Source organism: Scyliorhinus canicula, chromosome 1, assembly GCF_902713615.1.
Source record: "Scyliorhinus canicula chromosome 1, sScyCan1.1, whole genome shotgun sequence".
Taxonomy (NCBI): Eukaryota; Metazoa; Chordata; class Chondrichthyes; order Carcharhiniformes; family Scyliorhinidae; genus Scyliorhinus; species Scyliorhinus canicula.
In genome coordinates, this window is record NC_052146.1 from 116,988,548 (window position 1) to 117,565,263 (window position 576,716).

The 576,716-nt window shown below is 48.5% G+C and overlaps 2 protein-coding genes and 1 pseudogene across 2 annotated transcripts; 1 reads left to right on the top strand and 2 right to left on the bottom strand.

The window, feature by feature from the left end:
* Nucleotides 1-35,718: 35,718 nt before the first annotated feature.
* On the top strand, nucleotides 35,719-35,925 carry LOC119978845 (annotated as a pseudogene).
* A 1,116-nt stretch (nucleotides 35,926-37,041) lies between these two features.
* LOC119966592 (exostosin-1-like) lies at nucleotides 37,042-485,284 on the bottom strand. The gene is made up of 11 exons (XM_038798553.1): nucleotides 483,847-485,284; nucleotides 151,896-151,989; nucleotides 139,308-139,415; nucleotides 128,013-128,132; nucleotides 109,971-110,103; nucleotides 109,732-109,850; nucleotides 102,892-102,987; nucleotides 75,787-75,876; nucleotides 61,050-61,210; nucleotides 57,606-57,777; nucleotides 37,042-38,080 (listed from the first exon to the last, which is right to left on the bottom strand). Exons 1-11 carry the CDS (start codon nucleotides 484,788-484,790, stop codon nucleotides 37,895-37,897), a joined length of 2,223 nt encoding a protein of 740 aa, XP_038654481.1. The 5' UTR covers nucleotides 484,791-485,284; the 3' UTR covers nucleotides 37,042-37,894.
* On the bottom strand, nucleotides 162,605-173,023 carry LOC119966597. Its single transcript, XM_038798565.1, has 2 exons — nucleotides 172,245-173,023; nucleotides 162,605-162,816 (listed from the first exon to the last, which is right to left on the bottom strand). Exons 1-2 carry the CDS (start codon nucleotides 172,898-172,900, stop codon nucleotides 162,759-162,761), a joined length of 714 nt encoding a protein of 237 aa, XP_038654493.1. The 5' UTR covers nucleotides 172,901-173,023; the 3' UTR covers nucleotides 162,605-162,758.
* Nucleotides 485,285-576,716: the final 91,432 nt, after the last annotated feature.

Consider the following 576,716-nt stretch of genomic DNA (forward strand, 5'->3'; position numbering starts at 1 on the left):
TAAATTCCAGATTCGCACTGCCCTTTGTCTGAAGAGGTGTTTTCTGACCTCACCCCTGCAGCGCCTGGCACTAATTTTAAGGTCAAGTCCCCTTGTTCTGGACTCCCCCACCAGAATTTTTCTCTATGTACCCTATCAACCTCTTTGATCATTTTAAACACCTCAACTGGTTCCCCCTTTAAGCTTCTATGTTCAACGAAATATAAGGGTTGTCTATATAATTTGTCCTCGTAATTTAAGAACATAGAACATAGAACAGTACAGCACAGAACAGGCCCTTCGGCCCTCAATGTTGTGCCGAGCCATGATCACCCTACTCAAACCCACCCTATACCCGTAACCCAACAACCCCCCCCCCCTTAACCTTACATTTATTAGGACACTATGGGCAATTTAGCATGGCCAATCCACCTAACCTGCACATCTTTGGACTGTGGGAGGAAACCGGAGCACCCGGAGGAAACCCACGCACACAGGGGGAGGACGTGCAGACTCCACACAGACAGTGACCCAGCCGGGAATCGAACCTGGGACCTTGGAGCTGTGAAGCATTTATGCTAACCACCATCCATTTAGTCTGGTGTTAACTCATCTAATCAAAAGGGTTGAGTAATATACATTGAAACATACATAGAAACTAGAAGTAGGAGGAGGCCATTCAGCCCTTCGAGCCTGCTCACCCATTCATTATGATCATGGCTGACCATCAAGTTCAATACCCTGCTCCCACCTTCCCCCATATCTAAGAGCTATATCTAATTACTTTTTGAAATTACACGTTTTGGACTCAACTGCTTTCTGTGGTAGCAAATTCCATAGATTCACCACTCTCTGGGTGAAGAGATTTTCCTCATCTCAGTACTAAAAGGTTACCCCTTATCCTCAAACTATGACCCCTAGTTCTGGACTCCCCCACCATCGGGAACATTCTTTCTGAATCTACCTGTGTAATCCTGTTAGAATGTTATAAGATTCTATGAGATCCCCTCTCACTCTTCTAAACACCAATGAATATAATCCTAACCCTCACGATGCCAAGGACCTGGGTTCGATCCCGGCCCTGGGTCACTGTCCGTGTGGAGTTTGCACATTCTCCCCGTGTCTGCGTGGGTCTCACCCCCACAAACTAAAGATGTGCTGGTTAGGCTAATTGGCCATGCTAAATTGCCCCTTAATAAGAAAAAATAATATAATCCTAACCAATTTAGTCTCTCCTCATATGTCAGTCCCGCCATCCCAGGAATCAGCCTGGTAAAGCTTTGCTGCACTCCCTGCATAGCAAGAACATCCTTCCCCAGATAAGGACATCAAAACTGCAGACTCCAGGTGTGACCTCACCAATGTCTTATACAATTGCAGTAAAACATCCCTATTCCTATACTCAAATCCTCTCGCTATGAAGGCCAACATACCATTTGCCTTCTTTACTGCCTGCTGTACCTGCACGCTTACTTTCAGTGAGTGATGCAGGAGGGAACCAAGTCTCGTTGAGTATCCACCTCTCTCAATTCACACTCATTCAAATAATAATCTGCCTTCCTATTTATGGTACCAAAGTGGATAACCTCACATTTATCCATGTTATACTGCATCTGCCATGGAATTGCCCACTCACTCAGCCTGTCCAAATCCTGCCAAAGCATCTCTGCATCCTCCTCACAGTTCACCCTCCCACCCAGTTTTGTATCATCTGCAAATTTGATTCCCTCGTCCAAATCATTAATATACAACAGTTGGGGTCCTGGCACAGACCCCTGCAGTATCCCATTAGACACTGCCTGCCAATCACAGAAAGATTCATTTATTCCAACTTTTTGCTTCTTGTCATTAACCAGCTTTCTATCCATCTCAAGACCCACAAAATATATGCTTTAACTTTACATAGTATTTTGCTATGTGAGACTTTGTTGAAAGCCTTCTGAAAGTTTAAATAAACCACATCCACAGTGGTTAGCACTGTTTCATTCCCAGCTTGGGTGACTGTCGGTGCGGAGTCTGCACGTTCTCCCCCTGTCTGCGTGGGCTTTCTTTGGGTGCTCAGGTTTCCTCCCAAAAGTCCAGAAAGACGTGCATGTTAGGTGAATTGGACATTCTGAATTCTCCCTCTGTGTACCCGAACAGGCGCCGGAGTGTGATGACTGGGGGATTTTCACAGTAACTTCATTACAGTGTTAATGTAAGCCTACTTGTGACACTAATAAAAATTATTATTATCATTATTCAGGTCTCCCTGGTCAACTCTACTAGTTATATCTTCAAAGAATTCCAGTAGATTTGTCAAGGATGACTTCCCTTTCATAAATCCATACTGACTTTGTTTGATTATACCATTGCTTTCCAAATGCTGTGCTATGAAATCCTTGAAAATGGTCTCCAGCAATGTCCTGACTACCGATGTTAGGCTCACTGGTTTATAGTTCCCTGTTTTCTTTTACCTCCCTTTTTGAATAGTGGGGCTATATTTGCTACCCTCCAGGATTGGTGGGGAAAATGCTGGAGTCAATTATTAAGAATAAAATAACTGAACATTTGGAAAGTGGGGGCAGGAACGGTCCAAGTCAGCATGGATTCATGAAAGGAAATCATGCTTGACAAATCTTCTGGAATTCTTTGAGGATGTGACCAGTAGAGTGGACAAGGGTGAACCAGTGGATGTTGTATATCTGGGCTTTAAAAATGTTTTTGACAAGGTCCCACACAAGAGATTAGTGAGCAAAATGAAAGCTCATGGTATTGAGGGTAATGTATTCACGTGGGTAGAGACCTGGTTGGCAGACAGGAAGCAGAGAGTGGGAATAAACGGGTCCTTTTCAGAGTGGCAGGCAGTGACTAGTGGGGTACTGGAGGGTTCAGTGCTGGGGCTCCAGCTGTTCACAATGTACATTAATGATTTGAACGAAGGAATTGCATGCAATATGTCTAAATTTGCAAACGGCACTGAGCTGGGTGGCAGTGAGGAAAATGCAAAGAGGCTGCAGGGTGACTTGGACAGGCTGGTTGAGTGGGCAACTACTTGACTAATGCAATATAATGTGGGTAAATGTGAGGTTATCCACTTTCGTGGCAAAACCAGGAAGACAGATTATTATCTGAATGATGGCAATTTAGGAAAAGGGGAAATGCAACGAGATCTGGGTGTCATGGTGGAACAGTCGCTGAGCGTTGACATGCAGGTACAGCAGGCGGTGAGGAAAGCCAATGACATGCTGGCTTTCATGACATGAGAAGATTTGAGTATAGGGATGTCTTGCTGCAGGTACACAGGGCCTTGGTGAGGCCACACCTTGAATATTGTGTGCAGTTTTGGCCTCCTAGTTTGAGGATGGACATTCTTGCTATTGAGGGTGTCCAGCGAAGGTTCACCAGACTAATTCCCGGGATGGCAGGACTGACATATGAAGAAAGACTGGATCGACTGGGCTTGTACTCACTGGAGTTTAGAAGAATGAAGGTGATCTCATAGAAACATATAAAATCCTGATGGGACTGGACAGGCTAGATGCGGGAAGAATGTTCCCGATGTTGGGTCATCCAGAACTAGGTGTCACAGTCTAAGAATAAAGCGTAAGCCATTCAGGACTGAGATGGGGAAGAACTTCTTCTCTTAGAGAGTTGTGAACTTGTGGAATTCTCTACCACAGAAAGCTGTTGGGGCCAGTTCATTGGAAATATTCAAGAGGGAGCTGGATGTGGCCCTTGCGGCTAAAGTGATCAAGGGATATGGAGAGAAAGAGGGAGTGGGATACTGAATTTGCATGATCATATTGAATGGTGGTGTCGGCTCGAAGGGCTGAATGGCCTACTCCAGCACCTATTTTCTATGTTTCTATGTTTCTGACTGTAGGAACCATTCTTGAGTCCACAGAATTTTGAAAAATAGTTTTCTAAGAGCAAAATCAAATACTGCAGATGTTGGAAATCTGAATGCTGGGTAAACTCAGCAGCATCTGAGGCGAGAGAATCACGAGTCCGTACGACTCTTCTTCAGACTCTTCTTCTTGGGTAGTCTATTTATCGAAGAAGACATAATAAGGTTGAGTTACATTCTGCAATATCAACATGAGTCGGTGGAAGAGGGGTTTCAAATCAATTGGTAGAGAATTTTGCATGCCTAGCACTGAGTACAAAATTATGACAGAGGTTTAATAGATTTAAAGAAAAGGAGAAACTGTTCCTACTGGTGATAACCATATTAAGTGGTAACAAAAAGCAGGGGAGGTGAGCAGGACAGACTGTATGGAGAGCATTGCTGTTATTTTTTAAAATTAAATGTTTTAATTGGGTTTTTTTGAACAAGGTATAATTACCGTTATGTACACAGAATAAGAAACACACATATATATATACACACATTTAGAGGAGGAGGGCACACCCCAACATAAAAAAAAATACAGTAACATATGAAATAGAATAACTGGTGGGGTGTTGTGCACCAGCTCGACAGCGGCAGCTCTGTACATCTGGCAAAATTACCCACCCCACATAAGTAGGCGACTGCCTGCGGGGACTGGGGGGGGTGGGGACTAGGGGGGCAAGCACACCTTTGGGTGCCGGGGAGAAAATCACAGCGTGCGATATTTGGCTGTGCTGTGTGTTGCTGTCGCCCGCCCTTCCCGGACGGGTCTCGCTGCCGTCCCACGCTCGCCCCCGCTTCTGCCGCTTCTCCCGTCCTTCATCTCCAGTTTCCTCGTTCCCCGCTCCTGGAGATGTCAGGCACGTTTTGGCATCCCGTGTCCTCCCTCCAGCTCCCGCTTCCCTGCCCCCCCTCCACGGTTCGCGTCCCTCTCCCCAGGTTTAGCTGTCTTCCCCCTCCCCCCCCCTCCGTGGTTCGCCCCTCCCTCCTCAGGTTTAGCCGTTCCCCCCCCTCCCTCCCAGTCCATCTCTCCCCTCCATGCCCCGGCTACCTTCACCCGACTCCCGACCATTTTCCCCTGATTCTTGGCTACCTGGCTATTCTTCCTCTTGTTCGTTGGCCACAAACAGGTCCCGAAACAGTTGCATGAATGGCTCCCACGTTCTGTGGAAGCCGTCGTCTGACCCCCGGATGGCGAATTTGGTTTTCTCCATTTGGAGAGATTCCGAGAGGTCGGACAGCCAGTCTACAGCTCTGGGTGGTGCTGTTGACCGCCAGCCAAACAGGATTCTACGGCGGGCGATCAGGGAGGCAAAGGCAAGGGCGTCCGCCCTCCTCCCCAGGAATAGATCTGGCTGGTCTGAAACCCCGAAGACCGCCACTATCGGGCATGGCTCCACCCTCACCCCACCACTTTGGACATAGCCTTGAAGAAGGCTGTCCAGTACACCACAAGTCTGGGGCAAGACCAGAACATGTGGACGTGGTTGGCCGGGCCTCTTTGGCACCGTTCACATCTGTCCTCCACCTCCGGGAAGAACCTACTCATACGGGTTCTTGTTAAGTGGGCTCTATGTACCACTTTTAGTTGTGTCAGGCTGAGCCTTGCGTACGTGGAGGTGGAGTTGACCCTATGCAGTGCCTCGCTCCAGAGTCCACACCCTATCTCAATCCCCAGGTCGTCCTCCCATTTCTTTCTTGTTGCGTCCAGTACGGTGTCGGCCCTTTCTACCAGTCGGTCATACATGTCACTATGGTTCCCTTTATCTGGGATGCTTGCGTCCAGTAGGTCTTCCAGTAGTGTCTGTAGTGGCGGTTGTGGGTACGTCCTTGTCTCCTTTCGTAAGAAGTTTTTGAGCTGCAGATACCGTAGCTCGTTCCCCCTGGCTAGCTGAAATTTCTCTGTCAGTTCGTCCAGTGTTGCGATCCTGCCGTCCGTGTATAGGTCCCTGACTGTCAGTGTCCCTCCGTTCTGCCTCCACCTTTTGAAGGTGGCATCAATCAGTGCTGGTTTGAACCTATGGTTGTTGCAGATGGGAGCTTTGTCCGACATTTTGTACAGGCCAAATTGCTGCCGCAGTTGGTTCCAGGATTGGAGGGTGGCTGTCACCACTGCGCTGCTGGAGTGTTTTTTGGGTGGGGATGGGAGTGCTGCCGTGGCGAGGGCCCGGAGGGAGGTCCCCACGCAGGAGACCTCCTCCGCACGCACCCACTCGGCCTCTGGCTCCTGGATCCATCCCCTTATTTGCTTGGCTGTCGCCGCCCAGTGATAGAATTGTAGGTTTGGGATCCTAGCATTTTTACCCCCCCCATACGAACGCCATGATTAGTTTGTCCAGCGCTTTGAAAAAGGCCTTGGGGTTGTAGATAGCATTGCTGTTATAACCTGCCTGCTTACCACTGGCTGGGGACTAATGACAATCCCACAATCCTTTGGGAGCATGAGTTTCCCCAATGAGGGGGGCGGAGAAATCATTCGCAGATTCCCTGCATAAATAAAGCTGGCCAGTTTGGAACCGACTAGAGCAGAGCGAGCAGCAAGCGAAGTTGCTGCTGCTGTTATATGTTTTATATATATATATATATATATATGTTACGGTAAATAAATGTTATTTCCTCCTATCCTTCAACTCCTGCTGGATTCTTCGTGGCCCTCACAAAACTGGCGATGAGGGTTAAAGTGAATAGCTGTCTGCACTGCTGAAGCCACCTCCCTGGATTTGTGTTGGATACAGGTTGGAAGTTGTTTTCTATTACACCATGCCTCTGTACGGACGTTTGGTCATATTACTCACTGCCTGTCGCCCGCATACGTTTGGGGTGATTCGGAACCTTACGTACCCAGCTGCACCGGACACCAAAATGTTCGACAAACTTGTGAATTTCGTGTGGCAATATTTTAACCCAACCCTGTCCATGACTGGTTGCGCCATTTGCGGTTGCAGTGGCAGCACATCCTCCAAACAGTTTCTGGGGGGTTGACTGAGCTGCTGGGACGATACCCAGATGTATTCCAGCCCGGTTTGGGGAAAATAAAAAGGGCTGTAGCCCGTATGCAAGTCGAACCAGGAGCCACGCCACACTATTTCGGGGCGCGCCAGGTGCCTTACGTCTTGCTCGAGAAGGTAGAAGGGCAGCTCACTCGTTTGGAGACATTGGGTATTATCAGGCCCGTACTTTTCGCTGACTGGGCAGCACCAATTGTACCTGTAATGAAGCCAGATGCCACAGTTCGCTTGTGCGGCGACTATAAACTTACAGTGAATACGGCTTCCCGACTCGACCGATAGCCAATACCTCGCATAGAGGATCTCTACCCGAAGCTTGCAGGCGGACTCTCGTTCACAAAATTAGATATGAGTCACGCCTACCAACTGTAGTTGGAGCAGGACCCTGCCTCCTGGCCATATGTAACAATTAATACACACTGGGGCCTGTATGAATATACACAGTTGACCTTTGGAGTCTCCTCGGCCTGCGCTATTTTTCAACGTGTCATGGAGGGCATTTTGAGAGGTTTACCGCCTGTCACTGTCTACTTAGATGGCGTTTTGATCACAGGGATGTCGGAGCAGGAACATCTGGAAAATTTGGAGGCTGTCCTTAGACGCTTTTTGGAGGCTGGAGTCCGTTTACGTCGCACAAAGTGTGTCTTTCAGGTGAAGGAAGTAGTCTACCTGGGTTATCTGGTGGTCCGCAAAGGTTCGCACCCCGTCGCCGAGAAGGTGCGCACAATTCAACAGGCCCCCGCCCCGACTAACAATTCGCATCTTTGTTCTTTTCTCAGCCGCAAGAAACCGCTTTCCGGCGGGTAAAACAACAATTGTCGTTGTCTGGGTTACTAACACACTATGATCCTGGAAAGCCTTTGCTCATCACATGTGATGCATCCCCGTATGGTATTGGGGCCAAGCTGTCCCACAAGATGGAGAACGGGGCCGAGCGGCCGATAGCTTTCGCCTCCCGCACGTTGACTGCAGTGGAAAAAAAGTACGTGCAGATCGAGAAGGAGGGCCTGGCAGTGGCCTTTGCGGTGAAACGTTTCCACCAGTACGTATATGGCCGCCACTTCACTATCGTGACTGATCATAAGCCTCTGCTGGGACTTTTCCGAGAGGATAAGCCAATACTGCCCATTGCTTCCGCACGGATCCAACGCTGGGCTTTGTTGCTTGCTGCATATGAGTATTCTCTGGAGCATAAACCAGGAACCCAGATATCGAATGCCGACGCACTGAGCCAATTGTCTTTGTCACTGGTCCCATGTCGACCGGTGAGGTTGTTGCAACCCTAAATTTTATGGACACCTTGCCTGTCACAGCATCACAGATCCGTGAGTGGACCCAGAGGGAGCCAGTCCTGTCAAAGGTTCGGCACATAATCCTGTATGGTGGGCAGCATAGACAGCTCCCAGGCGAGTTGCGGGCATTTTCCCCAAGCTGTCAGAATTTAGCGTGGAAGATGGCATCCTTTTGTGGGGGACGCGTGTGATTGTCCCGGAAAAAGAACAGGAGCTGATACTGAGAGACTTGCACAATGGGCATCCAGGTGTGACCAAAATGAAAATGTTGGCCTGGAGTTATGTCTGGTGGCCAGGCCTCGACACCGACATTGAGAAGGTGGCCCAAAACTGCTAATTTGCCAGGAACATCAGAAGCTTCCACCGGCCGCACCCCTACATCACTGGGAATGGCCAGGGTGGCCTTGGGCACCCTTGCATGCGGATTTCTCCGGCCCTTTTCAAGGATCCATGTTCCTTCTGTTAATCGATGCCCAGTCTAAATGGCTAGAGGTGCATAAGATGGTCGGCACAACGTCCTCCGCAACAATCGAGAAGATGCGTTTGTCTTTCAGTACGCCTGGCCTCCCCGAGGTGCTGGTCACGGACAACGGCACTCCGCTCACAAATGAGAAGTTTGCGAGGTTCATGAAGATGAACGGCATAAGCCATATCTGCACTCCCCATACCACCCGGCTTCAAATGGGTTGGCGGAGCGTGCACTGCAGACATTCAAACGAGGCTGAAAGAAGCAGTCTTCTGGGTCGATGGACACGAGACTGGCGTAATCTTTCGTCAAGTGGGCCCTATCTCTTACTAGGTGGAAGCCCAGGGTCGTCTCCAGCGCAAGCATGTAGACCACGTTCGGTCCAGAAGACAATCCATTCCAAAGATTTCCCACCCCCGGAGCTAATTTCTACAGCCACAGAGACCAGACACAGTGGAAAGTATTCCTCACAATCTTCCTCTGGTGCCACACTCAAAGCCTGCGCAGATCGTTGCAGAACTGCCTGGAGATATTGACGCCGAGATGTCGGAGGCAGCAGACTCCGACTCCAACATGGAGACACAGGACGCCTCAGAGGGGGAATCGTTGGGCCCACAGGCCATGAATGTACAACCGTTACGCTGTTCATCACTAAAGCGCTGTTCTCCGTCTCGTTACACGCTGCCCGATCCAGCGGCGGCTGCTGCTGCCGCCGTGTGTGTGTGTGTGTGTGTGTGTATACATGTTATTGTAAATAAATGTTATTTCCTTCTATCCTTCAACTCGTGCTGGATTCTTTGTGTCCCTCACAAAAATTGCTATGTTTTGAAGTGCACTGTCTGAAAGCATGTTAGAAGTAGACTTAATGCTAACTTTCAAAAGGAAATTGGGTAAGAACATGAAGGGGAGAAAATTGCGGAATATGGGAAATGCAGGAGGATTAGGATTAATTGGATATTCCTTTCTAAGAGCCAGGACTGGGGCGATACGTCAAATGGCCTCCATCTGACTTGCTTAATTGTATGATTGAATGTAAAGTGCTTTGGGACATCTTAACCACTTGAGTATTGGAGAGAGCATGTTATACAAAAGTATTTGTTTTTACTACACATGAATTAATTGGAGTTAATTGCAGGTCGCTTTCTGATTGTATAAAATATAATGGAACAGGGACCGATTGTCATATGCAGGGCACGGGCAGACCTAATTTCACAATGCCCCAGGGAAAGGGAGATGCAGCAACATACAGATAAACAATCGGCAGGGCATTTCAGCACTTCCAGAATTCACAGCTCTTGTCAAAGGTTCCCTGATAGAACTATCGGGAAGCAGGACAACCACGCTACAGGTCAGGAGCTGAGTGCGCGGAGACTGATCGATTGGCAAAGGGAAGATGTCAGTCACTTGTGGCACTGCTATCTGCAGGCTCCTGGATCTAAGCTCCAGACATTATTCTCTGTCAGCCTCTACCTGAGAATCACCTTATAATTCCAGTCATGTGTCTATTCGGTCACCTTGCACCACTGTTTGTTGGCACAAAGATGTGTTGGTATTGCAAATAAGGATATTAATGTTGCCATTGATGCACAGACTTGCAACAAGTTCCCGAAACTATAACTTATAATTCAGGAGTGAACCAGGATTTAAGTTAAGTGGCAAATTTATCACACAGTTCAACAATTACTATCCAACCAGCTTTCTGTTTTAGGATCTAATCTGTCCATGATCCAATTCAGAATTCATGTTGCTGTACTCCGTACTGCATTGTAATACAATACTTTTTTGAATGTTTCAACTGAATGGTTAATTACTAGAGCATTGGCTGTTAATTCATAATTTGGTAACTTCCCCAATTTAGGACCACAACAACAACTTGCATACAAACAAAATGGCTTCAACATCCAGACCTGCAACAGTATTGATTATCAAACAAAGCTTGACACTGAGGCTTGTAAGGAAACATGAGGGCAGGTGACCCAAGATTGCTGAATGAGGTCAGTTTTAAGGAAAGTCTTAAAGGAGAAATAGAGCGGTGTAGCTGTAGTGATCTCTGTAGGTGCATGCACACAAGGGGTTAATGGGTAAATAGCAGCACCACATGATCACTAGAGGGCTGGACCAACAGGTGTATAAAAGCAGCCACACGGGGTCTCTCGCTCTCTCTCGTGGGTGTGCTGTGAACAGGGTAACATCAGAATCACATAGATAGTTAGTGGGGTTACGTTTAGCTATTATTGCTAAATCGTGTTAACCAATTCCTAGTTTCCATGTTAAGGTAAAGAACTCATACATTAATAGTTATAGGCCGGGATTCTCCCCTACCCGGCGGGGCGGGGGGTCCCGGCGTACCGGAGTGGCGAGAACCACTCCGGCGTCGGGCCTCCCCAAAGGTGTGGAATTCTCCGCACCTTTAGGGGCTTGGCCCGCGCCAGAGTGGTTGGCGCCCTGCCGACTGACGCAAAAGGCCTTTGGCGCTCCGCCGACCGGCGCCACGGCTGGCCGAAAGGCCTTCGCCGGCCGGCGTGAGTCCGCGCATGCGCCGGAGAGTCAGTGGCCGCAGATGTCATCCCGGCGCATGCGCGGTGGAGGGGGTCTCTTCCGCCTCCGCCATGGTGGAGGCCGTGGCGGTGGCGGAAGAAAAAGAGTGGCCCCACGGCACAGGCCCGCCCGCCGACCAGTGGGCCCCGATCGCGGGCCAGGCCACCGTGGGGGCACCCCCCGGGGTCAGATCGGCCGCGCCCCCCCCCGCAAGACCCCGGGTTCCGCGCACGCCGCCTGCTCCCGCCGGCACCAGAGGTTTTTAGAGAATTTTAAAGTTGAGACATTTGCAGACAATGTAGGGTAGCGACCAGAAAGGTGAATGGAATTATATGACAGTAGGATTTAGTTCTTTAGTTTATCAATGTTATCAATGTGTCCTTTGGCTTACCATGAATTATGTCTGCACAAACACAACATCTACGATATCATTTTCAAGTATGAATCAGACATCCCTCCCTATAATCTTTTCACTGCGTGCACACCCCTTGCCTGGCTTCTTGCCTTATTAAACTCATTCACTTTAGTGACTATGTTCAATTAAACTGATTATAGACTCTATTCAGTATCCTGCAAAAACACCAGCCACAGACGAACCCCTAAGGAAATAAAGCCCAGTGAATTTCTGCCCTGGCCCCACATCTGGGACTGAATACTCCGCTCCCCAACTCCGAAATTGCGTTCGGCGACGGGGTGGAGAATCCGTTTTGGCACCAAAATCGGGAGCAGCGTTGGTTTTTGAATTCCCACCCCCTGAAAAGCAATTATCCACGGCCTCAGGCCGCAATGCTGTGTCCCCGACCGGCCGAGTTCCCCACGGCGTGGGTTACGTGTGTTCACACCGTTCGTGAACTCGGCGTGGTAGCAGCGGACTCAGTCCGGGGCCGCCACAGTCGGGGGAGGGCCAATCCGCAGGCAGGGGGAGCTTCATTCAAGGCTCGGGGCACTGTGGGCGGGCAATCCGGGGCGCGCGAGTTGCCGAAGGGGGGCACTACTTTGGCGGTCCAGGTCTGCGGGCTGAGTCCGCCATGGAGCACGGCATGGCCGCTGCAGGCCGCCGCTGTGCCAATGCGCAGCCTTGGAACCAGGATGTACTGGGGCCATATCGGCAACTAGAGCTGCGAGCCCTAAACTGACGCCCTGCTATCCCCCAGCAGGCGAATCGGTGGCCTTTTAAGACCACAGTTTTCACACCGGCGTGGGGACTTGGTCTACAAAACAGAAAATCCAGCTCCTGTAATCCAATCAAACTCCAAAACATTATTCAACCACACGACCCACGTTCTAGCCAATATTTTATCTTCCAATCTCTTCCTGTCAGCCTGCTAAGCAACCATCAGACGGTTATGAGTTTTAGCCTCATCCAGAGACTTGAACATTTAGTGTCGACTGACACTTCAATTCAATATTGAAGGAACGCTGCATTGGCGGCAATGATAAACTCTGCTTGTTCATTCTGATGGCTGTTCAAAGATCTCATGGAACTGTATGAAAAAGAGCACCTGAACACCAAGTTCTCCTGGCCTCCTGAGACCAGTCATCTCTCAACCAACACCACCAAATCTGGGGTCACACTGTGACTGATACTGATCGTCGGAAGTGCCTGGAGTTGTTTTACTACTTCATGGCTCCCTATAAACGATAGTTGCTTTTGTGCAAAGCATTTTGGGATGTCATGAAGATATGATTAGGCTTTGTAGCCACGCGAGTTCGATTCATTGCCTTTCATTTTCAGATACCAACTGACTTAATGTGGAGTTTCAGCACTTCCTGTTTTTACTTTGGAGAAAATGGGCGGGATTCTCTGACCCCCCCCCCCCCCCCCCCCCCCGCCGGTTCGGAGAATCACCCGGGGCCGGCGTCAATCCCGCCCCCGCCATGTCCTGAATTCTCCGCCACCCGAGATTCGGCTGGGGCGGGAATCGCGCCGCGCCGGTCGGCGGGCCCCCCACGGCGATTCTCCAGCCCGCGATGGGCCGAAGTACTGCCGCTGACAAGAATCTCCCGCTGGCGTGGATTAAACCACCTACCTTACCAGCGGGAGCAGGCGGCGTGGGCAGGTGCCCGGGTCCTGGGGGGGCGCGGGGTGATCTGACCCCGGGGGTGCCCCCACAGTGGCCTGGCCCGCGATCGGGGCCCACCGATCGGCGGGCAGGCCCGTGCCGTGGGGGCATGCTTTTTCTTCCGCCTTCGCCACGGTCTTCACCATGGCGGAGGCGGAAGAGACGCCCTCCCCTGCGCATGCGCTGGGATGACGTCCACAGCCACTGACGCTCCGGCGGATGCGGGACTTACGCTGACTGGCGAAGTCCTTTCGGCCCCGGCTGACGTGGCGCCAATGTCCGTTCACGCCAGCCGGCGGAGTGGAAACCACTCCGGCGCGGGCCTAGCCCCTCAATGAGAGGGCTTGGCCCATAAAGGTGCGGAGACTTCCGCACTTTTGGGGCGGCTCAACGCCGGAGTGGTTCACGCCACTCCAACACGCCAGGACCCCCCGTCCCGCCGGGTAGGGGAGAATCCCGGCCAATAAGAGAGAAAGAAACAAAGGCCTTTCCATTTCGGCAGCAGTTTATCATATCCTCGGAAATATCCCAGCACACCTCCCGTAGTAGTTGGGAATTTGAATAAAGTATTTTTAAATCTGGAAATAAAATTTCCTCTCTGCCACCCCACCTGCCTCCAAAAGTTGCAAAATCTTGAATTATTTTCTGAAGAATCGATGTTTCATCCGACTAACATTCTCGTGCTCTGCTGCTTCTGACTGGATCACCCACTCACTTCACAATGAGAATTTCTTTGACTAAAGCAGCTGGATTTCTGCTAGAAAGTGTACAATACATGGGCGGGATTCTCCCATGCTGTGCCGTAAGGAAGAATCGCCATTCGCGCCATTTTTTCCCGCGGCACCGGTCCAACGCTGTTCCGCCATTCTCCCAACCGGTGAGAACTGCGTCATCGGGGTCGATGCCGTGCCTGCCGGAGAATCGCCCGAGGTACCAAGTACGGTGATTCTCCGGGCCCCCTGCTATTCAGCAGCCCGGATGGGCTGGGGGTCACGCCGTTGCTGTTCGCCCCTGGTAAATAAATTCATCAGCCAGTCGTGCTGGCTGACGATGCGGAAGAAGGAGATGAGTGGCCGGCCTCACCGTCGGCAGCAGGAAGAGATTTTCATGGCTGGGGGGGCGGTGGGAGGGTTCTCGGAGAAGGATGCCGCCATGCTCGGGTGGAGGGGGGGGGGAAGAAGCAGGGGGTCGAGGATAGAGTGGGGAAAGGAAGAGGAGGTGGGGAAAAGAGGAGGGGGTGGAGGAAGGAGGCGGGGGTGGGGAAAGGAGGAGGGGTGGAGGAAGAAGGAGGGGGTGGAGGTTGGAGGAGGGGTGGAGGAAGGAGGGAGGGGGTGGAGGAGCGGGATGGAGGAAGGAGGAGGGGGTGGGGAAAAGAGGAGGGGGTAGATGGATGAGGAGGGGGTGGGGGAAATGATGCCTCCATGCTGTGGGGTGGGGGGAGGGTGGGCAAGGTTACCCGCGGGAGCGACATGTCAGCCGGCCTGCCATGGCAGGATGATGGCGAAGACACGCTTCCAAGTGCAGGTCATGGTGATGGGCTGAGGCCAGTGGTGCTGCAATGAGGAGGGATGGGGTGAAGTAGGCGGTACATGGATACTGTAGGCAGGGCAAAGGTTGCATGTATGTCTGCAGCGAAACCAGGCAGCTGGGGCACCCATGTATCCCATGGGCCCTGGCTGTTGAGGTGTTAAAGTGCCACCGTTAAACATGTTGTTGTCTCTCCTTCCCAAACCCCCCCACCAACCCATTTCATGTAGTTCATCATGTTTGCGCACCAGAAGGGCAGCACGGTGGCACAGTGGTTAGCATTGCTGCCTGCGGCGCTGAGGATCTGGGTTCGAATGCCGGCTCTGGGTCACTGTCCGCGTGGAGTTTGCACATTCTCCCCGTGTCTGCGTGGGTTTCACCCCCACAACCCAAAGATGTGCAGGGTAGGTAGATTTGCCACACTAAATTGCCCCTTAATTGGAAAAAATGATTGGGTACTCTAAATTTATTTTAAAAATTTATTTTTTTTAAAATGTTTGCGCACCAGCCAGCAATGTTTGCCGCCATGGCGGGAACGGCTGCCCTGCAGGTAGCCATTCAGTGCCGCTGGAGCAGCAGAGGGACTGGCTGCAGAGGGCCCCATGCCAGCCATTCATGCTGCAGGCCCTCCCGCCTGACAGGTGCATGAGGAGGCAGAGGGTGACAATGACCACAACATCGTCGGGCATGCAGAGGATGAGTATTCGGATCTTGATGGGGCGCAGGGAGAGGAGCAAGAGCAGGTGGTGGCGCCAAGACGCCGAAGGCGCCCCATGCGGCCTCGAGTGCACTGGGACTGCATGCCGTTCCAGGACCTTCAGATACGGCATGCAGGAGACTCCAATTGAGTAGGGAGACAGTGGCACATATATGCCATCTCATGGCGCAACTGGCATCACGTGGCATGGGGGGAGGAGATGCTAACCCGGTGACCGTCAATGTCACAGTTGCCCTCAATTTCTTCGCCACAGGCTCCTTTCAGGCGCCGAGCGGGGACCTGTCTGGAATTTTGCAAGCATCGGTGCATCCGTGCCGTCACTGATGCCCTGTTTGCCATCGCCGACAGATACATACATTTTCCGGAGGACCACGCACACCAGGCTGACCGGGCAGCGAGATTCGCTTCCGTGGCAGGGATGCTGATGGTCCAGGGGGTGATTGATGGGGTGCACGTCGGCATGCATCCACCCTCGGATAACAGGGACTTTTTCCTGAACAGGAAGGGGAGCTACGCGATGAACATTCAGGTGGTCGGCGACCATCGCATGAAGGTAATGCACTGTAATACACGCCCAATACCCTGGCAGCGTGCATGATGCTTTCATACTGGCTCATTCTTTCATCCCCGCTATGTTCGAAACACACCCTCCCCCCTCCTCCGGCTGCGGGGCTGGTTGCTGGGCGACAGGGGTTACCCGTTGCGGTTGTGGCAGATGATGCCGACACGGCGGCCATAGACTAACGCGGAGACCTACTATAATGAGGCCCATGCAGCAACGAGGGGTATTGTGGAGAGGTGCTTTGGCATCCTGAAGATGAGATTCCAGTGCCTGGACCGCTCTGGAGGGGCCCTGCAGTACCACCCTGACAGGGTCGGGCACTTAGTTGTGGTCTGCTGTGTGTGCACAACATTGCCCAACAGGGGGGCGGGCGATGTCCTGGAGGAGGATGCACAGTGGGAGTCCGATGAGGGCAACGCCTCTGCGCATGAGGAGAAGGAGGAGGAGGGGGGGGGCACAGACACGACCTTGGTGTGGGATATGGCCGGGAGGCTGCACGACGACACCGGCTAGGAGAGCGAGGTCGCGATGCATTGATCGCCGCACGTTTCACAAACTAGGGGGAGGGCATCGCTGAGCAAGGCACTTGCACCACGGATTGCGCACAACCGCACCACCCAGCACCCCCCACTTCCCACAGCATCGCACAACCCTACCGCCCACACCACCACTTTCACAGCACCTTACACCTTCGGCACATCGGGAATGTTTTAACACAGTTGCTTGTGTCAGCGGGTGTGATCTGTGCCATGTTGAATGATAACAACCTGCTCTGCGATGACCTGTGAGCTCCGGATCGCAAGCCAATGTCTGACTCATGGCCATATCTGAACTCTCCTCCTCGGTGGTCCCGTATGTGTCACGGACAACCCACCACATGGCCACGTGGGGCATCTGGCGTCGGTGTGCAGAGGGCGACGGGGTGTTGGGGGGTGGGGGGGAGAAGAAACGCACACCCGGCCTCACCATTGTACAGAACTTCGACCCCCAGCATCACTCGGTCCCCCTCACGACCCCTCAGGCACCAGACATAGCACAGAGGCATCTAGGTTTGGTGTAACAGTGACTTTAATCGTGACATTCACATAAAAGTGCCCTCACCTCTATAACTAAGCTGTGCCCTGCACCTGTGCCAACTTACTACGTATTTAACTTCTTGGCCTTACGGGCCCTATCACTACGTCTTGGTGTTTCCCCAGATGGTACAGCAGGAGTGGAGGTGGACTGCTGAAACTCCTGCCCTGTGACTTTGGTCCCCGTCGGTGCGCATTTCCTGGGGCGTCCCGGCTTGGATGGGCCAGGCTGCTCGGCGGGCGTGCTGGATAGTGTGGTGCCATCCTGCTCTGCCTGCTGCCCACCAGATACACCAGGGACGGAACGGGGGGAGTCTGAGTGTTCCGGGACCTCCCTTGCTGGAGTAACCAGGACGACCACCAGAACCTCCTCCTCCCTCGGGGAGCCCGGTGGCCCCCGGGCCTCACTATGGGACGGTGGTGCGCATGGAGACAGGCGCCATGGCACCACTGACACCTGGCACTGCCAGTCCTGGAGGCCTGCTGTGGAATTGACCAGGGTCTGAACGTTCCCAGCGATGGAGCTCAGGGAGTGCGCAATCCCTGTGAGACATTGCGCAATCTCCCGCTGGGATTCTGCGACACCATCCAGCACGTGGGCAAGCCCGCTGATGCTCTCAGCGATGGCCTGCTGAGACAGGGCCAGGGCCTGCTGAGACTGGGCCATGGCCTGCTGAGACTGGGCCATGGCCTGCTGAGACAGGGCCAGGGCCTGCTGAGACAGGGCCAGGTGAGACTGGGCCATGGCCTGCTGAGACAGGGCCAGGGCCTGCTGAGACAGGGCCAGGGCCTGCTGAGACAGGGCCATGGCCTGCTGAGACTGGGACATGGCCTGCTGAGACAGGGCCATGGCCTGCTGAGACTGGGCCATGGCCTGCTGAGATTGGGCCATGGCCTGCTGAGACTGGGCCATGGCCTGCTGAGACTGGGCCATGGCCTGCTGAGACAGGGCCAGGGCCTGCTGAGACAGGGCCAGGTGAGACTGGGCCAGGGCCTGCTGAGACTGGGCCATGGCCTGCTGAGACTGGGCCATGGCCTGCTGAGACAGGGCCAGGGCCTGCTGAGACAGGGCCATGGCCTGCTGAGACAGGGCCAGGGCCTGCTGAGACTGGGCCATGGCCTGCTGAGACAGGGCCAGGGCCTGCTGAGACAGGGCCAGGTGAGACTGGGCCATGGCCTGCTGAGACAGGGCCAGGGCCTGCTGAGACAGGGCCACGGCCTGCTGAGACTGGGCCATGGCCTGCTGAGACTGGGCCATGGCCTGCTGAGACAGGGCCAGGGCCTGCTGAGACAGGGCCAGGTGAGACTGGGCCATGGCCTGCTGAGACTGGGCCATGGCCTGCTGAGACAGGGCCAGGGCCTGCTGAGACTGGGACATGGCCTGCTGAGACAGGGCCATGGCCTGCTGAGACAGGGCCATGGCCTGCTGAGACTGGGACATGGCCTGCTGAGACAGGGCCATGGCCTGCTGAGACTGGGCCATGGCCTGCTGAGATTGGGCCATGGCCTGCTGAGACTGGGCCATGGCCTGCTGAGACTGGGCCATGGCCTGCTGAGACTGGGCCATGGCCTGCTGAGACTGGGCCACTGCCTGCTGAGACTGGGCCAGGGCCTGCTGAGACTGGGCCATGGCCTGCTGAGACTGGGCCATGGCCTGCTGAGACTGGGCCATGGCCTGCTGAGACTGGGCCATGGCCTGCTGAGACTGGGCCATGGCCTGCTGAGATTGGGCCATGGCCTGCTGAGACTGGGTCAGACCCCGGAGCGCGGCGGCAATGTCCAGCCATGGATGACGCGTGCACATCAAGCCCCATGCCTTGCAGAACCTGACCCATGGCCGAAACCATTGCCCTCATCGCCTCCACCGCGGACGCCACCCCGTGCAGTGACGGCCTCGGTGGCAGCCATGACCAGCACTACTCCCTGCTCCTGGATGCGGCTGGACTCCTCCAACCGCGTCTGCAGATGCTGGAAGACGGCCATCATCCCGTTGTCCACTCCCTGGGTTTCCAAATGCATCGGGTCTGTGGGTGGGTCTGGTAAGTCCAGGAACCTGGGATCGTCTGGGCGGCAGCTGTGTGCTGGGCCGGGCTGCCCTCCGACCGACCAGCCCCTTGGCTACTCCTACCTCCACCTGCTGTACCGGTTCGGCTGTGGTGCGCACCAGTCAGTGACCCTGAAGCCTTATCACTTATGTGCCCAACCGAGGTGAGTGTATCTGCGATGGTGGATGTTATGAGTGACAGCAGTGCCGCAGACTCGGGGTCTTCATCTGTCCCCAGGTCTGGGGTCTCCTGCGTCGATCTTTGGATCGGCGTTACTAGTCCGCGGCCCACGTTACGTGCTGTGTCCGGTATTTGCGTCGACTGTCTGGCCGTCCTCTGTGCGTCACTGTCCACATACCTAGTCCTCTCTCTGTCCGGCTCGCAGCCCTCTCCTCGTCCTACTCACGGCCTCAATGTCCGTTCTGTGTCCGTCCATGTCATGTCTGTCCGTCCTCTCTGCGTCCGCCCCGGCTTCAGAGGAGGGCCCTCCTGTCAGTCGTCCTTCCCCCCTCTGCCGTGCGTCAGTGGGGGTGGATGAGCTTGCAGCTGGACGGCGGGGCTTGTCTGAGACGTCTCTGGATGATCGTCTACTGGCCCTGGGGAAGCCAATGAGGCATGTATCCTTAGACACGTGGAGCCGGGTGTGAGGGGGTGGAGGGGGCAGTGTGACAGGTTGGGTTGAAAGGGGGGGGGCTTGGGGCAGTGGTAGGGGATGCAGTGTGAGGGGGGGAGGAGGCAGTGTGACAGGCTGGGTTGAAAGGGGGGGGGGGGAGCTTGGGGGCAGTGGTTGGGGATGCAGTGTGAGGTGGGGGGAGGAGGTGATGGGCTGAGGGGGTGTAGACAGGCAGGGGAGTCTCACTTGTTCCTGCCCCTCCGACCTGGCATGGCGCTACCTCCCGGGTGGCCGCTCCCCCAACGAGGTTCAGAGCCCTCTGCTCATGGACGGTGAGGGGGTGCAGCAGAGGTGATCCCCCTCTGGTTCTTGTATGCTCACGTTGGTTGTGAGCAGTCTGCGGCGGGGGGGGGGGGGGGGGGGGGGGGGGGGGGGAGCTTCAGAGTTAGGCGGTCAACAGCAAGATGCAGAGATGTTGGCAACATTATGACTGGGTGGGGGACACTGGGCACCATGCTGTGGCATCTCTCAAGGGGAGTGTGTTGCCCATGTGGGTCGGGTACAACGTGGTGTCCCCAACATCCCCCCTCCTGCGTGGGCGGGGGTAGGTCCCACGAGACGTGGTGGGGGGGCGAGGGATGGGGGTGGGGGGGGGGGGGTGGGGTGTGGCCCAGGGGACCCTCGGGGTACTTACCCTGGCAGCCCTCGTGAGGTCGTGGAGCTTCTTTCGGCACTGCTGTCCAGAGCGGGGGATGTGCCCCACAGCACTAACCGCAATGCCCACCTCACGCTGCCGCACTTCACAGTGCTGGATGGTTGCCGGTGCCCACATCTTGGGCACAAGATGGCCCTGTGCTCTTCTACAGCATCCAGCAGCGTCTCGTGATCACTGTCCCGGAACCTGGGTGCGGCAAGACGGGACTCAGCCATCTCGATCGTTCGGGTCCTGTGCGCGGATCGCGCACTTCAAATGACGCGGCGCGGATACTCTGCCTCAATATCGGAGAATCCCGCCCCAGATGGTCTATTCTGCTTTAGCCCTTTCCCTCATCCCTCTCTCTTGCCAGACAAGGTTTCCTGAAGATCCCCTACAGAACTGCTGGCTCCATTCTTTATATTATAAACAGCACCTGAGGCACCTTAACCTCTCCTATTAACCTTGTCTGTTTACTGCTTCTTACAAACTAGACCCAATTCCCCTCAGGTCAATGAATCGCATGTTACTAAATAAATAATTCTACCTATGGTAGATGCAGTTGATCCAACTCAACGCTTTTGTTGGGTCTAATCATTTTCAAATACATTGCCAAGTTGAATGTTAACATGTACTGAACTGATTCTTCTTTTTAATGTCTACTTGACATAACTCCTCATCTTTTTCTGCTCTCTGCAATCCCTCCATTTTTAATCTTTTATCTTTTCAGATGACTTTGCATTCCCTGCTCATTTCTTTTTTTTTAATGTATTTTATTCCAAACATATTCAAAAGTATATATTTGGCCAGCAAGGTGGCACAGTGGTTAGCACAATGGCTTCACAGCACCAGGGTCCCAGGTTCGATTCCGGCTTGGGTCACTATCTGTGCGGAGTCTGCACGTTCTCCCCGTGTGTGCGTGGGTTTCCTCCGGGTGCTCTGGTTTCCTCCCACAGTCCAAAGATGTGCAGGGGCAGGTGGATTGCCCATGCTAAATTGCCCTTAGTGTCCAAAAAAGGTAAGGTGGGGTTACGGGGATAGGGTGCTCTTTCCAAGGGCCAGTGCAGACTCGATGGGCCGAATGGCCTCCTTCTGCACTGTACCCTATGTACCACCTTAAACTGAATCAAACTCATCCTTGCGCACAAGGTGGTCGAATTTACCCTGCGCATCGCCTCACTTCACACTCGCCATCCTATCTCCGCCCACCTAGCTCCTCCTCCCATTTCTCCTTAATCCTCACCACCTGCGCTCCCACCTGCTCTCCTAGCCACCCACATATATTCTTAATTCTACCCCCCTTTCACATCCAGGAGCAGCAACCACTCCAATAAGATATACTCCGGCACCTTAGAAAACCCTCTCCATTCCTTCAATGCAACGTTCCTCACTTGCATATACCTGAATTTGCTTCCCTTCTGAAGCTCTACACTCTCCCGCAGCTCTTCCAGACGTGCAAACCTCTCCTCCGGATATAAATCCTGTGCCCTCACCAGCCTAACCTCTCTCCACTTCCTATACATGCCATCTGTCTTCCCGGGCTGAAACGCATGTTTCCCACACAGCGGTGTTAAACTCCGATGTCCCCTCCATCCTAAACTGTCTCCTCAACTGATTCCACATCTTTATTATGGACTGTACCACTGGGTTCACCTTGTATCTCCTGGGTGCCAGCAGAAGCCTGCCTTCAGTGGATCCCCTACAGGACTCTACCTCCATCCTAACCCACTCTCAGCCCTCTCCTTCCCACCACCGCTTCACATTCTCCGCATTCACCGCCCAATAGTAGTGCAGTAGATTTGGTAACGCCAATCTCCCTTTCTGCCTCTGCCTCTGTAGCAAGGCCCTTTTCACTCTCGGTGCCTTCCCTGCCAATATAAAATCCAAAACCGCTGCATCCAGTTTCCAGAAAAATGCCTTCGGAATAAAGATCAGGAGGGTCTGGAATACAAACAGGAACCTTGGCAGAATATTCATTATTACCACCTGGACCCTTCCCATCAGTGTCAGGTGTGACATATTCCATCCCCTAAAGTCCTCCCTAACCTTCTCCACCAACTTTGCCAGGTTCCATTTGTGCATCGTCACCCATTCCCCCGTCACCTGAACCTCCAACAATTCCTGTACCAGCCTCCCCGAACAGGAGCCGGAATGTGGAGACTAGGGGCTTTTCACAGTAACTTCATTTGAAGCCGACTTGTGACAATAAGCGATTTTCATTTTCATTTCATTTTCGTACCTAAACCTGTACTTGGCAACCCTGAATGGCAAAACCCCCAGATTGACTCCCCGACCCGCTGCATTCATCGGAAACACCCACTCTTTCCAATATTCAGTTTGGATTTTGCAATTGATACTCAATCTGTTTTGTCAGGTTATGCAGATACCTTCCTTGGCCATCAACACAGAGCTCCTGGTTTATCGGACCCTCTGGGCCACAGCACCTCCTTCTCATGTTTTTCTATCCCATGGCAATTACATTTCAAATGTGATTGGTCGTTTTGAGCACTCTGGGCCCGATTGAACCAAAACGTTTTCAAGTGCGGTAGCGAGCGGGAAATACTGCGCGTTCCCGACACTCGGCCTGGCGAGGACCTCACGGGATTCAGGCCACAAATCAAGGCTCACCGGCGAATTCACCTGTGACCGCACTCGCCAATCCCCTGCTAACAATTAACAGCAGCACCTAAACCGCTCCTGCACAGTCAACCCCACTCGGCTTGCAGCCATGCCGTCACCAACCCCACGCTTTGGTGATGCCGACCTGGGTCGACTGTTGGACGCGGTGGAGGCCAGATGGGATTCCCTGTTGCCCCCCCGGGGTTCCAGGAGGACCAGTCACAGAGCAGACACGCAGCCTGGGAGTGGCAGCAGCCGTCAGCTCGGGGAGTGTGACTGCGAAGACCGGCACCCAGTGCCGCATAAAGGTCAACGACCTCCACCGGGCTGCTCAGTTGAGTCTGCACCGGACACCCGCCTCCCCCCCCCGTCACCCACCATAGAGGTCGGCGCACGGCACAGAGGTCAGGATTCACCGGCCGCCACCCAGATGACAAAGAACAAAAGAAAAGTACAGCACAGGAACAGGCCCTTCAGCACTCCAAGCCTGCGCTGACCATGCTGCCTAACCTAAAGGGCATGATCTTTCCAAAAGGGAACAGTCCCTGAGCGAGGGAATTTAGCCGTGTGTTTCCCCCCACTCACAGTGCCGAGAAACACATGTCTATTCAACGTGGCTCATGTTGAATAAGAAGTTTCACAATAGCAGGTTCCTGTTAATTTTGAACCAATAGAAGTCGGAGTGCAGCTCCTTCCTCAGGTGAGTGATGAGGTGGGTTCCACAAACACATATATAGACAAAGTCAATGATGCAAAATGATACATTGAATGCGAGTTTTTGCAGGTAATTAAGTCTTTACAGGTCCTTTACCTGCACAAACCCGCATTCAAAGCATCATTGACCGTGACTATATATATGTTTCTGGAACCCACCTCTTCACTCACCTGATGAAGGAGCAGTTCTCCGAAAGCTAGTGATTCGAAACAAACCTGTTGGACTTTAACCTGGTGTTGTAAGACTTCTTACTCTGCCCATCCCAGTCCAATGCCGACATCTCCACATCATGTTGAGTAAGGGGTCTATAGCCCCGTTTTTTACAATGGGGAGCTCCGCTGGCTGGCCCCCAAAGCAATCCCCAACCTCGTCCCAGCCCAAGTGCACTATAGGAGGGGACAGTTCCCTGTCCACCTTCCCCCCAACACGTGCAACAATAACACCAGGCAACCTCGGCCGAATCATGCATACACAAAAAATGCAAGCTTGGCAGTGCCAACCTGGCGCCATGGTAGTGCCCTGCCATTGCGACCTGGACACCTTGGCAGTGTCAGCTGGCACCCAGGTGGCCCTTCCAGGGTTCCAGCTGGCACTATTAGAGTACTTAGCAGTGCCCTAGACGTGCCAGCAGTGCCAGGGCACCACCCTGCCCAAAAGACATGCAGCTTGGGGCCTCCACTCACCTTGGAGACCCCCACACATTCTGTGCCGTTCTGTCTGGTGCCCATTTGTGGGGATGAGTATCAAACAGCGCTCACCTGAGGTCTCTGAAGCAAAGGGATTGAATGCCAAGCCTCAGGTACTTTGGGAATCTGCAGACTAGAGTAAGGCTTACTGCCTCACTCTAATATGCAGATTTGCTAAACCGTGATCCCGCTCATTGTGGGCGGGATTCCCCTTGCAAGGTCTTGAAGTTTGCATTGAATCTTGCAGGGCGTTGCAAGCCATGTAGATCCTGAGTGCGGAGACAGAGGGATGGGGGCGGGAGAGGAGGAATGACAGACGGGGCCGTGTCCTATGTGAGGTGGGAAAGGATGAGGGCCACCCTGGCCCTCCAGGCTTGCTGGACAGTCTCCACTTACTCCTGTCGTCCATCCTCCTGCCAGTCCTGCAGTGCCATTACCCGGGCTTGTCCTCCAATCCATCCTGACCCGGCACCTCCTCGTCTTCGTCCTTCTCATTGAAGGTGACCACATATTCTTCTCCCTCCACCTCCAGCACGTCACCCCACTGCTGTGCCAGATTGTGGAGGACACAGCAGACCACCACAAAACAGGCAACCCTCCAGGGGGCACCACCAGAGTGGATGAGGCATCGGAACTGCATTTTGAGCAGACCAATGCACCGCTCAATGACACCCCGAGTGGCCACATGGGCCTTGTTGTATCAGGTCTCTGCATCGGTTACCAGCCTGTGTAGTAGCATCATTAGCCAGGTCTGCAGGGGGTACCCCTTAACTCCCAAGAGCCAACCGGCCATCCTGGGGTGGTCCTGGAAGAGCCAGTGGATGTCTGAATGGCCCAGGGTGGAACTGTTGTGCACCCTGGAAAGCGTGCACACACATGTATGATCTTCATGTGGTGGTCACTCACTAGTTGGATTTTCAGGAGTGGAACCCCTTTCGGTTGACATAGGGCACTCCCAGATGGCTTGGTGCGCGCAAGGCCATATGCCTGCCATCTATTAGTCCCTGTACCTGGGACATCCCGGCAATGGGGGAGAATCCTGCCACCCGAGCATCATGTTGGGCTTGGTTCATGTCAAAGTTTATACAGTTCTCTGCTAGGGCAAAATGGGCATCGGTGACCTCACAGATGGATTTTGGGCTGCAGCTTGTGAGATGCCATACAAGTTCCCACTCGAGCCCTGGAATGATCCTGAGGTAGAGAGGTTCAGGGCTGCAATGACCTTCATGGCCACCGGGAGCAGGCATCCTCTACCTCGATGTGGTGCCAAGTCATCAAGGACATGGCACATATGCCCACCGTCCCCTTGTTCAGGCAGAGCCTCCTGTGGTACACGCTACCCGTCATCTGTTCGAAAGAGCAATGACACCTATACAGCTTGGCCCCTCTGGATGCCTCCCTGGCCTGATAGACGGCCGGGTCCTCAGGGTGTGGGGCGGGACCCTGCACAGGGGCCTTCTCCGGCATCTGCTGCCTGGCCTTCCACCACTCGGGCAAGTTCCTTGGTGTCCAAGATATCGTCCATCCCGTGAAATATCTATAAGGAATTGGGGGAGGGTGTGAAACCAACAACCCATGTCGTCTTCCACCCCGGGACCCATCAGTCTCCCCATTGCTCTCCCCCACCCCGGTATGCCCTGCCCATGCATCTCCGGCTGTAGCAGGGGCTCCTACTCACCAGGCCCCACACCCAGTACCCCAGATGCCTGCACGCAATGTTACCTGGACCGGGCACTGGTCCCCTCCCTGATGCACTCACCCACCCTCTGGTTGTAGTGTCCCGGTGCTGGGGTCCAGCCCCTGGATATTCAAATATTGTCCACTGCGTCTGTGGTGTTGCTTCCTGTAGTGTCCAAGTGCAGTGTTCAGGCATCACAATCTCATTGGGATGCTAGGCAATGACTCCCACATGCTACATGGCCGGCCTATCCAATGGGATCCACTTGGGATGTGTGAAGTGCTCACTTAACAATGATTGCCAATTCCCTATTAGCAATAGCCTACAGTCATGGGGCCAGAGGCCTCTCTGATCAGTGGGAGTTGTAGGTAGTCTGTGGGGCAGGCAGGCAGGGGCTGGTGTTACACCGGAACTGGACCACACGGTCCAGGGGTTGGCATAGTGGGTCCATGGACACTGAGGCATTGACCTACCTGCCCTCTCCCCCGAGCCCAGCCCAGGCCAAGGGCGGCCTCCGCCCCATGCTCCACAACACCCCCCATTCCCATCGATGACGGCCCACCCCTGACCAAGGCTAAGCCCCGGAGGCTCCCCCACCCTTCTCTGAGCATCGGGGCAGCAACCGCAGTGCCCCATGGCTCTTCGTCTGTGAGCGAAGATGGCCACTTACCTCCTCGGGTCCCCACAGCAGTCGTTCTGCCAGCTTCACGTTTTTAAAAAGGAGTACTAATCGGCGCACGCACGACTACTTGCTGGGGAGGCCGTTAGATCACGGGAGGCCATTAGATAGGAGGTCGCTTCCGTCAATTGCATGGAGATGGAGCTTAAGTGATGGTTATTATTTCTCGCCACGCTCAGACGAGATCCTGATTTCGCCAATGGGAGCAGACCGGTTCGATCGCAAACAGATCGGTGCCTAGCACGCTTCTCAATTTTAACATCTCCCGTGATTTAATGGCCTTGTCACGATCAAGCTTAAGCGCAATGCAGCTAATCATTCGCGCCCTATATGTCTGCCCACTAGGTGGAGCTGAGCAGTTGCCTTAAGCTGTTGTTAATGTGCCATTTTCAAAAATTTACAGAACCCAATTGTTTTTCCAATTAGGGGGCTAAATTGCCCCTAAATTGCGTAGCCAATCCACCTAACCTGCACATCTTTGGGTTGTGGGGGGTGAGACCCACGCAGACACGGGGAGAATGTGCAAACTCCACACAGACAGTGACCCGGACCCGGGAACAAACCTGGGTCCTCGGTGCAGTGGGCAGCAGTGCTAACCACTGCGTCACTGTGTCGCCCTGTTGTTAATGTGTCATGGCAGTGGTTAAACGTTCACAATGTAGAATCAAAGAATCCCTACGGTGAAGAAGGAGGCAATTCGGTTCATCAAGTCTGCACCGTCCTGTCGAAAGGCCACCCTGTCTATGTCTGCATTCACATCAGAGAAATTTTGAAATGAAAGTTAATGCTCCCAGTGCCTCCTGCCTCAATAAAATCCTTAATTCCCAACAAATGTATGAATCCAAAATTCTTCTTTGAATGAAAATGAGAGAAAGGCCATAAAAAAGAACTCTTGAAAAAATTTGTGCATTGCCCTTGAACTGAGTGGCTTGCTAGGCTATTTCAGAATTGGACTAGAGACACGATGAAGATCCAAACTATGGCTTTAGTCAGCTAGTTGTTAGCCCGGTGGTCGACTACAGAGAAAGGCCGACTGCCGGGAAACCTGGGTACTTATACCCCGCCTCTACTTGCCTCTCGACCAATTGGTGAGCAGTCACATGATTAGTCCCAGCCAATCGGACAAGAGGCACATGACCAGCCAGAGCCAATGGGGAACCAATGCTCTGCACCAATGGCAGTGCTCACATTCATACCACCACATTCACCCCTTGTGGAGAAAGAAGGCGGGGGTGTGTGTGTGTAAGTGGAAGAGAGAGAGGGGGGGTCCGAGGACTGGTGGTATGAGCAGCGAAAATCGAGAAAGGTGGGCTGCCCACTGGCTTGTGGCAAAAAAAAATACTACTACTATTAACTTAAGGTGCAACAGAATAACAACAAAGTCCAAAAAAAATGTCCCATGGTCGCATCAGATGGACACGATCAGCCTGTCGGGTGCCCGTGGTGTTCTGGAGGACCGTCGCAGTGGAGCCGGTGATGTTGGGCCGATGGTCGTCCTTGCCTCTGGGAGCGTCGGTCGTAGATGTGTCTCCGTACCCTGGGCCGGTGGTGGAGACGCTGTAATCGGGGGAGAGGGGGCATGTGCGCTGGGTCGTGGGGGCGCGGGAAGCGCTGGGGGGAATTGGTGTTGGGGGGGAGGTGTTGATGTAGGGGGGGAGGCCGCACGCCGGCGGGTGCCAGGTCCCGAAGCGAGACCTTATCCTGCCGACCGTCGGGATACTACACGTACGCATATTGCGGGTTGGCGTGGAGTAACTGGACTCGCTCAACCCACGGGTCGGACTTGTGCACCCGCACATGCTTCCGGAGCAAGATGGGTCTGGGAGTGGCCAGCCAGGTTGGGAGAGGGGATCCTGAGGACGACTTCCTGGGGAAAACAAGAAGACGTTCATGAGGTGTTTGATTAGTGGTGGTACAGAGGAGAGACCGGATTGAATGGAGGGCATCGGGGATGACCTCTTGCCATCGGGGGATAGGGAGATCTCTGGACCGTAGGGCCAGCAGAATGGTCTTCCAAATGGTGCCATTCTCCCGCTCGACCTGACCGTTACCCCGGGGGTTATAACTGGTCGTCCTGCTAGAGGCTATGCCCCTGCTGAGCAAGAATTGACGCAGTTCGTCACTCCTAAAGGAGGACCCCCCGGTCGCTGTGGATGTACGCGGGGTAACCGAACAGGGAGAAGATGGATAGGAGGGCCTTTATGACGGTTGTTGTGGTCATGTTGGGACAGGGAATGGCGAAAGGGAAGCGGGAGTATTTGTCGATAACACTCAAGAAATATGTGTTACAGTTGTTGGAGGGGAGGGGACCCTTGAAGTCTATACTGAGACGTTCCAAGGAGCGGGATGCCTTGATCAGAAGCGCTCGTTTGGGGCGGTAGAAGTGTGGTTTGCACTCGGCGCAGACGTGGCAGTCCCTGGTGACGGTCCTGACCTGCTCAACGGAATAGGGCAGGTTGCGGGTCATCTCAGCAGGATGGCAGAGGTCCGTGTGGAGGGAGCGAAGGTGGTTGATCTGCGCATTGGGGCAGGTACCGTGGGATAGGGCATCGGGAGGCTTGTTAAGCTTCCCAGGACGATACAAGATATCGTAGTTGTATGTGGACAACTTGATCCGCCACCGCAAGATCTTGTCATTCTTGATCTTGCCCCTCTGTGCATTATCGAACATGAAAGCTACTGACCGTTGGTCTGTGAGGAGGGTAAACCTCCTGCCGGCCAGATAGTGCCTCCAATATCGCACTGCTTCGATTATGGCCTGTGCCTCCTTTTCCCACCGAGGAGTGGCGGATTTCGGAAGCGTGGAGGGTTCGTAAGAAGAAGGCCACGGGTCTGCCCGCTTGGTTCAGGGTGGCCGCCAGAGCTACGTCAGACGCGTCGCTCTCGACCTGGAATGGGAGGGACTCGTCGATAGCATGCATCGTGGCCTTTGCGATATCCGCTTTGTTGCGGCTAAAGGCCTGGCGAGCCTTTATCGACAGGGGAAAGGAGGTGGACTGGATGAGGGGGCGGGCTTTGTCGGCGTAGTTGGGGACCCACTGGGCATAATAGGAGAAGAAGCCCAGGCAGCGTTTGAGGGAGTTGGGGAGGGGGAGCTCCATCAGGGGGCGCATGCGTTCGGGATTGGGGCCTATCACTCCGTTACGCACTACGTAGCCAAGGATGGCTAGACGGTCGGTGCTAAACACGCACTTATCCTTATTGTAAGTTACATTAAGGAGTTTTGCGGTTCGGAGGAATTTTTGAAGGTTGATGTCGTGGTCCTGCTGGTCATGGCCGCAGATGGTGACGTTATCGAGATACGGGAAGATGGCCCGCAAGCCGTGCTTGTCGACCATTCGGTCCATCTCCCGTTGGAAGACCGAGACTCCATTTGTGACACCGAATGGAACCCTGAGGAAGTGGTAGAGGCGCCCATCTGCCTCAAACGCAGTGTACTTTCGGTCACTTGCACGGATGGGGAGCTGGTGGTAGGCGGACTTAGGGTCCACCGTGGAAAAAACTTTGCATTTCGCGATCCTGTTAACCAGGTTGGAAATACGGGGGAGAGGATACGCGTCCAGCTGCGTAAACCTTTTGATGGTCTGACTGTAATCAATGACCATCCGGTTTTTCTCCCCAGTCCGAACTACCAGCACTTGGGCTCGCCAGGGACTGTTGCTGGCCTCGATAACTCCTTCCTTAATGAGCCTCTGGACCTCGGACCCGATGAAGGTCCGGTCCTGGGCGCTGTACCGTCTGCTCCGAGTGGCGACAGGTTTACAATCTGGGGTGAGATTAGCAAACAAGGAAGGGGGGTCCACTTTGAGGGGCGCGAGGCTGTAAACAGTAAGAGGGGGAATAGGGCCGCCGAATTGGAAGGTCAAGCTCTGCAGGTTGCACTGGAAATCCAGGCCCAAGAGTGCCGGAGCGCATAGACGGGGAAGGATGAGGGGAGTGAAGTTTTTGAAAACCCTCCCCTGGACCCTCCCCTACAGCACCCGGTGATTTGGACGGATTGCGAACCTGAGGCCAATTCATGGCCAATTCAATCTTATGCTTAACTGGATGGATGGGGAGCGTGCAGCGTCTTACCGTGTCGGGGTGGACGAAACTTTCCGTGCTCCCGGAGTCCAGCAGGCATCTCGTTTTGTGTCCGTTGAGCTGAACCGTTGTTGTAGTCTTGGCGAGCATGTGTGGTCGCGACTGGTCGAGTGTGATGGAAGCAAGTCGTGGCGAGAGTTCCAGATCCTCCTCGGTGGCAGAGTAATCGCTTGCAGGGTCTTCCGTGTTGGCCCAAGATGGCGGCGCCCAGGACCCGCACGTGGAATCGGGGTCCCAAGATGGCGGCGCCCATGGGAACCTCGTGGCAGCTGGGGGCAGTGTCAGTGGCGTCTGTGGGCCGGTCAGGGCAGCTGGGAGCGTGGGTCGGGAGGACCGTGGGGCCGTTGCGGGGGCCGGGAGGCAGGCCGGAGAGGTTGGTGCGTGGCGCTGGACCCTAGGGGGGCCCGGGGGGGGCGATCCGCGGTCGCTGCGTGGAACAGCAGCGACCAACTTGCCGGGCAGCGCGCGGTGGGTGTGCTTGGAGAGGCCACAAAATAGCAGCGGGGCCCCGACAGCTTATTGGAGTGCCCCGCAGCGCAGGCCTGGGGGGGTCGGGGTCCACAGAGGACGGGGGTGGTGCGTGCCATGAAGTCCAGGAGGTTGCTGCGCAGCCGGGGGCGTATGCGCGGGCTTTCAGGTCAGCAATCTCCAAGGAGGTTGCAAGGGTTCGTGCCTCAGCTAGGCTGAGGGCGTTCTTCTCCAGCAATCGTTGGCGGATAGAGGAGGATTGCATGCCGGCAACGTAAGCATCTCTAATTAAGAGTTCCATGTGCTCAGTCGCCGAAACTTGGAGGCATGCGCACATTCTCCCTAGAGCCGTGAGGGCCTGGTAAAACTCGTCGAGTGACTCACCAGGGAACTGTTGTCTAGTCGTCAGGAGATGCCGTGCGTATACTTTGTTGACCGGCCGGAGAAAGTGTCCTTTGAGAATCTCCATGGCTGCATCAAAATCGCTTTCGTCCTCAATCATTGAGAATACCGCTGTGCCCACGCACGAGTGGAGGATGTGGAGTTTCTGCTCCTTGGTGGGCTTGCCGGCTGCAGTTGTCAGGCAACTGTTAAAACACGCCTGCCAGTGTTTAAAGATTGCAGACGCATTTGAAGCATGCGGGCTGGTGCAGAAGCAGTCAGGCTTGATGCGTAGCTCCATTCCAAAATTCTAGCTGATTAAATTGATGTACCATCAATTGGACTCGAGACACGATGAAGATCCAAACTGTGGCATTAATCAGCTAGTTGTTAGCCCGGTGGTCGACTACAGAGAAAGGCCGACCGCCGGGAAACCTGGGTACTTATACCCCACCTCGGAGGCGGGGTCTACTTGCCTCTCGACCAATTGGTGAGCAGGCACATGACTAGTCCCACCAATCTGACAAGAGGCACATGACCAGCCAGAGCCAATGGGGAACCAATGCTCTGCACCAATGGCAGTGCTCACATTGATACCACCACAAGAATCAACCACATTGCGGGCCTGGAACCCTGTGTAGGCCAGAAAGTTTCCTTCTCTAAATGACATTTGTGAACTAGAGGGTTTTTTACAACCATTGGCAATAGTTTAATGGTCATTGGCACGGTAGGCTATTGCAGAAAATAAGGAAGTATGGAATTGAAGGTGATTTAGCAGTTTGGATCAGTAATTGGCTAGCTGAAAGAAGACAGAGGGTGGTGGTTGATGGCAAATGTTCATCCTGGAGTTCAGTTACTAGTGGTGTACCGCAAGGATCTGTTTTGGGGCCTCTGCTGTTTGTCATTTTTATAAATGACCTGGAAGAGGGTGTAGAAGGATGGGTTAGTAAATTTGCAGATGACACGAAGGTCGGTGGAGTTGTGGATAGTGCTGAAGGATGTTATAGGATACAGAGGGACATAGATAAGCTGCAGAGCTGGGCTGAGAGGTGGCAGATGGAGTTTAATGCGGAAAAGTGTGAGGTGGTTCACTTTGGAAGGAGTAACAGGAATGCAGAGTACTGGGCTAATGGCAAGATTCTTGGTAGTGTAGATGAACAGAGAGATCTCGGCATCCAGGTACATAAATCCCTGAAAGTTGCCACCCAGGTTAATAGGGCTGTTAAGAAGGCATATGGTGTGCTAGCCTTTATAAGCAGGGGGATTGAGTTTCGGAACCACAAGGTCATGCTGCAGCTGTACATAACTCTGGTGCGGCCACACCTGGAGTACTGCGTGCAGTTCTGGTCACCACATTATAGGAAGGATGTGGAAGCTTTGGAAAGGGTTCAGAGGAGATTTACTAGGATGTTGCCTGGTATGGAGGGAAGGTCTTACGAGGAAAGGCTCAGGGAATTGAGGTTGATTTCGTTAGAGAGGAGAAGGCTGAGAGGTGACTTAATAGAGACAGATAAGATAGTCAGAGGGTTAGATAGGGTGGACAGTTAGAGTCTTTTTCCTCGGATGGTGATGACCAACACGAGGGGACATAGCTTTAAATTGAGGGGTGAGAGATATAGGACAGATGTCAGTGGCAGTTTCTTTACTCAGAGAGTAGTAGGGGTGTGGAACGCCCTGCCTGCAACAGTAGTAGACTCGCCAACTTTAAGGGCATTTAAGTGGTCACTGGATAGACATATGGATGAAAATGGAATAGTGTAGGTCAGATAGGCTTCAGATGGTTTCACAGGTCGGCGCAACATCGAGGGCCGAAGGGCCCGTGCTGTGCTGTAGTGTTCTATGTTCTATGTTAGACTTTTAATTCCACATTTTTATTGAATTCAAATTTCACCATCTGCCATGGTGGGATTTAAACTCGGGTATCCAAAGCATTACCCTGGGTCTCTGGATTACTAGTTCAATGACATACCACTACGCCAGCGCATGTATTCAACTTGCATTTATATAGCATTTTACCCAACCTTACGATGTGGTTTGCTCTTTTGTATACATTAGCATGTTGTGCATGCTCATTAAATGTCCACCTCATTGGAATTAAGGTCCGCTGACAATTTAAGTGCCCCGCCAGCAAAAAAATTAGAATTTTCTTTTATGACTGTACAGCATAGCTGAGGAGGTGATTTCTTCCATGGTTAATGGCGAGTTGCCACTGTATTGTCCTCTTTGGGGAGCGTCTGGAAATTCCAGCCGGGTGGGGGCAGCACAAGTTGTGTGGAGGATGACCAGGGAAGGAGGAAGGATTAGCGGGGAATAGTGGAGGAGGGAACGGGCAAAGGTGGAAGGGATGGTGCAGGATATTTGGGGAGGGTCGGTGCAGGATGTCTGGTGAGGGACGGTGTAGGGTGTCTGGGGAGGGGGGGGGGGGCAGGTTGTTTGGGGAGGGACGGTGCTGGATGTCTGGGGAGCGGGGGGGGGGGGCAGGTTGTAGGAACGGTGCAGGGTGTCTGGGGAGGGACGGTGCAGGATGTCCGGGGAGGGATGGTGCAGGATGTCTGGGGAGTGACGGTGCAGGGTGTCTGGGGAGGGACGGTGCAGGGTGTCCGGGGAGGGATGGTGCTGGATGTCTGGGGAGGGACGGTGCAGGATGTCTGGGGAGGGATGATGCAGGTTGTCTGGGGAGGGGGGGGGGCAGGATGTCTGGGGAGGGACGGTGCAGGATGTCTGGGGAGGGGGCGGGGAGGGACGGTGCAGGATGTCTGGGGAGGGACGGTCCAGGATGTCTGGGGAGGGACGGTCCAGGATGTCTGGGGAGGGACGGTGCAGGATGTCTGGGGAGGGGGGGGGGGGGAGGGACGGTGCAGGATGTCTGGGGAGGGACGGTGCAGGATGTCTGGGGAGGGGGGGGCGGGGATGGTGCAGGGTGTCTGGAGAGGGACGGTGCAGGGTGTCTGGCGAGGGGGCGATGGTGCAGGGTGTCTGGGGAGGGACGGTGCAGGGTGTCTGGCGAGGGGGCGATGGTGCAGGGTGTCTGGGGAGGGACGGTGCAGGGTGTCTGGGGAGGGATGGTGCAGGGTGTCTGGGGAGGGGCGGTGCAGGGTGTCTGGGGAGGGACGGTGCAGGATGTCCGGGGAGGGAAGGTGCAGGGTGTCTGGGGAGGGACGGTGCAGGGTGTCTGGGGAGGGACGGTGCAGGGTGTCCGGGGAGGGACGGTGCAGGGTGTCTGGGGAGGGTCGGTGCAGGATGTCTGAGGGACGGACAATGCAGGATGTCTGGGGAGGGACGGTGCAGGGTGTCTGGGGAGGGGGGGGGGGGGGGGGGGAGGATGTCCGGGGAGGGACGGTGCAGGGTGTCTGGGGAGGGATGGTGCAAGATGTCCGGGGAGGGATGATGTGGGATGTCCGGGGAAGGAGAGTGCCTCTATCCTCGTGCCCTTTATAAATGATGCCTGGAACTTCGTCACATGAGGAAATGGCAGAGATGGTGACTTCCTGCCTGCCACGGCCCCGAGAATCATTGAGCTCCTTGAGAACACATACGTAATGAGCTGAAAAGTTCAAAATTACGTGTTCAGCAATCCCACATCCCCAGCAGATATAAATCCCCCTTCCACACCTACCACTGAACCTAGTCTCCAGAACGGAAGATTACGGGCAATGTGTGGGAGCTTGTTTGCATGTAGGATTGAGAGAATGTGGTGCTTGTCTGAATGTACATTTGTAAATGTGTGTGAAAACTTTTATCTTTGGGCAGGACTTTCCGGTTCTGTCTGCCGCCAGACTGCAAATTTGTGCCCAAAATCAACAAACCTTTGGGGTGGACTGGAAAACCCCATGCTCCGTGTTTGTGTTAGTGGAGAGCTATGTGTATAGTGAGTGTACGTGCAAATTTGTGCATGGAGGATTGTGAGCATGTCCATGGAGTATTAAATGTGTGCAAAGGGTTATGATTGAATACAATATCGCTTCTCGGCCTTTTGGCTAAGATCAAGTGTAGTATCTGCTCTGCCTTTTGGCTCAGATCTGGTATGTCTCTCTTGCGGGGACCATGAATTGGATTCAATTTGAATTTGAATTGGTTTTTGGAGCAGGCAAGGAGCTGGATTAGGGGTTCGCCCCCTGACCACACTCTGAACCCTGGCTTTGTAACTCAGAAAAAGTAATTTTTTAAAAAACGATTTAATACAATAGTGTATGTGTGTGGAGAACTGTGAGGTAAATGAGTGTGAGAGTGTGATTGCAAATGTCTGATGTAATTAGATCATTGTTATAAGTAAGCCTGAAAATGTTGTAAGCGATAGATATTTAGATAGAAATTTCTGAGGGATAATCCCTGATGGCTTGAGCGTAATATTTCATTCCTTCATTCAACGGGAGGGTAAAGTGATTAACTCTTAACTGCCCTCTGCAAAAGGTCAAGCATGCCACTCAATTGTGTTGAAGAAGGTGGCAAAGCCAATTAGGGATGGACAATCAATTCTGGCCTTGATAGCAATGTCCAGTGAATGAATGAAAAAAAAAGGAACAGTTCTTGTGTGGCCCCCAAACCTGGTCAAGAGTTTTTGATTGCGATAAATGCAGCCTCAGGCATTCAGGCTGTAAATTATGGCTTGCCCACCGGCCCTGTCAACAGGCAGTAACTGTCTTCAAACAAAGGCAATTGACCCCAAACAACACTTAAGGAATGTAACTCAGTCATTGGCCCTGAATTTACACTGCCCCAAACATTACTGTATGAACACTCAATGTATTGTGTATCTTTGCTATTTTAAACAGAATTAGCCAGTTTATTTTAATGAAATAAATTCAGCTGAAACAGTGGTCAGTGTAATTCCACACAAGCACATTAAGTGTTCAACATACTTAATTTACACAATGGAATTCCAAAGCTGTTACGTTTTTCTCTTACGGGGCTAATTGGCTACATTAAGTTAATTGGCAAAAGAACCAGGGGAGAGATGTGATTTGTCTTTCAACATATTCAGTGATAATGATCTGGAATGCACTGCTTCAAAAGGTAGAGGAAGGAAACAATTTTCAAAATAATTTGATTTAATGTGTCCTTTTGAAGGTTTACATTGAATATGTTTGATATGTACCTGAAGGAAAAAAATAATTGCAGGGCTATGGGCAACTGGCACCTACTGGATAGCTCTTTTCAAGAGCCGACACTGATATGATGGATTAAATGGCCTCCTTCTGGGCTCTGTTGAGTCTAAGACTTCTTGTTCCTGAGGTAGATTGGAAAGGCCTCTGCTAAATTATTCAATGCAATGCGACACCATTGGACAAAATGTAATTTAATACAACATAATCCTGTGGGTAGCAACACGCATCTTTCATTTTGAACCGCATTTTTTTAGAACCGTGAACAATTTGCCATTAAAACCAATTCACTGAATCTTCATGTAAACTGGTCTGTGCTGGACAGACTGTGACTCGATAACAGTAGGGGAACCTCTTCTTTTTATAGCATCTATATCCAACAACACTGGTCCAGAATGAAGACTCCTGCGCAAAGGAATGTTATTCAGGCCCTGGTACTCATCTCTTGGCACCCAATTTTTATATCAGTTGATTGTAATAGAGTTCTTAGGTTGACAACAAAAATAATGCAATCTTGAATATTGTGTGTTTACCAAGTTTTCTCATTTACGCTGGAGAACTCTCAATCCATAGCATGATTGGATTATGGTCCATTTATGGTACAGGCCTACTAACAGTCAGTCTTTCATAAAAAGTAAGTTATAATATAAGCATCCGAGAAGAACTGGTTCCCTGTATTAGAATTAGCTTAAGCATAGTCTGTCTTCTGATGTGAATTTACTGCATAATCAGTTCTAGGAGAGTTCTATGGGCCACCTCTCTGAACCTCTTCCAAATTGCTCCAGTTAAGAGATAGTTCATGTTTCTATTAGTTCCACATGGATTGTGTTGTAGTAAATAACAGTGATTTAAAAAATAAAGTCAGTTGGCCTCTTCTTTTAGGCTTTGCGGAAGATTGTCTAAAAGGTTTAAGGAGAGCCCGTAGAGCCTTGATCTGTTCTTACTTGTCTTGTGTTCTTCTGAGATGACCTTTGACCCTGTGATGTCTCTTGGCCACGCCTACAGAGAGTGACTGTTCAGAGCCGTCATCTTCAAGGTCTCTCGATATCACGGTACCTTTTCCGAAGGATGGAGACTTGATCCTTGAACAGGACGGGGTCAAGGCGTAGCTGTGACTGTACGAGGGGCATGGAGCCAAACCAGCTGGCAAATGTGTTAATACAGTTCTGTCTCTGTGTGAAATGATCTGGATTGGCCCAGAGAGTGCTCTTTGACCCCTGTGTGATCAGGAAAAAAACAAACAAGTCAGAAAATAATTCAGTTAAAATAAACCTCTGCTTTGTCGCAGGATTATACAGCTTCATTCATATAACCACTTAAGATCCAGCTTTGAATTGAGCAGTTTGATTTCAGAGCTAAGGCAGGGTTCTAAAAGGGGTAATCCCCAACACTTTGGTACTGAGCGTGCATGGGAGAAAAAATCAAAGGGATGTAAAAACAAAAGTGATTTCCCTCCCTCAACTCCATTTTCTTTGATCATTTTTGACCATAAGTTGTAAAATATTTTGGTGCAAGTAGATGGCAAAAAAGGCTACTGGTGGGGGTGGGGAGGTGTAGGGGACAGCAGTTCATGACACAATTGGCAATGTTAGTTGGGAGGGGGTTGGAAGAGAGGTAGGGAGGGGGCTAGGTTCCTGACAGTTTGGGTAATGAAGCACTAACAGACTGGAGATCCTCATTTTATCTTTCACAAGGAGAGGGCTGCACATGTAGATGCCATCCCTCCTTGAAGATGGCAAACAGATAGAGTGCATCTTCTGGCTCAATGGCCAACAACACATGGCATCCATTAATATATAAGTTCATAAGATATAGGAGCAGAATTAGGCCATTTGTCCATTGTGTCTGCTCCGCCATTCAATCATGGCTCATCTCATCCTGACCTTAACTGTTGGGCGGTATGGTGGCACTGCCTCCTCACAGCTCTAAGGTTCGATTCTGACCTTGGATGACTGTCTGTGTGGAGTTTTGCATTTTCTCCCGTGTCTGGGTGGGTTTCCTCCGGGTGCTCTGGTTTTGTCCCATAGTCCCAAGATGTGCAGGTTAGGTGGATTGGCAATGCTAAATTGCCCCTTAGTGTCCAAAAGGTTAGGTAAGGTTACTGGGTTACGGGGATAGGGTGGTGGCGTGGGTTTAAGTAGGCTGCTCTTTTCAAGGGTCGGTGCAGACTCAATAGGCCCAATGGCTTCCTTCTGTACTGTAAATTCTATGATCCTGTCCATGTCCAATTAAAAATCTAACTCCTCCTTAAATGTACTGTCCCAGCATCCACTGCACTCTGGGTAGCGAATTCCACAGATTCACAACCCTTTAGGAAAGTAGTTTCTCCTCAATTCCATTTTAAATTCCTACCTCTTATCCAAAGACTATGACCTCTCGTTCTAGCTGCGGAACATAGTGGGCACTACTATTCCTGATCATAATGGAGATGATTGTGTTATTCTCTCACCATATTAATTTGAATTTACCAAAAAATATACTGCAGATGCTGGAAACCTGAAACAAAGTGCAGAAAATGCTGGAAATATTTAGCAGATCAGTCAGTATCTGTGGAGATAACAGATGCTAGAAAAGTATTGGTGTGACAGCAGTGCACGCCATTGTTCATTCTGATATTACCAGAAACTTCAGGGGGATTAAGAGAAATGGTGCGAGTTGAGAATCTCCAGATCTTGCTCGCTGCTCCCGTTTGCTTCATACAAACATTCAGCCGAATTCTCCTTCGGCAGGATCCTCCCGTCCACCGGCAGCGCACCCACTACCTCATGTTTCCTGACGGTGTGGAGTGGCAGACTGGAGAATCCCACTCAAGGGGCGAGATTCTCCGCAAATGCGGAGAGTCGTAAAGGCTGCCGTGAAACCGGCCGTGTTTCACGGCAGCCTTCACACCCGTTCCCGGGACCCGATTCTCCCCACCACCATCGGGGCTAGGAGCGGGACCCCGGGAATCACGGGGTGAAGCACGTGAAGCACGCCAAGGTGAAGCACGGCCGGCTCCAACCCGCGCATGCGCGGGTGACATCATCACGCTATTGACGGAACCTGAGTATGCACGGTTCCACATTTCTCCACCGCCGCCCGACAAGATGTGACGGCTTGATCTTGTCGGGCGGCGGAGGGGAAATAGTGCGTCCCTTTTGGACGCAGGCACGACGATCGGTGGGCACCGAGCACGGACCTGTCCCCTCCCGAGCACAACGGTGGTGCGCCCGCCCCAAACGGGCATCCAGCGCCCGTTTTTACGACGGCAGCGAGCAGGTGTGTTTGCTGCCATGAGAAAATGGGCGTAAAGGCCCGGCTGCTCGGCCCATCGGCCGCGGAGAACCGCCGCTCGCCATAAAAAGCAGAGAGTGGCGATTCATGACGTGGGTCGGGTGAGGGGGGGAGAATAGCGGGAGGGCTATGTCGGGAGGCCCTCCCGCTATTCTCCCAACTGGCGTGGGCAGCGGAGAATTGTGCCCAAGATCTCTCGTCTTTAGCATCCCTGTTAAATTTTAAGAACTTGAGTTTTGCTGAAAAAGTGTCACGCTGTCGAAGCTTTTTATCTTGTACTCATCAGGGGCGAAATTCACCGAAGACCTTCATGACGCCCTTGACCGGCGGGCAAAAACAGCGCTGGTGACTCCGGCGTCGGGGCCCGCTTATAAGCCCTAAATCTCCCGTCCCGAAAGGGCCAGCAGCGGAGTGACGCTGTACGCGTCAGTTTCACCCGCTGCGGGAAGTGGCGCGTCGGGCGACATCATCAACGCTGCCCGGCGTTGGAGGGGGGTAGGGGTGGGGGGGGGAGAGGGGTGGGGAGGGGGGTAGGGGTGGGGGGGGGGAGGGGGGTAGTGGTGGGAGGGAGAGGGGGGTAGGGGTGGGGGGAGAGGGGGTGGGGAGGGGGGTAGGGGTGGGGGGAGAGGGGGGTGGGGGGAGGGGAGTAGGGGTGGGGGGGAGAGGGGGGTGGGGATGGGGGTAGGGGTGGGGGGGAGGGGGTAGGGGGGGTGGGGGGGAGGGGGGTGGGGGGGGAGGGGGGGAGGGGTGGGGGAGGGGTGTGGGGTGTGGGGGGTAGGGGTGGGGGTAGAGGTAGGGGGTAGGGGGGTCAGGGTAGAGGTAGGGGGTAGGGGTAGGGGGGTAGGGGTAGGGGTAGGAGGCAGCGGCGTGCAGAGGGGGGGGACGACGGCGTTGGCCCCGGGCATCCATTGGATGGGGGCATCAGCAGATCTTCCTCAAGGCTCCCCTTCCTCCCAGCTGCCTTGTCTTTGTTTGAGAGAGAGAGAGAGAGAGAGAGGGAGATTGTGGGGACAGAGAGAGAGAGAGACAGAGAGAGGGAGTCCCGTCCGTCCTCTGGCTGAGAGCAGGGCTTTGGTGAGTATATTGCAATCTGCCTAAACCCAGGAATATTGCCTGGTTAGAATGCAGAGGGAAATGCTGGGATCCCGGGGTGGGAGATGTGTCTGGATTTGTCTATTTCTGCTTCAGCCTCTGCGATTTCAGGTCAGTTTCACAACAACAGGAAAAACGCGTGGAGAGAGAGGGAAAAACTTTTGGCAAAGTTTCTGGGTTCTGCCTTTATAATTCACAGCGCAGAAAGGGTTCTGCGCTGTGAATTATAAAGGCAGAACCCAGAAACTTTGCCAAAAGTTTTTATCTCTCTCTCCGCGTGTTTTTCCTGTTGTTGTGAAACTGACCTGAAATCGCAGAGGGTGAGGCAGAAATAGACAAATCCAGACACATCTCCCACCCCGGGAGCCCAGCATTTCCCTCTGAATTCTAACCAGGCAATATTCCTGGGTTTAGGCAGATTGCAATATACTCACCAAAGCCCTGCTCTCAGCCAGAGGACGGACGGGACTCCCTCTCTCTGTCTCTCTCTCTCTGTCTGTCCCCACAATCTCCCTCTCTCTCTCTCTCTCTCTCTCTCTCTCTCAAACAAAGACAAGGCAGCTGGGAGGAAGGGGAGCCTTGAGGAAGATCTGCTGATGCCCCCATCCAATGGATGCCCGGGGCCAACGCACCGTCGCCCCCCCCTCTGCACGCCGCTGCCCCCTACCCCTACCCCCTACCCCTACTCCCCTACCTCTACCCCTACCCCGACCCACCTACCACCCCTACCCCTACACCCCTACCCCCCCACCTCTACCCCCACCCCTACCTCTACCCCCACCCCTACCCCCACCGCACTCGATGTAGGTAACTGAACGGCGTCAACCATCATCAATGGTTGACGCCGTTATAAACCTACTTTGATTTTCGCCGACGTGACCCGTGGCCACGTCGGCGGGACTTCGGCCCATCTGGGCCAGTGAATAAAAAAGCTTAAAAAAACAATGGCATTCCGCTGGCGCCAGCCGTTATCCGAGGCAGCCGGCGGGATTTGAAGAACGCCGTTTTATGGCGGGTGGGTGAATCTTTAACATGGCGGGAGCGGCAATATTGGTGCTGCCGGCCGATTCTCCGACCCTGCGTGGGGTTGGAGAATTTCGCCCCAGATCAGAGATGCAAGAATATCAAATTTCAAATGGCACAACAATTTATACTGCATGAGAAGAGAGTGCTGATTGGTTGGCAAGTAGATTCTGATGGCCCTCACTGCACTGTTTTCAGTTCACACTTCCAACTGGGTTATCGGGCAATTCTAATCGAGTAGAAGGTCTCTCGCCTGTTGGTGTCTTACTCCAGCACAATCTGACCCGGTATTTTTTTTTTTGGAGCTTCTAATTACTCAGTGTTCCTGCAGAGCACATCCAAGTGCTGCTGAAAATAATCGGCCTAATGAAACAGCAAATAATTCAAAACAGGTAGCGCTTAAATAAAATTCTATGACTAGACATCACCGCAAATATTTGTCGTATTGAATAAATTCCGCCATTTGGGTCCAAGTTGTTAATGCTAAGGGCACAGGTTTTTGGTATTCATTTACTTTAGTCATTACTAGAATTACAGCCGCTAAATTATTCAGCAGGAGTTAATCAATAATATATCAACAACAAGGGACAGTAGTTTGATTACTAAACTTTCCATCCACAGTAGGCACATCATTGATTGCTTCATGTCAGTGTTAGTTCAACCCATGAATGATGGTGTCTAAATCTCACAGGTCTGCCTATCCAATCGAACCAGAAATCAATCCCACTTCCAGCTGTGAAGGGAATAGAATGAATGAGCAAGTACCGTCTTGAAAACAGATTCCATCCACTTGATCTCAGCAGAGAAGGCTAGAGGCGAAATACTGAACCCTTAAAGTGGCAATCATAAAAATCATAGAATCCCTAGAGTGCAGAAGGGGGGATTCAGCCCATTGAGTCCTCACCAACCCTCCGGAAGAACACCCACCCAGGCCCACTCCTCCATCCCATCCCCGCAACCTCATAACTCCACCAACCCATTGGACACTGAGGGACAATTTAGTATGGCCAATTTACTTAACCTACAAATCTTTGGACTGTGGGAGGAAACTGGAGGCCCAGGAGGATACCCACGCAGACATGGGGAGAACATGCAACCTCCACATAGACAGTCACCCAAGGTCAGAATTTAACCTAAGTCCCTGGTGCTGTGAAACAGCAGTTCAAACTACTGTGTCACCGCGTCGCCCACAATGCGAAGTGGTCTTTTGTACTGCTGGACTGGGTAACAAGAGAAAGCTTGCCTGGGAAGGCAAACCCTTTCTCGCCTCCATTCCCTCTCACCATGCAGTTATTGGCGCTGAATTAGTACTCTGGGAACTTTTACTAGAGAGGACAAATAGAGCCTTCATTAAATGTCTCATCTGTAAGATGGCACCTCTGGGAGTGTGTTCTTCCCTCAGTATATATGGTGCCGCCTCCAGGCTGTGACGACCTTGCTGCCTTCTTCAGCATCTACCCGCCTGGGCTGCGATAAGCAGAACAAGGGCAACCTCTGCAGGATCAACATCAACATTTATTTCTGTCTCTGGAAGGATTGTAACTGACCTGTCAGCTCCCCAAACCACTCCCCCTCCTCCATGCAATTAAAAAAAAATCATTTCTGGGATGAAGGCGTCACTGGTTACTCCAGCATTTATTGCCCATTCCTAGTTGCCCTTCAGAAGGTGGTGGCGAGTTGCCCTCCTGAATCGCTGCAGTCCCTGAGGTGTCGGGAAGGAGTTCCAGGATTTTGATCCAGTGACAGTGAAGGAATGGATATATATTTCCAAGTCAGGGTGGTGGGGTTCCCAGGTATCTACAGCTCTTGTTCTTCTAGATGGGAGAGGTCATGGGTTTGGAAGGTGTTGCCAAAGGAACCTTGGCGTGTTACTGCAGTGCATCTTGTAGGTGGTACACATGGCTGCCACTGTTCGTCGGTGGTGGAAGGTTTGAATGTTTGTGGAAGGAGGAGCAATCAAACGGGCTGCTTTGTCCTGGATGGTGTTCAGCTTCTTGAGTGTTGTTGGAGCTGCATTCATCCAGACAAGAGAAGAATATTCCATTACACTCCAGACTTGTGCCTTGTTGATAGTGGACAGGCTTTGGGGGGGTCAGGAAATGAGTTACTCACCGTGGGATTCCTGGCCTTTGACTTGCCCCAATAACCACAGTTTTAATATGGCTAGTCTAGTTCAGTTTCTGATCAATGGTAACCCCCAGGATGTTGATTGTGGAGGATTCAGCGAGGGTAATGCAATTGTATGTCAAAGAGTGAGGGTTAGATCCTCTCTTGTTGGAGATGGTCATTGCCTGGCACTTGTGTGGCACAAATGTAACTTTCCAGCCCAAGCCTGGATATTGCCCAGGCCTTGTTGCGTTTGAACATGGACTGCTTCATTATCTGAGGAGTCGCGAATGGTGCTGAGCATTGTGCAGTCATCTGAGAACATCCCCACTTCTGACCAGTCAGGTAAAGGCAGGAGATCCTGTTTCCCAGGGATGGCAGCAGGAGGCCCTCCTGTCAGACCAAGGTGGCCCAGACAGCGGTGACAGCACACAGCAGCAGCTGTGGTGCCCACAGTATAACCAGAGTGCAGAAACAAGATGAACAATCTGCTGTACACCACAAGGGTAATTGGAACTTAGTTTTCATGCAAGCTGGCACTCATAAAGGTTGCAAGCATTGTAGATGTGTGAGTGCAGAGGGATGCCAGACAGGAGCAAGGATCGCAAACCTCAAGCATCGGATGGGAAAACTGAATGTGTGTATGAGTGTGTAACTCTTACTAAAGAAAGCACAGGAGGGCACGGGTCATAGACATGCATGGACCATTTGGGATCAAAACCTTCTGTTTGTCTGCAGAAGAACAGAGCTCACAACTGGTGTGAGGGAGTGAAGACTGAGAAGTCCCAGGCCTCAGGTACCCCGACACCGGCTGAGGAGGAGGCTGCAGAGCTGGTGGGGTAGGACTCTGTCTGAGAGTGCACTGAAGGAGAGGCAGGCACAGAGTCCAGTGAGAATGCGTCCAGTCTTGTGCATGAAACTTAGGAGAGCCAAGGGTTTGTGCTTAATCATGAGCTAATTCTTTCTGTTCTTCACTGTTGATTCTGGAACAAATACCAAGAAAAAGAGGCAGGGGTGCCTACCCCCAGCTCCATCACCACCTCTGAAGGTGCTAATGGCAAATCCTGGGAGGATACACAGTCACAGCATTTCCCTGTATCCTCCAGCAGCATAGAGACATTCACTGCAGTGGGTTCATATTCCAGGTTAGGCTCAGGGTGACATCTGGGTGCTCCGGTTTCCTTCCAAAGTCCAAAGATGTGCAGGTTAGGTGGATTGGCCTTGATCAAAGCACAGGATTATGGGATAGGATGGGAGAGTGGGTCTGGGGAGAGTGCTCATTTGGAGGGTTGGTGCAGACTTCATGGGCTGAATGGCCTCCTTCTGCATTGGAGGCATCCTATGGATTCTATGGTGAGCACATCACAGACATGCCCACAGCTGATGGAGGATGTGACAGCTAAGGTATCTGACACTGATCAGGCCCATACTGAGCCTCTGGACTTGGCTAAGAGATGGAAATGCAGAGACAGCCACAGGAACATCAAGGAGAGATGCTAGAAGCCATGCACAGACTTGAGTGAGGGCTGGAGGAGTCCACTCATGTTATAAATGTTGTTATATCTCAGGCATGAGAGAGCTTGGTTTCCTCCATAGAGAGAGTGATAACCACCTAGTGTGGGAGAATACTCAGTGGCTATCAGATACCTGCTTGGACCTGCAGTCAATCACACCAGGCATGGGTGGAGCAAGAGGGGCGAGGCACCTTGATCACACTGCAGTGCCCCATCTCCTCCAGGTGTCAGGGAGGTGCCATCGTGCACTGACAGAGGTGGGATATATTTCATTTCAGAGTGATCCATACAAAGGATCACAAACAGTTCTATGGTGAAGACATGAAATTTAATGCAGCTACCAGAACATAAGAACAATGAAATGAAACAAAAACGTCCTCATCCACGAGTAACTCCGGCCTCCCAGCCAACAGAGGATTAGAGCCCATGATGTAGAGATGTATCGGTGTTTGATCAGGCCAGGAATCTGGTGGTGAAGAGATTGTCACTGGTTTGGCTGCCATGGCACTCCATTCCTCTGGTTTCTCCCACTGCATCCACAACATCCACTCCCTCAGCAGAAGCACTGTCTTCCCTTTCTCCATGTCAGGCTCTTCCATCTTCCTCTCTGCAAAATCCTCCTCCCTTTGCTGAGTGAGGTTGTGCAGGGCACAGCAGACCATAATGAACCTGGACACTCTTTCTGGCGAGTACTGATGGGCTCTGCCTGAGCATTCCAAGTAGTGGGACCTCAGTCCAATCGTCTGCACCATTGTTTCCCTTGCTAAGGAATGGGCAGCACTGTACCTCTCCTTGGTTGCACTTTGCAAGTTCTGCACAGGCGTCATCAGCCAGGTGCTCTGTGGTTATCCCCTGTCACCAATGAGCCAGCCCTACAGTTGATGAGGTGGAGCAAACAATGTGGCACCTACCATTTGCTCAGGGTTTTGTGAGAACTCCCTGGGTAGCATGCACACACCTGAACGATTTGTTTTCTGTGATCTCATTCCAGCTGCACATGAATAGAGTGAAGTCCCTTTCTGTTAATGAATGTAACGGACTGATCCCAGGGAGCTCTCGGTGCCACATGTGTGCAGTCAATTACCGCTTGCACGTTTGTGAGGATTCTGCGATTGCAACAAATACCACACCTCTCGCTACCTGACTCTTGGATCCATATTGAATTTCACAAAATTATTTGCTCTTCTGAAGAGGCCTCTGTCACCTCCTGGATACATTTGTGCATGACAAACTCCGATATCCCACACGTGTCCCTGGTGACTGAAACATCCCTCCCCGATGAACTGAACAGGTTCTATGCCAGCTTTGAACAGACAGCCAATATATCAGTGCCACCCACATCAACAGCCCTGGTCACACCCATATCCACTAATGCAGCTGTGACATTATGTGAAATGTTCAGAATACAAAGGGTTAATGTCATAATCATAATTAACCATGAAATGGGCAGCACGGTAGCATAGTGGTTAGCACAGTTGCTTCACAGCTCCGGGGTCCTAGGTTCGGTTCCCAGCTTGGGTAACTGCCTGTGTGGAGTCTGCATGTTCTCCCCGTGTCTGTGTGGGTTTCCTCCGGGTGCTCCCATTTCCTCAGACAGTCCAAAGATGTGCAGGTTAGGTGGATTGGGCTTGCTAAATTACCCTTAGTGTCCAAAAAGGTTAGGTGGTGTTATTGGGTTATGGGGATAGGGTGGATGTGTGGGCTTGGGTAGGGTGGCCTTTCCAAGTGCCGGTGCAGACTCGATGGGCTGAATGGCTTCCTTCTGCACTGTAAATTCTATGATTCTATGGAGCCATATAAAGCATTGACTCACAGGCTTCTGGAAGAAGGCTGATTAGGAGCAGTAAGAGAGTGTAGAGTGATGGAGTGTCGAGATTAGTGTTAGTAGACTGTAGATTATAGATTACTAGATTATTGCTTACTACAGGAGTAAGTGGTCGAGCTTTAATAAGTAGTGTAAATAAAAGTTAGCTTTGTTAATGAATTTAAGCTTCTGTGGTCTATGTGAACACTACAGCATCCATCCTGATAACAGAATCACGACGAATACCAGAACAGTCTCAGAGGTAAGAGCTTCCTTCTTGAAAGTGAATCCACGGAAAGCGACTGGCCCCAACGGAGTCCATGGGCGAGCACTGAGATCCTGCACAGACCAGCTGGCGAGGGTATTCACAGACATCTTCAACACATCACTTCTCCGCTCTGAGGTCCCCATCTCCTTCAAGAAGACCACCATAATACCAGTACCAACGACTACCGATCGGTGACCCTGATGTCTGTTATCATGAAATGGTTCAAACAGTTAGTCATGAGACGGATCAACACCAGCCTCCCAGATGGTCTTGATCCATTGCAGTTCAAACATTGCCGCAAATGGTCCACAGCAGATGCGCCACCGTGCCGCCCCTTTCCCAGAACTTAATAGTTAGTTTCATCCCACTGTTGGGAAGTTGATCTTTGGCCTCCCACTCAATCAAGGTCCTCCCCCCATCTTGCTTCGCAATCCTAGGATCAGAATAAGATTCCGTCCCTTGTTTCTGCTACGCTTTCAGCAAAGACGTGGTCTCAGGTTGGGACTAGCCAGGAAATTCCTAAGCTGTGTTGGACTTTTCTTTCTTAAATCAGGTATGACTTCTTCCAACCTGCTAAGGCATTGGCTCACCAATCAGTGAGTTGGAGAGTTTGATCCATCATCTCCATTGTTTTTGATTAACTGTGCTACTGCCAATGCAATTTTACAAAAATGCGATTGCAAATATCTCCCTTCAAGAGTATACCTCCTGCGAGGACTGTCTTAATGTTGGCCCTTCTTTTAAAATCCCTCCAGGGCTTTGCCCTTCCCTCTCTCTCTGTTTTTAAAATTTATAGTGCCCAATTATTTTTTTCCAATTGAGGGGCAATTTACCGTGGCCAATCCACTTACCTGCACATCTTCGGGATGTGGGGGTCAGACTCATGCAGACACAGGCCGTTCCTTATCTCTGTAACCTCCTCTAGCCCTATGAAATCTCTCGACTCTTCCAATTCTGGCTTCTTCCACATCCCGAATTTTCATTTCGCCACCATTGGCGGCTGCTCTTTGAGCTGCAAAGGCCCTAAGATCCGGAGTTGCCTCACTATACCGTTCCAGGTCTCTCCCTCTTTCCTCCTTTAAGGCACTCCTTAAAACTTGCCTCTTTGATCAAGTTGCTGATCACGTGTCCTAATATCTTATACCGTGGCTCATGGCAAAATTGGTCTGATAATATTCCTGTGGAACACCTGAGATGTTTTATATTAAAGGCGTTATATAATTGCTTAGTACCAAGTTGATTGATACACAGCTGCTAATAAGGGAGCAATAGAAATAGGAAGCATAATAAGCTAGACTTGGAGAAGTGCAGAGATCCCGGCGAGCTCGAGGAGGAGGTGGGGGGGGGGGGGGGGGGGGGGGGGAGTGCACGGTGGATTAGAGCATTAATTTTGAGGCATTGCCAGACGGGGAGCCAACATATGTCAGTGAGCGCAAGGAGGATGGATGAGCAGGACTCAGTTTGAGTTAGGATGTGGGTAGCAGAATTCTGGATGAGCTGAAGCCGACAGAGTGTGAGAGGCAGGAGACCAAACGCAAGAGCATTGGAATTACAAGTCTAGACAACAAGGTTTCTCACTACTTCTATCAAACTAATCATGGAATCATGGAGGGAGCTTGACTTTAATATGTTTGTGTTTATTAATATAAACTGGCTGCTGGTGCAAAGGACAAAGTTAGAATCAATTACTTGAAATGATACACTAATGGCAGTGCTGCTAACAACTGACTGTAAAAGGATCATATCTATTATTTAAAATGCTTTAATTAAGAATTGCATGCAACATGCATAATTAAATCGAACCAGACATAAATATTACAAATGGATAATTTTTCACAACTAGCATTTAGAACTGCTGATGCCAGCAACACATTCCTGTTCCAACTTGTTATTAGGAATTCACCAGCTTGATCGTGAGTGATTATTGATCATGGCAAAAACAGGCAGCTAGTAGACTTATCGCTGGAACATTAGCACGACACTATAATTATTCAGTCATGGAATCATGGAACCAATGCTAACTGCTGGGATTTATTTTGAATGATACATTCTTTGTAATATCTGCCTGACATTCTAGCTAATTACTTATCCCTCATCCAGCATCCCACCTCATCGTCCTTCATACCGTCACTGAGCTTCATGCTGCTAATTGGTGAATATATAAAATATGTCTCCATCCAAGGGTACCTTTAACTCAGGTATTTTTATTTTTCTTATTGACAGAGCAAATAGAGAGAAATTTTCTTGGGGGAGCCTTAGACAAGAGCCAAATATACTGCCTCATGCAAAGGGTGGTAGAAATGTGAAGCCCACTCCCACAAAAAGCAGCAGATTTTAAAACTACCATCTTTGTTGTCAAATCCCTCCATGGCCTCACCCTTCACAATCGCTGAGATCGCCTCAAGCCCCAACACTCCAAGCTCCTCAAATTCTGGCCTCGTGGGAATTCCCAATTTCATTTGTTCCCCCATCGGTGGCATTGCCTTCTGTTGCCTATGCCAAAATCTCTGGCATTCTCTCTGAATCTTCTCCACCTCATTTTTCTCCTTTAAGATCTTCTTTAAAACAACATCTTCATGTGCCCCATAATATCTTTATGTGGCTTGGTATCTGTTATAACCTACCCAGAACCTATTGGCTGGGGACAATTGGTTACCCCATGTTACTTGAGGGATATGAGCTCCCCCAATGAGAGTGGACGGGGCAACCATTTGAAGTACAGCTGTATAAATAAAGCTGGCCAGTGTGGTACTGGCTAGAAAGGGAACCAGTAGTGAACTACTGACACTGTACATATCCTTGTAAATAAAGTTATTTTCTGCTTGACTCTACAAACGCGGACTGGATTTTCCTGGCCCTCACAAAACTGGCAGGATCGCAACACTGGACGAACTGACAGAGAACTTTCGGCTAGCCAGGGGGAACGAGCTACAGTATCTGCAGCTCAAAAACTTCTTACGAAAGGAGACAAGGACGTACCCACAACCGCCACGACAGACACTACTGGAAGACTACTGGACGCAAGTATCCTAGAGAAAGGGAAATGTAGCGACATGTATGACCGACTGGTAGAAAGGGACGACACCGTACTGGACGCAACAAGAAAGAAATGGGAGGATGACCTGGGGATTGAGATAGGGGGGGGACTCTGGAGCGAAGCACTGCATAGGGTCAACTCCACCGCCACGTACGCAAGGCTCAGCCTGACGCAGTTAAAAGTGGTACATAGAGCCCACTTAACAAGAAACCGTATGAGTAGGTTCTTCCCGGAGGTGGAGGACAGATGTGAACGGTGCCAAAGAGGACCGGCCAACCACGCCCACATGTTCTGTTCTTGCCCCAGACTTGTGAAGTACTGGACAGCCTTCTCCGAGGCTATGTCCAAAGTGGTGGGGGTGAGGGTGGAGCCATGCCCAATAGTGGCGGTCTTCGGGGTTTCAGACCAGCCAGATCTATTCCTGGGGAGGAGGGCGGACGCCCTTGCCTTTGCCTCCCTGATCGCCCGCCATAGAATCCTGTTTGGCTGGCGGTCAGCAGCACCACCCAGAGCTGCAGACTGGCTGTAAACATATTGGGGAATGTAAAATATGTATGCCGGTTAAAGGGGGCGGCCACAATTGTTGTTATGAAGATGCTTACCTGTAAATATACATCTTAAATTTTGCGTGTTTTTTTTCTAATAATTTGTAATTTGTTGGATATAAAATATGAAAACTCAATAAAAAACATTAAAAAAAATAAATAAATTAGATACTGTAAAGAAGCCAGATAACATGGTTCGCTTGTACGGCGACTATAAACTAATGGTAAACATCACTTCCCGGCTAGACCGATACCCCAGGCCCCGCATAGAGGATCTTTATGTGAAACTTGCAGGTGGACTCTCGTGCACAAAATTGGGATGTGAGTCATGCCTATCTGCAGCTGGAGTTGGAACCTGCCTCTCGACAGTTGTTACTTTAAATATGCACAAGGGGCCTGTATGAGTATACACGGTTGTCATTTGGAGTGTCCTTCCCCTGTGCTATTTTTCAATGCGTAATGAAGAACATGGTGCACGGGTTGCCACGTGTCGCTGATTATTTAGACAACGGCGTGACATGTGTTTCCGTGCGAGAGCATTTAGAAAATTTGGAGGCTGTGCTTGCTTCTCAGAGGTGGGAGTCCGTTTACATCGCAAAAGTGTATCTTTCAGGCAAAGGAATTGATCTACCTTAGTTAATGGTGCAAAGGTTTGCACCCTGTTGCAGAAAAGGTGCACGCAACCAAACAGGTCCCCGTCCCGATGGATGCTTCAGGTCTTCCTTCTTTTCTCTGCCTCATAAATTACTATGGATGCTTCTCTCCAATCTAGCGACCGCGCTGGCCCCATTACACCTTCTTGAAGAAGAATCACATTTGGGTTTGGGGTCAGCTGCAAGAAACCGCTTTTCAGTAGGTAAAGCGGCAGTTGTCGTCGTCCGTGTTACTGACTCACTATGATTCTGAAAAGCCTTTGGTCATCACATGCGATGCATCCCCCTATGGTATCGGGGCTGTCCTGCCACAAGATGGAGAACAGAGAGGAACGGCTGATAGCTTTTGCCTCTCGCACATTGACTGCAGAGGAAAAGAAGTACATGCAGATTGAAAAGGAGGGTGTGGCGGTGGTCTTTGCAGTGAAACACTTCTACCAATATGTTTATGGCCACCACTTCACTATCGTGACTGATCATAAGCCTCTGCTTGGATATTTTGGAGACGTTAAGCTAATTCTCTCCATTGCTTCCATGCAGACCCAGGCATAAGCCAAGGATGCAAATTGCGAATTCCGATGCTTTGAGTCGGTTGCCTTTGTCGATTGGCACCTTGTTGAATCCCATGACGGGTAAGGTGCTTGCGATCCTGAATTTCACGGACTCGTTACCTGTCATGGCATCGCGGATCTGTGAGTGGACCCAGACAGACACAGTATTGTCCAAGGTTTGGCATGTGGTCTTGTATGGTGGGCAGCATAGACAGCTCCCAGGCGAGTTGCGGGCATTTTCCTCCAAGCTGTCCGAATTTAGTGTTGAAGATGGTGTCCAGTTGTGGGGGGCATGTGTGGTTGTCCTAGATAAAGGGAAGGAGCTGATCCTAAAGGTCAATGGTCCTTGGGCGTGACCAAAATGAAAATGTTGCTGCGGAGTTATGTCTGGTGGCCAGGTCTCGAATCAGACATTGAGAAAATGGTCCAATGCTATTCCATTTGTCAGGAGCATCAGAAGCTTCTGCCAGCCACACCCCTGCATCACTGAGAATGGCCAGGTTAGCCTTGGGCGCAGATACATGCCGATTTTGCCAGCCTTTTTCAAGGATCCATGATCCTCTTATTGATTGATGCCCATTCAAAGTCACTCGAGGTACATAGAATGGCAGGAACAATGTCCTGTGCAACCATAGAGAAGATGCGTTTATCTTTCAGCACGCATGTTCTCCCTGAGGAGCTTGTCACTGACAATGACACTCCTTTCACAAGTGAGGAGTTTGGGGGTTTCGTGAAGGTGAACGGTATACGGCATATTCTCACCGCCCTGTGCCATCCAGCTTCCAATGGGTTGGCAGAGAGTGCAGTGCTGATGTTAAAGTGCAACCTCAGGAAACGGCCTTCTGGATCCATGGACATTAGACTGACTTGTTCTTTGTTTTGTTATAGTGTTATGGGCCAGGGTTTAGAAAAGTATATCTTGGAGTTCACCTGACCTACAACTGTTTATTGATTTTGGTTACGATGAATACAAGGGCCTGCCTTTCAGATGTTACTCAACAGAGGCCTTAAGCACTTTTAATCAAAAACAAGCTTTATTCTACAAATTTAGTTAACATTTTTATAAACATACACAGTAAACATTTTTATCACCTACAAACATAAATACCCCACACAGCTACAGTAATCTATGGATCACCCTTAATAAATTTCCCCCTTTAACTGTTCCAATTTAATAACAAGATCCTATAAACCAGTACCCCCTTTTCAAAGGTGTAGTCCAGCACACAGCACTCAAGACCTGGTTTGGATGCTCCTGTTTCCTTTCCAAAACAGCAGGTTTGAATTCCTCCCAGAAAACAGTTATTTCTTTTCAAGTTATCAAGCAGTCTGGAAACAGGTTTTACAATGAAGATAGAGAGACAGGCCCAGATACTTCTCTTTCTGAGTACAACAGCTAAATATGAAAAACGAAAGCAAAAACTCAGAGCCACAAACAAGCTTCAAACAAAAGTGAAAGTAAAACCAACTCCCAGCGCCACAGCCCAGCACCACCTACTCAATGACATCACTGAAGCCATGTGATAAGACAAACATTTCTTAAAGGGACACTCACTGACAATATGACTCTGTGTGCGGTGACTGAGGTCCCTCCCGTGGAACTCCTAATGGGCCGCTGACTTCATACCTGCCTCAGCATGGTTTTTCCGGACATTGGCCCAAAAGTACCCCAAAATCAGGAACAGGAGGGCATTGTGCTTATCGACACCGACAGCCTGGCACTTCACTTCTGGGGACCTGGTGTTTGTTCGCAATTTTGCCGGTGACGCTCAGTGGCTCTCCGGCATTATCCTTCAATAAACGGGGCCTATCTCTTAGCAGGTGTAGCCCAGGGCCGTGTTCAATGTAAGCAGCTGTACCACATTAGATCCAGGAGGCTGCCTCTTCCACAGGCTCCTCACCCCCGGAAATCGCTTTTCCAGCCACAACAGCTACTGTGTCCAGATACAGTGGATGTTCATCCTCGATCTCCCTCTGGCACTGTGCTCACGGACTGCTCAGGGAGGATCCCTCAAGTACAGCCTCCAGAGGGTGTCCCACATCACTGTGGTTTGCTGTGCTCTGCATAACCAGGCACTGCAGTGGGAAGAGTAGTTGGATGAGTAGGAAATGGAGGAGGGGCACATCTCCTTGAATGAGGAGGAGGTCAGTGAGTGGCAATCTGCGGAGGAGGCTGAGGAAGGACCTCCGGTGATGGCCAGGGCCCACATGGGGTCCTGTCCCCACATTTGGGACAAGCATGCCATTGGGACTTACATATTCTCACCTGCGGTGCCTGTGAGAGGGCTTCATGATGGCCCCACCATTCAGTGCGCTAAAGCGATTGACTAGACTCTGCTGGAGAACAATAATGACTTGCAGTGAGGAGAGAGCAATTCTCCCTTTATTCTCTGCGATATGTCTGACTCCTGCCTGACAGAAAGCTGATCGTGACCTACTATAGTGCGGGGTGATCTTGGAGCCAAGAGAGGCTGAACGACACATTTCAGCTGCTACTGCCTCCTCCGAAGTCAGGGGATCAGGAGTCTGGTGTGAATCACCAGCTACTGACGAGGTGGATAGACTGTCACACACTTTCAGCCGATTAGCATCTTCATTACTAAAGAATGCTGTGAGACATGAGAAGCCTGAACGTTGCTGTGGGGAATGCGGGGGGGGGGGGAACCCTGCCATGGTAGGAGGGTTGTGGGGGCGGGTGCTGAGTGGTCTGCACCAGGAGCAGCGCAGCATTACTGCTTCTTCAATGTGGGAGGGAAATAGTGCTTCCTTTCTCTTACTGCACAGGAAGGAGGTGCCACGTTTGCACAGGGGTCTGCGGAGCATGGCATGATGACATGAGAGCATGGAGGCACTTTATGGGTGAACAAAGTGAACTTTAATCAAAGCTAGTCTTTACAATGGCGATGCTTCTCTACTCGTGATGATGTTCACCCGTGCCCTATGTCTAGATGTATGACCAGGATCCGCAGTAAGGTTGAGGCAGCTCTGCTGGCTCTCACACACTGTTACCTGAAATTACCGTGGGCCATTGCCCCATTGGGAACCGTGACTTTGAGGGTCCAGGCCTGCTTTGCGGCGCAGGCGGTCTCCGGGGTTCTTGGGAGGGCGTGGGGGGATCTGGCCCCAGTGTTGCAGTGCTGCCCTCCTCAGTGTGCAAGGTTTGAGGTGTGTCACTCACAGGGAGAGGGGTGGGGTGCTAGCTGGGCTGGATACCTTCAGGGTCTACTGGGCGGAAGGTCCCCAGCAGTGCACCCACCGATCCTCTTGCCTTCAGGTGCCTGGAGGTCCCTGAGCCCCTCTATGGGATTATAGGGGCAATTGGAGCGAAATCCAGAAACCCCACCATCCTCTGCCGCTGACACTCGTGCATTTGTGCAATCCCACCGGGCTGTGAGCAACAGTGCTGGTGGAGCCTGGAGGTGACAAATGTGACGGTTCTTCAATGCTTGTCTCTGAGATGTCTCCCTCAGGGCTGCTTGGGTCTGTGGTCTCCAGGGGCCGTGAGGATGGTCTGGGCTGGCCTGCTGGTTGACTTGTAATGGAAGGGAGATGGCATTAGTGCAGAACAGGAGAACACTAATAGGAGAAAGGAAACTCCCGTGGGTCTTGTGCCATGACTGGATGTGTTGAGGGTTCTCACTCATGACTTTGACCCCCCACCTTGCCCTCTGCACTGGTCCGGTCCTGCTCCTCAATGGCAAGCTTAAGGGCTCATTCCTCAAATGGGGTTGGGGTCTTGAGCTCAGGCATCTGTTGGGCCCCATCCAAAGGTTTGCTGAGGGATCCCTCGGTGAAGTGTGGTGCAGTCTTTCTGGTAGCTATCGCCTCCCGCCCCCGCCCACCCCAATTGGACTTGGAACGAGTGCTGGAGAGTGGTGGAGAGGTGTTTAAATAGTGAGCCCCGCTGATTGCAACCATTAAGTTGTGGCTGGACGAGCAAAACAGAGGCAGGCAACCACAGGCACGGGATGAAACCCGTGGAAATTTTTTTTTGTTAATGAGCTGAATATACAGTGACGTTTCCCACTCGTACCGTCGGCGGGATTGGCTCCAGTTTCTCCGTTGTCACTGACATTTTGAAAAGCATCGGAATATTCTGCCCAAAGTATTTATCTATTTTCTCTGCCATTTCCTTATAACCAAGTATAAATTCTCCTGTTTCTGCCTGTAAAGGGCCCACATTTGTCTTTGCTAATCTTTTCCCTTTTAATAATAATCTTTATTATTGTCACAAGTAGGCTTACAGGAACACTGCATTGAAGTTACTGTGAAAATCCCCTAGTCGCCACACTCCGGCACTTTCGCTTTAATCCTTTCGCATTACACTATACTGGAACAAAAATAGCTCTTGGTTCCTCAGCATATTGTTCAAGAAAACCATTTTGTATATATTGGGTATGAAGGGATATGGTGCCATGGCATGTAGATTGAATTAAGGTGTACATCAGCCGTTATGTCAGCGAATGGCAGGACAGACCCAAGGGGCTGAATGGCTGCCTCATGTCTCAACCTCTGCTTTTCTATTGACTCTGAGCCCAGATAGCTCCTTCAATATCTCATCCTGTTGTCATGCATTGGCCTAGTCATTAAAGAGTTTACTCCACGCTCCCAATGGGGAGGGCATGCTGGGAAGTCTTACCTTCCACAGCCAAACACTTCTCACGCTCTCGAAGGTTTTGGCATCCTTCCTAAAGTCTGTTGCCTAGAATTAGGGTACAATACCCCAGCTAAATACTGACTCTTCTGCCAGTGGAAATAATTTCTCCTGATTAAAACCCTTCAGATCCAATTTTTTCTTTTATGTTTCAGGAACATCCACAGAGTATATATATCCTTTCCAATGGGTTCTGTTATGGTGTAAAATAACCTGACATACCTGCTGCATCAGCGTCTCTTTATACTGTTTCTTCTGAGTGACTTTGATCGAGGGAAGCTTAGTGACTGCTGACACCAGGAAATTCATTAGGATATCTTCGCAGTTGGCGGTTTGGTCTAAGAGTGCATGTAGACTCGTTGGCAAGTAATGTGTGAACAGGTGATGATAGTATCTGTGAAGGCGTAAAAAATATAGAGTTCAGGAAACATGGACAGCAATGAAAGTTGTCTGTTTCTGTGCAGCACTCCTGCTGACTAGGTTGGAAATGCACCAGCCAATGTGTGGTACTGAGTCATACGAAACATAAAGGTCCAGCATTCACTTCCTGATCTGAGCTCATTTAGATGATCATGGCATAGTTGGTGGTAAGGCCAGGTCTCAGTAGTGGCAATCTTGCTTTTGAGTCAGAATGTTGTGGGTTGGCCCCACTCCAGATGCTTGTGAATACAATCTAGTTTGACACTTGAGTGAAGTGGCAGTGTTGCTGCTTCAGAGAGGCTGAAGCTGAGGTTCCATTTGCATGGATGCAAAAAATCCTACGGTACTACGTTGAATAGGAGCATGGGAGTTCTCCCGAGCATATCAGCCATTACATATTTCTCAAGCAACACCAACAAACAGGATAATTTGCTATTTATCTCATTGCTGTTTGTGGGGCCTTCATGTGTGCAAATTAGCAACTACGGTTCCAATGTTAGAACAATGTTTATACTTCAAAAGTACTTCATTGGCTGTAAAGTGCATTGGGAGGTCTTGAGTTTGAAAAAGGTGCTATACAAACACAAGGGACACAAGCCAATGGCCACGCTGCACTAGAAAAGCAGCTTGGTGCAGCATGACCGATTAAAGCCGGAGATCCTGCTCCCGGGATCTATCCGTCTCACAAAGCCTCGAGATTCAACACAATCTCGCGAGATGTTGCGAGGTAAATCCCGCTCATTGTGGGCAGGTCACGTTTTGGCAAATCTTCATATGAGAGCGGGACAGCTATCCTCACTCTGATGTGCAGATTCCCGAGGTACTTGTGGCTTTAGGATTCATCCCCTTCGCCACAGGGACCTCGGGCGCGTGCTGTTCGGCATTGGTCCCCCATGCACACCCGAAGGCTCAGCATCAATGCACGCTGCCCTTGGAGTGGCTGTGGGGGAAATGAGACAGTCACACACCTCCTTGTGAAATGTGCCTTTGCAAAGCAGGTCTGGAGTGAGATGCAGTGGTATCTGTCAAGGTTCATCCCGAGCAGCTCAGTAACACAGGACTCTGTGCTCTACAGACTGTTTCCAGGGGGACACACCGAGACAGATATCAACTGCTGCTGGAAGGTCATCAACTCGGTGAAAGACGCTCTTTGGTCTGCCCGAAACTTGCTGATCTTCCAGTGCAAAGAATTGTCCTCGACCGAGTGTTGCAGACTGGCACATTCCAAGGTCCAGGACTACGTGCTGAGGGACGCACTCAAGCTTGGGGCAGCTGCCGCCAAGGTGCAATGGGGAAAGACCACTGTGTAAGGTCTTACCACCAAATGTACACCGAGGGGCTGGTAACAGTGTAAAGCCCCTCGGTCCGGGTCTTCAATACCACAATGTATGAAAGAAACAAAGCAATGTAAATATTTAAGAAAGAACTGTAACTTATAGTAGGATACGTGTGTAACGTTATCCCAATTGAATTGAAGAAAGACAAATGAATGTAACTCAGATGGAAATGTACAGTCAAGACAATTTGAAATGTTCTGTAAAGTTTATGATAAATTTCATGAATAAAGTATATTTTTTGAAAAACAAAAAATTGGTCCCCACAAACAGGGACAAGATGGGATGGCACTCGGGGGGGACTCCCAGGAGAAGGGGGGACTCCCAGGAGAATAGAGGCCCCCGCTGACTCCCAGGAGAATAGAGGCCCCCGCTGCAAGCCATTTGGGCAGGGTGGTGCCCGTGCATAGCTGGTGCCATCTGGCAATGCCACATGGGTGCCAGCCTGGCACTGCCAAGGTGCCCATGTGGCACTGCCAGCTGGGATGGGCACTTCAAGGTGCCAAGCTGGCATTTTTATGCATGTGTGATCGGGCAAGGGGTGTCCTATATGGATGTTGGTAGAGGGGGTGGCCATGGAACATCCCCTCGAGGCCGTGGACCCTCCCATCTCATAGGGTGTTCGGGCTGCAGGGAGGTGTGGGGGGAGGTCAGGGATTGCTTTGAGGGTTTGGATCGTTCACTACACTGGCGAGTTCTGGTGAGCGCAGTTCTCCACTGTACAAAACGGGGCTATGTGTGACCTGGGCTGCGCGTTCCCTGTTCAGGCCTCTTATAAAATGCGAGTCGCGTTGAATAGCCGTGCGTTTCTCAGCATTGTGAGTGCCGGGAAACACGCGGCTGAACACACTCGCTAGGGAACTTTGTTCCCTTTTGGGAGAATCACACCCCTTGCATTTGGCGCAAAATTATACTGAGATCCAATTCAAAAGCCTCTTGGCCAGCATTAATAGTCAAAGTAGAAAAGAGAATTTTCATGCCTGGTTTATATTCATTAGAAATGTCTGAACAGCAAAACACTGGGCGGCTTTACTCCAAAGATGAAAGCTGAATAAACTTGGATACACATAGCAGGATCCCATTTGGGGACCAAGTCATGTAGCAGGGGCAGGAATATGGAGTATTTCCCACTTCAGAGGCCAGGAAAACATGCCAAATCTTCCAGCATTGACTTAATTAATTACACAACTGGATATTTTACGCCATATTCATGGGGCATGCATGATGGCGCGAAGTCCACTATCCTATCCGGGTGCCATGTTGAAAAAGTGCCCAACATCACTGACCCACTTTTGAAGAAAGAAGATGCACACCCTGAGAAAGCAGGTGGATCTCCAGGAACATTCTGAGGCTGGAAGATGGACCTCCTCCAGACCACTGAAACTGGAGGGTCAATCTGCAGATGCTCCTGCCCACCCGTTACTGTGGTGTTCCAGGGTCCAGATTTGGCGGCGCCTCCATCCTGAACTCCAGAGCTAGTCCCAGGCATTGTTCAGGTAAGTTCTGACGTGTTTTGCACCAACATGTTTTTCGGGCTGGCACTGTGGAGAATCAGACGTGGTGGGGTGGGGAGAATTAGTGCCATGGAAGTCAGGTTCACGCTGGCTTCCAATGGGTTTCCTGGTCCACCATGGTGGACACAAGTGGAGGATGTCACTGTAGATTCACGCCAGAATAAAACCAATTTTTGGACATCCCACTGAATTGTCTCAACACCTACTGGCGGGGTCCTTGGAGAATTCCGCCCTCAATTCCAAAATGAAATATGTAAAAGTAAAAAGGTGTCAAAATAATGTCTCTCTGATTGAGAGAACGCCAACATTCACTGGGCAGAACTTAAATCCTTTTGTGTCCTCCAAGTGTCTCACAGAAGCAGTGAGTACTGCTTACATTTTCCTTTGAATTTTGTTACCTGTGGTAAAATGCTGCTCCAGTTAAAACCATGGAGTACTCATTGGTCCATTTTGATGTGTATCCCCATAATCCTTTACTGCTGTCCCAAAAATGGCTGCGAGCTGGGTAACCTACAATCCGATCAGGGAAGCTGCACCACACGATGAATGCAAAATCAACCTGGAGAAGGAACAAAGGCAATGACTCATCAAATGTGACTTTGAAGCAAATGATTGACCTAACAGAGGCAACAGTAAACTTGCATCACTTTTTGACCCTCTGACCTTTTCCCTTGAATGTGCAGTTCCACAGGTGCTTGTAATTCATCCACAAACCCATTATTCACATAAGGATTTTAGTTTGATGTTAAAAGTTTCCGTTGTTCTTTGTTATTTTTGGGCAATTAGTTTGTTTCCTATAGTATAATGTTTTGTTTGGACCCAAAAGATCACATAAGGATTTTATCCTTGATTGTTTCATCACAGCTGATACTATCACAGAAGCACACTCACATCCCAGGATAAGCTACTGCTGAACGCTCAGGCGCGGGAACCCGATCTTCCATTCACACATCCAGGTCTGCTGCAGCCATTTGTAGTATCCTGTCTCCTGCCAAAAATTAGATGTGCTAACACAATGCAGACTGGGGATGGAGCTTGGTTCATCGGGGTTTGTTGTCCAGTATCACACTGGTCAGCGGGGTGGATGGCGGAGGGGGCAGAGAATTGAGCAGAGAACCAATGTAGATTAGTGAGCTGTGCGAACAAGCGTCTGTACGAGCTGAGAAAGAGACAGACTGGTGAGTTGCTCAAGGTTCCAAAAGTTTACCTATGCCCAATTCAAGTTGGCTGTTGAATGCAACATCTGGAAATCTGTTGAATAATTTTGCTGAATCTATTTAATTATTGAACTGAAGAACCTAACAAAAAAATTCAGCAGCCCTAAGTAAATTACCATTAGGATATTTTTTTTTGACTCTTTGGCCGGGATTCTCTGATCACGCGCCGGGTCGGAGAATCAACGGGGGGGGGGTGGGCACGCGAACCCCTCCACGGCGCTCCAACGTCGGGACTCCGATTCTCCGACCCGGGAAAAACAACGCTAACGGGGAGTGCGCTGCGTGGGTCGCAGAATTACCAGAATTGGCGCGATGTGTTGGTCCCTGGACCTCCAGCGAATCTCTGGGCCGGATGGGCTGAAACCCCGCCGACGTGACAGCAGCTCAAGCCGGCATGAATCAAACATCTTTTTGAACGCCGTCAGCCAGTCGTGCTGGCTGACGGCTACGAAGGAGGAGGTAGGGGTCGGCGTGGAGGGGAATGACACAGATGTCAAGACAGCACGGCCAGGGGTGCGGGGCGGTGTCGGGGTTGGTGCCTCGGGGGGTGGTGGGGTGTGTCGGGGGGGGTTGGGGGGTGTGCCATGGAGGGCATGGTGGGTGGTGGGGAATGTCGGGGAGCGGGGGGGGGGGGGGGGGGAGTGCCAGGGAGGGGACAGGTGGAGTGCAGGCAGAGGGGCATCGGGATGGTGGGTGGTGGGGAGTGTCGGGAAGCGGGTCGGGGGGTGGGTGGTGGGAAGTGTTGTGGAGGGTTGGGGGTGAGGGGGGGGGGTTTGCGTGGCTAGATGCCAGCTGGCAACATGGCACCTGGCTGCGGAGGGGAGGTATGTGCAATGATGATATGTCATCTACCCCCCACCCCCTGCAATTATGTTCGGCCATCACCCAGCGATATTGGCCGCCGTGGTGGAGGTCGCTGCCCTGCATGTAGCCCTGTGGGAGCTGGAGCAGGGGCGTGCCAGGGAGGCGGCGAAAGCTGCTGCAGAGGAGCGTGCCGCAGAGGGCAGGTGGCAGCCGCCCAGGCTGGAGGGCCGCCCGCTCGACAAGAGGAGAAGGAGGCAGTGCCATGGCGATGGAGGTGCCTGATGAGGCCTCATGTGTACCAGCGCCGCATGTCCTTCCAGGACCTCTTTGACAGGGCATGCAGGAAGAGACTCTGCATGAGCCGGGAGACCATCGCCCATATCTGCCACCTGATGGCACACCTGGCACCGTGTGGGATTGGGGTGGACATCCTCACCCCGTGGCCATCAAGGTGAAGGTCGCCCTGAACCTCTATGCAACGGGTTTGTTCCAATCGCCGATTGGGGTCCTGTCCGGCATTTTCCAGGCGTTGGTGCACAGGTGCATCAGTGCAGTGACCGACGCCCTGTACGACATCGCGGAGCACTGCTTACAGTTCCCTGTGGACCGCGCCCACCAGGATGCCCAGGCACGTGGCTGGTTTAGCTCACTCAGCTAAATCGCTGGCTTTTAAAGCAGACCAAGCAGGCCAGCAGCACGGTTCGATTCCCGTACCAGCCTCCCCGGACAGGCGCCGGAATGTGGCGACTAGGGGCTTTTCACAGTAACTTCATTGAAGCCTACTCGTGACAATTAGCGATTTTCATTTCATTTCAATGGGCTTTGCCACGGTTGCCAGGATTCCCATGGTCCAGGGGGCGATCGATGGGGTGCACGTCACCATGCGCCCACCATCAGGTAACAGGGCCATGTTCATGAACAGGAAGGGGACCTACACCATGAACATGCAGGTGGTCTGTGACCACCGGATGAGGATCCTGCACGTCTGCGCCCGTTACCCAGGCAGTGTGCATGGCTCGTTCATATTGGCACAATCGTTCATCCCTACCGAGGGACATGTTCGAGGGACACCTTCCCCGGCTGAGGGGCTGGTTGCTGGGCGACAGGGGTTATCCATTGTGGTCGTGGCTAATGACGCCTATACGGAGGCCACGGACTGACGCGGAGAACCGCTTCAACGATGCCCATGCAGGGACCAGGGCTATGGTCGAGAGGTGCTTGGTGCTGCTGAAGATGCGCTTCAGGTGCCTGGACAGCTCTTGAGGGGCCCTCCAGTACTCATTGGAGCGGGTCGGCCGTATCCTTGTGGTCTGCTACGTCCTGCATTATTACAGCCCAGCAGAGGGCGATGTGCTGGAGCCAGAGGAGGGGGAGGGGAGGAGGAGGAGGGGGAGGAACACAACGAAAGGCACGCCTCCCCAGATGAGGAGGATGTGGAGCGGTGGGCAATGTATGGGACATACGGGCTGGACAGGGACGGGAGGCTCTCCACCGATACCGGCTGGGCCAGCGGGCACGAGACGAGTTGATAGCCGCACGGTTCACAGACTAGGTGGAGGGGAAAATCGCTGAGCATGGGCACGGACAGCACAGTATGGCACCACCCCACCACCCTCACCCCACCCACCACCGACCACACTCACCCCGCCCACCACCAACCACCCGCTTGCACACCACCCCTCCATTGCACATCCACCTGCGGCACAACGGGCAGGGCTCACATGGCCACAAGTGGAAGCGAGTCTTTTGCATGCCATGGAGGATGATGCCAACCCGCTCTGCGATGAGCTCGCTCTACATCGTTAGACAATGTCTGACTCATGGCCACAGTAACACCCTCCACCTGGGTGGCCTGCGACCTGCACACTGCAGCGCACGGACTCTTCGTCTGCCTGGGGGTGGGGTAGAGGGCGATCCGGGGGGATGGGGGGGGCGCATGCCACACTCACCTGAGCTCGATGTCTTATCACCCCTCACACACACTGGCGCTCACTTCCCACCACAGCCCCGCACGCATCGGAGAGAGCACAGAGCCAGCTTCCGGAGGTGTAAAAGTGAGTTTAATGACAAACATTACATACACGTGCCCTCGCCCCTATAGCTAGTCTGTGCCCTGCACTCGTGCCAACTTACTCAGTGTCTAATTTTCTGGCCTTACGGGCCTTCCCGTACCAGCCTCCCCGAACAGGCGCCGGAATGTGGTGACTAGGGGCTTTTCACAGTAACTTCATTTGAAGCCTACTTGTCACAATAAGCGATTTTCATTTCATTTCATTTCATTTTCATTATGACTACATCTAGGTGCTTCCCCAGACGGTACAGCAGAACTGAAGGTGGACTCCTGTGACTCCTGCCCTATGACTGGGGTCCCGTTTGGTGGCCGTTTCTTGGGGCGGCCCGGCCTGGATGGCAGGCTGCACCTCGGGTGACCGGGATGGCGAGCTGCCAGCCAGTTCTGCCCGATGCCCACCAGATACACCTGGGATGGAGGAGGGCAGTGCGGGGGGAGTCTGAGGTGTTGTGGTGTTCCAGGACCTCCCCTGCAGGGGTTCCCAGAATGGGCCCCAGCACCTCTTCCTCCCTCGGGGTGCCCGATTGCCCCGGGCCTGTCCATGGGACTCGAGTGCAAGCAGATCCAGCACCCGAGGCACCACCGGCACCTGGCGCTGCCAGTCCTGGAGGCCCGCCCTGGTAGCGACAAGAATCTGCAAGTTTGCAGCCATGGAGCTCAGGGAGTTGGCCATCCCTGTTTGTGTCTGGGTGACGTGGCCAGCACCTGGGTAATGGCGCCGATGCCCTCAGCGATGGCCTGCTGAGACTGGGCCACTGCCTTGAGCGCCTTTACGATGTGCAGCTGGCTCTGGCTCATGGCTGCCTATGAGAGGGCAGCCATGTCCTGGGCTACGGCTCCTGCCTGCACAGAAAACCCCAGGCCTTGCATACTGCTACCCATGTCCAACACCATCGCCCCCCCATTGCCTCCACTGCGGACGCCACCCGTGTGGTTTCGGCCTGGGTGGCACGCATGACCGGCACCACTCCCTGCTCTTGCACGCGGGTGGACTCCACCTGTGTCTGTAGGTGCTGCAAGCCGGGTGTCACCGTCTCCACTTGTCCCAGGATCCCTGACTGCATCGGGTCTATGGGTGGGTGTGGGAACTCCAGGAACCCGGGACCCGTCTGGACAGCAGCTGGTTGTTGGGGCCGGGCTGCCAGCCAACCGTGTGGCTCACTTGGGGTGTGCCCCCCGATCTTGGCATCCGCAACTTCTCGGTCTCGGGTTCGCCTGCGAGGTCCAGGGCCCTCTCTTCATGCACGGTGAAGGGGCGCAATTCAGTTGGACCCCCTCCGGCCCTGGCACACTCCCGGTTGTTATGGGCGCGCATGTCCTGGGGGGGCGGGGTTGGCACAAAAAAGATCAACAGTGTTAGGCGGACATATACTTGCAGCCCAGCGGTTGAGTGTTGTAGCCACCTGGGTTGGCCACTTCCCGATTCCAAAATGGATGCCCGCTAAGAATGCAGGGAAAACTGGTCATGCACAGGGAAACAAGCAGGTGCAAGGTTTCCTGTATATTAAGACTTGCGAAAACCCAGACAGAACTGAAACCAGCAACCATCTACATATTAATGAGCAATCCCCAGGAGCAATTAGATACATTGAAACGATCGGGACCGAACCAGATTCCCTGGTGCCAGTGGGAGCCAGGACAAAGGAAGGCCAACGGACACATAGGAACCGCCCAGCGATCAGGGAACAGCTCCAGTATTGGAGAAATCGATAGAAACGATTGGGACTTAGTCCAATCAATTGGAACCAGGCCCGGGGTCCGCCCAAAAGGGCGCGAAACTCCTGGGGGCTATAAAACAGAGTACCCAAGTTCAATTCGTCCTTCTTGGCAGGGTCTCTCAGCAGCTCGAAACAACTCTTGACCGTGACTCTCAACAACGAGAGACTTGCCTAGCAGCTGCACCAACTGAGTAAGTCTCCAGTCAATGCACGCTACGATATAGGCGCTCCTAGCTACTATTCCATACCAGCTTGAAACCTGCAGCCTCAGAACCGAACAAAGGCCATTGTTCCCCTGACCTGGTGGGCCATTTCCAAAGCTAAGTATAGGCCTTTTAGTGTTAGAGATAGTCTAGTAAGTAGAGTTTTATGCATGAGTAGTGATTGACTGTGTATATAATAAATGTGTTTTGATTTGAAACTTACTAACTGGTGTATTGAGTTATTGATCAGCACTTGGCTTTGAACCTCGTGGTGGTATCATAAAGATACCTGGCGACTCTAGAGCAAAGGTTATAAAACAGAGCAATTAAGTAAAAGCACAATTAGCAACAGTGTATGTTGGCATAGGTTCACAGGCCATCCTGCCAATGCAGCCTGCATGGGTGGGTGCAGCCAAGTGGTCTCAGCTAGAGCTGTACCACCCATCATGTGGAGGGGGGGGCGGTGCCACGTGTGGGTGGTTGAGGGATTGGTGCCATGGGCACAGTGGGAGGTACTCACCCTGGCTGCCCTGACTAGGTCATTGACCTTCTTGTGGCACTGGCTGCCTGTCCTGGGTGTTATGCCCACGGCGCCGACAGCTTCTCCCACGTCCCTCCACAAGCGCCGGGCGGTGTTGGCTGTGACCCTGCAGCCTTGTCCAGGTACAGGACCTCCCTCCTTTGTTCCACGGCGTCCAGGAGAATCTCCATGTCACGGTCTTGGAACCTCGGTGCTGCGCGGCGGGCGGTCATCTTTCCGCATTGGCATGTGTCTGTGCTGGTGGCATCCATTAAACGGCGACGTGGCATCAATTACGCCTGTGACGCCGTTCCAGGCAGCGCCGTCGCGCTTCCTGTGACACCCGTGCTGGCTCCTTCCGTGGCGCAGAATAAGCGCACTTTTACTCGGCTCAACGCCGGAGTCGCTCACACCGGCTTTCACACCGGCGTCAGAACTTGGCCGCGATATCGGAGAACCCCAGCCTTTATCTCTGAATGGAATCTCTCTTGAGGTAAAACACTAAATGGAGGCTCCATCAGCCTTCTCAGGTCAATGTAAAAGATCCCAAAACATTATTTTAATGAAGAGAAGGGATGCTCTCACTGATGACCTGCCCAATATTATTCCACAATCCATATCACTAAAAGAGATAATCTGACTATTATCCCATAGCTGTTTATGGGGAGCTTATAGCATTCAAATTCGCCGTTTCTTCAATTACAATAGTTACGTCAAAAGAACTTCACTACATTTAAAGCTAATGAATGGTGACACAGTGGTTAACACTGCTCCCGGGGGCCAGGCTCAATTCCGGCCTTGGGTGAACGTGTGGAGTTTGCACTTCCTCCCCATGTCTGCGTGGGTTTATTCCGGATGCTCTGGTTTCCTCCCACAGGCCAAAGATCTGCAGGTTAGGTGGATTGGCCATGATAAATTGGCCCTTAGTATCACAGCGATTTACCGGTTGGGTGGGGTTAAAGCTTTACAAGGATGGGGCATGAAGTGGGCCTAGGTAGAGTGCTCTTTCGGTGAAGACTTGATGGGCCAAATGGCCTCCTTCTTTACTGTCGGGATTCTCTGGTAAAGGGTTTAGGGGATGGTGGGGATCAAGGTGGCGGGGGGGGGGGGGGGGGGGGGGGGGGTGGGGCTGTGTGAATGGTGCTGTAGAAATGCAAGTTCTTTTGTTTCTTTATGGCACAGAAGGAAAACAGAATGCATCCTCAAGTGTCCCACATTCTAACTTTGTTTGCAAGGGCAGTTTATTTCCTTTTGATTCACTGCATAATTCAGGGATGACAAATGCCGATGGCATTGTGTTTTGATATGAAGTTGATTAATATTATTGGGACTGACCATCTCAACCATTGTTGAATGAGGCATGTAAAAACACATCTACTCAGTTCCGCAGTGTCAAATTGCTACTTTATCTCTTTCGCTTATCTGGTTGGCCAACCATTCAATCATTAACATCTTTGGGCGAACACTGTCACTTCTGAAAAACTATTGAACAGTGGATGATAATGGCTGTTCTTTGCCGGAGGTGGGGTGGGGCATTCAATTGGAATATTGTGCAGTCCAGCCTCTGTATTTACTCTGATGCAATGTGGCTAATGCTTTGTAATGGCTTGCTCACAGATCATGTTCAGGAGCATCACAACGTGTTGCACCCGTGAGTGATGTGAATCTACATATTCCATTCTCAATGCCATCTCCCTCCCTCGCCCCGAGAAGATGAATGCAGCCACCAATTTAGTGAATATTTATGGTCAGTTTGCAAAGTACTTTTGCACTCGAATGCTCACAGTTTTCCATTTGTGTAGACACTTCAGTGAACATCATGGGGCCTTGGGGACCACATATAAAGCTTCAGCAATCTGCATATTTCAAACTGTGGATACTAACAGAATCACAGAAATGTTACAGCGCAGAAGGAGGTCATTTGGCCCATCATGTCTGCACCAACTCTCTGAATGAACAATTCACCAAGTGCCGTTCCCCTGTAACCCTGCACAGATTCATGGTAAATGAGTCAGAAATGAAAGGACAGCAGTTAGTCCAATTGCCACACAACTTTTACCTCCACTCTAGGAAGTGAACTGTAAATATGTTTGATAGAAATGGTGTTTAAAAGCATATAGAAAATAAAAGAGCAGTTAAAGAGAGGGAAGGATTGCTTAGAAGTGATTAGGGGAATCTAGTTGTTGAAAGTGATGGTGTGAAATACATTAAATCAATATTTTGCACTTTCCTTTTACAACTGATAGTGAAATTGAAATGTGGGTGTATTTGGAAGAAGATATGGAATTACTATTAGAGATGGCTGTAAAGATAACTTTCTGAAAAAAAATAGCAACTTATTCAGTCTTAATAACTTGCACCCTAGGAATGAAAGAGAAAGAGATACAGATACAGGGGCAGCACGGTAGAACAGTGGGTAGCACTGTTGCTTCACAGCTCCAGGGTCCCAGGTTCGATTCCTGGCTTGGGTCACTGTCTGTCTGGAGTCTACACATTCTCCCCGTGTCTGTGTGGGTTTCCTCCGGGTGCTCCGGTTTCCCCCCACAAGTCCCGAAAGACGTGCTGTTAGGTGAATTGGACATTCTGAATTCTCCCTGTGTACCTGAACAGGCGCCGGAATGTGGCGACTAGGGGCTTTTCACAGTAGCTTCATTGCAGTGTGAATGTAAGCCTAATTGTGACAATAAAGATTGAAAAAAAGAAAAAAAAAGAGACTGATAGAAAAAAGAAATACAGAATGAAAGTGAGAGAAGGTGAGAGAACGGAAGAAAGGAGAGGGAAAGTGAGAGAAATAATAAAAGAAAGAGAGACATAAATAGAATTGAAATAAAGAGGGAGGAATAACAAGACAGAAAGGGAAAGGACCAAAGAAATAAAATGTATGTGAGAGAGAGGAAAAGAGACAATAGGGGCAGAAATAACAAAACAGATCAAACGAGACAGGAGATACACAGAAAGGGAGAGAGAAAAAAAGAATGATAAGAAATTAAAAAAAGATACAGAAACAGCATGGCAGGAAGAAAGAAAAATGAGACTGAATGAAAGAAAGAAGGAAACAGATTTTTCCTTTATATGAACACAAGATTAGACAAAAATCCCTGTCCCTTGTAATAGATCAATGATAGATCAAACTATTAATATTTCTCTAACATATCCTTGTCAAATTCTTCCCTTACCGGAAATATACCAAACTGCATTTAGAATCCATTCACAAGTTTGAGTGGAATAATGACATGGGCTGGTTGTATGCTATATATTCTACATAATGCTGTTCCTGTCAATATTCTTCTTTACTATCGTTCCATAATTCTATTAGCCTTTGAGTATAAAACTTAATTCTGCCTTCCCTTTTTTTTAAATGGACCACGGTTGACAATTTGCCTTTGTCAATTGATTTCATAAACATCAAAGTCTCTTCAGAGAAGAAAGCAAGTTGAACTTGCCTTAACCTTTCCTCATAATTTAATTCCTGAAATCATCTTCGCAGTTTGCCTGACTCCATTCAAGGGCAGTCCTTGTTGTAGCTACTTCATCAGAGTGGCAAAGAAAATTCCAAATGTGGTCTGACTAATACACTATACAGCCACAATACAACCTCTTTTGATGAGTATTCATTCCATTGTACGTGCAACCTAGTTTCTTATTTGTCCTTTTTTACTGTAATGAAACATTGGATAGAATCATAGACTTATTTATTACCCAAGATTCGACTTCTGGTGGTGGCCATGGTGTGAGTGGTTACAAACAGGGCAGCTCCTGCTTGAAGGCACAAAAAAGAGCTCCTCTTTTCAGCCGATACTGGGTGGAATTTTGATGAAAAGGCATAGGTGAATGTTGGAGGAGTAATTTCCCCCGGGAGTGGTATGTCTGCTGGTTATCAAACCCGGCAGAAAACAGTGAGAGATTTGTCTGAAGAGTTGGAGTAGGTCTGTGCTGTTGAGGTTATTGCGACGTGTTAGGGGGTGAGCGATGATATCCTCAGGGGCGGAGAAAGGGGCCATCTGGAATGGGCTAGGTATAGGGCGGAATTAAGGGGACGGGAGTTAAGTGGGGAAAATGACGGATGGTAAAGGGGATTGGAGGCATAAGGCTGATAACGTGGAACATCTGGGGACTGAATATGCTGGTTTAAAGGTCGCGGGTGTTCACACACCTCTGGAGCTTGAAAGCGGGGGTGGTCTTTCTGCAGGAGACACACCTCCGTGTGAAGGACCAGGTTAGGTTAAGGAAGGGGTGGGTAGCGCAGGATTTTCACTCAGGGTTTGATTCAAAATCAAGGGGAGTGGCGACTTTAATGAGCAGGAAAATGGGGTTTGAGAGTGCGAAGGAGGTGAGGGATCCGGGTGGGGGATATGTGATTGTGAGTGGGGTATTGGAAGGGACACCGGTGGAGTTGGCAAATGTGTATGCCCCAAATTGGGATCATGTGGGTTTTATGAGGCGTTGGTTGCTGGCAGCGATCCCGGATTTGGCCACACACCAGTTGATCATGGGAGGAGATTTTAACTGTGTCCTAGAGCTGAGGGTGGATAGGTTGAGCCCCAGGTCGATGCGTAGGGATGAATAGCAAGGGAGCTGGGGGGGTTTATGGAGAGGATGGGTATGGTGGATCCATGGTGTTTACAGAACCCAGGGGGAAGGGAGTATTCCTTCTTTTCACATGTGTATAAGGTATATTTGAGGATTGATTACTTCGTAGTGAGTCGGGAGATTTTGGTTGGGGTGGAGGGGGCAGTGTATGTGGGGGTAATTATCTCGCACCATGCACTCCACTGGCTGGAGATTTGGTTTAGATCGGGATGAGACCAGAGGCTGGGGTGGAGGTTTGACTCGGGGTTGTTGGCGGATGGAGGTTTCTGTGATAAGGTGCGGGCAGCAATTAAGGAGTATGTGGAGTTGAATCAGAATGGGGAGGTGTCGGCAGCTATTTTCTGGGAAGTACTGAAGGCAGTGGTCCGGGGGAAATTATTTTGTTTAAGGCGCGTGCGGACAGGGAAAGGAGGGAGGAACGTGGCTGTCTCGTGAGCGAGATAGTGGAGATGGACAGGGAATATTCGAGGGTGCCCACCGTGGAGGGATTGGTGAGGAACAAAAACTTGCAGTGGCAATTTGACAGGCTGACAACGGGGAGGGCGGTAGGGCAACTGCGTAGGGCAAGAGGGGTGCAATACAAGTATGGAGAGAAGGCGAGCTGCATGTTGGTGCACCAGCTGATGAGGCAGGCTGCATTCAGGGAAATATTGAAGATAGGGACTGGGGCTGGGGATGTGGTGTTCGGAGCCAGGGAAAATAAATGAGGCGTTTAGGGAGTACTACCAGGCACTTTACGAGGTGGACCCGGGGGAGCGGAATGGGACATGGGGCAGTTTCTGGACGAGCTGGAATTTCCCCAGGTGGTGAAAGCAAAGAGGCAGGTGTTGGAGGAGCCCCTGGGGCTGAGGGAGGTGCTTGATATTAACAGGGGTATGAAGTCGGGGAATTTGATAAGGAATTTGCGATGGACCTAGCACCACATCTGTTGGGGGTGTTTAATGAAGCACTGGAGAAGGGTGGGTTGCCAGAGACAATGACGTAGGCAATAATCACACTAATCCCGAAAAAGGGGAAGGACCCGGTGGAATGTGGGTCGTATCGGCACATATTATTATTGAACACAGATGTGAAAGTATTGGCTAAGTTTTCGGCGGGGAGGATGGAGGATTGTGTCCCGGGGGTGGTTGCAGAAGATCAAACAGGCTTTGTGAAGGGCAGGCAGCTCACAAGTAATACATGTCTTCTGTTGAATGTGGTGATGAATCTGTCAGGGGTTCTGGTACCTGAGGTGGTGGTGTCCATGGATGCGGAGAAGACATTTGATTGGGTGGAGTGGCGGTACTTGTGTGGTAAACCATGTTATTGTCTTATATTCACTGTGCTGCATTGTACATGACTGGGATTGTCCAGGCTGGCTCCGCCTGTGGCTTCTCCCCTCAGGCTTCTGTATAAAAGTGGCAAGTCTCCGCCTTTGGACCCAGTTTGGTGTTTTTGCTGTTTAGTGTATTAAAGCCTCAGTTACATTTATCACTCATCGTCTATTATTGATGGTGTATCAACTTGTTTGAGGTTTTGGGAAGGTTTGGGTTTGGGACATGTTTTGTGGCATGGGTGCGGTTGCTGTATGTGACACCAAGGGCGATGAATGATATGAGCTCACGAAGCATTGACTTAACCAGGGGTACGAGGCAGAGGTGCCCGCTGTCGCCATTGCTGTTTGCGCTGGCCATACAGCCAATGGCGATGGCTCTCAGGGGATCGGCGGTGGATTATGAGAGGACAGAGGGAGCATCAGGTGTCGCTCTATGCCGATGATCTCTTGCTGTATGTTTCGGATCCGTTCGAGAGTATGGGAAGGATTATGGGCCTGCTGGGGAAGTTTGGAGGGTTCTCGGGATACAAACTGAATGTCGGGAAAAGCGAGGTATTCCTGGTGATTGAGTTGGGGCAACGGGCTAATTTAGGGGAGATGCCATTTACGATAGCGAGGAATAGGTTTAGGTATTTTGGGATTCAGATAGCGAGCGAATGGACGCGTCTCCATAAGTGGAACTTGACGAAGCTGGTGGAGGAAGCCAGGGAGGATGTTCAGAGGTGGCATACACTGCACTTAACATTGGCGGGGAGGGTCCAAGTGGTGAAAATGAATATTCTGCTGAGTTTCTTGTTTATTTTCAGGCTCTCCCAATCTTTACACCAAAGGCCTTTTTTCGGAAAGTGGACATGACCATCTCGGACTTTGTATGGGTGGGGAGGGTGCTGAGGGTGGGGAGGACCCTGCTACAGAGGCAGAGGCAACAGGGGGAGTTGGCGTTGCCGAACTTGCTTCATTATTATTGGGCGGCGAATGTGGATAAGGTGCGGCGGTGATGGGAAGGAGAAGGGGTAGAGTGCGTTAGGATGGAGGAGGAATCTTGTAAGGAGTCTAGTTTGAGGGCTTTGGTGACGGCAGCGTTGCCAATGGCTCCGAGTATTCAGGGAGCCCGGTGGTGCAGTCCATGGTGAAGATATGGAATCAGCTGAGGAGGCATTTTAGGGTGGAAGGGATGTCGGTGATAACGCCGCTGTGCGAGAATCATGGGTTTGAGCCGGGGGGGAATGGATGCTGTATACAGGTGGTGGAGGGAAGTGGGGCTGGCCAAGGTGAGGGATCTGTATTTGGAGGAAGGTTTTGCCATTCTGGAGGAGCTAAAGGGAGCGTAGAGCTGCCGAGGGGGAGTGAGTTCAGGTATCTGCACGTTAGGGACTTTGCGCGAAAGGTCTGGAGGGGGTTCCCTAGGTTGCCGGGATATACCCTGCTGGAGCGACTGCTGCTTCCAGATGTGGAAGGGGAAGGAAGAATTGGGGATATATGTTTTGCGGTTTCAGAGAAGCCTGGGCTCATGGAGAGGAAGAAGGCCGATATCGTGGCCTTTGCTTCTCTGATTGCACCGGCGGTGAATTTTGCTAGAGTGGAGGTCGGCATCGCCACCGGGGGTAGTGGCATGGTTGGGTGACCTGTACGACTTTCTGCAGTTAGAGAAGATAAAGTATGAGTTAAGGGGCTCTGCAGGGGCGGGGCGTGGAGGGGGGGGGGGGGGGGGGGGGGGGGGGGGGGGGGGGGGGGGTGAGTTAAGGGGCTCTGCAAGGGGGGGGGTGAAAATTGGGAAAAATCTGTATAGACTGTATAGTTGATTGCTGGGAAGTATGTTTCCCGGGGTGTTTATTTGCTGAAACCTGTTTTGATACATGTTTGTAATAAAATACATTTTAAAAGAAATTATAACCCAAGATTCACTGCAACAATTTGCCAAAGTACTTCAGCAGCACCTCAAAAACCTGAAACCTCTGCCACCTAGAATTAAGGACAGGGCAGCATGTTCATGAGAACACCATTACTTTTAGATTCCCCTCCAAATCACATATCATTCTGTCTTGGAAATATATCGCTGTTCGTTGATCATTGGGTCAAAATCCTGCAACTAATAACTGTGGGAGCAGCTTCATCACACGGATAGCAGCATTCAAGAAAGTAACTCACCACAACCTCTTTAAGGACAACTAGACATGAACAATAAACCAATGATGCCTAAATCCGTTGAATTAATAGAACTTTGAAAAAAATCCCATGTCTTTACAGCATATTATACCTCTGTTGTCTGCATGCGTTTCCTCCGTGCTCCGGTTTCCTCCCACAGTAGAAATATGTGCAGGTTAGGTGGATTGGCCATGATAAAAATTGCCCTTTAATATCTGGTGGTGTGCAGGTTAGGTGGGGTTATGGGAATAGAGCAGGGGAGTGGGTCAAGGTAGGGTGCTCGTTCAGAGGGCCAGTGACGACCTAATGGGCTGAATGGCCTCCTTCTGCACTTTGTGTTCTCTGGTTCTTTGGTTAATACATATTCCCTTTCTTGGGTCTTTGCTTACATTTTAATTATTTTAAACTGCACTTGCCACATACTGGTCCAAATTCTCTTCAGAATTTGATTCTTCATTATTTGGACTGCTTTTTAGGTACTTACAAGTTTGGAAACTTTGCATGTACATTTCCAATAGACAATACATTTCATTTCATGAGGCTGCAACATACCTCATTGGTGGAGAGTACAGTGTCTTCATCCAGACTCAGCACAGCATCTGTTGTTATGACATCATAGGGAAAGAAGCGACTGCTCATGGCCTTGAAAAAAAGAGGCATCAAGATTAATTTGGGACCTTCCCTACTCAAATGTTCCCATTTATATTCTTGTACAGTGAGTACCCCAGAGGCGAAGACAGCCACTTGGGCTGAGGTGCCTGAGCAAGAGGCAGCTCCCTTGGGAGAGAAATTGAGGAAACTAGATTTTAACAACTTAATGTAACTTTCGCCTTGTTTGTTATTCCCTCTGTGTTGGCTGATTCATGTCAGGCTGTGGTTCCACAGCTATCTGTTGTTCCCTATTATATTGTCTATTGCATTTCTCCATGCATGGTCTCAGTGAGTGGTAGTAGGTTGTTAAGACTTGTGTCTTAACAACCTACTACCACTGGGAAGTGTCATTGCTGAACCCAACCCAGTCCTCACCAAGTGCTCACAGATGCAAGTGCTGCATGGCAGTTATCGGCAGCAGGAACCCTGGCTGATATATTTGCTTCTCCTTTGTCTTTCCCCTCAGCACAGACCAGGGTATTGAGTGCAAAGCTTTCCTTGACTGCCTGCCATATTGGGACGAACATGTGGCAACTGAGCTAGGGGTGGCACAGTGGTTAGCACTGCTGCATCATCGTGCCAGGGACCTGGGTACGATTCTGACCACGGTGCCTGTACAGAGTTTGTACATTCTACCCCATGTCTGCGTGGGTTTCCTCCAGTCGCTCCGGTTTCCTCCCACAATCCTAAGGTGTGCAGGTTAGGTGGATTGACCATGCTAAATTGCCCTAGTGTGCAAAGGTTAGATGGGGTTAGGGTGGGCGTATGGGCCGAGGTAGGATGCTCTTTCTGAGGGTCGGTGCAGACTCAATGGGTCGAATGGCCTCCTTCTGCACTAACTAGCTGGCTTGTAAAGCAGACCAAGGCCAGCAGCGTGGGTTCAATTCCCGTACCAGCCTTCCCGAACAGGTGCCAGAATGTGGCGACTAGGGTCTTCTCACAGTAACTTCATTTGAAGCCTACTCGTGACAATAAGCGATTTTCATTTCATTTCATTTCTGGAGATTCTATGAATTCTATTCTATTCCATCAGACACCCAAACCCGAGGAGAGAGGAGTAACTGGAATTAGCAGATGTGGCATTCTGGGTTCCTGGAATTAAAGAGTAATCTTCAGAACACTGTTGCGAAGAAACTTGGAGAAAAATCATCAGGATATTAAAAAGTTGTAGTTTAAAATTCTTCGAACAATTTTGTTTTTGGGAATAAGAGCTTGTTTGACTGACTGCCTAAAATCGTCCAATCTAAATAATGAGGAATCTTTTCACTTTCTGGTGGGATGTGGGAAGGCAGTCAGGCAACCAATGACAGATGCAAGTTGGGCGGGGTAGTTAGAGGCAGCAGGTCATGTGATTACACCTCCTGGAAGATTTCCAAATAGAGTTGGCAGCTATACTCATGACCAGAACCACCTTTCGCCACTGCCTGGTTGATGTTTATCACAGGTGAGACAATTCTTATGGTAGGTGTGATATTGACAGAATATCTGGGCCCATTCTGTGGAATTGTGAGCCTTGGACCTCAACCACCACTAGCCCCCCCCCCCCCCCCCCCCCATTTACTTTTGCACATAATTAGCAGGTCATGTTAGAAGTAAAATTGCTAATCACACCCAACAGATTATTAAAGTTTGTTAAGAAAAATAACCTTGGGCGCGATCCAACGGCCACGCTGCTCCAGAAAAGCAGATCGCTGCGCGTGGCGCAGCATGGCCGATGAAAGCCAGAGAACCCGCTCCTGGGATCTACCTGATCGCCATGCCTCGCGAGGTCCAACCCGACCTTGCAGAATGTTGCGACGTACATTCCATCCATTGTGGAAGGGTTCACTTTTTTTAGCAAATCTGCATGTTAGAGCGACAGTTAGCCTCACTCTAAAGTCCTGAGTAACTGGAATTACCAGATGTGGCACTCTGGGTTCCTGGAATTAAAGACTAATCTCCAGAACACTGTTGCTAGCAAGCTTGGAGAAAAATCATGAGAATATGAAAAAAATTGTTTTTTAAAATTCTTTGAACAATTTTGTTTTTGGGAATAAGAGCTTGGGCGGGATTCTCCACCCCCCGAGATTTGGCAGGGGTGGGAATCGTGCCGTGCCGGTCGGCGGGCCCCCCGCGCCGGTCGGCGCACCCCCCGTGGCGATTCTCCGACCCGCGATGGGCCGAAGTCCCGTCACTGACAGGCCTCTCCTGCCGGCGTGTATTAAACCAACTACCTGACCGGCGTGATTGGCGGTGCGGGTGGGCTCTGGGGTCCTTGGGGGGGGGGGGGGGGGGGGCGCGGGGCGATCTGACCCCGGGGGGTGCCCCCACGTTGGCTTGGCCCGCGATTGGGGCCCACCAATCGGCGGGCAGGCCTGTGCCGTGGGGGCACTCTTTTTCTTCCACCTTCGCCATGGTCTTCACCATGGCGGAGGCGGAAGAGACCCCCTTCCCTGCGCATGCGGCGGTATGACGTCAGCAGCCGCGGAGGCTCCAGCGCATGCGCGGACTTACGCCGGCCGGCGAAGTCCTTTTGGCCCCGGCTTGCGTGGTGCCAAAGGCCGTTCACGCTAGCCGGCGGAGTGAGAGCCACTCCGGCGTGGGCCTAGCCCCTCAATGTGAGGGCTTGGCCCCTAAAGGTGCGGAGAATTCCACACCTTTGGGGCGGCCCAACGCCGGAGTGGTTCACGCCGCTCCAACATGCCGGGACCCCCCGCCCCGCCGGGTAGGGGAGAATCCTGGCCCTTGTTTGACTGACCGCCTAGAATCATCCGAGGCTTTGGGATTCATTCCCTTCCGAGGCTTTGGGATTCACTCCATTCGTCTTGGAGACCTCAGGTAAGTGCTGTTCAATACTGGTCGCCACAAACGGGGACCAGATAGAATGACTCATGTGACGGTCTCCCAGAGGATCACCCCCCGGGGTCAGATCGCCCTGCGCCCCTCCCAGGACCCCAGCTGCATGCCCTTTGGGCAGGGTGGTGCCCTGATACTGCTAGTACCACATGGGTACCCTGGCAAGTCCAATTCTAAAGCCTCTTGACCAGCATTAACCTAGACTTCCTTGAACAAGAACCTTCATTTTATCTGCAGTTGTAACTATTTCATGTCCATGCGGTATTCTCTGGATGCAGGTTACATAAAGTCCATGATTTTGTTTAGAGACTGCGCGCAGTTTACATACAGTTTGTGTATGTGGCCTATACAAACTGGACACAACTATCACCAGGATATGTTAAAGATATTAACAAGCCACATACAGGTTGTCTGTAGGCTGAAAATATGCAGCTTCCATACATGTGGGCTACATCCAGGCTGTGTACAAGTTTATACCCACTGCCAACCTTTCAGAAAAACAGAAAACAAAAATGTTCAGACTACACACTGGTTATATACTCGACATTTTTGTTATTCATTCAAGGGATGTGGGTGATGCTGCTGGGCCAGCATTTATTGCCCATCCCTAATTGTCCTCGAACTGAGTGGCTTGTTAGGCCATTTCGGAGGGCTTTTTAATAGTCAACCACAGTGCTGTGGGTCTGGAGTCACATTAAGGCCAAGCCAGATAAGGAATGAAGATATCCTTCCCTGAAGGATATTAGTGAACCAGGTGGATTTTTACGACAATCGAAAATAGTTTCATGGTCATCATTAGGCTTTTAATTCCAGATTTTTAATGAACTCAAATACCACCATCTGCCTAGGCGGGGTTTGAACCCGAGTGCCCAAAGCATTACCCTGGAGGTGAGATCTTCAGGCTTTCACGCTTGCGGGATCCTCCGGTCACGCCGACGGTGCACCCCCACCAGGGTTTTCTGGGGCTAGAAGGCAGATTCAATGGAAAATCCTATTGACAGCGGCGGGACCAGAAGACCCTACCGCTCGCCAGCAGCCCACCTCCCACCACTGAGAAATACACCAATGGGAGGCCAGAGAATCTCGCCCGAGGTCTGTGGATTACCAGTCCAGCGACAGTACCACTACGCTACTGCCTCCCCCATGCATGCTGTATACAGTCTCAAACTATATATTCAGAAATCACATATGCCGTGTACACAATAAATGCTGATAAATACTGTGTTGACATTACATACAGAATTTACAGCACAGAAACAGGCAATTCAGTAACCAGTCTGTAGTTATTTTTTTGCTCAACATGGGCTTCCTCCCACTCTATTTACTTAATTTCAACTGATCAACATATACTCTTTTGTTCCTCACATACTTCTGCTTAAATTTAGCCACATGATCTACATACATCTACACGAGCTAATCAGAGGGAAAATAGAGACTATTGTTGTTTGTGTTGAGAATTAAAAAAACAGAAAATTGCTTTTTATACGGCACCTTTCCCAATCGCAGTATATGCCAAAGTGCTTTACAGTTAATGAGGCAATTTTGAAGACTGAATGCAGGAAACAATTTACCCACAGCAAGCTCCAATAAACAGCAGTGTGATTTGACCAGATAATCTCTTTTAGTAGACTTCCAGTGGCGGCATGTAGGTAGCTCCCGCCAGGGCATTTCTTTTTTTGGCCCTTTTCCCGGGGTGTTTTGGTGAATAAGCTCTTCCCATCTGACGGTATAAGAAGCCATCAGACGAAACTTCGTTGACAGGCTCAGGGGCTTCACCAGGCTCCGCAGGAGAGAAGATGGTGGTGGCGGCTCCCATCACGGATGGGTTACTGGCAATTGAGTTTGATAAGCACTTCGAGAGGCAATGAAGAGTGATGACTGAAATTCTTCGAAAGTCAATCAAAGGAGGTGCTGGGTCCCATCTGAGAAAAGTTGGAAAGAACGTTGGAGATGGTGAAGGAGCACGCGAGGTGTTGAAGGCTGTGGAGTCAGCTACGGTGAGGCACAGTGATTGCCTCGCTGGAGGCCAAGATCTCATTGGTGGTAGAGAATAATAAGAGTCTGAAGGCAAAGGTGGACGACCTTGAGAATCTGTCGAGGAGACAAAACCTCAGAATCGTGGGGTTGCCGTAGGGTGTGGAGGGCCCGAAGCCTACTGCTTATTACTCCCAGATGATTGGGAAGATGATAGGGGAGGGTGGACTCGTGTCCCCTCCAGAGATGGGCAGGGCCCATCGAACACTCCGGCAGAAGCCTCGGGCGAATGAAACCACCACGGGCAACCTTTGTAAGATTTCATAGTTTTCAGGGGAAGGAGCGGGTCCTGAAATGGGTCAAGGAGCACCATGATTCCAGATGGGAAGGGAGCCTCATTAGAATTTGTGAAGATGCTGAAGCGGAGCTTACGAGGAGCCGGGCGGCCTTCAATAAGGCTCAGGTCACATTGTACAAGAACGGAGTGTAGTTTGGAGTGGTGTATCCAGCGAAGCTGTGAGTTACCTACGAGTCAAAGGACTATTGTTTTGATGCTTCAGAGGAGGCTGCTGCCTTCATTTAAGATCATGCATTTGGTTCAAGTTCATGGATCTTTTTGGGGACGTTTATTTTGTTGATGAGAAGCCAGAGTCTTTGATAACATATTCGGTGCTGCCAGTCCTTGAATGACAGGCGCAGCCGGTACATGAGGCCGAATGCAGGGCCTCCTTCCCAATTCCTCCTCAGCTTGTTGGGTGGCCAGCTCTCCATCCTCACTGGCTGGCTCCTGTTCCTGTGGGGCAGGCTCCGTTGCTGCAGGGTTCTCCATGAGCAGATCCTGCTCGTACAGCCTCAGTGCATCCCCCAGTGTTGCGTCGGCTAGGATGATTGCAACCATTCCTTTTTTAAAAAATAAATTTAGAGTACCCAATTATTTTTATTTTTTCCAATTAAGGGCCAATTTAGCGTGGCCAATTCACCTGGCCTGCACATCTTTGGATTGTGGGAGTGAAACCCACGCAGCCATGGAGAGAAGGGGAAAACTCCACACGGACAGTGACCCAGGGCCGGGATTCGAACCCGGGTCCTCAGCGCCGTAGTCCCAGTGCTAACCACTGCGCCGCATACCGCCCTCGGTGGCAACCATCCCTGGTCAGATTCCGAAATCCATTGTCTTCAGGGGGTGAAAGGCAGGTATGTTAGCATGGTGTGTACCCCCGTGCTCAAGTAGGTCCAACGGACTACACGGTGGCCCCGGCCTGTACTGCAGTCCCTTCCCCCTAATGTCCCTGTCCCCCCTAGCTCCCTCCTTCCCAAACCCACTCCCGGCCATTCCCCCTAGCACTCTGCCCTCCGCACTGCACCCCTGGCCCCATCGGTGCCCAGCACCCAGCCCTGCTGGCAGGGGTACCGGTGCCTGGCACTACCAATGTCAGCGCTATGTTCTGCAGACCCCGTCTGGTGCCCTCCTATAGGGGTTGTTGTGAGTGTTGCCCTTGGGTGGGCCATGAGATGGCTCACCGGAGGGTGGCGCCTGGTTGTGGGTAGGGGGGGGCTTGGTGGGGTGGAGGTTGGGTGCAGGGAGGGGTTGAGAGTGGGGGAATGGATGGGTGCACCCATACGGCCCGTATCGCTCTAAGCAACTGGGGGTCATGGTGGGTGGTCAGTGGGTTTGCAGGAAGGTGGCTATCTTGCAGGCCATGGCAATGGCGGTCCGTGCCTGGACACCCCAGTCCCGGTGGTCACTCTGGTCCCAGGGGTCACACCGACGCCACGGCTCGTCCCCTGGTCAACCCCGCTACTCCCCTCGGCCCTGGCAGATGCTCCCCTATCCTCCACCAGCCATGCCAGTGGCACAACCGGCAACCCACTGTCACACCTTAAACATGACCTACTTTCGCTCTCCATCAGCAGCCGCTGTGCCTTATTCCCGATTTTTAAAACCACAAGTGAACATCGCCTTCGTTACTTCCTCCTGGCAGAGGCAGAGCATCGTGGGAGCTCTGGAGAATACCAGGACGGGCCTGTTAATTATATGCCAATGGTGTTTACTGTATGTGCTTCAGAGAATGCCTTCATGCTGCGGTCGAGGCACCCATGCATGGCATTTCGACGCGCACTCGGCGCCGGCTTGGATTTTTGGCTGACTTGTGATTCTCCGCCTGATCGCGCTTCCCAATTCAGCCACTGGAGAATCCTGCCCTATGTTCTCCAGGCGGAGTTGACTTGCAACCATTGATGATGCTCCTGGGAGCACAATCCAGCAAGCAATTCAGTGTTCCACGCTCCCCCACCCCCAAGTATGGGGGTGACTCGACCCACCCCACCACCACCAGGGACCACTGTAGTAGGGAGAGACCCCCACAGGGACCCCTGTAACAGGAGGTCTATTAGCACCAGGTTAGTTCTCGAATGGTGACTATGAGCTTTTCTTTGTTTCACTCTGTGGGTGGGTTTGGTGACCATCTTGAGTGGGCTTTGGGCCTACACTCTCTGGGCAGGCGCTTGATAATCCCTCTCAGTGGAAATGGCTAGCTTTGGGTTGAGGGAGGGTCAGAATCCCCCAATTTGGTTTGTCACCTGGAGTGTAAGGGGGTTGGTTGCCCAGTAAAAAGGTTGAGAGTATTTGTTTACCATAAGAATCTTAGGGCTGATGTGGTGTTGTGGCAGGAGATAGATCTGCAGGTAAGGGATGGGACCAGGCTGCCGAAGGTGAGCCAAGTGTTTCAATCGGGCTTCAATGGCAGGGTCTGGGGGGCAGCAATTTTTATTAACCAACGGGTTCTTTTCTCAGCTGGCAAGAGTGTGGTAGACGCTTATGGGAGGTACATGATGGTTACTGGGTTCTTGGCAGGCACGTTGGTGACATTGGTCAATGTATATGTCAAGAATTGTGATGATATGCCTTATTAGGAAGCTGTTGGCTTCAATTTCAGATTTGAATACGCACCAATTGATTTTTGGGAGGTGATTTAAACTGCATACTTTGATCCAAAGTTGGATCATAAGACCATAAGACATAAAAGCAGAATTAGGCTACTCGGCTCATCGAGTCTGCTCCGCCATTCAATCATGGCTGATATTTTTCTCATCCCCATTCTCCTGCCTTCTCCCCATAACCCCTGATACCCTTATTAATCAAGAACCTATCTATCTCTGTCTTAAAGACACTCAGTGATTTGGCCTCCACAGCCTTGTGTGGCAAAAAGTACCACAGATTCACCACCCTCTGGCTGAAGGAATTCTTCCTCGTCCCTTTACTCTGAGGTTGTGTCCTCTGGTTCTAGTTTTTCCTACAAGTGGAAATATCCTCTCCGTGTCCACTCTATCCTGGCCTCGCACTATCCTGTAACTTTCAATAAGATCCCCCCTCATCCTTCTAAACTCCAACGAGTACAGACCCAGAGTCCTCAATCGTTCCTCATACGACACGCTGTTCATTACAGGGATCATTCTTGTGAACCTCCTCTGGACCCTTTCCAAGGCCAGCACATCCTTCCTTAGATACAGGGCACAATACTCCAAATGGATCTGACCAGAGCCTTATACAGCCTCAGAAGTACATTCCTGGTCTTGTATTCTAGCCCTCTCAATATGAATGCTAACATTGCATTTGCCTTCCCAACTGCCGACTGAACCTGCACGTTAACCTTAAGAAAATCGTGAACAAGGACTCCCAAGTCCCTTTGTGCTTCTGATTGACTAAGCATTTCCCCATTTAGAAAATAGTCTCAGCCTAAATTCCTCCTTCCAAACTGCTTAACCTCACACTTTTCCACATTGTATTTCATCTGCCACTTCATTGCCCACTCTCCTAGCCTGTCCAAGTCCTTCTGCAGCCCCCTTGCTTGCACAATACTACCTGTCCTGCAACAGATCTTTGTATCATCTGCAAACTTAGCAACAGTGCCTTCAGTACCTTCTTTCAGATCATTCATGTGTATTGTGAAAAGTTGTGGTCCCAGCACAGACCCCTGAGGCACACCACTAGTCACCGGTTGCCATCCTGAAAAATACTCCTTTATCCCCACTCTATCCATGCCAGGGTCTTACCCTTAACACCTAGGGCTCTTAACTTATTTAACAGTCTCCTATGCGTCACCTTGTCAAAGGTCTTCTGGAAATCTAAATAAATCACGTCCACTGGTTCTCCTTTGTCTAACTTCCTTGTTGCCTCGTCAAAGAACTCGAACAGATTTTTCAGACATGACCTCCTTTGACAAAGCCGTGCTGACTCAGTCCTATTTTACCATGCACTTTCAAGTACTCAGCGATCTAAGCTCCACTGTCCTTGGCTCCTTCATGTGCAAGAAGTGTGTCCAGTTGCAGCTCCTGTTAGATCACTTGACGGCTCTGGAACTGCGGATGGACTCACTTTGGAGCATCTGCGATGCTGAGGACGTCGTGGATAGCACATTTAGCGAGTTGGTCACACCGCAGGTGAAAGTTACTGAGGGAGATAGAAAATGGGTGACGAAAAGACAGAGCAAGAGTGGAAGGCAGTCCAGGTGTCCCCTGCGGTTATCTCCCTGCAAAACAGATATACTGCTTTGGATACTGTTGAGGGAGATGGTTCACCAGGGGAAGGCAGCATCAGCCAGGTACATGGCACTGTGGCTGGCTCTGCTGCACAGCAGGGCAGGAAGAAGAATGGCAGGGCTATAGTGATAACAGACTCAATCGTAAGGGGAATAGACAGGCGGTTCTGAGATCGCAATTGAGACTCCAGGATGGTATGTTGCCGCCCTGGTGCAAGGGTCAAGGATGTCTCGGAGCGGCTCCAGGACATTCTGGGGGGAGGGTGAACAGCCAGCTGTCATGGTGCACATAGGCACCAACGATATAGGTAAAAAACGGGACGAGGTCCTACAGGCTGAATTCTGTGAGTTAGGAGTTAAACTAAAAAGTAGGACCTCATAGGTAGTAATCTCAGGATTGCTGCCTGTGCCACAAGCTAGTCAGAGTAGGAATGTCAGGATAGATAGGATGAATGCGCGGCTCGAGAGATGGTGCAAGAGGGAGGGATTCAAATACCTGGGGCATTGGAACCGGTTCTGGGGTAGGTGGGACCAGTAGAAACCTGGGCAGGACTGGAACCGATGCCGTAGGGGGGGTGTTTGCTGGAGCTGTTGCGGGGGTTTAAACTAATGTGGCAGGGGGATGGGAACTAATGCAGGAAGTCGGAAAGGTAGTAAAACAGGGACAGAAACAAAAGGCAGTAAGGTGGAAAGTGTAAGGCAGAGAAGCCATAGTCAAAAATCAAAAAGGGCGACAGTACAAGGTACAGTGACTGAGGGGAGCTCAGTGAATAGGCCCAGTAATACTAAAAGGAATAAAACGGGAAGTAAAAACATAAATGGTGAGCGACGTGGCAGGTTGTTACATGAAGATATGGGTTCAATGACAAGGAAAATTAGGAGAAACGTTAAAAGGAAATATAACTTAGGAGAGGTTACTGATCGAGGTGTTAAGATTCAAAACAGAGGTATAAAAGCCAACATAAATGTACTTTATCTGAATGCTCGTAGTATTTAGAATAAGGTAAATGAGTTGATGGCGCAAATCATCGTGAATGACTGTGATTTAGTGGCCATTACTGAAATATGGTTAAAGGATGGTCACGACTGGGAATTAAATATCCAAGGGTATCAAACTATTCGCAAGGACAGAGTGGATGGTAAGGGAGGTGGTGTATCTCTATTATGTAAGGATGACATCCGGGCAATAGTAAGGGATGACATCGGTGCTATGGAGGATAAGGTTGAATCCATTTGGGTGGAAATCAGGAATAGTAATGCGAATAAGTCACTGATAGGAGTAGTCTATAGGCCACCAAATAGTAACATTATGGTGGGGCAGGCAATAAACAAAGAAATAACTGATGCATGTAGAAATGGTACAGCAGTTATCATGGGGGATTTTAATCTACATGTCGATTGGTTTAACCAGATTGGTCAAGGCAGCCTTGAGGAGGAGTTTATAGAATGTATCCTCGATAGTTTCCGAGAACAGTATGTAATGGAACCTACGAGGGAACAAGTGGTCCTAGATCTGGTCCTGTATAATGAGACTGGATTGATTAATGATCTCATAGTTAGGGATCCTCTCGGAAGGAACGATCACAATATGGTGGAATTTAAAATTCAGATGGAGGGTGAGAAGGTAAAATCAAACACTAGTGTTTTGTGCTTAAACAAAGGAGATTACAATGGGATTAGAGAAAAGCTAGCTAAGGTAGACTGGGAGCAAAGACTTTATGGTGAAACAGTTGAGGAACAGTGGACAACCTTCCAAGCGATCTTTCACAGTGCTCAGCAAACGTTTATACCAACAAAAATGAAGGACGGTAGAAAGAGGGAAAATCGCCCGTGGATATCTAAGGAAATAAGGGAGAGTATCAAATTGAAGGAAAAAGCATACAAAGTGGCAAAGATTAGTGGGAGACTAGAGGACTGGGAAATCTTTAGGGGGCAACAGAAAGCTACTAAAAAAGCTATAAAGAAGAGTAAGATAGATTACGAGAGTAAACTTGCTCAGAATATAAAAACAGATAGTAAAAGTTTCTACAAATATATAAAACAAAAAAGAATGGCTGAGAATATTGGTCCTTTAGAGGATGAGAAGGGAGATTTAATAATGGGAGGAAATGGCTGAAGAACTGAACAGGTTTTTTGGGTCGGTCTTCACAGTGGAAGATACAAATAACATGCCAGTGACTGATAGAAATTAGGCTATGACAGGTGAGGACCCTGAGATGATTGTTATCACTAAGGAGGTAGTGATGGTAAAGCTAATGGGGCTAAAGATAGACAAGTCTCCTGACCCTGATGGAATGCATCCCAGAGTGCTAAAAGAGATGGCTAGGGAAATTACAAATGCACTAGTGATAATTTACCAAAATTCACTAGACTCTGGGGTGGTCTAGGCGGTTTGGAAATTAGCAAACGTGACACCACTGTTTAAAAAAGGAGGTAGGCAGAAAGCGGGTAATTATAGGCCCATGAGCTTAACTTCGGTAGTAGGGAAGATGCTGGAATCTATCATCAAGGAAAAAATAGCGAGGCATCTGGATGGAAATTTTCCCATTGGGCAGACGCAGCATGGGTTCATAAAAGGCAGGTCGTGCCTGACTAATTTAGTGGAATGTTTTGAGGACCTTACCAGAGCGGTAGATAATGGGGAGCCAATGGATGTGTTGTATCTGGATTTCCAGAAAGCCTTTGACAAGGTGCCACACAAAAGGTTGCTGCATAAGATAAAGATGCATGGCATTAAGGGTAAAGTAGTAGCATTGATAGAGGATTGGTTAATTAATAGAAAGCAAAGAGTGGGGATTAATGGGTATTTCTCTGGTTGGCAATCAGTAGCTAGTGGTGTCCCTCAGGGATCAGTGTTGGGCCCACAATTTACATAGATGATTTGGAGTTGGGGACCAAGGGCAATGTGTCCATGTTTGCAGTCGACACAAAGATGAGTGGTAAAGCAAAAAGTGCAGAGGATACCGGAAGTCTGCAGAGGGATTTTGATAGGTTAAGTGAATGGGCTAGGGTCTGGCAGATGGAATACAATGTTGACAAATGTGAGGTTATCCATTTTGGTAGGAATAACAGCAAAAGGGATTATTATTTAAATGATAAAATATTAAAACATGCTGCTATGCAGAGAGACCTGGGTGTGCTAGTGCATGAGTTGCAAACAGTTGGTTTACAGGTGCAACAGGTGATTAAGAAGGTGAATGGAATTTTGTCTTTCATTGCTAGAGGGATGGAGTTTAAGACGAGGGAAGTTATGCTGCAATTGTATAAGGTGATAGTGAGGCCACACCTGGAGTATTGTGTTCAGTGTTGGTCTCCTTACCTGAGAAAGGACATACTGGCGCTTGAGGGTGTGCAGAGGGGTGAGGGGAGATATTATAGAAACATACAAAATTATGAAGGGACTAGATAGGATAGATGCGGGCAGGTTGTTTCCACTGGCGGGTGAAAGCAGAACGAGGTGGCATAGCCTCAAAATAAGGGGAAGTATATTTAGGACTGAGTTTAGGAGGAACTTCTTCACCCAAAGGGTTGTGAATCTATGGAATTCCTTGCCCAGTGAAGCAGTTGAGGCTCCTTCATTAAATGTTTTTAAGATAAAGATAGATAGTTTTTTGAAGAATAAAAGGATTGAGGGTTATGGTGTTCGGGCTGGAAAGTGGAGTTGAGTCCACGAAAGATCAGCCATGATCCCATTGAATGGCGGAGCAGGCTCGAGGGACCAGATGGCCCACTCCTGCTCCTAGTTCTTATCTCATCTTTAATAATGGATTCTAAAATCTTACCAATGACCAAAGTCAGGCTAACCGGCCTATAATTTCCCACCTTCTGCCTCCCTCCCTTCTTAAACACCGGTGTTACATTAGCCACTTTCCAGTCCTCTGGGACCCTTCCTGCCTCCAGTGATTCCTGAAAGATCACCACCAATGCCTCCACAATCTCCTCAGCTATCTCTTTTAGAGCCCTGGGGTGCAGACCATCCGGTCCAGGTGACTTATCCACCTTCAGACCTTTCAGTTTCCCCAGAACCTTCTCCTTAGTGATGGCCTTTATGCTCACCTCTGCCCCCTGATTCTCCTGGAGCTCTGGCATTCCACTGGTGTCTTCCACCATGAAGACTGATGCAAAGTAGGTATTTAGTTCATCTGCCATTTCTTTGTATCCTATTATTACTTCTCCAGCCACGCTTTCCAGTGATCCAATGTCTTTTTTGCCTCTCTCTTACCTTTTATATATTGAAAGAAACTCTTCCTATCTTCTTTTATATTACTAACTAACTTGCACTCATATTTCATCTTCTCTCCCCTTATTGCTTTTTTAGTTGTCATCTGCTCGCTTTTAAAGGCTTCCCAATCCTCTAGCTTCCCATTATTCCTCGCCACTTTGTATGCTTTTTCTTTTGCTTTTATTCTGCCCTTGACTTCCCTGATCAACCATGGATGCCTTGTCCTCCCTTTAGTATGTTTCCTCCTCCTTGGGATGAATTTCTGTTGTGCCTCCCGAATAACACCCAAAAATCCCTGCCATTGCTGTTCCACTGTCTTCCCTGCTCGGCTCCTTTTCCAATCAGATCTGGCCAGCTCCTCCCTCAGGTCTTATTATTGTTTATTGTGTATTGTGGCCTAAGTCATTGGCTCCTTCGGGAGTGGCGAAGGCATTGTTGGCGCTTATGGAGCAGATTGGGGGGTGGGGGGGGGGGGGGGGGGGTGGGGGGGGGGGGAAGAGTGCAGATCCATAGTGGTTCATGCACCCGAGAGATAAGAAATTCTCGTTCTTCTCTCCAGTCCACAAGATTTATTCCAGGATCAACATTTTGTGGTAGAGAGGTCTCTTCTCCCTTGGGTGAGGAAAACGGAATACTTGGCTATTGTAATTTTGGAGCATGCTCCGCATCTGGTGGACTTGGTTTTGGAGTCGGGTCCCACTCAGTGTCCGCCGTGGAGGTTGGACGTAGGATTATCGGCGGAGAAGGTGTTCTGTGGGTGTATGTCAGGTTCAATAAGAATGAGTCTGTCTCACCCGCCATGCCCTAGGGAAGGCTTGAAGGCGGTTATTAGAGGAGAGTTAATATCATATAAGGTGCATATGGATAGAGAGATAATGGTGGAGCGGCAGAGGTTGGTGGATGCACTGGGCAGCATGATGGTGCAGTGGTTAGCACTGCTGTCTCACGGCACCGAGGTTTCAGGTTTGATCCCAGCTCTGGGTCACTGTCTGTGTGGAGGTTGCACATTCTCCCCGTGTTTGCGTGGGTTTCGCCCCCACAACCCAAAGGTGTGCAACCTCGGTGGATTATAGAACATAGAACAGTACAGCACAGAACAGGCCCTTCGGCCCTCGATGTTGTGCCGAGCAATGATCACCCTACTCAAACCCACGTATCCACCCTATACCCGTAACCCAACAACCCCCCCCCCCCTAACCTTACTTTTTAGGACACTACGGGCAATTTAGCATGGCCAATCCACCTAACCCGCACATCTTTGGACTGTGGGAGGAAACCGGAGCACCCGGAGGAAACCCACGCACATACAGGGAGGACGTGCAGACTCCGCACAGACAGTGACCCACCCAGGAATCGAACCTGGGACCCAGCCAAAATCCCCCAGCCCGAACACAACATGGGAGAATCCCCCACACCCCCCATGGTGGGCAACCCCAGCCCAAACACACGCGGGTAAAAAGAATGCCCCTACCAGTGCCACCTGTGTGCCTTGGCAGTGTCAGGCTGGCACTGACAAGGTGCCCAGGTGGCACAGCCAGCGCACCCAGGTGGCACCACCCTGCCCAAAGGGCATGCAGCTGGTGGTCTCCGATCCCCCTGGAGACCCCCACGAGTGCCGTTCTGTCTGGTCCCCGTTTGTGGGCATCAAACTGTGCTCGCCCAAGGTCAAGGATTGGCCACGCTAAATTGCCCCTTAATTGGAAACAATTAATTGGGTACTCTAAATTTATTTTAAAAAGAAGGTTGGTGGATGCTATCCTGGAGGAGGGCCACAGGTATTCGTGTGACCCTAGCCCGGTGCTCCTAGCGAGCAGGAAGAAGCTGCAGTCACAGTTCGATCTGTTGTCCACGGGCAAGGTGGTGAGCCAGCTGTGGTGTTCAATAGGGATTTTAAAAAAATAATAATTTAGAGTACCCAATTAAGTTTTTCCAATTAAGGGGCAATTTAGCGTGGCTAATACACCTAGCGTGCACATCTTTGGATTGAGGAGGTGAAATCCACGCGAACACGGGGAGAATGTGCAAACTCCACACAGACAGTGTCCCAGAGCTGGGATTGAACCTGGGACCTCGGCGCCATGAGGCAGCAGTGGTAACCACTGCGCCACCGTGCTGCTCTAAATAGGGATTTCTTTTACGAACATGAGGAGAAGGCTTCCTGGGAGATTATTCAGGTTGAGGATTTGGGAGGCAGCTTGGTTACCACCCTGGATAAAGTCAATGATGCATTTTAGGCTTTCTGCAAGGGTAGCTATAGGTCGGAGCCCCCGGTGAGAAGGTTGGATACTTCAACATTTTTAGATGGATTGGCTTTTCCAGCGGTGGGGTGTGAGAGATGGGAAGAGTTGGATGCCCCGTTAGGCCCTGAGAAAATTTTGATAGGTACTGGTCGGATGCAGTCTGGGAAAGCTCCCGTGCCTGATGGGTTTCCTGTCGCATTTTACAAGAAGTTTACGGATCAATTGATCCTGCTGCTGGTGTATATGTTAAATGATTCCTTGTCCCAGGGCTTTAAAAAAATTTTTTTTATCCCATCCTTAAAATTACAAAGCCAATGGACAGAGTGGACAGAGCAAACCCTTAATCCATCTCATTGCTTGCTCCAAAAAACAATTCAAATTGAACACAATTCATGGTCTCCACAAGAGAGACAGACAAGATCCAAGCTGACAAGAAAAGGCATTGCCCTCATCTTGGACTTGATCTGACGTTTGATCTTAGCCAAAAGGCCTAGAAGTGATTGTCTTGTTATGCTCTAAGTGTGGCATAAGCAGCTTCCTTGTGGTGCACTTGACAAAGGAAAGTTCAGACGTGGAGATAACTTCAACACGTTTATTAAACTATATACACTTCTATTACTCGGGTTTGACACTACTGTTAATCCTACTATAGCTACCCAGACTGGCTAACCAGTCTGCTACAATCCACATGGTGGGAGTGATATTGAATCAACCCTGTGTCTGTACTCACTGACTGTCTACACTGGAAAAAGGCAGATCATGTGTGTGGTGTCCTTTATATATGGGTTGGTGTAATGCCCTCCTGTGGTCGTGTCACCTCTGTGTGTATCGTGAATGCCCATTGGTCGTGTCCTATCTAACTGTTCTGTCGGTTGAGTGTGTGTGTGTGATATCTCTGGTGCTCCCTCTAGTGTCTAGCTAGTCTACATGTATTTACATTAACCCCTTGTGTATTTACAATGATGCACATCACCACAGTGATGTCCTGGGAATCTTTGCCCGCTATACTTTTTTCAGGCTTCTATTTCTCTTCTATAGAAGAAGGATAAGGACTACATGGAGTGTGGGTGATAGCGGCCTATCTTCTTTTGAATGTTAACGCTAAGATGCTGATTAAGTTGCTGGCGTTGAGGCTGGAGCCCTGTCTCCCTGGGGTGATTGCAGAGGATCAGACAGGCTTTACTGAGGGTCGGCAATTGTCAGCCTATATTTGGCGGATATTGAATTGAGCTCGGGATATTGCTTACTGAATTGGAGAACAAGACAGCCGTGTCTGATGTCCCCTCTCCAATTTTATTTGCAATTGAACTCTTAGCCATTGCTTTGAGAGGTTCAGGTAAATGGAGGAGATAAAGCAGGCTGTGTGGGGGGGAGGTGGGGAACGGGGATGAGGCAGAGGATGTCCTTATATGCTGATGATCTGCTGCTACTGGGTTATGGACCCAGTCCCCACTATGGGTGAAATAGTGAAACTACTGAGGAGATTTGGCACCTTTTCCAAATACCAGTTGAATCTGGCAAAGAGCGAGTACGTTCCCGAGGTGGGGATCCAACTTGGGGTGCTGCCTTTTCGCCTTTTGCCAGATTTGCTTCCAGTATTGGTGTGTCCGGATGGCCCCCAATTGAGACCAGCTCCATAAATTGAACAACATGAATCTGGTGAGTAAGATTAAGTCCGTTTTGCAAAAGTGGGACAACCTTCCCTTGTCCTTGGTGGGCTGAGTCCAGTCTATTAAAATGAATACTCTCCCAAGGTTTTTGTTGCCTTTTCAGTGTCTAAGGTTAATAAGTAGATATCATCCTTTATACGGGAGGGCAGGGCCCCGAGGATCTTCAGGACAGTTCTTCAAAGGAATAGGCAGTAGGGGGGCCTAGCATTGCCCAATTTGCTCTTTTAGTATTGGGCAGTCAATGTTGAGAAGGTGCTGGGGTGGTGCATTGATCTGGGGTCCATATGGGGATGGATGGAGGCAAGGTCATGTGGGGGATCTCATTTGGGGGTGCTGGTGATGGCCTACTTCCATTTTCTCCGACACAGTACTCTTCGAACTCAGTCGTTGTGTCCACTCTTAGGACATGGAGACAATTCCGGCAGCACTTTAAGCTTGGATCCATATCGAGATTGGCCCTTATTTGTGCTAATAATTTATTTGAGTCATCGAGACTGGATGCCCCATTTGGGATGTGGGGCAGGAAGGGGCTTGAGGGATTTGGGGATTTGTTTGTGGAGGGACAGTTTGTCAGCTTGGAGGAACTGATGGTGAAGTTTGGACTTTTGGGGTCAAAATCCTTCCGGTACCACCAGATCCGGAATTTTGTGCGAAGGGCCTCCCCAACCTTTTCCGTGGTTCTGCTGCCATCACTGATGGGGAGGATTCTTTCCTTGGTGGGATCGGAGGAGGGTAGCACATCTGGCATCTATGAGCGGTTCCTGGCGGAGGAATCAGTTCTGGTGGATGAGGTGGGAGGAGGAGTTGGGACCTTTAGTGGATGATGAAGCGTGGCATGAGGCCCTTTGTAGAGTGAACTCTACCTCTTTATGTGCATAGCCTGGCCTGATCCAGTGGAAGGTAGTGCATAGGGCTCACCTGACCAAGGATAAGATGAGTGGTTTCTTTTCGGGGGTAGAAGACAGGTACGAGCAGCGTGCCAGGGGCCAGCCAACCACACACGTGTTCTGGTCATGTCCCAAACTGGTCAACTTCTTTAGCACCCTGTCAGCGAGTCTGAATGTTGATCTGGGGCCTTTTCCCATTTTCGGTCTGTCGGACACGCCGGGGCTGCAAACAGGGGTGAAGGTAGATGTCATTGATTCGTTGATTGCCCAGAGATGAGTTCTGCTGGGGTTGTAGTCTCCTACTCCACCCGGCGCCTTGGTATGGTTGGGTGGCCCTATGGAAGTTTTGTACCTGGAGAAAGTTAAGTACACCGTTGGGGTCAGGTGAGGGGTTCTACCTGAGATGGCAGTCATTCATTGCCTACTTTAAGGAATTAGTCACCGTCAGTTGCTAGGAGCGGGGGTGCGGTTAGGTGGCAAGGGGGTGGGGGGGGGGGGGGGGTAGATTTTATTTTTCCTTTCTTTTGTAGGTGAGGTGCATACATTTGGTTATGTTTTTGTTACTTAGTTCAGTGTTACATCCGCTGTTTATGATGTTGGCTTTGTTATAAAATTTATTGTAAATGGAAAATATTTATGTTTTAGTTATGTTGATTGAGGAATAAATATTGGCTCAGATACCAGGAATAACTCCCCTGATCTTCCTCAAAATAATGCCATGGGATCATTTACATCCTCACCCAAGATACCAAATTAGGTGGGAAGATGAATTGTGACGAGGATGCAGGGATCTTACAGCAAGATCTGGACAGGTTGGGTGAGTGGGCAAAACCAATGGCAGATGCAGTATAATTTGGAAAAGTGTGAGGTTATTCGATTTGGAAGCAAAAACAGGAAGGTAGATTACTACCTGAATGGTTGTAAATTGGGAGAGGGGAGTGTGCAGCGGGACCTGGGTGTCCTTGTGCACCATTCTCCATGCATTCGCATGCAGGTGCAGCAGGTGGTAAAGAAGGCTAATGGTATGTTGGCCTTCATTGCAAGAGGTTTTGAGTATAGAAGCAGGGACGTGTTGCTGCAATTGTACATGGCTTTGGTGAGGCCACACTTGGAGTATTGTGTGCAGTTTAGGTCTCCTTCTCTGAGGAAGGAAATTCTTGCTCTCGAGGGACTGCAGTGAAGGATTACCAGACTGATTCCAGGGATGGCAGGACTATCATATGAGGAAAGATTGATTAGGTTGGGATTGTCCTTACTGGAGTTCAGAAGAATGAGGGGGATCTCATAGAGACATATAAAATTCTAACAGGCCTAGACAGGGTAGATGTAGGGAAGATGTTATCAATGATGGATGTGTCCAGAACCAGGGGTCACAGTCTGAGGATTCAGGGTAAACCATTTCGGACAGAGATAAGGAGACATTTCTTCACACAGAATTCTTTACCACAGGAAGTAGTTGATGCTAAAACTTTGAATATATTCAAGAGGCAGCTACATATAGCACTTGGGGAGAATGGGATCTAAGGCAATGTGGAGAAAGCCGGATTAGGCTATTGAGTTGGATGACCAGCCATGATCACGATGAATGGCAGAGTAGGCTTGAAGGGCCAAAAGGCCTCCTCCTGCTCCTATCTTCTATGTATCTATGTATCAGTAAAAACCTTTCACAAATGATACATGGGGATAATAATGGTTTTATTGATAAGTGCCCCGTTCAAAAGCCAAAGTAAATATGGTTTCAATTGGCATGGTAGTCCTTCACAGAAAACGTGACCCAAGAAGGCTCTTGTCATTGGGATGATATATAAGAAAATGCAAGAATAAAAGCAACAATGGGACAAACCATGTGGAATCAAGAGCTTGGCAAAGTTAAGTCGATTGGAACCGCGGCAATACATTAATCAAAGAATTACAAATGGGCCTTCATAAGGCATGTAGAAGGATAAATACTGGGGTGATGTGAAGTGACTGATCAAGTGCAAAAGAGCTATCTCTGTATGGGGATATTAATCACAGGCTACCTGGAATGTTCATTAGTAATATTGTGCTATGAATAAATTAATGTGCGCAGTACATATATTTTATGTGCTGCAATATGATTAAGTTAATTATCAAAATCCAATCAACCATGAATTATCAAACTGCACACAATTCTGATGAGCCTGAAAAGCAAAAAACAAGAAATGCCTTCTTTCCATCAAAACTGTTTGTTTCCTCAGACAAGTAGCAATTTGATCCATCATAGAAAGAAGCTAAACAAAGTGAAAAAGGTTAAGCGTAGACTCACGAGAATGTCACCAAGGCTGACAGGGTAACTGATATGAAGGAATAATTTAAAGGTTCGGGCTTTTTTCACTGAAGCTGAAAAAAGATAGGGGTGACTTGATAGAGATTATGGAACCATAGGGCACAGAAGGTCATTGTTTGGTTCATCTTTGAAAGGGCTATCCAATTTGTCCCACTTTTCCTGCAAATGATCTCCTTTCGAGTATTTATCATTTTGAGATAATTAAAGAGTGAGCTGAGGGAAGTAACAATATATTGCTTTCACTGATCAGTGCAATGGTAAAATGAGTGGGGACAACGTTAGGGAAGCTTGCTTTACTCAAAGGATGGAATGTGGAACTCTCTCCCACAAACCACTATTGTTTAGCATCCACATTTTCTTTTAAAATGGAAGTGGATACTTGCTTGGAAAAGAGGACTATCATAGCATAGAAGGAGTGAGCAGTCGAGTGAAATTAGACCGGGCAGGATAGTAAATGACGAGAGTTGACTTTTGAAGGATATTAAGAGTAGGAGAGTGGAACTGAAATGGGTGGAATATTAAAAAGTATATGGAATAAGTAGGAGAGTGGTATTAGACTATGTGGGACATTACAGCATCTGGAGAGCGAACTGATTAGACTGTGTGGGGTAATAAAGAGTTTGGGGAATGAGTGTTAAGAGCAGATTGAGACTAGGTTGGTTATAGGGAGCGAGTAGGAATGTGGAATTAGACCCGCAGCTCATGTGGGGGAAAAATAGCAGCACAATCTGCTTCCGTGCTGGGGACCATTCTGTGATCCCGGGGAAAGGTTCTGTGGAACCTCTTGCTGTGCCTCCAAAGTGAAGAAAGTAAAACTCCAAAATTTCTATTGTATTCATCTCTGAGCACTTGCCTTCCTGGGTGACAGGTTTCCATGGAGTCATTCAGGAACCACGCAGTTTCACACAGACTTAATCAACACCATCTGTTCCTCACCAGATATTCATCCAGTTCTATTTAAAAGGTGTTAATTGGGACAATAAACTGCTTTCGTTGAAATGTATTCAACAGAATACTATTTTATGAGGAAGTTCTCTTTGATCTTAAGTTTTGCTCAGCGCTTGTTCATTATGTGATTGATGTGGTTAACCTTTTGGGTATTTGCGATGAGTGCTCTTGAGTTTTATTCAATTCGACGAAAGGTCTAAGCTTAAAAAACATTTCATGTACTTGTCTTTTATATTGCAAGTCTGCTAGAGTTTAGGGATCTGACTGTATAGAATGGTACCCTCAATCCCAGTCAGATTGGAGATGACTGAGTAATTCTCCTGCAGGCTGCACTGCTGTAAATGACAGGCATTGATTTTAAAGCAGATAATTTGTATTGTACAATTATCCTCCACTTGCTGCATTTTGCTTTTAGCGGGCGATTGTTGCTGTAGATTCGGTCACGAGTTCCGTTTGTTGTCGCTGGTAGTGCATTTTAAAATGTAATTTGTAGACTATTTGCTGTGGTGTGAGGAATAAACGGACTCTGCTGTAAAATAAACAGTTTGCTCTGAGTCCTGTGTTAAGTCCTGCTTCCCCTCATTTGGTGGCATTGTTTGGTTAGTAGCATTCTCACCTCCAAATCAGAAGGTACAAGTCTCACTCCAGGACTGGAGCACAAAAATCCAGGTGAACACTCCAGTGCAGTGCGCTGGGAGGGCTGTACTGTCAGAGGTACCCTTTCTCTTTTTGTTATAAATGTTTTTTTATTGAGTTTTCATATTTTATATATGACAAATTACAAGTTATTAGAGAGAGAGAAAAAAAAAAGGAAAACACAAAAATTTAACATGAATATTTACAGGTAAGCATCTTCATAACAATAATTGTGGCCGCCCCCTTTAGCCAGCATACATATTTTACATTCCCCAATATGGCCGAGGCACATGTTTATAGGCATTTATTTATAGTTTGGTTTTGGGCCTTGGCTTGCCATCAAACCCCCATACCGAGCCCGTATCCCCCCCCCCCCCCCCCCCCTCCCCCCGGCTACCTTCCCCCGATTCCCGCCCATTTTCCCCTGGTTCTTGGCCACCCGACTATTCTTCCTCATGTACGTTGGCCACAAACAGGTCCCGGAACAGTTGCATGAATGGCTCCCACGTTCTGTGGAAGCCGTCGTCCGACCCTTGGATGGCGAATTTGATTTTCTCCATTTGGAGAGATTCCGAGAGGTCGGACAGCCAGTCTGCAGCTCTGGGTGGTGCTGCTGACCGCCAGCCAAACAGGATTCTACGGCGGGCAATCAGGGAGGCAAAGGCAAGGGCGTCCGCCCTCCTCCCCAGAAATAGATCTGGCTGGTCTGAAACCCCGAAGACCGCCACTATCGGGCATGGCTCCACCCTCACCCCCACCACTTTGGACATAGCCTCGAAGAAGGCTGTCCAGTACTCCACAAGTCTGGGGCAAGACCAGAACATGTGGGCGTGGTTGGCCGGGCCTCTCTGGCACCGCTCACATTTGTCCTCCACCTCCGGGAAGAACCTACTCATACGGTTTCTCGTTAAGTGGGCTCTATGTACCACTTTTAGTTGCGTCAGGCTGAGCCTTGCGCACGTGGAGGTGGAGTTGATCCAATGCAGTGCTTCGCTCCAGAGTCCCCACCCTATCTCCATCCCCAGGTCGTCCTCCCATTTCCTTCTTGTTGCGTCCAGTACGGTGTCGTCCCTGTCTACCAGTCGGTCATACATGTCACTACAGTTCCCTTTTTCTAGGATACTTGCGTCCAGTAGGTCTTCCAATAGTGTCTGTCGTGGCGGTTGTGGGTACGTCCTTGTCTCCTTTCGTAGGAAGTTTTTGAGCTGCAGGTACCGTAGCTCGTTCCCCCCAGCTAGCTGAAATTTCTCTGTCAGTTCGTCCAGTGTTGCGATCCTGTCGTCCGTGTATAGGTCCCTGACTGTCAGTGTCCCCCCGTCCTGCCTCCACCTTTTGAAGGTGGCGTCGGTCAGTGCTGGTTTGAACCTATGGTTGTTGCAGATGGGAGCCTTGTCCGACATTTTGTACAGGCCAAATTGCTGCCGCAGTTGGTTCCAGGATTGGAGGGTGGCTGTCACCACTGGGCTGGTGGAGTGTTTTTTGGGTGGGGATGGGAGTGCTGCCGTGGCGAGGGCCCGGAGGGAGGTTCCCATGCAGGAGGCCTCCTCCGCACGCACCCACTCGGCTTCTGGCTCCTGGATCCATCCCCTTATTCGCTCGGCTGTTGCCGCCCAGTGGTAGAATTGTAGATTCGGGAGGGCTAGCCCCCCCCTGGATTTTGTTTTTTGTATGACCTTCTTTGGGATCCTAGCATTTTTACCCCCCCATACGAACGCCATGATATGTTTGTCCAGCGCTTTGAAAAAGGCCTTGGGGATGTAGATCGGAATGGATCTAAACAGGAAAAGGAACCTGGGCAGTACGTTCATTTTGATCGTCTGGACTCTCCCCGCGAGGGAGAGCGGGAGTGTGTTCCATCTTTGCAGGTCCTTTTTAACTTCCTCCGTCAGGCTGGTGAGGTTCCATTTGTGGATCCCTTTCCAGTCATGGGCTATTTGGATCCCCAGGTAGCGGAATTTATTTCGGGCTTGTTTGAACGGCAGGCCCTTTAGTGCTGCCCCCCCCCCCCCTCCCCCCCCCCCTTGCGGGTGTACTGGGAAGATCTCACATTTGCTCATGTTGAGTTTGTAGCCCGAGAAGGCTCCAAACTCTTTCAGGAGCGCTATGATTCCGTCCATGCTGCTTTGTGGGTCCGAGATATAGAGGAGCAGATCATCCGCATAGAGTGAGACTCTGTGCTCTCTACCTCCCCTTCGGATCCCCCTCCAATTTTTTGCTGCCCTGAGCGCGATTGCTAGCGGTTCGATTGCTAGTGCGAACAGCAGCGGGGACAGTGGGCATCCTTGTCTGGTGCCCCTGTGCAGCTGGAAGTATTGGGAGTTGGTATTGTTGGTCCGTACACTCGCCATGGGAGCGTTGTATAGGAGCTTTACCCAAGCGGTGAACCCTGTTCCAAGCCCAAACCGCTCCAGTACCTCTATGAGGTATTTCCATTCGATTCTGTCGAAGGCCTTTTCTGCGTCCAGGGAGACGATCACCTCTTGTGTTCTCTCCCCGGAGGGGGTCATTATCACGTTCAGCAGGCGCCTGATGTTCGCGGTAAGCTGTCTACCTTTGACGAAGCCCGTCTGGTCCTCTGTGACCACCTCAGGTACACAGTCTTCTAGCCTTTTGGCTAGGATTTTGGCCAGTATTTTGGCGTCTGCGTTCAGCAGAGATATGGGTCTGTATGACCCACATTCCGTTGGGTCTTTGTCTTTCTTAGGTATCAGCGAGATTGAGGCCTGTGCTAACGTGGGTGGCAGTGTGCCCCTAGCTAGCGAGTCTGTGAACATCTCCCGCAGGTGCGGGGCCAGCGCTGTCGCGAATTTTTTGTAGAAGTCCGTCGGGAATCCGTCCGGTCCCGGCGCCTTCCCCGTCTGCATGGAGCTAATGCTCTCCATGATCTCTCCCAGTGCTAGTGGTGCTTCCAGATCCCGTTTTCTGCCCTCTCCCATGACTGGTATGTCCAGTCCATCAAGAAACCGGTTCATCCCAGCCTTCCCCGTTGGGGGCTCCGAGGTGTATAGCTCTTGGTAGAAGGCCAGAGGTACCCTTTCTCAATTGAAATGGCCCTATCTGACCTCAGGTGGATGTGCAAAATCTTATGGTACTTTTCCAAAGAAGAGCAGGGGAGTTATCCCTGGTGCCCTGGCCAATATTCGTCCCTCAATCAACATCACAAAACCAAACTACCTGCTCATCATTACATTGCTATTTGTGGGAGTTTGCTACGTATACATTGGCTGCTGTGCTTCCTACATTATTACAGTGACCACATTTCAAAAGTACATAATTGGTTGTAAAGCACTTTGGGGCGTCCTTTGGTTGTAAATGGTCAATGTAAGTGTTTTATTAACTCATTGGCTAACACGGTGGTGTCAACAGGTATTGTGCAGAAATCTGTCTAAATCTGTTTAGATATTATTCTGCTTTTAATAGTTACTGAGAGAATTCTGTAGCAAACTAAGGAATAGTCAAACTTAAGCTGGTGCATGAAGACTTAATTCCAGAAATTGTTTCTGCCAGACTCGCTGCCTTATGGGAGAGCAGATAGAAAACCTGACTGTGGGTCAAAAGGGTCCAACATTTAACAATATAGTTCCCATTGCACACAGCAGGTGTGTTTACCTGCTAGAAGCAGTGAACAGTAAAACTAATCACCATCTCCTGGTCTTTAAAAAAACAATTGGATTGGGTTTGTTTATTGTCGCGTGGACCGTATGTTTCTGCAAGCAGCTCAAACAGATCATTTAACACATGAAAATAAAATAAAAAGAAAATACATAAAAGGGCAACACAAGGTCCAAGATGTAAATACATAGACGGAATAGGGTGAAGCATACAGGAGTGCAGTATTGGTGGGAGATGCAGCTTTCACTCGGTTCTATAATAACCAATGGACATGCAACAGAAAGTGGGACAGTATTGCAGGAAAGGCACACAGCAGCGAGAGACTTTCTATAGTCCTGACAGGAGCAAACACCCACCCACAAATGCTATACAGGGAAATAATGAGGTGTAAAGAACTGCCAAAAGTGGCTAATGTGGTTAATACATTATAACCGCATCTTTGTATTGGCAAACTATTTTGGAGTTTGTTTGCACCATTTGCCCCACAGAGATGGTTACTGGTGGGAAATGTGAATGCTGTAAGTGATCAGGCCATTACTTTGCTTTTTAAAAATTTAAAATACACAATTACTTGTTTCCAATTAAGGGGCAATTTAGCGTGGCCAATCCACCTAACCCGCACATTTTTGTGTTGTGGGGGTGAGACTTACGCAGTCACGGGGAGAATGTGCAAACTCCACACGGGCAGCATTACTTTGCTTTTGATAGTCTTCTCTCACCCTTCCCAAAGTGATTCTGTTGTTTGGACATTGGTTGTACAGACATTGGCGTTGGTTGTTTGAAAACTCCAGGTCCTGCATCACCATTCAAGCTAGGAGACCAGATTGACTGGGTATCAGGGAATATCACTACCTTTACTACACTGTCATTCATATCCTAAACACTTTTGCCATATGTTGGTCTTTACTAAGTTCTGTTCATCCATCTTACCAACTCTGCTCTTAACTCCAGCCTTATTATGAATCTCCATACCCATGCTTCAACAAATCCACAATATCACATTCCAACCTCAATGCCTAAAAATAATACCCATGTTTGAACTGTTGAGGAATTGTTCTGGTTAGCTAATGTTAATAAGCTTGTTTAACCAATAACATTACACATACATCATCCTTAAGAAACAAATTACTCTTTACCTTACGTTCTCCTCTTATGAATATGAGAGGCATTCTGGTGGAGGGCCATTTACTTCTTGGGGGTAATGGTTTGTCACAATTCCACAAGATAATAATCTAGAACAAAATAGCAAAGATTAAGGCTGTAAATGATATAAAACGGGCTGAGACTGCAAAACATTTGTGGTCAACATGGTATCTTTATTGCAACAATATATCTTGGTACATTGTGTCCCTTAGTTGTTCTTTTACCGAAGGCTTTAACAGAAGAAAAACTTCTCACTCTGAAAAAAACTACATAAAACTGTCCATGAGGAAAAACAGGGTTGTAATATAGGACTGTAGGCTGCACAGAGGACCATAGAGAACCATCGGCTGCTCTCCCCTTTGAGAGCTGACTGGTGGCGATTTAACGGAGGCTCACTACACCTCAGGACAGAAGCATGATTGAGTAGGCGGGGCCTACATAAATAACCTCAGCCAGTAGAGGAATTGAACCCATACTGCTGGTTTCACTCGGCATCACAAAACAGTCGTCCAGCCAACTGAGCTAACCAACCCCCTGAAAAAAAGGACTGTGAATAAAAATGCAGATGGTGGGCGCGATTTAACGTGCAAAAACAGAGTCCCGTTTTACGTGTGTATGGGGCTTCTTTTTCGGTGCCTGCAGCGCTGAGAATGACCCCACTATCAAATGGGACACTTTTTTTCAGGTCACATTCAGGAACGCCAAGGCCACACTTATCTCATTTCCTGCACTGACGAGCTTAAGATGGCCATTGTTAAATGCCACCCCGATCTAGCGTGGGCACCACACTGCGGCCTCCAATCCCCCCCCATTGCCTAACCTATCTCTGAAGAGGCCCTCAAGCCCCCCTCATCCCACCTCTTAAGGGCAGGACACCCCGGGCCCGATCGCTGCCACGGGCAACCTAGGGCACCATGGCACTGCCGGGTGGTCTGGGTGATGCTGCAAGGCTGGCAGTGTCACGGTGCCTGGGTACCAGCAGGAGTACCATGGTTCCACCCTGCCAACAGCCTGACTACTCAGGCAACTCTGATGGCTTGGGAGAACCCCCCAGAAGCCATTACAACTGTGTGTGTGGACCAGTCCTAAACAGCACCATGGCGAGGTCTCTCAGGCACAGGCGTTCATTCTCAGGCCTCGGACAAATCGGGCACAGACATATTAGGCTCATGTAAATATGTTAATCTCGTTAGATCTCGTGAGGTGTTGTGGGCGTCGCAAATCGCGTGAAGGCCTCTCACAAGATTTAACGCATCATCCTGAGTCGGGCGCGACGAGGCTGTTCGATCAGGAGTGGGATCTTGTGACCTGTTTATAGACACAGAATATGATAGTCTAATGGAGAACTGTCTTCTCCCAAGTTATAAAGGCAGGTTTACGCAAATGGGTTCAATATTATTTGAAGGATAAACACTTAATTCCCTTGAAATCTGCATGTTATAATTTCAATCCCAAGGGCGGCACGATAGCAGAGTGGTTAGCACTGTTGCTTCACAGCGCCAGAGTCCCAGGTTCAATTCCTGGCTTGGGTCACTGTCTCTGCTGATTCTGCACATTCTCCCTGTATATCCTTAAAGAAAACAGTTTCCTAACTACCAATCCAGTTCCATGACAAAGCCCTTGGTTAGGATTCATGTGTTTTAGCAATGTCATAACTTGAGTCTGAAGCTGAGATTTTTGCTGAGTCAGTATGATTACCAAACCATTTAAAAGTGGCAGGTGGGACTTGATTCCAGGGTTGCCACCCTAATTTCTGCATCCCACAATTTTCACCAGCATGAGATAACAGTATCCATAGCGAACCTGCATCCTGAACTCCCAATCTGCTTGACTCCACAGTTGGGGTAGGCATCTCTTAGACCCCCCCCCACCCCACAATTTCCATGCAGTCTGGCCTGATTCTCCATGACTCGTGGTTTATGGAGTCTGAGCTCACAGTCAAGAATGCATAATGAGGCTTGGCTGTTAGTCCAGACCAAGAAAGCATTAGCCCAGCAGGGGATTCTGTTGAGACAACTGAAGTGAATTGCTGACATTGCTTAATTGATACCTTCAAGTAGCTATAATACTTTATTTTTTCTATGATCTCTTTTTATCAATGTCTCAATATTTATTTGGACAAGATTTAGAGGTGTGAAGTGTTTGAAGTCTCTATCACTGATACTTTAATGGTCTGTGTGATAGATAATTTTATCATGTTGAAGCATCAGCAGTTTTCTTTTGAGATATGTAAATAGGTGTTTTTTCTCTTGGCAGTTCCACATTTGTCATTGTTATTCTCTTGCCCATTGATTATTTACATGGTGCATACTGGGCAGATGGGCATGGAAGAGGCATTCTTTGGTAGAGTTGGCATGGACAGAACGAGGGGCATGAGAAATAGCACAGGCCCATAAATTGGCATAGAGTTGGTTTGGACAGTAGGAGAGGACATCAGGAGTCACTGGCAGCATGTTGGCATTGAGTTGGCATGGACAGTGTATGGTGCCATAGGGGTGGTGCCAAGACACAATGTGGCATTAAATTTGCACACAGTAGGGGCAGTACGGTGTCGCAGTGGTTAGCACTGCTGCCTACGATGCTGAGGACCCGGGTTCGATCCCTGCCCCAGGTCACTGTCTGTGTGGAGTTTGCACATTCTCCCCGTGTTTGCGTGGGCTTTGCCCCCACAACCCAAAGACGTGCAGGTTAGGTGGATTGGCCACACTTAATTGCCCCTTATAGAATAGGAATAGAACATACAGTGCAGAAGGAGGCCATTCGGCCCATCGAGTCTGCACTGACCCACTTAAGCCCTCACTTCCACCCTATCCCCGTAACCCAATAACCCCTCCTAATTTTTTTTTGGTCACGAAGGGCAATTTATCATGGCCAATCCACCTAACCTACACGTCTTTGGACTGTGGGAGGAAACCGGAGCACCCGGGGGAAACCCACGCAGACATGAGGAGAACGTGCAGACTCCGCACAGACAGTGATCCAGCGGGGAATCGAACCTAGGACCCTGGCGCTGTGAAGCCACAGTGCTGTCTACGTGTGCTACTGTGCTGCCCACTAATTGGAAAAAAAATAATTGGGTACTCTAAATTTGTAAAAGGAAAAAAAAATTTTGTGAGAGGTCATGGGGAATGGCTGGAGGAGCATATGTTCGCATGCAAAGCACAAAGGACCGTGTGTGTTTTTGTGTGTGTGACTGAGGTGTGAAAGGCCTAAAATGTGACACAACTGGGACGAAGCCCCAGACACCGTAGGCCACCTCACATTTGCCCTTCCTTTTGGCTGCTTCCAGGGCCAGTGGGTCCAGCTCCATTTCGCACCTGCACCCACTACAACAAAAATTTGTGTACTGGGGATCTTTTTATTAAGGCGGGTCTGACGAGTCGGGAAATGACTACAGTAACCAAGATCCGGCCTTAGGTTTGTAGCATGCCACATGAATTGGATTGTGTACAAGCTCTGGAGGGTATAAACTGTTATAATCTTCTTTGTTTGTAGAAACAACACTGATGCAATTTTTAATTCAGATGACGGCTTTTCTAAAACCTTTTCATTCAAATCTCATCAATCTTTATTTTTAGCTCAAGGAATCGTGTTCGAAAAATAACTTGTATCAAATAATTGTCCCCACCATTTTTCCAGACTTACCCAATTTCATCATCTCAACGACCTCTCCCATGCTATCCCAATCCCTCATAGAAATAATCTCCGCAGCGAGGGTAACTTTATTGGGCCCCCCCTTATCTTCCCCTGCTTTAGTTCTTTGAAAGCTCCCCACCCTATCGCTGCCACCATGGTGCACATGCATCACTTGCTGCAATTCTGTACCTGTCCCATGTGCATCAGGTACCATACATCGAATAAACGCACCAATAGATGTACCTTTTGAACTGACCAATCAAAACAGTTCAGCCAGATAAAAACTGAGTATGATTATTGTTATAGATTACATAGAATTTACAGCACAGATTTCTGACTTAAATACCTCCTTCCACTCTACTTTATCCAACCCTACCAACGTTTCCTTCTACTCCTTTCTTTCTTATCTAATTTTGTAAAATGGTGATATTTCGTCTCATTATTGTCATATTTGGTTGATTTTTAAAAATTCTTTCATAAGATATGGGCGTTGCTGGTTGGACCTGCATTTTTTGCCCATCTCTTTTTTAAAAATAAATTTAGAGTACCCACTATTTTTTTTTTTCCAATTAAGGTGCAATTTAGCATGACCAAACTCTGCACACCTTTGGATTTTTTTTTGGGAAGGGGGGGGCGAGACACACACAGACACGGGGGCATGTGCAAACTCCACATGGACAGTTACCTGGGGCCGGGATCAAACCCGGGTCCTCAGCGCCATGAGGCAGTAGTGCAAACCACTGCGCCACCGTGCCACTCCCGAGATGCTGTTGTTTGGATGAGACGTTAGACTTAAACCCCATCTGTCCTTTCAGACGTTTGTAAAAATTCAATGGCACTATTTCATTTTTTCAAAGAGCAGGGCAATTCTCCCTGATATTCTGGCCAATATTTATTCTTCAACTAATATCAGTAAAACAGATAATCTAATAATCTAGCCATTAAGATGTTGCTGTTCTGGAGGTGGAGGACAGATGGGACCCGTGCCAAGGGGGTCTGGCCAACCACGCCCACATGTTCTGGTCTTGCCCCAGACTCGCTGGGTACTGGACAGCCTTCTTCGAGGCAATGTCCAAAGAGGTGGGGATGAGGGTGGAGTCGTGCCCGAAAGTGGCGGTCTTCGGGGTTTCAGACCAGCCAGATCTATTCATGGGGAGGAGGGCGGATGCCTTGCCTTTGCCTCCCTGATCGCCCGCCGTAGAATCCTGCTTGGCTGGCGGTCAGCAGCACCACCCAAAGCTGCAGACTCGCTGTCCGACCTATCGGAATCTCTCCAAATGGAGAAAATCAAATTCGCCATCTGAGGGTCGGACGATGGCTTAGTCAGAACATGGGAGCCATTCACCCAACTGTTCGGGGACCAGTTTGTGGCCAACAAACAGGCTGATAAATAATCAAGTATCCAAGGGCCAGGGGAAAGTAGCCAAAACATGAGAAAAGAGAAGGAAGGAGACAAAGGCCCGGGGGGTGGGGTGGGGAGCAGTGCAAAAGGGGGCAGCCAAAATCAATAGAAAAGAAAGATGAACTGCAGGGAGGGAGAGGGAGGGGCGGAGGAGTGGTTAGGGGGGAGGGAGGGGGAGCAGAGAGGGGGGAAAGAGGGAAAGACAGGAGGCAAAGAACAATAGAGGGGAACCGGGGCGTGGGGGCGGGGGGGGGGGGGGGGGGAGGACGAGGGAACACAAACTGGAAGGAGAGCACAGGAAATGACAAAGACCATGGCAAACACAGCAACAGAGAATGAGAAAGTAGAGGAGGATGAAACGACGAACGGCCCAAGTAGAGGCAAACGCGCAACATCAGCGAAAACCGACTGGGAGAGGCAGGCAGCACCAGGGTGCCACCCAGGGCCAGGCCCCCCCCCCGATCAATTTGTATTACTGGTGATGTATGTACTCTCTTTGTTTCAAAAAACAATGAAAAAATACACAAGACATGTATACAAGTCTACTGCACTTGTCTCTCCAGTACCTCGATGTATATACACTTCCCCAGTTTTTATCCCCCCTCACTTCTTGTTTTTCCTTACTTGTTATTTACATGATTTTGATAAATATGTAGCATTGTTGTTTTTATCTTGTTTGTATTACCTTCGCATTTTTTTTCTTTGTGCACACCTGTAAATACACTGAGCGGGATTCTGCCGCAATCGGCGAATTGGCCCGCGTCCTCGCCAAGACCGGCGTGAACCACTCCGGCGTCGGGCCAACCGGAAGTTGCGGAATCCTCCGCACGTCTGGGGGCTAGGCCGGTGCCGGAGTGGTTGGCCCCAAAGGGGCATGCGAGTTAGCGCATGCGCAGATCGGCCAGCATATTCTTGCGCATGCGCAGGGGGTGTCTTCTCCACACTGACCATGGAGGAGCCCTACGGAAGCCGGCGCAGAAGAATGGAGTGCCCCCACAGCACAGGCCCACCCGCAGATTGGTGGGCCCCGATCGCGGGCCAGGACCACCATGGGGCCCCCCCCCCAGGGCTGGATCACCCCGCGCCCCCTACGAGGACCGCACCAGCCATCCTACCAACCAGATCCCGCCATGTGGGACCATGTCGATTTCATGCTGACGGGACTGGCCAAAAATGGACGGCCACACGGCCCATCGGGGCCCGGAGAATTGCCAGGGGTGCCACTGCCGATGGCCCCCGACTGGCATGCGTGATCCCTGCCCCCAACGAAAGCTGGCGCCGGAGAATACGGCAGCTGGAGTCAGAGCGGTGGGGCGGGATTCTCACCGCCCCCCCCCCCCCCCCCCCCCCCCCCGGGGATTCTCCGACCTGGTGGGGGGGTCGGAGAATCCCGCCCACTATGTTCGAAAACCCAATAAAAAACATTTCGAAAAAAAAAGATATTGCTGTTTGTGGGAGCTTGCTGTGCACAAATTGGCTGCCACATTTCATAGAACAGTGACTACACTTTAGAAGTACTCTGTTTACTCTGAAGCACCTTGCAGTTGTGAATGGTACCGTACAAATGCAAGTTTGTCTTTCATATTATTCTTTAGATAGTAAACCTGCTATGATGTTTCAGTAACCTAAAGTTCAGGTATAGGTACAGAATATGGCTGCCAGATGGTGTTCTTCCCTCCTCACATCAGGGTCACTCAGTGGCACAGTGGACGGAGAATAGCAGATAAAGCAAAGAAATGAAAAAACACAGGAAGAAAAGTGACAAAGGAGCACGTATACGGTATTTGTTACATACCTGTGCACAGTACTTGGATTTTGCCAATGCTAAGATTAACTTGATGATGGGCTGGGATTGTGAGACCAGGGGCGAGACTGCATAAATCAACCCCGTGAACTCTTTCTTGGGAGTTAAACCTGTGAACAAAAAAATAACAACCACACCAATCAATCAGAATTGAGAAGCAGTGTATCAGCATGAACAATACAATGAATTCCTGCAGGGTTATTCATCAAGGATTGAATTTTCACACTTACCCTCATCCAAATAGTAGAAGGGGTAATCTGCTGCATGTGTAGAGTATTGCGGCAACACAAATAATCCTCCAGGCAGTTTGTTCCACATAAATTTATTTCGTGAAACATGTGTGAATATTCTATCTTTAATGATCTGAAAAGAAGTAATGAACTGGGTCAATCATCAACAGAAAAGCAACTGCTTCATCCAGATAATGAAATGAGCACTTTTAAATGTGCTCCTTGGTTGATTGACTTTATGTTTTGTTCCTTTCATAGTTTGAGGTTGAGTCCTTCCTCATATCAAGATGTGTTGAGTTGGAACCTGACCATCAGAGGAAGGGGCGGGGGTTGGGCTTTGGGTGATGCGGGGTGGTTTAATATGTTGTCCTTTCTGCTGAGCTCTAGTTCCATCCAATCTGGGTTGAGGAGATGAAAATTTCCATTCTCTCTGTTGACCATAAAGTTCTGCAGGCTCAAACTCCTTTCTGTAGGACGTGGCTCTATGGCACAAAACTGTCCCCAATTCAGTGTGGAAGTGGTGCTAAAACTGCTGAGCTCATTCTTAAAAGCCATAAGGCAGCATACAGTGGAGAATATTGATCTGTCCACACTGATATGATAGGGATAATCATCCAAGAACAAGGGTTTGCTCACGTTGGAACTGAGCATTGAAATCTCTACTCTGCATCTTGTCATGCGAGTGTCCCTTTAAGAAATGTGTTCCATTATCACATAGCTTCAGTGATGTCATTGTGTGGGTGGAGCTGGGCTGAAGCTCTGGCTTTTACTTTCGTTTTGAGCTGGAGCTGGGCTGTGGCTCTGGGTTTTACTTTCAGTTTACACTGTTGGAAGCTGGTTTCAGAAAAAGAAGGCTTCTTCTCTCTCTCTGTATGTTAAAAGGTGTCCAGATCACTTGACAATTTAAAATTCTAACTGTTTTCTGTAAAGAATTCAAACCTACTGTTTTGGTAAAAAAGGTTTTTCTGGCTTTATTGGATGTTGTTATCAAGTTGAAACAGCAGAAAGGGAAGTTATTAAGTGTTATATATATATATATATAGAGAGAGAGAGAACTGTAGCTGTGTGGGGAATTTGTAGTTGATAAAAAGTGCTTACTGTGTGTGTTCATAAAATGTTAACTGAATTCGTAGAATAAACTTTGTTTTGATTAAAATGCTTAAGGCCTCTTGTTGAATAACACCTGAAAGGCAGGCCCTTGTGCTCCTCATAACCAAAATCTATAAACAGTTGTGGGTCAGGTGAACGCCATGATATACTTTGGTATTCTCTAAACCCTGGCCCATAACAATCTGGTGTATTCACAGATTTGAGATGCCTGATGCTGGCAATGGACGTTAAAGGTGGATCAATTTTATTACATTGCATTTTTCAACTCAATTAGCCCAGAAATTCAACCTTTCTCTCGGGCAATTAAGTTGGGATAGCCCTACAACAAATCAATTCTGAATCTCCTTTGTTAATTGTCTTTTGATTGTTTTTAAATGTATTTAGGTAGTGGAGACTAATGGGGGGGGGGGGTTCACTTGTGTTCCTAAAAATAGGAGCGGACAGAAACTGTTGTTGGGTTGGGATTTGTGTATTTGCAATGTGCAATTCTGTGAATATATACTTATGAAAGTATCTAAAGATTGGCTCAAGTTCTATCCTTCACCATCAGGCATTCTACGGTATAACACCTTTTGATCAATTGGCAATTGGCAATTACTTCATCTGTACCTTTGTCGTCTACAGACTTGACAATGCCAAAGGCCTCCTGGCTGGTACTCCACCCTCAGAAAACATGAGCTCATCCATAAACTCTACAGTCCGTGGCTCAAATTGCTGAAGTCCTGTTCACCCATCACCCCTGTGCTCGCAGACCTGGTTCCTGATCCGGCGTCCCTGTTTTCAAATCCCTTCATGGCCTCACTCCTCCCTACCTGTATAACGTCCTCCAACCTTACAATCCTCACGCTCCTCCAATTCTGACCTCATGCCCACCCGCACGTTCCTGCATGCCTGGCAGCAATGAACTCACAAAGATTTTTTATTTTTTTTGCTTTCCCTGGCCAAGTCCCCTGAGCCTAATTGTAATTCACTGACCACTCTCTCCCTCTCTCTGCCCTTAATAGAAATTTGGATGCAGAAATTCTAATGGTCGATGGCATCGATCAGGAAATAATTAAATTTGAAATCCATTGTTTTGCAATGTAAATGCTTCACCTGGTGAATGGATGTGTTTGAAATTCATGCAGGAGTCATCCTTTGTTGCTGCATTGGAGAATTGCCGAACATTACACAGGAGTCTGCTTTATCTCATTCAGTTTCTCAAAGCATCCAGAGGAAATAAGTGAACTTCAACACTCCGGTTACCTGCTGACCTTTTCTTAAGATCCATTATCAGTGTGCCAGTCAAACATTTCCTTAATTCTATCGACCAGAACTAGTCAAAGTGGTGTCTTCATCAGCTGAGCAACCGGGCAGAAACAGGAACCTTACTGTGCACATAATAAATGGATTGAGGAGCCCAGCTCAGCCGATTCCACGGTACATTGAGTTCAGAATTAAATCCATTCAGCACCAGTTCACAGGTGGAGAATAATGACTCTGAATTTATTATGGGAAATGCAACAACTAATTGATTCATTGACCGTTGATCAAGTTGAGGAGCCAAGTTTCTTTATAGAAAGGCCGCCGCTGTCATTGATCAGAGTGTCACCACCTGTTTCTCCTCCCTCCTAATTTGGCAATGCTTTGTTAAGCTCTTTCTCTGCCATGTGTTTGTGTTGAGTGTGTTTGTGCGGTGATGTGTGCAGGTATGCAGTATATGTGCAGGTGAGTGGTATGCGCATGTATCAATGCATGTGTCGGTATGCATGTTTAGGATGGGTGTGCAGGTGAGCATGTGGCTGTGATGATGGGTGGTGATGGGGTCTGAGTGTCTTTGTGTGGGAGCGGCTGTGTGTGGGGGTGGGTAGGGACATGTACTTTATAGGAGAATGGGTGGGTGTGTGCACTTACTCACCTGTGTATCTCTGCGACAGTAATATATATTTATTCCCCTGGGCAGAATGATGACAGCTGTTGAATACATTTTAAAGTCACTCTGCAGAGAGTCATCCCTCAGTGGCTCAGAGAACATGGAACTGATTCTTGCAGGCCAAGAATGTCCAGGGTTTCAACTATGGTCTCTACTGAGTTTGTTTGGACAGTATCAGCCTCGCCACATCTGGGATAAATGGTTGATTCTGTTCAAAAGCGGATACGTGCGGATATCAGTGGGGATGGGTTCAGGAGCCTCTTGTATCCTGTAGTCAAATAGCCCACTGACACCTACACATGAAAAATGGCCAAGGTCAAGGAGAATGCTAAAGCTGGTAGCTCTTTAATTCTACATTCCACTCTGGCCTCTGTGTCTTCGGCCTCTTATCTTGCTCCAATGAACACAAAGGAGTAGCATCTCTTCTTTTAAAGACGGCCTTCCGGACTCGATATCAAGTTGAACAATTTCATGATCATAACCACTGTTCCAGTTTCTTTGGACAGCAGATGCCGGTAATGATGTTACTGTTGCCATTTACACCTCCTCTGGAGCCATCCGCTGATTTCTTTCCTTCTTCCATTATCATCTCCTTGCACCACCATCTTGTTTGTCATTAAACTCTCGGTCTACACCCTATCACACCTTGTCCCTTTCTTCCTTTCCTTGACTCGGTTTGGTGAAAAACTCTTGCATCTCTAACCCACCCCGATTCTGATGAAAAATCAGCAATCTGAGTTATTGAGCCTGATATGGGGCTGGATTCTCCGATTTGGAGACTAAGTGCTGACGCCAGCGTGGAAACAGTGACGTTTTACGACATAAGAAATGGCGCAACAGCTGCACCGATCAGTTACTTTAAATGGGCTAGCACCATCGCCACATGGAACACATCAATTCCATGCGAACGGTGCCGGATTCGCTGGGTCTATGATTGGCCCACACGCGCAACTGCACTTAAAACCATCCATTCCCCAACACACACCATCCCAGTCAACAAGATGGCTGGAAGGAGAGCAGCGCCATGGTTCAGGGACGCTGAGCTAGAACACCCTCCTGGATGCCATGGAGGAGAGGTGGTGACCCTGTACCCCAGCCCGGGAGGAAGGCCGCTAGGTGCTGCCATCCGCCGTGCCTGGGCACAGGTGGCAGAGGTAGTACCATGGGAAACATCGCCCAGACTGGCATGCAGTGCAGGAAGAAACTCCACAACCTCCTCAGGGCGGCCAGGGTGAGTAGGCAACGCTGTGCACCTGACACGAAAACACACCCCCCCCCCCCCCCCCCACACAACCGCAATCCGGCCCCTCTCCACCCTGCCCCACATGCCAGCGCCTATGCCAGCCTTCATGGCCGGGTACCCTGGCCACTGAGGCCACCATCTACCCAGCCCCTGGGCTGCATGCGTCGACCATCTAATGGTTTTGCTGTTTGTGTTTAGCCAGGAGAAGACCGCGCACAACTGCCGAGAGCGGGAGAAGACAGGAGGGGGACCACCAGAAATGTGGCCCCTCAGCATGCCCGGAAATGGGCACTAGACATGGTTGGCAGCCCGGAGGAAAGGGAGGTCACCGAGGGTGAGTTCGGCGGCAGGCGAGCAAGTGAGACTCTGTATAAAAGCAAATTACTGCGGATGCTGGAATCTGAAATGAAAGAGAAAATGCTGGAAAATCTCAGCAGGTCTGGCAGCATCTGTAGGGAGAGAGAAAAGAGCTAAAATTTAGAGTCCAGATGACTCTTTGTCAAAGCTCCTTTTTGCATAGTTGCGGATCCCCATGACGCACGTGCGGCCTGCCTTGCGCAGCCTCCTCACCCCACTCCACCCCGGCCCGTTGTCTAACCATACATGCAATTTTGTGTCTTACAGGAGCTGCTGGAGATGGGGCCAGTCCATCCGGAGCCAATGCCAGAACCATTGACCCCCCCCCCCCCCCCCCCCCCCACCAGGCGGCCGAGCATTGACAAGGAGAGCAGTCCGAACAACAGTCCTCCGCCCGAGACCCGGGACATCCCGGAGTTCGGGTCGGAGGAGGACACAGACTTTCCATCACAGCTGTCTCCCCAATGGATTAGCCCAGGGGCCATCGGGCACCCTGAGGGAGGAGGAGGTGAAGGGGCCCGTGCCGGTGACACCTGCAGGGGAGGTGCCAGAACAGCGCAATACTTCCTTCCCCCCCCCCCTTTCCCCCCTCCACAAATCCTGGTGCATCTGGTGGGCAGCGGGCAGAACAGGGACGCTACCTGGGACACCCAAGCAGCGGCCAGGCCCAGCTAGGCTGGGTCACCCCAGGAGACGAGCACCAACGGGGACCCTTGTTGCAGGGCAGGAATCACAACAGACTGCCTCCACTCCTGCTGTATCATCTGGGGAACCACCTAGGCTTAGTGTTAAAGCCATAAAGTTAAGCCACCTGTTAGGTTGGCACGGGTGCAGGGCACAGACTGTATATATTTCTCCACAATAAACATCTGTCAACACTGTTGAAACCTGCCTCGGTGCTCTGTCTGATGGTTGTGAGGGTGGGCCGGTCCGGACTGGCCGAGAAGGGGGTGGCGGTTGGCGGGGGACCAGTGCAAGCCCTGTGGGGGGACCAGTGAGCCCCACTCTCCCTTCCAACCCCCCTACCCCAACCATCCCCAGCACCCCAGGGATTCAACGGGACCGTGTGATGGACTGGCCAGCTCGCATGCAGGGATCATCCAGGTGGAAGGTGCGACTGTGGGCACGAGTCAGACGTTGTCATACGATTTGGAGCTCATCGCAGAGCGGGTTGTCATCACCCTACATCTCGTGGACCAGGCTGGTTGTTACTGCCAACCCAAGGCCTCCAGCTCGTAGTGCCGCGGATATGCATAATGGAGGGGCGGGTAGTTAGGCGGTGTGGGAGGTGAGGGGGTGTGGGTCTGGGATGTGGTGTCCGTGCCCCTGAAAAGCAGCACCCCCCCCCCCCCCCCCCCCCCACTGCGCTCTCCACTCCTTCCCTCCTAATCGGTGAACCTGGAGGCAATCAGAGCGCCGTGTGCAAGCTGGCCCTGGCGATAACGTCGTGCGTCCTCCCATGCCTACCCAGGTTCCATGTCCTGCTCATTGTTATATTATACTATCAATGCACCTTATACATTCTTTTCTATTATTGCTTCAAACTCCCAGGGGTACACATCACCAACAATCTGTCTCAGTCCACCCACGTTGACACTACCCCCAAGAAAGCACAACAGCGCCTATACTTCCTCGGGAAACTAAGGAAATTCAGCATGCCCACACTGACTCTTACCAACTTTTGCAGGTGTACCATAGAAAGTATCCTATCTGGCTGCATCATAGTCTGGTATGGCAGCTGCTTGGCCCAAGACCGCAAGAAACTTCAGAGGGTTGTGAACACAGCCTAGTCCATCACACAAACCTGCCTCCCATCCATTGACTCTATCTACACCTCCCACTGCCTTGGGAAAGCGGGCAGCATAATCAAAGATCCCTCCCACCCGGCTTATTCACTCTTCCAACTGCTTCCATCAGGCAGGATATACAAAAGTCTGAGAACACGCACGAACAGATTCAGAAACAGCTTCTTCCCCCGATGTTATCAGACTCCTAAATGACCCTCTTATGGACTGACCTAATTAATACTACATCCCAGTATGCTTCACCCAATGCTGGTGTCTAGGTATTTACATTGTGTACCTTGTGTTGCCCTATTATGTATTTTCTTTTCTTTTCATGTACTAAATGATCTGTTTGAGGTGCAATGTCAAAAATACTTTTCACTATAGCTCGGGACACGTGACAATAAACAAATCCATCCGGATACAATCTACACTATTACGGACTCTACTCCATCTATTAATTTGAAAAGAGATAATTCTGACTAAATCCTTCCACTCCTTAAAGGTAGCCATGCCATACTCTATAATATTTATCTCTCCTCGCGTCTCGACTATTCCACTTTGGTCTGTTGCTTCAGAGTAATTGCAATCATCACATTCCATTTTGTATTTGATTGTCTCAGTTGATACTTAGCCTTACAAATTATCAGTCACATCCTCCCACCATAAGATGATACCTACAAATCTGCTTAGCTAATAGACACAGTATTAGAGCCTGTGCTACTTGTCGATCAATCTTGCAGCCCATCTTTATTCTCGAAACTCTTATCATACCTGGCACTTGCTCATTTTAGACCAGCCTCCTGGGAATCAACATGCACTGTTTTGTGCGAAAAAGACTGGTTACTCTCACACCATGAATCGCTCTCAACATTTTGCAGACCTGAATCGTTCCTCCTTTATCCTCCTTAGTTATGACTAATTAACAACACCAATTTACGTTGTACCAATGTTGGGACATACCAGGATGTCATCAAATAAAATTGGCCACAAAGCCAGATAAACAGAATATCAGGGCAGATGAACCAAAGTTTGATCAAATAAGTAGGTTTTAAGGAATGTCTTAAAGGAGGAGAGAGGGATAGAGAGGTGAAGTGACTTAAATTTCAAAGTTTACGGCCAAGGTAGCTGAAGTCACAGCTGCAATGATGGTTTTGTGGGGGCCACGAAGAATCCAGCACGAGTTTGTAGAATCGAAAAGAAACAACTTTATTTACAATTACATATATACAAGAGCAGTACTCCACCCTTGCTCACTCCTCTCTGCTGGTTCCACACTGACCAGCTCTATTTATGCAGGTGAGCTCATACTCACTAAGGATTGTGGGATTGCCATTAGTCCCCAGCCAATAATAATCTGGCAGGTTATAACATCCCTCCCCGCCAAAGTCCAAGGGATCCATCGAAGACCCTGGCAAAGGAGGGCGTCAGACTCATTTTGCCGCAGGTAGTATGTGCGATACACGATACGCTGGATCTCTATTGTGTCTGGTCTCTGCAGCTGTAGAAGTGAACTCCGGGGGCGGGGAATCTTTGGAAGTGGTGGCCTTCTGGTCCAAACGTAGCCTAAATGTTTGCGTTGAAGACGGCCCTGGGCTTGCACCTGGTAACAGATCAGGCCCTTTCGTCGAAAGTTAACGGCAAGGACCCATTGGGCACCACCAGCAAAATTTCGAATGAACACCGGGTCACCAGGCGAAACTGCCGAATCGGCCGATACCGAGAAAGGCCATGCTCCTGCCGTTTTTGAGTGCGAAGTTCTTTGGCGCCAATGTCCAGGAAAAACAGGAAAAACATGCAAGGGGGTGTGAAGTCTCCAGCTCATTAGGAGTTCCGCGGGAGCTACCCCAGTCACGGCATGTGGAGTGGTCCTATACAAAAACAAAAAATGATCCAGTCTAGTGTCCATCGACCCAGAAGACTGTTTGTTTCTTTAGGCCCTGTTTGAACGTCCAACCGTTCATCTTCATGAACCTCGCAAACACCTCACTTGTGAAAGGAGTGCCATTGTCCGTGACGAGCACATCGGGGAGGCCATGCGTGCTGAAAGGCAAACGCATCTTCTCGATCATTGCGCAGGATATTGTGCCTATCATTTTACGGACCTCTAGCCATTTAGATTGGGCATCGATTAATAAAAGGAACATGGATCCTTGGAAAGGGCCGACAAAATCCGCATGCAAGCACACCCAAGGCCGTCCTGGCCATTCCCAGTGATGTAGGGGCGCGGCCGGCGGAAGCTTCTGATGCTCCTGGCAAATGGAGCAGTTTTGGGCCACCTTCTCAATGTCGGCGTCGAGACCTGGCCACTAGACACAACTCCGGGCCAACATTTTCATTTTGGTCACACTCGGATGCCCATTTTGCAAATCCTTTAGTATCAGCTCCTGTCCTTTTTCCGGGACAGAAGAGGATACCTTCTCCCACGCTAAATTCTGACAGCTTGGAGGAAATTGCCCGCGACTCGCTTAGAAGCTGTCTATGCTGCCCATCATACAGGACTATGTGCCGAACATTTGACAGGACTGGATCTGTCTAGGCCACTCACAGATCTGCGATGCCATGACAGGTAAGGAGTCCATAAAATTTAGGGTTGCAACAACCTCACCTGTCATGGGGTTTGACATGGGGCCGGTCGACAAAAGCAATCAGCTCAGTGCAGTGCAGCTATCTGGGTCCCTGGTAAAATGCTCCAGAGAATACCCGTAGGCAGCGAGCAACAAAGCCCAGCGCTGGATCCGTGCAGAGGCAATGGGTGGAATTGGCTTATCCTCTCGGGAAAGTCCAAGCAGAGACTTATGATCAGTCACAATAGTGAAGTGGCGGCCGTAAATATACTGGTGGAAGCGTTTCACTGCAAAGACCACCGCCAGGACCTCCTTCTCAATCTGCACGTACTTCTTTTCTGCTGCAGTCAATGCGTGGGAGGCGAAAGATATCGGCCACTCGGCTCCGTTCTCCATCTTGTGGGACAGGACGGCCCCAATACCATATGGGGATGCATCATACGTGATGAGCAAAGGCTTTCCAGGATCATAGTGGGTTAGTAACCCAGACAACGACAATTGCTGTTTCACCTGCCAGAAAGCGGTTTCTTGTGGCTGACCCCAAACCCAGGTGAGATTCTTCTTCAACAGAAGATGCAACGGGGCCAGCGTAGTTGCCAGATTGGGGAGGAACGTCCCGTAATAATTTATGAGGCCGAGAAAAGAATGAAGCTGCGAAGCATCAGTCGGGGCGGGGGCCTGTTGAATTCTGCGCACCTTCTCTGCGACAGGGTGCAAACCGAAAATCGGTGCATTGCTGGGCCTGCAGCTAATGTGGCACGGAAATGACAACTGAATTAGACTAGGTGGAAGTTAGATATTAGCCGCAGAGTTTTGGATGAACTGACGCTTACACAGGGTGCTAGGTGTGACGGCAAACAGGAGAACATTGGAATACTTGAGTTGAGAGGTAACAAAGGCATGGATGAGGGTTTAAGTAGCAGATGAGCTGTGGCGGGGCAGAGACAGGTGATGTTACAGAGCTAGATGTAGGTGGTCTTTCTTGATGGTGTTGAGGATATGGAATCGGGAGCTTATGGTCAGTTAGGACACAAAGGTTGTAATAGTCTGGGTTAGTCTCACATGGGGACAGATAGACAATGGCTTTGATCTTCCCAATCTTTAATTGGAGAAAATGTATCTAAACGGTTTTGTAGCTGTATCATAATGTCCCAGAAACTCATACAACAGCTAAAAAATCACTCATAACAAGAATATTTGGTCTTGTGTTTCTATGTCAGGCAGATGATGCCTCACAATTGATTCACTGCTTCAAATATATATCAGCACCACAATATATTCTCCATTCCACAAACATTCCACATTTCATTATCAGTCAACACATTATGTACAAATATCTCCAAGTCCAAAAACATCATGAGCATGAACACAAAACTGTAAGAAAATGAATACAATCTGACGAAGGAATTCAGAAGATACGTTGTTCCCCAGACAGTGCGAAAGTAGGGCATAACTGAGCATGTTTCTGAGGCCACTTTTGAGGGTAGTTAAGAACCAATCATGTTGGTGGTGGGTGTGAGTGACATATGAGCCAGACTAGGTAAGCACAGCGGGTTTTCTTTTCTAAAGGATATTTGGTTTATTGGGTAACTTCATCAGTCAGTTTCGATACCAGCTTTATACTTGCTGAGATTTTAAAATTAAATTAAGATTCCGAAATTGACATGCGTCGGGCGGGATTCTCCAACCCTCTGTGCCGGAATCGCGCCCGGCGCGGGGGCAGAGAATAACCGTTCACGACTGAAATCCGGTGCGACGGCGCTTCCCGATTCTCCGCGGCCGACCGGCCGAACTCCCGCCGGTGTGGTTTACATGTGGTACCACCCAGTGGGAGCTGGGACCCGCGGGCACGGTGGTGGTCTTGGTGGGGGAGGTATCTGACTCCGGGGGGCTCAGCGGTGGCCAGGCTCGCGATTGGGGGCCACCGATAGGCGGCCATCGCGATCTGGGAGGGACCAACCTTCCTCCACGTGGGCTCCGCTATGTCGGCGGCGCCTGTGCTGAGGTGGACCCACTTGCAGCCGCTGTGCGCATGCGTGGCTATGCGGTCTGGCTAGCAGGGCCCCGCCAGCAGCCAGAGCTGCGGGACACACACTGGGGCTCTGCTAGTCCCCTTGAAAATGGAGAATCACCCCGGACCTTTGAGGAAAAAGTCCGGAGTGATTCTTTCCCGTTTTCCGGTGAGCCTGGGGGCTTAGTCCCTAGAAGGGAAAATCCCACCCGATGAGTTTTGAACACATTCTCAGAGTTATCAGCCCAGGCTTCTGGATTACCAGTTCAGTAATATGGGGAGGAATCCTCTGTCCCCTCTAGTGGTATGGTCGGAGGCAGGAAGAGCAGGTGGGAGGGTGGCAGCTACCACCACCTCGATTAAGTCTGGGGCAGGAAGACCTATAAGAACATAAGAAAATAAGAACTAGGAGCAGGAGTAGGCCATCTGGCCCCTCGAGCCTGCTCCACTATTCAATGAGATCATGGCTGATCTTTTGTGGACTCAGCTCCACTTTCCGGCCCGAACACCATAACCCTTAATCCCTTTATTCTTCAAAAAACTATCTATCTTTACCTTAAAAACATGTAATGAAGAAGCCTCAACTGCTTCACTGGGCAAGGAATTCCATAGATTCACAACCCTTTGGGTGAAGAAGTTCCTCCTAAACTCTGTCCTAAATCTACTTCCCCTTATTTTGAGGCTATGTCCCCTAGTTCTGCTTTCACCCGCCAGTGGAAACAACCTGCCCGCATCTATCCTATCTATTCCTTTCATAATTTAAATGTTTCTATAAGATCCCCCCTCATCCTTCTAAATTCCAACGAGTACAGTCCCAGTCTACTCAACCTCTCCTCATAATCCAACCCCTTCAGCTCTGGGATTAACCTAGTGAATCTCCTCTGCACACCCTGCAGTGCCAGTATGTCCTTTCTCAAGTAAGGAGACAAAACTGAACGCAATACTCCAGGTGTGGCTTCACTAACACCTTATACAATTGCAACATCACCTCCCTAGTCTGAAACTCCATCCCTCTAGCAATGAAGGACAACATTCCATTTGCCTTCTTAATCACCTGTTGCACCTGTAAACCAACTTTCTGTGACTCATGCACTAGCACACCCAGGTCTCTCTGCACAGCGGTATGCTTTAATATTTTATCGTTTAAATAATAATCCCGTTTGCTGTTAATCCTACCAAAATGGATAACCTTACATTTGTCAACATTGTATTCCATCTGCCAGACCCTAGCCCATTCACTTAACCTATCCAAATCCCTCTGCAGACTTCCAGTATCCTCTGCACTTTTCGCTTTACCACTCATCTTAGTGTCATCTGCAAACTTGGACACATTGCCCTTGGTCCCCAACTCCAAATCATCAATGCAAATTGTGAACAATTGTGAGCCCAACACGGATCCCTGAGGGACACCACTAGCTACTGATTGCCAACCAGAGAAACACCCATTAATCCCCACTCTTTGCTTTCTATTAATTAACCAATCCTCTATCCATGCTACTACTTTACCCTTAATGCCATGCATCTTTATCTTATGGTGAGCTTTCCACCTTCATCACCAATTGAGGCTCTTTAAGGGACAATTAAAGATCACATAAGAGCATCATCCCGCTCCCGCAGGTATTAATCTAACTGTGGGAAGGCCTAACACCCTGCAGTGTGCACAACAAGCAAACAACTGCAGGTTGATTGTTCTCTCTTGGGATGAGGGTGGATGTGGTGGTATGAACGTGAGCACTGCCATTGGTGCAGAGCATGGGTTTCCCATTGGCTCTGGCTGGTCATGTGCCTCTCGTCCGATTGGCTGGGACTAGTCACGTGACTGCGCGCCAATTGGTCGAGAGGCAAGTAGACCCCGCCTCCGAGGCGGGGTATAAGTACCCAGAGTTCCCAGCGGTCGGCCTTACTCTGTAGTCGACCACTGGGCTAACAACTAGCTGATTAAAGCCACAGTTCGGATCCTAATCGTGTCTTGAATCCAATTGATGGTACATCAATTTAATCAGCTAGAATTTTGGAATGGAGCTACGCATCAAGCCTGACTGCCTCCGCACCAGCCCGCATGCTGCAAATGCGCCTGCAATCTTTAAACACGGAAAGTTTCGTCCACCCCGACACGGTAAGACGCTGCGCGCTCCCCAATCACCCAGTTAAGCATAAGATTGAATTGGCCTCGGGTTCGCACTCAGTCCAAATCACCGGGTTCTGCATAGTTGACCTCGCGGTCCAGGGGAGGGTCTTCAAAAACTTCAAACTCCTCATCCACCCCCGTCTATGCGCTCCGGCACTCTTGGGCCTGGATCCAGTGCAACCTGCAGAGCTTGACCTTTCAATTCGGCGGCCCTATTCCCCCTCGTACTGTTTGCAGCCTCGCGTCCCTCAAAGTGGACCCCCCTTCCTTGTTTGCTAATCTCACCCCAGATTGTAAACCTGTCGCCACTAGGAGCAGACGATACAATGCCCAGGACCGGACCTTCATCGGGTCCGAGGTCCAGAGGCTTCTTAAAGAAGGAGTTATCGAGGCCAGCAACAGTCCCTGGCGAGCCCAAGTGCTGGTAGTTCGGACTGGGGAGAAAAACCGGATGGTCATCGATTACAGTCAGACCATCAACAGGGTTACGCAGCTGGACGCGTATCCTCTCCCTCGTATTTCCGACCTGGTTAACAGGATCGCGAAGTACAAAGTCTTCTCCACGGTGGACCTTAAGTCCGCCTACCACCAGCTCCCCATCCGCGTGAGTGACCGAAAGTACACCGCGTTTGAGGCAGATGGGCGCCTCTACCACTTCCACAGGGTTCCATTCAGTGTCACAAATGGGGTCTCGGTCTTCCAACGGGAGATGGACCGAATGGTCGACAAGCACGGTTTACGGGCCACCTTCCCGTATCTCGATAACGTCACCATCTGCGGCCACGACCAGCAGGACCACGACATCAACCTCCAAAAATTCCTCTGAACCGCAAAACTCCTTAATTTAACTTACAATAAGGATAAGTGCGTGTTTAGCACCGACCATCTAGCCATCCTTGGCTAGGTAGTGCGTAACGGAGTGATAGGCCCCGACCCCGAACGCATGCGCCCCCTGATGGAGCTCCCCCTCCCCAACACCCTCAAATCCCTCAAACGCTGCCTGGGCTTCTTCTCATATTATGCCCAGTGGGTCCCCAACTACGCTGACAAAGACCACCCCCTCATCCAGTCCACCTCCTTTCCCCTGTCGATGGAGGCCCGCCAGGCCTTTAGCCGCATCAAAGTGGATATCGCAAAGGCCACGATGCATACTATCGACGAGTCCCTCCCATTCCAGGTCGAGAGCGACGCGTCTGACGTAGCTCTGGCGGCCACCCTGAACTAAGCGGGCAGACCCGTGGCCTTCTTTTCACGAACCCTTCACGCTTCCGAAATCCGCCATTCCTCGGTGGAAAAGGAGACACAGGCCATAGTTGAAGCCGTGCGACATTGGAGGCACTATCTGGCCGGCAGGAGGTTTACCCTCCTCACAGACCAACGGTCACTAGCTTTCATGTTCGACAATGCACAGAGGGGCAAGATCAAGAACGACAAGATCTTGCGGTGGCGGATCGAGTTGTCCACGTACAACTACGATATCTTGTATCGTCCTGGGAAGCTCAACAAGCCTTCCGATGCCCTATCCCGCGGTACCTGCGCCAGCGCGCAGATTGACCGCCTCCGCCCCCTCCACAAGGACCTCTGCCATCCAGGGGTCACCCGTTTCTACCATTTTATTAAAACCTGTAACCTGCCCTACTCCGTTGAGGAAGTCAGGACCGTCACCAGGGACTGCCATGTCTGCGCCGAGTGCAAACCGCACTTCTACCGCCCCGAACGAGCGCATCTGTTCAAGGCATCCCGCCCCTTTGAACGTCTCAGTATAGACTTCAAGGGTCCCCTCCCCTCCAACAACCGTAACACATATTTCTTGAGTGTTATCGACGAATACTCCCGCTACCCTTTCGCCATTCCCTGTCCTGACATGACCACAACAACCGTCATAAAGGCCCTCCTATCCATCTTCTCCCTGTTCGGTTACCCCGCGTACATCCACAGCCACCGGGGGTCCTCCTTTATGAGTGACGAACTGCGTCAGTTCCTGCTCAGCAGGGGCATAGCCTCTAGCAGGACGACCAGTTATAACCCCAGGGGTAACGGTCAGGTCGAGCGGTAGAATGGCACCATTTAGAAGACCATCCTGCTGGCCCTACGGTCCAGAGATCTCCCTATTCCCCGTTGGCAAGAAGTCATCCCCGACGCCCTGCATTCAATCCGGTCTCTCCTCTGTACTACCACTAATCAAACACCTTATGAACGTCTTCTTGTTTTCCCTAGGAAGTCGTCCTCAGGATGCCCTCTCCCGACCTGGCTGGCCATCCCCGGGCCCATCTTGCTCCGGAAGCATGTGCGGGTGCACAAGTCCCACCCGTTGGTTGAGCGAGTCCAGTTACTCCACGCTAACCCGCAATATGCGTACATGGAGTATCCCGACGGTCGGCAGGATACGGTCTCGCTCCGGGACCTGGCACCCGCCGGCATGCGGCCTTCTCCCCCTACATCAACAGCTCCCCCCCAACCTCAATTCCCCCCAGCGCCCCCCACGCCCCCATGACCCAGCGCACATGCCCCCTCTCCCCCGATTACAGCGTCTCCACCACCGGCCCAGGGTACGGAGACACATCTATGACCGACGCTCCCGGAGGCAAGGACGACCATTGGCCCGACATCACCGGCTCCACTGCGACGGTCCTCCAGAACACCACGGGCACCCGACAGGCTGATCGTGTCCATCTGATGCGGTCATGGGACATTTTGGACTTTATTGTTATTCCGTTGCACCTTAAGTAGTAGTAGTATTGTTTCTTTTGCCACGAGCCAGTGGGCAGCCCACCTTTCTCGATTTTCGCTGCTCATACCACCAGTCCTCGGACCCCCTTCCCCCCCACCCCCCTCTCTCTCTTCCACTTACACACCCCCCTCCCCCCCACACCTTCTTTCTCCACAAGGGGTGAATGTGGTGGTATGAATGTGAGCACTGCCATTGGTGCAGAGCATGGGTTTCCCATTGGCTCTGGCTGTTCATGTGCCTCTCGTCCGATTGGCTGGGACTAGTCATGTGACTGCTCACCAATTGGTCGAGAAGCAAGTAGACACCGCCTCCGAGGTGGGGTATAAGTACCCAGAGTTCCCGGCGGTCGGCCTTACTCTGTAGTCGACCACCGGGCTAACAACTAGCTGATTAAAGCCACAGTTCGGATCCTAATCGTGTCTTGAATCCAATTGATGGTACATCAGTGGATTGTCCCTCAAAGGCACTCAATGCCTGATTGAGGGGCTCGGCATTAGGAAGGGAGGGGGGATGGGCTGTTGAAAGCCACACCTTGCTACTGACACTCCTACATTCCCCTGCACCTCCAACACTGCAGCCCACTTCCCACGAAACCCACATGCCATTACTTACCTATAATCCGGGTCACTCCTCTACTTACCTATGATCCAGGTCACTCCTCTATCATGGGCCTCTGGCGGGTGCCTTTCTTGCAGCAACCACTATATCTCCAATGGCACTGCTGAGCGGCCGATCTCCAATGTGCCAGCAACTCTCGGCAAATGTCAGGACCTCTGCCCCTGGAGTCCTGATGCTGGGGAAAGGCTCGTCGCTGGCCTCTGCACTGCCTGATTGGCATGTGGTTCTGAAGCCTTGCCCACAGGAAGCAACACCGGTCTCGTGCCAGAGCTCCAGCTGACAGGCAAAATCCACAGCGCTTCCATAAGATATCATAACCCCTGTACTGAAGTAAGGAGCTGCCAGTTTCTAACAACTTGCATTTATATTACTCCTTTAACATAGTGAAAGAGTCCAAGGCATTTTGTAGGAGAATCATTACACAAAATTTGACTGTGTTCCAAATGGGTGGCATTAGGTCAAGTGGTCGGGTTGGGAGAAGCAACTTAAAAGGAAAAAAGAAACTGTTAGTCCCTAACTGACCTCAGAGCATGTCTAGGCGCAACAATTACGCACTGTGGCCTTAAACAGGGAAGACTGGATTATGTCCGACTTTACTTTAGGAAAAGGATTAAAAATCATGCATTGCGTGGCATGACACTCCTGCCCTGAGGAAGTCTAGGAATATGGGAATAGGACAGGAAAGTAGAGTTGAAGTAGATCGGTCATGATCTTAGTAACTTCATTGTAGTGTTAATGTAAGCCTACTTGTGACACTAATAAAGATGGTTATTATTATTGGTTGAGAAGCATCAATGAACCATATAGTGCTCCTATTCGATGCTCTGACTGAGCTAACATGTTTGTATGTTAATGGGGTATATTATTCAAGAGTGATTTTTATGCAATGAGTGAACGGCTGTGATATTAAAGTGTAAGTCCCTTCCTTAAGTTACAGCTTCATTATTCTCTCCAACATTCTGCATATTGCTGGGAAACCAGCCTGGGAAATTTGATTCTCCTGTTCGTGTCTAATAAATGGATCTTGTGTCTACGGTAGAACAAGCAGGCTGAATGAACTAAGTGTTCTAACAAAGGTCATTCTGTCAATCTTAAATCTTTACTCAATTGTCAAACCTCCAACCTCTTCTCAGTTTGACAATTACAGGAAACCAGTGTTCTGCTTGTAGTGAAAACCTCAGTGTATTTAAGACCGGAACCAGGGGCAGAAAGCTAATTAATCTACATGTAAGTGCAAGACTTAATCAACTTCAAGTCCCTTTATTATAATGAAATGTGCCGGATCACTCACCAAGACATTAGGTAAGACACACGGATGAGGCAGCAAGTGTCCTTTACCAGCAATGGGAGATAACTTGGGTATTCACCAGATGAATGAGTTGGGGCCCGAATGGTGTACATTTTGGGCCATTATTGCTCACTGGCACAGACTTGGCATTGATGTACCAATGCCTAGTTCCCAGTCTACTAACTGTGTCAAGGCTGACAAAAATGATATTACCCATAAAACGTTTCCCTACAAACAAAGAAGGATCATAAAAAATAAAGAAATATATCAATAATGAAGGTGACCTCACTCACCTCCAATGTGGTCGATACAATCTTTTCTACAGAAGAAAAATAAGCATCCCACAAGAACTGGGTGTGCTGTCGGAATGCCAGGATTTTGTCATTATCAATGGACCTGACTGTTGATGGAAGCTGCAAAGTAGAACGGGAGAGGCTTTTAGTTCAGCTTGCACAATCAAGCACTGTTCAAAGGCAGTTTCTTAAAACATTCACCTCCCACCAACTACTTTGCTGGTAGACTAGCAGCAGAGGCTACTTACTTGTACCATTCACTACAGTGATGGCTTTAACCCAATAATTTGCCATGTTTTTCCTTGATCTCTGGGAGACCAAGGGCTGGATTTTCCAGTCACCGATGCCGAAATCATGTTCGGCGATCGACCAGAGAATCCAAATTTCCGGCAGAATCGGGAGTAACGTCTCTTTCGCGATGCTCCGGCCACACGCGCCACGTATCGACGGCCTCGTGAAGACCAAGGAAATACTGGGTAGATAATGTAAAGAGGGACTTGAAACAGAAAGGGATACATGTGAATAAAGTGGCAAGGCTGGTTCAAAACTGACAGCAATGGAGTAATTTTGATTATCATTATTTCTGGGTAACTGACAGGGATTTGGTACCAGTAATGAGTTAGGAGCTAGAACTCAGTGAATAGTGTTGCTGTGTCCATTTTGTAACTGTTATAACCCCCCTCGAGACCCATGGGATGATCCGATTGACACTTTTGCTGTACTGAAGGAGTCAGAATTGTCATCTCCCAGATGAGAAACAGAAAATGCTGGATAAACTCAGGTTTGGCAGCATCTGTGGACAGAAACAGAGGCCGGGATTCTCCGATCCGAGTTTGCTCCGCCACCAGCGGGAACCGAGAATTTGGCGCTCTGCCAAAACTCCATTCACTGCAGCGGGAGTGGAGAATCCCGCTGGGCATCAATGGACAAAGAATTCCGACCGGCGTTAACATTTCCGATCTAAATGACCCTTCTATAGATCTCTTAAGGATCATTTCAACCCAAAATGTTAACTCTGTTTCCCTATCCAGCAATGCTGCCAGACCTACTGGGTTTATCCAGCATTTTCTGTTTTTATTTTAGATTTACAGCTTTTATATGTTATGGGAGGGAACAGGATGAGGCTCAGGCCCAATAATCGGACAGCTCATCTGTATTCAAACATGAAGAATGGACAACTGGGTGAGGCAACAGAAGGTAGCTTATGGCATTGGCCTTAGAGAGTGGTGAGGAAACTCTGGGCAGACGGGGAAGCAACAAGAATAAAACTTTAACCAATAATGACCAGATGGAATCAACAGCAATAAACAAGGATAGTAATGTCCAAATTGTCAGTGTGCGTGATTGAACAAAGAATGTGTGTAGTGTTCTGTGAAATTGAGGACAGTCAGCCTGACTGAAAGATTCAATCCCATGTCCGTCCTTCTATTAACTCGTCCATCTTCAGTTACTTGGTACAGGAAAGGTGTCCTCTCATTAATGAAGAGGTGCCGACGAGAACAAAAAGTGGGATTCAAACACACTCAGTCTATCAAGCACACTTCACTCGGTGAAAAACTGGGGACATGGGTGTAGAATGCAAAAGTTAGATGTAAAAACAGAAGTCAAGGTCTGTCCATTTCAAAGAATAGTCATGGTAATATTACCCGGGACGACCACTGAACTCTACATAAAGTAACATAAAGTGGATTCACCAACCAAGTGCATTTCTGGAGAAATTGAGGTAGTTGATAAGCATGGACTGGTTGGCATCAATGGCCTGTCCCTATGCTGTTTATTCTATGTACCTCTATGTAATCTTTTTTTTACAAACTCTTAGGCACAACTTGCATCAAAATGTGATACTGCTTCTCAAAACTGTGGTTGTACCTCTTCACATAATGTTTCGGCCATTCACGTTAGCGGAATCGTCCAGTCCTATCGACGGTGCACCCCCGGCGAAGGGTGCATTCAACAGGAAGTCCCATTGACAATGGAGGAACCAGTAGATCCTGCCACCAGCCAATGGGTGGGCCGTCTCCGCCGCGACGAAACACGAGTCAGGTTGCACAGAAAATCCCGCCCATGGTTGTGATGAATGTGACTTGAAACAATTGTTTTTGCTGATCACTACAGCACTATAACTAAATCTTTGACATCTCCTTGATTTTTTTATATTATTGCACAATAGGTGGATCGGTGCATCATTTTTTCTCATAAGGATCTGAGTGTTGAAACAATAACAGAGGTTGAGAGGAATACTGAGACTATGGAGTTTAAAGGATGAAGGATGACATATATAAGAATATGGATTGAACAAGAAGCACTGCCTGCACAGAAGGTCAAAGAACGATTACTGCAATAATTTTGGGGCTTTTCATAGTTGATAGAAATTGCTAAAATTCCTTTCATGGTCCTGCGCAAAGCAAGACACACAGCACAAAGTACATGAAGACCAAGGAAATACTGGATAGATAATGTAAAGAGGGACTTGAAACAAAAGGGATTCATGTGAATAAAGTGGCAAGGCTGGTTCAGAACTCACAACAATGGATTTTGATTATCGTTATTTCTGGGTGGACAGACAGGGATTTGGTACAAGTAATGAGTTAGGAGCTAGGACTCAGTGAATAGTGCTGCTGTGTCCATTTTGTATCTGTTATAACCTCCTCGAGACCCACGGGATGACCCGATTGACCTCCCCATGGCGCACCTACTGAGGGGCGAAGGCCCAACAGTAGCTCTGGTTAATATCCACAGATAAAATCCGTCCCAGAAGGGGACCGACATCTTCGGATGGTCCCGGCTGGGACTAGTTGTATTCCCCGTCGCTGTGCAGCTTTCATTTGCTTAAGAATAAAGTAACCTGTTTCAAACCTTTTCGGGTCTCCTCGTGATTACAGTACTGGTGACGAGGACAAAATAGAACTACAAGTGGCACTGCTGGATGTCCACACTATAGCTGAATCTTGCCACAGAGGAGCAAGGTTGGAACAGATTTGAAAATGTCGCTCTTCGGGAGACTTGATGTGTTTGGCACAAGTATAGAAGACTGGGCCGAGTATGCTGAGTGAATGCATTACTTTTTTCAGGCAAACGCCATTATAGGGGATGGCCGCCGGAAGGGCTCCTTAGGGCTTGTGGGGCCCCTACCTTTCGCATTATCAAATGCCTGACCTACCCCAGACTCTAAAACATTTGACGAACTGCTGGCACTCTTGGCAGACCTCTATGACCCCAAATCGTTGGGGTATCGGTTCAATACGGCCAAGCGGATCCCGAGGAAGTCAGTTACAGAGTTTTTGACATGCTTGCGCAAGCTCGCTGAGCATGGCGATTACGGGCCAACCCCATCAGAGATGCTGAGGAGCCACCTTGTGTGCATAATGAACAACATGGCAACCTAGCAGAAGTTGCTGGCTGAACCATACTTGGATATAAAAAACGTCATAGAGATCTCTCTCTCATGTGAAAGCACAAGGAAGAGAGTCCAGGAGTCTACATGGGCTTCAGTAAGGCCTTTGACAAGGTCCCTCATGGTAGACTGGTACAAAAGGTGAAGTCACACGGGATCAGGGGTGAGCTGGCAAGGTGGATACAGAACTGGTTAGGTCATAGAAGGCAGAGAGTAGCAATGGAAGGGTGCTTTTCTGCTGGAGGGCTATGACTAGTGGTGTTCCACAGGGATCAGCGCTGGGACCGTTGCTGTTTGTAGTCTATATAAATGATTTGGAGGAAAATGTAACTGGTCTGATTAGTAAGTTTGCAGACGACACAAAGGTTGGTGGAATTGCGGATAGGGATGGGGACTGTCAGAGGATACAGCAGGATTTAGATCGTTTGGAGACTTGGGCAGAGAGATGTCAGATGGAGCTTAATCCGGACAAATGTGAGGTAATGCATTTTGGAAGGTCTAATGCAGGTAGGGAATATACAGTGAATGGTAGAACCCTCAAGAGTATTGAAAGTCAGAGAGATCTAGGTGTACACGTCAACAGGTCACTGAAAGGGGCAACACAGGTGGAGAAGGTAGTCAAGAAGGCATACGGTGCAGCACTGACTGACGCCTCCTTCAAAAGGTGGAGGCAGGACGGAGGGACACTGACAGTCAGGGACCTACACACGGACGGCAGGATCGCAACACTGGACGAACTGAAATTTCGGCTAGCCAGGAGGAACGAGCTACGGTATCTGCAGCTCAAAAACTTCTTACGAAAGGAGACAAGGACGTACCCACAATCGCCACGCCAGACACTACTGGAAGACCTACTGGACGCAAGTATCCTAGATAAAGGGAACTGTAGCGACATGTATGAACGACTGGTAGAAAGGGCCGACACCGTACTGGACGCAACAAGAAAGAAATGGGAGGATGACCTGGGGATTGAGATAGGGTGGGGACTCTGGAGTGAAGCACTGCATAGGGTCAACTCCACCTCCACGTGCGCAAGGCTCAGCCTGACGCAGCTAAAAGTGGTACATAGAGCCCACTTAACAAGAAACCGTATGAGTAGGTTCTTCCCGGAGGTGGAGGACAGATGCGAACGGTGCCAAAGAGGCCCGGCCAACCACGCCCACATGTTCTGGTCTTGCCCCAGACTTGTGGAGTACTGGACAGCCTTCTTCGAGGCTATGTCCAAAGTGGTGGGGGTGAGGGTGGAGCCATGCCCGATAGTGGCGGTCTTCGGGGTTTCAGACCAGCCAGATCTATTCCTGGGGAGGAGGACGGACGCCCTTGCCTTTGCCTCCCTGATCGCCCGCCGTAGAATCTTGTTTGGCTGGCGGTCAGCAGCACCACCCAGAGCTGCAGACTGGCTGTCTGACCTCTCGGAATCTCTCCAAATGGAGAAAATCAAATTCGCCATCCGAGGGTCAGACGACGGCTCCCACAGAACGTGGGAGCCATTCATGCAATTGTTCCGGGACCTGTTTGTGGCCAACGAACAAGAGGAAGAATAGCCGGGTGGCCAAGAATCAGGGGAAAATGGACGGGAATCGGGGGAAGGTAGCCGGGGGGGTTACTGTTTTTCTCTGTTGTTATAAAATTTGTTGTTGAAAACTTGAATAAAAATTATTCCAAAAAAAAAGGAAGGACAAAGCCGCAAGCGACAGTCTGATGACAAGCTAAGGCCCATAACCAAATTGTAAATAAATGCCTATAAACATGTGCCTCGGCCATATTGGGGAATGTAAAATATGTAGGCCGGTTAAAGGGGGTGGCCACAGTTGTTATTATGAAGATGCTTGCCTGTAAATATACATGTTTATTTTTGCGTGTTTTTTGTCTAATATTTTGTAATTTGTTGGATATAAAATATGAAAACTCAATAAAAAACATTTCCAAAAAAAAAAGAAGGCACACGGCATGCTTGCCTACATTGGCCGGGGCATTGAGTATAAGAATTGGCACGTCATGTTGCAGCTGTATAGAACCTTAGTTAGGCCACACTTGGAGTATAGTGTTCAATTCTGGTCACCACACTACCAGAAGGATGTGGAGGCTTTAGAGAGGGTGCAGAAGAGATTTACCAGGATGTTGCCTGGTATGGAGGGCAATAGGTATGAGGAGCGGTTGAATAAACTTGGTTTGTTCTCACTGGAACGACGGAGGTTGAGGGGCGACGTGATAGAGGTCTACAAAATTATGAGGGGCATAGACAGAGTGGATAGTCAGAGGCTTTTCCCCAGGGTAGAGGGGTCAATTACTAGGGGGCATAGGTTTAAGGTGCGAGGGGCAAGGTTTAGAGGAGATGTACGAGGCAAGTGTTTTTACACAGAGGGTAGTGGGTGCCTGGAACTCGCTGCCGGAGGAGGTGGTGGAAGCAGGGACGATTGTGACATTTAAGGGGCATCTGGACAAATACATGAATAGGATGGAAATAGAGGGATACGGACCCAGAAAGTGTAGAAGATTTTAGTTCGGACGGGCAGCATGTCGGCAGGGGCTTGGAGGGCTGAAGGGCCTGTTCCTGTGCTGTACTTTTCTTTGTTCTTTGTTGATCCAGGGCTCATTAGAGATGGAGGTGAATAGTGTTCAGGCAACCAGAGCAACGTTGGGGCCAGACCTGTTGGCTGAAGGCTTCTACAGCCTGGCGAGATGTTTGCCCTGAACCCCAGGAGGAGGACTCACAGAGGTGTTGTGCCTATGGTCGGAGGAACTATAGGGACAGGAATGCCAAATCAGACAAAATGCGCGATGCCCAAGTGGGAGGTAATGCCCACCTAGAGCTAGGGCTTTCTACCAGTCACAGCCTGCTGTGGACGAGGTCATGCAGTTACACTGCATGGCCACGCCAAGAATTGCTCCCATCAATGTCACCATCCTGGTTAATGGCCACCCACTCGTAATGGAAATTGACACTGGGGCCACAGTTTCAGTAATGGGATGGCAGATATTCTAGTACGCCAGGACAATAATCTAGTGCCTGGACCTGAGGACCACTGCAGCACATTTTACACGGGAGAACCTTTGGCCATCACGGGCATGATGATGACTCCAGTTGCTTACGGGCAGCAGTCCATCCGAGTGCCATTGATAGAGGTACAACGGTCCTGACCCGGTGTGTTGGGTCATGACTGGCTACAGAGGCCCCATCTGGACTGGCAGCGGATTTCAAGATGGGCACTAAGGGATTGTACGAGGTTCTAGGGATATAACTGGAAGTTTCCATTACGAGTGGGTGGCCATTAACCTGAGAAAACTAAAGAGTGCCGTGGCCAAAATCTACATAGGCCGAGAAGCCCAAGCAAGACATTTTAGGGCCCGCTCAGTTCCTTATGCCTCATTGTCAAAGGCAGCTGATGAGCTCAACCGGCAGTAAAGTCTGGGAATCATTGATCAGATACAATTCCTGGAGTGGGCAGCGCCTGTAGTACCGGTACTGAAACCTGATAAAACCGTCCACCTATGTGGTGATTACAAGTTAAAATTAAACAGGGCCTCTCGTTTAGACAGTTGTCCGATGCCATGCATGGAGGACTTTGATGCAAAGTTGGCTGGAGGACATTCCTTTTCAAAACTTGACATGAGTCACACATATCTCCGGTTGGAGCTAGACGCGGCATCCAGGAGCTTAATTTGTTTTTAGAAATTATTTTATTCAAGGCATTTACACATATACACACAGAAAATCAGAATAACATTGCTACACTTGGAATATTGCACGCAATTCTGGTCATCACACTACCAGAAGGATGTGGAGACTTTGGAGAGGGTGCAGAGGAGGTTTAGCAGGATGTTGCCTAGTCTGGAGGGTTTTAGTTATGCGGAGAGGCTGAATAGACTCGAACTGTTTTCATTAGAACAACGGAGGTTGAGGGGTGACCTGATAGAGGCCTACAACATTATGAGGGGCATGGATCGAGTGGATGGGCAGGCACTATTTCCCAGGGTGGAGGGGTCAGTCACTAGGGGGCATAGGTTTAAGGTTCATGGGGCAAAGTTTAGAAGAGATGTGCGAGGCAGGTTTTTTGCGCAGAGGGTGGTGAGTGCCTGTAACATGCTGCCAGGGGAGGTTGTGGAAGCAGATACATTAATGGCATTCAAAAGGCATCTCGACAAATACATGGATAGGATGGGTATAGAGGGATACGGCATTAGGAAGTGCTGAGGGTTCTGGACAAGGGTGGTATCATGACCGGTACAGGCTTGTAGGGCCATAGGGCCTGTTCCTGTGCTGCATTGTTCTTTGTAACAACAGAACAACTCCATGAACAACCACATTCCACCTTCCCACCTGACACCAACCTAACATCACATCCTGCCTTCCCCATTTTAACCCATAACCTGCCCCCCCCCCCCCCCAACCCCGCTTGCTGACCCCTCAATCCGCCTAAAATAAATCAATAAATGGCTTCCACCTCTGGGTTAACCCCTCTGCAGACCCTCTCAAAGCGAACTTGACTGTCTCCAGGCTCAGGAATTCTGCCAGGTCACTCACCCATACTCCTGCTTTTGGTGGCTCCGAATCCCGCCATCCAGGAAAATCTGTCCCCGGGCTATCAGGAAGGCAAAGGCCATACAATCGGCCTCTCTCACACCCTAAACACTCGGGTCGTCTGACATCCCAAATATTGTCACCTCCGGACTCGGAGCCATCAGCCCAGCACCTCGAACTTCGCGTTCGAGAACCCCTGCCAGACGCCCCTCAGTCTCAGGCACGTTCAGAGCATTTGAACGTGATTCGTGGATCCCCCGATCACATCTATCTTCTACCCCCGTAATAACCTGCTCATCCTCACCACCGTCATATAAGCCCTAAGTGTCACTTTAAACTGGATGAGGCTTAACCTGGCACATGACAAGGATGCGTTCACCTCCGCAAGATTTCCACCCACGTAATGTGATTTTGGGGTCGGGCAAGGAAGAATCGTGCCCTTAGTCTCAGAAACGGAGAATCCCGCCCATGGTTATTATAGATCGGAACCCATACCAAGGCACCCTCCAGTCCCAAATGTTTCCTCCATTGCCCTCACTGCCCTCACACCTTGAGGACCATCACCATTACTGGGTTCCTGGAGTACCTGGCTGGGGAGCCCGGTAAAGGGGGCAACAACAAAGCCTTCAAACACAAACCCCTACACGATACCGCCTCCACCCCTCCCCCACAGCCCATTTCCTTACCATAGCAATGTTCACCACCCAATAATAATTCATCATGTTTGGCAATGCCAGCCGCCAGCACCCCCCACCTCCCCCGATCCAGGAAAGCCCGCCGTATCCGCAGCGTCTTCCCCGTCCACACAAACCCGGAGATCTGCTCATTCAACTTCCTAAAAAACGACTTGGAAACAAAGATTGGGAGGTTCTCAAACACAAACAGAAACCTGGCAGCACCCGTCATCTTTACTGTCTGCACCCGCCCTGCCAGCGACAGCGGCAGCACATTCCACCTCCTAAGGTCCGCCTTCATCTGCTCCACCAGCCAAGCCAAGTTCAGTTAATGCATCTGCGCCCAGCTCCGCGCCACCCTGATATCCAAAGACCTGAAATTTGCCCCAACACCCTTAATAGCAACTCCCATAGTCTCCTTTCCTGCCTTCTGGCCTCAGTCAGGAACACCTCGCTCTTTCCCATGTTCAATTTGTATCCCGAAAACCAGCCAAATTCCCCATGATCTCCATGATGCCTCCCATGCTGCCCACCGAGTCTGAAATACATAATAACAGGTCGTCAGCATGCATTCAGAAGCTTCATGACCATCAATAACCAAAGGGTCTTTACGAATATATAAGGCTGCAACATGGGGAATCATCTGCTTGTGCGATTTTTCAGAGAGCCCACACTGAGACCACGTTTCTTATTGACCTGCGTCACAGTGCTGATGGTGCTGGCATCGTCTTCCATGTTGGCACCAAAATGTTTCAAACTGAGTATGTTGATCTGCTGTGCAGCCAATTCACTTGCATGCAAATCTTAATCGCATTTTCCAATTTCAGGTCTTCATAAATCATAGATCATAGAATTTACAGTGCAGAAGGAGGCCATTTGGACCATCGAGCCTGCACCGGCCCTTGGAAAAAGCACCCCATTTAAGCCCTCCTCCATCCTATCCTCGTAACCCAGTAACCCCACCTATCCTTTTTTTTAACACTAAGGGCAATTTAGCATAGCCAATCCACCTAACCTGCACATCTTTGGATTGTGGGCGGAATCCCAGTGCACCCAGAGGAAACCCACGCAGACACAGGGAGGACGTGCAGACTCCGCACAGATAGTGACCCAGCCGGGAATTGAACCTGGGATCCTGGAGCTGTGAAGTCTTCTTCCCGTAACAATGTTAGGGGCTGGTTTAGCACAGGGCTAAATAGCTGGCTTTTAAAGCAGACCAAGGCAGGCCAGCAGCACGGTTCAATTCCCGTACCAGCCTCCCCGAACAGGCGCCGGAATGTGGTGACTAGGGGCTTTTCACAGTAACTTCATTTGAAACCTACTTGTGACAAGAAGCGATTTTCATTTCATTTTCATTTAGTCTCTCATGGAGTTTGTCATTGGATATGCCAAATACTATTTGGTCATGGATCATCGCTGAAATTGCAGGACTGGGCCTTTAGCCTCAAGTCGGTGACAAAACTGTCGCACGATTCGCCAGGTTTCTGGGTACACGTACGAAAATGTATCCGATCAAAGTATTTTATTACCTCATCGTAGCTCTTGCTTTCCTCTTCGCTATCAAAAGCAAATGTATTTAGATTTTGATTGCTCGTGGACCTGCCACCGTAAGCAGCAATGCAATTAAAACCTTCGGGGGCCGCTCGGTGGAGGGGGGGGGGGGGGGGGGGGGGGGGGGGGGGGGGGGGAGGGGGGGGGGGGGTTTAAGGGTTCTCGCCCTGCACTGAGTTCCGGGAGCTCCTCAGTGCAGAAAGCGGGGCTACATGCGGCCTCGGCCACGTGTTCCCCGCTGATGCTCCCGATCTATCTGAATGGTCATTCAACAGTGATTCTCAGGGCTCTGAGTGCCAGGAAACACCCAGCTAATTGCACGCTATGGGACTCTGTTCCCATTTAGGTAGATTGCACCCGGGATCTCCAGAAACTGCAGCAGTACAGAGGCTTTTGGCAAGGGGACATGGTATACATCCGGATCTTAGGGGTCGCTGCTCGGTGGATACTCGGGACGGTAGAGGAAAGGACTGGATCTGTATCATACACAGTGAAAAGAAAGGAGTGGATGGTGCAAAAGCATGTAGACCACCTTAGAAGGGGGGAGCCGCTGGATGAGTCAGCCCTCCATCCCTCCTCCCTGTCACCCAAGGGCCAATGGGCAGCAACCCCCATGGGCCCAGACACTGAGATGCGTGAGGTGGAAGACTGAAGGTTTAAAATGACCACATAAGCTTCCATGGTCTCGGGCGACAATTTCTCCAGGGAACGGTCGTCGTCGGCACCCCCCAGATCATCAGCGCAGAAGCGACATTCCCCAACGTGTTCCAGCCCCACCCCAACCCCCAATGCAGCCCGCAACCACAAGAGATGGGTGAAGCAAAGAAGAAGGCCTTCTCCACCCTCTATGACAGAGGGGCTTGCAGACCTCACGGGGGGAGGAATGTTACAACCCCCATGAGACCCACGGGGAATGACCCAATTTATCTCTCCGTGGGGCTCGTGAAATACGAGCCCCCCCCCCCCCCCCCCCCTCCCCGCCCCCCACTGAGGGGCGGAGGCTCAACAACAAGGGAATCGTTATTTTCGGATGGACCCAGCTGGGACTAATTGTATTCCCCGCCGTTTTGCGGCTTTTCATTTGTTGAGGAATAAAGTCATCTGTTTCAAACCCTTTTTGTGGCTCCTCGTGATTACAATGGTACCTGACTTACCTGGAGTAGGAGTCTCTCGTCACCCACCACAACAGCCTTGCTCCAGTCAATGACATCAGAGAACGGTAGCTCCCAGCCATTACTGAGTAGCACTGGGATGCAAGCGGCCTAGGATGAAGCAAAATAAAACAAACTTAACTCGAAAACCAAACATTGATTTTCACAGAAATACAGTAGCGGAAATTTAAGGATTCTCCCTCACTCTCTGGGGTTATTACTTGTGCTGGGTTAAAGTTACACAAACATGGACTGCCCTCTGGTGAGCAGCTGTCACCTAGACAGTGATTATCAACAGGATACATTCCAAAAATGGCACAGCAAACAATCTCATCCTCAACAAGCCTCTGCACTCAGTCAATTTCCAGTACTGGGTTACAGGAGGGAGATCAGGAATAGAAACTTTGGCTGATTATTTCCAGCCTCCTCTCTCTAGTTCAATGAGCACTGGGACTAATTGCAGTCCTTTGGTTGAGATCAGTCAACTTAGCAGAGGGTTTCTCACACTTGACAGTACATTTATCAACTGATACTCTCACAAGGTCATTAAGAATGGTTTCAAAGATCTGTGCCAGCTTCTCCAACCCCTTTTAAAGAGGTTGCTCATTGGACCCTTTGAATTGAATGATGAGCATGGAATGAGAAGGTCATTTTTCTGTCCAAGAGTTGCGAAAACCCTGGGGTGGGATTCTCCGTCTCGTCGCACCCGTTTTCTGGTGTGACACACCCCTGCAGGCAGCGGGATCCTCCGTCCTGGCAGCCAGCCAATGAGGTTTCCCATTGTGGGCATCCCCACGCTGTCGGGAAATCCGTGGGAGTAAGTTGCTGCCAGCAAAACGGCTGATCCCGCCGACGGAGAATCTAGCCCTTGGTATTTAGTAGGGAATCACATAATGCATTATGTCTTCACAATGTAAGGCTAGGCCATTATTTATTCATTCTCTCTGCTCCTCATCATGTTTCCAGTTCGGATAGTACTGGGAAGACTCCATTAAAGAAATTGACTCTAAATTGCAGAGTTATTGCAAGCAGACATGTGTATTCTTGGAGTTGTTATCACATGATCTCCTGCCTTCAACCACCCCCATCTTCATAATCCCTGCCATTGGTTGCCTGACACTCATCCTCAAGATGCCCACCTCCCAACTGGATGCAGACTAGCCCTCATTTCAGATATATTGGGCTGGGTTCTCCGCCATCGGGATGCTCCATTTTGCCGGCAGCCCATGGTTTCCCGACGGCGTGGGGCTGCCCCACAATGGGAAACCCCATTGACCAGCCGGCGAATCGGAGCATTCGGTTGGCGTGCTGAACCAGAAATCTGGCACAGTGGGACGGAGAATCCAGCCCATTGTATTGTATATATTTGGTGCCGTAAGGGTGAAAAGCCTGGGATAGTATGTGACTACTGCAGTCATGTTTTTAAAATCCTGGTTTGAAAGGCAGCTAGGCTTTTTGGAGACAGAGGTGCAATTAAAGCATCGTAAATGTTTGGGCTAATGAACTATTTATTTATGTTGAGAGGGTAGATACATTGTGTTCAGCTTAGGAAGATTATGTAGTTAATAGGATGAGCTGAGGGCTGAAGCAGTCGGGTGTTCAAAGTTAATTTGTGGGTGGAAGGGGCGCTGAGAAGGTTTCTGAAGTATACAGCCAGAGATTCTGCATTATTCTGACAGAGTGTCAGGTTTCTTTCTTTCAAGCAGTCTCAAAAGATCTCTCTTTCTCAACATGGAGTATCCAAGGCATCTCTACACAGCAAGTATTCCTGAGTAGGCTAACTGTATTTCAAAGTGGATTGTGACCTGAGATGGTTTTGAAGTTTGAGTGGGAATGAAGATAGCAGCTCAGGGTTATTGTGCAACTATATTGATTCGCATTGTTTATGAGGTAATTGTAAGCTATTTTCTTGTGTGATGCTAAGTATATTTTAATTGTGTTGGTAATAAAGATTGTTTAAACGTACCATATCCCTATTTTGTGTGAAATCACTCCTGGAGCGATGTATCCTTTCCTCACTGTCTTGCAAAGTTAAAATAAAACATTGAGGTTTCTGTTCAGTATCCTAGCCACTGTTGGGCTAGTGGCTGGTCCAGGATTATAATAATTAATTGATTGGATGATTCTAGGACGGCACTGTACCAAGTGGTTAGCGCTGTTGCTTCACAGTTCCAGGGTCCCAGGTTCGATTCCCGGCTTGGGTCACTGTCTGTCTGGAGTCTGCATATTCTCCCCGTGTCTGTGTTGGTTTCGTCCGGGTGCTCTGGTTTCCTCCCGCAGTCCAAAGTTGTGCTGGTTAGGTGGATTGACCATGCTAAAAAATTGTCCCTTAGTGTCCAAAGGTTAGGTGGGGTTGTGGGAGAATGCGCCTAGGTAGGGTGCTCTTTCAGAGGGTTGGTGCAAACTAGATGGGCCGAATGGCCTCCTTCTGCACTGTAGGCATTCTATGACTGGCTGAGGTGTGGGACGCCACCACAGAGTAAAGAGAGAAGCTGACGTAAACCAAGAAGTCATGGCTAAGCTTGAGTTTTAAAAGGTTAGAGAATATTGAAGGAAGGAAATAATGAGGGAGGAGCGGCCTTTCACAGTTGGTAATGCCTTTGGAAAGAATGAGACAAAGAAAGTAAGATGTGCATTTACACAATGCCTTATGCCATGTCCCTCAGAAACATCTCAAAGTGCTTAGCATACAATAAAATGCACACTCCAGTCACTGTTGTCAGTTGATTAATGTCATCCACAAGATCCCAGAATAACAATGAAGTAAGTGACCAATGAATCTAATTCTTTGTTGGTTCAGAGACAAATGTTGGGCAGGACACTGGGCCAGAACTCACTGTTTATCTTGAAGGAGTTGATATGCTGGGAATATTGATGCCCTTTCTTCCATTCAACCTTTCTAACTCAATGTTTTGCATCTTCCATCAATGACAATTTCCATTTCCTTGCTCACGAGCTGGGGGGGACAGTGGCATAGAGGTGATGTGACCGGATAATCAATCCAGAGATCCAGGCTAATGCTTTGGGGACATGGGTTTAAAACCAACCACAACAGCTGGTGCAATTTAAATTCAATCAAAAGCCATTTGGCAAAGTGACCATGAAACCATTGTCAGTGGTTTCCTTTAGGGAAATAAATTTTCTGTCCTTGCATGGCCTGGCCTGGCCTGGCCTACATGTGACTCTTCAATGCCCTTTGAAATGGCCTAGCACACCAATGCTGCCACACAAATTTATACAAAGCCGAAAAGGAATAAAACCACAACGACACACCCAGCCCTGTCGCCTCTTCAAAGTCCTCCTTGCCAACTTCTGGGAGCTTATACCAAAATTGGGAGAGCTTTCCCACAAAACCGTCAAGCCTAACATGGTCACACTCCTGGAATCATACCTCACAGACAATGGCCGTGATTTAACAGGACAAGTTCTGAGTGGCGTAGTGAGCGAGGTATCCCTCGACGGCTATGTTGGCGAGCTCCTGACTGCTATCAAAGGAACTCAGTCATGTTTTTTGGGCCCTTGCAATTTCCTCGCCGGGTGAGCCCATTATTTTCATGGAGCTGAGCCCGTTGGCCAGATCGGCTCCTCCGAGATTTGACATGGTGCCCAATCTCCAGGTGAGCTTGTGGGTTACTCACCCCCCCCCCCCCCCCCCCCCCCCCACCACCCAGGGGCAATGTCATCCCCCACACACATGGACACTACACTCCCACCGCCCCACCCCTCCACCAAGTGCAGACACCCTGTTATGGGGCCGCTGAAGCCCCCCCCCCCCCCTGAGGTCCCCAGTATCACAGATGCCAGTCTCCTGTCAATTCAATTCACTCCAAGTGCTATTGATAAACAGCTGAAGGCACTGGATATGCAAAGGTTAAGGGCCTTGACAATATTCCAGCAATAATACTGAAGACTTGTGCTTCAGAACTTGCCGCACCCTGAGCCAAGCTGTTCCAGTACAGCTACAACACTGGCATCTACCCGGCAATGAAGACAATTGCCCAGGTGTGCCCTGTACTCAAAAAGTAGGACATGTCCAACTCAATCAATTATCGGCCTTCAGTCTATTCTCAATCATCAGCTAAGTGATGCAAAGTGTTATTAGAATAAAGATTATTAGATTAAGTGTCATTGACAGTGTTGTCAAGTGTCACTTACTCATAAATAACCTGCTCAGTGACACTCAGTTTGGGTTCTGCCAGGGCCATTCAGCTCCTGACATCATTGTAGCATTGGTCCAAAATGGACGAAAGAGCTGAACACAAGAGGTTAGATGAGAGTGACTGCCAGCGATATCAAGGCACTCGTTATTATTCGTTCTTGGGATGTAGGCATTGCTGGCTGGGCCAGCATTTGTTGCCCATCCCTAATTGCCCTTGGACTGAGTGGCTTGCGAGGCCATTTTAGTGGTGGGGCAGTTAAGAGACAACCGCATCACTGAGAGGGTCCGGAGTCATGTGTAGGCCAGACCGGGTAAGGACGGCAGATTTCCTTCCCTGAAGGGCATTAGTGAACAAGATGGGTTTTTACGAGAATTGACAATCGTCAATGGTTTTATAGTCACCATTAGGCTTTTAATTCCAGCTATTTATTGAATTCACATTTCACCATCTGCTTTGGTGGGATTCGAACTCGGGATCTCAGAGCATTACCAGGGCCTCTGGATTACTAATCCAGTGACAACACCACTATGCCACTGTCTCCCCGAATGTGGCATCAAGGAGCCTTAGAACTGGTGTCAATGAGAATAAGGAGGAAAACTCTCCAGTGGTTGGAGTCATACCTGGCACAAAGGGAAATGACTGTGGTTCTTGGAGGTCAGTCATTTCAGTCCCAGGACATTACTAAACAGGCTCCTAAGTGAGGTCCCACCACCTTCAGCGGTGACACAGTGGTTAGCCCTGTTGCCTCATGGCGCCGAGGTCCCAGGTTCGATTCTGGCTCTAGGTCACTGTCCGTGTGGAGTTTGCACATTCTCCCCATGTTTGCGTGGGTTTCACCCCCACAACCCAAAGATGTGCAGGGTAGGTGGATTGGCTATGCTAAATTGCCCCTTAATTGGAAAAAATTAATCAGGTACTCTAAATTTCTTTTTTTTTAAATCAATGATCTTCCCACAATCATACGGTTCAAAGTGGGGATATGTCAGTACCATTCACAACTCCTCAGATACTGAAGCAGCCTTTGTCCCTATACAAAAAGATTTCAACAACATTCAGACTTGGACTGATATGTGGAAAGCACCATTTATGTCACACAAGTGCCAAGCAATGACCTTGTGTACTAAAAGATAATTCAACAACTGCCCCTCCACATTGCTGAATTCCACACTATCAACATCCTAGGGATTACCATTAACCAGAAACTGATCTGGACTAGCCATATAAACACATGGGAACACCATGACTTGCAGGTTCCGCTCCAATCCTCAAGCCATCCTGACCTGGAACATTCGGCGCGGTTCTCTGCTCCCCACGCCGGGTGGGAGAATTGCGGGAGGGCCGGATGAATAACGACACGCCGCCCTGGCACCCCCCGCGATTCTCCCATCCCCCCCCCCAAAATGGCGTGTCGCGGAATCGCTGCTCGCCGTTTTTCACGGCGACCGGCGATTCTCCGGTCCGGATGGGCCGAGTGGCCTGACGAACCCGACCAGTTCACGCCGGCACCAACCACACCTGGTCGCTGCCGGTGTGAACATCATGCGAGAGTTAAGTGTGGGGCCTGTGGGGGGCGGAGGGAGGATCGAGCGCCACAGGCGTGCTCAGGAGGTGACTGGCCCGCGATCGGTGCCCACCGATCGTCGGGCCGGCGTCTCTAAGAGACGCACTCTTTCCCCTCCGCCGCCCCGCAAGGTCAAGCCGCCACGTCTTGCGGGGCAGCGGAGGGGAAGACGGTAACCGAGTTTCCCGCAACGCCGCTCCTAGCCCCCGGGGGGGGGGGGGGGGGGGGGGGGGAGGATAGGGGGCGAGGAGCGGCCTCCGACGCCGTCGTGAAACTCGGCCAAGTTCACGACGGCTTTCCCGATGCCGCGCAGCATCGGAGAATCGCGCCCAATATTGCTGTTCCTTCTCTGCTCTTGGGTCAAAATCCTGGAACTCCCTTCTTAACAGCACGGTGGATGTACCTACACCATAGGGCTTGCCACCACCTTCTCGAAAGCAATTAAGGATGGGCAATAAGTGCTGGTCTAGGCAACGACACCCACATGTAAGAATAAATAAAAAAGCTGTGTAAAATGTTTGACCAATGACAAGTTTTAAAACAATGGGCGCGATCCAATGGCCACACTGCGCCGGAAATGCAGAGCGTCGTGGCACAGCACGGCTGATGAAAGCCTCTGGGATCTACCTGGCTCGCAATGCCTCGCGAGATGTTGCAATGTAAATCCCGCCCAGAATGCAGGGGAAGGCTTCCAGCGAGCCTCCCAAAAGGCTCTAAGCCTCCCAGAATTCTCCGAAGTCCCACAAGACATCAGAATCGGAACTCTGCCCAAAAGGGGCGGAACTATATGGCTCACGTGGTAGAAGGGCGTAAACATACTTATGTCCTGCATGCCCGGGATCCACCGATTCTTCGGCCTTCCCAGGGAGGCTGCAGCCAAGTGCCAATCAGTGCTGGTCCATATAAATGTGGACCAGACGGAACGGCACCCAGGGGTCTCCTGGGCCATCGGAGACATTTGGTGGTCAGGGTAAGTGCAGAGTGGCTCCATGGCCCTCCCCCTGGAAAGTAGGCACCTTGGCACTGCCAGGCTTGCTCCTTGGCACTGCCATCCTGCCACTGCCAAGGTGCCTGGATGGTACTGCCAATCAGGCAGGAGCACTGCCTGCAAGACAGGACGACAGTGCACGGGTGCCCAAGTGCCAAGGTGGCACTGCCAAGAGTCAGCTTGCGAGGGAGGCCATGCCAATGAAATGAGGGTGGAGGGGTTTTGAAAGGTGGGTGAATGCAGGGCAGGTAAGTAGGGGCCTCTGGAAGGTTGAGGTGGGTGAGGCATGGGGTTTTGGAATGGAGGGAGTGCTGTAAGGTAGCTTGGGGGTGCCTAAAGAGGGAAAGACCCCCAGGGACCCCATAATGGGATGTCTTCACTTAGGCGGTGTGGGGTAGTGCCCATGTGTGCGGAGGGTGACATTTCTCATGGGTGGGGAGTGTGGGGAACCCACAAGCTCACTGAGAAATCGAGGCACCCTTTCAAAATGGCTCCCAGTGCTAAAAGAAATTCTAAGTGTGGACTCAACCGGTGAGCAACTCCCCAGTGCCCGGACGTGATTCTCTAGCCTCGTTACGCTCTCGCTGAAGCTAAACAAGGCAGGTGAATAGTGTGGGAGGCCAAAAATGAAATCCCTGCCAGGCGCCAACAGTTTGCGACGCAACCAGCGCACTCACGTAGGTGAAATCGGGATCTCGCCGTAGTGTGGCGAGAAACCAATTATCATCACTTAAGCCCAATTTCCAAACAATTAACGGGAGCCACCCATATCCAAGGCCTCCCGTCATTCAGCGGCCTCCCCAGGAAGTGGTCACGCTGGCGCCGATTAGTACTCCTTTTGAAAAACATGAACCAGGCAAAAGGGCTTCTGTGGGGAGCCGAGGCGGTAAGTTGCCATCTTTGCTCACAGGCAATGAAGCCGGGAGCTCTGGGATTGCCACCCCAGTGCTCGGCGGGGGTAGGATCGGAGTTGATTAGGTTGGGGGTGGGAACCTTCCGCAGGTGTGGCCCCCATGGGAGGGTGGGGGGAGAGGCGCTGGTGGGGCAATCACTCTCGACACCACCTTGCCAACCCCTAAATTGTGTTTACCCATGCCGGGGGCAACCGTTGTCCATGCCCGTCTGCCCCAACGACCACCCATAACCCCTACCGATTGCTGAGGCCTCTGGTTGCGTGGTTGGAGGCTAAGTAAGCATTTCACACATGCCAAGTGGATTCCTGTGGGTGGGTGGGCCATGTAGCATGTGGGTGTCATTGCCCAGCATCCCAATCACACCTTGATGCCTGGACTCTATGCTTGAATAATGCAGGAGGCAACACCACACACGCAACACACGAACACCCAGGGGATGGGGCACAGCTCCGGGGATATGTCCACAGCTGGAGAGTGGACCATGAGGAGGGTGGGGGAGGGGGGGAGGATGCCTGGAGGAATGGGCAAAGAGTCTGAAGGTCAGCCCGCATTATGGAAGGATGTGACAGAGGCAACATAATGGTTGTGCAACCACGTTTTTAATGTGCTGTACAATACCCCACTCCCAATGGTGCGGCCGCTCCCCGCTCTCCCCCCCCCCCCCCCCCCCCCCCCCACACCCACCCCCCGATGCCCTCAGTGATCCTCAACATGCCTGGCCCTAAATATACCACTACGTCTTGATGTTCCCCCAGATGCCCATCTGAGGCGGAGGCAGCCGGCTGCTTACCTCGTCCCGTGGCCATCGATGCCCTTGGCGGGAGTCCTCTGGGGGCTCTGGGACTGGAGGGTCCCGGCTCACTTGTTGGCGGCACATGCACAGCAATGCCACCCTGCCAGTGTGCTGACCTCGGGATGTAGCCTCATCAGAGGGGTGGAACTCGGGAGAGCAGTTGGCCAACGTCAACACTCCATGGGAGGGGTCCGGGTTAGCACCCAGCTCACGGTCGGTGCCCGGTCGGGGTTTACCTTGGGATGGAGGGGCAGCTGGTTCGAGCTCCGGCTGCCGCTGCATCATCTGGCTCTGCCAGTCCTGGCAGTTCAGCTTGGTGTCAACAATTGTGTCGACGTCCTCAGCGATGCTCCTCAGTGATTGGGCCATGCTCTGCAGCACCTTGGCAATGCCCACCTGTGACTGGGACAAGCTCCGCAACACCTCAGCCATGCCCATCTGAGAGTGGGACATGTCCCGCAGAACCTCATCAAGATCAGCCTGGTACTGGGTGACATCCCCCAGCGAGGCGGACATTCTGCCGAGACCCTCAGCCGTGGCCGGCACTGACAACACAAGGCCTTGGACACCTTCACTCATGGTGCCAACATCGTGCACAAGGCTCTCAATTGCAGTTGCCACCCTAGTAGTGTTGACCTCAGTGCCACTCATTGCCGGTGCTATCTCTTGCGCCCTTAGCCCCTGGGATTCCTCCAATCGGCTATGGATCTGCTGGACTGATGCTGACATCTCCCTCTGAATGGACTAGTCTATCCATATTGTCTCCTATCTCTGTACCACAGGCTCAGCATCAGGCTGGGACCCAGCTGGGTCCTGGGATCCAGTAGCCCTCCGACTGATGTCTTGCCTGGGGGTTCCAGTCTCCACCTGATGTGCATCATCAGCAGTGTGGTACTCACCAGATTGTGCCCCAGAAGCCTGCCCACTAACATGTCCCACCAAGGTGTGTGTATCTACGCTGGTGGAGGGTGGGGATGACCACCGTGCCGTGACGATAACAATTGCATCCTCTGAGCTCTCCGAGGTGTTCTCCTCGGAGTCAGGAGAGGGGGCCACCGGGGTGGGTCAGCGCCGTCCCATACGGTAGAATGGGCAAATGGCCAGTGGGAGGAATGGGTCAGTCAGTAAGTCGTAGGGTGGAAGTGCGAGGATGCCTGGGTGCTAGGATGGCACTGACAAGGGTCAGGGGCCGAGGGCGACCATGCCCATGAAAGAAGGGTGGAGGGGGGTTTGAAGGGTGTGGGGGAGGATGCATGGCAGGTAAGTAGGGGCGTCCAGCAGGTTGGGAGGGGTGACAGATGGGCGTCCTGGAAGGTGGGGCCAGTAGAGGGAGGACACCCAGGGACCCCATAGCAGGATGTCCTCCATTGGGGTTGTGTGGGGTAGTGTCCATGTGTGTGTGTGTGGGGTGGGGGGGGGTGACATTGCCCATGGGTGGGGGTGTGGGGGTGCACAAGCTCACTTAGAGATCGGGGCTCCCTTTCAAAATGGCGGCCCGATTTCTGAGTTCAGCTCCCCAGTGCTGAAAAAAATTCTAAGGACGCGATCCAATGGCGATGCTGCTCCCAAAAACCAGCTTGCCGCAGTATAGCATGGTCGATGAAAGTCAGGAGTCGCCAGGCCTCACGAGATCCAACGTGACCTCGTGAGGCAGTGAGCCTTACTCTAATGTGCAGATTCCCGAAGTACCTGAGGCTTTGGGATTCAACCCCTTTGATTCAGAGACCTTGGGTGAGCGTCATTCAATGGAACGGCACTTGTGGTAATTTCCCAGGGGATCGGAGGCCCCACAGCTGCATGGCCTTTGGGCAGGGTGGTGCCCTGGTGTCACTACCAGCTGGCATAGATACTACAAGGTTGGCACAGCCAAGGTGCTCAGACGGCATTTTCTATGTGCTCGCAATCAGGCCGGAGTTGGCCAGTGTGGGTGTTGGGGGATACAGGAACCCTCCCATAGTGCATTTGGCTGGTCGAGGAGGTCGGGAATCATTTTGGGGGCCTTCTTTGCTACACTGCGGTGCTCATGCGCTGCCTTGGACCCGGCAATTCTCTAGCCGTTTATATCGGGAAGGCTGTGCGTTTTATGTGGCGTGGCTGCTCGCCCCTCACCGGTTGGCGGATCGGTGCTGGGGCCTCGCCGATTATTTCGGCATAAAGCCAGACACTTCTTCCGTACATAGCCTCAAAATCGTAGAATCCAGCCCCCAGTATTCTCGATTTCTTCCACTAAGTCGTCAGTAGAGATTATAAATAGCAGAGGCCCCAGCACTGATTCTTGCGACACTCCACCAGTTATGGTCCACCATCTTGAAAATTCCCTGTTCACCCCTACTCTTTGCTTCCCGCCCATTAAGCAATCCTCTATCCTTTATAATATATCACCCCAAACTCCATGTGTATTAACCATTTGTATGGCAACTTACTGAAAGTATACGACATCTTCCCTTTATCAACGTTATTATTTACAACAAAAATCGATTAAATTTGTCATGTTTACCCTTTCATAAAACTATGTTGACTTTTCTGATCATACTATGATTCCATGTTAAGACTCTTTAACAAATAGTTTCTTGGTTGTACAGAATTTGAGTCTTACTGGAAAAAGAGACATGCTGTTGAAGCTTTTCATCTTGCACTCATCAGGACAGATGCACAAGAATAGCAAAATTCTAAGGGAACAACAATTCATACTGCATGAGAAGAGAGTTCTGATTGGTTGGGTCCTGGAAAGAAGTAAATTGTGTGGGGTGGGAGTTACAGGAAGGGGGTCAGTGGCAAGGAGGGGGTGGTTGGTGGGGAAGGTTGGATGCCAGGGCTTGTGGGGAGGATTGGTTTCAGTGGGTATTTCCCTTTCCCAATGCTGTGAACATTGATTGGGCACTAAGTGCCTGGTAGGCTGCCCAGTGAGATGGGTTGTTGGAGGCACAGGAGACCCACACTAGAATCATTTAATACCTGTGCCATCATAATGCCTTTACGAATATGGACTCTCAACCAAGCATCTCCAATGATGTTTAGTTTAGAGTCCAGATTCGTAAAAGAATAATCTGAGCAAGAATTTGTTTTGACACTCCTGGAGAGAACTGTTGACTTTGTGTGTTTGCCATCATAATCCTTTTATGTGGTTGTAATAATTTATTTCTTCTGTGATATGTTTTGTAAATATCCCACCATCACAAGATTAAGAGGTATGAGGTGTATGAAGCCTCTGTTAATGATACTTTAATGGTCTGTGTGATTGTATGTTTGTATGAACAGCAGTATTTTTTTAAAAAGAACATTTGAGAAGGGTGTTTATTTAACAGTTCCACACAAGCCACTGTTAGTATAAAGATAATTGGTTCTGTACAGGGTGCTATTTGGGTGAATGGGAATGGAAGGGCCATGAGTTGGCATGAGGTCTCTTGGTGGCGGCATGGGGGGATAGATTTGGCCATACCCTTTGAAAGGTTCCTGAATTCAGCTGTGGTTCGCAAATTCTTAGAGACCTTTGAATGGCAGGACAGGCTCAAGGGGCTAAATAGCTTACCGTTGTTCCTATCTTACTTTGCTCACAAGAAATCATAATCCTTTTATGTGGTTATAATAATTTATGGTTGTGGTACACACAAAAGAGAAGATGACTGAAGAGAAATAGGAGTGGATCCAGTAAAGTTGTGGTTATGTTACTGGACTATTAACCAAGAGGCCAATACCAAAAATGCAAGGATCAGAAGTTCAATCCCACCACAATAAGTTGAGAGTGCAGGACATTGTCCTCCAGACAATGTGAAGACTGCAATGGAGAAGGATCTAATGGAACTAGTTGAGGGCTAATGTCATGGAGGGAGAGACAATGGGGGGAGAGTGGCATGGTTGACCATGTCAAACATCATAGAAAGAAGAGGAAGGGCAGTGCAGAGGATTGCATGCATGATGTTGGTGCAGTTGAGCAAGGTGGCCTTGACCCTGTGGATAGAAATTGAACTGAAAAGGATTAAAGATGCAAGATTGAGGAGTTAAGCACAAGATAAATAGGTTAAATATTCCAAGTAGCATTTTAAACATATCTACCTCAAAATGCTAAGCTTTCTTTTCTCAATGCAGACAGGCTTGCTCTACAAATCCAACCTTTTCTGTTCTTAATTTCACATCCACACACAGTTCAACCTTGCAAATGTTGGACATTGTGTTACCTGAAGAGATTCCAGAAATCGGAAAGAGCCCAGTCTTCTCCCCCTTGGAACAAGGCAGAAGGTGGAGTTGTGCAGCAATTCCTGATAATCATACCTGGAAAAGGGAGGCAAAACCAATGCTCATTCATATAAGACTCCTTTATTTAAATGTAGAAGTTAAACCACTGGCCTCTCAGTACCTTACCACGGTTCTGCAACCCTCTGATTTTCTCTCTGCTCCTACAATTCTGGCCTCTTCCACCCTGAATTTTAAAAGTTCCACTATTGAATGCCGTGCCTTCAGCTGACTTGGCTCTGAGCTCTACAATTCCCACACAAAATCTCTCTGCTTTTCTTTCCTCCTTTATATACATGCTTCAAAATCTCTTTGATCAATCCTTTGGTCAACTGTCCTGATATATCCCTTTCTGGCTCAATTGCGAGTTTTGTTTGATAATGTTCCTGGGAAGCACTTTGGGACATATTACAATATTTAAGGCACTATGTAAATGCAAGTTATTGGAGATTTAAAATCCTCATTATAAAGATTGGAGCAGCTCACTGATTGCAAGGGCCAAAGGTGGGTGGCTCTATTTACCTAGCCCACGTGAGGTAATGTGGAAGGGGTTGGGGGGAGGTGAAGCAATCTCAAGGGAAGAAAGTGGAGGATCAGATATGGTGGTGTCAGGAGAATTCATGCTCCTCTTGACCCCGCAAAAAATATTTTGAAAGGTCCTTTGCAGCTGCTTGCTAGGTCAGTCTGCATCAATTTCTAATGGGTTGAGGGTGTGTTGTTTGGTCCCACATATTTGGCAACCACTAAATTCTCACAAAAATATACTGTTGGGCCCTCCATTTGATCTGTTTACCAGACTAGTTAACAGACTGAGCAATCTCACCTATTCTCTACCTTAGCTAGATGTCAGGACTCCAGTTTTCATGGGCTAATAAAGTTCCCACTTGTTCCATGAAGCACCTGTGGCACCCATTTCAAGACTCCCAACCAAACTGACATCAACCCTAGACATCATTGGAAAGTACTATATCGTTATTTTCAACATGGTTCTGATGAAAGTCCAAACTTATTTCTCTAGTAAGTGGCAAAACACACCAAATGGACACTTGTATAATTCAGGCTAAAACTACTAATTCCAATTTATTGCAAAACCCAAAGCTACAGAAGGATAAATAAATCAACACAGTCCACAATACCATCTGGTAATTTCACACTTAAAAAAAATCAATGTTAAAAATGCTTTTCATAATTCTTAGAGTCCTTTTGACAGAGATTTGGATGGCAGTAAATACTGGTGCTGGCTCAGTTGCAAGTTTTGTTTGATAATGTTCCTGTGAAGCACCTTGGGACATATTACAACATTTAAGGCACTATATAAATGCAAGTTATTGTTATTGGCGATTTAAAATCCTCATTATAAAGATTGGAGCAACTCATTGATTACTATGGCCAAAATTGGGTGGCTCTATTTACCTAGTTCGGGTGAGGTAATGTGGAAGGGGTTGGGACGGTGAAGCAATCTCAAGGGAAGTTCACGACTGCAACACAGGGTTAACTGATTGAAACATGTAGACTGACCAAGCACTTGAGGATTTATCACAGACTAACAGACATCCAAACACAAATCTTTTGTTCAAAGGCTCAACAAAGCATATTGAGCATGCCTGCTTCAACACAATGATTCACACCTCAGCCTAGATTCACATACCCAGGAATTGTTAATGTTTGTGATACTGTAATAATAATCTTTATTAGTGTCACAAGTAGGCTTACATTAACACATGAAGTTACTGTGAAAATCCCCTAGTTGCCACAATCCGGCGCCTGTTCCGGTACACGAGGGAGAATTCAGAATTTCCAATTCACCTAACAAGCACGTCTTTCGGGACTTGTGGGAGGAAACCGGATCACCCAGAGGAAACCCACGCATATACGGGGCGAACGTCAGACTCCACACAGACAGTGACCCAAACCGGGAATTGAACCCAGGTATCAAACCTGGTCCCTGGCGCCGTACCATCTGGCCCTCTGTTTGTTCCCTTTACCTGACTGTTTACCAGATCAAACAAAGCTAATGAAAATAATATGGGTCAAAAAAACATTTTCAAAACCATTTCTGTTTTGAGCACATTATGCCCCAACATATTTGCCAAAAACGTACTCAGATTGTAAAGGAGTGCAAATCTGGGAAGCTTAGATTATCATAGAATTTACAGTGCAGAATCCGTTCGGCCCATCGAGTCTGCACTGGCTCTTGGAAAGAGCACCCTACCCAAGGTCAACACCTCCACCCTATCCCCATAACCCAATAACCCCACCCAACACTAAGGGCAATTTTGGACACTGAGGGCAATTTAGCATGGTCAATCCACCTAACCTAGCTTGCAGATTTAACACGAGTAAAATCTGTATGAGCCCAATGAGATTTGATCCGCTAATTTCAGGGTGGGCAAACACTCGGGGAAGTGGTTTAAAGGTGCACAGGTGGGGGGGGGGGGGCATCACCCTGAGTCTCATTGCTCATAATCATCCCTACGCTCTTCCAGTATCACCATTGTGACAAAAACTGCAAGGAAGTTCACCCTGTAATTTTCTGAATGTCTCCAAACTGTCTCTTTACACAGCAGATAATTAGTATAAAAGAGCTGTGACTCAGCCACACAGACATATCAACACCAGCTGCCAGTCATTCGTTCTGTTCTTGAAAAGCTGGAACAAGACTGCAACATTCGCTGTGTTGCGCAGTGCTGCTTATCCAAGAATGCAGTGAGTGCAGCCTGCCTTCCTGGGATTCAAGGAAGAATTGGTTCCTTAAAATTTGAACGATAGAACTTCCATTTACATAGTACCTTTCACAACCTCAGGATGTTCCAAATCACTATTCAGTCAATTAAGTACTTTTGAATTGTAGTCGCTGCTGATGTCGGAAGCACGGCAGCCAATTTGCACGCAGCAAGCTCCCATATACAGCAGTGTGGTAACGACCTGATAATCCTGTTTAGTGACGTTGGTTGAAGGATAAACATTGGTCCCTGCCCCCCTTATAATAGTGCCATGGGATCTTTTCTGTCTCCCTGAAAAGGCATACAGGGTCTCTGATGTGACCATCAATTCACAAGACACGTGGTTGGAAGTGAACAGTGGTTTTAATAGTCTTACAACTGAGCCTGCCTGCGACGAGATGAACTGGCAGCAGGCTCACAACTGCAGATCTTTATACTTTCAGTTAGTGGGAGGAGCCATGGGCGGAGCCAAGGGTGGAGCCTAGTACAAACTCCTCATCTCCCCCTATGAGCAGAGCCGCGCAACTGCTCGTATACCGAGTTTACAGAGACACAACACATATAACACAGTGTGAATTACTAGGATTGTGATTCACGACATTCACCCCCTGTAAAAAAATCAAGTCCAGGGGGGTAATGGGTCTACAAATCGAGTCGGTCCGGCGGCCGAATCGTCCTCTGAGATCTACGAAGCACCGGGGTTGCAGCCTCTTCTGGTGGCTGGGTGGTGGCGGTCGGCGAGGGTACCATGGCGGACTCCGGGGGTGATTCGGTCCGAGCTTCGTACCCGACTGGGTCGACTGGTGACGGGGAGCGCCGGAAACCCATAGGCGAGGGGACGTGGAGCACGGACAGTGAACCTGCAGGCGTGGGGGCGCCGGGGTTTGGGTGGGGTGTAGTGTGAGGGGCGCCTCGACGGTAGTGATGTCGGAGTTGGATCCTGCAGGCGCCAGGTCCCGGAGGGAAACCGTGTCCTGACGGCCGTCAGGGTATTCGATGAACGCGTATTGGGGGTTCGAGTGGAGTAGGAGCACTCTCTCCACAAGTGGGTCAGTTTTGTGGGTCCGGCCGTGCTTCCGGAGGAGAACCGGACCCGGTGTCTTCAACCATGCTGGGAGCAAAACCCCCGTGGTAGTGCCCCTGGAAAACACAAATAGCCGCTCGTGGGGGGTCTGATTGGTGGCAGTACTTAGGAGGGACCTAATAGCATGGAGCGCGTCGGGGAGGACTTATGCCAATGGGAGGTTGGGAGCTTCCTGGACCGGAGGGTCAGTAGGACGGTCTTCCAGACCGTCGCGTTCTTTCTCTCCACCTGCCCGTTCCCCCTGGGGTTGTAGCTGGTGGTCCTGCTCGAGGCAATGCCCTTGTCGAGCAGGTACTGACGCAGCTCGTCGCTCATAAAGGACGAACCCCTGTCACTGTCTACATAGCTGGGGAAACCAAACAGGGTGAAGATGCTGTGCAGGGCCCTAATGACTGTGTGGGAGGTCATATCAGCGCACGGGATAGCAAAGGGGAAGCGGGAGAACTCATCAATGACGTTGAGGAAGTACACATTCCGATTGGTTGAGGGGAGTGGCCCTTTGAAATCGATGCTCAGACGTTCAAAGGGCCGGGAGGCCTTTACCAGGTGGGCCCTGTCTGGTCTATAGAAGTGCGGTTTGCATTCCGCACAGATCGGGCAATCCCTGGTGATGGCTTTTACCTCCTCGGTGGAGAAAGGCAGATATCGGGCTTTGACGTAGTGCGTGAGCCGGGTGACCCCCGGGTGGCAGAGGTCATTGTGGATAGCTTTCAGGCGGTCGTCTTGCGCACTGGCGCACGTGCCGCGGGACAGGGCGTCTGGGGGCTCGTTGAGCTTCCTCGGTCGGTACATGATATCGTATTTGTAGGTGGAGAGTTCGATCCTCCACCGTAGGATCTTATCGTTTTTAATTTTGCCCCTTTGTGTGTTGTCAAACATAAAGGCAACCGATCTTTGGTCGGTGTTGAGGGTGAACCTCCTACCTACAAGGTAGTGCCTCCAGTGACGTATAGCTTCCACGATGGCTTGTGCTTCCTCTTCGACTGAGGAGTGTCGAAGTTCCAAAGCGGAGAGGGTTCGGGAGAAAAAGGCGACTGGTCTCCCTGCCTGATTTAGAGTGGCTGCGAGAGCGACCTCTGAGCCATCGCTCTCTACCTGGAAAGAAACGGATTCATCCACCGCCCGCATGGCCGCTTTGGCGATGTCCTCCTTGATGCAGGTGAAGGCCTGGCGAGCCTCATCTGATAGACGAAAGAGTGTGGCCTTAAATAGTGGGCGGGCTTTGTCCGCATACTGAGGGACCCACTGGGCACCTTTTGAGGGCCCTGGGACAATGAGGGAGAGGGAGTTGCATACGGTCCAGGTCGGGGCCCAGGACTCCGTTTTCCACGACATAGCTGAGGATGGCTAGCCTGGTCGTGCGGAAAACGCATTTCTCCGTGTTATACGTGAGGTTGAGTTTCTGGGCAGTTTGGAGAAATCGATGGAGGTCAGCGTCGTGGTCCTGCTGATCATGGCCGCAGATGGTGACGTTGTCCAAGTACGGAAACGTGGCCCGCAGCCCGTACTGGTCCACCATTCGGTCCAGTGCCCGTTGGAACACCGAGACCCCATTCGTGACGCCAAAGGGAACCCGGAGGAAGTGGAAGAGGCGGCCGTCACCCTCGAACGCCGTGTACTGGCGGTCCTCCGGGCGGATTGGGAGCTGGTGGTATGCAGACTTCAGATCCACCGTGGAGAAGACGCGATAATGGGCGATCTGATTCACCATGTCTACAATCCTGGGGAGGGGGTACGCATCGCGGAGCGTGAACCGATTAATAGTTCGACTATAGTCCACTACCATTCGGAATTTTTCCCCGGTCTTGACGACCACCACCTGAGCTCTCCAGGGGCTATTACTGGCCTCTATGATCCCCTCACGTAGAAGCCCATGGACCTCGGTTCTGATAAACACCCTGTCCTGCAGGCTGTATCGCCTGATGGCGCCCAAGGTGGCGGCCCCCATGAGTCGCACGTGGCCGGCCGCGTGGAGGGGGGTTGCCAAGATGGCGGCCGGCCACGTGCGACTCATGGGGGCCGCCATCTTGGGCGCCATCTTCCTCGCCGCCCGCCACGTGCGATCCACGGGGGCGGCCATCTTGGGATCCATCCTCTTTAAACTCTGAAACTCACCTCAAAGACTACCGAGCTTACAGAGACACAACACATACAATATAACACAGTGTGAATTACTAGGATTGTGATTCACCACAGCCTCTACTTAATATCTCACCTGAAACACTCCACCTGCAGCAACACTTCCTCAGTGCTGTGCTGGGACTGTCAACTCATGTTCTGCACTCAAGACTTTAAAGTGGGACTTACTCTCATGGGATTGGTGAGAGGGCTATCTGCTGAGTCACAGCTGAGAATTTATGGAGAGTTTTATGACTGCGGAAGGTCAACAATGTGAGAGTTCTTGCAATGCTGGCAGTGCGCCATTCGCTGGTGGCGGGATTCTGTTTTCCTGCCACTTGTCAATGGGATTTCCAATTGTAACCACCTGATGCCGCCTGGAACCCCACGGGCAGGGGAGTGCAGCCAGCGAGAAAAGTGAATCACAACGACCGGAGAATTACGGCCATTTTCTCTGCATCTATCCAATTGAACCCCATCATAGATTTTAAAGATCTCAATCTGTTCACCATTCCACCTTTTCTCTTTTTAAAAAAAAGTTCCTGTTCATTTCCTGATATGAGGTACCTCGGTTTTTTGGACCTTCTTCTTGGTCATGGTATAACCCAGAGACTAGAATTGTGAATAACACTCCATAGATGGAACTTCATGCCCACCCGCTGGGCAATGTTGATGGCATGGGGGGAGCATTTAGCTGGATGGGAAGGTGGTGGGTAGAGACCCTGCTGACTTGCCGCCTCTGCCCCGATTAACTCCATAGCGGGAAGGCCCATGGATGTCCTTCCACCTTGAGGGCCTCATCCTGATGCCAGTGATATTCACCAAGTGACTGGTGGAGGTTTTGCCATGTGGAAGGCCTGAAAAACAAACCACTCACCTTCTTGGGGATGGGAGCTTCGTGAACATCCTCTTTAAAAGCTCTCAGTGCCTGGCTGAGGGGCCCAGCCTCAGGAAGGGGGTGCCTGCTGTGAGCCACCTCCTGCCCTCGCTGCTGGCCCCTCAGTTGTGCAGTCTGCAATGACAGCAACTGGCCAATCAGAGTGGGGTGTGATTTCCCACCCCTGATGTTCTGCTGCTTCCCAGTTAGAGAAACACTTAATGTGGCCGGCCTTCCTGAAAAGATGTTGATACAGGGCTCTCTCTGGATTTTCAGAAATCCGGGCCAGGACCCCCATCATCTTCATTAAATATTGTCCCATTTGTGGTTTTACCAAGGTTCAATACAAGTTTAATGTTGAAGTGAACACAAATGCTTTGTTTGTTTGCATTTTTAAAAATAAAAATAAGTATGTTTTAATAGCCAGGGCAAGTTATGGGTTAATGAGCAAGCTAATGACAGGAGCTGCTAATCGGTGGGCACTGAGAACAACCCATTCTTATTCCTCTGCTGAAAAGACATCTCATTACATCTTGAACATGACTTTGAATCCCAGCAGATTCTAGTCAGAGAACAGCTCCAGCACTGAGCAGGCTGATTCTCTCATGTGCCAGCAATAGAATAACAAAACCTATCATTATTCTGACTTCCTCATTGAGCCAGGGAGGGAGTCAAGGGACAAGTAGGCCTAATCTGCACCCGCTTTGGAGAGCACTGAGACCTGTGTATATTTGGACTGGATAGCTGTGTTGTTTTGTGTAATTAAAATATGTAAACTGGACACGAAGTGAGTGATTTCAACCAACAGGCTTTGAATCCTGCGAGATTGACTGGAACACAGATTTGCTTTCCATTTACTTCAACAGAGAGTAAGATCAGATAGTGTGCAAATCCAGCATTACACACCCATCGATTGAACAAAAGGTGTCTGTTTGGACCCAAACTATCTTTACATTTTTATCTTGACCTGCCTGTGTCCAATGTTGTGCATCAGATCTTTGTTATTAAATTTATTTTAAAGGACTTCTATCGGTGGCAAAACAAACATGTAAATTAAACTTTGGCCCCATTGACCTTTCAACCTCTGTCCAAGTCTAATTGTGGTTAGAAACCAGAGAGTGCAGTAGATCAAAGGGGCATCAATAGAATTTCTGAAACTGAAAGACTGGTGCATGAACATTTAAATTATTGCACTAAATTCCTCACTGTGCCATTTCTGTGCTGCCCAATATAGAACATAGAACATAGAACGATACAGCGCAGTACAGGCCCTTCGGCCCTCGATGTTGCACCGACATGGAAAAAAAAAACTAAAGGCCATCTAACCTACACTATGCCCTTATCATCCATATGCTTATCCAATAAATTTTTAAATGCCCTCAATGTTGGCGAGTTCACTACTGTTGCAGGTAGGGCATTCCACGGCCTCACCACTCTTTGCGTAAAAAACCCACCTCTGACCTCTGTCCTATATCTATTACCCCTCAATTTAAGGCTATGTCCCCTCGTGCTAGCCACCTCCATCCGTGGGAGAAGGCTCTCGCTGTCCACCTATCTAACCCTCTGATCATTTTGTATGCCTCTATTAAGTCACCTCTTAACCTTCTTCTCTCTAACGAAAACAACCTCAAGTCCATCAGCCTTTCCTCATAAGATTTTCCCTCCATACCAGGCAACATCCTGGTAAATCTCCTCTGCACCCGTTCCAAAGCTTCCACGTCCTTCCTATAATGAGGCGACCAGAACTGTACGCAATACTCCAAATGCGGCAGTACCAGAGTTTGGTACAGCTGCATCATGACCTCATGGCTCCGGAACTCAATCCCTCTACCAATAAAGGCCAACACACCATAGGCCTTCTTCACAACCCTATCAACCTGGGTGGCAACTTTCAGGGATCTATGTACATGGACACCGAGATCCCTCTGCTCATCCACACTACCAAGAATTTTACCATTAGCCAAATATTCCGCATTCCTGTTATTCTTTCCAAAGTGAATCACCTCACACTTCTCCACATTAAACTCCATTTGCCACCTCTCAGCCCAGCTCTGCAGCTTATCTATGTCCCTCTGTAACCTGCAACATCCTTCCGCACTGTCTACAACTCCACCGACTTTAGTGTCGTCTGCAAATTTACTCACCCATCCTTCTGCGCCCTCCTCTAGGTCATTTATAAAAATGACAAACAGCAACGGCCCCAGAACAGATCCTTGTGGTACACCACTCGTAACTGAACTCCATTCTGAACATTTCCCATCAACTACCACTCTCTGTCTTCTTTCAACTAGCCAATTTCTGATCCACATCTCTAAATCACCCTCAATCCCCAGCCTCCGTATTTTCTGCAATAGCCGACCGTGGGGAACCTTATCAAACGCTTTACTGAAATCCATATACACCACATCAACTGCTCTACCCTCGTCTACCTGTTCAGTCACCTTCTCAAAGAACTCGATAAGGTTTGTGAGGCATGACCTACCCTTCACAAAACCATGCTGACTATCCCTAATCATATTATTCCTATCTAGATGATTATAAATCGTATCTTTTATAATCCTCTCCAAGACTTTACCCACCACAGACGTTAGGCTCACCGGCCTATAGTTACCGGGGTTATCTCTACTCCCCTTCTTGAACAAAGGGACCACATTTGCTATCCTCCAGTCCTCTGGCACTATTCCTGTAGCCAATGATGACAAGTGGTTAATTAAGATTCCAGATGTGGCTGAACATATTTCTGAATGTCCGAGGCCCAACCATCTTCAGCTGCTTCATCAATGACCTTCCTTCCATCATAAGGTCAGAAGTGGGGATGCTCGCTGATGATTGCACAATGTTCAGTACCATTTGCACTCCTCAGATACTGAAGCAGCCTGTGTCCAAATGCAACAAGACCTGGACAAAATCCAGGGAATCTATGGAATTCCTTGCCCAGTGAAGCAGTTGAGGCTCCTTCATTAAATGTTTTTAAGATAACAATAGATAGTTTTTGAAGAATAAAGGGATTAAGGGTTATGGTGTTCGGGCCGGAAAGTGGAGCTGAGTCAACAAAAGATCAGCCATGATCTCATGGAATGGCGGAGCAGGCCCGAGGGGCCAGATGGCCGACTCCTGCTCCTAGTTCTCATGTTTTAAAATCGAGGCCAGGGCTGACAAGTGGCAAGTATCTTTCACACCAAAAAAAAAGCTTTAACGCCAGGTAATGACCATCTCCAACAAGTGAGGATCTAACCATCACCCCTTGACATTCAACAGCATTGCCATCGCTGAATCCCCCACAATCAACATCCTGGGGTTTACCATTGACCAGAAACTAAACTAGCCATATAAATACTGTGGCTACCAGAGAAAAGGCTAGGAATCCTGTGGCGAGTAACTCCTTTCCAGGACAAAGCAGCCAACTTGATTGCTACACGTTCTACAAACATTCAAACCCTCCATCAACGACGAACAGTAGCAGCCGTGTGTACCATCTACAAGGTGCACTGCAGTAACTCACCAAGGTTCCTTAGACAGCACCTTCCAAACTCAAGACTACAACCATTTAGAAGGACAAGTGTAGCAGGTATCCGAGAACCCCACCTTCTGGCAGTTCCCTTCCAAGCCATTCACCATCCTGACTTCGAAATATATCGCCATTCCTTCAGTGTCCCTGGGGCAACATCCTGGAACTCCTTCCCTAACAGCACAGTGGGTGTACCTACACCTCAGGGACTGCAACGGTTCAAGAAGGCAGCTCACCACCACCTTATGAAGGGCAACTAGGGGTGGGCAATAAATGCTGGCCTAACCAGTGATGACCACATATCATAAATTTAAAAACATTTAATGATGAATAATTGACACCAAACGGTATTAGCCTGTTAAGCTGTCTTTAGTGAGGGGTTGAGGGTTAGATATTGGTCCAGGACACGAGGTATACCTCGTCTGCTTTCCTCTGGAACAGTGCCATGGAAGTTTGTACATTCACCTCAGAGGACAGATAGTCTCTTGGCTTAGCATCTCATCTGAATGATGGCACCTCTGTTACTCCCTGACCACTGCACTGTAATGGCAAATCTCTGAAATAAAGAAGAATGTGGTATGAGTATCAGAATATAAGGAATTGGATTAGGAATGAGCAATATGACCCATTGAACCTGCTGTGCCTTTCAATAAGATCATTGGTTGATCTACATCAACATCACTTTCTTGCCCTATCCCCATATCCCTTAATTCCTTTTGTGCCCAAACTCAGTTTTGACTATACTGAATGGCTGAACTTTCATTGCCTTCTGAGATAGAGAGTTCCAAAGATTATGAAGAGCATATTAAGGGTTTACACAGAAACAGTGCCATTACTATCCTAATATTGGCATTTACAGAACTGACAAATGATGCCAACTACACTGGTAGTTTGGCACAGACAGAAAACAAAATTATGCTGCAGTGTGCGCAGCCTACTGGTTACATCAAAGAGCTGCAGTTCGAATTTACAAAGTGACACAAGCATTAATCTTTTGCAAATATTTATCAGGGCTTTTGATGTCTGCGGTGTGACACCATTGATGCACCATCAATTGGACTCGAGTCGTGAAGAAGTTCCAAATATCAGGCTTTAAAAAACTAGTTGTGTGCCCGGCAGTCGACTTACAGAGAAAGGTCGACTGTCGGCTGCTACGGGTTCTTATACCCCACCTCGTAGGAGGGGCTACTGGCCTCTCGGCCAATCGGCAAGCAGTCACATGACTGACCTCAGCCAATTGGCAGAGAGACACATGACCTGCCTGAGCCAATGGGCAGCGAGTCCTCTGCACCAATGACAGCACTACTCTGAGGTACCGTAAACCTCCTAGTCATACCACCACAACCATTAACAAGTGAATTTGGACAAAATGCTAATCGCATGCATACATAAGCTGTTCAAATCATGATCTTTTATCCATGCTGCCTCTGTGTTTCTAAATAAGAACTTCCAAAGCAATTACTGCATTGATTCCAGGCCCTATATTACTGGACTGGTAATCCAGAGATAATTATCCTAATAATTCAAACGACATTAAGGTCGTCTGAGAATTTGATATCAGTTTTTTAAAATCTGGAAATATAAAGCCAGAATGAATGATAGATTTAGTAATAAAGGTCCAAATAGACTTAGGGATCCATGTGCAAAATAATTCAAATAAGCTTAAAAACAATGCCACAATGAGTTTTGTCTCCTGGGTTTTGCTAATGGCAGTGTCCTGGAGATTAATCTTCAATTCCCAGTGATTTGAGGGCAATTCTGAAAGTTTGGCAATGCCAACTGAGTGAGGAATTGAGTGTCATCCTGTCCACCTTCACATTAAATATGGCAAATGTTTAAGTGGGCCAGGACGCAGGAAGGCAACCGGTGCCTGTGGTAATATATCGACCGCGGGACAATTCCTTTGGGCGAGGAGTGAAGAAAAATAGAAAAGGAAGAAACTGTCACAACAGACAGCAACAGATTCCAACTGGTTCATCACTCACAAGGAAGACCTTCAGTGTCCTTCATGCCTGTGGTGTCTGTTAGTCACGAGTCCTTCATGCATGAGTGGGAACAATGGGGCTGCAGTATCACCGTTGTTATATTAATTCTCAGACAGTGTTGCTGTCACTCTTCATTTATGCCATGCTCACAGCAAGCAATAAGATATTCTTGAAATGTACTGACATAAAAATTGAACAACCTGGCTGTATAATTCTCTTTTAGGTTTTAGCTGTGACTCAGTGGGTAGCATCTTGCCTCCTCAGTTCAAAGATCATGCGTTCAAGTCTCAGTGGAGAGACTTGGCCCGAAACCTAAGTTAGGGTTCCTCTGCAATACTGAGGGAGGAGACCTTAAACAAAAACACAGGGTGTGATTTGACCAAGTGGAAAGTCCCATAGCGAACTCATTTAGCCGCGTGTTTCCCGGCGCTCGCAGTGCCGAGAAACGCGATGCCATCAAGCACGGCTCAGGTTAAATAGGGGGCCTCAGTGGGGAGCGGACGGCTGAGGCCACACGCAGCTTTGTTTTCTGCAGTGAGAAGCTCCAATCACCAGAACCCCTCAGTGTAGCGAGAAATCGGTACGCCTTTTTTAAATGACGGTCTGATCTCTGGAGTCCCCAACGTGACACCCAAATCCCCCCAGCCTCAATCAGAGGCCCCCAGGTGGTCAGGCTCTGGGCAGTGTGGTGCACTGGGATTCGTGCCAGACTGGCAGTGCCAAGGTGCCGAAGTGAAAGGTTACCCATGCCGCTGATCAGGCCTGGAGGCGCACTGCACTTATGAGGTGGGGTGCGGGGGGGGGGGGCATGAGGACCCCCTAAAATGTCAGTTGGAGTGTGGTGGGGGGAGTGTACGGATGCCGCAGTGAGGGGTTGAGAGGTCAGCGCGCCATCCAGTGAGCCAGTTGTGTTGGAAAGCCTCGCTCTGCACACTCACTCCCAACCTCAGCAGGAGCCCCTAGATCTCAGACCCCTGGCGGGAACTGTGGGGAGACTGTGCTCCAGTGTCTCCCCTGATCCACACACTTAGCCGTTGGTCGCGAGAATATTCCCAGTACTGAAGCCCAGTTCTTGAATGTTTAATTGTTGGCTGCTGCCTCTGTGGCGCTGATGCTTCTAAAGTTCAGGCAAACTGTTCAGGCTTCAAAGTTTGATTGAAATCCGATGCAATAATCATCATTTGAGTCACCACACGTGTACCCAAGACATTCCACTTGAGTTTATTCTAGTTTTCGTAAATTTTACAATAACAGAAAAGGTGAAGTAAAGTTTTCATCCAGCCAGGGAGGATAAAGCTGCAAGACTGGGTTTCCACACTCAAACAAATCTGGGGTGCTTTGCTGCTAGTGCACCAGAGTAAGGATTGTTCATCAGCTTCCTTCCCCTTCCTTGTGTCCTCTTCTTCAAGATGACGGGCTGAAACTTTAATTCAAATAGTCCCTCGTTCTGAGCGGAGTGGAAGTTTTGTGATGTGACAGTCTGCAGCTCAGCGGGCAAGTAAACAAACTCATCAACATTCTTGGCCCAGTCTCTCATTTCTGAACTAAGGAAATGCTCTGACCACTGACAAGGCCACTTCCTTATTAACAATTCAGCTGTGAAACTAGAGGCTGCTCCTAGTCAAAGGGAGTTGAAGTGACTTTCAGTATATAACCAAGAACATGGCTCTGCCTTGGAAGTGTTCGGTAGGATAGAGAGGCAGCAGCTGTAGTTGCCCCGGATATGGGTATCCACAATATTTAAAGATGGCTTGAAGGCCTCACAGATAAGTATCCCCTCACTCCACCTCCGCCTCCCCCCCCCCCCCCTCCCCCCACCAACCCCTATGCACCGGGTCAGCAACTCCAGTGCCCTTGAGCTGTGTGCCCGAAAATGGAACTGGCTACTCACCTCCTCAGTTCCCCTCAGCAGCCATTGCGCCAGCTTCATGTTTTTAAAATGGAGTGCGAAAACAATACCCGCTTGATTTCTCACTGGGAGCTGGTTCAGTCCCAGGAGCCAGTTACATTCGAAGTCAATCTCGCCGATGAGGTTGAAATGAATGCAAATTGGGGTTAATGATATGCTCACCATCTTTGGGCCTGAACCGAAACTTGCCATCGGGAGCAGGCTGGTTAGGTAGCAAACTTGGCCTTTCCCAGGGCAGCACGGTGGTGCAGTGGGTTAGCACTGTGGCCTCACGGCGCTGAGGTCCCAGGTTCGATCCCGGCTCTGGATCACTGTCTGTGTGGAGTTTGCACATTCTCCCCATGTTTGCGTGGGTTTCGCCCCCACAACCCAAAAATGTGCAAGCTAGGTGGATTGGCCACGCTAAATTGCCCCTTGATTGGAAAAAATGAATTGGGTATTCTAAATTTTTTTTAAAACTTGGCCTTGCCCGTTACTTAACGGTCGCACCCAGATCCGCTTAGCTGCAATATGGTTGTTAAATCGTACCTTCTGTGAAAAAAAACTAGTTTTGTGGAAGACGTTTGAGACCATAGATTTAGAGTTTACATGGGTGTTCATGTATGACAGCTGAACGTGGCAAAGATCATCCAATGGCAAAGTTCTAAAAATAAACTGCCCACGAACCAAGATATGTAGCTCGCCATCGAAGTCCTTCAGAGTGAGCATGGCCAGTAGATAGTTATTGAAGCCAATGAGAAGGATTAATTTGAAATTTAAGTAACAACCTTTTTGACAAATTTTAAACGTAAGACTATATTTTCCATAAATCCAATGCTGCACAAAGGCTGATAAGATAACTTCACAAGATGGATTGGGATGAAAAGGTCCTTTGACACAGTTAATCTCAGCTTTTCTGAATACCAAAGTGATAAAATCTAACTATTTTGTAAATCAGTCTTGGCCTTGACTACTTCTTGGCAACTTGTACTGCCTCTTGATCAACAGATGTATGAAGAAAATATTTTCTAGTCCTAACCTTGTTTTTCACAACCCTGAGCCCTCTCATTCTGATATGCTGGCACATCTGAAAATATTGTTCAATGTTTAATTTCTCATTCCTCTCAAACAGCTCTCATGGATTGGCATAACTGATAGTGTTCTATGATTGAATTGTTCACCACAGGAATTAGCTTATGAATTGAAAACCCTTGCTTTTTCTCAGTGAACTATGATAACTGTCACAGAGTCATCCAGTCGTTATGATATAGAAGAAGGCCATTTGGCTTATTGAGTCCATGACAGCTCTCTGCAGTGCAATCCAGTCAGCCCCATTACTGGACTCGTGCTGCATAGCTCTGCAGGTTTATTTCCTCAAGTGCCCATCCAATCAATGATTATTTTCACTGACGTGGGTAGGGGAAAATTCTAGAATCCATTATCAAAGATTTTACAGAAGAGCACATGGAAAACAGTGACAAGAATGGAAAAAGTCAGCACGGATTTATGAAAGGGAAATCATGCTTGACGAATATACCGGCATTCTTCAAGGATGTAACTAGTAGAGTTGATGAGGGGGAAACAGTGGATGTGGTTTATTTGGACTTTCAGAAGGCTTTTGACAAAATCCCACATAAGAGATTAGCGTGTAAAATAAAAGCGTATGGATTTAGGGGTAGTGTATTGGGATGGATAGAAAACTGGCTGGCAAAAGGGAAACAAAGGGTAGGAATTAATGGGTCTTTTTCAAATTGGCAGGCAGTGACTCGTGGGGTACCACAGGGATCGGTGTTGGGACCCCAGCTATTCACAATATATATTAATGATTTGGATGAGGGAACAAAATGTAATATCTCCAAATTTGTAGATGACACAAAGTGGGTGGGAGGGTGAGCTGTGAGGATGCAGAGATCGCTTAATGTGTTTTGGACAAGTTGAGTGAGTGGGCAAATGAATGGCAGATGTGGTATAATTTGGATAAATGCGAGGTTATCCACTTTGGTACCAAAAATGGGAAGGCAAATGATTATCTGAATGGCCATAAATTAGGAGAGGGGAATGTGCAATGAGACCTGGGTGTCCTCGTACATCAGTCACTGAAGGTAAGCATGCAGGTACAACATGCAGTAAAGAAAGCAAATAGTCTGCTGGCCTTCATTGAGAGAGGATTCGAGTACAGGAGCAGGGATGTCTTTCTGCAATTATACAGGCCTTTGGTGAGGCAACACCTGGAATGTTGGGCGTGATTTAATCGCTGAGTTACACTTAAGCGAGACATCCCTAGCCCCTGCCCGCTTGCTACACTGACCACCCACAACTCCTGCTGAAAGCTACACCTAATTGGGAATTGACAATCAGAGTTAAGTTAGCACTTCACACATCCCAAGTGGAAACCTGTGGGTAGGCGTGCTGTGTGGTATGTGGGAGTCATTGCCTATCATCCCAATCAGACCATGATGCCTGGACACTGTATCTGAACACTGTGGGAGGCAACACCTAAAACATGGCTGCCAACATCCGAACACCCAGGGGCTGGGCCCCAGTACCGGGGACATTTCAGCGACCAGAGGTTGGGTTTGTGCACCGGGAGGGGACCAGCGCCGGAGGAGGCAGCAGCAACAGCGTCGACAGTGACTCAAGGCAGTGGCCCATGTGAAGGGCGCCCCCTCCACATCCTGAGGACCTGGCCAGCCATTAGGCCATGGATGGACCCAGAGTGGGAGGCCCAAGGAGTATAGGTGTTGCTGGTCTTTTGAACAGATGACGGTCAACGTGTGCCGCAGGAGTCTCCACCTCGAAAAGGAGATGGTGTGGCACCTGTGCCATGTCCTTACGGACTTTGCACCACGTTGAAGAGGAGGATACCCGTTCCCGCTGGCCAACAAGGTCACTGCAGCCTTGAACTTCTACATCTCAGGACCATTCCAGGGTTCGAGTGGGGACTTATGTGGCATCTCACTACAAAGACATGAGGGAGGAGCTGGCCAGAGTTGATTGGAGAAGGAGCCTAGCAGGGAAGACAGTGGAACAGCAATGGCAGGAGTTTTTGGGTGTTATTAGGGAGGCACAAGAGAAATTCATCACAAGGAGGAGGAAACATGCTAAGGGGAGGACAAGGCATCCATGGCTGACGAGGGTCAAGGACAGCAAAAAGCCTAAGGAAAAAACAGACAAAGTGGCAAGGATTAGTGGGAAACCAAAGGATTGGGGAGTTTTTAAAAGCAAGCAGAGGACAACTAAAAAAGCAATAAGGGGGGAGAAGATGAAGTACGAGTGCAAGCTTGCTAGTAATACAAAGGAAGATAGGAAGAGATTTTTTCAATATATAAAAGGTAAGAGAGAGGCAAAAATAGACAATGGACCATTAGAAAATGTGGCTGGAGTAGTGATAATAAGAAATAAAGAAATGGCAGACGAACTGAATAGTTAGTTTGCAACAGTCTTCATGGTGGAAGACACCAGTGGGATGCCAGAGCTCCAGGAGAACCTGTGGGCTGAGGTGAATGCAGTGACCATTACTAAGGAGAAGGTTCTGGGGAAACTGAAAGGTCTGAAGGTGGATAAGTCACCTGGATCGGATGGACTACACCCCAGGGTCTTAAAAGAGATAGCTGAGGAAATTGTGGAAGCATTAGTGATGATTTTTCATGAATCACTGGAGGTAGGCAGTGTCCCAGAGGACTGGAACGTGGCTAATGTAACACCAGTGTTTAAGAAGGGAGGGAGGCAGAAGACGGGAAATTATAGGCCGGTTAGCCTGACTTGGGTCATTGGTAAGATTTCAGAGTCTGTTATTAAAGATGAGATCGCGAAGCACTTGGAAGTGCATGGTAAAATAGGACTGAGTCAGCACGGCTTTGTCAAAGGGAGGTCATGTCTGACAAATCTGTTAGAGTTCTTTGAGGAGGTAACAAGCAAGTTAGACAAGGGAGAATCAATGGACGTGATTTATTTAGATTTCCAGAAGGCCTTTGACAAGGTGCCGCATAGGAGACTGTTAAATAAGATAAAAGCCCATGGTGTTAAGGGTAAGATTCTGGCATAGATAGAGGATTGGTTGACTTACAAAGGGAAAGAGTGGGGATAAAGGGGTCTTTTTCAGGATGGCAGCCAGTGACTAGTGGTGTGCCTCAGGGGTCTGTGCTGGGAACACAACTTTTTACAATACACATTAATGATCTGGAAGAAGGTACTGAAGGCACTGTTGCTAAGTTTGCTGATGATACAAAGATCTGTAGAGGGACAGGTAGCATTGAGGAAGCAAGGGGGCTGCAGAAGGACTTGGACAAGCTGGGAGAGTGGGCAATGAAGTGGCAAATGAAATACAATGTGGAAAATGTGAGATTATGTACTTTGGAAGGAGGAATCTAGGCATAGACAATTTTCCAAATGGGGAAATGCTTTGGAAAGCAGAAGCACAAAGGGACATGGGAGTCCTTGTTCATGATTCTCTTAAGGTTAATGTGCAGGTTCGGTAGGCAGTTAAGAAGGCAAATGCAATGTTAGCATTCATGTCAAGAGGGCTAGAATACAAGACCAAGGATGTACTTCTGAGGCTGTGTAAGGCTCTGGTCAGACCCCATTTGGAGCATTATGAGCCGTTTTGGGCCCCATATCTAAGGAAGGATGTGCTGGCCTTGGAAAAGGTCCCGAGGAGGTTCACAAGAATGATCCCTGGAATGAAGAACTTGTCGTATGAGGAACGTTTGAGGACTCTGGGTCTGTACTCGTTGAGTTTAGAAGGATGAGAGGGGATCTTATTGAAATGTACAAGATACTAGGGCAGCACGGTGGCCTAGTGGTTAGCACAACCGCCTCACGGCGCTGAGGTCCCAGGTTCGATCCCGGCTCTGGGTCACTGTCCGTGTGGAGTTTGCACATTCTCCCCGTGTCTGTGTGGGTTTCGCCCCCACAACCCAAAAATGTGCAGAGTAGGTGGATTGGCCACGCTAAATTGCCCCCTAATTGGAAAAAATAATTGGCTAATCTAAATTAATAAAAAAAAAAAAAAAAAAAAAAAAGAAATGTACAAGATACTGCGAGGCCTGGATAGAGTGGACGTGGAGAGGATGTTTCCACTTGTAGGAAAAACTAGAACCAGAGGACACCATATCAGATGAAAGGGACGATCCTTTAAAACAGAGATGAGGAGGAATTTTTTCAGCCAGAGGGTGGTGAATCTATGGAACACTTTGCCGCAGAAGGCTGTGGAGGCCAATTTACTGAGTGTCTTTAAGGCAGAGTTAGATACGTTCTTGATTAATAAGGGGATCAGGGGTTATGGGGAGAAGGCAGGAGAATGGGGATGAGAAAAATATCAGCCATGATTGAATGGTGGAGCAGACCCGATGGGCCAAGTAGCCTAATTCTGCTCCTATGTCTTATGGTCTTATCTCACAAGCTATTGCCCACAAGTACATCCATGTAGTCACGGATGCCCTGTTTGCCCGGGCAGAAAACTATATAAACTTTGACATGGACTAAGCCCAACAGGATGTCCGCCATCGCCGGGATGCCCCAGGTCCAGGGGCAAATTGATGGCACCCAAATTGCCTTGCGCTCACCAGGCCTTCAGGGAGTGCCCGACACCAGGAAGGGGTTCTACTCCCTGAACATCCAGCACGTGTGTGACCCCCACACGAAGATCATGCATATGTGTGCATGCTTTCCAGGGAGGACTGGTTGACTCTTGGAGGATAAGGAGTACCCACTGGGGACCTGGATAATGTCGCCAGAATGGAGGCCGGTGACCACCCAGTCTCTCATTGAGCGGTGCATCGGACTCCTCAAAATGTGGTTCCGATGCCTCAACTGCTCTTCACTGTGGTAGTGTGGTACATAACTAACAAGTCATCAGCTCAAATCAATCAGGTGTTCGACTGGTTGAAACACTTTTGTTGTCTGACGTAGTCTTTTCCTGTGCTTGTGGTGTCGATCCTGTGTCGCCTTTGCCCTAAAAACCTGTTTTCTTTCTGTTTTTTTAGCAAGGTCCAACTCTTCTAGACTGTTGGAATGATGTATTTTCTGGCTAAACAATGCCCTTTTCTTCCTGGCATTTGTGCCATCATGCGTGAACTTTGTATTGTCTACACACGCATTTGTTTGTTTTACCTCAACCAGTAGCTGTTTTTCACACACTGTCTTGCAGTCCTTTGCTCTGTTGCCATCTGTATTACTTTCCATACTGTATGGTTTGTCAAGTGTGCCAGCAAGTTCAAACACTTTCTTGTAATTGAATTGCATGTGTTGTTTAGTTGTCCTTTGGTTTCAGTCATACCTTTGTGTACACTCTGTTGTTCCGCAGTTACTCGTTGTGCGCTCAAAATCAGTAACTGGTGGCTTGTCTGTTCAACCTTTATACTGTCAGTGTCCTTTGTATTATCTGATGTATCTTTGATCTTTTTAATATCCGTTCCCTTTGGATTATCTGATGTCTCTTTGAGCTCTTCGTGCTTCTCATCTGGAGTCAACGTCTCCAAGATGTCATGCTCTTGTAGGCTGTTCAAAATTGATGTGCTCTCACTTGATCTGTTCACTGTTGCACTCTGAGTGTCAGCATTTGTCCAGTCCAGTTGAGATCTGTCAATCTCACCTATGTCCAGCACATCGTGTATGCTACTTGTGATCACTTTGTCACTATTCCCAAATAAATTAAATACACCTTCATAGTCTTCTTCTTCTGGCTCATCATCTGTTTTACCACTATCCTCATTGGATGATTGTGGCATCGTATCTTGTGGGCAGTTACAATGATCCTCTGTCTTCATGCTGGCTGGAATGTACAGTCACTGAACGAGGTTCAGGACTTCACACGCTTTTGCACCCAATATGGACTCTCACTCTGCGTCCACAATGGTGAATTGCACGATGTGACTTCTATTGTGACTCTGTGACTTCCCGTAACAGCCTCCCCGAACAGGCGCTGGAATGTGGCGACTAGGGGATTTTCACAGTAACTTCATTTGAAGCCTACTTGTGACAATAAGCATTTTTTTTATTGTGCACCCATGCTTCTAGGTGACATACCCTTAATGTTTCAATTGCATTCCCACTGTAGGTGATCAGCCGTTTCTATCGATCAAAAACTTTCGGTGGAACTCTTAGGCGGTTCAAATTGGAGAGGCTAAGGAAATTGTCACTTCTTTCGGTGACAAGCTTGCATTTGATTAATGTGGCATTCAGCATCACTGGAATTGTCCGTTCATCCAGATATTGAATAATTGTGATGGGGTTATTTTTTCAGCTTCTGAAATTTCCTGTGTACCATATAGAATATATCTTTCAAATCTATTTTATCTTCTGTGATGTTGAGTTTACCCACTTTATGTTTACATCAGTTAAAATGTTCTTCTTGTTTCATGCTGAAAACAGCTTGTTCAATGGTGCTGCAAAAGTCTTCCTCAGCTGTTGGTTCAAATTCAATCACCGTTCTGCTTTGCGAGGCAAAATGCTTGTGTGTGGCGCCTTGTAAACTTGTGTTTTCGATTGTCAGGCATTTTTCCTTTAAGTGGGTGCGACCAAAGCGTCTACACGTCATCACACATGTGACGTCAAGCGCACACTTCCATTGCGCATGCACAAATCATTGTCTGTAGTATTCTTTTTTCAAGTGCGCATGCGTAACATCATGTGCATGCGCACAACGGTCAACTTTCGGATCGCATCGTTTTTCAAAGTGAGCATGTGCAAACTGGTCCCGCATATGCGCAGGATGTTGAACATCCTAATCGTGTTTTTTCTTCAACTGTGTGTGTCCGAAGTGTCCAACTTCAACTTCTTAAGCACTCCTTTTTCTAAGTGTGATTGCGCAAACTAGCCTTTTTTAGCGCCACAGCTTCAACAGAGGCAACTTTTTTCAAATCACTTCCCCCAGAGAATTTTTCGGGACATCTATTTTTAGTTACGTTGCTCGCAATGGATATATTACTGGGATCTTCTAGCGTTACGTTTTGTTGCTTTTGCAGTCGTTTACAAAGCTTTTCATTTCTTTTAAGCTCACAATAATTATCACATTTTTCAATGACCACTTTAAACATAATTTTTTCAACTTCATTCTCAAAGTGGAATGAGTTACACACTTCTATAGCCTGCTGTAGAGCCAAAATAAGTAAAAGCACAATATTTTACTTCTCTTTGACTGCTTGGAGGTTTGAGGATGAGAGATACTGTTCAGACTCATGTTTGAAAATTATCCAGTTCACATCTACATTTCCCGATGTCCTGAATGACTTTGGAGTCTGCAGGCCTTCCACGAAGCTTCTGCTGGGTATTTCTTTCATGTAAAGCTGCTAGTTGTTGCTCTTGGAGTCTGATTGTTGCTACTGGAGTCTGGTTGAGGTTTTTCTTCGCATGTTTTTTTTCTTTCTTCGAATGATGACTCTTTCTTTCTCCCTAAACCTTACTAATCCACTCTAGATCAACCCTGGTACCATGTTGTGTTCTCCATTTTGCCATACCTGGATGGCTTGGACGCGTAGTGTTAAATGAAGAACACAAAGTGTTATCAACAAACAAAACTATAAATTTATTTACACTGCCAACTAAGATTCGTTCACATTCCAAAAGTAGAAGGCAACTGTATTAAACTATGCTATCTCTAACTACAGAATTCTCAGGTACACAACTGCTCTTTGCTTCACCATCTTCTAACTACCTTCTAACTCCTAGAATACCTGAAGTCACATGATATATATATGACTATTCTGTGTTCCCTCTTGTGGTAAAAAGCATTATCATTAACTTGTTAACTCTTTACATCCCAGTCAATATACATATCATCTCACTTGCAGCAGCAGACGAACACGCCCCGCCCATGGACGACCTATTCCTACCCTCCCTAACCAGTCCAGCCCGTCCACGGACACCACTTCGACTCCATCCCCAAACACACGATTCCGCCCCTCCCTTCATTCGACTGGCACCGACAGTGACAGCGGCAGCACTGATACGTTAGACCTCATGGAACCACCACACGATTTAAATTCTGCACCAGGCCCCACTCCCAATGACTCCGAACAGGATATGTTTGACCCATACAAGACCACTTATGTAAAAGCCCCTGAACCGGACCCACCACCCGATGACGATGGATTGCCCCCTATCACCTCCACCCTAGACACTAAACATTGGCACCGCGACAATTCCTACAGACTCATCCGTAATAATGAGATGGACCCTACATCGACCCAGGCCGCCTTGGCACACCTACTCCAGTCACGAGTGTGGCAACCGGGAGAAGATGATGACTCAGAGTCCGATTCCCACCAGGCTAGCCGCTTTGCGACTCTTTTTGCAGTAGAAGAATGAGGTGTCCAGATGATGCGAAAAAGGAACCGATTGAGATTTACGATGTCCTTCCTTCTGATGGAGCCCTCCCGCTTTCTTGTTTCAGCTTGTTTTTTTAAATGTTGAATGTTTGTATGTTGTTCGACTCACGCTACAGTTTATTGATGCAGTCAGAACTACTCTTCTGATTCGACAGCAATCATAAGAGCCAGTTTATCCACGATGAACACAAATTCATTCCGTTCTTGTCCGGTCACCCAGGCAGTGGAGTAACGGCACTGGTCCACACCCTGCCTGAGGACCCCCATCTGGTCAGCTAAGCTCGGGTAGGGCACCTACGGCACTGGTCAGCGCCCTACCCGGGGATTTCACCCATTCTTACCCTACCGAGGTCCACACGTACCCCATTCGGCGCTTTTATTTCAAAACTCTTTAACTGTTTCTTAGGATGTGGTTTAAAGAATGCTCTTTGCCACAATTTTTGCTTTCCGGAGACCCTTAGGTCGCTATCCCCACACGCTATTTACATCTTCAAACACTTGGGTGAAATGATTGGCTGCTGGACGGAGAAATTGTCCACCCGCTCAGTGCATCGACCACACAGGCTGCGAGACTGCTCGTACTGTGGCAGTATTTTCTTTTTCGGATGTCTTGTCCCCAAAAATATTTGGTTTAAAAAAAAATGAGGGAGTCGCATATGGTGACAATTCTAATGGGCAATTGATGATAAAAGGAGAGACAGACAGACATACGAGATATTAAACAAGGTAATAACAGATATTACGCTTGTGTCCACAGGATATCCAAAACACCAGGGCCGGGATTCTCCCCTACCCGGCGAGGCGGGGGGTCCCGGCGTGTTGGAATGGCGTGAACCATTCCGGCATCGGGCCGCCCTAAAGGTGCGGAAGTCTTTAGGGGCGGAGCCCTCACATTGAGGGGCTAGGCCTGCGCCAGAGTGGTTCCCACTCCGCCGGCTGGCGTGAACGGCCTTTGGCACCACGCCAGCCGGGGCTGAAACGACTTTGCCGGCAGGCGTAAGTCCGCACATGCGCTGGAGCATCAGCGGCTGCTGATGTCATACCGGCGCATGCGCAGGGGAGGGGGTCTCTTCCACCTCCGCCACGGTGAAGACCATGGCGAAGGCGGGAGAAAAAGAGTGCCCCCATGGCACAGGCCCGCCCGCCGATCGGTGGGCCCTGATCGCGGGCCAGGCCACCGTGGGTCAGGTCGCCCCACACCCCCCCAGGACCCTGGCGCCCGCCCACGCCGCCAATCCCGCCGGTCAGGTAGGTGGTTTAATCCACGCCGGCGGGAGAGGCCTGGCGGGACTTCGGCCCATCATGGGCCGGAGAATCGCCACGGGGGCCCGCCGACCGGCGCAGCGCAATTCCCGCCCCCGCCAAGTCTCGGGGGCGGAGAATTCGGGACACGGTGGGGGCGGGATTGACACTGGCCCCGGGCGATTCTCTGACCCGGCTGGGGGTCGGAGAATCCCGCCCCAGAAGACAGAGGCAGACCAAGAGAAAATTAAGATGGACATAATGACCTCCATTTGGATCATCATGGGATCACTATATTTGTGCGGAAAGCGAACCCCCCTGAACCCCACCATACAGGCCAGTGAATGTATCCCATCACTTCCATACACCACACCCAGAGACAGCCACTGACACACCAACCTGATGCGACAACCACATAAAATGGTATTCCCTTTCATATATCGTGGAAGCCCTATTAGTGACAGCAATACTTTGTAGTGTCATCCAGTCACTAAGACTTCGAAAATGGCGAAGGAAAGCCTCCTGCAATCCGAAATACACACTTAGACCCCCTATTTTCGGACTCCAGCAAACCCCCCACTCTCTAAATAAATAAATTGCATCGATTATTTTCTTTGATCTGTTCTAATAAAATAAAGGATTTGAATTTTCTGTACTTGATCGCCAAGATACATAGAAATGTAATGCTGCTACTGTATAGTTTTGTACTGTTTGTAAATTCTTTTATTGGCTAGACAGCCTGAATGTAGTTTAGAAAAAGATAGTAAGAAGTCTTACAACACCAGGTTAAAGTCCAACAGGTTTGTTTCAAACACGAGCTTTCGGAGCACGGCTCCTTCTTCAGGTGAAAGGAGCCGTGCTCCGAAAGCTCGTGTTTGAAACAAACCTGTTGGACTTTAACCTGGTGTTGTAAGACTTCTTACTGTGCTCACCCCAGTCCAACGCCGGCATCTCCACATCATAGAAAAAGATAGTTAGAGGTTCCCATGTTTAAAAAGAAAGAAATGTAATGCATGCTTGAATGTTATAGCGCCCCTTCGGATTTTATAATGATATGATGTAAATAAAAGCAATTTAGGTAAAGGTACGAATCCAAAGGACAGAGTAGGATAGAACTTGTCCTTGATTCCGGGTGCTCGATTTAGGCAGAGAACAAAGAAGATTCAGTAATGTGATCCTTCACGCTTCGCGTTGAGGATCATAAGGAGAGAGTGTAGCCATCTGGGATGGCCACTTCCAGCATATAAAATGGACACTCGCAGAGCATACAGGGAAAAATAGACAATGCAAAGTAACAAGCTGGCACAGAGCCTGAATGTATATTTAGAAGACAGACTGCAGACAGAACCGAAACTCTTGGCCGATTTGCACATTGATGGCCCATCTCCGATAAACAAAGACTAGTGCTCAGGTAGCCGATCCTGTCCCAGACATTCCGGCGCCACTACTTCAGCAAGAAGATACAAACAAAGCAAGGCCAATGGCCACTTTGGACACGCCATCAAGGCACCCGCCCCTTTATTGGCTCAGATCGATGGCGGTGTTCAAGAAGCTGCCCAATTGATTGGGATCAAGTTTAAGGCCCGCCTAAAAGCGGGCAAAGCCTCCCGATTATGAGAAGGAACTCCCGCCATGTGTTCGCCCTCTTGCAATCGGCTTTCAACTGGAGAGACCCCTCCACCTGCACCACCAGAAGCAAGTAAGTTTAAATTCAATGCTCGCTACCAGACGGACGGCCTTAGCTATACTCCTGCTACTTCTTCAAACCCAACAGCCTCAGATCCGAACAACGGCCATTGTTCCTCTGACCTAAGTGGGCACCGAAGTTAAGTATAGGTGTTAGTGATAGATATAATTTAGCCTGTAGTGTTATTGTGCATGAGTAAATCATACTGTGTGTAAATAAAGTACCATTGACTTTGAACTAACTAACGGGTGTATTGGTCTTTGATTGATATTCGGTTGAACATTGTGGCGGTATCGATACCTGGTGACTCTGAAAGCATATTCATAATTAAGATTAAGAAAGGCGACCTTATTAACTGCTATATTTATAGCCACAAAAGAGAGCAACGAACCACTTCTCCTCGTAATCCCTTACTCCCCTTACCCCCCAATGCCCTCGGTGCCCAAAGGGCCTTGGGGTTCACCTCGGGTTGGCGGGGCAGCTGGATAGAGCCCCGGATGCCCCTGCGACATTTGACTCTGCCAGCACGGGCAGCTCCTTAATGTCTGCAGCATGGTGTCAGCACCCTCGGAGACTCCCTTCAGTGACTGGGACATGCTCTGTAGCCCTGGCAATGCCCACCTGCAACTGGGACACAATCCACAACAGCTTGGACATGCTCTGTAGCCCCGGCAATGCCCACCTGCAACTGGGACACAACCCACAACAGCCTGGACATGCTCTGCAGTGCCTCGGTAATGCCCACCTGAGACTGGGTCATTCTCCGCAGTGCCTCCTCAAGGTCTACCTGGTACAGGGTGGCTTTCCCCAGTGACTGGGTTGAGGTACGCAGCCATGGCCGTCACTGAGCCACGCCTTGGACACCTCCACTCATGCTGCTGACATCATGCACCAGGCTCTCCACTGCTGTCGCCAACCCTAGCAGTGTTGGCCTCAGTGCCACGCATTGCCAGCGCTATCTCCTTCGACTGGAGCCATTTCTGGACTCCTCCAGTCGGCTATGGACCTCCTGGAGTGTTGCTGACATCCCCCTCTGAATCTCATGGTCGCTTCCTATCGTCCCCATCAGCTCCGGGTAAACCTGGTCCAGAGTCTCAGCATCAGGCTGGGACCCAGCTGGGTCCTGGGATCCAGTAGACCGCCGACTGCTGTCTCGCCTGGGGGTTCCTGGCTCCACCCGATGTGCATCTGCAACTGCTGTGTGGTGCTCACCAGATTGTGCCCAGGAGCCTGACCACTACTTTCACCACCGAGGTACGTGTCTCTGCGTTTTGGGAGGGTTGGGATGTTAGCAGTCCCACAATTATTATGGTGACACCCTTGGAGCTCTCCTCCAAGGTATTCTCTTGGGAGGCGGCACCGTCGACTGCAGGAGAATGGATATATGGGGCGAAATTCTCCGACCCCATGCAGGGTCGGAGAATCGGCCGGCAGCGGCGTTAATCCCGTTCCCGCAGGGTTTTTTATTCTCTGACCGGCCAAAAACCGGCGCTGTGCAAATCCCGCCGGCAGCCTCTGAAAACAGCTGGCGCCGGCGGGATTTCATTATATTTTTGTTTCACCAAATCTCCGGCCCGGATGGGCCGAAGTCCCGCCGACGTGGCCAAGGGTCACGTCGGCGAAAAACAGAGTAGCTTTAAAACGGCGTCAACCATTGATGATGGTTGACGCCGTTCAGTGTACGAGGGCGATTGGGGGGGGGGGGGGGGGGGGTTGCGGCATTGGGGGGGGGGTTGCGGCATTGGGGGGGGGTTGCGGCATGGGGGGGGGGTTGCGGCATTGGGGGGGGTTGCGGCATTGGGGGGGATTGCGGCATTGGGGGGGGTTGTGGCATTGGGGGGGTAGGGGTGGTGGGGAGGGGTAGGGGTGGTGGGGACGGGGGTAGGGGTGGTTTGGAGGGGGTTAGGGGCGTTGGAGGGGGTAGGGGTGGTGGAGGGGGTAGGGGTGGTGGGGGGGGTTTGGGGGCAGCTGCGTGCAGAGGGGGGGGCGACGGTGCGTTGGCCCCGGGCATCCGTCGCCCCCCTCCTCTGCACGCCGCTGCCCCTACCCCAACCCCCTCACCACCCCTACCCCCTTCACCACCCCTACCCCCCTCCAACGCCACCCCCCCTCCAACGCCGCCCCCCTCTCTCAACTCAACGCCGCAACCCCCCCCCCCCCTCTCAACTCAACGCCGCAAACCCCCCCCTCTCCTCTCAACTCAACTCCGCAAACCCCCCAATGCCGGGTCAGTCTCTCTCCTCCTCCCCCCCCCCCCCCCCAACGCCGGGTCTGTCTCTCTCCTCCTCCCCCCCCCCCAACGCCGGGTCTGTCTCTCTCCTCCCCCCCTCCCCAAATGCCGGTCTGTCTCTCCCTCCCCCCCCCAAATGCCGGTCTGTCTCTCCCTCCCCCCCCCCAAATGCCGGTCTGTCTCTCTCCTCCCCACCCCCCCCCCCCCGAAACGCCGGGTCTCGCCACTTCCGCAGCGGGTGAAACTGACGCGTATCGCGTCAGTCCGCTGCTGGCCCCTCCGGGAACGGAGAATATCCGCCTAAAAGAAGGCCCCCACGCCGGAGTCATCCACACCAATTATGCTCGCCGGAAATCGGCGTTACGACGGTCTGCGGAGAATTTCGCCCAAGGTCAGTGGGAGTGTTGTGTCAGTCCGGGTGGGGGCCGGTGGATTTTTACTCCTGCACCATGCGCCGACCCCATGCGCCGCCCTCTGCTATGGTAAATGCTTTGTCCTCGGCCACCCCGCGACTTCTAGAGCCCTTCCTCATAGGGAGTGAGGACTCTGATGTTTGGCACCCCGCCTTCTGTCTGGGCTTTCTCCAATCGGTTGTGGGCCAACTTCTTCTGTGGGGACACAGAGGGGGCATCGTTACTTGAGTGGGGGAGTTTGGGGGTTGGGGCTTGAGGAGGTGGGCTGCATGGGAGGGGGGATGGCATATGAGGGGGGAATGGGGGGAGTCTGGGGGGTGGGTACAGGGAATCGTGGGAGTACTGGGGGGGATGTGAAGTATTGGGAGGGTGGGCAAGAGTGTCGGGGGGGGGGGGGCAGGATTGTGGGTCGGGAGTCTGGTGCAAACTCACCCGAGCAGCCCGGTGGAGGTCAGTGACCTTCTTGCGGCACTGGTGCCAGTCCACCTGGTCACACCCCCGAGCAGATGGCCACTGCCACTTCCTCCCGAGTGGCAGTGGCTGCCATGTGGCTGATCCTCCATGACCCTCGGGAGAATAGGGCATTCCGTCTGGCCTCCACCGTGTCCGACAGTCTGGCCAGTTGGTTGTGCAGGAGCAGTTTAAGTGCTGCTTTTCTTTGTTGGCAGGGGGCTGGCGAGCGCAGTCCCGGCGAATCAGCGGCAGGCCCACGATTTGCAGTTGTCCCTCATTAAGTGGGCCAATTAACCATTAAAAGCAGTGATGGCTTCACTGGGCCGAGCGTCGGGAAGCTCGCGGCGGTTCCCGCTTGCTACCGCACTTAGAAACCGTTTGGTTAAATCGCACTCATTGTGTGCATTTTTCATCTCCTTATCTGAAGAAGGATGCTCTTGCAATGGAAACAGTGCAACAAAGGTTTACCAGGCTGATTCCTGGCATGGAAGGAAGAAAGATTGAGTCGGTTAGTATTGTATTCGCTGGAGTTCAGAAAAGAGGGGGATTCTCGTAGAAACCTATAAAATTCTAACAGGGTTAGACAGGGTAAATGCAGGAAGAATGTTCCTGATGGTGGGGGTGTCCTGAACCAGGGGTCGCAGTCTGAAGATATGGGGTAGATCTGGGGTAGGACAGAGGTGAGGAGAAATTTCTTCACCCAAAGAGTGGTGAGGCTGTGAAATTCTTTACCACAGGAAGTAGTTGAGGCTAAAACATTATATTGTTTTCAAGAAACAGTCAGACATAGCTCTTGGGTGAAGGGGATCAAAGGATATGATAAATTGCCCTTCGTGACCAATAAGGATAGGAGGGGTTATTGGGTTGCAGGGATAGGGTGGAAGTGAGGACTTAAGTGGGTCGGTGCAGACTCGATGGGCTGAATGGCCTCCTTCTGCACATATGTTCTATGTTTAAGGAGCAGCACGGTAGCATTGTGGATAGCACAATTGCTTCACAGCTCCAGGGTCCCAGGTTCGATTCCGGCTTGGGTCACTGTCTGTGCAGGGTCTGCACATCCTCCCCGTGTGTGTGTGGGTTTCCTCTGGGTGCTCCGGTTTCCTCCCACAGTCCAAAGATGTGCAGGTTAGGTGGATTGGCCATGATAAATTGCCCTTAGTGTCCAAAATTACCCTTAGTGTTGGGTGGGGTTACTGGGTTATGGGGATAGGGTGGAGGTGCTGACCTTGGGTCGGGTGCTCTTTCCAAGAGCCGGTGCAGACTCGATGGGCTGAATGGTCTCCTTCTGCACTGTAAATTCTATGACATGGGGGAAGCAGGATTAGGCTATTGAGTTGGATGATCAGCCATGGTCATAATGAATGGAGGGCCAGGCATGAAGAGCCAAATGACCTCCTCCTGCTCCCAGTTTCTATGTTTCTATGTTCCCTCACCCTCGGAGGCAGCGAGTTGCAGATCACCACCACTCACTATGTAAATTTCACCCCTGTATCCTTTTTCCACAAACCTTAACTCCCCTTTGGTCCTTGTGCCATCAGCCAATGGGAACAGCTTCTCTTTGTCTACCTTATCTAAGTTTGGCAATCATATTTAACAATTATCTGAAACTTCACCCAGCACTTGGTTCCTGCTGAAACATTCACTCCCTCCACCGCCGTCACATCGCGGCAGTGGTGATTCTCAAATTGGGAGTCAGTGAAATTAATTCTCTGGAGACTTTCCAGCAAGTCTGTGAAATTATCTCTTCAGTGGGCGAGAGAGTGGGGTAGGAGATGAAAAAAAAGGGCACCTTTTGAAAAAAACTGCTTCAAAAACACAAGATCACTTCCAAGATGAGGTTAAGAAAAGCAAACAAAATCCCCTCAGTGGAGGATGAAAGAACCCCTTCTCCTGTTGGATTCTACTATCTTGAAATGTGTCAAAGGTTTCTGAGATGAAACATGAAAATGTGATTGCTTGTTCGACAACAATGACTACAACAGAGATGGTAATCAACTTAATTTGGAACATACCTCCACAGCAAGCCTTTAAGAACTGCATTTTACCAAACCAAAAGAGACACCATCAGAGAGATTTTGGAAATAGACTTCAGCAGAGAAACAGGCTGAAGAGATATCTCTCTCTCTCCCTGGGAATAGGCACAGCTCCCATTCAGGAAATCAGCATGCCCAAGATCTACCAATGAACCAAGATCATGTAAGAATTGCAACATCATCTCATACACCTGCTCCAAGCAACCAGATAAATTAAATTGGCTGCAAGGTTTAACAATCTAACCATCAAAGACAAGTTGGGAGAAAGTCTCCATTAAGGCGATAATGGGGGCAATCCAACAGCCACACTGCACCAGGAAAGCAGCTCACCACAGCGCAGTGTGGCCGATGAAAGCCAGGAGACCCCCGCTCCCGGGATCTACCCAGCTCGCTACGCCTCGCGAGATGCAACGCAATCACGCGAGACCTTGCGATGCAAATCCCGCCCTTTGAACGCGTGATCACTTTTTGTCAAATCTGCATAATGTGGCGAGGCTGCTAGTTTTATTCTAATGTGCAGACTCCCGAGGTACCTGAGACTTTGGGATTCATCCCTTCACCCCAGAGACCTCGGGCGAGCGCTGTTTAGCCCTGGTCCCCAACGGACCGGCAACTGTGGGGTCTCCCAGGCTTTCAGAGGTACCAAGCTGCTTTCCCTTTGGGCAGGGTGGTGCCCTGGCTCTGCTGGTGTCACCTGGTTACCCTGGCAGTGCCAGCCTGACACCTTAGCAGTGCCACCTGGGTGCCAGCCTGGCACTGCCAAGATGCCCAGGGGAATTGCCAGGCTGGCATGGGCACTTTATGTGCGATTGGCTGGCGGTACCTGCCGTGGGTGTTTGGGGGGTTGCAGGATCCCGCCCACAGTGTGTTCGGGCTGTGGGGAGGTCAGAGATCATTTTGGGGGCCTTGGAGATCGGGATGTCATTCAAATATCTCGACCCAAACTCTCGCTACATTGTGGTGTTTCGCTCACTGGAATTCCCCACTGTACAAAACGGGGCTATGTGCGGCCTTGGCCATGTTCAGGCCCCTTACACACCGTGAGTCATGTTAGATAGCCATGTGTTTCTCAGCACTGCGAGTGCCAGGGAAGAATGCGGCTAAACGCGATCGCTATGGAACTTTGTTCCATTTTAGGAGAACCTTGTGTTCTCCCGCTGGAGCTGAATTGCATCGGATTTGTGCTTCCAGTATTCTCAATTCTTTGCCATATAAACTATACATGGTGGGGATGTGAGGGATTCCCGTGAGAAATGTGCAATTGGGCTGCCATCTTGAGTAGGCGGTCGATAGTGAGAACCCACAATTGGCCAGCCCTCCTCCCGCATCGCAATTCAGCTCCTCACATCCGGATTTTCTGAGTTCCCCCTCCCCCCAGTATGGGGATGCCCTGAACCGCCCCTTCCCCACAGAGGCCCCTGAAATAAGGAGCCTCCCCACAAGACACCTAAATGAAGGGACCCTCCCACAGAAACATCCAAAATAAAGAGACCCCCGGAGAGCCCCTAAATAAAGAGACCCCCCCTAGAGACCCCCTAAATAAAGAGACCCCCATTGAGACCCCCTAAATAAAGAGACCCCCATAGAGACCCCCTAAATAGAGAGACCCACCACATAAGACCATAAGACATAGGAGCGGAAATAAGGCCATTCGGCCCATCGAGTCCACTCCACCATTCAATCATGGTTGATTTCAACTCCATTTACCTGCTCTCTCCCCATAGCCCTTAATTCCTCGAGAAATCAAGAATTTATCAATTTCTGTCTTAAAGACACTCAATGTCCCGCCTCCACCACCCTCTGTGGCAATGAATTCCACAGACCTACCACTCTCTGGCTGAAGAAATTTCTCCTCATCTCTGTTCTAAAGTGACTCCCTTTTATTCTAAGGCTGTGCCCCCGCGTCCTAGTCTCCCCTGCTAATGGAAACAACTTCCCTACGTCCATCCTATCCAAGCCATTCATTATCTTGTAAGTTTCTATTAGATCTCCCCTCAACCTCCTAAACTCCAATGAATATAATCCCATGATCCTCAGACGTTCATCGTATGTTAGGCCTACCATTCCTGGGATCATCCGTGTGTATCTCCGCTGGACCCGCTCCAGTGCCAGTATGTCCTTCCTGAGGTGTGGGGCCCAAAATTGCTCACAGTATTCTAAATGGGGCCTAACTAGTGCTTTATAAAGCCTCAGAAGTACATCCCTGCTTTTATATTCCAAGCCTCTTGAGATAAATGACAACATTACATTTGCTTTCTTAATTACGGACTCAACCTGCAAGTTTACCTTTAGAGAATCCTGGACTAGAACTCCCAAGTCCCTTTGCACTTTAGCATTATGAATTTTGTCACCGTTTAGAAAATAGTCCATGCCTCTATTCTTTTTTCCAAAGTGCAAGACCTCGCACTTGCCCACGTTGAATTTCATCAGCCACTTCTTGGACCATTCTCCTAAACTGTCTAAATCTTTCTGCAGCCTCCCCACCTCCTCAATACTATCTGCCCCTCCACCTATCTTTGTATCATCGGCAAACTTGGCCAGAATGCCCCCAGTCCCGTCATCTAGATCGTTAATATATAAAGAGAACAGCTGTGGCCCCAACACTGAACCCTGCGGGACACCACTTGTCACCGGTTGCCATTCCGAAAAATAACCTTTTATCCCAACTCTCTGCCTTCTGTCTGACAGCCAATCGTCAATCCATGTTAGTACCTTGCCTCGAATACCATGGGCCCTTATTTTACTCAGCAGTCTCCCGTGAGGCACCTTGTCAAAGGCCTTTTGGAAGTCAAGATAGATAACATCCATTGGCTCTCCTTGGTCTAACCTATTTGTTATCTCTTCAAAGAACTCTAACAGGTTTGTCAGGCACAACCTCCCCTTACTAAATCCATGCTGACTTGTCCTAATCCGACCCTGCACTTCCAAGAATTTAGAAATCTCATCCTTAACGATGGATTCTAGAATTTTGCCAACAACCGAGGTTAGGCTAATTGGCCTATAATTTTCCATCTTTTTTCTTGTTCCCTTCTTGAACAGGGGGGTTACAACTGCGATTTTCCAATCCTCTGGGACTTTCCCTGATTCCAGTGACTTTTGAAAGATCATAACTAACGCCTCCACTATTTCTTCAGCTATCTCCTTTAGAACTCTAGGATGTAGCCCATCTGGGCCCAGAGATTTATCAATTTTCAGACCTTTTAGTTTCTCTAGCACCTTCTCCTTTGTGATGGCAACCATATGCAACTCTGCCCCCTGACTTTCCTGAATTGTTGGGATATTACTCATGTCTTCTACTGTGAAGACGGACGCAAAGTACTTATTAAGTTCCTCAGCTATTTCCTTGCCTCCCATCACTAGATTACCAGCGTCATTTTGGAGCGGCCCAATGTCTACTTTTGCCTCCCGTTTGTTTTTAATGTATTTAAAGAAACTTTTACTATCATTCCTAATGTTACTGGCTAGCCTACCTTCATATTTGATCCTCTCCTTCCTTATTTCTCTCTTTGTTATCCTCTGTTTGTTTTTGTAGCCTTCCCAATCTTCTGACTTCCCACTACTCTTTGCCACATTATAGGCTCTCTCTTTTGCCTTGATGCATTCCCTGACTTCCTTTGTCAGCCATGGCTGGCTAATCCTCCCTCTGATAACCTTTCTTTTCTTTGGGATGAACCTCTGCACTGTGTCCTCAATTACTCCCAGAAACTCCTGCCATTGCTGTTCTACTGTCTTTCCCACTAGGCTCTGCTTCCAGTCGATTTTCGTCAGTTCCTCCCTCATGCGCCTGTAATTACCTTTATTTAACTGTAAAACCTTTACATCTGATTCTACCTTCCTTCTTTCAAATTGCAGTCTGAATTCTACCATATTATGATCACTGCTTCCTAAGTGTTCCCTTACTTTAAGATCTTTTATCAATTCTGGCTCATTACATAACACTAAGTCCAGAATAGCCTGTACCCACTGTGATATTAATTTACATAATATATATATTACTCTTTGAACCAGCTGAGTTGATGAAATAACCAATTGTCTTCTTTGAAAGATTAACTAATTTAATGAGTAATATAAATAATATTATGAGTCCTTTGTACTTAATACTCAACTAGTAAAATAAATAAAGTACAATCAAGATAACTAAGTAACTATACAATGTAATAATGGAATAACATAACTTCTCACTCTCTAGCTAATATAGGTCTTGTCTGTTCACTCTCCTGAAGCACTCTCTCTCAAAAAGAGCGAGAAAGTCTTTCTTATACCATCTGATAGTGAGACATCCAGTGTTGAAATTACTGTACTATATTTAGATACATTGATCATGTATATTCATAGATAGAGATCACTACACCCCCTAAATAATGAGACCCACTGAGGTTGCCCGTAGTCCCATTAGTCCTGGCAGTGCTAGATTGGCACGCAGGTGGCACTGCCGGGGTGACAAGCTGACAGTGCTGGGGTTCCTGGGTGGCATCAGAGGTGCCAGGGTCTGCCCAGAGACCAGCCATCAAGGTACCCCTGATCCTCTGTGAGACCCCCCAAGTACCAGTATGCCTGGTTCTCATTTGTGGAGATCAGTACTAACCAACACTCACTCAGGCTCTCCATGGTGTGAGCTTCTTCAGCACTTTCATATGCAGATTAGCTAGATCTGGAGCCCACCTATTGTTGGCGGGAAATAGATTGCTTTGTTTCGCGATGTCCCATTAGTCTGTCCTGTTAGACCATCGAGTTGGGTAAATCTCGTCGAAGGCCTCTCGTGAGATTTGCCATTTGCGCATCAGTTCGGGCTGGGTGTGGCTGTTAGATTTCACCCTGATTATTTGTCCTTATTTTAGATAGATTTGGATTTGAAAATGGCATCCGGGAGGAAAATAAATTTAAAAAACCGTTTGTTTTGACCAATCAAGGAGGGTGAATAGAGGGGAGCCAGTCAGAGGTGGACTTACAATGAAACACACAGCGCTGCAGCATGGGGCGCCAGCCAATGAGAGGTCCCCATACAGAGAGGCGGCTGTTTTGTGGCAGCACTAATCAGTGCAAGTCTGCCTCAGCTCTTGTAAATGCCTTTAGCACAGCAATTAAAATCCACCATCTTCAAATGCACCTATTTCACTTTTATCAATTCCGGGCCTTGATTTTGCCAACTTTGTCATATTTTTGCTCTTGTTTCAAATACCGTGGTTTTAGAATGAATACAATTTGTCATTCTTTGCCAAACTTTGAATCACAGAAGTCCACTGTGCCCGGCCGGGCTCAGCAAGCACTGGTCAGAGTTTTAAATTTTTGTTCCAATTAAGGTACAATTTAGTGTGGCCAATCCACCTACCCAGCACATCTTTGGGCTGTGGGAGTGAGACCCATGCAGACACAGGGAGAATGTGTAAACTCCACACGGGGCCGGGATCGAACCCAGGTCCTCAGCACCATGAAGCAGCAGTCCGAACCACTGTGCCACTGTGCTGCCCAAGCACTGGTCAGAGTTAATACCTCTTCAACTCCACTGGGCATCTGAGACGAGTGGACAGCTTGATTTCCTTTGGCAGTTAATTAAAATCGTGACTTTAACAGGTTATAAATCAAATCATATTCATTCTAGTCATGTTGCAAAACTAGGAATCATTACATGGAAGCAGTTTTGTGGTGTTGTGTTCTGTTCCAATTTCTGGAGGCGTCAATCCACCAAACTGTCCTGACATTGAGGGCACCCTCCATCGTGTTGTGTGACATTACCAGATTACTAGAAGGGACAGATTCAGAACAGATCCAGCTACTCAGGACTGGACATCCTCGGGGATGTGGGCCATCAGCAGCAGCAGAATTGTACTCAGCCACAATCTGTAACCTCATGGCCCTGTATATCCCCCACTCTACCATTATCACGAGCCAGGGGATCAATGAAGAATGCAGGAAGGCATGCCAGGAGCAGCACCAGGCATACCAAAAGGTGAGGTGTCAACCTGGTGAAGCTGCAACACAGGATTACTGGCGTGCCAAACAGCATAAGCAGCAAGTCATCTCAGTCTCTTCCAGAGGTCCCTAGCATCACAGATGCCAGTCTTCCATCAATTCAATTCACCCCACGTGATATCACCCCCTGTGATAGGGGCTGGTTTAGCACACTGGGCTAAATAGCTGGCTTTTAAAGCAGACCAAGGCAGGCCAGCAGGACGGTTCCATTCCCGTACCAGCCTCCCCGAACAGGCGCTGGAATGTGGTGACTAGGGGCTTTTCACAGTAACTTCATTTGAAGCCTACTTGTGACAATTGTTATGGAAGCAGCGTTTTCAGAACCCCAAAATGCATTATGGAGTTCAACCAACCTCTCCCTTTAATGTATTGTTGCTTTTGAAGCACACGGCTTGGTCTCCAGGTGTGGTATTACACGTGGGTTTTTAAACACAAAACAATGTTTATTCCATGAATTCAACTTAACCTTTTTAAATAAACGTTGGATCACTTACCACCCCTTACTTCAAAGATAACCCCAAAATTAATACAACACTAAATAATCCCTCAAAATGTTCCTTCAAACCTCCAAAAGACTTAACACCTTTAAACAGAAACATATCAGGTTAAAGACATTACTATTATGAGTTTAAATCACCCAAATGTTTCAGAGATAGTCTTTCCTGGCAGAGATCACAGCAGATCCAGCTCACTGCAAACACAGACACACCCAAGCTCCTTTTTTCCATGCAGCTCTCAGCAAACCAGAGAGGCACTTTCAGTTGCTCTCTCAAACTGACACCAAAACTCCCAAAAAGCAGAAGTGAGCTCATCTCAGCTCCCCCCCACCCTCTGACATCACTTCAGTAATACGAGCTGCTCCATTTCTTAAAGGTACATTGCTTAAACATCCATTTCTTAAAGGTACTCTCACATGACACAATAAGCGATTTTCACTTTCACTATCAAGAAATGGCTGAAGACACTGGATACTGCAAAGGCTATGGGCCCTGATAATATTCCGGTAATAGTATTGAAGATTTGTGCTCCAGATCTTGCCGTGGTAGCCATCATCAATTACCTTCCTTCCAAAATGAGGTCAGATATGGGAATGTTTGCTGATTATTGCACAATGTTCAGCAAGAGTCGTGACTCCTGAGACACTAAAACAGTTCACGTGCAAATGCAGCAAGATCTGGACAATATCCAGGCTTGTGCTGACAAGTGGCAAGTAACATCTGCGGCATATAAGTGCCAGGCAATGACTATCTCCAATAAGAGAGAATCAAAACATCGCCCGTTGATTACCATCGCTGAAACATACAATATTGATATCCTGGGGATTACCATTGACCCAAAACCGAACTGAAATTTCCATTTAAATATTGTGGCTACAAGACCAGGTCAGAGGCTAGAGATCCTGTGGCAAGCAACTCACCTCCTGACTGTCCTAAACCTGTCCACCATCTATAAGGCACAAGTCAGGAGTGTAATGGAATACGCACCACTTGCCTGGATGCGTGCAACTCCAACAACACTCAAGAAGCTCAACACCATCCAGGACAAAGCAATCCGCTTGACTGGCACCACTTCCACAAGCATTGACTCCCTCTACCACCAACGCACAGTAGCAGCAGTTGGACCATCGATAAAATGCACTGCAGGAACTCATCAAGGCTCCTTAGGCAGCACCTTCCACATCCACAACCAATACCATCTAGAAGGACAAGAGCAGGAACGCCACCGCCAGGAAGGACCTAAAGGGAGAGTTAAGAAGAGCGAGGAGAGGACACGAAAAGTCGTTGGCAGATAGGATCAAGGAAAACCCTAAGGCTTTCTATAGGTATATCAGGAACAAAAGAATGACTAGAGTAAGATTAGGGCCAATCAAGGATAGTAGTGGAAAGTTGTGTGTGGAATCAGAGGAGATAGGGGAAGCGTTAAATGGATATTTTTCGTCAGTGTTTACACTGGAGAAAGACAATGTTGTCGAGGAGAACACTCAGGTTCAGTCGACCAGGCTAGATGGAATTGAGGTTCAAAAGGAGGAGGTGTTAGCAATTTTGGAAAATGTCAAAATAGATAAGTCCCCTGGGCCAGATGGGATTTATCCTAGGATTCTCTGGGAAGCCAGGGAGGAGATTGCAGAGCCTTTGTCCTTGATCTTTATGTCGTCTTTGTCGACAGGAATAGTGCCGGAAGACTGGAGGATAGCAAATGTTGTCCCCTTGTTCAAGAAGGGGAGTAGAGACAACCCTGGTAATTATAGACCTGTGAGCCTTACTTCGGTTGTGGGTAAAATGTTGGAAAAGGTTATAAAAGACAGGGTTTATAATCATGTTGAAAAGAACAAGTTGATTAGCGATAGTCAACACGGTTTTGTGAAGGGTAGGTCATGCCTCACAAACCTTATTGAGTTTTTTGAGAAGGTGACCAAACAGGTGGATCAGGGTAAAGCTGTTGATGTGGTGTATATGGATTTCAGTAAGGCGTTTGATAAGGTTCCCCACGGTAGGCTATTGCAGAAAATAAGGAAGTATGGAATTGAAGGTGATTTAGCGGTTTGGATCAGTAATTGGCTAGCTGAAAGAAGACAGAGGGTGGTGGTTGATGGCAAATGTTCATCCTGGAGTTCAGTTACTAGTGGTGTACCGCAAGGATCTGTTTTGGGGCCACTGCTCTTTGTCATTTTTATAAATGACCTGGAAGAGGGTGTAGAAGGATGGGTTAGTAAATTTGCAGATGACACGAAGGTCGGTGGAGTTGTGGATAGTGCTGAAGGATGTTATAGGATACAGAGGGACATAGATAAGCTGCAGAGCTGGGCTGAGAGGTGGCAGATGGAGTTTAATGCGGAAAAGTGTGAGGTGGTTCACTTTGGAAGGAGTAACAGGAATGCAGAGTACTGGGCTAATGGCAAGATTCTTGGTAGTGTAGATGAACAGAGAGATCTCGGCATCCAGGTACATAAATCCCTGAAAGTTGCCACCCAGGTTAATAGGGCTGTTAAGAAGGCATATGGTGTGCTAGCCTTTATAAGCAAGGGGATTGAGTTTCGGAACCACAAGGTCATGCTGCAGCTGTACATAACTCTGGTGCGGCCGCACCTGGAGTACTGCGTGCAGTTCTGGTCACCACATTATAGGAAGGATGTGGAAGCTTTGGAAAGGGTTCAGAGGAGATTTACTAGGATGTTGCCTGGTATGGAGGGAAGGTCTTACGAGGAAAGGCTCAGGGAATTGAGGTTGTTTTCGTTAGAGAGGAGAAGGCTGAGAGGTGACATAATAGAGACATATAAGATAGTCAGAGGGTTAGATAGGGTGGACAGTGAGAGTCTCTTTCCTTGGATGGTGATGACCAACACGAGGGGACATAGCTTTAAATTGAGGGGTGATAGATATAGGACAGATATCAGAGGCAGTTTCTTTACTCAGAGAGTAGTAGGGGTGTGGAACGCCCTGCCTGCAACAGTAGTAGACTCGCCAACTTTAAGGGCATTTAAGTGGTCACTGGATAGACATATGGATGAAAATGGAATAGTGTAGGTCAGATAGGCTTCAGATGGTTTCACAGGTCGGCGCAACATCGAGGGCCGAAGGGCCCGTACTGCGCTGTAGTGTTCTATGTTCTAGGAAGCTCTACAAATCACTAACCAAAAAGGCTATTTGGTACGTTTGACAACACTATTACTAGTGTTTCCTCACCTTTTCCATAGCATTCACAAATACTGGGGAAAACAAGCACTGCAGAACATGTGTTACATCATTACTTTTTCCGAGGACAGTGCGTAATCTCCATTTTTTTTGTTAAACTGTTAAACCAATTCGTAATCCTTCCAATTTGTCATATAATCCATGAGTTTTAACCTTCCCTATTCATTATGTTCTATGGGGTGAGGATGGGTGGGATTGGGAGGACCATGAAGTCATTAGGGTGGGGTATGGCATCATTGAAGACGGGGCATTATGTCACTGGGGTGGAATGTTGCATCATTGTGGGCAGGGTGTCTTGTTACTGAGGGGTGAGGCATGACGTTATGGGGAGGTGGGGTGGGGGCCAGAAATGATGGTGAGCGTGGGGCCCCCCAAAGTATGGGGTCAGTTCACCTCATTTGGTCATAACAGAACCTGTGAAGTAATCTCTCCTGTGGACGAGAGGGTGGGGTGTGGTGCGGAGGCGGATCGGTATGGACTGTGAGTTGGGAAGAAGAGCAAATAAAACATGAGCCGTCCACTTTGTTCAAATTAATGGCACCTGGAGTTAATCTCCCAAATTGCTGACAAGGTGCCCACCCCTGAAGCTCCCAGAAATTCAACCCTCTCTTCGATGATGGACATCTTGGCTGCCAAGGATTTTAGCATTTAGGCTTGCATTTCCTTCAGCGGAGAGGAGGGGGATGTAAATGCCCAACAGTTGTTGTGATAATAGAGTACATTCAATCTGAATTCATGCAACGCCAAGTACCATTAAAATGCTGTCTGGCCGGTTACGTATTTCCAACATTTTCTGTTTATATTAATCTCTTGTTTGTTTGATTCTCATAACCATTGTAAAGATGTCAGTTTTCCTTGCTTAAATTTTCCAGTGTTGAAATAATGCAAGTTCCTTGAATGATTTTTTTAAAACTGAGAAACTGCTCTGGGTTTGCAGAGGTGTGCAAGATATTCCTGAGAATGTCACATTCAAGTGAATATTCTGTACTAGAATTGGAGGGGAAGGAAACTGGCATGTTTATTTTTTTAAATTGAAACAGTAACCTGCTGTGAGCATGTTAAACAGCTTGATAGGGTGACACTGCTGTTAATACTAATTTTGCCAATAGCTGTTTGTCTTGGACGTGATCTGTGAACTGATTGTGTGGGTATGCCATTAACAGACAATCTTTTGCTATATTAAAGGTAGTTCAGTTGACATGCACTAGAATGTTAGTGGAGTCACATTTGTCCTTTTATCTCTGGCTTGTCTGATCCGTCATCATTGTCCACATCAGTAAAATGGTCCTCAAGTTGTTACTCTAAGTAATTAACTGTAAAAAATTAAATACTCTTCAATGCACCACTTACGGATCATGAGTATTACTTAATATTATAGTTTAGATCAGGGTTTTTCAAACTCAGGGTCACGGCACACGGGTGGGTCGCGGGCGGATGTCGAGAGGGTCATGGAGTGATCGGTTGTGGCGTTCCCAACCGTGGGAAGAAGTCCCCAACAGCCACTACCGTCTTCTAAGAATGCCAGCCGTGGGTCATCCCTGATTGAACATAAGAACATAAGAACTAGGAACAGGAGTAGGCCATCTGGCCCTTCGAGCCTGCTCCGCCATTCAGCGAGATCATGGCTGACGTTTTGTGGACTCAGCTCCATTTTCCCGCCTGAGCACCACAACCCTTTATTCCTTTATTCTTCAAAAAACTATCTATCTTTATCTTGAAAACATTTAATGAAGGAGCCTCCATAGATTCACAACCCTTTGGGTGAGGAAGTTCCTCCTAAACCCAGTCCTAAATCTACTTCCCCTTATATTGAGGCTATGCCCCCAGGTTCTGCTTTTACCCGCCAGTGGAAACAACCTCCCCACATCTATCCTATCTATTCCCTTCATAACTTTATATGTTTCTATCAGATCCCCCAGAATCCTTCTAAATTCCAACAATACAGTCCCAGTCTACTCAACCTCTCCTCGTAATACAACCGCCTCAACTCTCGGATTAACCTAGTGAATCTCCTCTGCACACCCTCCAGTGCCAGTACATCCTTTCTCAGGTACGGAGACCAAAACTGAAGACAATACTCCAGGTGTGGCCTCACTAACCCCTTAAACAGTTGCAGCATAACCTTCTTAGTCTTAAACTCCATACCTCTAGCAATGAAGGACAAAACTCCATTTGCCTTCTTAATCACCTGCTGCACCTGTAAACCAATTTTTTGCGACTCATGCACTAGGACACACAGGTCCCTCTGCACAGCAGTGTGTTTTAATATTTTATCATTTAAATAATAATCCCTTTTGCTGTTATTCCTACCAAAATGTAAAACCTCACATTTGTCAACATTGTATTCCATCTGCCAGACCCTAACCCATCCACTTAAAGTATCCAAATCCCTCTGCAGACTTCCTGTATCCTCTGCACTTTTTGCTTTGCCACTCATCTCAGTGCCGCCTGCAAACTTGGACACATTGCACTTGGTCCCCAACTCCAAATCATCTATGTAAATTGTGAACAATTGTGGGCCCAACACTGATCCCTGAGGGACACCACTAGCTACTGATTGCCAACCAGAGAAACACCCATTATCCCCACTCTTTGCTTTCTATTAATTAACCAATCCTCTATCCATGCTACTACTTTACTCTTAATGCCATGCATCTTTATCTTATGCAGCAACCTTTTGTGTGGCGCCTTGTCAAAAGCTTTCTGGAAATCCAGATATACCACATCCATTGGCTCCCCATTGTCTACCGGACTGGTAATGTCCTCAAACAACTCCACTAAATTAGTTAGGCACAACCTGTCCTTTGGTTGCGGTGTTTGAGAGGGCGGGGTGGCGTGAAGCTGGGCTGTGTGCTGGTCACCACCAGGCCAGGTTTGTCGGCGAGGAATACCGTTATCAAACAAGGCCAGTCAACATGGCTAACACATGTCAACACTGGAAGAAACCTACACAGTCACTTTGTGTCCCCACTCTCTGGAAGCCAGGAATTAAGTGCTTTTGGTGAGAATGGAGAAGGAAATAACTTGAATGTTTGGATAGTGAAATGCAGTGGAACCAGTAAGAAATATTGTGTCAGTTACTTCATCTCGTCTGAAGTCATAGTTTGTAAAGTAAAAACAAGATTGTACTTTTTCTATACTTGTTTAAATTTTGAAAGAAATAGGAATAGATTTAAAATAAATTTAATTTGTAAATGTAAGGATGCACATGTTCAACTGAAATTGTTTTAATTTTTAGTGGTAAAACATCATAAACTTGGAAAATCAGGTATTGGAAATAAAGTTTCAAAGTAAAAAAGAATTCGTATGCAACCAGCCTTTAAATATAAACGGTTGAGTCTTTCCACTATGGCAGCGGCAGAGAGGAGGTCACGGACCCAGCACATACATTGATGCCACTCGCCCTGTACTTCTGTGATTTTGGTGCAAAATCATGGAGGAGAGTTTCTGCATCTTGTAGCTGCCCACAAGCAAGCAACGGACTGTGTGAATAACTGAAGATGGATTATTTTGCAGTAAAGAAAAGAGGCCCAGAGACACAAACAGGCCAGAATCTCACAATTGAATCTGCTGTAGAGCTGCTGAGGAGAGCTCACGGCAAGACAAAGCAGTGCTGGTGTGAGCTGCACAGGAGAGTCCACGGCAGGACAACGCAGTGCTGGTGTGAGCTGCTCAGGAGAGCTCACGGCAAGACAAAGCAGTGCTGGTGTGAGCTGCACAGGAGAGTCCACGGCAGGACAACGCAGTGCTGGTGTGAGCTGCTCAAGAGAGTCCACCACAAGACAAAGCAGTGCTGGTGTGAGCTGCTCAAGAGAGTCCACGGTAGGACAACGCAGTGCTGGTGTGAGCTGCTCAGGAGAGTCCACTACAAGACAAAGCAGTGCTGGTGTGAGCTGCTCAAGAAAGTCCACTACAAGACAAAGCAGTGCTGATGTGAGCTGCTCAAGAGAGTCCACGGCACGAAAAAGCAGTGCGCTGGTGTGCGCTGCTCAAGAGAGTCCACGACAAGACAAAGCAGTGCTGGTATGAGCTGTATCCAGAGCTCCAGTGCCTCTGGTTCACAAACAATTATGAACAACCTGAAATCGGGAGCTGTAGAAAGATGAGCTTTTATTATTCCAATGTAAATCAGGATGCAAAACCGATGTGTGTTATATGCAGGAAAGTACTCAGACAAATGAAAGTTTAAAACCCTAAAATATTCAAAGACATTTGAAGACTAAGCATGGCATGTTCGAGCACAAGCCTCCTGATTTTTTCAAAGGATGCGTCGAGAATGTATATTGCCAGCTGAAGTCCTTTGTATGTAACATTGAATGACAAAGCAAGTGAGATTGTGAGGACTAAGCAGGCTCACCTGTCACATTAAAGGTAAGCAAAAATGGTGTGTTCTGAAGGTCTCCCAGCATAGGTCGCGAACATCGGCCAGCATTGGTCCCGAAGGTCCGGCAGTTGGCAAAAGTGGGTCTTGGGGAAAAAAAAGTTTGAAAACACGGGTTTAGGTGGTGGGGTAGAGGGGTCCAGGATTATTGAAAAGGGATCCTTTAACCAACAAAGTTTAAGAAACACTGGTCCACAGGATGGACCGCAGCAACTCATCAAGCCTTCTTTAATCGTCAGCCTCTACCACCTAGAAGAACATGGATAGCAGGTACATGAGAATATTACTAGCTCCAAGTTCCCTTGTAAGTCATACACCATCCTGACTTGGATATACATTGGCTGTTTGTTCACTATGGCTGATTCAAATTTCTGGAACTCCCTACCGAACAATATTGTTGAAGCACCTTCTTTCATGGACTACGATGGTTCAAGAAGGTAGTTCACCACCACCTTCTCAAGTGGCACCTTGGGAGGACATGAAATGCTGGTCTTCACAGGGACATCCATATTCCAAGAATGAACAATAATTAAAATCATAACTGTGCTCCAGGCAGTGGTGCACAATGCTACAGGGCATCAGTTGGTACTTTGTAAATAACTAGAGGCATTCTGCTGATGGTTATAAGCCACATGCAATTTGTGGTGCAGTTCATGAAATTGGAAGCTCTTGATTAAGCTACAGCCTTGAAATAAATCCTATTCACCACATGAGCCAAAATACTATTGCGTGTTATGATTGTGTCACACAGGGGCATTTACCACTGTGTTACTCAGAGGTGAGTGCGGGAGAGCGTGAGGACACCAGAGAGAAAAGGAGGGAGACAGACTGAAAGTTACTGGAAAGCACAAGAAAACGAGTGTGGGAGAGAGTGAGAGAGAAATAGGCAGATTGATGGAGAAACGGAGGGCAAGATGGACATAAAACCCAGGCCCTTACTTCCCTCTCAGATGACTTAAAAAATCCCATGGCACTTTTTCAAAGAAGAACAGGGGAGTTCTCCCCAGTCTCCCTCAACTAACATTACAAAAACAGACTACCTGGTCATTATTTCAGCCGCATTTGTAGGGCCTTGTTGTACGCAACTTGGTTGTTGCATTTTCTAAATTACAGCAATAACAATACTTAAAAAAGTTGTAATTACCTGCAAAGCACTTTGGGACATCATGAGCTTGTGAAAGGTATTGAATAAATACAAGCTCTTTCTTTTTTTGAAGGGCTGATATAGATTTGTGGAAAGAATCAGCAGGACACTCCATTGAAGTAGTGGGTATAAGAAAATCAAGAAGCAATTGAAGCTGCTTCGAGAGAGAAAATGAATTGAGGGAAATGGCAAGAACATACGTAGTTGGATTATGCTCTATCAAGGAGAGACAAACTTATTTATTGGATCTAATTGCAATTCATATTCCTAAAGATTCTTGTGGACATTATGATTGAGCTCAGTTGCAGGGGGTGAGTTATAAACTGATGGGGCTTCTTCAGAGGTTACACAGGTCACTTGAACAAAGCAAAAATCATCTTCAGACACATTGAGATACCCCTCACTGGTCAGATGTGACATAGTGATTTATGATCAGCACCACAGTAGCAAGGGAACGTGGAGAGAAATTGTTATCTTCCTTTGAAAGATATTTGAGGAGAAATTGTAAGGCTAGGCAACGGCAGCACCTGAAGTCTGAATATAATTTCATGCCTGCTTCATCTACCTTAATCCTCTGCTCTGCTTGTACTATCACGCTCTTTCTCTCAGTTATATTAAATACGCATCAACCAACATAGGTGTCAGGAATCAGATGGGGACTGCACTGGGAACATGTTTATTTTCCTAACTCAGTCCCAACTTTGTTTTTCTTTCTCTTCCCTTGAGGGCCTTGTGAGGATTTGCAAAGGGATACATTTCCAAACATCAGCAGCTAGTCCCGCACCAAGTGATTGATTGATATTTATTGTCACATGTACCGAACTACAGTGAAAAGTATTTTTCTGCGACCAAGGGAACGTACAGAGTATGTACATAGTAGACAAAAGAATAACCGACAGAGTACATTGACAAATAGAACATCAACAAATAGTGACTGGTTACAGTGCAGAACAAGGGGCCAAACAAAGCAAATACATGAGCAAGAGCAGCATAGGGCGTCATGAATAGTGTTCTTAGAGGACACAGATCAGTCCGGGGGACAGTCGTTGGGAAGTCTACTAGCTGTGGGGAAGAAGCTGTTATGTGTGGATGTGCTGGTCTTCAGACTGCTGTATCTTCTGCCTGATGGAAGGATCTAGAAGAGAGCAAAGTCTGAGTGTGAGGGGTCTCTGTTAATACTGTCTGTCTTCCTGAGGGAGTGGGAGGTGTAGACAGAATCAATGTGCGGGTGGCAAACTTGTCTGATGCTTTGGGCTGAGTTCATTACACTCTACAGTTCATTGCGATCTTGGGCCGAGCAGTTGCCATACCAAGCTGTGATGCAGCCGGATAGGTTGCTCTCTGTGGTGCATCTGTAGAAGTTGACCATCTGTAGAATCTGACCAGTCCTGACTTGGGACCCTAAACACTGTAAAAGGGCACCACCAATCAGCCTAAGTCAGTCCTCCACTAAGGTCAACAGCTTTGCCATCCAACACGGTTTTTATGAATGACCTTTTCACTATTTTTCCATAGAAAAGATTTGGAAAATAATCACTCTTAAAATTTGTATGTCCAAAGCAAATAAGTAGAAGAAAACAACACTGAGACTGTAGATGTTTGTAATGCTAATAAGCATGGGTTTGGTTTTCCAAATGTGAACACAAACATTTCTGAAGATTTGATCACATTCACTCCAGCCATTAGTCGGTCAGCACATCCATTCTTGTCACGGGTCGCCATCCTGCGCCAACTGGAAAGCACTGACGCTTGACTGTCAGCCAAACAGGATTCTCCCTGCCCCCACCCCACCCCGCCACCCCCATCATCAATATTTGTATATCTGGTAAAGAGAAAAGTTCAAAGAAAATGACAACACTTTTTCAATGTCCTGATATTTCTTTCCCCCAGGGTTGCACATAGCAGTATCTTGGGAGATTGATCTTCAAATACTTGAGACTCCAGGCCAATTCTGGGGGGGGGGGGCTGGCGACCCTAGAAATCTCTGCTGGCAAGTGCGTGTGGACAGAGATTATGCTTGGAGTGTATCTGGCTGAGCTGCGATGTGCCTTCTATCCCCTCCTGCTGACCCACCTACCCCAAGCAACCATCGTCTAGCCTTGCATATGAAGGTGACCCACTTGGGTGAGGTACTGCAAGGCTGACAGAGCAAATGAACATACAGACAATGGGCACAATATTAAAACCAGAACTAGAACAGTCAGGAGTGAAGTCAGGAACGACCTGTTCACAAAAAACTGTACGAGAAACTTGGAATTCCCTTTCCCTAAAAAGGCTGTGAATGCTAGGGGTCAGAAACGCCTCCAAGACGGAGATTGGTAGATTTTTATTGGGTAAAATTATCAAGGGATAGGGAACAAAGGTGGATCAGCAGACATGAAGTGCAGGCCAGCCAGAATCTAATCCTGCAATGAAGTACACTCAAGGGATGAAATGGCCAAAAATGGATTCAAAACTAACTTACTGATAAGAAAGGGAGGATGGTGGCAGAAGGGTGTATGTGTAACTGGAGGCCAGTGTACCGTGGTGTACCATAGGGATCGGTGCTAGGTCCATTGTTGTTCGTGGTATATATAAACAATATAGGTAAGAATTTTGGGGCATGATAAGTGAATTTGGGGGGGATGATAAGTAAGTTTGTGGGTGACAGGAAGATTGACAGGGTGGTTAATAGTAAGGAAGAAGGTCTCAGGTTGCAGGAAGATATAGACATTTGGTCAGATGGACAGTTTTTTTACCCTGAAAAATGTGAGGTGATGCACTTTGGAAGGAGTAACAAGACAAAGGAGTACTCAATGAACAGCAAGACACTAAGAAGCGCAAAGGAACAAAGGGACCCTGGGGTGCTTGTCCACAGATCCCCAAAGGTGGCAGGACAGGTTAATAGGGTAGTTAAGAAGGCATACAGGACACTTGCCTTTATCACCTGTAGCATAGATTAAAAGAGCAGGGAGGTTATGTTGGAGCTGTACAAAACTTTGGTTGGGCCACAGCTGGAGTACTCTATGTAGTTCTGGTCACCTCATTATAGGAAGGCATTGATTACACGAGAGGGGGTGCAGAGGAAATTCACCAGGGTTGCCTGGGATGAAGCATTTGTGCTATGAAGAGAGGCTGGATAGGCTTGCGTTGTTCTCTTATGGCTGAGGGGGTGACCTGAATGAGGTGTATAAGATTATAAGGGTATGGAAGGGTCAATAACAAGGTGACGGGCAGGAGGTTTAGAGGGGATTTGAGGAATTTCTTTATTACCCCAAGGATGGGGGAGTCTGGAGCATTGCCTGGGAGGGTAGTGGAGGTGGGAAACCTCACAACCTTTAAAACCTCACAACCTACATGGATGAGCACTTAAAATATCATAACATTCAAGGCTATGGGCCAAGTGCTGGAAAGTACGATTTGTGTAATCTAGTTTAGTTTTGTCGGTGCAGACTCAATGGACTGAAGGGCTTCTTCTGTGTTGTATGACTCTATGCCTTCGCCTGAGCCATCAGTTTTCTATGATCACTGCCAATTCACCAGATTTACTTTATTGAGGAGTTTGTGGTGATATGCATCACTGTATATACACAAGGGGTTAATGTAAATTCACTACAACTAAGTAACCACTAGAGGGAGTACCAGAGATGTCATGACATGCAGACATACAGCCAATGGGTCATTACAACAGGACACAATCAATAGGTAATCAGGACACCCGGAGGTGGCATTACCATAAGGGGGTACTTCACAACCCATATAAAAGGACAGGGCACACATGCTCTGCATCTTTCCACAGAAGGACATCAGAGATATACTCTGGACACACTCTAGAGAGTACATCAGGGTTGATCAACACATCACACCCAGCACGTGGCTTAGAGCAGACTAGTTTAGTTAGACTGAGTTACCACAGTTAGATTAGCAGAAGAGTTGAACTAATTTAAGAACTGTGTTAATAGTTTAATAAACATAAACAATAAATAGTTCAATAAACATATTGAACTCATTACAAAGTCTGGACCTTCCTTTATCAAAGCATACATCAAGGATGCAGCTTATGCTACACGAAGAAGCATAACACAAAGCATAACACAACAGAGTTATGCCTGGCTTTTATTTCCTGAGTTAGTATTGCTACAATTACAGAGTTTGAGATAGCTGGCTTACCCCAAATCTTAAAGCACTGCAGGAGTTTTCTAAGGACCTTGTGGCTATTCGTTAAAGCATTGATAAATACCATCCAGAAGCCCATGATACACAATAGTAAGCATCCATAATCTGTAATAGTACGTCCATCATGTAATTAAATACATACTGCTCATAGAAAATCACCAACCCAGTTACTAATCACAGATAAATTCCAAGGCACTCTTTCTTGTTTTCTCTATAGGTGAGCATGGATTTGTTTCTGCTGAGTTGTGTTGAAAGTTCAAGACCTATTGTTGAAGACCGAACCCAAGTTTATAAAGAATAGGAGGGAAGATGAAATAAATCAGGAAGCAATGATTATGAGACACAAAACCTGTATTTTCAGAGTTAATGGATTGTACAAGGGAAGGAGAAACAGAAGGAGGTCCCCTGTCATGCTGTGAAGGAATACACTGGTGAAAAAGAGAAATGTATTTTGCAGGATTGATTGAACGACCCATCTCTTGTGTTGTCCCTGACAAGTGTTCTCCCATTGGTAACAATCAGAGCAAACACTGAGTGGTCAGTGACCTATATGAACGATGTCTCATTGACAACATTTGTCTGTGTCACTCATCCTTGTATTTAGCTCTGAGTCACCAAAGTAGTTAGTGTGAACAGAACTTTGCTTCTGGCATAGAAAGATAACCCATCAGGATTGCTCTGCCATTCAATGTGACTATGGATGGTCTGTTCCACATCTCCGGTCTTCAACCTTGATTCCATATTCCTTGATCCTCGTATCTAGCAAAAATCCATCAATCTCAATCTAGAATCGTTCAACTTGCCTCAACAACATTCTAAGAGGACAGAGTTTGGGATTTCTACTATCCTTTGTGTGATAACGAATCGTGTTTCTATCCCTTCTTTTCCTTTTGTGTAATTTGTTTACTCTTGACTCCCCTGCCTTCCCTCACTAACTCCTTACTCTCCCCCATGAGAAAATAACTTGTCTCTCTTTTGCAAAATTGCGTTTTCAGTTCATTCCATGATGTGAAGAGACTGCTGCGTGTTTCACGGCGGCGTGTTGTCGCTGGCACCGGGATTTTTAATTCCCGCCGCTGGCCAATGTGATTTCCCATTGTAGGTACCCAACACCGCCGGACAAACCACGGGTGGAGGTATGTTGCTGGCGGAGATTTCACCCTGTTGACTCCACATTGGTGCAAATCATGCATGTCAACTCTGGAGGGAAAGCATCTAGACTGAATTCTAAGCAGTGTGACCACCTTGAGGAAACATCATCTGATGTCACTTCACTGGTTAGTTTCACTGTAACTGGTGCTGAAAAATGATTAAAATAATTAAAAGTCTTTAAAGCCTACACATTGGGTGGGATTCTCCGGGACAGAAAATCCCGCTGCCAGCAAGGATGCTCCGCACCCAAAACTGGGTCTGGCGGGATCACACCCCTAGTGTCTGTTAGCTGCCCCATCACCCAAACCACGGCTCAGGTTTAAAACCTGTCAGTATGGTCAAACCAGCCCCTTTAAGGCAGATGAAATGGCAACCACAGAACACACTGACCACAGAATAATGTTAATCAAGGGCACTGCTAACTGATTAGAGTGAGAATTCTCTGTTGTAGCCATCTAACATGATCACCTGCAAAGGACCATGGGAATTATAGCCAACCCAGGACTCAGACAGATACAAAGCCTATGTACATTTGAAACACAGGTAACCAAGCCTGATCAAAACCCCTGCTCGTTTGCATTTCAATGGCCCGTTCCCCAGAACAATAGGGCTCCAATCAAGAAACCGGTACAGCCACAGACTGATCAGCGCCACTCCCTTTACTCAGAGAACCCAGCTGCCAAGGTCATTAACCGCTAATAACCCGCCCAGCCACCAAAGCACCACCCCTTTTATTGGCCAAAATCAAAGGCAGTTATCAGAGCCCTGTCGAGCTATTGGGTCCAAGGTTAAGGACCGCCCCAAAGAGCGTGGAATACCAGGGGGATAAAAGGGAACACAGCCATGTGTTCTGCCTCTTTTGGACCCGGGTTGTGCCAGCCTCTTTTGGGATCGGCCTGTGCCCACACCAACTGCAGCATAATGACCAGCCAGCCAAGTTCAAGATCAATAATCGCTACCTGACGGATGAGCCCAGCAAAGACAGAGCCACTTCTTCAAACCAGCCACGTGAGATCCAGATAAAGGCCTTATCCATCTGCACAGTGCCGGTCATCCTGAAGTTAAGTATAGGTTATTGTAGCTGATAGGTGTAGTTTAACTCGTAGTAGATATTGTGTTGCATGTCAAAGTAATCCTTGTGTGTGAATAAACCATCATTTGAACTGAATTACTGGTTGTGTGGCCATTTGACCGATAGAAGGGAAAGACTTGTGGTTCACCGAGATAAATAGAAATACCCACAGTATTGGCGACGTTGTTGGGACATAACATCATATTATAAATAGAGCCTCATTATTAAAAGCCAACACTGTTCACATTTTCAATTGGTACCCTTGAGTAATTGTTCAGATTGTAAAACTCACAAAGCCAACCAGGTACTTTCAGCACAAAGGATTACGATTATAAACTTTTTTTTCTTATTGAAACAAGGCTCATGAATATAGCACAAAGTAATTCCCCGTAATTCATACAAAGAATTTTGTTCCCAGGCAAAGATAATTTAAAACTTTTGTCAGACATGTGCCTTTTTTGAATTTAAACAAATGTATGGCAATACTTTCCCATGATACATTCTCCATGGCAATGCCTTGACCAATCAGAGTCAACTTCCAAACCAATCAGCACCATTTTCTCATGCTGTATAAATTTCCTTTAGAAATTTGGCGTTCTTGTATATGTACTAATGAACACAAGTCTCTTTTTCAGCAATCCACTCGTTGGTTCATGTGGCTTGTGTAAGTGGAGAGCCTTGAATAAAGGTACTTGAGATGGAGATGGAGACAGGGATAGAAACAGTTTCAGACAACAAGAACTTGAATTTGTACAGTGAATTCACCACGGTAAAAAATCTCAAGGTGCTTCACAGGAGCATTATCAATCAAAATTTGACACTGGGCCACACAAGGAGCTTTTAGGGCAGATAACCAAACATTTGGTCAAACCGGTAGGTCTTAAGAAACACTTTAAGGATAAAGGAGAGTAAAAGACGGAGTGGTTAGCATTGCTGCCTCACAGTGCCAGGGACCTGTGTTTAATGCCAGCCTCGGGTACTGTCTGTGTGGAGTTTGGACGTTTGCCCCATGTCTGCGTAGGTTTCTTCCGGGTGCTCCGGTTTCCTCCCACAGACACAAAGATACACATTGTTGTGTTGGCTTGTGTAGGCTTGAGAGATGAACAGACACTTCCAACACAGATGAAGGTTCAACTCGATTTTATTAACTCCTTCTAACTAACTATCACACGATGACTGTGGGTCTAAATAATGCTAACTTGAACTAGAGACCTAAGCCTTGTCCAAACCAGTTGCTTCTCTCAGCACGTGTTGTGAGTCCGTGCTGGGCTGAATAAGTTCCTGTTACACTCAGAGGCAGCACCCAGAATGAGCGGGAACCATGGTGCCCTCTGCCTTTATAGTGTGCGTATTCTAACTGGTGATTGGCTGCGGTGTTGCACATGTTGATTGGTCCCTGTGTGTGTCCATCAGTTTGTGTCTGCACCATGATATATTGGTATATATTATGACATCCTCCCTTTTATAAAAAAATGTTGATCCATGCATGTGCTAATAAATAATGTGGGTGTGTGGAGAATGTACCTAGCTACGTGTGAGGTGCGAAGATATATGTACAAGGCTATATACAGGGAACAAGACTATTTACAGAGGAAGGTGCCTGCTGCAGATGACTACCATGAAGTGGAACAACCAACGAATCTATTTACAAATCACTGGATAATGAAGGCAACAACAAAGAATTTTGGAAAAAGAACATTTCAAAAGGTCCACATGTGTGCAGAGTACATAAGTTCAGTCTCTGAGGTGGGCGACGAACTCTGGTTGACCGTAAGGGTGGCACACCACTCATCATCCTGGCTGACGCTGTGGACGTGGACAGGTTCAGTGCCACGCTTGGGGGACATCCTGTTGGTAGTAATGACACCGATTTGGAACGGGACCTGTGGGTCATTGCAGGCATAGTCGGAATCAAGGTGTAAAGTAGGTTCATTGATGGCAGGCTGGATAGCCCTGACGTCTCTGTGGGGCTGGGTGGACCTTCGAAAAGCAGCAGGCATGGAAGATCTGCACATTGCAGCATAGTGGCCTAATTTGCCACACTGCAGGCAGCGTCGGTACTTCACGGGACATTGCCGCTTTAAGTGGGCGAAGCCGCAGTTGCTGCACGCCGGAGCGTTGGGACGTTCGTCGCGCCACCACGCATGCGTGGGGTGGTCCAGCGTAGCGCGCACCTGCGCAAAGTGGTCCGTGACATCAGGGCGCTCGCTGCGTGTGGGCAGGGACTCCGCAAAAAACGCGCAAAATGGCCGCCATCATTCAGGTCCAGAGCCTGAAGAGATTTGATCATCTGGACCCGTTCTGCCTCGTAGGGGGCTAACCGCGCCGTTTCAGCAGCCTGCATGCAGGAGTAACGCGTGGAGGCATGTTCATGAAGTCCACAGGTCTCAATGGCGATGGAGAGAGTGAGCTGCTTTACTTTTAGTAGCTGCTGGCGCAGGGGCTCAGATTGAACACCAAAAACAATCTGGTCACGGAGCATGGAGTCGGAGGTGGACCCATAAAGGACTGGAAAGGCTCGTCCTTACCCTGAATTCGCTGCTGAAACATGTATCTCTCGAAGCTCTCGTTGACCTCGACTGCGCAGTGGTTGTCGAACTTCAGAATGATGGTCTTGAAGTTCAATTTGTTCTCCCCCTCATCGAAGGTGAGAGAGTTGTAAATGTGCAGAGCATGGTCACCGGCTGTGAAGAGGAAGAGAGCAATCTTACGTGCATCAGAGGCAGCTTCCAGGTCCCTGGCTTCGAGGTACAGCTGGAAGCGCTGTTTGAAAAGTTTCCAGTTGGAGCCCAGGTTCCCTGCAATGCGGAGAGGCGGCGGCGGGCGAACGGAGTTCATTCTGTAGGATGGCTGGAGACTGGAGGCAGATCATTGAAGGGAAGGTCTCAGAAATGCGAGCATTCCTCAACTCCTGGTATCATGTTGTGTTGGCTTGTGTAGGCTTGAGAGATGAACAGACACTTACAACACAGATGAAGGTTCAACTCGATTTTATTAACTCCTAACTAACTAATGCACTATGACTGTGGGTCTAAATGATGCTAACTTAAACTAGAGACCTAAGCCTTGTCCGAACCAGTTGATTCTCTCAGCACGTGTTGTGAGTCCATGCTGGGATGAATAAGTTCCTGTTACACTCAGAGGCAGCACCCAGAATGAGCGGGAACCGTGATGCCCTCTGCCTTTATAGTGCGTGTATTCTAACTGGTGATTGGCTGCGGTGTTTGTACATGTTGATTGGTCCCTGTGTGTGTCCATCAGTGTGTGTCTGCACCAGGATATATTGGTATATATTATGACACACGTTAGTTGGATTGACCAATTGTACGCTTCATCCGATGCCAATGCTTATGTAGTTACATTGTATATCTTATGTTGCCCTATTATGTATTCTCATGTATTTTCTTGAATTGTTTAATTCCCTTTTCTTCCATGTACTGAATGATCTACTTGAGCTGCTTGCAGAAAAATACTTTTCACTGTACCTCGGTACACGTGACAATAAACAAATCCAATCCAATCCAATGATCAATTGCCCATTAGTGTCCAAAAGATGTGCAGGTCAGGTGGGGTTATGGGGTTTCAGGCAGTGGAGTGGCCCTAGTTGGATGTTTTTTCAGAGGGTCAGTGCAGACTCGATGGGCCAAATGGCCTCCTTCTGCACTGTAGGGATTCTTTGGAGAGCATTAGTGAAGGAATTCAAGAGCTCAACATTTTGGCAGCTGAAGGTGCAGCCAGCACCTTTTGCTCTTACAAAAGTTCAGAATGGGAGGAGTGCCGTTATCTCAGAGAATTTGAAGTTGCTTTCCAAATTGCACTATTGAGGGTGTCACATAAAGAAAGGCAGCACGGTGGCACTGTAGTTAGCACTGCTGCCTCACAGCTCCAGGGTTCTAGGTTCAAGTCCAGCCTCGGATGACTGTGTGGCGTTTGCACGTTCTCCTTGTGTCTGTGTGGGTTTCCTCCGAGTGCTCCAGTTTCCTCCCAAAGTCCAAACATACATATGCAGGTTAGATGGATCGGCCATGCAAAATCGCTCCATAGTGCCCAAAAGGTGAGGTTGGGCTACGGGGACAGGATGGTAGCTTTTTCCAAGGGCCAATGCAGATGCGATGGGCCTAATAGCCTCCTTCCTCCCTGGAAATTCTATGATTCTATGAAAGACTTTCTACAGCATATTTCATAAGCTCAGGATGTCTGAGTACTTGTAACTAATAAGTAATTTTGAAGTGGAGTCACCGTTTTAATTTAGGAAACACAATGTCAATTTGTGCACAGCAATGCATTAATAATCAGATAATCTATTTTTAGTGATGCTGATTAAGGGATAAATATTGACTGGGACACCAGGGATAACTTCCATGCCCCCCTTTCCAAATAGTGCCATGGAATATTTTAAGTTCAGCTGAGAAAGCAAGATAAGGCTTCGATTTAATGTCTCACCAGAAAGATAGCACCTCCAGCAGTACAGCAGTGCTGGACTGGAATGGCAGCCTGGACAAGTCTCTGGATTAGAACTTGAACCTCGTGACCCAGAGATGAGAGCACTACCCACTGAATTATGAGAAGTGATGGGTCACCTGGCTGTGATACCAGTGCATATCTAAGATTTGTGGTACTCTAGCCGACAACAAATCAATACCATCGGGGCGAGAAAGGGAGAGCAATTAATATCAAAAATAAAGGAAAGTCAAGAGAAATAGCACAGCCGGTACAGTGAGTTCACCACTGAACCGTTTCCTTCACAATCCAACTAAATACTGGAAGGTAAAGCATGGAATAATTTTATACAGCAGAAGGTTTAAGATTTGATTACTACTAGCAGGTCTGAGCAAAATAGACAATCAATGATCAACTTTTGAAATAACTTAACTTGACAAGACGCCTCGTAACCGTGCAGTCTCTGGCATTAAAAAGTAAGTTGCATGCCACACTGATTTAGCGTCACCATAGACATTTTATAGCCACACAATTAGAGGACACTAGAGTAAAATTAACAAGATTTGAGTGAGACCAGGGTTTGGCAGAAGAGAGGAATTGAAACGTGGCACAGCGGAATCTAATATTCAGGCAGTCAGGAGTTGCGGGGGGGGGGGGGGGGAGTTGGGTATGTTATTGTAATGTTGTTGCGTGTGTCGGACCGCTCTGTTGTTTAGAATGTTTAAATGTTAAAGTTATAAATACTTCAATAAAATGTTTTCTGAACAAAAGAAATGTGACACAGAATCTCAGCAGAAATGTTTTCTTTTTATGAAGAAATTGAGGTGGATCAAAGCCCCATGGTGCAGGACACCATCAAGGTCACAAAGAGAGGGCAGCACGGTGGCAGAGTGGTTAGCATTGCTGCCTCACGGCGCAGAGGTCCCAGGTTCGATCCCGGCTCTGGGTCACTGTCTGTGTGGAGTTTGCACATTCTCCCTGTGTTTGCGTGGGTTTCGCCCCCACAACCCAAAGATGTGCAGGGTAGGTGGATTGGCCACGCTAAATTGCCCCTTAATTGGAAAAAATAATTGGGTAATCTAAATTTTAAAAAGGTTATAAAGAGTCGGAGAGGAAGCTGAAGTAAACTAACAGTTCAGGGACCTATACATGGACGACAGGATCGCTACACTGGACGAACTGACAGAGAAATTTCGGCTAGCCAGGGGGAACGAGCTACAGTATCTGCAGCTCAAAAACTTCTTACAAAAGGAGACAAGGACGTACCCACAACCGCCACGACAGAAACTACTGGAAGACCTACTGGACGCAAGCATCCTAGATAAAGGAATGTAGCTACATGTATGACCGACTGGTAGAAAGGGCCGACACCGTACTGGACACAACAAGAAAGAAATGGGAGGAGGACCTGGGGATTGAGATAGGGTGGGGACTCTGGAGCGAGGCACTGCATAGGGTCAACTCCACCACCACGTGCGCAAGGCCCAGCCTGACGCAACTAAAAGTGGTACATAGAGCCCACTTAACAAGAAACCGTATGAGTAAGTTCTTCCCGGAGGTTGAGGACAGATGTGAACGGTGCCAAAGAGGCCCGGCCAACCACGCCCACATGTTCTGGTCTTGCCCCAGACTTGTAGAGTACTGGACAGCCTTTTTCGAGGCTATGTCCAAAGTGGTGGGGGTGAGGGTGGAGCCATGCCCAATAGTGGCGGTCTTCGGGGTTTCAGACCAGCCAGATCTATTCCTGGGGAGGAGGGCGGACGCCCTTGCCTTTGCCTCCCTGATCGCCGCCGTAGAATCCTGTTTGGCTGGCGGTCAGCAGCACCACCCAGAGCTACAGACTGGCTGTCCGACCTCTCGGTACCTCTCCAAATGGAGAAAATCAAATTCGCCATCTAAGGGTCAGACAACGGTTTCCACAGAACGTGGGAGCCATTCATGCAACTGTTCCGGGACCTGTTTGTGGCCAACGAACAAGAGGAAGAATAGCCGGGTGGCCAAGAATCAGGGGAAAATGGTCAGGAGTCGGGGGAAGGTAGCTGGGGCATGGAGGGGAGAGATGGACTGGGAGGGAGGGGGGGGGGGGCGAACGGCTAAACCTGAGGAGGGAGGGGCGAACCACGGGGGGGGGGGCGAGAGGAGGGAAGACAGCTAAACCTGGGGAGAGGGAGGCGAAACGTGGAGGGGGACGGGACGGGAGAGGAGGGCCGGCGGGGGGCAGGGAAGCGGGAGCCGGAGGGAGGACACGGGATGCCAAAACGTGCATGACATCTCCAGGAGCGGGGACCGAGGAAACTGGAGATGGAGGACGGGAGGAGCGGCAGAAGCGGGGGCGAGCGTGGGACGGCAGCGAGACCTGTCCGGGAAGGGCGGGCGACAGCAACACACAGCACAGCCGAATATCGCACGCTGTGATTTTCTCCCCGGCACCCAAAGGTGTGCTTGCCCCCCCAGTCCCCGCCCCCCCCCCCCCCCCCCCCCGCAGGCAGTCGCCTACTTATGTGGGGTGGGTAATTTTGCCAGATGTACAGAGCTGCTGCTGTCGAGCTGGTGCACAACACCCCACCAGTTATTCCATTTCATATGTTATTGTATGTTTTTTAATGCTGGGGTGTGCCCTTCTCCTCTAAATGTGTGTATATATATATATATATGTGTGTGTTTCTTATTCTGTGTACATAACGGTAATTATACCTTGTTCAAAAAAACCCAACAAAAACATTTATAAAAAAAAAAGTAAACTAACAGCTAACAATTAGATTATGGTAGGGTTGAGCTTTATAAACTGGTGAAAAGAGGAAGAGAAGGTGGAAAGGAGGTGTTTTGTGGAGCTGGGAAAGAATGAGTTTGAGGTGCCAATGGTGAGATATGCCAATTAACTGCTGTAACAATAAGAAATATTTTTAAAATGCCATAATGAATAAATTCTAGTCATTGGTTATGCAGCACCCAATTCGGACTTAGCAAGATCTTACAAACAGCAAATGCGATGAAGGTCAATTGATCCAGTTTAGATTAAGGTTGGAATATTGATCAGGGCGTCAGTAATTTCTAGACAAGGGAAGACTACAATAGTTCACCTACTATTATTTATACAAGCTATGAGTAAGATTCAGATTCAAGGCCAAGGAGAAGAGTCTTCAAATCCACCATTGAAGAAAAACGATCAAGGCAGGACCTTATGGAAATATAACAATACCATACCAAACGTCTTGATTCCTGTAAAACCTATCTTGTCACACACTGGAGCTAAGACTCATAACATTATAAAGCAGCGTGTCTCCTCTTGAGAAAATTTGACCCTGGGCCAATTATTTGGAGCAAATCACAACAAAGAAATACAGAGTCAAACAGGGGAAAGGGAAATTTGATACTAATGACTGGATTGAGTTTCTTCACATATTGGTCTGCTGTCATGAATTGAGAGTAGGGAACAATCTCTGTGTCTGAATGTGCAGCCCAAGAGGCACCCAATGGGACCTTGTGTTGCCAATTCTGATAGAAATCATTCAGAGGGTCAATGCAGACTTGATGGGCTGAATGGCCTCCTTCTGCACTGTAGGGATTCTATAATTCTATGAGAACATATTCCTGGAGGTTTCATCACAATTCTCTAATCCCGCTGGCCCATTATTCCTGGTATTGATCACATGTTGTTATGTCCAACCCTGTGGGTACCCCATCTTCCCACACCTAATAAGAAAGCAAATAGACTGTTTATTATCAAATGGAGTGATTTTTGGTTGTCATCAAGCAGCTTCCCCCTCCCCCTCCCTCCCCAGTTGCCAACCCTCCAGGATTGACCAGGGGAATTGAAGATCAGGGGCAAAATTCTCCGACCGTCCGGGGCCGCCGAAAATCCCGCCCCCGCCGTGGCAGAAATTCTCCGCCACCCGAGAATTGGCGGGGGTGGGAAACGTGCCGCACCAAGCGGCGAGCCCCCTGCGGCGATTCTCCGGCCCGCGATGGGCCGCAGTCTCACCACTGGAAGGCCTCTCCCGCCGCCGAGGTTTGAACCACCTCTGGTGGCGGCGGGATCGGCGGTGCGAGCGGGCCCCCGGGGTCCTGGGGGGGGCGCGGGGCGATCGGACTCCGGGGTGTGCCCCCACGGTGGCCAGGCCCGCGATCGGGGCCCACCGATCGGCCGGCGGGCCAGTGCCGTGGGGGCACTCTTTCCCTTCCGCTGCCGCTACGGCCACCACCATGGCGGACGTGGAAGAGAATCCCCCAGCGCCCATGCACAAACCGGCGAAGGCCTTTCGGCCAGCCCCGGCGCCGGACGGCGGACATCAAAGGCCGCTGGTGCCGGTTTTGGTGCCAGTCGGCGTGGTGCCAACTGCTCCGGCGCGGGCCTAGCCCCTCAATGTGACGGCTTGGCCCCCAAAGGTGCGGAGAATTCTGCACATTTGGGGAGGCCCGACGCCGGAGTGGTTGGCGCCACTCCGCTACGCTGGGACCCCTCGCCCCGCCGGGTAGGGGAGAAACCCGCCCCATGTCACTGCTGTGTGCAATCCTGGAGACAAATCGTCAGGATATTAAAAATACATATTTTTTGTTGTTTCCTTTGAATATTTCTCTTTACCAGCTACAAAAATATTGAAAATGGGAAAAGAAGGCTGCCAGGCTGACAATCAAGCATCATCCAGTTGCATAATGAGTTGGTTTGATTTCTAATTGGTATATGAGGACAGCGGATGCGTTGGCCACCAAAAGGCTGGAGTATTGGGGGCAAGTCATGTGATGAAACCTCCAGGAATACATTTGATCATAGTAGGCAACCCTATCCCTACGTCAAATATTTTTAGGACGAGGAAACAAAAGTGTTCAAAGAAAATTGTTCATGAAGGTGATCGGCTGGATTCTCCATTCCTGAGACGTTGGGGCAGGATTCGTGGACTTCCACAACAGCAAAGCTGGCGGCGCGCCTGGAACGTTGCAGTGACTGTTAAGGGCCTAGCACCGGCGCCACGTGGAACACAATCTATTCCAATGAGAAATGGTGCGGGATTCGCCTGGTTTGCAATTGACAAGATGCAGCCGCATATACACACTTCATTCCCCACACACATCATTCCAGCCAACAAGATGGCACCACGGTTTACAGACTCTGAACTCAAGACCCTGGTTGGACACAATGGAGAGGCAGGCCACCCTGTACCCAGGCCCAGGAAGGAGGCTGCCAGTCGCCACCGTTGGCCGTGTCTTGGCGCAGGTGGCAGAGGCGGTCAGCGCTATGAGCAACACTGTCCGTAAACACTGTCCGAACCGGCCTGCAGTGCCGTAAAAGACTGCATGATCTTCTCAGGGCGGCCAGGGTGAGTAGTCAGCCCTGTGCCCCTGGCACTAACCCACATCCCACACATCCGGGAGCCCTCCACCCCCTCCGCACCAGGAGAGCGGCCAAACCCCCACACTGTGCACCATATGCCGGCACACATACCTGCTGCCTTGGCTGGATGCCATGTACTCACCCCCTGGGCTACATGTGTCGGACTGTCTAACACTGTTGTTTTCTATTTCCACCCTCCCCCCGCCCTGCCCCCCCCCCCCTCCCCCCCCCCCCCCCCCCCCCCCCCCCCACATAACTGCGGGAGTGGTAGAAAACTGGAGGTGGACCATCGGACCTGTGGCCCCTCACTGTGGCAGAGCAGAGGGCCCTGGACAGAAAGCAAAGTCACCGGGATGGAGGTCATCTGTGGGCAAGGAGGCGAGAACCCGCTTAGTTTTGGTTCCCCGTGACACGTCTGACACTCCCACCCCAACACCACCCCGTATCATCGTCACCCCCACACCACCTCCACCCCACCCTCACCCACTCACCACACCCACCTTCATCCTACCCTCAACCCCACCCCACCCTCACCCCCGCACCCTCATCCAACCACCATCCCCCCGGCCCGCGGGCTAATCGTGCCTCTTGACTTGTGTCTTGCAGGACCTGCTGATGATGGGGCAGGTCCTTTTAGAACATAGAACATTACAGCGCAGTACGGGCCCTTCGGCCCTCGATGTTGCGCCGACCTGTGAAACTATCTGACACTTATCTGACCTTTTGGTGTCCTCCTGTCCCCAGCCAGTGCCAGAGCCTGAGCCCCCATGTGTGCCAATCAGCAACGAGAACAGCAGCACGGACTGGAGCCCTCAACCCGAAACCCAGGACTCCCCGGAACACTAGTCCGATGATGACACTGATTTCCCGTCACAGCTGCCTCCAACACCCTCCACCATCCCAGAGACACTCACTCAGTTGGCCATTTTAGTGAAGAGGTTCCTGGGAAATCCTGTGGTGCGCGCCAAACAGCTGCTCTGGTACATCAGGTGGAGGTAAGAACAACTGAGCAGACGGACGGTCGGAGGGTGGGCCGACCCCAGGGTCTAGCTGCCGTCCAGACGGGTTTCAGGCTTCTGGAATGGACAGTCCCATTGATTGTGGAGAAGCAGTCACAGAGCCAGGGACTACATGCAGGGTTGTCGGCGCCATCCAGCACCTGCAGGTGCAGTTGGAGGAGTCCAACTGCGGGCAGGATTGGGAGGGTTGCCAATCATGTGTGCCACCCAGGCCAACAGTAGACGGGTGGCACCCATGGTGGAGGCATTGGGAATGAGAGGTTTGGCTATGGATCAGCATGTCCAATGCATGGGGCACTCTTTGCAGGTGCTGGCCGAGGCCCAGGGCAGGGCTGTCCTCTCACAGATAGCCACATCCCACAGCCACTTAGGCAGTGGTTAGGGCAGCACGGTGGTGCAGTGATGCTGCAGTCTCACGGCGCCGAGGTCCCAGGCTCGATCCCGGCTCTGGGTCACTGTCCGTGTGGAGTTTACACATTCTCCTTGTGTTTGCGTGGGTTTCACCCCCACAACCCAAAGATGTGCAGGGTAGGTGGATTGGCCACGCTAAGTTGCCCCTTAATTGGAAAAAATGAATTGGGTACTCTAAATTTTAAAAAAAGATATTGCAGTGGCGCTCCTGAGCGTGGTCCAGTCACAACGGGCCATGGCTCAGAATGTCGGCGGCATTGGCCAGTCGCTGGCTGACGTGGCACAGACACAGAGGGAGGTGGCCCAGTTCTAGAGGGAGATGGCGCGGTCACTGGCTGATGTGTCACAGACCCAGAAGGTGTTGTGGTGCAGTCTCAGACGGAGATGGGCCCCTGTGCTCCATGGCCGTGAGCATGCAGACCTTGGTCGAGACCAGGGCGGGCCTCCAGGACTGTCTGTGCCAAGTAGAGGGGATGTCTCAGGTTATTGTTCCACTTGCACCACGTCCCATAGAGTAGACTGGGGGATATCGGGCATCCCGAGGAAGGATGAGCTAATGGGGCCCATGCCGGTAACTCCAGCATCCCCCTCCTGTCCCTGGCGCATCTGATGGGCAGCGGGGAGAACAGGGCAGCACATTACCACCTGGGACACCCGAGCAATGGCCGGGTCCATTCAGGCCCAGTCGCCCCAGAAGAAGCCCACCAATGGGGACCCAGGTCACAGGGCAGAAATCACAGCAGGCCACCTCTACTCCTGATGTAACATCTGGGGAGCCACCTAACCTAGCGTAAGGGCCCCTAAAAGCAGAAGATAAGACACCAGTAAAGTTGGCACTCTCAGCATCATACTGGAGGACCCCTCCAGAGCGGTAGGCACCTGAATTGCATCCTCAGGATACCGAAGAACCGCTCGGTCACACCCATGGACCCACGTCATTGTTCCCGGCGCCAGTCTATGGCCTCCGGATAGGCATCATCAGCCACGACCGCAGCGGATACCCCTCTTGCCCAGGAGCTAACCCCAGAGCCAGGGGAGCATCTTGAATAGGTCAGGAATCATCCAGTGTGCCAGGATGAAGGCGTTGTGCACACTGCCCGGGTATCGGGTGCAGACGTGCATGATGCACAGCTGATGGTCACATATGAGCTGCACTTTCATCGATTGGAACCCCCTTCACTTTGTTTGGAGCGGCCTGTCAGCTGCAGGTTTTCATAGGGGGACATGCATCCCATTCATCACCCCTGGACCCGGGGCATGTCGATGATGGCAGTGAACCCCGCTGCCCGGGCATCCTGGTGGGCTTGGTCCACATTGAAATGGATGTATTGTGCCGACTGGGATAATAGGGCCTTTGTGACGGCGCAGATTCACCTGGGCACCAAGGTCTGTGAGATCCCGGACAGGTCCCAACTGGGCGCCTGGCAGGACCCCTGGGCATAAACATTCAGGGCGACTATTGTCTTGATGACCACCGGGAGCGGGTGACCTCCCCAATTCATTTGTGGTGCCATGTGCGCCATGATCTGGCACTGTCTCCCTTCTCAGCCGGAGTATTCAACGGCATGTCCAGTCCGGCAGGTCCTTGAATGACAGGTGCTGCTGGTACACACGAGGCCTCATATGGCGCTTCCTTTGTACCTTCTCCTCCTCGGTCTGTTGGGCGGCCGGCTCTCCATCCTGAATGGCTGCCTCCTGTTCCTCTGGGGCACACTCCGCTACTGCAGCTTCCCCCTCGAGCAGCTCCAGCTCGTACAGCCGCAGGGAATCCCCTAGGGCTGCGGCGACTAGGAGAAAGGCCACCATTGCTGGTTGAATTCCAATATCCATTGTCTGCGTGGGATGAAAGGCCGACTTTCTAGCATGCCCGTGCCCAACCAGGCTACATGTGGAAAATGCCCCCGCATATCACCCCGCCCCCCCAATCCTTGCACCCCTGACGCCTGTCCCTGCTGCCAAGGATACCATTGGCTGGCACTGCCCTTGCCAGTGGTATGCTCCATGGCCTCCGCCCGGCCCCCCATAGGGCCTGCTGTGTTCGTTGTCCTTGGGTGGGCCGCCGGCGAGTGGTGGCCAGGGGGGATTGAATGGTGGAGGGTGGGTTGGAGGGTTGGGGCATCCATACAGCTGGTGTCACTCTGCAGAACCAGGGGCCAAGGTGGACAGTCAGTGGGGTGTGCAGTAAGGTGGATGCTTTGCAGGCCGCGGTAACGGCGGCCCTTGTCTGGGCACCGCCCCAGTCCCATGGGGGGTTGCCCCGGCCAAACGTCCCATTCCTCCATCACCCGCACCAAGGCCCTGGCAGGGCCCCCCACCCCAGCCAGCCTGGCCCTTGGCTGGTCCAGCAGCCCATGGTTGAGCCTCTCTGCGTCCTACCTCTTCTCTCTCCCTCATCAGCCACAACATAGGTTTCACGATTTTTAAAAGCACGAGTGAACCTCACCGTCGGGAAGTCGCCCCATTGGAGGCGGAGAATTGTGGCGTTTACCTGATTGGGCCCACTAATGCTATGCCTACGGTTGTTACTGTACATGCGCTCTGGAATGCATTGGCGCCACTATCAAGGCGAAGGAAAACTGCAATTTGTCGTGAAATTGGCAGCTGCCACGATTTGGATGTCGGAACCGATTCTGCGGCCAATCGGATTTCACAATTCTGATGGCGACCAACGGAGAAACCTGTCCAATTTTTCAAACCTATCGCTGCATGCCCTTGAGAGTAATCTTTTTTTAAAAAAATGTTTTTTTATAAACTTAGCGTATCCAATTATTTTTTCCAATTAAGGGGTAATTTAGTGTGGCCAATCCACCTACTCTGCACATCTTTTGGGTTGTGGGGGCGAAACCCACATAGACACAGGGAGAATGTGCAAACTGCACACGGACAGTGACCCAGGGCCGGGATTCGAACCTGGGTCCTCAGCGCCGTAGGCAACAATGCTAACCACTGTGCCACCGTGCTGCCCTCTTGAGAGTAATCTTTAATGTCTAGAGGCTCCAGGGCAATCCTGGAGGGTTGGCAATTCTATTTAGGCCTCATTTGAATTAACCTCCCTCTCAATCATACATTAGGCTAGCTCCCTGCACAGCTACTTTGGGAGGTAAGAGGAATGAGGAACCCAGGCTGAATCTGGAATATTATGAGCAATTTTGCACTAAAACTATATTATTCTGAACTGAATCTTGTCAGGATCTGAAAACTTACTTTGCCACCATTTCCAAATCAACTCTGGTTTGATAATGTTTGAAGTGAGGAGGAAATTTTGGGGTCAGCAAAACTGCTGTTGATACAATAGAAATTCATTAATTCTAAAGACATCAATATTCAGTGCGCAGAAAAGAAAGGATTTTCACAAGCTGTATGGCGTTTGGGCTTAATTAACCTCTTTACACATTGTTAATCCCAGTCTGAACACAGATAGATACCAAGGAATGTTAAGACAGTTGTGATCCAATTAGATTCTGGATCGTATAGTTCAAAAGCAAAAATATAGATGTGTGAAACTTGTGGTGGTTAGAAGTGGCTTTTATTGAAAAGATTTCAGTGAGTGGATTTGAGAGAACAGTGAAATTGGTGTTAACTGTTCATCAGTAATGGATGCAATCTTGAATTGCTGTAGCCAATTGTAAAACAACCAATTTAAAAACAACAATAATAATATTTTTTAAAACAAAGCACTTAAAAGGGAAATTTGACTTAATTTATCATTGAAATTAATTTTTAAAAATAGAACGATTTTCTTCTCTTCTCTCTATCAAAGATGCTAGGTCATCTAGGGTCTATTTATTTGGGTGCGGCCCTTCTTTAGCTCGTTCCAAGTCTCCACCCTTCAAGCATGATGAAAAATCCGGGCTACACAAGGGGCCGGAATTGGAGGAGAACAGAGATCACGGGCAGTTATAGTGTTAGAGGAAGTTACAGATGTAAGGAGTGACAGGTTTATGCAGGGATTATAAACAAGAATGGGAATTTTAAAATGCAGTCACTGACGGATAAGGAGCCAAAAGGAGGTCAGTGAACACAGGGGTAGTGGGTGAACAGATGATCGTTGCAGCTGAACATGATGCTGTTTTCAGCGGAGGAGCATATATTTGCACCTACTAACAGCTGGTAATCAGCTGGGGAAAGAATGGTTGGTTTGTTCTCCTCTCAATCCCTCACCCAAATTCCAGAGCACTTCATAGCACCATGGCTTGCTCCAGCTGAGATCAGCTATTCAATGTTATCCAATATATTAGTCAGTGGACATATGTGGCTAATTGAAATTCAGATCGCTCTCATCTTCTGATTAGTAAATTTTTTAAATGCCATCGTCGTGAACCTCAATACCCACCATTGGGCAGTGTCTGCAAGTCAACTTTTCCCTTTCTAATCCAATTGAATCTTTTTATCATGTAGGAATGGCAATGAATTTGGATAGCCCACTCATATAAACATACAATTAGAAGCCATTTAGTCCCTCAAACCTACTCTGCAGCTCACTAAGATCATGGCTGATCTGACTGTGGCCTCAACACTTTCCTGCCTCGCCCAATACTCTTTGACTCCCTTCTGAGTCAATAATTTATCTTTCTCTGCCTTAAAAATACTCAATGACCCTGCCTCTACTCTCTCTGGCGAAGAGAATTCCAAAGACCCCTGACCCTCTGGGAAAAAAGATTTCTCAACCTGTGGGCCAATCATGCCAACATGTCAGGTGTTGCTAATGCAAAGGTCAGTTCTAATGATCTGTCTGCACTGTAAATGGTGGATAGCTGAGCATTAGAGAGATGAGATATGATGGAGCTCCCAGATGACAAGGAGGAAAGGGTAGGGGAAGACTTGTTGATTTGTGTACTTCTTGACAGCTGGTTCGGCATTTGCACTCTCATAAACTCAGCAATAGGTCATCCACCCACAGCTGCTGAGAGCTGGAATTAATAAAGGTAAGATGGAGCTAGATAAAATGGTTTTAAGATTTAATAACGTAGTCTAACATTGCATAGTATGAAAGATAGGTGATGGAGTTCAGTAAAAAACTGATATTGTCCAGTGCTGAACCACAGTCAGACTGAGGGCATCAATCATCTCCATCTGGGCTGTCACCAGATGCCTCTATTCATTTAATGCTAATCTCTCACACTGTATGAATGTGCTTCTCTTTCGCGCTTGGTGTCAAACAGTGTGAGGCACAGCTGCCCTCACCCCGATTGGCCTTTTCGCAAAGATCAACACCAATTTTTAAACTGCATTGGGATCTGAAAGTCATTAACAATGGCCGCCAATTTTGTCCGCCCATCTTCTGCAGTCTGCATAGAGCGGAAGAGCAACAAAGCCTCACAGGTTTTTAAACTCTCTGTCTGAACTCAACATTGAAATATAGATTGTTTTTGGTGCTGAGAGGTAAGGTGTAGTGTAGATTTAACTATTTTATGCAGAGGGGGGTGAATGTGTGGGATGCTCGTAGAGGCTGTGAAAGTAGAGAGATCCGAGTTGTAATTATGTCATTAGCTGAGGGACTGTGTGATTCAGGGATAGGTTTTTGATGTATTTTCCAGGTCTGTATTTTCTGATGTTCTTCTTGGTTTAGTTTCTTCCATTCATTTCAGAGAAATTAGTAATGCAAAAGTGTGAGACTTAGCCACACAGAACAAGTAGCTTTAGATTTGATTCTAGCCCATGCTGAGTTATCTTACCTCTGGAAAATAGTGTCTGTCCTTAGTACTGATGGGCAAGAGAAAGGGAGGAAAGTAAATTAGCCAGCATTCCTGTTCCTGACTATTATCCAATGGATTCATTAATCCTGCTGGATTCAGTGACAGGGAAGGACAAGATTAGGATGCAATTTTGTCTGCAAAGGGCCATTCTTCATGTAAACCTAGACATTGCACCTTGCCAACAGTGAAAGCAGGAGTAATTACACAGAGCCTATGGCACTGAAGTAAGCCATTCTGCCCAACTAGTACGATAGAGGACTGATGTTGTCCATACATTTGTACTTCTGTGCAGGTCAGCGCCTTTGGAAAGATAAAAAAAAAAGAAAAGGAAGACAACGGGACAAAGTGAAGCATTTTCTTCTGTTCATTTTTGAACAAATTATACATACCACAACACCATAACTGTTGCCTCATGTGATGGCCAGAATGGTAGAAGATGAACCAGATGAACATTGGTCTTTTTTCACTTTGCAATTCCTATGTACAAACAGGTGATTTTCACACTTTTATTTGGCGCAAGATGTCATTATAAGTCAAACCAATTAAATAAAACGATCAGAGGAATGGGATATATTGGATAACTTGACCAAAGTGCTCGCACAGGCACATTAGGCCAAATGACCTGCTTTTCTGTAGTGTTTCCTTATAAATCACATGATTTCACTGCTGCTAACATTTCTCCCAGTCTAGTGTTGTGTTTAAAAATTGAACCCACCACTTCTTATTGCAAAAATCATATAGTCCCTATAAATTGATATTAATTTTAATATCCCTTTTATTTCCTTCTCTCAGTTGACATTCAGAGTTCAATCTGTGACTTGGGCTCAAATCAATGTTAAACATTTTGTAGTCTGTGGCTTGGATTTGAAATCAAGGACTGGAGGGGCATCAATCAATTCAATTGTGGCTGGTCTGAAATGATCCCAGTTGGAATTTCAATCCAACTCTTCCTATTGTAGGAGATTCAACAGAGAGCATTGCTACAGGGCTATGGTTCAATTGTCAGAATGACAAATGTCCCGTGGACAAAATATTCCTTAATACTTTTTCCCAATCTTTCTGAAGAGTTTATATTGTTACTTCTCCCCCCCCCCCCCCAAATTCTTTTGCTCCCGTATTAAGAAAAATACAGCACAAGATAGCATTGTCTGTGATTGAGGTTAAGAGGTATGTTACATAGGGATGTGGGCAAGTTAAGTGAGTAGTCAAAACTGTGGCAGATGGAGTTCATTGCGGGGAAAAATCACGATCTGGGAGACATACATCAGAATAATTACTGACTGGAGGGAGATTGGAAACGATGGAGAAACAAATGGATTTGGGACCAAAAAGAAAATGCTGGAAAATCTCAGCAGGTCTGGCAGCATCTGTAGGGAGAGAAAAGAGCTAATGTTTCAAGTCCAGATGGCCCTTTGTCAAATGGATTTGGGAGTCCATTTCGATAAGTCACTTGAAAATAAAGTGGACAAGTGATGCTTCAGTTGTGCAGAGCCTTGGTCAACCCACATTTGGAGGTTGCCTTCAGTTCTGGGTGGCTGACGATATATTGGTCTTGAAGGGTGCAGCTCAAAATCACCAGAATAATAGCACGCTGTAACAGGATAAACCATGAGGGCAGTTGCATAAACGTGACTAGTGCTCACTTGAAACGATGGCGGTGTGGTTGAAGCAGTGGCGGTCAGATAGAGATGAGTTAAGGAAGAATTTAACTGAGTTGTATAGTAATTGGGTAGAGGAAAAGTATTTCCTCCGGTGGGGAAAGTCCAGAACAAAGGGTCCAACTCCTAAAATTAGAACCAGGCCATTTAGGAGTGAAATCAGGCACAAAGTTTCATACAGGACCAAAGAACAGGTGGGTCTTGGTAACCTTCCAGCAATGCCTTACAGCATTTCCAAGAATTACATGCTACAAACAAAATCATAAAAAAGGGGTTATTTTTCATTTTCTTCACAAGCTTTAGTTTATTAGTCATTAAAAAATGAAGATGTGGGAGTTTGGGTATGAAAAAAAGACTGCTTGATTGGTTGGCGTGAGTGGAGGTGGATGGTCACCTGATAAAATCACCCTCCGGGAATACGTTCAACCAGGATTGACAGCCCAAAGGAGGTGGGGGATGATCACAGCAGCAGGAATTTGAGGTCTCAACTGTCAGCTGAGATCAGCTAACTCGGTCATTCTGGCCCCGTACACATCCCTGAGTTTATTCTCTCTGCCATTTTGCTGGTGTCTAGTCCCTAGGCCTAGTGAATTCCCTCCTTAAACTTGTCTGCTTCCACACCACTCTTCGTCTTTAAGAGGCTCTTTAAAACCTACTCTTTGACCAGACTCTTTGGTCACACATGGAAATTTCTCACATGCCTGTGTCAACTCCACAGATACAACCAGCTCTGCTGAGTTTTTCCAATCGTTTTATGTTTGTATTTCTGATTTCAAGCATCCACATTATTTTGCTATTATTTTAACTTCCTTCAAAAACAGCTTCAATGCGGTAAAACATCTCAAGTAACTTCATAGGAACATAAAACATAATCATCTCCTATAACTACCTCAACTACAGTTCTTCACACCCGGCTTCCTGTATGGACTCCATCCCATTCTCCCAGTTTCTCCGCTTCCCTTGCATCTGTTCTGATGATGCTACTTTCTAAAACAGTGCTTCTGAGATGTCAGCCTTTTTCCTTAACCCCCGTTCACCATAGTTCTTCCCCCCCCCCGCAACCACTGTGGTTGACAGGGCACTCAACTGTGTCCGAACTATTTTCTCAGCCCCATCCCCTCCCTCCCAGAACATGATAGGATGCATCTCGTCCTCATTTTTCTCCCACCAGCCTCTGATGGTCAAAGGACCATCCTCTGACATTTCTGCCAACTCCAGCATGATGCCACCACAAAACACATCTTCCCCTTATGCCCCCTTTCAGCTTTCCGCAGGGACCGCTCCCTCTGTGACACTGTACTCCACTCCTCCATCACCCCACTTCTCATCCCTTTCCCACCGCACCTTTCCATGCAATTGCAGAAGATGCAACACCTCCCACTTGACCTCCTGCCTCCTCACTGGGCTGGGCCCCAAACATTCGTTCCAGATGAAGCATTTCGCTTGCAACTCCTTGGGCGGGATTCTCTGATCTTCCAGCTGCGTTTTCCTGCGCGGCATGCTCTCGCAGCAGCAGGAGCCTCCCTCCTGACAGCCGGCCAATGGGAATTAACTTTGTGGTCACCCCACGCCATCGGGAAACCCATGGGCATGGGGGTGCTGCCGGTGGAGTGGAGGATCCCGCCGATGGAGAATTCTGATTTGGTTTATTGTACTCGCTGCTCCCACTGCGTTCTCCTCTACACTGGGGAGACTAAACACAGACTAGGTGACCGAATTGCAGAACACCTTTGCTCACTCTGCAAACATGACCCCAACCTTCTTGTCACTTTCCATTTCTACTCAGCATCTTGTTTTCATGACCACATGTGCAACCTTGGTCTGCTGCAATGTTTCAGTTAAGCCCAACACAAACTGAAAGGATGACACCTCATCTTCCAAGCAGGCTCTTTACAGCCTTCTGGACTCAACATTGAGTTCAACACTTTAGATTGTGGACTTTCTCCTCAATCTTGATCCTTCTCTTTTAAATCCAAAGTGTTTTGGCCCAACACAACACGCCCTGCCCCCACTGGGCCATCTGCCACTTGTTGTTAAGTTTGTTTTCATTGAACACTCTCCTTTGTTCTCCTATTAACACATTCTGCTATCTTGCCTTTATGCCACTGTCCGCACCTTCTCTTATCCTTAACTCTGCCATTAACACTTCTTTTGTCTTGTGCCCTACTACTGTGCTCTACCTGCTGCACCTCCTCTTATACTGTATAAAATCCATCACAGTTCTCTCTTTCTTTCACTCTGAAGAAGAGTCAAATAGACTTGAAACGTTGAGTGGAATTTCCCCAAAAAATGAAGTCAATTTGTGCCAGCTGTTCCAGCACAATTCCCATTGCAATCTTCCTGAACTTCACCATTTTTTAAAGGGCGGCCCAATCTCAAAGTTACAGCAAAGATACCCCCCCCCCCCCCCACCTCGCCAACATCGCTGGCATTGGGTTTCAGTGCCCCCATCACCATCCTCACTGGCATTGGGGCTTCAGTGCCTCCCATCACCATCCTCACTGGCATCGAGGCTTCAGTGCCCCCCATCACCATCCTCACTGGCATTGGGGCTTCAGTGCCTCCCATCACCATCCTCACTGGCATTGGGGCTTCAGTGCCTCCCATCACCATCCTCACTGCCACTGGGGCTTCAGTGCCTCCCATCACCATCCTCACTGGCATTGGGGCTTTGGTTTCCTCCCATCACCATCCTCACTGGCATTGGGGCTTCAGTGCCTCCCATCACCATCCTCACTGGCATCGAGGCTTCAGTGCCCCCCATCACCATCCTCACTGCCATTGGGGCTTCAGTGCCCCCCATCACCATCCTCACTGCCATTGGGGCTTCAGTGCCCTCCCATCACCATCCTCACTGGCATTGGGGCTTCAGTGCCTCCCATCACCATCCTCACTGGCATTAGGGCTTCAGTGCCTCCCATCACCATCCTCACTGCCATTGGGGCTTCAGTGCCTCCCATCACCATCCTCACTGGCATTGGGGCTTCAGTGCCCTCCCATCACCATCCTCACTGGCATTGGGGCTTCAGTGCCTCCCATCACCATCCTCACTGGCATTGGGGCTTTGGTTTCCTCCCATCACCATCCTCACTGGCATCAGGCTTCAGTGCCTCCCATCACCTTCCTCACTGGCATTGGGGCTTTGGTTTCCTCCCATCACCATCCTCACTGGCATTGAGGCTTCAGTGCCCCCCATCCACAATCCTCACTGGCATCGGGTATTTAGTGCTACCCCACCCTAACCATCCTCATTGGCATCGGGGCTTCAGTGCCCTTCCATCACCATCCTCACTGGCATTGGGGCTTCAGTGCCCCCCATCACCATCCTCACTGGCATTGGGGCTTCAGTGCCCCCCATCACCATCCTCACTGCCATTGGGGCTTCAGTGCCCTCCCATCACCATCCTCACTGGCATCGGGGCTTCAGTGCCCCCCATCACCATCCTCACTGGCATTGGGGCTTTAGTGCCCCCCATCACCTTCCTCACTGGCATCGGGGCTTCAGTGCCCCCCATCCACAATCCTCACTGGCATTGGGGCTTCAGTGCCCCCCATCACCATCCTCACTGGCATTGGGGCTTTAGTGCCCCCATCACCATCCTCACTGACATTGGGGCTTTAGTGCCCCCCATCACCTTCCTCACTGGCATCGGGGCATTAGTGCCCCCCACCCACCACCCTCGTCGACATCAATCCCCTCTCCGCCCTGTTGACCAAGGATCGCTAGAATCAGGGGCCCTCAAGGTCGCCACTCAGACCCGCCCCCTTTTCGCTTGCGTCAGCTCCCCCACCCCCAGGTGAGGGACACCCCCGCTATGGGGTCTCCTTCATGCCCATATTTCAGGCCCGCCCCGCTTTCAGGCACCCATCCCTTGGCTGTTCCAGAGAATGCCATAGCAAGGTTCCAGGTTGGCACTGCCAAGGGTTAGGGCCTGAAGAGGGGGATGGGAGGGGTTTTGAAAGGGAGCAGTGAGGGGGCATTGTCAACAATCCCGGGGGAGGGATTGTGAATTCGAGGCGCCCTAGTCTCTGAGGAGTGGGACTTCTCAGGTCCAGCGAGAACCCCAGTGCACCAGTGAATGACACTGAAAACCTGATCCTGGATAAGAATATTTCTAAGTACCTTTGAGCAGCATATCAGGTTGAGTGAACCCCAGTGGGATCACTCCGATTTTCCTGCTGGCGGCAGCACTTAGTCTTCAGTCGGGAGAATCGTACCCAACGTAGTGGTTCCTGCCAGCTTCGTTCTATGCTAGCTGTGGGGGGTGGTGGACGGAGGTGACTGGGGGAGAATATACAGAGCTGGGAGAATCAGACTTCAAACAGTCGAGACATTTTTAATTATGATTTAGATATGTCAATCTGGCTCACGCCTAGTGAGGGTGTGGACTAGATTACGTCAGGTGGCCGGGAGCATTTGTGGTGCTCAGCGCAATTGCCGTTTCAGGGCTCTCCCGCTATTCTCCTGACATAGCAGGACAGCACGACGGGAGAATCACACCCCCGTGAACTCTGTTTCTCTCTCCACAGATGCTGCCACACCTGCTGAGATTTTCCAGCATTTTCTGTTTTAGTCACAACAGAAGTTGCTGCTTTTGAATAGGTAGCACGGTAGCATTGTGGATAGCACTATGGCTTCACAGCTCCAGGGTCCCAGGTTCGATTCCGGCTTGGGTCACTGTCTGTGCGGAGTCTGCACATCCTCCCCGTGTGTGTGTGGGTTTCCTCCGGGTGCTCCGGTTTCCTCCCACAGTCCAAAGATGTGCAGGTTAGGTGGATTGGCCATGATAAATTGCCCTTAGTGTCCAAAATTGCCCTTAGTGTTGGGTGGGGTTACTGGGTTATTGGGATAGGGGGAGGTGTTGACCTTGGGTAGTGTGCTCTTTCCAAGAGCCGGTGCAGACTCGATGGGCCGAATGGCCTCCTTCTGCACTGTAAATTCTATGATAATCTATGATGACGCTGTGTGGCACAATGGGCAGGGAGAGCTGACCTATATTCGGCAAACACGCATTTCCCTACATTACAACAGTGACGACACTTCAAACATACTTTGTTGGCTAGAGAGCACTTTGAGTGGTCTATTGGTTGTGAAAAGCGTCATAATAATGCAAGTCTTCCTGTTTCAAAGGCTGCAGTACAATAGATTGTACAGTCCAAATGTCACTTAACCAAGTGAAAAATTAGAAAATAGAAGCAGCCTGTGCAATGGTACTTGATATGTGCAGAAGGAAGATTCTGACGTGTGGCTTTTGACGTCTTATGATTACAGTTCCTGACGCTTTTTTTGTAGCAAACTAATAACGATGATAGATGATTTTAATTTCAATTGAATTGCTGACTCAAGATTTCTCAGTCTGCACATATTCATTATGGAAGGCAAAATTCGGTAATAAATATTCACCCTGGAGGCTATCACTTCTACATCACTGTATTATTTGCCATTTTAGAAAAGAAATAAAGAACTTGCATTTAGACAGCGCCTTTCCCAACCTCGGAATGTCCGAAAGTGTTTCACAGTCCAGTGCGATGTTTTCAATGTGGTTATTGTTGTAATGTAGGAAACGTGCCAGTCAATTTGTCCAGAGGAAGTTTCCACAAACAGCAGTTTGATAATGACCTGATAATCTGCTTTTTAATTCAAGAGAGTATCATGGCATCGAACAGTTCAATTTGCCTCTCCTTCCGTCAGGGTGGGGAGGGTAAGAGTGGCAGTTCAAATTGTTCCTATCCTTTTTCTGGATGGAATATCTCTCAGCTACTTGACCTCATCCTCACCAATCTACCTGTCACAGGTGCATCTGCCCGTGATAGTATTGGTAGAAGTGACCACCGCATAGTCCTATCGGAGTCCTGTCTTCACACTGAGGATACCCTCCAGCATAGGGCAGCACGGTAGCATTGTGGATAGCACAATCGTTTCACAGCTCCAGGGTCCCAGGTTCGATTCCAGCTTGGGTCACTGTCTGTGCGGAGTCTGCATATCCTCCCCGTGTGTGCGTGGGTTTCCTCCAGGTGCTCCGGTTTCCTCCCACAGTCACAAAGATGTGCAGGTTAGGTGGATTGGCCATGATAGATAGAACAGTACAGCACAGAACAGGCCCTTCGGCCCTCGATGTTGTGCCGAGCAATGATCACCCTACTCAAACCCACCCTATACCCGTAACCCAACAACCCCCCCCCCCCCTTAACCTTACTTTTTAGGACACTACGGGCAATTTAGCATGGCCAATCCACCTAACCCGCACATCTTTGGACTGTGGGAGGAAACCGGAGCACCCGGAGGAAACCCACGCACACATGGGGAGGACGTGCAGACTCCACACAGACAGTGACCTAGCCAGGAATCGAACCTGGGACCCTGGAGCTGTGAAGCATTTATGCTAACCACCATGCTACCATGCTGCCCTTAGTGATAAATTGCCCTTAGTGTCTAAAATTGCCCTTAGTGTTGGGTGGGGTTACTGGGTTATGGGGATAGGGTGGAGGTGTTGACCTTGGGTAAGGTGCTCTTTCCAAGAGCCGGTGCAGACTCGATGGGCCGAATGGCCTCCTTCTGCACTGTAAATTCTATGTTGTGTGGGACTCCCACCATGCTGAATTTGATAGATTTCAAACAGATCTAGCAGCTGAAAACTGGACATCCATGAGGTTCTGTGGGCCATCAGCAGCAGCAGAACTGTATACATCCACAATCTTTAACCTCATGAGCCAGCATATCCCCCATACCACCAAGCCAGGGGGTCAACACTTGTTAATTGAAGAGTGCAGATGGGCATTCCAGGAGCAGCACCAGGCACAGAAAAATAATGAAGTGTTAACCTAGTGAAGCTACAAATCAGAGCTGCTTGCGTGCCAAACAGTGTAAGCAGCAAGTGATGGACAGTGCGAAGCAATCCCTCAACAAATGGATCAGATCTAAGCTCTGCAGTCCTGCCACATCCAGTTATGAATGGTGGTGGACAATTAAACTACTAACTGAAGGAGGAGGCTCCACAATATCCCATCCCCAATGATGGGGGAACCGAACACGTCAGTGAAAAAGAGAAAACAACTATTTTTAGCCAGAAGTGCTGAGTGGATAATCCATCTTGGCCTCCTCTGGAAGTCCCTGTGGTATTCTTTGTGTTGCTTATTTCAGGATGGTTGGCATAGTGTTCATAAAGACCACAAAATAGCTTGAATTTAAACAAAGCTATACATTTATTAACATATTAATTTGGATTCAGCACGTACTCCTAAAGAGTACACAGTTGATTAATAACATCTAAACTACACTCATCCACAGCTAATCTCACTACTGGTTTAAACTGTAATCTGCACTCACTATCTGTACTCCTGACTCTCTATAGCTAACACCTGCACACACTCTCCCACAAGGCTTATTATCACTGCCTTATATAGTTGTAACTGTAGCTCCTTCTAGTGGCTACTCTCAACATTTCATTAACCCTTGCAGTTCTGACAGTTATTAAGCATAAATAATAGCAAGTAAGGATTTGGAAAGGCAATGTCCTTGAATATATTATCAGGTGCTACAACATGTTGAAGCTGCAGTTGAACTTTATGCTTCATACATAGCAATGCTCGTCGATTCTCTTGAACGGTGATCCATGTTCTGTTTTGACTAAGTATGACCTCGGAGTGGTGTTCTTTGTGTTGCTTATTTCAGGACGGTTGACATAGTGTTCCACAAAGACCACAGTATAGCTTTTACTTAAAGTTTACTTAAACAAATCAGCGATTTTATTTACACAATTAAAACTGGGATTCGACACTTCATCCTTAAGGGTACATAATTGGTCAATAACATCTATCTACACTCATCTACTGCTAATCTCACTACTGGTATAAACTATAATCTAACCTTCTCACACTAACTGCACTTATGACCTTCACTAGCTATCGGCTGCATAAACTTCTCCCCTAAAGTCTAGCATCACTGCTTTATATAGTTGTATCTGCAGCTCCCTCTAGTGGCTATGCTTAACACTACATTAATCCTTGTAATGTTGATAGTTATGATAATACCACATCCCCCTTTCTTTGGAAAAGAAAATTGTCATAACATTGGTTGTGATATTTTCTTTAACCCTGACCTTACAGGTGTAATTCTGACTAATAGCTAGTAACTATCACTGTCTTATTATCATACAATACAGTATTTTGTAATTACAGTGACATCACTTAGACGAGTATAGGTTCATTAGACAATCACAACTTCAGTCTCTCTTAGATCATTTTCTTCTTGTAGAACGTCTCAGTGGAATGTTCAAGGTGCTGGATTGCTCTGCCACTTCTTCCAGCTCTGTCTGCACTAAGTATGGATCTCAGAATAAAGGGACGATCCGTTAAAACAGAGATGAGGAATTTCTTCAGTCAGAGGGTAGTGAACCTGGGAACTCTTTGCCGCAGAAGGCTGTGGAGGCCAAATCACTGAATGTCTTTAAGACAGAGATAGATAGGTTCTTGATTAATAAGGAGATTGGGGGTTATGGGGAGAAGGCAGAAGCAGAAAAAGACTTGGGAGTCCTTCTTCACGATTCTCTTAAGGTTAATGTGTAGGTTCAGTCAGCAGTTAAGAAGGCAGATGCAATGTTAGTATTCATGTCAGGAGGGCTAGAATAGAAGACCAGGGAGGTACTTCTGAGGCTGTATAAGGCTCTCGTCAGACCCCATTTGGAGTATTGTGAGCAGTTTTGCACCCCATATTTAAGGAAGGATGTGCTGGCCGTGGAAAGGGTCCAGAGGAGGTTCACAAGAATAATCCCTGGAATGAAGGACTTGTCATATGAGAAACGGTTGAGGACACTGGATCTGTACTCATTGGAGTTTAGAAGGATGAGGGGGGATCTTATTGAAACTTACAGGATACTGCGAGGCCTGGATACCGTGGACGTGGAGAGGATGTTTCCACTTATAGGAGAAACTAGAACCAGAGGACACCATCTCAGACCAAAGGGCCGATCCTTTAAAACAGAGGAGGAATTTCTTCAGCCAGAGGGTGGTGAATCTGTGGAACTCTTTGCCACAGAAGGTTGTGGAGGCCAAATCACTGAGTGTCTTTAAGACAGAGATAGATAGGTTCTTGATTAATAAGGGGATCAGGGGTTATGGAGAGAAGGCAGGAGAATGGGGATGAGAAAATATCAGCCATGATTGAATGGCAGAGCAGACTCGATGGGCCGAGTGGCCTAATTCTTTTCCTATGTCTTTTGGTCTTATGGAAAGGCAATGTCCTTTAATATGTCTTACAACACCAGGTTAAAGTCCAACAGGTTTGTTTCAAACACAAGCTTTCGGAGCACGGCTCCTTCTTCAGGTTCCTTCCTCCTTCACGGCTCCTTCTTCACATTCACCTGAAGAAGGAGCCGTGCTCCGAAAGCTCGTGTTTGAAACAAACCTGTTGGACTTTAACCTGGTGTTGTAAGACTTCTTACTGTGCTCACCCCAGTCCAACGCCGGCATCTCCACATCATCTTTAATATGTCATCATTTAGTTCTCACGTTGCGCTTGAACCTTGTGCTTGACATGCAGCAATACTCATCTATTTCTCCTGGACAGCGATCCTTGTTCTGTTTGTACTAATTAGGACCGAGGTGCTACCTGTTTCAGAACCTCTACAACATTCTGCCAGCCTCTTTCTGGATTCTGAATTCTCACAAAGCCACCTTCTTGATGTTCAGCCCAGGTCTATTTTAGACCTCTTGTTGCTTATTTTTTGTTGTTGCGATTCTTTCACATATCTTATTATTATCAGTTTCTGGACTGATGATCTCTGGTAAAGTGGTTCTTAGTCTTCTCCCCATCAACATTTGAGCATGTGAGAGACCCTTTGATAACGGCTTTGCTCAGTGTGCTAATAACACTAAAGACACATCTTTACCATCTTCACTCGCATTGCAGAATAACTTCTTAACTATCCCTACTCCTTTCTCTGCTTTCCCATTAGACTGAGGATAACATGGGCTAGACATTGCACGGTTGGAATTATGTTGCTCTGAAAACTGTGTCCACTCCCAACTCAAGAACACGGACCATTGTCAGAGGCAATGTAAAGAGATATCCATGGCGTGCAAAAATCGATTTTGTTGCCTTAACCACTGAACTGGCAGTCGAATCTTTCAGCATCATCACCTCTGGAAATTTGGAGTAATAGTCCATGACTATCCATTAGTCATGATCCTGGAAATGGAATAAATCCATGCCCACCTTGTTCCATGGACTGGTCACAATCTCTATCTGTTGCATGGTTTCTTTGCTCTCTGCAGGCTGGTGCATATGACAAATTGGACATGCTGGAACATACTGGTCGATATCTCTGTTCATTCCCAGCCAATACACCAACTATCTGGCTTGCCTATGACACTTCTCGATGCCATGATGACACTCGTGAATCTGCTGCAGAATCCCTAAACGTAAACTGGCGGGAATCACAATCCTGGGCGGGATTCTCCCAGCCCCGCGCCGGGCTAGAGAATCCCCGCAATCACGCCACGCTGCCCCAATGCCGACACGCGAATCTCTGCAGAGCGGAGAATCGGCGCCATTGGCGCGGTGCCGGGCGCAGGCCGCTTATGCAGCCAGACACCCGATTCTCCGGCCTGTATGGGCCGAGCGGCTGCTCTAAAAAGGCAGAGTCCTGCCGGCGCCATCCACACCTGGTCACAGCCGGCGGGAACTCTGCGCACAGGATCGGGGGGGCGGCCTGTTGGTGAGGTTGGGGGGTGGGGGGGTGCCCCGGCCCGGGGGGCCTGGTCCACGATCGGGGCCCACCAATCGGCGGGCTGGCCTCTTGCTCCACGGGCATACTTTCTTACACGCCGGCCCCTGAACTCCCACACCATGTTGCGTCGGGACTGGCACGTTAAGGGAGGCCACCGTGCATGTGCGGGTTGGCGTGGCGCACAGTTCCCGCCGGGATGGGAGGCTGGAGCAGCGTGAACCACTCCAGTGCTGTGCTGGCCCCCTGTAGGGGCCAGAATCGGTACTCCCAGCGGCCCATTCACGTCGTCGTGAAACGCGATGCCGTTTCTGACGGCGTGGACACTCTGCCGCCGAATGGGAGATTCCTGCCCCCTATCCCCCTTGAGCAGGAAAGCATCTACTCTAGAAAGATCATCTCTTATATCTCAAAAGACAGATCGACATCCAGTAGACCATCTTTGTTTTAGGTGTTGTGTCACCTTCTGGAGCGTCAAATCTATTTCAGTTTCAGTTTGATTAGACGTAGTTTTCAGTCAGATACTGGTAGTATCTCGGTAAAGAAACAGGCTTGAGATTCCACTATTTGGACTATCTCAAGTTCTGGTGTTTCAGTATCAGCGGTTGTCTTGAATTCTGATGTGTCAGTATCAATGGTAGCTTAGGAGAGGTTGTCCACAACATCTAAGTCTTCCCTTGACTCTTCAACTCAGTCAGCTGAAGTACTGTTTAAGTGAACCCTTTCAACTAGCTGCAATCTTTCACAAGCATCCACTCCAATAATGATGATTTTTCACCCTCTACCACCTCGAAGTCGATGGGTATCTCGATGCTCCCATTCTTAACAACAAGATATCAGGATTCTCTTGTGACTGTCATATTACTGTTGTAATCTGTCAGCATACAAGTGGATTGCTTTATTAGTGGTTCCTTATAAGCTTGCCTTAAAGATCATTCCATGCTAATATTTGCGTGTGCTCCTGTGTCAATTTTAAATGGTATTAGTTTTCCATTTACTTCTAATGCGACAATCCGCTGCTTAATTATCTTCAAGAGCTCTTGTACTGGTTTCTCATTTTGATCCAGTAAATTAATCCTTATGAAAAAAATTTCTTAGTTTGTGCTTGCCCAGGAAGAAACTCCCCAAGGCCCAATGAAATGGCTACTTGCGGGAGAATAACGGTGCCGATCTCACCCAAAAAGCCAGTGAGAAACACTCCGCCAAACTTGCCCAAAATGATACTCGGAACTCGATTCAAACAAATGGGAGCAAAGTCCCTTAGTGAGCGCGGTTAGCCACCTGTTTCCCGGCGCTCGCAGTTCCGAGAAACACATGGCTATTCAACACGCCTCGCGTTGTACAAGAGGTCTCAACATGGAATGAGTGGCCGAGGCCATACATAGCCCCATTTTGTACAGTGAGAGGAGCTCCCAGTGTAGCGAGAGATAGGAACACATTTGTAAATGGCATCCCGATCTCTGAGGCCCCTGAAGTGATCCCCCGCCTCCCTCCCCCAGCCAGAACGCACTATGTAGTGTCCCCGATCCCCTGCATCACATGCAGCACACACGTAGGGCACCCCCTGTGGACACCGCAGCAGCAGGCAGGAATGTCGCAGGCAGAATGAAATGGTTCAGGCTGTGTGACTAGGAAACATGTGGATCAAACTCACCTAACCATGCAAGGCCGCCAATCAACCAAAATAGCAAAGGTCTATATTGAAGTATTCTCCATCTTCCGCCCTCTGAAAAGTTGAGCTGATCCAAAACTCTGCTGCTGAAATCTTAACTTGCACCAAGGCCTTCTCACCCATCCACCCCTCCTCCCACCCGTGCTCACTGACCTAGTCTTCACTTTTGTTGTTAAATTCCTCCACAGCCTTGCCCCTTCCTATCTCTTCCCCAACCCCCACTACCCTCTGAGATCGCTGCACTGCCCCTGTTCTGGCCTCTGATGCATCCTCGATTTTAATCACTCCACCATTTCTTATTGTGCTTCCTGAAAAGACAGAAAATGGAAGCAGGGAAAAACAAAGCTTGTTGTGCATCCACAGCAACACAGCAGAATTCAATCCTTATCTCCTGAACGCTAACGAGGAACTGTGACTAAAGATGTGTCTGACCTGAGGGTGTAATGAGACAGTTCAGCTGACAGTTCTTGTCCAGGGGGAAAAGACCATTGCTTTCAGTGCCTGAGGGCCACCTGCTAGTGCCATTAACCTCTGCCACCGTCTGTTTTTCTAATACTTGAAGCAACACTTCGCCCTGCATTATTAACCAGAGCTCACGCAGTTGCCCAGACAACAGCGGCATGCCCTGCCTGTGACTGATGCAGATCAGGTGACAGCCATGAAGTTGCATCCACCCCCAACTCACATCCACCCCCATTCTCCTCCCCAGCCACTCTGCAGACTCATCACCAACTATAGGACACCGAGGAAGCAAGTGTGAATGTCACAGGCAGAAAGCAGTGGGCCCAGAATTAGGAATGTCCGGTAAATGATCATCTCCGGCTGGAAACTGCTGCTTGCAGTAACCTTATCCTTTAAGAGACCTGACTCCCAAAGCAAATCTGTGATCTTGATTGTTTATAGTTGGCATTTTTTAGAAATTAATTTCCCCCCTCTGATTGCTTCCTTTGTCCTGGATTCCACAGCATTATTTCAAGGAAGAGGGGAGGAGTTCTCCCCGGTGAGCTGGTCAATATTGATTCCTCGATCACATCGCTGAAGAAACAAGTGAGGTGGTCACAATCTCAGTGCTGTTTATGGCATATTGCTGCTGCAAATTGGTTACTACATTCCCTACATTACAACCTTCAGCTTCAGCTGCCTAGGTCTTAAGCTCTGAAATTCAAGAGTGATGGACAGGAGAAGAGTTGTAGGGAAGGAATTCCAGAGTTTCGGGTCTGAGGAATTTGATGAAACAATAGCCAATGACAACGTGATAACAATTGTTAATACACCAGAGGCTAGAATTGGGGTAACACAGATACCTTGGAGGGTTGTAGGACTGGAGGAGGTGACATGGATAGAGAGGGGCTAGGCTCTAGAAAAGGTTTGAACTTGAGGAGGAGTATTTTAAATTTATGTGTTCCTTGGCAGCGCAATCACACCGTCCGCCGATTCTCCGTCCAGCCACCTGACAATGGGAGCTGGATTCTCCGTTTTTGGGACTATGTCCCCACGCCGTCGTAAAAACTGTGGCCTTTCACGCCGAAAAGCTGGGGTGAAAAGGCCACATATTCCAAATCCTGCAGGGGGCTAGCAGGGACCTGGCATAAAACTAGCAGCTTTTGCTGCAGATACGGGCCCCCGCAATTCCGGGTCGGATCCAGGCTGCGCACGGTGGCGGCCTCCAGCGCCCGCGCTGTGCTCTATGGCGGACTCAGACCACGGAGCTGAACATTAAAAATATACTCCCACGATTGGCTTCGCGCCCGACCTGTACCGCCCACCCAAAAATTGCCTGGCCACAAAAAAGGGCACCCCTCCCCTCCGATCGGCCCGCTCCCAACCAAGGCAGCCGCGGACTGAATCTGCACTGAAACTGCCAAGCTAGTTTCCCAATCTGCAGGAGCATGAGTGGTTCACACCGTTGGCACTTTGGGCGGTCGGGGGCGGAGAATGACGGAGCAGGCCTCCAACAATTGCCCCAGGTAGGCGCTATGCGGTGCGGTGGCTTTCGGGGCCCGTAGAATCGGGGAAGCGGTGCCGGTCCCAATTCCATGCAGGCAATTGGATTCTCCATCCCGGTGCCGGCCGCGATTTCGACGTTGGGGTTCGGAGAATTCCGCCCTGGATTTCTCATTGTGGCGACCTCATGCCGCCAGAAACCCACAGGCGTGGTACCGGCAGAAGGGAGAATCCCACCGACGGAGAATCCATGGATGTTCACGGTCGAGGAGCGAATCCAGGTCACCAAGCACAAGGGGAGATGGGTCAACATGACTCCATGCACTCAAATCAAATTGCAGGATGGAGATTCAACTTCTGCATTCTCTCATCGGAGCAATGGCCCTAGTGAAGGTTTATCATTGTCACAATACGTAATGCCCTATCTGTAAAGGTAGTAGAAGTTAACTTGTTATAGTCACAGCAGATGTTATTGCTCAGCAAGCCAGACTCCAGAGGGAAGCCTTTCTTTAATAAGTAAATGTAATTGTGTGGTGGGAAGGTGTGGTGGGGGTTGAATTGAAGTAGTTATTTTAAGTAAGCAATGGATCACAGACCCAACACCATGTTCCAGCATTCAGTGGCGTGGTGCATGAGCCCTTTGGCAAACTACACCCACCACACCTTTCCCTGGTATCGTTGCTATTCAGGGGCAAACACAGCATATACTGAAAAAGATGCATCCATAGCACTGAGCATTAAAGGAGATATACACAATAAGCTTGATATTGTGCACCTTATAAAAATTGAATGTCAAGTTACTCAGCTCCCTTCAGTTCTCACTGAACTTGCACTCTAGCCTCGGGAGTCTCATCCTGCACAAGTCTTAACACCTGCAGCAATCTATTACTTCCTTTAATCTATTGACAGATTATTGCTCTGGAAAAATCAGCTATGAATCCAGCCAAACCACAGACAGCATGAATCATCATCACCTGCTCTTGCTCGTCACCTCTCTGTTTTTCAACTCCAGAGACATGAACATAATGTCGGCTGACACTCCCAGCACAGTAGGGAGAGAGTACTGTGCTGTTGGGAGATGCCATCTTTCAAATGAGACATCAAACTGGGGCCCCATGGGCCTCGCATCTGGAAATTAAAGATCCTGTGGAATTACTTTGAAGACGGCCACAGGGTGCCCTGTGCCAATGTTTATCCCTCAAGCACTATGATTCAAACAGATGATCTGGTCATTACTTCAGCGCTGTTAGTGTGAGTTTGTTAAGTGCAAATTGGCTGCCACGTTTCCTCCATCACAACACGCACATGTGCTTCATTGGGCGTGAATGAATGGGAAAAAAAAGTCTTGTTTTGGGTACATTTAGTGGGATGTTTCTTGGCACCTGCAGTGCTGAGAATGACCCTGCTATTAAACTGGACTTTGTCTCTTTTAGGCCTCCGTGAGGAACGCCACGCCAAGGCCGCATTTACGTTTATTTTCTGCACTGATGGGCTCAATTTGTTCGTACAGGAAGAGATCTGGACACCATTTTTAAATTCCACCCGATCTCACGACACCCCTGCCCTCCATCACAGCCTCCTAATCTCCTAATTTACCAATTAGGGGATCCATAAATCCCCTTCACCAACTTCATTAGGGCAGGGCACCTTGGGCCTGATCCCCATCGAGGCAAACCTGTCACTGGGCATCTTGGCAGTGCCAGCTTGGCACCCTGAGTAATGCCCCTGTTAACCTGGCACTGCCACCTGGACACCCTGGCACTGGCAATGCCAGAGTGCCTGGCTGGCAGTGCCAAGGTATCTGGGCGGCATCGTGAGAGCCAGGATGCCACCCTACCCAGAGTCCAACCACCCAGGGGCCTCAGATCACCTGGGAACTCTTGGATCTCCTGGGAACCCCGCCCAGGTGCCGATATGCCTGGTCCATGTTTGTGTGGATGAGTGCTAAATGGCGCCACGGTGAGGTCTCCTAGGCGTGAGCGGTCGATCCTAGGCTTTGGAAGACTCTGGCGAGAACATGTTTAAGTGAGCTTAACTGCACACTGAAAAATGCAAATCTGGAAAGCTCATGAACATTCACAGTTATCTGATGAACACTACAGGCTCACAGTTGTGTGGCAGATTATCCGATAATTCAAAGCTGCTTTCCCTCTGGCTGCCTTTCCACAAATGTTGGAAATGTTAGTTTCAGCAATTGAGTGTTCCCAGTCATGGATGGATTGCCAATTAGTGATCATCATCATCACACAACAACAATAGCAACAGCAGTTGGAATCTGACCAATTTGACCTCCTATTGCCAAAGAGCTCTGTACCCACTTTGGTCAATGCAGTTGGTCTTTGCCAGCAGCATGAAGCAAGTTCACAAAGAATCAATCGTCCGTTTCATATCACAATCAATTTGCCTTTCACAAAAATCACACAGCACAGTAGGCAGTTGGCCCGTCAAGCCTATGCCAGCTCTTTTCCAATTAGTTTTGCTCCCCTGCTCTTTCCCCACAGCCGTGAACATTTTCCCTTTTCGATACATGTAGATAGAAAAAGGTTGTACACTCTGTGAGTGGGTCAATAACTGAAGATCATTGGTTTAAAATCATTGGCAAAGGATCCAGAGAAGGTTAATCACCATTGCAATGTATAATGCCCTATCCAAAAAGGTAGTGGTTATGGCACCAGAGGGAAGCCTCTGAGCCAGCCAGACCCCAGAGGGAAGCCTCTGAGCCAGCCAGACCCCAGAGGGAAGCCTCTGAGCCAGCCAGACCCCAGAGGGAAGCCTCTGAGCCAGCCAGACCCCAGAGGGAAGCCTCTGAGCCAGCCAGACCCCAGAGGGAAGCCTCTGAGCCAGCCAGACCCCAGAGGGAAGCCTCTGAGCCAGCCAGACCCCAGAGGGAAGCCTCTGAGCCAGCCAGACCCCAGAGGGAAGCCTCTCTCACTGATCAAAACACTTTTTTTTGTATTTTAAAATTGAGGACGAGGAGCTACTCACCCTAAAAGCATACAACTCCAGGAACAGTTTAGGATTTGAATAATTAAAAGATTTTAAAAAACCATAAGCACATAAGATTAAAGTTACACAGTTAAGACAGTTTTACTGAAGAACCGGCAAAAATAAATATGTGATTTTATTAGAAAGGGTGCAGAAGAGATTTACCAGGATGTTGCCTGGGCAAACATTTTAACTACAAAGAGACGCTGGTTAGGCTGGGGTTGTTTTCCTTAGAGCAAAGAGGATTGCTGGGGAACCTGATTGAGGTGTGCAAAATTATGAAGGTCATAGAAAAGGTAGAGAGGAAGAAACATTGCCCTTTAGTAGAGAGGTAAAACCGGGGGCATAGATTTAGGTAAGCGGCAGGGGATTCAGAGGGGATTTGAGGAAAAACGTTTTTCACCCAGAGCTTGATAGGAATCTGGAACTCACTGCCTGGAAGGGTGGTAGAGGCGGGAACCCTCACAACATTAAAGAAACATTTAGATGAGCACCCGATACGTCAAAGCATACAAAGCTACGGACCAAGTGCTGGAAAATGGGATTAGAATAGATGGGTGCTTGAATGCCATTTGATCAAAAATACACTACCTTCTTGACAAAAACTCCCTCTTAGATTTTTAACCATTAAAATCCAGTAATACCCAAAGCAAAGAATTGTTGCCACCTTACTAAAGGTGACATACGACCCTTATAACACTTCAACTATGATATGAGCTACCAAAAGAAGATTCAGAAACAAATTACTTTCTGAAAACAAAGGCCTTTCTGGCTTACAATTGGGTGACTGCTTCAGATTCAAAGCTTTCACACTTCAGCACAATAGATCTGGTCTTACAGCAGGCATTGTCAAACTCGGGGGCACGACCCATGGGTGGGTCGCGGGCGGGTATCAGGAGGGTCACGGAGCCGTCTGTCGCGGCGCTCCCGATCGCGCAAATCTGCGTGTAACAGTCGCAGCAGCTGGCTTTTAATAATGCCGGCTGCAAGCAGCCTTCAAAATGGCCTGGAACAGATAAAAACAATTCGGCCGCACTGCGCATGCATGCCCGATCATTGGCACGCATGCGCAGTGTGGCAACATTTTTAAAATATGGTCGCAGCTTTTTTTTTCAAGTTCGGGCGGCCAAAGGGACCCAAAACCATTCCCTCCGTGTCAGCAACAAACAAGGTAAGAGAAAATGGTGGGTCGTGCAGGTCGGCCGGCGTGGGCCCCGAAGGTCGGCTGGGCTGGGTCCCGAAGGTCGGCTGGGCTGGGTCCCGAAGGTTGGCCAGTTGGTAAAAATGGGTCCTCGGAACAAAAGTTTGAAAAACACTGCCTTACAGTATATTTTCCCCACAGCCACCTCAACTCTGTTAAACATCTTTCTTAAAATACCTTTGTTTCTCTTATCTCAGATTCCATTGTTCTCATCACCTCTTTGACTCATCTTGGCCGGGATTCTCCCCTACCCAGTGGGGCGGGGGGGGGGGGGGTCCCGGCATAGCGGAGTGGTGCCATCCACACTGGCATCAGGCCACTCCAAAGGTGCGGAATTCTCCGCACCTTTAGGGGCTAGGCCCGCGCCGGAGTGGTTTCCGTCACGCTGACTGGCACCAAAACCGGCACCAACGGCCTTTGGCGCCCGCCGCTGCCAAAAGGCCTTCGCCGGTCCGCACATGCGCCAGTGCGTCAGCGGCCGCTGACGTCACCACCGGCGCATGCGCGGTAGGGGGGGTCTCTTCCGCCTCCGCCATGGTGGAGGCCGTAGTGGCGGCGGAAGAAAAAGAGTGCCGCCACGGCACTGCCCCGCCCGCCAATCGGTGGGCCCCGATCGCAGGCCAGGCCACCATGGGGGCACCCCCCGGGGTCCGATCACCCCGCGCCACCCCCAGGTCCCGCTCGCGCCGCCAATCCCGCCAGCACCAGAGGTGTTCCAATTCCCGCCGGCGGGAGAGGCCTGTCAGTGGCGAGAGATCGGCCCATCGCAGGCTGGAGAATCGCCGCCTGGTCTTGCCGATCGACGCCGGGGGCACGCCGATTGGCGGGGCGCGATTCCCGCTCCCGTTGATTCCTGGGTTGCGGAGAATTTGGTGCCGGGGGCAGGATTTACGCTGGCCCGAGCGATTCCCCGACCCTGCGGGGGGTCGGAATATTCCACCCCTTTTCCAAATGCAAAGATTATTCATGTCTTTCTATTTTGTCCCTAATTCTGGTTGATAAAATTCAATATACCTTCCCCTATTTATCTATGAAAATTTTGTAAGTTGTAAACGTTCCTTCTCACATTGGAACTTCCCTTTGAAATTCAACAGCTGAAAAGCCAAGTCTCTACTTATCTTATAAGGCAAATTTATTTATTAATTTAAAAAATGTATTTTATTACACACATATATCAAAACATGTTACAACCCATAAACACTCCGGGAAACATACTTCCCAGCAATGAACTATATAGTCTGTACAAATGTTTCCCCTTTTTCACCCCCTCCCCCCGCCCTCCTCCCCCTGCAATGAACAGCTCCTCAAACACAGTCAGAAACATCCACCACCTTCTCTCAAACCCCTCTGCGGAGCCCCTTAACTCATACTTTATCTTCTTCAACTGTAGGAAGGCAAATTTTAGACCAACCTATTTACTTTTAATTTACTTTTAATCACCAAGCGAGGCAGTAGCTTCGACAGTGGTTGAATGAAGTTCTTTGAGCTCTCGGCTAAATTTTGTCAGGGGGCAGTCTTCAATAAGGTGAGGCACTGATTGCGGTGCACCGCAAGTTAGCCTAACAGTTTGAACCTGGGTGGGTGGAGTGTGGAATCTGTGCTGAGGAAGTGGTTTTTAATGGTGGTGCGTTGGTTCCATTCCTGCTGCCACAAGGCCTCTGCTATTATTCCATGGCATGGTGGTCTTAGACATACAGACTGATGTGATGGCAGGCGAACAGCAGGTGGATTGGTAAGGTCCTTGTGGAGTGGCAGGCTTGGGTTAATGTAAAGTTTCTCCAGATTTCTTGTTGCAGTCTCCCTCCTTGTGAAGGGATTGAATGTTGCCATTCGCACACATCATTACAAATGCATCAACCTAACACTTATCAGTTCTCACAGACAATTCTGCGTTGTCGCACGTCCTGAGGGGCTGTGCTCCGAAAGCTAGTGAATCGAAACATCAAGAGGCGCGACAACGCAGAATCGCTGAGCAGAAACTGATAGCAAAGTTCCGCACACATGAGTACGGCCTCAACCGGGACCTTGGATTCATGTCGCATTACATTCACTCTCCACCATCTGGCCTTGGGCTTGCAAATTCCTACCAACTGTCCTGGCTTGAGACAATTCACACCTCTTTAACTTGTGATTATCCCTCTTTCCAGTTGCTCCGTCTGGACCTGTAAAGGCTTAATTACTTGCAAAGACTCGCATTCAAAGTATCGTCTTGCATCAGTGACTTTGTCTATATATGTGTTTCAGGACCCCCCCTCTTCATTCACCTGAGAAAGGAGCTGCGCTCTGAAAGATAGTGATTCGAAACAAACCTGTTGGACTTTAAACCTGGTGCTGTAGGACTGTACTGTGCCCATCCCAGTCTAACGCCGGCATCTCCACATCATGGCTCACAGACAATGTGTCATTAGTAACCTCCCCCAGTTTAATGAATTCTGGACATACACGCACAGCTTCCTTTAAAAAAAAATTTATAGTATCCAATTCATTTTTTCCAATTAAGGGGCAATTTATCATGACCAATCCACCTAACCTGCACATCTTTGGGTTGTGGGGGCGAAACCCACACAAACAACGGGAGAATGTGCAAACTCCACACGGACAATGACCCAGAGCCGGGATCGAACCTGGGACCTCTGCGCCGTAAGGCCGCAGTGCTAACCCACTGCGCCACCATGCTGCCCTACGCACAGCTTTCTTTACCTATACAGAATACCAATATAATTCCAAAAATATTTTTGAAAAACATCCATCATCACAAACTCCATAAATATTTTTGAATGGGAGTTGGACATGCAGTTGGCATTGAGGAACTCCCGGGAATACAATTAAAAAGCAGAGATGTGGGAACAAGCACAGCTGCTCTGTCCAAGATCCAGCACTGGCATGATGAGCCAAATTTCCCGCTTCAGTGCTGTCAGTTTACATGATTCTATCAATCCAATTCCTTTCCAGAAGTTACAATTGAATCTGTATCCATCGAACTTTCAGGCAGTACATTCCAGACCATAACTATCCCATGTATGAAAATTCTCCTCAACTCCCTCAAGAGTAACTTCATTGCAGTGTTAGAACATAGAACAGTACAGCACAGAACAGGCCCTTCAGCCCTCAATGTTGTGCCAAGCCATGATCACCCTACTCAAACCCACATATCCACCCTATACCCGTAACCCAACAACCCCCCCTTAACCTTACTTTTATTAGGACACTATGGGCAATTTAGCATGGCCAATCCACCTAACCTGCACATCTTTGGACTGTGGGAGGAAACCGGAGCACCCGGAGGAAACCCACGCACACAGGGGGAGGACGTGCAGACTCCACACAGACAGTGACCCAGCCGGGAATCGAACCTGGGACCCTGGAGCTGTGAAGCATTTATGCTAACCACCATGCTACCCTGCTGCCCTGTTGATGCCACTCTACTTGTGACAATAAAGATTATTATTAAAAGGGTTGAGAGGCCAAAGGATTTTCCACCCCACCCCGTGGCGGGTTTTCCAGCGATGGATACGACTTGGCATTGTCCAGCAACGGGGTCTTCCAGTCCTGCGGAAGTTACTGGCCATTTACATTGCTCACCAGCTGTGCCGCTGGGGAACCTGCCACGGTGGGGGAGGGGTCGTCGTCTTAAGCCCGAGATGAGGTGTTGAGAAGTTGGCTGAGTGTCTTAAGAGACATACTTAGTAATTGGAGGGCACATGCGGGTTCCAGTGTTGCTGTCTTTTAAATAACAACTTGTATTTATAAAACAGCTTTAACATAGCAAGGTGCTTCACAGGTGCATAATTGGACAACTTAGGATACTGGGTCATCTAAGGAGATATTAGGATACGTGACCAAAGGTTTGATCAAAGAGGTAGGACTTAAGCAGCATCTTAAAGGAAGAAAGAGAGGCAGGCAGGTAGGTGGTAAAATTAAGGGAAGAAATTATAGAGTTTAGGACCCTGGCAGTTGAATACACAATGCCATTGGTGGAGAGCAATAAAAATCAAGAAAACATGCAGAAGGCCTGTTGGAGGAGTGGTGAGATCTCCGATGATTTTAGGCTTGGAGGAGGTTACCAAATACAGAATAGAAAAGAATAGAAAATGATGCTGATAGTTGGATGAAGTTGGATGACAAGAGGCTCTTGCATGGAGCATAAATGCTTCTACAGGCCAGTTGGGCTGAATGGACAGTTTCAATATTGTAAATTCACCATAATTCAATGGAAGTAATTATGCTTCTTCAAGTGAAGATGAATAAAGTGGACTTCCAGTGACGAGGATGTGCTGAAGGATGCACATCAAGTGGCTCTCCTCCAGACAAACTGGCACTTTTAGGTGAACTTTGCCTGAAAATTCAAAGGTAAATTAACCTCAATGGTGAGAAGAAAAGATCAACACCAAAATGCCAGAAAACGGGAGCTTGAGGGCCGAAGGAATGGCAGGAGTGGTGGAAAGGGTCATGCGCAGCAGGCAGACGAGCAGGCAGACCCACGGGCGAGGGGGGCCTGGACGCACAAGAGAGAAGCAGACCAACGACCCGAGCATCAGCCTCCCCCCACCACCTGGAGACGGATGGAAGACTTTCCTCATGAAGAAGCTGACCGCCATGAAAGAGGTGATCAGGATCGAAATCTAGATGGCGGTCATTGTGGCAGTGACAGAAGCGAAGGTCATCATGGAAAACACGATCGACGGTTTGGGGAAGAAGGTGGGAGCACAGAAAAGGACAATCCATGGCCGAGAGAAAATTGCGGCAGACCCGAGCGACAGGATCGTCGCTCTGGAGGCAGAAGTTTAAAAGTTGGTGCCGCCCCAAGGGTACTTAAAGGGGAAAGTTTAGGACCAAGAAAACAGGTTGCGACACCAGAACATTCGGATTGTGGGCCTGCCAGAAGGTATTGAGGGCAGCAATCCATCGGACTACGTTGCCCAAATACTGGGTAACCTAATTGGGAGAGGCAGCTTCTCCAACCTCCCAGAGCTCGACAGAGCACACAGGTCACTCAGGCCAAAATCCAAGGCGGGGGAACAGCCGAGGGCAATCATCACAAAGCTGAACCAATACCAGATCACGAGAGGATCCTGAGGTGGACGAGACAGACCAAGGGGTGTACCTGGGAAGGGCACCAAATCCAAATTTATCAAGACATTGGGGCAGACCTGGCAAAACACAGGCCAAGTTTAATCAAACAAATTTGGCCCTGTACAAGAATGGAGTGCAATTCGGTACGCTGTTCCCAGCCAGGCTCTGGGTCGCGCACCAGAACAAGAGCACTATTTTAACACCCCAGCGGAGGCAAATAAATTTGTACGGACCAACAACCTGGACAAGGTGCAGCGAGGGAATGATGAAGGCGGATCAGAGGAGGATTGCTAAAGAGGTAGAGACTTATTGGACAGTTGGTTTATTTGCATGGGACTATTCTGCCTCATTCTGATCAAAATTGGGTCACAGGGAAGGGCGGGTACAGGGGAATGCAAGAAATAGTCAGAGAAAGGGGACTGTCATCAGGTGTAAGTTAGGGGCTAGACCAGCCCCAGGAGGGGGGCCGCCACACTGGCAGGGATAGCTAGCACGGGAAGATAGACAGCAAGGGTGGCCACGGTGCACCTCCTGGCAGGGAGTTATCACCTGAATTGGGGGGGGAGGGCACAGGGACAGGGGGCACATGGATAGGGAGGGGAAATGCATAAGGGGGACGGGGAGAGGGCAACACAGGGAGGGGAGGGGAGACGGGGGCGTGGGGGAGGGGAAGAAACACAAAAGGATCAGGATGGGAAGAAAGGGTTGGTTTTCGGATCAGCTTCGGCAGGTAGGGAATGGTTAAGGAAACAAGATGACACCTCAAGCAGCCACTTTGGAGGGTCCTTAAACAAAGGAAAACTCCTGAGTGCAGGGGCTCATCAACGTGGCCTATGCACAATTGGCGGCCATATTGGGTGCCCCTGTACAAAGGGAAACCGCGGAGCATAGGGGCCCTAACAAAGGGAAACCACAGAGTGTAGGGGCACATCCACCAAGTAAGTATGGTTGATCCCGCAGGAAGAGGGGAACAAACACCCCCCACCAAGATTATTACTTGGAATGTCAGGTAATAAGATTGAAGATCCAGAGTCTTCGCCCATTTGAGACGTTTGAAAGCCGACATAGTCTTCCTTCAAAAGCCGCACCTAAGGGAGAAGGACTGACTGTGGGTGAGGAAGGGCTGGGTGGGACAGCCGAATCATTCATGTTACGGGACAAGGGCTATACTGATTAGTAAGAGGACAATGTTTACAACAAGGACGGTCACAGACCCAGGGTCATAGAACATAGACCAGTACAGCACAGTACAGGCATTTCAGCCCATTTCAGACCATTTATCCTAATCTAAGATCAGCCTAACCAGTCCATGTGACTGTCTAACAGTCATGTCACACAGTCATGTTAAATGTCCCTAATGACTCTGACTCCACCACCTCTGCTGGCATTGCATTCCACACACCCACCACTCTCTGTGTAAGGAACCTACCTCTGATATCTCCCCTATACCTTCCTCCAATCACCTTAAAATTATATCCCCTTGTGACAGCCATTTCCACCCTGGCGAAAAGTCTCTGGCTATCCACTCTATCCATGCCTCTCATCACCGTGTACACCTCTATCAAGTCACCTCTCTGCCTTCTTCGCTCCAGTGAGAAAAGCCCTAGCTCCCTCAACCTTTCTTCATAAGACATGCCCTCCAGTCCAGGCAGCATCCTGGTAAATCTCCTCTGCACCCTGTCCAAAGCATCTACATCAGGGGTGGGCAAACTTTTCCGTGCAAGGGCCATATTCAGAAATTCACAATTCACAAAGGGCCGCATAGTATATTAAGTAAAATAATTACTTCACCCGGTTATGATTCTGGGCGCCTCATATAGAACATAGAACAGTACAGCACAGAACAGGCCCTTCGGCCCTCGACGTTGTGCCGAGCAATGATCACCCTACTCAAGTCAACGTATCCACCCTATACCAGTAAGTAACCCAACACCCCCCCCCCATTAACCTTAAAAACTTTTAAAAAAAAAAAAAAAAAAAAAAATTTTTTTAAAAATTTTTTTTTTTTTTTAAATGACTTGGTGGGCCGCAGAAATACCTTTGGCGGGCCGCATGCGGCCCGCGGGCCGTAGTTTGCCCACCCCTGATCTACATCCTTCCTATAATGATGAGACCAGAACTGGACACAATATTTCAAGTGTGGTCTAACTAGAGTTTTATAAAGCTACAGCAAAACCTCGCGACTCTTAAACTCAATCCCCTTATTAATGAAAGCCAACACACCATATGCCTTCTTAACAACCCTATTAACCTGGGTGGCAACTTTGAGGGATCTATGTACATGGACCCCAAGATCCCTCTGTTCCTCCACATTTCCAAGAATTCTGCCTTTAACCCTGTATTCAGCATTCAAATTCGACCTTCCAAAATGAATCACTTCACATTTATCAAGGTTGAACTCCATTGGCCACTTCTCAGCCCAGCTCTGCATCCTGTCAATGTCCTGTTATAACCTGCAACAACCCTCAACATGATCTACAACTCCCCCAACCTTTGTGTCATTGGCAAACTTACTAACCCACCCTTCCACTTCCTCATCCAAATTATTTATAAAAACCACAAAGAGCAGAGGTCCCAGAATAGATCCCTGCGGGACACCACTGGTCACCGACCTCCAGGTGGAATACTTTCTATCCACTTCCACTCGCTGTCTTCTTTCGGCCAGCCAATTCTGAATCCAGACAGCCAAATTTCCCTGTATCCCATGCCCCCTAACTGTCTGAATGAGCCTACCATGGGGAACCTCATCAAATGCCTTACTGAAATCCATATACACCACATCCACTGCCCGACCTTCATCAATGTATCTTGTCACATCCTCAAAGAATTCAATGGGACTTGTGAGGCAGGACCTGTCCCTCACAAAGCCATTCTGACTATCTTTAATCAAACTATGTTTTTCTATGTCACCTGCGCATGCGCGGGTTGGAACTGGCAACCCGCGCATGCGCGGATGTCATCTGAAAAGCGCCATTTCCACGTCATTTCTGGCGCAACGAGGTCGTGGCCGGGAACGACGGGGGCCCGCTCCTAGCCCCCCCCCGGGTAGAGGTGAATTAGATGCGGGGAGCGGGCCCCGAGGCCGTCGTGAAGCTCGGCCGATTTCACGACGGCCATCCCGATTTTTATCGGAAGCGGAGAATACCGCCCCTAATTTCTCAGAATCCTTTCCAATATTTTGCTCAGCACAGGCGTAAGACTGATGGGTCTGTAATTCCCAGGGATTTCCCTATTCCCTTTCTTGAACAGGGGAACAACATTCGCCTCCCTCCAATAATCTAGTACTACTCCAGTGGAAAGTGAGAACGCAAAGATCACCGCCAATGGTGCAGCAATCTCCTCCATCGCTTCCCGTAGTAACCTGGGGTATATCCCGTCAGGCCCAGGGGACTTATCTACCCTGATGCTTTTCAAAATTTCCAGCACATCCTCCTTCTTAATATCAACCTTTGAGTCTATTAACCTGCTTCACACTGTTCTCATGGGCAACAAGGGGCAGCACGGTAGCATAGTGGTTAGCATAAATGCTTCACAGCTCCAGGGTCCTAGGTTTGATCCCCGGCTGGGTCACTGTCTGTGCGGAGTCTGCACGTCCTCCCCGTGTGTGCGTGGGTTTCCTCCGGGTGCTCCGGTTTCCTCCCACAGTCCAAAGATGTGCGGGTTAGGTGGATTGGCCATGCTAAATTGCCCGTAGTGTCCTAAAAAGTAAGGTTAGGGGGGGGGGGGTTGTTCGGTTACGGGTATAGGGTGGATACGTGGGTTTGAGTAGGGTGATCATTGCTCGGCACAACATCGAGGGCCGAAGGGCCTGTTCTGTGCTGTACTGTTCTATGTCTAAGGTCCCTCTATCCAGTGAGTACTGAAGCAAAATATTCATTTAGGGCCTCCCCCATCTCCTCAGACTCTAGGCACAAGTTCCCTCCACTATCCCTGATCATCCCTACTCTCAATCTGATCATCCTCTTATTTCTCACATAAGTGTAAACTGCCTTGGGGTTTTCCCTAATCCTTCCCACCAGGGCTTTTTCATGCCCCCTTCTCGCTCTCCTCAGTCCATTTTTGAGTTCCTTCCTGGCTACCTTGTAACCCTCTAGAGCCGAGACAGATCCTTGCTTCCTCAACCTTACGTAAGCATCCTTCTTCCTCTTGACTAGAAGCTCCACTTCTCTTGTCATCCAAGGCTCCTTCACCTTATCATTCCTTCCTCGTCTCAGTGGGACAAAAATATTCAGCACTCGCAGCAAGTGCTCCTTAAACAATCCCCACATTACTGCTGTACATTTCCCCAAGAACAATTGTTCCCACTTTATGCTCCTCAGCTGCTGTCTAACAGCAGTATAATTTCCCCTCCCCCAATTAAATACCGTCCCATATTGTGTGTTCCTATCCGTCTCCATGACTATCCCTCTCCATGACTATGGTAAAGGTCAAGGAGTTGTGGTCACTATCACTGAAATGCTCTCACACCGAGACATCTGACATCTGGCTTGGTTCGTTGCCGAGCACCAAGTCCAATATGGCCTCCCCCCTAGTCGGTCATGGTCAGCTATGTCCTTAATGGGACACCGATAGTTCTGGTAAATGTGCTATGCCCAGTGGATCCGTGGCTGTTCCTACACCCTGGTGAGAATGAATTCTCGTTCTTTACACTGGCACACAAGGCATACCCATGGATAGACTTCTTTGCAGTGGGGAAATCGGTGCTTCCAGAAATAATAATGGCGGAATACTCCACCATAGTCATCTCTGACCAGAATGGGGAAGTTTCACATTCAGCGTTCTGGGAGGTACTGAAGGCTGTGATTAGGGGTGAGATTATAGCCTACAAGGCTCGTAGCGATAGGGAAGAGAGGGTGGCCAGGCACCAACTCCATTCTGGAGGTCGACCGTAGAGCTGCTGGCGGAGAGGAAAAAGCTACAAATGGATTTTAACCTGCTATCCACCAGGAAACCTGTACACCAACTCTGCCAAACACGGGAGCTTCAATGAGCATGGAGAAAAGGCTGGCCGCCTACTGGCTCACCAACCATGAAAGCAGGCTGCCACAAGGGAGATAGTACAGGTAAAGGATAGCAGAGGCAGCCTTGTAGCCGAACAAAAGAAGTCAACTGAGCATTTGAGACCTTCTACTGGATTCTTGCATGCCTCCAAACCCCCCCGACAGGGACGTGGGGTTGAAAGAGTTCCTCGATGGACTGGGCATGCCAGTCGTGGGAGACGATAGGCAGGGCGAACTGAAAGCACCAACAGGGCTGGGAGAGTTCATGGAGGGTATCAACTCCATGCAGGCGGGGAAGGCGCCGGGGCCATATTCGCAGACTCGCTAGCAAGCAGCACCATGCCTCAACGCTAACAAAAGCCATGGTATCACTGATACCCAAAAAAGATAAAGACCCGAAGGAATGCGACTCATACAGACCCATTTCACTGCTTAATGTGGACATGAAGCTACTCCAGAAAGTCCTGGCCAAGAGATCGGAGAACTGCTTATGGGAGGTGGTCATGGATGACCAGACGGGCTTTGTCAAAGGTAGGTAGCTAACTGCAAACATCAGAGGTGATAGACTCCCTGGATGCAGAAAAGGCCTTTGACAGAGTCAAATGGAAGTACCTCATTGAGGTACTGGAGCTGTTTGGCCTAGGGATGGGGCTCACCTTATAGGTGAAACTTTTGTACAATGCCCCCAAGGTGAGCATTCGTACCACTACCAGCTCTGAATACCTCCGGCTGCACGGAGGCACATGGGAGGGATGCCCACGCATCCTGTTTGCCCTGGCGATTACTCTGCGAGATGAATGGCTGGAAGGACATCCAAGAAGAGGCAGAGAGCACACAGTCTCACTCTATGCGGGTGACCTGCTCCTTCACATCCCGGACCCACAGAACAGCCTGAAAGCTATCATGCAACTTCTGGGAGAGGTCATAGCATTCTCGGGCTACAGACTCAACCTGGGCAAGAGCGACACATTCACGGTGAACCCAAACAGGGGAGGGACAGAGCTGGAGGGACTACCATTCAAACTAGAACCAAGCAAATTCCACTACTGGGGATCCAAATAGCCCATGACTGGACACGTGGAACCTGACCAGTCTGGCGGAGGAAGTTAAAAAGGACTTACAGAGATGGGATGCACTCCTGCTTTCCCTGGCGGGGAGGGTGCAGAAGATCAAGATGAACGTACTGCCAGGTTCCTCTTCCTGTTTAGATCCATACCAATCTCATCCCCTTTTTCCAAAACATAGATGAAATGATTATGCCATTTGTGTGGGGGGTAAGAACCCAAGAATCCCTAAATCGACACTGCAAAGGAGGAAAAATATGGGCAGCCTGGCCCTACCAAACCTGCAACATTACCATTGGGCAGCTACAGCCAAGGGGGTGAGGGGATGGATATATGAACCCAAGGCAGAATGTGTGAGGCTGGAGGAGTGCTCCTGCAAGGGAACGACCCTCTGGGTCCTCACCGCGGCAGCACCATCATCCCCTCCAGCAAACTACACATCCTGCCCAGTGGCGGTAGCCACATTGAGGACATGGAGTCAAATGAGGCAGCATTTCGGCCTCACCGAGATGTCTTCATGGACCTCATCTGCAGCAACCACAAATTCCCACCAGTCATGCACGACACCACCTTTAAAAAATGGAGACAGGACGGTAGCAGTCATGGACTTTTAATGGGGGACAGACTCGCGACCTTGGGTGAACTGACAGAAGACCTAGAACTACCGACAGGACACGAACTGAGATACCTCTAAATCACACACTTTCTCCACAACGAAACAGCAAGTTACCCTAGGGCCCTGAGAGACACATTACTGGAAGAGCTAATACACACAGAGAGTAAGGAGGGGGAGGGGGGGGGGGGGGGGGGGGACTGTGGGGCATCTATGGACGGTTGCTGCAAAGGCCAAGAATACCACTAAATGGAGCCAGGCAAAAATGGGGTGACGAACTGGGGATGGAAGTGGGTTGGGGACTCTGGAGTGAAGCACAGAGCAGGACCAACTCCACCTCCTTCTGCACAAGGTTCAGCCTCTTGCAGTTTCAAGCGGTGCACAGAGCGCTCCTAACCAGAACCCAAAAGAGCAGGTCCTTCCCGGAATGTGAACTGTGCCAGGGAGGCTCGTCCAACCACACCCACAGGTTCTGGGCCTGCCCCATGGTTGTCGGGTTCTGGACAGCCTTCTCCGAGGCAATGTCCAAGGTTTTGGGGGTGAGGGTGGAGCCATGCCCGAGAGTGACAGTCTTCGGGGTTTCGGACCAGCCAGAACTACATATGGGGAAGGGTGCCAACACCCTGGCCTTTGCTTCCCTAATCGCACGCTGGAGAATCCTGCTTGGCTGGCGATCAGCAGCACCACCCACAGCTGCCGGCTGGCTGGCAGACCTGTTGGAATTTCTCCATCTGGATTACTTCCACAAAGTGTGGGCTATTCATCAGCCTGTTCCAAGACCAGTCTGAAGCAAACAGCGACTAGGAAGAGGAAGGGGAGGAGGAGGGGTAGAGGAGAACAAATAAGTGCACACACAATAGAGAGGAGCAGAGGGGAAAGAGGAGAGGAGGGAACCAAAGGGAGTCACAGAAATAAGGGGTAAAAGGCAGGAGGAGGAGGGGCAGGACCCCCCCCCCTCCCCCCCCCCCCCCTCCCCCCCCCCCCCCCCCCCCTCCCCCCCCCCCCCCCCGACCCTGCAAGAACAACTAAAACCGCAACAGAAAAGAGCGGAGCACAATGTGTGACACCCAAGACGGAAGTTGGTACTAGGGAAAAACAGACTACCAGGGGGGGGAAAGGGAGGGCAGGTGGGGAAGGCAGATGGAGGGAATTCTGTAAATAATAAATGTCACTATATGTAAATTACAGGTGCACCATAGATTGAGTTGTACTCTGTAAAAACTGAAAAATGGCAATAAAAATATTTTTTTTAAAAGATGAAAAAATTGAAAATTATTCATAAATACAAGGCGTACAATCATTGGCCGCATTGCACCTGACTGGGAGTGCAACATGGCTAGCGGGAGAGTCCTCCCTCAGGCTTTCCGACAGCCAGCAAGATTGAGGCAGATATCGCGATGAGAAGCAATCAGGATACCACCCACAATGGGCGGGACCAAGCTTTGCATGCCCAAGTAGGTTTAAAACCCATTTAGGCGTGCTGACCCGGGATCTGTTGGACTGCAGGCCTCCCAGAGAGACCCCAGCTGGTACACAAATGTGGACCAGGTGGAACGGCACCCAGGGACTCTCTTGGGCCATCGGAAGACCCTGAGTGGTAGGGTGTCGTTGGCTGGCACCTTGGCACTTGGACCCTGGAACTGGCAAGGTGCCCAGGTGCCACTGCAAAGCTGGCAGGAGTAATGCCAGGGTGCCTGGCTGCCAGGATGGCACTGCGATGGGTCACAGCCTGAGGGAATCCATGTCCATGAAAGGAGGGTGGAGGGGGGGGTATGAAGAGGTTGGGGGGTGAAGGGTGGGGCTCCGGGAAGGAGAGGGCCCAACATTATGTGCAGGAAAGCCTGAAAAGTGGGGGATCTCAGTGATTGCATAGTGGGGTGTCAACACTTGGGGGCATGTGGGTAGTGCCCATGTATGTGGGGGTGACATTGCCCATAAGTGAGGGGTGAGGGGAACCCATAAGCCCACTCAGAGATCAGGGCACTCTTCCAAAATGGTGATGGATCTCTAAGGAGCCGGTTAGGCCAGTAAGGTCAGCTCCTCAGTGATAAAAATAATTAGAAGTGGGGGCTAGCCCGGTGAGAAACTCCTCAGGGCCTGAATAAGTGGCCAAAGGGCACGATTTAACTGAATGGGAACAAAGTCCCATAGCCAGCGCATTTAGCTGCGTGTTTCCTGGCGCATGCAGCGCCGTAAATCACCCTGCTCGGTGGAGCTTCTCAGTGTAGCAAAAGATCAGGACGCCATTTTTAAATAGTATCCCAATCTCCGGACCCCTAACACAACCCCCGACCTCACCCCCCCCCCCCCCCCCCCAAGCCCCAAGCAGGGTCCCCAGGGCTCCGCACCCCTGCAACCCCAACACACGTACAAGGCACGAGTGCCATTCTGTCTGGTCCCTGTTTGTGGAGTACTGAATGGTGCTCGCCCATGGTCTCCGAAGCAAAGGGGATCGCGTGCCTCGGGAATCTGCATATTAAAGTGAGACTAGCTGCCTCACTCTAATCTGCAGTCGACGGGATTCACATCACGACGTCTTGTGAGATTGCGTTCGGTCTCCTGAGGCGCTGTGAGCCAGGCAGATCCCGGGAGCAGGTGCTCCCAGCTGTTATCCGCCACATTGCACCGCAGCATGCTGCCTTTCAGGTGCAATGTGGCCGTTTGATCACGCCCTAAGTGTGGTTAAATAGCGGTGGGGAAAACTCCCAGCGAAACCCGCCACAAGCAACACTCGGCAACTTTTCCATTAGATCGTGCCCATGGTTTCTTAAAAAGAAAGAGAATGAGTTAAGTGCGGTGCTTTGGCAGTGGAGAACTTGAACATGGGCTGTGCTTCAGAAAGTTGTTATTTCATCGACACATTGGGAACATTGGCTGATTATTCATCAGTGTCGAATGCTGCAAACAGCACCTGCTTTCATGTCAGTTAGTCCCGTGGTTTATTGATATTTGAGTTTATAAATTTCCATGGACTCAATTATTTGTTTAGACTTGCACAGGGCAGTGAGTTTAATCAGTGTTGTAAATACATGCATGTGCCTGGTTTGCAAAACCTTTCCCTCTCAGGGATCTCCCCTCCCATCCCCAGAGTGACGACACCTTGCACTGCACATGTGAACTTGTGAAATTAGCCACTCCTTGTATCTGCTCCACGCCCAAGCCTACACGCAGTGGATGATGATGGCAAGAAGATAGAAATAGAAGGATTCTGTATATGAACCCCAAATCCCTCTGCCCCTCTATGATTCTCAGCTTCTCACTATTCAGAGGATGGGTAGCACTAGATTCCTCAGAGGATTAATTTTATTTGGTCTTTCCAAGATGCATTTGGCCTGCTCCACCTTCGGACCAAAATGCACCACCTCACACTTATCTGTTTAACATTTATTTTCCATTTACATGCTCAATTCTGAATGTTTAATCTTATTGTCTTGCATTTAGTCGCAGCCTTCCTCAGTATTAACTATACCCCCTCAGCCCCCCAATTTGACAAGTGTCTGTGTGTGTAGATGCAGGTGTGTTTGTGGCTACATGTGTGTGTGTGCGCAGACATACATGTATGCATCTGTATGTGCAGAAACAGCTGTGTGTTTGTATGCGTGGATCCAGGTGTGGTGCTTATATTGGTAAAGACAGATTCATAGATGTGTTCCTGTGAGCACCTTGGAAATGTTACTAGGTCAAAAACATCATATAGATGCAAGTTGTTGTTGGGTTTCAATATGTAATTCTTTCAACGTTCCCTTGTTGCACAATGTAGCACATTACTTATCTAAAAAGAGTGGAATTTCCCAGAAGGTGATAAAACATTTTTGTGTGCATGAGTTATTGAAGGCAGCAGATACAATGTTGCAGAATTGAACATTTTCCATTTCAGGTCTCCAGTGTGATCATCAAACATTCCCAGGGCAGCTACAGCTTTGGTTAGATACAGAGTAATCCACCATTTCCCACACTGCTATCACACTAGGAACGGCTGAGACTGCTCCAAACTCATTATACACTCATGTGTCATTCTGATCGTTAAATTATACAAACGATACCTTCAAAGGCTGAGATATACGAGCAACAGATAATTCTGTAACAGGAATTTAAATTATAAAGAAAGGTGATCTCTCACTGTCCCTCCTCCATTAAAATGCTTCTTAAAACCTAACATTTGAAAACATTCTTGCAATCCTTGGGATCATTCAGTACATCAAAGAAATTAGATGGGGTTGTCCTGTGTGGGGCCCACGTCCCCATGCCGGCGGGAAAACCGGCGCAAACCACTCTGGCGTCACCAGCCCCCGAAAGTGCAGAATTCTCCACGGGTTGGCCCATGCAGCGAAGGGCTGGCGTGATCTCGCGCATGCGCAGAACCACCGGCGTGGTTCCGCGCATGCGCAGACCGGCCAGCGTATTGTCTTCTCCGCGTCGGCCATGGTGGAGCCCTACAAGGGCCGGCGCGGAAAGGAGTGTCCCCATGGCACAGGCCCGTCCGCAGATCGATGGGCCCTGATTGTGGGCCAGGCCACCCCCCCCAGGATCATATCCCCCCACGCCCACGCCCCCCCCCCCCCCCCCCCCCGAGGACTGCACCAGCCGTCTTACCTGCCACTCCCCACCATGTGGGACCATGTCTAACCCACGCCGGCGGGACTGGCCAGAAACGGCCGCTCGCCCCATGGGGGCCCGGAAAACTACTGTGTGTGTGGGGGTGGGGGGGGGTGGGGGAGGGTGGGGCGGGAGGGGGCGGCACTGCCACTGCAGGATCCACGGCCCTGCCCAAAAACCGGCGCCGGAGAATACGGCAGCCGAAATCGGGACGGTGGGGTGAGATTCACAACGCCCTCCGGGGATTCTCCGACCTGGTGGGGGGTTTGGAGAATCCCACCCATTATATGAATGCAAGTTGTTGTTGATGTCAAATTAACATATTCAAAGGTTTCACATCAGATACCTGCAATGCAGGAATAACTGGGAGGGTGAGTGCTTGACTAGTAGGACAGGTGTGGGTTGGTTGCTTGAGAAAGTGTGTTTGAAGACCAGGACCTCAGACCCAGCACAAATCTCATGGTCTACAGAGCAGTAGTCATCCCTGCCCTCCTATATGTCTCAGAAACGTGGACCATGTACAAGAGGTACCAGAAAACCCTGGGAAAGTACTCCCTCCACAAGGTCTTAAAAATCCACTGGTAGAATAGGCAGACCAACATCAGTGTTCTTGCTCAGACCAACATCCTCAACATTGTGCAGCCACATCATCCACGTGTCTGACACGAGACTACTGAAAAAAGTGATCTGCTCGGAGCTTTGACACAACAAGTGAGCCCCAGGAGGGCAAAGGAAATGTTTCAGGGGACACCCTCAAAGCCTCCTTGAAAAAAATGTAATATCCCCACAGACACCTGGGAATCCCTGGCCCAAAAGTGCCTGCAACAGAGAAACAGCATCTGAGAAGGAGCTGAAGACCTCAAATTTAATTGCCGAGAGCAAGCTGAAGCCAAGGAGTGACAGTGAAAGGCGCGAGAGACAAGGCGCCCCACCCCCAACCCATTGTCAATGACATAGACTGCAAGTTGAGCATTGGACTCCTCAGTCACCATGGAGTTCACCTTTAGTGTGAAAGCAAGTCATCCTGGACTCCAAGAAACTGCCTAAGAAGAAGTAGAAGCCAACCAGTGACATTGATTGCTGGGAGAATACATTTGCTGGAGTAACATGTGGAAACTGTAAGACATGAGAACTAACTAATATCTGGCACGTGGTTCACGCTCGGTGGTAATATTCCCATCTTGGAATGGGAAGGTTGTGTGTTGAAGTCCCAATCTAGAAACTTAAACACCAAACCTAGGTTTACACTGCAGTGACAGTACTGAGGGAGTGTTGCACAGTGATGGTGTATTTAAAGTGAGGCCTGGTCTGCCGTCTCACAGGCATAAGATAAATCCATTGCACTGGCTTAATGACACCTCCCTGGTGTCCTGGCCAATGTTTATCTCTAAATCAACATTCTAAAAACAGATTATGGTCATTATGCCCCTGTATGCAGATTAGCTGCTGCGTACCTTAAATCACAACAGTGACTGCATTTCAGAAGTATTTCATTGGCTACAAAGCACTTTGTGATGTCCGCAGGTCATGAAAAAAGGTTACATAGACTTGAGTTCTTTCCAGTAGAAGTTTGCAGGTGGCAGTCTCCTGTCTGCATATCTGGACGACCAATCAGGCAAAATTATTCGATCAGTATCTGATAAAAATACCTTGCCGACAAGCCTTAAATTCAGAAATAAAAGTGTCACTCAGAAGTTATAGCTCAAACAAACAATTAGAGTGTTGGACAGCCGGGAATTTTGCAAGCTAGAACAGGGATGGGCTGTGTGGTGAATGTAATATATGTATATATTATAATTCACACAGTCTTTGTAAGCGCAGTAGTGCTATCCTACCACTAGGGGGAGTAGCTCTGGGAGTACTCAGGAACTTGTACTGGGCTCCACCCTTGGCTCCGCCCATGACTCCTCCCCCTAGTGCAGCTGTATAAATACCCTTGTCCAGAGTCAGCCTGAGTTCACTAAGAGTTCATCAACGGGTAACAGGCTGGCTCTGAAGTAAGTCGATTAAAGCCTAGATTCATATCGGAAACACGTATCTGGTGAATTGATGGTTCCATCAGGCTGAAAATTCAATCCTTGTCATACCTCATTTTCACTATGTTCAGCACAAGAGTAAATATATCTATGATTAATTATAGGCCTGAAAATATCAAACACAAGGTAACCAGAACAAATACAAAGGGGGCGATTCTCCGCACTCACGACGGTGCGGAGAATAGCGGGGGTCGTAAATTTTTACGGCCACGCTAGTCTGACGCCCTCCCGCTATTCTCCCCCCCCCACGCCCGCCTCCGACACGAATCGCTGCCCGCCGTTTTTTTACGGCGAGCAGCGATTCTCAGCTGGCCGATGGGCCGAAGTCCAAGCCCTTTACGACCGTTTTTAGGAACGTCAAACACACCTGGTCTGACCGTTCGTAAAAACGGCCGTAAAGTTGGGATCTTGGGAACCATGGCACCGATTGGCACGGCAGTACCACGGCCGTGTCAAGGGTGCCATGGGCCCGCGATCGGTGGGCACTGATCGCGGGCAGCGGGTACTTACCCCGCACACTCTTTGTCCTTCCGCCGCCCCGCTGTATCCATTCGCGGGGCGGCTGAGGGGCATCTCGGCCCGCGCATGCGCGGGTTTCGCGCAAATGCGCGATGACGTCATCCGCGCATGTGTGGGTTGGAGTCTTCCAATCCGCGCATGCGCGGCTGACGTCATGTGATGCGTCAGCCGTCGCAAACTCTGGCAAGCGGGCTTAACGAAATTCGTTAAGCCCGCGATGCCGGAGTTCACGGCCGCGGCATGCTAGCCCCGACCGGGGACAGGAATCGGTTCCCGGTCGGGAGGGCGGAGGCTGGCGTCAAACCCGCCTGTTTTTGACGCCAGCCTCACGATTTCTCCCTGTCTGGGAGAATCTCGCCCAAAGGATTTGCTTCCCGGACGTAAGCAAGGGCCGGGTTTTTCAGCCCCGCTTTTGTGAGGGCTACAATATGAGTTCATGATTCAAACAAAACTTAACTTTATTTACATGAGTATTTCCACAGCACCAGTAGTTCGTCATTGGTCTTTTCTCTAGCTGGTACCTAACTGGCCGGCTCTATTTATGTTATAGACAAGGTTAATGATTGCCCAGCCCCAATATCCTGGGAGCTCATGGGCGGGATTCTCCAACCCCGCGCCGGGTTGGAGAATCGCCGGCGGGCCGCGCGAATTACACCACGGCGCCGGCACGTGATTCTCCGCAGAGTGGAGAATCGGCGCCATTGGTGCTGGCATGGTTGGCGTGGTGCCGGTGGCGGGCCGCTCTACGCAACCGGCCCACCGATTCTCCGGCCCGAATGGGCTGAGCGGCCGTATGAAAAGAGCTGAGTTCCGCCGGCGCCATTCTAACCTGCTCTGGGCCAGCGGGACCTCGGTGTGTAAGGGTTGGGTGGCGGCCTTTGGGCCTTCGATCCTGGGGGGTCCTCCGATGTGGCCTGGCCCGCGATAGGGGCCCACCAATCGGCGGGCCAGCCTCTGTGGCTCGGGGCCTCCTTTCCTATGCACCTGCCCCTGTAGTCCTGCACCATGTTGCGTCGGGACCAGCGCATTGAAGAAGGCCACTGCGCATGTCCTCGTTGGCGCCGGCACAACTGCACATGCGCAGATCCCGCGGCGCACAGTTTGCGCCGAGATCTGCAGCTGGAGTGGCACAAACCGCTCCAGCGCCATGCTGGCCCCCTGGAGGGGCCAGAATTAGTCTGGGAGCAGCCCGTTCACGCCGTCGTAAAACGCAACGGCATTTACAACGACGTGGACAGTCTGCCACGGGATTGGAGAATCCCGCCCCATATTCCCCAAGATGCATGGCATAATCAATTGTCCCTACCCAACAGAATCTGTGCAGGTTACAACACCCGCCCAATGCCAAGATTTCCTTTTCCAGAAGGGAAGTCAATTAACTTTTGGCTGGCGTGCTGCATCTCACCACAGTGGGCCCCACAGGGCATGGCTGGAAAATCCCAGCCAAGGAGTGGGCAGTTTACTGGATCAACATGTTAATTTCAGATCAATACATTTTTAGGCCGATTATTAACAAGACTGGAGAGGTACCCAGCGCCACTTCAACGCTGAATTTCTACAACACCGTAGATTTACCGATCAAATCTGATTAAGAAACACTACAGCATTAGATATGAAAATAAAAGTAAAGATACATTTTAAAACGTTTCTCCTGTGTATTCATTAAAGGACATCTGGGACTGTGTTCAAAGCTGGAATCTAAGGTGGTGCAGGATTATATGTGGAATGCAGAGTACTGGGAATGAGCTACTAATTCGCATTTTAACAAAGGGTTCTGGTGGTTTATATAAAAGCAAAATACTGTGGATGCTGGAATTCTGAAATTAAAACAGAAAATGCTGGCAAAACTCAGCAGCTCCGGGATATCTGTGGAGGGAGAAACATAACTAACATGACCCAGGTATCTCTGACGAAGAGTCATGCCGACTTAAGACCATAAATCATAGGAGCAGAAGTCGGCAATTCAGCCCATAGTGTTTGCTCCACAATTCAATACGATCATGACTGCTTTGACATGATAATGCTCAACTCCACTTTCCCGCCTTACCCCCTTCACCCTTGATTCCCTTACTGATTAAAAATCTCTCTATCTCAGCCTTGAACATATTCATGACTCAACCTCCACAGCCCTCTGCGGTAAAGAATTCTGCTGATTCACTACCCTCTGAGAGAAGACATTTCTCCTCATCTCTGTCTTAATTGGGCAACCCCGTACTCTGAGATTATGCCCTCTTGTCCTAGACTGTCCCGCAAGGAGAAAAATCCTCTCAGCATTTACCCTGTCCAGCCCTCTGAGAATCCTATATGTTTCAATAAGTTTGCCTCTCTTTCGTCTAAACTCCAATGAGTTCATCAGGCCCAATCTATTCAATCTTTCCTCATAATTTGAAACATTAACTCTGTTTCCCTCATTCACAGGTGCTGTCAGACCTTCTGGTACTTTGTATAGGATAATATGGAGGAGGCAAAGTTGTGGATGGCACGTAGCTTTTGCAGGACAAAATGCATGAAGTATTTGAAGAAAGTACTGAAGAAATTAAGGCTGGAAGTGATGTAGGTTTGGACGAAGCTTTCTGGAGACAACCAGTGGTGAAGTAAAGGTAGAAACAGGCAGCATTGAGGAGGTGGAACCAGATGGTCTCAGTTATGGACTGGACATGGGGTTTGAAGTCCAGTTTAGATTGGACATGGGGTTTGAAGTCCAGTTTGGATTGGACATGGGGTTTGAAGTCCAGTTTGGATTGGACATGGGGTTTGAAGTCCAGTTTGGATTGGACATGGGGTTTGAAGTCCAGTTTAGATTGGACATGAGGTTTGAAGTTCAGTTTGGATTGGACATGGGGTTTGAAGTCAAATTTGGATTTGGCAGAAGACAATGAAAGCCAACCACTGGATTTAGAAGAGACTATGGTGCAGATGTGATTTGTTGGGTGCTAAACACATTACATTAAGCTGTAAGCTTTTCATGACATCAAGAGATGGTGGTTGTTCTCTTAAAACATGAACCCTAGAATAAGTGAACAAAAAAAGTCAAATTCTACATTAAAACAAAGAAAATGAGTAGGCCATTTAGCCCATTCAGCTCATTCATTCCATTATTCAGTGAGGTTGTAGCTGATCTGTGTCTCAACTCCATTTCCCCACCTTATTCCTGGATATGCTTTCAAAATGAAAATCCATCAACTACTGTCCAACATCCACAGCATCTTGGGGGGGAACTTCCAAATTTGTAAGACATTTTGTATGAAGGAGTGCTTCATGATTTCACTCCCAAATTCCTTTGCTCCACTTTTATGACTACAATTATATATTACATGTTGGGGGGGGGGGGGGGGGGGGGGGGTGCATTCTTTTTATCAGACCACATATTAGATATTCAGACTGACAATCCCTCGGAATCTAGATCCATTGTAGGAAAGCGGTCTGCAAAGTGATTTCAATTGTCCCACCTACAATGAAGGGAATAAAAGACCCTGAGTTGTTACATTAATGAGAGGAACTCATCTTCCGCATAATCCAACATATTCAGTCCGGGCGGCACGTGGCACAGTGATTAGCATTTCTGCCTACGGCGCTGAGGATCCGGGTTCGAATCCCGGCCCTGGGTCACTGTCCATGTGGAGTTTGCACATTCTCCCCTTGTCTGCGTGGGTTTCACCCCCACAACCCAAAGATGTCCTGGTTAGGTGGATTGGCCATGCTAAATTGCCCTCAATTGGGAAAAAAATAATAATTGGGTACTCTAAATTTATTTAAAAAAAATAATCCAAATTCAGTCATCACTGCCTTGGCGATTTTTGCAGGTAGGTTTTATTAGATAAATGATCAAACAATTCTTCCTTTATATTACTACAGATTGCACGTTTAAGTACACACGCAGTTATCAATTCGGAACTCTATTGTGTTGCAGAGCTTCTCATTTAAGCCTCCCATTTCATGTTTATTCCATCTGCTGGATGTGTTTGATTTACATATCTTAATACACATGTGGGTTATCATTAAACTGGATATTTTGTGTGGAACTTGCAGCATTCATTTTTCACTCTCCAATTACAATATTCTCACTCAACATTTCAGTCCTTCGATAGACACGGCTTTGAGTTTTCAGCTCCTCTCTGTTGAAAGCGCCCTTTATTCAGTGTTGAAGCAGCAGGAGTTTGAACTTCCTGGCAGCAACAACCTATTTGAATATCTACCCTTCAAACTGGAATCCAACTTAGCCCCCTAGGCATTCCTTCTAGTCAGCTGTTAATATTGCGTCCAGGATCACTGGACTGTCCATGAAGAATTTGTGCCAGTTCTCCTTCATGCGGTCTCATACTCTCAATTCATCACCTCAAATCGCTCCCACTATTACAGGTGACAGACTCGCAGCAGTGAATACTGTACCCTGTGGTTACATTTTTTTTCCAAAGACAAGGCTAAAAGATCAAACTCCATGATTGCATTGGATCTCTAACAGATCACATGGATGCAGTGCAACTATTTCACAAACCCACTGTTAAGTTTTATTGATATCCTCGAAGCAACCCTCTGCAACTCTGATTGTCTAAGATCACTCAGTTCGGTGCTGAGAATGGCTAGCTGGCTGTCTGGCCCCAAGGTCCAGTGAATAACTTACCTAAACCCTAACACAGCGTCAGTCTTGCCTGGCTGCCAGCCTGCTGCGGGAAATGCAAAAATGACCTGCAGTTCAAATTTAAAGGGCTTTGGCTGCTTAAAAGTAAACATTTGCGAATGGGTGTCAACAATGTTTTCAATCATTATAAAGTTTTGAAATGCTGCTCACAGCTTCACATGCCGTTGTGACTTGTCCTCGTTTGTGCAAACCGGTACTAAACGGCGCCCTGGCAAGGTCTCCCTGGCGAGGCTGTTAGTTCCCGGGCAGCTGGGGACTTCTTACCACAGCTGGATTTTCCATCAGCAGAGTCCTCCATTTTGCCGGCAGCCCGCTCACTCCCACAAATTTACGGATGGCGTGGAGGCACCCACAGTGGGAAGCCCCATTGGTTAGCTACCGGGACGGAGAATCCCGCTGCCGGTGAGGATGTGCGTGCACCAGAAAATGGATGCAATGGGAGGGAGAATCCCGCCACATATCTGCAAACTTACAGCCCTGCCCCGCTCTCTCTTCCCCCCACCTCTCTCTCTCTCTCTCTCTCTCTCTCTCTCTCTCTCTCCCCCCCCCCCCCCCCCCCCCCACCACCAAATAAATGTGGATTGACATCTTGGGCTGGATTCTGGGTTGAAATTCTCCGACCCCCCGCAGGGTTGGAGAATCGCCCGGGTCTGGCGTAAATCCCGCCCCCGCCATGGCCGGAATTCTCCGCCACCCGTGGATTGGCGGGGGCGGGAATCACGGCGCGCTGTTCGGCGTACCCCCCGCGGCGATTCTCCGGCCCGCGATGGGCCGCAGTCCCGCCGCTGAGAGGCCAATCCCGCCGATGTGGTTTCAACCACCTCTGGTGGCGGCGGGATTGAGGGCGCGAGCGGGCCCCTGGGGTCCTGGGGGGGCGCGGGGCGATCGGACCCCGGGGGGGTGCCCCCACGGTGGCCTGGCCCGCGATCGGGGCACCAACCACTCCGGCACGGGCCTAGCCCCTAAAGGTGCAGAGAATTACGCACCTTTGGGGAGGCCCGACGCCGGAGTGCTTGGCGCCACTCCGCTACGCCGGGACCCCCCGCCCCGCCGGGTAGGGGAGAATCCCGCCCCATATACCGCATCTTTGGAGTCCTGAAATTTAAAGATTCACCATATTTAACCATCATGATTCATATCTGCACAACATGGGTGTGATTTAACAGCCTCGACTTGGCCAACTTGGTGTCGTGATGAGGCCTCTCTGAAGATTCACAATGCTCGCGCGATTCAACCAAATTTCGCGAGTCGCCACAATCTGGATCTCCTCTCGCTGGGTGAGATCCAGATTTAGTGTTCGCTGGATTCTTCCATTGCCTGGGAACTAACAGCCTCGGCAGGGAGACCTTGCCAGGGCGCCGTTTAATACTGGTTTCCACAAACAGGGCAGCACGGTAGCACAAGTGGGTATCACTGTTGCTTCACAACACCTAGGTCCCAGGTTCGATTCCCCGCTGGATCACTGTCTGTGCGGAGTTTGCACATTCTCCCCGTGTCTGCGTGGGTTTCCTCCGGGTGCTCCGGTTTCCTCACACAGTCCAAAGACGTGCAGGTAAGGTGGATTGGCCATGATAAATTGCCCTTAGTGACCAAAAATGGTTAGGAGGGGTTATTGGGTTATGGGGATAGGGTGGAAGTGAGGGCTTAAATGGGTCAGTGCAGACTCAATGGGCCAAATGGCCTCCTTCTGCACTGTATGTTCTATGTTCTCCATTAAAGCAGGAATGTAGCCAAGCAAGAGACTCGAACAAAGGGCATGGTGGAAGAGGATTCAGTTATAAAGGCTTCAGATTAAACAGTAACAAGGATACAAGTTCAAATATATAGGAGAAAACTTTAGAACAGATTTAACAAGGCGCACAGTCAACATGCAAAATGAACTGCGGCTGGAACGGCATGTGGAGGTGGAGTCTCCCAGACTATTACAGACCCCTGGGTGGTCGGGGGCAGGGGACAATGGTACCATGGAAACTCATAGTGGCACCCGGACACCTTGGCACTGTCACCCAGGCACCACACTGGCACTGTTCAGGTGGCATTGCCAGTCTGGTAGGAGCACTGCTATGGTGCCAAGATGGCAGTGTCAAGGTGCCCAGGCACCAGGTTGTCCATGCCAGGAGTTGGTCCCAGAGGTGCCTTACCCATAAAATGTGGGATGGGGGGTACCCGAGGACCTCGGAAGAGGTAAGTTGAATGAGTGGGGGTCCACAGGCCGTGGTGGGGTCAGTGAGGGAGGTCGAAAGATTGAGGCTGCCTTTAATAATGGCATCCCGATCTGCAAGTAATCTCCCTGCACTGGATGGTCAGAGCAGGATATGATTAAAGTGTGGTCTCGATGGGGGGTTCCTCGCTGAGGAAAAAATGACAAAGTGCCTTTGAATAGCAGGGTCTTCCTCAGCGCCTACTGCACCAAGAAACACCCAGCTAAATGCACCCGAAACTGGACATAGAAATGTTCTCCTTGAAGCATGCCCCATGTTTAAGAATCTGGAAAAGGGGAACGTTTCAATTTGTAACATGATTCATACTTTGTCATAAAAATCCATTCAAGAAATCAACTCATTTAGAGCACATTTCACTGAGGGCAAATTTTTGAGAAGCTCCATCATTCAGCAAATTTCAATTAAAAGGGCAGAAAAATTACCTTCTTGAAGGTAAACAAGCACAGTTGGAGATACTCTGGTTTGAGGGGCTGGAGATTGTGGAGGGAGGGAAGGGGGATGGGTTGGTATGTGTTTTGGGTAGCGGTTTGTTTAGGCAGGGTTTATTGGTTGGATGTTGAGATTGGGCAGACTTGGCGCATATTGTACTTATGCTTATAAATCATGCACAACCTTTAAAGCGTTGGACTGGTTTGTGCCAAGATTACTTGTGTACAGAGAAATTCTAGATGGGCAATGAGGATCATTGTCGAGTGCGTACAACTTCAGCTTTGTGGTGATGCATAGCTGTATTATAAGGGCGATTGCTGGGGATAAGCACAGATCAGAGGCCCCACTTTCCTGTCGCAGGGGTGAGAACTTAAACTCAACACTGTCCAATGAATTAGTCCCTCTGTTAGGTTAAACTGTGAAATTCATTTGCACGGTTTCAGTCCTAACCCTGCGGTAAAGAAGTGAGCAGATCTGCTGGCAGTGATATTGACACAACAACAACCACCGGCATTTATATAATGCCTTTGACATAATAAAACATTCCAAAGTGCTTGAACACAAGTATTACGAAACAGATGTTTGACAGCGAGCTATGTAAAGAGATATTAGGAAAGATATTCAAAGAGGTAAGTTTTACAGAACATCTTAGAGGAGAAAAGGGAAACAGAGAAATTTAAAATGGGAATTCCAATTCCAGAAGTTAGGGCCTAAGCAGCTGTTGGCCCCACATACATATTCCCTCCAACGTGGCCTTTCCAACATGACCCTCATATCCCCTATTCCCCCTTCCTGAGGGTCATCCCTTCTGTCCCCGTTATGAGACACCCGGTTTTCTCTGTTTCCTTGGGCTCCCGGCACTTAGAAGCTGGAATCTGTGGCCAATGCTCCTGGTGGCACTTCTGGGACTACAGAGCTGCTGGCCAATAAGATTGGCAAGGCTTTGAGGTGAGATCTCTTCCCGAGTGAGGAACGCAAGACCCGTCTCCGGCCAATTAATGTTCCAAGAAGCATTAAATGGCTAGGGGTCTGCTGACATCAGCCGGAATGCATTCTCCATGGCATGCTGGGAAAGCCCATCATCCAAAAAATCCTGGATTCTGCTGTGGTTGTTAACTCTGGTGAGGAAACTCAGGAAAAGGGGTCACAGCCTTACAACTAATGCTAGGCTGTTCAGAGATAGTGTCAGGAAACACTTCTTCACACCAAGGGTACAGGAACTTTGGAGACCCCAAAAAGCTGTTGAGGCGTGTGTCTCAAAATGGAGAGTGATGGAATTTTGCTAGTTGGTGTTATTAAGGGTTACAGAACCTAAGTGGGGAGGCGGAGTTAAGATACACATCAGTAATGATCTAACGGAATGGTGGAACAGGCTCGATGGGCGGAATGGCCTCCTCCTGTTTCTATATTCCTAGAATTCATTACTGTGTAGTATGGCTAGGAGTATTACGGTACCTAGGAGTGTGAGCTGCCATTGGTGCAGAGGGCTCGCTGCCCATTGGCCCAAGTATCGTGTTCTCTGTATTCCTATTGGCTAAGAGGAAGGTAGCCCCGCCTACGAGGCAGGGTATAAGAACCCGTGTTCCCCAGCAGCCAGGCCATTTCTGTACATCTGCTGCCGGGCTCACTTCCTGCTGATTAAAGCCTTTTGTTTCGGACTTCACCTACGTTTCGTGTCCATGGATTGTGCATCAATTACATGACCTCCCACCTCCAACCAGCTCATCTGGTCAAACAGCCTTCCTTTTCTCATCTTTTTTAGAACAAATAAACAAAAATTTTCCAAAAAAATGGCAACAGAAAATACCCTGGGGCGCGATTCTCTGGGAGAATATCCAAGTGCTGTAGCAAGCGAGAATTGTTGTTTGTTTCTCGGTGCTTGGCCCAGAAAAACCGGCAACGCAATTCAGCGTTAATTGGCCCACTTAACAAGGCCTCACGGGCAAATAACAACTCACCAGCCGGTTCACCGCGACCGCGCTTGCCAGCCCCCAGCTAAAAAGGTCAAGCAGCACTTAAGCAGCACTTGTTCAGCCAACCCCAGCCAGCTCATAATAATGATGTTGAGGAGACCAGCCCCAAGATTTTGGGATGCTGACCTGGGGAGGCCCTTGGACGCGGTGGAGGCCAGGAGGGGTGTCCGGACTCTCCGGGGGTCCCGAGGGGTGAGCCGCAGGGTGAGCCACAAGGCAGCTAGTGCTGCCTGGAATAAGGTGGCAGCGTTAGTTCTAGCAGTATGAGGACTGGCCAGTAGTGCAGGAAGAAGGTCAACGACCTACACCGGGCAGCACAAGTGAGTAGACACCAACCCCCCCCCCCAAAAGGAGTACCCACCCCTCAGCTCTCCAAGTGACCCCCAGACCTCACTCCCCCTTCCCCCCCCCCCAACCCCACCTTCACACCCCCTCTCCCATCATTTAGGGGCAGCACGGTAGCATTGTGGATAGCACAATTGCTTCACAGCTCCAGGGTCCCAGGTTTGATTCCGGCTTGGGTCACTGACTGTGCGGAGTCTGCACATTCTCCCCGTGCGTGCGTGGGTTTCCTCCGGGTGCTCCAGTTTCCTCCCACAGTCCAAAGATGTGCAGGTTAGGTGGATTGGCCATGATAAATTTCCCTTCGTGTCCAAAATTGCCCTTAGTGTTGGGTGGGGTTACTGGCTTATGGGGATAGGGTGGAGGTGCTGACCTTGGGTAGGGTGCTCTTTCCAAGAACTGGTGCAGACTCGATGGGCCGAATGGCCTCCTTCTGCACTGTAAATTCTATCTATCACTGAACCACATGTGTGGCTAACGAGGCTCTTTGTGTCTCCTCAGGAAAACCTCTCCCACAATCAGCAGGAGAGGGCTCAGGCCGACAGAGAGGTGCCAGACATAAGAATCCTCACCTCCTTCGAGAAGCGTGCCCTGGAGGTTACCGGTGTGGCTGAGGACAGGGCGGTCAGCCATGCGGAGGCTGGCAGACGCCGCAGAGGTGAGGAATCACCGGGATCCACCTGGAGGACCTGTCAAATGTGAGTAGTGATTGCCTTCCTGACTGACCCACCCCTCCCCACTGACCACATGTCCACAGGTCCTCCTGCTGACGGCGCCGGTCCCCTCTCCTGACTCCGTGGGGAATACCTCGGAGGAGTGCTCTGAGGATACCATGATAATAGTCGCGGCACATCTGTCATTTCCACCCTCCACCAGTGCAGATACACACACGTCGGTGGAAAATGTTAGTGGACAGGCTCCTGGGACACAATCTGGTGAGCACCACACTGCTCATAATGTACATCAGGTAGAGGCAGGAACCCCCATGCGAGACAGCAATTGGGATCCCAGCCTGATGCTGAGCCTCTGGAAGTGGGTTACCTGGAGCCGATGGAGACGATAGGAAGCGGCCGGGACATTCAAAGGGAGATGTAAACATTGCTTCAGAAGATCCAATGCCGCTTGGAGGAGTCCCAGAGGCTACGGGAGCAGGAGAAGGCAGCGACAGTGAGTGGCACCAAGGCAAGCACTGCTAGGGTGGCGACCGCAGTGGAGAGCCTGGTGCACAATGTCGGCAACATGAGTAAAGTTGTCCAAGGCATCACGCAGTCGTGACGGCCATGGTTGAGGTCTCGGCAGAATGTCTGATCGCTGGGGCATGTCACCCAGAACCAGGCCGACCTTGATGAGGTTCTACGGATCATGTCCCATTTTCAGCTGGGCATGGCCGAGGCGATGCGGAGCTTGTCCAGTCACAGATGGGCATGACTGAGACACTGCAGAGCATGTCCCAGTCAATGAGGAGTATTGCCGAGGATATCGACCATGGGGAACCACCAAGGATGGCCCAGCCAGATGATGCAGGGAAGCCAGAGCTCAAACCAGCTGTCCCTCCATTCCAGGGTGAAGCCCAGGGCCCTGTGGGGAGCATTGAGGGAACCGGGATAGGACAGAGGGGGTGGGGTGTGGGGGGGGAGGTGACACTATCGGGAATGGGGTATTGTACAGCACATTAAACTTTTTGCACAACTATTATGATGTCTCTGTCACTTTCTTCAGCAATGCAGGCTGACCTCTGGATTTTTTGCATATCTCTCCAAGCAAGCCCGCAAACCCCCCCACCCTGGTGCACACTCAGCCTCCGGAGGTGGTCATATCCCCGGAGCTGTGTCCCATCTTCTGGGTGTTCGGATGCTGGCTGCTGCATGTGTGGTGTTGCCTCCCACAATGTTCAGGCACGGTGTCCAGGCATCAGGGTGTGATTGGGATGCTAGGCAATGACTCGCGCATGCTAAATGACCCACCCACCCACGGAATCCACTTGGCATGTGTCAAATGTTCACTTACCCACGGTTGGCCATTCCCTATTATCAATAGCCTTCAGCCGCATGGCCGGAGGCCTCGGCAATCGGTGGGGGTTATGGGTGATCGGTGGGGCAGATGGGTAGGGACAAGTATTGTCCCCAGAATGGGGTTGGGATCCAGCGGTTGGCATGGTGGTGTCACAAGCAATTGCCCCCCACCCCATCGCCTCCCGCCCCACCCTCTCATGGTGGCCCACCCCTGTGGAGGGTCCCCCACCAACCACTGAGCACTGGGGTGCAGGCCCAGTGCCCCCGGGCTCTTTGCCTGTGAATAAAGATGGCTACTCCCCTTCTCGGCTAACTATGGAACCCCCCCCCCCCCCCCCCCCCCCCCCAGGTCCACGTTTTTAAAAAGGAGTACTAATCGGCACCAGCGTGACCACTTGCTGGGGAGGCCACTGAATGACGGGAGGCCGTTGGATATGGGGTGGCTCCCGTTAATTGTATGGAAATGGGTTTAAGTGGTGATAATTGGTTTCTCGCCACGCTACAGTGAGATCCCGATTTCGGCTACTGAAGCGAGCCGGTTGCATCGTACACTGTTTGGCGTCTGGCGCGGATATCATTTTTAGCCTCTCCCGCTGTTCACTAGCCTTGTTACACTTGAACGCGAGTCTAAAGAGGCCGGAAGATCACACCCCTGCAATGTTTTAATGATTTTCCTCCTGGATTTGCTCACAGCAGCATCCCGGAGATTAATCTTTAATTCCTGGACACTCCATTATAATCCTGCAGGGTCAACAATCCCAGGTTCCAGTTTTGAGCAGCCTTACGTACAAGAGTCAGTCTGTTTATCATGCCACTCGGACAGTCCTTGAATATACTGCTATATGTTGAATCCTCATCACACTGATACTCTCAAAGGATTAACTCATAACAGGTCGAAGAATGTGAATGCCTAAACTGCCAAATGGAGGATAATAATCATTCAGCAAAAAAAAGGGCCATTCATCCCATCACTCCAGTGTCAATAAAGCCTATTTTCAATTCCCTAATCCTTTGTTCAGCCTTAGCTGAGCATTTCCCAAGCACAACGTTTCAAAGCAGCAAATCCTAGAGATTGGATGGCTACAGAGCACCCCACTCTTTCCCCAGAGAACTGCTACTTCTTCCTTTTCAAGCATTCACCGAATTCCTTTTCGAAAGTTTGTTTTTGAAAGTTATTACTGAATCTGCTTCCACCGCATTTTCAGGCAGCTTGTTCACAAAAATTCACTGCACAAACAAACAAATTGGCCTTGCCTCTTTTATTAATTACCTAAAATCTGTTATCCATGGTTTCCAACCCTCCTGCCACTGGAAACAGTTCCTGGAAATGTATACCTGCATTTACATTGCGACCTTTGTGTCAAAATGCCTCAAAGGGCTTTGCTCATAAGATTAGTTGCCTGAAGTTTACTGACTGCTGTCTTTTGAAACTCAGGGTTGCATGGGCCACAGAGCCATGGGGTGCGGCACGCCCGATCGCAGGAAGAAGTGCCAACGGTCCTGACCAGCTGTCAAGAATGCCGGCTGTTCTGTGCATGCGTGCCTCCCCAGCCAGACCTAGCAGTGCGCAGGCTCAGAGCTTCGCGAGGCAGTTCATCTCCTCCTGACGTCAGCGCGCTGTCCCAGGACCAAATTTTTTTAAAATATAGATGGAGTCTTCCCCTGGAAGCGGAGGCAGAAAGCAGGTCACGTGCCCCGTACACTGACGTCACGTGCTTTGGGCATGAAATCACGGAGGAGAGATTCTTCCATTTGTAGCTGCCAGCAAGCAAGCAACAGGACTGTGTGAAAAACTGAAGATGGATTATTTTGATATAAAGGGGGAGAGGGCCAGAGACACAAACAGGCCAGGATCTCACAATTGAATCTGCTGGAGAGAGCTTCACTGGAGAGTCCACAGCAGGACAAAGCAGTGCTGGTGTGAGCTGTATCCAGAGCTCCAGTGCCTATGGTGAACAAACAATTATAAAGAAACTGAAATTGCGAACAAAGTAGTATAAAGATGATGGACGTGATTTAATGGCCATATTGTGCCTGAAAAGCATGTCCAATAAAAGCTGGGAGACCTTGCTCCCTGGCTTGCAATGCCTCATGAGATCTAACGCAATCTCGTGAGACGTTTAGCAAATCTGCATATTAAAGCAAGACGGCAAGTCTCACTTTAAGGTGCAGATTTCTGAAGTACCTTGAGACCTCAGGCGAGTACCGTTCAGTGCTGGTCTCCACAAACGGGGACGAGACGGAATGACGAAGCGAGGGTCTCCCAGGGAATCCGAGGCCCCAGATGCATGCCCTTTGTGCTTGGTGGTGCCCTGGCACTGCTGGTGCTACCCAGACACCCTGGGTGCCAGCCTGGCACTGCCAAGGTTCCCAGATGGCACTGCCAAGGTGCCAGGTTAGCACTGCCAAGGTGGCAGACTGGCATTTTTTGTGCAGGTGTTGGGATGGGGTGGTGGGGGTGAGGACCGTCCCATAGTGTGTTGGGGCTTGGGGGGGGTGGTTTGGGGTTCGCTCCGAGGGCCTCGGAGATCAGGATTCCATTTTAAAATAACTTCCCGATCTCTCGCTAAACTGAGGAGTTCCAGCGAGCAGAGCAGGGCTATGGGCAGCCCCGGCAATGATTTCTCCCAGCCTTGGCCACGCATTCCCCATTGAGGCCCATTATCAAACACGAGTTTTGTTTTGTAGCCTTTTGTTTCTTGGTGCTGCAAGCGTCGGGAAACACGCAGCTAAACGCGCTCGCTATGGGACTTTGTTTCCATTTAGTTAAATTGCACCCATTTCTTGAGGTATGGCATTATTTGCCAATGGAAATCAGGATGCAAAGCCCATGTGTGTTATATGCAGGGAAGTACTGAGCAAGTGTTTTCGTGAGGACCAAGCAGGCTCACCTGTCGCATTAAAGGAAAGCAATAATGGCGTGTCACGAAGGTCAGCCGACGTGGGTCAAAGGTCGTCGGGTAAATAAAAGTAAGTCCCGGGAAAATTGTGTGAAAAACACTCGTATAGACATATGGGAAGACCCAAGCAGAACAGGAACACAGGAAGAGGAGTTATCCATTCAGCCAAACCAACCTGATTGCTGTTCTATGCATAATAATGATAATAATAATTTATTAGTCTCACAAGTAGGCTTACATTAACACTGCAATGAAGTTACTGTGAAAATCCCCTAGTCGCCACATTCCATCACCTGTTCGGGTACACAGAGGGAGAATTCAGAAAGTCCAGTTCACCTAACAGCACGTCTTTCGGGACTTGTGGGAGGAAACCAGAGCATCCAGAGGAAACCCACGCAGACATGGGGAGAACGTGCAGACTCTACACAGACAGTGACCCAAACTAGGAATTGAACCTGGGACCCTGGAGCTGTGAAGCAACTTTGCTCACCATTGTACTACTATGCCTCCCTAAACCATGGCTAATTTATATTTCAATTCAATTTACATATACTTGATCTTCTTGCTTAATAAGAATCTATCAATTTTAGTATCATAAATCTCAGTTGACACTCAGCATCTGCAGCCTATTGGCATTGTGCGTTCAACATTTCCACTACCCTTATTGTGCAAAAATACTTTCTGATGTCATTCCTAATCAACCTAGCTCCAATTTTAAGATTTCTTGTTCTGGATTCACCTACCAGCATATATCTGTACCCAGTTAATTGAATCCTTTCGAACAACACAAAGCTGACCTTGGTGAATGCCCAGTGTGTAGTCTGAAGCTCTGCATTTTTAGTCATACTTACTGAGAAAGTTCCCTGCTCATTTGTTCTTTTTTGAGATATATTCTCTTTTTTGGGGGAGTTCCCTGACCCACACTGCGGATCGGCACCGGAAACATAGGCCCCCCCCCAGATTGCGCGCGCCCATGGATCGGTGGTCCCTGATCGGTAGCCCGGCCGTCCTGGAGACCCCCGCCCCATGAATGATCCCCCTGCCCAGCACCAGGGCGGCTGCGGACTCAGTCCGCAGCTGCCACGCCGGGTTCCCGAAGGGTAGAACCATGAGAAAACCACGCTGTCGGGAACTCAGCCTGCTGCACTTGGTGAATCGCCGCGTGGGCCTCTTTCGATTGGCGGTGATTCTCCGGGGACCGGAGAATCGCAGGAGTGGCACGGGACCCGATCTCGGGCTTGACGTCCTTTCTGCGCCCCGGCGCTGACCGCAATTCCGGCCTGGAGGCTTGGAGAATCCTGCCTTGGATACTCTAAATTTATTTTTAAAATTTTTACAGGGGTGAAAAACAGGAATTGAGTCAGGAGAGCATTGGGCTCGTCATGTCTAGAAGTAAGAAAAGCACGGATGAGGGTTTCAGCAGGTGAAGACGGGCAATATTATACAACATGCACAGGGGCTGGTTTAGCTCACTCGGTTAAATCGCTGGCTTTTAAAAGCAGACCAAGCAGGCCAGCAGCACAGTTCGATTCCCGTACCAGCCTCCCCGGACAGGCGCCGGAATGTGGCAACTAGGGGCTTTTTACAGTAACTTCATTGAAGCCTACTCGTGACAATACGCGATTTTCATTTTTCATTTTTTCAACTGACCTTTGAGTGCATAATGCAATCCTGAAATGGAGTGTGTTTCATTCCCAGCTCAAACATTGTGCATGTGCACCTCCAGTAGAATAAGGTTGAGCCCTAGTCATCAATGAATTTAAAAAAGGATTCCTGAGAAGATATTAACACAAGCAGAAGACTGGCTTTTACAGAGCGGCATGTACCCTGCCCCACCGACTAAAACATTGGTCCTCCCCTGATAAGACTGGCTGCCTCACAGCCATTTTAGGCTTGGCATGGTATTAAGTGGCTTTGAATGCCGCTCCCAACTGGGGAACAAGTTCAGCCTCAGAGATCTGCTGGCCAATCCAACTGACTGACAGCTCTGCAGTTTCAGCAATGCCAAGTTTGAACCGTGGCACAGTTTAAGAATAAGGGGTCTGCCATTGAAGACAAAGATAAGGAGAAATTTCTTCTCTCAGATGGTCTTAAGTGTTTGAACTTCTCTTCCCAGAGAGCAGTGGAAGCTGTGTCATTGAATATATTCAAGACTGAGTCACACTGATTGACAAGGGAGTCAAAGATTATGGGGGAACAGGCAAGAGATTGGTTTCAACACTACAATCATGATCTTTGTTGTGTTATGTTACTTTGAGTAACATAAACTGCTACTTCATGTAGGCTTTAATGAAGGAAGCTCCAGACTCTGAGATAAGTTCGACGTATTATTGGGCGATTAAATGATTTTGACACTCTGCTAATCTGACTCTAGTAACTCAGTCTACTCTGCTAACTATACAAGCTTGCTCTAGACCACGTGCTGGGGTGTGATGTTGCTGTTAATCAACCCTGTCTTGCTTTCTGCCAATGGAAGAGGTAGAGCCTGTGTGCCTTGTCCTTTTTACAGTGGTTGTGTAGTGCCCCCTTGTGGTAATGCCACCTCTGGATGGCCTGATTACCCATTAGTTGTGTCCTGTTCTGATGACCTATTGGTTTCGTCTCTGCAAATCATGACATCTCCCCTTTTTCAATATATATATATATATATATACATATGTATGTGCCTGTCTAATGTGGCAACGGGAGCTACGGCTGACAGTGTTAAGAATGACTGGTATATACAGTGGACAGAAATACAGTACAAAAAAAACTACTATTCAGAAGTCCAGTCTCTGGGGTTTCCGCCTGATCCTCGATGACTGCCGGAGAGGTGGCGGAGGGGCTGCCGGTGTCTTGATAGATGTGTGGGAGGCACGACTGCTGGACTCGTGGTTTGTGGTGTCTGGAGGTGGCACTTCAACAGGTGGCAGTGGAGGGGCAATTGGTTGTGGGTGTATGATTTTCCGCAGTGCCCTTCGATGTCTGCGAACAATGGTGCCGTCAGACATTTTTTAGCACATAGGATCTGGCGAACGATGACAGCCGGGGCAGACCACCCACCATCTGGTGTCTTGGTCCTGACAGTGTCTGCTGGGGATAGCACATCCAGATCAGTGGCATGGGCGTCATAGTTCTGTTTCTGACTGTTACTCAGCTGTTGCATCTTTTGTAGTACCGGTAGGTGATCTGGGTTGGGCAGGTGTAGGGCTGGAAGTGTTGTTCGCAGGTCCCTGTTCATCAGCAGTTGAGCTGGTGACATGCCAGTTGATAAGGTAGTCGCCCGGTATGCTAGTAGTGTAAGGTATATGTCGGAGGCGGAGTCCGAGGCCTTGTGGATGAGTTGCTTGACGATGTGCACCCTCTTTTCGACTTTGCCGCTGGACTGTGGATAGTGTGGACTGGAGGTGACATGTCTGAAGTTGTAACTCTTAGCAAATGTAGACCACTCTCGTCTGTGGGAACACGAGCCACTGTCGCTCATGACGGTATTTAGGGTGCCATGCCGCGAGAATGTCTCTGCACGCTTTGATGACGGTCCTTGAGGCGAGGTCAGACAGCTTCAGCACCTCCGGATAGTTCGAAAAGTAATCAATGAATAGGATATAGTTGTGACCATTCACGTTCAATGCCGACCTTGGACAATGGAGAGGTTTCCAGGTCGTGTTGTTCGAGCGTCTCCTTGATCTGTGCTGGTTGGAACCTCTGACAGGTTTCGCAGTCCAGGACCATGTCTGTGATGTCCTGGTTGATGCCGGGCCAGTAGGCGGCTTGTCGGGCTCTGCGTCTGCACTTTTCTATGCCCAGGTGTCCCTCATGAATCTGCCGCAGCACCATGCTCTGGAGACGCAGCACCATGCGCTGGAGATGCAGCACCATGCGCTGGAGACGCAGCACCATGCGCTGGAGATGCAGCACCATGCGCTGGAGACGCAGCACCATGCGCTGGAGACGCAGCACCATGCTCTGGAGACGCAGCACCATGCTCTGGAGATGCAGCACCATGCTCTGGAGACGCAGCACCATGCTCTGGAGACGCAGCACCATGCTCTGGAGACGCAGCACCATGCGCTGGAGACGCAGCACCATGCGCTGGAGACGCAGCACCATGCGCTGGAGACGCAGCACCATGCGCTGGAGACGCAGCACCATGCGCTGGAGACGCAGCACCATGCGCTGGAGACGCAGCACCATGCGCTGGAGACGCAGCACCATGCGCTGGAGATGCAGCACCATGCGCTGGAGACGCAGCACCATGCGCTGGAGACGCAGCACCATGCTCTGGAGACGCAGCACCATGCTCTGGAGATGCAGCACAATGCTCTGGAGACGCAGCACCATGCTCTGGAGACGCAGCACCATGCTCTGGAGACGCAGCACCATGCGCTGGAGACGCAGCACCATGCGCTGGAGACGCAGCACCATGCGCTGGAGACGCAGCACCATGCGCTGGAGACGCAGCACCATGCGCTGGAGACACAGCACCATACTCTGGAGATGCAGCACCATGCGCTGGAGACGCAGCACCATGCGCTGGAGACGCAGCACCATGCTCTGGAGATGCAGCGGGATCACTATTCTGTCCACCTTCAGCAGGATGCCGTTGATCAGCGTTAGGTCATCTTTGACGTTGTAGAATTGAGGGCATTGCCCTTTCGGCCACCCATTGTTGAGGTTGTGGATGACTCGCTGCAACAGAGGGTCTTTGGCCGTCTCTTCTCTGATGAGAACGAGCTTTTCATCTGTTGCAGGAAGGGTGCTGGCCCACATTTGCACCTGCGATTCAATATGCTGGATGATCTCCAGTGGCTCACTCGGTGAGGTGATGGAGCAGGACAATGCATCAGCAATGATGAACTCCTTGCCAGGCGTGCACACCAGATTGAAATCGTACCTCCAGAGTTTGAGCAGAATCCTCTGCAATCGGATTGTCATGTCATTCAGGTCCTTTTGGATGATGTGGACCGGAGGTCTGTGATCCGTCTCAACGGTAAATGTCGGCAGGTGGTAGACATAGTCATGATTTGAGGATGCCGGTGAGAAGACCTAAACACTCCTTTTTAATCTGCGCGTACCTGGTCTCAGTCGGTGTCATTGCCCGTGACGCGTATGCTACTGGGACCCATGATGTGTCGTTTTTTAGCAGCACCGCCCCAATGCCATCCTGACTCGCATCGGTCGATATCTTACTTTCCCGGTCTGGGTCGAAGAATGCAAGTACGAGTGCAGTGGTGAACTTGGCCTTCAGCTCCGACCACTCTGTCTGGTGTTCCGTCTTCCACTCGAAGGTGGTTGATTTCTTGATCAGTTTTCTGAGGGCCGTTGTGTGTGTGGCCAAATTCGGGATGAATTTGCCTGGGAAGTTTACCACTCCATGGAATCACAGTACTGCTTTCTTGCCCTCGGGGACTTTCATTGCCTCGATGGCTTTTATTTTGTCCGTGTCCGGGCGTACACCGTGTTTTGATATCTGATCACCCAGGAACTTCGGCGTGGATGTCCCAAAAGAGCACTTAACTTTGTTTAGTTTGAGGCCATGTTCATGTATGCATCGGACTTTAGACTCGACATATGTCCCTCCGGAGTTATGATATCGTCAACATAGACACAAACCCCTTATATTCCTTCCATCATCTGCTCCATGATGCAATGGAATATCTCCGACGTCAAGATGATGCCTAATGGCATTCAGCTGTAGCAGAATCTGCCAAAAGGGGTGTTGAAGCTGCAGAGCCTTCTGCTGGATTCTTCAAATTGAATTTTCCAAAACCCTTGGAATGCGTCGGTTTTGTGAAGAAGCTCGCTTGTGCCATCTCACTCATGATTTCTTCCTTTTTGGGATTGGGTAATGTTCCCGCATAATGTTTTTGTTTAGATCCTTGGAGTCGATGCAGATGCGTAGGTTCTCCGAAGTCTTTTTTACACACACCATCGAGCTTACCAAGACCTTAGAGATGATGCCTTTCTTTTGTAGGCTTGAGAGCTCTGCTTTTCAGTCCCTTTCTCGGTAGAGCAGGGACTCTTCGTGGTGCGTCGACCGCTGGTTTGGCATCAGGCCGCGGTAGAATCTTGTACTCGTACGGAAGACTGAAGACTTCTGGGTACTGGGTCAGGATGTCATCGATGCTGGACTGAAGATCTGGATGAGATGGCACATGGTGTAGACCCTTTGGATGAGGTTCAGTTGCTTGCAGGCGTGCGCACCTGGCAGAGATGCCCTGTCTGGTTGAACAATCTCAAAGCGTAGGCTTGTCTCTATGTGTCGTTTGGACACTGTCAGATGGCAAGACCCCAGTGCCTTAATTGCGTTGCCATTGTAGTCCTGGAGTTTGCAGGCAGCTGGAAGGATTTTGGGAGTCTTCTTGAAGTCCAACTGCGAGATCAGGTTGGTGAAGGCACCCATGTCCAGTTTGAACTGAATGGGGCATTGGTTGACATCCATCACTGCGTTCCATTCGTCCTCAGAATCCACAGCAAGGATTGACCGGACTTGCGATGTGCCCGGTGTAATGTATTTGCACTTCGTGATGATGCCTACTCAGTTTGTGTTGTCCAGGTAGTCATCGTCTGGATCTGGAGCACTACCTTGATCAGAGTCATGTGTTTGGTGTTGCACACTTCTGATGTGGTCGCTGACTCCTGACTTGTGGTGCAGATCTGCACAGGGCTGCATAGTGGTTAGGTTTCCCACAATGTAAACAGCGTTTGCCTCTTGCAGGGCATTTTTTTCTAAAGTGGGCGGTGCCACAGTTTGTACACATCATGACGTCAGTGTGATGATGCTCAGTGCATTGTTGCGCATGCGTGGTGCGGTTCTCGACCATTTGCACCTGCGCAGTGCGGTTCTCGGCCGCTTCGTATTCCTGGTCGTATTCCGCATGCGCCGGGCCCCGGGAGGAGCGTGCAAAATGGCTGCCATCGGAGACGTGGAGGCGCTGCATCCGGGAGATGGCTTGAACACCCTCCACCTCGTGGGGGGCTTGTTTTTCACTCTCAGCAATTTTGTATTGTGAATAGCGATTTTTTAAATGCTCATTCACAGTGCACTTTTCAATAGCGACTTTTAAGGTCATGTGCTTGATTTTCCGCAAATGCTCTCACAGGGGATCAGAGTGGACTACAAAAACTATTTGGTCTCTGATCATGGAGTCAGTTATATCACCGAAGTTGCAGGATTGCGCTAGCAGTCTAAGGTGAGTTAGATAACTATTGAACGATTTAATATTTTGTTCGTGTCCACCTCGCAGTGGCTGTCGAATTTTTCCAGGATGGTTTGGTGTTTCGTTTTGTCCTGCCCTTCTATGTATTGAAATAAGTTGAAGATCTCTATCGCATGGTCACCCGCAGTGGTCAGTAGAAGAGCTATCTTCCGAGCATCAGTTGCGCCATTTAGGTTGGATGCTTCCACATATAGTTGGAATTTTTATTTGAACGAATGCCAGTGAGCACTAAGATTACCGGTGGTCCTGAGTTGATGAGGAGCCTGAATCTTGTCCATTGTGTCTGGATTCGGTAGCTGGTTGACTCTGACCTTGCTGAGTTGAACAGAGAGATTGAACAGTCACTCCCGTACCATGTTGTGTTATAGCTGCTACTTCAAGTAGGCTTTGCTGAAGGATGCTCCAGACTTTGAGATAAGTTCAACGTATTTATTGAGCAACGAACAATGCTCCTAAATGAGTTTGACACTCTACTAATCTGCCTCTAGTAACTCAGTCTACTCTTCTAACTATGCAAGCTTGCTCTAGATCACGTGCTAGGGTGTGATGTTGCTGTTAATCAACCTTGTCTTGCTCTCTAGGTTTCGGCCGGGGAAGAGGCAGAGCCTGTGTGCCTTGTCCTTTTTATAGTGGTCGTGTAGTGCCCCCTTGTGGTAATGCCACCTCTGGCTGTCCGGAATACCCATTGGTTGTGTCCTGTTCTGATGACCCATTTGTTGCGTGTCTGCATATCATGACAATCTTATTAAACGGTGGAGGAGGCCAGACGGGGTAAAGTGGCCTACCTCCTCTCCTATTTCATATGATTTTATGATAAGACACACTCCGGTGATGTATTTTATGTAACTGTGTTTACGGAGGAAAATATATCCTGCTGCCCCATCAGGTGAGAGGGACCCTCAGTTCGTATCTCTCATGGGTGACTTGTTCTCGAAATAAACAATTTCAGACATCTACCAGTGGGGCACCTGGGAAAAACAAAGCTAATGTACAGCTTTGGATTCATGGGAGAGCGCTGGGTAATTTGCACTCTCTGGAAATAGCACGACAGCACAGCCAACTCTCCCTGTTTTACCTGACCACTGATTGACTGCCGGTGTCCTCAGGAGAACTTAATAAACTGGAATTGTTTCAAGTCCCCAGCTTCTTTTTACTAGTGGAGGCAACTCCATCTCTTTTCCGCTGAACAGATTCTTCAAAGCAGTGGCCATAGGATCTTTACACCCATCTGAGAAGGCAGACAGGGCCTGAATTTAACATCTCATCCCAATAACAGCTCCACTGATAGCGCAGAATTCCCTCAGCACTGCACTGAGAATGGTAGCTCAGATTGCTTACTTGAAAAGTTGGAATGGGGCTTGAACATCCAACTTCTGGATTTAGAGGCAAGAGGGCGAGTTACCTTAAAAATAATCTCCAATTATGTATCATGTGGTAAAATATAGTAAATTTGTTATTCCAATGTCCAAGTTCCATTGCTGGACAGGTTCACCTCTTGGCTTGGCTGTCCAATAATATCAGGAAGCCTTGAGGAGCGGTTAGACAATTTATTTTATTTTAAATGGCTCCTGGGGTCTGCCAGTGGATACTGGGTAAGTTGACACTGAGTTGGCCTGGGATGCCATGGTGTCTCGGCGGAGGGCATGAGTTGGCATTGACGTGACCTGAAGGGTAGGAGGGGGCCATATGTGTATGTGTGTGTCTGTATACAAATGTTGACCATTGATGATTATGTTATCATGAAGCCCATCAAAATAAATAACCCATATAAAGAAAATGAAAAAAAATATATAGCGCCTTACAGCCGGTGTAGTCTCTGTCTCCAATACAGCAAACTTGACAACCAATTGATGCACCTTATTGTCCCACAGACAGCATGGTGATGGATGACAAGGTTAGCTATGTTGATTGAAGGATAAATATTGGCGAAGGCACTGAGCTGAATTCCTCGCCTCGTCCTCAAAAGAGTGTGGTGTGATCTTTATGGTCCAATTGAAATAGTAGATGACCTTGGTTTAAAAATCTCAGGCGGAATTCTCCCCTACCCGGCATGACGGAGGGTCCCGTAGTAGGGGAGTGGGGCCAACCACTCAGGGGTCGCGCCTCCCCAAAGGTGGGGAATTCTCCCCACCTTTGGGGGCCAGCCCCGCGCCGGAGCGGTTGCCACCAGAAGACTGGCGCAAAAAACCGGCGCCCCCGGCAGCGGGGCTGGCCGAAAGGATTTCGTCGGTCCGCGCATGCGCCGGCAGCGACGTCAGCAGGCAGTTGCCGCTGACATCACTGCCGGCGCATGTGCGATGTGGGATTCTCTTCCGCTTCCGCCATGGCGGAAGCCGTGGCGGTCGTGGAGGAAAATAGTGCACCCAGGGCACTGGCCCGGAGTCTGAGCAGGGGGCTCCGATCGCGGGCCTGGCCACCGTGGGGGCACCCCCCCGGGGTTCGATCACCCCCCGCCCCCCCCCCCCCCCCCAGGACCCCGGGGGCCCGCTCGTGCCGCTGATCCCACCGTTCCAGAGGTGGTTCAAACCTCGGCGGCGGGAGAGGCCTCCCAGCGGCGGGACTTCGGCCCATCCGGGCCGGAGAATCACCGCAGGGGCCTCTCCGATCGGAGTGGCGAGATTCCTGCCCCCGCCACTTCCCGGGTGGCGGAGAATCTCTGCCACGGCGGGGGCGGGATTTCGGCGGCCCCAGGCGATTCTCCGACCCTGCTGGGGGTCGGAGAATTTCGCCCCTCATCTGAAAGGTAGTGGATGGAATTTTCCCAAAAAATGGTTGTGTCAGGCTGTGACTGAAAATAGACGTGTTTCTCTCCAGAAACACAGCCAACTTTTCTGACCAGGGGCAAAATTCTCCGACCGTGCTGTCTTCGTCATGCACTCATATCCCTCCACCACACATAAAGGAGAACACCTTCCCAAAGAAGGAAGGTTACCCCTCCCAGCAGTGGCCCGTGAAGTGCCTCCTGGCAGTGCCCACATCAGTGCCCCCTGTTGCCATGGAGCAATGCACAGTCTCAGCCCTCAGGCCTGGGACCTCCAAGCACCTGCACACCCCCGGCATGGCCATTGTGACTGGTTTCCATTTTTGAAAACCAGTAGTGATTTGCACTGATGTGACGTCATGCCGCCTGGCAAGAGGATTGAATGTGGCCGGACACTAAGGCGTACAGCCATTTAATGATATTAATAGGTATTTGAAATCATGCAAATAAGGTTTATACCCTTTCTGGAAGTTAACCTGTTCACATCACCAGCGGGGAGGGGCAGGGAAGATCGCCATCTGAAATCTTGCAGCACAAATCCCGCTTTGGCCCTCCCTCTCCCTCTCTCTCTCTCTAGAATTTGCGGCCATAACGGGATTTTCACCCGTGGTGAACGGGCCCACCCAGCTGCTTTGATAAGGCAGAACCCCATCTATACTTTAATGCTCAGTTTATGCTCAACTCTCTGGAGTCAGAGACTGTGGGCTGGATTCTCCGACCCCCCGCCGGGTCGGAGAATCGCCGGGGGGCGGTGTGAATCCCGCCCCCGCCGTCTCCCGAAGTCTCCAGCACCAGAGATTCGGCGGGGGCGGGAATCGTGCTGCCCTTGTCGGCGGCCCCCCCCCCCCCCACCCCCGGCGATTCTCCGGCCTGTGATGGGCCGAAGTCCCGCTACTGTAATGCCGGTCCCGCCAGCGTGAATCAAAACACCTCCCTTACCGGCGGGACTGGCGGCGCGGGCGGGCTCCAGGGTCCTGGGGCGGGACGCGGGCGATCTGGTCCCGGGGGGTGCCCCCATGTGGCCTGGCCCGCGATCGTGGCCCACCGATCGGCAGGCGGGCCTGTGCCGTGGGGGCACTATTTTCCTTCAGCATTGGCCATAGCCTTCACGATGGCTGATGTGGAAGTGACCCCCTCCCGTGCGCATGTGTGGCAATGACTTCAGCAGCCACTGATGCTCCGGTGCATGCGCGGACTTCTGCCGCCCGGGGAAGTGCCTTTGGCCCCGGCTGGCGGGGCGCCAAAGGCCTTTCCCGCCAGCTAGCGGGGCGCCAACCACTCCGGCGCGGGCCTAGCCCCTCAAAGATAGGGCTTGGCCCCTAAAGGTGTGGAGAAATTCGCACCTTTGGGGCGGCCCGACGCCGGAGTGGTCCACGCCACTCCATCCCGGTGGGACCCCCCGCCCCGCCGGGTAGGGGAGAATCCAGCCCTATAATCCAATGATCCACTGCTGTATCGCGCACAAATCTAAGTGCTCGAAAATGCTCTTTAGGTGGGATACGACAGCCTGGCTGAGATCAGCATGGACTAGAGATTTAAAGCATAACTATTCTCATCTGTAGCTTTCACATTGACCTTTATGGCTGACAAGCAACAAAATTTATGACAACAGCACACTCCAAGCAACTGCAGAGGTTTTAAGATTGGACTATTTCAAAAGTATTTGAGTTGTGAATTATGCTGAACATTCAATTTCCGACCTTCTTCTCTACAGGCTTAACCCTTAGTTACAAAGAAAGTATGGTTATTTTTAGAAATAAGCTTGAGGCCCTTCAACCACTATTGGACGAAAGGACAGAGATAACCTGATATTCTGAAGCTCTGCCCAACAACAAAACTCTCTCTGCATTTGTACAATGACCCCGCAGAGAGGGTCCGTGATGAGATTAGTCAGAGCTCTAAGGCACACTGGCAATTACTATAGATTGTACCAGTACATTGTAAGATCCCTAAAGCTGACCCCAGCCACAGAGAACATAGACCCAACATGGGCTCAATGAGGGGTGCAGGACACAAACTAATCTAAAACGCTTGGATTAATCGGAGGGTTTAAATTGGTTTTAAAACACTTCTTCTAAGATGAATAAAGCAAATCATGGAGCTTAGGTTCGAAGATTAAATGGAAGAGATTTAGAAGGGATTTTATGGACTGAATTATACAAGACGCTATGCTCCCCGACTTGAGGAGAAGTTTATCGAGGGGAACACCAGCTGCCCCTCAGCCATTTAATGGTAAATTATCATTAATTTGCTCAAACGTGATTTCCATCCCTCAGGAACAGGAAGTTCTGCTGGTCAAACAGAAGCATTGAATCAATAGTTGGGTCTGTGTTTTGAGGGGTCTCACTGGGTGCCAAGAATGAGATGCCCCAGTCAGCGGGGTGGAAATTGGGGGCTGAGAGACTACGGGAAGGAGGACAGCCTGGGGACCACCAATAGGCCCGGGGAGCCCACTGAGGAAGGAAAGCCCCAGCCCTTCACCAGACCATACAGGGAAACCTACCAGATTGGACACCTTGCCATAGGCCTTTTCTGCCATTGGTTAAATCCCAGCAGTGGCGGGATGAGACACTTAAGAGGCAAAATTGGCCCAATGAGGGGTGAGCCCCCCAACATCACCCCTGCCACTGGTATAGCTGTGGTTGGAATAGGGAGGGGTGGGCAGGTCGGTGGAGGGCAAGCCACCTACTGGATTTAATGAACATCCGCCTATCTTCAAACCCATCATCAGAGGAGCTTAAAATCCAGACCTACATTACAACAGAGACTTCACTTTCAATAACTTCATTGACTGTAAAGTACTTTGGTACTTTCTGAAGTTATGAGATGTGCTATATAAATACAATTAAGATCTCTCCCTCTTCTCACTTGCTTTCTCTACCTTTATTTCACAAAAACTCCACGGCTATGGGGATAAGAACAGGGTTAATTGGATAACACTTTCAAAGAGTCAGCATAGGCACCATGGATCAAATAGCCTTCTTCTGTGATGTATAATTCTATCACCATCAAAGAGCTTAAGGATACTTCAATGTAAAGTTCAGGCTCGCGTGCCCAATTCTTTTTTATTCCACTTGAAGGGAAATTTAGCGTGGCCAATCCCCCTACCCTGCGCATCTTTGGGTTGTGGGTTGAGACCCACGCAGACATGGGGAGAATGTGCAGACTCCACACGGGCAGTGACCCAGAGCCGGCATCGAATCCGGGTCCTCGGCGCTGTGAGACAGCAGTGCTAACCACTGCGCCACCGAGCTGCCCAACCTCCCTATCTTTAACTCCTCCTTTCTGGCATTCCTGAAAACCTACCTCTTTGATCAAGCAACCACTTGGCCGAACATCCCCTTGTGTGGCTCAGTGTCAAATTTAGTTTAATGATGATGCCGTTGCACAAATACAAATGCAGGTGTGGGTGTTGCAGCTTGTCTCAAATATTTGGAAAACTATTATTCTAGCGTGAGAGTCAAATAACCTCTCAGTTGTCAAAGGCTATTCCCACTCCCTGCATTGCTGAAATCAAAAGATCTCCTGACTTCAATGGGAGTGAGTATTCGGAGGGGTTTGTTAAAGGCAGTCCTTGCAATATCTCCCATGTTGCGCCTCCTTTCTGGCAGAATGAATATCAGCAGGTCGTTCAGCTGTGCGGAGCTTCACTATTCATTGTCATTGTTCGGTGAATCAATGGTGGTGCTGTTGGCTGTGATTTTACCAGTGATTTTGTCTCAATTTTTCCTTTTTCTTTTCTATTATTTCTTGCACCTTTTTGCTATTTTTTGTGCCTTTCCATCATTTTCTATGTTCTTCTACTTTACTTGAATTGAATGGGAAGTTTACCTTAATTCGGCCTTGGTCGATGAACCTCGATGAATAATCACGGGCGCTATTCTCCCAGCCCCGCGCTGGGCCGGAGAATCGCCGCAACCGCGCCACGCCGCCCTGACACCAGCGCGCGATTCTCCGAGGTGCGGAGAATTGCCGCCAATTGCACCGCCGCATTTGGCATGGCGCCGGTCGCGGGCCGCTGTATGAGGCCGGGCCGTCGATTCTCCGACCTGGATGGGCCGAGCGGCCACGCGGAAAAAGCAGAGTCCCGCCAGCGCCGTCCACACCTGGCACTGCTGGCAGGAACTCTGCACGAAGGGTTGGGGCGGCCTGTGGGGTGTGGGTGGGAGGGGGGGGGGAGATGCTCCGTCACCAGGGGGGGCCTCCGATGGGGACTGGCCCGCCACGGCCCTATTTTATTACGGGGCCGGCGCGTTGAAGAAGTCCCCCGCGCATTCACAGGTTGGCTCGGCCGAACTGTGTGCGGGTTGGCGCAGCTCCACTGCGCATGCGCGGGTTGGCGCTGCTCCACTGCGCATGCGCGGGTTGGCGCGACTCCACTGCGCATGCGCGGGTTGACGCGGCTCCACTGCGCGCCAGGAAGTGAGGCTGGAGTGGCGTGAACCGCTCCAGCGGCGTGCTGGCCCACTATGGGGTCCAGAATCGCTAGCGCCCGTGCCCGTTTCACGCCGTTGTGAAACACAACAGTGTTCACAACGGCGCGGACACTCTGTCCCGCGATCGGAGAATCGCGACTCTCGTTTTTTGTTTTACCCCCACGTGTGTTTTCAGTCAGTAGCTCATTGGACAATGGCAACAAAAGTGGAATTCTGATTTTCCTTTCCCTTTTCCCCACTGAAATGCACTAAGGAAAACTGTACTTACTACTGCCATGGCCAAGATCAGCAATCATATCACCTTTTTTATTTCAGCATCACACTTAATCACTTGAAGGTGACAGGATAAATAATCAATAGGGATTACAGGATACTGGGCTAGAGGCAGAGAGTACGGAAGCAAGGAAGTTATACTAAGCTTTTATAAATCACAGCCATGGACACCACACTTTGGGAAGGATGTCAAGGCCTTGAAAAAAAGGCGCGGAGCAGATTTCCAAATGAGGGAAAGCAGTTACATGGAGTGACTGGAGAAGCTGGAATGCTGTACTAAAAGGAGAGAAAGAAAGTGGGAACATTTAACAGGAGGTATTCAAAGTTATGGATGGTTTGGATAGGGTAAATAAAGACATTTTGTTTTCAGCTGCAGGAGGGTATTTAACCAGATGACACAGGTCAGGAAAATATATTACTCAGCGAATAGTTATGATCTGGCATGCATTGGCTGAAAGGGCGATGGAAGTCAATTAACATTCAAAAGGGAATTAGATAAATACATGAAAATATTTGCTGGTCTTTGGGGAAAGGACAAAGGGAATGGGGTGAATATGATAACTCTTTCAAATACCCAGCACAGGCATAGTGGCCAATATAGTCTCCTTCTGTGCTGCTAATAGAAAAAGTCAACAATACCTCAAACTTCATTGCCAGCAGTGAATCAGCTGCCGTAGCTCCAGCGGAAGATGAGTGGAAACCACGTTGTGTGGTTTACCGCGGGCTTTCACTGATCTTTTGCCAAATTCAAGTTGGCAACTTGGAAAAAAGCCCAAGAACACTCCCAGCACATATTGCTTAATTGAGCCAAGTTAGGGCATGCATGCCAACTGTTCGTAATGCTGTTGACTTAGACAATGCAATGACAAGTATATACCTAAGGGGGTATCATTGAACAGTGTTGCTCCTCCAATCATCCAATCCCTGCACTCTCACCATTAGTTGCCTGACCTGTCCATCCTTGTGTTGACCTGTGTTTCCACAACAGTATTTCAGGGTTAGCAAACCTAGCGTATGCTCCAAGACAGCCTGATACTTACCAGCTTCAAGTAAGTTTGTTGCCATCAGCCTGGCTCAATGGCTAATTCTCTGACACAGAAGATTTCCTTGTATTTACCATCTTCCAGGATTGTCCTAACGTGCTCACAAATTGAAGACTAATTTAATGGTCATTAGCCTGAGCAAAGAATCAGGAGCAAAATCTTGGTGTAATCGAAGGCTTATGTTCAAAAGAAAATTCTTGCTTTGCCAGAATTGATGTTGTGGTGATATGCATCACTGTAAATACACAAGGGGTTAATGTAAATACACGTAGACTAGATAGACACTAGAGGGAGCACCAGAGACATGACACACAGACACTCAACCAATAGGTCAGTAAGATAGGACATGACCAATGGGCATTCACGACACACATAGAGGTGACCACAGGAGGGCATTACACCAACCCATATAAAAGGACACAGCACACATGATCTACCTCTTTCCAGTGGAGACACTCAGTGGGTACACAGGGTTGATTTGAAACACATCATACCCACCACGTGGATTGTAGAAGACTGGTTCGTCAGTCTGAGCAGCTATAGAAGGATTAACAGGAGAGTCGAATCCAAGTAGGAGAACCGTTAACAGTTTAATAAATGTGTTAAAGCTATCTCCAAGTCTGAACCTTTCTTTGTCAGAGTGCACATCAAGGAAGCAGCTTATGCTACGTCAAGAGCAAAACAAAACAGACATCAAACTTCTTGAGTGTTGTTAGAGCTGCATTTATTCAGGCAAGTGGAGACTATCCCATCACACTCCTGTCTTGTGACTTGTAGATGGCTTTGGAGAGGCAGGAAGTGAGTTAAGGGTGGCACGGTAGCACATTGGTGAGCACTGTTGTTTCACAGCGTCAGGGCCCCAGGTTCGATTCCTGGCTTGGGTCACTGTCTGTGCGGAGTCTTCACGTTCTCCCCGAGTCTATGTGGGTTTCCTCCAGGTGCTCCGGTTTCCTCCCACAAGTCCCGAAAGACATAATGTTAGGTAATTTGGACATTCTGAATTCTCCCTCAGTGTACCCGAAAATGGACCCGAATGTGGCGACTAGGGGCTTTTCACAGTAACTTCATTGCAGTGTTAGTGTAAGCCTAATTGTGACACTAATAAAGATCATTATTATTATTTGCCACAGAATTCCTAGCGTCTGACCTGCTTTTGTAGCAACACTATTTATATGGCCCGTTCAGTTCAGATTCTGGTCAATGGTAACCTCCAGGATGTTGATAGCGGGGAGGGGATTCAGCGATGGTAGTGCCATTGAATGTCAACGGGAGATGATTATATGCGCTCTTGATTGAAGATAGTCATAGCTTGGCTGTATAAAATAATCTAAATTGGATAATAAAAAAGGGGCTGGATTCTCCGCAGCCCCGCGCCGAAATCGCGGCTGGCGCCCGGGCAGACAATCCAGTTTCACGGCATAATTGGGCACGCGCCAGTCCGGCGATTCTTCGGGCACCAAAAATCAGCGTCGCCGCGGAATACGGCACGCGGCCAGGGTCCCATTGCCTGAGGCCCGCCCAGCAAACCTCTGCTCCCGACCGGCCGAGTTCCCGATGACATGGAACTAACCACCTATCACTGGTTGGGATGCTCGCCTAGTGGCTGAGGACTCAGTCTGCGGCCACCCTGGTCGGGGGATGGCGAATTGGAGACCGGGGGGCCCTGTGGGTGGCCGGCGATTAAAAGTGCAGGGTTAGATGCTCGGGCGCGCGGCCGATCGGGGGGTTTATTTTTTTTGTTTGGTTCCGCGATCCGAGTCCGCCATGGCCCGGCCGCTGGAGATCACCGCTGTGCGCATTCCCTGCCTCTGACCCAGAAGTGCGGGGACCCGTATCTGCACGAAAAGCTGCGAGATTCACTCCGAGTCCCGGCAGGGAAATTAATTCGTCTAACTTTTTCCAAGGAATTTCGGAAGTAAAACTCCACTGTTTTTACGCTGGCATGGGGGACATAGGGCGGGATTCTGATATCCTGAGGTTAAGTGTTGACGCGTCGTAAACGCCGTCGCATTTCCCAACGGCGTCAACATGGCCTCAGGATCAGCAATTCTGGCCCCTATAGGGGGCCAGCACGGCACTGGAGTGACCCACGCCGCTCCAGCTGCTGATCCCGGCGTCAGATGGGTGCAGAGGGTCCGCGCAAGTGCGGTGTCTCCCTTCTCCGCGCCGGCCCCGACGCAACATGGCGTAGGGGTACAGGGGCCGGCGCGGAACAAAGGAGGCCCCCAGCCGGAGAGGCTGGCCCGCCGATTGGTGGGCCCCGATCGTGGACCAGTCCGCAGCGGAGACCCCCCCTCCGGGGGTCGGACCCCCCCCCCCCCCCCCCCCCCCGCCCCCCCCCATAGGCTGCTCCCGGACCCTTCCACGCTGATGTCCCGACGGGTAAGACCAGGTTAGAACGGAGCTGGCGGGATTTGGGGTTTTTGGTACGGCCGCTCGACCCATCCTGGGCAGAGGATCCCGGGGGGGGCCCGTAGTGCAACCCCCGGCCGGTGCTGTGCCGACCGTGCCGGCGCCAATGGTGCCGATTCTCCGCTCTGTGGAGAATCGCATCCCGGCATCAGGGTGGCGTGGCGCGATTTGCGCCGGTCACGGCGATTCTCTGGCCCGGCCCCGGGGTGAGAGAATCCCGCCCATTGTCTCAATTTGGGAGAATCCAGCCCAAGGTTTTTCACTTCCTGACTGGACATGAGAAGGTGGGAAGTGGCAAGGTTGCACATGGGTGGGGGGAGCAGTGTGAGTGTGGGGTTGTTGGCAGCAGGTGATCATGTGATAAAGCCTTCAGGAATATATTCAACCAGAGTTGGCAACCTTAAAATTACCATGTTACATCAAACAAGAGGAACAAACTAAACCCAGGAACATCAATGCAGGTGGTCTCACTAGTACAGAACAGTAAATTCCAAGCTCTGTAGTTTTTGTAGCTTTTAAATTTCAGTACAAGCTTCCACCTCTCTCCCGCTGGGAGAAAGTTTGAATGAAAAAGGAATTCTCAGTCAAATAAACAAAAGGAGCCGTCATCACACCGCGGTCAAATATTTGGTTTTTGGCTTCACCAAGTCTGAAAGCTTTAATTTACTTATCGCATCTACTTGCTTCAGACTGCCTGCCTAATGGAGCGAGCATTAGGATAGACTCCACTCACAGCCTAAGTGTAGAGGGCTTTAAGGTCAAACAGAGTCGACTCTAGGTCATGAGTTCACTTAAAAAAAGGTTAGCACTGCTGCCTCACGGTGCTGAGGACCTGGGTTCGATCCCAGCCCGGGTCACTGTCCGTGTGGAGTTTGCACATTCTCCCGTGTTTGCGTGGGTCTCACCCCCCACAACTGTGGGCAGCATGGTAGTGCAGTGGTTAGCACAGTTGCTTCACAGTTCCAGGATCCCAGGTTCGATTCCCGGCTTGGTCACTGTCTGTGCGGAGTCTGCACGTTCTCCCAGTGTTTGCGTGGGTTTCCTCCGGTTGCTCTGGGTTCCTCCGACAGTCCAAAGATTTGCAGGGTAGGTCGATTGGCCATGATAAATTGCTCTTAGTGTCCAAAATGTTTAGGTGGGGTTACTGGTTACGAGGATAGGGTGGAGGCTTGTGCTTGGATAAGGTGCTCTTTCCAAGGGCCGGTGCAGACTCGATGGGCAGAATGGCCTCCTTCTGCACTGTAAATTCTATGATTCTATGATAATCCAAATGATGTGCAGGTAGGTGGATTGGCCATGCTAAATTGCCCCTTAACTGGAAAATAAAAGAATTGGGTAAGAAAAAAGAGAAGCTGAGTGGAAGTGGTCAAAACCAACAGTGTCAAGGAGTGACTAGTGAGTCACTCGGCAAGCCAGACACAAAGCTGCACATGTCTACCAAATAAGGTTTGCAACTCTTAATTCGATAGGAAATCTTCACTATTTCATCACATGACTCCAGGGCATTCCGCCCTCCCCCACAACACCCCCCCCCCCCCCCAACTTTCTCCCACCACCCACAACAGTCCCACCATTGGTTATTCAACACATTCATCGTCATGGTGCCCTGGAAAGCAAATAGATGATTATTGACCATCGCTCAAATGGTCTGCAATGCCCTCTGCCCCGATCACCTGCCACCAATATTTTACATCATGAAACAAAAGTGTTCAAAAAAAGTGGAGGGGGGAAGGAAACAAATATTAAAAGATGGGTTTGCTTGCCACAGTGTAGGGGACAGTTATCTTTAATTTTTGGAGTGTACAGGAGAGTTGTGGAGGGTTGGGAACTGAACTATTCAAGCCAGCTTGTTGCCATGACTTTGTGCCCTTCAAATCACAGCAAAATGTTTGATTTTCACGCTGCTCTTTCATCATGAAAAACACAAGGTCAAAGGGAAGATTAAGAAAGAGGAGCCGGCAAACAGACGTAACGAGAAAAACTATATGATCATTTTTATGGCTAAGCCAGCTGCTTTCCTCAAACTAATTCTTCCCGATACTGTCCTAAACATAAAACAGGCTGCTATAGACAAACATAGGAGAGGGGTGGAGTTCCTGATGGACAATGCAACACCACACAGATCTCCTGATGTCAATGCTCACTGTTTCACCAGATCTGCTTGGAAAAATCGATAGGGAGTGATGCACGATCAATTACTCAAAGACGAGAGTTGAATGCAATCGAGGCTTTAATACACCAATATGTGTGGCCTCCTACAGCAGCTGGCGAAATGGCTGCTGTACGGGGAGTACAAATATTTATACTCCACCTACTGGGCGGAGCCAGCAGGCAGGGAACTACCCCCGTACCTATAGTACAGGGCCTTACCATAAATCACCTAATATATACATGAGTGGTGACTACCACATTCACCCCCTGTTAAAATTGAGTCCGGCGGGGGTGGTGGAGAACTATATACAAGTACATGTTTTAAAATACAGAGAGCAAAAAAATTGAGTCCAGCAGGGTGGAGGAGAATTATACAGAAGGATGAGGTTTCAAGAGTCCCAATCAAGTTACAGGTTCAGTCGGTCCGGTGCCTTGATTTGCCGCTGGGAGCGCCGCAGTGGTGGCAGCGATTCCGGTGTCGGTCTGGTCCTTGGTGACTCCGGGAGCATGCCAAAATCCTCGTCATCCTCGGGCGTGGGCAGGGGGAGGACGGATTGTCCTGGGACTGGAGTTGCGGCTGGGTGTGCCAGGGAAGGGGAGGGTGGTGCCAGGCCGGAGGGGTGTGTGTGTGGGGAACCAGCTGGTGCCAGGTCCCTGAGGGAGACAGTATCTTGGCGGCCATTGGGGTACGGGCGTACTGTGGGTTGGCGTGGAGTAGCTGTACCCTTTCAACCAACAGGTCCGCCTTGTGGAGTCGTATTTGCTTATGGAGGAGTACGGGTCCTGGAGCTGCAAGCCAAGTCGGGAGTGACACTCCGGAAGTGGACTTCCTGGGGAAGGCAAAGAGACGTTCATGGGGTGTGTCATTAGTCGCAGTGCATAGGAGCGACCGAATGGAATGCAGTGCATTGGGAGGACGTCCTGCCAGCGGGAGGCCGGGATATTTCTGGATGTAGGGACAGCTGGGCGGCCCTCCAGACCGTCCCATTCTCCCTCTCCACCTGCCCGTTTCCCCGGGGGTTATAGCTGGTCGTCCTGCTCGAGGCGATACCCTTGCTGAGCAGGAACTGACGCAGCTCATCGTTCATGAATGAGGATCCCCTGTCGCTGTGGATGTAGGCGGGGAAGCCAAACAGAGCGAAGATAGTGTTTAGGGCTTTGATGTCGATGGCAGACGTCATATCAGGGCATGGGATGGCGAAGGGGAATCTGGAGTACTCATCGTCCACACTGAGGAAGTACGTGTTACGGTCGGTGGAGGGGAGGGATCTTTTGAAGTCCATGCTGAGGCGTTCAAAAGGGCGGGAGGCCTTCACCAGGCACGCATGGTCTGGCTGGTAGAGGTGCGGTCTGCACTCCGCACAGACCTGGCAGTCTCCGGTGATTACCCTGACTTCCTCGATGGAGTAGGGCAGATTGCGGGCCTTGATGAAGTGGTACAAATGTGTGACTCCCAGGTGACAAAGATGGTCGTACAGAGTCTGGAGTCAGTCCACTTATGCGCTGGCACATGTACCTCGGGATAGGGCATCAAAGGGCTCGTTGAGCTTACCGGGGCAAACAAAATCTCGTAGTTGTAGGTGGAGAGCTCGATCCTCCACCTCAAGATTTTATCGTTTTTGATCTTGCCCCGCTGTGTGTTGTTAAACATGAAAGCTACCGATCATTGGTCAGTGAGGAGAGTGAATCTCCTGCTGGCTAGGTAATGCCTCCAATGCTGCACAGCTTCAATGATGGCCTGGGCCTCTTTTCAACGGAGGAGTGCCGACTTTCGGAGACATGAAGGGTTCGTGAAAAGAATGCCACGGGCCTGCCTGCCTGGTTGAGGGTGGCGACTAGCGCGACGTCTGATGCGTTGCTCTTGACTTGAAATGGTAACATAAGAACATAAGAACTAGGAGCAGGAGTAGGCCATCTGGCCCCTCGAGCCTGCTCCGCCATTCAATGAGATCATGGCTGATTTTTTGTGGACTCAGCTCCACTTTCCGGCCCGAACACCATAACCCTTAATCCCTTTATTCTTCAAAAAACTATCTATCTTTACCTTAAAAACATGTAATGAAGGAGCCTCAACTGCTTCACTGGGCAAGGAATTCCATAGATTCACAACCCTTTGGGTGAAGAAGTTCCTCCTAAACTCAGTCCTAAATCTACTTCCCCTTATTTTGAGGCTATGTCCCCTAGTTCTGCTTTCACCAGCCAGTGGAAACAACCTGCCCGCATCTATCCTATCTATTCCCTTCATAATTTTAAATGTTTCTATAAGATCCCCCCTCATCCTTCTAAATTCCAATAAGTACAGTCCCAGTCTACTCAACCTCTCCTCATAATCCAACCCCTTCAGCTCTGGGATTAACCTAGTGAATCTCCTCTGCACACCCTCCAGTGCCACTACGTCCTTTCTCAAGTAAGGAGACCAAAACTGAACACAATACTCCAGGTGTGGCCTCACTAACACCTTATACAATTGCAGCATAACCTCCCTAGTCTTAAACTCCATCCCTCTAGCAATGAAGGACAAAATTCCATTTGCCTTCTTAATCACCTGTTGCACCTGTAAACCAACCTTCTGTGACTCATGCACTAGCACACCAAGTCTCTCTGCACAGCGGCATGCTTTAATATTTTATCGTTTAAATAATAATCCCGTTTGCTGTTATTCCTACCAAAATGGATAACCTCACATTTGTCAACATTGTATTCCATCTGCCAGACCCTAGCCCATTCACTTAACCTATCCAAATCCCTCTGCAGACTCCCAGTATCCTCTGCACTTTTCGCTTTACCACTTATCTTAGTGTCATCTGCAAACTTGGACACATTGCCCTTGGTCCCCAACTCCAAATCATCTATGTAAATTGTGAACAATTGTGGGCCCAACACGGATCCCTGAGGGACACCACTAGCTACTGATTGCCAACCAGAGAAACACCCATTAATCCCCACTCTTTGCTTTCTATTAATTAACCAATCCTCTACCCATGCTACTACTTTACCCTTAATGCCATGGATCTTTATCTTATGCAGCAACCTTTTGTGTGGCACGTTGTCAAAGGCTTTCTGGAAATCCAGATATACCACATCCATTTGGCTCCCCGTTATCTACTGCACTGGTAAAGTCCTCAAAAAATTCCACTAAATTAGTTAGGCATGACCTGCCCTTTATGAACCCATGCTGCATCTGCCCCATGGGACAATTTCTATCCAGATGCCTCGCTATTTCTTCCTTGATGATAGATTCCAGCATCTTCCCTACTACCGAAGTTAAGCTCACTGGCCTATAATTTCCTGCTTTCTGCCTACCTCCTTTTTTAAACAGTGGTGTCACATTTGCTAATTTCCAATCCACCGGGACCACCCCAGAGTCTAGTGAATTTTGGTAAATTATCACTAGTGCATCTGCAATTTCCCTAGCCATCTCTTTTAGCACTCTGGGATGCATTCCATCAGGGCCAGGAGACTTGTCTACCTTTAGCCCCATTAGCTTGCCCATCACTACCTCCTTAGTGATAACAATCCTCTCAAGGTCCTCACCTGTCATAACCTCATTTCTATCAGTCGCTGGCATGTTATTTGTGTCTTCCACTGTGAAGACCGACCCAAAAAACCTGTTCAGTTCCTCAGCCATTTCCTCATTTCCCATTATTAAAACTCCCTTCTCAAAGGACCAATATTTACCTTAGCCACTCTTTTTTGTTTTATATATTTGTAAAAACTTTTACTGTCTGTTTTTATATTCTGAGCAAGTTTACTCTCATACTCTATCTTACTCTTCTTTATAGCTTTTTTAGTAGCTTTCTGTTGCCCCCTAAAGATTTCCTAGTCCTCTAATCTCCCAGCAATCTTTGCCACTTTATATGCTTTTTCCTTCAATTTGATACTCTCCCTTATTTCCTTAGATATCCACGGCCGATTTTCCCTCTTTCTACCGTCCTTCCTTTTTGTTGGTATAAACCTTTGCTGAGCACTGTGAAAAATCGCTTGGAAGGTTCTCCACTGTTCCTCAACTGTTCCACCATAAAGTCTTAGCTCCCAGTCTACCTTAGCTAGTTCTTCTCGCATCCCCTTGTAATCTCCTTTGTTTAAACACAAAACACTAGTATTTGATTTTACTTTCTCACCCTCCATCTGTATTTTAAATTCCACCATATTGTGATCGCTCCTTCCGAGAGGATCCCTAACTATGAGATCATGAATCAATCCTGTCTCATTACACAGGACAAGATCTAGGACCACTTGTTCCCTCGTAGGTTCCATTACACACTGTTCTAGGAAACTATCGCGGATACATTCTATAAACTCCTCCTCAAGGTTGCCTTGACCGACCTGGTTAAACCAATCGACATGTAGATTAAAATCCCCCATGATAACTGCTGTACCATTTCTACATGTATCAGTTATTTCTTTGTTTATTGCCTGCCCCACCATATCGTTACTATTCGGTGGCCGATAGACTACTCCTATCAGTGACTTTTTCGCCTTACTATTCCTGATTTCCACCCAAATGGATTCAACCTTATCCTCCATAGCACCAATGTCATCCCTTACTATTGCCCGGATGTCATCCTTAAATAACAGAGCAACACCACCTCCCTTACCATCCACTCTGTCCTTCTGAATAGTTTGATACCCTCGGATATTTAACTCCCAGTCGTGACCATCCTTTAACCATGTTTCAGTAATGGCCACTAAATCATAGTCATTTACGATGATTTGTGCCATCAACTCATTAACTTTATTCCGAATACTACGAGCATTCAGGTAAAGTACACTTATGTTGGTTTTTTTACCTCTGTTTTGAATCTTAACATATCCAGTTTTATTCCTTTTGTTATTACTGGGCCTATTCACTGAGCTCCCCTCAGTCACTGTACCTTGTACTGTCGCCCTTTTAGATTTTTGACTATGTCTTCTCTGCCTTGCACTTTTCCCCTTACTTCCTTTTGCTTCTGTCCCTGTTTTACTACCTTCCAACTTCCTGCATCGGTTCCCATCCCCCTTTTAAACCCTCCCCAACAGCTCTAGAAAACACCCCCCCTAAGACATCGGTTCCAGTCCTGCCCAGGTGCAGACCGTCCGGTTTGTACTGGTCCCACCTCCCCCAGAACCGGTCACAATGCCCCAGGAATTTGAATCCCTCCCTCTTGCACCATCTCTCGAGCCACGCATTCATCCTATCTATCCTGACATTCCTACTCTGACTAACTCGTGGCACTGGTAGCAATCCTGAGATTACTACCTTTGAGGTCCTACTTTTTAGTTTAACTCCTAACTCCCTGAATTCCGCTTGTAGGACCTCATCCCGTTTTTTACCTATATCGTTGGTGCCTATGTGCACCACGACAGCTGGCTGTTCACCCTCCCCCTCCAGAATGTCCTGCAGCCGCTCCGAGACATCCTTGACCCTTGCACCAGGGAGGCAACATACCATCCTGGAGTCTCGATTGCGTCCACAGAAACGCCTGTCTATTCCCCTTATGATCGAGTCCCCTATCACTATAGACCTGCCATTTTTCTTCCTGCCCTGCTGTGCAGCAGAGCCAGCCACGGTGCCATGAACCTGGCTGTTGCTGCCTTCCCCTGGTGAGCCATCTCCCTCAACAGTATCCAAAGCGGTATATCTGTTTTGCAGGGAGATGACCGCAGGGGACACCTGCACTGCCTTCCTACTATTGCTCTTTCTTTTGGTCACCCATTTTCTATTTCCCTCATTAATTTTCACCTGCGGTGTGACCAACTCGCTAAACATGCTATCCACGACCTCCTCAGCATCGCGGATGCTCCAAAGTGAGTCCATCCGCAGCTCCAGAGCCGTCAAGCGGTCTAACAAGAGCTGCAGCTGGACACACTTCTTGCACGTGAAAGAGCCAGGGACAGTGGACGTGTCCCTGAGCTCCCACATCGCACACGAGGAGCATGACACAGGTCTGGGATCTCCTGCCATGTCTTAAACCTTAGGTAAACTTATACAACAACAATTTCAAAATAAAAATAAATAAATTAGACAATGAAAAGAATGAAAAGAAAAACTACTTACCAGTCACTTACCAGGGTTAAAAAGCACCTCTGAAAAAGCACCTTCTCTCACTCTGCACCGAATTACCTCACTGCACCAAATTACCAAGTTGCAAACCCCACTCTGGATGAGTCTCACTCCGGATGTGTCTCCTGGAAAAGCGCTAGCTTACTGAGTGCGCTCTCTGTCTGTCTTTTATACAGACCTCGATGACTCAAAAAATACCTTAACTTCAAAGAGAAGAATACAATGTGCCCCTAAACAGGCCTCAGGTGATTGACAGTCTCGTCGACTGCGTGCATCGCGGCCTTGGCGATGTCGGCCTTAATACGGTTGAAGGCCTGGTGAACCTCAGCCGTTAAGGGAAACAGAGTTGGATTGAATGAGTGGGCAGGCCTTGTCCGCATTATTTGGGACCCACTGGGCGTAGTAAGAAAAGAACCCCAGGCAACGTTTGAGGGCCTTGGGGCAGTGGGGGAGGGGGAGTTCCATGAGGGGGCGCATGCGGTCGGGATCGGGCCCTAGAACTCAGTTCTGGCCCACATAGCCGAGGATGGCTAAGCGGTTCGTGCTGAACACACACTTCTCCTTGTTGTAAGTTAGGTTGAGGAGAGTGGCGGTGCAGAGAAATTTGGCAAGGTTGGCGTCAAGGTCCTGCTGATCGTGCCGCAGATGTGACATCGTCAAGGTACGGGAAGGTGGCCCGTAGCCTGTACCGGTCGACCATTCGGTCCATTTCCCATTGGAAAACGTAGACCCTGTTGGTGACGCCGAAGGGAACCCTGAGAAAGTGGTAGAGGTGGCCATCTGCCTCGAAGGCAGTATATGGGCGATCCGCCTTATGGATGGGGAGCTGGTGATAGGCGGATTTTAGGTCCACAGTTGGGAAGACCCAGTACTGTGCAATCTAATTGACCATATCAGATATGCGTGGGAGAGGGTGCGCATCGTGCTGCGTGTACCTATTGATGGTCTGGCTGTAATCCACGACCATTCTGTGTTTCTCCCCAGTTTTCACCATTACCACTTGGGCTCTCCAGGGGCTGTTGCTGGCCTCGATGATGCCTTCCCGAAGCAGTGGCTGGACTTCGGACCTGATGAAGGTCCTGTCCTGGGAGCTGTACCGTCTGCTCCTGGTGGTGACGGGTTTGCAATCTGGGGTTAAGTTTGCAAATAGGGAAGGTGAGTCGACCTTTAGGGTCGCGAGGCCGCACACAGTAAGGGGTGGTAGGGGCCCGCCAAATTACAATGTTAGGCTCTGGCAGTTGCACTGGAAGTCCAGGCCAAGTAGTAACGCAGCGCAGAGGTTGGGGAGGACGTAGAGGCGGAAGCCGGCAAACTCCACGCCCTGGACAGTGAGAGTGGCTATGCAGTACCCCCGGATCACCACGGAGTGGGACCCGGAGGCCAGGGAGATTCTCTGATTGGCGGGGTATACCGCGAGGGAGCAGCGCCTTACCGTATCGGGATGAATGAAGCTCTCGGTGCTCCCAGAGTCCAGCAAACAGGAGATCTCGTGCCCATCGATTTTCGCGTTTGCAGAGGCGGTTGCTAGGTTGTGTGGGCGAGACTACTCAATCGTGACCGAGGCGAGACGCGGCTGGTCGTTGATGGTGGCAGACGATAGGGTGCCCGGGGGGCCATGAGTCCTGGTACGATGGCAGCGCCCACGGGCCGCACGTGCCGTGGGGGAGACAAGATGGCGGACTTGATGCTCCTGGGGAGGACAAGATTGTGGCGCCCACGGGCTGCATATGGTGGGGGTTGAACAAGATGGCGGTGCCCATGAGCCACATGTGGTCCGAGCAGGGGAAGATGGCGGCGCCCACTGGCCGTGCTTGGTCTGAGGTGGGGAAGATGGCGGCGCCCACTGGCCGTACGATGGGGGGGGTTGGAACAATAGCGGCGACTGAGCGGGCCTGGCACACTGCAGCAAAGTTCCCCTTCTTGCCGCAGGCCTTACAAAGGGCGCTCCAGGCCGGGCAGCGTTGTCGGGGGTGTTTTGGCTGCCCACAGAAGTAACATCTGGGGCCCCCGGGGTTGGTTGGCGGGCGCGCGGCACAGGCGTGTGGTTGGTTGAGTGGGGTCCCCGATGGGGCAGCCGTCTGCGGAGTCCACGATGCGTAGGAGGGGGCCGCACGGCTGGGGGTGTAGGCCTGGATGTAGCCCGAGGCGATTGTCAGTGAGAGAGCAAGCTTTTTGATTGCCGCAAAGTCGAGTGTGGCCCCTTATAAAAGACGCTGGCAGGTGTAATCTGACCCTATCCCCGTAACGCGTCCCTCATAAGCAAGTTTGAGTGTTCCGTGGACATGATGGCCTGACAGTCACAGTCTCTGACTAGGGGGATTAGAGCACGGCAGAAATCTTCTACTGACTCACCAGTGGACTACAAGTGGAGAGGATGTGTCTGGTGTAAAGCACGTTAGTCCACTCAGCATAGTTTTCTTTCAGTAGCGCCATGGCGTCGTCCTAGGTCATTGTGTCCTGGATAAGTAGAAAAATGTTGGAGTTCAGCCGCGTGTAGAGGATCTGGATCTTCTGAGCTTCCGGAATAAGGTTGGTGCAGACCTGATGTATACTTCGAAACAGGCTAGCCAATGTTCAAAGTCCTTTTTAGCGTTGCCAGATTGCGGATCCAGCTGCAGGCGATCCGGCTTGATGCGGAGGTCCATCTTCTGAAAACTTTAGTGTATTAAATTGATGCACGATCAATTACACAAAGACGAGAGTTGAATGCAATCGAAGCTTTAATACACTAAGATGCATGGCCTCCTACAGCAGCTGGCGAAATGGCTGCTGTACGGGGAGCACACATATTTATACTCCGCTTACTGGGCGGATCCAGCAGGCAGGGAACTACCCCCGTACCTGTAGTACAGGGCATTACCACAAAACACCTAATATATACATCAGTGGTGACTACCACAACAAGCTAATGCACAATCCTCACTGCTTGCTGATGGTAACGTGAGATGATGCACTGCTTCCCTTGCCTCATCACGATATACAGTCCCAGGCTGAACACCGCCAAAGGCTTTTAAATCCAAATGGGGAGAAGATTAAGTAATCAAGGAGGAGCAGTTTGACGACACCAAAATTGCATTTTCAGAACCTGATTACTGCAGAATGGTAAGAGGGAGATTTATTTCCACACCATAAGGGCTGGGGAAAGAGTGAAATAGGAGATGGTGTAATGATTCTTGAGTTCAGTTCTGTGAGGATTCAGGAGGGGAAGTGCGTGTAGGTCAGCTTCAAAAGAACAAAAAAGGAAAAATCAGAGCAGAACTGCTGGGAAATAGAATCAAGCCACGAAAGACTGTGGTTGTGACCAATCATGACTGTGCAGCTCCCTCTGCTAATTGGGCTACCAGTCCAGGTGAACATGTGTTCAATTCTTTGCAAAAGCAAAATTCTGCTGTTGCTGGAAATGTGAAATAAAAGCAGAAAAAGCTGGAACAATTCAGCAGATCTCACAACACCCGTGAAGAAAGAAACGTTTCAGGTCAATGACCGTTGAACAGAACAACTCCTGTTTAATTCCTTCCAGCTAGTTTTACAAGGTCCTGTGACTGGAAATCCATTACTCCCTGATCTCTGATTGGGAGTCCAATGCTTCTATAGGAATTGGAGGGACACCATTTTCTTGTTGAAATGCCAGTCATTGATTGCAGCATTAAGGTGACTGGGAGTTATGATTGAAAAGTCCCACACGTAAACAGTTAACCATTAATATAAACCTACTAAGGCAGTGCATCCCCATCATCTTTATTTTGAACTATGGATTTGAATGAATTGAATATTTTGACTTGACAGTATGTCCTTGGACAGTGTCAGTTCCTGGTCTGTGCTCCGTTATCTAATCTGAGCAGCTGAGATGCTACTAAAGCGATCAGCAATACTGGGCCAATGAGGAGCTTGGGTTTCAGCTCCCAATCATTACCCCGTAACTTTTTCTGGAGAGTACCATAGATTTTGTCCTCAAACCTATCTCATTATGGATGCCATAAAAACCATAAGACATAGAAGCAGAATTAGGCCACTTGGCCCATCGAGTCTGCTCCGCCATTCAATCATGGCTGATATTTTTTTCATCCCCATTCTCTTGCCTTCTCCCCATAACCCCTGATCCCCTTATTAATCAAGAACATATCTATTTCTATCTTAAAGACAGTCAGTGATTTGGCCTCTACAGCCTTCTGCGGCAGAGTTCCACAGATTCACCACCCTCTGACTGAAGAAATTCCTCCTCATCTCTGTTTTAAAGAATCGTCTCTTTAATCTGGTTCTAGTTTTTCCTACAAGTGGAAACATCCTCTCCACATCCACTCTACCCAGGCCTTGCAGTATCCTGTAAGTTTCAATAAGATCTCCCCATATCCTTCTAAACTCCAATGAGTACAGACCCAGAATCCTCAACCGTTCCTCATACAACAAGCTGCTCATTCCAGGGATCATTTCTGTGAACCTCCTCTGAACCTTTTCCAAGGCCAGCATACGGGGACCAAAATACTGCTCGCAATACTCCAAATGGGGTCTGACCAGGCCCTTATAAAGCCTCAGAAGTACATCCCTGGTCTTGTATTCTAGCCCTCTTGACATGAATGTCAACATTGCATTTACCTTCCTAACTGCCGACTGAACCTGCACGTTAACCTGAAGAAAATCGTAAACAAGGACTCCCAAGTCCCTTTGTGCTTCTGATTTCCTAAGCATGTCCCCATTTAGAAAATAGTTTATGCCTAAATTCCTCTTTCCGAAATGCATAACCTCAGACTTTTCCACATTGTGCTTCATCTGCCACTTCATTGCCCACTCTCCTAGCTTGTCCAAGTCCTTCGCCAGCCACCTTGCTTTCTCAATACTACCTGCCCCTCTACAGATCTTTGCATCATCTGCAAACTTAGCAACAGTGTCTTCAGTTCCTTCTTCCAGGTCATTCATGTATATCATGAAAAGTTGGGATCCCAGCACAGACCCCTGAGGGACACCACTAGTCACCGGCTGAAAAAGACCCCTTTATCCTCACTCTCTGCCTTCTGCCGGTCAGCCAATCCTCTATCCATGCCAGAATCTTACCCTTAACACCGTGGGCTCTTAATTTATTTAACAACCTCCTATGCGGGCACCTTGTCAAAGGCCTTCTCGAAATCTAAATAAATCACATCCACTGTTTCTCCTTTGTCTAACTTCCTTGTTACCTCCTCAAAGAACTCTAACAGATTTGTCAGACATGACCACCTTTTGACAAAGCTATGCTGACTCAGTCCTATTTTATCATGCACTTCCAAGTACTCCGCGATCTCATCTTTAGTAATGGACTCTAAAATCTTACCAATGACCGAAGTCAGGCTAACCAGCCTATAATTTCCTGTCTTCTACCTCTCTCCCTTCTTAAATAGTGGTGTTACATTCGCCATTTTCCAGTCCACTGGGAAGCTCCCTGCCTCTGGTCATTCCTGAAAGATCACCACCAATGCCTCCACAATTTCCTCAGCAATCTCGTTTAGAACCCTCCCTTTCGGTGAGGGAACCGGGAGTTTCACCCGGCGTTGCTGCCAGCCCCATACCGGTCCATCCGGTCCAGGTGACTTATCCATCTTCAGACTCTGTCCCCACTCAGAAAAAGATCCATTTATTCCCACTCTCTGTTTCCTGTCTTTCAACAAATTCTCGATCCATGCCAATATATTACCCCCTATTCCATGTGCTTTAATTTTGCCTGCCAACCTCTTAGGGTCTTACCAAAGTCCAAATACACCACATCCACCATACCTATTCTACAAGCTACATACTTAAAAAGTTCGCTTTTTGTCTGTCCTTCCGAAATAATGAATATCCCTGGATGTTCAGGTCCCATCCTTGGAAACCCTGCAGCGATACCTCTGCAATTGTAACCATACCATAACTGTTTATATGTCTATTTGCGCAGCTAATTCACCTACTTTTCTGCGAATTAAGACACAGGGTGGGATTCTCCATTGGCCGACGCTGATATTGTAATTGGCAATCGGGCAGAGAATCCACTCCGACGCCCAAATTGGGGCTGGCGCGGGTTTGATGCCAGTTTGCGAGTCTCCGCCCATCTGAAATGGCATCATTGCGCCGCACGCTGCTACAATGGCATTGGCGTGTCATTGGCAGGCGCTCCCATGATGCTCCACCCCCGATGGCCCGAGTTCCCAAACGCGCAGTTGACGTGTGGTCTGAGTGGTCCGGAACTCGGTGTGGCAGCTGCGGACTGTGTCCAGCGCCGCCACACTCGGCTGGGATCTGTGCTGGGGGGGCTTCTGTGAGAGCTGGACAGACTGGTGGGGGATGGCCAAGGGGTGGCTGTGGGGTCACGCATGGCGGGTCGGGTCCGCGTACGGCCGGTGCCATGTTGTCTGTGCGACCGCTGCAGGTCGCCGCCATGCGCATGCGCTGCCAGGGACCCGGTTATTCTCTGCCCGTTTTCGGGGAGGGAACCGGGAGTTTCACCCGGCGCTGCTGCCAGCCCCACACCGTCCCGGAATCGGTGAGGGTTCGATGCCAATTATGGCATCGTAAAACGCCCGCAAATTATCCATTTCAGCCGGCACTTAGCCACTGAAACGGAGAATCCAGCCCAAAGCCTTTAGGCTTGTCTGTTGAACTCTGTTAGTCATTTTAGCATATTTTGCATTCTGGCCCCATTTGTTTTTGGCCCTTGTTTTTTCTCCCACCCATTTTTGCTCCTTATATTTCCATCTTAAGTTTCTCTATCCTCTGTCACCTTGCTGAGGTTTCCCCGCCCTTGAGGACATTGGACCCGGTCCTGTCCAAGTGCAGCCCATCCTGCTTCTCGACCAGTCCCAATTTCTGCACAACAGGTCCCAATGTCCAAACAATCTGAATCTTTCCCTCCTGCACCATTTCTCCAGCCACATATTCATCTGGTGTATCCCATTTTCTTTATTCTCGCTAGCAAGTAACATTGATAGTAATCCATACTATCTTTGAGGTACTGCTTTTTAATTTACGTCCTAACTCCCTATATTCACATTGTAGTACCTCATCCCTTTTCTTTACCTATGTCAGTGGTACCGATATGGACCAGGACCACTGGCTGATCACACTTCCCCTTCAGAATGCTCTGCAGCCGCTCAGAGACATTCTTGACTCTGGCATCAGGGCGGCATCACACTATCCTGGAGTGTCTTTTGTGGATGCAAAAAAAATCCTGTGGCACCATTTCGAAGATCAGGTGAGTTATCTCCAGTATCATAGCTAATATTTATCCCTCAACCAATATCACTGAAAAAACAGATTATCCGGTCATTATCACCTTGATGTTTGTGGGAGCTTGCTGTGCACAAAGTACCTGCCATGTTTCCTACATTACGACAGTGACTAAACTTTAAAAATACTTCATTGAAAAATGCTTTCAGATGTCCTGAGGATATAAAAGTCAATAAAGTTTGTTTTTTCAGGGCGGCCTGGTGGCGTAGTAGTGCCAGGGACCCGGGTTCAATTCCGACCTCGGGTGACTATCTGTGTGGAGTTTGCACTTTCTCAGGGTCTGTGTGGGTTTCTTCAGGGTACTCCGGTTTCCTTCTACAGTCCAAAGATGTGCAAGCCAGGTGGATTTGTTGCCCCTTAGTGTCCAAAAAAGGTTAGGCGGGATTACGGGAATAGGGCTGATGAGTGGGCCCAGGTAGGGTGCTCTTTTGGAGGGTCGGTGCAGACTCAATGGGCCAAATGGCCTCCTTCTGCACTGTAGGGATTCTATAAGAGGAGGTCTGGGGAAAAAAGGACTCAGTCTTTTTTTAAAATTTACTTTATTCAAACATTTCTACTGTTGTTCATAAACCTCTGATCTATTCCATTGATTATACTGCCCGTTCTGTGATGCCACACCTAGCAAAGGGCAGTAACAGGTTGGGAGGGTGGACTGGGCCTGCATGCACTGTTGCATCCCCTTAAACAAGCTTTCGGTCACCTCTTACGTAGCCCAGTGTCAAATTTTGTTTGATTACACTCCCGTGATATGCCTTGGGGTGCTTTACCACGTTAAAGGTGCAATATAAATGTGAGTTGTTGTTGTTGATCTGTATTTACCTCAAGTACAGCTTCCCAATGGGAGCAGGAGATTGGGAGCTTAACTTGACACAAGCATACCTGGAGCCTGTGATGAACCACTGTTCCTCAGTGCTGCTAATCACACAGACTGAACAGCAAATCTGAAAAATAACCCAAATCGCACAGCGGCGATTAATCAAATAACTAATACAGGTTATGTTATAATAATTAAGGTACACTGATTTATGAGAACAATTGAGATGTCTCCACGGAATATTTTTCTCATTTGAAATTCAAACCCAATAAGACACAACGGTGCACGTTTCATAGCCCTAGAATAATAGAATCATACAATTCCTGCAATGCAGAAGGAGAACCTTAGCAAATCTTACCAAACAAAAATCTAACACTTTCAGCTTTGATTTTAGATTGGTTCCCAGTCTCGACAAAACTCCAGAACTCTTCATCGGATTGTTCTCTGCTTTTGCATTCTTTCTTGGGATGTGAGCATTACTGGCAAAGCCTAATTGCCTTTGCGAAGGTGGTAATGAGTCACCTTCACAGATCGTATAGAGCATAGAATTAACAGTGCAGAAGGAAGCCATTCGGCCCATCGTGTCTGCACCGGCTCTTGGAAAGAGCACCCTACTTAAGCCCACACCCCCACCCTATCTCAATAACCCAGTACCGCCACTTAACCTTTTTGGACACTAAGGGCAATTTATCATGGCCAATCCATCTAACCTGCACATCTCGGGACTGTGGGAGGAAACCCACGCAGACATGGGAATAACGTGCAGACTGCACACAATGACCAAAGCCGGAAATAGAACCTGGGACCCTGGAGCTGTGCTACCGTGTTGCCCATACCTTCTGTAACTGTTGATACTGCCATGGAGTTATGGCGCTCAGTATTGTAGAGGAGTGCAGAAAGAAGGGGGTATAGCCTTAACATTAGGACTGACTATTCAGGGCTGATGCCAGGAAACCCTTCTTCACAAAAAGGGTAGTTAGTGGAAATCTGAAACTCTCGTCCCTACCCCAAAAGAAGCTATTGATACTGGAGGCCAATTTAAATTCAAAACTGAGATGAATAGATCGTTGTTTTAAGCAAATATGTGTAAATAAAGTTCAGGCACAAATGTAAGGGAGAAACAGGCTCATGTGGCTCAATGGCCGACTCCTGTTCCGACATACTCCTTTAAGTTTGCCTTGAATTCCCTCATATGCACTGTGACTTTGCTGTTGGCCTTCATTATGGTCCCACTTCTTCTAAATTGTGAAACATACTTAGCAATAGAAGGACAGTCTCGCTGTTTTGTACCAACATGGAGAAATGAGCTGCAGCAGTCCAGTGGGATGTTTTCCATGTGCTTCAATGCAGCAGTAATGACAAGCTGGCAGATGTTCTTCCCCAAGGACATGGAGATGAATAAAAAAGAGTCAGCCTGTTGCTAGGGAGTCTCGCTTGTCATCATCTGCTCCCCTGTGGTTCAACAATGGCAAATGTTAAAATTGCCACTGGGGAATAACACAAAATCCAAAAATCACAGACTGGTTTCTAGAGACAGTTACTTACTCAAAAAATAATCATACAGCTCAGGTAGTTGTGCGAGTCCCAAAACCACACAGCAATTTTCTTCTTCTTCGGCCATCGCTCGCTAAAGAGCATGATTGTCCACCTAAGAAACTCCATGTTGAAACTCCATGTTGCTGGCCATGGGTTCTGTGCATTGGTGCACGGCTGGTGAACCTGATCCTGGAGCTGCATCTTAGACCACACATTTGGCAGGCGTTTCCGAGAGGTGGGCTTGGTCCTTTCCGACCGCATTTAGCAATTTTCCAATGTGGCTCAATGCTGAGTGGTACATTCTGCTCACATAATGATGGGAATGTAAGCTTTAGGAACAGAGGAAATGAGGGCTGAGGAGCAGGAGGACGCCACTTGGCCCTTTAAGCCTGCTCCATCATTCAACAGAATCCTGGCTGTTGGAGCTGAGGTCTCAACCCCACTTTCTTGTTTGCCCCCAAACCCTTGACGTCCTTCGTAGAGAATCATAGAATTTACAGTGCAGAAGGAGGCCATTCGGCCCATCGAGTCTGCACCGGTTCTCGGAAAGAGCACCCTACCCAAGCCCACACCTCCACCGTATCCCCATAACCCAGTAACCCTACCCAACACTAAGGGCAATTTAGCATGTAAATCCACCTAACCTGCACATCTTTGGATGTGGGAGGAAACCGGAGCACCCGGAGGAAACCCACGCAGACACGGGGAGAACGTGCAGACGCCGCACAGACAGTGAACCAAGCCAGGAATCGAACTCGGGACCGTGGAGCTGTGAAGCAATTGTGCTAACCACTGTGCTACCGTGCTGCCCACTTCCTTGTCCATCACAAATATGTCTAACTGAGTCTTGAATAAATCCAATGACCCAGCCGGCACTCTTTTATGAGGAAGATAATTCCACACACATTAATAACCCTCTGAGGACAAAATAATTCACCTAATCGCCACCTTAAAAGGAAGACCTGTTGACTTCCGGGGGCGGCGATGACGTAGGAAGCCGCACATTTGGGAGCTCCCGTTTTAAACGGACTTTTCGGCTCTTTTTAGAGCCCAAAACGGAAATTTTTCGACGTCTCCCAGTGGAAGAAGGTATGCTGATTGACTTTCTCCACAGTCCATGACTCGAACTCGGAGTGGAAAGAGGGAAAAAACGGCAGCAGCTCCCCAGAAAAAACGGGGGAAGGAATCCAAGATGGCGGCCGGCGCTCGCTCCAGAGGAGTGGAAGCTGTGGGCCCAGGAGCAGCAAGCTGCTCTCCTGTGCTGTTTTGCAGATTTCAAGGCTGAGGTACTGAGCTCTCTGCAGGAAATGAACAGAAGGCTGTCGGAGATTCAGACGACCCAGGGTGCTGCCATCGAGGAGTTGCAGACGCAGGCCACTGAACGAGAGGAGGCCGGGATCCTCGTGAGTAAGGTGGAGGGGCACAAGGTGCTTCACAAGAAGTGGCAGGAACGCTTCGAGGAGCTTGATCACCGCATGAGGCGGAACAATCTGCAGATCTTGGGCCTTGCGGAGGGGCTGGAGGGGTCGGACCTGACAACCTACGTGGCTACGATGCTGAACTTGCTAGTGGGGGCCGGATCTTTCCATCTGCCCTTGGTGCTGGAGGGAGCACACAAAGTACTGGCCAGGAGGCCTAAGGAGAATGAACCCCCGCGTGCGGTGCTGGTGAGGTTCCACCGGTTCAGTGATCGGGAGTGTGTGCTGCGCTGGGCCAAGAAGGTGAAGAGCAGCAATTGGGAGAATGGGGTAGTACGGATCTACCAGGATTGGAGTGCGGAGGTGGCTAAGCGGCTGTCTGGATTTAATCGGACGAAAGAGGTGCTTTACAGGAAAAAGATAAAGTTCGGAATGTTGCAGCCCGCGTGCCTGTGGGTAACTTATTCGGACCGGCATTATCATTTCGATTCCCCGGAGGAGGCGTGGGCCTTCGTGCGGACGGAGAAACTGGACTCGAACTAGGGGTTGGGGGTTGCGGGGTCAGTTGTAGTACTTTATTGCTGGATTCCGCTGTTGCTGTGTTCTCTTTTTTTTTGTACTTTTGTAATTTTGATATGGTTATTTATGGGGTTGTTGTTCTGTTATGTTTTTTTTGCTGTGGGGCATTGTTTGAGTTTTGTATCTTGCGGGGAAGGTTGGGGGGGTTTGTTGTATTCTATGTCGGGTTGGGGGTATGGAGTGGGGCTGGTATTTGGGAACTGCGTCAGAAGGGTGTGGTGGGGCAGTGTGAAAGCGCGGGCTTTCCTCTGGTTTCCCGCGCTGCGGGGCTGGGGGGGTGGAGATGATGACGGGGGGAGGCGGGGCCTTAACTGGTTCTTCCCCGCGCTGGAGCGGTGCCTGGAGGAGGGATAGATTGGGGGATGATCCAACTTTGGGAGGGGTCGGGCTATTGGCGGGAGTTTCCGGGGTCAGCAGAAGTTAGCTGACCCACGGAAGTACAATGGAGGACGGTTCGCGGCTAGGAGGGTCCCTAGCCTGGGGGGGAAGGGAGGGGGGGGAAGGGGAATACCGGGTTGCTGCTGGTAGGGTCAGGAAGGAGCTGGTGGGGGCTGGGGGGACAGAGGTGAGGTGTTGTCGCTGTGGGGACTGGGTCGAGCAGGGGGTGCTGGCCTGGGGCGGGCAGTCGACGGGCTATGGCTAGTCGACGGGGGAGGGGGGCGGGACGCCCTCTGATTTGGTTAGTCACCTGGAATGCGAGAGGATTGAATGGGCCGGTGAAGCGGTCGAGGGTGCTTGCTCATCTGAAGGGGCTAAAGGCAGATGTGGCAATGCTTCAGGAGACCCACCTGAAGGTGGTGGACCAGGTCCGTCTGAGGAAGCGATGGGTGGGGCAGGTTTTCCACTCTGGGTTGGATGTGAAGAACTGGGGAGTGGCGATTCTGGTGGGGAAAAATGTGTCGTTTGAGGCATCGGAGGTGGTAGCGGATAAGGGGGGTAGGTGTGTTATGGTTAGGGGCAGGCTACAAGGAGAGAAGTTGGTACTTGCTAGTGTGTATGCCCCAAATTTGGACGATGCGGGCTTTATGAGGCGTATGTTGGGACGGGTCCCGGATCTGGAGGCGGGAGGTCTGATCATGGGGGGGGGGACTTCAATACGGTGTTGGATCCTTCACTGGATCGGTCCAGCTCTAGGACGGGTAGGAGGCCGGCGGTGGCCAAGGTACCGAGAGGGTTTATGGAACAGATGGGTGGGGTGGATCCATGGAGATTTGTGAGGCCGAGGGCACGGGAGTACTCTTTCTTCTCCCACGTACATAGGGTCTACTCTCGGATAGACTTCTTCGTGGTGAGTAGGGGACTGATTCCGAGAGTGGAAGAGGCCGAGTATTCGGCCATTGCAATCTCCGACCATGCTCCGCATTGGATTGAGTTGGAGATGGGGGAGGTGCTGGATCAGCGCCCGTTGTGGCGGTTGGATGTGGGGTTGTTGGCGGAGGAGGAGGTGTGTAGGAGGGTCCAGGCAAGTATTGAGGGGTACCTCGAGGTGAATGACACGGGGGAGGTTCAGGTGGGGGTGGTCTGGGAAGCCCTGAAGGCAGTGATTCGTGGGGAGCTGATATCCATCCGGGCACACAGGGAGAGGAGCGAGAGGAGTGAGAGGGATAGACTGGTGGGAAAGATGCTGGAGGTGGACAGGAGGTACGCAGAGGCACCAGAGGAGGGACTGTTAGGGGAGAGGCGCAGCCTGCAGGCTAAATTTGATTTGCTGACCACTAGAAAGGCGGAGGCACAGAGGAGGAAGACACAAGGGGCAGTGTACGAACATGGTGAAAAGGCGAGTAGGATGCTGGCTCATCAGCTCCGCAAGCGGGATGCGGCTAAGGAAATTGCTGGAGTGAGAGACAAGAGTGGGAATGTGGTGTGGAAGGGGGTAGAGGTGAATGAGGTCTTCAAGGACTTTTACGGGGAACTGTACCTGTCGGAGCCAACAGGGGAGAGGAGGGAAATGGAGAGGTTCCTCGACGGGCTTTCTTTCCCGAAGGTGCAGGAAGAGGAGGTGGAGGGGTTGGGTGCGCCGATTGAGTTGGAGGAGCTAGTTAAGGGGATCGGGCAGATGCAGTCAGGGAAGGCACCGGGGCCGGATGGGTTCCCGGTGGAATTTTATAAAAAGTTTGTGGACCTAGTGGGCCCCTTGCTGGTGCGGACACTTAATGAAGCGTGGGAAGGGGGGACTTTGCCCCTGACGATGTCGCGGGCGCTGATCTCGTTAATCTTAAAGAGGGACAAGGACCCCCAGCAGTGTGGTTCAGACAGGCCCATATCTCTCCTCAACGTGGATGCTAAGGTGCTGGCAAAGATCCTGGCCACCAGGATAGGACCAGACAGGTTTTGTGAAGGGAAGGCAGCTGAACACGAATGTGCAGAGATTGTTGAATGTCATCATGATGCCGGCGATTGAGAGGGAGGCAGAGATAGTGGTGGCGCTGGATGCGGAGAAGGCCTTCGATAGAGTGGAGTGGGGGTACTTATGGGAGGTGTTGGGGAGGTTTGGATTTGGTGAAGGGTTCATTAGATGGGTAAGGCTGCTATATGAGGCCCCGATGGCGTGCGTGGCCACGAATGGGAGGATGTCAGAGTACTTCTGGCTTTACCGAGGGACCAGGCAGGGTTGCCCCCTGTCCCCCTTGTTGTTTGCACTGGCAATCGAGCCGTTGGCGATGGCGTTGAGGGATTCAGAGAGGTGGAGAGGTTTGGTGCGAGGTGGGGAGGAACATAGGGCGTCGTTGTATGCCGATGACTTGTTACTGTATGTGGCGGACCCAGTGGGAGGGATGCCGGGGGTGATGGAGCTGCTAGCTGAGTTTGGGACCTTTTATAAACTAAATTTAGGCAAGAGTGAGGTGTTTGTGGTGCACCCTGGAGACCAGGAGGAAGGAATTGGTAGGCTCCCGCTTAGACAGGCAGGGGAGAGCTTTAGGTACCTGGGGGTGCAGGTGGCCAGGGACTGGGGGACTCTTCACAAACATAATTTCACCAGACTTGTAGATCAGATGGAGGAGGAGTTCAAGAGGTGGGACATGCTGCCATTGTCGTTGGCGGGGAGGGTGCAGTCCGTCAACATGACGGTGCTTCCAAGGTTCTTGTTCCTCTTTCAGTGCCTGCCCATCTTTATCCCAGGGCCTTCTTTAGGAGAGTGACTAGCAGTATTTTGAGCTTTGTGTGGGCACATGGGACTCCGAGAGTGAAGGGGGTGTTCCTGGAGCGAAGGAAGAATAGAGGCGGGCTGGCGCTGCCCAGCCTTCTGGGGTACTATTGGACGGCCAATGTGTCAATGGTGCGTAAATGGGTGATGGAGGGGGGAGGGGCGGCGTGGAAAAGAATGGAGATGGCGTCATGTAGAGGTACGAGCCTGGGGGCCATGGTAACGGCGCCATTGCCGCTCTCCCCTAAGAGGTTTACCACGAGCCCGGTGGTGGCGGCGGCCCTAAGAATCTGAGGACAGTGGAGACGGCATCAGGGGGAAACAGGGGTCTCGATGGAGGCTCCATTGGGTGGCAATCATCGGTTCATCCCAGGGAACAGGGATGGGGGATTTAGGGGGTGGCAAAGGGTGGGCATCAGTAAATTGAGGGACCTGTTTATTCGCGGGAGGTTTGCGGGCCTGGGGTAACTGGAAGATAAATTTGGGCTTCCCCAAGGGAACATGTTCAGATACTTGCAGGTAAAAGCATTTGCTAGGCGACAGGTAGAGGGATTCCCTTTGCTGCCCTCGCGGGGGACGATGGACAGAGTGCTTTCGGGGGTGTGGGTCGGAGAGGGGAAGGTGTCTGACATCTATAAGGTAATGCAGGAGGTGGAGGAGTGGTCAGTGGAGGAGCTGAAGGCTAAATGGGAGGAAGAACTCGGGGAGCAGATAGAGGACGGAACTTGGGCGGATGCCTTGGAGAGAGTCAACTCTTCCTCCTCATGTGCGAGGCTTAGTCTCATCCAATTTAAGGTGTTGCACCGGGCCCACATGTCCGAGACTAGGATGAGTAGGTTCTTTGGGGGTGAGGACAGGTGCACCAGATGTTCGGGGAGCCCAGCGAACCATGCCCATATGTCCTGGGCATGCCCAGCACTGGAAGAATTCTGGAAGGGGGTGGCGGGGACGGTGTCGAAGGTGGTTGGATCCAGGGTCAAACCAGGGTGGGGACTCGCGATTTTTGGAGTTGCGGTAGAGCCGGGAGTGCAGGAGGCGAAAGAGGCCGGTGTCCTGGCCTTTGCATCCCTAGTAGCCCGACGAAGGATCTTGCTACAGTGGAAGGATGTGAGGCCCCCAAGTGTGGAGACCTGGATCAGTGACATGCGGGATTTATAAAATTGGAAAGGGTCAAATTTGCCCTGAGAGGATCAATACAAGGGTTCTATAAACGATGGCAGCCTTTTCTGGACTTCCTGGCTCAAAGATAGGTAACTTGGTCAATGGCAGCAGCAACCCGGGGAGGGGGGGGGGGGGGGGGGGGGGGGTGTTCCTTATTGTAGTTTCTATTATGTAACTTAATATTGTGTTAATTTGCTTTGTGGTTAAAATGCTGTGTTGTTCATGAAGGTGGGGCGAATGTTTATGATTGCTAATATTATTGTTATTTCTAGTATTTTATTATGGTTCGTCGTTGTTGTATAAATTCAAAATTTTTCAATAAAAATTATTTTTTTTTAAAAAGGAAGACCTGTTACTCTTAAACTGTGTCCTCTAGTTTTAGCCTCTCCTGGTTTTTACTCTATCAAGTCCTCTCGACATCTTATAAGTTTCAATAAGATAACCTCTCATTCTTCAAAACTCCAATGGGCATAGGCCTGTCCTAATCGACCTTCCTTCATACGATAATCTCCTCACTCTTCATTGAATTTGGTGAACCTTCTCTGAACTGCTTTTAATGTAATTATATCCTTTCTCAAATAAGATCAAAACTGTACAACGTACACCAGATGTGCTCTCACCAAGGACCTGTACAGCTGCAGCAAAACATCCATACTTTTATTCTCCATTCCCTTTGCAATAAACACAAACTTTCCATTTGTGTCTCTAATCAGTGACCCAGAAAATCCCTGGGGGAGGGGTGCTGAATTACATTGTATGACAAAGCATTTGGACTGGCTTCCTGATTCAGCTCCCAGAGTGAGCACAAATCAGGTACGATTCAACTCCGGTGAGAGAACAAGGGATGGGATTCCAAAGAGAAAATGTTGGAAAATCTCAGTAGGTCTGGCAGCATCTGTGGGGAGAGAAACAGCTACCGTTTTGAGTCCAGATGACCCTTTGTCAAAGCCAAAGTGGTGGTCGTCTCCATTTCGTAATCGGCGATCAGTCGGAGAATTCCTTTTGACGCCGAAATCAGGGGTGCCGCCTTGTTTGCCACAGGTTTTATATGCTCCGCCCCCTCCAAAATGGCGTAGTCGTGTTGCACGCCGCACACCGTTGGGAGGGCCTTAGCGCATCACCTGTGGGCCCTCCCCTGATGCTCCGCCCCCGATGGGCCGGGTTCCCGACCGCGTGAGGACGTGTGGTCTCAGCAGTGCAGGAACCCGGCAAACAGAAGCCAGCATGATTCTCTCCTCCTGTTAGGTCCCTCTCGGGGAATTTACTCTTAGCATGTGATTACCTCAAATATTGTGAATGAGGTACACGGAGTACATTTTTACCAATTGTCTCTGCTAACGCAATTCATTCCCCTGGCAAGATCCTCCTCCAAAGATATAGATCTGTCCTGAGATTTTGTTCCAAAGACATTTTCCTAAAGGGCCTGTGGCTGAGTATCAGTCTTGTGCGCAATATTAATATTAATGTCAAAGAGAATGTAGGAAGAGAGAGACATAGCGTAGAAAAGCAAGGATGATATGCTTTATAAAACATTGGTTAGGCTCCAGTTTGAGGTTTGGGTGCCCCAATTTTGCAAAGACGTCAGGGTCTTGGAGAAAGAGCTATTAGAGGAGTTTATTATAATGATATCAGTGATGAAAGATTCCTTTACATGGAGAGACCAGAGACATTAGGTGTGTTCTCCTTTAAAGCAGAGATGGTTAAGGGAAGATTTAATAGACGTATCCAAAATTATGAATAGTTCTGATAGTTTTGCTTTGCTCAGTTTCTGGAGGCAGGGAGTTTAGTAACTCAAGGATACAAAATAATTGGCAGAAGAATCAGGGGGAGATGAAGTGAGTGTTTTTGAGTGAGTTGTGATGCCTAAAAGGGTGGCGAAAATAGATTCAATAGCATCTTCCAAAAGAAAATCGCACAAATATCTGCAAAGGATAAAGCTGCAGGCCTGTAGGGAAAGAGCAAGGGATTGGGACTAAGTGGACAGTTCTTTTAAGGAGCAGAATGGCCTTTTTGTGCTGTTTGATTGTATGACTCTGGAGTGAGATACACACTAAAGGATTCTCAAATTCAATTGATGTTGTGTGCTGATCTCAGCCCAGACTTCAGGTATGTTATCACTGGCCCTGGTCTGGTGGGAGGGAAATCAGCCAGGATTCCTGCAGTGGAATATAATAATAATAATAATCACAAGTAGGCTTACATTGACACTACAATGAAGTTACTGTGAAAAGCCCCAAGGCGCCACATTCCGGCACCTGTTCGGGTACACAGAGGGAGAATTCAGAAAGTCCAAATTACCTAACAGCACGTCTTTTGGGACGTGGGAGGAAACTGAGGCACCTGGAAGAAACCCGCGCAGACAGTGACCCATCCGGGAATCGAGCCTGGGACCCTGGAGCTGTGAAGCCACAGTGTTAACCATTGTGCTACCGTGCTGCCCTGGTGGGGAATGTATGATTGTCGGCTCAAAACAAGGTCAGGCTTGGATTTGCTGTCTTTCATTGTCTGGGCCAACACCACCTTGGCACAAACCCCACCATAACTCCCGGCCTGGGAGGGAGACTTTTAAAAGGGGAAGGTGTGCCAATGGCAGAGACGTAACCTGGCTCCCTATGTAGTTGGAGGTCCCAGATAGGTACAGCAGCATTGTGGTTATGTAACCATAGAATTCCTACAGTGCAGAAGGAGGCCATTTGGCCCATTGAATCAGCACCAGCCCTCTTAAAGAGCATCCTCCCTAGACCCACTCCATTCCCGTAACACCACCTACCTGCACATCTTTGGACAGTAAGGGGCAATTTAGCATCGCCAATCCACATGACCTGTACATCCTTGGAAGGAAACCAGAGCACCCGGAGAAAAACCACGCAGACATGGAAAGAAGGTACAATTTCCCCACAGTCACTCAAACCCGGGTCCCTGGCGCTAACCACTGTGCCACGCCTAGGCTCATAGCGTGCAATTTAACGGCCAGAGCCTGTTTTGGCTGCAAATAGCAGGGTGCTTCGCAGCATCTGCAATGCCGAGAACGACCCCGCGATCATACGGGACTCTCTTTTTGGCCTCGGTGAGGATCACGTTGCCGAGGCAGCACTCACTTCCTGCATGTGGTGATATAACCACTGTATATATGTGTGCTTGCAGTGGGGGGATGTATGGCTGTACCTGTATTACAGGTTTCTCTGGTAAGCCCCTGCCGGCTAGCTCCGCCCACAGGGAGCAGCATAAATATTCGTAAGTTTCACAGCTGCCGCCGGAGGAATAGCATTTCACTGTAATAAAGCCTCTCTTGTACTGTACTCGAGTCTTTGTGTACAACTGTTAGCGCCACAATTTATTACAGTGAGATTTTCCTTACACCATGGACATCAGGATTAAACCTGACCACCTGCAGATGGATCCGCAGTCGCCCCACGCCAGGAAAGACTTAATTCACTGGCTTGCAGTTTTCGAGGCCTACATCTCTTCAGCAGACCCTCCACCTTCGGAGGCTCAGAAACGACAGCTTCTTTACTCAAGACTCAGCTCCAGTGTGTTTCCGCTTATTCAAGACGCGCCTAACTACACCCGGGCCATGGAACTGCTCAAAGAGAACTACACACAGCCGGCGAACACCCTGTTTGCGAGACATCTACTCTCTACTCACGTCCAACAACTGGGTGAGTAGATTGAGGACTATTGGAGGGCCCTTATACCTCTAGTACGAGATTGCGACTGCCAGGCTGTGACAGCCACAGAACATTCCGATTTACTCATGCGGGATGCATTTGTTACGGGTATTGCATCGGACCCCATCCGGCAACGACTGTTGGAAGGGGCCGCTCTCGATCCCGCGGCTACAAAGTCTCTGGCGCTATCAATGATGGCCTCCTCCCGTAGTGCGCGATCCTACCCCGCTAGCTACTCGGCCCACCCGTCCTACCCCTCGTGGACCCCGCAACCGCCCCCCCCCCCCCGACAGCTGCCCCCGTGCACTACGCCTGCGCTGCTCGCCGCACCGCGCACCCTGGGGATTCCCGCTGCTACTTCTGCGGTCAGCAGAAGCACCCCCGCCAGCGCTGCCCAGTCCGCACCGCGACCTGCAAAGCTTGTGGCAAGAAAGGCCACTTTGCAGCGGGTGTGCCAGTCCCAAACAGTTGCAGCTATCGCGCCCAAAACCCCCCCCTCGCCTCAGCCGATCGCACAATGGGCCCTGCCGTCCGCTGCCCCCGACCCCACGTGCGATCAGCGTGCGCCGCCATCTTTCGTCGCCACCGCCATGTGCGCACCATGGACGCCGCTATCTTCAACCTCCGTGACGCTCAACCAGTCCCGTCCTCGAGTCCTGGCGCCCTCTTCCACGGCGGTGCTCGTCAACGGTCACATGACCTCTTGCCTCATCAACTCCGGGAGCACCGAGAGCTTCATTCACCCGGACACGGTAAGGCGCTACACTCTTGCGGTCCATCCTGCCAACCAGCAGATCTCCCTCGCCTCCGGTTCCCACTCTGTCCCGATCCGGGGCTTCTGCCTGGTTAAACTCACTGTACAGGGCGTGGAATTCGACCGTTTCCGCCTGTACGTTCTCCCCAACCTCTGGGCATCACTCTTACTGGGCCTGGATTTTCAATGCAACCTCAGAGCCTCACCCTCAAATTCGGCGGACCCCTACCTCCCCTCACCATTTGCTGCCTCGCGACCCTCAAGGTCGAGCCCCCCTCCCTCTTTGCCAATCTGACCACAGATTGCAAGCCCGTCGCCACCAGGAGCAGACGGTACAGCACCCAGAACAAGGCCTTCATCAGGTCCGAAGTCCAGCGGCTGCTTCGGGAGGGTATTATCGAGGCCTGCAACAGTCCCTGGAGAGCCCAAGTGGTGGTGGTTAAAACTGGGGAGAAACACAGGATGGTCGTGGACTACAGCCAGACCATCAACCGGTACACGCAGCTCGACCCATACCCCCTCCCTCGCATATCTGATATGGTCAATCAGATTGCACAGTACCGGGTCTTCTCTACAATTGACTTGAAATCCGCTTACCACCAGCTCCCCATCCGTAAATCGGACCATCCATACACTGCCTTCGAGGCGGACGGTTTCCTGTATCAATTTCTTAGGGTTCCCTTCGGCGTCACTAACGGGGTCTCGGTATTTCAACGAGAAATGGACCGAATGGTTGGCCGGTACGGACTGCGGGCCACGTTTCCGTACTTAGAAAATGTCACCATCTGCGGCCACGATCAGCAGGACCATGACGCCAACCTTGCCAAATTTCTCCACACCACATCTCTCCTCAACCTCACCTATAACAAGGAGAAGTGTGCGTTCAGCACTAACCGCTTGGCCATCCTCGGCTACGTAGTCCAAAACGGACTCCTGGGGCCCGATCCCGACTGCATGCGCCCCCTCATGGAGCTTCCCCTCCCCCACTGCCCCAAGGCTCTCAAACGATGCCTGGGGTTCTTTTCTTACTACGCCCAGTGGCTCCCACAATACGCGACAAAGCCCGCCCACTGATCCAGTCCACACAATTTCCCCTCACGGCCGAGGCACGACAAGCCTTCGATTGTATCCGCTCAGACATAGCCAAGGCCGGGATGCACGCAGTAGACAAGTCACTGCCCTTCCAAGTAGAGAGCGACGCCTCAGATGTCGCCCTTGCCACCACTCTAAACCAGGCCGGCAGACCCGTGGCATTCTTCTCCCGCACCCTCCATGCCTCCGAAATCTGACACTCCTCTGTCGAAAAGGAGGCCCAGGCAATCGCTGAAGCGGTGCGGCACTGGAGACATTACCTGGCCGGCAGGAGATTCACTCTCCTCACTGACCAATGGTCGGTAGCCTTCATGTTTAACAACACGCAGCGGGGCAAGATCAAAAATGATAAAATCTTGCGGTGGAGAATCGAGCTCTCCACCTACAATTATGAGATCTTGTATCGTCCCGGCAAGCTCAACAAACCCCAGATGCCCTCTCCTGAGGTACATGGGCCAGCGCACAAGTGAACCAGCTCCGTGCCTTGCATGAGAGCCTTTGCCATCCGGGGGTCACTCGGTTGTACCACCTAGTCAAAGCCCGCAATCTGCCCTATTCTGTTGAGGAAGTACGGACAGTCACCAGAGACTGCCAGGTCTGTGCGGAGTGCAAGCCGCACTTCTACCGGCCAGATCGCGTGCGCCTGGTGAAAGCGTCCCGCCCCTTTTAACGCCTCAGTGTGGATTTCAAAGGGCCCCTCCCCTCCACCGACCGCAACACCTACATTCTTAGTGTGGTCGATGAATTCTCTAGGTTCCCCTTCGCCATCCCATGCCCGGATATGACGTCTGCCACCGTCATCAAGGCCCTTGATTCTATATTCGCTTTGTTCAGTTTCCCCGACTATATCCACAGTGACAGGGGATCCTCATTCATGAGCGATGAGCTGCGTCAGTTCCTGCTCAGCAGGGGTATCGCCTCCAGCAGGACAACCAGCTACAACCCCCAGGGAAACGGGCAGGTAGAGAGGGAGAACGGGACGTTATGGAGGCCCGTCCAGTTGGCCCTATGGTCCAGGAACCTCCCAGCCGCTCGCTGGCAGCAGGTCCTCCCTGACGCGCTCCATTCCACTCGGTCACTGCTGTGCACCGCAACTAACAGTACACCCCTTGAACGTGTTTTTGCTTTCGCTAGGAAGTCCACATCCGGAGTGTCGCTCCCAACTTGGCTCACGGATCCATGCCCAGTCCTTCTTCATAGGCATGTCAGGCACCACAAGGCGGAACCCGTGGTGGACAAGGTACGCCTACTCCACACAAACCCCCAGTATGCCTACATGGAGTTCCCCGACGGCCGGCAGGACACAGTCTCGCTCTGGGACCTGGCTCCCTCGGATGCCGATCCCATGCCCATGCCCCTCCCCCCCCCCCCCTCCCCCCACCCCCACACCACCCTCCTTTTCCTCGGGTCCCCCGTATTTGTCCCTACCAGGTCCATCCCTCGTTCCCCTGCCCATGCTGGATGACATGGAAGATTTCGGCTCGCTCCCGGAGTCATCCTGCCACTGGCCAGCACCAACACCACCAGCACCTTCACCGTCGTCACCAACGCCGCCTGTGCAGACGTCGCCACCGCAGCTACATCGCTCGCAACGGAACGTTCGACTGCCTATCCGACTCAACCTGTGACCGGGTTGCCTGATGGACTCTTGTTTTCTTTTGTTTTGCCCTTTTGCAAATAGATCACTTTATGTATTATAGTTCCACGTCACCCCCGCCGGACTCATTTTTTACAGGGGGTGAATGTGGTGATCTAACCACTGTATATATGTGTGCTTGCAGTAGGGGGATGTATGGCTGTACCTGTAATACAGGTTCCTCCGGTAAGCCCCTGCCGGCTAGCTCCGCCCACAGGGAGCAGTATAAATATTCGTAAGTTTCACTGAGATGCCATTCTACAGCTGCCGCCGGAGGAATAGCATCTCACTGTAATAAAGCCTCTCTTGTACTGCACTCGAGTGTTTGTGTACAATTGTTAGCGCTACACTGCACTAACGTGTTCAGTGCAGGAAAAGTTCAGGGCGCCATTTTTAAATGCCACCTCCATGTCTCTACATCTCCTCAGAGTCCCCTCGGAGGGCTCGAGACTCCCCCCATTTATTTCTTAGGGGGTCCTCGAGCTGCCTATCACCCCACCTCTCAAGGGCAGGGCACCCTGGGCCTGATCCCTGGCACAGGCAGCCTGGCACCTGGGTTTCTTGGCACTGCCAGCCTGACACTCTGATAGTGCATATGCTAGCCTGTCAGTGCATGCTGGGCACCCTGGCAGTTCCAGGTGGCACTGCTATGGTGCCAGCCTGGCTGTGCCACAGCTCTAGTGCCTGTGTGGTATTGGGGGTGCCAGGGAACTGCCCTGACTGGAGCCTAACCAGTCTCGGGCCTCCGATGACCATGGAGACCCCCCCCCTCCCCCAGGTGCGATCATGCCTGGTCCGTGTTGTCCAGTGCTAAAAGGCGCCATGGCGAGGTCTCCCAGGCATGGGCATTCATTCCCGACCCTCGGGAAATTCGGGTGCCAATGTATTTAAATGAGCTGGGTGAGATACAGATCGTGACGTCTTGCGAGATCTCGTTAGATCTCGCGGGGTGCTCCGAGGGACGCAACTTTCGCGAGAGGGTTTAATGGCCTCGTTGCGTCACCGAGTTGGGCACCACGAGGCCGAACGATCGGGTCCATAATAACTGGACTCATTCAAAGAAACATGAAGATCTGAGCTAATAATTCAGAGAATTTCTTTTAAATCCTCTTATTTGAGAATTTGCATTCAGTTTTAAAAAGTTGGAAATTAATGTGACCAATTAAATGTATTTGAAGTGTAGTCACTGTTGTAATGTAGAAAACCTGCCAGCCAATTTGAGCACAGCACATTTGCACAACGTGATGAAAGGCTAGATAATTGTATTTTTAGTAATAGAACATAGAACAGTACAGCACAGAACAGGCCCTTCGGCCCTCGATGTTGTGCCGAGCAATGATCACCCTACTCAAACCCACGTACCCATCAACCCCCCACCCCTCTTACTTTTTAGGACACTACGGGCAATTTAGCATGGCCAATCCACCTAACCCGCACATCTTTGGACTGTGGGAGGAAACCGGAGCACCTGGAGGAAACCCACACACGCACGAGGAGGACGTGCAGACTCCGCACAGACAGTGACCCAGCCGGGAACCGAACTGGGGACCCTGGAGCTGTGAAGCATTTGTGCTAACCACCATGCTACCGTGCTGCCCCTAATGTTAATTCAACAACAACAACTTGTATTTATATAGTACCTTTAATGCAACAAAACATCCCCAGACACTTTACTGGAATTTACAGGATTTTAAGATTGCCACAATAGGGAGATAACTTGCCAGAAAACCAACTGGTTCACTGACGTCCATTAGGAGAAGGAAATCTGCTGTTCTTACTGGAATGTGACTCCAGTCCCACAACAAAGTGGTTGATTCAGAACTACCGTGTGAAGGGGCCTATCAAGCCACTCAATTGTATAAAACCTCCAACAGTAGTTTCAAGAAAATGGCCCACCATCAACTTCTCAAGGTAACTACGACTGGGCAATAAATATATACCAGGCTCATTGGTGATGTATTCTTACTGCCAATGAATACATAAAAGTCGAGATCTGAGATGCAGTTTCCCATTATAAAATTCGCAACACACGTAGAATGACAAAAAGCTCCTTTTGCTACGTCTTGGTAATCCATCCACATTTCCCCCCCCCCCAGCTGATACACCTGGCTATTAATCCTTTCCACATGTTTACCTCAAAGGTTGCAAATCAGATGCCGCAACTGCCTTTTTGCACTGCTGGGATATGCAAGGCAGAATGCCAGAAGTAACAAGCTTCTCGTCTGTCTGCCGAGGCTTATTAGCAACTCCTTATCCGACAGCCAATCTCTACTCCATTAACTCCCTGACTCACTGAGATACCTCGGAGAGTCTCTGCTGTGAATAGCTGCCTGCTGGGGCAAGGTCCCTCTTGCTTGTTTCAGGAGGCACGATTTTTCACTTTGAAGAGAGTTGTTTATAAAAGGAAGTGCTTGCATTTCTCTGGAGCCTTTCACGACCTTAGGACATTCCGTAATACTTTATAACCAATTAAATACTTTTGAAGTGTAGTCTCCATTGTAATGTAGGAAACCAATTTGAGCACAGCAAGATTCCATAAAGGGCAATGTGATGAATGGCCAGATAATTCAATGGGCGGATTCAATAACTAACTTGTATTTATATAGCACCTTTAATGTAACAAAACGTCCCATGGCACTTTACAGCTGCAATATTAAATAAAATTTTCCACTGAGACGCATATGAAAAAAATAGAACAGGGGTGAAAATCTCTGGCCCATGCCATCAGTAGCAGAGTTCCAAGGTGAAGCGGACAATCCAGCAGTGGTGAAGAAACAGGGCTGGAGCCAGGTGCTGATCCAATTCCGATGCTCCGGCCATCCCCCACCGGCATAGTGATTGAGATTTGCACCCCGCGCAAGCAGGACAATGCAAATGGGTCATTAAGACCCGTTTGCATCCATTTAGTAAGCTGGGTACCATATTCTCCAGGCCCACATGATACTTTGGTCTTCTGGGCCAGGAATAACATGAGTATGAATCACTACAGGTCTTGATAAGTGTAGCCCTGTCGCAGTGGACCTTGTGGTGGGCCAAGGGGATAACTCTTTTAAGGAAGTTGCCCCCAAAGTGAAGTGCTCTGAAGTACTCTAACCAATGTTTATCAGCATCATGCTTTGATTGACAACTCCTGGATCACTTCAAACAGAATTCAGTGCTTTACAATCACTTCCCTTCACGCTCAAGTGATTTTTGAGTGGTCAGCTAGATATTGACAGCACTTAACTCTGTTTGATGTGGTCCAGGAGTTGTCAATCAAAGCTTGAAGTTTATAAACATTGCCCTTAGAGCATTTCAGAGTTACTACAATGAAGGGAGCTGAATGGAACAATGCTGACAGCTGTTTGTGTGGAAGCTGTCACTCACAGCCTAGTAAAATTAATATCAAATAAATGGATGAATGGCTTGAAGATCAAAGATTTGAGGGTGTTTAAACACAGCTGACTGTTTTTCTGTTTCCAGGAAATGACACGTGGTGCTTCCCGTGTCTGAGCAAGCAGGTGAATTGCCCAGGTGAGTGTTCATTTTTTTCACCACTTCTGTCTGGACTGCTCTCTAGTTTTCATATAGGGGTCACTGGGGTGGCTTCCTGACAGGAAGTTCTTTTCTGGGAGGTTTCCTGACAGGGGTCTCTTCTGCAGGACTTCCCAGAAAATCCAGGAGTGGGAGCCTGCATTGCACTACAGTGGGGGTGGGGGGCTGAATTGTAGTACACACGGGGGGGGGGGGGGGGGGGGGGGGGGGGCAGCCGTGGGGAACCTCGCTATCGGGCCGCGCACACAAAATGGTGGCCCGCTAGTGGGATTTGCTAGGGAATCCCTTGCAATTCTCGGCAAGTAGAAATTTGTATGGCTAAGGATTGGGAATACCTTCCACATCTGCATTCCTAGCTCCAGCGGGAGAACATCACCCAAATGGAGAATTTCACGCCAGATGATTAAAAACTTGGTCAAAGAAATAGGTTTTGAGGAATGTCTTAAAGGAAGAAAGGTAGAGAGATTGTGAAGTTTAGGGAGGGAATTCCAGAGTTTAGGGTTTTGGCAACTAAAGGCAAAGCCACAAATGGTGGAGTACTTGAAATCAGGGATGTTTAAAAGGCCAGAATTAGAGGAAGACAAATTCTTTGTTCTTTCACAGGATGTGAGCGTCACTGGCAAGGCCACCATTTGTCGTCCATCCCAAATTGTCCTTGAACTGAGTGGCATTCAGGACCATTTCATTCAACAGTCAATGCTGGAAAGTTGGGGGTCAGGGTGCACGGTGCCATAGGTTCTTTTACATCCACCGTAATAGGCAGACAAGGTATATGTTTAGCATTTAAGCCAAATTACATCATCCCTGACAGTCCTTGCTCAGTGCTAGCAGTGGAAAGTGTTAGTCTGCATTATGTGCTCAAATCTCTAGAATGGAATTTGACCCTTAACCTTCCAATTCAGAGGTGACAGAGCAACCCACTAAATCATAGCTGATATAGGTTCATCCATCTTTTCGCTCCATGATAAATTAAACAGGCAATTTGGATAGCTGCCAGTCGACCAGTCCTCTTAGGGGACCTCCTCCTGAGTAGCATCCATCAGCCTGAACTTCATTACCGGTGGACTGACTCCAGCAAGCACCCTACGGCCGATTTGCATCCCTTGGTCATTCCACCAAAGAAATAAAAATCTCCTGCTGTTTGCACATCCAAAAGAAAATCAAACTTGCCCATCTCCACTGAAAGTCTAATTGTGGATCATCATTTGTGATTAACAGAACGACAGGTTTCCATGGTTACCCTACCCACGATACTCCACAGCTTCTCAGCAGGTAGGTTCACTGAGGCATATTTATAATTGCAATTGATTCCACTTCCATGAATATCTGATGAATGAACTGACCCGTTACTGGGTTTTGATTGAACTCCCACCAATTATCTTCTTGCTGGGGTTCGGGCCCTGGCCCCAGGGGTACCTTCAGTATCTTCTACAGGCCGCCATTCCCCATAGACAGTGACTGTTGACAGGTTAGCCCAAGCCTAATTTTGTCCTCGACAACACAGATACAAACATGTATGAACACAAGCACACAAATGCTAACTTGTGCACGCAGGCACATACTCACACACACATGCATATATACAGAAGTAGACGTAGACATGCACACAGACAGACGGGTACACATTTTCTAGCAGCACTGACCACTGAGGTTAGTTGTAATGCTCCTCCTGCAAATCCAGGTAAGACCAGGATTCCTGAGATCAGGATCTTCCCAATCTATGGCTCAGTTCTGGGGCTGGTTTAGCACACTGGGCTAAATCGCTGGCTTTTAAAGCAGACCAAGGCAGGCCAGCAGCACGGTTCAATTCCTGTACCAGCCTCCCCGAACAGGCGCCGGAATGTGACGACTCGGGGCTTTTCACAGTAACTTCATTGAAGCCTACTTGTGACAATAAGCGATTTTCATTTCATTTTAGTTTTACACTTGGCAGTACATTTAAAAGTGCAGGGAAACCCCGGATCCCCAAAAGCTGCAATACCTCGCGAGATCTAACGAGATGGGTAGGACCCAGTCCCGCGCAGTTTAGTGGGTTTGAGAACCCAATTAACTGTGCTGACACCAGATCAAGGCCACCCTCTTCCGGGTGTTGACTCCGATACACGCCATTGTCAGTGGTGTGGGTATGGGGGGAGCGGATGGCTGCCGTCGCCACTCACTAGGGTGGTCGCGGGTTGGCACCCAGTGTGCCTTTCTCCAGGTGGGTGCCTATCGGGATCCAGTGCCAAGAGCGGTTTAAGAGCTGCTCTCCTTGTTAGCAGGGGGCTGGTGAGCACGATCCCAGGGGGCTGGTGGGACCATCACTTGTGGAATGAAGCCCATGGGGCCACATTAAGTGAACGAATTAACTTTTTATAGCGGTGACGGCCTTGCCGGGCCGAGCGCCGGGAAGCTCGTGGCAATTCTCACTCGCCAGCACAATTGGAAACCTTTTGGTTAAATTGCACACTAAGTGTAGGCTAAACCGGTGAGAAACTCCCCAGGGCCCAAAAAAAGTGACTAGGTGTGGTTAGACAGCGGTGGGAAACTCGCCAGAGTGGGGGAGAAACTCCCAGCCAATTCTGCCTGAAATGACACATAGGACGGGATTTACCGACCATCCCCTGTGGATTTTTGGCAGCGGAGGCGGCCCACCAGCGCGATCTACCGACCCCACCACGGTCAACAGGATTTCCCGGTGACAGCACCTCTCATTGCCAGGAAACCAGAGTGTCAGCGTAGGACTGGAATTTACCGCTGGTGTGAACAGCCGATAAATCCCGCCCTTGGAAACTTATCTGTTAAATCAAAAGGGAGTTCATTTGGCCAACCGTTTCTGTGTTAAGAATGGTGCTGACTTCAGTTCCAAAGTTTTTCCCTGGGAGACTCTGTTTATCCATACTCTAGTTACAGTTATCAAGTAGTTGGAGGGTTTAGTCCCACATTACAATTTTGATTTTTTTTTTTATTCCTTGGTCATCAGCATCACATGCAAAGCCAGCAGTTGATTTTTTAAAATATTTTTATTGAAGAAATTTTTCATTGTAACAATATATTGCCACCATTACATAAAGATTCAATCAATACATTCAAAACAATCTCACTAAATCAAACTCCTCAAACAAATAACTAAAACCCCGCCCTAATAGCTGACTGGTACTAACTCAAGTAGAACCTTTCTACCGACCTCCTAATGATGTACTCGACCTTCTCCAGCGATAGAAACTCATTAGGTCACCCAACCAGGACAAGGCACTGAGAGGAATAGGAGATCTCTACCCCAACAGAACTTGGCTCCGGACTGTCAACAGGGCAAAAGCGAGGACATCTGCTGTGATGATATGCATAAAGCAGTTCTGTACATAATGACATGCATGACCTCCGACCACTAGATGGCAGTGTAAACCCATCATGTGATCCTGTGGCAGTGGGTTGGGAGTAGGTCGTGCTGGAGGATAGACGTATTTTGCAGTAGCTTTACAACAGTTAATTAATGTTAGTAGTTTATTATTTTATTTTTCCCCAGTTATCTTATCACACAGTTGGTCCATAATAAATTGTTTAACCTTGATATTCTGTAGATCATCATTTACTTTGGGCAGTCTACAGAATATGACATCTGCCTGTACCTGTATCTGCAGCACCGGTGAGTCTGAAACCCCAAAAATGGCCACCAACAGATAAGGCTACAGATCAATATCAGACATGGTGTTAAAGAAAGAGACCCTAGAGATTTCACGTTTAGGACATGACCAGAACATGTGGCTATGATTCACCAGCACCAGAGAATAATGCTCGCACCTATCTGCCACCCCCGAGAAAAAAACTCATCAGATGCACCCCAAGCACCACCTTGAACCGAGTTGAGCTGAGCCAAACAAATAAGATGGTAGAATTGACCCAGTGAAGAGCCTCACTCCAAAGCCAGCAGTTGCTGTGCACCTCTAGTTGTTAATTGAAATGTGCAACCTCCTTGAATTTCTACAGTGTGTTTGGTAAAGAAACTCCCAAAGTGCTTCTGGACAGGGAGTCCCAGAACTTCAACCCAACAACAATGAAGAAATATCAATACATGTTCAATCCAGGAATGTGCAGGTGCTGGTGTTCCCATGCATCTGCTGTCCTTGCCCTGATAGTGGTCACAGATGATTTAGGAGGTATTGTCGAAGAACTCTGAACAAGATGCTGCAATATATCTTCTAGATGGGACAGACTACAGTCACTGCTTGAAATCTGATAGAAATTATTTTTGCCCTTCATTTTTCCCTGCATAGCTACATATTCAGTAGATTTTCTGCAGTTGTCTGTGGATGGTCTTCATGATGTTGATCTTATCTGGGGTGTGAACAGAACATATATTTTCGCCAGTCACTCACCCCACCTGTCGGTGTACCTCACCTCAGGAAGTCAGATATCATGAATGTGCCAACTTTAATGACTCACCTATAAATCAAACACCAGCATCCTGGCTAGAGCTTCTATCTCAGTTCCTTCATTGGCGTTGAATCAAAAGCCTTGAACTCCCGATGCTATAAAAATCAACTCTGTTCATGGCTCAAAAAACAAACAAACCACGTACCCAGCACCTTTCCAATCTCTCAGATACTAGGAATCGGGTTTGGTTTGCATGTCTCTGTATTTCAGCAACCAGAACTGAACTCTGAAGTCATTGGTCAACGGTAGCACAGTGCTTAGCACTGTTGCTTCAAAGCGACAGGGACCAGGTTTTGATTCCCAGTTTGGGTCAGTCTGTGTAGAGACTGCACGTTAGCCCATGTCTGCGTGGGTTTCCTCTGGGTGCTCCGGTTTCCTCCCACAAGTCCCGAAAGACGTGCTGTAAGGTAATATAAACATTCTGAATTTTCCCTCTGTGTACCCGAACAGGCGGCGGAGTGTGACGACTAGGGGCTTTTCACAGTGACTTCATTGCGACAATAATAAAGATTATTATTATTACCCAGAACACCATGCAGTTTGAACATTACATCCAATGTTTCATGTATATATAGTGCAACACCCTACTGGCTTTGTTGAATGCTGTGCTGCAATGATTGGGCACTTTAAGTGTGAAGTCCGCAAAATATTCAGGTCCCTTTTCATCTTGCCCCCAGCTATTGTAACATCATTTGTGAAAAATTAATGTTCCTCAACTTATTTTCTTACCTGCAGTGCTTTACACACGTCTGTATTAAATCTTCATCTGCCAACGCTCTCACCACTTACATATTTTAACTAACATATTTGTCCTTCCCAAGCTGTCTCTAAGATTTAATTACCTTCCCAGTTTTGGTATAATCTGTAATTCTGATCAGCTTGCTATACAAGCTTCTGAATCAAAGCCTCTAATTAAATTAGATACTATCGATACCAAACAAATTTTTCCAATTCTTTAAATTTCTGCAACATGTTTCCAAATTCGGGATCTCATAAGGATGCCCGGTAAATGAGGAAACTTCAATAGTTATCTCGACTCCAGAACAGACGTGGAGTGGACACCACGTTGCTGAGGTGAACATGGTGTAAGGTTTAGAGAAATTATGGCACAATCTAACCAAATTCAAACAGAGTCTCCTGACGGGAGCGTTTAGCCAGGTGTTTCCCGGCGCTCGTGGCGTCGAGAAACACCACGCTATCAATCGGGCCTCTTTCTCAATTTGAGGTTTCAATTGAGAACACCTGACCTTGGCAGTGCCAAGGTGTCTGGGTGGCAGCAGTGCCAGTGTGCCACCCTGCACAGAGAGCAAGCACGTGGCGGCCTCCAATCCCCCATTGCCGTTCCGGCTGGTTCCCGTTTGTGGGGATCAGCACTGAACGACACTCATAGAATTTACAGTGCAGAAGGAGGCCATTCGGCCCATCGAGTCTGCACCGGCTCCTGGAAAGAGCACCCTACCCAAGGTTAACACCTCCACCCTATCCCCATAACCCAGCAACCCCACCCAACACTAAGGACAATTTTGGACACTAAGGGCAATTTATCATGGCCAATCCACCTAACCTGCACATCTATGGACAGTGGGAGGAAACCGGAGCACACGGAGGAAACCCACGCACACACGGGGAGGATGTGCAAACTCCACACAGACAGTGACCCAAGCCGGAATCGAACCTGGGACCCTGGAGCTGTAAAGCGATTGTGCTATCCACAATGCTACCGTGCTGCCCAAGATCTCCGAGATAAAGAGGTTAGATACCATTCCTCGGGTAGATCAGGAGAGAGCATATTAGGAGTGAGACAAGCTGTCTCACTCTAGTATGTGGATTTGCAAAATACTGACTCCTGCCCACAATAGACGGGATGCAGCTCGCAACATCCTGCGAGGAGTGGCGAGCCAGGTAGATCCCGTGAGGAGGGATCTCCCGGCATCTACCGACCACCACGCCTAATCGGGTATAATGGGCGGAATTCTCCGCTCCCGCGCGGCATCGGGAAGGCCGTCGTGAACTCAGCCGAGTTTCACGACGGCCTCGGAGGCCGCTCCTCGCACCCTATTCACCCCCCACCCCCCCAGGGGGCTAGGAGCGGCGCTCCGTAAATCTCGGCCGTCGGGCCTTGACGCGACGGCGGCGCCTAAGTGACGTCAGCCGCGCATGCACAGGTTGGCTGGCTCCAACCCGCGCATGCGTGGCTGACGTCACGACGGCTGCTGGCTCCAACCCGCTCATGCGCGGTTGCCGTCTTCCCCTCCGCTGCCCCGCAAGACATGGTGGCTTGATCTTGCGGAGCGGCGGAGGGGAAAGAGTGCGTCCCTTGGAGATGCCAGCCCGACGATCAGTGGGCACCGATCGCGGGCCAGTCCCCCCCCCCCCCCAAGCACGGCCGTGGTGCTCACTCCCCTCTCCGCCCCCCCCCCCCCCCCCCCCCCCAAGCCACAAACAAAGATTTGGCGCCATGTTCACGACAGCAACGACCAGGTGTGGTTGTCGCCGGCGTAAACCGGTCGGGAACGTCAGGCCGCTCGGCCCATCCGGGCCGGAGAATCGCCGGTTGCCGTGAAAAACGGCGAGCGGCGATTCATCCGAGCGGGGGGTGGGAGAATCGCGGGGGGTGCCAGGGAGGCGAGACGTGAGTCGCCCGGCCCTCCCGCGATTCTCCCACCCAGCGTGGGGAGTGGAGAATAGCGCCCCATGCGGCTGGTGGATCATGCCCTATAACAAGTGATTCATCCAAATCCACACAAAAAAATGTTCATATCACATATCCCTCCTTGTCTTTCAATTCCTTTCGTTCATCCATTTGTCTAATCTATTCTTGAATGTTGACATAGTTTCTGCCTCTACCATTGAATTACAGCCTCATAACACTGCATGAAACAGCTTCTCACGTGCTCCGTTCTGAATCTCTTTGTTAACCTTGTGACTCACCACCCCTTCATTTCTGACCCCTCAACTATTGGAAACAGTCTACTTGTATAAACCGCATCACACCCTTTTATAAATTTAAACACATCCATCTGATCTGTGAAAATAATAATCTTTATTATTGTCACAAGTAGGCTTACCTTAACACTGCAATGAAGTTACTGTGAAAAGCCCCTCAATTTTGTTCTGAGAAAAAGACCCAAGCCCTTTCCAAATCTTTCTTTGTATTTGCATTTCCTCATACGAGGCAGCATGTCAGTGAATCTGCACTGTGCCCTCTCTAAAACCTCGCTACCCTACTTATAACTCGGAGCCCAACACTGCACACAGTCCTCCAACCGAGATCTCATTAAGATTGTTTTTATAGCTCATCGCTACCTCTTGGTTTTGTCTACTACACATTGAATTAAAACTGACAATTCTATCAGCTATTTTTGCAGCCTTTTTAACTGTATCTCAATCATTTGCAGTGTAAATCATACTATGGTATGGATTGTAACTCAGTGCAGACTTATCACAAGGTAAATCACATCTCACCAAGAATCAGAACTGTCGTAATCCACGGGAGGCAGGAGTTCCGTCACCACACCAATATTTATTTACAATAACGATATTACAGGAGCAGCTACAAACAGTGCTGGTAGCAGTCCCGTCAACTTAAGACTGGCTCACCTCACAAAGCCTACACAGGTGATTATATGGGCCCCCTCAATGAGCTATCATTGAGGGAGCTCATACTCCAATTGGCCAACCAATAAAGCCAATTGGAGTTCATTACACCCCTCCCCCCCCCCCCCCCCCAGGTCCGAGGAATTCCTGCCAGCTGGCATTCCTCTGAGCTTCTTCCTGCTCCTCATGTCTGGGTCTGTCACCTCTGTGTCGTCCGCCGGGTCGTTCTCTGAAGTGGGCGGGGTGTACCTTATAGGTGCTCGTCTTTTCCTTGACGACCTCCTTGGAAGTTGTTCGTCCTCCTCCTCGGGGAGAGGTGTCGCGGCGGCCTCGTCAAGTGTGTCCATCTCCGACTCTGATGACTGGATGACGGGGTCTGGAGAAATTGCTCGGGGCTGGGGTGTCGGTATCCTTTCCGTCTGGGCTATCCCAGCTTGAGGCGGTCCTGCTTCGCCTGCCTCCAGGTGTGGTTCCACTGCCCTTATTTGGTCTAGATGTTTCTTCAGCGCCTTACCTCCTATTGAAACCTCATAGGATATGGGCCCTGTTTGGGACTCTACCGTGCCTTTGACCCACGTTGGTCCATTCCCATAATTCTTGACCCAAACCGGTGCCCCCACCTGGAAATGTCTCTGCTGCCGACTATTATCATGCCCCCTGCGTTGGGCCTCCTGTTGTTTCTCCACTTTCCCCGTTCAATTTTGGAAAAAGAGACTCAGCCTCGTTCGCAGCCGCCTTCCCATTAAGAGTTCAGCTGGCGGTATGCCCATTGTGGAATGCGGTGTGGTTCTGTAATCAAACAGCCAGCGGGAGAGCTTTGTGTCTATTGACGATGCCGGCTGCTTCTTGAGTCCCGCTTTAAGTGTCTGGACCGCTCTCTCTGCCAGGCCGTTGGTCGCTGGATGGTAAGGGGCTGTTTTGATGTGACGGACTCCGTTTTCCTTCAGGAATTTTCCAAATTCCCCACTTGTGAATGCCATTCCGTTGTCCGACACCAATACCTCCGGAAGTCCATGTGTTGCAAACGAGGCCCTGAGCTTTTCAATTGTCGATGTTGTGCTATGCACGCGTGGGTTCGAATCCCATCCCCGTCGCCACTGTAGTAATCCACGGGAGGCAGGAGTTCCATCACCACACCAATATTTATTTACAATAACGATATTACAGGAGCAGCTACAAACAGTGCTGCTAGCAGTCCAGTCAACTTAAGACTGTCACAAAGCCTACACAGGTGATTATATAGGCCCCCTCAATGAGCTATCATTGAGGGAGCTCATACTCCAATTGGCCAACCAATAAAACCAATTGGAGTTCATTACAATAACACAGCGTAAAAAACTATAATAGTGCAGTCGATCACAATATCGGCTGCATCACAGTGAAACCAATACCACACTGTGGTCCGAAAGTGGACACCACAATCGCAGCATAGTTTGCATCTCTCTCTGCTCTAAGGACTCTGAGTCAATGGTGTTAGCATTTGCTGAGCCATCAGCACATGGCAGAGGTTAATGGGGCAGGTTAATGAGAATTGCTTTAGGTTAATCGGAGGTTTAATCTGCACTGACATGATCCTGTTCCAAATCTAATTTATACAACAAAACACCACTTATACCATTACACAAAGACCATTTTAATACCAAGAGTAATAATCTCTTTCCCAGACAGTATATTTACAGGATATAACCAGTCACAAAAAATATTCCCAAGATAACGAAATAGGCTATGCAGTATATCAGAGTCTTGAGATACAAAGAGAGGGGGAGACAGAGAGGCTGTGTATGAGATATCAGGACACAGAAACCTTGTTGGATATCAGAGTGCAGAGATTGTTTGTGGAATACTGGAGCAGAGAGAGGTGGTTTATTGGATGGAAAACAAGCATCTGTAAGTGACCACCCAACTAATTCACTAATGTTCTTCAGGGAAGGAAACTTGTCATCCATTTTTAAAAATAAATTTAGAATACCCAATTTTTTTTCCCAATTAAGGGGCAATTTAGCGTGGCCAATCCACCTAACCCGCACAAATTTGGGTTGTGGGGGTGAAACCCACACAGACACAGGGAGAGTGCCATAGTCCCAGTGCTAACCACTGCGCCCTAACTGGTCATCCTTACGCAGTCTGGCCTATTTGTAATTCCAGCCCCACACCATTGAGATTAACTGCCCTCTGAAGTGGCTTGGCAAGCCACACAGCTGTGCCACCACCAACTAGGGATGGGCAATAAATGTTATTCTTGCCAGTGGCACCCACATCACAAGACTGAAAACAAGAACATGGGCTCAAACATAAAGGAAAGTTATTTGAACGAGTTGAGAAATATTTGGGGGGGGGGGGGAATCAATGCATCATGTTTGCTATTTCTCAAAAAGAATGTCCCTATATCCTAGGACTTGAAGTCAATTGTAAGGCCTTCCCAGGGCATGTTTCCAAGCCTTCAGAGGACAGGGTCACACAGCCTCAGGAGGAGTGGGAGACAATTGGTAAAACGAAAACTGGCTTTATTACTCATATTTGCAGTGCAGTAGATGTTCTGATTAAAAAGAACAAGATGACAGGTGAAACTGCCAAAAGGAGATCTCACCCATGTGTAGGTTGGTAGCTAATCTCAGCTTCAACATGCACATAGCATGCCCGGAATATGCAATCAGTTCCATTGATTTTTATTTAAACTGTTGGTCGATAGCAGACTGAATCGAGGATACCTCCGGTTATGCCAGAAGCCTTCCTGTCAGCATGCTGTCCATTACATACAGGAGAGAGGAGAAAGAAGATTGAGAAACACCAGAAAAAGGCCTACAATATTTTCCTCCCGTCCATCACCTTCAACTTTCCCTCCAAATCACACACCATCTCGACTTGGAACGATATTGTCATTCCTTCACCTGTTGCTGGGTCAAAATCCTGAGACATCTTTCCCAACAACACCACATGGACTACAACAGTTCAAGACTGTGGCTCAACACTCCAGTGAATGACAATTAGGGATTGGCAATAAATGCGGCCTTGTCATTGATGCTCACATCCCAGGAATGAATAAACAAAACAAGAACATGCTTGAATTGGGCTGATTTTATTTTATTTGGCGAGTTCAAAAGTTTGAAATGATGGAGATGAGATGATTGAATTGGAGATGATTCACTCATCCCTGGGTTTGCAGCTTCACTCAATACAGCCCTCTGCCCACTGCAGTTGGCAAGAGACCACCTCCCACTCGAATGCACCTTTGCAAAAAGGTTCTGGAGAGAGTTGCAGGCACTTGAACTATACATAATGCATGCTTATAAATCCTAGTAATAAAGTATATTTTTGGGGGAAAATCACATCAGCTCTTGGATGCCCAGATTTCCAAAAGGCATCTGGGTTCTGGGGCTGGAGATTTACCAGGACGTTGCCTGGGTTGGAGAGTTTTAGCTATGAAGAGAGATTGGATAGACGGAAGTTATTTTCCTCAGAACTGAGGAGACTGAGGAGGGGTGGGGGGGGGGGGGGGGGGGGGGGGGGGGCGGCATGATTGAGATGTCTAAAATTATGGAGGGCATAGATAGAGTAGACAGGAAGAAATGGTTCCCCTTGATGTTGGGATCAATGACCACGGGGGCATAGATTTAAGATAAGGGGCAGGAGGTTTAGAGGGAATGTGAGGAAACACCATCACCTAGAGGGTTGTGGGAGTCTGGAACTCACTGCCTGAAAGGGTGATGGAGGCAGACACCCTCATAACATTTGAGAAGTATTTAGATGTGCACTTGCGATGTCAAGACATACAAGGATGTGGGCCAAGTGGTGGAAAATAAGTATTTTAGGTGGGTGCTTTTGTCGCGATGGGACAAAGGGCCTTGTCTGTGCTGTAGATCTCTAGGACTCTAATGTTGTTTGCCATTATCTTGTATTCTCTAGCTACTAAACAATTATTTGTGTGCTCTGCAGCCTAAACAACTTTAAGTTGTAATTGGGCCATTCCTTCATGTTGCCATATTAGAGAGCGGGATTGACAGGAATGGAGCGCACACCAGTGAGGTGGTAGCTGTCGTGTTAGGTACACTAGTATAACACTGGCTGCAACTGGACGCAAACTCCAGACCTTGAAGTTAGTTCAATCAGGTTTATTGAACTAATAGCACAGTTCTCTGTGAGTTCGACTCTCTGCTAACTTAAGTGTGGTTACTCTGTCTGACTGAACCAGACTAACTCTTAGCCACGTGGTGGGGGTGTGAAATTGTAGCAACACCCTTGACTGACTCTCTAGATGTTCATCAGTGGAAGGAGGCGGAGTGTGAGGGCCTCGTGTCTTTTATAGTCAGATCCCACCCGAGTGTCTTGCCTGCTTATTGGTCATGTCCTGTTCTCTGTGTCCATTAGCTGCTTGTCTGTATATCATTATGTGTGTGTCCGCATATCATGACAGTAGCCTTGACAGCACATGTTGATGCGTGCCAACATGAGGAGCTGTGCCTTTGATGGTGTGCTATGATTCGATATGGTTGATTTGATTCTGTCAACGAGTGAGTTTATACTAGGGCAAGCTTGACTTCAGCGGCAAGAACAAAGGATTTGGATCTTTTGGCCAAAATCAGGGGATGACTATTACACGAGATTGACCATTACTTGAGTATATACAGTTGGTGCATTTCTCTCCTTACAAAGATCCTGGGCATTATTGTGTCTCGCTCATCATCCTAAAAATTATCAATAGAACCATAGAATCTTACAGCATAGAAGGAGCTCACTCGGCCGATCATATCTGTGTCATCAAATTGTCTGCCAGCATTCACTATCTTGACTAGTCATGAAGAATGGCCACTTGGTTCAGCGAACTAATTGCATTCAGAATCTACAGAAAAAGGACGATATAAATTTTCCAAATACCAAAAAATATTTAGTTAAAAGACTCATGCTCGTTCATAAGAGGCAATATGCAAAAAAACATCAAGTACCTGCTGCTGCCCACAGGTGTCCTGGCATCTCAGTCTCACCTCTTAACACTGCCACCTGTGCTTTAAATTATCGCAGGCAATTGGCCAAGTGTTGGGGAGGACTGCTTACATGAAAGGTTAAGCTGCCGAAATAAACTAGAGATTTTCTCACCATCACTGGGAGTCAATGAACCAGGACAAACATTTGACAACTTGCATTGGTTGCTGCCAATTAGACAAATACAGTTAATTACATCTTAATAACCTCACTCTGGTCACTTGTCCCCCTTAACACTCAATTAGCAAACAATTGGGAATAGCCACATGATTACTGGCTGTAATTATTAACTACTGTCCTATTAACATCCACTGTCTGTGAAAAGTCTTCCTCTCTTGCCTAAACAATCACACCCACAAACCCACCAAGACGTACACACACACACATATACAAACACAGACAAACATACAGGCACACACACAGCCAACAGCAGTCAAAACAGAAGTCATTAAAAAGTATTTGGATATCAGAGGAGTGAAAAAGGAGTGGGTCGGTAGTCCCAGTACATCTGATTGAGCTCGAGACTGACAATGCACAAACACACATTGGTGTGTACACGCACATACATGTGAACACACAAGTGCATGCATACACAACATGCTTTGCTCCACAAACAATCACAAGCTTAGTTACACAAACAAAATGGGAGTAGGGGCAGCATGCTGACACAGTGCCTCACGACGCTGAGGACCCGGGTTCGATCCCAGCACTGGGTCATTGCCCAGGTGGTGTTTTTATGTTCTTCATGTGCCTGCGTGGGTCTCGTCCCCACAAACCAAAGATGTGCAGACTCGGTGGGTTGGCCTGGCTAAATTGCTCCTTAATTGGAAAAAAAATAATTGAGTATGCTAATAGGTGCCCGCTACCCCTTCGCCAATATCTAGCCAAAGAGGACATTCCTCATATGAAATCAGCGGGTAAAACTGTGAGCTCCAGTCAAACCCTGGGCTGCACTCTCCCAAAATGGGACTAGGTCCCCACACCGGCGTCAAAAACGCAGGCGTTGCACTCTCCAGTTTCCTGCAAAAAGTAAAAGGCGATTCACTTACCTTCTGGGGAGAGCAGTGACACAGGGAGCTTCACGCAGTTTTGGCTGTGGATACGGGCCCTCGTACCTTCGATTCAGAGTCGGCGCATGCACACGGCGGCGGCCTACAGTGGCCACGCCCAGCACGATGGCAGATTCGGACCGTGGACCAACATAAACAATCTAGGCCCCCCTGACCGGCTGCGCGCCACTGCATTGGACCGGTCCATTCATTGCCCTGGCCGTCCATAAGGACCCCCCCGACGCCTGCTTCCCCTGCCGGTGCCTGATTTCCCCGCCCACCACCAGGGCAGCCGTGGACTGAGTCCACAGCCGCCGTGCGAGAGTTCCGACCGGCCATACTACATCAGTTCCACGCCGTCGGGAACTCGGCCGGTCGTGAGCAGAGTATCGCTGGGAGGGCCTCTGGCAATGGCTCCCCAGCTGCGTGGCGTAATTCGCGGACGAGCAATTCTGCGGGGCCCGGAGCAGCACTGGGCCCGATTCGGTGGGAACTTCAATTCTCCGCTCCCGCGCCAAATGCGATTTTGGCGCAGGGCTGCGGAGAATCCAGCCCCCTATCTCCCCCTAACATCAACACCTAACTTCACAAAAGAACACCAATAATTGGTATTGATGTATTATCACTGCCTAATTTTGCTATTTCGTCTTTAGGATGGTGTGCTGCGACATCACATATAGTCATGGCCAGGGCAGCAAGTTTCCTGTCCTGAAGGGATCTCGTGAACCAGCTGGGATTTTAATGAGATAAAAGTAAGAGATTTGATCGATAAGTTTGCAGATGACACGAAAATTGGTGGCGAGGTAAACAGCGAGGAGGGATGTCTTCTATTACAGAATATAGACAGCTGGTCAGATGGGCAGAACAGAGTAAAATTTTACCTTGCCGAGTGAGAGTTGATGCATTTTGGGATTACCACCAAAGCACAATGAACTGTAGGACGCTAGGAAGTACAGAGGACCAAAGGGACCATAGAATTTACAGTGCAGAAGGAGGCCATTCAACCGATCGGGTCTGCACCAGCCCTTGGAAAGAGCACCTACTTCAGCCCCCACCTCCACCCAGTAAGCCCCACTAACCTTTTTGGACACTAAAAGACAATTTAGCATGGCCACCCCACCTAGCCTGCACATCTTTGGACTGTGGGAGGAAACCGTAGCACCTGTAGGAAACCCACGCAGACACGGGGCGAACATATGGACTCTGCAAAAGCAGTGAACCAAGACAGACCCAGCTTGCTGCGACGTGGCTGGCTACTCCACCTGCGATTGGACTCTCAGCGAGTGTGTCAGGTGGAGCTCCTGGCGCGAAGGGATAATGGTCAGGTTCCCACCGGTCTTTGCTGAAGGCGCAACGGCAATGACCAACGTGGAGGAGAATATTCAGCCCTGGTATTTTCACACCTGCCCAGTACGCATTCCCCCGCTCCTCCCCACCCCCCTGCTGCCCAAGGTCGACCACAAGCTGGACCGATTAGAAAGTTGACCGTCATCTTCCCCAGCCACTTTGTGAATTAGGGCCACACCAGTGGTCCTGGTGTTGAAGCCTGACGGATCCATATAGCTCTATAGCGACTAAAAGATGACCGTGAACCGAGTGTCCTGTCTATACCATTACCCATGCATCGAGGACCTTTACGCCAGGCTCAGCGGGGGCAAGAGGTTCACGAATCTGGATACAAGTCATGCATACCTGCAGTTGGTGCTGGACCTGGGGTTCCGGAAACACATGCCAATCAACACCCACAGGGGGCTAAATGAGTGTACCCGGTTACCATTCGGGGCTTTCTCAGCCTCTGTGATATTCCAGTGGGTCATGGAACACATCTTACCGTGGTTGCCAATGGTGATGGTATACCTGGACGACGTCCTCATTACAGGTACTTCTTACAAGGAACAGATGGAGAACCTCGCCGAAGTCCTCAAGCAATTTGAATGGGCCGCTGTCCACCTCCAGAGAGAGAAATGCGTCTTCCATGCCTGGAGGTCACTTACTTCACAGTAGAAGACATGAGTAATATCCCAACAATTCAGGAAAGTCAGGGGGCAGAGTTGAATATGGTTGCCATCACAAAGGAGAAGGTGCTAGAGAAACTAAAAGGTCTGAAAATTGATAAATCTCCGGGCCCAGATGGGCTACATCCTAGAGTTCTAAAGGAGATAGCTGAAGAAATAGTGGAGGCGTTAGTTATGATCTTTCAAAAGTCACTGGAATCAGGGAAAGTCCCAGAGGATTGGAAAATCGCTGTTGTAACCCCCCTGTTCAAGAAGGGAACAAGAAAAAAGATGGAAAATTATAGGCCAATTAGCCTAACCTCGGTTGTTGGCAAAATTCTAGAATCCATCGTTAAGGATGAGATTTCTAAATTCTTGGAAGTGCAGGGTCGGATTAGGACAAGTCAGCATGGATTTAGTAAGGGGAGGTCGTGCCTGACAAACCTGTTAGAGTTCTTTGAAGAGATAACAAATAGGTTAGACCAAGGAGAGCCAATGGATGTTATCTATCTTGACTTCCAAAAGGCCTTGACAAGGTGCCTCACGGGAGACTGCTGAGTAAAATAAGGGCCCATGGTATTCGAGGCAAGGTACTAACATGGATTGACGATTGGCTGTCAGACAGAAGGCAGAGAGTTGGGATAAAAGGTTCTTTTTCGGAATGGCAACCGGTGACAAGTGGTGTCCCGCAGGGTTCAGTGTTGGGGCCACAGCTGTTCTCTTTATATATTAACGATCTAGATGACGGGACTGGGGGCATTCTGGCCAAGTTTGCCGATGATACAAAGATAGGTGGAGGGGCAGGTAGTATTGAGGAGGTGGGGAGGCTGCAGAAAGATTTAGACAGTTTAGGAGAATAGTCCAAGAAGTGGCTGATGAAATTCAACGTGGGCAAGTGCGAGGTCTTGCACTTTGGAAAAAAGAATAGAGGCATGGACTATTTTCTAAACGGTGACAAAATTCATAATGCTAAAGTGCAAAGGGACTTGGGAGTCCTAGTCCAGGATTCTCTAAAGGTAAACTTGCAGGTTGAGTCCGTAATTAAGAAAGCAATGTAATGTTGTCATTTATCTCAAGAGGCTTGGAATATAAAAGCAGGGATGTACTTCTGAGGCTTTATAAAGCACTAGTTAGGCCCCATTTAGAATACTGTGAGCAATTTTGGGCCCCATACCTCAGGAAGGACATACTGGCACTGGAGCGGGTCCAGCGGAGATTCACACGGATGATCCCAGGAATGGTAGGCCTAACATACGATGAACGTCTGAGGATCGTGGGATTATATTCATTGGAGTTTAGGAGGTTGAGGGGAGATCTAATAGAAACGTACAAGATAATGAATGGCTTGGATAGGATGGACGTAGGGAAGTTGTTTCCATTAGCAGGGGAGACTAGGACGCGGGGGCACAGCCTTAGAATAAAAGGGAGTCACTTTAGAACAGAGATGAGGAGAAATTTCTTCAGCCAGAGAGTGGTAGGTCTGTGGAATTCATTGCCACAGAGGGCGGTGGAGGCCGGGACATTGAGTGTCTTTAAGACAGAAATTGATAAATTCTTGATTTCTCGAGGAATTAAGGGCTATGGGAGAGAGCGGGTAAATGGAGTTGAAATCAACCATGATTGAATGGTGGAGTGGACTTGATGGGCCGAATGGCCTGACTTCCACTCCTATGTCTTATGGTCTTACTTGGGTGGACACACCGGGGCCTCCACCTGGTATAAAACAAGGTGCGAGTGATCCAGCAGGCCACTGACCCTCGTGACCCGACGGAGCTCTGCTCTTTTCTCGGGCTGTTTAAATTACCTCTTGACGTTCATACCCCAAATGGCACTTCAGTCAATCCACACCGCCAGTTTTTGAAGCAATGACAGCGATGGGACTGGGACCCCTCATCCGAAAAGGCCTTCCAGGAGGTCAAGCAGCACCTAACATTGGACGAACTGGTGACTCACTTTGACCCGTCAAAACCATTTCTCCTGACATGCGACACCTCGCTGTCTTGGCGTTGGAGCGATCTTGGCACACCAGGTGCCCAATGGCTCAGAACGGCCAATAGCTTTTGCACCCCGCACGCTCACAGACACAAAGATAGAGAAAGAAAGCTTGGCCGTCGTATCTGTGATGTGGAACTTACACCAGTACATTTATGGGCATACTATCACGATCTATATGGACCACAAGCCTCTTCTAGGAATGTTTAAAGAGGACCGAGTGATCCAGCCGATCGCCTCAGCCCAGGTCCAACGATGGGCTTTATTTAGTACTAGCGGCCAATGAATACACCCTGGAGCACGAAAATTCTACATTCCAACGTGTTGAACTGTCTGCCCCTCTCCTTGAAGCCAGCAGCACCTGCGTCGGCTGCAGAGGTGATCGCCGCCGCCACTTCATAGGCACCTTACCGGTCATAGCAGCCTGCACCAGAACTGAGCGTAAAGGTCCTTTTTTAGGGTACATGGGTGGTTGTGTCCGAGCAGGGCCGGGCGTCCTTGTTAAAGGAGCTCCACAGCAGACACCCACGGGTGGCCAAGTTGAAGATGATGGCCCAATGTTTGGTGGCCTGGATTGGACTCCGAGAGGGAGCAAGTGGCCCACAACTGCATCCTTTGCCAGGAGCACCAAAAGGTGGCTCCTATGCACCCGTGGGAGTGGCCCAGAAAACCATGGTCCTGTGCCCACATCGACTTTACGTCCCGTCCCAAGAGCCACATCCCTAATAGTATCGGATGCCCATTCAAATGCTTAAGAGGTCTACCGGGTTCAGATTGCAACCACGTGGACCACCGTAGACAGGCTGTGGCACATTTTCAGCAGGTACAGCTTACCTGAGGTCCCAGAGACCAATAATCGGACAGTGCTCACAAGCCAGGACTTTGCATCATTTTTGATAGCGAATGGAATCCGACATATTACAGACTGCTCCGTACCACCCGTCCTCCATCGGTTCGGCCAAGCGGGTGGTCCAGACCTTTAAACGGGCCATGAAAAAGATGACCGCCGGATTTGGAAGACGCGCCTGTTGTGTTTTCTATTCAGCTACCGCATGACACCTCACGCCACCACTGGGATTGTGTCAGCGGAGTTGCTCATGGGACAGCGGCTCAGGACTCGCCTTAGCCTCGTCCTCTCCGATGTTGGGGCACGGATCCACAGTGGCAGGCAGGACTGCATCCAGGGTGGACTTGTGCCGGCTTTCGCATCTGTGCATTTTCAAGATGGGCGACGTGGGAGGTGCAAAATTTTGGTGCCAGAGCCACATGGATGACAGGTGTGGTCCTCCATGTGACAGGGCCAAATCCCACATGGTCCATACTGAAGGCAGGGAGGCAAACCACCACATGGACTATATTCGTCGACGTACACAGGAGCCACTGGAGTTCAGTCAGGGTGCCCCACTCTGAGCTCAGGCGTAATTCCCCGTACGGCCTAGGGGAATACCTAAGGTTCTGCAGGAGCCGGGCCATCGCTTGCTATCACCGCCACCTGTCAGACATGTGGAAGCCGGCGTATCTGTTGCGCCCACAGGGCTGGACAGCAACGACCACAATAGCGACGGCAGCTCAGACATGGATACCAGACTGCCAGACAACAGTGCCATTAGTGCCAACGTCTTTGTCAGCCAAGCCACTCCCACTTTGCGCTCTTTGCGGAAATGACGACCGCTGGTGCGCTACATACCTCCCGGTCCAACTGTACTGCTTCTAGACCCCGACCGCTGCCTGAGCGATCAAGGAATCTGCCTCCAGAAGACATGGAAGTTTCTCCGGACTTTGGGGGGGGGTTAGAAACTCCTAAGGGGCCCAAATCTACATTGTTACGGTTCCCTTCCTACAGCTTGAGAGTGGTGGGAATCTGGAACACAGTGCCTTAAAGGGTGGTAGAGGCGGGAACCCTCCCAACATTTAAGTAGCATTTGAAACATCAGAACAAACAAGACTAAAGGACCAAGTGCTGGAAAATGGGATTTGAATAGATAGGTGCTTGATGGGCAGCACAGACATGGTGGGCCAAACGGCCTCTTTTTGCGCTGTAAAACTCTATGGCCCCATGATAAGCCAATGGGTTCATGGAGAGTTTTACCAGCTTTCTTTACCAGGTTTTGTAAACTGATTTTAATTTGTCAAATTACCACGCAGCTTTATTCTATCTAACACATGCTGGAGCTGCCCTGGAAAGACTTGCTGCTGACACTGTGGACCCAGAATGGAGTGTTCCATCCTTCAGGGTGATTAACCTGTAATTTATTGAAAACGAACAGTTCACACAATAACATGAGATAATCAGGACCACACAACAAGGCGGAAAGAAATGTTTGCTTCAAATAGAACGAACAACAATCCGGAAAGCTTAGAATTAATCCACAGCAGATAAAAGGGCAAGTCAACCTCCCAGAAACTCATGTATCTGCCAAGTGATCATGTTTCATTGCTGAAGCATTGAAATCCAGATTTATTTCCCTAAATTAAGGGGTCATCAGATGCTCAGACTCTGGAAAATTGGAAGAATTAAATATGTTGGCAGCTTCAACACATCTCTGTTTCTTTTCATACCACCATGGGGTGGGTAAGAGGTCAGAAACATTGAAGCCTGATCTCCACTGTCTTGCTGAAGACTTTATGATGCAACTTTGCCTTCAAAATTCAATTCAATTGACTCCTTTATGGGCACAGTTCTGTGTCACTGAAGCCAACAGAGCAGTAAAGTAGTCCCAGGTTCAAATCATGATCGAAGTTGAATTAGCTGATCTCGCCTGATGTGGCAGGAGGCATCTGGGACAGGTCTTGGAGCAAGTGTCAAGCTTAATTCACTGGAGTGCAAGTGGGATCATGATCAGGCTTGACTGCAAAATTCTCATTCACAAACAATCTTGTTAACCACATATACGGTATACAGAATTACCATTTGGGCGAGAAGGGGAGAGTGCCCAAACTGATATTGGAGCATGAATTAGGATCTTCAAAGAAGAAGTGATAAAGGAGAAATTTGAAGGGGAAAAAAATAAAGGAAAAGTTCAGATTTTTGGTGGAACTTCATAATAGCAAAGCAATGGTTATCCATTTTGGTATTTTGGCTGCCAACTTTGAATCATGTGGCACACATGATTTTTGCAGTATAAAAACAGCAAAATTCTGGAAAAGCTCAGTAGCTCTGACAGCATCTGTGGAGAGAGAACCAGAGTCTGGAGTTTTCTGGGGCCCCTAGCGGAGTGTTTTCTAGCAGCAGAGGTGGTTTGGCATTGGCTGCCAGCAGGATCTACGGTCCCGATGTCTACGGCATTTTGGATGGCTCTCCATCTTGCTACCGAGGAATCTGCCACAGGGGGCCGACAGAGGAGCTGGAACATCCCACCCTAGGTTAATGTTTCAGGTTGATTGCCAGAACTTCCCACACCCGACTATTTCCAATGTTTCTTAAATTTTAGATTTCCAGAATCTGCAGTATTTTGCTTTTGTATTAGTGATTATCGTAGAATTTACAGTCCAGAAGGAGGCCATTCAGCCCATCGAGTCTGCACCGGCTCCTGGAAAGAGCACCCTACCCAAGGTCCACACCTCCACCACATCCCCATAACCCAGTAACCCCACACAACACTAAGGGCAATTTTGGACACTAAGAGCAAATTAGCATGGCCAATCCACCTAACCTGCACATCTTTGGACTGTGGGAGGAAACCGGAGCACCCGGAGGAAACCCACGCACACACGGGGAGAATGTGCAGACTCCGCGGACACAGACAGTGACCCAAGTCGGGAATCGAACCTGGGACCGTGGAGCTGTGAAGCAATTGTGCTAACCACAATGCTACTGTGCTGCCCACGCAGCACTTGGTACTTGTCAAGCACTGTGGTACTTGTCAAGATTGAACACATTGAATTCCCTGGAGCCCCATCAATATCACAGATGAAACTAGTTACATATTATTGTTGGACGGTTATTACCTTGGACCATAGAAACCGGAGTGGGGCCATTCAGTCGCTTGAGCCTAATCCATCATTCTGTTAAATTATGGCTGATCTGTACCTCAACCTCCTGTATTTGTCTTAGGTCCACACCTAAAGAAACTCCATGGGAACGTGCATTGTCCAAAACAGGTACAGATGTAAGTACAATGCCAGATTTCCATCCACAGATCTTCTCTGCTTTCAGAAAAGCTGAAGGAAGACAGCACAGCGGTGTTAAGTGGGATGGGGGCATGATAAAAGCACGGCAATCCCTCTTCTCACTGAAGACGGGAGGGGAAGTGCAGCTGTTAACCAGAGGTAAGTAGTCACTGTAGTAATGTAGGGAATGACAGCTCCTAAGTGACTTCTGTTGCTCTATCTTTACCTATTCTGAATCCAAATCAATCTACCTTGAATTTTGTCCGACAGAATATAGTGAAAAATAACAGGGAAGTGAGCAGGTTGGGGGGGGGGGACGGGGAGAAAAGGGAGAATTGAATTGTTCCTCCTTTGATACCAGCAGACTCAAGAACAACCTGCCAATTGAAAGTCACTTTGGTGTAAAATAGATGAGTCCCACATTCGTTATTGCACAATTCTTAGGGGTGAGCAATTTTATGTCTCGTAACAAGGATGTGTACACACCACATGGAAATGTCTCATCAAACAAACATAAAAATGAACTTTTAACAATAATCTTTTGTCACAAATAGGCTTACATTAACACTGCAATGAAGTTACTGTGAAAAGCCCCTAGTCGCCACATTGCCACGCCTGTTCAGGTACACAGAGGGAGAATTCAGAATGTCCAAATTATCTAGCATTCCAACTATTATAATAGTTACTACTCTAAAAATGGGGCTATGTCCCCACGCTGGTGTGAAAACTGGCGCTAATGACTCCGGCGTCAACGGCCCCCGAAAGTGAGGAATTCTCACCTTTCCAGGAGGCTAGGTTGCCGCCGGAGTCGTCCCCACAGCTCCAGCCGGCGGGGAATGGTCCACGCAAGTCCACGCATGCAGGGAACGGCTGGCGTATTCCCGTGCTTGCACAGAGGTTCCCTTCTCCACACCAGCCCCTGGGCAGTATGGCAGAGCCCTACAGGGGCCTGGCGCGGAGTACATTGGCCCCACATAAACCTGCCAGCCCACCAATCGGCAGGCCCCGATCGTGGGCCAGGTCACCGTTGTGGCCCCCCCACCTCCTCGATCGTGGGCCAGGACCACCGTTGCCCCCCCCCCCCCGGGGGCAGAAGCCCCCGCCTCCCCTCCCCTCCAGGATGGCCCCTGCACACACCTTCCAGGTCCCGCCGTGTGGGAGGTGAGTAATCCACGGCGGCGGGACTCGGCCAAACTTGTCAGCCACCTCGGCCCATCGGAGCCAAGAGAATCATCCGGGGGACCGCTGCCAACGGACCCCGACTGGCGTGGCGGCGATCCCGCCGGCACCTGAAAAAACAGCGCCGGAGAATGGGGATGCCGGGGCCGGAGAATCCCGGCCTACATTTCAAAAGTGCTTCATTTGCTAATGAAGCCCAGGATTGTGAATTAGAAATGCATGCCTTTTTTTTTTAAAACCTTTTACACGGTTGTAGCTCGTTAAACATCTGCAGTGCCTCCTGCTGACATTTGGTTTTGGTAATCTGTAATGAAACTCTCCAAATTCATGCAACCTTATGGGGATAGAGTTGGTATCTCGTGCAGTTTTCTCTCGGAGGGTATCCAAGACCCCAGAAAGCAATAAAACTGATCCCCTAGTTTTAGTGGGATCAGCTGAGGGATGGCTTGACAACCCAGAGTCAACTGTACTTTACAAGATATGCAACCCAAGAGAGAGAACGGAACCACAGAAGAATACTTCAGCTGTGCCTGGCAGAAAGGCCAGGATTAGGGTGCAATTTTGAGAAGACTACCTGTTTACACAAGGAATGACAGGGGTGAAAAGGTTTGTAGCAAGCCACAATTAACAAGTTGAAATAAAGACAGCAAAAAGGCTGGAAATACTCTGTAGGTCTGTAAAGGGAGAAACAGAGTTAACATTTTAGATGTTTTGCTTCAGCATTAATAGTGAAGAAGCTGTTGTACAGTGAGAGTCGAGAATGCTCGGACCCGATCAGCCAAAAACAAACACCCCCTTTTGAATGACTCTTGTTATGTGAAGATGTCAGACTGTGAGACAATTCAGAAGAACATTCTTCCTCTCTTATCTGTTTGAAGAAATGAAGCAAATGTAAGCAATTGATGGGAATTGAATATGCACTGCAATGGGAACGTCAGCCTTGAATTTATGCTCACATTTCTGTTGTTGGTTCCATAACCTTTTGACCCAGAGGCCAGAGTGCGACCAACTAAGATGCTATCCGAATGTCTAAAGCATATTACCTCCAGTCTGATGACAATATTAGCAGAAATGTCCTGGAAAATTCCCAATGGACTGCAAGCAGCTACAGCTGAACACAGGAACCTCTGCCATTCATAATGAAACAATCGTCTTCAATTTAAATCAGCAACATCTTCTGGAGCTTGGATGAAAAGAATGCTCTCTGATCGCTCAATCAGCAGCCATCGATTTGCCTCTAATTAAAAATTAACTCAGCAGCATCTACACATTTGCAACAGTTTTATTGAACTAATGTGAATTGAATGAACCCTCCTCCGTCTCTTAAGTGTTGAACTGCCTGATGTAGCAGGCAACACGTACAATTAAATCTCCAAGCAGAAGATGCTCATCTACCTGAGTGAGCGAAAGTCCCAAAGTGCTTCAGCTACAATAAAGCACCTTTGACACACAGTCACCGTTGTAATTTAGGAATTGTGGCAGCCATTTTTCTCACAAGATCCCACAAACAGCAATGAGACAAAGATGGTTATCGTAATGACAGCAGTAAGATATTCCAAGGCACTTCACAGGAATGAACAAAGACACCCTGCCACATGAAATATTACGGCAGGTGGATGCAAGTTTGAAGAAGCGTCCTGGAAGAGGATTGAGAGGTAGTGAGGTTTAGGGAGGGAACTCAAAGAGTTGTCCAGTCGTCTGTCCGGATATCTTTGGAAGGTTTGTAGTACAGGAGCATGTTACAGAGATAGAGAGGGGCAAAGTTGTGGAGGGATTTGTAAACAATGATGAGAATGTAAAAAAAGACAGCATTGCCAGACCATTTAATCGCTCATACAATTAAGAGAGGGAGCAGGTAGAGAAAGAATGACTTACAGGCAACGACCACAGACAAAAATAGTTATTGTTTCAGAGTCCAAAATCAAAATCCAATGGTGTAATCCTTCAAAGAAGTTAAGAGGTTGAAAACTGATGCTGGATAATTCACTTTTACAATAACATAGGCATGCAGAGATGAATTAATCTTACAGGCAATGGTATAGGTATAGAAGTTCTGAAGTCCCAGTAGAAAGAGTGTAGATGGGATTAGGCATTCAAACCTGGGCAAAGCCCCTGTTCTGTGCTACTGCTTGGTAGATGGAAAAGATGGCAGACTGAGTTTTGCAGGTCCACAGGCAGTATTACAGATTCCTCAGGTTTGGGGGGGGGGGGGGTCATGTCATATGACATGCACTTGGCTTTGACAAAGGATATACCTTTGACAGGGTCCCCGAGATTACTATATTCCAACCATTAAGTCTTAAAGGGAGGTTTTAGGATCCTTTGTCCGAGTATATGAATATATAGAGTGCGAGGTCTTACCTCTGTTACACTTTGCATTTGGATGGTTGTTGCCATTCTACCTCAAATGATACAACTTGTATCTTTACTTGATCCAGTACAATACCACTCTCTTTAGCTTTTCTACCATTGTCATTTAAACACTCCTGCCCTCCACCCTATGCATGCCTTCTCTCATGTTCCTTCTCCTCCTGTCACTTGCTCAAAACCTAATACATTTCTAGATTTCCTCAGATCTGATGAAGAGTCATCAACCTGAAAAGTTAACTCCATCTCTCCCCGCAGATGCTGTCTGACCTGCTGAGTAATACCAGCATTTTCTGTTTTTATTTTAAGCCTGAGTGCCTCATCACCACAACACTGAAGCTTTCAAAAAGAAAGTCATTAGTCATTTAAGTCTCTAAGTAGTTTATTGCTTATGCTCATCAGATCAAACCCATGCTCCAAGCTCCCATTTTGTAATGAATTATGTGCACCCAATGAGATGATAAAGATTTCTGTCTCTACAATGAGCAATGAGAACCTTAGACTGCTAATCGGGTAGCTCAGAATTCTGCAGAGGTCCCCCAGGACAGGCAGTAATGAGCGACAGGGAGCAGATTGATAGGTGATATTAATCAGCTGATCAGTGCAATCCTGACCATTCCTTTGCTAATACAAGTGCAATGCCTGATAGGACAGGAGGCAAACAGCTGGGAGTTGCTTGGGGTTTACCTAAGCAGAGCTGGTTCAGGATCTGTTCTTTAAACGTGCCACTATTTGTAACACAATCTTTAAAGTCTAACTAGACTGCATTCCTGGGCAACGTTCCCTATAACCACCCCCCCCCCCCCCCCCCCCCCCCCATCCTAAGTGGGTGGGTGATTTATTTAAGTATGCTGGCTCTTTAAATGTTTTTTGCACAGTAGCTGAATCATTCATGAGGGCAGTAGATCATTATTTGATTGAAGACAATGTGCAGGGTTACCGGGGGAAAAAGCAAGGGGAATGGCACCGAGTCATGATGCCCGTTTGGCAAAACTGGTATAAACATGATGGGCTGAATGTCCTCCTTCTCAACTTACCATAGAACCATAGAATTCCTGCAGTGCCCAAAACAAATCCCACTACCTGAGGATCCTAATAGCCTACCACTGAACACAGATCCACTAACGGAACCTGACGAGTCTGGTAGAGGAGTAAAAAAGAACCTGCACGGGTGGGTCACACTCCCCACTCTTGCTGGGGGGAGACTGCAGACGATCAAGATGAACATACTGCCCAGGTTCCTCTTCCTGTTCGGATGCATACCCCATCTACATCCCCAAGGCCTTGTTCAACACGGTGGCAAAACTGATCATAGCGTTTATTTTGGGGGAAGAACCCAAGGATCCCAAAAAGGGTCCTGCAAAGGAAAAGAAGCACGGGAGGCCTGGCCCTCCCAAACCTACAATTCTACAATTGGGCGGCCACAACAGAGAGAGTTGAGGTGAGGGGTAGAGGCTCTGGGAGCAGAGGTGGTGACGGCTGGAGGAGAGTTCCTACATGGGGATGTCCCTCCAAGCCTCGTCCCGACAGTACTCCCATGCCCGCTAACCAAACACTCAAAAAGAGGAGTGGTGGTGGCCACTCTCCAGACATGGTGCCAATTGAGACAACACTTTCAGCCTAACCAAAATGTCCACCATAGCCCCCATCTGCAACAACCACAGGTTCACGTCAGCAACAATGGACATCAACTTTAAAAGTAGAGACAGGATGGGGGGGAACTTTGACAGTTAGCGACGTTATACACAAATTGACGGATTAGCGATGCTGGAAGAATTAAGGAGAGATTTCAACTGCTCAAAGGAAATGAATTAGACATATACAACTAGGTAAACAACAAGTACCCATGATTGCCAAGGCACTCACTGGTAGAGGAACTGTTGGCGGTAGACTTAGGGAAAGGGAAACTGCAGGGACCTGTATAGGCGATGTTGGAGGAGCATGCTCTCCCCAGTCGAGATGAGAGAAAAGTGGGAGGCAGAACTGGGGGATAGAAGTACACGGGGGGCCTCTGGATCGAAGAACTGAACAGGGCAAACTCCATCTCCACATGCACAGGGCTAAGCTTAATGCAGCTAAAGGTGGTGCACAGGGTGCACCTACCAGAACCTGAAGGAACAGAGGTGTGGTGGTGGAGGACAAATGTGAACAGTGCCAGAGAGGCACGGCCAACCACACCCACATGTTTTGGGGCCTGCTGGTTCTGCACAACTTCTGTGAGGCAATGTCCAAGGTGGTGGGGTCAAGGTGGAGCCATACCCATAGGTGCCAGTCTTCAGGGTCTCACATCAGCCAGACCTCTTCACGGGGAGTGGGGGCTGATGCCCGAGCCTTTACCTCCCTAATCGCCCGCCGAAGATTTGTGCTCGGCTGGTGATTGGCAGCACCAAATAAAGCTGCAGACTGGCTGTCAGAAAGCAGTCTTATAAAAGGGGAGGCGTTAATCAGGACCAGAGTAATCTCCTGGACCTATTTGTGTCACCTCTGTTGAATTTCCCAGACTTCTTTCCCCTGAATTGGCTGGGTTTTTTAAAATTTAAACCCGTTGCCATGTTGGATGTGGCTCAAGTGGTAGTGCTCTCAACACTGAATCACATGGTTCTGGGTTGAAGTCCACACCAGGGCTTGAGACCAAAAAAAAATGGCTGACATTCTTTGCAGTACATAAGGGCATGCTGCGCTCAGGGCCGGCTCAAGGTACCGGCAACTCGGGCAGTCGCCCGGGGCGCCATGTGCTAGGGGGCGCCATCAGGATGTGCGTGACCGGCGTCAGAGACCCGGCGCCGCGTAAAAGACTCGGTCCCGCGCATGCGCATTTGGGCCAGTGCCAACCAGCGCATGCGCGGTGGCCGCCCTCCCCCCAGGCCGCCCCGCACAACATGGCGTATGGCCACATGGCCACAGGCATAGAAGCTACAATTTCAGAGGCTTGAAATTCGTCCGTGCTCCTTTAGTAGCGAAAAATATTAGACATGGTAATGTTAATAATATCCAGAGCATAGATACAGCAACTAAAATTCATGTACCACTACAGACAGGTGTCGCAGCGCTCAGGATCAATGTCAAACCCGACCGACCCCCCCCCGACCCGACCCGACCCCCCCCCCGCCCCTACCCGATCCCCCCCCCCGACCCGACCCAACCCCCCCGACCCGACCCCCTCCCCTCCCCGACCGCCCCCCAACCCGACCCCCCCGACCCAACCCGACCCCCCCCGACCCGACCCCCCCCCCGACCCGACCCCCCCCCGTACCCGACCCCCCCCCCCCCCCCTCCGACCCGACCCTCCCCCCGAAGGGCGCCGAAGTTCAGCTTGCCGGGCGCCAGCAACCCTAGGGCCGGCGCTGGCTGCGCTGTCAGATGGGCTATTTTTTCGATGAGTGTAGACTCGATGGGTCGAATGGCCTTCCTCTGCACTGTAATTCTATGATCTATGATGGGGGACCACAATTATAGATCAGGACTAGCGAACACGGGGAACAGGAAATCACAGAAATATTAAGACGCTGCAAGTAAGCAGCGGTCAAAACAACCAGAAGCAAGCAGTAGGAAATGAGTAGAAAATCACATTTAAGTACGCCATGGAAAAATAGAAAAGGCGGCTCTGTGAAACAAAAAAATTAGCAAAAAGGGAGAAAAAGAAGAGAGAGAAGGGTTATAAAACATAGGTCGACAGTCAGTTGTAAAATAGTGATATTAAAAGAGAAAGAAAGTAAGGTTTCTCATTACAGAAATAAATAAATGGAACTGCAGCGTCAGACTTCGCTTACTTTCTTATTAAAACTCAAGAGCAACATTCATCCTGCTGAATGGACAGGAATTCAAAGTTATAGTGAGTAATCCTTAATCTGCTGCAGCAACTCTGTGGTTTCCATAGTTCGTAGCCTTGAAAAGAACTGAAGGAAATAACTTGAAATTAAATGAAAATCGCTTATTGTCACAAGTAGGCTTCAAATGAAGTTACTGTGAAAAGCCCCTAGTCGCCACATTCCGGCACCTGTTCGGGGAGGCTGTTAAGGGAATCGAACCGTGCTGCTGGCTTGCCTTGGTCTGCTTTCAAAGCCAGCGATTTAGCCCTGTGCTAAACCAGCCCCTAACTTGCATCTCTATTGCTTTTGTCACTACCTCAAAGTGCCACAAAGTGCTTTATAACCAATTTAGTATTTTTTGAAGTATAGTCTTTTCTCAATGTAGGAACCCAGCAGCCAATTTGCACACAGCAAGATCCCAGAGACGCCAACAAGATAATGGCCAGTTTATCTAGTTTTCATGGCCTTGGAGGAGGGATTACAAGTTAGCCAGGGCACAGAGTGAACTCCCCTGCTCTTGCCTGAATGGCATCTCGGTATCTTGCCCATCCAGCTAAGGGGAAGGATTGGACCTCGGTTTAACAGACAGACAGCCTCGACAGCCACGGCACTGCCTTAGTACTGACAATGCTACCCTAGATAGGGGCTCACATCTCTGGAGTCGAATTAAACACATGATCTTCTGACTCAGAAGCAAGACTACCTGCTACCCAGCGAGCTTCTGTGTTTAAGGGCACGTAATGTACAAACATTAAGCAGAGTTGGAAACTGGTCTTGGGCTGAGTTCTCTATTCAATAGTACAAGACAGATCTATATTTGGATGTTTTATATTGGATATTTGCTCTTTGTTCTGCATATCCACGCCCGTACATAATGTGTGGCTGAATTAGCACATCATGGCAAACTTCAGAAGTTTCAAAGAATGTATTTATCTAAATCTATAAATTTAATAATTTATGTAAATACTTTATCGATACTTTAAGATGCAGAGCTAAAATGGCTCAGGGGAGGTTCTTTGATATTTGACTAGAATAGGATTAGAGAAAACATCACCCTTTTCTCACGGTATTGCTGGTCTTCCTAATGAAACACTGACGTACCATCAATGACCACGAGACGAAATGGTGAACTATTGAGGCTTTATTGCACAAGATGCTGAGTCCTCCTGCAGCTGGAACCAAATGGAAGCAGCGCAGGAGAGCATACACTTTTATACAGAGCCTGCTGGGAGGAGCCAGCACGCTGGGATTTACTGTGTTAACGTAGTACAGTGGCAGTACCGTAATACACGTAGTGTTTTACCAGTGGTGTTTACCACTAACACAGACTGAGAAAACTTGGGCGGGATTCTCCGACCCCCCGCTGGGTCGGAGAATCGCCCGGGGCCGGCGTCAATCCCGTACCCGCCGTGTCCTGAATGCCCCGCCCCCCGAGATTCGGTGGGGCGGGAATTGCGCTGCGCCGGTCAGCAGGCCCCCCGCGGCGATTCTCCAGCCCTCGATGGGCTGAAGGTCCCACCGCTGATTAGCCTCTCCCACCAGCGTGGATTAAACCACCTCTCTACCGGAGGATTAGCGGCAGCGGGCGGGGCGCCGGGGTCCTGGGGGGGGGGGGGGCGGGCCGGGGTGATCTCACCCGGGGGGAGCCCCCACAGTGGCCTGGCCCGCGATCGGGGCCCACCGATCGGCAGGCTGGCTGTGCCGTGGGGGCACTCTTTTCCTTCCGCCTTCGCCATGGTCTTCACCAGGCGGAGGCGGAAGAGAACTCCCCTCCCCTGCGCATGCGCTGGGATGGCGTCAGCAGCCGCTGACGCTCCAGCGCATGCGCGGACTTACAACCGGCCGGCGAAAGTCCTTATCGGCCCCGGCTGGCGTGGCGGCCAAAAGGCCGTTCACGCCAGCCAGCGGAGCAGTAACCACTCCAACGTGGGCCTAGCTCCTCAATGTGAGGGCTTGGCCCCAGTCTCCGTACCTTTGGGGCGGCCCGACGCTGGAGTGGTTCACGGCACTCCAACACGCCGGGTCCCCCGCCCCGCCGGGTAGGGGAGAATCCCGGCCGTTGTCTGAGAGTCAGGAAACAATGCAAGCCTTGGGACTGGAGAGGTCTTGTACATGGGTGCAGTGCATTAGAGGAGTCATACTCTGGCTGTAATAGACTGAAGGGATGGTTTATATCAGGGTTTTACGTTTTACTTCGGAGGCCTCCTCTCGTGTTACAAAAAATCCATGGATTCTCGTAACAGTAGTATTTATTATGTATAAAAATTAGGTATGAAACTAAATATATTTTGCGATTGATTTATACGAAACTTATTGCGGCGGGCAGCCAATCAAGGCTCAGGGGAGGGGTACAGTGACGTGTTGCAACTACGAGCCTTCTTGTACCTGCAAGAGCAGCAAAGCTCAGTTACTTGCTGAATCAAATGGCTGTGGCACTCAAACACAGGTTTCAGGATTCATGAGAGAAAGAGGCAGGTGTAGGTGGATTCCACAAGATCCGCACTCTACATATTCTCGGGTTATTTTTGGCAGATCCCCCCCAAGCCTTTTCCCAGGTTCATGGTGATCCTGCTCACTCATATTCCTCTTCTCAGTGATCTACATTGGCTGCTAGTCTTCAATGCTTCAAATTCAATGTTCCTATCCTTGTGTTTGAACACTTTCGATGGCCTCAGCCCTGCCAACCTTATGTTTTCCAGCTTTCTAACCTACCAAACACTTTATATTATCTCAACTCTGTTCTCCTGTGCACCACTGCTCCCTTCACCCCACCATTTACAGAGATAGGAGATGAGGCGCAGTAGTATTGTCACTGAACGAGTAATTGCGAGACCCAGGGTAATGCTCTGGGGACCTGGGTTCAAATCCACCACAGCCATCGGTGACATTTGAATTCAATAAAAATCTGGAATTAAAGTCTCTAAGGGTGACCATGAACCAATTGTCTGGTTCGTTAATGTTTGTTCGTTAAAGGAAATCTGTCATCCTTTATGTACATGTGACTCTGCAATAGACCAGCAAGCCACTCAGTTCAAGGGCAATTAGGAAAAGGCAACAAATTCTGGCCCAGCCAGTGGCATCTACTTCCCACAAATGAATGAAAAAAAAGTAGTCTGTAAATGCCTCAACACAGCTGATGCTGGGTCCCTAATGGTGAAAACTATCGTTCTTTGACAGCAGATTATAAAAAAGGTAGAAAATAACTTGTCGAGCACAGAGACAAAGAAAAAGATGGTTTTCAATTCCATATTAAATAACCTCACCCCCAATGTTAATTCCATTAATTACATGTTGAGGGAAGAATGAGTCCGAAGCTAACCTGTTTAACAAGTTTATTTCCAACACAGCAAAGCAAAGTCGTGGGGACGATTTTCCCAAAAAATGACAGAGTGTCGTTTCAGATGGGAAAACCGATGAGAATGCCGATAGCTGTTCCGGTGCAATTCCACCTCACGTAGGGGTTTATTCTCTGCCCTCCAGCCCAGCGTGGTTCCTGATCCCGCAGAGAATCAAGAGCAGGCCAAAAACGGAATCGGCGCTGCGTTCTGATGCTGCGGTCCCCTGCCAGCGGCAGCAGCGAGGCGCTCCATCTTAGAGGCACCCCGTATCAAAGACCCTCATATCAGAGATGCCCCAAACTCAGAGACCCCCATCTCAGAGGCACCCCATCTCAGAGGCGCCCCATTTCACTGCCACCCCATATCAAACCACCCTCATGTCAGTGATGCTAATATCAGTGACCCCCATCTGAGAGACTCCCTCCCCCCCATCAGAGACCTCCATCAGGGATCCCCCACCCATCAGTCATAGATCATAGAATTTACCAGTGCAGAAGGAGGCCATTCGGCCCGTCGAGTCTGCACCGGCTCTTGGAAAGAGCACCCTACCCAAGGTCAACACCTCCACCCTATCCCCATAACCCAGCAACCCCACCGAACACTAAGGGCAATTTTGGACACTAAGGGCAATTTATCATGGCCAATCCACCTAACCTGCACTCTTTGGACTGTGGAGGAAACCGGAGCACCCGGAGGAAACCCACGCTGACACGAGAAGAACGTGCAGACTCCACACAGACAGTGACCAGCCGGGAATTGAACCTGGGACCCTGTAACTGTGAAGCAACAGTGCTAACACTATTCTACCATGCCGCCAAACAAGGCGACACAACTGCCCTCAGGTAAGAAAGAGACAAGAAGGGCTTGGATCCTTGAGGGGTGAGGTTGAAACAAACAGCTGAGAGATAGTGAGAGGCCAGTGGAGGACACCAGCCCGTCCGCTTCACTCACTCACTCAGTTCATTCACTCACCACTCCCGAGCTCCTCATGGCCCACAATCCTCACCCTGCATATGGGAACCTCGCAGCCTCAGCCCCATTCCAATCCCGTGACATTCTGCAGGATAATGTACCACGGCTCATGGGAGTGTTGCTTTCACAATTGGCCAATGTTTCAAGCAGATTCCTTTCGGTGAATCCCCCAGGAAAGGTTGTGAAATGTTCTTTTTTTCAATTCAGCAAGCCCATACCTGAAAGGAAATTCCTTTTTTGATATGCCTTGACAAAGTTTTTGTACATTATCACCAGGAATGGGTGGGAAAACTTTAAAGTCCAAAAGCATTTCAATATTCAAAATTAGAAAGAGTAATTTGAAAATACAGATAGTGCAAGGCCAGAACTCTACACTTTAATAATCCTTACTGTTAATTATTTCCGATTAGTCTCCTGTTTTGCACCTTAGGACATTTTGCTGCTTTAAAGATATTACATAAATACGAGTGGAATTGAAAGACTAGCAATTGGGATGCTTCTCAGGTACTATACCTTCTTGTCTCATGCTGCTTGCCTCCCATGCTGTGAATTGATGTGAACTACAGCGCAGTCTTCGAGCAGTGGCCTCCTGACCCTGACAGTGGTGCAGCTGAGAAGACAAGGTTGGCACATTGTGGGTGCAGTGGAAGATTTAACAGATGGCATTTTTTGTTTTTTGATCTGCGCTCACGTCCGCATGGCGACAGCCCAACAAACAGGAGAAACTGATAACCGTGCCAATCCAATCTTCAGACATATGGCAGCATGCTGAAGCCAGGCTCAACTCTGCCTCTATAAAATTCATTTGAACAGTGCTGCCTTCACTCATTACTGCGGATCCTGAACTCCACGGGAAGAGGAGCAGCATGGACTTCAGCACTGCAATATGTCACGGCAAAATACTTACTATGTTGCAGCCTGAATTGGGGGCTGAACATCCGATAATAAGAATTAAAAACCCCACTCGCCTCTCCTAGGAGTTTGCGATATAAACTTCACTGCATGGAAAGTGTTTATTTGCAACTCGTTTCAAGCTTTGTTGTAATCAGAGTCAGAATTGGATGCAAGGTCTCCACACTGCCATATTTTGCTCACATTCACTGTCCAAGATTTTACTTATTTGAATAATTGCTCCTGGAAAAATTAGTGCAAACAGGCCTGTGCTTATATGGCATCTTTGCACATTCTAGAGATATTAGTAAAGCTTAAATATTAGACCAGGGCACTGGGGCGCATTCCCACGCTCATGGACTCTTTTGCACTCACCCGAGAGGACAGACATGGCCTCTGTTTTACACCTCGTCTGAAAGATGGCACATGTGACACAGCAGCACACCCTCAGTACTGCACTGAGAGTATCTATCTAGATTCTCCTGACTGGGATTAAACCCACAATTTTCTGACTCAGACACAAGCAAACTGCAAGTTAGGCAAGATAGCAGAGGGAAACAGTCAGTGCATTTGTGGCAAAGAGAGCCAGAATCATTCAAATGAAGGAGAAAATTAAGAAAAACCTCAAGTACTTCTCCCAAAAGCTTCAATGCTTCTGTGTTGTGCATTGCAGAGTTGCTGGGAATCTATGAAAACAGACACGAGAACAAACAGAGACTGTTGAATAGATTTTCTACCCATCCTGATGTCCTGTATTTACAGTGTTCTCAAACTTAATGCAATTAACAACACTGGGAGCTTGTCTTCCTCACTCCACTAAATACCTATTAACAATCAATAGCTTGAAGCTTCTTACAAATATTCTCCATCAGCTTCATCTGCACTGAAACGTCTAATTGTAAACGTAAAAGTTTAAAGCAAATGCACTACCCTAACCTAGAGCTGTGGCCATTGAAGAAGAATGATGTGGAGATGCCGGCGTTGGACTGGGGTGAGCACAGTAAGAAGTCTTACACACCAGGTTAAAGGTCCAACAGGTTTGTTTCAAATCACTAGCTTTACGTGCACTGCTCCTTCCTCAGGTGAATTAAGAGGTAGGTTCCCGAAATATTTATACAGACAAAGTCAAAGATGCAAGACAATACTTTAAATGTGAGCATTTGCAGGTAATTAGGTCTTTACAGAGCCAGAGAGAGGGGTAACCCCAGGTTTAAAGAGGTGTGAAGTGTCTCAAGCCAGGGCAGTTGGTAGGATTTAGCAAGCCCAGGCCAGATCGTGGGGGGTGAATGTAATGCAACGTGAATCCAAGGTCCCAGTTGAGGCCGTACCCATCTGTGCGGAACTTGGCTATAAGTTTCTGCTCGGCAATTCTGCGTTGTCACACGTCCTGAAGGCTGCCTTGGAGAACGTTTACCTGAAGATCAGAGGGCTGATGCCCTCAACTGCTGAAGTGTTCCCTGACTGGAAGGAAACATTCCTGCCTGGCGGTTGTCGCGCAATGTCCGTTCATCCGTTGTCGCAGTGTCTGCATGGTCTTGCCAATGTACCATGCTTCGGGACATCCTTTCCTGCAGCGTATGAGGTAGACAACGTTGGCCGCATCGCACGAGTATGTACCACGTACCTGGTGGGTGGTGTTCTCACGTGTAACGGTGGTACCCATGTCGATGATCAAATCAAGGCTCTGAAAAGACTTAATTACCTTCAAATACTAGCATTCAAAGTATTATCTTGCATCTTTGACTTTGTCTATATACATGTTTCTAGAACCTACCTCTCCATTCACCTGAGGAAGGAGCAGTACTCCGAAAGCTAGTGATTTGAAACAAACCTGTTGGACTTTAACCTGGTGTTGTAAGACTTCTGACATGAAGAGGAACATTGCATAAGAGACATGGGGGAAAAAAGTCAGAAAATCAAGAAGGATATCCGCCAAATCAATTTTCTGACTCTAAAGTCAATAAGACATGAAAATAAAGCAAAACTATATGTGTTTTATTATTTAAAAGTGGACTCCTGTTGACTCACAAGATGGTCGCTAGAGGTCACATAACTCACAAGAGAGACTACACGAACAAACAAGTTCCACTCATCCTTGTGGAACCTCTCATGCCATTGCAAGGCCCATAATCACAAAACCTAGACAACTCATAGAAAAACTGATTCCGCCAACAATACCTGAAGAAGTGTTAACAGCCACCATTTTGCTCCTGAGGGAAACAATGGGTTTTGGCCAGAAGCACAGAAACTGCTTGTGAGGCGCAATTAACTAATGAATGGGTCACGTCACAACACTCCATGCTTGTGGCCTTTTTGATCATTTTAATATTATGGGTGTGATTCAGCAAGTACGTTATGCCCGGTGCAAGGGTTGAATCCTGGGAGAGACCCAAATCGGACTTTGAGCCAGGTGTGGGGCCGATCCCGAGTTACCTGACTCTCTATGCCCAGCACAACCTAAACCATTGGGCTGATTTAAATATCCGGACTCTGTATTCACCCGACACCCGGGATTCAATGGCCATGCCTGTGGAGCCTTAACCGGGTGCCGTTTAGCACTGGTTTCCTCATCGTGGACCAGGCATGATGGCACCTCGGGAGGTCTCGCAGGCCATTAGAGCCCCCTGTGTGGTCAGGGACAGGACAAAGTTGTAGCCTTGCACTCCCCCGGGACCCGGGCACCTTAGCCCTGATAGCCTGGCACCGGCATGGTTCCCTAGTTGGCACTGCCAGTGTGCCAGGCTGGTAGCACCAAGGTTCCCAGGTGCCAGGTTCGTACTTCCAAAGGTACTTCCAAAGATACGCAGAAACGAGGGGATGAGAGAACGACTGAGAGCGCAGAGGCAAGCTTGGGTGGGGGGGGGGGGGGGGGTTAAGGGTGGGCCCTGAAAACGCTGGAAACCTCTCTTGGCCTCGATGGGGAGAAACTCCCCGAGGCCCCAAAAAATGGCGAAGTGCCATTGCATAGTGGTGTCATTCTTGGCACTGCAGTCACCAAGAAACACCCCGCCAAACATGCCCAAAACTGGACTCTGAAATATTTTGGGTGAATCGCGCCCTACATTTAGAACATAGAACAGTACAGCACAGAACAGGCCCTTCGGCCCTCGCTGTTGTGCCAAGCAATGATCACCCCACTCAAACCCACGTATCCACCCTATTCCCGTAACCCAACAACCCCCCCTTAACCTTACTTTTTTAGGACACCACGGGCAATTTATCATGGCCAATCCACCTAACCTGCACATCTTTGGACTATGGGAGGAAACCGAAGCACCCGGAGGAAACCCATGCACACACGGGGAGGACGTGCAGACTCCACACAGACAGTGACCCAGCTGGGAATCGAACCTGGGACCCTGGAGCTGTGAAGCATTTATGCTAACCACCATGCTACCGTGCTGCCCACAGTATTCTAGCCTTTTAGCTCAGATCGCTGACTTAGCACCAACCGGAAAGAACTCCAACAGTTGACCAAACAGCCAGCCACTGGGCAGGATTCTCCAGTCGCCAATGCCAAAATCACGTTAGGTGATCGGCCGGGGAACCCCCATTTGAGCCAAAATCGGGGGCCGTGCCGCTTATGCGCTGTTCCGCTCCCTCAAATATGCTGCACACCATCGGGATGGCCTCAGGATGTCACTTGTGGCCCTCCCACGATGCTCCACCCATGATGGGTCGAGTTCTCGACGCATAGAACATTTATCCTTTTTTTTCATGAACCGGGCGTGGCGGCTGTGGTTTGAGTCCAGCGCCGCCACAGTCGGGGGAGCCATTCTGCGGGCAGGAGGGGCTTTGGCGAGGCTGGGGGCACTGGTGGGGGTTGGTCTGGGGGTGGCGAGGAGGGTTACTGGGGGGACAGTACGTGGCAGGCTGGATCCATCGCGGTCGGCGCCATGTTGCACGGCGCAGCCGCTGCAGGTCGCCGCCGTGCGCAGGCGCAGCCACGGACCCGGCCTTATCCGCACGTAAAGCCGGGGGCTTATGCTGCATGGCTGCTAGCCCCCCACCAGACAGAGAATCGGCGCAGCTTTTGCGCTGTTTGTTCTGCCGTAAAATGCCACTGTTCGCATGCCGGCATCAGCACGTAGTTTTCAAATCAAAGAATCCATACATATCTCTGAAACCTTAAAGCCTATTTGCCTTTAAAAGTCTTTGATCATCGGCTGCCAAGCTGCCGAAGCACAGCAGCTCCATTGTGCTGCATCATGATTCGTTTCAAAGACTCTGGTAGTGCTGTCTCCTCACTGGCCCTCACTGGGAGGAAACCAGATTAGCATATTGAAATCCTCATTTAGGTATGCAGGACCTGTTTTAAGCCGGATTCTCCCGGCTCTTGAAGCCGACGCGAGTCACTGCTAGTCTCCGCCAACGTAGGCCAGCCATAATGACCATCCCTGGGGAGGTAGGGGACTCGGAGCCCGATGATGGCACTGCCAAGATGTCAGGTTGGTAATGCCAAGAGGCAGGGCATGAAGGGGACATTTGGTGACCCCAGAGCAGGGTGTCTCTCAGTGGGTCCCCACTGGCACCAGCAATTGGGGGTGGGGAGGGAGAGATGCCAGTGATTGGGGGGGGGGGGGGGGGCATCAGGTTCAGGGGATTAAAATACATGGCATGAATACATGTCGATTTGTGTTATTCCACCATTTGCTTCACATAAACGGCATCGCGCCCTTAGCCTCCCCATCATTTTAAAGAAGTTGTTGTACCTGCACACTAACCACCCATTAAATGCACCCTCAAAAGAAGGAGCTTTTAGCAATACGTCGATTATCAATTCAATTCCAATCAACCTCTCTGGCCCAGAAAGGGAGCAATTAAAAATTTCAGTCTCATTCCTGCATGTAGTCAATTGTTAATGGAGATTTGAAAAACTTCCGGGTACTTTTTCTTACTTTTCCTTCTGAGGAATGAGGATGGTGGGGAGGAGAGAATGTGAAGCCCGAGAGTTTGCCACACAATGGTACAGCTGTTCACCTACTACAATAAACCAACAAGCTTGTAATTCTCGATGCTTCTAATGTCGCAATAACAAAAGAACACAGTCGAACGAGGGAAATGTTTGTCATTACTGGCAAAGTCACGTCAGACATTTGCCTGACAAGCAGATGGCCGGCCAGCCCACCACCACCCCCCCCCCCCCCCCCCCCCCCCCCCGCCCCCTCTGCTTCTACTCTGTATCATTCCCACAGGAGTCTGCTGTTGAAATGCACCGCCTTGTTACTCTGAAATTCACTGCGGTTAGGTGTCACTGCTACTAATTCATAAACACGACAGATAAAGGTCGTCAAACAGGGACAATTGTCAAGACTGACAACTTTATACTCTCACAGCTGACGATCACACGCAGCCCTGACTACCTTTTAATTAATGTCAAACATCTTATAATGACTGATGTTTAAAAATGAGAAGGGAAAATTGGATATCAGGCTATTGCTGGCAATTTTCCAACCTATTAATCTGATATACAACTCCTTTTAATTCTACGACTTTGCAGTTATTGACAAAGTTTGACTGAGTCGCAATGTGAAAAGACATAATTACCCATGGAGTTGATAGCATCCAGGGTATGAGTGATTAAAATCTTCCAAATGACTCTTTTACAGTCTAATTAACTGCTGGATTGTTGATTGCAAAATTTTGTGAGCAGTTTAAATTAATGCCTCCCCCACTCAAAGTTTGGTTGCTGGACCTGTGGGTCCATTGTCGAACCTGAATTGGTTGTTAAACTTCACCTCCATTAACCTTTTGCATCCCAAATGTCTAGAGAAATTATTTTTCTAGTCAACTGACGCCTATCCAAAAAGGTGCCAGGGCCACAGACGCGTGAGTGCCAACAGCCCTCTGGATCCTTGTCCAAGTGACCCCATCTAGTGCCCATCAGTAGATTATGCAACTTGCAATCAAGTAGTGCCTTTATTGTGATGAGGTGGCTGAAATCTTGGTCAAAGCTATGTTTTAAGAAACATTGTGAAGGAGAAGAGAGAGGTCAATTTGGACAGTTTAGGGAACAAATTGCAGAGCTGAGGGCCAAAGTATCGGAAGCCTTGACCGTCAGAGTGAAGAAAACAGAGGATCCCAGAGATCCCAGAGGGCTATAGGGTTGGAGTAGGTTACAGAGATCAGACATGCAGGGATTTGAATACAAGGACACCGCTTGCAATAATGTATGAATTAAGCATGTGCAACATTCTAGTTGCCGGAAAGCGACCGTTGGATTCTAAATTGGCTTTTTCTTCTTAAATAACCTAAGTTGGCTTCATCCAGTTCTAAAGTCAAAGGAGGAGATTTTCTGGCCCTTCCCGCCAGCGGGATCCCCCCATCCTGCCAAAGATGGTACGGCCGGCAAGCAACACAGCTGGCCACTGGCTTCGGCGGGATCAGAAGATACCTCTGCTGCCAAAAACTCACCATTGTGATCTTGCCCACGACGTTTAAGGCTGTGCAGTTTTTGAAATATTGCTGAGAAACCAAGTGAGGCTGAGTACTGTATGGAGTATCTAATGAGCTTGTTTGAATGGAAGATATGGTGATACAAGTCAAAGACTGTGAAGAGAAGTTGAAGAGAGTACCAAGTATAATCAAAGTGGGTTTGTAGGGAGGCCAGTATCTCAAAATAAATACATTGATATATAGAGGTGACACTACAGGAATAAGTGCTAGTCTACCTCGGACTGGAAATCCAATACAGAACTGCAAACGGGTTAGGCAAAGATACATGGAGTAGGATTACCTACAGTGAAAGAGTAAAAAACAGTTTGAAAGGTGGAACACTTATATTGACTTAGCAATGCACCTGCGGATGAACACATCGCATAGCAGGAATTGAAAGGAAATATTGAAAAATAAAGGAAAGTTGAGAATTTATTTGCCACTGAAGGAAGAATAGTCTCTGAGAGTTGGTCAACTCAGGGAGCACCGTCACTACAACAGTTCAAGGAGATGTCCCATCAGCACCACTCAGGGTAAAAGTAAAGAAAGATTTGCTTTTATATAACACCTTTCACAACCACCAGACATTTAAAAATGCTTTGCAGCTGTTATAACCTGCACAAGACCTACGGGGTTGGAGGAATCAGTGTCCCCATGAGTCTCGCCGAATACAAACTCTCCCGCTAAGAAGGCAGGGAGCCCGAGGACAATCACTGTTGAGATCTGTATAAAGTCAGCCAGGTATGTAAGTGACAGAGCAGACCCAACTGGGATTTGATGTATATTGTAAATATAATTGCTTTGCAATAAACCAGGTTTTCTTTTGACCATCTCGTTTGGGGCTTACTAAAACACCCAAAGAAGTACCGATGAAATGTGGCCACTGTTGGAATGCAGTAAACATAGCAGACAATTTGTGCACAGAAAGCTCTCATAAATGGCAATATTATCAGTTTTAATGCTGATAATTAAGGTATAAATATCAGCTAAGGCACTGGGAATAACTCCCCTATTCCCTTCAAATAGTGGCATGAGATCTTTTACATCCAAGAGAGCAGATGGGGTCCCAATTTAATGTCTCATTCAAAAATCAGCACCTTCGACAGTGCAGCACTCCCCCAGCATTGCACTGGAGTGTCAACCTTGATTTTTGCAGTCAAGTCCTGGAATAGGACTTTAAGAAAATAATTTTTTATTAGGGTTTTAACATTTCATACCATACTTTACACAACTAGACAAGATCAAGACATGTATTTAAAGCATTTTATGACTATTGTTGTTTTAACCATTATATATAGGCAGCAGGAGTCTCTATTTCAGAAACTAGGTGTTGATGCCGGGACTGAATTGGTGATGTCCTCCGACAGGAAAACTGGCGCCTTTCCAAGAGCAATTCATCAACTATTAATGAGCTAGCACCGGCGCCATGTGGAACATGATGGATTCCAATGGAAAACGGTGTCCAATTCGCCGGAGTCAGGATTGACACTCGAGAGGCTGACAAGCTGCAGCCACACAAAAGCACTCCACTCCCGACACACACTCATCCCGGCCAACAAGATGGCAGCAAGAAGAACAGCACCACGATTCATGGAATCTGAACTGGAGATGCTGTTGGACGCCGTGGATGAAGGTGGGCCACTCTGTACCCCGGGGTGGGGAGGAGGTTGTCACCCACCGCTGTTCACCAGGCCTGGGCACAGGTGGGAGAGACCATGAGCACCATGGGCAACGCCGCCAGAACCGGCCAGCCAGGGTGGGTAGGCAGCACTGTGCCCCTGGCACTAACCCCCAACCAACACACCCCTCCCCCCATCCAGAGGCCGACCGAACTCCCACACTGCACTACATGCCAGCACCCATACTGGCCGCCATTGCCGGGTGCCCTGGCTATGAAGGCCACCAGCTACCCACCCCCTGTGCTGCATGCGTCTGACTGCCTAACACTCTGTGTTTTCTGTACCCCCCCCCCCCCCACCCCCTCCCCCCTCCTCCCCCCAGGACACCAGGCAGAACACATGTGGGGGTCTCCCAGAGGATCAGGACAGGGTGGAGCCCTGGTACCTGCTAGTGCCACCTGGGCACCCTGGCAGTGCCACTTGGGTGCCAGCTGGCATGAGCACTACCAGGGTGCTAGCTAGGCACTGCCAAAGTGCCAACCTGGCATTTTTTGCGCGCAAACGATCGGGCCTGGAGTGCCCTGCATGAGTAATGGGGGGCGGGAAGGGGTGCAGCGTGTGGTGATGTGTCTTTGCACAGTTCTGCATGTAGTTAGTAATGCAACCTCCAGCCAGCTGGTGGCGATAAAGGTCTATCACGTGACTCAAGACACACACTATTTGGTAGTAAGACGTACAAGAAAATAGACACACTAAATGAATTAATTTAGTAGCCATCATCTGTTCCTTAGTAATCTTTTCCATACATTTATTAAGAAGTCATCTTTATAGTTAATCAACTATATGTTGTGTGTACATCATTACAATGGTTACATCACAGAACACAATGTGGCACCAAGGAGTGCAGAATACTTAAAGATAACAACAGAGAAGATGGGCGAAATAGGCTGAAGAACAAAAACAGAAGATTCTTCCGCCGACCTGGTGAACTACGGCCATCTGCAACTCAACGCAATAAACGACTGTGAAACTAGAGATGGAAGGTTTGAAGGCACCCCACCAGTTTCATGTCTCGGGTAACGTAGATGAAAATCGGGGTGTTTTCAATCAGCAAGTTAGACTCTATGTTGTAGCCCTTGGCCTGCAGGCGCAGCCTGATGGGAGGTGTATTGCGTTGCTGCTCACGGCAGCTGGTCCTCAAGCAACAGAAATATACAATGCCTTCGTTTTCGACAGCGAAGAGGAAAGCAAGAGCTACGATGAGGTGATAAAGTACTTTGATCGTCAGTGCTCTCCGAAGAAGAGTTACATTTTTTGTACGTGTACACAAAAAGCAGGCAAATCTTTTGATAGCTTTGTAACCGACTTGCAGTTGAAGGCGCAGTCGTGCAATTTTAGTACACTGACGTCGATGATCACCAACCAGATAGTGTTTGGGATATCGAATGATTAAGTACATGAGAGATTATTAGGTGAACAAGACCTGAAATTAGAAAATGCTCCCAAGATCTGCGTGTGAGTGAGCTGGCTGCACAGCAGATTAATACGCTCAACCTAAAAACGTTTCCCACCAATTTGGGAGAACATGCCAGCACCATCAGCATTGTGATGCAGTTCAATAAAAAGTAAGATCTCAGTGCGGACGGCCGTTTTAAGCAGTCGACCAGGTCCACCATGTTGTGCCAGAGATGCGGAAATCGACATGGGCCCCGGCAATGTCCAGCATTTGGGAAAGTATGCTCCAAATGTGGCCATACAAATCATTTTGCGAAGCAATGCTTTTTGCGTCCTACAGTGGACCAAACAGGGTCAGTCAACGTGGTTGATGAGATGTCTCTTGAAGAACAGTTTTACATTGACCTGATTTCAACCAAGGACACAATGAGCCTGACAACGAAAAGTGAAGAAGTCTTACTCACCAATTTTGACAATAGGGATGATGAAGCTAATATCTTCAAAGACAGATGGACAATTCCAGTGAAGCTGAATTACACATTGATAAAATGCAAGCTCGGCACAGGAGTGAGGGCCAACCCCTCAGGCTGCGAGTTAAACTGAATGTTGTCAATCAAGCGAGACTGATGACAGACTACAGTGGGATTGAGATTGAGACAATGGGTGTATGTGAACTCAAAGCGTGGTTACACAACAGAAGTCACATAATACCATTTTCCATTGTGGACACGGAGTCCATCATAGGAGCGGATGTGGACACAGAGCGCGAGTCCATCATAGGAGCAGGTGCGTGTGAGGCCCTGAACCTAGTTGAGCGGCTGTACATTCCAGGCAGCGCTGCGACAGAGGATCATTGTGACTGGCAACGAGATATAATGGCCCTGTTATCGGATGAGATACAAGCGAAAGTTAGAGTGGAGGACGACAAACCAGGTGAAGAGATGGAAGAGCCAAAGGAAATTCCAGAATTCTGGTTAATAGTCTTCAAGAGTGTGAATTTGCTTAGTGGCATGATACAGGAGCAGGATGAGCCTATCCTAAAGCATGTACAAGATGTAAAGGTAAAATGTTCAGAGCTTGAACAGCCAATGAGCTTCACTCTGGAGTTCAAGTTTGTGCCAAATGAGTATTTCACAAACTAGGTAGTCACAAAAATATACCAGCTGGTGTCCCGGCCTGATGGGTCAGACTTTTCCGTCTTTCAAATCACAGGCTGCACAGGGTGCCAGATCGACTGGAAGAATGAAAAACATTCACACAAAAAACCATTAAAACAAAGCAGAAACTTAAGGGTCGGGCCACTGGTAGAACAGTTAAGAAAACTGTACCCAATGACTTTTTCTTCCATTTCTTTAATCCTCCTGACGTTCCAGAGCATGGAGAACTGGATGAAGATTCTGCAGCAAGTCTCGTGGCTGACTTGGAAATTGATCATTTCTTGCATGAACACATAATTCCGCCAGCACCGTTGCACTTCATGGAAGAAGATGATGATCATTAAGATGATGGTGATTACGAGGATGATAATCACAATGACAACGATCATGATGAGGAAAGTGAAGAATCAGATGATGAGCCAGAAGACGTCTATGAAAGTCTATTCAGTTTACTTGGAGGCGGTGATCACAAGGGACGCCCAGTCTGCGCAACGGATAAGTGTGAAAGCTCTAAGATGGCGTATGCAAAGGCTAAAAGTGAGATTGCAGTAGCAGACACATCAGATGACAGCAACCCAACTGCAAACAGACTGATAACTGAAGAAATAATACCCATTCTGGGGAAAATGGCTCCAAAGGCATACGGTGAATAATCTCCTGCACACAAAATGGTTCCTGCAGCAAACTCCCCAATACTCGAGGCCACTCCACCGAGAGGCGTGCTGGAAGAGCAGATAGGCGGCACAGTAGCACAGTGGATAGCACTGTTGCTTCACAGCGCCAGGGTACCAGGTTTGATTCCCGCTTGGGTCCCTGTCTGTGCGGAGTCTGCACATTCTCCCCATGTCTGCGTGGATTTCCTCCGGGTGCTCCAGTTTCCTCTCACAGTCCAAAGACACTGTGCAGCTTAGATAGATTGGCCATGCTAAATTGCACTGTGTCCAAAAAGGTTAGGTTGGGTTCCTGGGTTACGGGGATAGGGTGGAGGTGTGGGCTTGGGTAAGGTTCTCTTTATAAGGGCTGTTGCAGGCTCGATGGGCCGAATGGCCTCCTTCTGCACTGTAAATTCTATGATAGATCTGCGTGCAGTTCTATAATGACAGATGAAACTTATATCATCCTATCCAGTGAGGATGAGTCACAAATTAGGCCTCAAACATAAAATGAAGGAGCAGCACCCAACGTTGCAGACGTTGATCCAACCCAGACACCAGAGTAAGAGGTTTTGCAGACTGCTCCTGACGTTGCAAACTTGACTGTGACCGCGCAGTTATCCAAAAGTGTGCCGACAGTGGATATTTCCCCAGGTGATGGGCATGCAACTCAACACGCAGACACAATCATGGATCAACCAAACCTCATCGGTCCAGCTAAGGGCCCGATGACAGATATCGTGGCAGAAGTGCCATGGTCAGCCTGCACAGCAGACGATCCACAAGCATTTAGTCCCATGGCACAGTCCAGTCTCATGACGGGTGCCACCAAAGCAAAAAAGAAAAAGAAGCGTGGTAAAAAGATCCCTCCCATGAAAAGGAAGAAGAGAAGGAAAGTGGAGGATACCGTGGATCACACCCGCAGTATTGAAGAGGAAGGCATCGGCAACATGGCCGACAGGCCAGAAAGCATACGGCAATGCAGCAAGAAGCATCGCGGTAAAAAGAGACCAGTAAGAAGACCAGGCTTCCAGACGCATCACGTCAAAAGGCCAAACAAGCTGATAATGCACAAAAGACCTGCCAGAAAAAGTTTTCCGGACATTAAAGCGACATCAAGCAGCCGATAATAGTTCAGAAGACCAATGGGGCAATTACGTCATGAATGTCCAATAAGCTGTGTACCAGGGACACATTCATCGGACATTTCATGGTGTGTGAAGCACAGTTGCATCTGTATATATGACATGTGTAAAATGACAATGCAGATCACGGGCGGGATTCTCCCATCTGAAGGCAGAGTGTTGACGCCAGCGTAAAAATTGGAGAGTTTTACAACGGCATCATCGGACCGCTATGTGTAGCGATCCTCTGCCCTACAAGAGGTCAGCATGGCACTGGAGTGACGCACGCCGCTCCAGCTGCCGATACCGGTATCAAATTGGTGCAGCGGGTCTGCGCATGCGCACTGCGATCGGCACACATGCGCGGTAGCCTCCTTCTCCGCGCCGGCCTAAATGCAACATGGCGTAGGGCTACAGGGGCCGGGCCGGAGCAAAGGAGGCCCACACCACACGAGGCCGGCCCGCTGATCAGCAGGCCCCGATTACAGGCGAGACCACGGTGGAGGCTCCCCCCGCACCAGGCCGCCCCAGACAAGATGGATGCCGAGGTCCCAACAGGTAAAACCAAATGTGAATGGAGTGGCGAGACTCTAGCTTTTATGGGTGGCCACTCAGCCCATCCCGGGCGGAGAATCGCCAGGAGGGCGGCCGCGTAGAGCGCCCAATGGCACCGATTCAGCGTCGGACCGGCATCATGCGATTTGCACCTGGCCCAGCGATTCTCCGACCTGGCGTGGGCTGAGAGAATCCCGCCCCATGTTTTGTAAGACACAGTTATATTTGAATACAAATGTTAAAAGTTCCAGAGGAAGGGAGATGCGATGATACGCCTATGCAGAGTTCTGTTTATAGTTAGCAATGCGACCTCCAACCAGCTGATGGCGATATAGATCTATCAGGTGACTCAAGACACCCGCCAGTAGAAAAACGTACAACAGGATAGTCGCACTTAAAGTAGCTCCAGGAGAATTCACTGAATTCATTTAGTTGCCATCGTCTGCACTGTATTTCCTTAGTTATCTTTTCCACGTGCTTGTTAATAAATCATTTTTATAGTTAATAATAATAATCTTTATTAGTGTCACAAGTAGGCTTACATTAACACTGCAATGAAGTTACTGTGAAAAGCTCCTAGTCGCCACATTCCGGTGACAGTTCAGGAACACAGAGGGAGAATTCAGAATGTTCAATTCACCTAACAGCATGTCTTTCGGGACTAGTGGGAGGAAACCGGAGCACCCGGAGAAAACCCACGCAGACACAGGGAGAATGCGCAGACTCCACACAGACAGTGACCCAAGGCAGAATCAAAGCTGGGACGTTGTAACCGTGATGCAACAGTGCTAACCACTGTGCTACCTACCCAGAGTGGCACTGCCAAAGTGCTAGCATTCCAGGGGGAGGGCCAGGGGGCCATTCTGCACTATCCATGGCTACCCAGGGTCCTCCAAGGACCTGGGAGACCCCTCCCCCTCCCCTCCCCACTCCTCCCCTCCCCCTCCTCCCCCTCCCCCCTCCCCCTCCCCCCTCCCCCTCCTCCCCCTCCCCCCCTCCCCCCCTCCCCCCCTCCCCCTCCCCCCCTACTCCCCTCCCCCCATCCCCCTCCCCCCCCTCCCCCCCTCCCCCTCCCCCTCCCCTTCCTCCCCCTCCCCCCCTCCCCCTCCTCCCCCCCCGGGTGCCATACCGCCTGGTCCACGTTTGCGTGGACCAGTCCTGAACTGTGCCTGGCTGCAGCCTCTCTGTGGAGGCCAATAGATCTCGGGAGGCTGGTCAATATTAGATAAAGAAAGAAAGGTTGTTCCAATTACCTGATGGTACAAGGACTGGGGATGCAGATTTAAGGTTTTGGGCCCGGGGGAGGGGGGTGCTCTTGGAGTGGGTTGGAAAAGAATATTTTGACATAGTGAGTGGTACTGACCTGGAACTTGGTGCATTGGAGGGTGGTGGGAGAAAATAAACCTGTCGAGCTAAGGGGATAGGGCTGGCTCAATTTCTCTATATAGAGAGAGAGTGGAGGAGGGGGTGACTGACCTTGACATTTGAGCAGCATTTAACTAACTGCGGTATCAAAGAATCTGAGCAAAATTGAAGTCAATGGGAATTGGGAAAAACTCTCCATTAGTTGGAGTCCCAGCAAGCACAAAGGAAAATGGCAGTGATGGTTGGGGGGTCAGCCATCTCAGCACAACGACATCACTGCAGGATTTTCTTATGCTAGTGTCCGAGGCCCAACCATCTTCAGCTACTTCATCAATGACGTTCCCACCATCATATGTCAGAAGTGGAGATGTTCACTGATGAGCAATGTACAGCATAATTTGCAAATTCTCAGATTCCAAAGTAGTCTGTTCTATATGCAGCGTCAACTGGACAACATTCAGGCTTGGGCTGATAAGCGGAAGGTAGAATTCATGCCACAAGGACCAGGCAATGGCCATCCACAACAAGAAAGAATTTTACCATGTCCCCTTGATGTTCAATGTATTAGGGGCAGCAGGGTAGCATGGTGGTTAGCATAAATGCTTCACAGCTCCAGGGTCCCAGGTTCGATTCCCGGCTGGGTCACTGTCTGTGTGGAGTCTGCACGTCCTCCCCCTGTGTGCGTGGGTTTCCTCCGGGTGCTCCGGTTTCCTCCCACAGTCCAAAGATGTGCGGGTTAGGTGGATTGGCCATGCTAAATTGCCCGTAGTGTCCTAATAAAAGTAAGGTAAAGGGGGGGGGGGGTTGTTGGGTTACGGGTATAGGGTGGATACGTGGGTTTGAGTAGGGTGATCATGGCTCGGCACAACATTGAGGGCCGAAGGGCCTGTTCTGTGCTGTACTGTTCTATGTTCTATGTTCTATGACCCCGGACCAGATCCCAACAGTGGCTAGGATACTGGACAGAAACCCCAATATTTTATTTTAACTTTGTTAGACTGTGAGGAAAGGATACTTCACTCTCGGAATGATTTCACACAAAATAGGGATATGGTATATTAAAACAAACTTTATTATGAATGCAGTATTACAATATATTTAACGTCGCACAAGAAAATAACTTGCAAATACGCCTTAAACACTGCTAATTAATAAAGTGACACAATAATCCTTAACTACTATGTTTATTTCCACTCAAACAACCAAGCCGTCTCAGATCACAATCCACTTTTAAATAAAGTTAGCACTCAAGAATGCTTACTGTATAGAGATGTCTTGAATACTCCAGTTGAGAAAGAGAAATATTTTGGGACTGCTTAAAGAAAGCTACCTGACACTCTGTCAGAATAGTGTAAAATCTCTGGCTGTAATTCTTCAGGAACCTTCTCAGCTCCCCTTCCAGCCAAAAATGAACCCTAAAAACACTCACACCTGACTGCTTCAATGCTTGGCTCCTCCCATTAACTCACTATCTTGCTAAGCTGAACACAATTTCTAATTAACAACTCTGCAGGGAACCTTTTTAATATAAATAAAAGTCCAATAGCCCAAACTTTTACGATGCTTTAATTGTACCTCTGGCAACCAGGATTTTTACAAACACAACTGCAGCAGTCATACACACACTAACCCAGGATTTTAACCCTTACTGCACCAACATTCATCACAAATGCCATTACCATCGCTGAATTCCATATCATCAACATCCTGGGCTTACCATTGACCAGAAACCTAACTGGACAAGCCATATAACTACTATGGCTACAAGAGCATGTCACAGGCTGAGAATTCTGCGGTGAGTAACTGATCTCCAGATTCCCCAAAGCCTGTCCACTATCGAAAGGCACTATCTACAAAGCAAGAGTTGGAGTATGATTGAATACTTGCCAAATGCAGCACCAAACAACACCATCCAAAACAAAGCAGCCCCTTCAGCTCCACTTTCAATCTTGTGGCTTTGACAACCTGGAAGGAAAGGGGCAGCCAACACATGAGAACATCACCACCTGCAAGTTCCCATCCAAGTCACACACCATCCCAACCTGGAAATATACTGTTAATCCTTCACTATCCCTGGATCCAAATCCTTCCTCCCTAACTTCTTCCCTAATGCTGTTCGTGTTCCTACACCATATGGATTGTAGAAGATGATTAAGATGGAGTCTGACCACCACATTTAGAGAAAGACAATTAGAGGTGAGCAACAAAAATAATTTTCCCTTGTCAGAGGGGCATGAGGACAGATTTAGCTCTAATGGACTGGGCAGGAAGACCAATAGGTAGGACAGTTGATGAACCAGTTGCAGTTGCTTAAGGAGATATTCAATTTATCTCAACTAATATATATTCCAGAGAGGAAGAAAGATTGTAAGAGGGGGGAAAAAACATCCATGGCTGAGCAAGAAAGTTAAAGATAACATAAAGACAGGAATGAAGGCACACCAAATTGCATCATTGGGAAACTTTTAAAGATCAACAAAGGGTTACAAAAAAAGTAATAAAAAGAGCAAAGGTAATTCTGAAATAAAACTAATGCAAATATAAAAAACATAGCAAAAGTTTCTATAAGTATATAAAAGGGAAGAGAGTAGCAAAAGTGAATGTTGGTTCCTTGGCGGATGAGACCAGAGAGTTAATAGTGGGTAACTCAGAAATGGCAGAGAGGCTAAATCAATATTTTGCCTCCGTTTTCACAGCGGAGGATATTAGTACCTTCCCAACAGTAACAGGTAAGCAGAGGTAATAGAAAGGGGGGTGGGGGATCTTTGAAAAATCATCATCAATAGGGAAAAAACAAACTATTGGGATTGAAGGCAGACAAGTCCGCAGGACCTGATGGCCTATATCCTAGGGACTTAAAGTAAGTGGCAGTAGAGATAGTGGAACCATTGGTTATAATATTCCCAAGTTCCTTGGATGTGGGAAAGGTCCCAGTGGATTAGAAAATGCTAATGTAATGCCCTTATTCAAAAAGGGAGAGAGGCAGTAAGTAGGAAACTATATACCAGTTAGTTTAACATCTGTCATTGGGAAATTGTTAGAATCCATCATTAAGGAAGTAATAACCGGACATTTAGAAAGTCTAAATGCAATCCATCAGAGTCACTGTGGTTTTCGGAGGATAAACTGTGTTTGACTAATTTGCTAGAGTTCTTCAAAGATGTAACAAGCTAAGTGGATAATAGACATCCTGTAGATGTAGTATATCTGGAGCTTGCAGAAGGAATTTGATACGGTGCCGCTCAAAAGGTTAATGCACAAGGTAAGATCGCATGAGATTAGGGGTAAATTATTATCTTGAACAGAAGACAGAGGGCAGAGAGTCAGGATAAATGGATCTTTTTCTGGCAAGATGTAACTAATGGGGTGACAAAGGGTTTGCTCCTCAGGCCCCAATTATTGACAATATATTAATGACTTGGATGTAGGGATAGAAGGTACTTTTGCCAAATTTGCAGATGACACCAAAATAGGTGGAATAGTAAGTTGCAATGGGGAAATAAGAAATTTCCAAATGCATAAAGATAGGTTAGCTGAGTGGGCCAAAATTTTGCAGATGTATTTTAATGTGGATAAGTGTGAGGCAATCTCATGTTCACGTGTTTTGGGCATGTCCGAAACTTTAGGGATTCTGGCAGGGGTTTGCCGATGTTATGTCGGAGTTCCAGATGGTGAATGTAGTCCTGAGTCCAGAGCTGACGATCTTTGGTGTGTCAGGAGACCCGGGAGTCCAGGGGGCGAGAGAGGCCAATGTCTTGGCCTTTGCTCCCTGGTAGCTCGGAGATGGATATTATTAGAATGGAAGGACCCGGGGCCCCCGAAACTGAGGGTGTGGGTGAGTGACCTGGCAGAGCTTCTCAGGCTAGAGAAAATAAAGTTTGCCTTGAGGGGGTCTGTGGAGGGGTTTGCCCGGAGTGGCGCCGTTTGTCGACTTCTCTGAGATAAGTTAAGATGTCACCAGTGGGGGGGGGGGGGGGGGGGGGGGGGGGGGGGGGTTTTAAAGGGTACGGCAGGGGAGTTGGGAATTTGGGGGGGGTTGGTGCAGTGGTTATTTACAGCCCTATTGGTTTGATTTGGTTTGTGATTACGTTTATTGTGTTGATAGATCAATGCCTCAATAAAATATATATATTTTTTTAAAGTGTGAGGTTATCCATTTTGTAGAGAAAAATGGAAAGGCAACTTATAATCTAATTGGAGAGAAACTTCGGAGTGCTTCAGTGCAGAGGGATCTGGGTGTTCTCGTGCATGAATCGCAGAACACTAGTATACAGGTACAGCAGGTAATAAGGCAAATGTTATTTTGGCCATTATAGCTAAAGGCATAGAATATAACAGTAGGAAGTGTTGCTGCAACTATATAAGGCATTGCTGAGACCAAGCCTGGAGTACTGTACAGATTTGGTCCTCTTATTTGAGGAGGGACGTAGTTACATTAGAGGAAGTTCAGAGAAGGTTCACAGGATGTATTCCAGAGATGAGGGACGGGTTTCGCGGGACGGGTTTCTCCATCCTGCCGCACCCGTTTTCGGGTGTGATGCACACCCGCCGGCAGCGGGATTCTCTGTCCCGGATGCCAGCCACTGGGGTTGCCCATTGTGGGCAACCCCATGCCGTTGGGGAATCCACTGGCGTGAGTGCGCTGTCGGCGAAATGGAGGATCCCGTCGACGGAGAATCCAGCCCAAGGGGTTTGTCTTATGAAGAGGGATTGAGCAGTTTAAGGTTGTGCTCGAGAGTTTAGAAAAGTGAGGGTAAATCTAATTGAGGCATATAAGATGATAAAGGGCATTCACAAAGTAGATGCAGAGTGGCTTCTTCCTCTTATGGGACAATCTAGAATGTGAGGTCATAGTTTTAGGATAAGGGGTAGCAGATTTAAAGCAGAGATGAGGAAAAATTACTTCTCTCATAGGGTCATGAATCTGTGGAATTCACTGTCCTAGAATGCAGTGTGAGACAAAGGTACCAGAGAACTCCCTTGCTCTTCTTCAAAGAGTCCGTTGGGATCTTTTACATTGATCTGAGAAGACAGAGAGTTCTTTGCAAGAGTTCCCATGGCAACAGTTGTGAGTGTTGGTGTAGTTTATTTTAGTACATAAGATACAGGCCTGTAAGAACTTGTCTGGACTAAAACAGTGACCACACTTCAGATCTAATCATATGGATGCAAAATGTTTTGGGCTATTCTGAGAACTTAATGTAGTGTTCCAGCCATGGGTCAGTACATAATAATCTTGCCTCTGAGTTAGAAGATCGTGGGTTTGTGTCGAACTCTAGTGATGAGCACATAATTCAGGCGGACGCTCCAGTGCACTGCTGAGTGAGTGCCATTCTGTTGTAGGTGTCATATTTCAGGTGAGAGGTTTGACTGAGGCTCTGACTGCCCTCTCAGCTGGACATAAAAGATCCTGCATCAATATTACAAAGAGGCTTTCCCTCACACTTTATGGTGACAGTGGCAGTGGTTAGCATGGTTGCCTCACAGCACCAGGGACCCAGGTTTGATTCCGGCCGCGGATCTGTGTGGGGTTTGCACTTTCTCCCCCTGACAGCGTGGGTTTCCTCCAGGTGCTACGGTTTCCTCCCGGAGTCCAAAGATGTGCAGGCTAGGTCCGGTTAAGAGGTTGCGGGGATTGGGTGGGGGGTGTGGGTCTAGGTAGGATGCTCTTTTAGAAGGCAAGTGCAGACTCAATGGGCCAGATGGCCTCCTTCTGCCCTGTCGGGATTCTATGATTCTACGGTGACCAATTTCAATCTTGTATAGTTTCCCAACCAGCCACACCAGGACACTTCAATCAACTGAACTATTGGAGGGACTGGAGCTGATCATGTGTATTTGTAGAGATTGGCTGCGTGCACGTTGCCATTGAGTTTGCTAACATAATCATCAATTAAGTTCAAAAGACATTGGGCGCGATTCTCCCAGCCCCGCGTCGGGCCGGAGAATCGCCGCAAACGCGCCACGCCGCCCCAACACCAGTGCGCGATTCTCCGAGGTGCGGAGAATCGGCGCCATTTGCGCCGACGCGTTGGCGCGGCACCGGTCACAGGCCACTGTCTGCGGCCGGGCTGCTGATTCTCCGGCCCAAATGGGCCGAGCGGCCGCACGGAAACAGCAGAGTCCCGCCGGCACCGTTCACTCCTGGTCGCTGCCGGTGGGAACTCTGCGCGAAGGGTCAGGGGCGGCCTGTGGGGCGGGGAAAAGTGCTCCTTCACCGGGGGGGGGGGGGGGGGGGGGGGGGTGCTCCGATGGGGTCTGGCCTGCGATCGGGGCTCACCATCTGGCGGGCCGGCCTCCCCCCCCAAGGCCTACTTTGTTCCGCTTCCGGCCCCAGAACCCCCGCGCCATGTTGTGTCGGGGCCGGAGCGTTCCGCGAGTCTACCGCGCATGCGCAGGTTGGCGCCGCCCCCAGTCCGCGCCAAGATGTAAGGCTGGAGCAGCGTAAACCATTCCAGCGCCGTGCTGGCCCCTTGTGGGGGCCAGAATTGGTTGTCCCCGTGCCCATTTTGCGGCGTCGTGAAACGCAATATTTTGGGATGTTTATGTGAGATTTGATGAGATGTTAGATAAAAACATGTCTTACGTTTTAAGTCACTACAAGACACACATACACTATGCCAACATTACCATTGACTGAACAGAAGGGTCACATTAAGGAAGAGTTCAAAAGCAGAGAACAATATTTAAAATGGGAAGTCAATGTAGAACTGAAGTGAAACTTTCACAAAGTGATGAGATAGCAGGAAAGGTCATTCAAGCAAATCTCCCTCAGTGACTCAAAGGACAAACTAAACAGGTTGGAGAGTTAAAGAGGGAGGAAGAGTGAGAGATTTAGAGATGAAAATAATTGCTCAACGAATGTGAGTGACAGTGAGGGGGGAAGTTAGAGTGAGGTAAATACACACTTACATACACAAACACACACTCAAGAGATATGTGCAGAGAGAGAGAGAGAGGGGGAAAAGAGACACAGAGAGAGAAGAGATATGGGTAAAAGGCATGATAGCAAGTTTTCATAGTTCATTTCAACCACAAAAGGGTGCCCATTGAGTCAAAGAGCCTTTTGGACTGCCACAGCACAGATACAACTGCAGGCAGGCTTTGCACTTTTGGGAGAAAATGGAAAAGTGTAGATCCCTGGCCACAAGGGAGCAGAAGACTGTCATAATATACACACAGGTATATGATGGAGTGCAGACAGGCAGTGATTGACACACATCATGACCATTGAGCACACAGAACACAGCAGCCAATCACCAGACAGACCCAACCACTATAAAGCCAGAGGGCACCAGTTTTTGCACTCTCTCGGGATCCAGCCTCTGAGATAGTCAGAGCTCGTGAGCAGCAACTAGTACAAACACCACGTGGTAGTAAGATAGTCTGGTCAGGTTAGCCTCAGGTCTCCAGTCAAGTCAGCATTGTGTCAACCCACAGTTAAGCATGTATTATAGTTAGTTGATCAATAAAATCGTGTTGCATTTCTTCAAGTGTTGGAAGCCTGTCTCTCTCTACACTGCATCAAACACAGTCCACGTAGACCCAGCTTACCCAACACATCAAAACCAGGGTCTCAAAGCAGCAATTCCTCATATCTAAGGCAGAATCACTTCCTATTCTCCTTCTGTCATTCACTGACCTTCCCCAGTGGCCACTGAAAGAAGACAACTTTATTTAAAATAAAATAAATGGTCAGCATCACTCTGGTGCTTCCTGTCAACTGGCAGAAAGAATAACACAGATGCACATCTGGGCTGACAAGTCTTTTGGTTTTATCACGGAGGGAATTTTGAGACACAATAGAGCTGTCAGGCATTTTATATTTGATATTGACAGCAGCTGACAGCAAGATGTCCTCCTTGATCTTGGGCTTTCTGTTCTCTAATATTCCTTTGAAAAAAATTAATGTAATTTTTGGAGCTAACAAAAGAAATAGGGTGGCTTCAAAACATGGTATGCTGTTCGACAATAAACCTGGACTGACAGTCTTATTAACGTTGTGGCCCGTATGAGCAGATTCTTTGGGGTGGAAGGCAGGTGTACAAGCTGCGCGGGAGGACCAGCGAACCATGTCCACATGTTCTGGGCATGTCCGAAGCTTAAGGGATTTTGGCAGGGGATTGCAGATGTCATGTCCACGATGTTAAAAACAAGGGTGGCAATGTCATGTCCACGATGTTAAAAACAAGGGTGGCACTGAGTCCAGAGGTGGCGATTTTCGAGGTGTCGGATGACCTGGAAATCCAGGAGGAGAAAGAGGCAGACGTTCTGGCCTTTGCTTCCCTGGTAGAGACGGATACTATTAGCTTGGAGGGACTCAAAGCCCCTGAAGTCGGAGACCTGGCTATCTGACATCGTTAGCTTTCTCTGTTTGGAGAAAATCAAGTTTGCCTTGAGAGGGTCAATGTTAGGGTTCTCCCGGAGGTGGCAACCGTTCGTCGACTTCTTCGCGGAAAATTAATCGTCAGCAGAAGGTGGGGGGGGGGGGGTTAGTTTAGCTTAGAGTAGGGGGTTAATAAAGGTGGGTAAGGAAGGCTTTTGCACTATGTTTACAGTTTCATGTACATTGCTTATTTTGTTGTTGTTACAATACCGAAAATACCTCAATAAAATGTTTATTAAAAAAAAACTTTGTGCATTCAACAATTTGTTCATCATAATGTGTGGAATTGGGACAGGAGGGCAGAGTTACAGGGCAGTAATCTAGTCAAAGGCCTCAAATCCCATCTCAGCTCTGTGCTGAGTTGGTTAATCATGACCAGAGAAACGAAGGGAGGTAGTAAAAGGAAGAAAGGTTTGCATTTATATAGCCTCTTGCACAACCTCAGATGACCCAAAGTGCTCCTCAAAGCCAATGAAGACCTTTTGATGTGTAGTCACTGTTATAATGTAGGGCAAGCAGCAGCCAGTTTGCACAGCAAGATCCCACAAGCTACAATAAGATAAATGATGAGGTATCTGCTTTAGTGCTGCCAGAACAAATTTGGTTATGCTGTTGTGAGAAATCCCTTGTGCTTTCTCGAATGATATCATACAATTGTATATGCCCACCTGAGAGGACAGATATGCTCTCAGTGAAATGTCTCAGCTGAAAGACAGCACGACCGACCTTACAGTGATCCTTCCATGCTGGAGCAGGCGTGGAGATTGTGCTCAGGTTTCTAGAGACGGAGAGGAATCCCATGGCCTTCTGAGTCAGAGACTTGTAGCTTTCCCCCACACCACCATATTTGAATTTCCCTGAGCGGGATTTACAAAATGAGCTTTTGTGACTCTGACCGACTCTGGTCTATTGAGCTATTTCTAGCATGTGGCGGATTTGGGTAATGCAAGCCACATTGTTTATCCTTACACCAGAACAAGGGACTGGTGGCCAGAATCTGAAAAGGTAGGGACAACTGTTTGGCCAATACCATGGTCGTTTAATACCAATCAATGGAGAACGAGTTCGAAAAGCATATGTAGGGAGGTGAAGTATTGGAGCTCCTGGGGCTGAGTGAATCAAGAGTTGGGGACGTGGGATTGGACACATCAGTGAACGTACTTGGGAAGCGAACAAGAGCAGGTGAGGGCAGAGACTGTCTAATCTGCATCTCCCAGGGCCAGGGCACCAACTCTGGGAGGGTTGGGTTGTTCCCTCTGCTCACTCATGGCTGTGTGGGTTTGGGTCCGCAAATGCAGAGCAGCATTGTGTGCATAAAAGGCCCTAAAGATTCAGACACAAGAGAAACCCAGTGTTATACCCTGCCTGCTTACCACTGGCTGGGGACTAACAGCAATCCCACAATCCTTTGGGGAGTATGAGCGTCCCCAATGAGGGGGGCGGCGACATCATTACCAGATTCCCTGCATAGATAAAGCTGGTGTGTGTGTGTGTGTATACATGTACAAAATATGTAATCTCTCTCTATCCTTCAACTCGGGCTGGATTCTTCGTAGCCCTCACAAAACCCAGGAAAAATGGCACCCCAGGAAGCCCAGACCCATGATGTGTGATAGGAAGTCGAATTCTGGGACATAGAAACAAAGAAAATAGGAGCAGGAGGAGGTCATTCGGCCCTTCAAGCCCTTCAAGCCCGCTCCGCCATTCATTATGAAAATGGCTGATTACCCAACTCAATAGCCTAATCCCGCTTTCCCCCATATCCTTTGATCCCTAAAGGACAGTTCCAGAAAATCTGGCAAAATTGGCTGCCCTGTCCAGGGCCTGGTACTTCTTCTGTTTTTCCCTGCCTGTAATGCTATCCCTAAGACCTGCCCTATCCTTAAGCATATGTATGGAGTAGAAAAGAAACTGTGGTGAAGAGGAAAGAATCACTGGCTGAATGCTCAAAATGCAGGTAGTAGACAACTATGCACTTTTTTGCTTTGTTCCCGATGGAAAGGATGATGTTGTTGAGAATAAGCTGTAGTTTAAGTCAACAAGCTCATGTCCTTCTGTAACTACTTTCCTTTTGTCCCACGTAAACCACTGGGCTTCAATTTTCTGGAAAAAAATAAGTTTAATTACAGAATATGATCACAAAACATAAATAAAAATTCTGAAATACTACACAATAAAATAACTTTGATGGTGATAGAGATATGTGTTGAGGAGCACCTTAAAGGAGGGGAGAGAGGGCAGTGAAATTTTAGAGAGGGATTTAGAACATAGAACATTACAGCACAGAACAGGCCCTTCGGCCCTCGTTGTTGTGCCGAGCAATGATCACCCTACTCAAACCCACGTATCCACCCTATACCCGTAACCCAACAACCCCCCACACCCTTAACCTTACTTTTAAGGACACTACGGGCAATTTAGCATGGCCAATCCACCTAACCCGCACATCTTTGGACTGTGGGAGGAAACCGGAGCACCCGGGGGAAACCCACGCACACACGGGGAGGACGTGCAGACTCCACACAGACAGTGACCCAGCCGGGAACCGAACCTGGGACCCTGGAGCTGTGAAGCATTTATGCTAACCACCATGCTACCGTGCTGCCGTGAGCTTGAGGCCTCGGGAGCTTAAGGCAGAGCTGCCGTGGCGATTTGTGGTGATTGTCCCTTTAAGGGCAACACAGCAGAGAAAGGGACACATGGCTTGGGTGACCAATGTGGACTGAGAGTTGGTAATCAGGGGGTTGAGCCCTCTCTTTGGGCGGAGACATGTAGGGATCTAGGAGCAGCCATATGGCTGCTGTACAATTCTTATTAATAAATCCTTTTCTCTTTCGAATGAAGTCTGTAAAAGTGCTTCATTACAGTTGTGAAGATGGACTCATGAAAATTGGGAATCTGCAAGAGGCCAGAATTGGAGGAGTGCAGAGATTTGGGAGTGTTCTGAGGTTGGGCGAGGTTACAGTGATAGAGTGGGACGAGGCTACAGAGGGATTCAAACACAAGGAAAGACAAATAAGACAAAAGTAATAATGAAAGTGTAGGAAAGAAAAAGAGTATAAAATAGGGAATGTAAAAGAGAATGGAGAGAGAGAAAAAACTTTGCATTTATGTAGGACTTTTCACAATCAGCTGAAGCTCAAAACTCTTTACAGTCAATTAAGTACTTTTTGAAGTGTAATCACTGTTGTAACAAAGGAAACATGGAAACCAATATGAGCTTGACCAGATAATCTGCTTTTTTCTGCTGTTGGTTCAAGGATAAATATTGGTCAGGGAACTGAGGAAAACTCTGCTGCTCTTTTTTGAAATACTTCCATGGGATCTTTTCCATTCACCCGCTGGCAGATGGGGCCTCGATTCAACATCTCATCCGAAAGACAGCAGGCGGGTTTCTCAGTCCCGCCGAACCAAATTTCTGGTGCAGCACGCCGTCGGGATTCTCTGTTTCGCCGACTGGTCAATTGTGGGCAGCCCCACGCCGCCGGGAAACCCCCGGGATGCCGGCAAAACGGAGCATTCCGCCGGCGGAGAATTCAGCCCAGCACCTCCCAGAAGTGCAGCACTCCCTCAGCACTGTACCCGAGTGTCAATCTTGATTTTTGTGCTCACGCCCTGGAGTACGACATGAACACGTGTGATTCAGTGGACAGTGTGTTAACAACTGAGACACAACTGACACAGAAAGCGAAAAGGAAAAGAAAGAGGAAGAAGAGTGAGGAAAAACGTATGCAAGTCAGTTCCTGGACATCAGGTAAAGACAGGTCCAGGCCAAGGTATGCAGCTTCAGGGTTAAAAAGCTTGCTAACATTCACTGTCTCAGCAGAAGACAAGGAATGTGGCCATTTGGGGAAAGTAGCTCTGTGTTCTGTGTCCAAGGAAATTGACTCCAATAAGAGGTCATGGCCTTTAGGACAGGATGAGGCAAATACTGGGATGGGACCGAAATAGCAATTCTTTATCTAACCTGGTTGAGGAAGGAGGATAAACCCAGAATGCTATGGCACAGAGACGCCTGAAAAATCAGATTATCCACATGGATGCCCGTATAGTTACATTATATATATTATATGTATGGATAGTAACAGGCATATACCATCTGCCGACTGCAATTCCGTTGTTAATCAAGTTCCAAAAATAGCTGTTTCCTCCAAATTATTTAAACATTTTTTTTTGCAAATAAAAGAACCGAAGTGCTCTTATTCACCAGAGATTTTAATTTTTAATCCTTTGAAATTGTTACTTATTTAGCTCATCTTTTGATCTGCATCGAGTTACCTCCTCTCAGCCAGGCCCATGAGAGGAGCATTATTCCTGGGTTGGAATTAAAAAGTAATCTTCAGGACATTGCTGAGAGTAACATCGGGGGTGGTGGTGGTGGGGGTTCTTTCTTTACATTTTCTTTGAATGCTTTTAATTACTGGTTATAAAAAGATTGGAGGAGAAAATTTGCTGTTTAATCGGATGAGATGCTTGAATGGAGCAGGTCACTTGATGAAAACTCAAACACATGTCTGATCAGAGTCGACAATCTGAGGCCTGGGACAGGTCAGAATGGCAGGTCTGAAAGGCTGTCCACTGGTGGTAGGCAAGAGAGGGGAAGGGGATGGGACGGTATTAAACATTATTGGAGAACACTTGCTGAATGGGGGAAAAGAAGGGGTGGAAGACACTTGGGGCCAAAAGAGGCCTGGGCTTTTCACGTGGAGCCAGGAGTAGTACTCATGATTCTCTAACCCCTTCTTTAGAGACTGTTCCCCTACTTCTACTACCCAGGTGAATCGGGCAGGCAACTGTGCCACTTAAAGAAGCACCAGTCAAGATGGCGGCATGCAAGAAGTGAATGGGGTGATAAATCTTTGCACGTCTATTTCAACTGCACAATCTCCCCATTCCTGTCAAGTGGTAAGTAGAGTTGTTAATTCTGGTCGGACCTATTTCTGGAGGTTTCATCATGTGACCGCCTGCCCCCAACCACTCATCGTCGGTCTGCTGACGTCCATCCTCAAGGGCCCTTCCTTCCCATGGCCAACTGAAAAACGAACAGATTCTTTGTCACTTGATTGGACAATTCTTTGTTAACAGTGAGCCTTTTGACTTCCGGTTGCGGCTATGCGGAGCTAAGCCGCACGTTCGGCAGCTCCCACTACTTAAGGACTTTTGGGCCTATTTGAGGGCCCCAAACGGCGCTGTCTCGACAAATCCCGGTGGGGGAAGGTGTCTGGAGGAGCATTCCCCGCAATTTATGGTGCTCACCCGGAGTAGGGCAAGGGAAAAGCTGCAGCAGCTCCCCCAGAAAAGCGGGGGAAGAAGGACAAAATGGCGACCGGCGGAACACCTGAGGACTGGTGGAAGTGGGCGCAGGAGCAGCAAGCTTCTCTTCTGCGCTGTTTTGCGAAGCTGAAGGCTGAGTTGCTGGACTCCCTGAATGCGACTACCAACAGGCTGCTTGAGACCCAGGCGGCCCAGGAGGTGTCGATTCGGGAGTTGCAGCAGCAGGCCACTGAGCGGGAGGAGTAGGCCGTGGTCCTCGTGGGGAAAGTGGAGTTGCACGAGGCACTCCACAAAAAGTGGCAAGACCGCTTGGAGGAGCTGGACGTTCGCACGAGGCGAAAGAATTTGAGGATCCTGGGCCTGGCGGAGGGGCTGGAGGGGTCGGATCTTCTGTCTTATGTGACCACGATGTTGAGCTCGTTGATGGGAGCGGGGTCCTTCCATTTGCCCCTGGAGCTTGAGGGAGCCCACAGAGTGCTGGCCAGGAGGCCCAAGACGAATGAACCCCCGCGGGCAGTGCTGGTGCGGTTCCACCGATTCAGTGACCGGGAGTGTGTGCTGCGCTGGGCCAAGAAAGAGAGGAGCAGCAAGTGGGAGAATTCGGTAGTGCGAATCTACCAGGGCTTGAGTGCGGAGGTGGCTAAGCGGCGGGCCGGGTTCAACCGGACGAAGGCGGTGCTACATGCCAAGCAGGTCAGATTTGGAATGCTGCAGCCTGTGCGTCTGTGGGTGACATATAAGGACCGGCACCACTACTTCGAGTCCCCGGAGGAGGCGTGGGCCTTTGTACAGGTGGAGAAACTGGACTCGAACTAGGGTCTGGGGACACACTATGGCGGTTGCTGTTTTCGCTGTTGCTGTTTTGCAATTTTGACATGTGATTTTTATGCTGGTTTTTTTTTTTTTTTGCTCTGTTTCCGGGTGGGTCTGTCTGTTGGGTATGGTTGTGGGTTATGCGGGGAATGTTGGGGGTTTGTGTTTTTTATGCTCCCTTCTGTACGGGGCTGGGGGTTGGGGTGAAACTGGATTTTGGGGAGCTGCGTCAGAAGGGTGGGGTGTGGCAGTGTGAAAGCGCGGGCTTTCCTCTGGTTTCCCGTGCTGCGGAGCGGAGGGGTGGAGCTGGCGGTGGGGGCGTGGCCTCTACTGGTTTTCTTTCCCGTGCTGAAGCGGTGCCAAGGAGGTGTGGCAAGTGGGGGATGACCCCCATGCCGGGAGGGGATGGGTTTTGGTGGGAGCTGCCGGGGTCAGCAGAAATCAGCTGACACATGGAAATACCATGGAGGGTGCGTCGCGGCTAGGAGGGGTCCTAGCCTTGGGGGGGGGGTACCGGGTTGCTGCTGGAATAGCCAGGAAGGGGCTGGTGTGGACCGGGGGGGTAGAGGTGAGGCGTTATTGCCATGGGGAACGGGTCGGGCGGGGCGCGCTGGCCTGGGGCGAGTAGTCGATAAGCTATGGCTAGCAGGCGGGGGAGGGGGGCGGGTTGCCCTCTGATCCGGCTGATTACCTGGAACGTGAGGGGGCTGAACGGGCCGGTTAAGAGAACTAGGGTATTTTCTCATCTGAAGGGGCTGAAGGCGGACGTGGCTATGCTCCAGGAGACCTACTTGAAGGTGGCGGACCAGGTTCGTCTGAGGAAGGGGTGGGTGGGGCAGGTTTTTCACTCAGGATTGGACGCGAAGAACCGGGGGGTGGCGATTCTGGTGGGGAAGAGGGTGGCGTTCGAGGCGGCTGAGGTGGTGTCGGACAAGGAGGGCAGATATATTATGGTGAAGGGTAGGCTGCAGGGAGAGAAGGTGGTGCTGGTTAATGTGTATGCCCCAAATTGGGATGATGCTGGCTTCATGAGGCGCTTGTTGGGCCGCATTCCGGACCTGGAGGCAGGGGGCCTGATCATGGGGGGAGACTTTAACACAGTGCTGGATCCCCCACTGGACCGGTCCAGTTCAAGGACGGGTAGGAGACAGGCGGCGGCCAAAGTGCTGAGGGGGTTTATGGACCAGATGGGAGGGGTGGATCCCTGGAGGTTTGGAAGGCCGAGGGCGCGGGAGTATTCCTTTTTCTCTCATGTCCATAGGGTTTATTCCCGGATAGATTTTTTCGTCCTGAGCAGGGGATTGATCCCGAAGGTGCAGGATGCCGAGTATTCGGCCATAGCAATTTCAGACCATGCTCCGCACTGGGTTGATCTGGAGATGGGGCGGCGCGGGACCAGCGCCCGCTATGGCGCCTGGATGTGGGGATGCTGGCTGATGAGGAGGTGTGTAGGAGGGTCCGGGGAAGTATTGACGGGTATCTTGATATCAACGACACAGGGGAGGTCCGGGTGGGGATGGTCTGGGAGGCTCTGAAAGCATAGGGAAAGGAGGGAGAGGAAGGAGAGGGAGAGACTGGTGGGGGAGCTCCTGGATGTGGATAGGAGATACGCGGAGGCACCGGAGGAGGGGTTGCTGGGGGAACGGCATAGTTTTTAGACCAAGTTCGACTTGTTGACCACTAGAAAGGCGGAGACACGGTGGAGGAGGGCGCAGGGCGCGGTATACGAGTATGGGGAGAAGGCGAGCAGGATGTTGGCGCATCAGCTCCGTAGGCGAGATGCAGCTAGGGAAATTGGTGGAGTGACGGATGGGGGTGGGAATGTGGTGCAGAAGGGGGCAGAGGTAAATGGGGTCTTTAGGGACTTCTACAAGGAACTGTACCGGTCGGAGCCTCCAATGGGGGGGGGGGGGGGGGGGGGGGGGGGGGGGATGGAGAGCTTCATGAACAGGCTATGTTTCCCAAAGGTTCAAGAGGAGCTGGTAGAGGGGCTGGGGGCGCCGATAGAGTTGGAGGAGCTAGTCAGGGGGATTGGTCAAATGCAGTCAGGTAAGGGGCCGGATGGGTTCCCGGTGAAATTTTATAAAAAGTATGCGGATCTGGTGGGCCCCCTGTTGGTGCGAGCCTTCAATGAGGCGTGGGAGGGGGGGGCTTTGCCCCCGACGATGTCGCGGGCGCTGATCTCTCTGATCCTGAAGCGGGATAAGGACCCCTTGCAGTGTGGATCATATAGGCCTATCTTGCTCCTCAATGTTGACGCTAAGTTGCTGGCGAAGATCCTGGCCACCAGGATAGAGGACTGTGTGCCAGGGGTGATACACAAGGATCAGACAGGATTTGTCAAGGGACGGCAGCTCAACACGAATGTACGGAGATTGCTAAATGTTATCATTATGCCGGCAGTGGAGGGGGAGGCGGAGATAGTGGTGGCGCTGGATGCAGAGAAAGCATTTGATAGAGTTGAGTGGGGGTACCTGTGAGAGGTGCTGGAGCGGTTCGGATTCGGGGAGGTGTTCATCAAATGGGTGAGGTACGCGGCTCCGATGGCGAGTGTAGTTATCAATGGAAGGAGATCGGAGTGCTTTAGGCTCTACCGTGGGACTAGGCAGGGGTGCCCCCTGTCCCCCTTGCTCTTTGCATTGGCGATTGAACCTCTGGCTATGGCGTTGAGGGAGTCAGGAAGGTGGAGGGGTCTGGTGCGGGGTGGGGAGGAACATCGGGTATCGCTGTATGCGGACGACCTGCTGTTGTATGTGGCGGACCCAGAAGGGGGAATGCCGGGGGTGATGGAGCTATTAGCGGAGTTTGGGGGCTTCTCGGGCTATAAGTTAAATTTAGGCAAGAGTGAGGTATTTGTAGTGCACCCGGGTGATCAGGAGGAGGGAATTGGGAGGCTCCCGTTTAAGAGGGCAGAGAAGAGTTTCAGATACCTGGGGGTGCAGGTGGCCAGGAGTTGGGGGACTCTCCATAAGCTTAACTTCACCAGGCTGGTGGAACAGATGGAGGAGGAATTTAAAAGGTGGGACATGGTACCGCTATCGTTGGCGGGTAGAGTGCAGTCCGTCAAAATGACGGTTCTCCCGAGGTTCTTGTTCCTCTTTCAGTGTTTGCCCATCTTTATCCCTAGGGCCTTTTTTAGAAGGGTGACTAGCAGCATCATGAGCTTTGTTTGGGCGCATGGGACCCCGAGGGTGAAGAGGGTTTTCTTGGAGCGGGGTAGAGATGGGGGGGGGCTGGCATTACCCAATCTCTCGGGGTATTATTGGGCGGCCAATGTGTCGATGGTGCGCAGGTGGGTGATGGAGGAGGAGGGGGCAGCATGGAAACGGATGGAGAGGGCGTCTTGTGGAGATACAAGCCTGGGGGACCTAGTAACGGCGCCATGGCCGCTCCCTCCTACGAGGTATACCACAAGTCCAGTGGTGGCGGCTACCCTCAAGATTTGGGGGCAGTGGAAGCGACATAGGGGAGAAGTGGGGGGCTTGATGGAGGCTCCGTTAAGGGGGAACCATCGGTTCGTCCCGGGGAACATTGATGGGGGATTCCAGGGTTGGCACAGAGCAGGCATCAGACAGCTGAGGGACCTGTTCATTGATGGGAGGTTTGCGAGCCTGGGGGAGTTGAAGGAGAAATTTGGGCTCCCCCCGGGAAACATGTTCAGTTATCTGCAGGTAAAGGCGTTTGCTAGGCGGCAGGTGGAGGGATTCACTTCGCTTCCCGCGAGGGGAGTGAGCGACAGGGTGCTTTCGGGGGTCTGGGTCGGAGAGGGGAAGATATCTGATATCTACAAGGTAATGCAGGAGGTGGAGGAGGCGTCAGTAGAGGAGCTGAAAACAAAGTGGGAGGGGGAACTGGGGGAACAGATCGAAGACGGGACATGGGCTGATGCCCTGGAGAGGGTTAACTCTTCCTCCTCATGTGCGCGGCTTAGCCTCATCCAATTCAAGGTGCTGCACCGGGCCCACATGTCCGAGTCTAGGATGAGTAGGTTCTTTGGGGGTGAAGACAGGTGTGTCAGGTGCTCGGGGAGTCCAGCGAACCATGCCCATATGTTCTGGGCATGCCCGGCACTAGAGGAGTTCTGGAAGGGGGTGGCGAGGACGGTGTCGAGGGTGGTAGGATCCAGGGTCAAGCCAGGCTGGGGACTCGCGATTTTTGGGGTTGGGGTGGAGCCGGGAGTGCAGGAGGCGAAAGAGGCCGGTGTGCTGGCCTTTGCGTCCCTAGTAGCCCGGCAGAGGATCTTGCTACAATGGAAGGATGCGAGGACCCCAAGCGTGGAGACCTGGATCAATGACATGGCGGGTTTTATTAAGCTGGAGAAGGTCAAATTCGCCCTGAGGAGATCGGTACAGGGGTTCTTTAGGCGGTGGCAACCTTTCCTCGATATTCTGGCTCAACGATAGGGTACTGGGACAGTAGCAGCAGCAACCCGGGGGGAAAGGGTGACTATGTTTGTTTATTTAATTTTAATTTATTTTTAAGTTCTCTTGTTGTTCACTGGGTTTGGGGGGGGGGGGGGGGAATGTGATACATGCGTTGATACGGTCTTGGGGGTGTTACAGTTATTATGGAGTTATTTTATTGCATTTCAGTGTTTGTTATTATATTTTCTGTAAAAACAACGATAGGGTACAGGGACAGTAGCAGCAGCAACCCGGGGGGGGGGGGGGGGGGGGGGAGGAAGGGGGAGGGGAGAGGAGAAAGGGGAGGGGAAAGGGGAGGGGGACGGGGGAGGGAGAGGGGAAAGTGGAGGGGAAAAGGGGGGGCGGACAATGACTATGTTTGTTTATTTAATTTTAATTTATTTTTAAGTTCTTTTGTTGTTCATTGGGGTTGGGGGGGTGGGGGGATGTGATACATGCGTTGATACGGTCTGGGGGTGTTACAGTTATTATGGGTTATTTTGTTGCATTTCATTGTTTGTCGTTATGTTTTATATTTTCTGTAAAAAATTCCAATAAAAATTATATTTAAAAAAAATATTTTCTGTAAAAAATTCCAATTAAAATTATTTTTAAAAAAACAGTGAGCCTTTTTTGCCCTTATTTAATTTTTTGGTCATTAATAAATAGAAGTGTTTAATCAGCAATAAGCTATTTTAAAAAACATTTGCTATAATGTGTAGCTCGCAGCAGGGTCCTGAAAATTAACCTTTAATTCCTATAGATTCTGGATGGTTGGTAGCGCTAGATGGGGTTTACAATTGCCCCTAGTGAGTGGTGTACAAGGTGGGCCGTTATTACCCCTCCCCGCCCTCATGGAACTGAACATCAGTAAGAAGGCAAGCAACAAAATAAATAAATAAATTTACTAATTGGAGAAAAGAAAAGTTTCTCAAATATTTTTGTTCTTCTAAGTCTCTAAAATTAACAATGTTAACCTTTTACTTCTCCTCACCACCATTAATTAAAAATAAAATCAAGTTTGTCATTAATTTATATGTTTGTTTGGCATTTTTCAACATTTGTCTTCAGTTCCGCAACCTTTCGGAGCATCGTTTTCTAAAGGAGGCCAAGCTGATCCTGGACAGTAACCATGCTGCTCATTAAACTAATACATGCTAATTCTTTTTCGTGTGTGTCTGTGGCATCATTAACTTGGCACAGCCAGAAGCTGAGGAAATTAATTTGCAGCTCTGACTGGGGAGAGCTAATGAGAAGGCATCCAGTCCGACCTGTGTTCTGTCAGGATAGAGAGAGTCATGAAGGCAGCTTCTCCGCATTAATGGGACTCAGTGGGCTGGCTAAGGTTTACGTAAGGCAATTTTCTGCTCACAAGTGAACGACCGCACAAAGGTCCATTTTTAATACTCCCACTGCCTCCTCTCCCAATTCTAACCCACCTCATCCAGTCAAAGGCAGACAGGTGGGCGGTTTAAAAAAGCAGTGGTGATTGACTCCCCTCCAACCCCATGGGTTGCAAATCAAACACACTCTATTGAACAGGCAGGCAGGATACCTGCTGGAAGTTGGTGGGATCCTCTTTTAAATATGTATTTCACTGCAGAGTCGCATTAAGGCAGGCCTTGAGTCCTGATATATACTACAAAGAACCAGGTGAAACTGTTTCACACCAACTCTACAGTTGTAATGTCAATGAAGCATCATATAAAATGTAAACCAAAAGCAGCTGCAGTTAATCCACTGGGCTAAGATACATGTGGCCATTAAAGCAGGCATTATAAATGAACTGGGAGCAATTAAATATGTCCTTGCAGGGCGAATGGATTGAGGGGTTATGGTAAATAGTGACACAGGAAAAGGATTAGGCCATTCAGCCTGTGTTGCCATTCAAGGCAAGCGTGGCTGATCTCTAGCCTTCCCTCATCCACCTTCCTTTGCCCAGTATCCTTGGCTGGCAAAGGTTTATCGGATTCAGATTTTACATTATTAATAATGCTAGCATCTACAGCTTTCAGTGAAAGAGGGTTCCATATTTCTATCACCGGTGTTATCAGGAGGTTTTTCCTATCTTGTCTCCTCAATGACTCAGACTTGATTTTAAAGTTTTGGTGCCTTGTACTAGACACATCCCACCAGTGGGAAGCAAGTCTTTCTATCTTTCAAAATCTTAAAAAGCTCTTGATCCCAAGGCAAAATGGTTAATCTGGGAAAAGGCAAATTCATGAGGTGATCTGAGGGGATTGTTCTTTATATAACGCTTGATTGACACATAGAACTGACTTCTGGTTACTGCGGTGACAAACTGCCTGAAATAATGTTGTGACTCAATATTCTTCCGGGCTAGATATCGACAAGTCTTCTTTATCTCTATTTACCTTGTGGACAGCAAGTTGGGAAGATCAGAAAGAATGGCTTGGCAGAGACTAAATCCATCTGTTCACAAAACTCCTTCAGTCTTTTAACAATTCTTCTGTTTGTGAAACAGAATTCAGCATTCAGTAAAAGATGGAAACTTTCAACTCTCTGCTTCCAAAAAAAAGAGAAAAGAACATAACTGATCTTCTGTCATGAAACATCTGTTGCAGTGATTTCTATGTGCCTCCAGAGATTGTGATGAAGTAGAACGCGAGCGATTCATAGAATCAAAGAACCTTTCTCGGTCCTTGGTACACAGAACAACTAAAAATAACACTCGGGTTGTGAGCGACTGCCTTAAATATTCAAATTTGCAAAACCTGTCAAAATATCATGCTGTGTAGCTGCCCGTTTGAATGCTTCTAAACTCAATCTCCAAATGCTTTTTTCTTTCCTCTCAATGATTTTATATTTTATTTTAATGCACAAGAATGTGGATATATGTAAAACATGACCTACACAAACAATGGGGCCAACCTACAGGTACAATCTACAGAGTTCAGGAAGTGACGTGTCATACACACCCATCTCTGCATCAAGGCGGAGATGATTGACAGCTTCAAATTCCTCAGTGTGCACATCACCAACAATCAGTCCTGGTCCACCCATGTCGGCGCTACGACCAAGAAAGCACAACAGGAAACTAAGGAAATTCAGCATGTCCACATTGACTCTTACCAATTTTTACAGATGCACAATAAAAAGCTGCATCACAGCCTGGTATGGCAATTGCTCGGCCCAAGACCGTAGGAAACTACAGAGTCGTGAGCACTGTCCAGTCCATCACGCAAACCTGCCTCCCATCCATTGACGCTGCCTACACCTCCCGTTGCCTTGGGTAAGCGGGCAGCATAATCAAAAACCCCTTTCACCTGAGTTACTCTCTCTTCCAACCTCTTCAATCGGGCAGGAGATACAAACGTGTGAGAACATGCACTAACAGATTCAAAAACAGCTTCTTCCCCGCTGTTACCAGACTCCTGAATGACCTGATCTCGCCACACACCTTCTCGACTGAGTAGCACTACACTCCATCTGCTTCACCTGATGTCCGTGTCTCTGTATTTACATTGTATATCTATCGTATGTTTTTTTTTCATGTATGGAACGATCTGTCTCGACTGTATGGAGAACAATACTTTTCACTGTACCTCGGTACACGTGACAACAAACCCAAATCCAAATCCAGTCAAACCTAGAGATATCCAAACTACTGAGAGTAAAGGAGGGAATTAAAATAGAATGGGCGGAATTCTCTGGTCGCCGAGGGTGAAATCACGTTCGGTGATCGGCCGGGGAATCAACGTTCATGCCGATATCGAGGTGGAGTCGCTTTTGCGCTGCTCCGGCCCCTCCAAATCGGCGTGTAGGAGTACGTCGCAAGCCGTATCGACGGCCTCAGGACGTTGCCCGAGGCCCTCCCCCTGATGCTCCGCCCCCAACCGGACGAGTTCTCAATGGCGTCAGTTGCGTGTGCTGTTATTTGTTGGGAACACGGCGTGGCGGCTGTGGACTGAGTCCAGCGCCGCCCAAGTCGGGGGAGAGCCGATCCGCAGGCAGGAGAGACTTTGGCAAGGATGGTGGGCACTGCTGGGGGGTGGTCCAGGGGTTGGTCGCGCGACAACCAAAGGAGGGCGGGGGGTGGCACTATTTGGCAGGCCAGGTCCGCGCTCGGCCGGCGCCATGTTGCGCGGCACAGCCACTGCAGGCCGCCGCCATGCGCATGCGCGGCCATAGACCCGGCAGTTCTCCGGTCATATCGGCAGCTAGAGCCGGGTGCTCTACACTGCCTGCCTGCTAGCCCCCTACCAAACAGATGATCGATGGCCATTGTGTGCCAAATTTTCAGTCGAAAAAAACGCCACCATTCCCATGCCTGAAAATAGGAGAATCCAGCCCAATATTTTCACCCAGAGAGTTGCAAAGTGGCAGAATATAAAAGATGAAAGGTGGAAAGGTTTGCATTTGTATACATAGTCTGTTTCATGACCTCTGGATACCCCAATGCAAATTACAGCAAATGGTGTACTTTTAAAATATAATCACTGCTGCAATGTAGGCAACCAATTTGTACACAGCAAGGCCCAACAGCAATGCAGTGATAAATGACTAGGTAATCTGTTCCAATATTATTGACTGAAGGATATCTATTCCCCTAAATCCTTGAACAGAATTGCCAGACGGGGCCTTGGTTCAATCAAACGATCTCACCTCTGGCAGTGCAACTCAGTCAGTTCTGCACCGAGTGTGTCAAAAACTGGGATATTGTTTTAGCCACACGCATAACTTTAACAGCAAACATCTTTCGCACAATGTAGGTAGTTGTAATTCACAAGAGGATAGTTACTTAATAAATATCCACCATCTTTCAGAAAAGCAAATACGATGATCAAAAAACACTCAGACTTTTGACATACAAAAAAGGTTCAAGTTCACATGCACACACCATGCAAATGAGATTGCAAAGAAAAATAAAGACTTGCATTTTTATACAAACTATCAGGAGCTCAGAACTCACAAAAGTACTTTGCAGTCAATTTACATTTGAAGCGTGGTCCCTGATGTAATTTAGGAAATGCACCAGCCTCGCGGGACGGTATTGATACTAGGCTGGTAAACCAGAGACCCAGAGTAAATCTCTGGGGACCAAAATTTGAATTCAATAAAAAATCTAGAATTATAAGTCTAATGATGACCATGAAAGCATTGTCTATTGTGGTAATAAGCCATCTGGTTCACTATTGTCCATTAGGGAAGGAAATCTGCTGTCCGTACGTGGTCTGGCCTACATGTGACTCCAGACCCAGCAATGTGGTTGACTCTTAACTGCCCCCTCAAGGGCAATGAGAGATGGGCAATAAATGCTGGTCCTGTCTGTGATACCATCAAGGAATTTAAAAAAAGTTTACACAGAAAACTCCAATAAACAGCAATGTGACAGTGAACAGATAATCTGTTTTATTTTTAAAATGATGTTGATTGAAGAATAAATATTGCCCAGGTAACCAGGGATAACTCACCTGCTCTTCAGCAAAATAGTGATATGGGACATTTGATGCCCACTGGAGAGAATAGATTAATCATTAATACATTAATCATTTTCTTCAATTTATTGATCTGAAATAAACTAACCATATGTAACGAGTGGCTAACACAGAATTTTACAGCACAGACACAGGCCATTTAGACCAACAAGTCTATGCCATTCTACAGTCAAACAAGCCTCCTCCCACTTTATTTCTTCTTGTCCTATCAAAATATCATATTGAGTAACACAACAACTTACGTTTATATAGTACCTTTAATGCAGTAAAAGATCCCAAGGCACTTCCCTGGAATGTGTTATTAAAAACATTTATCATGCTGACTTGGAAAGATATCGCCGTTGCTTCCTAGTCGCTGGGCCAAAATTCTGCAACTCCCTCCCCATCAGCACTGTGGATTTACAAACACCACAGGGACTGCAGAGGTACAAGGAGGCAGCTCACCACCATCTACTCCAGGGCAATTAAGAATGGACAATAAATACTAGCTCAGCCCACATCCCATAAATGAATTTTTAGAAATGATCACAAAGCCATAAAAGGAGATGTTGGAGCAGGTGACCAAAAGTTCAATCAGAGGGATAGGTTTTAAGGGGGAATTTTAAAGGAGGAGGGAGAGATGGCGAGGTTTAGGGAAGGAATTCCAACATTTTGGACCAAGGCAGCTGAAGGCACGGCTGCCAGTGGTATGGAAAAGGAAGTCATGGATGCACAAAAGACCAGAATTAGAGAAACACAGAGATCTCAGAGGGTTGCGGGAACGGAGCAGGGTATAGAGGTAGGGAGGGGGCAAAAGGAGTAATTTGTGAGATATGGAAAGGTGAAAGTGGGAGGTAGCCACATTTCATATTGGAAGTACTTTATCCTTTGAAGACCTGATGCGAGGCAATGCTTCTCGTCCCAACCTGCAGCAGAAAATGTCCATGCTGTGAGTTCAGCTTGTAAGTCAGCACACAGTAATGTGGTCTTGGTATCGACAGGTAGTTTGAACAAGGTCTCAGTAGGAATGGTGTTACATAAATGTCTTAATTGACATAAGGGTCTTCTTACTTGTTGCTCAAATGCATCAGTGGCAAAACTCACACTGCGACATTTGCCTGTACATCAGAACTCCAAGCTGTGCTTCTCTGAGACACAACAGGCCATTTCTTCTCAGGCAGTATTTTACTATTTATACAATTCTACTTTACTCGCCAGAAAGAGAAGTAAGGCATTAAGCATTCATGCGGAGCGACAACCATGGAGATTTGTTCAAGCTAAATGTGACCGGTTCGTATTTTTATTTGTATCAAATTCACTCATTGTACTGTCCTGACAAGAGGTGGATAAAATCACCCTTCGAAAGAAAGACTCACATTTAGATTGCATCTTATCCTGCCTCTCGAAAACATCTCAAAATGCTGCGCTTACAAAGAATTAGAGAAACACAGAGATCTCGGAGGGTTGCGGGAACGGAAAATGCTACCTCACCAATCTAGCACCCATTTTGCACATAGCAAAATCCTACAAATAGCAATAAGATCCATGACCAACTTGATGAGCAAAACTATTTTGGCCGCTGTGTGGAGTCCAGAACAAGAGAACAGAACTTTAAAATTACAGCTATGCCATTTAAGGGTCAAGAAGGATTTCTTCAAATAAAGGGTAGGGGAAATCTGGAACTCCTCCCTCCCAAATAGCTGTTGAGGCTGGAGTCGATTGAACATTTCAAAATTGAAATTGATAGGCTTTTGTTGGACAAGAGTATTAAAGAGTTATGCAACCACAGCTTAAAAATAGCCAGAAAGATATAGATCTCCTCCTGTTCCTGCGCCATGTTCCTATGTTAATCTACTTGCAGTGGTGATGGTTGAGCAACAATGACTGGGACACCAGGATCACCCATAAACATTATTCGAATAAGTATCATGGGAGCATTCCCATGTACCTGAAGCATCAGATGAGAGAATCAGGGGTGTCAAATTGATGTCTCAGCCAAGAGAAAGCACCGCCGGCTACTCCCTAAGCTGCACTGAAATATCAACCTTGATGATGCATTCAAGTTGTGCAGGAAGACTACGAATCAAACCTTTGTCTTAGACTAAACTTTTTAACTTATTCCTTTCACTTTGGCCCCAGCCCGTTCTTTCTTTGCCAAATTTTTGCATTTGTTTCAAATGCTGCAGTAACGCTCAAGGAGTGCTACTTGATTACTGGAGATGGAGGGGAGCAAACAGTTGGTGAAAGTGAATGATAATCTGAAGAGAGGAATTGGTCTGAAGAACAGCCCTATTCAATGATAAACTTAGGGCAAAACTTTCAGGGTCCATTCGCCACAGGCGCAAATCACGTCATGGCCACTTACTCTTATGAGAGGGGCATGACACGTTTTTCAGTAATGAGATCTCACTTTGATATCATCCCCGCTAGCAACGTAGTGAGGATGTGAACCTGTTTACCATGAATTTGAATTGATTTTAATGTTCATAAATGGCTGAACACCATTGCTTCTGGGGTCATCAGATATTCCCCCCACCGGCGTGATGTTAAGCCAGCAGGAATCACAATTGGTTTCCAAAAATAGAAACCAGTCATGGTGACCATGCCGGGGGCTTATTGGTGAAGGACATGGCCAAGCAGTGCCTTGGCATCTCCTCTGGCAGTGCCAGGTTGGTGGGGCCAAGGACAAGGCCTCTAGAGAATCCCATTGGAGGGCTTCCCATTACGTGGGGGTGGGGGGGGGGTAAGGTACGCCCTCAGTGTTCGAGGGTTGGGGGTGTCGCCCATATTTGCCGGGGATCCCGGTCTCTTTGGAAATGGCGCCCCGGTCTCTGAATCCCAGTTTTACCGGTGAGTTTATACTCCCCACCCCTAACCCAAAAATGGCTGTGTGAACCTCACCAACACTTTGAAATTGCACAGGGTGCCGTTTGATCTGGCTAGAAAAGGCATCTGTGAAACCAATGAGTTTCACATGGCCTTTCTCGCCTGATCCAGCACACTGTGCAATTTTTGTAAAATTCCGTCCTTAATCTCTGTCAGCCTTATGTTGCCTCAGATCTGAGAAATGTTTCTCACCTATAGTTTTGAAATTTTCCGTTGTTTCTTTAATCACTTGCTTACCTTGCAGAACTACATAATTCGGTGTTTGAATAGAACCCCCCCACCGCCCCTCGCTCCACCAGGGAGAGTTCGGGGCGTCATTCCCAATCTTCCTGTCCCCCAACGCCCCAACCTACCTGTTGGGGGGTTCTTGAGTCACCCTGCATCCCAGCTCATAAGGGCAGGGCACCATCAAGCCCAATCCCCAGTGGGTTTGAGTTTATGAAGGGTTTTGTATATTTATGTTCTAACAATATAGAATGACCCAAATGTTTTGTCATGTCTTAAGTCACAATATGTGCTTTCAAATGTTTAAATAATCTAGATCAATGGACAGGGCTTAATCTTATTCATACAGGTTCTTCCCTCTCAAACGAGTCTCGATATGTGTGGACTTTTGGGGACAATAAAAGATCCAGTAGATGACAAGATTTGCATTTCACCTGCCTTTTCGCTCACTCTGCAACTGGATCCTCGACTTTCTGATCCACAGATCACAATCAGTAAGAATAAACAACAACACCTCCTCCACAGTAGTCCTCAATACCGGAACCCGCAAGGCTGCATACTCAGCCCCTACTCTACTGCCTGTACACACACAACTTTGTGGCAAAATTTGATCCCAACTCCACCTACAAGTTTACTGACGATACGACCATAGAGGGCCGGATCTCGAATAACGACGAGTCAGAATACAGGAGGGAGATAGAGAACCTAGTGGAATGGCGCAACAACAACAATCTATCCCTCAATGCCAGCAAAAACTAAAGAGCTGGTCATTGACATCAGGAAGCAAAGTACTGTCGACACCCCTGTCAGCATCAACGGGGCCGAGGTGGAGATGGTTAGTAGTTTCAAATTCCTCGGAGTACACATCTCCAAAACTCTGTCCTGGTCCACCCACGTCGACACTACGACCAAGAAAGCACAACAGCACTTTTTCTTCTTCAGGAAACTAAGGAAATTCGGCATGTCTACAATAACTCTTACCAACTTTTACAGATGCACCATAGAAAGCATCCTATCTGGCTGCATCACAGCCTGGTATGGCAACTGCTCGGCCCAAGACCGCAAGAAACTTCAGAGAGTCGTGAACACAGCCCAGTCCATCACACGAACCTGCCTCCCATCCATTGAATCCATCTACACCTCCCGCTGCCTGGGGAAAGTGGGCAGCATAATCAAAGACCCCTCCAACCCGGCTTACTCACTCATCCAATTTCTTCCATCGGACAGGAGATACAAAAGTCTGAGAACATGCACGAAGAGACTCAAAAACAGCTTCTTCCCCGCTGTTACCAGACTCCTAAATGATCCTCTTATGGACTGTCCTGATTAACACTACACTCCTGTATGCTTCACCCGATGCCGGTGTTTATGTAGTTACATTGTGTACCTTTTGTCGCCCTATTATGTATTTTCTTTTTATTTTATTTTATTTTCATGTACTTAATGTTCTGTTGAAAAGCTCACAGGAAAATACTTTTCACTGTACCTCAGTACATGTGACAATAAACCAATCCAAACATAGAACATCGTTGAGGCCACAGCTGGAGTACTGTGTGCAATTCTGGTTGCCACATTTTCGGAAGGGTGTGATTGCACTGGAGCGAGTGCAGAGGCGTATCAGGATGTTGCCTGGGATAGAACGTTTAAGTTATGAAGAGAGGTTGAATAGGCTTGGGCGAGTAGAGGCGAGTTGCCTCCCATCCTTTAAAAAAAAATGCCTGGATAAGCACTTGCCATATTTTACCATTCAACGCTATTGGCCAAGTGCTGTTAAATGGGTTGAGGATTGGAGATCAGGTGCCTTTCATGCGGCAATGCAGAGTCGTTGGGACGAAGGGCCTTTTCTGCACTGTATTTTTCTGTGATTCTGCTGAAAAATCGTGAGTAGATATCCTGGGGGGGAGATTTGTTAGTGCTCTTTGGGGGGGTTTAAACTAATTCAGCAGGGGCATGGGAACCTGGATTGTAGTTTTGGGGTACGGGAGATTGAGAGTATAGAGGTCAGGAGCACAGATTTGACTTCGCAGGAGGGTGCCAGTGTTCAGGTAGGTGGTTTGAAGTGTGTCTACTTCAATGCCAGGAGTATACGAAATAAGGTAGGGGAACTGGCAGCATGGGTTGGTACCTGGGACTTCGATGTTGTGGCCATTTCAGAGACATGGATAGAGCAGGGACAGGAATGGTTGTTGCAGGTTCCGGGGTTTAGGTGTTTTAGTAAGCTCAGAGAAGGGGGCAAAAGAGGGGGAGGTGTGGCGCTGCTTGTCAAGGACAGTATTACGGTGGCGGAAAGGATGCTAGATGGGGACTCTTCTTCCGAGGTAGTATGGGCTGAGGTTAGAAACAGGAAAGGAGAGGTCACCCTGTTGGGAGTTTTCTATAGGCCACCTAATAGTTCTAGGGATGTAGAGGAAAGGATGGCGAAGATGATTCTGGAAAAGAGCGAAAGTAACAGGGTAGTTGTTATGGGAGACTTTAACTTTCCAAATATTGACTGGAAAAGATATAGTTCGAGTACATTAGATGGGTCGTTCTTTGTACAATGTGTGCAGGAGGGTTTCCTGCCACAATATGTTGACAGGCCAACAAGAGGCGAGGCCACATTGGATTTGGTTTTGGGTAATGAACCAGGCCAGGTGTTAGATCTGGAGGTAGGTGAGCACTTTGGAAACAGTGACCACAATTCGGTGACCTTTACGTTAGTGATGGAAAGGGATAAGTATACCCCGCAGGGCAAGAGTTATAGCTGGGGGAAGGGCAATTATGATGCCATTAGACATGACTTAGGATGTGTAGGTTGGAGAAGTAGGCTGCAAGGGTTGGGCACACTGGATATGTGGAGCTTGTTCAAGGAACAGCTATTGCATGTTCTTGATAAGTACGTCAGGCAGGGAGGAAGGGGTCGAGCGAGGGAACCGTGGTTTACCAAAGAAGTGGAATCTCTTGTTAAGAGGAAGAAGGAGGCCTATGTGAAGATGAGGCGTGAAGTTTCAGTTGGGGCGCTTGATAGTTACAAGGAAGCGAGGAAGGATCTAAAGAGAGAGCTGAGACGAGCAAGGAGGGGACATGAGAAGTCTTTGGCAGGTAGGATCAAGGAAAACCCAAAAGCTTTCTATAGGTATGTCAGGAATAAAAGAATGACTAGGGTAAGAGTAGGGCCAGTCAAGGACAGTGGTGGGAAGTTGTGTGTGGAGGCTGAGGAGATAAGCGAGATACTAAATGAATACTTTTCGTCAGTATTCACTCAAGAAAAAGATAATATTGTGGAGGAGAATGCTGAGACCCAGGCTATTAGAATAGATGGCATTGAGGTGCGTAGGGAAGAAGTGTTGGCAATTCTGGACAAGGTGAAAATAGATAAGTCCCCGGGGCCTGATGGGATTTATCCTAGGATTCTCTGGGAAGCCAGGGAAGAGATTGCTGAGCCTTTGGCTTTGATTTTTAGGTCATAATTGGCTACAGGAATAGTGGCAGAGGACTGGAGGATAGCAAATGTGGTCCCTTTGTTCAAGAAGGGGAGTAGAGATAACCCCGGTAACTATAGGCCGGTGAGCCTAACGTCTGTGATGGGTAAAGTCTTGGAGAGGATTATAAAAGATACGATTTATAATCATCTAGATAGGAATAATATGATTAGGGATAGTCAGCATGGTTTTGTGAAGGGTAGGTCATGCCTCACAAACCTTATCGAGTTCTTTGAGAAGGTGACTGAACAGGTAGACGAGGGTAGAGCAGTTGATGTGGTGTATATGGATTTCAGTAAAGCGTTTGATAAGGTTCCCCACGGTCGGCTATTGCAGAAAATACGGAGGCTGGGGATTGAGGGTGATTTAGAGATATGGATCAGAAATTGGCTAGTTGAAAGAAGACAGAGAGTGGTAGTTGATGGGAAATGTTCAGAATGGAGTTCAGTTACGAGTGGCGTACCACAAGGATCTGTTCTGGGGCCGTTGCTGTTTGTCATTTTTATAAATGACCTAGAGGAGGGCGCAGAAGGATGGGTGAGTAAATTTGCAGACGACACTAAAGTCGGTGGAGTTGTAGACAGTGCGGAAGGATGTTGCAGGTTACAGAGGGACATAGATAAGCTGCAGAGCTGGGCTGAGAGGTGGCAAATGGAGTTTAATGTGGAGAAGTGTGAGGTGATTCACTTTGGAAAGAAAAACAGGAATGCGGAATATTTGGCTAATGGTAAAATTCTTGGTAGTGTGGATGAGCAGAGGGATCTCGGTGTCCATGTACATAGATCCCTGAAAGTTGCCACCCAGGTTGATAGGGTTGTGAAGAAGGCCTATGGTGTGTTGGCCTTTATTGGTAGAGGGATTGAGTTCCGGAGCCATGAGGTCATGTTGCAGTTGTACAAAACTCTAGTACGGCCGCATTTGGAGTATTGCGTACAGTTTTGGTCGCCTCATTATAGGAAGGACGTGGAAGCTTTGGAACGGGTGCAGAGGAGATTTACCAGGATGTTGCCTGGTATGGAGGGAAAATCTTATGAGGAAAGGCTGATGGACTTGAGGTTGTTTTCGTTAGAGAGAAGAAGGTTAAGAGGTGATTTAATAGAGGCATACAAAATGATCAGAGGGTTAAATAGGGTGGACAGCGAGAGCCTTCTCCCGCGGATGGAGGTGGCTAGCACGAGGGGACATAGCCTTAAATTGAGGGGTAATAGATATAGGACAGAGGTCAGAGGTGGGTTTTTTACGCAAAGAGTGGTGAGGCCGTGGAATGACCTACCTGCAACAGTAGTGAACTCGCCAACATTGAGGGCATTTAAAAGTTTATTGGATAAGCATATGGACGATAAGGGCATAGTGTAGGTTAGATGGCCTTTAGTTTTTTTCCATGTCGGTGCAACATCGAGGGCCGAAGGGCCTGTACTGCGCTGTATCGTTCTATGTTCTATGTTCTATGTTCTAGATACTTGGGGAAGATTATGCCAGGAGTGACTTGGTGAAGAGGCTACAACATCATTTCAAAGCCAATTGGATAATGATTTGAGATGAAAGTTTGCAAGGAAGAGGATTAGATCAGAAGAGCTTGAGTTGAAAGCTAGCATGATTGAAGATGTGATGGTTTGCTCTGTGGGTGAAATAAATCTTGCATTTATATATTTTTCTTCACAACCTCTGGACATACCAAGGCATTTGCAATTAATGAAATGCTTTTGAAATATTTGTTGTCATGTGGGAAATGTGGCAGTCAATTTTACGAAGTGAGGAGCTATGAGATAAGTGACCAGGTGTGTCGATGAGCGATGTTGATTGGGGGCTGGAAATTGGTCAGGACTCTGGATTACTCAGCAGCTCTTCTTTGAAATTTCACATCCATCCAAGAGGACAGATGGGTCTCCAGTTTAATGTCTCATCTAAATGATTGCACCTCTGACACTGCAGTGTCATCCTACATAATTTAAATCAATACGTAAGTATACTTGGCAGCTGTTGGCTCCAGAGCTAAACCCCACAAACAGCAATTAGACAAATAATCTGTTAATCTGCCTTTACTGCAGTTGGGTGAGGGAGGAATTTGCAATTTCCTCTCTGTCTCTTTCTCACTCTTGTACTACCTCATGTGCCCTTTCTCTGCCTCGTGCTCTCTCTCTGCCTCACTCTCTTTCTCTACCAGGGGCTGGTTTAGCTCACAAGGCTAAATCGCTGGCTTTTAAAGCAGACCAAGCAGGCCAGCAGCACGGTTCAATTCCCGTTCCAGCCTCCCCGGACAGGCGCCGGAATGTGGCGACTAGGGGCTTTTCACAGTAACTTCATTGAAGCCTACTCGTGACAATAAGCGATTTTCATTTCATTTCATTCATGCTTTCTTGCACTCTTTCTCTTGCCCCCACCTACTGCCCCACACCTTCTCTCTGTCTCGTGCTCTCTCTGCCTCGCGCTCTCTCTCATTGGCTGGGTGCAAGTTCTTTTATCCCTCCCCTTTTTAGAAACAAATTCCATATATTTCACTCTGCATCACACAGTTCCACCTAACATTTAATAATTCTCTTTTTACTGTTTGAGCTGCATAATATTTTACTGCTCTTTTTAATACTGTTTGGCATTTGCTCATCATAATCATCTCTTTTTTGATTTCCTGATCCCTTTCTTCACCACTTTCTTTATTATTATTTATTCTCTCTTATTTTTAGAGTCTTATAATACGTAGGCCCCATTTGCTCTCTTCTTAAATTTTACTTTTGTATCTAACCTCTATTTCTTCATTAGCAGTGTTCAGAAACTTGGAGCAGTCTCCCTTTTTAATGGTAGATAGTTACTTTGCGACTTTCCAACCTCGTTTTGTAAAAATAACACTTTGTTCACCAAATATTTTTCTTGTCTCACTGCAGTGAGCGGGCTCCGCTTTAAAATCTGCTGGAATCTGAAACCAAAGAGAAATGCTGGAAATTTTCTGGGAGCATCTGCCAATGTTTCTAATCCAGGTGACTCTTTCTCTTGGGGTACAAGTGTTAGTTTCAGGTTTCACTTCCACACAGGCATATTAACAGCCCTCCATGTGTGCATCCCTTTTTCTCCCTGTGGTAGTCACCACTGATGTTTATACTGTATATATGTGTTTTACGGTAAGGCCCCTGTACTACAGGTATGGGGGTATATCCCTGCCTGCTTGCTCCGCCCAGTAGGCGGAGTATAAATATGTGCGCTCCCCTTACAGCAGCCATTTCGTCAGCTGCTGTAGGAGGCCACACATCTCAGTGTAATAAAGCCTCGATTACATCCTACTCTCGTCTTCTCGGAATTGATAGTGCATCAATTTATTACACTGAGATTTTTCAGAGATGGACCTCCGCATCAAGCCGGATCGTCTGCAGCTGCATCCTCAAGCAGATAACGCCAAAAAGGACTCTGAACATTGGCTAGCCTGTTTTGAAGCATACATCAGGTCTCCGCCAGACACAATCCCCGAATCACAGAAGCTCCAGATCCTGTACATGTGGCTGAGCTCCAACGTCTTTCGTCTCGTCCAGGATGCGCCAACCTATGCAGAGGCCATTGCGCTACTGAAGGAAAACTACGCTCAGCGGACTAACAAAATCTATGCCAAGCATCTCCTCTCCATGAGGCGCCAACTTCCCGGTGAGTCAGTGGAAGTTTTCTGGCGTGCCCTGCTCGCCCTAGTTAGAGACTGTGACTGTGAGGCCGTTTCGGCCACGGAACACTCAAATTTGCTGGTGAGAGATGCATTTGTTACGGGCATAGGGTCTGACTACCCCTGCCAGCGCCTCTTAGAAGGGACCACGCTCAACCTCGCGGCGACCAAAAAACTAGCGCTCTCACTTACAGTCGCATCACGCAACGTTCAGGCCTATGCCCCCGACCGCACGGCCCACCCCCCCTGTGCATCGTGAACTCCGCAGACAGCTGCCCCATCGTGGACCCCATCAGCAACCACCCTCAGCCAACCCCACGCCTGTGCCGCGCGACAGCCAACCAACCCCGGGGGTCCCAAATGCTACTTCTGTGGGCAGTCAAAACACCCCCGACAGCGCTGCCTGGCGTAGAGCGCCCCCTGCAAGGCCTGTGGCAAGAAGGGACATTTTGCTGTAGTGTACCAGGCCCGCTCAATCGCCGCTATTGTCCCGGCACCCCCAATGTGCAGCCAGTGGGCGCTGCCACCTTGCTCAGCTCACAGCACGTGCGGCCCGTGGGTGCCGCCATCTTGTCTCTCCCAGGACACGTGCAGCTCCAGGGCACCGCCATCTTGCCTCCCCCATGACACGTGCGGCCCGTGGGTGCTGCCATCTTATCTGACTCAGGACCCCTGCTCGTTGGGCACCTCATCAGGCTGCTCATCGCCTGCACCCACCGACAACCAGCCGCGTCTCGCCTCAGTCACGATTGACTAGTCTCTACCACACAATCTGCGACCGCTTCAACAAAAGTGAAGGTCAACGGGCACTAGATCTCCTGCCTGCTGGACTTAGGGAGCACAGAGCTTCATTCACCCCGATACGGTAAGGCGCTGCTCCCTCACGGTACGCCCCGCTAACCAGAGAATCTCCCTGGCCTCCGGATCCCACTCCGTGGTGATCCGGAGGTACTGCATCGCCACACTCACCGTCCAGGGCGTGGAACTCAGCAGCCTCCGCCTCTATGTCCTCCCCAACCTCTGCGCTGCCTTGCTACTCGGCCTGGACTTCCAGTGCAACCTCCAGAGCTTAACCCTGAAATTCGGCAGGCCCCTACCACCCCTTACCGTGTGCGGCATCGCGACCCTTCAGGTCGATCCGCCTTCCTATTTTGCAAACTGAACCCCAGATTGCAAACCCGTCGCCATCAGGAGTAGACGGTACAGCGCCCAGGACAGGACCTTCATCAGGTCTGAAGTCCAACGGCTGCTTCGGGAAGGCATCATCGAGGCCAGCAACAGCCCCTGGAGAGCCCAAGTGGTAGTCGTCAAAACTGGGGAGAAAAACAGGATGGTCGTTGACTACAGCCAGACCATCAATCGGTACACGCAGCTCAACGCGTACCCCCTCCCTAGCATATCTGATATGGTCAATTAGATTGCACAGTACCGGGTCTTCTTGACAGTGGACCCGAAATCTGCCTACCACCAGCTGCCCATCCGTAAGGCGGACCGCCCATACACTGCATTCGAAGCAGACGGCCGCCTTTACCACTTTCTTAGGGTCCCCTTCGGTGTCACCAATGCGGTCTCGGTCTTCCAACGGGAGGTGGACTGAATGGTTGACCGGTACGGACTGCGGGCCACTTTCCCGTACCTGGACAATGTCACCATCTGCGGCCACGATCAACAGGATCCTGGTGCCAACCTTTCCAAATTTCTCCACACTGCCACTCTCCTCAACCTCACGTATAACAAGGAGAAGTGCGTGTTCAGCACGAACCGCTTAGCCATCCTCAGCTATGTGGTCCAGAACGGAGTTCTGGAGCCTGGCCCCGATCGAATGCGCCCCCGCCTCATGGAAATCCCCCTCCCCCACTGCCCCAAGGCCCTCAAATGATGCCTAGGGTTGTTTTCATATTACGCCCAGTGGATCCCAAACTATGCGGACAAGCCCCGCCAACTCATTCAATCCACCGTTTTTATCCTAACGGCCGAGGCTCACCAGGCCTTCAACCGTATCAAGGGTGACATCGCCAAAGCCGCGATGCACGCGGTTGACGAGACGCTGCCTTTCCAAGTCGAGAGCGATGCATCAGACGTCACTCTGGCCGCCACCCTCAACCAGGCAGGCAGGCCCGTGGCATTCTTTTCCCGCACCCTCCATACCTCTGAATTTCGGCACTCCTCCATCGAAAAGGAGGCCCAAGCCACATTGAAGCTGTGCGGCATTGGAGGCATTACCTGGCCGGCAGGAGATTCACTCTCCTCACTGACCAACGGTCGGTTGCCTTCATGTTTAACAACGCACAGCGGGGCAAGATCAAAAACGCTAAAACCTTGATGTGAAGGATCGAGCTCTCCACCTACAACTACGGGATTTAGTATCGCCCCGATAAGCTCAACAAGCCCCCCGATGCCCTATCCCGAGGTACATGTGCCAGCGCACAAATGGACCGACTCCGGACACTGCATGACAATCTCTGTCACCCAGGGGTCACCCGTTTTTACCATTTCATCAAGGCCCGCAATCTGCCCTATTCCATCGAGGAAGTCAGGGCAATCACCAGAGACTGCCTGGTCTGCGCGGAGTGTAAACTGCACTTCTACCAGCCAGAGCGTGTGCGCCTGGTGAAGGCCTCAGTGTGGACTTCAAAGGGCCCCTCCCCTCCACCGACCGCAACACGTACTTCTTCAGTGTGGTCGATGAATATTCCCGATTCCCCTTTGCCGTCCCATGCCTCGACATGACGTCTGCCACCATCATCAAAGCTCTCAACACCATCTTCACTCTGTTCGGCTTCCCCGCCTATATCCACAGCGACCGGGGATCCTCATTCATGAGCGATGAACTGCACCAGTACCTGCCCAACAGGGGCATTGCCTCGAGCAGGACGACCAGCTACAACCCCAGGGGAAACGGGCAGGTGGAGCGGGAGAATGAGACGGTCGGAGGGCCGTCCAGCTGGCCCTACGGTCCAGAAATCTCCCGGCCTCCCACTGGCAGGAGGTCCTCCCAATGCACTGCACTCCATTCGGTCGCTCCTTTGCACTGCGACTAATGAAACCACCCCATGAACATCTCTTTGCCTTCCTGAGGAAGTCCACCTCCAGGGTTTGGCTACCAATGTGGCTGGCAGCTCCAGGACCTGTTCTCTTCCATAGACATGTTTGACTCCACAAGGCTGACCCATTGGTTGAGAGGTTACAGCTACTCCACGCCAACCCGCAGTACGCTGACGTAGCGTACCCCGGTGGCCTCCAAGACACAGTCTCCCTCAGGGGCCTGGCACCAGCTGGTTCCACACACATCCCCCCCCCCCTGGCCTGGCGCCACCCTCCCTTCCCCTGGCGCACCCCACCGCAGCCCCCACTCCAGGACAATCCGTCCTCCCCTTGCTCCCACCCAGGGATGAAGAGGATTTCGACAGGCTCCTGGAGTCACCGAAGACCAAGCCACTGCCTGAGTCGCCACCAGCGCTGCGGCGCTCTCAATGGCAGATCAAGGCACCGGAATGCCTGAATTTGTAATATTATCTGTAATTTTAAACACAACTTTCTGTATATAGTTCTCCACCACCCCTGCTGGACTCATTTTTTTAACAGGGGGTGAATGTGGTAGTCACCACTGATGTATATACTGTATATATATATATATATATGTGTGTTTTACGGTAAGGCCCCTGCACTAACAGATATGGGGATAGATCCCTGCCTGTTGGTTCCGCCCAGTAGGCGGAGTATAAATATGTGTGCTCCCCGTACAGCAGCCATTTCATCAGCTGCTGTAGGAGGCCTGACATCTCAGTGTAATAAAGCCTCAATTACATTCTACTCTTGTCTTCTCGTAATTGATAGTGCATCACTCCCTTTGGGTCCCAGCTGAGTGGTGAGTGAAAGAGTGAGTGAGTGATGCCTGCTCCATGATGAACATGGAAACTATAGGGCTGCAGGGCCAGGTACCACCGAATCACCGAATCTGGTCCTTCATACTTTTTAGCCACCTGAGAGCAGGGTGATCAGTCTCTAGGATAAACTCACAGGAGGTAATAGTGCAAACTGTCCAAGTACCACTTGATTGCAAGGCCCTCTTTTTCTGAGTATCTGATTTCACGGGGAAAGACTTTTCTGCTAAGGTATAGGGTAATAATAATAATCTTTTTTATTGTCACAAGTAGGCTTACGTTAACACTGCAATGAAGTTACTGTGAAAAGCCCCTAGTCGCAGGTTGTTCCTGTGCTCTTCACCTTGGGCAAGAACTGCTCCCAGTCCGACTGTCGAGGCATCTACCTGGACCAACAACTTTTTATTGAAATCTGGACTTGTCAGCGCAGGTTTTGAGCATAAGTAATCTTTTAAGGCAGTGTTTTTCAAACCTTTTTGCCCAGGACCCATTTTTACCAACTGGCCATCCTTCAGGACCCATGCTGGCCAACTGTCGTGACCCATGCCGGCCGGCCGGCGCTGTCTCACATAGTTGGACCTGACTCCAGCCACGTAGGTGTCCCGGATGGAGAGGTCCATATGTTGAGTGGCCGTAACAGCCTGGTAGTTGCAACTTCGCGTAAGGACTTTGAGGTCGCGTAGGTGCTCCAGCGATTCCCCGGGGCGTTGGTTGCGTAGGTACTCCAGCGGAGCCAGTGCAAAAATCCCTTTGGCCTCTGCGGCTTGTGGATCGAGTTCCAGTCGGTCAGGTTTGAGGGCTGATTCCATTGTGGTGTTGTAGTCGATTAAATTGATGCGACCATCAATTCACGCAAAACAGAGAGTAGATGTAAACTGTGGCTTTAATCGACTAGAACAGTGCCTGCCTGCAACTGCTCTGCCAGTGAGAGCCGCCTACAGGGCTGCTGCTCTGCCAGGGGCGGAGCCCACAAGGGCACCAACCTGATACATTCCATGTAATATCGTACAATGGTCCATAGATGGAGCCCACATGGGCAACAGCGTGATACAGTAACATATATACGGTGAATGGTTAATACAATACGTTCACCACAATCAGTGCCCCCCACATTGCCCCTCCCCTGACTTTCATAAATTCAAACCCACCACTCAAGTGTCTTTTTCAGGTTTTATTTCCAAACAGGCATATTAATAGCCCTCTATGTGTGCATTCTTTCCTCCTCCCTTTGTGTCCTAGCGGAGGAATGTGGAAGCCATAGACACTCAGTGGACAGAGACCTTAGTTCCTCTTTTGTACTTTTAACTGAAAGAATTGAAAGAAAAAAAAAGGTCAGCAAACAAGATGGATACAGTGGCACAGGTAACCTTTCACAAAGTCAGTGCCCAATAATGAACGCTCGAACATTTGTGTAACTAAACACGATGTTTATACTTTCTGTGTGTGAAATGTTTTTGGGCCAGGTCTCTTTGCCACATTTTGACAAGCAGATTCGGAAGGGATTTGGATAAATACCTGATGGGGGGAGAATTGTGGAGTTGTGGGGACGTTCGGGTGAGGTGGATAGCTCCTTCACGATGCCAACACAGGCAGAGTGTCCTCCACCTGTACTTTAAGATTTGAACTGGAGAGCCATTGCAGGCCTTGCATTCTTAATGTGAACACTTAGCGCAGGTGACAATATTTCTCAAGACCCAAATCACAAAATGATGATGATTGATGCCTCACTGCAGTACTGAGGGGGGTTGTAGCCTGGTCAGAGTGCGGTCTTTCAGACAAAATGTTACAATGAAGCTCATGAAGCCAACCAGATCTGGTGAACCGGAAATATTGTGTAACATTCTGAGGAGAGGGAGCTGTCCCAATGATCATGGCCAACATGCGTCCTTCAAAAAGTATCTCCGAAGAAAAACAGTGGTTATTTGCCTTATTTATTGATTGCGCAAATTGACTGTGGTTTTGCAACGTTACATAGATGTACAGCACAGGAAAAGGTAATTCAGTCCAACAACAACTGGATTTAAAAATTAATCAATGTCCATCACTTCGGGGCATCCGATAGAATAGATGTATTTAATGTGTTACAGAAATTAAAGTTGTTTTTCTTTTAGTAATTTTGACAAGAGAATCTCCAGACAGAACGCGGAGTATATCCAAGAACAGGGAGGTGGAAAGACACAGGGACAAATTTTAGAAAGTGAGAACTAGGCAATTGAAGGCACCTCCCAATAATGTGGCAAAATTATGGAGTGGGAGGAGCGCACAAAGGTGCAGAATCAGAGGACTAAAATACTTTGAAAATTTTGTGGAGTGGAACAAGATTGCAGAAGTAGAGGGTGGGGGGAGAGTGGAGGGGATTACAGAGGTCGGGGTGAGGCTCTTGGGGGGTTATGTAGGTCAGGGTTATGAGGTTGGAGAGGGTTCCAGAGGTCAGGCAGGGTGAAGACAGGGAGGTACTGTAGCTTAGGGATGAGGATCTTGCAATAATAAACCCAAAATGCAAACAGGAGTCAGTGGAAAGTGTTCCCACAGTGGCGGGGACAATTCCGTTCCAATCTCTTGGGGACAGAAGGATGTGAAAATTATTCCCTTCTGCTCCAGCTGTCACCATCAAAAGCCCCAGCCACTGTTAATTCAAAACAAAATGTGTGATTGAATAAGTTCTGCCCAGCGGTTGGGAGGACTGATTAGGGCTGGGTTGCCCCGGTCAACTACATCCATTTGTGACAGAAAGCAGCCTGTACTGGGACAACTGGTTAGGGAACTGTGAGTAACAAGCAATTGTTCATTAAAATTATTCATTATTAAGTGACATTGACATCTTGCGATCCGTGTTTGTGTGCATGTATGTGTGTCTATGTGAGTGAGTGTCCATGTAAATGAGTGTGTGTGTATTTGTATTTGTGAGTGTACATGAGTGTGTGTCAATGTGTGTGTGTGTGTCTCAGTATATATGTCTGCATGTGTGTGTGTGTGTGTGTGTGTATCTGGTCAGATGGAAGTTCACAGACCTGAACATTTATGTTTTTCTCGCCAGGTGCTGCCTGATTAGCTGAGTATTTCCAGAATTTTCTGTTTTTATTTCAAAACTAACCTGGTCCAGTCAAGATTCGGTGCTGACTGATCTGGGCTGGGATACTGGTCTGTTTTTCCCTTCTCCAAGTCAAAAAGTATCATGCCGGAATGGAATCCTGACATTGTGCTGGAACATGACATACCTTTTCAAACAGCTTAGAGCAAATTATGCTCTCTTCACTCAAAGTGCATAGGTACAGTAACAGGTCATTCGGCTCTTCGAGCCTGTCTGTCATTTAATTAAATCATGGATAATCCATGCCCAAACTCCGTTTACCCATCTTATTTATGTAATTTTTGAATTTTCAATTGACTTCCCAGCTTCAACACAGCTTTTATTTTTGGGTGGGGGGATGGAGTACCAGATTTCCCCGACTCTGTGTAAAGAAGTACCCCAGCATCAGCTTAGAGTGGCTTAGCTCTAATATTAGATTATACTATCACATTCAGGTACCCCAAGCAGTCAAAATATTTTTTTCTATCTACCCTGGATTCTTTACCTTACCAGGCCCCATTCCAGTCTTTGAGAGCTTCAATTGGATGGTAAGCCCCAATATCAGCCAATTTGCAACTTGGAGTTGGTGAAGCCATATTAGCTTCTTTCTTTTACACTCCCTAATGAGATTGTTTCTCTTGGGAAAAGAACAAAACAATTGCTGCCAATGACATCAGGTGATCAGCTTGGTCATCAACAAGCCTCAAATTTTTCTTGCAAGGTTTCCGGATTAATATCACTTACTGTTCAACTTCACAACTTCTGTAACTTTGGCCGTTTATACAATGCCTTTAACATAGTAAACAGGAAGGGGCAGCACGGTGGCGCAGTGGGTTAGCCCTGCAGCCTCACGGCGCTGAGGTCCCAGGTTCGATCCCGGCTCTGGGTCACTGTCTGTGTGGAGTTTGCACATTCTCCCCGTGTCTGCGTGGGTTTCACCCCCACAACCCAAAGATGTGCAGGCTAGGTGGATTGGCCACGCTAAATTGCCCCTTAATTGGAAAAATGAATTGGGTACTCTCAATTTATTTTTAAAAAACATAGTAAACAGGAGAGTTAACAAATAAAATTTGACACAGAGCCACATAAAGATATTTTAGAACAGGCGAACAAATGTTTGGTCAAAGAGTGTCTTGAAGGAAGAGGATGGGAGGAAGACAGGTTTAGGCAGCTTAGTGCCTGGGCAACCAAAGGAACACAAGCCATTGATGAAAACCAAGAAATGCACAAGAGGCCATAATCAAGAGAGGCACAGAGATTGGAGTGTTGTAGGGCTGGAGGAGGTGAGAGAGATGAACAAAAGATAGTGGACTGCTACATGAATGAAAATGAAATGAAATGAAATGAAAAATGAAAATCGCTTATTGTCATGAGTAGACTTCAATGAAGTTACTGTGAAAAGCCCCTAGTCGCCACATTCCGGCGCCTGTCCGGGGAGGCTGGTACGGGAATCGAACCGTGCTGCTGGCCTGCTTGGTCTGCTTTTAAAAGCCAGCGGTTTAGCCTTGTGAGCTAAACCAGCCCCTCGACAGGGGCGGTACGGTGGCAAGCACAGCTGCCTCACAGCGCCAAGGACCCAGGTTCATTTCCGGCCTTGGGTCACTGGCTGTGTGGAGTTTGCACTTTCTTCCCGTGTCTGTGTAGGTTTCCTTCGGGTGCTCCGGTTTCCTCCCACCGTCCAAAGATGTGTAAGTTAGGTGGATTGGCAATGATAAATTGTTCCTTAGTGTTCAAAGGTTAGATGAGCTTACAGGGATAGGGTAGGGATAGGGCCTAGATGGGGTGCTCTTTCAGAGGTTTGGTGTAGGCTCAATCGGCCAAATGGCTTCTTTCTGCAGTGTAGAAATTCTATGACTTCATTCAACTACGCACAGGCCTCATGGGTTTTCAGTCAATTTATTCCTTCATGGCTAAGAACAGGTCGGTTGTGGCATGTTTTACACTTGCTGCCCCAGAAGCTTCAAAGCAATGCCAGTCACAGGCTCTCACTGACCTCTTCGACAGTTCTCAGCCCCAAGCAATACCAAAACAATAGTGCATCATAATCAGGCCACATTAGTACATTTGTAGCTCCGATAATCTCCTTCATCTGCGGATTATACATCAACCTCTGAGGATTTCTATCAGAGGAGAGCTCATTTGGATCTTGCACACAATGTCATTAATGTATGAGCACACAAATATCACTCCTTGACACAAAGTAGGGGGGGGGTGGGGAAGTGAGCGTAAAATGCATGAACTGTTTTAACAGTAAGTATTATTTCAACTCCACACACCTGGTGGAAACCGGGGAAGGGGATGGATGCAGGATAATTAAAATAGAGAATAGGATGTACACACTGCTCTACTCTAATCTACCTCACGTTAGAGATTATTTAAAAACAGCAAGAATGCTGACAATGACCAGTGTCACATATAAGCCCAGACCAAGTAAGGATGGTCGGTTTCCTGCTCTGAAAGAACACAAATGAACCAGTTGAGTTTTTAAGATAATTCGACAACATGAGTCACTTAAAGAAAAACTGGTTCTCAAATTGTCGGTATGATTTAGTAGTAGCATCTGCAGCATTCATCCAGTAACATAAGCCCTACATGACTTTACCCCTGATTCAAGTACACTATCTCCCCATTGCTCCCTGGTCAATGCGATATTTACAAATAATTGGCAGAAATATGTAGTTCACCAACACTGATATATAACATTTAGATTTTAAACTTAGTCATTTGTGGTTCAGAACATGTCACTCTCACCTCTGCATCAGAAAGTCGTGGGTTCAAGTTCCACTCTAGATATTAGGCACAATTTAACCAAATTAGAACTATTTCCATTGCGAGAGAGTTTAGCCGCGTGTTTCCCGTCGCACGCAGCACTGAGAAACAACACTATATAACGTGACTCCGGTTAGATACATGGCCTCAGTGGGGAACGTGCAGTCGAGGCTGCACTTTGCCCCGTTTCTTGCTCTGAGGAGCCCTGCTGAAACTCCTCAGTGCGGAGAGAGATCGGGGCGGCATTTAAAAATGGTGTCCCAATCTCTCGGGCCTCCAATGCGACCAACCCCCCCCCCCCCCCCCCCCCCCCCCGCAAGCCTCAACTCACTAAGCGTGTCCCCAGGCCCACCTCAACCCCCACACCCACGCAGGGCATCCCCTGCCCAATCACCACCATGCAAAATTGCCCGTGTGGCACATTGGCAGTGCCAGCCTGACACCCTGGCAGTGCCACCTGAGCACTTTGGCAGTGCCATGCTGGCACCCAGGTGCCCAGGTGGCAGCAGCAGTACCAGGGTACCACTCTGTCCAGAGGGCACGCACCAGGGGGCCTACAATCTCCTGGGAGGCCCTCATGAATGTCGTTCCATTTGGTCCCCGTTTGTGGAGACCAATACTGAGCAGTGCTCGTCTGAGGTCTCCAAGGCGAAGAAGATAGATCCCAACGCCTTAGTTACCTCAGGGAACTGCATATTAAAGTGAGACTAGCTGTCATGCTCTAATTTACAGATTTGCCACAAAGTGATCCCACCCACAATGGACGGGCTTCACATCATGACGTCTCGTGAGATTGTGTTAGATCTCGTGAGGCTTGGTGAGTCGGGTAGATCCCGGGAGCAGGTCTCCAGTCATTTGCAGGCCACATTGTGCCACGGCACGCTGCTTTTCAGGCACAGCGTAGATCACACCCATTTTGTCACAAAATCTTGGCTAGACTCCCAGTGCAGTACTGAAGGAGTGATGTACTGTTGGAGGTGCCATCTTCCGGATGGGATGTGAAATCAACGCTCTGCCAGTCTTCTCAGGTGAGTGCAAAAGATCCCACTGTACTATTTGAGGAATGTTGGTAGCATTCTTCCTAGTGCCCTGGGATCAGTATTTATCCCTCACATTAAAACAAATTAGTCATCATTACACTACTGCGTGTAGGAGCTTGCTCTACACAAATTGACCATTGTGCTTCCCACATCACAATGCTGAGTTTAAGGTCCTTCATTGGTTCCAATGTGCTTTCAGATGTCCTGAGATCATAAAAGGTGCTCTATAATTCCACATCTTTGTTTATAGTGAAGAGTGTTAACAAGACACTTCTTTCATGCAGGGTTTGTCAAAGTGTGGGACGCGCCCCAAGGGTTGGTCATGGGCGGGTGTCAGAAGAGTGCAAGGTCACAAAAAATGTAACGGCAAAGACCAAAATGAAAAAGGGCAGGCAAAGAACAGAGAATGTAACTTGAACTTTATGCAAGAAATTAGAGAATAGATCAGGAGTGAGGTTGATGCGGCGATTGTTTGTATAGGGGAGCAGAAGGCGGGGAATGCAGGCTACAGAGGGAAGCAGATGTACCTTATGGCTGGTTTCTTCATAGGGAGAAAAAATGTTTATGCAGAGTCCAATTTGTGATTTTGAAAATTGTAACAATTTCTTGAGGGAAATCCAATCTTGTGAATTTGTTTTTTTTTAAAGTTAGCACCCAGTGACTCATTAGGACCTAATGCTTTAAAGGTATTCGAAAGTGGCCTGGGACCAAAAGATTGGCCGGCTAGTAAAAGTGGGTCCCAGGAAAAAAAGTTTCAAAAACAGCACTTTAATGGGCCCTTTTTGATACATATGTAAATGTCTATAAAGTACCGTAATATGTCTCTCAAAAAATCACAAAGTTCACCACAACAGTCTTTTTGGGCACAGCAAGAACACATGAATGGCAATAAGGGGCCAATAAACTGCTGTTATGAAAATGAATGTCTGCTTCACATCCATTCAATGGGATATTAAACCAAGGCTGATGCTCCCAGGATGCTACTGAGGCAATGTTGCACCATCAGAGGTGTCATCATTTGGATAAGTTGTCAAACTGAAGTCTTCTCTGTCCTCTGGGATGGGTGTAAATGACCCCACTCCATTCATGGTAAAATAGGACTGAGTCAGCACGGCTTCGTCAAAGGGAGGTCATGTCTGACAAATCTGTTAGAATTCTTTGAGAGGACCAAGGAAGTTAGATAAAGGAGAACCAGTGGACGTGGTCGATTTAGATTTCCAGAAGACCTTTGACAAAGTTGAGGCTGTTAAATAAGTTAAGAGCCAATGGTGCTAACAGTAAGATGCTGGCATGGATAGAGGATTGGCTGACTGGAGGAAGGCAGAGAGTGGGGATAAAGGGGTATTTTTTTGGATGGCAGCCAGGGACTAGTAGTGTGCTTCAGGGGTCAGTGCTGGGACCACAACTTTTCACAATATATATCAACAATCTGGAAGAAGGAACTGAGGGCAATGTTCCTAAGTTTGTAGATAATACAAAGAAATGCAGAGGGACAGGTAGTATTGAGGAAGTAGGGGGGCTGCAGAAGGACTTTGGATAGGCTAGGAGAGTGGGCAAAGAAGTAGCAGATGGAATACAATGTCAAAAATGTGAGGTTATGCAATTTGGTAGGAAGAATGATGGCATAGACTATTCTCTCATGGGAAAAGGCTCAGGAAATCAGAAGCACAAAGGGAGTCCTAGTTCAAGATTCTCTTAAGGTTACCGTGCAGGTTCAGTTGGCCATTAGGAAAGCAAATGCAATGTTAGCATTCATGTTGAAAGGGCAGACAAGAGCAGGGATGTACTTCTGAGGATGTATAAGGCTCTGGTCAGACCCCATTTGGAGCATTATGAGCAGTTTTGAGCCCCATATCTAAGGAAGGATGTGCTGGCCTTGGAAAGGGTCTAGAGGAGATTCATAAGAATGATCCCTGGAATGAAGGGCTTGTTGTACGAAGAACAGTTGAGGACTCTGGGTCTGTACTCATTGTAGTTTAGAAGGATGGGAGGGGGGCGGTCGTATTGAAACTTACAGAATACTGAGAGGCTTAAATAGAGTGGAATTGTAGAGGATGTTTCCACTTGTAGGTAAAACTAGAACCCGAGGGCACAGCCTCAGACTGAATGGACAATCCTTTAAAACTGAGAGGCCAGGGCAGCATGGTGATGCAGTGGTTAGCACTGGCACTGCGGCGCTGAGGACCCGGGTTCGAATCCTGGCCCTTAGTCACTGTCCTTGTGGGGTTTGCACCTTCTCCCCATGTCTGTGTGGGTTTCACCCCCACAACCCAAAAAGATGTGCAGGTTAGGTGGATTGGCCACGGTAAATTGCCCGTTAATTGGAAAAAAAATAATTGGGTACTCTAAATTTTTTTACAAATTGAGATGAGGAGGAATTTCTTCAGCCAGAGGGTGGTGAATCTGTGGAACACTTTGCCGCAGAAGGCTGTGGAGGCCACATCACTGAGTGTCTTTAAGGCAGAGATAGATAGGTTCTTGATTAATAAGGGGAGGAAGGATTATGGGGGGTGGGGGGGGGAAGAGAGGGGGGGGAAGAGAGGGCAGGAGAATTGATTAATAAGGGGAGGAAGGATTATGGGGGGGGGGAAGAGGGCAAGAGAATGGGGATGAGAAATATATCAGCCATGATTGAATGGTGGAGATGTCTAGATGGGCCAAAGGGCCTGCTTCTGCTCCCATGTCTTCCGAAAGGACCCGGCCAAAATTTATTCTTCAACCAACATCACGTGCGGAAACTTGCTGTGCACAAATTGGCTGCTGCCTTTCCTACAATACAATAGTGGCTTGTTTTCAAAGGTAGTCCATTAGCTGCAAAACAGTGCAGGACATTCTGAGAGCGTGACGGTGCTCTGTAACTGCAACTTCTTGAAAACGTCATGATTGCTCCATTCCCTCTACTTGCGGAGAGGAAGAACAGGAGCAATACTAGCAGAAAAATCTAGTGCCATCAGGGAGTGTCTCTTTAAAAGATTTCTAAACTTAGGACAATTCCAGAAACTGAGATTAAAGAGAGGAAAGACAATTTTTTTTCTCTTCTGAAGTTTGCTATTTCCAGGAGAGATGCATGAAATTTGCATATTAACACAGATAATAAAATAGGATCAAATAAAATGCAAATTCATGCTAATCCTCCATCTGCAGCGCAGTTGGCAATAGGTTGTCTGGTTAAAGCAATTCCCAAGAGGAAAGTCAAGAAGAGATTCAGACTGGCAAAGAGATTATCAATGCCTGAAGAACGAGAGAAAGCTTGGCTGGCTAACACTGGCCAAGAGATGATAAAAAGTAAAATAATGCAGATGCTGGAAGTCTGAAATATAAATAGAAGATGCAAGAAATACTCGGCAGGTCTGGCAGTATCCAGGAGGAGATCTGGCAGTATCCAGGGGGATAGTTAACGTTTTGGGTCAACGACCTCTCACCAAATAATGAAATGCAGCCATGATTTCTTTCTAATCTTTTGTAATTCACTGCAGAGAGCATTGTTCTGCATTTTAGGGAGCCATGGTATGATTTCTTTGTTATACTATACCAATTCTCTTCTCACACCTTGTTATTTTATGCTACATCAGGAATTGTTTGTATTATTGTTTTTTAAAAAAAGGAAATATTCTTCCCCTTCTGTCTCCTGAAGACACTATTCAACCCTGCGAGGAGGCTGAAATCCACAGTCCAGTCCCGTGACTCCCGTCTATACCCAAAATTCAAACTCTCACATTTCAGAACAGTGTCAACACTGATTAATTTTTCCCTCTCCACAGTCCAAAGAATTATCATTTTTATAGTGCCTTTAATGACCACTGGACACCCCAAGGCACCTTACTAGCAATTAATTAATTGCTGAAGTGTAGTCACGGTTGAAAGGTAAGAAATGCAGCAGCCTATTTTCACACAAGGAGCCACGAGCATCAATATAATAATGACAATTATCTGTTTCTGGCATGCTGATAGAAGGACAACTATTGGCTAGGACATCAGCAAGGTGTTGGCGTGGGGGTGGTGGTGGGGGGGGGGGGGGGGGCGGTGCGGCTGTGTGCAGAACTCCTCTGCTCTTTTTCAAAATACTCCCATAGCCATCTGAGAGAAGAGACTCCACTCGATTTATCACTTGAGCCGAGAAACAACACATCTGACAATGCAGCACTCCTTCAGTATTGCACGGGGAGTGTCAGCCTGGATCTTTCTGCTGAAGTCTCTTCACTGAGGCTGAAATCCACACTGTGCCACAGCTGACAACTGTCTAACTACCTGTGACCCACACTAGTAGTCATTATAAATAAAAGATTCACCTTCAGGTTGTGCACAAATTTACAAAACACTTGTTTCAAAAACTCTCGGTCACTCTCCAGCAAACCAGTGATACCTCAGGCATTTCCAAATCTTTAAGCAGCAGGGTCGTTGTGTGCAGACTATCAAACTCTACTAACCTTGAGAAAGAAAAATGAGTCACACCTTCAAAAACTAAATGGAATGCCAGCAATCAGAAGAAGTCATTTAATCTTTTATTGATCGCAAGCTTCACATGGCTACGGTTTCAGCTGGAGTGATGGAGGCTGACATACACTTAACCCTCCATCAACCAGGACCCTTCAATGAGCTGTTCTGCTCCAGACTAGAAGCAGCCATACCCCAATCCATCAGAAGTTGACATTCTGTCAACTTCCTCTGCAGCTTGTGAGTTCCAAAGTACACTGAATGGAATTGGTCAATTGAGTGATTTCATTTCCACAAATACATGAATGAAGTTATTCATGAAAGCCTTCTCATTGCCCTTTTCCTGAGGTGTGGTGATTCTCAGGTTAAAATCATAGCCAGTTGACGCTCCCCTTCAAAAACGAAAGCAGCCTGTGGTCATTTGGGACTATGGCGACTTTACCTACAAGCACAAAATGGAGTACGAGTATTATTTTTGATTTTTTTTGGTCAGACTCTTTTTAAGTCTGGGTGTTTAATTTTGTTTTAGCATATCTTCACCCCACACAGCTTATTCCCTTTGGGGAACAGTAGGGGAAAGTGGTGGAAGGATTCTCCAGCTGATTATCAGCCCATTGAACCATGTTATGAACACTCGTTCAGTGGCCAGTAAGTCCTGACGTTGGATTCAAACCCAGAACTTCTGGCGCAGAGGTAAGGATGTTACCATTGTGTCGCAAGACCTCAATGGGCGTTTAGTGGAAGACCCAGGGCGCGATTCTCCGCTCCCACGCCGGGTGGGAGAATCGCGGGAGGGCTGCACTGGCACCCCCCGCGATTCTCCCACCCCCCCCAAAATGGCGTGTTGCGAAACGCGACACGCCACTCGGAGAATTGCGGGTCGCCGTGAAAAACGGCGACCCGCGATTCTCCGGCTCGCATGGGCCGAGCGCCCTGCCGTTCCCGACCTGTTCACGCCGACGGCAACCACACCTGGTCGCTGCCGGCGTGAACACAGCACAAAAAGTGAGTATGGGGCCTGTGGGGCGCGGAGAGGCGAGCGAGCACCACGGCCGTGCTGGGGAGGGGTCTGGCCCGCGATCGGTGCCCACCGATCGTCGGGCCGGCATCTCCAAGAGACGCACTCTTTCCCCTCCGCCGCCCCGCAAAATCAAGCCGCCACGTCTTGCGGGGCAGCGGAGGGGAAGACGGAAACTGCACATGCGCGGGTTGGAGCCAGCCAACCTGCGCATGCACGGCTGACGTCATTAGGTGTCGCCAGCCGCGTCATTCTCGGCGCGCCGCCTTGGCGCCAGTGTCAAGGCCCGGCAGCCGAGATTTACGGAACGCCGCTCCTAGCCCCCGGGGGGGGGGGGGGGGGGGAGGAATAGGGGGCGAGGAGCGGCCTCTGACGCCGTCGTGAAATACTCCGGGTTTCACGACTGCGTCGGCCTTTGCGGAGAATTCCGCCCCCAGTTTCTCATATGCATCGGAGAAGGAGTGAACCATGACCTGGAGCTCAGTTTCTAAGTGAATGCACATGCAATTGTCATCTGCCTACTGAAGCTCAATGACCAAGGGCGCAATGGTTTTGGTTCTGGATTGAAGGTGGTGTAGGTTTTCATCTGTTCTGTAGATTATTTCTAAGGCTATGAATAATTTGCTGAAGGAGCAGTACTGCAGTGAAGAACATGGGGATGAACACTGTTAAAATGGTAAAACCTTGTTTGAACCTAGTTTTCACTGATATGAGATCTGCAGTGATTCTGTTGGGGAGGATCTGGGTTTGTATGCCGGCATCATAGATTATCATAGAATTTACAGTGCAGAAGGAGGCCATTCGGCCTATCGAGTTTGCACCGGCTCCTGGAAAGAGCACCCTACCAAAGGTCAACACCTCCACCCTATCCCCATAACCCAGTAACCCCACCCAACACTAAGGGCAATTTTGGACACTAAGGGCAATTTATCATGGCCAATCCACCTAACCTGCACATCTTTGGACTGTGGGAGGAAACCGGAGCACCCGGAGGAAACCCACGCACACACGGGGAGGATGTGCAGACTCCGCACAGACCTAAGCCAGAATCGAACCTGGGACCCTGGAGCTGTGAAGCAATTATGCTATCCACAATGCTACCGTACTGCTGGCATAGAGTAGGAGGAGGGTGACAAATATCAGAGTGCAGTCAAATTTGAGGAGGATACTCCATAATCCTTCAGATTTGACTGTCTGTGGCTTTCGTAAGGTCATAAAAGGCCATGCTGGTGCTGCTTCTTGCGTTTTGGTTGCATTTTCTGCACAGAGAAGATCATTTCTGAGGTTCAAAAGCCACAGTGCAATGCTGGAAGTAGCACTTCAGCCAATGGGAGGAAGTGATTGAGGAAGTCTCCCGTGGCAGAGAGCATGGAGATTTCTCTGCCATTCCCACACATAAGACTTGTCTCCGGTCTTGAAAAACGTAACGGTCACCCAGAAAGGTCCTCTTCCAAGCCATTCCCATAGCACACATTTCCTTCAATTAAGATCAATGGCAAGATCCTCCTTGGGCGGCTCTTGGGAGCCCTTTCTGGACGAAGGCAGACACAGTGGACAAAATTCATCATCACCTCCTATGAGCCAGCACTGCGTTCGGCTGACTGAGCAAAAGAGTATCTGAGGACTAGGGGCCCAAACTCAAGACTGAGGTCATGGTTTATCATGTGGTCCCTGTGCTCCTGTGTTTAGAGGCTTGGACAACTGACGCTTGGCACCTCAAAACACTGAAGAAGTACCACTAGTGGTGCCTTTGCAAGATCCCCCAAATTTGTTCGCAAGACATAACATTTACAGCATCATTCTCTCATCAGCCAATTCTCCCAGCATTGAGCCGCTAATCACAAAAAACCAACTCTGCTCGGCAGGACATTTATTTTGTGTGCTTCACCAGACTCCCAAATCAACAGTTTTACTCGGAACATGATCGAGGCAGAAGATTCCCAGGAGCACTTTAGGGATGTCCTCAAAGAATCTCTGAAGAGATCAAACATAGCCATCGGCTCATGGGAGTCCATTACTTCTGATTGACCAAAATGTAGAATGGTCACTCGGGGAACACAACAAGAGTCTTCATCAGGAGCGCAAAGAGGCAAAGATGAGAAGTCGAAGGGAGCCCAAAAACCTCCAATCAACTCACTACCCAATCCTTCATCCAACACCTACTCTACATGTAGCAGAGTCCACAGATCGCATATCTGCCATGTCAGAACCCACTAAAGCACTGTGGGAGCAAGTCAACCTTGGCCCTGAGGGACTGCTTAAGAAGGTGGGTTTTAAATCTGGGGCTCGAGTTCAAATCCAAACCAGAATCCCTTTCCCCAAATGAGATTAATTTCAATTGGATAATTTCAATCCAAGCCCACACGAGATTGGCTGGTATAGGTTGATGCAACAATTGGAAAAATGCAACACTTAGGTGTTACTCACAAGAGATTTGGCTGAGGCACATTGCATGGGTAGAGCAGAGGAAGCTTTACACTGCAATGTAATCTACACTGTACCTGGTTTTGTTGTGCGACAGCACCCCTGTGATCAATAGTATACATTGCTTCCCACTTCTGATCCAGCAACGACACGATTTTAAAATGATCCTCAATGTTTTCAGATCCCTCATGGCAACACCCCTCATCTCTCTAACCTCCTCCAGTTCCTAGAGGCTGGTTTAGCACAGTGGGCTAAACAGCTGGCTTGTAATGCAGAACAAGGCCAGCAGCGTGGGTTCATTTCCCGTACCAATCTCCGCAAACAGGTGCCGGAATATGGTGACTAGGGGCTTTTCACAGTAACTTCATTCAAACCTCCTTGTGACAATAAGTGATTATTATTATATTATTATTATTTCCACAACTCACAGAGATCACAGCATGGCTTCAACTCTAGTCTCATGGGCATCCCCAATTTTCAACACTTTACTATTGATGGTTGTGCCTTCACCTACCTTGGCCTCAAAAATTCCTCTGAAATTCCTTCCTTAAACCTCTCTACTCCTATGAGACATTATTTGAAAACTACCACTTAGACCAAACTTTTAATCAACAGTCCCAATATCTTTTGCAGATCTGTGTCAAATTTTATTTGATAATGGCTCCTATAAAGGACCGTAGGGTGGTTTGAAAAGTGAAAAAAGCTATCTAAATGCAAATTATCATTGTGATAGCATTGTCTTAGCTGTGCCCTACTCACCACCTCATCTCCCCAGCCCCTCACTTCCCCACTCCCAACCCACCACTTCCCCATCCCCAGCCCCTCACTTCCCCATCCCCAGCCCCTCACTTCCCCATCCCCAGCCCCTCACTTCCCCACTCCCAATCCCTCACTTCCCCACTCCCAACCCCTCACTTCCCCACTCCCAGCCCCTCACTTCCCCATCTCCAGCCCCTCACTTCCCCACTCCCAGCCCCTTACTTCCCCACTCCCAGCCCCTCACTTCCCCACCCCAACCCCTCACTTCCCCACCCCCAACCCCTCACTTCCCCACCCCCTCACTTCCCCACTCCCAACCCCTCACTTCCCCACTCCCAACCCCTCACTTCCCCACTTCCAACCCCTCACTTCCCCACTCCCAACCCCTCACTTCCCCACTCCCAACCCCTCACTTCCCCACTCCCAACCCCTCACTTCCCCACTCTCAACCCCTCACTTCCCCACTCCCAACCCCTCACTTCCCCACTCCCAACCCCTCACTTCCCCACTCCCAACCCCTCACTTCCCCACTCCCAACCCCTCACTTCCCCACTCCCAACCCCTCACTTCCCCACTCCCAACCCCTCACTTCCCCACACCCAACCCCTCACTTCCCACTCCCAACCCCTCACTTCCCCACTCCCAACCCCTCACTTCCCCACTCCCAACCCCTCACTTCCCCTCTCCCAGCCCCTCACTTCCCCACTCCCAACCCCTCACTACCCCATCCCCAGCCCCTCACTACCCCGTCCCCAGCCCCTCACTACCCAATCCCCAGCCCCTCACTTCCCTGCCCCCAGCCTCTCACATCCCCATCCCCAGCCATCCATACTGGCTGTCATGGCCGGGTGCCTTGGCGACTGAAGCCAACAGTTACCCACCCCCGGGCTGCATGCGTATAACACTGATTCCCCCTCCCACACCCCTCCACTCTCCCCATCGAGAGCGGGAGAAGACTGGAGGGGGACCACTGGATCTGCTGCGCCTCACCGCATCTGATCAGAAGGCACTGGACATGGTCGTGCAGCTTGAAGAAAGAGTAGTCGCCGGGGTGGATGTCGGCATTGGGCAAGGAAGTGAGACCTCACTGAATTGCGGTTCCCCAAGGCACGTGTGTTACCCCACCACCACCACCCCGAACCCACACCACCCCCACACCCACCATCACCCCCCACTCTACCACCCCTATGCCCCTTCTCCATCCCCAACCTCCGCCCCCTACCCACCACACACTCTCCCCTTCCCACCACACACCCCTCCCCCTCCCACCACACACCCCTCCCCCTCCCACCACACACCCCTCCCCCTCCCACCACACACACTCCCCCCACCATACACTCCCCTCCCTATTCCATCACACACTCCCCGCCTTCCCACCACACACTCCCCCCTCCCACCACACACTCCCCCCTCCCACCACACACACCCTTCCCACCACACACTCCCCCCTCCCACCACAGACTTCCCCCCTCCCACCACACATACCCTTCCCACCACACACTCCCCCCTCCCACCACAGACTTCCCTCCTCCCACCTCACTTACCCTTCCCACCACACACTTCCCCCCTCCCACCACACCCCCCCTTCCCACCACACACACACCCTCCCACCACACACACCCCCTCCCACCACACACACCCCCTCCCACCACACACACCCCCTCCCACCACACACACCCCCTCCCACCACACACACCCCCTCCCACCACACACCCCCCTCCCACCACACCCCCCCCTCCCACCACACCCCCCTCCCACCACACACCCCCCTCCCACCACACACCCCTCTACCACACACTACCCCCTACCACCACCCCCCTCCCACCACACACCCCTCCCACCACACACTACCCCCTACCACCACACCCCCCTTCCACCACACACTACCCCCCTACCACACACCCCCCTCCCACCACAGCCCCCTCCCACCACAGCCCCCTCCCACCACACCCCCTCCCACCACACCCAACCCCCCACCCACCACACACACCCCCTCCCACCACACACCCCCTCCCACCACACCCAACCCCCCTCCCACCACACACCCCCCTCCCACCACACCCCCCTCCCACCACATACCACCCCCCTCCCACCACACACTACCCCCACCCACCACACACTACCCCCACCCACCACACCCAACCCCCCTCCCACCACACCCAACCCCCCTCCCACCACACACTATTCCCCTCCCACCACACACTACCCCCATCCACCACACACTACCCCCCTTCCCACCACACACACTCCCCCCTTTCCACCACACACACTCCCCCCTTCCCACCACACACACTCCCCCCTTCCCACCACACACTCCCCCCTTCCCACCACACACTCCCCCCTTCCCACACAGACTCCCCCCTTCCCACACAGACTCCCCCCTCCCACTATACACTCCCCCTCCCACCACACACTCCCACCCTTCCCAACACACACTCCCCCCCCCCCCCCCCCCCTCCCGCGAGTCTTGATGCAATCATGCGTCTTTTCTTGCAGGAACTGCTGATGATGGAGCAGGCCCTTCTGATGTCCCCTGTCCCTGACCCCAGCCACAACCAGAGACCCGTGTGTCGGCCAGCGATGATGATGAGACCGAAACAATGGGTGCCATCGACCCGCAACCTGTGACACCCCAGAGCCCCAGTCCAGGGAAGACAATAACTTCCCATCACAGCTGTGTTTAACACCCTCCACCATCCCAGAGACACCCAGATCAATTGGGCACTTTAGTGAAGAGGCTCCTGGGGCTCTATCTAGTGCGCACCACACACCATCGGGTACAGCAGGTGAAAATAGAGAGAAACCATATGCTCTATTGGTGGTGGGTGGGAAGGAGTTGGTGAGGGACATAATCTTCAATCATAGTTAGGCCACACAGGGATGATGTCAAGAAACACTTTGTTACACAAAGGGTAGAATAAATCTGGGCCTGTCTCCCTGTGGAAGCAATTGAGACTCAAGTGGATTATATGAGGAGAAGGCAGGATAATGGGGATGAGAAACATATCAGCCATGATTGAATGGGCCAAATGGCCGAATTCTGCTCCTATGTCTTGTGATCTAAGGTTGCAGTTGGGGGTGGGGGATGGGTGGTGGTGGTTGGGATTTTAATTGGAATTTTGAAACTGAGATTGATTTTTGTCAAATAAGGTTATTAAGGGTAGTAGAACCAAGGCAGTTAAGATATGGATCTGAATTATTTAATGGAATGACAGAACAGGCTCAAGGGGCTGGATGGTTTAAGCTGGTTCGTAATCAGGGAGCAATAGAAATTGCACAGTCCCCTGGAATTAAACATTAAATTTATTGCCCTGGATAATCTCACTTGAATAAAGAGAGAAACAAAATAGAGAAGTTTATCATATCTCAGATTCCATTCAGAGTCCATTGTATCCAACAAAATACTTGAAAATTCAACTGTTCTGCGGGTCAACAAGGCAGCCATTTTATAGACAGCAAAATCCCGTAAACAGAAAGATTTGCATTTATTGAGCGTCTTTCATGATCCCTGGCTGCAAAGCTCTACAGGATGCCCTTCGGAGGACTTTTGAAATGTAGTCACTGTTGTAATAGAACAGTACAGCACAGAACAGGCCCTTCGGCCCTCAATGTTGTGCCGAGCCATGATCACCCTACTCAAACCCACGTATCCACCCTATACCCGTAACCCAACAACCCCCCCCCCTTAACCTTACTTTTATTAGGACACTACGGGCAATTTAGCATGGCCAATCCACCTAACCCGCACATCTTTGGACTGTGGGAGGAAACCGGAGCACCCGGAGGAAACCCACGCACACACGGAGAGGACGTGCAGACTCCACACAGACAGTGACCCAGCCGGGAATCGAACCTGGGACCCTGGAGCTGTGAAGCATTTATGCTAACCACCATGCTACCCTGCTGCCCCAAATGTAATTTAAGAAATAAGACAGCCAAATTGCACACAGCAATCACTCAGAAACAGAATTGTGACCAGATAAACCCCTTTGGCTTTGTTAATTGAGGGATAAATGTTGGCCAGGATATTAAGGAGAACTCCCTCTATTCGTCTACAAAATACTGTGAGGTGGAATTGTTTTCATCCATCCAAAAAGGGCAGAAGGGGTCTTGGTTTACTATCTCACCCAAAAAGAAATAGCATTCCTGGATAAGACACGGTCAGCCTGGATTTTGTTCTCTGGAGTTGCAATTGAACACCCGATCTCCCGACTGGAAAGTGATAATGCTACCTGCCGAGCCACGATTGATATTTCTCCTGGATTACCATAGCTTTGCTTCTACTATTTTCAATCTTGGATGCATTCTGCCATGTTTTCTAATTAATATTTTAAAAATTGCATTGTACTTTCGCATGCATCTGTTGTTCAGCAAAACTCTTCCTGCACAAAAAAGGGAACAAAACCATTAATTTTTTAAAAACATTACTTCCCAGCCTCTTAATAACACATCCTGTTTGAACTGACACCCTGGGAGTATAAACAGACGGATGCATCAACGGTCACAGCAGGGTGCACTGAGACAGATATTGGATTGTTTTCACATGCTGGTTCCAATCAACTGAGAGATCAGTTCCCTCTCTGCCTTGCTAGCAAATACTATGCTGGTGAGGTGCAAGTTAAGGGCACAAGTGCCAACCCATCCATAACCCCCGCAGATTCCAACAATTCAGCCCTCTGTGCACATTGTGCATACTCCATTATCTCAACCGTATTAACCCTTGATACCGATATACTTGCAACGTGGTAGAGATGGTTATCATCAGGAACACCCAGTAAAATTGCAGACTGAGCTGTGTCTCAAGGGAGTATCATGCGGCTGCAGAACACGAAAAGGAAGTAATTTGTTATGTCATGGACAAATGTATGTGCATCCTTATAGCCCCTGATTAGTGTGTTTTGTATGGAAAGAGGCGTGCCTTTTCTTACCCCATTTTAGTGTGTATGCCAATTAAATATTTCAGCAGCAAGCTATTGAGAGTTTAAAAAGTAAAACGGTTATTTATTCTCACACAAATACCCCAAATTAAGTGCAACATCAGGCTTATTCATTTTCACCCACACAAAGATCAGATACAAATAAATGACCTGCCATTTTACAGGTTCCAGTTATCCCAGTTTCTGGTTTACAATATCCTGTCTCCCGCGGGGAAGGTTTTTCTTGGATGGTTTTGATGCTTTGAAGTTGAAGGGAAGGCCTTGTAGAGCGAAAAGGTCACAGCTGTTCGTGAGGTTTCTTATAGTCAAATTTGTAGGAGGATCATTCTCAGGTGAACTTAAACTGGTCTTGCAATCTACTGTAACCGTACATTGGCCTACATCTTGGACTTGGTTTGCCAGTTTCACTAAGTACCTGAGGGCACTTGGTAATCACATCGTCTTGCATTGTGTATTTCACTTCTACACAAAAAGCGTATTCCAATTGAATCTCAGTGTGATTAACCAATTTCTTCCTAACAAGGTTCATTTTTCACCCTTCATCACAACAATGGGCAATTTTGCACATTTTCACACACATCCCATAATGGGAATTTCTTTTCTGCCTGACTTCATAATTCTATGTGTGATACCTTCAATTGAGGTTGAATCAACTTTTGATGGAATTACGCTAACTAATGCATCCATGTCAACCTCTCTGTTTACTGGATATTCGTCCAATGCTACTTGGACTACAAATTTCCGCTAGACATCCTTGTACTTTGGAATGTAGGGGCCTCAACCAACCCCTCAGCAACCTGACGCTGTTTGACAACTGTACACATTGACTGCCCTGTTCCTCCAGCCAACATTTTCTCTGTTTAGATTTATTGACATAACTTGGCAAGATGACTCCACTTCTGCCCTCACAAATGGACAATTCTGTGCCCAATGTTGGCCTGAACACCAGTAACAGGACATTTCAATGCCTCTGACACTACTAGCCGCTATCATTGGGACCTTCTGCTTCCTGACTGCAGCTTAGTTACTTTAGCAGACGACTGGCCTTTGTGAACTCTGACTTCTCTCGAGTCATGTTCTCCTATACCTATGGGCAATGGCTGTTTGACACGCTATGTCAAAAGTTAACTTTGGCAATGTCAGTAACTTACTGCGAATGCTGGCAGCAATACTGGGAAGGTGCCATCTGTTTCACTGCGGTAATCTACACCTGAACCATGCGGGGACTGGTATTCTAGTGAGCAATAGAACTAGAGAAGTAGAGAATGTGTTAAACTAAATAGTGGGGACATGAGAATGAATTTGGAAAGATGTGGTGAACCAAAGTGTAGAGGCAGGGCAAGAGAGGAGGGCATTAATGTGGAAAATTATAAACAAAATATCGTACTTTCTATCTCTTCCAAAGAGTAAAACAGTAGTCAAAGCTAGAGGTAACAAAAATAATAAAAGGATAAAACCAAAAGCTCTGGGCAGGATTCTCCGCCGGCGGGATTCTCCGTTTTGCCGGCGCCCAGGGGTTTCCCATCGGCATGCGGCTGCTCCACAATGGGAAACCCCATTGACCAGTCGGCGTAACGGAGAATCCCGCCAGCGGGTCGAGGCAGAAATGTGGCGGGGCGGAGAATCCAGCCCTCTGTATCTGAATGCATGAACTGATAGCACAAATAGATATAAATAAGTACGACCTGAAATCCATTACAGAGGCATGGCAGCAGGATGACATAGGTTAGCCTTGAATATTGAAGGGTACATGACTTTTAGGAAGGTTAGAAAGCTAAGAAATGTTGGAGGGGTAGCTCTGCTAATTAATGATGGTATTAGCACAGTAGAGAAGGATGACCTAAATTCAAGAAACCAGGATGCAGAAGCGGTGCGGGCTGAGATGAGAAATGATAACACAAAGTCACTTGTGGGAGTGCTGTACAGGCTGCCTAATTGTAACTAATAGTGGCAGAGATAAAGGAAGAAATAATTGGACATTGTTAGAAAGGTATGGCAAAATGTATGGGGGTTTTTAATCTACATAGAGACTGGAAATATCAGATGGGCCGTAGGTAGCGGAGATGAGGAGCTCTTAGGTTATTTTCAGGATGGTTTCTTAGAACTTGGATGAAGGGACCAAAGGTATGGTTGCTATATTTGCTGATGACACAAGGATGGCTATGAAATTAGGTTATGAAGAGGACATAAGGAGGCTACAAGGGGACATAGATATGTTAAATAAGCTGGCAAAGATCTGGCAAATGGAGTATAATGTGTGAAAATGTGAAATTTTTCATTTTGAAAGGAAGAATAAAAAGAAACACATTATATAAATGGTGAGAGATTTCAGAGCCCTGAGGTTCAGAGGGATCCGGTTGTCTTGGTTCATGAACCGCAAAAGGTTAGTATGCAGATATAGCAAGTAATTAGGAAAACTAATAGAACGTTATGGTTTATTGTGAGGGGAATGGAATATAAAAGTAGTGAGGTTATGCTTCAGTTGTCCAGAGCATTGGTGAGATCACATATGGTGTACTGGTTACAGTATTGGTCGCCTTATTTAAGGAAGGACGATAATATGTTAGAAGCAGTCAGAGGAGGTTTATGAGACTAATACCTGGAATGGGTGGGTTGCCTTTTGAAGAAAGGGTGGACAGCCCAGGCTTGTATCTGCTGGAGTTTAGACAAGTAAGAGGCGACTTGATTGAAACATATTAAGATCCCGAGTGGTTTTGACAGGTTGGATGTGGAGAGGATGCTTCCTCTTGTGGTAGAACGAGGGGTCACTGTTTAAAAATAAGGCATCATCCATTTAAGACAGTGATAGGAAGAATTATTTTCTTTCAGAGGGTAGTGAGTCTCTGGAACTCCCTTCCTCAAAAGGCATAGGAAGCAGAATCTTTGGATGTTTTCAAGGCAGAGATAGAAACATTCTTGATAAACAAGGACGTGAAAGATTGTTGGGGGCAGGCGGTAGGTTACAGCCATGATCTTATTGAATAGCAGTGTAGCCTCGAAGGGCCGAGTGGCCTACTCCTGCTCTTAGTTTGTATATTTGTGTCTTCATTCACTTTTTAAACCGCACACAAATCTGTCTCGCAATACTCAGTCTTGAAATTCTCCAAAATTACAATGGAGGGGCTGCTTTTTCAAAGCCACGAGAAAGTCTCCAATGACCTCATGAGCAACCGGTTCTTTGTTCAAACCCAATAGCTTTCAACAAGCTCCAATGTTGGGACTGTGGTGCTGCTCAAGCTTACACAGAATGTCCAAGAGTAGCGTGTCTTCTTGCTTTGCCGGAGCGAGCAAATTCTTAAGCGCTTCAGGGCCTCCTTCCATCAATAATAACACCCTTTTCCTTTTTTTTTTATAGAACAGTACAGCACAGAACAGGCCCTTCGGCCCTCGATGTTGTGCCGAGCAATGATCACCCTACTCAAACGCACACATCCACCCTATACCCGTAACCCAACAACCCCCCCCCCCCCCCTCTAACCTTAACTTTTAGGACACTACGGGCAATTTAGCATGGCCAATCCACCTAACCCGCACATCTTTGGACTGTGGGAGGAAACCGGAGCACCTGGAGGAAACCCACACACACATGGGGAGGACGTGCAGACTCCGCACAGACAGTGACCCAGCCGGGAATCGAACCTGGGACCCTGGAGCTGTGAAGCATTTATGCTAACCACCATGCTACCGTGCTGCCATGCTACCATGATTAACTAGCAGGCTATCAGGAAAATCGAGGATATTAGCAGCAATGAAATACATCTCTAACTGTTCCAAATACACACTGAAAGACTTGCGGTCACAGCTATCCTCTCCCAGTCGCCCAATAATACCTGTTGTTGCAGGCACCTTCAATGGTCAGTCCACCCAGGTGAACAAACAGCTTTATCACTAAGACTGGATTTTCAAAAGTATTTCTCAGCAAAAACAAACAACCTCCCAGTTCTAGTACTGATTTTCTGCAACCTTCTCCAACCAAACTTGATCGACTAGCCAATGCAGAAAACCCTGTCCTTTTCACCAGAGGTGATATCTTTGCAGGACAGAAAAGAGACAGTAAGTAGGGTAGCATGGTGGTTAGCATAAATGCTTCACAGCTCCAGGGTCCCAGGTTCGATTCCCGGCTGGGTCACTGTCTGTGTGGAGTCTGCACGTCCTCCCCCTGTGTGCGTGGGTTTCCTCCGGGTGCTCCGGTTTCCTCCCACAGTCCAAAGATGTGCGGGTTAGGTGGATTGGCCATGCTAAATTGCCCGTAGTGTCCTAATAAAAGTAAGGTTAAGGGGGGGGGGGGGTTGTTGGGTTACGGGTATAGGGTGGATACGTAGGTTTGAGTAGGGTGATCATGGCTCGGCACAACATTGAGGGCCGAAGGGCCTGTTCTGTGCTGTACTGTTCTATATGGAAAGTCAAGTACCAACTGTTAGGTCAACCCAGTTTTGGATATGTACATGTACATACACAGATGGAGCGGTGTGTGGTAGCGCCTTTACCTCTTAGCCAGAAGCTCTGGGTTCAAGTCCCACTTCATGTTTTGATGGCCATAGAGGGTATATTCATAACAGGGCAAACCAGTTTGATTATCAGCCTGTAAATCCTTCCAATATGGCAAGTGGTGAGTGCTTTCTGGTCAGCCATACCACAGAAAGCAGTGACAAACCACTGCAGTACTTTGCCAAGCATAATGATGGGGGAATCCAAGGTTGCCAATGCCCTCTTGGGGTGTGGTCCCTCAAGGAGATAGGGGAGGAAACATACATACACAAATAGCCACAAGAGGGTGCTAATGCATTATTGTGGCAAACTCCACTGCAGTGATGGGCAATCTAGGCTAGTGAGTGGGCGGCATGAGTGGCCCTCCTTCACCTCAGTGGGCTGCAAGATTGAAATCAGCTTGTTCACTAACCATGACTCAATTAATACACACCAAATATTTCATAATGATTTACAGAAAGTGCTTAATCATATGTAGCACACGGGGCGGCACAGCGGTTAACATTGCTGACTCACAGCACCAGGGACCTGGCTTCAATTCCAACCTTGGGTGACTGTCACGTTTGCACATTTTCCCCGTGCGTGTGTAGGTTTCCTCCGGGTGCTCTGGTTTCCTCCCACAGTCCAAAAACATGCAGATTAGGTGGATTGGCCATTGCGTCCAAAGGTAAGGTGAGGTTACGGGGATACAGGGATAGGGTGAATGAGCTTCGGTAGGGTACTCTTTCAGAGGGTCAGGGTAGATGTGATGGACCAAATGGTCTTCTTATACACTGTAGGGATTCTATGATTCTATATTAATAGAACTATCATCAACTTCAAATTGTAAAAACAAATGCAATGTTTACAATTTGGATGCAGAGGGACCGCACAGCTCTCAGAATCGATGCTATCAGCACACACCTCACTTCATTTGTCCTTGCTTCACATGTGTATCACAGCAGTCATACCGATAGGAAAAAAGCTTCGGATGGAAATCAGTGGAATGTGGCAACCCTGTTTGTGGACAATGGTCAAAAATCATCTTGAGGGCCGCACTCAAACTCTGATGGGCCGCATGTGGCCCACGGGCTGCAGGCTACCCACCACTGCTCCACTACTTCAAACATATTAACTCTTGATGTCAGTACAATCGCACCTTGGGCAGACTTGCCAGTCATCTGGAACACTCAGTAAATTTGCAGATGGGCTGTGCCTTGAGGGAGTGTTCTGAATTTCAGAACATGAGATGGAAGTATCTCTTTGTCACAGGTTGGACACTGGTGGTGGAACAATCCAAGTAAAGAGTATCACAATAATGTCTGTTGACCAAAAAGACAGTTCTTCATTTCTGGTATCAGTACCAATATAGCAACAGGGCTTATTGCAACAAGGAGTGATGAAATGGAAAACACCAGCTTATGTTCCACTACTTGACTGATGCAGTATAATCTTTGTAATCTGCAGAGAGCGGCCTATGTTGGATATAGGACAGGGCTGCACAGTAGTTAGCACTGCTGTCTCACCGTGCCAGGGACCCGGCTTCGATTCCAACTCGGAGTGTCTGTGCGGAGTTTGTACGTTCTCCCCTTGTCTCCGTGGGTTACCTCCGAGTACTCCAGTTTCTTCCCACAGTTCAAAAATGTCCAGGTTAGGCAGATTGGACGGTATCAATGCACAGGATTCCAGGGATAGGGTGGGGAGTGTGCCGAGGTAGAGTGCACTTCCAGAGGACTGGTGCAAGTCTGATGGGAAAATTGTCTATGGATTCTATATACGGACCCCTCCGCCCATTATCAAGCCTCTCCCATTTTCGCACATGGTTGCACAGCCTCCTAATAATCGCAAGAATTGATCCACACAATTTGGCCATGTTTGTACTATAAACAGTCGAACCATAGTGACTGGGAAGTCTCCACATTTGCTGACTGGTATATGCTCAGTTAAATGCAGAGTTGTTTGAGGCACTACAATTGGTCCAAGGTTTTTGAGACAGGAGACAGCTCTTTGGCCCTTCACGACTACTCCATCATTCGATAAGATCATGGCTGATCTGGCTCTGGTCTCAACTCCACTTTCCTTTCACCCCTCCATAACACCTGACACCTGTCAAAAATCTATCTAACTCAGACTTGAATAAATTCAATGAACAGCCTCCACAGCTTTCTGGGAGAGGAGAATGGCCCTCTGAGCGAAAAGAATTCTCATCGCTGTCCGAAAAGGGGGACCTCGTATTTTTTAAACTGTGTCCCTGGTTCGAGTGTCTCCCACAAGAAGAAATATCTTCCGGGTATCCACCCGGTCAAAACCCCTCAGAATCTTACATGTTTGATAACGATCACCTCACTCTTGTAAACTCCAATGGGTACAGGCTCAACCTGATCACCTTCTTCATGAGATAAGTCCTTAGTCCCGGGAATGAGTCGAGTGAGCCGCCCCTGAACTTCTTCTAACACAATTACATATTTCTTTTCAAATAAGGTGATGAAAACTGTCCACTGGATTCCAGATCTGGGGCTGGATTCTCCGCAGCCCGCCACCAGTAATCTGGTTTCCAATGTGACGGAGATTCTAGTGCTCTGGTCACTGGAGGAGACATCGAGGTCCGCGGCCCACTCCAGCGAGGTCCGCGGCCCACTCCAGCGAGGTCCGCGGCCCTCGCCAGTGGGGGGGGGTTCAAATGGGTCAAATTGACTCATTTGAAGAGCAGCACTGTGGTTAGCACTGCTGCCTCACGATGCTGAGGACCCGGGTTCAATCCCGGCCCCGGATCACTGTCCGTATGGAGTTTGCACATTCACCCAGTGTCTGCGTGAGCCTCAAACCCACAACCCAAAGATGTGCAGGGTAGGTGGATTGGCCACGCTAAATTGCCCCTTAATTGGAAAACAATAATTGGGTACTCTAAATTTAAAAAAAACAATTGACTCATTTGCATCCTATTAAAAGGCTGGGCACCGGATCTCCATGCCTCCATGATTCTCCGGCCCACTGAGCCAGGAGTCACCTGAGCATGGATTGCTGCAGATATTTCCCAGCATGGCCCTGGTGTAGTGGACCTTGCGGTGGACCAAAGTGGTAAGTCTTCACGGTAGGAGTCCCAAAAGTCCATCAGAGGGCCCTCTCCTCCCAAATGAACTCCTGCCCATGGTATCCCCACCAGACCCTCACACCAGAGACCCCCCCCCATAAGAGGGCACGCATCATAGACTCTGATTCTATTATGGGCAGTCTCTGTTATGGGGGTGTCTCTGGTCTGGGGCTCTGCTACAGGGGTTGCTGGTGGGGGGGGGGGCAGTTCTCTTATGGGAGGCAATTGGTGGGGGAAGGTTGTCTCTGGTGGGGTCGAAGGGGTCTCTGGTGGGGTCAAAGTGGTCTCTGGTGGGGTCAAAGTGGTCTCTGGTGGGGGCGAAGGGGTCTCTGGTGGGGGCGAAGGGGTCTCTGGTGGGGGCGAAGGAGTCCTCTGGTGGGGCGAAGGAGTCTCTGGTGGGGGCGAAGGGGTCTCTGGTGGGGCAAAGGGGTCTCTGTGGGGGCGAAGGGGTCTCTGGTGGGGGCGAAGGGGTCACTGGTGGGGGGAAGGGGTCACTGGTGGGGGGGAAGGGGTCTCTGGTGAGGGGGAAGGGGTCTCTGGTGGGGGAAGGGGTCTCTGGTGGGGGAAGGGGTCTCTGGTGGTGATGAGCCATCAATCGAACGCGAGATGAGTTGCTGTACAAATGTTAGGCTTTAATAAGCTAGAAGTTAACCCCTGCGGTCGACTACAGTAAATGGACGACCGCCGGGCGTTCTGACTATTTATACCTCGGTATGGAGGCGTGGTTAACTCAGCCTCTCGACGAATCGGAGAGCCGTCACATGACTGGTCTCAACCAATCGGTCGAGAGGCACATGATCGACCAGGGCCAATGGTAAGCCGGTGTTCTGCACCAATGGCAGACAGCTATGCAAATCATACCACCACAGGTGGGGGAAGGGGTCTGGTGGGGGAAGGGGTCTCTGGTGGGGGAAGGGGTCTCTGGTGGGGAAGGGATCTCTGGTGGGGGAAGGGATCTCTGGTGGGGGAAGGGGTCTCTGGTGGGGGAAGGGGATTCTGGTGGGGGAAGGGGTCTGTGGTGGGGGAAGGGGACTGGTGGGGGAAGGGGACTATGGTGGGCAAAGGGGTCTCTGGTGGGTAAAGGGGTCTCTGGAGGGGGAGGCTCTTGTGGGGCGGGGGCTGTCTTATGGGGCTCCCTGGTGGAGCCACCTTTATGTGGGGGGGGGGGGGGGGGGGATGAGTCACCTCATACTGTTTAGGGGCGGGAGGAGGGTGGGGGGGGGGGGGAGATGGTGACCCAGCATATCCCATGGTGAGGGAATTGTATTGTTGATTGAAGTGGGACCAGCTGCCCGACCCTCATTATTGTGCTGCTCAATCAAAATGGCAGCCCGATAAACTGTATCCCTTGCAACCCCACCAAGCATAAATTTGCATGGAAAGGGGAGTGAATCGCCTCAGGCAGCCACCTCCCAGCGCAATTTAGAGGTGATTCATCTCCAGCAGAAGAGCATAGTCTCCCAAACAGATAATTCAGCTCGTGGTCTCACCGGGGCCCTGCACAGTTGCAGTGAAACTTCGCTACTTTTAAATTCCATTCTCCTTGCAACGAACAGCAATATGCCATTTGCTTTCCGAATTACTTACTGTACCTGCAGTGAGAAAAGCAGCGTGCAGCTCGCTGGCTGTGCAGCCAGCTTTTCTCGCCATATTATCCAGCAATTAGAAGAAAAATATCCTCGAGACAGGTCCACCCTGCCATCACACTGTCGTGGTGGGGCCCCACACACACAAATGGGGGGAATCTCCCCTCACTGCCAGGGTGCAGTGCCAGGGGCAATGCCGGGGGGGGGGGGGGGTGGGCAGGCATGAACAATCGCATCCCGAGATCTTGCTGCCGTGATTCTCGGTTTTCAGCCTCTTGGATTCTGCGCCTGCGTCGGCCTTTTACGCCCACAGAAATTCCAGCCAATGTTAAAGTCCATATAACTCATCTTCAGAGCTAAAGAGAGGGAGAAATCATAGATCATAGAATTTACAGTGCAGAAGGAGGCCATTCGGCCCATCGAGTCTGCACCGGCTCTTGGAAAGAGCACCCTACCCAAGCCCACACCCTCCCACCCTATCCCCATAACCCACACCCAACACGACGAGCCAATTTTTGGACACTAAGGGCAATTTAGCAATGGCCAATCCACCTAACCTGCACATCTTTGGACTGTGGGAGGAAACCGGAGCACCCGGAGGAAACCCACACACACACGGGCGAGAGCGTGCAGACTCCACACTGACAGTGACCCAAGCCGGGAATCGAATCTGGGACCCTGCAGGAGAATAAGTGCTAGGTGTGGCATAAAGGCAAGATATCAGAATGTGTTAATGGAAGAATGAAGAATCAGCACTCAAGTGAAAGCAGAAATTAAGAACAAGCGGCAGATAGGCAGTGGGGGAGGGGTGGAGAAGAGTTTCATTGGGATATGCTCTTTTTAAAAATAAATTTAGAGTACCCAATTAATTTTTTTCCAATTAAGGGGCAATTTAGTGTAGCCAATCCACCTACCCTGCACATCTTTGGGTTGTTGGGAGAGAAATTCCACGCAAACACGGGAGAATGTGCAATCTCCACACGGACAGGGACCCAGAGCCGGGATCGAAACTGGGACCGTGGCACCGTGAGGCAGCAGGTGCTAACCTACTGTGCCATCATGCTGCCCGACTGTAACATGCCTAATTGGAAGCGAAAGTGCTACTCCTCCAGTTTACCTTGGGCTTTACTGGAGCATTGCAGCCAAGCCAAGGATGGACATCTGAGCACGAGAATAAGATGCTGAGTTCAAAAGGTAAATGACAGGAAGATTCAAGTCGTGTGTTTTGAAGGCTGAGCAAAGGTGTTCCACAAAGCGGCCATCCAGTCTTCGTTTAGTTTCACCAATGTAGAGAAGACTACATTGGGAGAAGTGGATATAACAGACTAAATTGATGGGGGATGCAAGAGAAATGTTGCTTCGTCTGGGCAGCACGGGTAAGCATAGTGGTTAGCACAATTTCTTCACAGCTCCAGGGTCCCAAGTTCGATTCCCCGCTGGGGTCACTGTCTGTGCGGAAGTCTGCACGTTCTCCCCGTTGTGTGCGTGGGTTTCCTCCGGGTGCTCCGGTTCCCTCCCACAGTCCAAAGATGTGATGGTGTGATTGGCCCATGCTAAATTGCCCTTAGTGTCCAAATTGCCCCAGTTGTTGGGATGGGGTTACTGAGTTTATGGGGATAGGGTTGGAGGTGCGGGGTTGGGTAGGGCGTGCTCTTTCCAAGAGCCGGTGCGACTCGATGGGCCAAATGGCCTCCTTCTGCACTCGTAAATTCTATGAAACTCTGAAAGGAGTATTTGAGGCCTTGACAGTGCGGGGCGAGGAGATAAAGGGACATGTGTTGCCACCTGTTGCGATTTCAAGGGAAGTTCGCCTGTGGGAAGGGGATGAGGAGTTGGGGCTGATGGTGGAGTGGACCAGGGCGACACCGATGGACCGGTTCCTGCAGAATGCTGACGGCAGGGTTAGGGGAAGATGTGTTCCCACTACCTTTCCCTGGTGGTAGTGATTTTTTTGAGTTAATCCCTCATTTTCAATTCTTGATTTTCAAGTGTCTTTGGGAAGTTTTTTAAATCTTCAGCAGTGCAGACAGATATAAAATACCTGTTCAATGCTTCTGCCATTTCCTTGTTTTCCAATATTAATCCCCAGGACCCATTCTCTCGGGGACTAACACTCACTTTAGTTACTCATTTCCTATTTAAATAGTTATAGAAACTCATTGTTTCTTTCTAGCTAGGGGCAGCAGGGTAGCATGGTGGTTAGCATAAATGCTTCACAGCTCCAGGGTCCCAGGTTCGATTCCCAGCTGGGTCACTGTCTGTGTGGAGTCTGCACGTCCTCCCCCTGTGTGCGTGGGTTTCCTCCGGGTGCTCCGGTTTCCTCCCACAGTCAAGATGTGCGGTTAGGTGGATTGGCCATGCTAAATTGCCTGTAGTGTCCTAATAAATGTAAGTTTAAGGGGGGGGTTGTTGGGTTACGGGTATAGGGTGGATACGTGGGTTTGAGTAGGGTGATCATGGCTCGGCACAACATTGAGGGCCGAAGGGCCTGTTCTGTGCTGTACTGTTCTATGTTCTTGTACTCTAATTTCTCCCTTTTTTTTTTGTTATTCTTTGCTGGTTCTCAAGATCTGTCCAATCTTCTGACCCAAAACTAGTCTTCACAGATTGGGACAATGTTTCTTTAAAGTTAATGCTATCCTTAATTCCATTATTTAGCTATGGATGATGCTACTTTTCCTAAAAGGTTTTCTTTCTGACTGGGCTAAATCTTTGCTGAGAGTTATTAAATATCTCCTTAAAAATCTGCCATTGCATTTCTACTATTCTACCTTTTAAATTAGTTTCCCAGTCCACTTTAATCAACTCTTCCTTTATAGCCATATAATTGACCTTTATTTTATGTTTAAAATATTAATCTTAGACCCAGACTTCGACCTTCCAACTGAACTTGAAATTCTATCATTATTTAAATATAAATTTAGAATACCTAATTATTTTCTTTCCAATTAAGGGCAATTTAGCATGGACAATTCACCTGACCTGCTCATCTTTGGGTTGTGGGGGTGAGACCTATGCAATAACAAGGAGAATGTGCAAACTCCACACAGACAGTGACCCAGGGCCAGGATCAAATTCAGGTCCTCTGCGCCATGAGGCAGTAGTGCTAACCACTGCGCCACCATGCTGCCTGTGAAATTCTATCATGATATGACCACTGGTGCCCGGAGGCCCCTTTAAAAAGGTTTCTGATTAAGGATGGCAACGTCGGGTATCCAATGATCAGGGTGCCCTTTACAAGCAAGCCAAGGATGGACATAGAACATAGAATATAGAACAGTACAGCACAGAACAGGCCCTTCGGCCCTCAATGTTGTGCCGAGCCATGATCACCCCTCTCAAACCCACGTATCCACCCTATACCCGTAACCAACAACCCCCCCCCCCCTTAACCTACCTTTTATTAGGACACTACGGGCAATTTAGCATGGCCAATCCACCTAACCCGCACATCTTTGGACTGTGAGGAGGAAACCGGAGCACCCGGAGGAAACCCACGCACACAGGGGGAGGACGTGCAGACTCCACACAGACAGTGACCCAGCCGGGAATCGAACCTGGGACCCTGGAGCTGTGAAGCATTTATGCTAACTACCATGCTACCCTGCTACCCTGCTGCATATGAGCATGAGAACAAGATCGGGGCGATTTCCAGTTAAGAAAAAAAGGACCATGCCCCCACATGCTCATGGTCAACAGCCACCCAGCCACGGGAACCCCCCCCCCCCCCCCCAAAACATACACGGGAACCCCCCCCCCCCCCCCCACCACCACAAATGCCAGGGTGCAGTGCCAGGGGAAGAGCTAGGGTGCTGCTTGGGTACGCCCCTCTCCCTCCGGGGGCTGTAATTACCTGCACATCCCCAGCGGGTTATTTTGTGAATAAGCAGTGAGGTGAGCAGGAGCTGGTTTAGCACAGTGGGTTAAATAGCTGGCTTGCAATGCAGAACAATGCCAGCAAGTGCGGGTTCAGTTCCCGCACTGGCCTCCCCGAACAGGCACCGGAATGTGGTGACTAGGGGCTTTTCACAGTAACTTCATTGAAGCCTACTTGTGACAATAAGCGATTATTATATTATTATGTTGTCTAATTGCACATTACCGGGTTTAAAATAGCCTCCTCCCTGGTTGGTACTACAATATACTACTCTAGAAATTTCTCCCAAATACACTATGAACTCATTTTCAAAACTACCTTTGATAATCTAATTTGCTCAATCTACATGTAGATTAAAGAAACCCACGATTGTTGCGGTACCTTTCACACACATCCCCTTTATTTCTTCCTGCATACTCTATCCTACAATGTAACTACTGTTAAGGGACCTATACATTACTCCAACAAGTGATCTCTCACCTTTCCTAATTATTTTCTCGACAAAAACTGCTTTGATATCTTCCTCTTTTAAGCTAAGGTCATCTCTCACAACTGTACTAATGTCATCCTTAATTATCAGAGCTACCTCATCATCTGTTCCTAGCTTCCTAGTTTTTCAGTATGTCAAAATATCTTGCAATATTCAGTTCCCAGCCTTGGTCACCTTGTAACCATAACTCTATAATGGCTACTAGTTCATACATATTTATTTCTATCTGTGCACATTCAGAGACAGAGTTTTAAACTCTGCCTTTTTCCAACTTCCAGCCTTATTTGTTGGTGTACTCTTGAGTTTGGACATTCTGTTCCCTCCAGTCATATACTCGTTATCATTATCCAAATTATTTGTTGTGCACAGACGAGGAGACAGATTCCCAATCCTGAACATTGTCAATCCTGAACTCCTGCCAAAGGCTATCATGTGCAATTGGAAATCAAATGAGGGCAGGAACCACTGATTCCTCAGACAAGCTTTGCTGTCCAAGAATGCCCATTGGTCAAGGTACCAGAAAGTAACCAGTACCCATAGAACAGATTCAGTGCAACACCTTCAAAAGAGGAATCAAGGAAAATGGGCCAGTCAAGGATTAGTAGTGCAATGGTGTCACTATCTTCAGTCACTTAATTGCATGTTTCAGTTTCAAACCTATGAAAACACCATGGAACAATTTATTCTGAAATACCAATAGTCTTTTCACTTTCCTGTTGGGTAGCAGGTGCTATGCTACATATCAAGTACCCATTTGGATTCAATGCCATCGTAGCACCAAAGCCACAGTCCAAGAAACATTCTTAGTCTTCTTCTCAGTGTCAGCTGTGGCTCAGTCAGTAACAGTCTAGCCTCTAAGTCAGAGTTTCTGGATTCATGTTCCACACCAATTCTTCAGCCCTTCAGCTGATGCTCCAGTGCTGATGGAGGGAATTCTGCACTAGGGGAGTGGTCACCTTTCTGATGTAACATGAAACTAAGGCCCCATATATATGCCAGATGGGGTGAATGTAAAAGATCCTACGATCCTTACGGCTATTTTGAAGAAGAGCAATGGAGTTATGCATAGTGTCCTGTCAATATTTACCGCTCGATGAACATCACAAAAACAGATTGCCCGATCATTATCACATTGCTATTTGTGGGAGGTCATGGCTCAAATTGGCTGCTGCTTTTCCTACCCTACAACAGTGACTACACTTCAAAATTACCTCATTGCCTGTTAGGCACTTTTCACTATCCAGTGGCCTTGAAAGGAGCTACATCAATGCAAGCCCATCTTTTATTCTCTGAAGCTTCGCTTTAATTTTATTTTATTGGTAGCCTTCGCGGGTAATTCAGTCCTCATTGTTCGGTCCTCAATGTTGGTTTTATTTCAGTATTATTCTCCCAAGTTGTCCAACATCCTTTCTGTAACTTATTCCAATCAGATTCAGACTTGGATAAAACAGGAGACAAAACTGTATATCCACCTTCCATATATTTTTTTTTAAATTGCAGTCACTTCAGTCACTTTGGCTCCCCCCAAAATGTATGTTTCAAAAATGAGTTGGTTAATTTTACACAATCACGCCGCCGAGGACCCAGGTTCGATCCCGGCCCCGGGTGGCAGTCTGTGCGGAGTTTGAAAATCCCCCCACTCGTCTGCGTGGGTCTCACCCCCACAACCCAAAAGATGTGCAGAGTAGGTGGATTAGCCACGCTAAATTTCCCCTTGATTGGAATTTTCCTTTCTCCGGGACAAGATAAATGTTGGGAATTATAAACTTGTGCTCGGACCAAAAAGACTTGTCTGTGCCAGTTTTTAATATCAGTTTCATAAAAGTTATTCGGCGCCAGGAAAACATCCGGATTTTAACTTGTCTTTTTATTTTGAATTTTGGCCTTATTTCAGTTCCAAGCTTCACAGGAAATCTGGTTCTGATTTTTGTTTAACGTCATGGATACATAAAATTTTGCTCAGTTGCTTTTTTCCACTCTACTTTAAGCCAAGAATCTGGTGGCCTCACCCCTTCCCTCTCGATTATGAAAAGACTAACTTCTACCACATACTCAGGTGTGCTGTTGCTTGGCAACCAGCATCAACTGGAGAATGATGGCTGACCAGCGTAATGGAATCCGACTTTTAAGTTTCCCCATGGGTGGCCTTTGGTGATTGAATTCTAAAGGAACTTCCATTTTCTGCGTGTTCCACATACCAGTGCATTCAGGGAAACAATGCAGTTCAACAATCAAAGGGAAATCAAAATGGCTGGCTGGATAAAGGAAACTGCCTGCAAAGGGAGGTAGGTCACCAGCTCTGGTCCTGGAGTTTTCAATGTATTACCATCTCCAGTTATCCCATCCAGTCAAACAGCCTTTATTTTCTCAACACCAGTATTTTTACTAACTAATAACCTACTACAAATTTCAAGGAAAAAATAAATTAAACATCTTTTTAAAAATCTTTCTGATTTTTATCCCCGGTATTACTTGCAGAAATACTCTAGAGGAACATCTTAAATACCTGGAGCCTCTGTGGCAATCCTAGGGGCTTGGTAATACTGGTGAGTATGGTGAACACCACTAGTGGTATATTATATGTATTACAGCACTGCCCGCATCTTAGAGGTACGATGGTAAATCCCTGCCTGCTGGCTCCGCCCAGCAGGTGGCGTATAAAAGTGTGTGCTCTCCTGCGCTGCAGCCATTCTGGTTCCAGCTACAGGAGGCACAACATCTTGTTCAATAAAGCCTCGATTTTTCCACCATTCTCGTCTTTGTGGTAATTGACGGGACTTCAATTTATTGAACAAGATTTTTAAACGATGGATCTCCTCATCAAGCCTGATCACCTGCAACTGAGCCCTCAAGCAGCCAACGCCACGTCCACCTTCGAACACTGGCTAGCCTGCTTCGAAGGCAACCTCAGAGCAGCTGCTGAAGAATCCTCAGGCTCGCAGAAGTGCCAGGTCCTCTATTCACGGGCGAGCCCTGACATTTTTCCCCTCATCCGGGATGCGCCCACCTACTCCGAAGCGATGTCGCTCCTGAAGGGACATTACGTTCAACCGGTGAACCAAGTGTACGCCAGACACCTCCTGGCCACAAGACAGCAACTCCCTGGGAAGACTCTGGATGATTTCATGTGTGCCCTGCAGATTCTAGGTAGGAACTGCAACTGCCAGGCAGCTTCGGCAGTCCAGCACACCAAACGTTTAATTAGAGACACTTACGTCACGGGCATGAAGTCTGCCTATGTCCACCAGCGGCTATTGGAAGTGGGTACGCTCAATCTTGCAGGGACTAGGCAGTTCGCTAATTCATTAGAAGTGGCCTCCCGCAACGTTCAGTCCTACTCCCCCGACCGCACGGCATCCTCGTGAGCATCGTGGGCCCCACCAGCTGCCGACTCCAGTTCACCGCAAGCCTGCACCGCGCAGCAGCCAGCCAACTCCGGGGGGCCCCCAAGTGTTATTTTTGCAGACAAAACAAACACCCCAGGCGGCGCTGACCGGCACAGAGCGCGACCTGCAATGGGTGTGGGATGAAAGGACACTTTGTTTCCATTTGCCAGGCCCGGTCAGTCGCTGCTGTTTCCAGGCCCGACATTTCTACCCCCCCCCCCCCCCCCCCCCCACAAGCAACCCAGGGGCGATGCCACCTTCCCCACCACAAGCCACGTGTGGCCCGTGGGAGACGCCATCTTCCCAGCCGCAAGCCACGTGCGGCCCATGGGCGCCGCCATCTTTAATGCCGCCCGCCATATGCGCCCCATGGGCACCGCCATCTTGGACCGCACCTCAGGACCTCTGCTCGTCTGACCGTTTGTCGCCTACCGCTACCTCCACCACCGCTGAGCAGCCCGGGACCTCCCAGCATCTTCCGCAGCTCGCCTCCATCACCCTGGATCAGTCTTGGCCCCGCAACCTCGCGACCGCTACGACGACGGTGCAGATCAATGGGCACGAGACGACCTGCCTCTTTGACTCCGGGTGCACAGAGAGCTTCATCCACCCCACTATGGTAAGGCGCTGCTCCCTCCCGGTGCACCCCATCACCCAGAAAATCTCCCTGGCCTCTGGATCTCATTCCGTTGAAATCCGGGAGTACTGTATCGCGACCCTCACCGTCCAGGGCGTAGAGTTCAGCAACTTCCGGCTCTACATCCTCCCCGACCTCTGCGTTGCCCTGTTACTTGGCCTGGATGTTCAGTGCCATCTCCAACGCCTGACTTTAAAATTTGGTGGACCCCTACCTCCCTCATGGTCTACGGCCTCATGACCCTAAAGGTTGATCCACTGTCCCTGATTGCGAACCTCACCGCGGACTGCAATCCCGTCGCCACTAGGAGCAGACGGTACAGTACCCAGGACAGGACCTTCATCAGGTTAGAGGTCCAATGGCTTCTGTGGGAGGGAGTCATTGAGGACAGCAACAGTCCCTGGAGAGCCCAAGCAGAGGTAGTGAAGATTGGGGAGAAGCACAGGATGGTCATGATCATTAACTACAGTCAGACCATCAATCGGTAAACGCAGCTCGACGCGTACCCCCTCCCACGCATATCTGACATGGTCAATCAGATTGCGCAGTATTGAGTCCTTTCCACAGTAGACTTGAAGTCCACCTACCACCAGCTCCCCATCCGCCTGAGGACTGCCAGTACACTGCATTCAAAGCAGATGGCCGCCTCTATCACTTCCTTAGGGTTCCCTTCGGCATCACTAATGGGGTCTCGGTCTTCCAGCGAGAGATGGACCGAATGGTTGACCTGTACGGACCACGGGCCACCTTCCCATACCTAGATAACGTCACCATCTGCGGCCCCGATCAGCAGGACCATGACACAAACCTCCAAAAATTCCTCCATACCGCCAAACTCCTTAACCTCACCTACAATAAGGAGAAATGTGTGTTCCGCACCAACCGCTTAGCCGTCCTTGGCTACATTGTGGAAAATGGAGTCCGAGGGCCCGACCCCGACCGCATGCTCCCCCTCCTAGAACACCCTCTACCCCACTGCCCCAAGGCTCTGAAACGATGCCTGGGGTTTTTCTCTATTACGCCCAGTGGGTCCCTAATTATGCGGACAAGGCACACCCACTCATTCAGTCCACAGTTTTCCCCCTGACGGCTGAGACCCTCCAGGCCTTCAATCGCATCAAGGCGGACATCGCCAAGGCCACAATGCATGCGGTCGACGAGTCCCTCCCCTTTCAGGTGGAGAGCGATGCATCGGACGTAGCTCTGGCCGCCACCCTTAACCAGGCAGGCAGACCCGTGGCCTTCTTTTCCCGCACCCTCCATGCCTCCGAAATTCAGCACTCCTCTGTCAAAAAGGAGGCCCAAGCCATTGTAGAAGCTGTGCAACATTGGAGGCACTACCTGGCTGGCCGGAGATTCACTCTCCTCACTGACTAACGGTCGGTTGCCTTTATATTTAATAATACACAGCGCGGCAAGATCAAAAATGACAAGATCTTGAGGTGGAGGATCAAGCTCTCCACCTATAATTATGAGATCTTGTATCACTCGGGGAAGCTCAACGAGCCCCCTGATGCCCTATCCCGCGGTACATGTGCCAGCGCACAAGTGGGCCGACTCCAGGCTCTCCACTATGACCTCTGCCACCCGGGAGTCACCCGGCTCTTCCATTTTGTCAAGGCCCGCAACCTGCCCTACTCCATTGAGGAGGTCAGGACTGTCACCAGAGACTGCCAGAAGTCTGGCCACACTTCTAGTGGCCAGATAGAGCGCACCTAGTGAAGGCCTCCCGCCCCTTTGAACGCCTCAGCATGGACTTCAAAGGGTCCCTCCCCTCCACCGACTGCAACGCATACTTCCTGAACGTGATTGACGAGTACTCCCGGTTCCCCTTCGCAATCCCATGCTCCGATATGACTTCTGCCCCGGTAATCAAAGCCCTGCACAGCATCTTTACTCTGTTCGGTTTCCCCACCTATATCCACAGCGATCGGGGATCCTCTTGCATGAGCGATGAGTTGCGTCAGTTCCTGCTCAGCAAGGGCATCGCCTCGAGTAGGACGACCAGCTACAACCCCCGGGGAAACGGGCAGGTGGTGAGGCAGAACGGGATGGTCTGGAAGGTCGTCCTGCTGTCTAAAAGTATCCCGGTCTCCCGCTGGCAGGCGGTCCTCGCCGACGCGCTCCACTCCATCCGAGCGCTGCTCTGCACCTCGACTAATGAGACCCCTCACGAACGTGTGTTTGCCTTCCCCAGGAAGTCCACCTCGCTCCCAACAGTTCCTGGACCCGTCCTCCTCTGGAAGCATGTGTGGAGCCATAGATCGGACCCCTTGGTCGAAAAAGTCCACCTCCTACATGCCAACCTGCAGTACCTGTGTCCGTCTGGCACACCCAGACGGACACCAAGACACAGTCTCCCTCCGGGACTTGGCACCCGCTGGGTCCCCACCCATTACCCCTGACCTGACACCGCCCCCTCCCCACCCCCCGATTGCCTCAATCACCCCTGCGCCACTTACCCTCCCTCCAGCGAACCACACCGCAGCCCCCACCCCAGCAGGATCCGTCCTCCCACTGGATCCACTCAGGGGTGACGAAGACGAGGACAACATGCTCCCGGAGTTGCAGATGACCAAGTCGGCACCAACATCACAACCAGGACTGAGGCGATTGCGGAGGAGGGTTAAGGTCAATGTCCCCAACAGACTTAATTTGTAATGTTTCCACCACCCCCGCCGGACTCTTTTTTAACAGGGGGTGAATGTGGTGAACACCACTAGTGGTATATTATATGCATTACGGTACTGCCTGTATATTAGAGGTACAATGGTAAATCCCTGCCTGCAGGCTCCGCCCAGCAGGCAGCGTATAAAAGTGTGTGCTCTCCTGCGCTGCAGCCATTCTGATTCCAGCTACAGGAGGCACAACATCTTGTTCAATAAAGCCTCAATTGTTCCGCCATTCTCGTCTTTGTGGTAATTGACAGTACATCAGTGAGGGAACATGTCTTCAATCTCCCTTCGAATATGCTAATAGGGCTATGGTAAGTTGGAAGGGAGCTCAGATGGGACATTAACACTGGCATGGAATAGTTATGCTAAAAGGCTGCTCCACTGCTGCGTGTTCCATGTAACCCCCTGAAATCTTTTTTTGGGGTCATGTTTCTGCACACATCGTTCAATGTCCAGTGAAGAACAGGGGCAATGGGTTTACCTCGAGAGGAATCATGCCTGGGGAGGATGAAAACAGAGGAGAGAGGGGCTGAAAATGGAAGTCAGGTCCAGTGAGGGCAGCCAACGCTGCATACAATGGTTGCCAACTCCGGGTGAGGGTATTCGTGGAGGTTTTATCACCTGACCACAGCCACAGAAGTTATTTGTTGAGCAGCTAAATCCCAGAGAGAAACCTGTGTTACTGATTTCTACCCTTCTTTCTTGTATTCTGAAAACAAAGGAAAAAACTATTTGTCATAATATACACCAGTATATCATGGTGCAGACACACACTGATGGACACACACAGGGACCAATCAACATGTGCAAACACCCCAGCCAATCACCAGTTCGAATACACACACTATAAAGGCAGAGGGCACCACGGTTCCTGCTCATTCTGGGTGCTGCCTCTCAGTGTAACAAGAGCTCATCCAGCCCAGCACAGACTCACACCACGCGCTGAGAGAATCAATTGGTTCGGACAAGGCTTAGGCCTCTAGTTTAAGTTAGCATCATTTAGACCCACAATCATCTTGTGTTAGTTAGAAGTAGTTAATAAAATTGAGTTGAACCTTCATCAGTGTTGGAAGTGTCTGTTCATCTCTTAAGTCTACACTAGCCAACACTTCATTATTGATGCCAGGAGCATACAATTAAAGTAACACTTTTGGAGTTTAAAATGAAAAGATTTATAAACAAAAATAAAAGAAAGCTTAAGCACACAAGGTCAAAGTTACATAGTTCGAACAGTCTTTAAAAAATCCCCCACCCCACAAATCCCACTTGGTCAGGACACATAAGTAAACACCTTCGAGACAATACTCCCTTTTAGGTCTTTAACTATTAAAAAATTCAGTAATCCTACCCAAGGCACGAACTTTTGTCACTTCAGTAAATGTACATCTCATTGACTTCCACTCTTGTGGAAATTCAAGAAAATTCAGAAACAGGATTGCTTTCTGAAACAAAGCCTCTTCTGGTTTCTGGGTGGCTGCTTCTGATTCCGCACCTTCTGGCAAGGCTGGCAGCAGGAGATCTCCCCACACCTTCAACACAATACAACTCAACATACTTCCCGAAATAACCTTTTTCCCTTTCATCTCAGATTCCATTGTCCTTGGCAGCTCTTTGAACTCAACTTTTCCAAATATAATAATCGGTGATGTTTCCCTACTGCCTGCCCTGGCAGGTCAAGAAGAGAATAATAACCTTTCCTCATTTATTCATGGAATCTTTGTTGGTTATAAAAGTTCCTTATTCGCCTTTGGAATTTAACAGCTGAAAAGCCAAGCTCCCATCTGCAAAAAAATGCATAATTTCAAACTTAACTATTTACTTACAAATTCACTTCACCATGGCCTTATTACAAATGTATGCACACACACACCCACACCCCCACCAACCCCGACCCTCCCACCGTTGGTCATTCAACATAGATGTCTGAATGGTTTTCTGCCCCACACTATAGCCATTATCCACAAAACATGGGCTGGATTCACCAAAAATAGTATCCAATTCATTTTTTTTCCAATTAAGGGGCAATTTAGCGTGGCCAATCCACCGAGCCTGCCCATCTTTGGGTTGTGGGGGCGAAACCCACGCAAACACGGGAAGATTGGGCAAACTCCACACAGACAGTGACCCAGAGCCGGGATTTGAACCTGGGAACCTCGGCGCTGTGAGGCAACAGGGCTAACCCACTGTGTCACCGTGCTGCCTGGATTCACCAAAAATGGGGCTATGTCCCCACGCAAGCGTCAAAACGTCGCATTTCACTCTTGACTTTTTTAAGGGTTCCCTGACCTCCAGTGCTTCTCACAGCTCTGGCTGCATATACGGGCCCCCGCACTTCCGGTTGGGGGTTCGTGCATGCACACGGCGGCCGCCTATAGCGGCCGCGCTGTGCGCGATTGCGGACTCGGTCCACGGACTGACATCGAGAATGTAGGTCCCCACCCCGAGATGGCGCGCCAGTGGATCCAAGCCGCCCGATCGCTGCCCTGGCCATCCATGTGGCCTCCCCCGGTGCTCGATCCCCCTGCCCCACACCAGAGTGGCCATGCACTGAGTCCACAACCGCCACCCGATGTTGCCGATGACGTGGTTCTAACTCAGGCAGTTTTGCCCGGAGAATCACGGGAACCTTGAGACTGGAGAATCGCGGGAGCGGCGTTGGCTAAGGGGCGGGATTCTCCAGCCTCCGCCGCAATCGTGCTCAGCGCAGAGGCGGAGAATGGGGTGTCAGACCCGAGATTGGGTCCGACGCCTTCCCGTGATTCTCTGGGGAGAATCACCGCCAGTCGCAAAATGGGCGCGATTCTCCGCAAATGCGGAGAGTTGTGAAGGCTGCTGTGAAACTGGCCGTGTTTCACGGCAGCCTCCGCGCCCCCTCCCGGGACCCGATTCTCCCCCCCCGGTCGGGGCTAGCAGCGGGGCCCAATGAATCACAGCATCGCAGGCTTAGCGAACTTCGCTAAGCCCGCGCGCCAAGGGTAACGGCGGCTGACGCGCACGATGATGTCAGCTGCGCATGCGCGGATTGGACGGCTCCAACCCGCACATGCGCGGATGACGTCATCACGCATATGCGTGAAACCCACGCATGCGCAGGCCGTCATGCCCCTCAGCCGCCCCGCGGACTGATCCAGCGGGGCGGCGGAGGAACAAAGAGTGCGCGGGGTTCGGACCCGCTGCCCGCGATCGGTGGGCACCGATCGCGGGCCCATGCCACCCTTGGCGCGTCCGTGCCAATCGGTGCCATGGTTCTCCAGAACGGCACTTTGTGGCCGTTTTCACGAACGATGAGAGCAGGTGTGTTTGAGTTCATGAAAATGGCTGTAAAGGCCTGGGAACTCGGCCCATCGGATAGGGGAGAATCGCTGTTCGCCGTAAAAAAATGGCGAGCAGCGATTCGTGTCGTGGGGCGGCCGTAGGGGGGGGGGGGAGAATAGCGGGAGGTCGGGAAAAATGTCGGGAAGGCCCTCCCGCTATTCTCCGACCCGTCGTGGGGGGCGGAGAATCGTGCCCAATGTAGTTGACGTGGTGCTGGTCGGGGGCATTGAAAGAGGCCCCAGGAGCTATTCTCCGCAGGCAACTGGCCAGGTTCCCGCCGGCATGGTTCACTCATCGCTCCACCTGGTGGGCACTTGGAGTGGCAGCAGTGGACACAGTCCGCGGTCGCCCTGGTGGGGTGGCGGGGGGATCCCTCACTGTGAGGGGGGGGCCTCCAGGACGGCCAGGCTCATTATCTGGGGCCACGTATCGGCGGGCACGTGCAGTCTGTGGGGGGGGGGGGGGGGGGGGGGCCTATATCATCGGGGCTGTCCCACTGTGTGGGTCCGCCATGTTGCACAGCCTGGCAGCCAAATGTACCGGGACCCATATCGGCAAACAGCATTTCCTTCTCCACTTGTCAAACTTTTGGAACTAATAAATAGAAGGGGTGGAATTCTCCGATGCACCGCAGGGTCGGGGAATCGCCCGGGGCTGGCATAAATATCGCCCCCACCGTGGCCGGAATTCTCCGCCACCCGGGAATCGGCTGGGGTGGGAATCGCCGATCGGTGGTCCCCCACGGCGATTCTCTGCCCCGCGATGGGCCGAAGTCCCGCCGCTGTCAGGCCTCTCCCGCCAACGTGGTTTAAACCACCTCTGTGCTGGCGGGAGCAGGCGGCGCGAGCGGGCCCGGGGTCCTGGGGGGGGCGCGGGGCGATCGGACCCCGGGGGGTGCCCCCACGGTGGCCTGGCCCGCGATCGGGGCCCACCGATCGGCGGGCGGGCCTGTGCCGTGGGGGCACTCTTTTCTTCCGCCGCCGCCACGGCCTCCACCATGGCGGAGGCGGAAGAGACCCCCTCCGCCGCGAATGTGCCGGTGGTACCGTCAGCGACCGCTGACGCTCCGGCGCATGCGCGGACTCACGCCGACTGGCGAAGGCCTTTCGGCCAGCCCCGATGCCGGGCGGCATGGCGCCAAAGGCCGTTGGCGCCAGTCGGCGGAGCGGGAGCCACTGCGGCGCGGGCCTAGCCCCTAAAGGTGTGGAGAATTCCGCACCTTTGGGGAGGCCCGACGCCGGAGTGGTTGGTGCCACTCCGCTACGCCGGGACCCCCCGCCCCGCCGGGTAGGGGAGAATTCCGCCCAAGGATTCAATAACTTTTTTTTTAAAACAGAAAATGTTTTTTAATGTCCAGGTTTGCTCGCAACAGTGCCCTGGACATTAATCTTCAGTTCCTCGAGACTCCAGGACAATCCGGTAGGTTGCCAATCCTACCCTGCACAGCACTGGTGACTGAATGAGTCTGTCTCATGTCACTGTTTCCAGAGAACAACCTACAAGCAAAACTAGTCACCACCCAAGGCAACAGTTCCAGCTGTCCATTCCAGCAGTTCACAAATGGTGGCCCTATACGCAGAGTCTCTGATAGTATAGGCACACCAGATAATAAATACATTCACATAGATAATTATAATGTATTATCATGAGCGAAACAGCAAGCATTCTAAGCTTTGCAGTAGTGTATGCAATACATTAATTACTATAAATATGTATACATGGGAGTGTGTGTATATTATTCTGATGCAAGTTGATGTTGTAACTGGGCGAGAAGATCCCAGAATGGAACACTGGATCAAAAAAACATAACTTTTACTTTTCTTCATAAAACATTGAGGAACAGAGTCACAGGATTGCTAATTTGTTTTAACAACAAGGAAAAAAACATTTATTAAACATGAAAAGTTGGATTTTTATACAATACTCGTTTACTCCCTCCTTATCTTAACAATTATATACACATTTTAAGATCAACATGGATTAGAAAGTACATCTTAAGACACAATAGTCTCATTAACACACGCAACAGTCCCTTTTAAGCACACAAGATGACTGTGGTCAGACACACTCCTTTCTGAATCCAAATGAATGTCTGTGGATTTCTCCTCAAACACCACCCACCCCCACTCCCCAAGATGATTCTTATACTGTGAGCGATATCATCTCACTGAACTCTGGCTTCCACGTGGGTGCTTTCAAATTTTGCTTTCCAAAGTTACACTTTCAAACCTTCTTTTAAACTATGCTTTCCCTCCTTCAAGCTACTTCCATCCAGGTTTTGCTTTCAGGTTTTACACCTGTCCCTTCAGGTTTCCTTTGTCTCAAAGGTTTTTACACAAAATTGAGGTCCAGCCACAGATTCCCACAATTATTTCAACTAATGTCTCCCCAATTGTAGTAATTTCTTACAAACCTAGCACTACTGCAGATATTTTACTGACAATCCAATACCTCTTCAACTCTCTATGACTTTACTCAACAGAATCCGTTCTGGTTCACAGTTCCTTCTGTTCTGTTAAGTACAGACTTCTTGAAAATGTCTCTTCATTTCTCTAGTTTAAAGCTAGACTTTAAATTTCCTGCATCTGTTCTCTCAACCATTACTCCATGTTATGGCTTTTCTTCTAGCAAGGATGAGAACTGCAATCAAATTAGTTAAACTAAAACTTAAATGCTTCTTTACCTTAAAAGGCTCCATTTGCTAAGCAACACCCACATGCGTATGCCTTTTATTTATTCTTCACATCGTAGCTCTCTCGAAGCACAATAGAAACAAAGTTGGAACTGTTTTTTTACATAAATTTAGAGTAGCCAATTATTTTTTCCAATTAAGGGGCAATTTAGCATGGCCAATCCACCCATCCTGCACGTCTTTGGGTTGTGGGGGTGAAACCCACACAGACACGGGGAGAATGTGCAAACTCCACACGGACAGTGACCCAGAGCCGGGATTCGAACCTGGGTCCTCAGCGCCATAGGCAGCAGTGCTATCCACTGCACCACCGTACTGCCCCACAGTTGGAACTTAACCTACCCTCACATGAACATGCGGTGAAGATAATAATTATCTGACAAATGGACGTCCATCTGTCACATAAACTGTGGGCTGGATTGTCCAATTCTGGGGCTATGGCTCCATGCCGGCATGGGAACAGTGGCCTTTTGCGCCAGGACAGCTGATACAAAACGGCCACCGTTCCCCATTTTGCTGGGTGATAGCAGGACGGCAGCGTAGAGCACCCAGCTCTAGCTGCCGATACAGCCCAGAGATTTGCTGGGTCCGTGGCCACGCCGTGCTTCATGGCGGAGACCGCTCGCAATCTCGGCCCACGAAATAGACCCCCTTCGGCAGGCTCATGTGCCCCGGACCGCCCCACCACAGTACCCGCAGCCCCTCTTAAAGTCCCCCCCTGCCCGTGGATCGGCCCTCCCCTGACTGTGGCGGTGCTGGACTGAGTCCACAGCCGTCACGCCGAGTTCCCGACGGTGAGACCACACGTGTCCCACGCCGATGGGAACTAAGCCAGTTGGGGGTGGAGCATCGGGGGGGGGGCCTCAGGCAATGGCCCGGGGCCGCCAATACGACGCGCGGCATACTCGCTTTGAAGGGGGTGGAGCGTCGCGAAAGCAGCGGCTCCCCCGATTTCGTCGGGAATTTGGATTCCCCGGCTGTTCGCCGAACACGATTTCGGCATTGACGACTGGAGAATCCATGCCTTTGTTTCTCTCTGCACAGATTCTGCCAGACCTCCTGAGCATTTCTTGCATTTTCTGTTATTGGTTCAGATTTCCAGGATCTGCAGTATTTTGCTTTTGTGTTTTGTGGAGATAGAAAAGATGAAAAACAGTCACGACTCTGAAGCTGGATAAGTAAGAAAATTCTGAATCTAGAAATAGAGATATACAGTAACATAATAAGAACATAAGAACTAGGAGCAGGAGTAGGCCACCTGGACTTTTGAACCTGCTCCGCCATTCAATGAGATCATGGCTGATCTTTTGTGGACTCAGCTCCACTTTCCCGCCCGAACACCATAACCCTTTCTTCTTCAAAAAACTATCTATCTTTATCTTGAAAACATTTAATGAAAGAGCCTCAACTGCTTCACTGGGCAAGGAATTCCATAGATTCACAACCCTTTGGGTGAAGAAGTTCCTCCTAAACTCAGTCCGAAATCTACTTCCCCTTATTTTGAGGCTATGCCCCCTAGTTCTGCTTTCACCCGCCAGTGGAAACAACCTCCCCGCATCTATCCTATCTATTCCCTTCATAATTTTTTATGTTTCTATCAGATCCACCCGTATCCTTCTAAATTCCAATGAGCACAGTTCCAGTCTACTCAACCTCACCTCATAATCCCTCAACTCTCGGATTAACCTAGTGAATCTCCTCTGCACACCCTACAGCGCCAGTACGTCCTTCCTCAGGTAAGGAGACCAAAACTGAACACAATACTCCAGGTGTGGCCTCACTAACATCTTATACAATTGCAGCATAACCTCCCTAGTCTTAAACTCCATTCCTCTAGCAATAAAGGACAAAACTCCATTTGCCTTCTGTTGCATCTGTAAACCAACTTTTTGCGACTCATGCACTAGGACACCCAGGTGCTCTGCACAGCCGCATATTTTAATATTTTATCATGTAAATAATAATATCTTTTGCTGTTATTCCTACCAAAATGGATCATCTCACATTTGTCAACATCGTATTCCATCTGACAGACCCTGGCTGATTCACTTAATCTATCCAAATCCCTCGGCAGACTTCCAGTATCCTCTGAAATTTTTGCTTTACCACTCACCTTGGTATCGTCTGCAAACCTGGACATATTGCACTTGGTCCCCAACTCCAAACCATCTGTGTAAATTATGCGCAACACTGATCCATGAGGGACACCACTAGCGACTAATTGCCAACCAGAGAAATGCCCATTAATCCCCACACTTTGCTTTTTATTAATTAACCAATCCTCTATCCATGCTACTACTTTACCCTTAATGCCATCCGATATTATCTTATGCAGCAACATTTTGTGTGGCACCTTGTCAAAAGCTTTCTGGAAATCCAGATATACCAGATCCATTGGCTTCCTGTTGTCTACCACACTGGTAATGTCCTCAAACAATTCCACTAAGTTAGTTAGGCACGACCTGCCCTTTATGAACCCATGCTGCGTCTGTCCAATGGGACAATTTCCATCCAAATGCCTCGCTATTTCTCCCTTGATGATAGATTCCAGCATCTTCCTACTACCAAAGGTAAGCTAACTGGCCTATAATTACCCGCTTTCCGCCGACCTCCTTTTTTAAACACTGATGTCACGTTTGCTAATTTCCAATCCACCGGGACCACCCCAGAGTCTAGTGCATTTTGGTGAATTTGTAATTTCCCTAGCCATCTCTTTTAGCACTCTGGGATGCATTCCATCAGGGCCAGGAGACTTGTCTACCTTGAGCCCCATTAGCTTGCCCATCACCACCTGCTTAGTCATAATAATCGTCTCAAGGTCCTCACCTGTCATAGCTTCATTTCCATCAGTCACTGGCATGTTATTTGTGTCTTCCACTGTGAAGACCGACCCAAAAGCATTGTGGATAGCATAATTGCTTCACAGCTCCAGGGTCCCAGGTTCAATTCCGGCTTGGGTCACTGTCTGTGCGGAGTCTGCACATCCTCCCCGTGTGTGCGTGGGTTTCCTCCGGGTGCTCCGGTTTCTTCCCACAGTCCAAAGATGTGCAGGTTAGGTAGATTGGCCATGATAAATTGCCCTTAGTGTCCAAAATTGCCCTTAGTGTTGGGTGGGGTTACTGGGTTATGGGGATAGGGTGGAGGTGTTGACCTTGGGTGGGGTGCTCTTTCCAGGAACCGGTGCAGACTCGATGGGCCGAATGGCCTCCTTCTGCACTGTAAATTCTATGATTCTATGAAAAAACCTGTTCAGTTCCTCAGCCATTTCCTGATCTCCCATTATTAAATCTCCCTTCTTACCTTTAAAGAACCAATATTTACCTTTTTTGTTTTATATATTTTTAGAACCTTTTCCTAACTGTTTTTATATTATGAGCACTTACTCTTCCTTTATAGCTTTTTAATAGCTTTCTATTGCCCCCTAAAGATTTCCCAATCCTCTAGTCTCCCACTAATCTTCACACTTTATATGCTTTTTCCTTCAATTTGATACTCTTCCTTATTTCCTTAGATATCCATTCCCTCTTTCTACTGTGCTTCCTTTTTGTTGGTATAAACGTTGCTGAGCACTGTGAAAAATCAGTTGGAAGGTTTTCCACTGTTCCTCAACTGTTTCACCATAAAGTATTTTCTCCCAGTTTATCTTAGCGAGCTCTTCTCTCATCCATTGTAATCTCCTTTGTTTAAGCACAAAACATTAGTGTCTGATTTTACCTTCTCACCCTCCATCTGTATTTTAAATTCCACTATAATGTGATCGCTCCTTCCGAGAGGATCCCTAACTATAAGATCATGAATCAATCCTGACTCATTACACAGGGCCAGATCTAGGATAGCTTGTTCCTTCGTAGGTTCCATTATATACTGTTCTAGGAAACTATTGCGGATACATTCTATAAACCCCTCCTCAAGGCTGCCTTGACCGACCTGGTTAAACCAATCAACATGTAGATTAAAATCCCCCATGATAACTGCTGTACCATTTCTACATGCATCAGTTATTTCTTTATTTATTGCCCGCCCCACCGTAATGTTACTATTTGGTCGCCTTTAGATTATCAGTGACTTTTTCGCCTTACTATTCCTGATTTCCACTCAAGTGGATTCAACCTTATCCTCCATAGCATCGATGTCATCCCTCACTACTGCCCGGATGAAACAGAGCTACACCACCTTCCTTACCATCCACTCTGTCCTTCCGAATAGTTTGATACCTGTGGATATTTATCTCCCAGTTGTGACCATCCTTTAACCATGTTTCAGTAACGACCACTAAATCATCGTCATTCACGATGATTTGCACCATCAACTCATTTACCTTATTCCAAATACTACAAGCATTCAGGTAAAGAACCCTTATGTTGGCTGATATACCTCCGTTTTGAATCTTAACACCTCTATCAGTAACTCCAGTAACAAAAGGAGAACAGAGAAGCAATTTGTTTATCACATGATGATGTATGTTAACAGATTTTGTTCTGACTCAATAGAAGAGTCAATTGGATCAGAGCTGTGGGGATGAGTTACTCCTGTCACTATGTTAAGCAATACAAAATGAAATGGCGAAAGATTTCATCTGGATGATGTTTCTTGGGAAATGGTGAATGTTCTCAAATTTACAGTTCTCTCTACAATGCTATTATAAACGTCAAACAGAAGAAGTTTTCCCATATATCTTCCCAATTTGTTACACATTATAACTGAGAGATGTTGGGTGGAATTCTCCATCAGCCGATGTCTGTATCGGGGTCCAGATACGGCGAAGAATCGCAAAACCAGGACAGGTGCTGGGCATCAGGGGCGCCGATCCACATATGATTCCCCGACCACTGGTGGCGCCAGAATCACGGTCCACGAGCGCGCATCAGGGGGGGGAGAGGGGGGGGGGTTTGTAAATTGCATTTGTTTAGTAGTCCTGTCACCCTAAGCTTTGGTTATCTATGATGTTCCGGTGGATGTGCATTACTTCTGGTCTCTACCAACGTGGACCTGGCATGGTGGACTTCGCGGTGGTCCAAGGGTAATTCCTTAGGGGAGTTGCGCCCAGTGATCATCCGAGTGCCACCCTCCCTGCACATATTGCATGACATGCCCACCCCTCCTCTACCATCCCCCCACATGCCCTCTCTATTCTCCGGGGCCTCCGCAATTCACCGCTGCCGATGGGCTGAGTTCCTGACGCCGCGGTTCACGTGTGGTCTCAGCGGTCGGGAACCCGGTGTGGTGGCTGCAGACTGTGTCCAGCTGCGCCACAGTCGGCCGGGAACCGTGCTGCTGGCCGGGGGTGCTTCTGGTGGGGGGTGGCCAGGTGGGCAGTGTTTGGCAGGCCGGGTCCGCGCACGGCCGCCGCCATCTTTTACAGCACGACCGCTGCAGTCGTCACCGTGCCCTTGCGCAGCCATGGACTTGGTCATTCTCCAGGTGTTTATATCGTGGGATCCTGGAGTTTTACTCAGCGTGACTGCTAGGCCCCTCACCGGTCTCAGGATCAATGAATGTTCAGCGCCGATTATTCCGTCGTAAAACGCCACAGTTCTCACACCGGCATTGGCACTTAGCCTCCAAAACGATGAATCCATTCATAGTCTTCTTGAATGAAGAATCCGCCCCACTATCTGTAACAACGACTGGTCATATATCAGTTTATTAAATGTTAATTTATTAAATCTTAATACCCAACCTTGCTCAGGGCCCAATCATGGAACTTCCCCATCTCACAATACAAGGTCGGTTCCCCCATCTAACTCCCCCTGCCCTTAACCAAATCTAAGGGGCAAGTTATACTGCAGGGTTAGAGAGTGAGGCAAACTGTCAAACACAAGCTGGACTGCAGGATTCTACATCACCCCTCACTCAACAAAAGCTGGTTTCATTTTAACATGAGGAGAGAGTGAATAACATAACGTTTACAGCACAGAATAGACCATTTGGCACAACATGGGAAATAGGAGCAGGAATAGGTCACATCACCCCTCAGGCCTGCTCATCATTCTATATGATCATGGTTGGACTTTTGTACTAACTCTATTTTCCCGCAGGGTCACCAGATCCCTCGATTCCTTTGGCGCTGAAGAACCTAGCAAAGTTTGTCTTGAATAAACTCACTGACTGAGCATCGACAATCCTCTGGAGGTAGAGAGTTCCAAATATTCACAGTTTCTGAGTGAAGAGGTCTCTTCTCAACTCAGTTTTAAATGGCCAACCCCTAATCTATGAACCCCAGCTCTGTACTCTCCAGTCAGGGGAAACCGCAACTATCCTGTCAAGCCCTCTCAGAATTGTACATATTTCAATGAGATCATCACTCATTCTTCTAAACTCCAGAGAATACTGGACAATTCTACTCAATTTCTCTTTATTGGACAATCCTCTCAGCCCGGAATCAATCTTGCGAATTTTTGTTGCATCCCCTTCAACGTAAGTATATCCTTCCTTAGGCAAGGAAACCAAAGCTGTACACACTATTCCAGGCATGAACTCACCAAAGCCCAATAAGAGACTTCATTACTCTTATGCTCCCAACCACTTTGCAATGAAGGCTAACATACCATCTTTCTTCCTAATTGTTTATTCCGCAGACAAGCCGCCTTCTACTTTACTTCATCTCACCCTATCAACATTTCCTTCTATTTCTTTGTCCCTCATGTACTTCACTAATTTCCCTTTAAATATATCTATGCTATTCACCTTAACTATTCAAGGCCGGAGCAGGTTTCTTTGCTCTCTGGGCAGAGGTTTTCCTGTATTCACTATTAGATTTATTAGTAGTGGTTTGGACTGTTTCTTTAACACGGTTCTCCTCAATGTCCATTCTGACTTTGCCAACTAGAGAATCTCTTTTGCAGCTCTTGGGTTCCTTTGAATTAGCAGTGTCTAGTCCTACCCAGAGTTAGCCTATTTGGTTGACTGCTGGGCATTTGATTGTTCCTGCCTGGTGTAGGTTTTGTCTCACTGCAAGTGGAAGCATCTTCTGTACGTCTCATCCATCAAACCCCTTCAATAGATCGGCCTCTGTTTTCCAGCCTCTCCAACCTTTTATGATTGTTATAATCTCGGAAAGGGACAATCAACTCTGTGAACATTTTAAGCGTCACTTATTAATGTTTTCACATTCTCAGAAAGTTTAGCAGATCCTGTGATAACTCGGCTCCCCACGAGGCTACATATGTCTCCCATTGAGTAGGAGACTGTCTCCTTATAGGACATTGAGCACGATTAATAATATGATTAATAGTTCTGACGAGAGGTAATTGGACTGCAGCAACAACTCTGTATCACGCTCTCCACAAATGCTGCTTGGCCTGCTGAGTGTTTTTAGTGTGCTCTGTCATTAAGTAAGCAGCTTGCATCTGTACCAATGTTGTTCAATATATTAACTATTTAACCACATGTGGCTAATTTCATATATGATCAGTAAATAAAAATGGGTAATAGACAACATTGGCAGGCATGTGGTCTTAATACTCATTTGCACAGCATTTGCAGGTGAACTTTAATCTTTTTGGGCAGCTCTTGCTAAAATGGTGAGACAAACAGCAGAATGAGCTCTTTGATCATCGTGAGTGCATTACTCCCTTTGTTGATGACAGGAGCAAGATGTTTGTTAAGTAAGTATACATGTAAGGGAGGGTTTCGGACATTTATAAGGAGCTTATGGGGTCAGAGGAAACACAGACCGAGAAGCTGAAACACAAATGGAAAGAGGAGTTAGGTAGAGAGTTAAAGGATGATCTCTGGGCGACGCGTTGAGTAGAGTCAACGCGTCCACAACATGTGCCACAACATCAGCCTGATACAGTTTAAGGTCGTTCACCGGGCTCACATGACAGTGGCCCAGATGAGCAGGTTCTTTGGGGTGGAAGACAGGTGCGCAAGGTATGCGGGAGGACCAGTGAACCATGTCCATATGTTCTTGGCATGCTCGAAGCTTAGGGGATTCTGGCGGGGGTTTGCGGACGTCATGTCCAAATTATTGAAAACAAGGGAGGCGTCGAATCCAGAGGTAGCGATTTTCGGAGTGTCGGAAGACCTGGGAATCCAGGAGGAGAAAGAGGCAGACATTCTGGCCTTCGCTTTCCTGGTAGCCCGGAGACGGATATTATTAGCCTGGAGGGACTCAAAGCCCCCAAAGTCGGAGATCTGGCTATCTGACATGGCTAGCTTTCTCTGTTTGGAAAAAATCAAGTTCGCCCTGAGGTGGTCAATGTTAGGGTTCACCCGGAGGTGGCGGCCATTTGTCGACTTCTTCGCGGAAAACTAATCATCAGCAGAAGGGGGGTGGGGGTAGTTTAGTGTAGAGTAGGAGGCTAGAAAAGGTGGGACCTCTGATGGAGGAAGACGGCTTTTGCACTATGTTTATATTTGTATGTACATTGTTTCTTCTGTTACTGTTATAAAACCATAAGTACCTCGATAAAATGTTTATTAAAAAAAAGTGTACATGTATGAAGTACATTGACCTGACACATTACACTTATACATACACACACACCATACAACACGATCAAAAGATTAACTCACTCTCTCGTACATTAATGTTGAATATGAGGAGGGAGATGGGCAAGAGACGCAGCAAGTGTCCCTGAAATGTCCAGAATGCGGCCAACTTAACAACCACAGGAACTTTCCGAGCACCGCAACCCCCCCCCCCTCCCCCCCCCCCCCCCCCCACCCCCATATCAGAATCAAAAAGGGAACATGTGAAATTATTTAATTATCAGCTTAACTATCAATGAATAAATAGCGATGTTGATGTTGGATGAGCATTAGAACACTAACATCTTACATGTACTTTGCACCCATAGCTTAGCAAGGTGTCCCTGAAGTACTTTTCAAAGAAGGTGGGAGCAATGAACACTGAGCAACAACCGGGGAAAAGTTCGGGATGTGAACGACGGCGCAAGAAAAGATCATTTCTGAAAACATATTGGAAGATGGGCAGAGTGCCAAAGCAAGAGAATTCCAGATTGTAGCGCATGATGGCTAAAGGTTGTATCTTAGATGGTATAATGGAAAGAATGGGGCATGCAGTAGATGAGATTTGAAAGCTTGGAGAAAATCCAAACTGGGACATGGGGCTCTTTCAGTTGTGACAAAATATTTGAACACAAATATTACAAGGAAGTCATCTTGCATTTAGACAGCACTGATAACAATCTCAGAATGTCTCAATTAAATGATCATGAGGTATAGTCAATATTGTAATGTAGGAAATGTGGCAACTAATTTATACACAAAGTCCCACAAGAGTAATGAGAGAATTAACAAAAAATGTGTTCTTTTTGAAGGTGATTGCAGAAAGAAAATTGTTCAGAACATCCGGAAGAACTCCCTGCTCTTCTTTGAATAGTGTTATGTGTGGCAATATGCCTGTAGACAATATTATATGTAGTTGGTGGTGCGACCTCCAACCAGCAGGTGGCGGTACAAATCCACCATGTAGTCTCAAGACAAACGTCATGTGACAAGGCACTCTGATCAGAAAGTTGTACGGCGTACAGGAGGACAGTTATGGATATGAGTAGTTCCAGGAGAGACTAAAGAAACTCTGTAATAACTTGGTCTGTATCTGATCGTTACCTTACCACTGGTGCATTAATAAATCCTAGTTCTAGCTAAGTCACCAGCAGTTCTGTAGATTCATTGCGAGACAAGAACATGGAACACAGAATTATGGGAAATTTTACATTCTCCGAGGTCAGACTTGTGCTTAATTTTTCATCTAAACGACATGGGACATGATTTCCCCACTGTGTTGCACCTGGCCTCACGGTAGCATGGTGGTTAGCATCAATGCTTCACAGCTCCAGGGTCCCAGGTTCGATTCCCGGCTGGGTCACTGTCTGTGTGGAGTCTGCACGTCCTCCCTGTGTGTGCGTGGGTTTCCTCCGGGTGCTCCGGTTTCCTCCCACAGTCCAAAGATGTGCGGGTTGGGTGGATTGGCCATGCTAAATTGCCCGTAGTGTAAGGTTAATGGGGGGATTGTTGGGTTACGGGTATACGTGTTACGTGGGTTTAAAGTAGGGTGATCATTGTTCGGCACAACATCGAGGGCCGAAGGGCCTGTTCTGTGCTGTACTGTTCTATGTTCTATGTTCTATGGTGCGGATCTGGGCGCAGCGGTTAAATAGCGGGAAAGGCCATCATCAAGATGCACGCCAAGCGCGAATCTGATGGCGAGTTCCATATCACACCCAAATATTGTGTGCGGCTCTTGGATGGAGAATAATACTGATACATGGAACAAGTAACAAATTGAAGGACAGATTATTTCTACAACAAAGTTCTGGATGTGATAACACATTCTCGGGCATATCCTCCATTTCTGTTGGGAACCTGCGAGGGGTAATACTGTGTCTTTGGGTTTTTTGTGTGAAAATGAGCTGATATAGCATTGTATTGTTACCAATATGGAACGGTGATATTTCCTTGTTATTTAATGGCTAGTGTGATATATGGAACGTTACATAGTTGATTTTTAAATCTTTGTTACTGTTGATTGTTTAATAAACAAAATATTCTCAAGTGGATTTTCGTGGGTACACGTGCCATGTCTCAGGCAATGATTATTGCGTCACATTTCAATCAAACTTTGAAGCCTGAACAGTTTGAGTGAACTCTAGAAGCATCAGCACCATAGAGGCAGCAGCCAATCAAGACACTCTAGAGCTGGGCTTCAGCACTGACGATATCCTCATGACCAAAGCGGAGTGTGTGGATCAGGGGAGGATACCTGAGCACGGTCTCCCTAATGTTCCCGGCAGAGGCCTGGGGTCTGAGGGTTCTTCCTGTGGCCGGCAGTTAATGTGTAGAGTGAGGTTCTCCAGCACAACTGGCTCAGTGGGTGGCACTCAGAGAAGGCAGTATACTTAAGGGTGGGGGAAGCTTGGGGGATTTGAGGATCCCGGGTGGAAGCCCTAACAGATTGTCGGTCTCTATCCTTCTCCAATTCTTTACAGATACCAAAATCAATGGTGGTTTTGATCCCGCAGAGACTGCCCTCGTGATGCTGATGGCAGCCCGAGTGGTCAAATGCTGGAAAAGGCAGCAGCATTGACCCAGGCTGGCGGCAGCACTCTATTTGCAGGGGCTGCCACACACCCTGAAGACCTGGCCGCCCATCAGGACGAGGAGGAATGCAGAGGGGGACACTGGTGAAGGCCCAATATGTACAGGCATCGTTGGTCTTTCGAGGAGATGATAGACAGCATGTGCCGCAGGAGACTTCGTCTCAACAAAGAGACAGTGCAGCACCTGTGCCATGTCCTCATGGACTTCTCAGTACTGGTATAATTCTAGTAAATCTTTTTTCACTCACTAATGCATCAACATCCTTTTTATACTTTGGAGAGCAGAAATATTCTTTGTACTCCAAATCCTAAATATGTTTCGCAGAATTTATCTACTTTTCAATTCTATCCCTCTGGAAATAAACCCCAAAGCCATGCTTGCTTTATTTAAAAATTAGCCTTAGGTACATTGCTACTTTTAGTAGGAAGGTTATCTGACGCAGTGGGTAACATCCCTGCCTCGGGTTCGAGTCCCACTTCAGGTCATGACCATTCAAGATGCATTCATAATGTGGTCAAGCAGATCAATTATCAACCTACAAATCCTTCCAATATGCCTATGGCACGTGAGGAGGCGGTGGCATAGTGATATTGTTCCTAGATTCGTAATCCGGAAACCCAGGGTAATGACCATGGCAGGTGGTAGAATTTAAACTCAATACAATTTCTGGAATAAAAATAAACTGATGACAATGAAAACATTGTCAATTGTTGTAAAACCCCATTTGGTTCACTAATGTCCTTTAGGGAGGGAAATCTACCATCCTTACCTGGTCTGGCCGACATGCGACCCACGGCAATGTGGTTGACTCTTAAATATCCTCTGAAATGGCCCAACAAGCCACTCAGTTGTATTCAACAGCTAAGAAAAACGCAAAGAAGGAATGAAACCGGACAGACCACCCGGCATCGAACCAGGCACTGGCAACACCAGCTGCAAACCCAGCCCTGTCGACCCTGCAAAGTTCTCCTTACTAACATCTGGGGGCTTGAATCAAAGTTGGGAGAGTTGTCTCACAGACTAGTCAAGCAACAGCCTGACACAGTCACACTCACAGAATCATATCTTACAGACAATGTCCCAGACACCACCATCACCATTCCTGGGTATGTCCTGTCTCACCAGCAGGATAGACCCAGCAGAGGTGGTGGCACAGTGTATAAAGTCAGGAGGGAGTTGCCCTACGAGTCCTCAACATCTGGACTCTGGACCCAATGAAGTCTCATGGCTTCAGGTTAAACATGGGCAGCACGGTAGCATGGTGGTTAGCATAAATACTTCACAGCTCCAGGGTCCCAGGTTCGGTTCCCGGCTGGGTCACTGTCTGTGCGGAGTCTGCACGTCCTCCCCATGTGTGCGTGGGTTTCCTCCGGGTGCTCCGGTTTCCTCCCACAGTCCAAAGATGTGCCGGTTAGGTGGATTGGCCATGCTAAATTGCCCGTAGTGTCCTAATAAAAGTAAGGTTTTGAACTAATAATCCAGAGACCCAGGGTAATGCTCTGGATACCCGAGTTTAAATCCCACCATGGCAGATGGTGAAATTTGAATTCAATAAAAATGTGGAATTAAAAGTCTAACATAGAACATAGAACACTACAGCGCAGCACGGGCCCTTCGGCCCTCGATGTTGCGCCGACCTGTGAAACCATCTGAAGCCTATCTGACCTACACTATTCCATTTTCATCCATATGTCTATCCAGTGACCACTTAAATACCCTTAAAGTTGGCGAGTCTACTACTATTGCAGGCAGGGCGTTCCACACCCCTACTACTCTCTGAGTAAAGAAACTGCCTCTGACATCTGTCCTATATCTCTCACCTCTCAATTTAAAGCTATGTCCCCTCGTGTTGGTCATCACCATCCGAGGAAAAAGACTCTCACTGTCCACCCTATCTAACCCTCTGACTATCTTATATGTCTCTATTAAGTCACCTCTCAGCCTTCTCCTCTCTAATGAAAACAACCTCAATTCCCTGAGCCTTTCCTCGTAAGACCTTCCCTCCATACCAGGCAACATCCTAGTAAATCTCCTCTGAACCCTTTCCAAAGCTTCCACATCCTTCCTATAATGTGGTGACCAGAACTGCACGCAGTACTCCAGGTGTGGCCGCACCAGAGTTATGTACAGCTGCAGCATGACCTTGTGGTTCCGAAACTCAATCCCCCTGCTTATAAAGGCTAGCACACCATATGCCTTCTTAACAGCCCTATTAACCTGGGTGGCAACTTTCAGGGATTTATGTACCTGGATGCCGAGATCTCTCTGTTCATCTACACTACCAAGAATCTTGCCATTAGCCCAGTACTCTGCATTCCTGTTACTCCTTCCAAAGTGAACCACCTCACACTTTTCCGCATTAAACTCCATCTGCCACCTCTCAGCCCAGCTCTGCAGCTTATCTATGTCCCTCTGTAACCTATAACATCCTTCAGCACTATCCACAACTCCACCGACCTTCGTGTCATCTGCAAATTTACTAACCCATCCTTCTACACCCTCTTCCAGGTCATTTATAAAAATGACAAACAGCAGTGGCCCCAACACAGATCCTTGCGGTACACCACTAGTAACTGAACTCCAGGATGAACATTTGCCATCAACCACCACCCTCTGTCTTCTTTCAGCTAGCCAATTACTGATCCAAACCACTAAATCACCTTCAATTCCATACTTCCTTATTTTCTGCAATAGCCTACCGTGGGGAACCTTATCAAACGCCTTACTGAAATCCATATACACCACATCAACAGCTTTACCCTGATCCACCTGTTTGGTCACCTTCTCAAAAAACTCAATAAGGTTTGTGAGACATGACCTACCCTTCACAAAACCGTGTTGAGTATCGCTAATCAACTTGTTCTTTTCAAGATGATTATAAACCCTATCTCTTATAACCTTTTCCAACATTTTACCCACAACCGAAGTAAGGCTCACAGGTCTATAATTACCAGGGTTGTCTCTACTCCCCTTCTTGAACAAGGGGACAACATTTGCTATCCTCCAGTCTTCCGGCACTATTCCTGTCGACAAAGACGACATAAAGATCAAGGACAAAGGCTCAGCAATCTCCTCCCTGGCTTCCCAGAGAATCCTAGGATAAATCCCATCTGGCCCAGGGGACTTGTCTATTTTGACATTTTCTAAAATTGCTAACACCTCCTCCTTTTGAACCTCAATTCCATCTAGCCTGGTCGACTGAACCTGAGTGTTCTCCTCGACAACATTGTCTTTCTCCAGTGTAAACACTGACGAAAAATATCCATTTAATGCTTCCCCTATCTCCTCTGATTCCACACACAACTTTCCACTACTATCCTTGATTGGCCCTAATCTTACTCTAGTCATTCTTTTGTTCCTGATATACCTATAGAAAGCCTTAGGGTTTTCCTTGATCCTATCCGCCAACGACTTTTCGTGTCCTCTCCTCGCTCTTCTTAACTCTTCTTAACTCTCCCTTTGGCGAGTTCTGTGCTATACTGTTCTATGTTCTATGGGCAAGGAAATCTCCTGCTGATTGCCACATACCGGCCACCATCAGTTGATGAATCAGTACTGCTCCATGTTGAACACCATTTGGAGGAAGCACTAAGTGGGGCAAGGGGTGCAAAATATACTCTGGGTGGGGGATTTCAATGCCCGTCAGCAAGAGTGGCTCAGTAGTACCCCCACAGAACAAGTTTGGCCGGGTCCTAAAGAACATAGCTGCTAGACTGGGATTGCAGCAGCTGGTGAGGGAACCAACAAGAGGGGGAAACATACTTGACCTCATCCTCACCAACCTGCCTGCTGCAGATACATCTGTCCATGACAGTATCGTTAGAAGTGACCACCGCACAATCCTTGTGGAGACAAAGTCCCTTCTTCACATCGAGGATACCCTCCATTGTGTTGTGTGGCACTACCACCGTGTTAAATGGGATACATTTAGAACAGATCTAGCAACTCAAGTCTAAGCATCCATGAGGCGCTGTGGGCCATCAGCAGCAGCTGTTTTTAATCACAATCTGCAACCTCATAGCCCAGCAGATCCCCCATCCTAACATTACCACAAAGTCAGGGGATCAAATCTGGGTCAATCAAGAGTGCAGAACTGCATGCCAGGAGAAACATCAAGTATACTGATAAATCAGGTGTCAACCTGGTGAAGCTACAACACAGGAGTACTTGTGTGCCAAACAGCATAAGCAGCAAGTAATAAACAGCTAAATGATTAAACACGAATGCATCAGATCAAAACTTTGCAGTCATAAAACAAAGAACATAGAACATACAGTGCAGAAGGAGGCCATTTGACCCATCGAATCTGCACCGACCCACTTAAGCCCTCACTTCCACCCTATCCCCGTAACCCAATAACCCCTCCTAACCTTTTTGGTCACTAAGGGCAATTTTATCATGGCCAATCCACCTAACCTGCATGTCTTTGGACTGTGGGAGGAAACCGGAGCACCCGGAGGAAACCCACGCAGACACTGGGAGAGCGTGCACACTCTGCATAGACAGTGACCCAGCGGGGAATCGAACCTGGGACCGTGGCGCTGTGAAGCCAGCCACAGTGTTATCCACTTGTGCTACCATGCTGCTCATCCTGCAAATTTGAGCCGTGAATGGTAGTAGACAATTGAACAACTCACTAAGGAGGAGGCTCGACAAATATCACCATCCTCAATGATGGAGGTGCCCAGCACATCTGTGCAAAAGACAGGCTGAAGCATTCACAACATCTTCAGCCAGAAATGCCGAGAAAATGATCCATCTCGGTCTCTCCAGGGTCCCCAGCATCGCAGATGTCAGTCTTCACCCAATACAATTCACTCCACGTGATAGTAAGAAATGGCTGAAGGCAGCAGATACTGCAAAGGCTATAGACCCTTGAAAAAATTCCGTCAATAGTACTGAAGACTTGTGCTCCAGAACTTGCCGCACCCCGAGCCAGGCTACAACACTGGCATCTAGCCGGCATTAACACTGGCATCTGGTCGGCATTGTGGAAAATTGCCCAGGTGTGTCCTGTACATAAGAAACTGGTCAAATCCAACACAGCCAATTACCACCTTTCTGTCTACTCTCCACCATCAGCAAAGTGATGGACAGAATCATCAACAATGCTGTCGAGCGGCACTTAATCAGCAATAACCTGCTCACGTACGCTTAGTTTGGGTTCTGCCAGGGTCACTCAGTTCCTGACCTCATTACAGCCTTGGTTCAAACATGGACAAAAGAACTGAATGCCAGAGGTGAGGTGAGAGTGACTGTTCTTGACATCAAGGCAGCATTTTACTGAGTAGGGCATCAAAGGGCCCTTGCAAAACTGGAGCCAATAGGAATCAGGGTGAAAACTCTCCGCTGGTTGGTGGCACACCTGGCACAAAGGAAGATTGTTGTTATGGTTGGAGGTCACCTCAGCTCCAGGACATCACTGCAGGAGTGTCTCAGGGTAGTTTCCTCAGGCCAACCATTTTCAGCTGCTTCATCAATGACCCCACTTCCATCATAGGGTCAGAAGTGTGGATGCTCACAGATGACTACACAATATTCAGCACTATTTGCGACCATTGAAATACTTTCAATTCCAGATCCAAGATTGTTCAGTGTAAATGATGATCAAATGTAATAGCACAAATCCTTGTGGAAGCAGCATTTCCTGCCATTTGGCAAAATGAAAATCTACCTTCGGCCTTAGCTGTGAGTCAAATATGGAATAACTTATAAAAGGCTCTTTGGAAATCTAAATTAAATCTAGTAGATGTAATGCATTATTTAACATTTCTGTCAGTTTTCTGTGATTATACCTTTAAATGCCTACCAAAAAGACTTCGCTCAGTATATTTACAAAGGGTCTAATGCCTGTTCAGGTGGTTCCTATTGCCCCCCCGCAGATGGCACACTTCTGACCCAACGCTTTGAGGGCTTTTCCAGTCAGTGAGTTGGAGCATTTATAGGCCTAACACTAACTACAGTCCAACTAAGATGTTGTACATTATGGCTTTGTATTCTACATTGCTGGCCTTATCAAATTACTAGCTTTTTTGGACCATATACCTGCACACCAAAGTTTCTCTACTTTGCATAAAATCTTATGTTTTTAAATTAAACAATGGACGTACAAGTTACCTGCATAAATTTTACCCTGTGTAATCTACATACAGCAAAACTTCAATTAAAAATTAATTAAGATAATTTCAGGGCAGCATGGTGGCGCAGTGGTTAGCACTGTTGCCTCAGCGCTGAGGACCCAGGTTCGATCCCAGGCCCGGGACACTGTCCGTGTGGAGTTTGCACATTCTCTCAGAGTCTGCGTGGGTTTCACCCCACAACCCAAAGATGTGCAGAGTAGGTGGATTGGCCACGCTAAATTGCCCCTTAGTTGGAAAAAAATGTTTTTTTTTAAATATTTTTTTTAAAAATTAAAAATAGATAATTTCATGGGATTTCAATAGAGCCACACCAAGCTAATGGAATATTTTTGGTACTGATATGTAAACTTGTCCCTTTAACTGACAATGAATAATTATAGTCACAATCCAAACTGTGGGCGAACTGGTTTGCTCTGAAATTCTTGGAAATCAATGAAAAATTACAGGTATGTTTATGGTATGATTATTGGGATTGGTTAAACAGCTGCCACATGCCACAAAATGAAAGGTTACTATTGCACAATATAGAGTCATAGAGCACAGAAATCGTCCTTTGGCCCATCGAGTCTTCACCAACAAAACTACACTAAATCTACACGAATCCCACTTTCCAGCACTTGCCCATAGCCCATAATGTAATTGACCTTAATGAGTAATATTTGACCAGTATTATCAGTGCCCTTGAGTGATGTGCATCAACGCACCATGAATGACAACGGTGTACGATAGAATACTGCTTGTTTCAGCAGCAGCAGAATAGATTCACCTTCCCCAATAATTTAGAGAATAAATGCACCAACATACTATCAGACACAGAAGTGGGAATCAGCCATTCAATGCCCCAAGCTAGCTTTGCCATTCAATTCGATCAAAGCTGATCTTTATCACAATTCCCTTTACTCATATTTGTTGCATTTCCCTTAATTCCCCCTTACCGAATCAAAGTCTTAAAAGTCTGCAATTGACTCCTATTATTCAATATTTTAGGAGACATAATTTCAATGAAGAATTGCTTCTTGACATTAGCCCTGAATAGCGTAGTTCTAAATTTTACGTTTATGCCCCTTTTTGTTCTGGACCATCCCATGCCCACCAGGGGGCATATTTTCTCTCTTTCCACCCACACAGCTCCTTTCGTCAAGTAAGCACATTAATTAGATCACCCTTTAACCTTCTACACTCAAATGAATGTGCATACTGTCCCTCGGAATTTAGCCCTTTTAGCCCCAATGTAAATCTGGTGAATCTAAAATAGGAAGGCACCAGTGTTTCATTCCCAAAATGAGGAGGCAGACAATCTCAGTCTCAGGGATAGTAAATGTGCTATCATTATTACCCCAAGTCTCTCGGGGTGGTGCCAATGAAAGAAAGTCAAATAATTCAGCGAGGGTTTCTGTTCAGATTAGAGCTCAGCTGTTGGGCTTGCCATAATCAAATGTCCTCTCACCACCTTGGCTCACATCTAAAACATGGCCAATTTAGTTGGATTACAGATAGTCGATAGGCCCTTGCAATCAAAACTCAATGTGAGCCAGCACCTAAAGGGGAGGGGAGCAAATTGAAGAGGGCTAAAGTGCCAAAAATGAAGCAAGTTGTGGTTAAAGTATCTCAGTCTCATAACTGGGTGGCATGGTATGACAGTAGTTAATAATAACAACAATAATAATAATCTTTATTGTCACAAATAGGCTTACATTAACACTGCAATGAAGTTATTGTGAAAAGCCCCCAGTCACCACATTCCGGCACATGTTCGGGTACACAGATGGAGAATTCAGAACGTCCAATTCACCTAACAGCACGTCTTTCGGGACTTGTGGGAGGAAACTGGAGCACCCGGAGGAAACCCACGCAGGCACAGGGAGAATGTGCAGACTCCAAACAAACACTGACCCAAGCCGGGAATTGAACCCGGGACCCTAGAGCTGTAAAGCAACAGTGCTAACCACTGTGCTGTCTGAAGCACTGTTGCTTCACAGTGCCAGGGATCTGGGTTCAATTCCTGGCTTGGGTCTTTGTCTGTGCGAAGCTTGCATGGGTTTCCTCCAGGTGCTCCGGTTTCCTCCCACAAGTCACAAAAGACGTGCTTGTTAGGTGAATTGGACATTCTGAATTCTTGCTCAGTGTACGCAAACAAGCATCAGATTGTGGTGACTAGGGGCTTTTCACACTGACTCCATTGCAGTGTTAATGTAAGCCTACTTGTGGCACTAATAAAGATTATTATTATTACAAAATTCTGACGTTAATCAGCAGCAGGAGTGCAGCTACTTCCAAGACTGATGAACAGCCAATGGATTTTGAGCTCACTTTTTCCCAAGAATATATTAAATATACTCAAGCAGAAGTAGATTGCACACCGGTCAAATATATGGACCTAATCATGTGGCTGGCACATGATTGTTGTCAGGTTGAAATGATCTGCTCCACTGAAACAGTCATTTCAGGTACCCAGCATGTAACACTAATGTTAGGGTAGCAGGGAAGACCTGGTGTGAGTGAGTGGTGCTTGATAGTCTTGAGCAACACATGCATCAGAGAGCAAGAGCAAATATTGATAAAACCCGCCTTAAAAACACTTAGATTATTAAAGGAAAGATAACTTGAATGTTGATACTGGTTGCCTTGACAAATGATATCTTGAAGATTCTTAAAATCAATAACCTGACAAAACACATCTCGCCCATGACTCCACATACATTATATGGCATTGGCACGCCATACATTAAGTCAATGACTAGATAGTCTAATTAGAAGCACAAGACCTGATTTGGAATTAGAAGACTGCTGCAAGAACTGCTAAACAATAATTCACAGCATAGGGCCATTTTGATCCAAAATAGCCATTATTTCAGGGGAATCAACTCTACTGATCACTTTAGGCAAAGGGGTGCCAAAGCCTTTGAAGCACTGGATCCTTTAACACACCTCTTGGTTTTGACAGTCATATCTACGATCTCATAAAATTCCACCCACAGTAGAAACCCCACAGGGTCGATCCACCTGTAAATTGAGGGTCTACATACCCAGTGGTCGCCATCAAAAAACTCTTACCATCTTCTTGTTGGCAGGTGTCCACAAACCTATTATTCTCTCCAATCCATTAGTATGTCCCTACCAGTTATTGCTCACCTCTTCCGAGATCAGTTTGAAATTGTCCTTCACCGTCCCGTTTTAGCCGCTGATTTCAAATCTCCTTCTTGGCTTTTGCAGATATCACGTAAGCCTGGCCCCGATTTTAAAATCACACCAGCATGAAATGAAATGAAAATCGCTTATTGTCACGAGTAGGCTTCAATGAAGTTTCTGTGAAAAGCCCCCCGTCGCCACATTCCGGCGCCTGTCCGGGGAGGCTGGCACGGGAATCGAACCGTGCTGCTGGCCTGCTTGGTCTGCTTTAAAAGCCAGCGATTTAGCCCAGTGAGCTAAACCAGCCCCTAGACCCTGGTCTAAAGCACACAGAATGGGGCTGTGCAGGAGTTGACAGGAATGGCTGTGTCCACTGCTCTCACTGGCTCCACCATCACTCAGAGAAGTAGCATCAACAGGGGGGGGGGGGGGGAGCCGAGGTGACAAATGCATTCTGAGAATAGCAACTTTTCGACAACATCCCCAAAGTGGGGCATAAACTTGTCGTTTATTAACAGCATAAATGGCAATATAAAACTAACCACAGCAGGGAATCCCCATATTTTAATATATTTTGATGTGATCAGGATCCAACTTGAAATATTAGTTTTAAAATGTCAGTAAGCATCTGCTGCTCACCCTCCCAAAACAAATAAATTAACTTTTGCACGCCAACTATTTCTTAGAAAACTCCTAAATCGCAATTACACTGCCGCATAATTATCCCAACTCTAAAGAGGTCCTGACCTTGACAGTCTATCCAATATTTAAAATGCTCCCACCTGGAAGTCTGGCCATCCCGAAATGCACAATGTCCATAATCCCATCTTCCTCAAATATCAAACGCTCATTCGGAGTTTATTTGAAAACACAGATCAAAACGATTTAGGCGACAAGATGAAGTGTCCACTTACTTCTCATACTGCTGATTGTCTCTGTCACAGCGGCCGTCCTTGTGCTTCTCCCAGTCTTTCCCGTGCTTACAAGTGGTCAGTGAGATAATATCCTTCCCGTTGTGGATGTGGTGTAAGGCATTTCTGGTATCCGACCCAATTCCTGTCAAGTACCTCTTGCCTTTGAAGACCAACAGGTACTTTCTCCTGGGTGGGACGTTGTTGTAGAGCAGCCAGCCTTTCTCTCCTCCCTTCTGAGGATGCTCTCTTGAAAACAAAGGGATGGAGACATCGAAATGCGGTCTGTAACTCTCCATGTAAAAACTTGCTTTGGCCACCATGGCCTGGCCAACGTCGAAGCCCAAATCTTCTGTATAATCAGGCCAAGTCCCAGAGTAGAGGTTAAATATTAGGTGGTTCCTACCGTTATTCCACAAGGGAAAACTCTGGATTTTGCTGTCGACGTCGTGAATGTATTGCAAGGAGAGCTGATCCCGATCTAAGGTGTCTATGCCCATGACAAACAAGCAGGCCTGGTGTGGGTCCGGGGTGTAATACCGGGAGCCCTGGATGGAGGCGAGGATTTTTTGGTAACTTTCAGAAACTTTATCCCCTCTGGACTGGGGGTACATGTAAACCCGGAAGCCTCGCGTCTCGCACAGATTCAGGTCAAAACAGGTCTCCATCCGACACCTGCTGTCCTTGTACACGATCGCCCTGTTCTCCCGCTTCATCTTTGGAGACTCCCGCAGCCCAGCGTCCACCTCTCCTCCTCCAGGCAGCTCCACAAAACTTTTGAGCGTCGCCTCGTCGTCCCAAGCTGGCCATCTCCTCGCCATCACCATCTCCTCGCTCTGCCTCCGTGCCAGGAACTTCAGCTGCCGGATCTGCGCTCCCCCGAAGTAGAAAAGCAAGAGCCAGCAAGCGCAGAATGCGATCAAGATGTATTTCTTCCTGGCCTGCATGTGTCCGGGACCATTCGCTCTCCTCGGGAGGAAGATGCAGAAGGGGAGAAGGTTGCAGGAGGTGGCACCTGGAACGGATGGTGCTGGGGGAGCGGAGAGGATCTCAAGCGCTTCTTCCAGATGCCAGCGCTGCCGAAAGAGGCATCCTCCCGGTTCCAAAGCAAGGGCAGGTGCGGAGCAGCGGCAGCCCAGTCTGGCATGGGGCAGCCGGGGACATTTACTGTAACTGGCTGTCCGTGGCTGGAGCTGGAGAGCTTGTAAAGGGATGGAAATGTTGCTGGAAGCGCCGGCTGGGGGTGGCCAAGTGCCGGGGCTCCGGCTGCTGCAGGGTCAGGCTGGGAGGAGCGGTGCCTCCTTGGGGCTGGGGGCGGTAGCGGCTCCGGGACGGACTGACTAGCCGATTGTATCCATCCCGCTGACACTCAGGTGGAACCGTGTCCAAACATTCCATTTCCGAACCTTGGCTCCACCAACATTCCAAGCAAGCCACGCCCCCGCCCCAATACACCCATCCCATTGGCCAATCCGCATGGCCTTCCTCACTCTCTGATTGGGCTGTGCGCGTCCTGAATAATAGCTGCCCTCACCTTTCTCGGGCTATGATTGGTTGGCAACGCTGTCCATCCGCAGCTAGCCCCTCCCTTTCTTGATGCCAATTGGCTGAACCTGCAGCCGAGGCACCGCCTCTTTCCCCTGATCCCGAACGTGCTGAACGTCAGGTATTAAAAAAATGGGCAGGAATTTTATTTAAAGCCCAGTCCCAGGGGTGGGCGGCGAGGGGATTGCAGCCATGAAAGGGTTTGCAGTGTCTGTGCAATCGTGGAACAGTAAGCTATAGGTTGTACAGCAACACTTTTTTTGGAAACAAAGAAATATGTAAAAAACACGCATCTGTTCCAGTGCACATCGAATATCTCGCCTTCAAGACTGATATTTCCGCTGATGTATCATTAACTTTGAACGGATTTGTTGCAAATATTGAAACAGACCAAATGCACAGCGTGTTGATCAATGAGGAGCCCTACTCTTGTTCCATGCCTCCAACCTTTTCAGCTTTAGATTGGCTAGCAGCACATTTATGCTTTTATCTGATGACAGAAATGCTATCCAGAAGCAAAATATTTACACTGCTTTTCAGGAGCAGCTAAGCTTCAAGCATGGTTTTAAAGGTTAACCAAGGTTCCAGAGAATAAATTAAATCTACAAAAGCAAAACGCTGCAGATGCTGGAAATCTGAAGAAAGGGAGAAAATGCTGGAAATATTCAGCAGGTCAGATAGCAACCGGGGGAGAGAAAAATGGTCAACCTTGAACAAGGTCCTCGTGAAACATTGTCTCTCCACAGATTCTGTCAGATATACTGAATATTTCCAGCATTTTCTGTTATTATTTTATATCACAAATTAAAGGTGATAGAGATTTTTTGGCTTGCAGACTACTATGTACAAGTCACCCATGATCTTTGTTCTCTCAACATCCATTGGCTCCAGCAATGCTTCAAATTTAAAGTGATTATCCTTGTGTTCTAATCCTTCCTTGGCCTCACACCTCCCTATTTCTAAAACGTCCTCCAGCCCTAAAATCCTCCAAGGGCAGCATTGCGGCACAGTGGTTAGCACTGCTGCCTCAAAGTGTCGAGGACCTGGGTTCAATTCTGGCCCCGGGTGACTGTCAGTGTGAAGTTTGTACTTTCTCCATGTGTCTGTGTGGGTTTCCTCTGGGTGCTCTGATTTGTTCCTACAACTCAAAAATGTGCAGGCTAGCTGATTGGCCGTGCTAAATTGGCCCTTAGTATTCAAAGATATGCAGGTTAGGTGGGGTTATGGGGATAGGGTGGGGAGTGGGCCTAACTAATGTTCTCTTTAAGAGGTTCGGTGTAGACTTGATGGGCTGAATGGCCTCCTTCTGCACTGTAAGGATTCTATGATTTCTGTATTCTTTCAACTCTGGCCTCTTGTGCATCCCTGGTTTCCTTTGTCCCAGCACTGGTGACCATGCATTCAGCTGCCTCGCCTCCTGCAGAATTTCATCCCTAAATCTCTCTATCCCTTTCTCCTCTTTTAAGATGCTCCTTAAAATCAAAGATTTTGACGAAGCCTTTACATTTCCTTATGTGGCTCAGTGGTTGATAAATTGGTTGATGAATTTGCTCCTGTGAATCGTCTTGGGCCAATGTACAATGTTTTAAGATGCTATATGAATGCAAGTCAGTTATAAATTTATATCAATGACAATTAATGGAGAAGGATGAAGGTTATGAAGATTGGAAGAAATAATGGTGGGAATGCAGAGGTCAAGATAATGGTCAACAGCTGGAACAGGTATCACAATTGAAGTACCGGGGGAGAATCTGGCCAGACAATGGTTACTGCCAAAAGTAAATCAGACCTAGAATAGCAATAGCAAAGAATGTATTCATCAAACAGACAAAATTACTCAGCATAAGATCAAGTAAAGACCTTAGGAAAACAAGTATAAAGGCTGATTTGGATTAGCTTGTTGTATGGGGGCTGCAACATGAACAAGCTGATATCAAAAAACTAGAAATATGGCTCTGGATTGGGTCAGTTGTAAAGAAGACAAAAGCAACAAAGACATTCTCAGGCTGGTGGGGGAGAAAAGATTGTTAGTGAATATCACCAAGAAAAAACAACATGGCTGGATCGGACATATGTTAAGGCATGATAAGTTGTTGAAGAAGGTAATTGAAGGAAGATTAATGCGATGCAGACCTCTATGGACCTTCTCCCAAGTGGTGGAAGGGGAACGATTATATTAGATAACTTGAAATTGAAAATGAAAAGCTCCTCTGAGCAACTGAAGAAGAAAGTGGCAAGATTGGCAGGCATGAAGAAATAACAGAGGACTTGTCCCTTTATACCTTTGCCTAAATGCAAGCTATAGTGATGTACAATCTTAAGAGACTGTTCTGGAGCAGGAAAGAAGGAAGCAGACAATTAATTTACCCATTGTTTTTAAACACACTAAACTCCCTTATGTGACAGGAGAGTGAGTGTTAGGCAGGCGTCACAGACTGCACAGCAGGGGTCTTACCAACTGTAAACTGTTCTCTGCAACTAACAATATTAACCCAACAATGTGCAAGAACCTCATTCTGAAATGTCCTGATTTTGATACATCCATTCTGTGTTATATGAAGCAGTATTTTTATTACGCTTGAACACACTTTACCAGCAGCCATAAATAAACTTGCACTTCAGTTCATCCAAAACTCTTTTGTCCTTATCCTCTCTCGGATCAAGTCCTATGCACCTAGTACCCCAACATCTCCTGACCTACATTTTGCTCCCAGACCTCAAATCTACCATTCCCTTACTTACATTTAAATTTCTTCATGACCTTTCGCTTTGACCCTGATAGCTTTCCATCATCTGACTACTCTATTCCTCCGACTCTGGCCTCTTGTGTATTCTTCTACTCAATTCTCTCCACCATTCACAACTGTGCCTTCACTCAGCTAGAATCTACACTTTAGAATTCCCTTACTAAACTTCCCTGCCTCTCCACTTCTCTTTTCACTTTAAAAATCTCGATAAAGCCCACTTCTTTGGATGAACCTTTGGCCACCCCCAGAAATAGGAGGGAGCTATTTAGCCCTTTTGAGCTCCTTCCACCATTTAATAAGAATTTTACTGGTATTCTATTTCAACTCTATTTTCCCACCCTATCCCCTGATTCCTTGATTCCCTTAATGTCCAAAATTCTATTGATCCCAATTTTGATATACTCAATAACTAAGCATCTACTGTCCTCTAAGTCTAAGAATTTCAAGGATACGGCAGCCTCTGAGTGAAGATATTTCTCCATACCTCCATGCTGAATGGCTGACTCCTTACCCTGAAATTATGACCCTTTGTTATATATTCCCCATCCAGGGGAAACACTAACTCAACACCTAATCTCTGCCTCTGATATGTGAGCTCACATATGAGTTAGTACATAGAAATTAACAGATGTGAGAGGGAACAGATGTGTCTGCTTTTGTTTCAATTTAACAGCATTCATGCACTTGCACAATTATGCAAACAAGTATGCATAGGATTCCACAACAGACTTTACATGGCTGCAGATGGCCGGTGATGCTAGACACAGAATACAGTCATGTGGACTGCTCCTGCTGACCACCCGAGAACTGTAACTCTCTGTGTTTCTTTTCCAAGTTTTAAAGAAATAAGTTCCATTTACTTATCACCTTCAATAGCTTAAGGACATCCCAAAATATTTCACAACTTATGAATCTGTTACAATTCCTATAGAGATTGGTAACGTGTTTGCTTTGCGCAAGTCGAGAAGACACAGCCGGAGTGAGGCACATCCAGAGTGGGAAGTTGGAACTTGGTAATTTGGTGCAGTGAGGTAATTCGGTGCAGAGTGGGAGAAGGTGCTTTTTCCCTACTGTTTTGTTCTCTCTCTTTCTTCTGGCCTGTAACTTTTGATCTGCAGGGAGAGAACCAGGGAGTATCTGAGACCCTGGGTGAGTTCTCCCAGTGAGCCAGAGAAGACACAGCCAGAGTCAGGCACAACCAAGAGTGAGTTTGCGAATTTGAAGCTAGGTGAGAATTCGAAGCTGGGTCGGGAGGAGGTGCTTATAACCCTGGTAAGTGACTAGTAAGTAGCTTTTCTTTTCATTGTCTAATTTATTTATTTTTCTTTCGTTTTTTGAAATTGTAGTTGTATAAGTTTACCTAAGGTTTAAGACATGGCAGGAGATCCCAGACCCATGTCATGCTCCTCATGTGCGATGTGGGAGCTCAGGGACACGTCTACTGTCCCTGGCTCATTCACATGCAAGAAGTGTGTTCAGTTGCAGCTCCTGTTAGACTGCTTGGCGGCTCTGGAGCTGCGGATGGACTCACTTTGGAGCATCCGCGATGCTGAGGAGGTCGTGGATAGCACGTTTAGCGAGTTGGCCACACCGCAGGTGAAAGTTACTGAGGGAGATAGAAAATGGGTGAGCAAAAGACAGAGCAAGAGTAGGAAGGCAGTACAGGTGTCCCCTGCAGTAATCTCCCTGCAAAACAGATATACCGCTTTGGATACTGTTGAGGGAGATGGCTCACCAGGGGAAGGCAGCAGCAGCCAGGTTCATGGCACTGTGGCTGGCTCTGCTGCGCAGCAGGGCAGGAATAAAAATGGCAGGGCTATAGTGATAGGGGACTCGATCGTAAGGGGAATAGACAGGCGGTTCTGTGGATGCAATCGAGACTCCAGGATGGTATGTTGCCTGCCTGGTGCAGGGGTCAAGGATGTCTCGGAGCGGCTGCAGGACATTCTGGGGGGGGGGGGGGGTGAACAGCCAGCTGTCGTGGTGCACATAAGCACCAATGATATAGGTAAAAAATGGGATGAGGTCCTACAAGCTGAATTCCGGGAGTCAGGAGTTAAACTAAAAAGTAGGACCTCAAAGGTAGTAATCTCAGGATTGCTACCAGTGCCACGAGCTAGTCAGAGTAGGAATGTCAGGATAGATAGGATAAATATGTGGCTCAAGAGATGGTGCAAGAGGGAGGGATTCAAATTCCTGGGGCATTGGGACCGGTTCTGGGGGAGGTGGGACCAGTACAAACCAGATGGTCTGCACCTGGACAGGACTGGAACTGATGTCCTGGGGGGGGTGTTTGCTAGAGCTGTTGGGGAGGGTTTAAACTAATGTGGCAGGGGGATGGGAACCGATGCAGGAAGTTGGAAGGTAGTAAAACAGTGACAGAAGCAAAAGGAAGTAAGGGGGAAAGTGCAAGGCAGAGAAGACATAGTCAAAAATCAAAAAGGGCGACAGTACAAGGTACAGTGACTGATGGGAGCTCAATGAATAGGCCCAGTAATACTAAAAGGACAAAAACTGGAGATGTTAAGATTCAAAACAGAAGTAAAAAAAACAACATAAGTGTACTTTACCTGAATGCTCGTAGTATTCGGAATAAAGTAAATGAGTTGATGCCGCAAATCATCGTGAATGACTATGATTTAGTGGCCATTACTGAAACATGGTTAAAGGATGGTCACGACTGGGAGTTAAATATCCGAGGGTATCAAACTATTCGGAAGGACAGAGTGGATGGTAAGGGAGGTGGTGCAGCTCTGTTATTTAAGGATGGCATCCGGGCAATAGTAAGGGATGACATCGGTGCTATGGAGAATAAGGTTGAATCCATTTGGGTGGAAATCAGGAATAGTAAGGCGAAAAAGTCACTGAGAGGAGTAGTCTATCGGCCACCAAATAGTAACGTTATGGTGGGGCAGGCAATAAACAAAGAAATAACTGATACATGTAGAAATGGTACAGCAGTTATCATGGGGGATTTTAATCTACATGTCGATTGGTTTAACCAGGTCGGTCAAGGCAACCCTGGGGAGCAGTTTATAGAATGTATCTGCGATAGTTTCCTAGAACAATATGTAATGGAACCTACGAGGGAACAAGCGGTCCTCGATCTTGTCCTGTGTAATGAGACAGGATTGATTCATGATCTCATACTTAGGGATCCTCTCAGAAGGAGCGATCACAATATGGTGGAATTTAAAATACAGATGGAGGGTGAGAAAGTAAAATCAAATACAAGTGTTTTGTGTTTAAACAAAGGAGATTACAATGGGATGAGAGAAGAACTAGCTAAGGTAGACTGGGAGCAAATACTTTATAGTGGAACAGTTGAGGAACAGTGGAGAACCTTCCAAGCGATTTTTCACAGTGCTCAGCAAAGGTTTATACCAACAAAAAGGAAGGACGGAAGAAAGAGGGAAAATCGACCGTGGATATCTAAGGAAATAAGGGAGAGTATCAAATTGAAGGAAAAAGCCTACAAAGTGGCAAAGATTAGTGAGAGACTAGAGAACTGGGAAATCTTTTAGCGGGCAACAGAAGCTACTAAAAAAGCTATAAAGAAGAGTAAGATAGAGTATGAGAGTAAACTTGCTCAGAATATAAAAACAGATAGTAAAAGTTTCTACAAATATATAAAACAAAAAAGAGTGGATAAGGTAAATATTGGTCCTTTAGAGGATGAGAATGGAGTTTTAATAATGGGAGATGAGGAAATGGCTGAGGAACTGAGCAGGTTTTTTGGGTCGGTCTTCACAGTGGAAGACACAAATAACATGCCAGTGACTGATAGAAATGAGGCTATGACAGGTGAGGACCTTGAGAGGATTGTTATCACTAAGGAGGTAGTGATGGGCAAGCTAATGGGGCTAAAGGTAGACAAGTCTCCTGGCCCTGATGGAATGCATCCCAGAGTGCTAAAAGAGATGGCTAGGGAAATTGCAGATGCACTAGTGATGATTTACCAAAATTCACTAGACTCTGGGGTGGTCCCAGTGGATTGGAAATTAGCAAAAGTGACACCACTGTTTAAAAAAGGAGGTAGGCAGAGAACGGGAAATTATAGGCCAGTGAGCTTAACTTCGGTAGTGGGGAAGATGCTGGAATCTATCATCAAGGAAGAAATAGCGAGGCATCTGGATAGAAATTGTCCCATTGGGCAGATGCAGCATGGGTTCATAAAGGGCAGGTCGTGCCTAACTAACTTAGTGGAATTTTTTGAGGACATTACCAGTGCAGTAGATAACGGGGAGCCAATGGATGTGGTATATCTGGATTTCCAGAAAGCCTTTGACAAGGTGCCACACAAAAGCTTACTGCATGAGATAAAAATGCGTGGCATTAAGGGTAAAGTAGTAGCATGGATAGAGGATTGGTTAATTAATAGAAAGCAAAGAGTGGGGATTAATGGGTGTTTCTCTGGTTGGCAATCAGTAGCTAGTGGAGCCCCTCAGGGATCCGTGTTGGGCCCACAATTGTCCACAATTTACATAGATGATTTGGAGTTGGGGACCAAGGGCAATGTGTCCAAGTTTGCAGATGACACTAAGGTGAGTGGTAAAGTGAAAAGTGCAGAGGATACTGGAAGTCTGCAGAGAGATTTGAATAGGTTAAGTGAATGAGCTAGGGTCTGGCAGATGGAATACAGTATTGACAAATGTGAGGTTATCTATTTTGGTAGGAATAACAGCAAACGGGATTATTATTTAAATGATAAAATATTAAAGCATGCTGCTGTGCAGAGAGACCTGGGTGTGCTAGTGCATGAGTCACAGAAAGTTGGTTTACAGGTGCAACAGGTGATTAAGAAGGCAAATGGAATTTTGTCCTTCATTGCTAGAGGGATGGAGTTTAAGACTAGGGAGGTTATGCTACAATTGTATAAGATGTTAGTGAGGCCACACCTGGAGTATTGTGTTCAGTTTTGGTCTCCTTACTTGAGAAAGGATGTACTGGCACTGGAGGGTGTGCAGAGGAGATTTACTAGGTTAATCCCAGAGCTGAAGGGGTTGGATTACGAGAGGTTGAGTAGACTAGGACTGTCAGTTGGAATTTAGAAGGATGAGGGGGGATCTTATAGAAACATATAAATTTATGAAGGGAATAGATAGGATAGATGCGGGCAGGTTGTTTCCACTGGCGGGTGAAAGCAGAACTAGGGGGCATAGCCTCAAAATAAGGGGAAGTAGATTTAGGACTGAGTTTAGGAGGAACGTCTTCACCCAAAGGGTTGTGAATCTATGGAATTCCTTGCCCAGTGAAGCAGTTGAGGCTCCTTTATTAAATGTTTTTAAGGTAAAGATAGATAGTTTTTTGAAGAATAAAGGGATTAGGGGTTATGGTGTTCGGGCGGAAAGTGGAGCTGAGTCCACAAAAGATCAGCCATGATCTCATTGAATGGTGGAGTAGGCTTGAGGGGCCAGATGGCCTACTCCTGCTCCTCATTCTTATGTTCTTATGTTTACAAAGACAAGTGAACTTCCAGCTAATGACTAAAGAAGATGACACAAATTTAATGTTTAAGATTTTTACTGCAACAAATTATTAAAAACACTGTGAACTAAACATCATCACCATGGTCGGTTAATTCAGTTTGTTCGACGGCTGGCTTATGATGCTGAGTGACGCCAACTTTGCAGATTCCATTCCTGTACCACTGAGGCAATTAAAATTTGCTCTTCGCCTGATGTGTGGGGATCCTTAGGTCAAATTACCGCCAGTCAGCTTTTTGTCAAAAGGGGAGAGCAGCCTCTAGTCCTCTGTAACTGTGGCAACATGTATATTCAAGAAACAATTTGCATTTATATAGTAACTTTAACAAATCAAAGCATCTCAAAGCACTTTACATTGAACGTAGTTATTTTGAACTAAAGTCACTGTTGTCATAAAGAACTGTTTCCACAAACAGGAACATGATAATGACGGGGTCTTGCTTTTGGCAGTGCTTGTTCAGAGATAAATATTGGAGAGGTCACTGGGAAGAACTCTCCTTTTTTTCTTTGAATAGTGCTGTGCACCTGAGTGGACAAATGGGGCCTTGGTTTAAAGATCTCACCCGAACAACGCTTCCTCAATCCTTTGCCAAAGTGACAGCCTGGATCGTGCCTGAAGTTCTGGAGTGGATCACAAACCCATCTGATTTAGAGTAGAGAACATTATCACTATAGCAGCCTGAAGAAGGGAGGACAAACAAGAGTAAAATTAACCTGCATCTGGAGGGTACCTCTGAGACTTCATTTTGGAATATTGGGTGCAGTCACAGGTGAAGGGCAGTAACAGAGTGGAGAATAGCAAGAAGTCTTCCAACACCAGGTTAAAGTTCAACAGATGAGGAAGGAGCTGTGCTCCGAAAGCTAGTATTTGAAACAAACCTGTTGGACTTTAACCTGGTGTTGTAAGACTTCTTACTGTGCTCACCCCAGTCCAACGCCGACATCTCCACATCATGGGTGGAGAATGTTCAGAAAAAATTGAAGCGAGGTTTCTGGGGTTTAAGATTCAATTCAGCCTTCTGTAGTACTGGTCATAGAATCGCTATAATGCAGAAGGAGGCCATTCAGCCCAGTGAGTCGGCATCAACTGTCTGAAAGAGCCAAATCGGCCACCTGACCCCGTCACACCACCTAACTTGCACTTCTTTGGACACCAAGGGAAAATTTAGCATGGCCAATCTACCTAACTTGCTCATCTTTGGACTGTGGGAAGAAACCAGAGCAACCGAAGAACACCCATGCAGGCTCAGGGAGAACATACAAACACCACGCAGTCACCCATCTCAGAATTGAACCCAGGTCCCTGGCGCTGGAGGTAGCAGTGCTAACCACTGTGTCATCATGCCGCCCCTGATTTGAGGTTTTGTAAAGCTTTAACAGTCTTCAAGGAAAGGCAAGCTCTTTGTTCGGTGTAGTCACATTCCACAACCACACCAAAGTTAAGTCATGCCCTGATACATAGAAAGATACATCACTGATACAAAGATGCAAGGCCCAAGTTTGATTTTAAAGCCCAAAGTTCAGTCACGCCACCAATAGGAACATTGACACCTGCAGCTGATCCTCTGATCCGTGATCTTGCTGAGTTATCAGAGTTCTTCAGGGAACTGGGATTTGTGGCAAGTTGGGACATCGGCCTTTCACATTTTTTTTACTTGAGTTGGGATCAGAGTTCAAGTTGCAGAGTTTATACCATCAGAGTTTGCATTTCTATATGAATTTACTCTGTGATGCCCCGAGGGAAACAATTGGTGAGGAGTACAAGGGCAAAAGTCAGAGAAATAAAGCATTAATGAGAGAAAATAGATGTAGGGACAGAGGGTTTATTATAAGAAAGCAGCTGAGGTGTTAGGAAAAGATGCAGCGAACTATCAATAATGGAGTAACTGATACACATCACTATGATATTTGCCAAAGTGTTTTTACTGTAATAGAAGGAGACTGGAAAATGTGGTACTGGAACTGAAAGCTGGGACGGAATGATTTGAACGGACCAAAAGTGAGAATGGATGTCAAACTCCCTTACTAACTCCATGAGTTGGCCCTTTGTCGCAGATTCTTGAGTCCCTAGTTCTGCTAGTTAATGCAGTTGCTAGGTCTGTTGCAAACTAGTTGATGGTTGATTAATTAGTCAACAACTCCATCATCATTACATCATGTAAGTACCAGGATGATAGAGTGAACAAGATGGGCTTTGGTCAATGATGGTCTGTCTATGCTGGCTGCGGCTCAGTTGGCTCGGACTCAGAACGTTGTGGATTCAACTCCTAATTCAAAGACTTGAGCCCAAAACAAATCAAGGCTGATACATGAGCACTGACCTTTGAAGAAGGTAGGACATATTGAGAGAGTCGTTAAAAAGCATAACAATCCCAGCCGAGATGTAAAGTAAGGTCCCATTTCATCTCTTAAATAGATATAAAAGTTCCCATGGCAATATTCTGAAAAAGTGCAAGGAGTAACCCCAGTACTGTGGCCTCAACATCATTAATATAACACATCATCTGGTCATTATCACATTGTTATTTGTGGGACCTCACTGGGGCAGATTTCAGTGTTGTGATGCTTACATTAAATCAATGACAATAATTTGAAAGTATTTTGGGCCAGCCTGGGGTAATGTGATGAACAGTATTAATAACTGCTGTAAACGGTACCTGACCTTTAATACCTTGACCCTTTAAGATGCTTGGAACCCTGGGGGGACTCCGACTCTGGCTACGCCCCCAGGAAACGGTATATAGGATAAGGCAGGTCAAAAGACAGGACTGAGGTGAGCACACTTCTCTCGGATGCTGTTCAGTTCTCTGTAGATTAAAGCCTTTTTATTACCGACCTCGCTCTCGCGTCGTAATTGAGGGTGCCTCAGGTAATAAAATGTGTTACGTAATTTCAAGGCTTATTTCAGGATAGGCCAAGGATGGTCTGAGCGTGCAGCTGCTTTTCAACTCTGCCGAGAAACTCAGTTAAACGCTAGCATCAATCTGCAGTGAAAATGTAAATGCAATGTTTCCCAGGTAGGACATGCTATTCACTTCCTGGTTCCAAGCTGAAGGGATACAGTGCTAATGTATCAATGCACTACCTCCACAGCCCATTTCATTCCACACATTTATCATTTACATGTGAAAGGAAAGCAGAGCTTAAATCTGATGTATAGGGGCTGGTTTAGCACAGTGGTCTAAGACAGCTGGCTTGTAACGCAGAACAAGACCAGCAGCACAGGTTCAATTCCAGTTCCAGCCTCCCCGAACAGGCACCAGAATGTGGCGACTAGGGGCTTTTCACAGTAACTTCATTGAAGCCTACTTGTGACAATAAGCAATTATGATTATTATTATTATAAGAAGTGACAATATCCCATCTTCACATTGAGGATAGCCTCCATTGTGTTGTGTGGCACTACCACCATGCTACGTGGGATCAAATAGATCTAGCAACTCAGGACTGTACATCCATGAGATGCCAGCACAGAATTCAGCCATAATCTGCAACCTCATAGCCTGGCATATCCCCCACTCTACCATTTCCACCATGCTAGGGGATCAACCCTGGTTCAATGAAGAGTGCAGGAGAGCATGCCAGGAGCAACAATATCAGGGATACCAAAAAATGAGGTGTCAACCTGGTGAAGCTACAACACAGGACTAATTGTGTGCCAAACAGCATAAGCAGCAAGTAATAGACAGAGCTAAGTGATTCCACAACAAATTCATTAGATTTAAGCTCTGCAGTCCTGCCACATTCAGCCGTCTATGGTGGTGGACAATTGAACAACTTACTGCAATAAATATCCCCATTCTCAATAATGGAGGAGCCTAGCACCTATGTGCAAAAGACAGGACTGAGGCATTTGCAAGAATCTTCAGCCAGAAGTGCTGAGTGGATGATCCATCTCGGTCTCCTCCAGAGGCCCCAGTAACACAGATGGCAGTGTTCAACCACATGATTCACTCCACATGATATCAAGGAACGGCTGACGACACTAGATACTGAAAAGGCTATGGTCCTGATGATATTCCAGCAATAGTACTGAAGACTTGTGCTCCAAAACTTACCGCACTCCTAGCCAAGCTGTTCCAGTACAGCTACAACACTGGCATCTACCCGGCAATGTGGAAAATTGCACAGGTGTGTCCTGCACACAAGAAAAAGGACAAATCCAATTACCACCTATCAGTCTACTCTCCATCATCAGTAAAGTGATGGAAGGAGTCATCAGCTGTGCTATCAAGTGGCATTTACTCGGCAATAACTGCTCATGGTCGCTCAGTTTGGGTTCTGCCAGGGTCACTCAGCTCCTGACCTCATTACAGCCTTGGTTCAAACATGGACAAAAAAGCTGAATGTCAGAGATGAGGTGAGAGTGACTGCCCTTGGCACCAAGGCAGCACTTGACTGAGTATGGTGTCAAGGAGCCCTAGCTAAACTGGAATCAATGGGAATCAAGGAGAAAACTCTCCATTGGTTGGAGTCATACCTGGCACAAAGGAAGATGTTTGTGGTGGTTGGAGGTCAATCACCTCAGCTCCAAGACATCACTGCAGGAGTTTGTTGCATCTGTCCAATTCAGATACTTCAATCAGTTCTTTAATTAAAGTTTACCCATGTGACTTTAATTATGAGGAGAACAAAGTAGGACACAGATATAATGCAACACACTTTATTAAATATAATTAACCCATAAACTACCCACTATACTTACAAGAAACATCCAGAATTCGACTATACCTACGGTAAAGGTGATTTGGTAAGATGCAGATGCAATCCCTGAGTCCCTTTGGTTCCTCTTTGTAAAGGTGATTCTCGCTGGCTGTTCCGTGCTTGCTTCTTTCTTTCTGGTCTGGTCAAGGTCACCTCACATACCAAGCTTCGAGTCTTTGCTTTGAATCTTTTGCTTTGAATCTTTTACTTTGAGTCTTCTGCTTTGAGTCTTAGCTTCCAGTCCTTTCTCTCCAGATGTCTGGAAAATGCCTATCTTTTTATCCCCAGTTGCCACCCACCTCCTTTCTCCACCTGCCCTTGACCTTCGGCCAATGGAGTCTCAGGAGGCAGGGTCTCAGTGCCCAATGGACTCATTGATGACCTGTTGACAGGTCACCTGAACCTGCCTTGGGAGGAGCGGTGATTGCTTGATGAGTTATAGGAACTGTGAACAATAGGCCAATGCATCTTAAGTAGGAGCGACTATCAGTTGATGGGATATCAGGAACTATGGACAATCTCAAGTGAATCTCAAGTAGCAATGATAATTACTTGCTGAGTTATTCAGGGGCTGCTTCAGACAGACCCTGGCAGCTTGTCTTGAGTTCTGTATATTCGGATTCAGCAGGCTTCTGCAGACTGTGGTTTTTAAAGTGCCCAATTCTTTAATTGAAGATATCCAATTTAATCGGCCTTAAAACTAGGCCTTGATTATTACTACATTCCCTCCTCTTGATCCAGTGAGTGTCAGCGAACCGGATCACACAATCCTTACCAAAGCGGTGTCCCACAGGGTTCAGTGTTGGGGCCACAGCTGTTCACCATATATATTAATGATCTGGATGAAGGGACTGGGGGCATTCTAGCGAAGTTTGCCGATGATACGAAGCTAGGTGGTCAGGCAGGTAGTGCTGAGGAAGTGGGGAGGCTGCAGAAGGATCTAGACAGTTTGGGAGAGTGGTGCAGGAAATGGCTGATGCAATTCAACGTGAGAAAATGTGAGGTCTTGCACTTTGGAAAAAAGAATCCAAGCATAGACTACTTTCTAAACGGTGAGAAAATTCATAATGCCAAAGTACAAAGGGATCTGGGAGTGCTAGTCGAGGATTCCCTAAAGGTAAACATGCAGGTTGAATCTGTGATTAAGAAAGCGAATGCAATGTTGTCATTTATCTCAAGAGGGTTGGAATATAAAAGCAGCGATGTGCTACTGAGCCTTTATAAGGCTCTGGTTAGGCCCCATTTGGAGTACTGTGTCCAGTTTTGGGCCCCACATCTCAGGAAGGACATACTGGCACTGGAGCGTGTCCAGCGGAGATTCACACGGATGATCCCTGGAATGGCGGGTCTAACATATGATGAACGGCTGAGGATCCTGGGATTGTATTCATTGGAGTTTAGAAGGTTAAGGGGAGATCTAATAGAAACTTACAAGATAATACATGGCTTAGAAAGGGTGGACGCAAAGAAACTGTTTCCGTTAGGCGAGGAGACGAGGACCCCTGGGCACAGCCTTAGAATTAGAGGGGGTAAATTCAGAACAGAAATGCGGAGACATTTCTTCAGCCAGAGAGTGGTGGGCCTGTGGAATTCATTGCCGCGGAGTGCAGTGGAGGCCGGGACGCTAAATGGCTTCAAGGCAGAGATAGATAAATTCTTGATGTCGCGAGGAATTAAGGGCTACGGGGAGAATGCTGGTAGGTGGAGTTGAAATGCCCATCAGCCATGATTGAATGGCGGAGTGGACTCGATGGGCCGAATGGCCTTACTTCCACTCCTATGTCTTATGGTCTTATGGTCTTAAACCATCTCAACAAGCAAGTACTCCGAATCCGGATTTTACAATATCATCCCTAACCCACATAATAACAACAAATTTAAATGAAATAAAGTAATTTTTTAACAAATAATGAAGAAATAATACATCACAGTTTATAGTACAAAATGACAAGTGGAACTATACATATTATAATACAGACAGGGGAGTATCAAGGTTCTTGATTATTGAGCATTTCCCGACCTCTGATGGTCCTTTCCAAGTTCAGGTGTTGTAGGAATTCCTTCTTCCATCAGGCAAATTCGGACAATGGGATACGCTGTCACAAGTAGGAGTCCTATAACGGCCAGGTGTGACAAAAAGCAGTTCTGGGGAGGTGAAGGTGGCACCTGTTAATTCTAATTAATATCTGATTCCCTTTTCTTTACTAGAATGTCGTATGACTCTTTTATTTTGTTTTTATTTAACTCAAAGAAATAAGTAAATTAATAATAAAGGTCCAATAGTGATACAAAGGGTTGGTCACCGATCAGTACCATTACATTTCTCATCCCACAATCAAACTGTGGTGTGTTGGGAGATCATGGAAACAATACAATGTGGGCGGATAAAAAGCCCTTTCTAATTGGGTGATGCACGGAGTGGACGGATAAAGCTATTTACAATTCAAACAACCGCGCAACCTCAAACAAACCATTGTTTGCAGCAAACCACCATTACACGTGGAAACACCACCCACCAGGTACGTGGCACATACTCGTGTGACTCGACCAATGTAGTCTACCTCATACGCTGCAGGAAAGGATGTCCCGAAGCGTGGTACATCGGCAGACTACGAATGAACGGGCATCGTGCGACAATCACCAGGAAGGAATGTTCCCTTCCAGTCGGGGAACACTTCAGCAGTCAAGGGCATTCAGCCTCTGATCTCCGGGTAAGCGTTCTCCAAGGCGGTCTTCAGGACACGCGACAACGCAGAATTGCCGAGCAAAAACTTTTAGCTAAGTTCCGCACGCATGAGTGCGGCCTCAACCGGGATCTTGGATTCATGTCGCATTACATTCACCCCCCACCATCAGGCCTGGACTTGCAAAATCCTACCAACTGTCCTGGCTTGAGACAATTCATACCTCTTTAACCTGGGATCACCCCCTATCTCTGGATCTGTAATGATTTGATTACCCGCAAATGCTCGCATTCCAAGCATTGTCTGGCATTTCTGACTTTGTCTATCTATCAGGTGGTTCTGAAGGTTTCTGTACCAGGGTTGCCATAGCGGGTGACCTTTTCTGGTTCCTCGGAGTCCTTTTGGTCGAGGTCCCCTCAGACGAGGTTTTCTTCCTGACATCCAGTGAATCGGAGTTGGGACAGGGCGGGCGGGAATCGATTCCGGAGGTATAGGGTGGAGGTTCGATTCCTGGAGTACAGGGTGTGGGTTAAACAGTTCTGGGGGCTCAAAGATTCTGGCTCCCTTGCTTTCTCCCCCCATTTGTTTAGGCAGAAATGGTCCTTTGGGATCATTGACTGTGGGAATCAGGCATTCGTGAGGCTCCCCCCTATACGCTATGTTGTCTGCCAGGAAGGTGGAGGTGCGGGTATGTTTATTAGTTTCCTATAGATGACCTGTAAAACCGTTTAATAAGTTGAGGTCTCGGGATGTGTTTAGAGTAGTGTGGGATTACTCAGGGAGGTGGCCTTCAACCTCTCCTTGTACTAGGTGTCTCCCGACACTATCCCATTTGGTGTTACACACCCAAGTTGGTGAGGCTGGGCACCGTCATGCTTCGGGCCCGTGTTCTAATTGGGGATATAGGTTAAAGGGGCTGTCGGAGTTTTCTAGCGGGGTTATGGTAGCTTGTCGGGCCAGTCCTTCGAGGGGCATGGGTCAGGGTCCATCTTTGGGGAACGGCTGGGACGATCATGTGGGGTAGTTGGCTAGTGCCCTACAGTCCCAGGCAAAATGGTTGGGTTGCCCGCAGTTGCAACACTGTGCTTGTGGGCCTCTGGGTTCGGCTCTTTACGGTTCCCTGCTTCAGGATTGGGCATATGTCCTGAGTGGGATTGTAGTTCCCTGATTCTGCAATCAGCAGGGGTATATGGCGGCGGGTGGTTGGTGTGGTGAATGTAATTCACACCTGATTATAATCTGTATATAGATGTGTCTGTATTTTAAGTGCAGTTGCACTACCTGTCCTCCAGGGGGAGTAGCTCTGGGAATGCTCGAGTTGTATGGGGGCTTATCCCTTGGCTCTGCCCAGGACTCCTCCCCCGCAAGCTGCTGTATAAATGTCACTGCCACATGGTCAGCCGGCCAGTTCACTCTATGTTCAATGGCTAACCGGCTGGCTCTGTTGTGAGTATATTAAAACCGCTATTCTAATCCTACAAGCACGTGTCCGTAGAATTGTTGGTTCCAACAATTTAATATACTCAGGAAACAGTCGAAGAAATCATGGAAGCAGCCCTCAAGCCCGGGCGCCGAGAACTCGACCCAGACGATGCAGAGGCTAAGGAAATTTTTTCCCACTGGCTGAGATGTTTTAAAGCCTACCTTGCAGAAGCCAGCACCGCCGGAACAACGGAGGAACAAAAACTCAGCCTACTGCACGCGAGAGTAAGGCACAGAATATCCACACACCTAAATCCGGCCGGTTCTTACACCGCAGCGCTGGCAATATTGGACAAAATGTACGTTAGGCCCATTAACGAGGTTTATGCACGCCACGTGTTTACAACCCGCCGTCAGCGGCCTACAGAAACGCTAACCGAGTTTGTAAGGGAATTGAACAATCTTTCCAATGACTGTAATTATCAAGCCGTTACCGCGGCTGAACATAGGGAGCTTGCTGTGCGGGACGTTTTCGTGGCGGGCCTTAGATCTAACTGTGTGCGCCAAAGACTGCTAGAAAAGGGGGCCCAGGACTTAGACACTACTGTGGAGGCTGCTACCACTATGGAAGTTTCCTTCCGCAGCCTCACCTCGTTTCCCGCGGACCCCGCGACCTCATCGTGGACCCCCGACCAACAGTCCCCCCGAGCCTGTGCCGCACGGCCCCCCAGCTACCGCGCTGCCAAAGCCAGTTACTCTGCTGCCCCAGCCAGCTACTCAGCTGCTCCAGCCAGTTACTCTGCTGCCCCAGCCAGCTACTCGGCTGCTTCAGCCTGCCATTTCTGTGGCCAAAGCCAGCACCCACGGCAGCACTGTCCGGCCCATAACGCGACCTGCAGCAGCTGCGGGCGAAAAGGACACTATGCCAGAGTGTGCCTGGCGAAGAAAGCCCCAGCCTCTAACCCTCCCACGGCTCAAAGCACTCGTTCCCTGAATCCACAGGCCTGCAGGCCCAGAAATGCTGCAGCCTGTGTGCCGACTTCGCCCCCACCCGACATCTGCAACTCATGGGGGCGGCCATCTTGGCAATCCTCCTCCATGCGGCCAGCCATGTGCGACTCATGGGGGCAGCCATCTTGGCAATCCTCCTCCATGCGGCCGGCCATGTGCGACTCATGGGGGTGGCCATCTTGGGATCCATCAAACTCTGAAACTCACCTCGACGACTATGAACTCAGAGGGCAGTCATCACGGGGCCACTCCAGCACAGCTGATCGAGCCGCCGACTACCCGCAACTCAGCGCAGTCACCCTGGATCAATCCCGCCCCAAGCACCTACGAAGTTCGATGGCGGAGGTCCAGATCAACGGGTACACCACGCCATGCCTCTTTGACTCCGGGCACACCGAGAGCTTTATACATCCAGAGCTGGTAAGACGCTGTTCGCTTTCTATTTTTCCGGTGAGCCAAACTATCGCCCTCGCTTCGGGCTCCCACTCAGTCCAAATCCAAGGACGCACCGTTGCTACGCTCACATATCGAGGCACTAGTTATTCTAAATTTAAACTTTATGTCCTGCCCGACCTCTGCGCGCAACTCTTATTAGGCCTGGATTTCCAGTGCAACCTCAAGAGCCTCACCCTTAGCTTCGGCGGGCCCCTGCCCCCACTCACTATCTGCAGCCTAACCACGCTGCGCATCTCCCCCCCTCCGCTCTTCGCCAATCTCACTCCAGATTGCAAGCCAGTAGCTACTCGCAGCAGGCGATACAGCCTACAGGATAGGGTCTTTATCCGATCGGAGGTCCGACGGCTGCTCAGTGAGGGGATCATAGAGGCCAGTAATAGCCCCTGGAGAGCTCAGGTGGTGGTCGTCAAGACCGGGGAAAAATTTTGCATGGTCGTCGACTATAGCCAGACCATAAATCGCTTTACGCTCCTAGACGCGTATCCCCTCCCCAGAATTGCAGAGATGGTTAATCAGATCGCCCAATATCGGCTATTTTCCACGGTGGATCTGAAGTCTGCATACCACCAGCTCCCAATCCGCCCGGAGGACCGCCACTACACGGCATTCGAGGCTGATGGCCGCCTCTTCCATTTCCTCCGGGTCCCTTTCGGCGTCACTAACGGGGTTTCGGTGTTCCAACGAGCAATGGACCGAATGGTAGACCAGTACGGGCTGCGTGCCACGTTTCCGTATCTGGACAATGTTACCATCTGCGGCTATGACCAGCAGGACCACGACGCCAACCTCCACCGTTTTCTCCAAACGGCGCAGAAATTAAATCTCACTTATAACAAGGAGAAATGCGTTTTCCGCACAAACAGACTGGCCATCCTTGGCTATCAAATGACCATCTGGGGTGCCAAATGTTGTATCTGTCCAATTCAGATACTTCACCCAGCACTTTAATTAAAGTTTACCCAGGTGTCTTTATTAATGAGGAGAACAAGGTAGGACACAGATATAATGCAACACACTTTATTTAATATAGTTAACCCATAAATTACCCACTATATATACAAGAAAAATCCAGGATTCGACTATACTTCCCATAAAGGTGATTTGCAGATCCGATCACTGAGTCCCTCTGGTTCCTCTTTGTAAAGGTGATTCTCCCTTTCTGTTCCTTGCTCGCTAAAAGCAAATTACTGCGGATGCTGGAATCCAAAACGAAAGAGAAAATGCTGGAAAATCTCAGCAGGTCTGGCAGCATCTGTATGGAGAGAAAGGAGCTAATGTTTCGAGTCCAATGACTCTTTGCCAAAGCTGACAAAGAATCATCGGACTCAAAACGTTAGCTCCTTTCTTTCCCTACCGATGCTGCCAGACCTACTGAGATTTTCCAGCATTTTCTCTTTTGCTCCTTTCTTGCTTCCTTACTTCTGGTCTGGCCAAGGTCACCTCGCACACCAAGCTTCGAGTCTTTGCTTCGAGTCTTTTGCCTTGAGTCTTTTGCTTTGAATCTTAGCTTCCAGTCCTTTCTCTCCAGATGTCTGGAAAATGCCTATCTTTTTATCCCCCTGTTGCCACCCACCTCCTTTCTCCACCTGCCCTTGGCCTTCGGCCAATGGAGTCTCAGGAGGTAGGGTCTCAGTGTCCAATGGTCTGGTTGATGACCTGTTGACAGGGCACCTGAGCCTGCCTTGGGAGGAGCGATGATTGCTTGATGGGTTATAGGAACTGTGAACAATAGGCCAATGTATTGTAAGTAGGAGTGACTATCAGTTGATGGGATATCAGGAACTGTGGACAATAGGCCAGTGAATCTCAAGTAGCAATGATAATTACTTGATGGTTATTCAGGGGCTGCTTCAGACAGACCCTGGCAGCTTGTCTCGAGTTCTGTAAATTCGGATTCTGCAGGCTTCTGCGGACTATGGTTGTTAAAGTGCCCAATTCTTTAATTGAAGATATCCAATTTAATCGGCCTTAAAACTAGGCCTTGATTAATACTACAAGTTCCTCAGGGTAGTGTCCTTGGCCCAACTATCTTCTGCTGCTTCATCAATGACCTCCCTGCCAGCATAAGGTCAGAAGTGGGGATGTTAGCAAGTGACTGCACAATGTTCAGCACCACTCCTGATTCCTTAGTTAATAATGCAGTCCATGCCCAAATACAGCAAGACCTGGACAATATCCAGGCTGTGGCAAGTTATATTCGTGCCACACAAGTGCCAGGCAATTACCATCTCCTAGAAGAGACGATATAAGCATCGGCCCTTGACATTTGATGGCCTTGCCATCGCTGAATCCCCCACAATCAACGTCCTGGAGGTTACCATTGATCAGAAACTGAACTGGACTCGCCATATTAATATTCCTGACTGCCACCCCCCCCCCCCCGCTCACCCCAACCCCACCAAAGCCTGTCCACAAGGCACAAGGCACAAGGCAGGAGTGTAATGGAATACTCTCCACTTGCCTGGGTGAGTGCAGCTCCAACAAAGCTGAAGAAATGCACCACCATCCCAGGACAAAGCAGCAATTTTGATTGCTCCCCCTTCCACAAACATTCAAAACCTTCCACCACCGATGAACAGTGGCAGTCGTATCTACAAGACACACTGCAGTAACTCACCAAGGTTCCTTAGACAGCACCTTCCAAACCTATGATCTCTTCCATCTAGAAGAACAAGAGCAGCACATATCTGGGAACCCCACCACCTCGACTTTTCCTCCAAGTAACTCACCACTCTGACTTGGAAATATATCACCGTTCCTTCACAGTCACTGGGGCAACATCCTGGAACTCCCTCCCTAACAGCACAGTGGGTGTACCTACACCTCAGGGATTGCAGCGGTTCAAGAAGGTAACTCACCATACCTTTGAAGGGCAATTAGGGATGGGCAATAAATGCTGGCCTATTCAGCGCCGCCCACATCTCGTAAGCGAATTTTTAAAAAATCATTAACGTGGAATTAGAATAATTCTCTGCAACTGTGAGGAAGGTTAATAGTAGATAGGAGCCCCTAATCTTTGGGGAATATTTATCTTTCCCTCCTCACTGTGTTGTCCAAGCATTCATTTCTCAATCACTCTTTCTCTCTCTCTCTCTCTACCCACTCTTTCACTCCCTCTCCCTCCTTCCGTGATTCTCTCTCCCTTTTCCTCTCTCTCGCTCTCTCCCTCGTCCTCTCTCCTTCTCTCTTCCTCATTCCTTCCACTCCCTCTCTACCTTCCCTCACTCAGCCCCGTCCGTCTCTCTCCCATCTCCTTCCCTCTTTCTCTATCCTTCCCTGTGCTAGTAAGGAGCTCCCTATCTGTTTCCTTCCCTCATCTCCCTACCTTCCCTCTTTTTCTTCCCATGTCGTTAGAAAGTTCCCTACCTCCTTTCTTTTTTTCTTTCCATTCTCCCCTTCCCTTACTTCCATAAAGCTGGGAATTTCCCCTCATTTACTTCCTCTCTTCCCTGCTATTTTTCTGATACCAGATGACACTTAAGCTTCAGTTATTCAATGGATGTCTCAAAAGATGAATCAGACTAAAAAAATACTGGCTACTTAGAACTCACATCTTTGTAATTAATCTAAAATGTGCTGGAATTTATGCTGTGACTCTGTCAGTATTTGAAGGGACAGATTTGAGTGAAGGATGTAGTAAGATTGTTTGGTGTCTCACCAAGAGGTCTGGAGATAAACATGGTTGAAAATAAACATGGTAGGAAACCGGAACACCCGGAGGAAACCCACGCAGACACAGGAGAACGTGCAGACTCCGCACAGACAGTGACCCAAGCCAGAAATCAAACCCGGGACCCTGGTGCTGTGATGCAGCAGTGCTACCCACTGTGCTACCGTGTTTGATAACAAGCCTGTGAAGTGCTTTGGGAAATTTCACTATGTATAGGGCATTGGTGAGGCTGTACCTAGAATACTGTGTGCAGGTTTGGTCCCCTTACTTAAGGAGGGGTATACATGCATTGGTAGCAGTTCAGAGAAGGTTCACTTGACCTATACATGGACGGCAGGATCACAATACTGGACGAACTGACAGAGAAATTTCGGCTAGCCACGGAGAACGAGCTAAGGTATCTGCAGCTTAAAAACTTCCTACGAAAGGAGACAAGGACATACCCACAACCGCCACGACAGACACTACTGGAAGAACTACTGGACGCAAGCATACTAGACAAGGGAAACTGTAGTGACATGTACGACCGACTGACAGAAAGGGCCGACACCATACTGGACGCAACAAGAAAGAAATGGGAGGAGGACCTGGGGATTGAGATAGGGGGGGGAACTCTGGAGCGAAGCACTGCATAGGGTCAACTCCACCGCCTCGTACGCAAGGCTCAGCCTGACGCAACTAAAAGTGGTACATAGAGCCCACTTAACAAGAACCCGTATGAGTAGGTTCTTCCCGGAGGTGGAGGACAGATGTAAACGGTGCCAAGGAGGCCCGGCCAACCACGCCCACATGTTCTGGTCTTGCCCCAGACTTGTGGAGTACTGGACAGCCTTCTTTGAGGCAATGTCCAAAGTGGTGGGGGTGAGGTTGGAGCCATGCCCGAAAGTGGCGGTCTTCGGGGTCTCGGACCAGCCAGATCTATTCCTGGGGAGGAGGGCGGACGCCCTTGCCTTTGCCTCCCTGATCGCCCGCCGTAGAATCCTGTTTGGCTGGCGGTCAGCAGCACCACCCAGAGCTGCAGACTGGCTGTCCGACCTCTCGGAATCCCTCCAAATGGAGAAAATCAAATTCTCCATCCGAGGGTCAGACGACGGCTCCCACAGAACGTGGGAGCCATTCACGCGAATGTTCTGGGACCTGTTTGTGGCCAACGAACGAGAGGAAGAATAGCCAGGTAGCCAAGAATCAGAGGAAATTAGTCAAGAATCAGGGGAAGGTAGCCAAGGCATGAAAGGGAGAGATAGACTAGGAGGGAGGGAGGGAGGGGGGGGACGGCTAAACCTGAGGAAAGAAAGGTGAACCAACCGGGGGGGAGGGGGGGAGACAGCTAAACTTGAGGAAAGAAAGGTGAACCGTGGAGTGGGGGGGGGGGGGGGGGGGGGGGGGGGGGAGACAAGTGAGGAGAACCAGCGGGGTGGGGCGGGGGGCAGGGGAACGGGAGCCGGAAGGAAGGCACGGCATGCCAAAACGTGCGTGACATCTCCAGGAGCGGGGAAACAAGGAAAATAAAGATGGAGGACGGGAGGAGCAGCAGAAGCGGAGGCGAGCGTGGGACGGCAGCGAGACCCGTCCAGGCGACAACAGCACACAACACAGCCCAGTATCGCACACTGTGATTATCTCCCTGGCACCCAAATGTATATTTGCCTCCCCAATCCCCCCCCCCCCCCCCCCCCCCACCCCCCGCAAACAGTCACCTACTTATGTGGTGTAAATAATTTTGCCAGGTGTACAGAGCTGCCGCTGTCGAGCTGGTGCACAATACCCTACCAGTTAGTCTATTTCATATTTTATTGTATTTTATGTTGGGGTGTGCCCTTCTCTTCTAAATATATGTATATATATATATATATGTTTCTTATTCTGTGTACATAACGGTAATTATACCTTGTTCAAAAACCCAATAAAAACATTTATAAAAAAAAAAGGTTCACTTGACTGATTCCTGGGATGAAGGAGTTATCTCATAAGGAAAGGTTGAGCACGTTAAACCCGATACTCAATGAGTTTAGAAGAATGAGAGGAGATTTTACTGAAACATTTAACATTTTACGGGAACTTGACAAGTTAGATGGTGAGAGACTCTGGGCGAGATTCTCCCCTACCCGGCGGGGCGGGGGTCCCGGCGGGATGGAGTGGCGTGAACCACTCCAGCATCGGGCCGCCCCAAAGGTGCGGACGTCTCAGCACCTTTAGGGGCCAAACCCTAACATTGAGGGGCTAGGCCCGCGCCGGAGTGATTGGCGCCCTGCCGGCGGGCGGGAACGGCCTTTGGCGCCATGGCAGCTGGGGCTGAAAGGACTTCGCCAGCCGGTGGAAGTCCGCGCATGCGCAGGAGCGTCAGCAGCTGCTGACGTCATCCTGCGCATGCGCAGGGGAGGGGGTCACTTCCACCTTTGCCATCGTGAAGACCATGGCGAAGGCGGAAGGAAAAGAGTATCCCCACTGCACAGGCCCGCCCACCGATCGGTGGGCCCCGATCATGGGCCAGGCCACCAAGGGGGCACCCCCTGGGGCCAGATCGCCCCGCGCCCCCCCCAGGACCCTGGAGCCCGCCCGTGCCGCCTGGTCCTGCCGGTAAGGTAGGTGGTTTGATCCACGCCGGTGGGACCGGCATGATAGCAGTAGGACTTCGGCCCATCGTGGGCCGGAGAATCGCCGGGGGGAGGGGGCCCGCCAACCGGCACGGCGCATTTCCCGTCCCTGTCGAATCTCTGGTGCTGGAGACTTCGGGACAAGGCGGGGGCGGGATTGACGCCAGCCCCCGGCGATTCTCCGACCCGCCGGGGGGTCGGAGAATCCCGCCTTCTTTCTCCCTGTGGGGAAATGTAGAACTGGGAGATACTGTTTAAGTTGGAGAGGGTTTTCAGAGGGTTCTTAATCTTTTGATTTCTCTCCCACAGAGAGCAGTGGAGGTTGGGTCATTGAAAATATTAGAGGCTGAGTTAGAAATGTTCTATTTACAAGGGCGTCAAGGGGAACAAGCAGGAGAATGGAGTTAAGACCATAATCAGGTTAGCCATGATTTAATTGAATGGCACAACAGGCTTGAAGGTCCAAATTTCATAGAAATTTCATAGAATTTACAGTGCAGAAGGAGACCATTTGGCCCACGAGTCTGCACCGGCTCTTGGAAAGAGCACCCTACCCAAGCCCATGCCCCCACCCTATCCCCACACCCTATCCCCACAACCCAGTAACCCCACCCAACACTAAGGGCAATTTTGGACACTAAGGGCAATTTAGCACAGCCAATCCACCTAACCTGCACATCTTTGGACTGTGGGAGAAAACCGGAGCACCCGGAGGAAACCCACGCACACACTGGGAGAACGTGCAGACTCTGCACAGACAGTGACCCAAGCCGGGAATCAAACCTGGGACCCTGGAGCTGTGAAGCAGTTGTGCTAACCACAATGCTACCGTGCTGTCCAAATGACCTATTCCTCATTTTCTTTATAACGATCTTCTGAAAGTGCCGTATAAATACAGGTTGTTGTTGTTGGTAAAGGTGCTACATAAATGCAGGTTGTTGCAGCTGCTCAATATTTTTTTGAAACAAAAGTCAAAAGCCTGATCCTGGGATAAGAATCTTTTAGGTTAACAAGAAAAAAACATCAGAATATGTCACAGGTAACTTGTAAAAAGAGTAAAAAGTATTGACTCCAAGTCAACAGTGCTTTGAGAGTTAGATCATGCCAAAGAATAGATTTTTTGAAGATGTAACACGCAAATGATAATGTAGTGCAAGGACTGTCTTTATCAGTAGTAGGAGCTGTTGATAAGAAGCCTCAGAAGAGGCCTCCGGCCAAAGTAATATACTTTTGTGATAAAAGAGAATGCTGTAAAATGTAGAACAATTCAACTCCATTGTAGAAAAACAAAAAGTTATGATCAATGGTAGCAGTTTTAATTGGATGGCTGTGACCTAATAACAACCCCAGGATTTCAGAATCGTGGTTCTTCATTATTAATAAATGATCTTGCAAAAAGTCACACACAAGAGAAATTATCTCAAGGAGAATATATCCGTACATATGTATTAGGACAGGAGTAAACCATTTGGTACTTCAAGCTGCTCCGCCATTTAGTGAGGACATGGCTAATCAGATTCTAACCACAACTCCGCGTTCCCGCCTATCCCCGATAACCATTCATCCCCTTGCTCATCAATAATCTATCTCTGCCTTAAAAATATTCAAAGACTCTGGGCGTTATTTTCCAGAAAAATTTCCAAGTGTGGTGGTGAGCGGGAATTGCCGCCAGCTTCCCGGTGCTTGGCCCGGCGAGGCCAGCAATCTAATTCAACCTTAATTGGTCCACTTAATGAGGCCTCATGGGTTTCTCGCCGCGAATAATGGCTCGCCAGCTGATTCACTGGGATCACACTCGCAAGACCCCACCCCTGCTAACAAGGTTGAGCAGCACTTAAGCTGCACTTGCTTAGCCAACCCCAGATGGCTCATAATAATGGCACCGAACCGACCCCAAGATTCGTGGATGCTGACCTGGGGGGGTGTTGCTGGACACAGTGGAGGCCAGGAGGGATGTCCTCTTCCCCTGAGGGTCCCGGAGGGTGAGCCACAAGGCAGCCAGTGCTGCCTGGGATGAGGTGGAGGCAGCTGTCAGCTCGGGCAGTGTGACCAGGAGGACTGGCCTCCAGTGCCGGAAAAAGGTCAACGACCTACGGCGACCATCATGACTGAGTAAACACCAACGCCACCCCACCCCACCCCCCCCCCCATACCGCCCCCTCCCCTGCAAATGGAGCATCCACCCCCACTCAACATCCCCATCCAACCCAACCCTTTCTGTACCCCACCCCCTCAACCTCCCCAACCCCTTCTTCACACTTCTCCCCCACCACTTGTGGCTAACAATGCCCTCTCTGTGTCTCCTCAGGAAAAACTGTCCCATGAATGTCGGGAGAGGGCCCAGCCTGGCGGTGGGGTGCTGGAATTAAGAATCATCATCTCCTTCGGGGTGCTTGCCTTGGAGGTGACGGGGTGGCGGAGGACAGATCGGTCACCCACACGGAGGCTGGTGGATGGCGCAGAGGTGAGGAACCACCAGGCCCCGGCCCGGAGGACCTGTCAAACGTGGGTTGTTATTGCCTTACTGACTGACCCATCCCTCCCACTGGCGCCGGCCCATCCCGGGTGCTACCCTCTCCTGACTCCAAGCAGAACACCTCAGAGGAGAGCTCCAAGGATGCAACTGTTATAATCGCAGCACAGCTGCCATCCCCACCCTCCACCAGCGCAGATACACACACCTTTGGGACATGTTAGTGGACAGGTTTCGGGGGCACAATCTGGTGAGCACCACACCGCTGAGGATGCACATCAAGTGGAGGCAGGAACCCCCAGGCGAGTCAGCAGTCGGAGGTCTGCTGGATCCCAGGACCCAGCTGGGTCCCAGCCTGATACTGAGCCTCTGGTACAGAGGTAACCGTAGCTGATGGAGATGATAGCGAGCAGCCAGGACATTCAGAGGGAATTGTCAGTGTCACTTCAGCAGATCCATAGCCGATTTGAGGAGTCTCAGAGGCTACGGGTGTAGGAGGTGGCGCCGGCAATGCGTGGCACCGAGGCCAACACTGCTATGGTGAGGCAGCACGGTGGCGCAGTGGGTTAGTCCTGCAGCCTCATGGCGTCAAGGTCCCAGGTTTAATCCCGGCTCTGGGTCATTGTCCGTGTGGAGTTTGCACATTCTCCCTGTGTTTGCGTGGGTTTCGCCCCCACAACCCAATGTACAGGCTAGGTGGATTGGCCACGCTAAACTGCCCCTGAAGTGGAAAAAATTAATTGGGTATACTAAATTTATAAAACAAAACACTGCTATGGTGGCGACTGCAGTGGAGAGCCTGGTGCACGACGTCGGCACCATTAGTGAAGGTGTCCAAGGTGTCGAGCAGTCAGTGACGGCCATTGCTGAGGGTCTTGGCTGAATGTCTGACTCACTGGGGGATGTGACCCAGTACCAGGTCGACCTTGATGAGGTTCTGCGGGACATGTCCCAGTTGCAGGTGGGCATTGCTTAGGCACTGCAGAGCAAGTCCCAGATACTGAGGAGCATCACTGAGGGCGTCGACACAATGTTGTGGACTATGGGGAACCGCCAGGACTGGCAGAGCCAGATGATACCAGCTGCCCCTGCATCCCAAAGTGAACCACAGGGCCCTATGAGCCTCGACCAGGAGGAGGGGGCACTGAGTGGCAACCTGGACCCGTCCCATGGAGTACCGACAGTAGCTACCAGCTGCCCCGGGTTCCACCCGTTTGATGAGGTTGAGTCTCGAGGTCAGCACATGGAACATGGCGGCAGGGCTGTGCATGTGCTGCCAACAAATTAGTAGAGGCCCTCTGGCCCCAGAGCCCTAGAGGACGCCCATCACGGGCATCAAAGGCCAAAGTATGAGGTAAGTAGCTGGCAGCCTCCACCTCAGATGTGCATCCTGGGAAGACACCGAGACATATTGGGAGAGCTAGGAGGGCCAAGCACGCTGAGGATCACTAAGGGCACCAAGTGAAGAGGAAGGAGGTGGGGACGGATAGGTAGGGGATGGGGAAAGGGGGTAGGTTTGGGGGGTAGGAGGACAACACCATCGTGGGTGGGGTATTGTACAACACATTAAACACCTATTTGCATAACCATTATGATGCCTCTTCACTTTCTTCCGCAATGGGGGTTGACTCTGGACCCTTTGCCCATCTCTCCAGGCACCCCCCCTCCCCTTGGCGCTCACCCACCCTCGGGCCGTGGGCATGTCCCCTGAGCTTTGTCCCATCCCTTGGGTGTTGCGTGTGTGGTATTGCCTCCCGCATTGTTCAAGCAGTGTGTCCAGGCATCAAGGTGCGATTGGGATGCTGGGCAATGACTCCCACATTCTACATGGCCCGCCCACCCACGGAAATCTACGTGGTATGTGTCAAGTGCTCACTTAACCATGATTGCTGATTTCCTATCAGCAATAGTCCTCAGCCAAGCAGCCAGGCTGGTTTAGCACAGGGCTAAAGAGCTGGCTTTTATAGCAGATCAAGCCAGGTCAGCAGCACGGTTCAATTCCTGTACCAGCCTCCCCGAACAGGCGCCAGAATGTGGCAACTAGGGGCTTTTCACAGTAACTTCATTTGAAGCCTACTTGTGACAATAAGCAATTTTCATTTCATTTCATTTCATTTCAGAGGTCTCAGCAGTCGGTGGGAGTTATGGGTGGTCTTTGGGGCAGATGAGCCCCATCTGCCCCAAAGACCACCCATAACTCCCACCGACTGCTGAGACCTCTGATATTGCTGACAGGAGACAAGGGTGCGCCCGGAATGGATACACACGATCCATGGGTTGGCATGGTGGTGCCGCGAGTTGTTGTTCCACGTTTTCCCCCACAGCGCCTCTCCCCCAACTTCCTATGGCGGCCCACCCCTGCGGAGGGTCCCCACCCCCTGCCGAGGGTCCCCAACCCCAGCCGAAAGTCCCCCACCTCCCACTGAGCACTCTGGTGGCAAACGCAGCGCCCCCGGACTTGTTACCTGTGAGCAAAGATGGCTACTCACCTTCTCGAAGGCCCTCCTTGAAGCCCTTCCACCAGGTTTATGTTTTTCAAAAGGAGTATTAATCGGCGCCTGTGTGAGCACTTGCTGGGGAGGCCGATGAATGACAGGAGGCTGTTGGATATGGGGTGGCTCCCGTTAATTGTATAGAAATTGGGTTTAAGTGGTGATAATTGGTTTCTCGCCACACTACAGCAAGATCCAGATTTCCCCTATGGGAGTAGGCCGGTTGCATCGCAAACTGCTTCACGCCTGTCATGGATCTCGTTTTTGGCCTCTCCCATTATTCACCGCCCTCGAATCACTTGAGCAAGAGTATAACAAGGCCAGCGAATCGCTCCCTCTGCTTCCATCAGCTTTTGAGGAAGAGAGTTCCAAAGACTCACTCCCCTCTGAGAGAAAATAATTCCCCTCATCACTGTCCTAAACGTGCAACTCTTTATTTTTCAGTAATGGTCCCTAATACTACAAGAGGAAATGTCATCTCCAAATCGGCCATACTAAGACCCCTCAGGCACTCATATCTTTCAATTAAGTCACCTCTTAAGCTTCTACACTCCAGCAGACACAAACAAGCCTAACCTGTCCAACTGTACCACATAAAACAACCCACCCAATCCAGGTATTAGTGTAGTAAACCGTCTCTGAATTGCTTCTACTGCATTTTCATCCTTCCTTTAATAAGGAGGCCAATACTATACACAGTCCTCCAGATGTGGTCTCACCAATGCCCTGTGTAACTGAATCACAACCGCCCTACTTTATATTCAATTCACCTCACAATAAATTATAGCATTCTATTAACTTGCCTTTTCACAGTAACTTCATTGCAGTGTTAATGTAAGCCTACTTGTGACAATAAATATTATTATTATTCAAATTACTTTCTATATCTGCATATTAGCCTTTGCCGATTCTTACCCCTGGATCATTCTGCATCAAAGAGCTCTGCAATCTCTCACCATTTAAATATGTTTTTCTATTTTTCATGCCAAAATGAATAGTTTTAACACTCTTGAACATTATACTCAATTTGCTAAGTCTTTTCCCACTCACTTAACCTATCTATGTCCCTTTGTAACCTCCTCGTGTCCTCTTCACATCTCACCATCCTACCTATCTTTGTGCCATCAGCAAATCTGGCAACCGTACGATTGGTCCCTTCATCCAAGTCATTCATGTAAATTGTAAAAACTTGAGCCCCTGCACTCAGCCCTGTGAGGCATCACTCGTTACATCTTGCCAACTGGAAAAATTGCACATTTATGCCTTCTCTCTGTTTCCTGTTAACTAGCCAATCTTCTATCCATGCCAATACGTTATCCCACTACGCCATGAGCTTTTATTTTTCACAATAACATTTGATCTTATCAACTAAATAAGAAGGACAATTTTAATTCTTTGAACTTTATGAAAAGAGGTGGGAGAGGCTAGCGCCGTGCAGCGTAAAGCCCCTGGCTTTACTTGCGGATACAGCCAGCGAATTTCCGAGTCCGTGTCCGCTCATGCGGACGGCGGCGGCCTGCAGCGGCCGCACCGTGCAACATGACGTGGCCGCGCGCGGACCCGGCCTGCCAAAAACTACCCCCCCCCCCGTCACCAGCCTTGCCACCCCTGAACTACCCCCCACCAATACCGCCAGCCCTTGCCGAAGCCCCGTTTGCCCGTGAACGGCCGTCCCCCTCCCCACTGTGGCAGGGATGGACTCAGTCCTCAGCCACCACGCCGGGTTCACGGAAAAAAAAGGATAAGTGCTCCACGCCATCGGGAACTCGGCCCATCAAGGGCAGAGCATCGGGGGAGGGCCTCAGGTGATGTCCTGAGGCCTTCCCGACAACGTGCGCCGTACTCAGGTTTTCGAGGGGGCCAAGCATCAGAAAAGCGGCGCCGCCCCCGGCGGATTCTGCGACCGATCGGAGAACGCAATTTCGGCTCCGGCAACCGGAGAATCCTGCCAGTGTGTTCTGTGTTTACTCTCTTGGAGTCTCTTGGTCATCTGACCCCGACATCATGCTTGCATTATTGTACATATCATTGTCTAACATAACCATTAACTTTCTATATCTCCAAGTATACTCTCAAAACTGTTACCTTAGTTTGTTAAACTATTTACTATATATTCCCAGCATCTGCTAACCTCATGTACTGTTAACTTTCCATCCAAACCCTACCTCCTCCAAATCACTTTCTCCAAAGGCTTCAATCCCCCAGTGTTCTCAGCTCTCTTGAAGCACATGTAGGATATATGTGTTCCCTTGTCTTCTCCTTGGAAGACAAACACATTGGTGGAGTGGGTCAGCCGTTTCTCATGACAGCTGGCTCCTGGACTGTGATCCTTGCAGTGACCTGGATGCAAAGGTAGTGAAAACCAATCAACGAAAAACTGATTGAGGAGAAAAGCTTTCAGAACTTAAACCATCACAACCCCTTGAAAAAGAAGACAACAAATTAACATTTTCTGTTACCATCTTCTGTCTTGCACACTGAGTCGTGAATGAATCTGGCAGATGAAAAGAAGAACGAAGAACATCATGTAGACTCTACAGGATATGAAGAAAAGAAGACTTCCCTACTACTCTTCAAGTAGGGGTTTCATTTTCTAAAGGCGGTGGTACCATATTCATGCTTCAGCATGATTCTGTTCCACTGCAAACAACTGGATCTTGGAGCCAACAGGAGAAAGTAGCATTGCACCTCCATCAACAATGGAATAAACTTCAGAATTAAGATCTGTAGAATGGTCCTCCATTGTCTTCTGGACTGCAAACTTTCTTGAAAGTTCAATATCAGCCTCAGGGGCTGTTACTGCAAGAGTCTCAGTAGCAACATGAAAGACAGCTAGGGTCAGTATGTCTTCAGGTAGTTGCTTTGTAGCCAACACACTTCATCTGATCCTGTGGTGTGATGATTGTCCCTTTAAGGGAAACACAGCAGAGTAAGGGTCACATGGCCTGTGTTGCCCATAAAGGGATAATAACCATGTGGGGCAATTTCCTTAGATGCAGTACAGCGTTTATACACTCCTGTACAGCAATATGTTCATTTATGTATGTTGTGCAATTTCTACAGTGTGAATACTTCCTTGTGACTTCCTCGTGCTCTCTGACTGCTAATGGCTGGGTTTTTAGCTGAGCATTCTGTTTCAGATAGTTAGACTTCTCCAACTCTTGCTTAATTTCAATGGGAAGGCTTTAGCGGGCCCATTAACCATGAGTACAAATCCTGTTATGGTTACAAAATATCGCGAGAGGCCAAAAATGGGATTTGCGCCGGATTTCAGATTGCGATGTTTCCGGGCCCTCACCGATGATGTGATCACATTCACGCCCAAGAAGGGCACAAACCTGATTTGATTCAATTCAAATGCATAATAATATACTTAGTGAGGTTGAAGCTGAATCTTCAGACCTCATTGAATATTCCCACCCAACAGGCGTAATGTCACGTGGGTGTGAATTATTATTGTTTTTTAAAAACGGGAACCAGGCTCCATGACCTCCAAGAGGGAGGAAGGAGGTGAGCAACCCTGTCCACCTATTACCAGGGAGTCCAAGGGGACAGAGCCTGCGGCCCAGCTCCGGTGAGGTGGAAGTTCAGGATGAGGGGCTGGTTGCGGGTCTCCAGGATTGGGGTCACAGCTGGTGTGTTTCAATGAACTTTGCTGCCTCCTCCCTGTGTTGTTTAAACATTTTTTAGAGTGCTGTGTCAGTCTGCAGCCTATGTAGTTCACAAATATTTGAGAGCACTGTGTCAGTCTGCAGCCTGTGTTGCTGGTAAAGTTTAATGAGCTTTGAGTTAGTCAGCTGTTAGAAGCATGGTGTATGGGGTGTCTTGGGTGCAGGGCTCATGAGGTTGGCATGGGTGTGATGAGGCTGAGGGAGGTGGGCCTAAGAGCCTGGTTGTATGGGACCCTGAAAAGCCTGGGGTGGAGGGGTGGCAGGAATCATTAAAAATGAAAGAATTAACTATCCTGCAGTCTTAAGTGTAAAGACCTGACAGCAATGAGATCTTGGGATAAATCACGGAGTGTCTTTGAGACAAAGATAAATATTTTCTTGAATAATTGGGAATCAGGGGTTATGGGGAGAAGGCAGGAGAATGGGGATGAAAAATATATCAGCCATGATTGAATAGGAGCAGACAAAATGAGCCGAATGGCCTAGTTCTGCTCCTATGTCGTATGGTCTTATGGTGCAGCCTATTAGCCTTGCCTAGCCCTGATGCAGGAAGTAATTGTGTCCTCTAACATACCTGAGATTCATGCTCGTCAAACCACTCACCCCTCATGAGCTAACCCTTAACAGTGTCAGCTGCCCACATTCTCAAAGTTAAGGAGAGGGGTGATAACATATGGTTCAAGGATAAATGTTTGGATGCACGAGATGGAGAGGGACTGTGCCACCATTGAGGATCCATTAGCCCTGTAGGTGGACAGAACTGTCCAGTTCATCCTGCCCATGAGGGATGGGAGACCAGTGACAACTATTGTCCGGACCCCCTCAGTGATGTAGAGAATAAGGGAGGGGACAGCCAGACAGGAGGCTGGAGGTGACTCTGAACGGGCAAGGGCATTGATCAGGGCTGGACAAGCATTGGAGGTGGAAGGGCAGCTGAGATGTGAGTGAATGGTAGCTGATGGATAAGGTGAATGACTGGCTGCTTCCAGGGGGTACAATGGATGAGGGGAGATATTGAAGTTAAGCAACACCAACCTAACATCTTGCTCTTTCATCCCTCGAAGCTTACTGATCGAGATCAGTATGGATCTGACAATTCTGCTAATTACAGCACTGGAGGAGCAATAACTCCAGCAATAACAAGCAGCAGCACCAGGAGACCAGGGGGCTGTAGGGAAAGCTCAAGAACCGGAGCCTGCAGGTGCCAAACAAGGGGCATGAAGGCGAAGAAGGAGACCAAGGTTATACAGGACGGTGTGTCCTTCATGGAGCTGTCAGACAACATGTGCTACAGGAGACTCTACTCAGTAGGGAGACAGTGCAGTACCTGTGACACATTCTGTCCAATTTGGCACCACATGGGGATGGAGGGCACCCCTCTCTGTGGCCGTGAAGGTCCAGCAGGATGAGAGGGCTGCGGGATTCATCACCATAACTGGCCTGCCACAGGTGCAGGCTGCAATCGACTGAACTCTGCATGCCCTGTGCAGGGAGTCCCGTTTATCGACTGGAAGGGGTTCCATTCCCTTATGTCCAGCTGATGTGTGACTACCAGATGAAGTTCATACACTTGTGTGCACATTTTCTAGGGAGTGTGCAAGATAGCAACATCCTAGGGCAATCTCAAATCTCTGTAATATTTGAGGATCAACGAAGGCCGCAGGAATGGCTTGTTGGGGACAAAGGATATCTGCTGAGGTCTTGGCTGGTGATGCCACTGGCAGGTGACCCTCCAGCAAGGTGACAAATGCCACCTGGGAGACAGTGGCAGCAGTAGTCAGTGCCAGCAGCCTGAGAGGAAGAGAATGCAGTGTCGGAAGAAGATGAATGACCTACCATGATTAGCAAGTGTATGTTCTCCCTGTCTCCTCTTGGCACTCCACCCTTTCATCACCCCAGAATGTCACCTGGAACCCACAAGCCACCAACCCGGAGGTTCTCATCACCCAGCCTCCTAGCATTAATCTCAACCCCTCCCCGTGGTACTCTTCATTAGAACCCCTTCCGGCTTAGGTGCAATGTCCACACATGGCAGTTGTCATCAACCTCTGACCTGCCAGGTATCCAGCTCACTTTATCCCCTTTTGTGTCCCTGATGAAAAGATAGCCCACAACTGCCCAGATAGAGAGAAAGCTGGAGGTGGAATGCCCAAACTGAGGATCCTGACTCCATTCTAGGAGAGGACTATGGAGCTCGCAGGGGAGGAATAGGAGCAGGTTTACACTGAGAGCGAGGTTGGTCTGCGGGAGAAAAGTGAGGAGCCACTACAACTTTATCTAGATGATCAATCTCAAATGAGTGCTTTGTTGTCCAAACCCTTGACTAGGCCACGTACTAAAATGATGTCCTTTGTCTTGCAGGAACATCAACAAAGAGCCTGGCCCTCAACCAGCAGTGCCCCACCTCCCACCCTCAACAGCATCTTGGTGAAGATCGTAGAGGAGGACACTGATGAGGCGTCACAGCTATCATATGCACCATTCACCATCGCAGAAACACACACCTATGTGGGCAAACTTAGCAGGCAGGCCTCTAAGCCCCTTTCTGGTACACACCACACTGCTGTTGTTCCAAGTTATGTAGGGCACAGCAGATCACCACGGTGCGGGAAACACTAGGGGGTCTATTCTGTGGGGACCCAGCAGACCTGTGGGGTCAGCAGAAGTGCATGTTAAGGAGCCCGATGCAGGTGGCACTGTGAACCTCGTTGTAGTGGGCCTCTGCTTCGGTTTCTGTGGATAAGGATGGAGGTGGGATGATGTAAGGGGCCGTGGTTGTGGCCGCTGGCAAGGGCACCGCTCCTGTTGGCTCCAGGGAAGTATTCGGTGAGTCCTCACAGAAGATCTGGAGGCAGCACTTTAGGTTGGGAGTGCGGTCGAGGGGGACGCCGATTGGGAAAATCATGGATGCAAGGTTCCCGGGGAGGGGGGGGGGGGAATCAGCAAGATTAAGGATTTGTTTCTGGGAGGGCGGTTTGCGAACTTGGAGGAGCTGAATGAGTGAATGAGAAGCTAGGTTGGCGCGGAGGGGAGAGTTTCCGGTATATGCAGGTGTAGGACGTTGCAAAGAAGATCTCTGCGTCCTGGGAGGACAGCCTGCTGCTGCAAAAACTTCAACATCCGAAGCCAGAACGCTTATCTTCCATTTCAAATTAATCCCCTTATTAGTTTACTGCTTTCCACTCCCCCTGTGTGTGTCTGTCTTGTGTATTTTTGGGTCGAGGGTGGGACGGTAAAATGGGGGAAAGGAGTAGTAGATTACTTGGCCATCACTCTATTATAATTATTATATATTTTATCTCTATTTTTGTTATAAATAAACAGTTGTTGTGTGTCACTTGCAAATATGAAGCCTGTAAGCCATTGGAGCAGTCAAAGGCCAAAGATCTCAGAAACATTATTGTTATGGGCCAGGGTTTAGAAAACTCCAAAGTATATCATGAAGTTCACCTGACCCACAACTGTTTATTGATTTTGGTTACGATGAATACAAGGGCCTGTCTTTCATGTGTTATTCAACAGAGGCCTTAAGCACTTTTAATCAAAAACAAAGTTTATTCTACAAATTTAGGTAACATTTTTATAAACACACGCAGTAAGCATTTTTATCAATTACCAACATAAATACCCCACACAGCTACAGTACTCTATGTATAACCTTTAATAAACTTCCCCTTTAGCTGTTCCAAATTAATAACAAGATCCCATAAACCAGTACCCGCTTTTCAAAGGTGTGGCCCAGCACACAGCACTCAAGACCTGGTACGGATGCTCTTGTTTCCTTTTTAAAACAGCAGGTTTGAATTTCTTCCAGAAAACAGTTATTTATTTTCAAGTTATCAAGCAGTCTGGAAACAACAGTTTTTAAAATGCAGATAGAGTAAAAAACCTTCTTTCAATCTGTGCAGAGCAAAACCAGTTCAAACTCAAAGCGAAAGTAAATCCAACTCTCAGAGCCCAGCTCCACCCACAGAATGACATCACTGAAGCCATGTGAAAAGACAAAAACATTTCTTAAATGGACACTCACATGACTCCTCCCCCCAAGAAAAAAATCATAAACCGTCAACTACAAAGATGGTTTCATTTTTCACCTTTTCACTTTTCCAATAAGAACAATAGACAATAAATATACATTTTTTAAACAAAAACAAAACAGGCAAACATTGATAATAATAGAGTCCATTTTACTTCTTCTTCTTCCACCATCGAACCTGCTTTTCTGCATCACATTTCGTGACAAAGCATCGGCTATCACATTTTCTTGCCCTGCCACATGTATAATTCTTAAATGTATGTCTGTAACAATAAACTCCATCAAAACAGTCTGGCATTTTTATTACTGAATTGCTCCAAAAACATCAGTGGATTATGATCAGTATATATAATTGCATTAGACGAATTGCTGGTAACATAAATGCTAAAGTGTTGCAAAGTCAGCACCAAACTCAAAGTCTCCTTTTCAATTGTTGAATACTTCCTCTGGTGATCATTCAATTTCTTGGAAAAATACCAAATAGGCCGCTCTATTCCTTTGTCGTCTTCTTGCAAGAGCACAGCACTGACATCCACATCTCTCGCATCGACAGCCATTTCAAATGGTTTTGTGTAATTTGGGGTGGCCACCACAGGAGCAGTGGTTAACACAGCCTTCAGGCAGACAAATACCTGTTGACACTCTGCTGTCCACTGAAATTTGCTACGCTTCTTCAGAAAGTCCGTCAGTGGAGCAACCACGTTGCTAAAATGTGCCACAAATTTTCAGTAAAATCCACTCATGCCAAGAAATTGCATTATTTCCCTTTGTGTCGAGGGTATTCGAAACTCCCCAATAACTTTTATTTTCACATCCTTTGGGATCATTCGTCCCTGTCCAATTGTATTGCCAAGGAACATGACTTGGGCTTTTCTTCAACCCCAAGACTGTGACTTCAGATGGCCTAATTCAGTGTTCTTCAAAGTCGGGGGCGCGACCCGTGGGTGGGTCGTGGGGGGGGTGTCGGGAGGGTCGCGGAGCCGTTGTCCGCGGCACTCCCGATCGCGCAAATCCCCACACAGCAGCCGGCATTTCATAACGCCGGCTGCAAGTGGCCGCGAACATGTTAAAAGAATTTTTGGCCTCATTGTGCATGCACGCACGATGATCAGCTTTGCGCATGCGTGCCGATAATCGGGCACGCATGCGCAGTGCAGCCGCTATTTTTTAAAACGGTTGCAGCTTTTTGTTTTACAAGTTCTGTAGTGGTTTTTGTTCATTTATTCATTTATTTATTCATTTAATTTTTATTTTTTTCATTTAGGGGGACAAAAGTCTCTCTATTGGATTGGTTTAGTGAACTTAAAGACAGTGAGGGGTGAGCATATTGTGGTTGCTTACCAGGTGTGGTATTTTAGTTTAAGTAGGGAGTGTGTTGTGGACAATGGCTCTTTCAGAGGCTCTGAAGTTTTTGGGGGTGGAGACGGTCACACGCAGTACCATATGGACAGAGACTAAAAGCAGACTGTTAGATTTGGCAAAAACATTGCAGTTCACATTACCTGACAAAATGCGAAAAGATGAGGTAATTATGGCAGTGGCTAAGCATTTAAAGTTGCCTGAGATACAGTTTGACTCATTGAAAATGGCAAAAATTCAGTTACAAATTAAACAAATGGAACATGAGAAAGAATTAAAGCAGCTTGAATACAAAAGAGAGAGAGAGGAAAAAGAAAGAGAAAGAGAGAGAAAGAGGAAAAAGAGAGAGGAGAAAGGAAAACAGAAAGAATAGCCCGAGCAGAACAAAAATAAAGAGAAAGGGGGATACAGATCAGGGAAAACGATAAGTAGAGAGAGTTTGAACTTCAAAAAATGACCATGAAACATGACAGTCAGTTAAAATTGGCAGACATAAAGGGAAACGTACAGTTAGATGATAGTGATGAGGATAGTGAGAAAGAGCGTCAAAGTCGAAGGCTTGGTGGGGATCTATTTATATATGTCCAAGCATTGCCAAGGTTTGACTAGAAGGAGGTGGAAGCCTTTTTCATTTCATTTCAGAAGGTAGCTAAACAAATGAAATGGCCACAGGACATGTGGGTATTACTGATTCAAACAAAGCTGGTAGGTAGGGCTAGTGAAGTGTTTGCATCACTACCAGAAGAGGTATCGCCGACGTATGAGAAGGTGACAAAATCCATCTTAGGTGCATATAAACTAGTGCCTGAAGCCTACAGACAAAGGTTTTGAATTTAAGGAAAGAATTTGGTCAAACATAAATGGAGTTCGAAAAGATCAAACAGAGTAATTTTGATAGGTGGATAAGGGCTTTGAAAATAGACCAAACATATGAAGCTGTTAGAGAAATTATACTTTTAGAGGAGTTGAAAAGTTCAGGTCCTGATGTAGTGAGAACTCATGTGGAAGAGCAGATGGTTAAAACTGCGAGATTAGCAGCAGAAATGGCAGATGATATGAATTAGTTCATAAATCAAAGCTTGGTTTCCAATATCAGTTTCAGCCTGTGAGGAATATAAACTGGGGACATGAGAAATACTCAAGTGGTAAAAGTAAAGGTGATCTAATGGGAGATAATAAGGAGAGTGTACCTCAGGTTAAAAAAGAAATCCAGGAGGGTGGAAGAGACATGAAAAGTTTCAAATGTTTTCACTGTAATAAACTAGGCCATGTAAAGTCATAGTGTTGCTGGTTGAAGAAAAGCACTGGGAAGGCTGATGTGGTAAAACAGGGTAAGACAGTGGGGTTTGTTAAAGTGGTAATGGAAAGCCCAAGTGAAGCGAAGGAGGTGCAAAAGATTGTACAGCCTGATCAAGAGGTGATTGATAAGAAGGAGCCAGATTTCTTTAAATAATTTACTTGTGTGGGTAAAGTTTACTCATGTGTATCAAGAGGAGCAGGTAAAGAAGTCACAATTTTAAGAGATACGGCAGCTAGTCAATCTTTAACGGTAACAGATGAGGAGTTATGCCGTTTGGGAAGAATGTTGCCAGAAAAGGTGGTAATATGTGGAATTCAGGGTGAGAGGAGTAGTGTTCAATTATATAAGGTAAGGTTGGAAAGTCCAGTGAAAAGTGGTGAAGTGGTAGTAGGAGTAATAGAGAAATTATCTTGTCCAGGAATATAGTTTATTTTGGGTAATGATATAGCTGGATCGCAGGTGGGAGTGATAAAGGTACCTGCCAGTAACCGTTAAGTAAATCTAGTTTGGAAATAAAAGCTGAGTGACTACTGTGGTTGATAAGCCAGTGGAAAATCAGACAACTGAATTGTTGAAGGACGAATATCCTGGGATTTTTCTGGATTGTGTAGTAACAAGGTCACAAAGTTACAGGTTAAGACAAGAAGAGAAATCTACGAGTGAAGACAAGGTTGATGTTCAATAATCAGAAATGATTTTTGATCAGATGGTTGGAAAAGAACAAGAACAGGTGGAGGTTGAGGCAGATATTTTTTGTTCAGTAAAATTGTCGGAATTACTACAGAAAGATATAGAAATAAAATGGATGTATCAGAAAGCATACACGGAAGAGGAATCTGAGTATATACCTGCATGTTTTTATATTACAAATGATGTCTTCATAAGAAAATGGAGACCTTTACATATGCAGGCAGATGAAAAATGGGCAGAAATTCATCAAATTGAACTGCCGTTAGGGTGTAGAAAGGAGGTGTTTCAAGTTGCACATGAGGTACCAGTAGGAGGTCATTTGGGAGTAAGAAGAGTGGTGCAGTGGTAGGAGTAATAAAGAAACTATCTTGTCCAGGAATACAGTTTATCTTGGGTAATGATATAGCTGGATCGCAGGTGGGAGTGATGCCTAATGTGGTTGATAAGCCAGTGGAAAATCAGACAACTGAAGTGTTGAAGGACGAATATCCTGGGATTTTTCCGGATTGTGTAGTAACAAGGTCGCAAAGTCACAGGTTGAGACAAGAGGTGAAATCAAAGAGTGAAGATGAAGTTGAAGGCAATTATCAGAAACAATTTTTGATCAAATGATTGGAAAAGAACAAGAACAGGTGGAGGATGAGGCAGATATTTTTAGTTCAGGAAAATTGGTGGAGTTACAACAGAAAGATATAGAAATGAAACGGATATATCAGAAAGCATATACGGAAGAGGAATCTGAGTATATGCCAGAGTGTTATTACCGTAAAAGTGATGTCTTGATGAAAAAATGGAGACCTTTACATATGCAGGTGGATAAAAGGTGGGCAGAAATTCTTCAAGTAGTATTGCTGGTAGGGTATAGAAAGGAAGTGTTGCGAGTTGCACATCAGGTACCAATGGGAGGTCATTTAGGAATAAGGAATACTCAAGCTAAAATACAAAAACATTTTTATTGGCCTGGACTACATAAAGATGTATTTAAACTTTGTCAATCATTTCACACATTTCAAGTGAAAGGGAAACCTCAAGCAGTGATAAAACCAGCGCTCTTAATACCCATTCCAGCATTTGAGGAACCTTTTACAAGGGTTCTAATTGATTGCGTAGGACCGCTTCCTAAAATGAAAAGTGGTAATCAATATCTTTTGACTATAATGGATGTGTCTACTAGGCTTCCAGAGGCAATTCTAGTACATAATATTACAGATAAAAAGATTGTGGAGCAGATATGTAAATTCTTTACTAGATATGGACTACCCACAGAAATACAATTGGATCAAGGATCAAATTCTACCTCAAGGTTATTCAAAGAAGTTATGGATAGCTTAGGAATAAAACAATTTAAATCAACTGCGTACCATCCAGATTCGCAGGAGCGTTAGAAAGGCGGCATCAGACATTAAAGACAATGTTGAGGGCTTATTGTCAAGATTATCCAGAGGATTAGGACAAAGGAATTCCATTCGTACTGTTTGCAATTAGGGATGCAGCTAATGAGTCAACCAAATTTAGTCCTTTTGAATAAATTTTTGGTCATGAGGTAAGAGGACCACTTAAATTGATTGAGGAAAAATTGCTGAGTGAGAAATCGAAAATTACATTATTGGATTACATGTCAAATTTTAGGGAATGATTAAATAGAGCAGGTGAATTGGCTGGACAACATTTAAAAGTTCCATAAAATGTGATAAACGGGTAGCGGACAAGAAATCCAAAGTTCGTAGTTTTGCCTGTGGAGATAAAGTACAAGTGTTGTTACCTGTGATAGGTGAACCTTTAAAAGCTAGGTTTTGTGGACCTTATCAGATTGAAAGGAAGTTAAGTGAAGTGAATTATGTGGTAAAAACACCAGGTAGAAGGAAGACTCACCGAGTGTGTCATGTGAATATGCTTAAAAGGTTCTTTGAAAGGGAAGGAGAGAAAAAGGAGGAGATTTTAATGATTCTAACTCAAAGTGACAAACCAAATCCAGATGACTGTGAATTTGACATACCTCAAATTAAATTGGAAAATGAGGATGTTCTTAAAAATTGGTATAAATTGTTCAGTTACCTTCCAGAGGAAAAACAAACTGACCTGAAAGAGTTATTGATATTACATGGGTAAGTTTGTAGAGTTAAATTGGGAAGTACTAAAATGGCTATACATGATGTAAATGTGGGCAATGCTGTTCCAATCAAACAACATCCATACAGACTTAAACTTTTAAAATTGGCACAGGTTAACAAAGAGATTGAGAGTATGCTTTAAAATGAAATAATCGAAGTGGGTTGCAGCCAATGGAGCTCACCCATAGCGATGGTACCAAAAGAGACGGTACCCAACCGTTATGTATGGACTATAGAAAGGTTAATGCAGTTACAAGAACGGACTCTTATCCTATCCCACGTTTGGAGGATTGCAATGAGAAAGTGGGACAATCAGCTTTTATTTCCAAACTAGATTTACTTAAAGGTTACTGGCAGGTACCTTTATCCGACAGGCCGAAGGAGATTTCAGCTTTTGTGACTCCAGATTGTACATATCAATTCAAAGTTATGTCATTTGGCATGAAAAACGCACCAGCCACATTTCAACAGTTAACTAACAAAGTTGTTTCAGGATTACCCAATTGTGCGGTATACATTGACGATCCGGTAATTTTCAACCAGACATGGACAGAACATTTGAAACATCTGGTGGAGTTATTCAATCAACTTCAGGAGGCGGGTTTGGTGATAAACCTAGCCAAAAGTGAATTTGGAAAGGCCCAAAACACTTTCCTTGGCCATACAATCGGACGGGGTCAAATGGTCCCACTGGATGTGAAAACAAAAGTTATTGGGGATTTTCCGATACCCTCGACACAATGGGAAATAATGCGATTTCTTGGTAGGAGTGGATTTTACCGGAAAATTGTACCGAATTTTAGCAGTGTGGTCGTTCCACTGACCGACTTGCTCAAGAAGCGTAACAAATTCCAGTCGACAGCGGAGTGTCAACAGGCATTTGACGTCCTGAAGGCTGTGTTAACCACTGCTCCTGTGTTAGTCATCCCAAATTATACCAAACCATTCAAAGTGGTGGTTGATGCGAGTGACGTAGGTGTAGGTGCGGTGCTTCTCCAAGACGACGATGAAGGGCTAGAGCGGCCTATTGGTTATTTTTCAAAGCAATTGAATTCTCACCAGAAAAAGTATTCAACGATTGAGAAGGAGACTTTGCGTTTGGTACTGGCTTTGCAACATTTTCACATTTATGTGACCAGCAATCCATCTGGTTATATATACTGATCATAATCCATTGATGTTTTTGGAGCGATTCCGGAATAACAACGCAAGGCTGTTTCGCTGGGGTTTATTGTGCAGCCATTTCATTTAAAAATAGTACATGTGGCAGGATGAGAAAACGTGATAGCCGATGCTTTGTCACGAATGTGATGAACGGAAGCAGTTTCAGTTGGAGGAAGAACAAAAAAAAATGGACTACATTATTATACCTGTTTGTGTGTGTGTTTTTTTAAACAAAAAAGTATATTTACTGCATGCGTTTATTAAAGGATCGTAAAAAGGTGAAAATGAAACCATCTTGAAGTTGATGGTTTATTTCTTTTTCTTGGGGGGAGGTGTCATGTGAGCGTACCTTTAAGAAATAGGTGTTTATAAATGGGTGTGTATATAAATATCTGAGGTGAGAGTACCTTTAAGAAATGGCTGTTTACTACAGCAATGATGTCAGGTGGGTGGAGTTGGCCTGTCTCTCCGCTTTTTACTTTTGTTTTAGGCTGTTTGCTGCAGGTTATATTTTAGTTTCGCTTTCAGTGTTGGAGCTGAAGCCAGACAGAGCAGGTATACTGTTGATCTCTCTGCCATGAAAAGACTACCTCTTCATCATTTGGTGAATTCAGAATTATAAATGTTCTCAGTAGTGAATGTAAACCTAATGTGCTCCTGTTAAAAGATGTTTATTTTGTCTTCTGGATGTTGTTTGGGGAGTTATTAAGGATTACTTAGTGTTGTGTTTTTTGGGGCGTTGTATTTGAATTGATGGTTGCTAAGATGTTCACTGTATGTTTTAAAAAGGTGAACTTGAGTTCATAGAATAAACATTGTTTTCATTTATAAGTACTGTAAAGCTCTGTTTGCACCATACCTGTAGGGTGGACCGTGTGGTCCCCAAAACCACAATCTATTAAACTTTGTGTGTCAGGTGAACTCCATGATACACTTTGGGGTTCTTTAAACCCTGGCTGCTAATCTCACAGATTTAACCCTCTGCTCTTCCATATGAGTTCTCACTACATAAGGAATTTAATTTTTTAACTCCTCCAAAATTATAATTTCTCTAACAGCTTCATATGTTTGGTCTACTTTCAAAGCCCTAATCCACCTATCAAAATTGCTCTGTTTGATCCTTTCAAACTCCATGTGTGTTTGACCTGGATCTTTCCTTAAATTTCTAAACCTTTGTCTGTAGGCTTCAGGCACTAATACTTATGCACCTAAGATGGATTTTTTTCACCTCCTCATACGTCCCAAATATCTCCTCTGATAGTGATGCAAACAATTCACTAGCTCAACCTACCAACTTTGTTTGAATCAGTAATACCCACATGTCCTGTGGCCAATTCATTTGTTTAGCTACCTTCTCAAATGAAATGAAAAAGGCTTCTACCTCCTTCTCATCATACCTTGGCAATGCTTGGACATATTTAAATAAATCCCCACCAAGCCTTCGACTATAACTTTATTTCTCACTATCCTCATCACTATCCTCAAACTGTACGTTTCTCTTTACATCCGCCAATTTTAACTGACTGTCACGTTTCATGGCCATTTTCTAAGTTCAAAGTCTCTCTCTTTTTCTTTTTCACTGGTCTGTAACTCCCTTTCTCTGGCTTTTTGTTCTGCTAGGGCTATTCTTTCTGTTCCCCTTTCTACATATTCAAGCTGCTTTAATTCTTTTTCATGTTCAAGCTGCTGGATCTGTAATTGCATTCTTGCCATTTCCAATGATTCTGACTGTGTCTCAGGCAATTTTAGATACTCAGCTACCGCCGCAATTACCTCTTTTCGTATTTTGATAAGCAATGTTGACTGCAATGTTTTTGCCAAATCTAAAAGCCTTCTTTTTAGCCTCTGTTTTTTAAGGTACTGCATGTGACCTTCTCCACCCCCAAAAACCTCTAAGCCTCTGAAAGAACCATTGTCCACAACACATTACCTACTCAAACTGGAATACAACACCTGAAAAGTAAACACAAATAAGCTCACCCCTCACAGTCTTTAAGTTCATTAATCCATCCCAATCACGAAAGATAGACTTTTATCCCATGAGCCCCAATTTGTTATGGGCCAGGATTTAGAAAATTCCAAAGTACATCATGGAGTTCACCTGACCTACAACTGTTTATTGATTTTGGTTACGATGAGCACAAGGGCCTGCCTTTCAGGTGTTAGTCAACAAGAGGCCTTAAGCACTTTTAATCAAAAACAAAGTTTATTCTACGAATTTAGTTAACGTTTTTATAAACACACACAGTAAGCATTTTTATCAACTACCAACATAAATACCCTATACCGCTACAGTACTCTATGTATAACCCTTAATAAAGTCCCCCTTTAGCTGTTCCAATTTGATAACAAGATCACATAAACCAGAGGTGTGGTCCAAGGTGTGGCCCAGTACATAGCACCAAGACCTGGTATGGATGCTCCTGTTTCCTTTCCTAAACAGCAGTTTTGAATTTCTTCCATAAAACAGTTATTTATTTTCAAGTTATCAAGCAGTCTGGAAACAGCAGCTTTTAAAATGCAGATAGAGAAAAAAACCTTCTTTCAACCTGTGCAGAACAACATCAGTTCAAACTCAAAGCGAAAGTAAAACCAACTCCCAGAGCCACAGCCCATTTCCACCCACAGAATGACATCGCTGAAGCCATGTGATAAGACAAAAATATTTCTTAAAGGGAAACTCCCATGACAATTCATTCTTCTTTTGCAGCTGTTGACTCCTTTTGGAGACACCTTTGCAATTGCCAACCTATTTCTGGTACCTAACTTACATGACAACAGTGGCTGTACTGTCATAGTGCTTCATTGGCTGGAATATACTTTGGGACATCCTGAGGTTGGTTGCTTTCCCTTTTTGAATTCATTCTTGAGATGTGCGCATAACTGCTAACAAAGCCAGCATTTATTGTCCATCCCCATTTGCGCTTGACAAGGTAATGAGAGTCACCATTTTGAATGCACCTGAATGGTGAGCCAGACCACTCCAGAGAGGATGTCACACTCGACCACTTCACTGTGGGTCTGCAATCACATGTTAATTGTATGCTAATCGTATTATTAAAGTTAATGTTGCATTTTCCAAATAAATCTAGTATTAGGTAAAAAAATTGGTGTCTGGTTTCTTACTTCGCTATCTAGCTCCACCATGAATTAACTTCACATACAGGCCAGATTGGAACAGGACAGGAGGTTTCCTTCCTAAAAACATTTGTGAACGGGATGGGGTTTTAAGACAATCTGGTAGTTTCATGGTCACCACTTGTGATACAAACTTTTAAATTTCCAGATTTATAATGCAGATTTATTTAATTCATTGAATTTACATTCCCCAGTCGATGTAATGGGGTTTAATCTTATGTTTCTGAATCATCGGAACAGACTTCTGCTTCACAATACTACCTACCGTAACCTCTTTCTCTTCAACTAGAAAGTATAGAAAGTGTCAGTAGGCACCAGGCTGGTAAACTGTCGATGGGAATCGTATTGTGTCTAAACTTCACACACTTGCCACTTCTAGCAGGGGGTTACTGAATAGGTATCAAATTTCCTTATCTTCCATTCTTAGAAGAAGGGACAGTGATGCCAATTGACTGCTGCTCCTGTATGGGTTCAGCGAACACAGCAGAGGTTAAACATTAAATTTGCTATGTTCCCGGTTTGGGCAGCTCCTTTTCAGGCAAGACAAGACATTCCTAACTTGGACATTGGGTGAACATATTAAAACATTTTGTAAAATAATATTTCAAAGCATTGCGAATGTCTCAAAAGATTGTGATGGCAAGGAGATGAATTAAATGTCAAGCATTTGAGAAATAGTGTTCTGTGTGACACATTGGATTTTGACAAAATCAGCGTTTTCAAATTGTTAAAATTTAATTTCTTGACAAAAAGGCAATTCCACCAAGGCTTCGAAATATTACTAACTGAAATTAAATGCCTCCTTCCAAATGTCGGATAATTGATGGATTTGACACTTTTATTAAATTCTTTGATGTGAGACATTTACAAATAAAGGCAAGGTGCATCAAAGGCATTGTGTAATCTCCTCTCCCTGCAGACTCTGAGGGCCTGTATGGAATGAGTTTCAAGGGGAGGGGAGGAGAGGCGGGGAGGAGGCTAGGGGAGGGGGAGGGGAGGGCCAGAGGGGGAGGGAGAGGAAAAGGGGGCAGGTTACCCTCCCTTTTACACATTGAACACCACCCACACCCTCCTCAGGCCTGCCCCCCACAGGTGCTTCCTCCTCGTGTCTCTCCATCAAGACTCCCACCTGTCACCCCACCCTCTCCGGGCCTTACCTCCCCTTCCTGACGTGAGACCTCCTGCGCTTACCTGGTTCTGAATTCCAGACCTTGGTCACTGCTTGCAGGGAGCTGCCAGCCAATCAGATTATTTATTTCCTTTCCGATGGGGAACTTCCATGCAAGCAAGGGGTGGTAGTCCTGTCTCCAGCCATTTATTGTTCATCGACACATTATATAACTGTGGGCGCCAGTGAATGGCTGTGATGCATGTTCCACCATCCCTTCACAATATACCACCATCCGAAAATCCCTGCCTGCCCCACCTCTTAACTTTCTAAAATGAAAGACATACAAACCAAGCTTTCGCAACTTGTCCACATAAAATAACCCATTCAGTCCTGGTGTCATTCTGGTAAATATGTGCACATTTGGAAAAGCTTAAAGGTTGGTTTCTGAATGGGAGCAGGTCAACAGCCCGAGCCTAAATATCTTAAAACTTATCAATATAATTGTAGCATCATATTAATGCAGTATTGAATTATTTAAGAATTAAATCAATATTAATGTAATCATGGAAGATCCATTTGGATTGTGGGGCTCAGGTTTGGCAACGTTATTTGTAAATGAAACTTCAGTCAAAACACTTGAGCAATCTGCACATCAAGGCGATGCAGGATTATGCAGAAGAATCTGAGGTAATCGACAATTCTGATGATTTATGCTAATTGCTGCTAAAGTACATGGTTAGTCATGAAAATCAAACAGTGTAAGCTTTGTTTTCTCTGTCTTCAATCCAAATTGATGATTAAGTCAGACCTGGCTAAAGACTCCGATATTACATTACTTCAACTCACCAGCCTCTGAGCTGTATCTTCTATCACATCAGCCTGACTAAAGACGTTTGATCACTGTACATAAGACAGTTTCAAATTGAGTAACACAATCGAAAGCTGCTTTGAGGCTTGAAGTTTGGACAGTTGGATTCAGAGCTCAGATAGAAATGCAGTAATATCTGAGAGAGTAAAAGTAACGGGGAGGGGAGGGCTGGAGAGAAAGGGAGACAGAAGGAGAGGGAGAGGAATAGGAGCTGGTTTAGCACAGTGGGCTAAACCGCTGGCATGCACAACAATGCCAGCAGCGCGCGTTCAATTCCCATACCGGCCTCCCTGAACAGGCGGCGGAATGTGGCGACTAGGGGCTTTTCACAGTAACTTAATTGAAGCCTACTTGTGACAATAAGCGATTATTATTAGACAGGAAGCAAGAGGGGGAAAGAGAGCAAAATAAAATTCAGGCAGGAGAGATAAAGGAGGCTGAGGCTGACAGAGCAAACAGATTGGAAGTGAATTTTTTCATAACTGAAAAATGTAAGCAATTGAAGGACGGTCAAGATATAAATGGGTAAAAAGAATTTCACAGTGAAATAGCAAATAAAGTAACTGAAATAAAACATGAAATTGGGAAAGAGAGAAAGAGAGCACTTGAAAAATTCACACATGAGATCATCTGTTCACATTTCGCTTTGACCTATTTTGTCGAGAAATTTCTATGACGGAGTATTTATACTCACTAAATGTTTGGCTTTGGCTCAAATGGCTGTATCCTTGCTTTGAGTCAGAACGCTACGGGTTCACATTCCACTCCAAAAGTGTGAGCATACAAATCTCTGAGGGAGCACTCCATTGTTCGGGGTGGAGTTTACTTGACAGGCTTTGGCCCACAACTTCCATTATCTGGGGGGGGGGGGGGGGGGGGAGGGGGTTGTATCCTGGAGTCACCCCAGAGGATGAGCCTGGGGAACACCAACCCCCCCACCCCCCCCCCCCCCCCCCACCCCAAAATCCAGATGTCCCCACTCAAGGCCTGCACAGGATTTGCCTGGGAAGTTGTTTTTTAATAAATTTAGAGTACCCAATTCATTTTTTCCAATTAAGGGGCAATTCAGCGTGGCCAATACACCTACCCTGCACATCTTTAGGTTGTGGGGGCGAAACCCACTCAAACATGGGGAGAATGTGCAAACTCCACACGGACAGTAACCCAGAGCCGGGATCGAACCTGGGACCTCGGCGCCGTGAGACAGCAATGCTAACCACTGCGCCGCCGTGCTGCCCTGCCTGGGAAGTTTAAACTTCTGATGGTCAATTACCCTGCACCTCAACCACCTGATCCCCTGATTACCCTCCTATTTCCATGACTACACCCTGAACTACATTTCCACCCCCCACTACCACTCAACTCCCTAATTACCCTCCCACCCCCCAACAAAACCTCAGTTGCCTGACTACCCTCTTGACCACCCCTAACTGCCTCCCATCCCCCAGCTAACCTTCGACCCATCTGGCACGGCGCACAGTGGTTTGCACTGTTTTTTTCATAAATTTAGAGCACCCAATTTATTTTTTCCAATTAAGGGGCAATTCAGCGTGGCCAATCCACCTAACCTGCACATCTTTGGGTTGTGGGGGCGAAACCCACGCAAACAGGAGGAGAATGTGCAAACTCCACATGGACAGTGACGCAGAGCCGGGATCGAACCTGGGACCTTGGCGCCGTGAGACAGCAGTGCTTACCACTTGCCACCGCGCTGCCCCAGTGGTTAGCACTGTTGCTTCACATCACCAGGGTCTCAGGTTCGATTCCCGGCTTGGGTCATTGTCTATGCGGAGCCTGCACGTTCTCCCCGTGTCTGCGTGGGTTTCCTACAGGTGCTCCGGTTCGCTCCAACAAGTACTGAAAGACATGCTTGTTAAGTAATTTGGACAATCTGAATTCTCCCTGTGTATGCCTGAACAGGCACAAGAATGTGGCGACTTGGGGCTTTTCTCAGTAAATTCATTACAGTGTTAATGTAAGTCCACTTGTGACACTAACGAAGATTATTATTATTACCTCCATATCCCCCGACGATGCTCCCAATCCCTCCCAGACTACTGTCATGTCTCTCTGCCACTGTCTGCCCAACCCTGATTATTCCCCATCTACCCAACCCTCTCTCCACCACCCAACCCCCCTGATAGGTTTACGGCAGCTAGCGGCATAAAAAGGGAGCCTAGTTTCACAACTCCTGATGTTGTTGCCCTGCTCTGGGAGTATTCCAGAGTTGCAGGGCTGCAAACTTCCCACCAGGCCAAGGCCTGGCGATCGGGTGAGGAATATGCAGTACCTGACCTGGGTTAGTAAAAATGAGTGGAGTAGCAATGTGACAGTGAGTACTACTCTAGGGAAGCTTCGGGCCCATGGGCAGCACGGTGGCACAATGGTTAGCACTGCTGCCTCACAGTGCCATGGATCCGGGTTCAATTCCAACTTATGTTCACTCTGTGTGGAGTCTGCACGTTCTCCCCGTGTCTGCATGGGTTTCCTCCAGGTTCTCCGGTTTTCTTCCACAGTCCATAGATGTGCAGGATAGGTCGATTGGTCATGCTAAATTGCCCCTTAGTGTCCAGGGATGTGCAGGTTAGGTTATGGGAAGTTACGTGAATAAGGCGCGGTGGATGGGGAAGTGGACACGGTGGAGTGCTCTTTTGAAAACTCGGTGCAGACTCGATGGGTCGAATGGCCTCTTTCTGCACTGTAGGGATTTTATGATGTTAAACTGAGGTCTAGTTTTCCCATTCGGGTGAATGTAAGAAATCCAAAGGCACAATCTATAAAAGAGCAAGGCAGCACTCACCCCGGTATCTTGGACAATATATACCCCCCCCCCCCCCCCCCCCCCAACCAACGTCACTGAAATAGATCATCTGAGCATTATCACATGTCTGTATCTGAGAACTTGCTGTGCACAAATTGGCTGCTGCATTTCCTACATCACACCAAAGACATTGCTTCAAAAAGTAATTCCTTGGCAGCAAAATGTTCTGAGATTGTGAAAGGTGCCACAGAAATTAGTTTCTGAATGAGACCACGGAGGCAGAGAGAACTTTAACACCAGTGTTGATTCTCCGAGCTATACTCACCATGAATATCACAAGAAGTATGTTTGCAAGAAGCAATAGTCTTGCCTCAATGTTGAGAAGATTGAGGGTCCGAGATTTGCTCAAGGCTAGCACCGTATTACTGAGGAAGTGCCATCATCGTTGGGAAGAGGATTAAACCAGACCCCGGCTGGATTCTCCATTCTGGAGGCTAAATTCCCCCGCCAGCAGAGAATCGGGACTGGTCTTTGCTCCTGTTGGAAGTGGGACCCAGATGCGAGTCTCGTTCCTTAATCATACAAATATATGCATTGCGGAGAGCTCGCCAGATTACATCAGAATCCCGGTATCGGGCAGTCATTTTGGGTAGGTGGCCTGATCCCAAGCTCCGGTGGCAGGCACCCCTCCCCCTACAATGCTAATCCTGCCCTCTTCCCCCCCCTCGACAAGTAGATGCATCCTCCCCCCCCATCACGGGAATAACAGGTAAAACCTCTGACAGCACACGCATGAAAGCTGAAAAGCAGTCCAGGCAGTAGAGTGAAAGGTCACTGCATTTTCACTTACCCTTCCCTAACATCTGTTGCCTCAGACAAAATTCTTTACAGCTGTTACAGGTATGTGCCCCACCACCAGCACCAGCACCGGTATTGGGCCTTCAATGCCCCCCCCGCCACCACTGGTGGCATCGGGGTTCAGTGTGCCCCCCCCCCCATCACCGCTGGCATCCCTACATAGTAGGCCCACTCCACTGGGCCCGGTCAATGGTCCCATCCCATGTCCCGCTCTGGCAGTGCCAATCTGACTGTGCCAATCTGGCAGTGCCAACCTGGCAGTGCCAACATAACCACCCGGGGGCTACTCTGGTCTCCATATTCCCAGCGTGGTTATCTCGATTTCTGGAGAGCAGTAGTGATACCTGTCACCATTACGTCACTCCAGCGGAGGAAACATCTGACACTCCTGGAAGATACACCATTATGTTTATTGGGAAATGAAATGAAATGAAAATCGCTTATTGTCACAAGTAGGCTTCAAATGAAGTTACTGTGAAAAGCCCCTAGTCGCCACATTCCGGCACCTGTTCGGAGAGGCTGGTACGGGAACTGAACTGTGCTGCTGGCCTGCCCTGGTCTGCTTTAAAATCCAGCTCTTTACTTAGAATTTACATAGAATTTACAGTGCAGAAGGAGGCCATTCGGCCTATTGAGTCTGCACCGGCTCTTGTAAAGAGCATCCTACCCAAGGTCAACACCTCCACCCTATCCCCATAACCCAGTAACTCCAACCAACACTAAGGGCAATTTTGGACACTAAGGGCAATTTAGCATGGCCAATCCACCTAACCTGCACATCTTTGGACTGTGCTAAACCAGCCCCTATATTTAAACACATGCAAATTGATGGCAATCTGGTTCACGCCCTCGCTGAGCATGTACCTGATTATGTCACCAACAGGGGGCGGGCAAGATCCCATTTTGAGATCTCCCTGCCGCAAAATCCCATTATGACCCTCTCGTAAGACTTAGTGGCCATAACAAGATTTGTGCCCGCAGTAAACTAGCCTGGAAAATCCCCCCCCCCCCGCAAATTATATAAACACATGTCTTTCTTTTTGTTCAGAAATAACTTCTGTTTTCCCTGGTTATTTCTTAAATACATCCATCTGCTGGCCTCAACTATCCAACCCAACAACCTTCCCAGTCTGAGAAGACGTAACATGAGCAGAATGTCAGCCAAGTGCTGTGGAGCCTTGACCATTCTGGCTGCTGTACACCCACAAAGCCTTGACATGCTTCAGGATATCAGTACACTACTGGGGGCAGCAGGGTAGCATGGTGGTTAGCATAAATGCTTCACAGCTCCAGGGTCCCAGGTTCGATTCCCGGCTGGGTCACTGTCTGTGTGGAGTCTGCACGTCCTCCCCCTGTGTGCGTGGGTTTCCTCCGGGTGCTCCGGTTTCCTCCCACAGTCCAAAGATGTGCAGGTTAGGTGGATTGGCCATGCTAAATTGCCCGTAGTGTCCTAAAAAAAGTAAGGTTAAGGGGGGGGGGGGTTGTTGGGTTACGGGTATAGGGTGGATACGTGGGTTTGAGTAGGTGATCATGGCTCGGCACAACATTGAGGGCCGAAGGGCCTGTTCTGTGCTGTACTGTTCTATGTTCTATGTTAACACAAATTTGCATTTATATAGCACCTTTATCATGATGAAAACATCCTAAGGTGTTTTACAACGGCAATGATCAAACAAATTTGAAACATAAGGAGATATTAGGGCAGACTGTCAAAAACCTGGGCCGGGATTCTCCCCTACCCGGCGGGGCGGGGGGTCCCGGCATGTTGGAGTGGCGTGAACCACTCCGGCGTCGGGCCGCCCCAAAGGTGCGGAATTCTCCGCACCTTTAGGGGCTAAGCCCTCACTTTGAGGGGCTAGGCCCACGCCGGAGTGGTTCCCACTCCGCCGGCTTGCGTGAAAGGCCTTTGGCGCCACGCCAGCCTGGGCTGAAATGACTTCGCCGGCCGGCGTAAGTCCGCGCATGCGCTGGAGCGACAACAGCCGTTGACGGCATACCGGCGCATGCGCAGGGGAGGGGGTCTCTTCTGCCTCCGCCATGGTGAAGGTGGAAGAGAAAGAGTGCCCCCACGGCACAGGCCCACCCGCCAATCGGTGGGCCCCGATCACGGGCCAGGCTACCGTGGGGGCACCCCCCAGGATCAGATCCCCCCCCCCTCCCCCAGGACCCCGGAGCCCGCCTGCGTCGCCAATCCTGCTGCTCAGGTAGGTGGTTTAAACCACGCCGGCGGGAGAGGCCTGTCAGCAGCGGGACTTCGGCCCATCGCGGGCCGGAGAATCGCCACGGGGGGCCCACTGACCGGCGCGGGGGGGCCCGCCAACCGGCGCAGCGCGATTCCCGCCCCCGCCGAATCTCGGGGGCGGAGAATTCGGGACACGGCAGGGGCGGAGAATTCTGCCCCTGGTCACTATAGTAAGTTTGAGGAAGTGGATGAGAAGGGGGAAAAAGTGAGGTTTACAGAGGGAATCCCAGAGCTTATGGCCTAGGCAACTGAAAGCACTATTGTCAAGTGTTAAGCAAAGGAAGTGAAGATGTACAAAAGATCTGAACTGGAGGTTTGGAGCACAGAGATTTCAGAGGATTGTGCAGCTGGAGGAGATTACAGAAATGGTGAGAGGCAAGGTCATTGAAGGATTTGAAATAAATAATTTTAAAATCAGTGCACTGGTAGATCAATTTGGGATATTCAGAGAGATGTGATGAGGTGCCATATAAGTATATCTTTCTTTCCCCACCTCTCCTGTGTTGTCCCAACCTTGTATTTGGTCTAATTATTTTTGTTCTTCTTATGATGATGATGCTGTTGGTGCTGAGGACGGGCAGTTATTATTGTCTTTCAGGTAGTTCAGGTGAGCTTTTGCACGGTGAGATGTTAATGGAAAGAGAGAGAAATAGAGAGGTAGTAAGCTTCGGTGTGGCGGTGGGTGGGGGTGGGGGTGGGGGGGGGGGGGCGGGGGGGGGGGGGGGGTTTATAATTCAATCCCCAGAAAGGTCACCATGATCCAGATATTGGATGTGTAAAGACACATTCTGGGTCATAGGGCTTCTTTTACAGAGGTGTCTTTGGTGTTGAATACAATGATAGCATTGTAAGAAAAATCCAAATATATAGCAGAACTAATCTGACCCTTCAGAGTTTAAGTGGGTGATTCAAAAGCATTACTTGTTTCTTTCTGATTGACTGCTCGTGGATGATTCTCCGAGCCCCGCGCCGGGCCTGAGAATCGCCGCAACCATGCCACGACGTCCCGACGCCGGTGCGCAATTCTCCGAGGTGCGGAGAATCGGCGCCATTTGCGCCGACGTGGTTGGCACGGCGCCAGCCACGGGCCGCTGATTTTCCGGCCCGAATGGACCAAGCAGCCACGCGGATACAACAGAGTCCAGCCGGCGCCGTTCACCCCTGGTCGCTGCCGGCGGGAACGCTGCGCGAATGGTCGGGGGGCGGCCTGTGGGGTGGGGGGGAAGGGGGCTCCGTCCCCGGGGGGCCCTCCAATGGGGTCTGGCCCGCGATTGGGGCCTACCGATCTGCCGGCCTCTCCCACTCCGGGCCTACTTTCCTGTGCGCCGGCCCCTGAACACCGACGCCATGTTGAGTCGGGGCCGGCGCACTGAAGGAGACCCCGCGCATGCGCAGGTTGGCGCAGCCCAACTGCGCATTCACGGGTTGGCGCGCCGCCCATTTGGCACCGGGAAGGGGGGCTGGTGCGGCGTGAACCACTCCAGCGCCGTACTGGCCCCCTATGGGGGCCAGAATCGGTCATCCCCGTGCCCGTGAACACTTGGGCTCCATTTGGGAGAATCGCTCCCCTCATGTCTATATTAGTTGGACTGCATCTATAGTGAACAGGTTTCATCTCCATATTAAAAAAAAGATCTTGGGGCAGTGACAAAGGAGCAAAAATGATTTACTAGAAATATAGAAGAATTGAGGGTCATACCTACCAGAAAGATTAAATGAGTTGGGACACTTTTCAATGACCAAGTGATGACCTAATAGAGGTCTTTAAGATTATGAAATGATTTGACAGGATAGCCATGGAGTAGATATTTCCACTTGGGTGCAAGAACAGAAGTATGGCCCGTAAATATAAAATGGTTATTAATAAATCCAATGGGAAAGTCAGGAACAAAAAGAGAGTGGTGAGAACCAGGAACTTGCCATCATAAGGAGTAGTGGAGACAAACAGTGTGAATGTGTTGAAGGAGAAGTTAGATAAATACACGAGAGAGAAAGGGATAGAAAAATATACTGATAGGATTAGGTGAACAGGGGTGGGGGGAGGCCTGTGTGGCTATAAACACCAGCATTGACCATTGGGTTGAATGGCCTGTTTCTGTGATGTAAATAATTTGTAACCCAGGTACGAAGAATGCTCTTAGTAATGAACAAATAAGCTCCCATTTACTGCACACTGCTGAGAACATGAAAAGGCACTTGGTAAGCAAAAATAGCAAACATTTCATACACAAATGTCAATGTTTCTCTACTTGATGAAAACACAAACAAGCTCCCACCAAATTATTTATAAAAAAACAAGTACTAATTCTGCATATTTAACATGGCATTATTTACAGATACAGAGATTATGCAAGCAATTTTTCCAGATGATAAGGGAAAAGCTTTGTTAATCCATTGAGGTCTAGGTATAATGCAGTGCACTGAGTCACCAGTTGCTGACGTGTATTTGTGGCAAGTTCTGACCTATTTTTTTTTAATGGTACATTCAGTCTGTTGAGGAAAAATTAAACCCCAGAGCTATGAAAAGATAATTGGTCAGACGGATTATAGAGTAATACTGCTCGCCATTTTGTTCATTGCGTTTTAAGTTTTTAAGGCAATATGATGAAGATATTCAATTGAGCTGTTCCCTGTAGAGAGCAGTGATTTAGCAGAGATCCTTTACTGATAATGAATACTAGCAATAGCTGACAATTGGAATCGGTCTTCTAAAATCATTACTGATACACAGCAAAGATGAAAAAGCTTTTTTGCAACAAAGAATATGAAAATAATAAACATTGATCAATTTGGTTGAAAGGGGGCGGCATTCTCCCCTACCCGGCGTGACGGAGGGTCCCGGAGTAGGGAAGTGGCGCCAACCACTCAGGGGTCGCGCCTCCCCAAAGGTGGGGAATTCTCCCCACCTTTGGGGGCTAGCCCCGCGCCGGAGCGGTTGCCACCAGAAGACCGGCGCAAAAAACCGGCGCCCCCGGCAGCGGGGCTGGCCGAAAGGCTTTCGCCGGTCCGCGCATGCACCGGCAGTGACGTCAGCGGCAGCTGGCCGCTGACGTCACTGCCGGCGCATGCGCGATGTGGGGTTCTCTTCCGCTTCCGCCATGGCGGTCCAGGCCACCGTGGGGGCACCCCCCAGGGTTCGATTGCCCCCCGCCCCCCCAGGACCCCAGGGGCCTGCTCGCACCGCTGAGCCCGCCGTTCCAGAGGTGGTTTAAATCTCGGCGGCGGGAGAGGCCTCCCAGCGGCGGGACTTCGGCCCATCCGGGCCGGAGAATCGCCGCAGGGGCCTCTCCGATCGGAGTGGCGAGATTCCTGCCCCCGCCACTTCCCGGGTGGCGGAGAATCTCTGCCACGGCGGGGGCGGGATTTTAGACGCCCCCAGGCGATTCTCCGACCCTGCTGGGGGTCGGAGGATTTCGCCCAGGATCTGGATCTGGTTACTGGGAACTAGGTTACTATATTTGGTTTGGATTTTTGCATGGGAGGCTGATGATCAGGTTTTGGATTCACATATAATATTTGATTAAACCTTCACCAGTCCTCCCCCTATCTCCCTTGTAAAGATTGCCCCACCACAAAAAAGACTAACAAAACAAGCATGGGAGGGACTAATTGGTAGTTCCTAAAGAGTAAAATGGATTGAATGCTTCCTTCTGTGCTGTGTAATTCTATGAAAATAGATAATGGGCAGGATTCTCCGTCCTGCCACATCCATTTTCTGGTGCAGTGCAGTGGGATCCTGTGTCCAGGCAGCCGGCCAATGGGGTTTCCAATTGTGGGGGTGCCCACGCCTTCGGGATATCCATGGGTGTGAATGCGCTGCCGGCGAAACGGAGCATCCTGCCGATGGAGAATCCAACTTAATTGGATTGTGTGCGCCCTCTTTATCAATAAGGAGAGTTGGCCTCCACATCCAACTAACATTTATTATGGAATTATACCCCAACTCAAAAAGACCATCAGTGAGGAAGATCATCGATAAAAGCAAACCACTCACCAGCAAGAGTAATTCCCCCAAATGCAAGATCCCAAAAAAAACCTAAACTGCCTTCACTAAAGTGGTCTATCATGCCATGAAATTGGTTATCTGTAAGTTGGTCCCCTGCTCAGATCAACCATCGGCACTCTTTCCTACGTTTTGATCAAAATCTAAAATAAAATCCAAAAAATCCCAGCCTACCACCAAAATTGTTTATCCCCCTTCCCATAATCATCCTTTCACCCAGAAGGAGACCCTCCCAACACACACACACAAATAACCAGCAATGAGAAAGCCTGCCGCTCCATTCACTTAGCTCATCCTTCACACAGCTAATCAATGAGCACTGCACCCAATCCAAGGCCAATGTACCCTTCCTGATATGAACCCACAACCTCTAGGATGATTACTGGTCCAGTACCATAGTCACCTACTGTAGCCTTTGGATGATACCTTTAATCAAGGTTCCATTTTCTGTTCAGTTGGATATCATTGGTCCCACAATTTATGTGAAGTAAATCAGGGAGCTCTCCCAATACTCTCCCAATATCCCAGCCCATCGAAAAGAGCAAATAAAGATCAGCTTGTCTTTGATGACTGTTGTGGGGTTTTCTGAGAATAAAATGGCTGCTGTGTTTATTTACATACCAATAGTCATTGCAGCCCAAAAGCAATGCACTTTGAGAATTTCAACAGGTATTAACGTGTTATATAAATGAAAATCTTTCTTTAAATCCGAGGTCCATCAGTTGCAGTGTAGTTTGGATATTTTCCAATTTGTGAATTTAAATTGATTTAATCCAACATGTCAGGTAACCTGGGAAAGCGATCACCATGGATTTTAGAACAGAGCTGAATAATGTAAACCCACTACTTCCAGGCTCCAATCACAGCTCTGAAGCAAGTAATTGTATCATTTAACTAATAACCATGTACTCAAATATTTGTCACCTAATTTCTAAGTGAGGTCACCTTACATGGTTTGTGTGGTGATCACAAGTTAACCAGATGCAACACAACTGAGCGACCACTAGAGGGAGCACGGGAGAGCCATATAAATAGATCAGGACAGGAAGTGAGGAAACACTCTTCACAGCAGGCGGGCTGGTAAGCAGGACACACAGCAAGCAAAGCTGGTAGTTAGCACTGGAAGGTAGTTCTAGGTCGAGCTCTGGAAACTGAACGAACTCACAATAAAGCATCTTCTCCACATTTGAGACTGCGAGCTTTATTAAGACACGAGGAACAACACATGGTACCAGTAGTGATTTCAGGACGCTTACGACAGGACAACTCAGCTGCAGATACAGAAAGCTCAAAATGGCATGGAAATCTCCTACTGGACATTTGACTGGGGAAGACATCGCTAATTCGAGGATGTGGCATGGATACCCACCTCAGCTGGACACGACTGGTAATGTAAGAAATGTCTGGAAAAGGTTTAAACAAATGTTCGATTTTTATCTCATAGCTAATGATGTAGCAGAAGCCTCAGACAAAATTAAAATAGCAATTCTCATCGAAGGGCCTGTCAATAGGAAAGTGTATAATGGATTTAAACACTCAAAAGGTGAAGACAGGAACAGCTTACAAACGTTACTAAACAAATTTGAAGAGTACTGTGAGAAATTTGAACAGCAAGGCATGCTCACAGTCCAACCTGCACAGAGACTGAGTGATGCAAGACTTAAAAAATCACAAAAAGATCAGGAAATCGCGAATGCACAGTACAGATCAAAAAGAAGAAATAACATGAATTTTTCACATGGCCAAAACGCTGAAATCCAGTCCAGATCGGAAAGAAAAGGTAACTTACAACTTTTAGAAAGAAAAAACGCTGAAATCCGCGATAAAATGGCGTCGGAGCACATTTTGCAGTCTATGGTAAGCAAAGAACTACAAATCGCGTCTGCGCATGCGCCGGAACCGGAAGTCGCGCATGCGCCGGAACCGGAAGTCGCGCATGCGCAGTTTACAAAAGGTCGCGGCGCCGATCGTTATGCGCATGCGCAAGCCGCGCATGCGCAGTCAAAAAAAGTCTTCGTCGCGGACCGTCATGCGCATGCGCAAGCCGCGCATGCGCAATGGACACCGAACCGCACAAGGAAAGAAAGCCGATTTGCGCATGTGCAAGTCATTCCTACGCGTGACGTCATGACGTCTGAGAATCCTGACCACGCCCACTTAAAAGGGAAATGCCCGAAAATTGAAAACAAGACACTTAAAGTGGTAAAACCAAATTTTCTTGCCTCAGAACACAGAAAAACGCCTGAACTTAAACCAACAGTGAAAAACAACTTGCACAAAACCTTGGAAAAAGCTGCCTTCACCACACACAGTGAAGCGAACAAAAGAATTCCGAAACAACAAAAGATGATTTGTTTTTCGACGATTACCTCTCAGACCTGACTGGGTCAGTCGGATATGCTTATCACAGCATCAGCGACACGGTCGCAAAGCACAACACGAACCAACTCGTGGTAGATGAATCCAACCAAGATGATTTGGTTTTCAAAGAATACTACTCAGACATGGCTGAGTCAGTCGGATATGCTTATCACAGCATCAGCGACACGGTCGCAAAGTTCAACACAAATCAACTCGTGGTAGAAGAATCCAACCAGGATGATTTGGTTTTCGGAGAATACTACTCAGACACAGCTGAGTCAGTCGGATATGCTTATCACAGCATCAGCGACACGGTCGCAAAGTTCAACACGAATCAACTCGTGGTAGAAGAAGCCAACGAAGATGAAATGGGTTTCAAAGAATACTACTCAGACATGGAGGAGTTATTTGGACATGCTGATCACAGCATCAGCGACACCGTTGCAAAGCTCAACACGACTCTACTCATGGTGGATGAATCCAACACCATGGTGCCATGGCAGCTCGTCGATACATTGGATGACAGCAATACCCAAGACGAAGACGACACCACACAGAGAGCACAGGAAGACTCCACGGAGCGAGCGATGACAGGCTCCACAGTGCGAGTGATGAAAGACGCCAACAGGGATGCAAGCAAACACTCCCGGGCGGACACCAAGCATGAACAAGACCATGAAGGTAAACCCGCTGTACCTGAGCAACCGCAAGCAGACTATGAAAGTCTACCAAGCTCACAGGAACAAGAAGAAAGAGCGGACTATGAAAGTCCAACACGCTCACAGGAACAAGAAGAAAAAGCAGACTATGAAAGTCCAACACGCTCACAGAAACAAGAAGAAAGAGCAGACTATGAAAGTCCAACACGCTCACAGGAACAAGAAGAAAGAGCGGACTATGAAAGTCCAACACGCTCACAGGAACAAGAAGAAGACAATGCACCTCTGCCCACTGCATGCGAAGACAGTGACAAGGTGATCACACTCAACGTACAGGATCACAGTGAGACTGACAGTTCTCAGCTTGTCTGTACCGAAGCACAGAGCGAAAACAGTGACAAGGTGCTCGCACTCGACGTACAGGATCACAGTGAGACTGACAGTTCTCAGCTTGTCTGTACCGAAGCACAGAGCGAAAACAGTGACAAGGTGCTCGCACTCGACGTACAGGATCACAGTGAGACTGACAGTTCTCAGCTTGTCTGTACAGAAGCACAGAGTCGGGCCACCCAACAGTCCAGAGAGACGATGCCGAAAGAAAACATGCAGATTTTGACTCCAGAAGCGGAGCACCAAGAGTCTAGAGAAACCACGTCAACTGAAATCATGCAGATTTGGACTCCAGAAGAGGAGCGCCGAGAGTCCACAGACACCGCGTCAAATGTAATCAAGAAGACTTTGACTCCGGAAGACGAGCACCAAGAAAGCAAAGATGCGGAATCCAATTCTCCACAACTGATTGATGTCACCTGCACCGATGCAACATCAGATCATTCGCACCACTCGCGAGACGGAATGCTCAATGACTCAAATTATCCACTCGGGACACTCATAGAGTATAACAAGAAAAACAAAAGTCAAAAGAAACACAGCAAGAACAAAAACAACATGAAGCGCGACAAGACCAACAACAATAGCAAGAAGCACAGCAGAAACGAGAACGACAACAGCAAGAAGAAAAGCAACATGAAGCGCGACAAGACAAACAACAATAGCAAGAAGCACAGCAGAAACGAGAACGACAACAGCAAGAATAAAAGCAACATGAAGCGCAACAAGACAAACAACAACGTCAGGCACAAAGATAGCGACAACGACAGAGGCAGAAACAACAAGAATGGCAACAAACACAACAAAGTCAGGAGCAAAGATAGCGACAACAACAAAGACGGAAACGACAAAAACAGCGACAAGTACGGCAACGGAAACAACAAAAACAGGAACGACAGAAACAACAGCAATGAAACAACGACTTGTACACAATGGCACTACTTGGCACATGATGGACGATGCCACAGCACACTGCAAAACGATAACAAGACTACAAACATGTCATGGGATGACAACGAATCGCACAAACTCACGTCTGCTCCAGAACAAGCAAGCACACCAGCATCCAAGGCGGATGAGACAATAAATCAACACCACAAGCACAAAAAAAAAAAGTCCATGCCAGTCAACATCAGTGATGTGACCATGCAAACACCTCGGGATGACGCATTGGGTACTTAAGATAACAAGGAACACCAACAACATTCACAGCGGACTTGCAATATCAATATCACCACGTCATCAACAACAAAAAGAAAAAAAAAAAAAAAGCTCTGAACAAATTCATCAAGTTTGGACTCATAAATGTGTTTATTAAGTTTGGACATATAAATACATTGGCTTTGTTAACTAAGGCAATAGCATCATCACTTGTATAGATACGCATATCATAAGTTACTGTTTTGTATAATTTTCCTTAATGATGTACAGAAACTATGTAATGAGAAAGAGGGGGATGTGGTGATCGTAGATTGACCGATACAAAAACAACAGAGCAAACATAAGCGGGAGAGCTATAAATACACTGGGACAGGATGTACAATTTTCTTTAACGATGTTCAGAAAATATGTTAAGAGAAAAAGGGGGATGTGGTGATCACAAGTTAACCAGATGCAACACAACTGAGCGACCACTAGAGGGAGCACGGGAGAGCCATATAAATAGATCAGGACAGGAAGTGAGGAAACACTCTTCACAGCAGGCGGGCTGGTAAGCAGGACACACAGCAAGCAAAGCTGGTAGTTAGCACTGGAAGGTAGTTCTAGGTCGAGCTCTGGAAACTGAACGAACTCACAATAAAGCATCTTCTCCACATTTGAGACTGCGAGCTTTATTAAGACACGAGGAACAACACAGTTTGGATTTGAAAAAGGAAAATAATTACTTGTATTTATATAGTCCTCTTTGTGAACTTATGATGTCCTAAAACACTTTGAAGTAATTAGTTATTGAAACCCCGTCACTGCTTTAAGGTCAGAAATATGGCAGCTAATTTGAACATAATAAGGTTCCACAAACAGCAATGCGATAACCAGGCAATCGGTGATGTTGGCTGAGAGATAAATATTGGCCAAAGCACTGGGGAAAACTGCCCTGCTCTTCTTCAGTTAATGCCAGGGATCTTTTACATTCCCCTGAGAAGGCAGACGACTCTCTTGATTAATATCTTATCCAAAATGGGGATAGTCTTATTTTTGCATAATCCTAGCATGCAAAGCGAACTCCACTGCCACTAATTATGTATCAAGAAGCTTCTCAATCAGAAAGACAAGATAGAGAAAAGAAACTGACGTGAATAAGAAAACTGGAACCCCAATCTCCTCCACTGATGATGGCTTGCATTGTGAATTACATGTGGTCGATAATAGACACTGACTTTATGGAAAGGACTCTGCCAAACACCGTGCACTGTAATAGAAGTTGAGTTGCTGATTGAATCATCACTACTTGTCTGGGAACAAGGATATTGGTTTGCAGTTTTCATAGGAAAGCAAATGGAATCTTGGAATGCAATTCCCTAAATGCTGGCATTTCAAGCTCTCATGGCATAAAGGCAGAATTTATCTCATTCAGTCACCATGGCCTGATCATGGGGATAATGTACCTGCCTCCTTTGCTGCCCCACCAATGTGTGATAAGAGCAAGGTTCTAATAAGCTGGGATTGATGTCCTTTGAGCAATGAATGTTAAGGGGAGATTTAAAATTAAAACTCAGGGACACAGTTTAAAAATAAGGGATCTCCCATTTAATAGGGAGATGGGAAGATTTTTTTTCTCTCAGGCGGTTGTCTGTCTTTGGCACTTCCTTCCCCACAGAGTGATGGAGGCAGGGTCATTGAATAGTTTTAAGGCAGAGGTGGATAGATTCTTGACTAGAAAGAGAACCAAAGGTTAATGGGTATAGGTGAAGTGTGGTGCTGAGGCCACAACCATATGAGACATAAATGGTGGAGGAGGCTCATGGGACCGAATGGCGCACTCCTGCTCCCAATTCGTATGTTCATAAAATCATGAGAGATCCTGATAAATTAAATAAGGAGAATAACATGGACTATTTGAAAGAAGAGCAGAGGTCTTCCCTCTAATATTTATCTCTCAATCAACACCACTGAAAGACAGAAGATCTCATCATGATCACATTGGTGCTTATTGGAGCTTGTTATGTGTAAATTTTCCTAACTTATAATGATGAACTCACTTCTGAAATGCTTCATTGGTTGTAGAGTGCTTTATGATGTCCTGAGGTTGTGCAAATTGCTACAGAAATGCAGGTCTTTTTGGATTGGTATGGGTTGGTTTGGTGTTACCAGGGACATTTGCATAGCCTGGTATTGATATTGGCGCTGTGGGACCATGAGGGTAGGACTGTAACATAACCACATTAGTCAACAAACGATTCCTTTACATAACTCCTTTCACCAGCCTCTGGCACAAATCAAACGGTGACCATAAACAAACTCAGCCATAATTTGTGAATTGCCAGACAAAGAAACACTGAATGATGGCATCTGAAACATTGGGATCACACATTGGGGAGTTGGGGGAAAGGAAAAATCAATGAGAATGTATCATACTTCAAAACTCATTCACACTCAGCTGGCCAACCAAAGGCTTTAACATAAACGCAGCAAGAAACCTAATAATAACTCTGGGATATGAATATAGTGAGAGGCGTTAAATATTAAAGACAATAGGGTTGGCTGATATTTGAGGAATAATGGATATTTGAAATATTTATGAATCTGTAATTGCGTGGGCTCCTGTATAAATTCATTTTGTATTGATGGCAAACTACCAGAGACTCAAGTGTAGATCCATGGAATCTGAGCACCGATCCCAACAAATATTTTCATTACTAAAGCTCCTTTAATGTGGTGAAATATTCAAAAGAGCCTCACAGAAATTATCTGGCTATTTGATGGTGAGGGGGTTGTCTGGTCAGGCCGCAGGTGTATCCCCACCTGCAGGTTTCCTGGTGTGGCTTCAATGGGAAATCTCATTGACAGCGGTGGGAACAGAAAATCCCGCCAGCAGCAAACGGCGAGCCACCTCCCGCTGCAGAGAAATATGAGGCTGGGAGCCGGAGAATCCAGCCCCTTGTCACAAAACATTTAGCACTGAGCTACATAAGGAAATACGATGATGGGTGGCCGAAAACTTGGCAAAAGAGGTAGGGATTAAGGATTGTCTTAAAGGAGAAGTGCGAGGTGAAGAAGTGGAGAGGTTCAGGGAGGAAATTCTAGAGCTTAGGGCAGAGACAGCTGAAAGAATGTGCCACTCACAGTGATGCAATGAACACATTGGGATTCACAAGGGGTCAGAATTGGAGGAATGCAGAGATCTCAGAAAGTTGGAAGGTTGTTGGGGGTTACAGAAATAGAGGCCATGGAAAGATTTGAAAACAAGGTTGAAAACTTTAAGAATCAAGGAGTAACTGGAATGGAGTTAATGTAGGTCAGTGAGCACAGGTAATGAATGAATGGGATTTGGTCCAAGTTAGGATATGGGCAACAGAGTTTCAGAAGAGCTCAAGTACAGAGAGTATAGAATCATAGAATCTTGTACAGTAGGATGCCAGACAGCCCATCATGCCTGTACCAGTTTGTTGAGAAAGCTGTTAAATTAGTGTTGCTCCCCTACTCTTTCCCAAAAGTCCTGCAATTTCCTCCCCTTCAAGTATTTATCTAATTCATATTTGAATGTTACTATTTATTCTGTTTCCACTACCCATTCAGACAGTACATTAAAGATCATAATGACGTGGAAAAAACAGTCTGTAATTTCCTTCCAATTGCTTTACCAATTACATCAAATCTGTACACTCACTGACGGGGTGCTGGGGCGGGGGGGTGGTGGTGAATAGCAGCTCACCTACATAGCCCCCCCCCCCCCCAAAGCAACTCCACAATGCGCTTTGAGAGTGGGAATGCTACCTTTCACTGGAGAGGATGTCCCGCCCTGGGGAGCTGCTAGTCAATAAAATTGACCGGTAGCTCCATCAGTCCTGGCAGTGCCAAGAGTCGAGGCATTGTCAAGGTTGCAATGAAGAACAAGAAGAAAGCCTAATGGATCCCTGCTAACAGTCAAGTCCGGTATCTTGATCGGAAAGGATTTGGGGAGCATGATAGAACACTGCCCTTCCTTCCCACCCTTTGAAGAATTTATTTTAAAAATTGGACTGCCGGGGTGGCACAGTGGCGCTGTGCTTAGCACTGCTGCCTCACAGTGCTGAGGACCCTGGTTTGATCCCAGCCCTAGGTCACTGTCCGTGTGGAGTTTGTACATTCTTTCCTGTCTTTCCTGTCTGTGCGGGTATCACACCCACAACCCAAAAAGATGTGCACTGTAGATGAATTGGCCATGCTAAATTGCCCCTTAATTGGAAAAAATAATAATTAGTTACTCTAAATTTATAAAAAGCTGGGCTAACCACTTCTGACCGACTTTTATGGCATGTGTAGAGTATTATCAGGGTTAATTGATATAGTAACAAACCTAGTTGACACTTGATTACCTATTTAAATATGACAGGTGAGCTGCCAATTGCGGCACCCTCCCACCCCTATATTAGCTGCCTAGCTTGAGGGTAGATGGCGGGTTGGGCATCATCCATTTTCATGCCCCTCTGCTGAAAACATGCCCACTATGGGCATGTAAAATGGAGCCCTATATTATTGGTTACTGACTCTCCTGCAAATGAAAGCAATTTCTCTTTATATGCTCTATTAAAACCATTCATCATTTCAAACACCTGTATCAAATCTCCCCTTAACCTTCTCAGCTCTGACAGTTACTCCACACAACTCAGATCTGCATTAACTCCTGCTATCGCTGGTCCCTTTTCAGCCCAGTGCAGATGGTAATTTGAAGCAGCTCTGAATTTCTGTGATTTCAAGTTTGCTATTGCGTGCCCCATAGACAAAGGAGGGTGAGGAGTTTAAATCTTTTGGGTGGGCATTTTCTGCTGCTGCCCTTAACGTTACATTATCAATCAAAAGATGCCTCTTAATGTATTTCCAACAGGGCAAGATAAAGTGAAATTCATCAACCCTTCACAAAACCAGATAATTACAGTGCTCAGGGCAAAAGAAAAACTCACCCTAGCTTTTCAAATTCATGTTCATTCTCGAATGTTGTTGCACGTAAGCTCTTTAATGTGCTTGAATCTCAAAAGAGTTACTTCAATTTGGATTTAGCAGCTGCCATTTCAATCTGTTAATGTAAGGATGTGATAAAGTGGTCACTGTGGAGACTGACTTGGAACATTGACATTTCATATCCTTAACTTGACTGAATTAGCAAGGGCTGTGCTTAAGGAAAGGTTGTTTAAATTTAATCCTGCTGAATAAACAACTCTGTACAGTTCCACAATGAATAACCCTTACCCTGCTGACTAAACAACTACTCTGTGCAGTTACACAGTGAGTAACCCTTGCCTTGCTGGATAAACAACACTGTATAGTTGCAGGCGAGTAACTCTTGCATTGTTGAGTAAACAGTGACTATAGTTAAATGGTGAGTAACCCTTAGCCTGCTGAATAAGTAGCAACTTTGGACATGCTTGCTTTACGAGTAAACTCCTACTGCATCGGGCTCTATCATGTGTAGCCCTCAACCAGTACAGCTCTGTGGCTCTTTATAACATTTTATTCCCCTGGCAAACATGATTCCCACCACAATGGTGGACAGTCATCTTCAGGCATATACCTCCATCAGAAACGGTTTTAATTTCCCTCAGAGTTGTGCTCTTACCTTTTGTATATTATTATTTAATGTACAAAGGATGTCCGAGGGCAATATTGCTGAAATTACCATCACGTCTTGTAAATGAAAATGACAGTTTCACCATAAATTTCTTTGATTTTTAATTTTTTTATCTGTCATGGAAACCCTGGGGCAGAGTTAGATTGTCCATTGACACATTTACTAGGCATGTTCCAATACATTCCAGATTGGCTGCTTTGCAACTTGGGCAGGATGAGGATTGAACAAAGGCCCAAGGACCTTCCCATGGCCGTCTGAACTGATAAAAGTACAGTTCAGAGTGGTAAATCTACATTTTCAATCTAAATTAGGTGTCAGCCATGGATAAGTGGGTCTTTGCCTCCTTTTAATATTTTTTTCATGGGGTGTTAGCAAGGCTAGCATTTATTGCCCATACCTAATCGTCTTATAGAAGGTGGTGGTCAGCTGCCTTCTTGAACCACTGCAGTCCATGTGATGTAGGTTCACCCAGAGTTCTATTGGAAGTCCTTTAATTTTTAACCCAATGACAATGAAGGAGCAGCGGTAGATTTCCACGTCAGGATGATGTGTGGCTTGGAGGAGAACTCGTAGGTAGTGATGTTCCCATGTGCCTGTTGCCCTTGTCCTTCAAAGTGATCGAGGTTGCAAATTAGGAAGGTACTGTTGAAAGATCCTGTGAGTTGCTGTAGTATATCATTTAGATGGTACACACTGCTGCCAGTGTCCGGTCGTGATGGAGGATGTGAGTGTTTAAGATGGCGAGTGGGATGTGAATCAAGCGTGCTGTTCTGAATTATGTTGAGCTTCATAAGTGCTTTGAAGTTACACTTATCCAGGCAAGTGGAGAATATTCCATCACACTCCTGACTTAATTGTATTCTGTAGATGATGGACATGCTTTGGGGAGTCAGAAGGTGAGTAAGTCACCTTTGAATCCACAGTATTTGACCTGCTTGTACAGCCACAGGGCAGAATTCAATGGAAAAATGTTGAAGTTTATTTGTGACGGGTTTTTCAGGGAGTTTGCTGACGGTTCTGCTGGTGAGTTCCCCACCACTATCCAATCACACTTAGGGTGTGATCTTCCCAAAAGGGAACACAGTTCCTGAGTGAGCACGTTTAGCTGCATGTTTCCCAGCACTTGCAGTGCCAAGAAACACGTGGCTATTGTACGCGACTCGCTTTGAATAAGGGGCCTAAACGGGGAACGTGCAGCCGAGGCCGCACATAGCCTCATTTTTTACAATGATGAGATGTGCTCGCCGGAACTCCCCATTGTAGTAAGAGATAGGGATGCCATTTTTAAATGGCATCCCGATCTCCAAAATATTCCTGACCTCTCACCAGCCAAATGCAACATGGGATGGTTGGCAACCTGACACCCTGGCAGTGTCACTTGGGCACCTTGGCAGTGCCAGGGTGACACCCAGGTGGCACTGCCAGAGTTCCCAGGTGGCACCAGCAGTACCAGGGCACCACCCTATCCAAAGAGCATACAGCTGGGGGCGTCCAAACCCCTTGGAGACCACCACAAGTGCCATTCTATCTGGTCCCCATTTGGGGACCATTACCAAATGGCGCTCGCCCAAAGTCCCCAAGGCAAAGGAATTGAATCCCAAAGCCACAAGTACCTTGGGAATCTGTACTTTAGAGTGAGACTTACTGCCTCACTCCAATATGCAGATTTGCCAAAAACTGATCTCGCCCACGACGGGCGAGCTGCTTTTCTGGCGCAGCGTGGCCGAAAGGTTCTCCAATCTCGTTGCGCTCTCGCTCAAGTGAAACGAGGCCTGCGAATAACGGGAGAACCGTGCCTGGTGCCAAACCATTTGCGATGTAACCGGCCCGCTCCTGAAGGCGAAATCCTGACCTCACCGTAGCGTGGCAAGTAAGCAATTATCACCACTTAAGCCCTATTTCCGTACAATTAATGGCCTCCAGTGATTCAGCGACCTCCCCAGTAACTATTCACGCTGGTGCCGATTGGAATGCCTTTTGAAGAACGTGAACCGAGCGTGTGGGCCGCTGCGGGGAGCCGAAGAGGTGAGCAGCCATCTTTGTTCACAGGTAGTGAGCCTGGGGGCACTGGGCATGCTGCCCTTGTGCTGGGAGGGGCAAGTGGGGGGGTGTAGCCCCAGTTGGGAGTGGGCCGACATGGGGGGCATGGCGTATGGTGGGTGGGTGAGTCCCTGCGGATGGTGGAATGGGGGTGGGCCCACCATGCCAACTCATGGACCGTGTGTTCCCATACTGGGGCAACCATAGCCCCTGCTTTTCTGCCTTACCTATTACCCATAACTTCCACTGAATGCTGAGGCCTCTGGCCTTGCGGCTGAAGGCTATTGCTAATAGGGAAGAGGCAATCATGGTTAAGTGAGCACTTCACACATCCCAAGTTGATCCCTGTGGGTGGGCAGGCTATGTACCATGTGGGCCTCATTGCCTAGCATCCCAATCACACCTTGATGCATGGACTTTGTGCTTGAACACTGGGGGAGGCAACGCCACAGGCGCAGCGGCCAAACTTCGATCACCCAGTTGATTGGCCCCAGCATCGGGCACAGGTCCACGGCCAGGTGTACGTGGGCAGGGTGTGAATGGTGGGGGAGGGGGGGGGGGCAGCCATGTCTTGGGTGATGGGGCAGGGGATTGGTGGTCGGCCTGCATCGTGGAACAAAGAGCCAGAGGCATCATACTGGTTGTGGTGAGGGAATTTTAATATCCCTCATACGGGACAGCACGGTGGTGCAGTGAGTTAGGACTGCAGCCTCACGGTGCCAAGGTCCCAGGTTCAATCCCAGCACTGGGTCACTGTTCGTGTGGAGTTTGCACATTCTCCGTGTTTGCATGGGTTTCGCCCCCACAACCCAAAAATGTGCAGGCTAGATGGATTGGCCTTGCTAAATTGCCCCTTAATTGGAAAAAATGAATTTGGTACACTAAAATTAAATTTTAAAAATTAAAAAATATCCCTCGTACAAGTGTACACCAGTGCCCCACTATCCCGATGTGGTGCCACTCCAGCCTCCCTCTCTCGAACCCCCCAAACCCCACAATGGCCCTCCCCCCAATGCATACCTCACTTCTTATCCCCCTCCTCCCCTCGACCCCCTCCCCCCCAGTGCCCTCAGTAATCTTCAATGCGCTTGGCCTTACTTTCTCTACTGCTATGTCTAGGTATGTCCCAAGTATGCATATCAGAGGTGTTAAGTAATGGGTTAAGAGACATTCCAATTAGTTGTCTCATTTAAGTTAAGTATCCAATAATTGACACTGATATGCAAAGGTGGCCCTTGTGTCAGGTGATGTGATGTTAAACGTTTTGTGCAAAGTCTGTTCAAGGAATTAAAGGTTTTTGTGGAAAAGCAGCAGAACCTTTGACTCTTTATACTACAGCAGCTAAATATCTAACAAATGGTAGCAGAGGATGGTTGCTGTGCAAGTGTGAAGGGTTGAAAGATACAACTTTTCCAGACCAAACCAAGGAGTGAGTGAGAAAAAAAACAAAGATATGGCTGAACTGAGGTTAAAGATGGCTGGATATGACTACCCCACCTTATTTTCTGAAAGGGGATCGAACGACCAATGGAGAAGTGCAGTAGTTATGTGGACTAAGGTAACTGCCTTGGGAAAGAGAAAACAAGGTATGGCATTGGCTCTTCTTTACCTTATGACAGTAAAATCCGAAGCAAAGTGTTTTCTGAGCTGGAATTGGAAGAGTTAGACTCAGAAGAAGGTCTGCAGACTCTATTATGTTACATGGATAAGATTTATAAAAAGGATGACTTGTTAAGTGCATATGAAGCATGGTCGGATTTTGATAGGTTTCGGAAAATAGAGGAATTCTCCATGGAAGGCTATATAATGGAATTTGGCAGACTATATAAAAGGCTGCAGAAACACAACCTGCAATTTCCACAGTCTGTGTTGGCCTTTAAATTACTTGACTGTGCTAGAGTGAGCAACATGGATAGGTTCCAGGTTTTGACAGGAGTTCAGTTTGCGGATAAGGATACCTTATTCAATCAGATGACATAAGCTTTAAAAAAGTTTCTGGGGAAACATTCGATTCCAAAGGCTCTGATGACCCAAATAGGTCAGCCTGCAATAAAGCAGAATATGGAAGACACACTACTAACAGGATGGTGAAATTGTACGGCTACAAACAGGTTCCAAGACTATGGAGGGAGATCGGGACCCGGAAAGTATGAAGACTGAAACCCAGTTAGAACCTACAATAGGAAGATGAACCCCAGAAATGCCCGGGATATAATAAATCGATGTTTTTGATGTGACTCTCAATACCATTATGCTTTCAACTGCCCAACACGTTATAATAGTGTTTGAAGCGACACATGACACGGAAGAGTCAGAAGAGGAAAAAGATAGTGACCAGAAAGAAGGCATTATCCTATTAACAAGCAGTTTTACACCGGTAATGAGGGTGTTGGTTGCAGAATTGTTCAATTGTGCTGTACTGGACAGTGGCTGCACATCTGTGGTGTGGAATTGACTGGTTAAAATGTTACCTGGACTCCTTGAATGCTGAAAATTGTAACAAGGTTAAGGAATTTGAAAGTTCCACAAGTTTCAGGTTTGGGGATGATAATACTCTGAAGTAGTTGAAAAGAGTGGTGATCCCTTGCAATATTGTCAGAGTGAATCATTTCATTAGCGCTGATGTTGTATCACCTTTGCTTCTGAGAAGACCGTCGATGAAGAAAGCACACATGAAACTGGATATGGAACAGGATAAGGCAACAGTTTTTGGAACGATGGTGGACTTCCAATTTACACAGTCGGGACACTATTGTATTCCATTACTGACAAATAATATTTCAAGTATAGTTGTTAAGGATGTGTTAATGGCAGTTGAAAATGGGACTTTAGCTGATAAAAAGCTTGTTGTATTAAAACTGCATAGGCAATTTGCGTATCCGTCTCCTCGGAGGCTGAAAAATTTATTAAGGGCTGAAGACTATACTAAACTGATAGAGCAGGTTAGTGATCGCTGTGAAGTTTGTAAGAAGTACAGAAGGACACCAGCATGACCGATAGTAACCTTATCTTTGGCCAAGGATTTTAACGACATTGTGGCCGTGGACCTTAAGATCTGGGGTAAAGCCAATAATATATTTATTTTGCATTTTTGTATATTTAACAACCAGATTTAGTCAATCAACGATTGTACGAAGTAAAGAAGAGCGTAAATCTGGATCAAATCGTGGAAAAATTGATAGGGACAGGAATGGGCCCACCGGCAAAATTCCTTACGGACAATGGGGGAGAATTTGCTAATGGTGAGTTTAGGGATATGTGTGAAAATGTGAATATGACAGTTATGAATACGGCTGCAGAAAGTCCATTTAGTAATGATGTGTGTGAAAGAAACCATGCGGTAATAGATGACATGCTCTGGAAAATCTTGGCGGATAGACCAAACTGCAAGTTAAGTTCAGCTTTAGCATGGGCGGTACATGCAAAGAATTCATTGCAGATGGTTGGGGGCTATAGTCCCTATCAATTAGTGTTTGGTAGAAACCCTAAAATTCCGTCCATCTTAGATGACCAGCCTCCAGCTTGGGAAGGGACTATAATTAGCTCTGCTTTTGCTGAGCATTTAAATGCATTACATAGCAGTAGAAAAGGCTTTTTGGAAGCAGAAGTCTCTGAAAGAATTCGCAGAACTTTAAGACATAATGTACAGCCATCAGATGCCGTTTTTCAGCAAGGAGACATCTTATACTATGAGAGACAATTCTAATAAATGGAAAGGCCCAGGGAAGATCATAGGCATAGATGGCAAAACAATTATTTTGCAACATGGTAATCAAAGTGTTAGGGTACATTCATCAAGGATAATGGGTACAGATTACAAATTTTCAAAATCAGACAGACATGACGAGGAACCAGAGTCATCTGGTACGCACGTGTTACAGAACTATGAGGACCAGTTAACTGATATAGACAGGGTTTCTGCAGAGGAACACAACACTTCTGATGAATTAGAACAGGCCATTTTTCCGAAAGGGCGAATGCCAAAAGTTGGTGCAAAAGTGACATACTTGCCTGAAGGGTCTAGTCAATGGAAGGATGCAACTGTTATTAGTAGAGCAAGGAAGGCCACTGGAAAGTATAAACATTGGATGAATGTCCAGTATTCAACGGAGGGAGTCAAGACAATGGATTGGGAAAACAAAGTTCAAAAATGGAGGGCACAGAAACGTAGTGTCAGTTCAGATAGTACATCGGATAGTGAACAGGTCCGCAGGAAAAGGTCGAGAACTATTGAAAGGACATCCTCCAAGAGGAGTGTAAGTGGCTGTCATTCGGGAAGCATGACCAGGAGGAACGGCCTCCAATGCTGTAAGAAGGTCATTCAGTTAAGATTCTGATCAGTGGTAACCCCCAGAATATTGAGGTTAGGAGATTCAGTAAGGACAATGCTATTGAATGTCAAGGGGTGATGGTTAGATTCATTCTTGTTGGGAATGACCTTTGCCTGACACTTATGAGGTGTGAATGCCACTTACCAATCCAAGCCTGAATATGTTACAGGTCATGTGGGCATGCACTACTTCAGTACATGAGGAGTTGCAAATGGTACTGAATATTATGCAATCATCAGCAAACTTCTCTCTTTCTGGCCTTATCACACAGGGAAGATTATTGATGAAACAGCTGAAAATGGTTGGGTCCAGGACATGACTCTGATGAAATCCTGCAACGACGTCCTGAGGCTGAGATGATTGGCCTGCAACAGCCACAAGCAGCTCATGGAATCATAGAATCATAGAATTTACAGTGCAAAAGGAGGTCATTCGGCCCATCGAGTCTGCACCGGCCCAAGGAAACAACATCCACGCTTCCACCCTATCCCCATAACCCAGGAACCCCACCTAACCTTTTGGAGACTAAGGGGCAATTTAGCATAGCCAACCTACCTACCCTGCACATCTTTGGATATACCAGGTGGCACTGCCAAGGGTCACAGGCCGAGGGGGCCATGTCCAAGCAAGAAGGGTAGAAGAGAGGTTTTGAAGGGTGGCTGGTGCATGGCATCTTTGGAAGAAAAGCTTCCTTTGTTTTATTTTTATTCATTCACAGGATGCTGAGTTTGCTGGCTAAACCAACATTTCCAGGTATTGCCCAATGCGAACAGCTGTTGAGAAGTGGTAGGATTAGGGAAGCACGGTAGCACAGTGGTCAGCACAATTGCTGCACAGCTCCAGGGTCCCAAGTTCAATTCCCAGCTGGGTCACTGTCTGTGTGGAGTCTGCACGTTCTCCCCGTGTCTGCGTGGGTTTTCTCCGGGTGCTCCGGTTTCCTCCCACAGTCCAAAGATGTGCAGGTTAGGTGGATTGGCCATGAAAAATTGCCCTTAGTGTCCAAAAGGGTTAGATGGGGTTACAGGGATAGGGTGGAAGCGTGGGTTGAACTAGGGTGCCCTTTCCAGGAGCCGGTGCAGACTCGATTGGGCCGAATGGCCTCCTTCTGCACTGTAAATTCTGTGAAATGAACGACATAGTCCAGGTGGTAGAAACACAAGCTAATCTATTAAAAGAAAATCTACCTGTCTCGGATGAAAAAGTGAAATTAATAAAAGAAACCACCAAGGATGAAGTTATATGAGAGATGATTGGCCTAATGGAAGTTATTCTAGTTATAGGAACATGCGAGCTGACCTACGCAACATCAACGGATCCCTGCTTCGGCAAGGCTGCACAGTGATTCCAACTACACTAAGACACATAATCCGAACCAAGATTCACGAAGGACACTTGGGAATCGAAAAATGTAAACGAAGAGCTCGACAAGTAGCCTACTGGCCAGGTATTAATGCAGACATCACTGACCTCGTGTCAGAATGTGAAACGTGTCAACACAGCAAAAAGAAACATTGACGATGCAGGATCTTGTAAAGACTCCGTGGTCAAAGGTTGGCATCGATCTATTCTACTTCCATGGTAAAGATTATATACTAATCATCGAGTACTATTCAAACAACCCTGAGGTAATAAGAATACCCAATTCTAGTTTGCAAGTAGTAATAAAAGCCACCAAAGAAATGTTTGCCCGACATGGAATCCCGGTCACTGTCATGACAGACAACAGTCCATGTTTCAACAGCTGCAATTGGTCAAAATCTTTACAGAAATATGATTTTAAGTCCATTACATCCGCAATCAAATGGAAAAGCGGAAAAAAGGTTTAACATTGCAAAGAAACTCCTCAAGAAATCTTTGGATTCTGGAAGCTATCTATTCTTAGCTCAACTCAGCAACAGAGCTGCACCATTAACTTCAGGTTTGTCGCTAGATCAACTGCTGATGAATAGACAGCTACATACAATGTCACCATACTTAGAAATAGCAGATCCTGACACTGAAGATGCTGTGAACAAGATGAAGCGGAACAAGCAAATGTAACAATTATGACAGGACAGCTAAGGAACTAGCAAAGCTAGAATCAAGTGATAATGTCAGGGTACAGATTCCTACTGGAGGATGGTCCTGCATGGCACGTGTGATTCACCAGGCAGCTCCACACGCGTATGTTGTGATGATAAATCAAGGTTCTATCCTGAGAAGGAACAGGAGAGCACTTATAAAAGTGAAAGCAACGCAGCCGATCTTTACGAAAATTGAGTTGGACACAGAGCTACTCAAGTCAACTGCTACAAATTCGACATCACAAAAGCGAGATGTTGTCACACCGGAAAAGACAGAAGTATCTACTGCTGAACAACCCAGATTGAGAAGGTTGAATCAAATCAAAAAGATGTTGGGCAACTCAATTTATGAACTGTAACAAGTAAAAAAAAATTAATACATAACGATATTCATTTATATGTATAGAGTATACATTGCTTACCATGTGTTTGCAGTAATCTCCAAACATTTTCAAAGGAAGGCGGATGTAACAACATGTATATTGTAAAGAAGACAAAGGGGTTAACAGTTTCATGTTAATTCTTCTCACCATCCGATGGGGGTAAGGGGCAGGCATATAAATATCATGTGACTCCTGGGATTCTGGGAGAAGGTGTTTAGATGTGAGAGAGACTATAGTTACATAGTTGAGAGTTCTGTAGTTAGAGATATCATTTCGTTTAGTATCCTTTTACCTAGGAACTTGTTCGAACCTAATTTCATTAGTGTAAATAAATCAGCTCTGTACATTTACTTAGCTTGATGTTCAACACAACGTACTCAAGACATTTTAACAAACAAAACAGAGAACATCACAGAACCCTCCTAGGTGGATGAATTACTGGTCTGGCATTCACTTTTAGCTGGACTTTATATTCAATTTGTAGTGTTCTTACACCCTGAACGACGTGAGGAAATTTCTGAATAATGGCCTCGATCTGGTCCTTGCAATTGGATGAAATACTGTCCAAACTGTAAATGCATTTCACAAGCTACAGAATCTCACAGGCCTGAACAACCAGTCTACGATTTCAGATTTAATTAAAATCTTTTTCTCTTTGACCTCAACTGTTGTAGCAGGTACCCATTGTGGTAATCACATTGCCATTATAGTCCCACAATTGAGAGCCATTTTTGTCAATCACTGGTTTAGTTTTTAATTTGGCTAAGTCTGTCTGATTAATGAGATTAGCTCTTGCACCGGTATCCAATTTAATCTTTTATGTTGGTTCCATTAATTATTATAGGAATCATCCAATCATCAGTATCTTGAACAATGGAACTCTGTGTTGACATGTCCGAATCTAAGGTTTTCTGTTTTGCTTTCTCAACGCTTTCCACTGTTTCAACAAAGAATCTTCTAGATCGAATACATCTTCCACAGTATCAGGTTTGATCACTTAATTAGCATTTTTCGAATGCTTATTGCCTGCACAGCACTTCCCTTGTTCACTGTAATAAGCTTTTTAAACTGCTGCAAATTTGTTCCCAATCTGCACTGAGATGCATAGTGGTTTAATTTATGACACTTCGCACAGGTTTTTCCAAACACCGGCATTTTTTAACTGATGGGCGTTGCCACACCATTTACACATCATGGTGCTTGTAATGTTGTGCGCAAAATGGCTGCTGTCTGGAACACCTTGGTTTTTCTGATGCGCCAAAGCATTAATGGCATCGGCCACGTTGTCAGCTTTTGCGCCACTTTCACCGACCAACATTTCAGAAAACTGATTTTCTGGCAAGTTTGCTTGCTCTACACATACGGATTGTGCCTTCTAACGTTAAATCAGACTGTCTCAATAGCCTTTCCCGCAGTTTGTCGCTTTTCATTCCGTAGACTATCTGATCTCGCAGAAGTGAATCGAGGAGAATTGAATAATTACAGGTCTGCACTTTAAGTCTCAGAATTGTTATGAAGCAGTCAAACGTTTCACTTGCTTTTTGCACTCTTTGCCTAAACTAATACCGTTCACTTTATTGTACATTTTCTTATCTGCCTCATCCTCGGAACGAGTTGAAAATTTCTAGGGCTTGCGAACCAGCCATTGTTAGGCACAGTACTATTTTTTCCGCTGATCGCTGGCCGCTTCTAGGTCTTGGGCAGAGATATATAATTCAAACTGCTGCTTGAAATTTTGCCAATTAACGTCCACTTTACCCGAAGTACGAAATTGCCGTGGAGTTTGCCAACCTTCCATCTCGTTTCGTCTGGGAAGTTCTTTGTCGTCAATGCAGTCAGAGCCTGGTAGAACTTTTTAAAAAAGTTTTGTTTCATGGAGACTTTTTAAAAAAACTTATTTTCCCTCGCTGAACCTCTCTATTGATCTTAGCAAGCATACCTGGTACCTTAATATTTCCACTCCTGGTATTATGTGATGTTCTTTGCTTTATGAATGAGGATTACTTCAAAGTGTAGTATCTCACAAAGAACATCAAGCTATATTTTTATCAAGAACATCAAGCTATATTTTTATCAAAGCTAATTTATTGACACTAAAATTAAATAGATTCAACTTGCTAAGATTTACAAGACTAAGACCATAAGACCATAAGACATAGGAGTGGAAGTAAGGCCATTCGGCCCATCGAGTCCACTCCGCCATTCAATCATGGCTGATGGGCATTTCAACTCCACCTACCAGCATTCTCCCCATAGCCCTTAATTCCTCGCGACATCAAGAATTTATCTATATCTGCCTTGAAGCCATTTAACGTCCCGGCCTCCACTGCACTCCGCGGCAATGAATTCCACAGGCCCACCACTCTCTGGCTGAAGAAATGTCTCCGCATTTCTGTTCTGAATTTACCCCCTCTAATTCTAAGGCTGTGCCCACGGGTCCTCGTCTTCTCGCCTAACGGAAACAGTTTCTTTGCGTCCACCCTTTCTAAGCCATGCATTATCTTGTAAGTTTCTATTAGATCTCCCCTTAACCTTCTAAACTCCAATGAATACAATCCCAGGATCCTCAGCCGTTCATCATATGTTAGACCCGCCATTCCAGGGATCATCCGTGTGAATCTCCGCTGGACACGCTCCAGTGCCAGTATGTCCTTCCTGAGATGTGGGGCCCAAAACTGGACACAGTACTCCAAATGGGGCCTAACCAGAGCCTTATAAAGGCTCAGTAGCACATCGCTGCTTTTATATTCCAACCCTCTTGAAATAAATGACAACATTGCATTCGCTTTCTTAATCACAGATTCAACCTGCATGTTTACCTTTAGGGAATCCTCGACTAGCACTCCCAGATCCCTTTGTACTTTGGCATTATGAATTTTCTCACCGTTTAGCTAACTACAGCTCACTACAGCTAAACTAAGCTATGATTCTATCTGCAGAGCTTCTGAAAACACCACTACTCTCTAAGCCTCTTGATCACCTACTCTCCGAATTAAGGACTTCATGTGATCCACATGTATGCTCTTGATCACCATCTAGTGGTTGGATGCATTCACATCAAATTGTTAACCCTTCATTTGTCAGACATTATACATATTGTCACAACAGTGAGCTGCCTTTTTGAACCGCTGCAGTCCATGTGATATTAGTACACCCACAGTGCTATTAGGGAGGGAGTTCCAGGATTTTGACAGTGACAGTGAAGGAACAGCGATAAGAGGCCATTAAATCTCTCTGGTGGTCTCTTGCAAGATTTACAATTCTTGTTCACGCCTCGCAAGATCTCATTAGGTCTCACAAGATGTCACAATCTGGATCTCACCCTCATTGGGTGGGATCCAGATTTGCATATTTAAGTGAACAGTTATCTTCACTTGATATGTCTATAACAGAATATCCCAAGGCTCGGGATCGAACGTCCATGCCTGGGAGATCTCGCCGTGGTACCATTTAGCACTGGTTTCTCCAAATGTGGACCAGATATAATGGGGTCTCCCAGGGGTTTGGAGGCCCCTTGTTAGTCGGACTCTGGGTAGGACGATACCCTGGCACCCCAATATCACATGGGCACCTTGGCACTGCCAGCCTGGCATTGGCATTTCCATCTGGGTACCCTGGCAGTGTCAATGTGCCCGTGTGCCAGGTTGCCCATTCCGGGGATCAGTTCCAGGGTGGCTTGCCCTTGTGAGGGGGGCTCGATGATTCCCTGACCAGTAAGGTGGGGCATTGGGTCCGAAGGCCACGGTGGAGGGTTGAAAGATCAGGATGGCATCTAAAAATGGTGCCCCGATCTCTTCCTGTACTGAGCTTGTCCGTGCAGGAAATTAATACAAGTACAGCCTCGGCGGGGCATACACAGCAGAGGCCCCCAACGAAAACAATATAGTGGGGTCGTTCTCGGCATTGAAGGCCCGGAGAAACACTTCGCTATTTGCGCTCGAAACGAGACACTTTTTTTTTTGTTAAATTACGCCCATAGGTTCAAGTCAGAGTGGTGAACGGCTTTGAGGGGACTTTCCAGGTGGTTGTGTCCCCATGCATCTGCTACTTGTCCTTTTAGATGATGGATGTCATGACTGTGGAAAGCGCTGACAAAGGAGCCTTGGAGAGATGCTGCAGTGCATCTTTTGGATGATATACATTAGTATAGACTGCTGCTACTGTGCGCTAAGGGGAGGAGGAAGTGAGTGTTTGAGGATGTGGTTCCAATCAAGCAGGCTGCTTTATCCTGGATGGTGTCACATTTCTTGAGTGTTGTTGGAACTACGCTCATCCAGGCAAGTGGGAGTATTTCATCACACTGCTGACATGTGCCTTGTAGTTGATAGACAGGCTTTGACAAGTCAGGAGTAGAGTTACTCACTGTAGGATTCCTAGCCTCTGACCTACTCTTGTAGCCACAATATTTATATGGGAGTCCTGTTCATTTGATGGTCAATGAAAGCCTCTAGGATTGTTGAGAGTGGGTGATTCAATGACATTGGATGTAAAGAGGCAATGATTATTAATCTCTTGTTGGAGATGGGCATTGCCAGTCATTTATGTGGCACAAATGTTACTTGTCACATGTAATAGATATGATTACCAGTGGAGAGGTTTCCCCCGATCCCATTAACTCCAATTTTATTAGGGCTTCCTAATTCCACACTTAGTCAAATGCTGCCTTTATGTCAAGGTAAGTAATCACTCTCGCCTCACCTTGAAAGAGAATTTTACTGTCAGTGGGGCAGAACAAAGAAAGTGCTTCATTGTAAGGGGCAGTACTGAGAGAGTATGTCACTGTGAAGGACAGTACCCAGAGAGTACTTCACTGTGAGGGGCAGTACTCAGAGAGTATGTCACTGTGAGGGACAGTACCCAGAGAGTACTTCACTGTGAGGGACAGTACCCAGAGAGAGTACTTCACTGTGAGGGGCAGTACCCAGAGAGTATGTCACTGTGAGGGACAGTACCCAGAGAGTACTTCACTGTGAGGGGCAGTACCCAGAGAGAGTACTTCAGTGTAAAGGGCAGTACTGAGTGTCATGATATGCAGACATGCACATAATGAGATACAGGCAGCTAATAAACACAGAGAACAGGACAGGACATAACCAATCAGCAGGCAGAACACTTGGGGGTGGTTTCCCACTATAAAAGGCACAAAGCAATCGCACTCCGCCTCTTTGCACTGGGGACATCTACAGAGTGAGTCAGGTGTATATATCACATAACACCTCCAGCACGTTGCTAAGAGCTAGTCTGGTTCAGTCAGACAGAGTAATCACACTTAGGTTAGCAGAGAGTCGAACTCACAGAGAACTGAACTAACTGTGTGACCAGGTTCAATAAATCAAATTGAACTAACTTCAAGGTCTGGAGTATCTTTCAGTTATAGCTGCATCCAGTTGCAGCCCATGTTATCTCAGTGTGCTTAACAAGACACAGAGACAGTACTTCACTGTAAGGGGCAGTACTGAGACAGTACTTCACTGTGAGAGGCAGTGCTGAGAGAGTTCTTCACTGTTAGGGGCAGTGGTGAGAGATTATGTCACTGTAAGGGGCAGGACTGAGAGAGTACTTCACTGTGAGGGCAGTACGGAGAGAGTACTTCACTCTGAGGGGTAGGAATGAGAGAATACTTCACTTTGAGGGACAGTGCTGAGAGAGTAATTCACTGTAAGGGGTAGTGCTGAGTGAATAATTTACTGTGAGGGGCAGTACTGAGAGAGTACTTCACTGTAAGGAACAGTACTGAAAGACTACTTCACTGTCAGGGACAGTTCTGAGAAGATACTTCACTGTGAGGGGCAATACTAAAAGAGTACATTGTCATAATATATAGCAATATATCATGGTGCAGACACACACTGATGGACACACACAGGGATCAATCAACATGTACAAACACCGCAGCCAATCACCAGTTAGAATACACACACTATAAAGGCAGAGGGCACCACGGTTCCCGCTCATTCTGGGTGCTGCCTCTGAGTATAACAGGAACTTATTCAGCCCAGCACGGACTCCCAACACGTGCTGAGAGAATCAACTGGTTCGGACAAGGCTTAGGTCTCTAGTTTAAGTTAGCATTATTTAGACCCACAGTCATCATGTGTTAGTTAGTTAGAAGTAGTTAATAAAATTGAGTTGAACCTTCATCTGTGTTGGAAGTGTCTGTTCATCTCTCCAGCCTACACAAGCCAACACATCATACATCACTGTGAGGGACAGTACTGGAGGATCTGTACTGAGCTATACTGTCAGAGATGCACCCATGAGAAAACCATGGCCTTTGATCTCCATGGATCTTCAATAATACCAGATTTTTTTCCCATTGTTCTACATAGGTGCAGCATTTCCCTTTGCCAAGCCCAGTTCACGACAGGTTGCAATTTGCATTTTCCTTAATGGTTCTTTATGATTAATTTGTAGTTATGTTTTCAGAGACAAAGCACATCTATTACTTATCATCTCACTGCCTGTCGTCTGATTCCTCATTGGATGTACCTCCTCAAAACCTTTCCAGTTTGTCTGTGGGCTGTCTCAATAGACAACATTTGTCCTTGAATATTCGCATTACAGTGGATTAATTTTTCATTAGCTCCAACTTGTATCTCATCATTATATCCAGGTCAGTCCAAGGGCAGCAGGGTGGCGCAGTGGTTAGCCCTGCTGCCTCACGGCGCCGAGAACCCAGATTCAATCCCGGCCCAGGGTCACTGTCCGTGTGGATTGTGCACATTCTCCCCGTGTTTGTGTGGGTATCATCCCCACAACCCAAAGATGTGCAGGATAGGTGGATTGGCCACACTAAATTGCCCCTTTAATTGGAAAAAAAACAAACAATTGGGTATTTTAAATTTATTTATTTTTTTAATCCAGTTTGGTCTGGATTTACCTGATTTAAGTGTTTGTTGCAGGGGGGTGACTTGCATCGAGAAAAGTCAAGGGCTGCATGCTCCGGATCCCCAACCGTGTGTTTCTCAGCGGTGCGCCGTTCGTTGGCGGCAAGATTCGCTACTCCCACCACTTGTCAATGGGATTTCCCATTGAAGCCAACCCATGCCGTCAGAAAACCCGCAGGCAGGGATGGGCTGCCGGCAAGTACAAAGAATCTCAACAGTCCGCCCAGATCTTGCCTTTGGAATCATTTAAACTAGGGGTGAAGTTTGAAAAAATTAAATGAAATGAAAATCACTTATTGGCACAAGTAGGCTTCAAATTAAGTTATTGTGAAAAGCCGCTCGTCCCCACATTTCGGCGCCTGTTCGGGGAGGTTGGTATGGGAATTGAACCCGCGCTGCTGGCTGCTTTGGTCTGCTTTAAAAGCCAGCTATTTAGCCCTGTGCTAAACCAGCCCCTGCCCTGAGTTGCACTACGTGCAGTGGCAGGTGTGAAAAAAGGAGTTTTCCCCACCAGCCGTCTGCTTCCCACCTCATTAGTTTTGCAGGCACAGGAAACATGTTGTATTGCCGGTGGGTAGCTTCTGAATTGTATGCCACACCATTATCTCACTGTTTCCACACTAAACTGCAGTTGAGCACAGTTATCAATGCTTCCAGCCCCAGGGCAGCTCCAGTGAAGACATAACATTGAAAGCCAAGAAGAGTTCAGTGACCTCTCCTTGGAAAGCTTGCCATAATGTCCTCTACTCCCGCTCTGGCAGCAGACGGTCCAGCAATCTCACCACTCCAGCTCAGGAGGTGGTGGTCAGTATCAATGCTACCCACCATTGGGCAGTATGGGGGCACAGTAGTTAGCACTGCTGCCTCACAGCTCCAGGAACCCGGGTTCAATTCCAGTTTCAGGTGACTGCCTGTGTGTAGTTTGCACTTTCTCCTCATCTCTGCGTGGGTTTCCTCTGGGTGCTCTGGTTTCCTCCCAGTCCAAAGATGTGTGGGTTAGGTGGATTGGCCATGCTAAATTACCCCTTAGTGTCCAAAAGGTTAAGTGGGGTTACTGGGTTACGGTGATAGGGTGGAGGCGTGGGCTTAAGTAGGGTGCTCTTTCCAAGGCCAGGTGCAGACTCAATAGGCTAAATAGCCTCCTTCTGCACTGTCGGGATTCTATGAAGAGGTTGGCCATCCAGTGCAGAAAGAAGATGAGCAAGATAGCGATTTCGCCTACAGGCGCGGGCCAGTTGCATCGCAAACTGTGTGGTTTCGTTATCTGCCTCTCCCACTATTCACCGGCCTTGTTTTGCTCGGGCGAGAGCGCAACGAAGCCTGAGAATCGCGTCCAATGTTTTCCCGTGCTGTATTACGGGTCAAGGAGAAGCGTGCCTGACTCAAAGATTGATAAACCTATAAAATATTATTCGGCTGTCAGCAGCAAGTATGGAACCAAAGATGAGCACAGTTGGGGGTTCTGTGGAGTATACAGTAGAGCCAGCAAATTAACACAGTTATACGAAGCAGAGGCTCGTTTAGCCTAAGATACTTAAAAAATTCAAATTGCCTGTGGGAAGCACAGACTTAGTGCGCAGTTGGCGAGAGGCTGTGATGACAGCTGGTTCAGTATTTTTAATAGAGTCTGTATAAGGCTGGCTCAGTGTAATTAAGCTGGATGCTTAGGTAGTGGATGGGTGTTTGCTCTTATTCTGAACTGACTGGAATGTGCTGATGCCCTTAATCTCTTGAGGTAGATAAGTATCCATCACCACCCAAGCTGATGTATCAATTATTCAGAGTACCAATGACAACAAGGAGACAACTTTATCATTTGTCATTAAATTAAAACTAACCTTAAACCTTTTAAACGTTAATACTACCTTATCAAGTCTGCTTAAATGTCAAAAACTGCATTGTCATCAAATTTTTCTGAACTGCAGCAAAACAAAATGTATCTTTGGATATGCAGTGTGCAGCATAGAAGTGACTTGACAATCTGATTTCAGATACACTAAAATGTTACTGAAAGTGATCTGGAAACTACTTTCCTTGGGATATTTGTATGGCAGTATTCCTAACTAAAGAGATTTCCTGTATCAATAGAGCTCAGTGCCAGTTCTGTGGCTGTCGCGTTTAGCTCATTAGTTAGTTCTTCTTTAATCTGCTGTCACTACAGGCAGTTCATAAATAAAACTGCATTAATTAAGTCAGCAGTGGCCCAGTGGAGAATGCTCTCACCTTTTGAATCGGTTGAGTAGTGGGTTCAAAACCCTCGAGATACAGGAGCATGTAGTGTGGCGTGCAGTATGGAGGGAGTGCTGCTGTGTTGGTCATGGATGACATGTTAAATCAAGACCTGCCCTCTCAGGTAGTGTGCAAAAAATCATCTGACACTATTTTGAAGTAGTACTGAGGAGTTCTGGTCAATATGTACCCCTCTACTAACATCACTGAAAAACAGATTATCTGTGTGCCACTTTTAAAGGATAGGTTTGCAGACCACAATGGTACAAACAAACAAGAGCTTTATTCGGAAACGTGGAAAGATAGACGCCCGTTTGCCTGTGCAAACAGTCAATAACATCATCAGTACATCATGTGATTGGACTCTTGAAGTGGTCTTGTTCTAACTAGGAACAAACAACAATCTGACACAATGTTGTTTGTGGGAGCTTGCTGTGAGCAATTTGGCTGCTGCGTTTCCGACATTCCAAGAGAGATCACACATCAAAAATCCTTAATGACCCATAATGTGCTGTGGAACATCCTCAGATAATGAAAATGTGTTACATAACGATTGCATAAATATAAGTCCTTTCTTCCTTGATAGAACCTGGGTCACTGTCCATTAAGGAAGTTCCATGTTCCAACGCCATCGGGCATCATTCACTAAATTAAAAGCTGCATGACTAAAGTAGTGTAAAGGACACCACCTTCTCAAAGGTTATTAGGGTTGGGCACCAAATGCTGGCCTTGGCAGCGACACTCCCATCCCATGGACGGTTAAAGAAAAAAAACCTGGCAGTGTAAACACCTGCCCTCCCCTTTTTTGTTGGGGTGGACAGGGTTAAAAATAGGCCTCAGGCATTGCCTGACACAGTCATTTAATCAACTGGGTAGGCAAGGAATTCTGGAAACCTGTTTTAAGTAAAATCCGAAGAACATGCAGTATCTTGTTTTGGGAGTAATTAAAATTATTTTTCAAGGATTAATTCTCTTGTGCCTGCAGTGTTACATTACAAGGTCTACAAGCTTAAGATACAGACAATTAAGGATGGAATTGTCAGGCTAATGGAGGCAATGTGCATCAATGTATTTCTGTTTGCTTGTAATATCTTTTTAAACTACATCTTGGGACAGATAAGGTGAGCACGCAATCTGTCACCATGTGGAAGCTGAAACATTTATTATGAATTACAGTAATTTTCACCTTGGTTTGATTAGCTGTGCAGTCTACTGAAGATGTAAGATTGTTGCTTTAACCTGATGGCATTTGTAACAGAAATCTGTTTCAAAGATGATATTCCGATTGTGAATGGAACAATTCAAGCAAAACCAAAGCAGAGCAAAAATCAACAATAAAAGAAATGCCACCAATAAGATTTAAACATGAAGTCTGGAGATAAGAGAAAAAAGAACTTGCATTTGTACAGCACCTTTCACAAGCCAAAACATTTGAAGCCAATGCGGGTACTTTTGATATGTAGCCCCTGTTGTAAGGGAGGAAATGTGGCAGCCAATTCGTGCCATCTCTCACAAATAGCAATGTGATAAGTGACCAGATCATTTGTTTTTATGTTGGTGGGGGATTTGAGGGCTCAAAAGTATTGGTCAGAAGATTGAAATCATGAACCCAAGTGTTAATTCCTGTTAACCAAGCTTTTGGTTGTCTGTCTTAACATCTCCTTCATGCGGATCATTGTCAACATTTGTCTAGGTAATGCTCCTATGAAGTGCCTTGCAGCGTTTTGCTAAAGGCGCCAGATAAATGCAAGTAATTGTTCTTTGTCTGTTTGCCAGCAATCTGAAAATTGACTCTTGTGTTTCCAACTTTCTTCCCTGTCTCCTGAATGCCTTGGCTTAAGCCAAGATCTGGATCCACACATGCTCTTCCCGACCATTATCCAGTGACACCAACCACACCAGGCTTGGGTGTCATACATTTCACATTAAAATAGCTAATGGACTCTCACCATCTTTGTAGAATTATATCAACACAGGAACCAAGCCATTCAATCCAACCAGTCGATGCTAACGTTTACCCTCCTACTGAATCACATTTACCTGCCTTTTTCCAAAAACCCTCCAATTCTTTTCCTTTTTAGGATGATCTGTGAGGAATAACTATTTTGTAACATACCGACTTTTGCTGGATCATGGGGACATATCCTCGCAACAGCTTACATTTCCATAATTTGTTTCTGGAATTCAATGCTGGCAAGGTTGACATTTATTGCCCACTTTGAGCTGCCCTGAGAAGGTGGTGATGAACCTTCTTCTGGAAGTGTTAAATCTCCATATCATGATGATGGATTCATGATGCTGTTTGCCAAGGAGTTCCAGGATGTTGACAATGGCAACGGCCAATAAACGTCCAAGTCAGGACTGTGAGTGACTTGATGGGGCTGAATCATTTCGCATCTGCAGGAAGCATATTCTTACGCTTGAGAAAGTTGAACACGTATGACTGAACCATACAGGCTTGAGGGGTCCAATGTTCAATCCCAATTTGTGCTCAGTTGATCATAGCTAAGTGGGTAGTTGAGGTGCTAAAGTAACGTTTAGTTCCTCTGGAAGAAGTAAAGTAAATTGAGGCAGTATTGTCATTCCTCAATTCCACCGGAGGATGTAATAGACCCCAAGGTACTGTTCAAAAAGGTGAAACAGAGTTTTCCCTGTTGCCTTGGCCAGTATTTATTCCTCAACCACCAATGCCAAAACTTCGATTGAAAGGGGAAAGACCTCAAATGTTAACTCTGCTTTTCTACCCATAGATGCTGCCTTGCATGTTTGAATGTTTCTCGCATTTTCTGCTTTTATTGTACATTATCTTATCTTTTACTGCTGGTTCTGGGATCTTGCTGTGTCCAATTGGTGAAATTTTTGCCGACATTGTAGCAATGACTACACTTCAAAATACTGCAATTCCTGTGGCATATTTTGAAAGATACTGAGGGTGTGAGAGGCTATACAGATGAATGCTGGATAGTTTCTTGACAGCAGTACAGAACAAGATCAGACCATGTTGATTGATATGTTTGGCTGACACAAAATATTAGTAACTTGGAAGAGGCTGCAGAGAGAATTGGGAAGTTGAAGCAATGTATCTCAAAATGTCAATGCATTTAGGCCCCATGTGCCAATATGTTTTGAAATTCTCTATTGCCCTGTGGGCAAAAGGTAGAATGATTTGAAAAATGAAATGAAATGAAAATCGCTTATTGTCACAAGTAGGCTTCAAATGAAGTTACTGTGAAAAGCCCCTAGTCGCCACATTCCGGCACCTGTTCGGGGACGCTGGTACGGGAATCGAATCGTGCTGCTGGCCTGCCTTGGTCTGCTTTCAAAGCCAGCGATTTAGCCCTGTGCTAAACAGCCCACCAAATGCCCTTCCAAATATTAATCTGTTAACAGAATTTTGAACAGGAGGGGGCTGATTAAAGACAGAACAAAGCAAACTTTTCTCAAACTTTATTCAGTTGAGAGTCTTATATATAATTGGAATGTATCCCAGAGATATCATAGGAACTTAGGAACAGGTATAGGCCATTCAATCCTTTGAGCCTGTTCAACTATTTTGTTAGATTAAGGTTGATATCTTACTCCACCTAGATTCCTTATTCCTAAATATTCTTACTTAATGAAAATCTTAGTTTTGAAATTCTCTATTGCCCTCAGCCTCAATAGTTCTTTGGTGTGTTGCCTTCTTTACTTTGGAGTGAACCACAAGCTGTTTCTTATATCGACCAAATGACCACACAACTAATATGTTAGCTCAAAAACACAGTTTATTAATAACACAAAACTTGTATCTCTAAGCAATAATACACGCGGCCCCGTACTAAACTACACCTAACAACTAAGATGACCTTTATTTAACTTCGAGTGACCGGCACTGTGCGGGATAAGGCTTTTATCCGGGTCCGCGTGGTCGGTTTGGAAGTGGTTGGGTTTGTCTCAGCTGGGCTCGTCCTTCAGGGATGGTCGCGGGTCCTTGAACTTGGTTGTTCTGCTGCAGTTGGTCACACACAGGCCGGTCCCAAAAGAGATCGATCTCTAGTGCACAGGGCTTTTTATCCTTCGTCTCTTTCACGCCATTTTGGGCGGTCCTTACACTGGGTCCAATGGATCAATAGGGTTTTCGATCACCCTCATCGATCTCAGCCAATTAGGGGCGTATACCTCGATAACT

What these genes read in the sequence shown, in the direction of transcription:
- LOC119966597 (XM_038798565.1), bottom strand. Translation starts at nt 172,900, where the DNA reads ATGAAGACAGAGGATCATTGTAACTGCCCACAAGATACGATGCCACAA. An exon ending in AAAAACAGCTACTGGTTGAG is followed by an intron (nt 162,817 to 172,244) that starts GTAAAACAAACA and finishes TCTTTATTTCAG; the next exon opens with AGATTTGCCATTACAGTGCA.
- LOC119966592 (XM_038798553.1), bottom strand. Translation starts at nt 484,790, where the DNA reads ATGCAGGCCAGGAAGAAATACATCTTGATCGCATTCTGCGCTTGCTGG. An exon ending in AATCCAAGTACTGTGCACAG is followed by an intron (nt 102,988 to 109,731) that starts GTATGTAACAAA and finishes ATTTTGTTCTAG; the next exon opens with ATTATTATCTTGTGGAATTG. An exon ending in TCATAAGAGGAGAACGTAAG is followed by an intron (nt 75,877 to 102,891) that starts GTAAAGAGTAAT and finishes CTTTTTTTCAAG; the next exon opens with GCCATGAGCAGTCGCTTCTT.